General features: G+C 36.7%; 4 protein-coding genes across 5 annotated transcripts; all 4 read right to left on the bottom strand.

Annotated features, from left to right (window-relative positions):
- Window positions 1-8,046: 8,046 nt before the first annotated feature.
- GCG (glucagon) lies at window positions 8,047-11,273 on the bottom strand (the record flags this gene model as incomplete). Its single annotated transcript, XM_080346662.1, has 4 exons — window positions 8,047-8,188; window positions 9,753-9,806; window positions 10,622-10,783; window positions 11,176-11,273. 4 exons carry the CDS (start codon window positions 11,271-11,273, stop codon window positions 8,047-8,049), a joined length of 456 nt encoding a protein of 151 aa, XP_080202788.1.
- Window positions 11,274-24,067: 12,794 nt separating this feature from the next.
- LOC308041962 (prolyl endopeptidase FAP-like) lies at window positions 24,068-60,267 on the bottom strand (the record flags this gene model as incomplete). The annotated part of the gene is made up of 26 exons (XM_080346957.1): window positions 24,068-24,400; window positions 25,733-25,806; window positions 26,065-26,137; window positions 26,983-27,047; window positions 30,038-30,137; window positions 33,139-33,193; window positions 35,703-35,897; window positions 36,452-36,521; window positions 37,263-37,361; window positions 39,013-39,060; window positions 39,931-40,055; window positions 40,391-40,444; window positions 41,044-41,114; window positions 41,203-41,307; window positions 42,284-42,328; window positions 45,777-45,912; window positions 46,233-46,336; window positions 47,401-47,555; window positions 48,113-48,233; window positions 49,673-49,745; window positions 50,848-50,900; window positions 51,094-51,168; window positions 51,316-51,410; window positions 53,262-53,357; window positions 58,183-58,267; window positions 60,172-60,267. 26 exons carry the CDS (start codon window positions 60,265-60,267, stop codon window positions 24,299-24,301), a joined length of 2,370 nt encoding a protein of 789 aa, XP_080203083.1. The 3' UTR covers window positions 24,068-24,298.
- Window positions 60,268-64,799: 4,532 nt separating this feature from the next.
- IFIH1 (interferon induced with helicase C domain 1) lies at window positions 64,800-92,912 on the bottom strand (the record flags this gene model as incomplete). Of its 2 annotated transcripts, none has more annotated exons than XM_080346809.1 (16): window positions 64,800-65,187; window positions 65,292-65,385; window positions 67,848-68,038; window positions 68,369-68,530; window positions 69,217-69,366; window positions 70,826-71,082; window positions 71,447-71,683; window positions 71,772-71,895; window positions 72,387-72,503; window positions 74,013-74,230; window positions 77,210-77,420; window positions 78,229-78,449; window positions 81,882-81,962; window positions 87,803-87,979; window positions 90,248-90,404; window positions 92,463-92,912. In XM_080346809.1, the coding sequence occupies 16 exons, from the start codon at window positions 92,910-92,912 to the stop codon at window positions 65,005-65,007; spliced, it is 3,030 nt and encodes a 1,009-aa protein (XP_080202935.1). In that variant the 3' UTR covers window positions 64,800-65,004. The 2 variants fall into 2 exon arrangements, with proteins under 2 accessions (XP_080202935.1, XP_080202936.1); XM_080346810.1 differs by having other exon boundaries at window positions 87,803-87,973.
- A 7,994-nt stretch (window positions 92,913-100,906) lies between these two features.
- On the bottom strand, window positions 100,907-321,894 carry KCNH7 (potassium voltage-gated channel subfamily H member 7; the record flags this gene model as incomplete). The annotated part of the gene is made up of 16 exons (XM_080346432.1): window positions 100,907-101,522; window positions 102,062-102,254; window positions 105,554-105,722; window positions 110,064-110,312; window positions 122,970-123,069; window positions 125,698-125,903; window positions 129,362-129,614; window positions 140,004-140,203; window positions 140,898-141,297; window positions 147,606-148,031; window positions 165,963-166,177; window positions 170,057-170,077; window positions 174,292-174,720; window positions 190,315-190,470; window positions 319,572-319,802; window positions 321,819-321,894. The coding sequence occupies 16 exons, from the start codon at window positions 321,892-321,894 to the stop codon at window positions 101,256-101,258; spliced, it is 3,591 nt and encodes a 1,196-aa protein (XP_080202558.1). The 3' UTR covers window positions 100,907-101,255.
- Window positions 321,895-416,866: the final 94,972 nt, after the last annotated feature.

The following is a 416,866-nucleotide window of genomic DNA, read 5'->3' as shown; positions in this document are numbered from 1 at the left end:
ACCTACACTGACAAAGCAAATGCCTAACTTCTGCTAGTTTTAGTGGGTACACAATTTTAAGCACCTTTGGAAATCTGGATTCATGTATCTAGATCAAAATGTCTAATCATATACAGTGCTGACTCTGATCATACCAGAGAGGCTTATGGGACCTGATACTGTACTCAGAACCACCTGAGTGATCCAGTAAGAGTCAGTATAGCAGAATACTTTTTCCATTTAATTGCAATAGTTCCTAGCAGTGATTCTCTACACTGTGAAAAAAATTGAAGTTCCTCCTGTCTGATCAAAATACCCGTGGTCTCAAAAATTATTGTAGTGGTTGTGCTTCTGGTGCCCTGTCAGATTGTTTTTTTATTATAGCCTTCTCCAGCTAAATATTGCAATTTACTTTATACCATGCTGTTCTTCTGCAATCAGACATATTAATATGATGGCAAGAGAGCAAAAAAATAATATCCAGTAGAAACTGCTACACAGTAAAATTTGAGAAGCCCTAGCTGTTTGTCGTATTTTATGCTGAGCACAAAAGTATCCATAAAAAGTTGTATGATTAAAAGAAGCTACTTACTAGAAAGAACCAAAATATGGCTTTCAGCCTGGAGCTTGGCTTTCCCAAAACACTTGGTGGATCTGCCAGATGTGATTTCTCCTTCAGACTTCTATTGTCAGTGAAACTCAAGACATTGTTTACAGTCTGTTTATATATTTGAGTCTTTCCTCCGGAAATACTTAGAGAAGTCAAACAGGAAAAATGGAAAACATAAGATATCTGCAGAACAACAAAAAAATATTATTGTTTGTGACTAAAATGTATACAGTCTACTTTACAGGTGCAATAATGTGTTCCTGATATCTCAGTGTGTGGCTATGGGAGACAAAATATGTGCTGGTGAAAGTTTTATACTGATTCAGTGGCTCACTTTAAATGTGCTGTGAGGAGGATAAGGCAAAAATGCTGTTAGCACCAAAAGTGTTCTACTTCACTGTGTCTTTTGATACCCAATATATGTAAAATGTCTCCTCCCTGCAATATTTTCTTTTTGTTGCCTTGCACTTTGAGGCTGAAATTTCGTAAGGGCAGTTTTGTGATTCATCATTACACTGGTTCTGTTTGAGACGATTGTGAAGAGAGTGTTAACTAAATCAGGAAAACAAATGAGATTTTCTGAGGTCATGTAATTGGGACAACTACTTCAATGTGGCTAGTAGCAGTTGTCATTCAGTTCTTTCAAGTTTATGTATTTTTTCTTTATCAGATTAATTTCTTGGCAACTGGAAATTCTTGCCAAATGTCCTCAGAGCATGGTTGAATTGGTTAGAGTATCTCAGGTTTTTGTTCATTTTTGTTATATTAATTCAATTAGTTGTCTTGTTTTGCTTCAATATACTTATTTTTCTAGATACTTAGCAAACAGACTGGAAGTGATAGGATGCTGCACACTCACCATATAAAATGCAGTTAATAAAGGAGATAATATTGGAAACAATTTTTAATACAAGGCCACCTGGGAATTCTAGGCAGCACATCTGCACATACAGAGAGGACTCCAGATACACACATGAGTTCATGGAATATGGAATTGTAGAAGGTGCACATACACAATATAGTCAAAACATTTGGGCCACTATTTTCATACAACTTCAAGAAGGCATAAGGTTCAGTTTTCTGGTAGAGTGAAGAAATTAGCGTGGAGTGAATGAAAAAAAACAAATTATTACGCATCATAAACTGCATCTATGATCCATTTACAGTGTATTTCAAATAAGACAGACATCAAGAACAAAGAGGCATTGCAACAGTGCCATCTTTATAGCATGCAAATTAAGATCCCTCATAGACACAACGGTGTGTGATTTTAATATGCTATACACAGTTTGAGGCCTTGACTAGAAGGAAGAGAGTGAATGAGAGTGCAGCCCTGTAGGTGATGCTGAATCATGCTCCTGAGCATGATTCCCTTAAGCAGTTCCACTTCCTTTATTTGCCAAGAGCAAATTGAAGCCTCTGCATACAAGCAGCAGCACCACAGGCAATGCAATCAATACAATTGGCAGCAGTTGCTACATTGCTTGAAGATTTTGAAAACCATCTATAATTTAAAAGTCACTTCAGGTCATTCTGTTCCTGAATTTCTCTACCAATGTACCTCTCGCAGAGTGTAAGGCCTAGTATTTCTCCCACCCGTACAAGAGTATGAAATTAAGATTAAAACACAAATAGCAATTCTCTCTAGGCTTGAGAGCTGCAGCTCTTCTGCCCTCTCTCAGCCTGCACACATGGGAGGCTATTGTCTAGTATAGACACTTTTTGAAGAAGTGACTGCTAGGTATTTCTCCCTACGTTTGTACCGTTCACTGAATTTCATTTAGCATGTATAAGAAATATCTAGCACATACCTCATTTTTTATCCCATATGGACTTGCTCTGTGATTTCAGGATATAGAAGTCCTAGTCCTGTTGAGCTAAAACGTGTTTGGAACTTCTGGAACACATTCAACTTGATCTCACATCTGAAGAAAGGGTGTCTTTTGATTCATGCTCTAGAATGGTACTTAGAAAATTAGAGGTTAAATATTTTTGCTGTGTTCAGGCAAGCTGCATGACTTCGAGAAAATAATTTATATTCCTCTGTTCCTAAAAGCATGTATTTTGTAAAAATGTGGGAAACCAGTATTTTCATAGCTGACAAAGCCCTCATCAGGAGGTGCTCAAATACACTGGTGACAGACACCACAGAAAAATGGATTTGTAACTCAGGAATCCTATCCTTTAGAGCACTAAATATCCTGGACATAGTGGAATAAAACATTTTAAAGACAATTGCTCTATGTATAGACATAGAATAGTTAACTGTTTGCACCATTTCAGCCTGGACTATATGTATCCAACTATGTATAATGAATATTTTTCAGTTCCTGAAGCACTTGGAGCCAAACCACAGTGTACAAGTGGGATTAAATAAACAAGAAACATGTATAAATATATTCTTCTCCCTTTTTTAATCTCCAGTGGTATTTTGGATGTTATGTTGCAGGGTTTTTGTGGGGGTTTTTTGTGTGTTTTTTGTTTTGATTTGCTCTTTTTTGGGGGGGGGGGGGGGGGGGGCGGCAGCGGGTATGTTTTCTTTGTTTGGGTTTCTTTTAGTGATAGGTTCCACTGAGTTTTAGTTGTTTAAAGTTGGGATGTTAGAAGAGCTTTCTGTTGCTTTCGAGAAGCTGTTCTAGATGTAAAGTTGGGTACGATCAGTCCTGATCTGAAATTACAGAATATTTGTTCCTGTAGCACTTTGGAACAAAAATCTAATCTTATTTTTCTAGAAATTCTAGACTGTCAGTGAAAGTTTCAGGTGCATTTAAGAAACAAATGAGGCACAAAGCAATACTAGTTATTCCTAGCAAAAGTTATAGGTGCCAATTCTGATTCAACAACGCTCGTGCTTCACATCAACTTCTACCAGATACATACTGAGGCCACTGTCTTTCTCTTAAACCACTTATAGATACCTGGCATACTGCTATTACAGCACAGGGAGAAAAGCAGTTTGGGTAGTCATGAGATGTAAGAGGTGCATAACAGCACCTGTAGCTATTTGAGACTTGAAGCTACTGCTGTACCTGTAAAACCATGCCCTCGCCAGCTGAAAGTATAATAGTTTTGATTGCTAGAAACACTGAGATCTGCAAGCAAGATTTTCTGTCACCATAATGGAGAAGGCACAGGTTACTAAAATGACAGTTGTGCTTGTAAGGTACAGTACAATGTTGGTAAATGCAAGAGATGGTGGACAAAGTGGTTCTTGGAGCAAGAAGCAAGAAAAGAATACAACATAGTGACCCCAGGGCCATTTGAGTTGGCTTTACATGGCAGTCTTAGAAAATTTGAAGAAATTGTGTGTCAGTTTCCACGGCTAATGGAGTATATTGCACTTAATATTTTTCAAAGCTGTCTTTTTGCTTTTCCTGAGACACTAGAATTTATGCTAATGAAGAATACTTGTCTGTTCAGTCTTGTCTCCCCCTCTAGCTTCATCCTGCATGATATCTTTTTCAACTAAAGATAATTCAAAATTCACATGGATATTTTCTGAGAAGAATATTGGAGAAAATGCATCAAAATGTTGGTTTTATCATTGTGAACAAACCACTTCCAAGATCTCAGTAACACTAAAATATTAGAATAAAAGGAAATGGAGTGCAAAGAGGCACAAGGGATATACACATGAAACATCAACAGAAAAGAAGCTTGAAAAAATTTATTTAAGGCTATTATTTAATATCCTTACAGCTTAGCCTTTTTATAACAAAGGTTTTAAGAGGGATATTCACTTCTCAGGCATTTGTAACCGCTAGCAATTGGTGATTGAATCCTTTATGTGTAGAAGTCAACTTTTTAGAAAAATAATTTTATCATTAAATATAAATGGAGTTACTTCAGTCCTAATAAATGGAAAATATGAAGATATGGAACTTTCATAGTCTTAAAGCTGTTAAGATAACTATCCCTTAGACGATAGGTTTTCCATATATAAACCTTTGGCGACACTAAACTATAATACAATTATTTCCTGGCATGCAAGGTGATATAGCTTTGTTACACCCAATATGAATGACAGAATACAAATTTCAGAATCTCTTAGTAACTGGCAGTTGATGCAATGAAGATCTTCATTCCAGTCTTATTCTGCGTTTTTACTGATATCCTCCCAAAAGGTCCCTGGGAAAAAAAAAAAAAAGCAGCAGCAATGAGGACATATTATAAATCTCCAAAGATTTATGAATATGTGTGGAACATATTTTTTCAGTTTAAGAACTTCCAGATGTTAGTTCTACAGACCCCTCAATGCCTCTTGCTAATAACAATTGACAACAGTAATTCCTAAAGGAAAAGCTTTTTAATAGTTTCTAATAGGTTATTTTCCTATATTGTTTGTTTCAATGTGAAACTGCAAACAAACACAAAAATATTAAAATCTTAATAAAAACTCTATTTTAACTATAGCTTCTAGGGTTTTTTTGAAATGATATTGATTGTTTCAGATTTCAAAGATCAACTGGTTATTTTCAGTGCTTGAGTAGTCTGAAGACTAAAATTAATTTTTACAGAGTGGACATCAAACATTTTTGAAAATCTGCCCACTCACATGTGCCTTGAGTTGGCATTTCTGTATTTTTGAAATGCTTCGTCAATGTTAACAAACTAATTCTTAAATATTAACCTGTTCAAAGAGCTCAGATGGAAAATGTTGCTTTTCCAATAGAATTTGCCTATATACAGGCAAACAAAAGCAGGGTTCTTTAATAGTTACCTATCAGGAATGCACATTATACTACCCTATTCCCTAATGACAAGCCACAGTCTAAGGCAGTGTTTTATATCATGGTCTTTAAAGAATAATCAATTTGATATTTCTGATTTTATAATGCCTATGCAAAGGAGAGTCTTAGTTTCCTATTTAACTTGAGAGGAGTTTTGCCAATTAATGTTACCAGAAGTAAGGTCATATTAAATTATTGAAAAATATTAAGTAGGTTCACCACTGATGAAAAACACAAATTGTATTTGGGATGAGTTCTGTTTAGTGTCTTGTCCTTGTTCATCACTGTCTCTAACAAAGTTTGTAACACAGTTGCAGATATGTCAATAGTTAAGAGAAAAATTAGCAGTATTTTCCCTATGTGCAATGAATATATTTAACATACCAGTATATTAAGAATAACACAATCAAAATTCAGGCACCTTTGGGTAACTTTTGTGTTAATCAGCCATTTTAGGAACTCTTTGGTAGCCATGTCATCAAGGACTTTGTTGATATCACTCGTGAAAGTGCCATCTGCATGTCTTCGGCCCAATTCTTCAGCCACAAGAGCTTCTTCTGGGAAACTTCAGAGGGAAGAAATTATCAAACAATTTGCAGATCAAAATAAACAAATCATTTAAAAGGTCCTCGTTACACAGCACATTTCCTGTGATTTTAAGGAGTTAAAGGTTGAGCCCAATGTTATAGCTCAGTGTAGCACAGTGTATATCAGAACATCTTTTGAGGCATTATTTGCATGACAGAATAAACCATGGAAGTCTCCCTGTACCAGATGATGACTGTTTCTTCAGGTGAGTCTAAATTTCTCTCCAGCATTTTCAAAAAAGCCATACATGTAAAAACATCTCAGTCTGCAATGTCTATGCCAAGGAGACTAGGCATCAATAAAACTCACAGGAGACTTACTAAGAATCATTATTTAAGAAATATCACTACTAAAACATTATAGTCAAATTTTCATACTTTTTTCTGTTTTAATTGGACTTAAGTCCTAGCTATATACTTATAATTATATTGCATAAGTATCTAGGTATCAAGAGCAGCACCTTATTGGGGATGTAAAATAACTCAGTTACAACAATTTGCTTGTTTGCTGTACAATAGCATTTTATATCATTTTATATTTGGAATCAGATCCTGATTCTTGCTCTGTCCTTTTTTGAGCACTGGAAAACTTACACCAAGAGCCTGATTTAGAAAACTTTCCTCCCTTGTTTCATCCCATCAACTATAGGAAGATTTCAGTGGGTTCCAGTAAGGTGGGCTGGTGCTGAAGCACACCGTCCTCTGGGATCAATGACAGGCAGACCATTTTTTTCATGCAACAATTTCAGGGAAGGCAATATACAAATTTGACCACAAATAATACTAAATATTGGAGACAGAAGAGTACTCTACATTTGATTGTCTATCTAGGTTTCTAAGCTCAGTCAATAACAGCTAGGTTGTATTTCTCTCTTACAGATACTAAAATACCCTATTTCTACTCATGAAAATAAAACATGACAGAAAAACAACGGCAAATCTGAACATCACTGTGAAGTGCCACCAGCCTTTCCTTTCTGTATAGAGCTGACCTTGTTTATTTAACTTGTGGTTTTTTGTTTGTTTGTTTTTTCAGGAAATCATTATTATTTACAAAATTTACTTTACCTATTTAGTCTTCCTTGACTACAACACACAATCTTGTCTTACAGATTATATTTTATTATTATATTATTTATTATTTTTTTATCATGAGAGAAGCTTACATTTTACTTTACAGTTGGTAGAATATATAATCAGAAGATGGACTTAAATCCCTGCCCCGAAGAGCTTACATTCTAAAGGCACAAATACGTACAGAACAGTCAACAGGTGGGGAATGGCACGTGCACTGTGCAGCTCCTAACTATGGAGAGTTGGAAATACAATGAGATAGAAGGTGCCTGCAGGAGATTGAAGGTAAGGCCATTCTAAGTGTAAGACTATAATGAAAAGAGATATAAAGTCATGAGTGAATAGATGAAGTGAGAAAGCTTAAGAAATCTGCAATGAATATGTAGAGAGCAAGGTATTAATGAAAGAAATCAGAGACATAGGTGGTCAAAACTGTGGAGCACTACATCGAGGAAATTGTGAACCATAGCAAAAGCAGTTGTGGTGTCTTTAGAAGGAAAATAAGTCATAGTTGTAGGAAATGATAGCTATTTTGGCAGCAGCAACTTGGAGGGAGTTTGTAGAGCATGAGAAGAGGAAAAAAAAGATCAGTTACTGCTGGGAATGATCACCAGTGCATGGTGATCACCAGCTGATGACACTGGTAAAAATTTAATCTTGGAAATATTAAAGAGGAAAAGATTGACTGTGAAAGAGAAAAAAAGAGAAAGTATTTTAAGATGACAATGGTTTGAATCATCTTGATTATAGTTAAGGAGACCATAAGCAATGATATTTGAAGGGGGAAAAGTAGTAGTTAGAGGAAGGTCTGGTTTAGTTTTAAATATCTTGACCTTAAATATAACTTGACCTTTTAGAGTGTAACAGCATAGTGAACAGCCTTGTTTTAATCTGTATTTGAACTTAATAGTTTAAAGTGGCACTCTAATACCCACAGAATATCTTCTAGTACAAAATAAAAACATGAAGTACAGCAAGAACGATCAAAAATATATCAAGGTTTCATCAGACTTGATTTCTAACCCCAAAAGCAAGGCAAAATTTAATAATAGGAATGGATGGATTCTTACTCTCTTCTTCCTCGTCCATTCACTAACCAAGCAATGAACTCTTTGGCAGCTTGGCCTTCCAAATAAGAGGTGATATCACTGGTGTAGGTGCCTTCGGCATGTCTCTCGAATTCAGTATGACGCTTGGAGATCGCATTGCTGAAAGAAGGGCCATATTATAGGAGCAGACTGCATAAGGACATATTTTTTTTCCTAACCTTTATTAGTTTGTATTTCTCACCCACCAGACTAGGGGAAGTTTTTTTTCCTTCTCAAATTATTCTTGATTTTTTTTTTCTTGATATCTTCCAGTTCTAAAGGCATTGTCTATGCTATGCAATACAGTTTTGTGCAGAGATGCCTGAACTAGTTCTGAAAAAGTCAAATCAGGTGCTGAAATCAAATATAGCTGCACTGGAATGGTCTTCTGCTAGATTAATTAGCTATGAGCAACAAACTGTATTGTATTTTACAGACATACTTTTTGTTACCTTTTGTGTTAATCTAGAATTTTCCATTAAGCCACTCCTCCTGCCTTCATCTTCATTATTTCTTAGCCAAACTGTTCAGACTCAATTACTTTCAAATTTACATCTCGAATTGTTTTGTGAATACTCCTTTAATTGCCATTCTGACCAAGTGATAATCTTGAAAACTATTTCAAGCCTGATCACCTGCAGCTTAATAGAGAAATACAACTGCTTACTCTCTTCCTACACATCACTGTGCTTCGTTCTCTGATATAGCACAAAATTATGACACGCTGGCCCTTAGGAAGGCAAGGTGCACTGAGAAGTAGCCATATTATGGAATATTTTCCATGAAAAAGTTTTCTAGCATTTTTATTTCAGAATTCACTAATTTGCACACATTTTTTAGGGCCTCTAGCTCTTTCTATTGTTTTTTATATTCTTGGGATTTCACCATTCCTCCTAATTTAGTACCATCTGCACATTTCATCAGCATGCTAACTAGAGTTGTTTGGAACATTTTTAATGAAATGTTAATTTTGTTGAGATATGCTGCTTCATTGAAGCTGAAACATTATTACAGATTTGTTACTGATATTGACAATGTTTTGAACAAAAGGATCTTTGTGATCTGGGCTATCCTCTTTGGAATGTCTGACAAAAGGAAGAATTAATATAGGTATTTACTGGATTTTTGTTATTTTTGTTTTAGTTGTTTCATATCTCTAACCCTCCCAAACCTCTCCCAAAAACTGTGTCAAGAAACAAAACTGGCCTCCAGCAGGTCTTGTGTTCTTTCCTGTAATGAGTGGTTTATGTAACATGGGACTGAGTTCTTGGGGCTGAGCTGAGCATTGTATCGTGTTTTATTAGGTCTCTGCAAATCAGTGCCTAACCATTTTCCTTTTGTTAGTCTTCCCACTGATTTTCTTAACAGATTTTTGATTTTTTTTTCAGCCTTTTTCTATACGAAATTTTTCTTCCTGTCTTATTCTGTAACTCTCCCTTATTATTTGAAATGTGCTTTCCTGAAATCTGTGCCATTTCACGTCGCTATAGAACACAGGTGCAGGAATAAATAACATGGAGATATTTCCTATTTCCTTGTGAAAAGCAGGTGTGAGATAATTTCTTTTGATAAGTATTTCTTGGATTATTGTAACATTGTAAAACCTACTAGTTGTTTTCTTTCTTGTTGAACAGAAAATGAGCTCAAACTGTTTTTGAAAAACAAGTTGTAGTAACTAGAATACCTTGAGAGCTGGTCTGGGAATTTGTCCTTTTCTTTGTCCTCCTGTCCTTGTTGGCTGTAGTGGAATTCCACAATCATTAGATCATTATTACCAGTACATTGCAGAGCATGCATGAACTGATAAGATTTTATTGGTTATTATTTAAATATTATGATAAGCAACTATGACTAATAGACAAATATTATAAACAATTTCAGGCTTATGAATTTAAATTAATACAATATCTAGAAATTGTTTCAAGACTCCCACAGGTATTTAAAAGCATTAATATCATAGATTTTTTGATTCTGTAGACACATTGCTAGAACACAGAGCATAGACTTACACTCCTTTATGTTATTCTTGTTCTCAGCTTGTGTTTAATCAAATTATATTTAAAAAACCCCATGCCAACGCGTGCCTTAACAGTATACTTATCATACTGGTAGAATATCCAGTGGTCAACAAAAGTTAAACCTTAGCTCCCTTTTCACAAATGAAACTTCAGGATTAGAGTATTCATAGAGAAAAAAGTTTTCTTATGGCTCAGACATTTACATTATATTTCCATATCTTATTCCCATTGAACATAATTCATTCACTGAAACAATCTGTCCCAAAGAGGTTGAGATTGTCTTTTTAGGTGGCATGTCAGGTAATGTACTGATACTACACTTGATTTATGCAAATATTTTTTATTTATTTTTCTCATATTCCGTATTTCTAATAACATATTAACATTATATATACATTTTCCTTAAGAACTTTACTTATTTGAGGATGATATACATGGTCTGTGATGGCAAGCTGGAATCAAGAATCTGAATTCAGGTAGATTTTTGCTTGTTTCTGTATATGGAGATCTATATCAATGTGACCAAAATGCTTACCCATTTCTTTTAGTGCTCATTAACCATTGCACAAAGTCCTGAGCTCGTCTAGTGTCCAAGTACTTGCTGTAGTCACTAGTGAATGTGCCTTGTGAGTGACGTTTCACTTCATTCAGCTGTCTAGACTCATCTAATGGTTCAGACTGGGAAGCTTTGAATGATCTGTGAAAAGTTTAGAACTCGTTAATTGGCAATGGTTATAGTACATTCTACAGGTGCATTGACTTTTCTTTGAAAACTCACTATTTTATACTCTCAGAAACAAAAAGCAAGTGGCACATTGATCACTAGCTGGTTAGTGAATAAATTAACATAGCAGATTGGATACAGCACAAGATCTTCTTGGATAACTAGGGCAGCTATTTTTTGTATTTCCAAAAACTTTCATGCTATACTTTGCAATACAAGAAATTTTCGCCAATTCCAATGGTAGATTAAGTACCATGTAACAGTATTTTAAAAAATACATTTAAGTCACAGTATGTTTTACTTCAAACTATAAGAAAAAAATGTTCAGGTCAAGTGTTTCTAGAAGTTTGATCTTAAGAATTTACCTTGTTTTCTCTTCTGTATCCTGAATAGGATTTTGCGAGCTGCCATGAGCTATCATTAAAAGGAGCCCAGCAACAAAATAAACACTTTTCATTTTCATTTCCTGTCAAAACAGAAATAAGGCAACAAAGAAAAATGTAATCATCTTATGTCTTACATCCAATAGAGACACCCTTAATAGTGATCTAAACTTGAAGATATTGAGACCTCATGAGGATGTGGTCCGTGTCCAGTGGATGGAAACTGTAGTGCCTTAGGTAGGCATTAAAAAGTCGTAGTCCCTGTTCTTGTCTTTAGGTTCTAGCCTCTGTTCTAGAATGCAAAGTGAGCTGAGAGCACCTGCATCTTCACTTTCTTTTGTAATACGAGGATAAAGGTCTGTATCTACTTTGCTCTGTGTTCTGCTGATGGAAACCATTAGATATGTTTCTATAATACTGTTTTAATGCAAAACTAGGGTACTGGTGTGACTCTTATTTTTTTCCACCTCATTCACTAGAGTAAAAACAAAGCAAATCTTTGTCAAGAATACTGTCACATTAGCAGCTCCCCATTTTTTCTTTCTGGCTCTCCACCCTCCTTTTCAGATTTTTTTTTTTTTTTTTTTAAATAGCAGATATTGCAGCAGTAGGCCTCTGGAGTTAGTAATGACTTAATATATATGACTCCTTAGGAAAAAAAAACACTGAAGCACACATTGGTTTGTGTTCAATTCATGACACAATATGTCAAATTTTGCTTGTGGCACTATAGACATAATACTTAATTTCAGCTTAAGGGCTTCCATTATAGGGCTATATGTGATATATGAGATATGGGGTATATACTTCATATTAATGGTAATAAATGAAACCAGAAGATACTGCCTCCCAGTTGTAAATCTTGCTGTTACAGGTCATTCTATTGGCTTCAACCATGTAACAGAAATTGCTACATTATTATATGTCTTCCTCACACACACTGTCATAACTTGAGCACTCTCACCAACATTACTGTGAGATAATTCCCTGTAAACTAGAGGATTACAGTCTGTACAAATGCTTTGGTGATCCACAGCCAAGCTGTGATTCCCTTACTTGCATTAGTGAACTGGTTTACTTATGCAAGTAGTACAGTTATAACTTCTAGTGAATAGTCACCAATGGGAATAAGGCATTCTCTAATCCCCTAATTCTATGTGCTACAATTTCCATTATTTAATGTAGTATTATTAGTCTGTTGACACGTGATCCCCTAAAGGATAAGCTATGTTGAAGAAAGAAATGCAATTCATTTTAAGCTCACAAAACCCTATGCAAAAGGGACTTTGAGCAGCTAGTGGCTAATATTCTCAAAAGTTATTTGCATAAACAGCAAATGAGAGGAAATCTACTTACAAAATCAACTAGTATTTATTGTTTATTTTAAATTATTAATATTTTGGATAACTTAATTTTATGGAATGGAAGTATAAAAAAAGAGAAAGAATTTAAGATTTGGATAAGTACTTGTGACTGTGACAAAGAAATGGAATAGGCCATTAGTTCAATAGCTAAATTCTCCTACATTGAATGATGGATAGTAAATGCTCATTCATTCTAACTTTAAAATCACTATGGATCACAATATTAATCTGCTGTAAAGCAACAGAAGTTGCAATGAGTTTGCATCAGCAAAATGTCACTGGAAAGAATTTCGTCATGTACTTGGACTGGCTTGTGTATTTGAAAGAGCCCTTCTGCCACCCCATGACATGTTCCTATGGAAGTTTATGTTACAGTCTGAAAAACAAAGGGAAATAGGAAAGATGAGTGCACTGAAGTAAAGTGGTAGGTCGCAAAATAAGACCGAGCCAAAAAACACCCTCCCTGCTAAATGTAACCTGCACTGAACTCCTCCAGCTCCACTGCAGGAGTCATATATTGAAATTCAATGATTTAAAAAATAAGTCTGAGTGAAAATGTACCTATTCTTTATCATAATGCCTTGTCACAATAAGCTGAATTTAAATATACCATGGCCTGGTGGAAGCCATAAGAAAGTTAGGAAGGAATGATGTGTGGAGAAGGTGCAGATTACTCTGTGTTGAGATTTAGAGTTGGCTCTGTACTGAGCAGTGCAAATTGGGGGCCACTATATGAACATTTCTGAAAAAGTAAACTGCATCAAAAACCTTACTGCCACAGGAGTTCTACTCTGCTCTAGTGGTCTGCCCAACCTCAGAACAGATTTTTAATGAAATCTACTTATTCCATCTATTATGAAATAACTTCTAGTTGGAGATACAAAGCCTGACTGTTGGCAAGTTAGGAAGAATGTATTGCTTCTGGTACATTGTAAGGCTTAATTTTTAAGAGAATCTTAATTATTAATATAAATATTTTACTAAAATACCTCAGTGTCAGTATCAAAATATTTAAGTAAATAAAAATCTTAATCAAATCTCAATCAAAACCAGGAAAATAAATTGATAAATATAAGATTTTTTTTTGTGGATTGTACTAATAAGCAATGGAGTTAATTTCCCTTTCCACCAGAAGACACTGCCAGTGTTGCTCACTTTTTCATCAGTGTGTACGGAGACTCTTTTCTGCATTGTGTAATGCCTTGATATATGAGACACATATTCAGCTATAGTACCAGAGAATGCCATAATAGCCATACAGTGAGTGCTATTACAACCATAACTAGAGAACTGAACTCCCTTTTCAATGTTTCATTTGGAGCTGTAATTTGGTGGTGCAACACTGACATCCAATGTTTATCCCAAGGAATGCATAATTTCACATGTCATAGGCTTCCAACAATGGAACAAAAGCTCTGCCTGTTCTTTGGGAGAAAACTGCTGTGGTCACAAAAATGGTGTGGATACAATGTAGTGGCCCTCATGCTAACTGATATAGCTGTAAATGCATTAACTTAGACAGCAAATAAAATTGGTTTTTTGCACTACACATGAGTAAATTTGCCCTGCTTAATGGTATGCTAGCACTTTGGTATACTTTTACTTAATCTGAAAAAAAATAAGAAAAATATTTTACAGCTGCTTGTAGCTTTGTTAAACCATGATTCAGATTGGACATAAACCTAAGTCTTTCAGGTGGAATGAAAGAAATATTCTAGGCATTAATGCAGCCTCCTTATAGTAATATTGGACACTAAAAGCTATTCTTCTATATAAAACTTATTAAAATAACCTCAAACCAACAAACAAACGAATTCAAAGCCCTCTGCAGTCAGCAAACAGATTTTCAGTCATTTCAATGTATCTTGGACCTTTTATGCCTCAGTCCTATAGAGCTTTCAGATGTGAACAGTCCCACTGGCTACTTTATACCTTCAGAACAGGTTTAATGTTAAATACATGTTTAGCATATTTCTAAATTTTTCAGAATTAAAATCTGGGGAGATTACTAAAAAGAAAGATACAAAAATGCATTTTTTTGAAATTAATGCAATTTTAAACTAAGACAATCCTTATGAATAAATAAATATTTTCAAAAGCTTCTAAACCTCTGTCAGATATGTTCTTTGAAAAAGCTTAGAATCAGTTATATTTGTTCATCATTTAGTACTTGCTATTGGTAATGCAAACCAGTAACAGCAGGTTTTGGCAAGTTAAAGAAGCTACAGTTTTTAAAGAAGAGATTATTTTATACTTGGGAACACGAACATGTTTTGTAGGAAAAAAGAGATGATCAGAATTTTTTTTTTTTTTTTCCAGTTTATTCCTGCTAATCAATTAATATCCTGATCAGAAGAACGGTTTTATTTTCTCTATGTTATTTAGGTCACCAATAGATACTGCTAAAACCCATACAATCTTACTGTCTTACACAGAATTTTTTTGTTCCTATGCATATTAGACTAATGGAAATGTTTTAATTTCTTTCTGATTGGAGATGAAAAAATTAATACATCTGAGTTTGAACCACTAGAAAGTGTGCAATGAATTTAACTCTCAAATCTTGATCAGAAACTTATTTGAATATTATTTCCTTGATCAACCTGATTTTGCTAGTTTTCCCAATATATTTTAGTGCAGATGTCTTTAGTGCCCTGTGTGCAATTTTAACTAGCTTAGGTTTTTGTTGTTGTTGTTCTTGTTTTTAAATAAGAGTATTTTGAGAGTCAGTTTTTAATCTATTTCCAGTTTAAAAATACAAATTATGGAGTTACAGTAGTAAAAAAGGGAATATTTTAATATGAAAATAGGAATGGATAAATTAGATTTCTATTGACATGAAACTGTTTGCAAATAGCAATTATTTCTAATTATATATATATATATATATATTTTTTTTTTCTGGTAGATATGCTTTACATCTAATTTACCTGCCATGCTATAATGCCTGTGGAAAGTTCTGTAAAATATAATGGTTCTAGTCTATGGAAATCCATGGTAGGATGGAAGACTAAATTAAAATTTTATACAATAATAAAAATAATTGTTGAAAGGCTTTAATTTTTACTTTTGTGCTATAAAATTTCTTTTTCAGATATTACAGTGATATGAAAATAATAGTTATTTGAGACAAAGTAATGTAAAAGTAGGGCAGTGAGTGGTAATTTGTAGGGCGATGGAGTGACACTGCCTTGGACAGTTTTATATCAGCATCTATATAAACCCACTTAATTTTTTTACATTTTGCTACTTTAATCCCTTTGATGCATATTTAGGCAGTATCTATAAGGAGTGAATATTTTTAAACTCATGTTCATTAAATATATCTAGAGAAAATACTAAAGGAGAAAAAAAAATATAAAAATCAATTATTATATATCTCACATTTAAATTCTTACTACAGTGCCGGTCTTTCATGTTCTCATGGTTGATGTTCCTTCTTTCAATTGCTCTGCAAGCCAAAGAGCTGATTTCCCTTTTTCAGATAATTCTCCGTTGAACTAATTCAATACATGAAAAGATTTAAATGATGATGTCATTAACTCCAAACACCAATGAGTAGAACCACAGAAGAAAACAGAGATTTGCTGAAAGATCTTACACCTCTTTTGCAAACTTTGGGCAATACAGTTCAGATATGCACTCAGCTTTCTCAAACAAATTGTACTGGTAATTCATATAAATCTTACCTTTTTATACTTTGAAGTGATATGTAGCAGTTACAGAAAGAGCTGCCACTCTCTCTTCTGGAACTATGGCAAGCCTTGAGGATGCTGAGATCTGCCTAGCTGCCTCTTTCGCACAGACTTTTATATACACTGTTCAGCTCTAGTAAGCATTACGGGAGTGCATCATTGCTGACAGTTTCCTTATTCAACTTAAAAAAAAAAAGAAGTCATCATATTTGCTATTCATTTCATTTGATAATTTTACAAGCAATTTCACACATTCATTCTGCTTACTTTATGACATCAGTGCTAACATGGATTTGCAGAAGGAGTGAGGTAGCAATGTCCAAAGAAGTAAATATCAAACAGAAGGGCATTAGGATGACAAACAGTGGGCTAAAGGTGCCTGGGATCAAGGCGGCAATTTCTCCAAATTCTGACTTGCCACATTTAACATTTAGTATTGAGCAAAATTGCGGTCCTGTTGACATCAATAGCATCAACTTCACCTATCAATTTAAAATCAAGGTTTATAAATTAATACACTGTTAACAATAACCAACACAACTCCCCCCAAACCCTTCAATGATTCTTCAAGTAATCTTGTGACAATATAATGAACATGAAGAGATGTGAAGTACTGCAGCAATGGCTATCCATTATGCAAAGACTAGCACTGGTCAAATGTGGTCAAACCTTTAGATGTAAAATGCCAACTTTGTAAATTCTGCTGTATGAAAATTCATACTCACTTGAGAACATCAATTATAAATTGCATTTCATACTGTGACCTACAGATTTATGCAAGATAAGCCTATTGTTCACATGTCTGCATTCCCTACAAGGAAAAAAAAAAAAACAAAAAACAAACCAAATCAGATTTGAGCTTTGTAGCTGTGTATGTTCAATGCAGCTATTGTCAAGGTCCGAAACCATTCAGTAATAGGGGCAATTTCATAGCTGTGTTTTGACAGGATTGCCAAAGACTATGTTCAGCCATCTGGTGACCATCTATGAAGCAACAAGTGAGATATGCCCCTTCAAGAAATTCCTGAAGAAGTTTTCCTTTACAGACTTCTTTCATACAGCATGATAATTCCTTGTAAAAGGCAAAAGGGCATCCAAAATAAAATATTATTATTACGTATGTAAGGGGCCTGGCAGTCCAGGAGAGACATTACACATGAAGGACTGCACCTTGACTTTCAGTTCTTCTCAGTAGGGGGAAGGGTCTGGAATCACAGACGACATTTCACTGAACATTGCTGACAGCCTGTGCTCCAGTCTGGAGTGGCCCATGGTCTGTTTTGTGGCACAAAGCACACATATTACAGCAGCCCCTCTTATTTCCCCTAACACTGCTCCATGAAGAGAGTAAAGAATCTTCCTCAGTGAGGTAATTCTCTGTTGGCTGACCACAGCCAGACTGGCAGAGCCCATGTGATACAATTGAGGCAGTGTACAAAGTTAATAACCCTAGTGTCAGAGTGGCAAACCAAATTTAATGGATCCTTCCTACAGCTCTATGCTAAACACCCTGCTGTGGTGCCACAGTATAGGGTTTAGTGAAACATTAAACCTCACTACACAGTCCACATAATCAATTTTAAATAATGTTTTTATTTTGTTAGTATAATTTTCCTCTGCTCTTGGATCCGTTTACGGAGATTCATGGTCCATTTTTATCATTTCTAGCTACAATGCAACTGTCTATTAATGCTGCTGCTGAAAACTTCAGAGCACAGCTTCTGTTCCTCTCATCATTCATTGCCTTCTCTTTGAACTTTCAGTATTTTCTGAGAGCCTTGTTTTTCCTTTTTGTTACTCTGTTTTTTAATTATTACTTCTTTCCCTTTTGTTTACACATGTTTTTTCCTCCATGTCCTCTTTCTTCCTACTTCTAATTGTATTTTTCACACCCATTCAAAGCAATGGATTCCTAGTCATTGATTAGTATGGGATATACAAACTTACATCCATATTTATCAAACTTGGCTTTTCCAACTTTTTTGTTTGAAACGACCAGAATTACCATGTCCATATACCAGCCTTTCCTAGGCAAAGAACTGTATAACATCTAAGACATGGTGCCAAAAGAGCCAAAATAAGCCTGGAAACAACAGTATACACCAAATCTACTTATTTTCATGAGATGCCAATTTCTCTCTCTTTGTCACCTTTGTCTCAGAATTATTTTTAAATCTAATTTCTACTTAAACGTTATAAGCATCACATAGAGGATGCAAAATCACACTTGAAATGTAAGTCCAGCATCCAGAATGAGAAGGTACTGTCTCTCCCTGGAGGTGGTGGCTGCCCAGGCCTGCAGTATCCCGACAGGACAGCAGGTGGTGATCAAAGGGCCGTTCAGACTTTTTTTACACCAGGTTGACACATGCACACTTGTTGAAATGGTTTGCTACAGATAATTATCTCACTGCATGTTGAGTTAAAGATACATAGCTTTCTAAACAGGCAATATGGAATGTAAGACAATATCATCTCCTCCAGGAAACAGGCAGTTCGTTTCTTTCTGTTTACTTTCTTTTGCCATATAAAGTTCCTTGTTTACAGTAGGATGATTTCAGAAAATAATATACGAGACAGAGCAGCTCAGTGCACCTGGTTGTGCAGGTTGTTACACAGACTATATCATCTAACAGGTCATCAAGCATCTAGAATGTGACCGATTGTTTGATTTCCAAGTGATACGCAGACAATAAAAATACAGGAAAGAAGTGAACTGCCATAAACAACTGTGCAACCTTCAATTGCCATAATTGAATCTATAGTGACAGATATTTCAGGAGCACAGGAAACAAGAGTCACCAAAGAGAAGCAGAAAATTGTATGACTGTATGTACGAAATGTGCATATGTACTCAGTTTTTTTCCTCTGACATTGTAAAATACAATAGTTAGATGGCACCTTTTGGCAAAAGTCAATGGCAACCTCACTCTCCTCTATATTATAGATCACATATGAGACTGTATTTCAACTGAGTCTGACTAGGAGGCAGAACCTGAAAGTGATCTGCCTTCAGGAAAGTTTCATCTTAATGTTTTTCATGGTTCACTTGGAGTCATTAAAAAATCGGAGTTCACTGTATTTGGAGTTGATAAAAGTTTCCTGCACCATCATTTCAGCACCGGGTAAAGGTTACTATTAAGGACAGTGTACTGCAATCGCTGGGCAAAAAATCTCTGGGGAAAGTACAGATGATGAGAAGCAGATTTTTTACCAGCTGCACACTGAACCTGATGCTCTAGCAGTGATAATTCCAGCTGGCATGGCTTTTTAGAAAAATAGGAGCCATGTATTTGTTATAACTGGCTAGTGTTCTCTAAATATCATAATTTTCTAGGATGTTTCAATTCTTTAACTGTTGGTAAAAGAAAAAAAACCCAAACAAGTAAAGTTCTGAACACTTCAATGAATTAGGAAGTTGCTGACTTCTGAAAGTAAAAGAAGTAAAAAAAATCCCCAAACCAACAAATGCTTTCAAAAAAAGTGAAACTCCCACATTTTTCTGTGTATTTCTTCATTACATATTTATTGTTATTATATTCTTATATCCATTACGTTTCTAAAGAACGTGGGTGGGGTATGACTACAGGCCCACACCCTTTTGTCTCTTACATCGCACAGAAAGCATTCTTCTCTCCATAACCTTGTCAAGCATGAGTTCAGAGGCTTGGCTATGCAGCCCCTTTTATTTTCCTATCCTTGCTACATGATAATCAGACAAAAAAGCCCTGTACTTCTCTTCTGGGAATCAGTGCAACATACACAGGAAGGACATATGTATAAACACATACATAAATGTATGTGCATACATGCATCATGTTACATACATACATGTGTACATCTACACAAAACACACAAATGTGTGCATATGTATGTATAAAAGTCCATGGCTACACTTTGGAGAGCAAGAATGGCTTTCTGAACTGGTGGATTAGTTTAAGCCTTTTTATGTGATGCAACTCCATGCTCACTGCCGTGGATGCCAATGGGTTTGTACCTCAGGAGAGAAGAGCTATTGTAAGTATGCTGTATCCCACACTGTCTACTCACATAAATTGGAATCGCTTCATTTGAAGTCAATGGACCTGCATCAATTTGCGCAAGCACAAGAGCTGTCCAAGTATGTACTAGTTACTTTACATTCTGAGAAGACAATGTTCATAATTGAAAGTAATACCAAATGCTCTTAGCAAATACTATGAATTATTCAGATTAAATATAGAGCCTTCAAATGACTCTATAAAATGTACTAAACAGCTGTGCCTTCTAATTGGGACTGACTGGCAAACTGGAAAGTATTGAATGTAGTCTGAATTTGACTTGATATCTGAGTAAAATGAGTATAACACTAACGATATTCTGGAGCCTGGTGGGGGCTATACATGATTTTCTAGTAATGATGTTTTCTCTTTAGGCCTTTTCTTCTTTGCAGCTGCAGTAATTCTAAGTGAAGCAAAGTATGTAGCTACACATTTGAGGTATGAGGATTGCATGTTCATTCCTATGTACAGGTCACACATCATGAATGAGGCAGACAATGAAAACAGGTGTTGAAGAATGAATGGTTTGGAATGGAAACAGTGGTTTTCTACTATTTGTCTATACTTCAGTTTCTAGGATAAAGCAGTTTTTTGCTTTGCATCTTTAGCTTTATTTTGTAAAAGCTAAATTGGATTCATAGTAGAAACCAACTTGTAATCAGCTATATCTCTGGCTGTTTGATATACAGCCTGTCTACTTAATTTGGAACAAATATGTTCCATCTTCAGAGGCTTGTACACCATGTTAAAATGACAAGTATTTGAAGACTAAGTTTCGTTGACTGAATTGGTATTTTTGGATATCTGAAGACTGAGATACTAATTCAAACATTTGAAAATGGGAAGCAAAGCTTTGAAGATATTCATTCATCAGCTTAGAAAAATCTCATCATAAAAGCTATAATTTCTTAGCACAGTCTATGTCTTCAGTATATATACTTTTTATTCATATATAACAGCTTCAGACTGATTCCTCAGGACAAGCCCTTTTATCTTGAACTGTGCTGAAGCTCTATTGCAGAAGAGCCTACACTGTAGCCTAGCTTAAAAAGGAATGGGGCAAATAACTCTCCAGTGAATATCTGTGGTGATGCTTATAATATGGATTGTGACTCTAGACAGCAATGCAGAATGGAAAAAAGTTCTCTTTCTAGAGAAGAAAAGGCTTAGGAAGATCTCATCACAGGATATAAATATTGGAAGGGATGGTGCAAAGAAGATGGAGCCAGGCACTTTGCAGTGGTGGCCAGTGACAGATCAAGAGGCAACAGGCACAAACTGAAACACTGAAGTTTCTGTCCAAAAATAAGGAAACACTTTTGTACTATTAGGTTGACCAAGCACTGGCAGAGGCGGCCCAGAGAGGTTGTGGAGTCTCCATCCTTTTGGACATTCAAAACTCATCTGGACATAGTCCTGGGCTACCGGCTGTAGATGGTCCTGCTTGAACAGGGAGGTGGGACATGGCATCCAATGTTCCCTTCCAACCACAGCCGTTCTGTGATTCTATGATACTGTGACAGTGTGATGGTAGGTTTGAAGCGCTCTGCACCATTTCTAATGAATGACTGCAACATTACCTGTTATTAGCACAGGCCAGCTATTTGATGTTTTGTATGTTTTTAAAAGGCTTTTTTTGACATTCACAGCATCCTAGGACATTTTCCGCCAGGTCACCAAAATACATGATTGCTCAGTCCTAAAGTTTTCAGGTTAGACATTATTCCAGGAACTCAATGTAAATGTCACACTCTGCTAAAGACATATTCCTATTCTCTGGCAAGAATACTAAGGCAAATAAATTATCAACATGAAAAACAATGAAGCAAAACTGAGAGCAGCATAATGCACTTATTTTTTCAGGTTTTATCCCCACAGCTGCTTCCTACAAGCCAAGGTATATGGTGGACAGTTTGGAAGATGTGCCCTTTGATTGCCTTAGAAAACAAACATAAAGGCAGATTAATAATGAAACGGCTAATGCATCCCTTGGGAAAGAGGTACCTTCTGTTATTTTACTTGATACATTTTCCTGAAATTTCCCTTATTCCAAATACTTCCAGAAGCTTCTGACTACAGACCTGTGGGCAGGGTGTGAAGAACACATTGCATCACTTTATTACTTATAGTATCCACAAAGGGCCAATTTAGCTGGCCAAATTTCCAGAGCTTCAAGGATTTTCAAAAGTCTAAATAAAAGTAAAGGTGCAGAAATTTAAAGATAACTTAAAATATTGATATTTATATGAGATTGATACCATGCTTTTTAAAAAAAATTGCTCTAGGCTCAGGTATCTAAAGGTACCTATCCTAGCATCTGGTATAAGACCTTGATTTTCTCTCTTTCACCACAATTTTGCAATTTTGCAATGGTTTCTGTGGTGTTGTATCAATATAAGAAATGGAGAGTTAAATCCCAGTAATGTCAACTGAATTGTATTCCTTATTTGTAAAATAACCACATTACTGAGACTACTGTTGTGTGCAGCAAATGCACATAGGACGATATAATAAAAATCTAATTAGCCCCACTTCGTGTTATATTTGCTTAATGTTAACTTTCTTAGAGCTATAATTTTTTCCTTTAACCATTATAGCAGTTGAATTTTAATTACATTAGCAACAAAAAGCTCATTAACGTCACATAATTGGCAGCGTTTCCAAAAAAACCTGAACTAATTGAGTATTTTCTGAAGAGTTCCCATCAAAGTATAATTTAACCATTACAAACAGCTTGGCAACTACATTTACATAAAGATGTGCCTGAGGAATGTTCTCATGTGTGGAAAATCAGATTTGATATTGCCATTAACAAAATGAAGGAAGCTGTTACATAGCAAATCACTTCCACATTTTAATGATTTTGGCTAAACCCCATGTTTTTGTCAAGAGGGTCAAGTGAAACCGTTCACTTTTCCACAAAGAAGCAGCAACTGATCTGAGAGTTTGGAAGCAGTTTGCTTTGCAGTAAGGCCATTCCACAGTCTTTTCCAGGTTATTTTGTATTGTAACCAGCTAATAGCAGGGATGGGATACTGTGTTAGATAGACCACAGTTCTTATGCAGTAGGCTAGCAGAATTTTTTAAACACATGACCAAGGTATAATTTAGTCCACAATGGATCTCTCGCCAATTATCTTGTTCATATTCTTCTATTATGACAGGACTGGTTTAATTTCTACTCGAATACAAGTATTCCAATCATGACTGGCCTCTTGCGTTTTTAAAAGACTCTCTAAAATAGTTTCACTGGAAACAAAACAAAGAAAGCCTGCACAATCCTTTGATCCTTTTCCTCCAGTCTGGGATGAATGACATTGAGATTAGTTTGAATGCTGAGGTAATGATTGGAGATTAAAAACATGCTAATATGGCTCATGTATTCTGAATACAAGGACAAAAACCACTGAGATAAAATAGCTATCATCAATGTCCTGCTTTCAAATTTAAACACTGACAGTTTTGCAGAATCAAGGTTTCAGAAAAGAGTTGAATAAAATTTGAGAACAGCATTCAATATTCTGGATAATTACACAGACTTCAGCTTTAAATATTGTATGTTTCCAACCCTGCTTGGATTCCTTCCAAGAAATTGGAAATAAATTTTGAGAAACCAGTTCTTGTTAGGATGCTAATTAGGTACTTGCACTGCTGTCTTTGTCCTTTCCCATTTTGCAGTTGTAGTTAACAAATGCAAGCATATTCATTTGGCAGTGTGCCTTTGCAATGGACCACCTATCTTTGGATTGCAGAATCTAAGTTTAAGCAAGATGGCAATAAATGCACATGGCATTTTACATTCTGATTTTATTTTTTCTATGAAACAAGTCTTAAACGTGCCAAAATATCTATTAGCATAGCATTTGCTAATATACAATATCAAAAGTGGATGTAAACATCATGTTTAAATCTTCAAAGCTGCTGTTATCAATTCACCTGAAAACTGTATAACCTTACGTTCTCCCAGAGATACATCAGATGCCTTAGCATGCTCTGAATAGCCTACTTATTCTGACAAAGAAAAACATTGTTTGAGGAAGTGGGTCATATGTGTGTAGAGATGTTTGCTGGAAAGGCCTGGAATTCCATGGTTCTGGTCAGTATACCACTGAAAAGGAAAAAAAAAACCAAAATAAACATAAACATATTCAATTCTGCAACAGTTAAATAACACAAAAATTTATTTTATTACCATATAGAAGAAAGTGGATGCCTCAAGAAGACAGAAGGACTCGCTAATATATATATGTATTTTCTTAATCAGTTTCCACTATATTCATATTCTTGCTGAAAAAAGTTTCTAAATGTTCTGTAATCTAGGAGTAAGCATTACTGACTCAGTACTGACAAGTCAGTTGTATCAAGTCAGGCAAAAGAGCTTTGAGATGCCCTAAGGGATGAAATGCCCTGGACCTGCTACATGGCCTTGGCAATAGGGGTCATAGTCTTGTGGGCTCTAAGAAACAAACTTTCAGCTAAATGTTGTGGAATTCTGTTCAAAACATCCTTCATTACAGCAGAGCCATGAACATTATGAATGGTGTACTCCAAATAATATATACATATGAATTATGCTCTTAGAAATAAATAGCTGAACTAGAATTACTATAACTCGATAAAGTATTCTGGAAACTTGAGAAATAACCCGTGTTTGCTAAATATCAGTGAAGGAGGCAGAAAATGCAGAATACACAAAAGGGTCTACAAACCCCAAGTACTGGGGGATTCCTGTGTGGTTGCTTTTTGGGGATTTTATGGCACTCAGAAACTAGACTCAGGCAGAAGGCCACTATGTTTGATAGCAGGCAAACACTTTAGTCATTAGCCCCAAGAAAAAAGTTTCAAAAGCAGAGCTTAGCACGTAATTCCAAATTACTTTTCCCCTGCTCATTCCTCATTTATACCTTCTAACCTCTTGCCTATGTGTTTCTTTTTTTGCCTGCACCTGCTACTCCAAGCAAGTTTTGCGGCTATTTTTTTTTTTTCTTCTTATACCGGATATATACTACTTGGATATCTTATATCCTTTTATCATTTTTGCTTGTTTCACCTCATGCCTGGGGCAGGCATGTCCAGTTCAAGATAGAATCCATCAGAACAAGAGATGGCTTTGGCTCCAGAAGCCAGCGCCTCCATCTTCCTCTCTTTTCCTAGCTACCAGGAACTTTCATAAGGTGGCTCATTTTAAAAGTCTCTAAATTATTCTTGACAAGAGAGAAGTCCTGCTAGAGTCCAAAAGGCAAGAAGGGGAAAAAAAAAAAGCAGGCAAATCCTTTGAGGAAGAAGTTCTTTATGAAAAGTAACAAATGCATTAGCAATTGCAAGATTTTGAACCATGTTCAGTTGAACTAGGTTCTTAAAAAACATTGGCAAAGGTCAGATAAGCTTCTTGATAAAGCCATAAACCACTGTTAAAAATGAAAATTAGTCTGTTATTTACCATTGCCTGGAAATCCACCTGTGCATTAACCAGAGCTTTTGCGATTTGTGCTGAGTTCTGAAAATGCACATTATCTGAAAAAGGAAAACAAAAGATTGGCTGTTGAAACATGGAAATACCACAAAGCATAAAGTTACAGTGCATTAAGATGTGTCCACTAATTATCAAGTGATACAGTTGACATTACTAATGAGTAAGCATCTTAATATGTTATATGGAAATCTACAAAAGATCTAAGTACTGACCCAAATCAAAAGCATAAAAAGATGCTTAATGTTTTTCAAACAAAGTGATACTGGCTCTGTATTTGTACTGCCATTTGCAAACCTCACCATCTGCTGTTCCATGGATGAGAAGATACTCCACGTTTTGGAAATTCTTTGCTCTTGCCATCACAGTTGAATTCTGTTGAGAGGAAAAATGAACAGTTCAGCAGCTTAAATTTAAACCACTCAGTCATAGAGCTGAAAGGCTTTCATTAGCTAGTAGAACAACAATCAAACAGTTGGAAACGCATAATAATGACAGCAGTGACTTCATATCAATCTGAGATTGTAACAGAAGCCATATATATTTAGTGCCTTTTCTAATGGCCAGTGCACGAAAAGTACAGCGCTTGCCATGTGTCATTCCCTGAGCACTATAATTCCTGACTATGGTATTGAGCATTTCTGTTCTTCGAGCCATGATAGAGAGTAGATAATGAGACCATGATCCAAAATCTTTAATAGGAGTCTTTGCGCTAACTTCTTTGGCTGTTAATTCAGGCCTCTCTATATCCAGAGCTTGTCTGTGTGCTGCTAGGGGAAGCTACAGGCTTCCTATCAATGTAAAAAAAGAAGAAAGGCAACCTGTTCCAGGTAGGGGAAGCTGATCTGACCGTTTAGTATGCTTATGAAGTTATTATCAGAGAGCTAAATTTGCACGAAGCAGTTTGCATACCACAGCTAACAGCATCAACATTTTAACCTCTCTCATGTGAGTTCTTTCATAGGCTGCTGGTTTGAACTGACAGAACTGTCTGACTTGTCCAAGTGAGAAAATAAAGATCCTTCAATTTACCATATTTAGGATTGATAAATACAAAACGACAAGTAACTATGGAGATATGAATTTTACAGTAGTAGCTTAGCTGCTACAGGACTTCCACTTTGAGATCTGGTGGGTCATTTTATTTCTTCACAGTTCTACTTGTCCATGGAAGTGTGATTCAGGTTTAAGGCAGATCAATACAGAAAGAGAATTCTCACCTTGTAGTGCTCAAGATTATCAGACTCTACAGGAAGACCCATAAATCGTTCAGTGTAGATAGATGCTGCGATATTAAAGAAGAAAAAAGCTATAAAGAATGTACAGATATTTTTGTGCCTCCAGTTACATGTAGCAAATTAAATTTTGTTTATTTTAACTATATATATCTGTTCTGCTCTGTTTCCTTATAATGCACCAAATGTAAACATATTTTTAAAAAATAAACTGTTAAGGTTAATGAATAAATGTCTTCCAAATGGTCCTTATAGAAATAGTGGTTTGATATTAATCTGTGGAACCAACAGAAGTTTTTGTAGATAAAGGTAATTAACTGATACTGCTTTATGCGATTGGGTTGAACTCCAGAAATGAGCTGAATGAGCCAGTGAGCCAATAAAGGTCCATGGTGGAAAGATGACACAGACTATTTTTGACAGTGTAAAAAGAGAAACTGAGCAGAATTCTAACCTGAGATGTGTATGTGTATATACAGCTAATATGGATATATATGTTGCCCCTTTCCTATTGAATGAATATATGCACCAATTAGGGGGAACAGACTTGCACTTGAAAAAGTGATGCAATTGCTATTCAGGTGTCTGTTGAATTCCTTTTTCTAACTACAGCAAAGAATGTTAACAGATTTGACAAAACAAATATGAATAACTGAACAGTATCTATCACCAAGAAATCAGTAGGAACAGCCATCTTTGAGCTGCCTGAGTATTTGTGGAAAACTGACGCAGCAGCTGTCGCTACTAGACCATTACTTTATGAACTTGCCTTGAAAGAGTAACTGACACATATTGAGCAGTCAAGCTGCAGTATTACAATAATTCTATTTGTTTAACAGAGTCAAAGCTTTCTGACAAAGAAGAGCTGGCATCTTTCCCTTCCATAAGAGAAGTGATGGCCATTGTACTCACTAAGGAACTGGGATTCTCTACCTTGTTGTTCAGTTTGGTACACTGTATTAGAATTATTTTGTTTAAAAATAGAAATGAGAATCCTCCCAGGAAAGGAAAATTACTCAATATACTTATGTTCCTATGGTTTACTATGTATTCTTTACACATATTACAACTGAGCACTAAAGATCTGTACTGTGTCTCAGATCAGTGAGGTAAGGTTCCTGAAGATAATTTGTAATAAACTAAGTATTGAAAATATCTAGTAGCCTGCCTTTTATCAAAATCCTTCACCATTCAACGAAAACAGAAAATGTGCAATATCTGTTGTCAACACAGTGTCAAACAACCATATTGGGCTTAAGTTTTCAATAAAATAGACTCTTTCTGAATGGCTGGCATTTCTACAGCATTCTGAGCCAAATTCTCCACTCTTTTCTACCAGTATAACTACAACACGTCCACAGAGGTCAGGAGAATTGTATTATAATGACTAAGTGGAAGATTTGGCTTGTCAATTACTGAGGAAGAAAAAGGAGATAAATTGCAAATTTTACTAAGACAGTCACAGATCTAATGATTTTAACTATACATTGTCCCTGAATGCAGCTTTCCTTGCCATCTTAGAACTGTTCGGCTGTTATTTACTCTGACACAAAAAGGTGAGTGGGAGGATTTCAGAGTAAAGATTATAGCCCAGACTCTAATCTGTGCATCTAAAAAAGGGTGGGACAAAATTTAGAAGCTCTAGGGGCCAGTACATCCTATGACACACTGGTACTACTTAGAGACTCAAATAGGTAGCATCCTGTAGTTTGGCCTCTAACACAATGCTCTCTAATGTTAACATGATCCGTTTGCCAAACCTGATGACTCATGACTTCCTTCTGTTTCCTTCCTTCCTTCCTTCCTTAGTGGAGGTACATTTGCCTGTTTGGATTTTACAATGTGTTTTTAGCAAGACCCTTTAACTCCCTCCTGAAAATTCATCTAAAGGAAAGATTGCAACAGTGTGGGTCTAATCTACTTTAATTTAAAAACTTCATTCAATTTTTAATGCTTGGGCAATTGTTTATATCTCTTTTTTATTGAAGGACTTCTGGAAAAATACTTCTTTATGCCTGCATTCTGGAAATAATTTTGCAATCATGAGTGAAAATGTCCTAAAAAAATCTTGATGCTAGTGAAAATATGAAGACTATGCTTCCTGTGTCATACAAATGTTTTCCCCTTCGTTTGCAAAACATCATAAATACAAGGAATGTCTGTGCTAGCAGTCAGGGAAGGAATCTTTTCCATTTAACCAAAAATTTTTCTCATAACCAAGACTTCTTAGCAAAGACCATATGCTAAGTAAATGTGTTCAAAGTGCTATGTTTTGCTCATTGAAAACATGCATACTATGATTCTTTTTTACACTAAGGTTTGTCTACACCATGCCAAAAGCTTAACAGGTCTGCAAGTAAGTATGAGTATGTGCCTGCTTTATTCACACAGTAAGGCCCTGGGAATATACTCCTGGAGTTGTTTCCTCTTAACAGTTTGGAGCTTCAGTCAATGAATATAAAAATATGTCTAGTAACACAATAACACAGGAGGTGTGGCTGAGAAACATCTAAAGGGAAGAATATTTAATTTAAGAAAAAATTATGTCAGGCACAGCTAATCCCTCTCTTTTCCACTGCTTTTGGGAAACAACTTTGCAATCATCAGAGATAATGATTTCTGACAGAGATCATCTGCAGTATCTAAAGTTGAAGTGCACTATGTTTCCACTACTGGCAGAAAAATAATTCCAATTGTTTCTGAATTTAGTGGGACTGTTTTAACAGGATTTTTAGGGAGATCACTCCTGGGTATAGCCGATTATCAAGAGGGCTTTACACATTTACTGTTACAGATATGCACATGGCATTATCCAGGTGTATCTTCTTTGGTGTTACAAAGTGTGTTCCAAACTGCCAGTTACAGTCAGTCATTTTCAGTAAGGAAAACTTTAAACTCAAGGTCTTAAGAGTTTTATTGTCTAGGTAACTGCAATGTCTCCAAGTTTCATATTGCCAGTCTCCTGCAATGCTTTAATTTAGAAAGTCATTAAATGCTACATCTTGCTTTCCAAGTCAGTATTTATGGCAAGTTTCCATACCATAATACTCCCAGCTGGAAACAGGCGCCACAGCCATTCCACATTTAAATACTCCACTGCCAGATCCAAGTGCCAAAGAAGTCACGTAACCACCATAGGACTAGGGAGAAATCACAGACAGTTTAAAATTATTGGTGAAGTATTGCTTTTTTTTCTGAATCAAACTCATATACATTAATTCCAAAGTAAGTATTTTACTTTGAATGCATGAAGGACAAATCAGCAAAAGCTTTTTATTTTTTATTTTTAATTTATTTATTTCAAATGGATCTGATGTGATTTCTTGTGAGAAAGATTAGACAATTTTATTGAATCACTTATTTTTTGCTGCTTCTTCAATGCTTATCCCTGGTACTGCTCTTATTACCACTTGGAATCATAGTAAAATTTAAGTTGGTAGGATACTTCAAGGTAATCTAGTGCAACCTCAATCCCAAAGACAGGTAACTTCAGATTTAAATGAGGCTGATCAGAGTCACATCCACATTACACAGCCTGTCTACTCAATCTGTTTCAACTCTGATCAATGGCTCTGTAATTTTGTTTTCTTAAAACCCAAACAAAACTTCCCTTGTGGCAACTTGTGTTCATTGCCTCTCATCCTTTTAGTGTACACCTCCAAGAAGAGTTATAGGCTTTTCTCTTCCTTAACAAACTACTTGGGTTTTGCTAATGATCAGCATATTGAACTAACACCATCATCACTACTCAGTTACTTGAGAACTTGAGGTTGGAGCAATTCCTCCCTACTGCCTGCCACTGCAATTTTGTGGCCTGATTCCTCAAACTGGGGCCCAGCATGGAAGAATAAGTTCATAGCTAGAAGTTAGGTAAAGTAGTAAGCAAGACTGGATATCAGACTAGATCTGTGCAACTGTACAGGGCTAGTTGCCAAGATGGGTAAATACTGTAAATAAAAAGCTTTTGGTTTGGCTGTCTATACGATGTGGAACTCGGGTTGGAAAATACTTGTATAATGTCTTTGGGAAAGAATAATTTGATTGGCTATTTGATCTTTTGGAAAATCAGTCCACAAGGCTAAAAAGTAAAGGATTAGTATCAGGCAGATAAATCTATGCATTGTAACAGTCACAGATATAGGAGTTCAAAACCTGAATTGCTTTAGTGGTTATTCAAGAGCTTTTGCCATCCAGAAGAGTTTGGTGAGTCTGAAAGTATGATGAGCTGCATAGTTCACGCATACCTGCCAAGCTGCTGGTTATAAATAAGAACACACCTTTCAAAGTTTATAGACAAGGAATTGGTATAATAAATATAAAAAAATGAAAATAAAAGACTGATAGGTTTGGCAATAGGGTCATTATTTGAATATTACATCTGTTACTGGGATATAATGCTTTAGATGTGTGAAAACTCTTAATTCATTCTGGAAACACTATGGTGAAATAAAATATGATGTGATTAAAAAAGAAAATATTTTCCTGTGGCCTGAACTTAATATCACTTTAGAATTACTCATTTGTAAGTGTCTCTGTTACTTAATTTCTCTTTATGGTACCCCATTTTATCCTGGCGTTCTAGCAGTGTCTGACCTAATTAATTTAAATATTAGTTGGTAGAAGCTTCATAGAAAGCTTTTAGCAACTCTGCTCATGTGCTATCTAAGATCAGGCAACTTCTAGTGTTACAGTTGAATTGAATCTTACAAGATCCATCCTCTACAATGTAAGAGGCAAGCCTCTTACAATGACACTGGGCCAATGAAAACAAACAAACAAAACCCAGCAAAAAAAATTAAAAAACCCAAACAGTAACAGATCAGAAGAACGCTTCTGGCAAAGACAGACAGTTAAAGAGAATGAAATAAAAGGTCTTTCTGAATAGTGATCAGTGAAAAATGAATATGTACAAAGAGAAAAATATTGAAAAATGCTAATGAGTGGGTAACATATCAGTTTATTCTGTAAGCTTTTTTAGTTTGGGCAGCCTGTTACTGCTGAGTAGCTGATACTGATTTACTCAGACAAGGAATAAGGACAGGTCTGGTCTCCAACCCCCTTTAGCATTCCTTACACTACTATCCCTAATCCCTGAGAACCTCAGGTGTTGCCTATCAGCTTGTTCTCCTGCATAGCATAATTCTGTTATGCTGAAGCTGGGTAGGATGCAGGGCTTCAGTTCTGTCTATGCATTCTGGATCCAGCCACTCATGATGAACATGAGCAACTGAGCCAGATAACCTAAACATCTTTAAGATCTCTATAAAGGTGCTGTGTGGCATTTGTGCTGCCACTGAAGTTGGCTTCAGCTTCTCCATAACATCACTAATATGTCTGCATCTCATTTCTATGAATGATCCTACTTTGAAGCTGACAGTACAGGAAAAAGAACCCCAAGTATTGCAATAATTTATTTTTCTCCTGTTAGAATGCAGTGCTATCCTAAAATTTGTACTTGAGGTATGCTACTCTGTTTCTCAGTGCCTAAGGGTAGTGGAAACTGGCCATTTAATAATGAAGAATTGCAATGCATCTGGCTTTAAGAGGTACTGGGAGTGTTACAAAGCAAAGTACATTAAAAAATCAAAGATGAAAAACAGACTGGCTAATGATTTGGAATGACTTCTATACTGTCCAATTTTTCCACTTCTTGGTGCATCTGTCAATGTGGTACACCCTTCAGACCCACATGCATCCCTACTGACCATTTCAAAGTCAACCAAATATACAGTGATTCAGAATGATGCAAGGGTCATGTTTTCTAATGAGAGGTATTCATAGGACTTATCTCATTATTTTAATCTTGGATTAAAAAAGACAATACTTGAATTTTGACACCATGTCAGTAAGCTCCTAAGTAAAAAGTAAAGCAAATTAAAATGTCTCAATCTTGTTTAACTTCAAGTCCAAACAATGTAAGCTTTTCAAAATTCCCTTTTCAGCTGCCAAAGATCGCTTTCTGGGGGCTTGCATTGTAGCAATTGCATGTATGTAGGCACCAATGGGAACTATCCCCTTTGGCAATACCATCAAACACTGGTAGAAGAAACTTTATACAGATTTAGGACAGAATAAGGAAGAATTTAAAACATTATATTGCAAGATTACTTAAAGATAGATACAAAAATACTGACTACTCACCCAACCCCATATTGCTATTCGTTTCTCATCAATAAAACCCATTTCTATAAATTTCCTGTGGAAAAGAAAATAATGGAAACAAATGCATTATTAAAAAAATTGCCAATACTACAACAAATTAGCAAAAAATAATTTTTCTTTCACTTTTTTCCACACGTATGACCAATTTGAGCAAAACGACAATCAGCATAGCATGTCTTATTTCTACAAAGCATTAATTATTCAATTCATAGACATTTCAAAGGAAAAGGAAGAATTTGTCTTGAAAGAATAAAAATGCTGAAATTAATAATTTCTTCATAATGATCTTTGTTCCAGTGGGACACTGCTGAACTGGCTTCTTGGCAAAAAAGTTGTTGTTTTTTTTTTTCTTTTACCTAGAATCCACCTGGATATTTAGTTCAGGCTAGATTAAACATCATACATTATATTCATGCTGTTCACATGCACATATATACATGTATGTATGCATGCATATGTACAGCATACAGACACATGCAGAGAAAAAAGTTCAAAAAGTCTACTCCTACTAATAAGCAAATTTCATTTCCCATAGGCCTACATTCCCACAGGCTATTATTGTTTCATTATTTTAATGCTAAAGGTGCTGAATTACCATTAACATTCAGACCTTATCCTGCAAGATGGTCAAGATACTCATTTTACAACGAGCTGATAACTCTGATCAGTCAAGAGGCACATTATCAGCCTCTGAGATTAGGGATTCCCTGGAGCAATAAGCTTTCTTTTTCACATGCCTGAAAAGTGAAGAGTGCATACTGCTACTATAATAAAAATAATAAGGAGGAAAATATCTTCCCAATTCTCCAAGTTGGTAATAAGCTTGCAGTGAATGAAAGGTGTACCTTGCTTATGGACTCAGTAGTCAAACAGGTCAAAAAGAATCATAAATATTAGGTGTCCTACAAAAATACTGCATCAGAGTCTGAAGGCTGTATTTTCAGAGCTGTATTAGTAACAGCAAAGAAAAGGGGATGTAAGAGTGTCTGTTAAACAAACCAGGTTTCAGATACACCCTAGGACACGTATCAGCAGCTGCTAGCCTTATTTTACTAGGACAAGCACAAGGGACTGACAACACCCAAAATGGAGTATATTATCTGGGTGGGACAAAGTTAGAAAAGCCAAAAATTATTCAGTTTTGTCATATTTTGCCTTAATCCCTGGAGTTCCTTCTACCCTCCAATAACTTCCCACTAGAGTATAGGATCCTCTCTAAAAATCATGTATCTTAAATCGTGTGTTACATCAGGAAGATGGAATGCAATATATTTAAATGAATAAAAATTTAGTCTAGGTGCTGACAGAAAACTGGGAAGTGTGAAGTCTGAGGTAATTTCTCCACTGCCTGTCTCAGCAGATTTAGCAACTGCACAATCAGTTGAAGTTCCCTCTGTTTCTTATATCTCATGTCTGAGTGAGAAACATTCTCTCTTGTGATATTTTGAAGTATGGCATTGCCGCTAAAATTTCAAGGAAGAAAATAAAATAATAGATTAATAGAAAACCCTGACATGATATACAGCTATTCTGTTTCATTTATCCCTGAAAAGGATAATGGTGCGTTTATATAATTGAGTACAGAATGAATTACCACAAAGCAGGAAGAGGAAGGAACAGGTACCCTCCTCACACACACTTGTACATACCGACATTCTCAAACAAGTAGAGAAAGCTGTGGAAACCTGGACTGCTACATTCAGTTTCTAACTAAGCTTTCCAGAATCATGTCTATCTACCCTTGCACCTGGAAATCTATCCCTGCTCTGATGGGCTGAATTCCAGAACAAAGGCTAGACTAAATTCCTAATTCCTGCCTTGCACTCATCTCTGTGCAGTTCAAACTAACACTTCATTAAATGCCCATTTTAGCAGTGCTACTACATCTGTAAGCTTAACAGGCAGCCCTTCTTTAGAAAACCTCAGCTTTCACTCCCCCCAAAACTTCTACTTAGAACACTTCAAGTGTTTCAGTGCAAAGGAGAAACTCTTGGGGAACAACTACCAGAGGACCTCAAACACTTTCTGTTGTTCATAACTACCCTAAAAAAAGTGTGGAAGGCAAGTTTATGACTAGCTGACCTCCACAAGGCTTACGTCAGTTTTGCTACAAACTTCACATTTGACCTTTAGCTAATCACTGTTGTACATCACTGTGGATCTTTGGCTAATTGCTGTGATCACTGAGGTAGGTTTCCCCTACAGGGAAAATTTCAGAATAATGGATAAAACATTGGCTTACCTCTCACCACAGGCACTTATATCTCCTCAAGCTTAGGACCAAAGCCTCTGATGATACTCTCACAAAATGGAAGTGGTGAGGTCCAAATGTGGACTTAGACTATGAACTTAACATACCTAACATACCACACAAAACCTTACTGACATCAAGCACCTCAGTAATATTTCTACAAGTTGTCTTATTTCCTGGAGATGGCAGCTCTCCAGAAGAAAGGCTGAGAAGTATATTTAATATTTTTTTCACATTACTTCTTGTAGGTATGTACATACCTACAGGTTATACAGGGAGATATTCTACTTACTTCACTGCTGAGATTTGATCCTCAACTTCATAGACTCCTAGTCTTCGATATACTGCATGCAAAATCTTGTCCCCTTGATAAGCTGTCCCTCTGCCATCCACAAGAGCAACAATAATTCCCTCTTTGCTTGCAAGATAGGTTATCCAACTAATACTAAACGTTTCCTTTACATTCTGGCTGCAAGGTCCTCCGTACCTGAGGAGGAAAATTCAAACATTTTCATCTCATATTTATAAATTTATAAGTGATTCCTGGATATAGATACTTCTCACATTTTATCCCCAAATATTTTGCTATATAGCCGTGTTTCAGAGAGCTCAGTAGACAAACAGTTCAACTACAATTTTCATGTATTTGTGAGATTTCCCTATCTAAAATGCATTTTAATCCTTTAGGTTTTATGCCTAAGGCAAATTATTAGTTTTAGCTCAGACTAAGGGGTGCTGCATCAGGTACCTGTCCTAAGGGGAATCCTTGGAAAAACAGCCTACATGCTTTTATTCCTTTTCTTTCTCTGAGGAACTAATCCTTCCCATGCTAAGAATAACATTATAAACCTCATTGATTTCCATTGGGTTCAATTTGTTTTCCAGAAATATATTAAAAAACCCACCACAACAAACAAAACAAAACTAAGTGATTTTGCTTTTGCGTCATAAAATGTTGTAAATGTCCTAGGTTTTGTTAAATTATAAGAAGTATGTTTTCTGACAAAACAACAACATTCAAAGAAAGGAAATGTTACATACACCTGTATAAGCAGAGGGTACTTCTTGGATCTATCAAACTGTGGGGGTAGAAGCATTTTGTACCACAAAGCTAGAAAAGACATATTGAAATTATATTGTTAATGGTTAAAATGATTCCTCTGAGCATAATCCAGAGTTAGGTGTAATAGTACATAAAAATGAAACAGCAGAAACTACACAATGCGTGAACTGTGAACCACAGAACTGATGCAAGTAACTGTTTATATTGACCTGTTGAAGACGAACATTGAAGAAATAAAGTGCCTACTTTTATTTTGATTTAGCTATGCATAAAATTATTATTTCACCTAACTTCAGGTTTTCAGTTTTCCAGGTGCCTAAAAAAATACAACTAGGAACATAACTGTTTGTTAACATCATGAGAAATGAGTTTTGGAAATTTTGCACTGATTCACTACCATGGAATATTTTTGCAGAGTCACTAGTGAAAACAACAGTATATGCAAGTCAATATAATGTGTAATACATGAACAGCAGTTTACATTTCACATTTTATTACCACCATACTATAATGTTTTAACATGATCTTTAAACACTTTACTAATAGTATTAAAGATTATTTTTTAATTGCTTTGTGAAGCAGAGATGTATTTTAACTACTATTTTACTGAGGTACTCTGAGGCACAGACAAACTGGTAATTATCAAACAGGGCAGAACCAGGCCACTTCTTCCCAATGTGACAGGCTAACAAGTTTGTTCTACAGAAAGACGATACTTACTATAACAAAATGAAGGCAAAATATTAAAATGATAGGAATAAAAGTATAATGAAAATTTGTGGTTCTTACTTATACCATCCACTTCAAGTTTATTAATTTCTTCTTTTGGCAGCTTGATCTCTTGCAAAGCAGACTGCAATTCCCTATTGTCTTCCAATACTCTGAGTTCTAAGTAAAAGAAATGCCTGAATTATTAACTATTTTTTTGTAATCCCTCTTCATTAATTGAAATTCCTTTATTTTGCGCTATTAGAACAGAAAGAAAATCTGTGGCATTTTAGAAGCAGATGTTATGAAGAAACTCCTTTTTCCTGCAGAGCCTTCATCCCAGTTTTGTAATATGGTGGGAGCCAGAAATGCAAAATTCATTCCATCATGCAAAACACAGTCCTGTATCTGCTCTCTTGCTTACCATAGTAACACCATTTTAACCTCTGAGACACTTTGGCAGTGTGGTTAAGCATATAAATGTTTGGGAATATCTTGTTTCTGGACTAACATAGGAAATTCATTTTCTTAAGGGGTTGTGGCAAACCCTTGCTTAACCACTGTACAATATATTTCTACACTATGATACCAGATTTATTGTAAGTGTCCTTAGTAATATACTACTGCACACTTAGTGAACATCATTTTTTAAATCTAAAAAGTATTTAAAATTTTTGTTTTACTTGCTTTAGACCCAATTTACAATTATATAATTTTAAAATTGCTATTTAAAATTTAGTTAATTTCCAGCATAGACTGCAGGAATCTACTGGGTGTTACTAGTTTACTCCTGTTTATTTATTTGTTTTCCCATGAGTAGTGATGAAGAATATTGTACATAATGGAAACCTGTGACTTTTAGCTTCACTTTCAAAATGAAAGAAGCTTTTAAGACTGCAGAAGACTTTTTTTTTTCTTTTCTTTTTTTTTTTTTTTTAAATGGCAACTACTTCCTGTTTCTGGAAATGCTCAAAAAATACAAGAAATACTGAGGTTTTTTTACAGGACTGTGCTAATTTGCATGGCATTTCAGGACTGAGGGCTTTAAGTTGGAGAAGAATTTTTAGAGAAAAACAAGGGACAGAGAGAGAAAACTCACTGCAGAGTAATTAATATGTTCATGGTTAGCAAATTCCTGCTTGGCCTGGTTCCAAACAGTCTTCACTAACAGGCTACTTAAAGAATGAGGACTCTAAATGTTTCTTGCTGGAGTTCTCATTTTGTATCAATAATAAAACCTTGTCTGAAACAGTTATTTGAACTGATCATCTGAAAGAGCTTCTGCTCTTCCCTGACATCTCTACTGATGGCTGAAGAGCAAGTCACTGATGCAAATTCTAATTAGTACAGTACAATAACTCAAACTGCAAACTTGAAATAGCACGCTGTTGCCGTTTGTATAGAGTAGGTTTGCTTCATGAAAAACTCGGAAAGTCTTGTGTTCATCCAAATGTAAAAATGAGTAGTCTGGAAATCACAATAAGGTTTTCTACAAAGTTCGACTCAATATTTGATAGACAAACTGTAACCAATGTTCATTGCATCTATAGCATGTAAACAGGAAAAACATCAGAATGCTTTAAAAGTGCTGGACTCAGGAATGAAAAGAAAGGCATGAGTGTATTCATTAATTCATTCTACTAATTAACTAATTACTAATTCATTAATTCATTCTACTAATTAACAAATCTAGAAAGACACTAGGTATTTTCATAACAAAACAGATGAGAGGCTTCTTGATCACAATCCTATATATTCTATTAGATGTTCTGCATAGTGAAGATCAATGAGAAAAAAAATAGCTCAGAAATAGGCAGGATCTTTACAGTACCTCTATCACCACGGTTCTCAAAAAGAGTAGAAATAGGAATCCCAGGACCTGTCATAAGAATGATAAGAAGGTAGTTTATAGTTTGAAGCTGGAATTTTGTGGTGGTGCATATAACATTAACATTGGTAACTGACAAGTGTTACAAGAGCTCAAAGTTGATACACAAATCTGAATCTTCTCTGCTGTATAATCCACTAGTCCCTGCTGCACAAAATACACAATGTATGTACTTAGACTTGTACACATACAGGCATTGCTCAGTATCATAATCGAAGTAACTTTAAATCTCCTAACTCTTTGTCCCTAGAGGTGAAGTGACATCTGGCTAATACCCGAGATGTGATTACATAAGGTGAAAGCAGAATTAACAACATGAAACATTCTTCTGAGAACATGTCACATCATATTTATGAAGGTGAGTGGCTTTCATATGGTGATGACCTTACTGACTATTTTGTGCAAGAATGATTGAAAGGTGTTATTATTTGCTTCTCTGCTCAACGGAACTTCTAAAGAACTCTTTAGCTGATCAGTCAGCGCAGAATCAGAAGAGTAAATATGCAAAAGGAAAATCTTGGATATTTTTTTCTTTTTTAGATTGTGACTTCACTGCTCCTTGATTACGCCAATGGATGAAACCTCAGATCACCAAAATCACCTAAGTTATTTCAACAGAGCTAAGACTTGATTTAATGCTTCTGTGTTACAAGCGGTTTCAGTGCTAATCCATCTTGATGAACTGCAGTTTTCTTAGTTTCGTCATTAAAAACATTCTCAGGTAGTAAGTATCCAACACTGTGGCTAGCACAGGTTTTTATAATTTCAATTGGGACACATTTGGGATAATCAATACAATCTATGCCTCTGATAAATTTGAAAGAACAACTGATTATATGTCTACTCCCATGCTATACATACCATAACAGATCAAGGCATAATATTTAGAACGTTCACTGAACCTTGCTGTATAATACTGGCATCTCTCTTTCCTTAAATTGCAAGTAATGCATTGTTTTCTGATAGGTTTACTTCCAATAGTGATTCTAGGACAGAAATAAAGTAAAGCAGTATTATTTTGCTACAACTAACTTCACATGTGTCTGCCTCACATTCTAGAACACAGGCACTGTACTTCCAGAATGGTTCCATTTAAAAATAAATATTTCCCCTTTTTATCTTCCCCCCTCCCCACCCGACTATATTTAAAAGTTAGATGCTATTTCTCCTCAATTCTCAGGTATAAACTGAGGTCAAGATTTAGTTAAAATACCTTGTGAAACTACACTTTAAACATCTTGAAACTAAATGATTTTATTGACAAATCTAGATCTATCTTTTATCAACCTAGAATCATTAAGATAACGTTGATAACACTTACTTGTAAATATTCCTTCTTCCTGGATAGCCTTCAAATTCATTGCTTGAATAGAAACTGTAAATTCATGTATATGTTAATAAATAATCCATAAAGTGATGACCTATGAACGAGCATAAATATGAAAAGCTGTCTTGGAAGTTAACTTTTTTTGAGATTTCTGCATGTGATGGAAGAGTAAGTTAAGCTTGTATACCTTTGATCTTAATAAATCTTTGCTCAAACTCTGATTAGATGAGGACTAAATAATAAAAATAGGAGTTCTATCTTGATTTTATGAGCTAATCACTTCAGTTACGTAAGCTGCATCTATCTACAAGTAACCTGAATGAAGACCATAAAACCAGAGATGATTGAAGTAATTGCAAATTGTATGAGGGCTGATCACATGCTTAAATTTAAGTATTTCTAGATAAATCTAAGATGGCTGATTGAAAATAAATAGAAAATTGAGGACAATTTGAAAAGGATGTCTCATAAGTAAACCATGTTTGCAAACCTGTGCAGTGCCTTTAAATACAAATTTATTGTGGATGCATTCAGATAAAAAACAAATTATAACTAGTTATAACTTGATGAGTTAACAGTGTTCCAAGGACTAAGTGTTGCTTTTACTAACAACACTCAAAACCTGTTCTCTTGGTCATGATACTTACATTGCATCATTTGTTACTCTGAAAATGTATATTGCCTCCCATTCTCCACTTGTAATTTGAATTGCATTCTCCTGTGAAGCAAGACATATGTTACCAAATATTGTAGAATTATTTTGGGAATTTACAGTACATCAATGTAGAACACTTTGTTTGACTTACCACAGAGCCATTGATGTAATGAATATGCTTATAACCATTTCTGTCACTAAAAATTTTGTAGTATGAACTGCTGTCCGATGTAAAATATGGTGCAGAAACAAAGAACTGAAACAATGAAGAAAAATGGTAGGTGAAACGTGTGTCCAAGCTGTTTAGTAGATTATAGTGGACATACTAGAAGTAACAAGACTATTGAATCTGTTCATGTGGGACAAAGCACTTTGCACAAGTGTTCACCTGTGATACTCAGTCTCCCAGTCAGTGCACATTACAATTTCTAACCTGTCATGTTAGATTTCTTAAGCTGATAATAGAGATACCTCAAGTATCCCACAAATGCAAGCTGCTACTTATAAGTGGAATAATTTGTTTGTATATTATGAGTGACCTTTAGCTATTAAAAAATAGGTAGAGTTGACTTCTAAAAAACAAGATGCTGAATAAAGCTAATGTTCATGAATGGTGCTAGACTCATACAGCAATTTCCTTCAAGGTTTGTTTTTACTGTGAATTCCCAGAGATTGCTGTTATATCTCTTCCATGATAAAGGTTACTGGGTAGAGAAAACTTATTTTGCTCAGGAGTAACTGCAGAGAAGTATCAACTACTCTTGTAACTGGAGTGTCTTACCTTGAAGATTCCTTTCTAGCCGAAGCTGTGCACCACTTGGCACTAAAACTGTGTTCTGAATGGACAGATTTTATTCTTAAAATGCTATGGTATGGCCAAATCTTATCTCTTGCCCTAGTGACATCAAAGGAATTTTACATCTGTTCTTTGCCTCCAGGATGTTTTTAAGAATTACATTGCAGTATGATTCCCCTCCCTGCAGTATAATGCCTAATAAGTCAGTCTAAGATTTGCAAAAGGAGATAGAAAAAGGGTTTTTAAACTAAGAAAGCAGGTAGCCAGACACTATGCCTAACACAGAATTAAAAGTCTCAATCCTACAGTGCAACAGGTTTAAGTAGCAGTGTTGTATGACTCAGAATGGTGCTTCATGTTCCAAAATGCTGCTGTGAAGATGCAGAAAGCTGTAGCTTTTCATTAAATCAAAAGAGAGTACAGTAAGGAAACCTACTCCGCCTGCCCATCCTGTTTGACTCTCTTCTATGTGCTGTTGATTCTGAAAAACAAAATCAAATGTACACTCTTTTAAGAAGTTCAAGAATTAGTTTACAGAGGTTCAAAGTCTTCAAATAAAAAAATGTGTGGCTGTCTGTAAGAGAATTTTACAATACTTCAGGGTTGTCTGAGGAAAATCATGCTGTACTAATACCATTCAGTTAGTAAAAATTTTATTATTTAGCAGCTGTCACCAAAGCTAAATAAAATCTAAAGTAATTGTTTTAACCTTATGCAACATATTCACTGGAAGCAAGATCCAACAACTACTTAGTCTCATGAATTTTTCAGTTAAAAAAAAAAAAAAGTAAAAAAAATTGAGGAATAATAATATTAAAAATCTGTGTTAGATTCTTAGCTGGTTCATTTGACACATTTCCTTTCATTTCAAAGCTGTGATGTTGCTTTATTACAATGGATAATATGACAAGTAGCTATATCTTATAAATGTAAATCTTAAAAATACAAGCCAAATACTTTAACTAAGTAAAGTTCATATTAATAGAAACCAAGGGTCCCTATATTGGGTGCTCAGTGAGATATTAAAGGGTCTGATATTCATTCAACACTTACATATCACACATAACACATTTAGAAAGAATTAAGGATTGGCAGATATAATGTAGGCATTGAAAATCACCCAGATTGTCATAACCTAAGACTATAAATTTAGCAGGTCTTAAGTCCTGGTAACATTCTTAAAGCTGATTTAAAAAATTATTTATACTGAACAATTAATCAATATCTCCTGCAGCTGAAAGCGCTTTAACTTTTTTTTTTAATGTTTTACTTATAAAGTTTCTAGTGTATTTTCACTATGTTTCTAAGACTTTTTCATTGAAGAGCGTAATATCTTGCTTGTTGGATGGAGCAAGGGATTTAATTTTTAACAATTCTGCATTTAGTCAATATATTTCATTTTTTTTAATCTTGCAAGCTTTTCTTTATGCTGTTCATTTAATAGACTATTTCTTTACAGTCTGAAATAAATTCAACAAATGTTCTTTCTTAAGAAGATGGTTTGTATTTGTCATCCTCAATATAATCTCATTAACATTCAGAATCATGCTTTCTCCCTTTCAACTTAGTCCCTTAGAAGTGACTTGCCTGAGCGAAAGTTGCAGGTATTTGCCTATTAGAAGACTGTTTAGCACTGTGTGAGGGCTCTATCATGATATTAAATCAGAAGATGGATTTTATATCTTTTAAGATAAGAAAAATGGGATATATAATTTTATATCTTCATCACAAGTTTATTTTCCTTTCTTTAAATTAAGGCTCAGATCTTGATGATAAAGTACATTTAGGATATATTTAACTTCTCTCTTATGCGGAGTCCCATTGACTTATATGGGATTTTTCTGTGTATTAAAGTACTTATAGAACTTAATTAGAGAGCTAGCATCTTTATAGGAAATCCCAATTTCACAAATACATGCCCAGCTTTCACTCACGTGAATAGTTCCACTGAAGTCATATTGGTTTCTATGGTCTTTTTACATGAGCAAAACTTGAATACATGAACATTTTGGATGAATTAACACTTTAGGAACATCTTGTAGATTATATTTTGTTATTATTTTCAAGTAGATAAATCCTAGCACATTTATTGTACATTAGAGTCTCAGTTTAATCTGAAATCAACAAGAGAATGATTTTTGCCAATGGAAACATACAGAGATATACTTTCTAACTGCAAATAGAGCTAATGCAGCACTCCCATCTGTTCACACTCCTTCAATTGGCCATTTGTGCAAACTTTAATGTGATAAAAGCATTGTATCACTGTATAAATATAGAATTATAGAAACGTCAGTAGTGATTCCATAAATAAGGTTTCATGGAGAAATGCAATTAAGCAAGGATCATGAACAGAGTCCTGCAAGATGCTAATTGTTCTGGTCTGGTTCCAGCAGAGCAATTAAGCACATGCTTAATTTAAAACACATAAATAGACCTACAGAAATAAATAAAATTGCTTACATGCTTAAAGTTAAGCTTGTGTTAAAGTACTTTGGTGGATTGTGGTAGAAACCTAGAACCCTTGATTTTTTGATTTTTTTGATTTTTTTTTTTTTTGCATTAAAATATTTAGTCATTAAAATGCAGGTTACTTCGAGGTGAGATAGAGATTCAGTGTTAATGTACTTATAAAGTGGAACAATTACTTAAGAGACATATCAAATGCTGCAGTAAATATGTATTTTGTCCGAATAAATTCAAATATTTGTCTGTGGAAATGAACTTACATGATAAAGTTTTAAAAGAACAGAACCTTAAATTCCTTTTAATTTTGTGACACTTGTCATATCATAGAGGAGTAAGAATTATTTTCAGCTTGTAAAGGCTGTATTAATAAACTCTGAATTTACAATTTATCAGTTACACAGAACACTTACAAATATTCTTGCCTTTTCTTTCCTATTAGTTCAAGGTTTCAGCCTAATGCTATTTTTTATACATGTTCTGTACCATAGATAAGACATGCAAACAGCATCAATACTAAAAGACAGTAGATGAGACTTCTGTACTGGAGTCACTGAAATTCAGGTATCCTTTTCTTTAAGATCTATATGAATTTATCAGTGTCTACAGCCTTAGAGCTTTACAGGGCCTTTTAAGGAAAACATTTTTTTCAGAAAAGCTTCTGTACAGAAGATCTATAACTATCTACATATAGATATAGATAGCTAGGCCATCAAAGCTATCCTTCTGCTCAGCAGAGCACTGTTTCCCCTCCAAACTGTCTTACTGATAGAACGACATTTTAGAACAAAATATAGAGCTACTGTTGCAATTGGCCTGAAGTTTTCTTTTCAGATGTGAAAAGGGGATTGTGTTTCTGAAAACTTGCCTGCTTTCTCCAACTGTATGAGTCAATAAGACAGAAAATTTTCTCCCTCTTGAAAACCTGCATCTTTATCTAATTTAACATTAATCATAAAGGACATGATTCAGTCAGACTTAGTATGTAATTTAAATGTAGTATAATAAGATTTTAAAAAAAAATTTCATAAGATTTTATTTACAAATCAATAAAGATCCTATATGGTCCCAGGAAGCAGGAAGGAATTAAACAACAGTATTGAAAGCTGCTCAGTAACATTCTTCTTATTTTTGTTGCTTTCATTGCTATTTAGGCCTCCCTAAAAAAATATTTCGGTGATTTTATTTCTTGTTGGTGCGTTTAAATTTTTTCAGCCCTCTCCCAGCAATTAAAATATTGAAAAAGGTATAACTAGTAGATACAAGATGAATGTGATCAAACATTGGAAAATTCAATTATGGCAGGCACAAAATTGTTTTCTAAAGAATTCAGCGCAAGCCTAAATATATTTGTGCAAGTAAGTCAGAGCAAGCTGTGCATTACAAGTTGGTGTTAAAATAGGTATGCAGATTAGCCAATGTTAACTTCGGCAAGGTTAAATTTATATTTCCAACTTTATTACCTCTGGACAGTCCCAAGTATTTGAATTTTCTTTGAAGTCACAAATAGCTAAGACTGAAAAATTCTGGATTCTCCTTAGCCATTGCACACAGATCCGACTATCTGTTACCCAAGTAAGCCAAGTAAAATAGTGATCACTAAAAAATAAAAAAAAAAGAAGAGAGAGGTTATTAAAGAACAGCAATGTGGAAGCATTGCTACAGACTGTGCTCCCCATATTGCTCTGTGGGAGAAAATAGCATGCTTCATTGTCTTAGGGATGGTATTTTTGGTCTTTCGTAACAACATATCATATGGACGGACAGAATCAAAACACATTTCTGGTTAGCTTCTGATTCATCTAGGAGATGAATATGGCACTCTACTGTTAGAAACAGAAAACAACTCAGAGGTTCATGCACTGAAAACAGACAAAAACTTTTTTAAAGAAGAGTAGACATATTTGCAGGCACACTACCTGGATGCTATGACTGCAGGAACTGGCACCTCCTTAGGACCAAATGCTTCAATGTTAATAGTATCAACAATAAATACTTTAACAGTAGGATTTTTAGCGCCAGCCTTTGAAGGAAATGCATCAAGTTATTCAAACAGGCTCTGAAGATTTCAGATCATAGAAAATTACAATGCTTTTTGCAGAAAAGGAGATAAATTACAAAGGATGCATTCAGTTGGGTATAATAGGGCAAATTTGGTCATATAAGTATGCCACTTAGCTCTGCATTATTTAATATATAAATAAGAAAACCTTTTAAACAGTCCAATTTAGTGCATTTCTATACAGAAAACATGCTTGATGGGAACCAGCACTCTATTTGCAGTGTGGATCTTTGCAGCACACACTAGACTTACTTTGGCATAAAATTCTAGGAATATGTTCACATGATGGTAAATGGTCTTTGACATCCCAGCTGTGAAATAAACTGGTTTAGCTTAAACTGATTTCATGCTTGCTTATTCATTGCATACATTATTAGTTTTTTAATTCTCCTCCGTGTGTGGTCTAAACTATTTAGCTTTACTTTAGAATTGTAATCCAGCTGACAAGCAACTTCTTAAGACACATTAACATGATCACTTGCAATCATATGAACATGACAGGAGTCAGGAGAGCTTTCTAATACATGCTAAAGAAATGGCAATCCAAAACCTCCATGCCTTAGATCTGGAACTTGAAAGTAGTTAAAATCCAAAGCCCCTTGAGATCAAAAAGCACTATGAAGTGTGTAAATAAACTGAAGCTATCATAGCCTTTATTTTTCATAATAAAAAGGTCTCATAATTCATTTACTGTAATGAAAAATAACAACTGCATAGTTAACACATCACAATAAGCAAAGCAAACTGAAAAAAGCAAGGCTTGATCATGCAAGCATGCACTTTTCCACATACTTTTTACTTACAGGAGTAATTCCATTTATTTCATTTATATTATGACATATCTACAGTTTTGAATGTACCTATACCCTTTCAGAACTTGGCCTAAGTTTATTTTCTTGCTTTAATTTAGGCTACAATGGATTTAACCACTGTAATACAACTATTTTTTTTCAGCACAGTTACTTTTATCATTGTCATAACTGATTTCTCAACAGAAAGTAAGTGAAAAGAATGAGAATACATACCTTTGGGTATGGGATAATTATTTTTCTAGGATACTGGTCCTCACCAAAATATGAATATTGAATCACTGGTATGTCAGAATCATTAAATTGTACGTATGCTAAATATTTTCCACTTGGAGACCACCACAGTGCATATTTTGTCGCTAGCATCTCCTCTGAGGATAAGAAAATAATTCATAATAGTTTATCATTGTAATCTATGTATCTTCTAATCTATTTTAACACTTTACTATTAGTAACCTAGACATGTAAAGAGAGTTGTACTAAATAAATAAAACCAAATGTAGTGCAAAACATCTCAATTCTGAAAGGCCTTAAGAACTCTTGAAACAGGCACACAGATCTCATTTAACTCACTTGGGTTTTTCATATTTGCGTGTGCACTTTTTTTTTTTTTAATACACAAAAATGCTGAATTTCCACCCAGATAAAAACTTCCATTAAAACTTATTTTCCAACTGCTGCCTGTGCAGCAGCAGGAAGCCCAGTTTGTAAGGTTCTGATACAGTTTCAGTAGCAAAAAACTCAGGATTTTGGTTACACACTATGAATACAAACCACAGTCATTGTATGGCAAATAAAATACGGAAATGAAGTAACCCATAGGGTTACTTCATAATGTATCATCACAGGTATTTTAGAATGGATTGTGAGAACCAGGTAATCTAAACAAAGCATTTAACATGTTAGTTGCACTTCAAGATTTACTTACCTTCATAGACCCAATCAGGAATCCCATTAAATATTTCATTCTGTTTTCCATCACTAGTTATTTTAATTGGTGCCTCTCTTGGACTTTGCTTCAAATAAATATTATTCTGATACACATATACCTAAAGGCAAGAAAGTATTTCTTATGAATATAGGTACCACTAACAGAGGTTAGAGTAAGATCTTCTGCAGTCAATGCTCTTACATTATACCAAATAGAAAATATAATGAATAGAAAATAGAACATAAATGCTACACTAAAAGCCCTTGAAAATTCTGCAACAGTAGGTACCTCAGTAAATAAATTATACATTACAGGCCAAATTCTATGTTCAGTTATGTCAGAATAAATCCTGAACAACTCCTTTGATTTTCATAAACTTCAGAGGATTCTGTGTCTCGCTTTGGTGTGGAAAGTCATTAAGCAAAAAAAAAAAAAAAAAAAAAAAAAAAAGCTTTGAAACTCACTAAAATTGCTGTATTTTTTTTAAGAGACATTCTTTGTCTGAATGTGTTTTGTGAATTTTTCTTCTGGTTCCCCCAAAAGTAGGAGACAAAAACGAGTACAGAAAGACTAAAAAGAAAATTATGTAACTTTTCTAAGCCTGTTTAGGTGATGTGAGATGAGACAGAAAAAAAGTTATACTCTGTCTCGGCTTATTTGTTCCTTTCTAGTAAATTAGTTACCAGAAGAGAGTTCTTGCAAGAAATGCTTGCAGGCCTTCATTATCTCTAAATTTCAATCAAATGAATGGACATGTGGTTAAGAAACAAGCACCAAAACCATCACTTTCTGAGAAAATAATGCCTTTTGAACCTATAACCATTTGCTAGCAACATCAATGTAACATTTTAACTACTTCATGCTTTAAATTAAAAACAAAGCAACTCTCAGAATGAAATAGGAGCACTATTGTATAGAAACATCACACACTATTAGTACTAGGAAGGTTGGAAACCATCTTCATTGTGTTCTGTCTTCAGAATTCTTCGGAATTTGGAACCGAGAATAAAAAAAGTTTACAATATGCAATAGGTCTGTCATAATTACTGAGAAAAGCATACTTGGCTATCAAGTAGCTATTAAATAAAAAAAGAAAATAACATATTTTGTAATAAGACTCTGGCAGAAATCTCCTAGAGTAAAAATTTTAGAAAATATTTTAAATACTGCATCTCTAAATCTCCATAGTTAACTTATGTGTTATACAGTGTCAAAGAAAATCACATTGGTTTTCAGGCCTGGAAACTACATATAAATCTATATGCAATTTTGTTGGTCAGTTCATGATAAGCGACTGGCTAGTAAACTGAAACACACGTATTTATGTTTATGCACATAACACAATCTAGCTGAGAACATGGATTCTTCTATTGAGACACAGACAAGTTAAACTTTAACAAGTTAAAACTGTTTTCCTTGCCACTCTTGCTTACAACCAAGGCTAGTACAAACAGACCTGTCAAAAATCTGGCCAAACAAAATAACAACAAAGGACAAATAAATGTCTTCTAGCCACACAAAGCAAAATTATTCTAGCACTTGGTTATCTTTACTGACCAATTTGTGTCCAACGGGTGACCAGGATATATACTGAATTTTATGTGGAAGCTGATTTTCTGTTACAAAACCACTAAAAAAAGGAAAGAAGTTGAGATGGCTTTTTGAGCACAGTGCAAATGGATCATTAAACTCTAGATTAATCTAAAATTCATGAAGGGCTATTTTCTAACAGCTTTTTGTTTCTTGAGCAATGCAAAATTTAGCCAGGCAGTGAGACATGCAGCAATGTGATGGCGTGCACCAGTGCTGGCAAAGACTTGCCACTCGACCCGTTGAAAACATATTCAGTAGCCTAAGAAGACAGCCTTATCTCTTCCAAAATGCTGCACAAGCACCTACAGTCATCTACTTGATCTGAAATCTGCATTAGAGTCTCAGCAAATTATTGGGAAATGTGAATTCAGGATATAGCATGCTGAGGCAAGCAGGACAAGAGCATTAATACCATTTGTGAAGGATCATGAGCCACATGCAGTACCTCTCTACTCACATTAGCTTGCAGAAATCTTTTCCTGTCACCTTGAGCCAACAGCTTTCCAAGAATGGAGCAGCTCAGTGCACCTTCTGTTGCCCAAAACTAAGAAGCATTGGTCATGCTGCTACTTGGCATAAAAAGGTGACTGGGGAGGCAGATGGCCTCCTTCAGACTTGGGTGGAAAGAGAAGTGGTTTGAGGAAGATCTTGGTAAAGAGAGCAAATGCCATAGGAGAAGCTGCAAACTTTTGAACGACCCAAGATGGACTGTCACAAGATCACTGGAGGGCTAAAGGACATGTGAGAGTTTTAGGAAAGCCAAAGATTAGATCACACATTAAAAGGATGAATTAGACAATAGAAGGGCATGAAAGCTTAAGGTGTGAAACTGAAGTAGACTCAAGCAGCCAAGACAGGGTGGGAGAAAATTATGCAAAGAAGGAAAAAAGATGAGAATCTTGAGCAGTGAAAGTTTCATGAAATATGAACGAGCCCAGATACCTTGATGAGTAGATGAAAGAACTGTATGATTTTCTTAGAGGTAATTTTTTTCAAGCAAATAATTAACCTGACAGATTCAGGCAAAAGCAAAGCAGGGTGGTAGTCACATTACTATACAGTTTTTCAGTGGAAATGCTTGCAAGCACATCACTACAGAGTATTCACCAGAGCTCTCTGTAAGAAATATGAGGCCTTACCCGTATATCAGATCATAAATGTGGTATGATGCTGTATAAGAGTATCTCCACAGCTGCAAAAATTAAGCAAGAAAATAGTGTTATTAACTTGAAAAAACATAATATAATTAAAAATAATTAGCTGCCTTTTCATAGCCTATCCCTTTATCAAAAAAGTACCAAGAAACATTTATCCACAGTGAGCACAATCAACAAAATACTAAATGAAACCAAGCGTTTCATTGAGTAATAGATTAAAACAATTACCTTTGAATAATTGCTTTCCAAAGCTATGAAATATTTGTCTGATGACAACACATAATTTGAAGCATTAACTTGTTTCTGAAAGATTAAGAAGTAGATTAGATTATAGCAAAAAAACTTTATATACGGATTTAATGAGTCAGGTTTTAATCCACTCACTTTTAAACAGGTACTTGAACTGCAAATGCATTTTGTTGCCTTTTTATTAATTGAAAATATACGTACCATTGTGCTGTTAGTCATGATGGTAGTTGGGTAGTTCATTTCAACATTGTAAAGAATAATATCATCTTCTGCAGACTGATGAAGATATTCATTATCTTTATAAACAAGACAAAAAGGCTGTCACCTTGCACAGAAGATACTATAGAACAGAAATATTTATCAAAATATTCACACTCCTGTCCGTGAATAGATTTTGAGCAAATGTATTTTGGCATCCGCATTAAGAATGTTTTTCTTCTAATGATGCCAAGGTACAGACTTACCAACAAACTGTCTTCAGGGTTCTGGAGTATGTTCTCAAAATTACACACTGCACATAGAATCAGCTACTTAACTGTATAATTAAATGCCAGTAATGTCTGATCAAGAATACCAGGGATAGATCTGATCTTTGCTTATAATTTCACCAGAACATTCTCATTTGCACAGATTCGGCAGGTAACAGTAGAACCATGTAATTGACCTTACATAAATGATACCACCCTTTCTCACATAGGTCCCACGAAGTGAAGGTCAGTGGCCTTCAATGAGAGTGGAATTTAACCCTACGCGTGCTCAAGATCTGAGCAATAGTTTGGTAAATAATGAAGATCAGAATTTTAGTTTCACGTCATTATTTTTACTGCTATAAACAGAGAGAAACAATTACATACTTGGTGTAGGTAAAGAGAGAGAGACTTCAACAGTTTAAAAGCAGCCTGAAAAATTGTATAAGGTGTTAATTTTTAGGAAATTAGCTCACTGGTGGATCTTTTGAGCACAATTCTACGATAAGTGTAACAGCATTTGTGGTGATCTCAAGCCTTCTAAGGAAGAGATATTAAATTTTAACGCCTGCTTCAGAAGGAAAGGAGGTATTCAGAATGCTGTAGGCATGGCTATCTATGGAATCTATGGCATGACTTTTGCATGAGTTTTGTGACTGTTAAGAGGAAAGATAACTCTTAAGTGAGTAGGATATAAAGGGGGAAGGACAATGCTGGGTTTAGGTGATATGCTGCCTACATACTTCAGAGAGAATTCTAACAAATGGTGACCTAAGTTTTAAATCATACAAGTGATGCCAACATACTTCAAATTGTTAATTGTAAAACCTGAACTGCTGCTGGCAATATCCTGGAACACTTCAGTTCAGTTCTAAATTTGTGGGTTGAAACTAACTTGGTAAGACTCCATGTGAACGGTACTATGTTTCTTGTCCCTAGTCAGAGAACATTAATTGCCTGAGGCAGCACATAACGGGAGTGGAAATAGTGCGTGTACTCAAACGCAATCCACTCCAGCTCAAGCCTTCTGGTGCTGCTGCGATTCAATGATAACAAGGCTCGTACTTCAGCCAGCCACAGACACATATTATCAGCAGCAATTAACTTCATGTCTTTATCTTCTACTTTAAGGAACTTGCTTAGAAACCCAGCCTTATTTTCCATGCAATGCATTGGAACTCAGGAATTTCAGCAGTGTCAGCATTTCCTTAAACAAGATAAGAACAGTTGGACTCATTGCAGAGCTAGGTACTACTGAAAACAAAGAAAGGAACCTGTAAGACAGGCGATCTCAATTGTTACAAATGGTCCATGAAAAAGTTCTGTGACAAACACAAACTAGCAGATTGCTTAAAAAATTACTGACACATTGACATATTTCTTTCACTTGCTGCAATGAATATGACAGTAAAATAAATAAAACACTGAAGGCCTCTATAAAATTATAGTTTATACTTGACTCAAACATGTCTGTTGAAATATAAAATACCTGGAACTTCTAGAATGACTGACAAAAGTATAAATTTCAACTGTAAATTTTGACTAGCAGATTGTTTAATTTCATAGTTATCATTCATTCACAGTAGAGCTAGAAGAAAAATACGTTTCTGAGTCGTGTAAACTAGTCTGAAAATACGTATTAGAAAGGCCTATGTATGTTTGAGAAAAAGTTTTACTTACCTGACACCCAATATGGAAAAAATGTTTTATATTGGAAGTTTCCATTCAGATAATCCTCCAATGTAAGAGCTCTGGGACCATCATCTGTGCTGACAACTAAGAATAAGACAGAAAGTTTCTGTTAATGCAATGCACTACTCATAGATTTCCTTTTTTTCAAGGACAGCATGATCCTGGAGTTATGCACACAGTAGGTATAGCGGAAAGGAAACCTCTCTGTTACTGATCTGATGGTCTGATAAGGTGCTTCAGCCTCTGAAGGATGCACTTTTAGGAATAAAAAATTAGAAAATAGACTATTTTACCCAGTCATTTATTCACTCAAACATATTTACTTGTAGAATCTATGAGTGCAAGAAAAGCATTTTCCAAATATTTTTAAAGCAAGGGTTTAATGAACTTGTGTGGCATGTAGAGACAACTATTTTAATAAGAACTATTTTAATAAGAATAATAGTAGAGAGTCCAACAACAGGATGTGCATACAAAACTCCTTCAGACAAATCTCATAAATGCCTCATCAAACGGTGTTAGAAGGTGGATATAAGGCTTTCTAAATAATCATCATCCACATATATTTCCTAGTAGCCACATGAAAGGAATAGATGAAGTTATGTTGGTAAAAATAATGCTGAAAAGTAATGAATGAGTGAATGTAAACTTCCACTTTTTACTTAATGCTGCAAAAGAAAATTGGTAATGATTCTGGAGAGACAACAGGTACTTTGATATTTGATTTCTAAGTAGATCAGATACTTGAACAGAAATAATACACAAAATTGTGGCTGGTTTTGTGGCTCTTCTCTTACTATTTCTCCCCAAAGTGAAACATCTTAAGCTAGGGCAGAACTTAAAAGAAAATTTAAGGACAATCAGCTGGATGAGGAGAGGGTAATGCTGAAAAGGCTGCCTTGCTAAGTGCATGGAAATTAAAAATTCCATTATAAAAATGTAATAATAATAAAAAACAAACAAACAAACAAAAAAAAGAAGAATTTCAGATGACAGCCAGACAGTCAAGATGACTCATTGCCCTCAGGTTTCCTATCATGCTCCATCACTTCTTCATTACGGTCCCTCTCTGTTAAGATCACACTGACTTCCTGAGAAATGTTTCTTCATAGTCTCTTGTACGGTACTTTCTAATGATAAAATATGTTTTCTTCTGCTAAGTGAGTATTACTTACTGTAGAATACACATGTCCGGTTGACTGTTGACACTAGCCTTGTTTGCACTAATGCAGAAGAAAGCTGTCATGAGAAATAAAACTGAATGCCAATCCATAGGCAAAAGCCTATCAGTATAAACTCTGAGCTAGCAGTATGTTCAGAAAATATTAGTATCCAAGAAGTTCAATAGGAAGTTAATTCCTCTTGCTAGCACCATGACTGTGAATTAGACATCCTTGATACATTAACGATAAGCATAGAAGATGGCAAACTCTTAAAAAAATGCATAGAAAATAGTTCCAAAGAACACTCCACTTCTGTTTATATTGTGATGATTACTTATCACTAGCTTTCAGTTTAAATTATTTAAGTAAACATGCCTACTATCAAAAGAAGTCCACGGTTCAGATCTATGTCCATGGTTGTGTGTATGGGAAGCCTAAATTTGCAGTCCTGTTTGATACCTTAATCTGGTAAAATTTCCTGGTTCCTTCTCTCAGTTTAAGATGATTTTTCACTAAAAAGACAAGTAATAAATGCCTCACAAATGCCTCATCTCTGGTCTGATTTTCACAGCTCTAATTTAAACCTTTACTCCGTTAGCCATCTCACCCTTGCATACTTAATATACTGTGATCATTTCTTGTGACTGGTAATGATCTTAAATGTGTCCACTCCTATCTGAATTTCTACCAGTGGACTGCAAAAAATCTAAACATAACTATTTCTTACTTGATTACTTATAATTTTGAATGCTTGTTTCTAGGCAACAGAAAATATATTTAAATGTTTTAATTAAAAGCAGCATATTTAATTGTTTTCCATAATTGTTGCTGATTCTTTCTTCTGTAACTAAAGACTGGTTCAATAATAGTATTCGAGATGTCTGCTCACAGAACAGACCCTACCATGAAAATTACATGTCTGCAGCACTATTTAGATGTTGATTTGGATGGCTGTTGGTAGGCTTGGTAAGTTTTTTTGTTGTGTTTTATTTCTCTGTGAAATAAAAAAGATTTAAAAAGATGCCCAGGGACAAAAACGAAGCAAATAGCAGAGCCAGCCACAGAAATGAAAGCTTACCAAGTTCTAGCTTTGCTCTTTTCCCTTTACCATCCCACTGTCTTAGTTTTAATCCTTTGTGGTCCACTTGCATTCATTTACAGGGCGCAGTTATTCATTAAAAATAGCAGAAGATTAATTTGGAGCCTAAGCAATACTTTCAGTTAATTTTAACTCTGCTTGTGGTTCCACTGTTGCTTTCAACTGCAGGCACATGTTTTCTTTCTTGTCATGCTGCAGAAGAGCAGGACTAGGTACACCAGTGTACAAGTGAAAAAAACCTTTCTGAACTTTTTAGAGTTGGGCTATTATAGCTGAGTTATCATAGTAAGGTAATCTCAGAGCATATTCCTAACTCAAAGAAATATGAAAAACCCCAATCATTTCTTAGGCATAGAAGTCACTCACTATATTGAGATTGCCTGCCCTGCTCTTCTCAGCCCACAGAAATTGTGTAATAACTGCAACTAAGTATTTCTCCTTTATCCTCTCCAAACATAAAAATATTTTCCAGTATAACTTTTGAAAATTTTTCACATTTTTATACTCTTCCATGTGTAAAATAAAACCAGTTATCATATTTTGAGAAGTTTGAAGAACATGAAATTACTAGAAACTTAGCAGACGAAACCGGAACTAAGTATTTCTTCCAGTTCATTCAGAATTACAGAAGACCTTTCTATTTGCTGATTCCTTAAGCAGAAATTTAGTCTGTCTATGTCTATACATTTTTCATATGTAATTAATTGTCTTTCTAGATTGCCACAACCTTCTATTTAAGTAGCAGTAAAGGTAGGATACACAAAGAACATTGCATCTCTGTAGCTATTTCCTGCCTGTCTTCAACTTGCAAAATTTAGACCTGCAAAATTTATTTATATTTTTTTCTTTTACAACTGATCAGTAGACCATTAAGAACTCAAAAAGGTTTAGGCATTTAAGACGATAACTGCAGCACTTGCAGTTCCACCTGAGAATAAGACGCCATAATCAGAATTGTTCAACATAATTGTGTGCTCAAAATAATTGTGTGTTCCACAATTATCTAAAATGCTACTTCAAAAGCATTCTGTAAAGTAAGATAAATTCTTTATCATTCTACTGGATGTAAATGTCATGTCTGATATGACTGGTTACCAAGCATTATTCCAAGAAAACATAGAGATGTGAAAAGTGTTCTTTGTAATGTCTCAGTTACTGAAGAGGCTCAGGCTAACACCAGTGAGCTGGTATATGATAACTTCAGAAGGGAAAAATAGATTCACTTCCTTCTACAGTACCTTCCAGGATTTTTACCAACTTTTTTTGGGCTGCCAAACCAGTCCTTGGTCTCCAGGCTCTTGTTTCCTCAATGACTCTTTTGTTTCCTCAGTGCTCTTTTTTATTTAAATCCCATAAAAATATTTTGCCCTGTCTTAACAGGCAGACTTGTTATGTGTAAGTCTGACTCGATATCATACATATATCTAGTAATGACAGCTCAGGTTTGACCATGTTTAAACTAGCCAGAAAATCTGGCACCCCATCATTGACAGTGAAAGTCAAACCTAACTCTCTGAGGTGCTTTCTCTTCCCAGCATTGCCCCTCCCACCTTGATACAATCTATCCTCACATTCACATGCTGCATAACAGAATCAACCCCAGCTGCTTCAGAAACCTCTAACCCCTCTCCCAATGAAACAGCCCATGATAATCATATTTCACAGAAATATTTGGTAGGAAAGAGATTTCACCTTTCACAAAACACCCATATTAACTACAAGACTTAACTTTCACATGACTTAAGCAGATAGCTGATTTTATAACATTTAGTTTTAAATGCAAAACTGATTTCTTCATCTCAGTCACCTTGCCAACACATGAAAAAAGAATAATAGAATCCCTTTAACTAGATACTGTTACTGCTTTTTGTAACTATTTTAATTATTTCAGAGGCATTTGATTAATCTGCTGTAGTGTACTTAAAGTGCCCTACCACACCTCTCATAGGAAAAAAATTACCACCAAATCAGTGCCACTCATGCTCTAAATTTTAAACCACACTCAATTCAAACTTTACCAGAGGACTCAGCAGACCACACTGTGTTTATTTACCTAGAGCTGGCATAATAATACTAGAGCAAACTAGGTATCCCTATTTTATACAATGCTGAGTTTACTTTCACATGCAATCTCAAATATGTTCACAAACAATTCCTTATACCCTACCTGTAAGAAAATGTTTAACTTGTAATTGGGTAGAGAACTTCTGTAATTATTACACAACCTTTTAAAAGAAAATACAAGCTCACCAAGCTAAAGGGCATTACTAAGTGTTTGTGAGACTCTCCCAAACTCTAACCCACTACCCCCCCCCCCCCCCCCCATATGCATAATATGAGGAGATCTGAGAATTATTTTTGCAGTCCTGTCTAAGAACATTATATATCATACATAATAAAGTTAATTCAGGTGCTTTTCACTTCAAGGAGTTCCTTGTTTCAACATCTGCTGGCATTTCAGTTGGATCTTTAGGATATTTTAGCTGTACATTTCTGTAAAGTACATTTCTGTAAAGTAATATAGATAAAGCCATAACAATTCTGACAGGACAATCCTAAAGATTATTTCACAAACTTTTAGGACTTTAGAAGCCATAGTGACTAAAGATATTATGTTTTACACTTCACTAGATTATAAATGCCTTACCTCTTGACGGAAGCAGTATAACACACATAAGTAATAAGGAAAGCAAAAGGCATATAACGACGCCAAATATTATTTTTAGCCGGGTCTGCAAAACAGAAACAAACAAGAACCACATTTCTAATATTATCTGAAAACACACTTCTATGGCTTCTAAATAATTAAATCCTCCCACTCTCTCTAACTGCTGTCCAAGCAACAAATGTTCCTGTGGTACATTTGAAAAGACTTCCCTTTCCTTTTTCTTTAAAACAAATACCTTCAGATCAGTGCCCAGCCTTGTGCAATAGCAGACAGTTTAAAACAACAGATGTAAATTTTACCAAAAGCTGAATTCAGCAGCATACAGACCTTCATTTTCCTGCTGTATTCTAAAAGAATGTAAATTCTCTTCTGGGTGTTGGTCAGTGGAAGAGGAGTTTGAAAAGGCAGTGTCTGTTCTCACAGTTGGAGACCAAACCTCTGGCAGCTTTTTTTTTTTTTTTTTCCCCCTACATACTTTTGAAAACTGTGCCAAATTTCAGTGTTTTTCCATAAAATTAGAAACAGGCTTTTAGGGAAGTTCTTCAACAAGAAGTGGGCAGTGGGTGCCTATAGGGGTGTTGATGAAATACTTCGCATGGATGTGAGCTGTAACCAACATCTGCTTACACTAACTTAAGGGTTTTATGACTCAACAGTTACTTGATATGTACTGTTTTTCACTGAAAAGTATCTACTGTGTATTTTGGCAATCCTCACATTCTCGGGACATAGTCGTGACCTTTTTTCTACTTTCTACAGAAAAAAGAAAATCCAATAGCTTTATAGTTTATATATAATTCATGCATGTTTACATTCTAAAATAACAAACAATGGCATAAGTATGCAAAACAAGAAGCAGAAACAGATACCATTAATGTCTTCCACACATAAGGAGAATTACATTTTTCTCATAAAACTGAAAACTTCTATAGGCTACGTAACAGAGCTTAGATGAGTAAATATTTACTGGCCCAGTGCAAATTCCAACACAGTGCTTAAACCACCAATTGCACGTTATCTTATTTAGCTCACTGAAATGAGGTCAACTGAAAACAGGGAAAATTTCCCTTGAGACCATGGTGTCAAGTTACATAAAAGATACTTCAGCAGAGAAAAGAAACCCTCGGAAAATGAAGTAAAAGAATGGTGTGCTCATTAGACTAACTTTACCCAAATTGTTCTAACTACTAGTCTTCTTCAGAGCCCCTCTGTGTTGTGCTAGCGAAGGAGGGCAGCCGCCGGCAGCCCGTACCACGCTCCTTCCCCTCAGCCGAGTCTCCACAGCGGCCACCGCCGGTACCGCGCGGGGGGAGTAACGGTCGGGCGCGTGGGGGAGGCAGTAACGGTCGCCGGTGAGTAGACACGCTGCCCCCTGGCGGCCGCGCGCCCCGCAGCGCCGCAATCCGGGCCGAACAGAGTCAGGAACATTTAAACGAGGCAGCACATTGTGGGCTGGCAGCGCGGTTTAGCCGGCCGACGCATGGGCCGGTATCCCGCTGGTATCCAGCTCCCCCAGGGGCACCTTGCCCTGTCGCCTCCTTTCTTCACTTCGTTGCTCTTTCCCAGGACCCCCCGTGCTTCAGGCGTCCCAGCATCGCTTGGTGGGGTTGGTTGCTCTTTAGAGCATTTCAACATACTCTGCAATGCACAACTGCTTGTTAGCAATGTCGAGGTCTCAGAAAGATGATCTCAAAAAGGAAATTCTTCCAGTGCTTCTACCACAGAGCCAGTAATCATTCTTTCAGATGATTAACGTAAGCATGAGACTGGGCCAGGCATTTCCGGTGTTATTAAGGGAAGAAAAAAAAAAAGTACTCTTGCACCCTTCGTAGTCTTCTTCCACACAGGGTACTGGGAGCAAACACCAACCAAGGACCTGTGCAATGCTCCAGCCCGCAGACGTGGGGTTCAAGGCTCTGATGGCAGCAGCCAAACTGAGCTACAAAACAAAGCCTGTCATCCACTTACAGCCTGTAGCTTCTCAGCTGTTTCATTCGGTGCCTTCGCCAGAGGAGGTGGCAGTGCCTGGCGCTGCTGGGGGACCTTCCTCTGCTTGTCCTCCATAGCCTGCTTGGGAAGCCAGGCCCAGCCACAGCCCCAGGTGAAGCTCGGCTTCCTTCTTGCTGCCTCCTCAGCCCGTGTGGTAGATGGCAACTGTCAAAGAAGGCCACAAATTGACAGAATATTCACTAGGTTTGACATGAAACTTAGAGGGTGGTGACTGGACTTACATGTTGCTGATTTTGCATGTGGAGTCTGTTGAATCACCTCATCTGTTTCCCTGCACCAGGCTTGTATTTCTCTCCTGTGCTTAACACTAACAAGGGCAAAAGAAGGGGGTAGGGAAAGGAGTCCAAAATGGTGGTGCGTCTATGTGGAAGTTTGGCACAGGGACTGATTTTTCAGAGGAGATTAGCAAGGACTGAATACTCAAATCTTACCAAAATTCAGCAGTAGCTGGCTTATTTGAAAACTGAAAATGTAGTAGATGTGGTACTGTCACACAAAACTGTCCAGCAGACCTGGGGCTAATGTTCTACACAGAACAAACCTGCAGTGTATTACCATCAAAGGTAGTCAAGTGACCACCTTAGTCTAGCAGTATGGGCTGAATTTGAACCCTAACCCTTACACCAGCCTTGGTGAGGCAGCAGCTGATCTGGGCAGTGTTTTGGCAATATTCGTTATGTAAGTCTTGGTGGGGGAAGCGGGTTGAAAAGACATTCAAATTAATTGTCCAGAAAAAAACTGATATGAACCACGCCTTATTTTCCCATAAACTCAGTTCCCCTCTCTCCCTGGTTCTTGCCACAACAGCAAACTACAAGTTATACAAGATACAGTTTCTGAATAATATCTATCCTGTTGACATCAGCCATGCAGGAAAAAAAGGCTGAGAAGGCTAAACTACACTGCTCCTGAAAGGAGGTTGTAGCTAGGTGAGTGTCTGTCTTTTTTTCCCAGGTGACAAGTGACAGGATGAGAGTAAAGGGCCTCAAGTTGTGCTGGGGAGATTTAGATTGGATATTAGGAAAAACTTCTACACCGAAAAGTTTGTCAAGCACTGGAACAGGCTGCCCAAGTAAGTGGTTGAGTCACTAGCCTGGAGGTATTTATAAGACGTGTAGACATGGCACTTAGGGACATGGTTTAGTGGTGGACTTGGCAGGGTTGGGTTAATGGTTGGACTCCATTATCATAAAGGTATTTTCCAACATAAATGATTCTATAATTCCATGACATAAGTCATACTGGAAAAAAAAAGGCTGAAAAGGCTAAAACACATTGCTTCTGATCCACTGTAAATGAAGGGCAGAACTGAGCTCAAAACCAAATAGTGTTTCCTAACAAGATAAAACCACAGCTACTCAAAATTTCCAAAACAGAAAAGGATTGTGACAAAAGAATTTCTTCCTCATGTAACTCGTGCTGCTTATTCATAATTCCCAAACTGTTACTTATTTCCCTAACATTCTGTGGTTAATACCGTATGTATTTTCAGTAACACAGTTCAGATAAATTAATTTTTTTCCTACCAACATCGGTTATTTCTGACAATCAGGACATCGCAAAATTGCAAATGCAGGTTTTTATCAGGCTCATTTTCATTTCCAAATATGCAGCTCCCTCTAATCAATGCATACTCGTGGAATGTCTTAAAGGAAATGATTCAAACTTACATGATCCAGAAGACTTTACAAAGTAACTTTAAACTGCATACATGTATTTGTCTAATTTGGAAGTCTAATTACTTAGGCATGTGCTGTAGTAAGATTCACAAAAGCTGCAGCATTAGAAGCACAATAAAATTTACTTGGCAAAGAATGATCTTTACAAGCTTTGTAGATCTATTGCTCCTAACACATGAACTCCCGTCTCTGGACTGTTTACACTACTGCCGGCAAGTAAACAAACAGAAATTCTTTCAACAGCCAAAACTCTTCCTAATTTCTGCAACATCAGAACCCCATAATGTAAGATACAAATAAAAGCATAAGGAAGCTATAAAGGGGGTGAATCAGTTGGAGAAATGGACAAATTATGGAGCAGAAAACATATTCAGTTTGTACCGCAACTACACAACTGGTTATACAACTACTTTAAGGTTACTGAAGTATTTACATTTCCCTGATAAGGAAATGCAGATTTACAGATGTAGGTTGTGCATGACATCATACGAAAAGTAGAAAGAAACATGAAAATGCAACTAAAGCCAAACCAGTTCTTAAGCAGCCACACGCATAGCTAGATAAATCCCCAGTGACTAACAGTTTTTCTTCTTTCCACATTTGTGAACAAATAAAAGCTGTAAGTAGAAAATACAATCAGGATTTGTCACACTCCCTGGAGGACTTTGGGTCTATAAAGGCAATAAATGCAGAAGTAACTAGCAGATAAAATATGGCAATTTAGCTTTTTTTTTTTTACAGCTTCACACTTCCTGGATGAACGATATGGGCACGTTTTACAACATCATTCAGAGACAATAACTTGAAGTAGAAATTCCTTATCCTACGCGCCAGCAGGATTCATTTGAGGTTCATTACGCATTATGCTGAAGTGAGATTGTGCAAACACTTTTTAAGCTTTGGTGATGAAGTGGCTGAGTCACACTAGGAACTGGAAGTATAACAGCAGCACACAGGTGAGCTATGAGAAACCCAGGCATGTTTATGGTATGGCCCTTTTGAACTCAACTGTAAAAGAACAAAGAAATCCAGCTGCATATGCTCTTGTTGCTTCAATAAAGGAAAGTATCAAAAGCTCGGTTTTCAGAAAATGTACTCAGCATGGAAAATTATTTGATTGAGGACCCAGCATCAAGCTATGTAATGATACAATCTTTTTTAAGCAGAAATCCAGAGATGAACTAGATGATGATTATTTACTGAGAGAAACTAATCTAGTTAATATTTAGTATATTTCATAGCATCTCATCAGATACTGAGTACATGAAAAAATACATCTTAAGTTACAATCGTGCGATCTATTAATCTCCAACATTTTTAAATAGTCAGATTCTCAGATCAATGTGTAAAAAATGTAAAATTTATCCTGCTCTTAATGCTACATTAGAAGATTCTAGAAGTAGCCAAAGCTTCAGTATTAAGCAAAATACTACAATACAAGAAAGATAATAACTTGAGAGTTTCTAAGAACCATAGGTTAGGGGAATGGTTTAATATATCTTAACTAATGAAGTATCTAATGTTAAATAAAGAAATTGGTGAAAATCTCTAACTTGTTTTGCCCTGCACAATACATAAAGGTAAGAATAGCATTATATAAAGATCTACACAAATATAAACCACATACACTACAAACTGTTTACATTATCTCCCAGAGGTCTTTCCTGGTTCAGTTGTATTAATGTCATTCAAAAATACCTGTGGAATTGATGTGTCTGAAATATTATTGCATATATAATCTCTTAACATCCAATACGCCTGAGTTTTTTACAGCCCTAAGGTAGTAGCTTATTGGTATAAATCACTGTTGAGGAATAATTTCAACCTATAAATAAACCCACAATTTTTGATCTACAAAGCTACTATAGTGAAATCTCATCAGTGTGCATATTTATTTCATAATGCTATGATTTGTTCGCAAGTAAGTAGCTAATCCCAAAATGGCCTGTATCAGTCTGGTGTTATCTGAAATGTGCTGCTCTTCTCAGTCAGAAATTAGATTTTTTTTCTCTACCCCTGAAGCAAGGCCAGAAATATGAAAAACAAACAAACAAACGAACAAATAAATCAAAATCCAGTCCTGATGCAAACCTGAAATTTTAAAATGTGCACAATATTTATATCCCTTTTAAAAATGTAGAGCAATTACAAATCTAGCCATAACAATATTCTTTTTTGGTGGAATATACTTTTCAGCTGTACTGTAACTTAGAAATTTTACTTGGGGCTCCTGGAGTGTTTATATGTCCATGCCAGTAAACATACCACTTTATCCTGAATTTGCAAAGCTGACTGTTAAAACAACAAACAGACCTTCTTTCCACTCTCCAATATCTTACTTGCAAATAGGAGGGAAAAAAATCTGTCAATGAGATAAATATGGAGACACATTATGCTATTTTTACAGTCAGAATACCACCATTCTTTAAATTGCTAGACTGAAAGTGTGATATTTTTATTGTCAAAATACTCACAGTGAAAGGGAATAAAAAGTATGATAGTTGACAAAGGTTAATCATTATAGTAATTTATTGAAAAAAATCACATACCTCATTATATAGCCCGTTTAATAATCCTATGAAACTAACACACAGAAAGTCACTTGGCATTGTGCTTCTTGGACATTACAATAATCAATTTCAAGTCAGGTTAAGGGCTTGATTCTTTGAAATGTCTTTTAATGTAAACTTAATTTTAGACTGTCAAGATGTATGAGCTTACAGCTAAAGATTAGAGGGCAAGAACTCAGTCATGAAAACACTAACAAAGCAAGAATTATTCAGAAAATAACACTCAGCTCATCTTTTTCTTTTCATGGCTCCTCTTTCGAGATACTTTATCTTCAAAAGGTTTATAGTGGGAAGAAAACCAGAAAATAATCACCATGGCATATCTCAAGATGTCGGTCCTATGTTCTAGGCTTGATGACAGGTCACCTAACACACTTTTGACACTGTTGTCACCCCATGATGGGCTGTAGTGAGTAGATACAGGAATTTGTTCCATGGATACACGGCGTGTATTGGGTCATCTTCTTTGTTGTGGTGTACCACTGCAAATCTGAGTTCAGACTGTACCCATATGACTTTATCCTTCTCCTTTCTTGGGTTTTCTAATCTTCATCACTTGAAGGGCAATGAGCTGCATAATCAAAATTAGGGAACCTGATGGGCAGTTCTCCCCATTTCTTAAAAATTTGGTTTGTTGTTTTCTTGTCTTCAAACACAACCACAAAATTTCTAATTTTTAGACAAGGCAGGTCAAGACCTCTGTGAACCATCATGTTTCCCCAAGCCTGCAAGTATAAGAAAATTATGTTTCAGATAAAATAGACAAGATCATTAGACAGAAATAAATACAGACAACAACATAAAAGTAAGAAAATAAGTTGTTCCTCACTTGTCCACAGTCTTTACATATAATTTCCCCATTTGTCTGGTAATCAGCATGCTTATCTTGCAGTGTCTTATTTTCTCTTGCATGGTAAAGACTTCTGAAAAACAGACAGCGTGCATCAGAATACACTGTTCACACAGTGCTACATACAGGCTAAACCACCATGACTACAATTGCTGAAGTCAGACATGACACCTAAAAGCTCATAAACTCTCTGACTGTTGTACACATTCATGAGCTAATGCAAGGTCATATTTCATGCTCCTATGTAATGGCGAAATAAAAATTTGCTCCATGCCTCCTTTCATAGCATTTCAGGAGCTGCATCCTCCCTCACACATCTTAAAGTAGGAGCAGCACGTTCTCCGTTATAATAGGGGATAGATCTAGCTTGTTTTTTACAGGTGCCATGGAGCTGTCAAAAAAATGATACCTGAAAGTTTTATTTTTATTCCTTGTAGTATAACCTTATGCCTTAACAGAATCATTTGCTTCTCACTATCCAGACCTGCAGGGTATGTGCACATTGTTACATCATCTAGTTTAGGGAGTACTTGATCTGGAGGGCTGCTAATAGCCTGTGCAGAGGGACTATAAGAATTATAACCCTGTAGTCTGAACTGATGGATAACAATATGCTGAGAAGACAATTTTACAGTAAAAGCAGTTCAATATTAAGGACTTAAGCTCAATTTTATTTTTTTCAACATATGGGTACTAATTTTGCAAATTATACCAGTGATATGCATCAAAGAAACAAGAGCTTTGGAGGGCAGTAACTTGGTTGTATGGTGAGGTAGTGAGGTGGACTGTGAACTGGCTGAAGGAAAGAAGCCAGAGAGTTGTGGTGAATAGGGCAGAACCTAGTTGGAGGCCTGTATCTAGTGGAGTGCCTCAAAGGTTGGTACTGGGACCAGTACCATTCGATATATTCATCAGTGACTTGGATGAGGGAATAGAGTGCCTTGTCAGCAAGTTTGCTGATGACACCAAGCCGGGAGGAGTGGCTGACACGCCAGAAGGCTGTGCTGCCATCCAGCGAGACCCAGACAGGCTGGACGGTTGGGCAGGGAAAAAAGTAATGAAATATAACAAGGGAAAGTGTAGAGTCTTGCATCTGGGCAGGAACAACCCCAGGTTCCAGTATAAGTTGGGGAACGACCTATTAGAGAGCAGTGTAGGGGAAAGGGACCTGGGGGTCCTGGTGGACAGAAGGATGACCATGAGCCAGCACTGTGCCCTTGTGGCCAGAAAGGCCAATGGCATCCTGGGGTGTATTAGAAGAGGGGTGGTTAGTAGGTCGAAAGAGGTTCTCCTGCCCCTCCATTCTGCCCTGGTGAGACCACATCTGGAATATCGTGTCCAGTTCTGGGCCTCTCAGTTCAAGGAGGACAGGGAACTGCTGGAGAGAGTCCAGTGCAGGGCAACAAAGATGATGGAGTGGAGCATCTCCCTTATGAAGAAAGGCTGAGGGAGCTGGGTCTCTTGGAGAAGAGGAGACTGAGGGTTGACCTCATTAATGTTTATAAATATGTAAAGGGTGAGTGTCATGAGGATGGAGCCAGGCTCTTCTTGGTGACAACCAATTACAGGACAAGGGACAATGGGTACAAACTGGAACACAGGAGGTTCCACTTAAATATGAGAAGAAACTTCACAGTGAGGGTGACAGAACACTGGAACAGGCTGCCCAGGGAGGTTGTGGAGTCTCCTACTCTGGAGATATTCAAAACCCGCATGGACACCTCCCTGTGTAACCTCATCTAGGTGTTCCCGCTCCGGCAGGGGGATTGGACTAGATGATCTTTTGAGGTCCTTTCCAGTCCCTAACATTCTGTGATTCTGTGACTGCCGTATAATTAGCAAAGCATGATTGATCTGTCATGTACAATACCCATTACAAATTTACTGTAGTAAGCAAATGCAATTTAAGTTGAATTAAAATATTTTCTTGGACTCTTAATTTCCATTATAAATGGGTAGAGAAAGTCACCTTCTGCTGCCATGAGACTGAAATGTTAAACACAGTTTAACACAATTGTTTACCAAACTAGATGGCATCTCTTGCAATTGAGATAAGAAGGAGCAAGACACTGGAAGAACTAAAAAGGATGTGTCACCTGTATGAACATCTTCTAAATACACAATTGTCAAGGCACAGTTCATGGCCAATACATTGTTTGAGTCACTGGTCATAGCCAAACTCTTATCCTGGGTCTGTCACTGGTGTAAGTATGTAGGTAACTGGTGTTCATCTTTGGTTAGAGTTACACTGTGTAATACATATCACATTATATAATAAGTGACTTAGCTAATATTACCACAGAAGCTGTATCTTTTTCCAAACTTTCAAACTCTGGTCACCTTAAAGTTAGGGGTAAGAACCAACATTTCTTTTAAACTCATTAACTGTCAACTCCGTAGAGCCTAGGACTTGACAATATTGGAATAATCTTTGTTTTTCTTCGAGGGCCTAGTGGGTTACAGGCCCTGTACAGGCCTGCTGAAAATATAATCTGTTTCTGCTTGAAATAGATAAAGTAGTTCATAAACACTTACCGGAAATCTTTTTTTACACTGACATGATGCATGTTTCCAATAACTTGTATGTCTTCTCCAGAACATATCAGCTTGTGGCAATTTTTGCACAGGAATGTTATTAGTGAAGGATTTTTCTTGTATGTCTTGCACTGATCTCTCTTTGTCTTCATTTTTTTTTCCACTATACTTTGCAACTGGAAGTCCTGAATCTAAAAACAGAGCAGTAAGAGCACTGTAACATTCTGGTTGAATGACAGTAATAGTTTTAGTTTTCAATTATTTTACTGAGTTCACGGACAACATGACTTCTATTCAATTTTCCCAACTTGGGTGTTTCCCCACTAACCAACAGAGAAGCAGGCTTTTCTAAAGGCACAGAAAACATAGACTATAAAGCAAATATTAGCCGAAGAATCCAAGGCCATATGTAGCAACTAATATTAAAGTTTTCCTCCCCTAAGTAGATTTCAAATAGAAAGTATTCCTTATAACGTAAATCAGTCTTCTTTGAAGGGAATGCGCAGACTTGCAGTAAATACCTTATTTAAATACTCTTCCCGCGACATCTTCTGGACACGCTGAATGGCCTTATACATCATTTTCTCACGGAAAATATTAACATCTTCACGTTCAACAGCTCCTGAGCCACTTGAAGCCACAAGTGCATAGGTGCTCTCATCAGCACGAGCTCGACCACGAGCCTACAATTTGCAAGGAATACAACGTAAACAGCACCATGTTCCCTGCAACACTGCACAACATTTTTTCCTAGTTTTGTAATGGAAGACATGTACTGTTCCTTACGCAGTGTCCCCACAGAGCATTTTTTTGCACTTAACTCAGACAGATAAACCAGTGAATAACATACTATTTCAGCATTGCCATCAAAGATACCTGTGACAATAGTACTCAGGAGATTTGTGATTAGCACAACATTTTGCAAAGCAGAAACTGTATTTTGTCATGAAAAAATAAGCACGCATTTAAATATTAGATAAATAAATATTTGTCTTCACAAATTAAGTGAAAACATGGACAAACTGGTATTCTGATAAGCAATTCTCTCTTTTTAGCTGTTGGTGGTACAAATGTCTTTTTTATCAACCAGTATGCTGATCATATTCTCATAGCTTTTCCATTAAAAGACCCTACTATTTGTGTAGAGCTTTAAATGGCTATTATACCATTACACATGGAGGCAAATTTTATATCCCATGCAAACTGACAATGGCAACTGGAAATGAACCTTGTTGCAAGAGCATTTTCTCTATTAGCATGCAACTATTTTCAAAATTATCTCTGAACCCCAGGTATGTGATTCACCATTTGCATGTTGCAAACAGAAACGCACTTTTAAAAATAAGTTATACATGCAGTAAACTCATACCTGCACCATGGCAATTTCATTGGTGACGAGGCCATAGCGAATAACGATGTTACATTTTTCGATGTCTAGGCCTTCCTCAGCTACAGTAGTAGCAATAAGTAAATTTACATTACCACCTCGGAATTTATCAATAACTTCCCTTTGCTCATTCTGTAAGTTAAAAAAAAAAATAAATTAAAAAAATTGGTATACCAATTTTCAGTATTCATTTCTGTCTTCAGTTTCTTCTGATTAAGAGGTTTAAGGAATTACAGTCCAGTCATTTCAGAGTGGAGAGCCATACATCAAGTGGCTTCAACAAGTGGCTTTGAGCGCCTCTCAAGATCCCAAACAAGGCGTTCATATTGAATGTAACAGCTGTTTAGTGCCTTTTTTGAGGGAAGAGGGAGCAGAAGCCAATCTTTCTAAGGTAACTTCAGCTGGAACTTCGTAGCCCATTTCAAAGGTGCTAGGAGTTTCCATAGCTGTTCTATCATTTTCAAATTATTTTATGAAGTTATTCAGAGGTTCTGGATATAAACAATTTAGTAATTTCAGCTTAAATTATAGACTTCCACACTTCCAAGTTAAGTTCCTAAGCACTTAAAATTCCCCATAATAAAAAGAGCACAATAAATTTAGTGACCTGGGGAGCACCAAGAAGCAAAATGATAAAAAAACATCCAAACCACAGACTTCTGAATTAGGTGGATATTTCAAACAAGCTTGAACAGAGGAACAGAAACTTCCTATTTGCTATATTCAGTTTCAAAATTTAGAGGCTATTTATTTTGTGCATTGCGGTGCACAGATTAGATACCAGATTTTCATGGAAAACAAGCATCTTTTTGAGAGAACAATTCCAGCTTTTTTTTTTTTAAACTGAGAGCAGCTGAAGGAAATGGACTCTGCCCAGCAGCAAACCATACAATTTCCGCTTAAATGCTGGAGTGGCAATTTTATGGGGAGTAAAAAGCAGCACAGAAGAGAGGTTTTAGGATACTGAAGTGCTTTGTTTTGAAAATGTTTAATTTGCAGGTATAAATCATCAGAGAGATGTGTATGAAGTCAACACAGTGGTACAAGATGGACTGTTAAGTGATCAATTGTGGTATTTTTATTGCTAATTTTGGCAAATTCTCTTTCAATGATTATGCGTCAGTGTGAAGCATGTGTATAAATTGGTATAAGTTGATTAAACAATGATATCAGAAAAAGGCATAATCAACATTGCAATTTATTTTTCAACTCTGCAAGTAAAATATAATCTGAATTACTGTTGTACCAATAAGTTTAAACTCATGTAACTATTGAGATTTTGCTATTGCTGTTTTGTTCACTTTTTCTTCCTACGTCTCTCTACAACCTTTGTCCCTTTTTGACCATATTCTCCCTTAGGAAATGGCTGCCTGTTACTCCTATTGCCATAGAAAAAAAGCTTGTTTCTTTTGCAAATAAAGTTATTCTGACATTGTCATTCACCTGTCCTGAAGCTTATAAAGGTAAATTGCTGGCAGGTATGAAACCAGAACTCTGGACTCCAAACTTCAGTCCATTGTTCTGGTACTAAAACAAGCTGTTTTCTCAAATCATGAACAAGATTTTAGCGCTATAGTGCATAATTCTGTACCTGAGTCATAGGTTTCATTTCACTGTTATGTCCAGCACCAATAAGATAATGGGCCTTAATTCCCACTTCTTCAAATTTTGGGTTATCCTTAACCCACTGGAACAGAGCAAAGGCACTGAGCCGAGTCTTCGTGAAAATAATTCCTCTAGGTTCCTCAGTCTTCGTGAACTCCTCCATTAAAGTGTTTCGCAACTGTATTAGCTTCTCATTTTCATATTCTGGCTTTCTAGCCAACTCTTTCAGCTGCTTCTTTTTTGCTTTAGAAATAGCAAATGTAAATTAAGAAAAAGTAACCCTGTAAAATAACAGCTCTAGGAAAAAACAAAACAAAGCAAAGCAAAGCAAAGCAAAGCAAAGCAAAGCAAAACAAATCAAAGCAAAACAAAACAAAGCAAAGCAAAACAAAGCAAAGCAAAACAAAGCAAAACAAAGCCAAACAAATAGTAGGATATGATCACACTATGGTGTTGTTTAACGTACTCCATACTGTATGAACTGGGACACCCAGATACTGTCAGGATAAACGACACAGCAGTCTCTAGGATGGAATAATTAATGGGTATGTTATTGCATAAGCTATGAATTTCAAATATTAAATATCACAATGTATTTCAAACTTACCATGAAATAAACCTATTAGAAATTCATCTGTTTCATCCTGTTTTGATACTGCTGGTTCATCATCATCATCATCATCATCATTCCTTACTGTCTTCTTACTTTTCTCCTCCTTATAAAAGTTCTTTAGGTGATTGTATGCATCCACCATTCGGATGGTGTCATTTATCTGGAGAGCATCGTTATATTTCTTCAAGTGTTCTGCACAGACACGTTCCTTGCGTTTTTCTTCTTTTGCAGCTAAAAGTGGCAAAAAATACAAGAACATGCCTGGATACAGAATGACCCAAAGAATTCCAAAGCTGGGATATTTCTGCTATACAGTTACCTTTTTTCTCTTCTCTAATCACCCACTGTTCATATGGCTGAGTTCCAAACTCAGATTTTGGATGGAGCTGGCAATAGTTTTGAATATCGGTCATGATCTCAGTAATTCTCTCTCTAAATGGATCCTAGAAATAAATTGATTACCAAAGTAAGTAAGCACCTTCTGGCAACAAAAACATTGGCTAGTACCACACTGAGTAATTTTTGTAAAACATTAAACCTTAAGTTAAAAAAAAACAGGTCAGGTGGCTAACTGCATTTAGAGCTGTGAAAACAAATAGTTCAGAATATTACAAAAATTACACTGTGAACTAACGTATGGTTTTAGTGAATATAATGTCACTCCAAAACAAACATTTCAACTGTCGTTCAGAAGGTCTTTTGACCAGATACCTCAAAAATATAACTAATGTAAGTAAAAATTAGTTCTATTTAACTTTACCGATACTCTTCCATACAAAGGAAAGCAGCAGGTAAATACATGCATGTTCAAATTAGCACTATGGATCACAATAAATCTATAGAAAAAGAGCATTAGCCAAAAGTTCTGGATACCACACAACACACTTTTAAAGGGCCATATAACTTAAACGCTGATTTGTTTGAAAAAACATACCCTTCTTTTGTCATCTGCAATCACAGTCTTCTTATATGGTTCCTTCACTTGATTCTTCAATTGGGAGGCATGCTCTTCAACAGTCATGATTCTACATGCATCGAGATTGGCACAGATCTGGGAGAAGAAAAAATGATATTTCTCTTAACATTTAATGAGTTATTCCACATGAAAAGTGAATTAATGCAACAGAGCTTCTCATTTAGATATTTTATATAATTTTGTTTTCTTTCTATAAAAATTGAATACAGACACCATCAGCATAACAAAGGCCAAATCTTTGAAAATCATTTGACATAAGATCAAGAAATTACCTTTTAGGCCAGATGTGATTCTCGCATGCAGGAAAAAAACTTGTAGATCAAAGTGCAAAACAGGTATTTTGAAAAAGAAAATCTACCTTCAACACTTTGGAAGAGTAGATTTTAGAGCACAAAAGAAACAAACAATAACAATAGTGAAACAAAAAAAAGAAAATTATGTTAGGGAGTAATTATAACAAGGTAATGAGAGTAGAAAATAATTTGAAATTATCTTTCTTGGAACAGGGAGAGAGAAAATTTCTGTGCTAACTTCATGACTGGACTTTTCTACTTTTGATCTCTTCTGAGAAGAAAATATGTACATTTTTGTCACTAAGTCTAAAGTAATAAGGAGAAATCTTAAAATTTGTATGAGCAGACAAAACAGGAAATGAAGTCTGGTAGGTAACTTTTTTAATGTCTTCAGCAGTAGTTAACTACATATTTGGATTACAGTTCTTTAGATACAAACCCCAGCATCTTATCGTTAAGATTTCAGAGCTGATGAAAATGAATTCTCTGCTTTTTCCGTTGCCAGAAAATCTTTTCTGTTAAAATACCTTGCAATTCAACCTACTTCAATACAGCATAAAAGCGTCTTGCAGGCTTCACCTATTCAATACCAGATTCTGGTTTTGTGCAGTTTGCTAGTCAGGAGTTTTCCCTGGACTACTGGGCTAAATTCTACTGTTGTATTGCTAATGTAAACCCATTGAATTTCAAATATAATGATTTCTTTAAGTATAGAATTTAACCAATTAGCTCCAGTCAGGTGTTTACCCAACTACACAATACTTCTATCTCAATAAGTAACTCTGCTCTCAAGAAAAACATTTACATGCTACATGTATCTCACAAGTGGTTTCTCCTTCTTTAAGCATTCAACTTCATTTTTCACTTTCTCGGATCCACAAAAAAGACCCACTTAGTCATTCTAGAAATACAGATATAAATTACCGTGATCTCTCTAGGATTTATGAATACACAGCAAATTCTAATCTATCAATGGAAAAGTAAGATTTTTATTAAATACAAAAACTCCGTATTTTGTGGATATCTTGCCTCTGTTCTTAACCTGATAATTTTTTCAAGTGAGGCAATCTTTTTACTTCCCTTTTCAGTAACCCTGCTTCCCAGTCAAGTAACTTTTATTTTCCATTAATTTGTAGTGGGTCAATTTGCTGAATGGCTTTGAGCTGAACCCCCATGTACACATGAAAATAATAAACCAGATTATATATTTGGAAACTAAAAGTGACTTTAAAAGTTTTCCTTGAACACGTCAATATCCCTTTGATGGTTTGCAAATATGAAGGCTATTTACTTTCAAAATATGTTCTTCAGCTTTTGAGTTGGATGTTGCACCTCCTACACCAGGTGAGGCTGTAAGTCCCAGAATCTGAGGCTGTGGGATCAGTGGTTTGTTTTCTTTTGCTAGCTTCCTGTTCTTCATCTTTTCTTTTAAGTAACGTCGCATTATATTATTGTAGACACCTTCCTTCTGAGTGTGATGACATTCATCAATAATGATGAGTGAAAAATCTGAAAAAAACCCAAACAAATCCTGAAATTATTAATTTTCTTTCAAATGCAGAATTTGTGTGACTAAACCTTCTTACAGGTAAGGATACTGTTGAAGAGAACCAGTCAGTTTGTCTGAGGCCAAACGTATCAGGAAATTTGTAGTGCTGGAGGAAGGTGTGGATGGAAGCTGTATATGGAATATGGACTTTGGAATCTTTGCTGCAGTCCTCATGTGTCAAGTAGTTTTACATTTCTTGTAGTGTAAAAAGCTTTTCTATCTTTGCAATAAAACCAATCTGATGGTATAAAGAATTTCAGCAAGATATTTTTAATAAACTATTATATGTTTTTACCAGTGCTTAAGTCAATCTTGCCTTTTATATCCATAACTGTATCCGACAAACTACATATTGTTTGTTTATGAGAAGATACATGTTAGAAGCCTTTTAGACATCTGAGAAAGCCCTGTCCTGATAAAAATTTGCTTCCATTTTATAGCAACACAGAGATTTCCTCCTTATTCCTATCCAATTAAAAGACATATTACTTTATGGATGTGTCACTGGAAAGAACAAACAGATGGTGGTAGCACTACCAATCATCTCTCTTTTGTAGCAGAGGAAACCACTGAAGATTCAGACAGGTATTATGTGCTTTTTAGTCAGATCACATTTATATGCAACAAGTAAAGTACTGTATGATAAGGAAAATTAATATTATTTTGGGTTTGTTTTACATTTGTTTAAATTTGTCACAAACATGGAAAACATCCCTTTAATTTATCTGCATATGCAACCAGTGATATGTATTTCAAGATTCTGATTTGAAAGACTCATGAACGTTTCTCCATTTCTCTAACAGCAAAACTGGTTTATGGAGCTTCCACTCTTCCTGTAGCTGGCCAATAACTCTATTTTGACATTGTTAATTACAATTTGACAAAAGGTTGTGGATATGACTGTAAAGTGGTCTTGTTTTCACATTAGCGTGCTCAAATTGATTCATCGCTATAATGAATTTGCAACAACTGGCAGCAGAAGTCAGAAACTAACACAGAGCCAGAACACTCAGTTGGCCTTTCTGCTGGAGAATACATCATGCAACTTCATTTTTGAAGAACCAAAGAAAGGTGGAGATTGAACAAGGGAAATTTTATTCAAAGGCTAAACAAAAGACTACTGCTAGTAAAGCAAGCTAGTCACTTGGGAAATCTGATTATCTTCACACAAGTGGTTCAGGAAGCCAGTTTGGACTGGAGTAATGTGATTTCAAACCTAAATTCCCATCTATTTCTAAGATTTCTATATATTGCAAAACTTCAGAAGCAGTGTTGGCACTTTCTCAGTTATTTTGCCACCATGAAATTACTCCCTCTTATTTTGACCATCTTCTCTGTAACACATATTGCTATCATTACTCAGGAAGAACCTACTCCACTAGAAGAGATGTGCTTCTACTAAGGAAGTGACACACAGCTTTTAGAAAGTCCACACAGTGACCTGAGCCCTTGGTAAAGGGAGTATATGTGGTAAAATGCAATTAAGATAGTCCCCTTCATTTTACTGAAGCTGAAATTCCATGTTACATGTAATACAGACCTCTGTAAAAACAGATGAAAAAGCATGAACAGAAAATAGACATTAAAAACTTATAACTAATTAGGATGGTTTAATATAGGCTGTGAGTTAACCAAGTCATAACCATAAAAATGGAGCTGCCTCCATTCAGGCTTGCTTGGCTTTGGTCCAGCTGAACTTACTATTAATTTCATAGGTGTAATAGCAAGGCCCGCTTTGTAGGGCCACCTCAGTTCTAGAAAAAATACAGCTCCTTAGGAAGGAAACTTTGCAAGGTGTGAAACCCATGAAAAAAACCACTTCTTTACATAAGCTGGTTGGCACTCAGCCTGATTCCAATCCGGTCAGCAGTTCCTGTAGAAATGTTCAGGTGCCCCTATATGGCATTCCCAAATGATTCACATTTGTGAAGGTTTATTAACTTAGCTGCAGTGGAAAGGAAGTAAGTATAAGAAAATGTCTGGTACTGCAATTCTGAGGTATTGAAGTAGCTTTGTAGGAGTTAGTTTGCATCAAGCAGTACTCCAGTCAGCAGTAGGCACTGACAGACACACTGACCCCTCAGATTTCTCTGCTGTCCAGATAACACTCAGACAAGTGCTTCTTTTATCTCAGATCCATTAGTTTGAATATCACAGCTCTGCCAGCAGCTACATCCTGCCCCATCCACAAAAGAGTTGACTGCATGCAGATAGAGGGAGAAGTTAACATCTCTCAGAGGAGAGTCACTGCAGCCCAAATCCTGCACCAGAAGTCATAGGCTGTTCCATTATTTGTTTTTAATGGCAGATAATTCCATTTCCTTTCTGATCTCCCATAGATATCTGCCACTTCAGTATTCTGGGCAAACAATTTTACTGCATCTCATCTTGTATCTTCTGTTTTCTCCAGCTTCCTTAATCTGTTGTGAGAGGTCATTATATCTGCCAGCCATAGAGAGATAGTTGTAAGTAACCGTTCCTCTGTATGTTAGCAAAATGGTAAGAGTTTCAAGAATAAAACTTTGTAACAGATTGGCTTTTATCATGTGTTCCATTGTATTTCTCAAACTACCAACTGCATTTGAGTTTTTATATTTTTTTTCTCATTCTGCTCATGGCTTCTATGTGATATAACTCAATGCTCTACCAGGCTTGGAAAGTGGAATCAGTATGGCTGCATTTGCATGAAGTTTTGCTTGAGCTAGATAAAATAGGAAGCATAACAAATATTTAGTACAAATGAACTGTAATAGTCTAATTTGGCTTGAAAAAATTGCATGTTTACTAAGATTTGTTTTTGACTCTCAGCTTGCATTTATAAAACCAGTCAACTGAAAAAAACATTAACTACTGATGATGGCACATTTTTACCCTCCATTTTTCGACGATAGTGACACACTTTTAGCCTTTCTCTAAAAATTTCAGAATGAAAAACTTGCCTGATAAGCGGACACCTTCTTCATCTTCCCTGGCTGCATCTAACAGTGAATTCTCAAGGATCTGTGCTGTACTGATGATGACATCATTTCTTCTGACAACTTCAGGAAATGAGATTTTCAGCTGAGAATCGCCACTTAAACCAATAACCCGATACCAACGCTTCAGGAATGGATTAAACTCCTTTCGTAAATGTTGTTCTACCAATGGTACCTGAATAAAAGTTTCCAAATAATTTACACCAGAGCATACATAAGATTAAAAATGCATGTCTGTTTGCCAGAAATGTTGTTAGGTGAAATGCACTTCATACAAAATATACTTTTTTAAAAAACCCCAAATATCTCCTTATTCACTGCAGGGTAGGATTAAAAAACCACAAACTACCAAGCAGAAAAAACCAAAACCAAACACTAAAAACCCGCAAACCAGCTCCTCCCCTCCAATTGCTCCTATGAAGTCTTTTTGTCCCAAGAACTTTGCCTTAACTGTACCTTAGAAAGAATGAACAAAACATGGACTCTCTGGCTCTTCAACTGATTTTATAACATGCTATCAATTTTATATATGTCAATATTACAATAGAAGATTACACGTGATAAATTTAACTATAAAAATAAAACAATTATCAGAAAATCTGACAATATTCCCTATCTACTGTGAAACTCATTAGGTGGCCTTCATTACCAAATCCAAACACAGAATGTGAAAAATATTTGAAGTTTTTAAAAATATGATATTAGTTCTATTCATTCTAACATGCAGTTGTACTTTTTCCAACAACGTGGTTATTCTGGCACACCTACATTTGTACTTGCGCTGGGGCAATCTAAAATCATTCATGCATGCACCATGATGATGGTGCAATGTAGATGACAGTCTAGAGCTATATGCCTTTAAACATAGATACAGCTGGAGAAGCCAAATAATGTGTTTATATTCATTTTACAAGTTCTACATTAAGAGTACATGAGGTTTGAAAAATGCTGGTTTTTTTTTTTTTTTTAATGGACCAACATACCTTATTAACAAGTACTATAACTTTTCCAGGCTCCGATGCTCTTTTCTTCTTATCCAAGTGATCTTTAGTAATGTAAACAGCCACTCTGGTTTTACCACTGCCTGTAGGGAGACATATTATAATATTCTCCCCATTCAGTGCTGGCTTTGCAACTTCCATCTGGTAATCTCTCAGAATCAGATCTGGCTCAGGTGAAGATCTGCTTTCCATTTCACCTTCATCTAAGGGTACAAAGAAATTAAAATATCAAACAGGAGGCATAGAACATTTATCAGAATATTGAACAAGTGTCAAAGGGAAAAATATTAATTTACTACCAGAAGCACCTCCTGAATAAATAGAAACGAGGCATATTAACATAGGTAATGGTGCTCTGTGGACCTGTACATTTCTGGATCCGAATTGCTTACATCCAGTCACCAAGCAGGGTAGGTAGAATATAACATAATGTGTCTTCACTCATCTACATTGACATGTCTTTTATTATGTATGAACTTAAGTGATTCAGGTCAGTAGAACTGAGACCAACAAAAGTGGTGTTCAGAGCTGCTGTATTTATAATCTAGCCAATCATATGCGACATTCTCTTTCATCACTACTGAAATTTATTTGATTGCAAGTGAGCTACTTTAGTAAATACTTCCCAGAAGATGGAAAAAAAGGATGGAGCCATAGGAAGAAAAAGAGATAGGGACTACTTAAGAAAAGATGAAGGGAGTTATAAAGTAGGAAGGCCAAAGAGATAAGAAAATCCAATTGCCCATACAAGATAGACCTAACTGCAGAATGTATCACATCTACTCATGGTAGATCGTGCTGCTTCCAGACTGACTCATACATAATGCAATCAAGCCATTCACTAAAAAGCCATACACATTTGCCACATGAAGGCCAGATGCTTCCATCCATCATATAAAATACAACGGCAGGGAGTTCAAATCTATGGCTCACAGGTGAAACAAACAACATTCAAAAGTTAACAGCAGAAAAATGCTGTTGCGTTATTTCAGGCAGTAACAAAAGGGTATCAAGTCTTTTGAGTTTTTACATATGTTAGGAAGTAAAAAATTATATATATTAATATCAGAAAGACTTATTTAAATGGAGTTTTGGGCTTTTTTTCCCCCTACAGATATGTCTGAATCACAGTCAAAGCATTAACTGTCCTCAGTGACGAAAAGGCACAAATCCACCTTACTAGACTAAAAATGAGGGCAAAACCCCTTTAGTTTTATTTCCTGGTGATATCATTAAATGAAGAATCACAAGGATTTTATTATCACTGATACATTACATACAAAATAAGTGTATTATTCTAGTATCCCTGATTCCATTAAATAAAATTAAACTAACAAAAAGTAATGAAGCTTGCTAAAATACTGCTGATGGAAACATCCGAATGCCATTCGTAAGTGTTTTTTGCTTGTTTTACCTTTTAGTGTGAGTGCAGTACTATCTGGAACACAGGGAAATTCACACCAGAGAGTACTTGCTGTTACTTATCTTGACTTCTACTACTCTCTTTGAGGAAGAACGTTGTTTGTTTTCTGGTTGGCTAAATTCAATAGTTCAATCACATTGAAACTGGCACTTTATCACCCATCTGTTTGGTTAAATTTCAGTTCCTTAACATCCTCACTTAACTGTCCAGGCCTAAAAAATATTTAACTTTGTCCTCTCCTCGGTTCCTCAGCCCCTGTTTTGACAAAGCCTAACACAGGAATCTCTTCACAGGATATGGTTCCATTACAGAATTTTCACTGTGAAAAATGTAACTTTAGGGAAGTTGTCTGCCTTCATACAAGTTGCTGCTCTGAGGTAAAATAAACACGGTTATTATTGTTGTCATCCTAATTCCACCATTTGTCTTGAATGTAAAATGATCCTTGCACAGTAAACTGCTACTAAATCCACATGATTCTTTTCATTAAAATACAAATAATGTCAGTGCATTAAGACACTATCCAAATATTCCTGTTAATACAACAGCCCTACTACAAAATTTCAAATTATAAAAATCCATAAATATCACAAAGTCCATCTGTACCTCCTTAGCTTGTTTTCTCATAGTTGCTCTCACTGAGTTTACTAGGCATGATGAAAAAGCATGAATGATTTCTGAAACATTTTAACTAGTTGTTTTTAAAGCACACATGTAAAAAGAACATAGAGCAAGTAAACACTGGAAAAAAAAATATTCTGCATTCTTCACATAACTGTAGTGATTTACTTTTTTCTACTTGAGTAGCAGCCAATGCCCAGTTTACTTAATGGCAGATTTTTCATGAATCTTAAAGGATCAGGCCATATATATATATATGTGCTGCCACATACCAGTAGCCTACATCAGCCTGACCAACTAGTGTGACTGTCCACAGAACAGAGAAGTTTCTGTGCCCAGACATTTCATGTGATGCAGTGAGGAAAAAAATACAATGTGACTGATGAGTCACCTCAGTCGATGCAGAAGTGCAAAGTATATTCTTCACAGTTAGGAATACACAGACTAAAATCCTAGCTATGGGGTAGCAACTTACATCTGAGATATGCTGAATTTTCTGTGTGCTCACAAAATACATGGATTTTAATATTTAAAAATATTGAAACGATTCTAAAAGCATTTATATTAAACACTTTGCAGGCATATGATATATAAAATTTAAATTGATTTTACTAATTTAATACTAGCTTTATACTAGGCAGAGCTGGCCTGAAAGGTACCAAGATTGTTTCTAGCCCTTGCACAAGACACAGTCCCTGCACAAACTTTATAAAGGCTAGATTCCAAGGGGTGACTGGTTTCTCCTGAATTCTGTAATTCTGTGTAGGTAAACACAGACTGTTCACCATGGTGGACAGCTGCAAATTTATTCTGCCTGAGGTCTACAATTAAAAAAAAATAATAATAAAAATAAATAAAAAGGTGATGTCTTTTACAACAGCAGTGTTTAATTGGGTTCAGAGGCTATATATAGCACGTTCATATCTGTCTGCAAAGTATTATCTAAACACAGTCCAATATTTAGTTTAAAACTATACTGAGAACTTGCACATGTTTAAATGTGAGATTTGCAAAGGCCTTCAGATAGTAACCTCAATTGATTACATTGCTTTTACAAACAGGGCTAAATTACTTAGGTCCAAAGTGGACCTTCATTACTGTTCTGTAGGTACCCTGGGAATGCTTCTTGTCACCTTTAGATGCCTCTAAAGCATGTCCTGTTCCCTCTCACATACCCTATGCAGGGGCCACGCACAATCTAACTCCTCTCTGAGAGCAAAAGAAGTACATACATAAGGCAGCATTATGAATATCTGTACAGGTGACTGCACTGGATGAGTTCTGGAAGTCCCTTCCGGCCTATGTGATTCTATCATTCTAGATCACTGACCATTTTGTATGATGATGATGATGTATAGAGACCTATTCAGATGATCTCAGTAAATCAACTCTTTTGGGGCTTGGACTTAAGTCCAGATCCATGAAAATGGCATGCGTTTTCCAACAAAATAAGAGGAAGCCTGGCATCTAAATACTGTGAACTAGAGTTCACAGTCAAAAGCTTCCACTGATCTTTGTTCCAGCCCATTCAAAGAGTGCTTACCCTCCACAGCTTATTTTGCAATTACTAAATAATGGAAGGAAAACATACCTGAATCACTGGTTGTGCAGCTGTGTCCCAAGTTTTCTTTCAAGTTACTGACACTTCCATCTCCTATGGAGACATCTGACTCTAAATGAAAAACACAAACAAATGTAGCATAGTGTATTTGCTACATATAGCAAAATCATATTGTTTGCTCTCTTGCTAAGTTGTTAAAATAGGCTAGACAAACGTCTGGCAGGGATGGCTGAGGTACAATTTCCTTTATTAGACTTCTTAGGTAAACAAAATACTGTGAACAATATAATTAATTTTCATATGAAAGAAAATAGGGAGTTGAAGATGGAAATCTAAATGGCAGAGGTAAGGCAATGTGGATCATGATTTATTGTTGTCAGCTATGTTCTGTTTGCTTGAAAGCAAAGGTGCAGACATGATTGTCTGCATGATCCTCTCTAGCCCTGTTTTACTGTATCCTTTCGGAGGGATGAATGGCCAAGAAAGAAGAAAGAAAAACATGTTGGTCTACTGGGTACACAGCACTGCCGGCAAACTGAAGACATTCTCTTTTACTCCCTGTAAGCCATGTGAGTTACATCTGTTGTAGAAAAAAAGTAAAAAGCAGAACTGTGATTTTTTTTTAAAGGGTTTCCTCATATAACATGAAAAGAGTAAACAATATTTCCCAGGGAAATAAAAGCAGAGAGGAATTATTAAATCTTCCAAACTGCAAGTAAAAGCAGTGACCGATAATCCTGTTACATTGCGACCGAAATCTGGGAAGTTTACTGTACATATTCTAATGCTAAGCTCTCCCTCTGCTGGGCAATCAGTGTATTACACTGACTCTTTTTCAGTCACAAATGTAGTTTATATTGCTAGATTTTCCAAAACACAGGCCTTTTAATATCTGAAGAGATACACAGTTCTTCTGGAAAAATCTGCTGCAAGCAGCCTCACCCTGCACTCAGCTTACCTGCAGCACTGTGCAACTGAGCTCATAGTATGCTTGAGAAATCAGTCAGAATAACTGAGCTGTTTTGCTTAGTTATCTTGTGAACTTGTGTCCTATCAAGTTTTTAATCCTTTTTTTCCAATGAATATCCCATTATGGTCCATATCTGTATTGTCCTCAACTTATTGTCCCTCAAAATATTTAATAAAGCAAAACAGATGCTGTGAATGAGAGTTTAGAAATGAAGAGAAGTTACAGTCTTTTTGAATGGTACTCCTGAAATACACACTACAAAATCTTGGTAAGTGAGGTGGAAATTATACCTAGTCTGTGTTCAGTAAGAACATGAAGCTTTGACTTTCCTTTATGCAAGTTTTGCTCTCCTCGAAAGGTGAATGAATAACAGAAACTGCTATTTCTCAGGCAAGTTATAATATAGACAACTGAAATGAAGCTACCTTAGCTACCACCAGCAGTCAGGTATTTATGGCTTTATTTATATTTTTTTCTAACTTAACCATGAAAAGTGATGCAAACATTTGTCTTGCTGTCCTACAGTTTTCATCATTTATTTCATACAGACCTCAGAATGTGATCCAACTAAGAATCACCAGCATCTGTAGGAAGTGTTATGATAGGCAAGGCCATTAAAGACTTTAAGCATCTAGTCTCCTAGAAATCACTGCAATCAACAGAAAACACTTAAAAATATATTCACATCAGAAGGCTGATTTATCTAAAATTTCCCAATTATTATATAATAGCAAGCATTTAATACCATGTTAAAAGATGGCATTGTCCTTGAAAAAAGAAGGAAACCTCACCAGTTCCACGCTCAAAGACCTGCACCAAACTATTAAATAACATTAGTGGGAATTCCGGCTACAAAAATGACACTGCTGTCTCTTGTTTTCACTTTCTAGCAATCCATGCAGATAGTAAAGAGAGGATGAAATTTAAATTCTGTGTATCTATTCCATGTGGTCTCCCATCTAAAATGATCTACTGAAAGATGTATATGCGGCAAAGAATATGCATTCACAAAATGCTTTGTACATAACTATCTGAATTACAATGTGCGGCATACATTACAAAATAATCTGTCAACAGAAAACATCAGTGGTGAAGTGAAATGCAAAATACTCATCTTCCAGATTAAAGGTAAATAGAATAATGTCCTTCTTTTTCAACTGTGGCAACTTCCTTTAATTCTTTTAAAATACGATTAAAAAAAACCCCAACAATCAAACAAACACCACACTGGGTCTTTCCAAAACAATGAAGATAAAAGAGTTGGTATTTTAACCACTGTTTTCACCACTTACACTAGTTTTTCTTTACAGTGCTACTTGCATATTGTAATGCAGCATATTCCACAGAAACATTTTTAGTCACTTTGCACTGATTAATAAGTATAAATACAGTAGAATGTAATGAAAAAAAAAAATCTATGAAATACTAATGAAAAAAGTCTTCCTAAAAAGTCTTCCTTTCCTGTCCTGTGCTACATTATATCATAGAATAAGTTTCAAACACCTGAGAGTGTAAATAAGGGACCAAAATATAAACAGGCTATTAGAACTGGTCCTACTTTCATATTAATGGGCATTTTTTTTCTAATCTGAAGTATTAAGGGACATTTTGTGAGACATTAATGGAATCTCCAGTTACAGTGTAATTATTAGTTCAAATCAACTTCTTTTTTTTTTTTTTTTTTTATGAAACAGGCCTTGAAAAACAGAGCTGCTATTTATTTCAATTGTTGTTTATCTAGGTAACTTTAGCCTTAATACCAGTTTTTAACTTCTGACCTTGCAGACTTACTGCTTTTGTGTTGATTTTTGCATGTGCAATTTCCCTCTAGTTTTCTCTTTGGCTAAATGATCTATCTCTACTTTTGTCTTTATGACCCTACTGCCCTCATACTAAAGGGTCAGAGGAGGCTTTAGATACAATGCAATTGCAGTAATTTCAAGTGACTTTAAAAAGCTTCTTTCTCCTTGAAATTTGTCCTTCTCAAAACATGAAGGAATGGTAGGAGTGTACTGCAAAACTGACAACACTTGACAGAATTAAATTGCAAATTAGGTGGGTTCCCAGCCTACGTGGAAGTAGAATCTGGGCTCCAGTTGTATTTTCGGCTGCCTAGTATAAAAATACAGTTTTATGAGATCATGAGAAAAGATGAAAATGAAAAAAAGACTTGAGTGCAAGCCTGTTTGTACAAGTACATAGAGATCAAAGCTTCATGATGGCTCAATGTGAGCCAGTTCCTATACAACCATCTTCATGCAGCACTGTCTCCTGGCAGCTGTTGCTACGTTGCATCTACACTGCTGGTTTAGTTCAACTCAGAAGTGCACATTTACAGTAAATCTGTCAATTGTCCCCATTTACAATACTTCGGGTCATATCACAGAGCTGGTTTGGATCACAAGAAATGAAACCAAATGAGCTTCCAGCCACTGTCAGTCCACATGAGACTGAAGTCAGTCTGAACCCGACTGCCAGAATTCAGGTAGTATGGACACCCTTAGCACCATTTCACTGACTAGATCTGCTCAACTATGCAAAATGCTGATTTCCACTGTCTATTAATTTCGGTACAGTTCAGTGCTGAGGACACCACAGTTTTCAGGCTGGAATCACTTTGTGGCAGGCTATTGAATAGCTAATAGATCTAAGTTTTCTATAACCCTCAATCTGATAAGAGGAAAAAGATAAATTAACAGCAATGAAAACCTTCTCTCAGTAAGGCTACAATTAAGACCCTCAGCCTTGCCCTGAAAGGATCCTAACTAAGTTTGAGGATAACTCAGTCTGATCCATTCTGAATCATCATTAAATATCTGGCACCTCTTATTTATACAGCCAAATTAAGTTCTAATCCAGGAAAACCAAGTTGATATTTTTGTTGTAATTAATAATTCACTACTTGCTACAAAGCGTTGCAATATGCTGTTAATATCATGCTAAATGAGAAATAGGCTACTACTGTTGCACACTGAAAGGCTACAGTTTTCAGAGCCAACTTTTTTTTTTTTTAATATTTATTCATGTTTGATAAAAAAGAGCAGCTTTAGCTGTTTTACTACTTTGGCTGAGTAAGCCCACTAAAATAATTTCAGGCAGGATTTATCTCAGTTGTAACTATTGTTTGAGCTCCATCTGAACTTGTAACAGATACGAATGGTTCCTTAATCATCCAGCATATGTTTGAATCATTGGTTCGCAGCTATGTCTGGGAACTGTTGCTGCTAATTGCTGTTGCTCATAATCAACTCTCAAGGCATGTTTTTAAAAGTGGATCCATGTAATCAACAGGCCACAACAATTTCTAAAAATTTCTACTAAAAATGTACTTGTGAACATGTGATGTGACAAAGGTTTTTTGATGCTCTGTAGATACTAATCTGTAAAAGAAACAGAAAAATTACTTGTTGGACAGCACTAAAGAACTTACCAAAACAAAAAATGTTTTCCAATATAGAACTACCAGCCTTCTAGAAAGAAGTACTTAATACAGCTGCAGCTGTAACGGTACAGAAACATTCTTGATTTAAACTTTGCCAATACTGGGAGGAGTTGTCAATGTAAACTTAATGTTTTCATTGGATTGTATAAACCTACCATGAATAGATCTGAAATAAAGTATTCATTTAACAATATTAGTATTTTTAATTAACAATATTAAATATGATACTACAAAGTCGTTAGAAGTGCCATTTAAGAGGAATGGGAGATCATTGATGTTGCTCAATTATAAGAAAATCAAGCAGCCTATAGTAGATAAAACATCATCACTATAACCAGGATACAGAAAATGTCTACATGAAGGCTGCACATTGGGTACTACAGATAAGCCATACTGTGCTAGCAAATTGGTTTCTGAACCAGCTCTTACCTTTCAGATTAAGAATAGAATCATAGGATCATAGAACAGTTCGGGTTGGAAGGGACCTTCAAAGGTCATCTAGTCCAACCACCCTGCAATGAGCAGGGACATCTTCAATTAGATCAAGTTGCTCAGAGCCCCATCCAGCCTGGCCTTCAATATTTCCAGCGATGAGGCACCTACCACCTCTCTGGGCAACCTGATCCAGTGTGTCACCACCCTCATTGTAATAAATTTCCTCCCCATGTCTAGCCTGAATTCCTGCTCTTTTAGTTTAAAACCATCACCCCTTGTCTTATTGTAACAGACCCTGCTAAAAAGTCTGTCCCCATCTTTCTTTAAGTACTGAAAGGCCACAATAAGTTCTTTCCAGAGTCTTCTCCAGGCTGAACAACTCCAACTGTCTCAGCCTGTCTTCATAGGAGAGGTATTCCACCCCTCTGGTCATCTTGGTGGCCTCCTCTGGACCCTCTCCAACACATCTTTTCTGTGCTGAAGGCTCCAGAGCTGGACGCAGTACTCCAGGTGGGGTCTCACCAGAGCAGAGGGGCAGAATCACCTCCCTCAATGCGCTGGACATGCTCCTTTTGGTGCAGCCCAAGATATGATTTGCCTTCCGGGCTGCAAGTGCACATTGCCGGCTCATGTCCAGTCTTTCATTCACCAGTACCCCCAGGTCCTTCATGGCAGGGCTGCTCTCAATCCCTTCATTCCCAGCTTGTATTGATACCAGGGGTTGCCCCGACTCAGGTGCAGACCTTGCAATTGGCCTTGTTGAACCTCACGAGGTTCACATGGGCACAGTACTCAAGCTTGCCCAGGTCAAGCAGAACAACATATTCTTGTCCTGGAGCAACTCTTTGAACTGAAGTGAACAAATTTGTAGATCTGACCAATAAAATTGCTATTTTTGTTAATTCATAGGAATAAATGGAATTTACTGCTTCCAAAAAAAATCAAGATTTACTTTTTCCATTCATTCCCATCACCTCAGAAGTACTGTATCTTCCTGAATTTCTGAGCAAGACAAGAACTAATGCATCAAGAATGTTCTCTCGGTTACTTGCAGTTACTGAAGTTTAACTGGTACCAGCACAAAATACCAGTTAGTGGACATACCAGCAACTACAGAATTCCTTCCAGTAGATGTTTCCAGTACACTGTTCTCACTGCTGAAACTATCATTCACATTTTCTTGCTGTTTCAAATCCTCCACAATGGCATCTCCTGGTTGGCTTATAACTTCTCTTACTTCATTTGTATTGTTCTTCATCCCATTTTGTCCATTCTCTGTTCCTAGAAAATAAATAGAAAATCCACAGCAATATAAAACATTTAATTTCTTTAAGTGTGGGGCACAGAAAACAGAACTAACCTGCATTCATCGTTCACATAACAGCATAATGTATTGCTTTGGTCTTGACTTAAACGTTATAGTTTGGAATTTTGACGTTTTTATAAATATTTATTAAGAAGGTTGCCAGTCATAAATCTCAAATATTTGCAGTGACCATAAAGATCTGAAAATTCAATTTGTGGACTATACCATGTTTCCTACCTTTTCAATTCCATTGGTCCTATAAGCTCATAAATGGACATACCTTACAACAGGACTTCAAAACTTGGTCATAAAACAGACAACCTGAGAGAGCTTTCAGAAAATGTTTTCCCTTCTTCCACTTATTCATCTTGTTTCAAATATGGAAATAATTTCTCTTTGACTTCTCTGTTATTGATATTTTATTTTTATTAGAGTCACACAGAACCAGGCATGCTCCAAAGGCAAAAAATGATCTTCAATAAATTATAAACATTGTTTAGAAAAACTATGCATCACTGAATTCCAGAGTTTTCCCGATTTGGAACTCAATTACTCTGCAATTAGAAATTAAATTTAAAAAAATTAATAGAGTCCATTTATTTCAAGAATTATTCTTTATAAAGTTCTCAATTTCTATGTATAAGTGTCTGATAATGACAACGTGTTTTACTGTAACAAATCACTGAGGATGAATCTGGAGTGATAAAATGTAGTACCACTCTTCTTCTTCCAAGGTGTCCAAGGAACCTGTCCTTAGTGTTTCCCGTCTATGACCTTATATGTGGATGCTTCAGCAATCATACACTTTACCTATCTACTCATATGCAGGACTGTGTACATGGAAAATTTCTTATCCTTTGGTAGGAGCCACAAAATTTATGCTTTACATATTAATCTGTACAGTTATCGTAGGACCTACCTTGCCCAAGATTACTGAGAAACTGTGGAATAAATGCATTCATTCAGTATTGCATCAAACAACTGAATTAAACTTAAGTTTTACCTTATATGGTCTACATGACACTGAAATCTCAGAAATGCAGATTTTGAAAAGAACATAAAATAAAAATACGAAAATAATTGTAATAATTTGCATATTTGCTAAATATTAATTACTTTGTTTACCTTACTGATAGTGAAGTAATGAAGATAGGAGTTTAAGCCTGACAAAGCTGCAACACAAAATGGAAATTAGGACCACAATAGCTGCTGAGCTTCTCCCAGCATCTGACTTTCATTCAGAACTATCTTCTGAGGCTCTAACTCAGTTGATTTTGTCCTGCAGACTGAAGCAATCAACCACCTTTGAACTGCACACTCAAATATGGCAGCTGCTTATCTGTGTCTGGCAGAAGACAGTTTGATTCCTCTCCTCAACTGGAAGAGACACTTTCATGCCCCTCTTACACCCATCTTGATGCATTGTCCCATATGCAGCAAATAGAAGTACAGAGACTCCTCAAGCAAGTACAGTGAGCTCCTCAAGCAAGAAGGCTGGAGCTGCTATATGGGAAATCTATTAAAAAACTTCAGTTGCAAAAATCTTATAAAACATATGTGGACCCCAGAAAAAAAATGAGAGATTTGAGGGCTGCTTCCTTTTTCATATTTTAGAATCCAGGGGAGCACTGGGATAATTTTATAATACCATAATCATTGTTCAGGAATAAAAAGTAGCAGCCAAAAGCCTATAGCTTTTTTAGTTTCATTTCTGTAAATAATCTCTTTACTAGTTTATTCTATTATTTATAGTAAATTTTATACAATGTCTTGAGACTTAGGAATGTCTTCTTCCCAAGGAGACATAGTGTAGTGTTCTTTAAAATGCTGTATATATTTATAAACCATTTTATAAAGGAAACACTAATCCTTGTGTTGAAGGAGAAATCCAGAAAAGGTTTGTTTTGTTAGCTGAAATTAATCTTCCGAATATTTTTATGAAACATTACAAAAACATCACATTGAAAACCAATGGGTTATAGAAGTAAGAATTCAGTTTAATTACAACTACATACATATTATTGTATTTCTGACACGGCTTAATAAGGATTTTTAGGGTTTAAGAATCTATTGAATAAGCTGTTAAATAACTTGATTTTGAAATCCCTGGACGAGTGAAAGTACTAGTGTCAGTGTAACAGCAAAATCAATATGGTAAGAACCCTGCATTGTTTCATAAGTAACAGTACAAAAAATAGATATTAAAACCCCACACGTAAGTACTAGTGAAATAAGATGATAACCTCCTGTATTTCCACTTAAGTCATCTGCAAGGTCTCCATGTCGGGTTTCACGTAGAGCAATCAAAAAAGGAGAGAACCAATCTTTCTTCTGCACTATTCTGCTCAGTAGTTCCCTTGCACCACCTCTTTTCCCATGATTGTCAGTAACAGTTTGGATCTGTTGAAAATAAAAGAAAAAATTAAAAAATCCTGAGACAGACTTTGGAAATGGTTCAGGGAAGTTAACAAGACTGGTACAGGTACAAAATAATTTTCCTCTGTCATCATTAAAACATACTTAAAAATGCTGCCCAGGGAAGTGGTGGAGTCACCATCCCTGGAGGTGTTTAAAAGGCATTCAGATGAGGTTCTTAGGGACATGGTTCAGTGCTAGAGTTGGGCTAGGTTACGGTTGGACTTGATGATCCTGAGGGACTCTTCCAACTGAAATGATTCTATGATTCTATAAAGTGGGCCTGCCACTCATCAGAAGAGACTTACTACAGTTTTGTCCAACCTCAGGTTTATCCCATATGGTTTTGGGTAGGATATACAAATCTTGGGAGACAGGAAATTTAATTGGAGACACTGGCAGTACTGAACAATAGTTATAATACATCACTGTATTATTATTATTATTAATGAATAATAATTGGTCTTCACACTGGTTTATGGAATAACCAGCCTTGATTAAGGAGCAGTGATGTTATACAGCTTACTAGAGCTTAATCTGTAGCATGACCGCATACACAAAAGCGAACATTTGCCTTCTTAAACTCTGGTTTTAACATCTAAATTCTCACTTAAAGATTTCAAGACTGTATAAATGTAGGGGTAGTTACATTTATAAATGTAGGGGTAGTTACATTTATACAGTCCTAAAATTATATTTGGCCCTTTGAAGGCAACTGCAAGGCTGACATGGCCCCTGGTGAAAATGAGTTTGACACCCCTGCTCTGGAAAGTGGCTATTGCCCTCAAGCTTTGGGAAAATGTTCCAAGTCTGTCACAAGCAGAACTTGACACACAGTCACATGAGGAACAAAATGACCATCCCAAAAGCAAGAAAGAGGTGCTTAGTCCTCAAAGACAATCTTCTCAAGGCTCAAGAATCACCCATCCTGATATGCAAGAAAATGGGCAGGCATAGCAGTGGGAAGCCCTGACTGAGATGAACACTTAAGGAAGTGCATGGGAAGTGGAAGCAGGGAGAGGCAAACCAAAAGCAATATAGAAATGCATTAAGAAAGCCTTGGCACAGTTGGAGCTGAAACTGGCAGGACTGTGAAGGGTAATGAGGAGCTCAATGGAAATACCAGCAGCAAAAAGATGACCTGCAGGAACATGTGGAGCCATTAGGAATGGAGCCAATAACCTCCTAAAAAGCCCCTACCTCTGCCTGCTGTTATCATGCTCAGCTCCTCATCCATGGGGTGCAGCTGGCCTTTACTGCTACCTGCCAGTCACTAGACAAAATTATTTATATGACTGTCATTTAACTGAGATGCAAAAGCTCAAAAGGCAAATATGATGAAGCTCTACCCTCAGTTTGGCAGTTTTCCCCCTATTGATATGGCAAGTATTATTCTAATTTCTTCTTCTAACACCGTTTCATACTATCCATTTTTTGGCATTCCAAATAAGTTTCACATCGGTCCAGGCACATCATTCTTAGCCAAACGGAGTAAACACTGGCAAATGTTTTCAGCAAAGGCTAACACTTCTCTTTTTTGTCAAACTGGTATTTCTGCTCAGCTTCACTGCCTAGTATGATACTCCTTAGTGAACCTATGGCAAAAAAAAAGGAAGGTCTTGCTATACTTCAACTCAAGTATTCTCTAGGACTTTACAGGCTATCACTAATCCCTGGTATGGTGCAGGGACCAGAAGACACTTAATGATGTTCTGAGCCTAAAGTCTGTGGCAAAATGGTAAGTAACAGTAAAGCCAGCCATATTCCTTCCACTTAAACAGTGGCTTAGTCTAACCGGCCAGTTCATGGCATTTTCTTTCCCTGGTTCTTAGCTGGCATCCCACCTGCTGGCCTACTGCCAACAGTCTTCACTGGCTTACTTGGAGCACTATTTCTCTTTCCCCCAAGTTTGGGTACTGCCCTTTCATTTTTGCTCTTACAAGGCCATTTCTAGTTGTGGCTTCCCATCTGCCCCACAGTCCTTGGGAGTGGCCAGCGTCTGCGGCACCGTCTGGTGCCTGGCCTGATGGGTGGGCCACTTACCCGATCGAGGTCCTCCTCCTGGAAGATGCCCATCTGCAAGCACTTCTCGGCCACCTGCACGGTCTGCATTTTATCCACCAGCGTGCTGTGGAGCAGCTGCACCAAGTGCACGCAGAGGTCATGGTCGGCCTCCTCGGCTGGCGATGGCAGCTGGCTGAGGCTGGGGTTCACGTAGCAGGCAGCCAGGCTGAAGCCACTGTGCTCCAGCGCCTGCAGGAACTCGTGGAACCAGCCGCACCCACGGGGTCCCCGCTCCACGGCCCGCAGCAGCTCCTCCGCCCCCTCCACCTCGCCCCGCTGCCGGGCGGCCGCCCGCACCTTCTCCCTGTCCTCCGCGCTCAGCGAGGGAAGCCGGTCCAGCACCGGCTCCACCCGGATGAACTGCTTCAGCCGCGGCCTGAAGCAGGAGATCATGTAGAGGAAGCGTTCGTCTCGGGACTCTTCTCCCATCGCTGCGCTGGCGGCGTCCGCGACACCCCTGCTGCCGCTGGAGAACGACGGCGGGCACGGGGGGATGTGCCCGCAAAGGCGGCTGAGGGAGCCCAGCCGCTCAGCACCCGCGGTCTCCGCAGGCCGGTGTGCGGATGTCCGGGTGTCGGGCTCGGTGTGAACGAGGAGCGCGCCCCCCGTCCCGCTCCGCGCCGCCTCAGCTGCCGCCGAGCCTGCCCCGCTTCATCCCGGCCCCGGCGCCGCTTTCGGTTTCACTTGCGAGTTCGGTGTGTGACGGCATCGGCCGGAACGGGCTGCGCCTAGCACCTGGATCCAAGGGCGCGGCTCTGTGTTACTCGTGAATAGTTAAAACGAAACCTTTGACAGGAGTCAAGAGCTTAAAAAAAACAACCTGAAGTGTATATTTCACTTTCCAGCTGATGAGTTTCTGGGGCTGGTCAGTAGCCTCTCGGGGTTTTCTGCACCTGTGGCTTTCCAGGTGTGCAGCGACCCACAAACAGGACACTGTGGAGGTGGTAAGCCCAGGTGATCAGAGAGGTCTGCCTTCATTTGCAGGTTGTGCCTTTTTGCAGAAAACAGACCCACAAAAGGCCGTAATAGAAGTAAAGCTGACTTGTATATTGTAATGGTTTACTTTGGGTATAAAAGAGATTTTTTTTTTTTTTCCAGTTTGAAGAATCCCACATTGTATACAGAGCAGGAGGTTGTAATGCATGTGATAATCTTCCTAGAGTAGCTTATTAGATAGTTTCTGATATTGTTGGGACAGTCTCTTCCTGAGATGCGGTTTCACCCATATGGATGTCACTGAGCTTCAGGAGCATGCTTGGTTTCCATCATGGCGTTTTATGGAAACTCAGTGTGATTCTGAGGTAAGGATTCTGTGATCCTTGACTCAATTTCATATTTTGTAGCAAAATGATAGAGTAAATAGAGAGCACCTTGACTACTGTGTTCTGTTTTGGTCCTGGGCAGTTCAAGAGAGAGACTAAAAAATCGGAGGATCCAGTGAAGGGGCAACACGATGCTTATGGGGTTGGAGAGCTTGGCAAATGTTTGAAGGAACTGGGTCTATTCAGCCTTGAGAAAAAAAACCTCAAGGGAGATCCAGCCACAGTTCTCCAGCTCCTAAAAGTTGGATCCCTCTCCACAGGGGTGCACAGGACAAGAGGCAACTGGAACATGTTCCTTCAGGGGAAATTGTCCTGCTATAAGAAAAAATATTCTCCACTGTAAAAACAATTAGACACTGGAATATATTGCCCAGAGAAGTAGTGGGAGTTTGCTCAATAGAAGTATTCAAGACTTGGCTTGACAGGGCGCTTGCTTAATGGCTTGCTTTTAAAAGGAAGCCAGGTATCTCCAGTGATCCTTTCCCAGCCTAAAATTTCATGTAATTCAAATCATGCCCTCAACTGCTTGTCATGCTGAGACATGCTACAGCATTCTGTTCAGTGGAGCTTCCTTCAGTTGGAGGCTTCTTTTGCAGAGGAACTTGTTTTGTTTTACTTTCATTTCATTGTGTTCTGTCTGCTTATCTCAGGTTTCACTCTCATTGTCATTACCCTTTAATTACAGCATTACCCTTTTATTTATGCAGATTTCCTTCAAAAGATTTCTGAAGAAAGTCGACCGCTTCCCCCCTCCGCCTTTTTTCTTCTGTCTTCAGCACCTTATTTGGGTGGTGCATCAGTCTTTCTCCTAAGGCCTCAGGAGCCTGCAGGAGTTCCTAGGGTGCAGCACGTATAGACAGTTTGTTTGTTCATTTTCCAAGTTTGTATATGTAGCAGTGGCAAATCAGGCCCAGTGCACATATACCGCAACAACCCTTCACAGGTTCTAAGAGCCTGCAGATATTAAAAGGACACTCGTGACTTACAGAGGGGAGGGAAAAAAAAGAATCAATGCTACTCTGTGCTATTCTGTTATTCCGGTTGTCTCCAGGTGGATGATGGCTGAGCTCCTACGGTCCATTGGTGATGCAAATATGCTGACTCTATTGCTCGGGAGAGCTTACACTCCTCATAAACTCATACGACCGAACTCGTCACTGAGTTCCCAGGCGGCGGCTCCAGCAGGGGCGGAGCACACGGCCGGTTCCGCTGCGCACCGCCGGCTCTCCGCCCCGCCGCGTACCCAACATCCTCCCTCCCCGCACGGCCAAAGTCCGCGCGTACAGCTGGTCGGTCAGGCGCAAGGGCTGAAGCACACGCAGTTGGGCGCCGCCCGCCGCTCCAGCGGCCCGGGACGCTGCGGCCGCCCGAGCCACCGCAGCCGAACCGCCCGGGCGGCGCCGCGCGCGCGCCCAACCCCAACGGTCGCTCTGGGCCCGCGCGCCCGGCGGGTGGGCGGGGTTTCTGCGGCCAATAGCAGGGCCGGGGCTGGCGTGGCGTTGCTGGGGTGACTGCGGGGCGGCCCCTGCGGCCCGGCCGCTGCTCCCCGGGAGCTCGCCGGCCCGGGGGTGCCTTTGAAATTGCCTCGCAGTGCTAGAGCCGGCAATTACTGTTGTTACAAAGCTGGCACAGATGGCACCAGCGGCAGAGATGGCTGGCAGGGCTTTGCGTCTTTCAGGGCTACAGATCTGAGGTTTTTCCTGCAGTGTGATGAAGATGCTTTTTTACGTGTGGTCTGCAGGAACCATCTGCAGCTGTGCTGAGGAGAGCACTGGCATCTTGGGACAAAAACCGTTCCGCTTTTTCTGTTTTCCCAGACTTGCTGATCTGTCCAGTTCAGTGCAGTGTTTATTTGCACAAGGCTGCGGGTGTGTGCTCTGTCAGGCCCCTGTCGGTTGCTGTCAGTCGGATGTTCCTCTTGGCTGATTGTGTGCTCGACAAGGTCTGCATTGCTGCACCTGCAAAACTTCACCCATATGACTCTATTTTATTTTTCTTAGTAACTTCAATGCTTGGATTAAACATCCGTTGTTTAAGTTTACTTTGCTGTTATAAGTAAGGACAACTTGTCAGCACAGTAAAATCTATAAGCTGCTCATAAAATAGTAGCTCTCAGATATTTGAAGCCACTTCAAATATATTTATTCCCGTGGTGTTGTGAGTACAATAAATGTCATTAGTTTTTTTTCCTCAGTGATTTTGATATAGAGATCTGTTCAACCTTTGTGGATCCCTGTTAATGGTGTTTGCATTATAGTAACTAAATTCAAGTCAGTCACAAACGAAATGTTCACATACTGTTGCTTATGACTGAAACAAGTGCATTACATTTATTTAAGCATATTTAGATTTCTTGCAATTAAGTTTTCATGGTGATATAAAATACTGAATATATCTACATTGTACAAGTGCTTTTATTTGTACAGTAAACAATTTTCCAGGAGATTTTTTTCTGAAAGTAAAAGGATAACTTCTCTTAACTGCATTATACAAAAAACTGTTATACAAGCAGGATTTGCTACAGCTCATAGTAGTGAAGTATTTATCCAGATTAAGTTTTCAAAACTTTCTTTGTATTTCCAACTTTACAATATCATAAAGCTTCAGTATAGAAAATAATGCATAAAAGGGACAAATGCCTCTTGTGGGAGGCTTTAATTTGGTCCATCCAATTTCCATTCTAAAGAGAATAATCATATTCTGCATTCATTAATAATCAAAGAACTTGCCAAGTGGGCATTAAAAAACCCCCAAGAAGCTAGATGGAGAAAAATGTTTCTTCAATAATAATGGAGTTCTATCTACTGCCCATACACAGAGGTACAGTGAAGAAAAGTAAGCTTGCCAGAGTGATGCCTGCATGCAAGTACAAGCTCTGGGACATTCTCCTTTAGTATCAGTCATAAAACTCAGTGTTGTCTTGATTTTTCACATATGATCTATTCTGTGTATCTTGTTTTTTCTCCCCTTAAGCTATTTGCTGTTTAACTTCTAATATACTCCTTTTCAAGTCTAGAGAAAGAAAAAATATGGGTAGAGGAGATGTAGTATGTAAGTGAGACTGGGACTGCTGTATGATACAGGTATGTATCATTCCTAATAAAACTGAAGGAAATTTTAGCTTCAGAGTAATCACGTTAAAGGACTTTCTGCATGCTTCTTTTATTCCAAGGAAGTAACAAGCTACTTAAAAATTAGTTTTGTGTGTGGACAGCTGTTGAAAGTGTGCTAATGGCTGCATACCAAGTCTGTCCCCAATCTGAATCAATTTTACCATTTACCAGTGTTTTAATTAAATTTTGATGCTAGATTTGAAAGGGAGACCAGGTTCCTTGCTATTTGTGCATGGCTGCTAGATACTACAGATCAACATGTCCTGTGTTTTAGGGGCATATGTTGCGGTGGTAATGAGGTAAAAGGAGAGTAATAGGGAGCACTGAGGTTGCGTTTTTGTCTATGTGCAAAAAAGGAGGGAGGAAAAAACCCCACCCAATTCTGGAAACTTTATTAAATGTGTAATTGCAACCATTTAGAGCAACTGCAAGTAATGGTGTGGGTTTGAATAAAATGTCACAAATTACTCATAGTTTAAAAACAAAATAAAAAACAAACAAACAAAACCCAACCAAAACTGAACCGACAACAAAAAAACCCCACCCCACAAAACCAAAAAACCCCAAACCCACAAACCAGTAGCCTCAGCACACGGACCCTGCTTATTAGACCCATTTAAATTCTCTTTTTACTTGCTCCTGTTTGTGAATACAGGTGCCAGGTTAGTGTTCCCTGCTTTTTTGGTCACTGTAATGCCCTTAGTACGTCATTGTTGACTCCCACTGAATCTGGAAGCTCTATTTGTGGAGAAGTGGAGGGCAGCTAACTCTCTGACTTGAACAGAATTAATCTGTAAATCTGTGCATGTAGATAGACATGCTCATGCAAATGGTGCAAGTTGCTGCACAGCTTAAATATTGGAAAGGTTCACAATCTACTGTTTGCTTTAAACATTGAACTAGAACCATAGCTGGTGAAAGATAATGAACTTCATTAAGAGCTCTGCTGATTTGTACTGTCTCACGTCTCACATTTGGAATCATTGTCCCAATTGCTTTGATACTTCAGCTACATTAGCTGTTGTTGAATTTCCAGGGTACTTCTCTGTATTTACAAGTTATAATTTATATGTATTTTTAGCCACAGGTTTTAAATGTAAATAGCCAAGTGTTCGTAAGCTCAAGCAAGACCAAAACTTAGATTTGAAGAGGGTTTGTGGTTTCTAATTAGATTTCTAATTGCTATCTGAGGAGAGAGGCTATTTTAGCAGAAGTGAGGTGGAGGAGGTGTAGCCATAGCCTCAGTGCAAAACAGCTAAACCCCTGGTGGGGGAACTTTCAGCAAGCTTTTGAGGAAATTGTGATTGGTCTAAATACACTGAGATGAAGGTTCCACAGTCCAGAGTCTGCTTCCTAATCCATCCTGCAGTGTGGCTGGGGCGATTGCCTCGATTGGCCTTGCCACTGCTGCTCCTGCCCCTGAGGCTGAGACAGTGAGCACATTCCCATTGGGAAGGGGAATGGGATTGTCTCAGTGTTATCCATGATCTATTCTCAGCCTTTTTTCCCCCCCTAAGCATTCCCTATTTTTTTTTAATACTCTTGTAATGGCATCTGACTCTCTCTACTAATACCTGTCTGAAAGCCCCTATGGATATGTTACAGCTGTGTATTGTGATGTGTGGGTATGCAACTCTTATGTTACTCTCAGCTTGACTTGGGTAACACAGACCCATTCCTATCAAGTTAGAAACAGACTGAGCTTAAAGGGAACCCTGCCCAGAGAAGCAAACAAACAAACAGAAAAACCACCATCACCAAAACGCACCCCCCCCAACAAAAATGACAAAAAATCCACAAAAATAACAGAGACAACATTTGCTGTTTAGAAAATGATCACGTTTCCAAAACCAATGGTTTGTACCTGTCTTGAGAAGAGAATTTTCTAGAAGAAAATTCTGATCCTGTGCAACCTGATCCAAGGTGAACCTGCTTTAGCAGAAATATGTAGTTGTCACTTACTTCTTCCTCAACACTCCTTCCCCAGTCCACCTGTGTTACTCAGTCTGTTTGCATTCATGTGAAATACCAACTGATTAAACTGGACAAAATATTTTTGTAAAGCAATGCTCATGCATTATATTTTTAAAATTAATTTTACTCTTAATTTATAGCAGACTTTTAAATGTAGCATAACCATAAATACTTTTTTTAGAAAATGTGCTAGCTTTTTTCTTTGTAATAGACATTAATATTAGTTAATAGATTGAGATAGAGCAGAAGTTGTTAATGCTTGTTATTAAAAAAAAAAAACCCAAACAAGAAAAAAACCCAATGAAAAAACCCAAACCAAAAACTACCCTCGCTTCATTATTCAGCACTCCTGTTTCAGTGGAGTATATACAGGCAGAGGTTCTGACTGGACCAAAGGTGCTGCCACCTGGGATCTGATCCCGCAGGGCACCAAGAAGTGCAGACCTCCTGTCGTCATGGCAGAAGTAAGAACAGTCAGCACGTTGTAGCATTTGGACCTTCTAACAATCAAGAGTAGCACAAGGCAGGAGGAAAAATGATCTTGGGTGGGAAGGGTTGGTTTCTCTTTTCACTGATGGAGGTATTCAGTTTATTAATCTTTGTGCAAAGGTAAAGCAGAGCCTTGCTCAGTAGCTCAACATGCACGCTAATTTTAAATGAGAGAAGATTCAGCTCCTTTGGGTTTATCTACTGGCTGTGTATGACTAGAAGTGTTATGTAGCATTCTGACCCCAATGTATAATATGTGTGTCTATTAATGTAAGAGTTGACCCCTATAGCATTGGCTCTATAGCATTGGTTTACAACAGAGGGTTTAATTTGGCTTTAGTTAAAATTTCACTGCTCCCTCACTAACTGGGTTACATGCTTTTCTGAAACCAGTTCTCTTCCTAGAGGAATTTCTCATTAAAGCTTTAAGATTAGAAAATCATGTGAACATTTAAAAATATTTAAAAACAGTAATAAAAAAGTCAGTTTCTTCTAAAATAAACACAACATTTGAAGCAGAATAATATTTTAATAAAATTAAATCTAAGTATTCACAAAGCATTATGCAGATACAGTACATACTGTATTTAAAGCCTACAGACCTTAATTTATTTTATTCTAATGTAGTCAGCTTTGGACACAAGCTAAGCTTACTCATTTTGTAATAAGAAAGTTTACAATTGTTCCTGAAAGTGGTTTTACATATATACATATATATATATCTATATCTATACTCCTACATATAAGTGTAGGTATATACACACACTTGTGTGTATATAAGTATATACACACATATGTACACACATATGTACATATATAAAATACACACATGCACACATACAGGAATGTGTGTGTAGTGTGTGTCCACATACATATGTACCCTATCTAGGATTGTGGTAGAGAGGCCAGTCATAAAAAACAGACAACTGCAAACAATCACCCTAATAATTATAAACCAAAAATGTATAAAGTATTTTGTAATTAACCAGATTGTTAATAATTTATATTGAACAAAAGGAACACAGTCTTCTCTATCATTTAGAAATTAGATTTATTGCGTTTTATTATGTTTGAGTGACAGATGAAGAGGACCTGTCTGCTCATGGCAGCTAATTTCTATGATGCATTCTCTTTTATTTTTTTTTTTCTTTTCTTTTTTTTTTTTTTAATGCACTGGAAGCAAATTATTTCATTAATGCAGTTTTGTGGATGCAAGATACTTTCCAGCATGTGGCAGAGTTTTCCTGTCTCTTAAAATACTGCCTTTCTTCAACTGGTTTGGAAGGAGGCTGGTTTCTCTGTCCTAATTGTTTCAAACTCAGAAGACCTGGTTACCTTATTCTTTCTCTAGATTCAGAATCTCTCTGATTTATTGTAAAAAGCTCACTACAAGAAAGATAAATTAATTTTCACAAGTGAGCTAGAAGTAGTTTTTGCTTGAATTTTAGCTTGGTCAGGTAGGAGTTTTTTCTATTGAATTACTGTTATTGGTTGCCTATTTGCTCTGAAGACATACCCATGATAAAATACTATTTCCATGACAGCAGCAAATGGTAATCTCCATGCAACGTAAACTGTAATTTCAGAACATGCATGTTATTTAAAAAAAATAGAAATATAAGGTGCCTTGAGAATGCTGGCAGTTTTACATTGGGAACATACAGTTAATGTGTATATATATATTTACATCAGATCTGCTCAACTTTACCTTACAAGCTTCAGATTTAGGAAAATATACAGTACTTTTGCATATAATGTTATATTCCTTGTAGCCCCTGAGTCAAGTATAGAGGATTTAAATAAAAAAAAAAAAAAAAGGAAAAACAGCCATTAAAAGCACTTACATTTTTATGTGAAGTAATAGTATAAAAGTATTATTTCCCAGGAAGACCAGGATCGGAAACATGCCTATGAAGACTCAAGATTCCTACAGTGCTTAGTGAAGATTCTGGCAAGGAAGGGTGCCTGACTGGCTGGAGATAAGTTTTACAATGCTGTGGGGGATGCTCTACAGACTGGTCGTGTTCTTGATCTAAAAAAGAAGCCAGGTTGTCTTCTGAGGCTGTGTTAAGATGCACTCCACTTGAGAGGGATTCTTTGGATTTAAGTCTCCCTTTACCAAGGTCTGGAAATTCAGGACACTGGAAAGGAAGAGAAGAAACAAGATGGTATTAATTAAATCAGACTCTTCCAGGCTCTTGTTCTGCTCAAAATTAGCATGTTCAATGGTTGCTGGAAAACCTTGTTTAAAAATTAAGCAGTATACTGAAATATTTTTGCATGGTATTGCATTTGATTTAATATAATTGAATGCAATTCTGTTGATTAATTGTAGAAGCCTGGATATCTTGTCCCCTTCTCGTACTTGCTCATGTGACATCAAGATACAGACCTGCAGAAACTGTTTGTGTTTTGCAGCTGTGTCTGGTATTTGTCATTTTTGCTAACTTTTGTGAAGAGCATGATAATAAAGTGAATCAGTCTGACTGTAAGATCATTGCATTGATCTCTACAATCCTCACAGAAAATTTGCCCTCTGAAACTGTGGAGGTGCTAAGTCAAAATAATAATATCTTATTCTCTAAACTAGTGAACAAGCATCTAGATCGATATACACTTCTTCTATCATAAGCTAAAAAGGTTAGCGAACGTATTTTGATCTTATTGGACATGTACACACCTGAGATGAAGGACTGAAAGTTCTGTCTGTTTTAATTGACGCTGCAGGCTGAAGCTTTTGTATCACCCGGACTGCTGGCTGCTGGTACTCTGCACTTGCAGTCACCATGCTGTAGGCGGGTGGGATAAGCGTTGACTGCCTTTGCAGGAGCTGCAGGATGGTTTGGATATCAGCAGTCATTTGGGATTCAAGCCTAGAGAAATAACATCAGTTAACTCATTGTCAGGAATAGGTATATTTTAACCTACTGATAACAGATGCATTAAAGAGAGACCTGCAGCTTATTAATAAAGCCAACTACTGCTTGTTATGACAATAACCATGTCTTAAATAGGAAAGAACAGAAGAGGGAGTACTGCGCCCTTCCAAAGCTTGTTGGCTCTCCCTTTCCTTTGCAGAACGTACCTGTGTGCCTGTCTCTGATCTGTTTGCTGCATTCAGAATGAGTTCAATACTGTCCCTTATGTTTGCAACAAAAAGTAACATGGGGCACCAGGTTTTTGGTTGAAATTAACTGGAAAAAATGTACTGTCTTCATTGTAACTAAATTAATTTGTGCTGGCTGAGGATGGGGCACTCTTTCTGATGCATCTGACGATTAATTCTGACATTCTCAATGCCAATACAATGCACTGAAATAGGCAGAAAATCACATTTGTGTTTTTCCATAGTTAGACAATGAAAGATGTGTTCAAGATCGTTAAAAAAAACTAACAGCCCAAGCCTTCTTACTGTGAAAATTTATGCAGACTTATTCAGGCCTCAGAATTAATGTCAACATTTTTGATGTTCAAATTTAGTAGCTTATTTCTCTTTTTTTTCTCTTTTCATAAGTTTGTATATGACTTCAGAAACACTTGAGCTGCTTATGTTGTTCATACTAAGAATTCCGTAATACTGAAATGATTTTTGAATGGTCTTGCCAAGATCTGTGACAAACTCAGCAGTAGGTAATGCCTGTAGTGCCTCCCAAGCTGCTGGAAGGCTATGGAACGTGCTATGACAGACTGTAATATGGGTAGGCAGCCTTCTGTATTGCAACTCATCTCCTGACAGAGTAAACAAATCTTTTTCAGCAGCCTTTAATGTTGTGAATGTTACCACTTGGGCTCCCTACAGCAGCAGAATTGATCCTATGCTGACAGATTTTTGCTTTCACCAGGTGCTTCACTGTTTGATATTATTTTTTATCATGTTGGAGTTGTCCATTGCTCATGTTATTTGTTTATAAAAGCATCTATGAAATTAATCTGAAAGGTATGCCAAAGGATATTTAAGATGCTTGTTTCTTCCTTTATCAGGAGAAGCTGGTTTTGTCACATCAGTTCTCATAAAGAAAGGCCCAGACTGAGAGGTAACAGTCAATCATGCCCTACTCACCCTCTTGTTCAGCTCCCTTGGGTTCTTTGCCACTTGCAAGTGTGCCGATCTTACACAAGCAAGATGCTGAAGCCACGGGGGAAAAATACCGCAGCAGCAGCAGCATCATGCCACCATCCAGAGAGCTTCCATCTGCTAAACCTGGGCCTTAACATATCAGTGAATATAAGGTATTTAGCACTGGAGGACTTGCATCAATTACTGTCTTTGGCTTTGAATTAACTTTAAAATTGCTCCCTTCTTTTTGTCAGTACTTGATGGGAGTTTCCTGGTACTTCAAATCAAAGAGTAACTCTGGTAGTCTTTATTCATCATCATTGAACGTATATCTTCTCCATTCTCCAAAATTGTCATGTCACCCAAGAATGAACAATTAGGAGAACCTTAGATGCCTGGCCCACAGCATCCATGAAATTCCAGTTATTTAAAGAGGTGAAAGAGAGAAAGCTCTAGGGACGTATTCCTCCTACAATGGTTTTCCAGCGTTCTATATTGATTTATTAATTTGAGTGTTATGCCAAGCCTCTAGCTTGGCATAGAAAAGGTCAGAAAGAACTGACTCTGCTTTTTAGTCCAGCAGGTCAGATCTGACATAAGCAGGGTAGAATATTGTCTTCTACATTCATAGAAGACCCATCAAGGCCCAAAATTCTGAAAGCATGAAAAGCTTTAAAAACATGAGAAGAATTAAAGAATAAAATTATTTAATAAAACCCATACCAATTTAAATCTTACTTTATCAGCAATAGTGATGTTTTCTCACTTAAAAATACTGAGAACTTGCATAAGAATTTGATAAAACTATGGGTAAATTTGAGATATAACTTCAGTTTCAAGAACTTAAGATTTCAGGAGAAGAAATATAACTGAAAGACTACTCACTGTGGATTTGGAACACGCAGCTGCTTAGTTATGTGACATTTACAGTTACTTAGATTACTCAACTTCAGTGCAATTAGAAATTATGGCAATTTAGGCTTCCATGTAAAAAATTTCTTTTGCTGTACTATATAGTATTCAGAAATGAAAAATATTATGTTTTGGTTGGTTTATGGTAGATGAAGGCAGTAATATGGCTTTAAACTGATTGCTAAAATGTACAGCACAGAATGCCAGTGAAGAGCTACTAAAGTATAATTAGGGCTGAGTGCGTGTCATAGCATTTGTCATGGAAAAATATTGAAATTAGTGGAATTGCAGAGTGAAAATCATAAAAAAGCCACAGACCTGAACTTAGGGCAATTTAAAATTAAGTGAAATTACATGGTAAATTATAGTGTAGGATGGATGAAAATTCAGTAACCATATTTTTAAGATGCTATAAACCATGCTGCCTAGCTGCCAGCAGAGTAGTATATCAGAAAGCAAAAGAGAGAAGGAAGACACATGTTATTAAGCAAAGGTAATAATAGATTCCGACAAAGAAGGCATCTGTTTTCTGTTGGAACAGATATAAGTATTTTGCCTTTGCATACTACCATGTATTATTATAATTACAGTTGCAAAATAAGTCAATGCATCAAAAAGGGAATTTGTCTTTTTAAACAAGGCAACTGTTTTACTTTGGGTCTCCAGGAAAGAAAATGTACTTCAGACACTGAAGATACTGAAAACTGTCATTTTGTGGACGTGTAAATATCTAGGAGTTACTGCTAATGGACCAGCATTCTGGGTGAGGTGAGATTTAAATTTAACAAGTTGGGATGAGCCACCACAGTTTCTTTGTTAAAAAGTTGGTGTCCTAAACAGTCAATTGAGGAGAAAGGCTCTTCCGCAAGGCAATTCAGAGTAGCTAATGTAGGTACCTACAGGTAAGTGACATGAATATTCTCACAATGAATTAAAAATGATGTACTCAGCATTCCCAGAGTAGGTTTTTCCAAGAATCTGGAAGACTGAATTTAGGTGATATTTAGGCTCCTCAGAATACATATAGACAAGAAAGCAATATTCCCATCAGGCATATTTGTGTACTTTTGAGCTTCTGACGATCTGAATGCTTTTGTAAACTTCTTGTGCAAATTCATTCCTCCTGTAGTGTCATTAATATCAGTTGCACCATGTACTCTTTCATGCATATATTTTTTTTGATCATATCTCTCTTTTTTTTACCTGTTGAGTTGTTCTTGAAGTAAATCTAATCGATTCTCCACTTCCCCATATATAAAGTCACTTTCAGTTTCACAGATGCCCCATGTAACATGGGGTAATGCTGACTGAGTTGGGGAGTCCTGGTACTCCTGGATGTTCTCCTGCTCCCAGTCTCTTTTATCAGCAATATCTGATGAAAAACAAACCATATAAAAATATAGCTTCATATACATGCTGTTAGAGAGGGCTTGGTACTCCTCAAGCATACGACTTACAAGTGTTTCTCAGAACCTTGAAAGTCAAATGGCTATGCTGGCACATTGCCTGATCAACTCTGTTTGTGACAGTTCATTTTGTTTAGTAACTTGTGAATCCTAAAAGAATGAAATATGCAGCATAGCTGGGTCAGTCAGAGGTCACTTTAATAGTAAATGAAGCTTTGTGGTAATTTTTTTTTCTTTTTTCATTTTTAAATTTTTTCCTCTTTGAACTACAGGTAAAATTCTGGATTAAGTTAGAGAAAATAAATTTATTTCAAGCTAAAAAGGGCCCAGTTGCATAATTAGGATCTTACTTCAGAGTTTCAGTTAGCTTACAGTATTTAGTTCCCCTTCTCATCCATACATATTGTATATACAATTTATAAAGAATATAAAAACATACTTTTTGTATGAGTCACATTTATTTGTTTATCTCTGTCTCTTTGTAAAAAAATGATGATGACTACTCCAGGCCCCATCCAGTACCTGCGGTGGCTGAATTCTATCCCTCTTGTTCCTCCCAGTTCTTGGATCTCTGTGATTAAACACTGCACCATATCACCCAGACTGAACTCAGGGGCAGTTCTTCTTTTTGCTTGGATCTATGGTTTAAGCTATTTTTCCTTCCTCTTTCAATTTGCTTAATTTACACCTCTGTGCATTTGTTAATTATGTTCCTGGCTCTAGGTTGTTTCTTCCGTTCACCAAGCTGGTGGAAGGTTACAAATAATTTATCATGGGATTTATTAGTTGCACATATCAGTATCTGATATAGAATGAAGATCTTTCTGTGAGCTTTTCAGAGGCTCTAGGTGACATATTTAGGGTGAAGTACTTTTTTTACATATACCCCCACCTGCGTCGAGCCTTTATTACTTTGAGTGAATCTGTTGTCACGCAGTTAAAAATGGCTCAGTACCACTCAGATTCTCCTCTGCTGTGATAAAAAGGCTGTTAAAACTTTAACATCTGTTCAGTACGACTCCCATTAGGGTTGTATTTGTAATTATTTAACTACATGAATTTACAGAATGTATAAAAAGTTCTCACTGCGCTCAGGCTGCAGCTTCAAAATACAGCTGGACAGAATGGTTGACTGCTTATAAGGCATCAGCCTCTCAGGTATGAGCAGTTGGATTTGAATCCCCCCTGAATTGTTTGCTCAGAGCTTCTCCTAACATGTCTTTTGGCTCTGCATGTTGATAACTCAGCATAGGTTACATTCATTTCACACCTGTGAAATTTTTCTAAGCAACTATAGCTGCAAGAGCAATGTTTCAAAGAGAAAAAAAACCCAAAACAGTGTGGGTGACATGTGAGTGGTTTGTCCAAGTCTGTTATCTAATCCTTTTCAAACATATCTTTAAGCAGTGTTGCTCTAAGTAAAGAAAAAATAATAATAGAAAAAAAAGAAAACTTCCTGCTCATGTTTAGTATTTCAAGCATATTTACCCAGGAAGGGGAGCTCTCACTATGTGACTCCAAGTGGAGGAGAGTTGTTTCTCTTTTTTATCAAAGAAAGGCGCTTCCTGCATTACCTGATCTTTGGTTAGCAGGTGGGAGAAGGTTTCCTGGAGCTGTAGAGAGGTTTGAATTTCATATGACATGACCTGTAACTGATTTTATGCACTGAACAGAAGGAAAGGGAAGGAGATTTCATCTTGGCTACACAGAAACCTATTCAGCATCTCATCCACTTAAACCAACAGGACAGGAAAACAGTGTCAGAGAAGCATGTAATTTGGCTTTAGCAGGCACACATGGCACAGTTAGAAAGGTCTCAGCAAAGTGAAGGGAACAGACTATGAAAAAATCAGGGGTAGAATTTTAAACTATGGATGTGGGTGCAGTGGATATTGTAAATCCAGTGAACTTGATTTTACACAGTCAATTTCAAGAGTAGAAACTAAAAATATGGGCCATATATTTCACTGCTTTGTAACATCCTTTAAAAAAATAGATGTTGGTTATTTTACACAATTAATCATTTAATAAAATAATGTATTTTTCAATGTTGTGGATTATCCCAGGAAAATCAAAGATGCTTTTGTATTTGTGGACTATATATAGTCTACATATAGTAGACTTTTGTATTTGTAGACTATATGTATTTGTAGACTGTTATAATGAACGTTTAATTTGTGGCAAAGGAAATTAATTGCCATTCAAATTATAAAATAAATTCATACACTATAAGCAAGTTAATAAATACACTATAAGATGAGGTATTGTACTGTTCTAAGAATCTTTATGGGTACTTTCACATACACGAGTAACCCAAGAAAAACCCAACAGCAGTTAAAAGTTTATAAGCAGCTATGGTCTTCCAGGGCTTGAAGAATCCTAGACTGAGAACTAAATGAATAAATGTGTAACTTGGTTCACTTGAACAATTCAAGAGTCAATCCAAATAATGACAAAGTCAAAACAGAGAATACCATTTACCCACAATATATAGATTGCCAGCTAGAGGAAAATTATCAGGTCTTCTCAAAAGAGCCAGATATTTTAACATTGAGATGCATTTTGAGATTATGAGAGAAGTTTATGCAGTTTCAGCCCACATTATCCAATACATTATTAATAGTTTTTCCATTCATCAAGAGTAATGACCAAAGCTTAAAACAACTAAAGATAATTAAATATGTATCAGCCACAGTGGTAATGAATTGCAATAGCTTTTACAAGTGCATTTGTATTCAAGATTTATAAGGTACCATAATATATGTGGATTATAAACACACATAAATACAAGCAGAGTTTATTTCAAAATTTCATTATGTTTGTAACTACTTTTATGGTAAGTTATAATCAATCTCTAATTAATAACAGGAGTAAGAATTTAGTTTAGGACATATATTAAAGCTGGTCTTATTTTATTGACCTTGAAGTTTTCATGAAAGTTGCAAGAAAGGTAATGAGCTTTTATACACATTACCAGAAGTGCTAGATTACAAAGCAGAAAAAATAATGTGGTCTTAATCAAAATATATAACCTTCAGACATGCTAAATTTAGCTCAAAATCTGCTACAGGTTGCCTTGGAAAATGTTGCTATAGCTGCAAGGACACATTTCTGGCTAGTGGTAGGGGAAAGGTAAGCTTTCAAATTGCAGTATGTATGCAACAAGTTTATGTGGTGCAGATGTATACAGCCCTAACCTGGGGAGACCAGGCTTCACATATTCGTACCTTGGAAATGTAAAAATTGCATTGTTTGGCCTGATTAATCTTCAGGTTCATTTAAAATTATGCTGTAAATCCTAAAGTTTACTGAATAGTGGTTAAATGGTTAAATTGCCTCAATGGAAAAAAACTGCTGGGGAAAACAGCATTAAACCGTAAATACGTAATTCTTCCCTTCAGACTGAAAGAATTACAAATGAACATTTAGCAATATTTAAATTGTATATTAATCCAGGGCTTTTCGTCGATTTCCCTTCCTATCACTGAAAAAAAAAAAAACCTACATTAGATGTGACTTTAATTATGTGATCTTTATGTAAAATAAAGTTTATGTAAACTTTATGTAAAAACTTTATGTAAAATTAACTTTATGTAAAATTAAGTAAGATTGCTAAACAGTTCTGATCATTTTTCATACACAAAAGGTCAAATCTTTGTTGTATTTTACTCATGGAAGTCAGGATTTGGTGTGTGTGATGTAGTGGCATTTCTTTTAACCAACATGTGGAGCAAAATGAGATAGCATTTTTTCAAGCTGTTAGGATTTTTTTTTCACTTATATTTAGTTGTACCATGCCAATGAAGAGTAGGAAACTAGTTACCTGAAAATGTTCTTTTTTCTTTGTCCACGTGCAACCATTACTAGGTTTATCTAGCTCTTATTATCTGGGATTTTTTTACTGTCACCCAACCCTGGCATATCAAACACCCTTTGAGGGATTCTTTACTGCTTTTGATGCAGTTTTCATCCATCGACGTTCAATGAAATCCAATACCAGCTGACAGTTTTAAAGAGTTGGTTTAAATGACTTTCCTAAGGCAGTTCAGTTAGAATATGATTTATTAACAAAGCCTGGAATAGTCTTTTGGTGCTTCTGTAATCCAGTCCCATAGCCAGTGTACTAAACTACATTAGTCCTTGTGAGAAATAATAACTTTTGATCTGAAATATTTTTTCTTGCTAACCTTTCAGGAATCACAATATTAAATATTAGGCAAAGAATTAATAGAACCATTCCGATTTTTATTTTTTTATAATTAGACTAAAAAGATGTCTACTCAAACTTTACAAAATAGCTAGATTACCTTTGCAAGGACTGCTTTTCTCTATTAGAACTTCTTCTGTGGCATGAACCATTTCTTCAAAGTCGACCTCTGTGGTTTTCTCTGTTACAAGTGGGTAATCAGCTATCCCAGAGAACAGGGGCTTTTGCTCATCTTCAGTGGAGGACACAAAAGACGATGACCCGCTTTTTTTCTCCTCGAAGTGTTTCTTAATAGATTGGTAGTATGTGGTGGTGTCCCCTGAGGGTTCAGGATCACTCTGATCATTCTCTTTGAAATAATCTGTTAAATACAAATAATTGTGTACAATAATATGCAGTTCATGAAACTGTATTCTAGTTTATTCTGGTTTGAGGATGGAGATGATAATTATATCAGTTAGGAAGTTCACTGCCTATTAGAATAAATTAAAGTCTTTTTCGATACCTCTATCAGAGAAGATTTGTATTTCTTTTGAAGTCCTAGAAGACATTTGCATGTACGTAGTAAGTACTCATAGTCCCTAAACCATAACTCATTATGCAAAAAGTTGCTTATATCAAAACAGCAAAGGTTTTGTCCAACACAGTCCTCCTGTTTACTCTGTGTTTTTTTTTTGTTGTTGTTGTTGTTTTTTTTTTTTTCTGGATGAGATTTGAGAAAGCCTTATATTCCATAGTTAAAAAAACCCCCAATTTATTATTTAATTATCTCTTCCAATTTCTCACATTCTTGTACATTTCTCACAGCCTTGACAGGTTAACAGTCATGGATGTTGGACTCCGTATCAGAACTACCCATTTATGTTTTGCCCACATAAAGAACATCTTTGCTGGTTATTTTTTTTTCCAGAAAAGATAAATGTATTAATCAACCACTCAACCTTAAAATGTCTGGGCACGCATAAACAGAGGGAATATTCTCCATGCTCATTACTGTGAAACCTATGTTTGGGATTGATAGGGTAGATAGGAAGCATATTGATACAAAAAAGAAGGAAGTTCCTTGCCTGTCTTTGTGGGATGCTCTCAAAACAACTTTCCAAAGTAGCCCAAATTCATTAGCCTTTAGAATGAATTCAAATTCTCTGAACATTCAGTCTTTTGAAAAAGTACACAACATGCTGTGATGTATATGGTAGCAGAATACCAATCAAGCTGAGAATGAATCTTTCGTTAAACACATTCGAGGCCTGTAGTGAGGAACAGCAGACTCAGACCTCTTAAGAAGTGGCTAATAAAACTAGATTTAAAGCAGATGCCTTTAAAAACACATTGTAAAAATTAAATAGGATTTAAACCTAAGAATGATCATTCATTAATATAGAGAACTCCTGATCTCTTTTCAGCATAAACTTGAAGCTAATTTCCAATTTAATATTTGGTCTTACCTATTTTTAACTGAAATGTCAAGATAATTCCAATTCTGCTATTTATTTAAAACACATTTTAGCAGGGTAGTCTCAACAACATATAAATACTGTAACTGGTTTGCATTAACTTCCTGGGGAGACAGCATGATTTCCCATCTGCTTTGTGCTAATTACTAATCAACACAGCTCTGGAATGTCTGTAGTCTTTACAGCCCACAGCAGTGGTTAACACAACATTTAGTATATTCCCTAGGTTTCTTCTCTGTTTTCTGGTCACTATAAGGAAATGAAACTGTGGCCTCATCTAATCCTCTTTATCTGCAAATAAAGAGAATGCAATATCTGTACAGAGCACGCGGCAGGAGTCCAGGCATCTGGGAGCAGTGAGGACAGGTAATGGCCAACAAAATAAAACCATCACTAAAGCAGACCTCCTGTAACTGTATCCTCTAGAATCTCCAAGGGCAGTTAATACAGCCCTGGACTGAAGTGACTTTATTTGGCTCCTGTTACCAGGATTACCTGCTGTAAGTGATGTGGGTGATACTCTGATACTGTGAAGGCATCAACACAAACACAAATGGCCTGGCAATGTGAAGCTCTTGGGGAATGCTCAGAGTGGAGAGTCAAGTGCCATGTTCTCTGCAATCTCTTCTCCAAAATAGTACAAAAGCAAAAGAAAGCTTAATAAGAAAATTCTGATGTAGATGTAGATGTCTCGCATGGCTTTTATTGTGGGAATATATGGTGAAATACATACAGTCACACTACAGTAAATTGCCTTAATTACTTACTGCTCGACTGACTTCAACCTGTGAAAAAGATGTTCTAATGAAAGCTTGAAATTGCCATTTTTTAGGGTAATTTTTTATGTTCATGGGATTTTGTGCACTAATGGTAGCTGTAATGAGCACCCTGTGGAATACAAATCAATCAGTGGACTAATTTTAAGAGGAAGTCATTGAGGCTCTAATGAAAAAGTTGTACAGCAGATGAAGTATAGCAAGCTGTCTTATCTGTCATATTCATAGAATACTAAAATATCTAGAAACAATAAGCCAGGTTCTGCTAACAATTACACTGCTGTAAAATCACAGCAATTCAGTCAATATCCCTGCATTTAGTCTCCATCTATGTCAGAGTGACAGAACATATTGTTTTCCTAATACTATCTGGGTAAAATGAACTCACTAGCATTAGAAGAAAGTGGAGATCTGTTGAATGTGAGGTATTGCCTACGGAAATCAGGAAAGGTTTGCTCATCAGCTGATCTTTTTCAAAGTACGCATCTTTGGCTTTACTGCTGTTGCTTTATCTGCTAGCCATCTGGTTACCTTCAGAGAGTCAAAAGTTGTTTTCCTTTTAAAAGACTCTTATTTAATGCTAAACATTCTTCTGCCTGGAGAATAATTCTGTGATACTCTGCATCTAGAGTAGGAATTAAAATGGGAACTGCATTTTTTATTTGGCTCTTTGGGACCTGATCATGGTGCAAGCTCTGTATCCTGTGCCTTTGTAGCTCAGTAAAAATAAATTACAAACAATATCTATGTAGTGCTTCATTCAGAGTGTGAATTTTTCCAATATCTCCTTCCTTTTGTAAGGAAAAGCAGTCATTGGTTTGGAATGAATTTTCCAGAAAAGAAGAGTTTCCATCTGTGAATGTGTATGTATGGATAAGTTCATTTTCTGTTACACAGACTCAAGGTTTCAAGAAGTTACTCTTCTCCTTTCTCTTCTGTTTCCCAAATGCATGTAATAATTAAAAAAAACCCCTCATCATCATGTTTCCTCCTTCCTTTTCCAGTTAGACAAGTCTTACTTTCTGATTCTGGTTGCTAGAAACCATGTTTTGCCGAAGATGAGTATTTCTACTTTACCAAACATGTACAAGCATCATTTAAGTCTTTCTGGGACTTGTTTTAGACTGTTATGTCTTTTGGGTGCCTTCCAAGTTTAGAGGCAATGTCCTCTGACATTTGCTGTCTGCAAATTCCAAAATCTTCTAGTAATTATCAGAAGGTTTGTGTCCTGCTTTTCGCACTTTCACTGGCAAAGGAAGGGAAGAAATGGAGTTGTCATGAGGGCAATAAAGTATAGCTATGACATAGACTCACAGAAATACTGGCATAAAATCCAGCTTGGTGAGATGGTTACAAGACATCAAAGAAGTTTCTTTTGTGTGCCACAGTCAGCCTGTAGTATTGAAGATTTGCTTTATTCAGATAGTGGCAGTCTGCATGATCTGGACATTTTTCTCTTAACATATTAGTTTGCTGTAAACAATATTGGTGAAAGTATAATTAACATATTATATGTGGAGCAGCTTTGTTTAATATCACTGTAGTTTTGTTAATTGGAATTTGTCATACTTAATCAGGCTAGCATAGTGCTCCAGAAGGTGGCAAATATTTACTCCCTTTTTCAGCCACCGAATAAAAGTCCTATAATATGCCTAGACAAATTCAATTTTGTGCAGGAAGTGAGGTGAATGACTTCCTCACCCTCAGAGAAAGCATTTTATATCCCAAACCACAAATGTATCATTAACATGATCTGCATAACTATAAATCTGTTCAGTGGACATGACATCTCCCCTTTCCTTTGAAAAAACCTACCATATTATTTTATGCAACACCAAGTATGTTCCTCGGAAAGGAGAAACGCGCACTGTGCCTTGGAAGGAGGGATGCTTGATTGCTCACAAGGTCTGCAGATCCTCAGATTCCCAGCAAGTACTTTGGTTCAACTGTTATTAGCGCTTTCTTATGTATTATTCACAAATATTCCTGTGGTGGTCAATCTGTCTTTCCTACACATGAACAAAATATTTGCCAGTCATCTTGACTATTTTTTAATCTGTTATTTAATCTAAAAATGTCAGTTACCTTGTCAGAGAGCAGAAAAATGCCTTATCTGCCCCACCCATGCACCATGGGCAGCAAATATTTGAAAGTCAGTGACCAAGGATTTCAGATAGTATGTTAAATACAATACCATAAACAGGATTGAAAAAGTGTAAAATCTCAAAGACATCAAAAAATCAGAAGTTGTTGATGCATAGTTTGAACACTGATGTTTAAACCACGCTGATGTTTTCTAACATAGATGGGAAGTAGCATAAAAGCAGACAGGGAAAATGGTAATACCAATTTCTGAAATCACTGCTCTTCACTTAGTGGTGTAAGAACAATATAATGGATACATAATATTTATGTAATATCAAAAATTACTGGTACTGTGGAGCATGACCTATATATAATGAGGGGTGCTTCCAAAGAAGTCTACTCAATTTGTATGCAGGCTAAACTACTCTCTTGAATGCCATTCAGGATTATTAAACTGCTAATTAAAATGCTCCTATTTGTTTTTCCTTGCTGGTTGCTTCATAGTTGAATGTGACTGGTTTGGAGCACATTGCTAAATATAACTGAGCACCTTCTGACAGAATAGGTAATGGAAGAATATCAAAAAGGAGGAAGCTGATTGCCCATGAACATGAAAATGAAAAACAACTCAGCTCCTGGTCATTCAGTATGTAACTGTTGCTATGGTGAAGATATAGCTTTTTGCCATATTTTTCATATATCTAAGAAAAAAAGAAAAAAGTTAAAGTAATAAAGTAACATATTATAACAATGAAATCCATGGGCAAAGTGTCTGACATTTTTGTACCTGTTGCCACCCTTTCTTTTAATTGGGTCTTTTGGACTGGGTGTCTGAACCCAAACTGCAAGTAATATTTTTACTTGAAAATTATGTTCATACAGGAGCATCCAATGACAGACTTTTAAATTCACAAGTTGTATTACATGCTTAATTTTAGGGAATTTAGATTCTTCAGAGAGAAAACTCTACTGATTTGCAAACAGTCTTATGGGAAACAGTAGGAACTTCAGTGGATTTATTTTCCACTGGGAGAAAGACATGATCCCCACAGTCTTTATAAATGCATGACAAACAATAGAAAAAATTCTGGACTTCATTTTGTATGCAACATTTCAAAGGTGAGCTACTTCACCTTTGCTACCAGAAAATTTCTATGAAAACTGATTTTGGTTTTGTCTATAGAGATATTTAACCCTTCTCAAACATCAGAAAGTACTGTAAATTACCCTGAATTAACTTAAACATACATCTCAAATTTTAGTGCTTGAGCTCCCATTTCTCAGAATCAATTTGGCCTACCCTCAGCCTCAGAGTCCTAATGCTGCATTTCATGAACGTCTGGATGTTTGTGAAAACCAGCCTCAACTCATGTCCTGACAAGGAACATGTACCAGGAAAGCCCATTCCAGAAGATGAACAACTTGAACAAAGCACTCTACCATTTTTCAGCTGAAGAGAAATTTGTCCGTTGTCAGGACAGTCTTCTATTGCCGTCATGATCATCTCAGGTCATGACTGGTGATCGGGGAAACTGAGAAGTGCTGCCTTCATAAACATATTTGAGTGCCTGCTGAAAGCATAGCTTGCTCCAACATCTGCACATTACCAATACATCCCTGAGGACAAAATAGTACAGAAAAAAAGCAAAAAAAATTTAAGGAAAGTTCAATCATGAATTCCTTATAACTAATAACTTGAAGAGATAAGAAAGCATAAATTAGTATCTCTAGACTTTTTCTTGCTCCTTGGTGAAATGTCATTGATGATTATAGCACTGTTCAAGTTAACAGAATGTCTAGAAAAATTACCTACTTTTTGAATGGGTTTTAATGCATTAAAGTTTAGTGTGCATGAAAAAAAAGACAAGTAGCTTGAAAGCTGTGAAACTTGTCTACTGGATAGGCTGAGAAGTTAATTTCTAATATTTTCCAAATTATTTCAACTGAAAAAATTGAAGTTGGTATGGTCAGGAGAAGCAGTTGGTCCTAAATCTCTGAAAACAAACCGTACTGTTGAAATCTGCAGTGCAATTTGTATAGCAAGGGTCTCTGAACAGGAAAACTATTTATATATCACATACAATATAGGAATAATGCTTAGTACAGTGAGACAACATAAAAGCTGCTTTTCACATACAGTTTATTTTCTTTTGTAAATCTAAATAATCACATAGTATTTTGATGGTTAGTTGCACTAGAATTCACTTTTAAAAGTGGAAAGTTACATTTGCAGCTTTTTAGTTACAATTAGAAGTAGTAAAGCACACAGTGCCTACTCAGTGATAAAGACATTTCTTTCACATTTGAGAACCACAGGATTATAAATTTTAGAAATAAAAAAGAGCAAAGTAATGAACCCTGAAGTTATCACATATTCATTAGTAATTCAATTTAGCAACAGTGCCAGATTTTTATGACAAGACAAGGACTGGCTACATTAGTACAATTTTTCCTTCTGTGAACATCATATACAGTTATGTCCTTCTACAGCATCATATCCAGCTAAACTTAGGTGAAATAAAGAAGAAGTGAAAATAAATTATTTTCATCAGAGATTTTTTGGCTTAAGAATAATATTTTGAAACAGATACGGTTCTATCAAAGCTTGGCAATTTTCAGAACATGGCAGAGACAAGAGTTTTTAAAGATGCACACACATTTCTTCAGGCATTTCTTAAGTTGGTAGAAAGAATTTATCTGAAGTTCCACCAGGCACAAGGGTTTGTGTATCTATATGTCCTTGTTCAGCATCTTGGTACAGTAGATATCTGTAGACCTGTCAGACCTCTAAATCTAAAACAATGCCAAAGACTCACAATGGCCCCGGAAATGTGGGGTTAGGAAATCCTTGTATTCTCTAGCACATGTTTGTTTTCCTCCCTCTTCCTCACTTCCACTCATTATATTTCCCTTCAAATTTCCCATCTATCTTTAGGATCCCTTACTTACAGAAAGTACTGTCAGATATGTGTGTGGCATTTGACCAAAACCAAGGAATAATGATGTCTGTCTAGAAACTGAGGCAGGAAGATTCCTGTTCTTAGGCAAAGTAGGTTACTGATTGCAATTTAGGAAAGTTAAAATATTTTCTCCTCTCAGTAGTAAAAAGGTTTAAAGCTGTTATTGTTCTGTGGCTAGTTTTAATGATAAAATATTCCTTTAACTTCAATTTCATTCATATTTTGGGAACTCCTAAGTCTTCACTGGAGAACGTAAAGATACACACTAGTGAAATTCCATCATTATAGCAGGTGCTGGCAATTTTGTTGAAAGGTTCCAATAGGTTGGATAGTGATCATGGAGGAAATGAACTGTACTGAGCTCTTTGATTTACTGTTCTGTCTCAGTGCCGCTTGTGAGAGTTTGGTAAGTTAATGTGTCCTTTGCAGTGTTTAATCTCTGAGATATAAAGGTTTGGATGATTCTGGAAATAGGAACAGCAGAAGATACTGAAACCTCCCATCATGATCCTGCACTAAAGACTGGGTAACTTTTCTATAAAGATCCATGATCTTTTTTTTTTTTTTTAATGGACTAAGAAAGGAACTAGGTTTTAATAACTACATTTGAAACATTTAAAAAGCCAAGGATTCCAACATTGAAGTAAGTATGCAATCCTTCATTTATTCCTTTGAGCCATTTTTAGTACAATGAGAAAAGTTAGGGATGGAGTGACAGCCTTATCTCTGAACTTTTTTTGCTCTGTCTGGCCTTGTATCAACTTTAATGCTTATCAGATAATAATGGAAGGACAATTATTGATTTATCCTTCAGGAAACAATATTATACTTAAAAAATCAGAAACAAAGAATTATTAACATGCACCTCAGTATGGATTCAGGACAAAGGTCAAAGCAGTTCTCCTATCAAGTCTGGAATTCTCTTATCTTCTACAAGGAATTCAGCTTTAACTGCAGTACTATTATTATGATTATGATTATTATTTCCTTTTAAAAGGATGACTATGGGTATGTGTGACTGCATACAACTTTTCAATCAGATTTGGTCTCTGGAAACAGCCTCTCTAGGAGAAACACCTGGAAACAAGACTCTTCTATGGAAGCTCCCCAAGGTGGCTCCTGGGCACAGTCGTAACACAATAACAACAGTAATAGAAGCAAATGGAAAACTGCAGTTCTGGGCTCTCTGATGACCATGCAGGTTTGTTAGGGGTTTCATGCTGAAGATAAGATTTTGGGGACATGAGGTCTTGTTTTAAGCCATATGCTGCCTGCCAAGATATTAGTTGTTCTCTGGTCATTTAACCACTTGACGCTCTGGCTGAGTATTAGAAACTCTAGTCTAATTAAGCCCAAGCAAACTTAATCAGCATAATACTAACAGTTTAACACAGCAAAGTAAAAGCTTCAATTTTTGTGCAGATTCTTAAACTGCTTTCTTGCTGGGGACGCAGCACGGTGCTTGGTTGAGTCATCTATTCATAAAGTAAGTGTTTAAATAAATGAAGGAGACAAGAACAGGAGAGAGTGGGAGCAGGAGCGTGTTTCCCCATTCTCTTGGCACTGCTTCACCTCATACTTTTAGGCAGGAGAATCAGTTCCCGAAAGATTTCCTTGTCTTCTGTGTTGCCAGCCATGGCCTCTGGATACCTTGTGTAATGAAGCTACATTTATAAGTTTTGGCTTCTTAGTCTGCATAGTACCTACAAGCACTGCACACTTGAGGTATCTATAACGAATCAAGACTCAATTAGAAGTCTACTAGAGCTCTAGCTTCTGTGCTTACTTTGAGAATAGATCAGTAGATAGTTTTGGAAAAGTCTCATCAAGAAGCATAGATCTTCAAATTAAAATTAAGTACTATATAAGTTTTCTTAGTCAACAATATGCTAAAAATAAAACACTGCAAAATGCATTTTATATACCACTTGACTATTACAGTCTGTGTCAACATGGGCAAGTGCATACAATAATTGTGTAACAAGATATTGCAAGAACTTTGTTTTGTGGCCTTTCAAAGTCACATCCATGGAAATAAAAATTCCTTGTTATGAGTTCCCTGGTCCAGCTGACAAAAGTTAAGGATTAAGTATTGCTAGCCACCTGAACCTCTGGTTATTAATTTAGCAATACAACTCCATTGGAGTTCTTGTCATCCTTGCAGCTAGAGTCCCTGGGGTGATGCTATTGTTTTTAGATCACAGCTAAAAATCCAGGATAAGGATTTATTTTGGTGAGGTTATCATTACATTTCCAGTTAGTATGTCCACGCTGGTTTATTTAGGCAATATTTTAAGTATCCTGGATATGATCAGAAGATTTTTTAAGCCCTGTCAAAAGAACAAAGGATGTCTATGATTTGGCTATGTAACAAGTGCAGTTTTAGCCCAAAATCACTTTTCTCCTTGGAAAGGATTTTTATACTGATTGCTTTTAGAGCCCCAAGAAAATTATGTGTGAGTGCCCAGAACAGGTCCAGAATTTTGATAGCTTTCAGATAAGGGATACGTGAGCTAAAGTTAAATGCAAAGAATATCTTTAATGAGAATAATGGAACACTGGAACAGTCCCAGAAAGGTTAATGTTTTAGAGCCAGCAATAACAAAAAGTTAAATAAGATGCTAGCAAAAGTAATAATGCTTGAACTCCAGAAAAGTCTTTTCAGAGCCTCAAGTTTTTGAACTCTCAGTGAGCTTACCTACACTCTGCCTGTAACTTTTGCATTTTTCACCTCTATGTTTCTACTTCATATTGATGTAACCATCTCTAGTGATGCCCGGTTCAGCATGGGATGATAGATCTGCACTCAGAACTAGCAGAACAAAACACAATTCTTGACCCTATGTATTTCCCTTGAACTCCTACAGAACTACTAGATGAAAATGAGAAATTGGCAAGAAAGGTTTATATTCTGCTCTGCTGAAAGTGACAACTGAATGCAGATGGATAAACTCATCCTTTGGTTTTCAGCTGGAGACTAACTTCCCAACCCAACCGAGAGATTTGTTTGGAGCTGCCAGGCAGGAATATTGCTCATTTTAAGCAGCCATGGAGAGAACTTCTTGGCTGACTGTCAAGCATCTATGGCAACTGGCTAAGGCTGCACCTGCACCTATGCAAGGAGTATCATTCATTATTTTGAAAGACCTGCAATGAATTTCTTTCAGATGAGAGCAAGAATAAGCCACTATGTAGTGTGTTAATTTTTGCAGGGGACTTCTTGTGGTATTGCAGTCCTTTCTGGAAACCAGAGAACAAGCTGGTCCTGCAAGTAGCCTTTTACTCTTTAAAATCACATTGTGGCAGAGCCCAATGTATGAGCTAAGATCATTTTTTGTTGACACAGGTAAGAAATGGTGGAAATATGTATAGGTGGAGTGAAAAGTTCTTGTGTGGAATTGGAAAAGTAGTGGTACTAACTGCAGATGCATAACCGAGAGCTGCGTTGATTTTGTTTAACCCCTGATAAAACTTGTGCAGGAAGAGTTACCATGGCAACAAGGTCCAAATCAGGCTAGTATGAACTAAAGGCTGAGATAACACAATCCCAATTTTAGTACTCCAAAGGGAGCAAATTGCTGATGATCACACTAAAGATGGAAGCAATACCATCTCAAGCTGCATAATGTGCTGGTAGGTCAACAACTGAAAGTAAAGAACATCATCAAGAAGACCATTTCATGAGCAACCTCCCTTACTTCCCAGTTATTACAAATCAATAAGAATTTAGTGAGATGTAAAATATCAAAATATAAAAGTAAGAATTCTGTGTGTCTCTATCCTGCCCAATGTGTAGTTCTGAAATCAAAATATGATTGTTGAAAGTTGTCATACAGCCAGCTAAATGTCCAGGAACTCTGTCTTTTCTACACTAGTTCTTCTGAGGCTCTCTGTAGGATCATCCCCAAATAGATTATCCTTATAGATTATCCTTATCCTTAACCTTATAGATCATCCTTATAGATCAACTATGCTGGATCAAAACATGAAGCCACTCCCTCCTATGTCTAAAGTGTTGAAATGAATAGAAGATTACTTTACAAGCCAGTGGTACTCTACAGCCTCATACAGGATGTAGGATGTGCCACAGAAAAGTGACATTGAAGGTCTATGACTATGAGGTATCTGCTGCAGCCATGGCAGCATATAAACAATCTGAAAAGGGACCAGAGAGGGGCAGTAAGACAATGGGCCAAAAGTATACTCAGTTCTTGGCAAAGGACTCTTACGATTGGATCTTCTCCTCAGATGGACTTCCAATATACCACACTTCAGTCTAACTTAGACATTACCAGATACTATACAGTCTTTGCCAGAACTAAAAAACTTGTTGCTTGTCTTGTCTCTTCTTCCTCAATGGTGCAAGTTGTTTGTTTGTTTGTTGCTTTTTTTCCAAAGACAAATCTGTGGTATATTTTATTCTTTCAAAAGCAATGCAAATAAATATCTCCAAGAGGATGTTGAGTGTAATCCACTAGGCAAGAATCATAAAAGCCTATGGGTCTTGATGCCACATTGACACCTGAGAAGCCTGTTTGTAATTCTGCAGCAGGCACAAAATGAAAGATCACTTCCATCTTGTCTAGGTGGCAGCATATGTTTTCTCATAAGAAATGTGAAGGTTATTCAGGCAAAGCACCTCTGTCAACAGATTCTTTGTGAAGAGCAGATTGAATATTTCATGGGGACATTTTCCTGACAGATTTGTTGTCAGTCTTGGCTTCCTGCCCTAAAGATGCTTCTCTGATCAAACAGCAATGTCATTGTTCTGAGTAGCCCCACTGTATTAAAGTGTCTTCCTTCATCGAGCATTATACCTGCTCTGTACCCTTAAAGTGTTCTCATTTATTATGAAATACTCTGCAACTCTAAAATTGGTATTATGCTGCATTTAGGATTGGGGTTTAACTGTGGAGTATGAAAGACAGGCATACCAGAAGTAGTAATTTGTCAAACAAAACACTGGACCATTAAAGTGTATTGTTCAAGGAACTGTGCTTTCCCTACATGAAAATGAAAATCCTGCAAATATCAGTTTAGATGTCTTATTGATTGTTGCTGCCTGACCACGGCTACTATCTACAGTTCCTGGTATTTTGCAGTACTAAATAGTGGTGAAATAGTTTACTTTTTCACTGGATTTTCCTTCATTAAGATTACTCCCAAGAGCCTCTAAGGTGATTGTAAGCACAGAAATAGTTACCTGATCTCTTGCCAGGACAATCATTTTCACATTACCATATGATTCAAAACCTATGGTGAACCTATTGTGTCCTGAAAACAAAATATTTTAATCCAGGGAGAAACACTACCTAGCATCGAGTTCAACAAAGCACTTTGCTGAGGAAATAAAATCAACATTGCTAATAAATAATCCAATAGACTAGCTTCTTCCACCAGTTTAAAATACAGTGTCTCAGAAAACAGAAATTTTTTAATAGATAACTTACACATATGTATGTATATCTCAAGGACAATAAGGTAGCTTAGTGCTTAAACAGCTCTGCACTGACAGGTGTGAAGTTTTGGAAAGGTGAAACTGATATCCTCTAGTCGTATATAACCAGATACAACCAGACAATGCACAAACTTTTTACTGCTCAGCTGCATTCTCAAGAGCTGCTTTAGTAACAGCCAACATGGGACCCTAATGTGCCCAGCATTATCAAGTGAAATACCAATGAATAATGAAGCAGTGCTGTCTAATGTAAGAAATGAAGTTAATTACCTTTCTCTATTTCACTTTGAAAGGACAATTTCCGTCTTCTTAGTTTGCAGTTATCTCCATCCGTATCATTAGTAGTTTGTGATCTTATTACGAGGTCAGACTTGATTAATGAAATATGAAACATAATGACAGATTAGTCCCATCTAAAGAGAGGAAGTTTTCAATAGATGATTGACTATTAATCATGTTCAAGCTTTAAGAAAGGCGATATTACACAAGTGAGTCTGCATGAACCTCTTCATCCCCAGCAAATGGTATTGCTCAATGCTAACATTAAAAAGTACATGCAGGTTGAGCAAAACCAACAATGCCACCACATGATGATGAAGCAAAAGTATAATAATAAGATTATATGGAAAAAATATGTATTCTTGTGTTATCAGCTTCCACGGATGTGGTTTAAGTAATCTTAGATAAATCAATGAAAAAAAATAAAATAACCTCTAACAGAGAATGTTTACTATTGGAAGAAGTAATGTGGTAACTGTTTATAATTAGATTATAAAGGTTACATTTTACAACAATAGACATAAGGCTGACAAACACCAGACACTTTACTCCTCATTATTTTATCTTTCTCGACTCTCCCTCTCTATCAGATTAATTTCATTTAGATACTTATTTCCATAGGAGAACATGATATTGTCTTTTTTCTATCCATCTTATATAAGGTGGATGAGCTTTTTTTTTTTTTCTTTTTTTTCCACCCATAATAAATACAAGATGCATTTAACTGTTCTTTCTACTTATTTACAACCAAGAAATTTACAAATAAGCAAATGTAACACCAGTCATGCTCTTTGTGTACACACACACGGCACTGGCTTCAGCCACTTCCCTTCCCTGTGCTAGTGAGATTTCCCATACCACTCAACTAAGCGTATTTGCATGTGGAGGAAGGGCAGAAAGAAATAAGAAAGTATTGAAATCTTTCTTTATTTCCTTCATTGTAAACCTGGTAGGTAAGGTGTTTCAGTGGTGGCCCACTGGTAGAAAAACTACTGGAGGAAAAAGGCACTTTTACATAAATAAGAGGACAGGAGCAGAAGATGAGGCAGAAGCACCTATTATTCAGATAACAACTCTGTATCTGAGTGACGTTTTGAAGATCAGAATGTGCTCATCACATCTTTTGGGGATGATTTCCTGGATTGCAATAGACAGTGGAAGGAAAGGGAAATTGCTAGAGAAAACTGATTTTGCAAGCTCAAAGGCATGAGTGAGCCTGTCCTCCCTTCCCTGTCTCTGTGAAGTCGAGTAAATTTGTTTTAGTGGATGGCACAGCAGTAAGAAATAACAACTGAAAAATTTCTAAAAAACATGAGGAGCAAGGAATTTCTTTGTATATTCTACACCAAAACACAGAAGATGGAATTTTGTTTCAATTGTCTCAGATCTAAGGGAAAAAAAAAAAGATAAAACATGACTGACAATGTAATTGCAGGAAATAATTGTTCAGACTAAAATAATTAATATAAATTTATCCTGGATGATTTTTTCAACTATGTGTACTTCCAGTTTTATCTTATATTTATCACTAGACTATAAATTCATGGTATTGTATTTCACATGTAATTAATAATGATGACCTTTTCAATACACACAAAAGGTTGACTTTGAAAATAAATAATATAATTGATATTTTATTTTTGTAATGATCTTTTATTAAAAAAAAAAAAAGGCTCAGCATAAAAATAGGTGACATTTGTTGTCAGAAGTTAGATTTGTTTTAATTTTAAAGCTAAAGATCCACATGTGATTAGCAAGGATGTCCCTATTATTTACAGCCCAAAACTTGGTATTCTTTGTCTCCTTGTTTCTCAGAAAGCCTTTGAGGCCAAATTATGTTAGTGTCTTCTCACTGAACCTCTGTTTTTCCTTAAAAGTATGGTCAGAAACCACAAAACGGTGGTATCTCAGAAATAATGAAATGTACACTAGTCATTCTATGGGTGGCGTAATCCATGTTTTGTGGCCAGTGCTTGTGTACCTTGCAACTTTCTAGGGAAAGCTTTAGCCCCCGTAGCATGAGCTGGGCAACAGTCTTTCCACTCTCCCCTTTTGACCAAACCTCTCCTTTCTTCCCCAATTCAGACTGACCCCAGCAGTCCAAGGTAAAGAGACACTGGTCATTTTTCTGTTTCCTTGAAGATGCAATCTGTGCAAAAGGGGACACTTAAGAGAGCCACTGTGTGAAAAAGAGGCCAAGAAATCACTGCAAATCTGAAGACTGACAAAAATTTGAAAAGTCTCTTGTATGCTTTTAGTCTCCTAGGAGGTAGAGTGCACTCCAAGATAAGAGAATTAACAATCCATGTTAAAAAGGCAATTAGATATTTTCTTTTGTTAAACACAGAATGAGTCAGGATAATCCAATTTATCTTCATTTTATGGCTGTGACCCAGGCTATAGTCATGTGAAAAAAACATATTTTCCATGGCTTTAACAAAACATCCAAAAGCACCCTGTCTGAAACTTTGATAATCTTTAAATATGGTACCAAATCCTGTTAGATTGACATCAACTGAATAATCTAATTGCGTCCTGCTGAGTTCAACTGACTTTGGTAGGAGCAATCAGCTGAGTATATATTTTTAAAGCAAGAATTGGCCTTAGGCTTTTAGCCTTTAATTTTGCTAACCTTGGTTTTTCAATTTTTATTTTCAACTTTTGTTACTGTGGGACAGATTCGGCTCAATATTAAGGAAAAAAAAAATATTTTATGTACCTTTGTGGTTTCGTCTCTCAGATTAAAAGTCAGTTCTAAGTTGGTGAGGAAGAGATCAGAAAATTCAGGGTACATGTCCAAAACTTCTAGCAGATCTTCTCTCTGGATCTTATGCAAATCACAATAAGTTAAAGCTCTCACATCTGCATTTGACTTTCCTGGTTTTGCATAAAGATGTACCATCTCTCCAAAAATATCGTTTTTCCCTGCAGAAAGAAAATTAGAGATAGATTATTATTTTAAATCTGAATAAACCATTACATTGAATTATATATTTCTTTAAGATAATGGTGCAGAATACTTGATTTTACCTGAAGTGATACAATCAGATTACCATTGCACATATGTTTTTGTAAACCAAAAGTATTATTATTAAATAGTAAAAGTAAAATTATTAAAATCAGTGAAATTACAAAGACATGTAACTGGAGTAGGGGAAAGGAAAATCTAGTTTCATCACAATTTTTCCTCAGTTCCGTCCAAATAGCATGACTGGAAGATGTTCCTTTGTACTTTATCATAAAAACATTATTTGCTGATTTAAATCACGTTCATATGACAAAGATATAAATCCTGTTGTTCAGTAGAGTCCAGGACCTATATGGCCTGGAATCTCATTTAGTTAAGAATTACACAAACAAACAGACCATACTTGCAATGTATTTTATTAGAAAATGGCTTAGTTTTTATATTTTTCAGAGGGAATGGAAAACTTCCAAGATGCAGAAGTTGTTTTGAAGAAGTTTTTTAAACGTAGCTTTTTCCATTTTGATACTCCTACAATTCTTTCCACCAATTCTGACACATTTGCAGTACCCATGCTGAAATTGTCATATCTATTCAATTGCTTGTTTTCCCCAAATCTGCACCTAACCTTCATAAATGCAGAGCAGCTGCCACAATAGCCATGTGCAACATATGCTCTAAACTACGGGTTGTAGGACTTACCTGGGTGAAAACTGGGAAAAAAAGTTGTGGGAAAGAATTATGGTCATAGCAACTGAGAAACAGTAGACTGGCCAAAAAGAATACAGGTATGATTTTACTTTTATATTAGGTTACTACAAGTTGTTCTGGTTTCTCCATTTTATAAAAAGGAAGCTGAAAACTGTGTGACCAAACAGCTAAAATATGTAAAAAGTAATTTAAGGTTGATTTATAGTGAGGATTTTAAGAGCAGCCTGTTTAGTTTATCAACAGGAAGATTAAGAGATAACCTGATTATATTGCAAATATCCTTATAGAGAGGAAAAATTACTTGGTACTAAATGCCTATAGAATATAACAAGGAATGCACAGCAAGAACTAATGGAAGGAAATTGAAGCAAGATGGTTTTATACTGGAAAAAACCCATACATTTTTAACAATAAAAATTATTAACCTTGGAAATAAACTGCCAAGTAAAATGATCCCTTTTTCATAGTGTTATATCTTAAGGTGAAAAGAGGTTGCGTTTCTTTCATCAAACACAGTTCATTAAACACAACAGATAATTAAAGATAAGAAATGTAGCAGAAGTCAGTGATGAAACAGCTGTTGGCCAATATAATCTAATAGTCCTTCTGGCCTTAATGTTTATGAATGCAGAGGTCCCTACACAAGGCATATAATACCTTCTCTGCAGTATGACTATTGACATGATTGCAGTATCTTTATATCCTGTCTGCAAAGCTTAAAGAGGCGGTAGGTTCTACTAGATCTACAGCCATTGAATTTTCTAAGGATTTGACACAGCATTGCTGTTGTCAGGTCTGTATCAGACAGCGCTGACAGGTTAAGGAAAACTTGAGGTAAACCCAACGTTTCTCAGAACTCTTTGATTTCTGTAATGAAGCTACAATACTTATTAAGGATGGAAACGTCATCCCTGCTACCTCTGTTTGACTGAAGTCTTTTCAACTCCAGAGGACAAAGCTTTGAGTGTTTTTTATGTCCATTTGTGTGTGTAGGTTTTTTTCAGAAAGAAGAATTAACTAAAAATGTTTGGCTAGGTACTGATAATCTTTGTTATCCTTCTGTTTGATTTCATTGCAGAATCATGTTAATTTGTATCACATTCTGTTATTTTTTAGCAGATTCTTCAAGACACAGTAGACTCATTGACTGGAGCCAGCTGCCAGGCAGGCTCCTGCCTCATGGATGGTGCAGCAGATGTGAGCCCACAGACCAGTTCCTTTTGGCTGAAGTTGTTTACAACTCTCCCTCTTTCTGTCTGGACCACCATGTTCTGGGAGAGTGGGGCTCCAAACTATGGCCTGAGTGTGAGGAGCTGTAGGCTGGAAGAGGTGCAGTGCCATTGCCCTGCTAATACCCAAGTTTCTGGCTGCAGTGTGAGAGCACAGGGATCCAATGTGCATAACATCTTGACCTGTCTACGTCTTTGCTCCAGAAGAAATTAATGAGTTCACAAACTTGACAGTTTTTCTTGATTGTGAGTGCTATATAAATTTAAATGTTTTTTTATATAAGCAGTGAAATCCTTGATGAACCACAGTGTTAATAATCAGGGGAAGGCACTCACACAGGGAAGTAAAGACTTCAGTGTTATACTTGTGTGTCCCCTACATTGCTTGTGCCTGAAGCTGGCGCAGCTGATGAGGTGTAACAGCATGAGATGACGAATTATCTTGATAACACCATCTAAACCTAGGGGAGGACTGCTGTAGGCACACCTTTGTACTTCTGCTCATTTATCCACCCTGCAAAGTACTAGCAGAATAATTAGTCACAAGTGGATTAATAGCAATATACTGCTACCAGTCCACATTTTGCTTCACCTAATTTTCTGGCTGTAAGTTCCTACAGTGCAAGACAAGCAGAAAGGAGAACATATGAATGATGTTACAGCTGGTGTTGGTTTCTGTACAGCAAAATCCTTACTCATCTACTCAATTATTCTTTGTGTTCTTATTACCTGATAGTAAATTGGAGAAATGAATCAGTGGTCTTGTGTAGGTAGAGTTTTAGTTATTTTACTTTTAAAATTGCTGTAGCTAATTAAGTTTTATTGATTCCAAAGAAGAGCCATCACCAGCTGCAAGTGAGCTCCCAGCTGGTTTGAACATTGCTCTGAGACATCTTCATTGGGAAAGAAAACAATCCATGTGATGCAAACAAGAATGTGCTAATAGGAAATATAGGGGGAACACTGGTGTTACTACACTTAGGTATTAACCTAGATCAGATTAATCTGTTACTCCATTTTCTATATGCTCAGTGGGAAGAAGCAGACATTTCTGCAAAGCTATAGAAGACATTTTGAATGCCTAAAGCAGATAGATGACTTTTTTTTCCAGTTAGCATATAGGTGGTCTATGTGTCTCAGTACGCTGACACACTGTTCAAGAAAAGACTATACTTGACTTTGGTTCTTGCAGCATAATCAGAACTGGAGTAATTTGATATCTGCTTGCCTCAGCTTGCAGCTTACCACTTAGCCAGGGACAAATCTGACTAACTCCTGCTCTTATATTTTAGATATTCAAGGATCTGGGCAAGAATTATTGCAGTAATGTAGACTTTACTCCTTAAACAAATATTTCTCTGCTCGATTATAAATAACGGTAGGTAAAACATTTACAAATTTCCTTCCCCAGGATAAACAAGGCATATTTCTTTTCAATCCCCTGACTTTTTTAACATGACTTGTAGTAATCTACTTACCAAGAATGGCTACAACAATGTCACTCTTAAGGATTTCAATGGAGCCTCTTGACACAAAGTAAAGAGCAGTGAGAACATCTCCACAGTGCACTAAAGTGTCTCCAGGAGGTGCATGTGTTGTCTTAAATTTCATAGCCAAAGCTCGAAGACAGCCTTTACTGGCCCCCCGGAAAGCTTTGCAATTCTGAAGCAAATTTTGGTTGAGGTGCAGACAAATGTCAGCTTGTAAGCATTCTGGAAATCCCTTCAGGACCTAGGAAGACAAGCATAAGGATTTCATGTGAATGCTATGAGATTTGCTTTTTATAATTTTTATGTTTTCTTCCTGGACAGAAAGAAAGAAGTGATAAACAAATAGAAGTGGCCTCAAGAGTTGTCAGAATATTACAATTCAACAAGTGCCTAGTGTAATCTATATTGCAAAGCTTATACAATGTGAATATTAATGCACATACTAATGTATGTAGTGCTTACAAGATTTGTTATTAAGATTCCTTTCATTGCAAGGAATGGTATCAAGGTATATGAATGAATGTACTGCAGTAAAATAACAAATAAGACAGCTAAAGAAGAGTCTTAACTGAATTTCACCTATTTGGACTAATATGTCTACTTCATTTTAATCAGTTATAAAAGTACTACATTTAATATAAGAAAGATTTTTGCTGAAATAAACATGACACCTGTAAAATGAGATCTATTTGAACAAAATCAGATATTTTTCAGAGAGAGGCCATTTTAATGGGATATACATGTTAAATATATTCTGCTTGAAAGTGTAGGACTTAGATTTTTATCAGAAAAATCGACACATGCCACTGAAACAATGATGTTTTGAAGCTTTACATAGGCAGATGATTAGTTCAGCAAAGCACGGGGCTAGTTGCTAAGGTTCTTGCTCATCTCTTCCTCAGAACAATGGGAATTTGCCCAAAGTAGAACCATGGGATTCCTCTTAGGTACCATGGTAACATGTTAATTTTGTTTAGAAGACAGAAAGTGAGCTCCTTACAGCATGGTCATTCCTTGTGAACTTAAAAAAATTGTTTAGGATCATCTTACCTCTGCTTCTTTTAGAGTCAATAAACATGTCTGCTACTGAGTTATATGGGAGTACAGCTCATTTCGTGACTCTGCCTGCTGTGTTGAGGAACGGGCCTGGCACACTGTCATGTACCACCCTGTCTTTCCATTAAATCTTGTTGTCAATGATGTTAATAGGTCATATACTTTCCCTGGGACCAGCTACATCTGCTGCATATTTCTAAGGACAAAACATGAATTGATGCTACTATTGTTATGAATATATGTGCAGGATCTGTCTTTTTTGTTATTAGAGCAGTCTATTAATTCATTCCTGCTTATGCTCTGAACTGTTTTTCTACAAACATATAAATGTTCTTGCAAAGAAAAAAATATACGAAATGCATTCCACTTGTTGCTATATTAATTCTTACTTCAGCACAATAAAGGTCTGTGCACTCTTACTCCATAAAGATATTCACAACTCATACCCCTTACTAGCGGAGAAGGTGAACACTTTTCTGATATGAAGCTTCTGTCCACACAAGCCAAGCTATGATTTACAAATGAAATATTAGTACCTTTAATTGAGTTGAAATGTTTCTATGATTGCTAATGGAAATCAATGCTGTGAAATAACAAACAATGTTTTTACACACATATATACAAAAATTTTATGAGCTATAGGGCATTACGACATGAAATTTATACTTCCTCAGAAAAAGCCAGCATTCAACAACAATGAGCAAAAGAAAACATGATAAATGAAAAGCTTCTTTGGTGCCACTCTCTTTTCAGTATCTATCATACCACTGGAAATAGCTTAGTACGCATTTACTCTTTTTAATTGAATCTAATTATATTGAAATAAAAATATTGTGGGTTTTAGCAACTTATTTACTGAATGATACTGAGAATCTGATTGATAGCCAAATATAGCCAATTAATTATACAGGTGGACAAAACTTGCAGGTGTTTATTTTGAAATTTTTCTCTAGTTATATGAGTGAAAAAGACCTGTGGATGCTTTGCTGTATGACTGTCTGAATAGAATTTAGAAGAGCTCCATTTTTTATTGGACGCAAAATAGGAAAAATATTTTCAATTCAGAGGTACACAAAAGTATTTGAATTGTTAGAAAGTCAAGAGCACAGCCTTAGGATAAATTGTATTCATTTTTCACATCAGCTTCTGTTTATCTCATTTATGAAGGGATTGTACTTTACCATTAAGCAAAACCCATGCAGATGATATGTGTTGGTTTATATTTCTGAAGATACTTTGGGTATTTCTTTAAAGAAACAATTATCTTGGTCATTAATTTATACTTAACATGAAACTGCTGTAAAATCATTGCATATTAGATAATAGTTATTTATATGCAAATAACATCAGAAAAATACTAGCCTCTGTTCAAGTATCTGTGATTTTAAAGTCCCTGCCCCACAGAGCTTACAGTCTAAAATAGTTGTTCTACATCAGAGAGGAAGAAAATTTGCTCTTTATACCACAATTGTCAAATGTCTGGAAGGAAGACAGGTGCCCAAACAACATTGATTTCCAATGGAGTTTTGGAGATTTCTCACACAGCTTTAGAAATGCAAGAAAGAAGCTGATTTGAAGATCCATTTGTGAAAACATTACTATACACTACAGTACCAAAAGGAGCTTACCGTGTTGTGGACATTTTATGTAGTGAGGTATTTAATCCAAGTCCAGTGGCTGACACTATGCAGAATTTGATGTTTCCAAACTAAGTTTTAAGTTGTGCAGTATGGACAACATCTTGCCAACCCAAGCCTCCATGTACATTTGTAGTATTCAGATTTTTCTGACTTTGAGAAAATATCTCTTATTCATAAATTTTTAGCTTGTGGAAATAAGGAGGTACATGATTCTCACAGATATATTTGATTGTGTAAATCAGGAACAATTGTATTGAAATTCATGTTCTTATAATGTGGCAATTAACATCAATACATTATGTGTACACTTACTGACAACTCTACATTTTAGAAAAACATCCATGCAGTCTTAAAAATCATGAAATTAGCTTAAAAATAAAAACCTCTAAATATTGAATTTCGCTTCTTTACATTTGCTGTGAATTTTTGGAGTCAAAACACATTAAAGTCACACTCCAACGTGACAATAAAAATTCAAAATACGCTTTTCTAAATAACTAAAAGCAATCATAATCTTGCAATTATATGAATGCGGGACTAGGTAATAAAAAAAAATCCAAAATAAAATTTTGAAAATGTTGAAGCTAGAATTGCTTTTTAAATAACATTATTCTCAATGACAAATTCAAAATTAATAGATCATTTGAATACACCTTTGAATTTCAGTTGCTCCATTCTTTCCTGAGGTGTATCTACTGTTACACACAATATCTCCTCAATAGCGATTCCATTGAGCCCTGGTGAGAAAAATCTTGGATTCTCATGGTTAGAATAATAGAATCAGAACTCATACATAATTCAGTAGACGGAGATCTTCTAAACAAGAAATGTAACAAGACACAAGATCAGCCTCAACGCTTCCCCCTTTCAAAAAGAAAAAAGGAAAAGCAAAACCAGTTATGATGCCATGACCATAGGCTCCAGTTGTCACTCTTTGACGGTTATCAACTCCAAGTTCAGTCTTCTCTTCCTGTCTGGAATAAAACTTATTCCAGGTCGAATAACATTGGTTTATTTACTTGGCATGCTTAGAGAGGTAGAAAGCATCATTCAGTGAGAAGTAAAACATTTTACGTGGAATAAGCAATTGAAGCTCATGGAGGAATAAGTGAGGATAGCAGGGACAAAATTCAAATTGCCTTGATGAATGTGGTCTTTCAAAAGCGGAGAGGGAGTGTGGCTTCATTGATTTATTTTTTTCAAAATTATGTTAGGGCATCATTCATACATGTATCAGACACCTTTGTGACCATAGAATTGGAGAAATCTGTGTGCTGTAACTTCAAACAACTATAAAATGTTTGGGGCAATGATAACTTTGGTTGGATGAATGATAAGATTCATGACAATTTTTAGATTTTTTTCACCTCAGTTCCAGAAGAGGTATTGACATCAGTCCCATGGAAAATATTTAGAAGCATCCAAGCTGAAGCAAATAATTATATTAGCTATAATAATTCTTATTAAACAGAAATATCATCACATTCTACACCAACAGAATCACAGAATGGTTGAGACTGGAAAGGATCTGTGGAAGTCATCTTGTCCAAACTCCTTGCTTAAACAGGGTTATCTAGAGTTGGTAGTCCAGGATGATGTCCAGATGGCTTTCAAACATCTCCAAGGCTGGAGATGCCACAACCTCTCTGGACAACTTGTGCCAGTGCTCAGTCATCCTCACAGTAAAAAAGTGTTTCCTGATGTTTGGATGGAACCTCCTGTTTCAGTTTGTGCCCATTGCCTCCTGTCCTGTCACAGAGCACCACTGAAAAGAGTCTGGTTCCATCTTCTTTACACCCTCCTTTCAAGTTCTTGTTCATATTGATGAGATCCCCTGTAAGCCTTCTCTTCTCCAGGCTGAACAGTCCCAGCTCTCTCAGCCTTTCCTAGTATGAGAGATCCTCCAGTCCCTGCAGTCTGGCAGTCAAAGATATTCCTTTAATTCTGCATATAATCTTCTGTCATATGTTTTCTCTATTGAAATATAGGTGAGATAAAGCACTCAATGGCAGGCAGCAGTTGAAGAGAGCACAAGCGAGCTCTTGTGTGTTGTGGATCTGTTTGGGGTATGTTGAAACTCATTTTGGCTAAAGTTTTATTGTCCTAGAATCAGATTCAGACTTATTTATGAGTGGCAAGTATCCAGCATATAGAAGGAAAGATAAAGGTAGACCCTCTAGTTAATCTGATAATTTAAACTGGCATAACATGAAAGAGGAATTCTGGTCCTTCCTCACATTACCTGTTTAATCCTGCCCTGTCCTGTTCTCTCCCTGTGGAATGGTTTAAGAAACTGATACACACAAAAACTAATCCAGCAAAAAATCTGAGCAGCTGAAGGTGCAAAGAGACTGGAATAAATAGACTTTATGTCGTAGACAACACATACTTAATCTTTATTTGGATCTTATCTGTGTAATATAGATCTCAGGATATGTTGACATTGGCATCACTAAATGCTGAATAAAACTTCTCAAACAATTTGAACAACAAATTCTGAACTTATTACAGGGAATATAACCCATGCCTTGGAGAGTTCACTTTAGTGGGGATTTATATTTAAAATTAACTGTCTTTGTTCTATAAGAGTGAGTCAAATTAGTTCATAGTAAGTCATATATTTTGTGAAATAACATGTCTTTAATTTTTATCTTTCTGCCACCTAATTTTAGCACTAATCTAATACACTTTAGATGCACAAATCCCACTGCATAGATTTTGAATTAGGGTCTGTCACCCTCTAGCTGTTTCCTATGATGGCAAGAGTAGTGTGGGATTTAGTTCTGTCACAAACATTTGACTCTTAGATTTCAATAGCATCTTAATTCAGGATAAAACTTTCTGTGATTCAGCCTAGTTCAATCCTTAGAAAGAATTTAGAATGTACGATTTATGTGATAGTTAATTACAGAAATTAACTACTGCTATTAGCAGAAGGTCAAAAATGTTTCCAAGAGCTTTCACCATTTAGAAAAGAATGAACAAGGTCACTGGTGGTGATAATTCTGCTCCAGCAGCTCTTGAGCTCCATATAGAATAAAGATTACTCGTGATCATTCATCCTTTTCATACGGGAAAATTTTGCAGTCAGATTTGTTCGATTGATTGTTTTTTTGTTGTTTGGAGGACATGAAGGAAGTCCTTACAATGGTTGAGAGAGAACAGAAGCAGTGAGTGATGATGAGTTAATTCATCTTTCAATGAGATTTGAAGTCTGACAACCTAATCAAGAAATTAGGGTCTTGTGCTTTCAGTCATTGCCATGACACAGATTGTGTGACATTTTAATGTTGAAACTAGTGGAGCTGCAGTGCATAATTCATCATCTATAACCTTATTACAGTTTCCAGGTACATCTAAAAGGTAATCTCTCAGATATGTTACGTTGCTGGGTGAGTAGGACAGAAATTATTTTGGTTTCTTAGATTATTTATTGACTTCCTCATCCACAGTAAAGTTTGTTGCCTGTAGAAGTTTGAAGCTGACCAGTTCTGTGTCTTTCCAAAAGTATAATGATAATTGGAAAGTTGTTAATTACTCTTGTTTTTGAGACATTAGACTACTAAACACAAATCAGTATGAAACTGATAAAGGATCACTTTGCAATTAGATTGACATCTCTTTAAAGTATTTTTTTTTCCTAAGATGTCTTCTTTTCTGTAACTTGATTAAATGTAGACATTAGTGCTTTTAAAGTGGTTTTGTTATGGAAAATAGAAGAACAGCTTTACAGCTGATCATATCTGAGGTACTTTCTGATAGCTTTATATGTCTTCTGATTTCCATTATGACGTACAGACAAACAGCAGTACCACTTCCCACGATGATTACATATTCTCTCTCTTCAACTAATTACTACTAGTTTTTCTCCAAACACTTCTAATTTGGATTACCCTTCTGATGGTATAAGGAACTCCTTGCTATTCTTGAAATTTTAATATACTTTTCTAATTTTCTGGTTCAAAGAGTGTTACTGGAAATAGTTCTATTGATAGAAATATTTCGGTCATAAGAAATCATCACAGTGGAAGGAAGAGCAAGAGTGACAAATGTAGTGGTGTAATCCAGTGACCAGGGGCCAGTTGCTCACAAAGGAAACTTTACCAAAGCAATGATGAACCTGGCCTTTATTTGATATAGCAGCATTGTTCTGCACCTTCAAGTTAGGTGTGCTCTCTGCTCTACTTGCATGATCAGTGTGACCAAGAAAACTTATCACAGGTGTGAAATCAACAATTTGCTTGAATGCTCACAGGAGAAGGTTCCATAAATTTATATATAAAAATTCTGACTTGCTCTCCCCTTTCATAGTACTGGGTAAAACCCAAACTAAAAAGGAAACTGTCCCACATCCAAAATTTTAATTAACATGTACAATTGGCTAAACACTTTCCAAAGCTTGTCCCACTTATTTACTTCTTTAGAGTCTTTATTCAGATGCACAGAAGATCCATGGAAAGAAGGCGGGGAGAGGAAGAGGGAGGACAGGGATAGTAAAAAATACATGCATAACTTAAAAAAGGATCTCAAACACTAAATATGTCATCTTCTTAGGTTAAGCATCACAGGCATGCTGTTATCAGTGCTGGACTGATATCATTGGAATGAAGGGTGGAAAAGAAGGCAAAGAGAGTTTAGGAAAAACAGAACAGGATAGTCTTAAAAATACAAATAGTATCTTTGAATCTTCAGGACCAGTGACATCTTTCATGAAACAATATACACTGTAAATTATTTTTCTGTAATTTAAATTTGCCAGTGTATACCACAGGGATATGATTTAAATTATGCTTATTCTATAGACTCAAGATTTTTATCCAGATTAAAATAAATCCCAAATCCTGTTTATCCAGTCCATGCATAATTATGTGGAACTATTTATATCAAAATACATTATGCAATGAAACATAATCAAAGAGATGTAGAAATGAAGCAGAGGGGAACAAATGAACAAATAAACAATGTTCTCAGCATATTTCACCAGCAGATCTTTAAAGCTAATTTTATGTTTAGCCATTTCAGATGAACATAAAGCATTATATTCTGTTTTTTCATTAAAAGTGTAGGATTTGTTTAGGAAATCAAGTTTATTTAGTCTTAGTGCAGTATTATTCCTGAGGTTAAAATATTTTTTTTTATTATTTCACTTTTCCTGAATTCTTTAGTATATTACTTATGATAACTAAAAGCATCTTTTGAAACATTCCCTAATATTATTTTTATATATATATGTATGAGTATGTGTGTATGTATTGCATGTACATATATATATATGTAAAATGTAAATTGTTCATGCATTTCATATTTCAAAAGAGAAAGAGGACTGAGTTTTCGAATTTTATTCAGTTTTCAGTCATGAAATTAAAAAGAAAGACATGGGATCAAAATCTGCCTTCAGACATTTGCAGAAAACTCCCAGTAAATATTGACAGGAGTCAAACACATTTGTCTGAGGACAGTATTAGCCCTTTGGTGTGTAAATGCAAATATTTCATGCAAAATTAAGTTAATACTGCATGCAAGTCCATCTCATACGCAGATGGCTTATAGCCAAGAAAACGGCATCAGTGCTTGTGCTAACATGCATATACGGTTTGAACTAAGAGCATTCACGCAAAGGAAAATGCAGAATGATCAGCATGGCAACTTTGTCAGAGTGACATTCCTGCAGAGCAACTATCTAATGCAAATCAATATGCACATGACTTTTTTTGGGCAGAGAAGCATGATTTGAGTTGTGGGGTAAAACAGTGATTAATAAATGTGGTTAGTTTAGCATTTCTTAATGTCTAATTTTTAGTAACCGTTTTGCCCCACATCTTGTTCTACTTGGATTATTTCCCTTTGTTATCTATCCCTTCATCATGCAAAAAGTTGCAATTAAAATTAGAAAGCATTGACCAAGCTCTAAACCCAACAGATAACATGGATATTCTCCACACTTTATATTGGAATTAAATTTGATATAAATACCTCCTGCTCTTACCAGTGGGTGGTGTTATTCCATGTATTAAGGTATGAAGCAGACAGGAAAGAGATAAACCTTTCATAAGTACAACATAAATCATACAATTCTTATATTATCCTTGCACTAAGTGTAATAAACTCACTTTTAAAGAAAATTAAGCAACTGCCATGAAACTTGAGGGACAGAATTGTGAACAGAATAAGAAATAAAATATAATAAAATGAGATACTAAACTCGTTGGGTTTTTTTCACGTTTTATTTAAAATAAAGCCTCCATACTGCCTCACAATCATACTGCAGAATATGGGCTGTTTAATCCATTTAGTTAGTATTTCATGTTAATGCAAATCCAAGACTAATTCCAGAGCACCACTTCCTGCATTATGCAGATTTTACCCTGACAATATCCAGTTTTATTTACTATTCTGTGCAAAACAGGTTTCTTAGTACTTCCGTTACTGATAACGAATTAGTCAAGGAATACATGGTTTTGTAATATCTTCAGAAATAATTCAATGAGCTACCTTAGGCTTAGGCTGCACCCACCTGCAGCTTAAGGGCCTGATCCTGCAAAGCACTGAGTACCCCACAGAACCATTGCCATCGGCAGGAGATAGAGCCATTCAGTGCCACGCAGGATGAAGCTGCTGATGCTGCATCCACTACAGTAATCCCCGGTAGAGGTTTACGCAAGTGTCCTTGTCCTGCGCTGAGCGTAATATCCCTTTGGAGGGGACACTCGTGGAAGAGAGAGGTGAAGCCCAATATATTTAATTTGCTGTCTTATTTTTAAGATCTGCTTTACTTAACGGTGACCATAAAGTTAAGCTGTCAGTGATTCAGCATTATACAAGCTTCTAATCAAGACCACTATTTCTGCTTACTGCATTAAAGTGTACCACTCTGCCAGTCATTCACAAATGTATGTATAGATACCACATGAAAGCTGTTTGAATTTATGTCAAAATTTTGACAGTTCATTTCCAGTTAAATTGTTACAAAAATGTATAATTTTCTTCTTCTCACTAACTTTATGGAAAGCTCTGCAAAGTCTCTAATCTATAACTCAGGATAGCTCTGGAAAGCATCCCTTTAGAGACAGATTCACAGATCCTTAAGATGCACAATGCTCTCAGTGTTTTCAAACCTGTGTCAGCTTTTCAGAAAATATGTTGCGATCTCCAGACTATAAGCCAGAGAGATAGATGCTTACTTTTGCTCATTAGCAGATTGTTGTTCCTTTTTAGCTGGCCATGTAATATATTTTTCTGTAAGAAGCATCTACACATTGTTTCTTTGCTTTGGGTTTTTTGTTAGTTTTTTCTTTTTTTTTTCCTTTTTTTTTTTTTTTTAATCAAAATCAGAAAATATGAGTGTTGTACCTTGCCACCTAGAAATGACATTCTGTGGTTTGCTAAACAGTTAGTAGTACTGGGTTGACTTTCAGTGAAGAAATATGTGGTTGTGAATGGAAGTAAACTATTGTTCAGACTATCATATGACTAGAATATTTAATTTTGAAAAGAGCTAATCCACCCTCCTGCTCCTCTCTTTTACCCATCCCCAGTATAGGAATCAGGTGGAGGAGCAAACAAAATTCTGGAACAGCTATGGCTGAAATAAGAAACCTATGTTTTTTTGTTTTGTTTTGTTTGTTTGTTTGTTTTGTTGTTGTTGTTTTTGTTTTTGTTTTGTTTTTGTTTTTTTACCTTTTCTTTAGCTTATCAAAGTCAACTGCAGTTGTCAAGCTTTCCCATGCACAGTGAGAGTTTAGATTTCTGATGTAGCTTCAATAATCTAGGCAGCTGTTTTGACGCCAAGCTTGTAATGGCTTGGTTTTCAATAATTGCTATGTATCCACTTTCTGAAGCTTGTTCTTTTACAGATCATAAATAATGAAGATTTTTAATCTCTCATGCATTTATCTATTCCTCTGTATCTATGCCTGAAAATTAAAACAACATACCATGTTCATGTCAATGCCATTGGTGTATGTCCATGCATGTTGGAAGTATTCCTCAAGTCGCTGCCGCAGAGGGTTGGGGATTTGATGAAAGCGTATAAACTCCTTTACTCGCAGCATCTGCATGTGATAACGTGCAGTTCCCGAGTAGAGTCTTTGGATTATTGCAGATACGTTTCCAAAAATACTAGCGTACATTAATGCTGGATTAAATAGAAACAAAACTTACTGAAGTCATATCATTAGGTTTTAGGGGTGATACAACTGTTCTTATATTGTATCTTGTATGCAAAACAGCTGAGACTAGTAACATATTCAGAAATGTGTTATTGATTTACTTGAAGATTTGTATTGATTGATTTTATCAGTATCAACTGATCATAATCAAGTTGGTAATATTTATCTTTGGAGATTTGTAGTCCTCAATTTAGTGTTGTAAGTTAGGTTCATCTAATTTTATGGGCTTCGGTTGAACTAACAACTAGGAACTCAGATTAAGTACAAGTTAAGAACAAAGCACAGAGTTAAGAAGGTGCACATACATTTATAGCTTCAGGGTTTAAATCAACAAATAAAATATGATTATCCAAAAATGATGGGCTATAGTTTCCTAAATCCACTCAAAACTCAGCTTCTTGCTCTACACAGGATTTGATTACAGACACTGATACACAATGCAAAACTTCTGACAGTTTGGATAACAGATTTTGAGTAGTCAAGCAACTTGACTACATCCTGACACTGCATGAGTCACGGCACATTTTTGGATATAACATTGCTTTCTCTGGGAATTTGCCCTTCCAGCTGCATGCTTATAATCTTGTTAGCTTAGACTGTTAAGTCATTTGTTCAAATACTGAGAAAAAAAGAAAAAAATAATCAGATAAGACTACTTACAGCCAATCAACATGACACAGATGGAAAAGATTTTCTCTGAGTTGGTGTTTGGAGACACGTTTCCAAATCCTACACTTGTCAGACTGCTGAAGGTAAAATAAAGTGCTGTAACATATTTGTCCTTGATGGATGGTCCAGAGCTTGCATCGCTCTTATTGTACTGCTTTCCTAATTGTTCTCCTAAAGAATCCAACCAGCCAATCTTGTGAGCCAAGTAAGGTCTTTCTACATTTCCAATGGCATACCAAATGCAAGCAAGCCAGTGTGCAATTAGTGCAAATATGCACATAAGGAGCATCAGAACTGCAGCACCATATTCTGAATATCTGTCCAATTTCCGTGCTACTCTCACCAAACGCAGCAGTCTAGCTGTCTTCAGAAGACCTATTAATGTTGTTGTCTGTAAAAATAAGATATAAAGAGAAATTTATTTTCTCTGTTAGCAAATGTATTTCTTGAATAGCCAGCATAAATAAACCAGTGCAAATTCCACTATTTTGGGGATCCAACAAAATCAGTAGATTAACCCATTTCAATGTAATCTTAATTTCATTTTTTTAAACTGTCAAATTTATTATGGAAACAGTGAAGAAAACAATAAGAAATGAGCATTTTAAATTAAGATATATTAAAGTTGTCCTCTGCTGAATACTCTTTCATTTTGAATAGTATTCTTGATCTGGACTCTTCAATCCACCCTAATGAGCTTAAACGATCCATTAGATTAATGATGTTTGGGCATTCTTAAGTCTGTAAGTTATTGGAACTACTCATAATTATGTGACTGGTCTTGTAAGTAATAAGTATTTATGATGTTTGAACAAAGCTGTGTGACTATATTCAATCCTTAGAGACTCCTTGCAATGCTGTGGTATGAGTTCTAGAAAACAGAAGGAATAGGGCAGAAATGCCTCACTGAGTAAGTATCTTATTCTGCAAATATTTCTACACTTTTTAATGATCAGAATACTCTGTACAGCCAAAAGATGTATAGAAAATCAAGGGAAAGTTACTGTTACCAGATGTGAGATTAATCTTTTTGCATCTTTCATGATGAAGCTTGCAGGTGTAGTGGTAGAAGCCAGCAAGAAAAGTACTATACCATTAAAAAAAATATGGGTCAGTTATAAACCAGGAACAAATTTCAAGCTTTTTATTGCAGACCTGTTCTATGATTCTATGATTGCAGCCTCTTTGAGGCTCTGATCTCTGATTCTTAAAGGAAGCTGAAGTTTATTAATGTAAATTTACAATTTTCAATCAGTAAATCAGTTTCATACTTGTTAATTCCTTATCAAAGAGACTGACAACATTGTCAATAGTCATGACTCGATTTCAAAAAGAACATAGCTACCTTTTTCCCTCCATTAAGTCTGAACATTTATTAAAGTATTCAGTAAACGTCAAGACTGAATAAGATTTAATATTAATAAGTTTTTCTTCCTTTTTTTTTTTCTTTTTAATATGCATGTATATTATATAACACTTAACTGGAAAGGTTTTCTGAGCCTTACAAACCACGCTAATGGTAGTATGTATCACATTAAAGCTTTCTTTCAGCAAGTACTGGACTAGTTTTTATGTTTTATTATAGCCTTGCATTTACCATGTTTCTGAGTAAAATCCCAAAGTCCTTGGAACAAAAGAAGAAGCTTTCTTGGCTGCATGTGTCAGCAGACAGCTCAATATGTTGTTCATATTTTCTGAGTAAATGAGCAAGAGGATAACGTAGAGTAACACTGGCTAACACTCCTTGGTTCGACTTAACATCACAGTGAACAATTTCAGGGTGAATTTCTCATTTCCACATAAAGAAGGTTATTTCATTGATTGTGACCTCAACAGTCTGAAAGACCGTATCCTCTAAAAAGCTATGCTGAGGCTGAGCTTCAGCATGTGAATATTGCCATTGGCTGCTTGTCTTTTTTTTTTTTTCTTTTTTTTTTCGTTATTTTTTTGGTTGTTGTTGTTTTTCCTGTTTTGTTTTGTTCATTGTTGTTCAGTCTTAAATATTTATTTTCCTTTAAGGAAAAGAGCAAACTTCTGAAAAGTTAACCTTTGTTCTTAGTGGGTGTCAGAACTGTTCTATTACAGAGTTAGTCATATCTCTACACCATGGAAGAGGCAACATATTCTTACAGTGCCCCTTAAACAGATCAGAAGGTAGATCATGAATTGAAAATATGTCAACAGTGTTCCACCCCATTCCTAAATAGGGCCTGCTTATATTATGCATCTTCAGTGTTGATCCCATGCTTAGATTATGTATCAGTGTGAGCTCTGGGGTCTGTTGGAGGTGTATAATACAAGCAGACTCCATCTCTTCAGGGTGAAATCAGCATAAGTAAGACTAGATATGCTTTAAACCATCAAGAAAAACATCCTGAGTTGAAATTTTCTATGACACAATGGAGAGGCTTTGACATTACAATACAGCTGGCAGCAGAGGCGGAAAGCATGATCCCTAGGTTTTGGTGTACTTTTACATTCTGTCCACCTCTCAGTGTAGATATGGCCTTCACAGAGCAACGGTCCACCTCCCATGCGTCACTTGGCCAGGGACAGAAGTAGTTAGTGTCAGAACTGTGCCTCATGCAATGTAATTTCTTTGGTTTGCTGGAATACTTCGCTCAGCACAGCACCCAAGGAGGCAGAGGTCCTACTCTATCAGTTACCCACCTCGCCCTATCCGGTAACCATCTGGTAATATCAGCCATAATAATTTTGTTTTGAGTCTGCTTCAATGGAAAAAAAAAATCAAAATTATATTAGTTCCCTATTTTAGAAATTGGAAAGTTAACTGTCTTACTCTGTTGCTTTTCTGCGGCTGACAAAATATGGCTCAAATGGAAACATTCAGATAGTGCTGTATGTGGTATTTGGATTATTATCTCCTGCCTTTCCTAGACTCAGTTTGATATCAAGGTGTTTTAAAGCTGGATGAGCACACATGGAGCTCTCTTTGGAGCTTATGTTGTTTAATAAAAAGCCTCTTCAATACAATCATTTGTAGGGGTTCTTATCTAAAGAGTTTCTGGACAACAAAGAAGGGATATTTCATAAAAAAGATAACCCTTATGACTTAAAAAAAAATCTATTAAATGAAAAATGCTCCATTCTAACAGTTTTATGATTGCTTCTTCTTACTAAACTATCACAAAGGGATCATTGGAGAAATATGTAGCAAAGTAGGAAGCAAACCTGCAGTAAGTAGCAGCTTAGTAAAAGTGACTGACACATTCAATACTATGAATGAGAGAGAAAGGTCATGATGATGTGGTGAACTGGTCATAATCTATATAGTTTAATTGCTGCCTAGATAAACAAACTAGTTTTTCCAGATAGTGAAACTGTTCAATTACTAAGTTTCAAGATAATAAAGAATTAATTTAATTACATCTGCAATACTGAAAAAGTCATTACATGGTCCAATAACTTCTGTTCCAGGTTCCACGCTTTTGTATATGTGTACTCACCTGCCAGAATGTACTTGTTTGCTAGTGATCTGTAACATTATCTTATGTTAAAGTTATTCCTTTAGCATCACTTTAGCACCTGGCACATTATTCTTAAGGACGTCTGTAACAGGGGAGGTGTGGAAGAATGATGTTCAGGGTCAAATCCAAAGGCCACTCCTTCAATGAACTTTGGAATTGGTCCCTGTTGTAATTCTTGATGTTCCACATTTCGAATCACTGAACATAATTTTTGGCAGTGACGAGTGCTCAGTGATCAGAAAGGGGTGCAGACCACACCTGAAGGGGAATGATGTGGTCCAAGTTAGAAGTAATGCCATTATCAAAATGTTTGTCTTTCATGTGTCTGTGCTATCAAAACCGCAGAAAAAAAATCTGCAGAAAGACTGAGACCTACAACAGATAATGAAAGCAAAAGGTGATCAAAGTTTCTTTTGAATCTCTGAGCTTTTTAGCCACCTACTGAATAGAAAAGTTATCTTTTGGTAAGAGAACTATTAACATGTTCTGTCTGTCCTTTATCTTACTCTCTCTCTTCTTATTGCATTCCTTTAAAAACCATTATTTCTACTGTGTGCTATTACCTAACTGTTTCTCTAGATTCCTCATTTACCTTGAGTTTGTACAGTCATTCAAATTAGTAGGAATATCACTATTGATTAGGAATACTACTATTGATTTCTATGACTGCTGAATTAGACAACATTATTATAATGGTTTTTCAGAAGTAAGGGAGACAGGAAAACATTTTCATTATATGAAGACTAAGAAAATGAGTTTCAGAAAAGCGTGACTGACATTCAGACTACTTCTGAAATTTTCAAGACACTCAAGGTGCGTGTAGGAATGTGCCAATTGTTTTACAATAACCCTTAAAGGCATACTTAAATAAGTTTACATTTAATTTGTGAGGATACCTAGAGTATGCTCAGATTTCAGATCAGGCTTTTGGAGTGGACATAAAAATGTTTGCTGACACAACAAATTACTAATAAAAATAAATAAATTTTAAAATGAAAATGTTTTTGCATTTTCTGCATCATGGCAAGGAGGCATATAGTAGGATCAGTAACTTTTCATACTAAAGGCTGCTGATTAATTTGTAGTTTTCATCTTTCTCTTCTCAATTAATGAGATGCACATATGGTCAACAAAACTGTCTGCTTCCCTTATGTCAATATGTGCAAAATGTTAATTTTAAGAAATGGATTTGTGTCCTTTGGAAAGTGAATGGTTCATATTTTGTTTTATTTGCTGTTTTTTAAGTTTGGGGTTTTTTTTAACTGCTGTATTCTATGCATCATGAAAACCCCCAATTCTCTACTTATCAGTTCACTTTTCACAAAAAAATATGGTATAACTTTAGCCCTTCTTAAATTAAATAAAATTCTCTGTCAGGAGTCAGAACTGGGTCAAACATCCAGAACACAGCGTGTGTTTTATACACCTTTGGGCAATTTTTGGCTGCATATATTGAATCCTGTTTTAATCTATTGAACAGATAGGGTAAGGACATTAGTCAAGTTTGGCAAGGTTAACCTCATATGAACTTTTTTTCTTTCTTTTAATAGTCCATATTCTTGATAAAATAGACAACAGCCGTATCTTTTTGTTAACTGGTGTAGTTTACACTACACTACTCTGTTTTACACTGAGTAAACAGCTGATCTAAAGATTTTGAAAACAAAAAAAATAGATATCAATGCTTTAATACCAACACAACACTTATATGTATCATGAGCAGTTTTTATAAAGTGACTAGCAAATCAAAGGAGCAGTTCTTAAGAAAAAGCATTTGAACAAATCCTTACTACATGATATATTTGTTAATTATTTGTAAAGACAGTATCAAATATGGTATAATTGAAAAATACTAGCTGAATCATAGAATCACAGAATCACAGCATCACAGAATGTCAGGGATTGGAAGGGATCTCAAAAGATCATCTAGTCCAATCCCCCTGCTGAAGCAGGAACACCTAGATGAGGTTACACAGGAAGGCGTCCAGGCGGGTTTCGAATGTCTCCGGAGTAGGAGACTCCACAGCCTCCCTGGGCAGCCTGTTCCAGTGCTTGGTCACCTTCACTAAGAAGTTTCTTCTCAAATTTAAGTGGAACCTCTTGTGTTCCAGTTTGAACCCATTGCCCCTTGTCCTACTGTTGGTTGTCACCGAGAAGACCCTGGCTCCATCCTCATGACACTCACCCTTTATGTATTTGTAAACATTAACAAGGTCACCCCTCAGTCTCCTCCAAACTAAAGAGACCCAGCTCCCTCAGCCTTTCCTCATAAGGGAGATGCTCCACTCCCTTAATCATCTTCATTGCCCTGCGCTGGACTCTCTCCAGCAGTTCCCTGTCCTTCTGGAACTGAGGGGCCCAGAACTGGACTCAATATTCCAGATGGGGTCTCACCAGGGCAGAGTAGAGGGGAAGGAGAACCTCTCTCGACCTACTAACCACCCCAGGATGCCATTTGCCTTCTTGGCCACAAGGGCACAGTGCTGGCTCATGGTCATCCTTCTGTCCACCAGGACCCCCAGGTCCCTTTCCCCTACGTTGCTCTCTAATAGGTCACTCCCCAACTTATACTGAAACCTGGGGTTATTCCTACCCAGATGCAATACTCTACACTTTTCCTTGTTATATTTCATTTAAATTTTCCCTGCCCAACTGTCCAGCCTGTCTGGGTCTCGCTGGATGGCAGCACAGCCTTCTGGCATGTCAGCCACTCCTCTCAGCTTGGTGTCATCAGCAGACTTGCTGATAGTACACTCTATTCCCTCGTCCAAATCGTTGATCAATATATTGAATAATATAGGCCCCAGTACTGACTCTTGAGGTACTCCACCAGATACAGGTCTCCAACTACACTCCACCCCGTTGACCATGATTCTCTGGCTTCTTTTCTTCAGCCAGTTCGCAGTCCAACTCACTACTTGGTCGTCCAGACCGCACTCCCTCAGTTTAGCTGTAGGATGCTGTGGGAGACTGTGTCAAATACCTTACTGAAGTCAAGGTAGAGAATCATTCAACTTGTTCTCCCATCAATGAAAGCTAACATTCTACTTTATTCTACTAAGGAAGATTTAATTTTACTTTAACTTAAAAAGACAGAGTGGAACTACTAAACAGCCTATTAACTGAGAAGCAAAAAATATAGCAGGTTATACACATTATAGTAGTATAGATCAAATTTAAGATTTAAGATTTCTTAGTCATTTAAGCTTACCTCTTCAGAGCCGGAGCCAAAAATCAGCAGGTCAAAAGGTATTGCAGCTACCATGTCAATTAGGAACCAGCCTTTGAAGTAGTGAATTGCTATTTTTGCTGGATCACTTACCACTTCTTCATTCTGGTTTACATAAGTTGTTCTGAAGTTTATTAGAATGTCAATGATAAACATAATATCCACAATTAAGTCTACAACATTCAATGGGCTGCAAGAATATCCACACTCTCTTCTCTTCCGTTCCTCACTATCATTCAGAAGGAAGGCAGCAGAGTAAGGGGTGAATATGGCCGTGTATATTACCAGTAACAAAATGAGCCAGTCCCAGACAGCTTTGAAAGGACTGTAGTGCAATATGGTTAACTTGTTGATGCGAGGTGTTTGGAGTTTATATTCTGGCAAAACATCAGCCCCTAAGGATAGAACCTGGAATAAGAAAAATACCATGTCAATAATCAGGCAATGTATTCCTACTTTCAGTAAACTTAGAAAATACAGGACAAACTTAAACAGTAATGTGTTGTAACTTTGAGGCTTAAGATTCAATTAGTTGGTGTTTAGGCAAACTAAACTTCTGTGAAATTCAGAATCTCTGCCAGGTCAAACAAATTCCTTGACAATTTCACACAGTAGGTTGATTCTTGTTCCCTGTAGCAACCATTAAGTGGCATGTCTGGCCCATAAAATCTGCATAATCAAACACATAATTATATTAATTTATCCACCACATGGCAACCTTGCCAGACTGTTCATGGCCAGTGAATGACTTCTATTGCAGTTATATTGTATTCTTCTCCAAAAGTAGATCTATTATCGTCGTCTTAAATTCACTACAAAAGAATCTATGCTAATCAGAAAATATTTAGGCAGCCAGAAATAAAAGAGTTAGAGAAGGGCCTGTGAGTGTCCTTGACAGCTATCTGCACTTTGAGTTTTGCGATGTGGAAAACTTTCATGCACAGATAAATTTCACTGAGGCTGTGTGAAAAAGAATACTACTGAAATTTTGCCTTTTGCTCCAGTTCTACTTTTGTCAATACCTAAATCTTGTTACCATTCTTTTAAAAGAATGGATTTTTTTTTAATCTGTTAGTGTTATCTAAGTTGGATTTCAATTTTATTTGGAAGAGATTATGTTTGTATGCACTGCTTGATTTGCTGGCTCTAGAAGCTGAGATGTTTGCTTTGTTGCAAAGAAGCAGCATAGTGTGGGAACCAGATAAAACAAATTTCCTCCAGTATGACTGAACTCTGACATGAAGGAACAAAACCCTTAAGGATAAGAAGGTAAATTACATTTTTATTCCTATTCAGTGCTTGGTGTAGTTATAGAGACTGTCAGCAATGATGTTAATTATTGCCTTCCATGCTGCAAGTGCTCTCCAAATCCTGTGGGACTCAGACCACCACTTCATTTTACACAGACCAATGAAGAAACATCAGATGGTGACAACCTTCAGTTACTACCCATTTGGGCAAGTGACATATTCAAAAATTTTGTACCCATTTTCCACCAGTTACTTCTACTTATTCTTTATCCCCCCTGCTAATTAAAAACAAAGCTGTTCAGAAAATCAGATCTCTGAAAAGTAATTAAAATGAATAATTATACTGAAATGAAATTATGACTAGAAGGACAAATACCTTGTAGGCAACATTGTCAGCTTCTGTTTGCTTTTTATTTAGAAGTAAGTAGTTTGGGATATGAGATTTCATCTTTTTCAAGATTGAGGAATTTAATGCTCCTCAAACATAATTTAACAAGATTAGAAAGGTCAGCACGCTCCTTTCTGTTTAGCTTTCTAGCAGCAAGCACAGTATAAAACTTAGATCCTAACTTTAGTAATCTAAGTGGCACTTCCTATTCAGTGTAGTTCTACTCTGAAAATGTTGTGAGAACTCCAGGGTTGATAGCCACTCTTCTTCTTTGGACTGTGAACAAAGAAACTATTAAGCCATCCAAAAGATTATATGGTACCTTCAAGCAGCCATTAAGCACCATGCTGAGGTGATGGTAGAGGCTGTTCATCTCTTTTTTATTTTGTAACTGGGACTTGCACCTAGCTGATGGTGCCAGCTATTTTTTATGCATTGAACACACTAGCTGACAGCAAGCTGAAGCACAGGCATTGCTTAGTCTCTTAAGCATTCTGAATACTTTCAGACCTGTGAGTTGACAAGAATGTTTTCTAGTATTTGAGATCAGTGTGAGTATATGTGGCAAGGGACCTACTATTTATAAAATTTATATCAGTGTTCTCCTGCTGGATTTTCAGACAATGAAGGAAATGGATTAGACAACAAGAATAAAGCTTACTTGACATGTTTCTTGCAGTTGCTTTAAAATCCAGCCAGTGTGTTTCACTTCAGAACAACACATAATGTAAAGTGGACTTGCCTGAAATCTGGCTCCTATTCTCATTTTAGTTATATTTATTCCTGGGTTGGTTTAGACAGTTAGATGAAACTGAAGAGTAGGGGGAAAAAAAAAAGCCCCATTGGGCAAAATGAGGGAACAACACTATAAAAGTGATCATAGCAGAAATGGATCCAACTTTCACAGAGACAAACAGGAGAGGCTGACTGACAGTTTCACATTTCTTCATTGCTTACTCCCATGCAACTGGAAGTGAAAAAAACCCACTCATGTAACTATTTTTGTTTGCTGGATCAAGAAAAAGAAGATGTGATTTTGTTGCACAAATTAAAGAATCACAGTTGCATATACCTAAAAAAGAGAAAACACACTATTTGGTTGCATGTTAGCACTTTCAACAGAGGCTGAATATTTTGCTGTTGTGTGACATCCTTGCAAGGCTTGGGTTCTGGTGTTGGACAGCCTTGGCCATCTTGGCTAGATGGAAGACTTCAGTGTACTTAGCAATCCACTCTAAAGACCTTTGCTATTTCCGCTTTCTTAAAATAGATGTTGAAAAATTCACTGTTACTGAAAAGACATTTCATTAACTTTTCTCTTCTGGACAGTGAAACTTTCCTTATAGTTTGGACTGTAAAAGAGGTGGCTTAGGGAATGAAATGTTTTCAAGAGTAAGGAGCAACACTGGGAAAAGACAAAAGCATTGCAGTGTTAAAAGTCTCTGAACCTTGGAACACAACATGATGAGAAAGCCAAACATCCTGGCATCTTACTGAAAAGAAAACTATAATGCTAAGTAGCAGAAGTCGTACTAGCCGCAATGGGTTTTCTCTTAGAAAATGTTAGGGTTATTCAGCCTTGATGAAATACCATCTCACACTGGTTTTGCTGATCAAAGCAGGAATGTATTTATAACTGGTGTGTTTTACAAGCAGTATTAGGTGGTAAGATTCATTCTATTTATAATGAGGAAATTTCAAAATTAAATAAACTGTATTGTATTTTGCCTTTCAGTAAAGAACCCTGATCCAAAATTCAACTTTTACTGTGTGTTCCTGTTTATCCCACTCACTCTTAAACCAGTGCTGCTGCAAGTTAGAAGACTTTCCATTCAAACACATTTTTTGAGTCTGAGAATCTTACTTCAGGTGTTCACACAGATAGGGGTGGTGAACATCTTTTGCTCTTTTTGGTTCATGTGCTCACTTTCTGAGATCACAAGTTCAAGTTATAATAGAAGGGCTGCAATCAGATACCCCAAAAATATGGAGTGAGATCAAAGTACCTGTCATAAATTCACACAGTTTTAGACAGATTTATCTTTCTAAAGTGTTTGGTAGCTTTTAGTTCCTCAAAGATAACAGCAGTTAACTGAAATTGAAAGAGAAGATATTTAAGAAGAATGAAACTTTATTAATGGCTGCTATTCTGTTAAGCAGGAGAAAAGAAGTGCATATACCAGAGGTGCTATCAAGTGAAAATTAATTAAAAAAAAGATTCAGTAAGCCTTTCTCGCATTAAATTGGGTTACACTGCCTGTGGTGCTACTTTATTTTTGACAGTTCTAACATCATTCTCCTCAAGAAAACCTGGTACTGGGTAACATTTCTGCCCTATGTTGTGTTCAAAAGAACTTGTTTTGCATAGTGTTTCTTGGTGAAGTTTCAGGGAGCCAAACTGGGCTGATATGCTTGCAGCATATTGGCTGTACACTTCACTGGATAACTGGTTTGTGGAGGGGACTCTTGTTATAGGCTCTGCAGCACCGCGTGCAGGAGCAGTGTTCGACACTTCTTAGAGAACATGGATTATGTAGGCAAAACACTAGGCAAGATATTGGAGGATCTAGGAATTATACGCTGATATCTGCCACTGAGTTTCTCAGTGATCTTAGGTGAGCTGACATTTAACCTCTCTAAATTCTGTTAAGTAGAGAGAATAATGTTTACCTACTAAGCTGAAAGCATCTTGCAAAGGATAATGAGTTGAAAGCATTCCTAGAAACTGTTACGTAATAGCAATGAGTTATCATCATTCTTACTCCTCTAAATTTAGTTGATTATTTTTAAGATTCATTTACACAAATATTTGTCCTCTTCTCCTTTTAACTTTGAATTTATAGCTTAATGGGGACATTTTCCAGTTTATTTTTATTTCTTGCATGAAAACACTTTATTTTTGCTATCTATTATGCAAACTGCACAGTTTCAAGACACTCTGAGAGACCAATATTGCTAGGTAGCACATGCATATTCATAAGTTTTGTTCTGAGGCATTTTCAATCTAAATTTATTAACGAATTCAAATGCATTCAGTAAAAGCCAAAGAACTAGAAACAAAGTGAAGACACATTACAGTGTATTAATAAATCGTAGCAGAAGTAATAAATGATAAGACATCTGTTATGAATACCACCATGAACCATTAAAGAAATACTTCTGTCAAACCACTCATGGATTTATAGTCTGTTTTCCTGGCTGTTGTAGCACTGCATGAGACCACATGTGGGGTAGGGTTACATGCTACACCATGATGCCTCAAGCAACTGTAGAGCTGTGTAAAGCACATGAACATGGAGAACAACCAGAAAGCATGCCTGATGCTTGCAAGAAGTGCTGGACTCATTCTGTGAGCTTACTGGGATTGCACGGACCAGATTCTAGGAGTAACTTATTTGGAAAGCATTGGACCCTTTGCACTGTTTTTTGTGCTGTATGTTTCCCAACAAACAGTGGATATGTGATTCATATACACTCACACAAACAATATATAGCATATTCACAATCTAGGTGAGACCTTTTAGCATAGAAAAAAATGCTGCACATCTGGAAAATTTGAACAAAGAACAGTATTTCCTGTTGGAAAAATAAGAGATATACAGGGTGCGGAGAAATGCAACAGTTGTAAGGTAGATGGATAGTAAGCATATCTATGCACAAGGTAGATGTGGAAGTTTGGTGTATGCAAAGCTCAATAAATTAGCTTTCCAGAAAGATACTTTCCTATATCTTATGACGAAGTGCATCACATATGAACGGTATATTTAAATGTTGTAGTAACATTCAGTACTAAATACTGATTTCTCACCACTGCTTTCGCCACAGATGAAATAAAGTTTGCACTAACAAGATTAGCTCTTGCATAGCACCTTTCATGTTAAGAGAATTTCATAAACATTTAATAAAGTTAAAACTGTAAATATAATCTCAAATTACTTGGAGATTTTAAAATACACATTTATCTCACCCATAAAATTTCTTGTGTAAAACTATGGAAGATGCTACCAGCCCTCTCACTGAAATAAAATGTTAAAATGATTTATTTATAGGAAATAGTATCTGACATGTAAAAATATTATTTTTGCCAATATCTTACTGGGCTCAGTTCAACACTAAGTGTGTAGCCCTGACAGATAAATGGATGATCACTCCTGAAACTTTAAGTCAGGGAAGCTGCAGCAAAACGAGCAACATGTCAGGTCCTTGTATGCTGAGAGACTCGAGTGTTATGAGTAGAGACTGAAGAAACTTTAAAACTTCTCATTGTATGAAGCGTATTCAGCAGCCAAGATATGTACATGAAAACATAGACTTGATAATGGAATCAGGACAATTCTATTATAGACATTATTGTAGCTGGTACAAAATAAGGAAGGAATTCAGCAGAATGTTTCAAAGTGGAATCAGAAAACCAAAACATTTCATACTCAGTATCTGAGTGTAAAAGTGGAAGGGGGCTACACTAATAAAATGTAAAGCATTTTCTGTTTTCTCAAAGAACATAGGCAAGTGACATGAGCACATTCATATCCTTCTCATTTTTATACGAGGTTTCCATAGATTATTAGGCTAAATTGATCTCGGTGATCTCTAATTAATTTCACAAAAAATTGAAAAGCTATTTGGAGTAAAGACTTTTCCAGTAGTATTTTTAACTCTCTACAAGTTCATTGTTGGTGACTAGGAAATCAAGGAAGGTAGCATCTCCTAAGTTCAAGTAAAGGTAAATTACTATTCCCATTTGCTCTCTGATGCGGCTCCTGGTGCAGAGTGAACACTGCCAATATTATCCAAGCTCCCTATAATCTCTTCCTTTTAACACATAGTTTTGAACTCATTTTCAGATATTTATTAAGAAGTACAATGACAGCATTGAATAGGAAAAACTGGGAAAACAAAAATGAGAAATGTGAAACAGATACAAAACCTAAAGCCAAATTCCTGTAATAATTAACCCTTTTTATCATGATCATAGACCTTAAAACTGAATGACAGCACAGTTCATAAAATGAAGTAGTATTACTTCAGCTTTAAAAGAGGGTATGATTTTGCATTGGAGATTTTATTAGATTTGTGGAACTCTAATCTCATGATATAACCTCTCCTGGCTCTTTTTTCTCCTGTGTATTACTTCTACTGAAGCTACCAGTGAATAACTAGCAAGGACATCTCTTCCTTTTTGTTCTTTATTCACACCATTACCATGAGACCCCTACAGACTGGACCTCCTAAAGAGATCTCTGAACCTAAACCAACCTAAAAATAAAACAAGTGTTAGTGAGCAAATGGAAGTTATATCAATATTTGCTCCCTGATTGTAGGCATTACCTAATTCACCAGAAGACTACAGCGGTCTTTCCTGTATCAGACATCTTGATGATCACCTTCTTGATGCTGACAGGAACAACTAATAAGTATTGAAAGAAAGCTGAAATGCTTTTGATTTAGTGCGCCATCCAAACACATTATATACTGCTTTCACACATCAGCATTAAAAGGCTTTTTTACATGTAAAATATATTTTTACAAGTTTTTCAAAGAATAGTTATTAAAGACCACCTTCTTAACCAATAAATACTAATGGTGTATATACTTGTCTTCCCACTTCACTCTTGTCTGTATTAAATACTTTAAAATTATATAGTATAATTCGTATATAACGCTGATAATTAACTTTCTCTATCAGACAGTTTTAAGTATACCCATGAGGTCATATAACACAGCGTTCTAATGGCCTCTGTATTTTTAAGTTAAGCTTTCTGTAAACAAAATCTGCTGCTGTGTGAAAATATTACTTGTTCTTACCTGTCCTATATGTTTCCAATTTGGGACTTCGGATACAAGAGGATATAAACCTTACTTATTTACACAATGGGCTCAATATTTCTTTGTTTGCAGGGTCAGGAATAGTACAGTAGAGTAGTTTTTGTTTTTGCTTTTGCTTTTGTTTCTGTTTTTGATTTGTTAACTGTGTCCACAAATTCACCAAGTGTAATTTTAAGGTAGGCATTGAAACAGCATTTTTGTTATTAATGGCTGAACCTGAAAAACTCAAAGGTTATCTGAGTGTATTTGAATCTTTTTTTTTTTTTTTTTTTTTCCAGAAGTCAATCTGCCACTTTTTGGGTGAGTTGAAGACAGAGTTTGTGGCATTCTCAACCTAACTGAAATGCAGAAACACTGGAAATGTTTTTGGATATTCAGTAAATGAATATTCTGGTGGAGTGATTGGGTTGATGCCTTGAAATTACATCCATGAACACTGAAACCTCCAGAAATGTAGTGGTACATTGAAGAACTCAACCAACACTGCAATACAAAGCAAAGAGGCAGGCCTTACTATCAAGTAATTCGACCTTCCATATGAAGAGATTTACAAAACTGTTCTTGGTCTTCAAGATTTACAAAGGTTCCTCAAGAAATGTCATCCAATTAGTCTCCATTTGATAGGGCAGCATCCTTCCTTGGTGGTGATGTAAACTTTCAAATCTGACTTGGATTTGAGAGCACTGGGACTTCCTGGGAGTGCTGAACACCTTACAGGACTGAGGCCATGAAGTGCCATATTTTTATGAGACTATAAAATAATCAGGTAAATCTATTCAGCTAAGGATATTTAAATACACAGTAACCCAAAATCTTCAAATTGTTGAGGAAAATTATGTATGCCATGAGATTAAAGCAGTAAACCAGCTTTCGTCTGATGTTTGTTCAGTAAAATTGTGCAGGTTTCATGGAAATAATATTCTGTGGATGTTACTTTCAAACAAAATTGCCTCACCAAACTTCAGTACATGTAATAATTTAAAACTCACTGTCACTAACCTATCATTATTTTCTTGTGAAGACAGATGTTAAAAGAGAGGAAGTATTTTAATGGTTCATTTCCCAGCCATTATTTTCCATGAAAAAATTAAGAAATGGCTTATAGATCTTAAACCTCAAGAGCCTCTTCCTGCCAGTCAGTATGTAATTAGTTTCATAGTAGTGGGTAATGCATCATCAGAGTAACACTTAGAAGCACACATATTTATTGAGTGTGCTTTATTGAACTTTAAATCTTAAGTTAGTGATATGCAGATTATCAAAGAAGGAGATATTAACGGCTGACTATTTTTAACAAATGATAATGCCAGAATATGTATTAAAAGTTGTGTAACTCTCTTTAAAAAATCACTAACAGGTATTATTCCAGAAGACAGAAAATGCTATCCTTCAAGATGCTAAAGAGTTTATGAGTTATTCATCGCTCTTTTGGCAACACTAAACTGCTAACAAGCATTTATATGTCTGACAACAATACATCAAGGGTTGCATTTGTAATAAGGGCTGCAATCATTGCTGTTGTTTCCAGTCACCTAAAAGACATTTTCTGTCATTTGTTCATGGCATGACAACAAAGTAAATTTTGTGCTTATTGATGTTATCTTGTCTTCCTCACAATATTTATGAAAAAAGTATATTTCATCATTATCCATTTAGACAATTTCGTTAGCTGCCAAGCACCCTGATAAAGCTAAAGAAGGGCATAAAGCTATAAGAGAATATCTGAAGTGCATGGAGTGAAAATGAAGCAACAATGGCCACAGTTTCATTCAATGATTACAGTATGTACTGGTGTATCTGTCAGAAGTGAAGCAGAAAGTGAGAAAAGACACTTATGCATTTTTATATTTAACTGCTACTTTCATTATAAATATTTTTTCCATAATCAGCAAAATAAGCAAACTTTGGTTTCTAGAAAATTTGCATTTTGTAAATAGACCCCTGTTTAAAAAGGTGTGAACTGCAATTTAAACTGCTCTGGTAGCTGAGGAAAAGCTTAATTTAGGAATGTCCTTCTCCCCTGTGGCTCTCCAGTGTTTATGCCTAATGAGCTTATGCCATCCTGATTCACTTAAAGGAAACAATAAGTTTTAGCATTTTGCCCAGGTCCTTCTCTTCACACCACTTGTAGGAAAGTTTAGTGCATTGCCCAACCTTCTACCCAAATTGGTCAGTAACATTCCAACCAAAAAATCATTTGGCAAGGGGAGATGGAACAGATTGCATACACGTGTACACACAATGTGATGATACAAATCACATTTCACTATTCAATTCATACTGGTTAGGCAGAGAAAAAGGGTGGAATTGTGACCGTGGAAAACTGAGAAGAAAAACTTGCCTTTTCTCAGTCAGGAGCTGGATCTTACATTAGACATTTTTCCTTTTTTTTCCAACATAAAAATATATTTTGTTTCTGGGAAATTGTGGCAAGACATGGTAGGACCTTCATGGTGATTCTTCACTATCTACTCTGGTACTCTAACAGAAATGTTGTGATAACACAGCATCACTGAGCCAAAAATAACTTCTTGAGAAGCTCTAGCTCACCTGTGTTCAGGAGAGAATAGGTACAGTTATTTATGATTTTAACTAGGAAGATATGGGAATCTTTTTGATACTATGGCTGATAGCATGTATGATTGCAGGCATCAAAAGCTCAATCCAGTGGAAATAATGCCTAGGATAGAAACCTGACCGTAGAGTTTTAACGTTCTTAATGTTAGTGTTTTCCAGATACATTGACTAATTTATCACACTGTGTAAACTGCAGAATAGGTCATTTACCATTGCAGCTTCCTTAACTTACTTTATATTGTAGGTGTAAAGAAGAGAGAAAATAGAGAGCATAATATATCTGGAAATTATGATCCTATAAAATCTTGCTTTTCAAGCTTTGTTTGAAAACCTGGAAAGAAGCTGCAGTCTGCATGCTATCCTAACAAAATAAATAAAAATAAATTACTTGGCCTCTAACAAGTTCTACAGGATGACCACAAGCTGCAGACACTGATTTCTTGCTCTCTTTCAAACCCAGCAACTAACATCATTAGGGACTAAACTGCAGCAAAAGATGTTACTCTCCTTCAGTTATAGTCTTCTGATGTTAACCCACCTACAAACCTAGTGAAACTCTGAACAGAAGAGATCGGTACAGATGTAAGATCACACCATACGGCAGGTTTTTTGTTTCAAAAGAGAGTAGGTTTCTTCATAATTAATAGAATTAATTTAGAAAGTGGAACATTTTCAAAGAAGATGGATACTTAGATTAGAAAAAAAAAAAAAAAGCAAAGCTGTGAAATGAAGAACTTTTCTTCCCATTTAATAAATGTTTCTCATTTATTAGTAGCAGTATTCTGTACATGCTGTCTGGAGCTGAACATAGTCTCTCATGCCAGCTTCCAAGATACTAAATGAAAAGTAGTTACTGCATTTTTCATATTTAAAAAGTGATGGCTGAATGTAAAATTGACAATTCTTTGAATAAAAAACTTATGCTAGAAAATACAACTAAAGTACCTTAAAGACAATTCTACCATGTACTACAAAGAAAGAGTTGTTCAACTGTGGAAGAAAACCAGACTTATCTAAGATAAATCTAATACAAGGCAACTCTGATATCAAGAAGAAAACCCTCTTTGAGTTCATGTACTATGAATATCAATTAAATATTCATGCAATTTAGGTACTTTTTTTCAGATAGATTCTAATTTTATAATGTGTTTCTACACTCTAGATGGCCTGAACTAGCCACTTCTAGAAAATATTTTCTAGACATTTTTGTTGTGCTATGCTCATTAAAAGTGCTATGTTAAAAGGGAAACTCGTTACTTGCAAGAAATTAATATTAAATTGTTAGCTTCACATACCTGTGTTTTTTGTCTGATCAAACTGATTCTCAATGGGGGTGAATATGTAATTTCAGGTAAATGCTAAATATTAGCTGCCCAGGCATTTTGTGGCTGGATCCAACATCAGTACTGCAGTGCGTATATGTGAGGTATCTGGCACTAGAACAGAGCTCAGAATCCAGAGCGTTTCAGGGTAAGGGCACTCAAATGGGGAGAAAGGGAGTCCTGAGTCTGAGTCCCTGGTGCCCAGGGCTATTTCTGTGGATTTTTTAACAGATGTCATTTATGTAAGATAAGTAATGGGCAAAATACTCTGGGACTGCAACCCAGGACTGCCTCTTTCTAAGTTAGTAGCCTAAACGTTAGCTGCACCTGCAGTGCTTTTCGTAAAATGTCAGCTCTTGCTGGCCCATGAGATCCACAGCTTTCTGTCCTCTTCCCTCCCTCTTTCCACACACCAGCTGCTATTGCTGTCTGTCGCTGGGTGTTTTCTCCAGGAAAATACATGCTTATGCTGACCTAAACATAGAAACTGTTTCTCGAGTTAACATGGTAACCACCTGACCCTGATAATACCTGGAAGTTATGCTGTTTTGAGTAGGATGTTAACTAGAAGGCCTCTAGAGGTCTCTTCCACACTACCTTTTTGTATGGTTCTAAGGTTACATAAAAGACTCTGATTCCTTCAGTGGCTGCTTTAAGGCAGCTCTAACTGCATGTGTGAAAGGTATTACTTCAGGCTGTATATGTCAAGTGGATGGGAGGACTCTGCCAGTTCTCTGGATTTCAGTGGGGCTTGACAGAGGCTAAGCAGGGCCTTGACTTCTTGCAGTTTATGGTGGGACAGTTCTGGTGGGTGTCAAAACTGTTGGTTTTAACTGAGTAACCTACCAAGTTTTGAAACTTCCAAGGTCAATCCACTATGAAGTGGGAGTTTGGGGGGTTAGAGCTCTAGTCTAGAGAAATGAGGTTTGCCTCAGTGCTGCCTACCCCTTGGTTTTGATCAGCTTCAGTTTTACTTGTTTGCTAGGGCATTAGTTCTTACACATTTGACAAATTCATCAAACTAATTATTTTCAGAACAAAATACAATGCAGCCTGAAAGCCTGTGTCTGCCTATTTTCCCGTATATATTAGCATCAAAACATGAATGTTGCTTTGGAAAAAGATCTAGTATAAAAAAAATTTAATATGCTCCATTCCATGTTAGCATCAAAGAACAGATGACTGAGTATTTGGTTCAAGGCTGTAAAAACAAAAAGAGCGTACAAAACATTGATTAGTCAGAACTGCAACTCATAGAAGAAACTGGATAGTTTTTCCAAACTCAGCAAAATCAGGCAATCCCTTTCTCAGAAAAGTAGATCTTGGGGGAAGGACATGGACTAATTAGGGATGCATCCAGGTTATGTGCTTCAAAGCAGATGGGCTTTCCGACTGCTCCATTTCTACCATATGTTTTGAAATGTTCTCAAAACACTGCAACAGTTCAGATGTCTTAGCCCATTCAGCTGTCACAAAGAGAAGAGGCTCTACTGGAGGGAAGGAATATTTTATCTTTCACAGTGGCTGTGAAGCTCTAAGTATATTGGTCAATTCCAAAGAAAATGCTTTGTCTTCTTCTGAAATTGATGAAACAGTGGGCTTTTCTTCCTGCTTCCACACACTTTGTATGACTATTTCCTCTGCAGCAAAAGAGCCCACTCTCCAGTTTTGGTGATATCTTTGCACAGGTATAAATAATGACCCGAAGATTCAGGTATTTTTATTTGTTTTGCTATCACCATGATCTCTACTTCTTTTCACACACAGGTGCATCACACTTTCTAAATTATAATGAAATTACACACATTTATACTATTTCTATAATTACATCAATAGCATTTATGAGGCCTAATTATATAATGAAAATAAAAGATGATATTTTCTTGCATGAAGGTGCTAAGTATGACTGTAAACAAAGATAACAATTCCTGTATAAGTTATGTCAATTGGTCATTGAGAATGGAAATAGCAAATAATAGAAAAAAGAAGAATCTTACTTCATCAGAAACCAATCATTTCAACTTTCCATACCATAACTTGGGAATGTTCGCTCTGCTTACCCCCTAATTTCATTTTCGATTGCCTTGCTGTGTAATTGGAAGACCTAACAAAATTGTTTCCCCTTAATTCAGAATTTTCTGCTTTATGTTAGCATTCATTCCAAAATGAACAGCATTCAAATGTTGTGTGTATGTGAGTTATTGCATGATGTTGTAAACAGTGCAGTGCGTCAGCTGAATCAAACTGCTGAAAATGTATAGCTCAATAATTTAGTTTATTTTTAGGTCTTATTTTGCCCCTCTCTGTCCTGGATGCTGCTAGTCTTCTCTTAGCCTGAAGGTCAGTTTGAAGTCCGGATCGTATAATGGTTCTTTTTATATCAACATCTGAGACTGCCCTTGGGGGATATTGCTACTTATTTCCTAATCTTTTGGGGCTGACAGAATAGAGTCTGGCCAAGTTATGAAAACATGCAGTGAAACTACAAGGTCTCTCACTTCATCTGTGACACTCCCTTCAGTGAGAGCTCCACTGTCAGAAGAGCTGCGGGTGTTCAGTATGTCTGCAAATCGGATTACAGTCTTCCAATCAACTGTGTAGCCTGTCAAGGCACATATTTATCATTTGATCAGCCATGTAACTGGTTTGGGTATATATGTTTCCTACAGGATTATTTACAAAAAGTTTAGAGATCATTGAGTTTTACCTTCCTGTAAATCAGTTATTGAGACAAATAACAAACAAGAGGTATATACTGGGTCTTTCAACCACACGCTATGTCTCAACAGGCTGTTAAATTTCAAGGGGACCAATAATCTCTGAATATTAATGATCAGTGGCCACAAAAAATTTATTCTTAGACAACATGATAAAGAAAGGTTTTGTTGCTAGTGTTGATCTATGGGTATTCAGGAATTTTCACTTTTCTTTGAAAATAAGCAAATAAGGTACTGACTATTCTCATCTTCATGCTGCTCTGAGTCTGTCCACAACAGAGTTCACAGCTTTCGAGCCATACGTGGGAACTGGATATGTAAGAAGGTTTAAATGAAATCTGTATTTAAACAAAAAATAAAATCACTTTTTTGTTGCATCTCTACATGCTGTAATTTTAAGACCAGAAGTCTACTTTACAAATTTGTCAAAAATGTTCAGGGACGGTTGTCAAATTTTTGCCCCATTGCTTTCTTTAATAAAAGTCTACTTCTTATGCCTCTGGGAAGACTTGTCTTTTTCTAACGATCAGTGGCAGGACCCCAACTGAACCTGTCAGTGCAAAAGAGTGCAGAAATTGGACTGTCCCTCTGAACAGACTGTAAAAAAAAAGAGTAAAGAAAAAAACTTGAGACTTTTATAGAAGAGAGTCTAGCTTAGTACATCTGGAAATTATAATGTGGAACATTAAAAAAAGAACCTTTAGGAAAGTGGAATGTAAATGTAAATTCAAATTTAGTGACAAATATCTACATCGGGATATGACAATGTCGCCATTTCAATAAGGGGTACCTGGCAGTTACTACTGGACTATTCCTCTCAGTAAAACTCAATGTTATGTAGAAACAGGCATCCGGAAGAAGTTACGCTGATCCGCATTACACAAGGAGTTTTGTCAGCGAAGACCCAGGTAAAAGGCTGAAAGATTGTGACTTATTCAGGACTATCACGTGTGCAGCACTTCACTACAAGCTGTATCTTAAAGCAATATTCATGATAAGTAGTAGACAATATTTTAAGGGTCTTTGCAGTAGAATTTATAATCTAACTCTTTTTGGAGAGATTAATTTATTTGTATTACTTAAAAGGCAAGATGCTGAGGATTTTATTTATTTGTTTGTTTGTTTTAGTAAGTTTTGTAGCAAAATCTTGTTTTCTCCACGTGCATTTTGAAGTTCATATTTTTCACTCAAAGTATCAACCACTGTCCCACAAGATTTTATGTTCCTTCAGAAATTATTTTCTAAACTGTATTCTCCCGTCAGCTTCTACGTTATTCCGCTAGAATCTTATAGCTAAAGCATCTCCTCTTGAAATGATTGCTGAATGTGTATTACTTCTTCTAAACACAATGGCCATTACTTTTTTGTTCTTCTTCCACCTTGTAAAGGCAGATGTGCCATCCCCTCCTTTTTCGCTGTCTTCACTACCCGAATTACTTATCCAGCTTGTGGATATGCTAGGAGTCATACAACTGTTATTTCTGGAAAGAAGAACTTGTTCTTGTATCCTATGATGCTGATACTCAGTTTGATATTATTAATGCATGAGAGAGGATCCAGAATGCAGTAATTCAACTGTGAGGCTCACTGATACCTTACTGTGGCAGATATCAGAGTCCATGTCTCTATATTCTGAGATGCACAGTGAGAGGAGCCACAGTAGTGAAAACGTCAGGTCATAGCAGCATCAAACTTCTCAGCAAAATTGAGGAAAAGAAAGGGAGACACACAATGAAGACTACAAAGAGAGAAATGGATAGATGTTTGAGTGGTGCAATATGTGACTGGAACTGGCCTTCCATGTCAAGAAGTCCCGCAATCCCAGAAAAGCACATCATGTTATCTATCTCTTTAACGTACTTCTCAGGCTCTGTTAAAGATATTTGGAATTCCTTCCCTAACTTATTAGAACACTATTTCAGAATGTCACTACTCTGATTACGGATGATCTTTTAACTTACCATGGCAATTTATATACTCATTTGCTCATTTACTGATATTGTACCATATATTAAATAGGTCATATTGCCCTCTGTACATTTTTGATGCTGTTTCCACAGATTTACGTATCAGACAACTGTGCCAGCATGAGGGTATCCTAATTATCTTATCTGACATTTCTGCCATACTCTATTCTCAACACTGTGCTCAAACCCCCCAAAACCACTTTTCCACTATTCTGCAGGTACAAAATAGATCTATGGGCCTATGACAAATTTCACAAAGAGATTTAGGTTTTAAAGACACAGGCAGATATGCAGTGGAAACTTAGAAGTGCAGACTCTTATAAAACATATTTAAATCACTGGGTATTAGAAGAATAAACACAACTAAAACTAGCCTCTTACATCTTCTAAATGTCTATTTCTAATCTAATTCAAGAATAACTAGCTAACTAGTTCTTCAATTATCAAATTCAGTAGACTTACATTTATTTACAGCTCCCAGGATTTTTTCTCTGTACCTAATCCTAGAGTTTAGGCTGGAGCAGCAACTAAAAACATCAATAACTGAATACAGTGAGAGAGAAAGGAACAGTTGTGGGGAATTATTTTCAATTATGATGAACGGTATATTATCAGAGTTTGTTACACAAATTGTAGCCTGCACATTGGTTGAGATACTTCTAGAAGAGGACATAAACCAATGTCAAATTAAATTGGAAGTCTTTTGTGAATGGTAAAGTTTTTATACAGCATTTCAAATTTATTTTTGAATTCAGTTAGTACCAATATTCCTGGAAGGTTCAGCCGATCCAAGCCATTTCTATTGGACTTTTTCATAATATCTAAGTTGTTTGGAGAATACACATAGATTTATAAAATTTTTTACCCCCATAACAGTGTCATTAGTATGCAGAAACTTGGCACTCTCAACCTAATTAGCCCATCAGAATTTTGAAAAAAAAATAAAAAAAATAAAAATCAAGTTTGACTGATGCTTACATAACATAATTAGTCTTCTTAATGTAACTTGACTTTTGGTCATATTATCTGTGAAAATATTTCTATGTATAACTACTATGAATAATTTAAAACACATCAAAATGGATCCGAAAGAGGTTAAATCTTTCACAACTGATGAAGGAAGAAAGTACAATGGTTGCAGATTCAAGTTAGCTATCAAAGACAACGTATATGAAAGACAAAAATCCAATTACTTCTTAGGCACTAACTGATCTCAAGATAGAACTCATAGAACTTTTATCTCTATTTCTCTAGGAGGGTGTACAATACATTCCTTTTTGTATCCATCAAAAGGAATAGGCGCACAGAAAATATCCAGCATAGTGTCAAGGTAGAGAAGACACAGCCTGATCTGTGGAAGGCAGGTCAGCAGTAAGTCAAAAACTACTCTTGAGAGGATCTTCCTTATGGAATTTCTATCTGTGTTCTAATACAAAGCACCTCTGACCTCTCTAATTCTCTCAGTGGATGGGCAGTTAAGGGCTGAACCTTTGCTTACTAAGACTATAAAAGTTATTTGGCACACTGCCATGTCTTAATAAATTTTTTTTTTTCAGTATGTTATACATTGATAGCTTGTCCTCACCAATCTCCATATGACATTACAATAAAAATGTAAAATTGATACTGAATTTAGCTGAAAACTTCTGTTGCCTTTGGAGGACACTGTATTTGTCTTAGAGTGAAAAAATATGCTAGCTTGAATTGTTTTCAGTTGTTTCAATCATATGTCTCATTCCCAAGTATGAAAGAATATATCATACATCCAGTCCAAAGTTATCTGCTTTTCATTTTGACAGTGTTTTTGGTGTACACATGTGGAAAAGCTAACCACAGTAAAGAAAATTACGAAAAACTGGAAGCACTGGAACAAAAATTACAAGATGTAACTACGAGACCTATATCAGTGGCACAATCACCTACCATTTGTTATGTTGTGCCTTGAACTAATCAGTAATTCATAAAGCTGAGAGAAAAAAGAATGGAACTAACATTTCTGACTGACAGGAGTCACTGAAATTGGATGAGTTATTTGGGGCACTTGGTGCATACTTCAGGTTTTTTTTTTCCCATGAAAAAATGGAGACCTGAAAAGTTTTTTGTTATCAGCATCATCTAATGTTGTAAACTACCTCATGTTCAAGTGAATTAGAGGTAAAATAAGTAACGGCTCAAGCCTTTGAAATTGTTTTGGATCCAAATCATTCATGAGAAGAGTAACAATCTATTGAATACACTAATAATTAGTTCCACAAAACTGAAAATGAACTAAAATAACGGGTATTTCCTTACCTGGGTAACCTTCTCTGTTACATTGTGCGTTCGGTCTTTCACCTTAGGTGCAATAATTGCTTTGTCTGAAGAAGGAGGAGATGAAGATTTTTTTTCACTTTTGATATCCGAAAAGTTCAGTGTAAGTTGAGGAATTTTGTTGATTGTACTGTATTTGTTGAGATTTGAGTCCGATGTAGATCCCAGAAGACTTGACTTGATATGATTAAAAGGCCCTGAAAAATCAAAACACATATTTAGTACTTGACAAATGCAGAGAAATAAGTTATCATTAATGTTTAAGTGGGATATATTTAAAGTGTAGTTAAAAACTGTTTTTCACTATACCACTTGTTAGTATTAAAATTATCTACCTTTAAAATATAACTTTATTGCTAATGAGAATTAAATATAGTATTTGATCTAAATATGAAGTTTCCTTTACCTAGAGCCCCCAGTATTTTCTATAGAGTCAATGGATTGCAAAGTACATAATGCATCAATCCTTACTTGTTTTCATGATATTGGGTATGCTGGTATGCTCCATCGTAACTCTGGCTGAATATAAAGACTATATTCTCATTTGTTTATAAAAGAAGAAATAGGGCACACAGTTATACGTGTCTGGACTGAGCAAATGCTTTCTTACCACATTCCTACTGTTGCTCATGCTTACATGGCAGTTAGATCAAAAATTCCTTTTGGTAAACTGGGAAATTGAGTAGACCCCTGCTCTGCCCCATCAAGTAACACCATACTTGACCAACAGAAATATTAACCTAAAATTGTCCTAAAAAACCTTCTGAAGTATCACAAACTCACAAAATTTATTTCTTCAATTGCCATTACTAAAAAAATATTGAAAACCATATGCACAACATTAATGGAGGATTTAATATACACTTAAACATGTTATACTGCTTTAGTACATCATGATTTATAAAAAATATGGAGTTTGAATACTTCATGAGGTACATGTCCATTATAATTATTCTTTTCAATATTGGACAGTTTTCTTTATACAATAACAAAGCAATATAACTGATCAGTATACTTATTTTGCACTGTCATCATAAAGTTGGTCCAGACACCAAAAATATTAATAGTAAGGAAAATTTGCTTGTGAGAATATTACTGGAAAAAAATAACTATAAAGATGTTTAGACAGCAAGCGCTAGATCCAGTTGTTCATTTAAGAAAAAAACCACATCTTGCAGTCAGTAACAATGTATCTGAAGTGTGGAATTGAAGGTTATTTTTCCGATCCACGTGAGAACCTTACTGAATCCTAATTCTATTACAGGCAACAATGTGATGTTTTTTTTTTTTCCTCTTCCTAAGGGGGAAACAAAAAGGGATATGATGATTCAGGAACAGCCACTGGGACAGAATTAGGCCTATGGGGTAAATTGCAGAGTCAACAGCAGAACAGCTGCATTGTATTTGCAATATGTGAAGGAGTGAAAGTCAAAAGGAACCAGTAGCCTGAAAATGTTTGTGGGGAAATGCTTCAGGCAGTCCTCAATTTTTTCTTAATTTTTAAATAATTCTTTAAGGAAAGGCTGATCTTCCCTCACACCTGAATTAGAATGCTTGGTGAAGATCCAGACTTTTAATTTGCTTTCTTAGCTTAAAAGGATTTATATACATGCTTTCTACCTCCTAAATTCTTGCTAATTATACATTAATCTGGGCCAGAGACAGAAATCCTCTACTATTCCATTTTAAATTGTGCCACTGTACAGAAAGGAATTCAAGATGACAAGGGAGGTCATGGTGCTCCAGACTAACAGTTCAGGTGCTCCCCTGAGAGAGATTAGTCCGGTGGTTCTGCTTGCAAGGCTTTCTGCATTTTGTTCAATGACCATTTGATATAAGAGAAACAAAAACTTGTGGGTGAGTACTCTAACCACTAAACTACAAATTCATTTTATTTTATTTTATTTTATTTTATTTTATTTTATTTTATTTTATTTTATTTTATTTTATTTTATTTTATTTTTGTCCTTGAAACAACGTACCTAGTATAGTCTTTGTGGAACAGCTTTACTGGAAGAAGGAAGAAGCCACTGCTTTTCTCCCACAAGAAATGTTAAAAAGCCAGGTACTAAGGACACTACCAAGGAATTGAAATATTGTGCTTGAAACACCATTTGGCCCAGGTAGGACTTGAATCTATCTTTCACATGATCTACATGAGTCTATTAAAAAGTGGTCTTCAAAATACATCAGGGCTCGCAATCTCCTCAGAAATCAGCAAAGTGTCTAATCTGGCTGGTGTGTGCTACCTATGTAGGGTCAGAATGCCATTTTTCAGCTCTTCTTCTCAACATAGTTGTAACAATTAACAGTTTTTGAATATTGAGGAGGCTTAGACATGAGTGGGGTATCAAGTTAGGGCCATTTGTCAGATGAACAAGACCCTTGATACCAAAGGAACTCAAAGGTAAAAGGAAACCTAAGGAAAATCCATTATTAGAAAGTAGATAAGGGTGTGGAGTTTTTAAATTTTATTTTATTTTATTTTTTTTAAATGGTAATCTTATAGGTGCTTAAATTACCTTGAAGTTTTGCTTTCTGGGATTTAAATCTTTTATTACTTTTATCCCAAAAGGAATTACACTCTCCTTTGCTATCTAAGACTCAGACCCTTGTGTGTAACGTTAGACTTAAGTTAATTGCACGTGAGGATAAAGCCTTGCTTTTTAAATCCACCTTCTCTTGCTTTAGAAAGCGGTGAAAGGTAGGTATGTACCTCACTGATAATGGTAATTAATTGAAAAACATTATTAGCTTAAGTATAGCCCAGGCTAGCAGCAACTGAGCTGATACTTGACAGGTAGTGGACCTTTGCTGTACTCTCATAGCAGAAAGAAGAAAAAGAGGGCCACAGCAAATCACAATCACAATTGACACTAATTGGCACCCTGATTGACAGTTTCAGCAGAGTGGCCAAGAATTGAATAAGCAAGGAGAATGAGGTGCTTCTGCCTACCCTACAAATGAGATTCTTTAAGGTTAAGTTTGAGGTCCCCATTTTTATGGTAGGATTCCATTGTCCCTGCTTATACAATGCACTGAGAAGTTACTACACTCTCCTGAGCTGTCAATCCATCATCTTTCACCAGCAGTAAATACATTTATAAAAGTTGTTTTACAGTACAGAGACTATGTTGTTTTTTTTTTTTCTCCAAGATTTTGCCAACATACACATAAAACAAATGCAATGAATTTCGTAGTCCACTAATTGCTTTACAGAATGTAGCTCATGCACTGCATGCAGTTTAGAGAGCAGACTTTACCAGGTACACACACTTTTTGCATCATGCATGAAGTCACAAACCAGTTTTAAGACATAGCTACAAATATTGCAATTAAACTGAACACTTTAGTAATTGTTTTGTAGAAATGTAGGAAGTCACTTAAGAATTATGTTCAAAATGCTTCTAAAAGATGTAACTCAGTGCTGGTGAATAGAAACAGTTTTGTAACTGTACTAGATATTTTTTAAACATGAAATTGGCAATGAAGTTCATGCATGCACATTTTAATACTACAGGAAGTTTAAAACCATACCCCCTGCCATCCAGGAACGTGAAACTAGTTTTAAAGAGACAAAAGAGGAATAAGTGAAGGTACTTCCATAAGGCTCCTGATTACCAAATATTTTATTTTTGAGATAGTTAACTGAAAACTAAGCACCTTATAACAATAGATTGTTTGTTACTGACCCCGCCTGATTATACATCCCTTCACAGGCAAAACTTCTGTTAGCTTCAATGGAAGTTTTACCTGCTTAAGGACAACAGTACTGAGTTCAATAACTATGATATGTTCTATCTCCCTCCTTTTCTTCTTTGAAGTAAAAGATAGTTAAGTCAAATGACTGTTTAAATGTGCTTTCACTTTTTCCAGGGATGGGTAGTTAGTGCTTTGAGACAATAGTTAAGGGAGTAACTACGTGTTTAACAAATATAATTTAAGTAATGTACCTGGACCAGAGAGGTCAGCATGAGAATGTTGCATTTGAACATTTCATACAGCAGGCAAAGTGACATGACAAAAAGTGTGGCTGTTTGAAACACTAGAAGGTACAGTCTAGATGCATACTTTACCTGTGACATTGCGACCATTGTCTGGTTTTCAGCATAATAAAAGTGAAGAAAAAGAGAGAAAAAAAGACAACTAAAATCTACATCAGGAAAAGCAGAAAATATTGCTTCAAAATATGGATGTGGTGTAAAGTGAAATTTTTTTGCACTTCCTTGACTATATTATGTAGCCTTTTAATCAAGATGAAGTCACTTTGATAATTGAGAGAGAATCTGTAGAACAGTTTGGAGTAGATCAGCAGGTAGTAGAACTTGTCTTAACAGTAACATGACAAAATTATTTCTTCACAAGTCCAGCCGGGGTTGGACGTCAAAACTACTAACCCACAAAGTGGTAATTAGTCACATGTGATTAAGTGAGGCTGAGACACCCACAGCTGCTGGGGCTGGCCAGCTGGCTGTATGGGGTGTGGGGCTGCGCGAGTGCCCTGCACAGACGCCATGTGCCCGCCCAGGGCTCGTATGAGAAGTTTTTACCATGGCAGCAAGCGGAGCAACACCTTTCTGAGTAAACACTGGAGAAACACTGAGGAGAAAGATATACCTTAAACCTTTCTTCAGCTCTTAGGTGCCTTTCCACAAGGTAACAGTGGCAAAACTGTCTGTTCTCACAGGCCCACCTAGCCCTTGATCCTCTCATGAGATCAAACGTCTTTAGTCAAACCTCTTTAGGGAGAATATTATTATTGTTGTTATTATCTATTATTCTTTCAAAGAAGCCCACAGGTGGATTACTACACACCAACCCTATTCATGCACGTGTCACAGGCCCCTTTGTGTCATGCCCCCCTGCCTGGCTGCAGCAGCTCAGGGTGGGTGGGTGCAGGTCTGAGGGCAGGCAGGGAGCGAGGGGCCAAGCGCAGCCCCTGTGCGCTGCTGCCATCAGCTTACCCGCCGATATGCACCTGCACTTGTCCCCTGCTGACAGGCCACCTGTGAGGGCTGAGGTGGCTGTGCCCCCACCTGCCCCATGGCAGCCCTGTCCCTATAGTGTGCCTGCTCAGCCCCATGTTGGAAAAAGGCCACAGCTTTCTCCTGTGAGGGGAATTGGAGGTGATGTTGAGCCTTGCCTGTGGCATCGTGGCGCACCTGCTGCCTCTCTGGCTTTCCCTCAGCTTCCCGAGGACTGGAGAGCATGGGACACTGAGCTTGGCCCTCTGTACCACAGATGTGAGAGTGTTTAGTCCCGCTCACCCTGATGCCTCTTTGTGCCAGCAGCAGCCATACAGACTTTGTAGGCTGGGTTAGGCTCAAAAGCCTGCTGTTTCTTCAAAAGACTGCAGGGATGTTACTGTTAAAATCAGTTTTTGAAGACAATAAGATTCCTGAAAAGTCCCTGTGGACCTGTATCCACCTGCAGAATCTGGATTGTTGACATTTCAGGTGACAAGGGCTTGGCTGGAGTTTGGGTGGTGGAAGACACAGTTCCTGCCCTGCTGCTTTTGCAGCCAGGCAAATTTAGAATTGAATTCAATTGAAGACACTCAATTTAAAATCCTAAATTGTCATTTTTATTGTAATACCTTTCAGCATATAATGGCCACAGCTACGATAATTTTAAAGTGATAGGCAACTAGGCTACATAAATTAATTTCACACATGGAATAATTTAAATTCTCAATTCCATTATCTTCCAAAAATAAATTTGACTGCATGTGAATAACTGTAGTTACTATTGAGCTAAATGCTGTTATATTCTGTCAGAATTCTGTTACACTGATTCAATATGATTTGAACGGGAAGATGTAGAAAATAAAAATCAGAATCCTGAACTGTGTTTTCAGACAGAGTAGTAGTCTTCAGGGGATTCAGGAAAATTCAGAATTACTAGGATCAATAAACAAAATAAAAATTGAATGGGAAATATATTAAACATTATGCTCCCTTGGGTTATACATTTTGCAACATTGAAGGCCCTGTAATTTAACCCGTTGGGACTATACAGGGTATTTCAAAAAGATGGATCCAATTTGAAATCACTATATCTTTGAAATTTGGTACAGCTTTTTGAAACGCCCTGTATTTTACTTTTATGTATTGCACTCTACATTTACTTAGAGCTTTACATTCTCCAGTACAGTATCTACAGCTTCTGGTCATAATCTGTGAGTCCAGAGAAGATGATTTAGGCTGAATTCTGGTTGCCTAACTTGCATGGATAGTTTTATAGCAACAATACGGTTTTATGGCTCACTGTTCAGTGAGGCAAGCTGGACTTGCTGGCTAAATTTAAACATTGTTTCAACATAAGGTGACAAATTCTAATAGGCTTGGAAACAGATGGCATCAAGGATGGTTACTAATTCTAATGCAATTCTGAGACCCATCCTCTATTCTGTTGTACTTTTTTAGAATGTGTATGTAGGACCTAAACGTAGGGCCAGATTCTTTTCTATTTTGTAGCTTATGCAGAGTGAAATCATTGTGGCAGTGTTTTATCTGTTTATGCTGTAAATTATCACATCACATGAGAGTCCATAGGAATTCAAATGGATTACTGACTCCACACAGTAATTTTTTTCCTTAGTATTTAACATTAGAAAAATATTATTCTGTGCAATGGAGCTTGAAATTTTTGCTCCTCCATGCAGCAAGTATTAAATCATGGTAATTTCTACATGAGATTTGTATCATATTAACCAAAGAAATTAAATATTCAAACTTATTTTTACACATTGTCATCATATAACTATATGAAGAACGATCATTTGGGAAGTGCTTTAATGAGAATAAGTTCTGTACATAGAAATTGACAATGTAGATGTCTTTAAATGTGTCTTATTTTAAAGTTTAGATAAAATATCACGGGAAACTGAAACCAAGATAAAGCTTATGCAGTGGTCCAAAAGACATGCCAAGGTTTGGCCTTGGAGATTTTTGCCTCCACATCCTGATCTTGAAATCTTGGCTTGAATGTGAACAGGAAATATAGTAAAATAGCATCATTTAGGATGGGTTTAATTTAATTTTCAGGTTCATTTGAACTGAAAAAGAATCAGAGTGCAATAGAAACAGAAGTGAGAAACAGGTATTTATCCATCCTATTAAGAGTAACTGGAAGGAATAGTTAGTTCTGCGATTTGAGGAGCTAATCTATGTGGCAAAGGAACATTCAGACTTATGTTTCAGGAGACGTACAGAAGCAAAGAGCCCTTGATGTGGACCTTCCAAAAGCCAGGAGATCTTAAAGGAATTTTACACTTGCGGTCAATGAATGGGAGAATACCAGACACTCACTGAATATGAGAATTCGTTTTCTTGCTAATTTATGAATCTATACAGCATCTTCCATGATACATATTTTTGAATTCTTAAAATACTCCACATACATTCCGTGTCATCTGGCTTAAATAAGAAGTATGGAATTCAAGTCATCAGACCACAGTTGCTGCAAAAGCTTTGTTTATGTGGCACTTCCCCGCACAGGTCAGTTTCAAAGGTGCATCTCCATTCACAGGGCTTTCAAACCCCTGTTTGCTAATCTGTTTCCCAAATTTCTCAAACTGCCTATCTCCAACAAGAAATCATGGACCACACTCCATGACTTTGCATAATGAAGAAAGGCAGTAGAAAAAGAAGGCAGAAAAAAAAGATCTTTGTAAATTTTGCTGGTTGCATGAATATACTAACACAAAAAGAAAATCACACTTAGAGGAATTTTACACTACGCCTGTCAACATTCCACTGAGTACTTCACTAAGGATTACACAAAGCATTTCAATGGAGTTGCTGAGGATATTTTCTCCAGTGTGAGAGAAAAATCATGTCTCACTGTTGGATCAGTGAATACACAATGTACACATTACAAATTAAAAAAAATACTCATCAATCTCTGAAGTAGGGTTTCCTACAGTCAAAGACTATCTAATATATATGAGTATGGGCAGAACAATGCATGCAATTTTAACTTGATCACCTGATTTTTTTTTTCCCCTCCCAAACACCAATATTAGTTTTAGGAATGTTGGACATGATTGATTTTGCTATATCCCTATAAAGAAGGCAGATGTTACCCTAAGAGCAACCTGATGATTTCATTGGTCTGCTTAGACAGGAAAAGATGTATTTAGTGTAAATAATCCTGGCATATTTGGGCCCTTAATATTGTTAGTGTGCTTTTGTGTGTATACAGCTGATTATATTTAGTTTGGTTTACACAATGATGATAATTACTATGAAAAATTGTAATAATTCCTTTCTTAGTAAATCACAGAATACTCATTGACTTTCTAGCGTACCTTCACTTGCATGACGGTCCCTAAAAATGTTCTTGGGATGGACGTTAAAGCCTTCTATGTCATGTACTGAAGATGCTCTCCGTATACTACAAATGCTCTCCCTTGATCTGGAATGGGTTAGTGGATTGCTTGTCTGTATCATGTCAGGGTAAAGTCTGTCCCATTGCTGTTTAGGTGACGAATGGTCAAGAGGTCCTGATATATTAACCAAAGGCGAGCATTTACTGGGTTGAATCAGTGCTTTTGTGTCATCCACTTCTGATGGACTACAACTTTCTTTTGTAGGTGATTTAAAGTGCTTCATAGCCACTGAGTCATCGCTGTGCTTAGATGCGTCGACTATCACTGCATCAGGATCTTCCTGTGGTAAGGACTGCTTTCTGTATGTTAGAAGTCTCAATCCAGGTAACCGGAACCCAAAAACTCTACCTGCATATAAATACATATAAAGAAGAAAATCTTACATATTAGTTTATTGTAATAAATTTTTTTTTTCACACACACTGCATAATAATAGCTTTAAATAATTTACCTGTTCCTAATAAATTACAATACTTAGCAATGTAATGTGTAAACACGGAACGATTGTATAGATGCAGGTTTTTTACAGTCATGGTGTTAAAAGACTTCGTGCTTCAGTCAGACCTAAGTTATCAAACTCAGAATAAGGACAACAGCATTGATTTTACCATCTATTTTAAAAGAGATAAGATTATACATTCTGATGGTCCTTTCTGAATTAAAAAATCTATGCATCCATAAAAGACTGCTAGAACACATTGAACTACTTTGCTTTGTAGCTGTTATCCTGAAATAGGTATTTGTGGATTCTATTACAATTTGAACTCCATGTGCTTAGTAGTGTACTGCTGATTTATTGATTTATTTTCTACAAATTAAACAGGAAGATTCCAGTGCTAATCTTTCAGGAAAGAAAAATAAGTCGTGTATAAGTTTTGCCACAATCCTTTCCGATACTTACATATTAAAATTAAATGAAACACTTATGTTGAATGAGTTTAAAATGAAAAGTTAAGGAACACCCAAGTAGAAAAAGCTGTGACACAGCTCACAAGCCTCAGTTGTACCCACCCAATGCAATTATCTTTTGTACATTTGTATGGGTATGGGCTTAGCTGGGCTTGATATATTGAATGGCAGGGTGGGGTATTCTGAGTGTGTGAAAACTAACAACTTTGTGTGATGGTAAGAAATCTTAGTAGCTGAAAGGAAGTATAAAATATAGTGCAAATAAAGAAAATATAAAGAAAGGACTGTAAAATCTACAAACTGTCCCTCTAAAACCACAAACCTAAATAGCAAAGATTTTGAAGTATTGTGTAATGCAACTCACAGGTGAAGGCATAGGGACTTCTGATGTACAGAAACCATAGCTAACAGTTTAGAAAAAGAAATGCTAAAAGAAAAAATTAACAAAATTAAATAACTGAAATAATTGAAATGATTAGATGCTATTGAATAAATGGTCTGACTTATCTAGTAGTTTCTTGTCAGTCATCACTTTGCTACATAAATATTTTCCACTGTGAATCAATAGCAAAATTACTTCTGAGGACATCTCAAAATGTCTTGTTATTCCCTCTTACTAGGATAAGAAAATCTATTTTGTGATAAGATTTTTTTAAAGTCGGTTTTAATTGCCAGCATTTGTAGCTAGCTAATATTCATTAATATTTAGCACTGAAATTTATCATCCCATTTTGAAATGTTTTGAAATAGTCTTTCATTGATGTCTATGGCCAACAGTAAGTGCAGAGCAATTGATGCCACAGCTTAATCATGTAATGTTTTGAAGTGAATGTCCTATATATTTAGTATTTATTTTATTTTGAATTCTAAATGAATGAAAGTGCCCTGCTCTTCTTAAAGTAAAAGCTGTGTAAGAGCTGAAGTTACACTAGGAGATGATACCACAGGTCCATCTAGCACACTGTTGGACCTCTGATATTTTCCAGTAGTGGATATATGAAGAAGGAGCCTAAGAACGACTACAGTGAGATATTTGTCCCAGTAAATTTACTCAGTTTCTGCCTATTTGCAGTTCAGAAACTTTCTGAGCCAGAGACTATGTTCAAACCACAAACTGAACTTTGGGTGTAACTTTCTTCCATGATTTTGACCAGGGGCTTTTGAAATACAGTTGTACTTTGATCTGCAAAGTATCCTTTATGGAACAGTACCATAATTTTACCATGCTTTTGTGAAGAAGTACTTCCCCTTGCTTGCTACAAACCAATTGCCTCGGAAAGCGTGATAGTTCTTATGATATGAAAAATAGCTAATAATTGTTCCCTTTTTATAGTCTCAATAATGTTTACAGCTTTCATACATTTGTCACATTCTTCTTTGTATACCTCTTTTCCAAGCTGAAGAATACTTGTGTAACTGTATTGTGTACCTCTGATCATCCTTCTCACTCTTCTCAATTTCTTTTCATTTCTAATATATTCATTTTTGGCAGTGGCCTGAGCTACTCCCAGACTCAGGGATGAGTGCAATGACATAACAGGTTCTTATATTGATCTTAGCCCCTTTCCTTATAATTTCTAATATTTAGAGTTATCTACCCAGCCTGTGTTAATTTAAGATTTTTTCCATAACAGCTGAGAGATTTCGTTCTTTGATTGGTAACAGATAAAAAAATCTATTTGCTGTTTTATCACTTGGCCACTCAATATTATAGGTTATGTCTGTAAATCTCATATCATATTCTGAATAATTTTGTTACATCCACAAATAACGTCACCTCACTGTTCACACCTTTATTATCTAAGTAATTGAAAATGTATTAAAAAACCTGTGAGACTCTACTGATAACATCTCAGTATTTAGAAATCTGGCCTTTTATTTCCACCCTTTTCCCATATGTTTAAACTATAAATTCACACAAATTTTATGTTTAAACTATAAATTCACACTTTTTTTTCCCTTTTTTTTGGACAGTTCCTGAAAAAGCTTGTTGAATTCCAGATATTTAGCATTGAATCTGTTACTCTAATGCATATAGAGACATGATAGTACAGTAGACAGAAATCTCTATCACATAAAACCAGAGACGCATATTTTAAACAGCAGGTAGAGGCGCCAATTTTCAGACTGCATAGTGATATTCAGCAGAGTGCAGCTTGGGAACATGTGTAGTTCTTCTAACTTACTAAATATACTTGAATAAATTGCTTACATTTGAAATCAGTGAAGTACATAAATAATTTTATTATTTTTAAATGCATGTAGAATGAAGTTGTAAAGCAGTTTATAAATCAATTTTTAAGCCTATTGCATTAAAAATGAAACAAATACTATTATTTATTTCCATCAATTATATTGAACTTCTTAAAAATACGGACCGTAGTGTATTCTGGAATTAGACACTGTTAAAGGCTTTTTGCTGGCACTCTATTTTAGTCACATTCATGGTGGTGCAGATGGTCTTTTCTGCTTCACCAAGTTAATATGACCATATTATACTGCATTACTGATTTAGCTGTCTAATGGCAGTTCAGCTGGAAAGAATACTCAGTGAGAATTTTGCTTCTTGCTAAGACTCTTGGGCATGAAATAGAAAACTCAATTGAGCAGCTTTTTGCTATTCTTCTATAAACTGTAATAAAAAGTCTCGAAGTTAAAGTCCGTATTTCCTGCTTTTTAATTTGAATATTCTTTAGAGGAGGAGCATTGGTATTCTTCTTCAACTAATAGATAACGAGCTCTGTGATGTGTTGGACATTCAGCTCTCTCCTGCAGCACTGCAGCTGAAGCTATCAGGAGGCCCATTCAGAATTTGTCTAGTTTACATTACACTTCCTTGCTCAGCTCAGTAGTAATACAGTTTGTCATGAAGCAAAATTCACGGCCCCAGGCCTGCTGCTGTGGTATAGACTAGAAGGGTCAGTGGAAGCTTTCCTGGCATGCTATTTATGGGGTAAAATCTTTTGTTTGAAAGTGGACAACCCCTTCCTTGTGTAGGTATGATTTCAGAGCAAATTTTTCTTGGCTTACAATGCAAAAACATTTTTGAGATGCAACTAGCTATTTACTAGAAACATAGAGACAATGTTACGTTAAAATCCTTATGTTTTATTGGAGATGAAGACTAGATTGCCAAGTTCTTACTAATGCTGAGTCGGAGATTTTGTTTAAGTGGGGCTTGCTAAGAGCAATTGAGGAGAGCAGTCAAGTCTGAGTCACAATTCCAGGCTTACATTCCACCTCCTCCTTTCCAACCTTGCTTCACTGAATAAGTAATGTGCAAATGATTTAATCTGTTAGTTGCATTTGTTCTCTGTGCTATCTCAGCTAACCCCTAGAGTTTCTAAATAGCAGAAGTCGGTTAAAAAATACACTACGGATAAGAAAGGACACTTCTAAACTATTTGCAGGTGTTATCTCCAAAGTCCCAAATTCGAATTGACTTTTCTTGCCTTCTGAAAGCTTTTTAAAAATTCTGTTTCATATTTTTGGAGATCAAAGGAGAAGATATTTAGAATTCACGGAAATAAAATATTTTTTTGATAGTTTTGTGAAAAAAGTGTAGGAAAAATCCTTACCTTGATAAGAAAAAATAATAGCCTTGCTTTCCCTAAATATTGAAATGGGAAACGTTAACATTAATGGAAAACTGCAATTCTTAAACACTAAATACTGTCATATAGAATTTTGTGGAATTTTATGGCAGGGAAAAAAATATTAAAGGTCAAAAAAGACCTTATCAACAGTCGTAATCACGGTTGCAGATTACCTGCTCATCAATACAAATTTAATTTTGAAAATAGGGTATTCCAGCAAGAACATAACTGAATAAGGATTTCTTTAGTAGCCCAATATGCTGACATGGCAGGTAATTTCCCTTTCTGTTTTGTGCAAGCATTCTGTAACAAGGAATGGAAGTGATACTAAATATTGCCTTGTTACAGGGAATGTACTCCTCAAACGTCTAGTGATGAAAATGTACACTTACATACTAGATACAGTGGCAAAGTCAGAGAAACACTTCCACTACAATTCCTTTTGTGGTTTTAAGCTTACTGGTAGTTGCTATGTGCTATCCCAGAGTCTATTTAGCCCAAGTCAATGCACATGTCATTCCTGGTTTCCTGTCCTGAGCACTGCAGAAGGGTGTCCCTAGGAGACAGCAACTGTAAGTCATGATGTCTCCTCAAAGAATTGCTCGGCCAGTTGTTGTAGCATCTCTAGCAGCATTGCTGCTTTCATGCTGATGCAGAGAGGTAGTTATCTGAAACGAGTACATGAAGGGTCTTTCAGATAAGTCAACCAAAGCGAAAAACAGTCGTAGCTGCTCTCAGGCTCCCTATCTGGCAACTAGATTTAGTCTTCTCTAGATTTAGACTTTCCAAACTCAAATCAAAGGAGCTCAAATGCACGAAAACTTTGCACAAGATAAATTAAGTGCGGTGTAGAAACTGTCAGAACTGCTTCATGGTATGATGTATTACCTGTTCTAGACTGAGAGCTAAACCAAACTCTGAGCTGCCTGTGTTCTGGTACAACCTGTTAGTTGTGGTAGAGTGATGAAGAAAACAAAGTCTTGGATAGTATTATTGAAGTGGATAATTATCTGGCTATAATATGAAACTCAAGTTATTTTTTCAGGGTATAAAATTAAAGAATACAAAATACATATCCAGAAAGATTAACGTATTCTAAACAGAGAGAATTTTCCTTGACAAGGGCAAATAAAGTAGATAGATTATGACAGACTATCCTCCAGAGCATGGGTTAATTCAACAATACTTTTGTTCTGAAACTTCCCCAAATAATGAGCAATGTTACTTTCACAAAAAGGAGCACAAGTCAGCTCTTTGATGAAAGATATTCTAATTGAATGCCTACTTTCAAGGAATTTTCAGGATCCATGTTATCAGAAATACAGATATGGGCAGTTGCTGAATTGCTGCTCAAAGACTAGGAAATACCATCTATCAATTTGTGCAACAGACTGAAGGAAACAATTACTTTTGAGAAATGGAATCCCTGAACTTTGACAGCCTAAAATAGCAGCAGATACTCAAATGTACTCTATGTAAACACCGAGGCACACGACGTTGCCTTCTTTTCCGTCTGGACTCAGCAGGCCTCAGACAGAGAATTAAAGCAAGAGCCAATTATGGGTTTTTTTGTAGTTCTTTTCCCACACATCTAGAGGAACATACATATGTGGATCATTTTCTTGCTCTACTCATTAAATAATCTTCATTTCTTTTCAGGCAGGAAAAGGAATCTGATTATTAACTTTAGAATCTTAAACTTAGAATTCCCAGATACTGCACAGACACTTTTTTTTTTTTCTTTTAATCCTCTGGTCCACTTTAATTTTGGCACTTTGATTCTTCTTTTAATTTTCTCTAAAATTTAAGGTTGCGCGCTAGTTCTGCAAATATTAGTACCAGCGATCTCCTCTATGTTCCTTTGTAAGTGAGAAAGTTGTTTCATCTCTGTGCTGGTGATGGCACATTTTTATCTTCAGGCTATACTTCTCCTAAAACCTAGTATTGAGAATGTCTAAGAGAATAATAGGGTTCCAGATTTCCCTGTCTACAAATAGGTCTCTGGAGTAGCCTGGAAAAACATGAAAGGAAGGGAATGAAGTCTCTAGCGACATGTAGGGCTGTGCTGTGTGTGGTTGACCAGTGAATTTAGTCTGAAAAACGTTCTCATTGTCTCCCTTAAAAGATGGAATGGTTATATCCTTGAATGTTAATGTGAACCTGTAAATTTACCTGACTAGTTTTCTTCCCATTTGTTGATAGAGATGTCAGTTTACTAGATCTTATACACTATGCTAAGATTATAGGAGTTACAGTGTCTTTGTGAAACAAACATAAGGAAGAATAATTTTTGGTCCTCTAAGAAAGAAATTTCACTTTTTGCATTTTTATTTCTTAGGAATAATTAAAAGTGGAAAGAAGAAAAAAGTAAATATCTGCAATGAAACAAAATAGCAAGCATCACAAAAAATATATGCAAAGAAGTCGTCAACTAGCATAGTATTTTGCTGTCATGCAGAGAATATGGTGGGGTTTTTGGTAGATAGAAAAAAGAATTCATTCCATCTATTAAATCTAATCCTCAAGAAACTCAAATCAAAGGAGCTCAACCCTTCATCATCTTGGTTGCCAGACTTCATAGAAAAAAGAATATTGCTTTTGTCTGAGACAGGAAGCCTGAGGAAGTTCTCAATATGTTTTAACACTGAATTGTTATACTGCTACCAATTTCTGAAGTGTGTTTTGTCTCATGTATTGATTGCAACTTTTTTATGCTCTGCATACAAGAGCTTTCAGTGATAATAAGCTGAAAAGTATCACTACATTTGGATTTTATATGTCATATAATTATACTAAATTTAATAGTTTAGCTGTTATATGTATAGTATTGCAGAAATAAGTATTCAGAGAGTGGGAGCAAGAGCCCTATTTTGACTTGCACTCTTCTAGAATTATATAAAATGTAATGAGATTTTGAAATAATAGAATCAGAACAAAGCAATAAAAGGACTTTAGTAGATAGAGTTTTAGAAGATAGATTTACCTGAAGAAGAGCCACTCGAAATGTTGTTACCATCTGAAATACAATTAAACTAGATTTACAAAAAGCTTTAGCTTCAAAAGAAATAGATTCAAAAAATAAACAGACTATTAAGAAAAGAAGGTAGAATATCAAATTTCCACCCATTTTAGAAGCAAATTCAGGTAGCTTGAATTCATATACAATACATTTAATCTGCAGAAGAATTATTCTAAAAGTACATTTCTGTATTTCTCTGGAAAATTTAAGAACTATTCCATTAAGAATACTAAGATAATTACCAAGTTTGTCACATAGATCAATATATGTTTCCAATTACCAAGTTTTAAAGTTGGCTAATGTTTCAGATAGAAAACTCAAGGAGATGTACCCAGACTAATGTGCTATTTCTTATGAGACTGAACCTCTTCTGATCTCAGTGATAATTTATTTGCTCGGAAATGCCAATTTTGATTGTAAGAAACTTATTGAAAAGTTGAAGAATTCATAATCTCCTTAGGAAGAGTAGGCTTTATCCACTGACACTTGTACAGAGTATGAACTTAGAGAAGTTTCATGTTCCTGACAGGGCTTACTCATTTCATGTCTTCATGGGAAGAACTCCTCAGACTATATATTTTTTTGCCAATTGCTTTCAGGTCTTTGAAATGCCCAGCTTGCCTGGGCACTCTGCTCCTTAATACAGTTAAGTAATAAAGACAGGATTCTCTGCCTGAGAAAAAAGACACAGTGGTGGTAAATTCCCTTACTTTTATCTATAGATCTATTTTGTTTGCTTACCTTAAAATAATGTCTACTCCACGTTGAATGATATAAATAACAAAACATATTCCTTATAATCAGTGTCCATCTGAAAGCTGCTCAAATGCATTTAAATATTTTCTCTGCAAAACTAGTAGAGTTCTCTTTGTCTAAGTGTGAGATACCCTGATAGTTTTGAATTCTTCCTCTTCAAGGTTAAAGTCTCCAATTTAACAAGTGCACAGATGTGTTAAGTTCTCTCTGCTGGTTCTTATTATGGATAATAGAGACATACGTATCTCTCATCCACCAGAGAATGAAGCAAAACTCATTATCTTTATACTTTCCTGAGGGTATGTATTATAATGTAGGATGACTTTGCAAAATCAGTATCCTAGCCTTCAAGTTACCTCACAGAACCCACTTGTCTTAAATGTCTTGAAATGAACAAATAGGAGACCTGTCAAAAATGAATAAAACCACATGACTAGAAGAAACTCCTGGATCTAGTTCAATCCAAGAATCCCTTTCATATTCATGTCTCATACTTACTATGTATTTATTTAAATAGCAAAAGGGAAATTTGCAGGGTCTCGATATAGCCAGAGTATTGTCAGATTGTGTTCCTTTTCCTGTCCAGTGTGCACAAGTCACCTCCACTGAAAGCCACTGAAAGCTGTGTCATTCCCTCTTTTTGGTTTCTAATCTCTTAAGTAGAGATTGCGTTTTAATTTTTTTTATTTTTTATTGAATATTTGTACAAGATATAGCACAATAGCCCTGTGATCCTAACTGGGAGAGAATGTAATGCAAACAGCTAATTAACGTGGCTAGAATCCACAGAAGCTTCCTCTCTAATCTGAAAGCCAACAGTAACCATGATAAGGAAACAGAAATATAGCCACCCCTGTTGTATTTCTCTGTTGGTAAAATAAGACTAAGAAAATGTATTTATTTTAACGGCTGTTAATTAGGCAGTTAGGTATTTGTGGTGCACTGAACTTGACAGTACCAGAGGTCCTTCTGTCTTTTACTGGTGATTGCTGTTTGGCTCTATTCCTTTTCTAAGAGTTCAACACTGTCTCAGTTCACCTAACATTCCCTGTAATTTACCTTTGAGACAAATACACATATTGACACTGGGGTTGTCAGAACTGTGCTGCTGGTTGGCTAGATAGAAACCTTTGTCCTCCTGGACACGATTTTTCTTGACTAGCCCTCACTTATGATGAATTTGCTCCCAGTGGTGCAGCTAAAAATAAGACACTGGGCAAATTTCTCATTACATTTTGGGCAAAGTCAAAGGGTTACTATTGCTTATATGTGCCATGTTCTATGTGGCAAACTCAGATGCATCAAACGGTGTATAATATTTCATGATGATGTTGTTCAGATATGTTTAGAAAATATATATGCTTGCTTCTTACTAAACTGCTATGCTTATTTATATAGCAAGGTGCTCTGCACAGAGAAAAATTACTGTTTTTTGAGTTAATTCTTTGACTTAGGGAAAGGCTTGATCTGAATTTCAGTTGTGCTTGTTTTCTTTGTAACTTCAGTGGATGTGGTGATCTCCTGAGATGTAATGCCATTGCTAGGATCAGGACAGAGCCCAACTTGACGAAGTATAAGCACCTTGAAGAGTCTCCTTGCTTGAAAGGTTTTCTGATTGTGGTTTTAACTGTTTAAGAATATTATTAGCCTGTTCATTTTGCTTGAACCTTATCCAAAAAGTATGCATTTATTAGATGTATAACAGATCCTCTCATTTCCTTTAGAGGAAGAAGCCCAAGAAATGATTCTAAGGTGTCTTTAATAGGCTTATAGATTTTTAAGTAATAAAATGATAAGACAATCCTCAAATATCCTTCTTCAGCAGAATGCAATTGTATACCTAATCAGATAACTTTCTGGGCTTTCTCCCATGAGGTAATGAACACTGTGTTTGGGAACCAGTCTCAGTTTATAGGTTGGTACTTCAAGCTAGTGAAAATATTCTAAAGTTAAATCAATCTGACTTCAGCTATTTTAGCCTACATATTAGTAGGAGTTTTGCTTTAGATAGGACTGGATTACATATTAGAAAAAGCACTTATAGGTCAGTAAAAAAGCAGCATGCTCTATGTGGGGCAGAAAAAGAAAACTACTCAGAATTACTGTTCTGAAAGGTTTTTCTCATTTGTGCATGCATGTACATTACAATCCCAAAAATGGCCTCCTTTGAGTAGAAGAACTATAGCTACATGTATAGATACATTCATATCAGGGTCCACATCCTCAGATCTACCACTTTCTGTCAGTGGGAAATGGCTGCTGTTTTTCACTGTGTTCCATCTGTGTCATGCTTGCTTTTATTATTTTGCAGTTACTAGCTTTACAGATGCAAAGTATTTGATAGCTCTGAAGAACAGAATCAGGTGCCAGAAGCACATATTAATTTATACCACTAGTTCCATAAATTCCTTTAGAAATTCCTCATCCAATTGGTAGAATGGATGAACATGCCAGATTGGAATGTTTGACAGATTTGGGAATGAAGTTGGATACTTACATTCCATTCCATCAAGAGATTATTTAAAAGCCACACTTATATACAGAAGTTAAAGTAGCTTCACACTTTGTAATAAAGAGTTTAATTAAGTCTATACAACACACTTGGCAAGAATTCTTGTGTCATCTTATTTTGGTTAACAACTGCTAGTAGTAGACAAATTTAAATGATAACTTAGTAGTGTTTACAAGTTTTTTTTTACCAAACTGGTATGGAATTACATCTATTCTTAATTTAGTTCATTGTAGAAAATCTAGAGAAAGCACTTTTTGGTTTTTTTTCCTTTCAGTGAGTATAACGAAAGGAGTTCTCTTTTCTAAAAGTGTCTTGCTAAATATCCATTATTTAAGCAATATTTCACAGATTTTGAAAATGATTAGATTAATGAAAATTTATGAACAACAGTTTTGTAGAATAATTTTTTGTTATCATACTGACAATCAAGCAAATGTTAGTGTCTTATCAGATGTGACAGAAAACAGTCCATAAGAAAGGTTATAGTGTGGGTAAAATCCATTTTTAGGACTTATGTAGCTCAAAACTTTCAGTCTTAACACTTCAATATGCTAAACAAATATCCATTCACTTAAAAAGCAGGTATTTATGTCTTCAAGCATTTAATAGATAAAGTGAGGTGGGACTAAATTATTAAGTGTTTTTATGCCTGTGTATAGAAGCTGCTTTCAGGAGTTATAAAACATTTACATGATCTAAGAAAAGGCAACACTAAAAGCAAACAAACTTATTAGCAAAGACATAAAGAATGGTGTTCTCACATCTGGAAGTGAGACAAAACTTAGAAAAGTGATTGGATGATGAATGGATGTGTATAGCAGGAATCAGTTTCTGTAAGTCTCACTTCAACTGCACAAGGTACCAATAGATCCTCACTGGAGAAGATGATGTTAACCAGTCATGGAAGAAGTGCTTAGAGAAGGAATTTCCTCACCTCTCTGAATATAAATATGGGACAGATGTAGTATTAAATAAATTTGGTTAAAAGTTTAAACAAAAAGATATGACAAAAATTTGGGGGTTCTTTTCCCCCCAAACAGAAAGTTATATATGAACAAAGACTTTCTTCATTTTACCAATGAAATGCCAAATATTGAAAAATAGAATTGTGGCAAAAAAAGAAAGCAATGAAACAGAAAAGAGTGTAAAATCAGTTTTCCCTGATTTAGTGTCTCTTTACAGATTTTGTGGATGCTAGGATTTTCCAAAATGTAGCTATTTGATTACGTAAACACTGGTTAGACTGCCATAGAGAACTTAGGATAAATTCTTGCAAGGAAGAATAAAAGGAACAAAAGGATCAGCTGAAAGGATTTTTACACTGCTATTGTGAAAACCAGTATCTTCCCTTTTCACATTACTGCCTGTTTAGCTTTTTGCTACATATGAGATAGGAGCTTTTGAGCACCAGACTAGAAATAATTCTATTTATATTCAATTTTGGTCATCAAATGCCTGGCAACATACCAGGGTTGGGTTTTTTTTAATAATCTATTGTTATAATAATCTGCCAAACCCAATGCTGAATCAGAACCTAGCTGCATTAGCCATCACAATGGCACATCAGCAAAGACAGGATCCCTGCCCCAAAGAGCTTACAAATGCTGTTTAAAGTATCTGTCAGTATTCAACTGGTAAATTTTTAATTTTCTGCCTCTCTGGAAATAAATGTAGGCTCTGAGCTCAACCTGGCAAATGTAAGTTACCTTCTTTAATTTGTTCAGATGTCTCTCAGCCCTTTAACTGATTAGAATCCCTCTTATCTGTTAAAGCCTTTGAAAACAATGCGCTGTGTGTACAGCATGAAATGCTTTTCTCTTACGTTGTGTTAGATTTCGGTCAGGAGGAGCACTGTGGTAAGTGATCTTGTTCAAAACTGTTGGCTGCAGCTAGCAGGATAGATGTTTTTAGAAAAGAGGAAAGGTTTTTCAATGTTACATTAGATAAATTTGATGTCAACTCTTAATAAATCAGTTAGAGGAAGAATGGTAGTGTGGAAGAGTTATCTTGTTTTCTAAGGTCAGGAAAATAACAGTAATCTTTTTGTTCCCTATTTGCTTTTAGTTCTTCTCTCCTGCAACCTGACTTAGTCATTTTTATTTGCTTTCAAGTTGAAAAGACATTCTAATATGAGAAAACTCAATCTAAGGAGCTCTGGAAAGAAATCTCTCATGATCTGTGTACTTCTGGGTAGTAGATGTTAATACAATCTGAAATCTTTTGTCATTAGCTGTTGCTTGTCTTGGTTGTTTGTCAGAGATTTATTACACTTGTTATATGGCTGGTTCCCTCTCTATTTTCATTCTCCAAATTGGTTGCTGGATTTGAAAGAATTTTGTTCCCCCCCTTTTTTTTTTTTTGACCCAGTACCATTACTGTCCATTTTGTGTGTGATCCAATGAAAAGAGATCATCTGCTTTACCTGTTGATGTATATTCTAAATAGAGTCAGATGATGAAAAACAAACTTCCTCCTAGAGAATCTACTGTTTGCCTTTCCTATGGTGGGAACATGACTTAAAAAAGATGGTTTTACTGCTAATACTGCTAAACAATCCACCTTTTTGTGACTTTTTGTTGCTTACTGATCTCTCTCTGCCTTTTCTAAATTTTAAGGCTTTTGTTTATTTGTTTTAGTTCAAATCCACTATTGGACTGTACACAACATCTTGCAGTTATTAGTATTTCTGGATGTTTTGCATGGGTTGGCCTCCTTCTTAAGAATTCTCTCTGCCAAAATGAATTGTTGGCTATGTAGCATATTTTGTATCAGTATTCTTCCCCTCCTGCCCACACAAAGTCTGCTCTGAAACCACAAGCAACTAGGTAGGAGTAAGAGCAGCTGTGTGCGTGCTCTAGTTTCTGCCAGTTTCTGGCATCTGGCTGAACTCACTAGCAGGAAAATGCCTCATATCAATTTTCTTTGCCTCGTTTTGCACCTTGATCTTTGTCTATTTTACTGAGTGTGGAGCCCCACCTATTCACTTTTCAAGAACTCTCAGCAGGGAAATCCCTTGTGTAAGTCAGGTGTAAACACTGTAAAACAAGAGAAGGATGATTTGACTAAGTGCACTTTTTTTTCCTAATGTGCTCTTTAGCGGCTTTTCGCTTTAAAGTATGGCAAGTGACAACACTTGAAAATGTACAGTGATACATCGCAATAGCAGAACAAAAAGCTCTTTCAGCACATTAAGCTCTTTAAAAAAAAAAAAAATCCCCATAATGGGTATTTTACCTTGTATTTTTTCAGTAGAACCACATTAAACATGGACCAGCTGAACAATTTTATTTATGTTATGATTTTTTTTTAAACTAAGAAATAAAGTGTTCAAAGTTCACAAGATCATGGAATCCTGAAAATCCTGAATTAGAAACAGAATTTGAGTAGTGTTTACTTGGCGTAAATTCTTTTTTTTTTTCTGATGCAATTCTATTATTTTTTTTGATACCTCTTAATAAGATTTTTACCATAACATTACTAGAAGAAGAAAAGTGTTTTCCTGATATGTCAAGAAAAATGAAAAAAGCTGTTGTATTGATTATTAAAAAAACAAAACAAAGCAAGACCAAAATGAAACAACACTACAAAACAGAATATAAAATGAAGTATAAAAGCAAAATATTTTAAATATTTATTGTACAGAATATTTACAAAGGATCTTTTAAAAACATGTGATATTTGGTGAACAATAATTGTTTGCAGGCTACTAGTTTCCACTGATGAGAACTTTCCTTTCCACAGCCTTATATTTACTGCCATTGTAGGGTTATGCAAACATATGTGGAAAGACTCTGGCCCACCTGGAGTGAATCAGAGCTCTTTCTCCATGCTTAATGAAAATACTATTTTTTAGTATCCCAATTAGTTATAGAAATAAACTTTAGTATTTTAAAAATGTGAATGATTTGGCAATATTATGGGGGGACTTTTTGTTTATGTATGTTTCAATAGTCACAAAGCTTTGAGTGAGGTCTGATGTATTTTGTCCGGAAGATACAGTGCAGAAAGTCTTGATTATGAAGAATGGTAAAGACTTTCATCAGAAGGAACCTAGTAATGCTGTTATATGCCCAGCTACAGGCCTGTTCCTTACAGTCTTTTCAACATAACTAGCAGAAAACACAATACAACATGTCATCACTTGAAGTAGTGGATAGTGCTCACATTGGGAAAATTCTCCCCTTGCTTCTTGCAGTGAAGATCGTACCGGCCTTTGTCTATCTAGAGAAAGCTGAAGTGTTGATGTAACAATCACAAAACTTAGGTTCCAGGGCCCTTTATCGTACTAACATTAAAGATTATGACACTGCGAAAAGGTATTTTCCAGCTGTTGCTGAGCCAGCCAGGGGAGAGTGTCAGCGCTCACTGTCAGTGTGCTGTACTTCCCTAAGAGCTTGAACAAATGGGAATGTGTGTGGGGAAAGCTTGGAGCAAGAGCAGATTACGTGAGTGCAGATGCAAAGCAGAAGGATCATGTGCTGTTGCTGCAGAGTGAAGGTCAGCAAAAGAACATATGATCTGCAGATAGCACGACAGAAAACTGCACAGTCTAGCTGGATAAGAAGTGGACTTTTGTCTTGTGTAGAGTTTTCTGATTTTGACAACACTTCTGTTTCAGAGTGGAATGAAAACAAAAGCATTCTCTCTATATCTAAAAAACCCCACACCATTCAAGCCAATCTAAATAGTTAAATTTTATAAAATTGAGATGTTTAATTGTTTTAGCTTTTTACCCCCACATTTAATATTTTCTAGTCTAACTTAATCAAAACTTCCAGCAACTATTTTTTATTTGGAAAGGAAAATAGAAATATTCAGTTTTGAATAGGCTAAAATGAAACACTTGGGTTATATAAAAATGCATTTTTAAAAAAATTTTTTCCAAGGGTAACACACTTCTGTGAATTGTTTTACTTTTAAAGAAACACCACTCACAAGACCTGTGCTGTTAGTACTACCAAAAAACTGATAGATTTTCTTGTCAACTACATAAAAGCTTGACTACATTTAACTTCTTATTTTTTTGAATTCTGTCTTAAATGACTCAGGCAATGGGGATTACCAATTTCTTTGGTATCATTATTATCCAGGTTAATTACTCTCCCAGCTAAGAGCAGTGGTCAGCAGAGAACTTCCAATGATTAACTTACGATTTACAATTTTGGACGACAATATTGGCTTGCACTTCTCGGGAGATGCCACATTCTCTTCATCTGTTACATACTCAAAGTTAATAATAAACATCATTGCTACTCCCTCTTGATTTTTCACTGGAATTATGTGGGTGTTGCAAATGAAGGTAGATCCTGCAGATGGAAGAAATAAAAAAGAAAGAAATACATAAATGAAAGGAAACGTCACTATTTTTTCACTCCAGTAATTCCAGTTACAGCAACAGATAATGAAGAATATTTATTTGAATTTAATGATTTAACATCAAGAATATAGCTTTTGATAATTTATTAGATTATTACCTCTTCCAAAAGATCTCTCCTTTAAAATGTCTTTTTTTTTTTTTTTTCTCCCACTGAAATACCTATATAGACAGACTTGTGATATGGAGACATTTAGCACCAAAAGTAGCAACGTGAACACTGTTCCAACCAAAACACTAGCAAAGAAAGCAGAACCCCATTCTTCTAAATGTCAAACATTCTTAAAGCTTTTGCTTCTATTACAACAGCATGAATCACGCATTAAATATTTATAAGTGTAAATATATCACTATTCTTATTTTTGCTCTCAATCTTTTGGAGCTATATAATGTTTAGGTTTGTGTTAAGAAATATATTTTTTATCTGATCCTATGGGGTTTTGCATTCTATCATGAAAAATTCCTAAACTGTGGCAGTGATTTTCAGTGACCTTTCGAAGTATCTGACTTAACTGTCGTACACAATTTGAAGTATTAATTTAAAAGTACCCCAGTTTTTGTGTGTATGGAGCATATGCAGCTTATACTGCAGTGAGCAGAAGGTGTAATTCCTCAACACCTCTGGTACTCAAGGTGTCCTAGTTCAAATGCCTAATTACAGATTTAAAGAACTATTTGTGTTATCTCATTCAGTATAACTCTTAAGAAGTTTCACTTGACAAGGCCATTACTTTAATTCCTTCTATTAACTTAACAGAATATAGCTGTTCCAAAAATAATGTGATTACTGTAAGCAATTCATTAATGTGCTAAAAGCTTCATGCAAACACAACTGTGAGATGGTGTCTTTCTATAATAATTAGGGACTGATTTAATGTACATCATCTGCAATTTCTGTATTCAAATGCAGTAATCACTGAAACTTGATGTGCTGTGCAGTTTGGTAAAAACAGATCCTGATCTGGCTTACATGAGATTTATTTTTTTTTTTTTATTTCCCATTGAGTAGAGAGATAGGAAAGATCTATATCATTAAAACAAAGATCAGATCCTCATTCCTCACATTTAACGTAGTACTTGCTATAATGTGGCATATATGACAATTTGAGCTATGTATAAAATTGACAGGCTGGCCTTTCAAGTTTTACAGTTGTATCTTCAATCCATTTAATAAAACAGTTAAGCTGTGGCACTTGCCATGGTTGCCATGGTTACAAGCTCAATGACTTTAGTAAACAGAAAATAAGCAATTTAAGACTGTTCCATTAGAGCTAAAAATAGAAGTGCTGCAGGCCGAGCATTGCAGCAGAGACTGGTTAAACAGAGGGTCTGAAGAGAATTTAGAAATAATCTTTGTGTTTTTAGCTAACTAATAAAAATACATATTGAGTTCAAACAATCAAAATTATCTATATTGATTCACTTGGAGATACTATTTTGTGACATAGACTATGCTCTGACAGGCAGATTTACAGGTTGAGTAAATATCCCCCAGTCAGACACCTTTGACACGAAGGACTGAAGGTGGGGTGAGACTGAGATGTGCACAGTTTTGGAAAACAATCAACTCCAGTGGATCAAATGTTTATCCGTTTTTGCAAACAAGGATATCAAGGAGCCTCAGACGTCTTTAAAAACTTCCCTGCTTTTGGAGGCAAGGGTGTTTCAACTTTTGAAATGCTTCCCAGAGTGCAAAGTAATGACACTATCTCCTGTTTATGTAGAACATTCCGCCCTCAAGCACTTAACAAACCTCATTTGTACTGGAGCTGGGGATTCGCATCTCTGGGGAAATGCAGAAGCTGTTTAACAGTCCACAGCTTAAGAACATCGTGAAAAGAGCACAGGATTGAAAAAATAAGATGTATGTAGAAATATTTTGGGGATAAAATATGGGAAACATTCATATCTAGTATAATTGAACACAGTTCCTTTGAATTGCAACAGCAGGCTGAGTCCAGTATAGTTCATTGGTCTCAAGTTTCTCCAAGACACATGGGCTTTTCAGGAGGCATAGAATATTTACATCATGCAAATGACTGGAACTGGAATTCCATGATTTGACCAAAACACAATGCTTGTTGCAGTCACTGTTAGTGTTTGTCTTTAGTACAGAAACTATTGTCTTCCACACACTTACCGGTATCTCTCCTTATTGAAATGGCAATAGGGAAATACAAAATAACAAGGATGACTCTAGTGTGACTGAAAAATAAGAGCTGGATGCAAAGAAAGAATACCAGCAAATTCAAAAATAAACTTTAAGTTGTCGGAATTGCTGGCAATAAAGAAATATTAAGAAGTAGCTTGTTTATAAACAGTCATTCAGTATTTGCGCTCTGGCATTCTACTGCTCTTCATTGCTCTCAGAAAGTTTTCCCTGGTTTTTCTGTTTACTGAATATTTCAAGAGTAAGAAATCTTTCTGATGAGCAATAAAAATTGTAATGAAGTTTCTTGAATTTGCATTTCTCATCTATCAGCACGAGGCAATTGGATGATATAATCAGAATAATTATTAAAATTATATACTTATAATTAATAGATTCAATATCCAGCAATATATCTGGATTGTGGATTACTATTGTGGAATAGTGATGAAATCTAACTGCTGTGCTCTCTTGTTATCATAGTTGGAAGTAATAAGAAAAGCTGAATATTTTCTTGTCAGTTTGATTTCCAGGGTTAATATGGGCTTGCTTTCTTTTGTCTATGGCATTTGGAAGCCCACTCTTTCATCTAGTTAAATTAGTGTCAAAATATCCATATGCGAAAGAAAGATTCTGCTCCCCTCTATTCTTGGTGGATATGATGTATGATTCTGCAGTTATGCATTCAACAGTATGATTTTACAGGACCAGACAGGCTGATGTGAAAAAAGTAACTGCCAAAATCTATACGAAAGTGACAATAAATATTTAAGAAATCAAGATTTAGGATATGTTAGGATTATATAAAGATATATTGCACTATTTGAGCACTTCTGGTAAAGAAAGGCCTGTTTAAATATCTGGCAGCACAGTGTTTAAAGTTGACTTGTTTAATTAGAGCAGTACAAATGCAGCACATAAACCCAACTAATCTGGTCCATAAAATCTATTTGTCTTTCCACTGATTTCCTATAGAAGGTTTTAGGACACATTTTCTCAGGCTGCATCTTCTAGATACAACTGCAGCAATTTATCTGAATTGTAGTGGTTCCATTTATGAGCAACTGAGAGAGGACAGTACAATTAATACAATGGATGAAGCATTCCAAATTACAAGAGCCTCCATTCTCATATGCAAAACTCTGACAAACAATCTTTGAAAAATGACATATCCCAAAGAACTATTTTGATTCAGCCTTCCTGGGAACAACATTTTCACAGCTCATTACAAATGCCAAGTGCAAAGGATATCTGAAAAACGAGACATTCTGGCATTTAGGTAACTGTCCTAATTCTGCAGAAGCCCCACATTTCACACAGCAGGGACCCCTGAAAATCCATCGTGGTTCTACAGGGTGTCTCTGCAGCCTGTTGCCCTGAATGACTCTGACAGTTGGTATCTACATTTCACCATTAAAAAATTCAGACTCTTCTATCAGTACAAATTTGAGGAGTGCCTTCACTGAGGCTGAGACTGTTCCAACATATTTTGGAACCAATCCTGACTCCCTGTGCCAAAGCATTTATGACTTCTCAGATATTTCTTGTTACTAGAGCTGCTGAGGACAACTGACTAAGGCTATAGAAAGAAAGATGTTGAGTATGTCCTCTGTGTGCATATATAAAGTTCTGGATAGGCTGACCTCACACAAGAGCTTTCTAGAACTATGACCATTTTTTACTCCTGCAGCCTACAAGTAGTCCAGTAGAGGTATCTGTACAGCATAGCCAGTTCTGCTCATTTGAAATTGAAGGTGAGAAAGAATAAATCAAAACAGAACAAAGGAAGAGCTAACAACAGTTTGCCTACTAGAATAAGAACAAAAAGAGTTAAAAATTAAGGGCAGGGATACTGTCCTGTTCTCTCTTTGAAGACAGATCTGAATGACAAGAGAAAGGAGCTGGGTAATCTTTGCACTTTTTTTAAAGAAACAGAATGTTTATTTCGAAAATAACTACTCTCCATTTCCTCTGCTATGATTCACATTTTGTCATCAAAATAAAAGTTCAAATTACCTTCTTTCAGAGGCACAAACTTAGAACATATTAGTTGTAAACATACAGTTTATACTTTACATTTTAATTCAAAATCTTTAACTATCAATGACAGTAGAAATGCAACTAAATATATTTAATATTAAATTGTGTACTAAACTTAACCTGTGAATGGTGCAGAAGAATGACACCTGAAAATGAGTGGTTGTAATTTACTAATGACACCAGTAAAGCAAGGCACCTTGAAGGGTTAGAAACAAAGAAAAAGGAAATCAGAAAAAAATCAGTACCTAGTGAATATTTGCTTTGCCTTGTGTGATTTCTGTGACTTATCACTCAAGAAAGTCCTTTTATTTTATGCTTAAAATTCAGAATCATATTTACCTCCAATTTGAGGTCCACTCTAAGTGAACAGGGCACTTAGTTGAGCTTTTCTTGGCATTTAGAGACGATTGCATTGGGGATGTGTATTGAATATTCAAGTGAAAGCCAGACTGTCAAATGTTGAGGGATGATGTATATTGTGATGTGAGGACTCGCAATGACCAACCAAGGGCTGGCAATCTGCTCCTTTGTGTTTCTATTTAAGCACAAGCCAGGCATAGTGTGGCATGTCACAGGCAATGTTGTTTTCAGTGGACTTAGTGGAAAAGTTTGTTTTCTCTCTCAAATAATACAAAGAACTCTGTTCCTGTAGAGTGAAGTTGAAATTAACCATGTGGAGGTTCTGCAGAATTTCACATGATGTTATGTTAGAGGGCTCCAGGTGCCTTTGCAAGACCATTTCTGTGTCAATTAAAACTAACTATTTGCTAACAGACTTTCACAACTTAGTTTACTTGTTTATGTAGTAAAAAAGAGTGGAAGAGTGACTGAATCTGCATGGAGAAAATTGCCCAGCTCTTAGTAATGTAGAATCACATCCCTGGAGACAGATACCGTGTAGCTACTTGCTCAATTCAGTAACAACGCCATGAAAGAAACATTAGGCAAAGATTTCTGTCTGCTTTTACCTGCAGGTCTTTCCATCTTTGCACTTGATGTAATTTCTTCAGATCTGTGGAGATATCTGAACTGTAAGGACCCTATTTATTTTTTTTTCAAAACTTTGGCTCTAAAGGAAAGTATCACCCTTGGATATTCCTTCTCTTCCTGCCCCCCATGTGTTATGTAGCTACACACATGAGAAATAGGAAGACTAAAGATTTTATTATTTGCACCATTAAGGATCATTTATTCCAGGAATCGCAGGCCACATTCCCTGTTGCTGCCCTTCAAAGTGTACAGGTATTATTTTGCTTTCTTCTAAAGGTGGTAGGACTGAAGCATAAAAAGTGTTTTATCCAAAACTACATCAGATATGAATAAAGAAACTAAGGGGAAACACAAAGAAACTCTTGATCCCATTTTCACAACTGATCTAGTAGGTAACAGCCTCCCACTATTAAGATGTGTCTAGTATATTTGCACATGAACCTTGGGTAATGGGTTATACCATTTTTTTTTTTTTTAATCTTTTAGCTATATCTTATGAGCTGTGTCTTTATGTCACCATTTTCCAATTCCATCTGGCTGAAAATGAGCTACCTTATGTGGCAAGATTGGGGAATTCACAAGCTTCCCATTAAACATGCTGCAGATGTACCTATATGACTGCCTCTTGTAAAAGACTCATTGCAGAGAACAACCGAAAATAGAAAGCAGGTTGAAATGTATTATATCCCGATTCAATTGAATAGCTATTTTTAAGGAGGATGGGTGCAGATAAGAAGAGTATATTTGGCTGATATTTATTAGTAACCTCATAGTAATTAAATGGGACCTCTTTGCTTTAACATTTCACTCCACCCTCCATATCATCGGATATTCATTCTGTCACTGAAATAATTGCTGATACTAATATTCAACTCCTAGGACTGATGTAGGTTTTTTAAGGTATTACAGTTTTTTATTGGGGAGGGAAGAATTTTTAAACTAACAAACTAAGAAAAACATAACCCTCTGGAGGCCTTGGACAAGTCCATTATTAGACTGGCCCATATAAATACTTCATTTTCTCTCCCTTTAATCCCACTTATAATATAATTCAATATCTAGATAAATAATGTTCAACTGCTTGCTCCAGCATTTCTTACTCTACTGCATTGACAAAATTATTGCTGACATAATTATAATATCTACACCTACATTAATAAAGCTATGGTGATTAATTGTAATGCTGAACACATTTTATATGGGAGGGCAGTTTTCTAGTGCTTTGTTGTTTAAGCACATATACACATGTACAGAAGCTATACAGCAATTAAATATTTGGCAAGGAAAGAAATATGAAATGAAAAATAAACAAGCAGTGATGCTGTACATCTATAAAGTAGAGACCAAGAAGAGTATGGAATGAAACATATTCAAAACTGTTTGTATGTGGAAGAGTGAAGACTTATTTGGGTTCCAGGCAGCACACAGAACAATTTTTAGGAAAGCATAGCTGGTGCAGAAATTGCAAGATAGGCTTTTTTCTTTCTGTCTCGTCTCATCTTAAAACTCTATTAGAGTTTTGTCAGAGGTGGTTTCTCTAGAGCACAGGCTGAAGTCAGGAGGACCAGTTTCTACGTCAGGCTTGAACACTCTCTCCAATCTTAGTCTCTGAGATAAGCTCTGATATATCATGGGGTGAAAGCTGGGGATGAAATTGAAAGCTGGTATGTTCAAACATGAGCATTACTTGGAATCATTTAGGACCTAAACTTAGTCTAAAATATCTATTACACACGGTCTTTTTCTTCCAGAAGAATATAGCAAGTGATGCTGCTTCTGAAAAGCAATCTCTCTGACTTGTTAATGAGAACATTTCCATCACTGCATGTGCAGCTAAATATCTTGTGCCTGGTTCCTTGCATTTCTGTAAAGCCTCTGAGTGCACCAGACACAGTGTTTAACCAGAGGCTGAGCAGTCAGACACAGAATGTCAGGGCAGATGGAACAAAGGCCTACACCTATGAAAACAAATTAATTGTTAAGTTTGTAAACTCTTTGCAAGTTGACTGTTGAACAACTGGGAACAACTGGGAAGGATTTCACATCCTTTTGTGTTGTAGATGTTACAGACTATGCAAATGAGGCAAGCCAGATTTTTTTTTGTAATATATGTATATATTTTTTTTAGTATAAATGTTTGTTTTTATGGAAATCTGTAATACAGTAGTGAATACAAGATAGGCTACACTTGATGAATTTCATAACCAAACTTTTTTACAGGGCAACATTGCAAGCAACAGTGCTATTTTAGAAAAAGAAAAATGGAAACGTTTCACTCAGACACTTTCAAAATTAAATATATTATTTTTGAAGGACAATATTGAAAAGTGAGTTTTTCTACATGACACATGACATTCTTGTGAGACAAAGCTGATATTTTGAAATGTTCATTTCACTGAAGATATATTAAAAATGGTTTTAGGGACTAACAAATATAAAATCTGTTGTTTGCTCAGCTGCACGATAATTTCAGCGGAGGATGTATTAAAATAAAAGATTTTTGTTAAGTACTAAAATGGGGATATACATCAGCAGAGTTTTACATCTATTAGAAAAGGGGCACCCAGAATATAATACCATGAAACACAGAGCATCCCAATGCATGACAGTAGACAATAAAATATGTACAATGTCCAATGTCATTAGACACAGATCAGTACCACTTGAGAAGGGTCAATGATGAAATCTCAGATTATTTTCTGAAGTTGAAGAAGTGGGTGAAAAAAATGTAATATCTTAGCCCAAGTAATAATAATAATAAACCAGCCCAAGTAATAATAATAATAATAAAGCACTATGAAAATTAGTTTGTTATACTATGTTTTCACTTGTATCAACAGGCATTTACATGTTAGCGTAAGTAATTTTCTTTCATTTTCAGTCTGTGTCAAAACAGAGAACTTTTAATTAGGAAAGGTCATAAGAGTAGGGATTATATTAATGCAGTAGAATTACATGTCATTAGAAAAGTTCTGAAAATAACTGGATTTCATTGTGAAAATGCTTTGACTTTTTCCATTCACATTTTCAGTAGTCTTATTTAAAGCATAACACTCAACAAATACCAGATGTATAGCTGATGAAAAACAATAATAGGACTAATTTTCTCTTACATTCTTTAAACAGGAAAATAAAGAACTACAGAACTTTAGTGTCTATTTACAAACATTAGGTGATGATTTTAAGGTTAAATATACCTTAAGCATAAATAATCTTTACAGAAAACAACTGTCAACTGGCTGACAAGTAATGATACTAGGTTTTTGGGTTTTTTTTTAGCTAGTTAGTTAATAGGTTGCATGTCTTTAATTGTATGTGCTAAAATTGAAGATGCCTTTTTTCTTTTCTTTTTTTTCCCCTCTCTCTTTCTTTCTCTGGTCCTCTTTCTCTTTTTTCCCCCCAGCTATTCTTTTCTAAACCCTCATTAGAAGCTATGCACTGCTGGGTATTCAACTGAGAAATGTCTTATTATGTTCATGAGAAAAGGGATCTCAGGTTTGTTGAATATTGTCCATCTTGCAGAAAAAGTGCAAATTCAGACATTTTTGTGAAAGTAACCTCATTTACTTCCCCAAATTAAACTACAGAAACTATTTTAAGAACTAATTGAATAACCTTACAAAGCAGAATGGAAGGGAAAGAAAAAAATAAGGAAAAAAAAATCCAGACCTCCATTTCAGTGATTTGTTTAATTTGTCCAAGTTATTGCTCCAGCATATACTATGAAGTAAAGGAGTGATCCAGATTCTATTCTCACACTGTGTCATTTCAGAGAGATAAGGGTTTTTTAATGATACAGTTCTTAATAGTCATCAAAAAGAAGGTATTAAATGGCCATACAGTATGAAGGGTGGTATAAAAAAAAATAGAACAACAGCAGGTCTCCTGAGCACAAGAGAAATGCTATCATTTCTGCAAACTTTCACAAGCGCAATGTGCATCCAGTTGCATTGACAAAGTGGAAGGAGTAACATTTTCTAAATATAGACACCTTTCTCATGGAAATCATACCCTTGGAAAATCATACTCATGGAAACATCCCCTTGCTGATGCAAGAGTTGATCATCAGTAGTTAGAAGTATATAAAGCCCAAACTTTTAGGAAAAAAAAAAGTCATCTTATACAGTGTCAGATGTAAAGTTATAGTGTACGCATTATAGCACTTAACTGTAATCCAGCAAAATGTGTCTGAAGGGAGAGAACAGACAGACGCAAGAGATTATTGTTGTATGAAATAGCCATCATGCGGTCTTGGTAACAAAGATAATGATCATCATCAGTGAGAAAACGAATCCTGAAAGCTAATGGCAGGGGGTAAGCTGCTGGGATCATAAACCTAGTGGATGTACCCTCCCAGGACAAACAAAGGGGGGTACAAAAGACTGGTATTCTGGAGTCCTTGATAACACAAAACCATGGGATTTTGAATGCATATTAATAAATATGGTGGGAGGTCTATGTATTGGGGGTTTGTCAAACACACTAGTGAAATATTTAAGTTTTGTGAAAAGGAAAAAAAATCTAATGGAAATTCTCCATGCCCAACATGACACATCTTAATTTAGGGTCTCATTAGAATTGATAAATATGAATAACTTAAAGGACTAGAAGTTCATGACTGCCCTAGGGTGGTTTTCATGACCTGATTGCAATCAGTGCAGAGAAACGAAGCACAATTCTAAGCAGTAAAATGGTGATTCTTCTGAATGGGTAATTTTCTATGGTTGAGAAAAATGTAAGTGGAAATAATTGAGAGCAGAAATCAGACAAATATATGAATGGAAAACTGGATTTCTTAATGAAAATGTTAGATAACAAAATAGTAATGATTCAAAGATGCTGAAAATCTTAGCTGCAAGTCCATCTGCATTGAATGCAAAAGTAGCAAATAGGAATTAACAGGCATGTAGTGAATGGAAAAAGGAGAAAGTAAATACACATCTGTGGAAACTGAGATGTATGAAATACAGAAAGTTGATAGAGGAATGTGACAACATCAGAACAAGTCTAAGGAGAGTAAGTAGGCATGCAACTGCATCAAGCAAAAAAGGATCCCAATAATAGTGAAAGTCCACAAAAATCCCAACAGCAACAATTATAAAAATGTTAATAAACATGTGACAATGATTATGCAACAACCAGATAGATCCTTTAAGAAATATTTCTGAAGTGTGATAATTCTTTGTTAGATCCAAAACATCAGCAAACTTCATAAAAATTGTAATCAAAGGTCTGGGTCTACACCTCAGCAGTCTACAACTCTGATGCAACCTCTTAATGAATCTTGCTGGGCAAAGTTCCACAAGGTTGGAACAGTGCTAATATTGTGCCAGCATTCGTAAAAGGGATATAGTAGTTGAAATGAGTGTATGGCAGTAAGCCTGACATCAGCTCTAAGCAAGATAATGAAACTTGTGATATTAGATTAATTTAGTACAGTATACCTGACAGGAATATAATTAATGTCACTCAGTATGGTAATGCAGAAATTAGTAATGGCAAGAAATCTGATTTGATTATTATATTCCTTATATAAAAACCCAAGCAAATAGCCATTACAGACATACTTTTGTAATGTATTCTACTGATTGGTATACAATATTATAGTAAAGTAATAGCACTATCCTTATAAAGAGCTCATTGCACGGTTTACAAACACTATTGACAGAGGGCTTACAAAAAGTCATTAATAGAAGATCACAATTTAGTGTCAGAGTTTCTAGTGAAAGTCCACTGAAATGACCACAGTGGCATTAATCTGCTTTGAAAAGATCTGGAGAAAATAAAAAATCATTTCTATGAAATGTATGGATGCTTGAAAAACTAGTTGTGAGGAGGCTAATGACACGGTAATGAGCCAAAATAGAAGAATTTGGATTTTTCTGTAAGTGGTACATTAAATACAAAACAATGCATTCTGAAATGGTAAATTTAATTATAAATTTATAGAACCAGGGCATGTAGGCTGTAACTAAAAAATGGTGTCTATACCCTGGAATGTAGTCTTACAAAATAAATAATAGGATAATATGTAAGAATGGCCAGCATAGCCTGAATAAAGAAGTAGAGTAAGAAGTCAGCATTTTCCTATGTATATAGCACTGGGGATACTAAAACTGGATTACTGCATACATTTTCTGGCATCTGAATTCATAAAGGACATTGAAAAATTGGAGAGGGCATGAAAAGAAGCAGAGGAATAGCATTGTTCAGAAAATTCCTTTGGTGTGAATCTTAAAGATGTCAGTCTTTGCTGTTTGGAGAAAAGCAGTTTGAGAAGTGTCTTGCATTGCAATCAGTAATTTTGTGGAAAGAGAGCTGAATACTAAGAAGCTGTTGAGTCTAGCAGTAAGAATCTAAATGTCTGGAAGCTGAAAACAGATAATTTGAGCCGTATCCTCTGGAATGAACCATCAGAGGAAGCAGTGGTTCTCCCTTTCTTTATGTTTATAGATCAAGACTGGAAGAAACAGAGAAGTCATTTTAATCAACAAAACCTATGTACTCTTCATCTTTGTAAAGTTCTAATGTTTATTCCGAATATCCAGTTTCAATTGAAAGAGAAATTCAGCGCTTTCTGGTCCAATTTCACTCTGCATACATAATGTTCCATAAACCAAGATGCTGCCTTTCTCCTGTACTTGGGAATAAAAACTCATGTGCTCTGCTTAGTCAAATGGTAACATTTCAAAAGCCCTTTATGATCTAGTCAGATATCTACATTTGGACCCTAGTAAGTGGTGGGATCACATTTCGGTGACAGGCTTTGGCTCATCCTTGGGTTATGTCAGTATAGCAATGAATTAAATTCCCAAGGCATAACTCTTAACCTCTTCCTCCTGTGGATGGACATTGCAGCTGACGGCTGTGGGATGCACAATGCCTGCTTTTTGCTCAGGTGCACCAGCAGTGCTAGCTCAGCTCTCTCCAGGGCAATGTGTGTGAAGGTGTTGTGCCTCTGTTCTTCTCATTCTCTCCTCATCAGGAAAGGCAGCAGTTCCCCACTCTGGCCTTCCCAGTAGTGGCTGCTGGAGGATGTGCTGGGCTGCATTTGCTGTTCAAATAGCTGTTTCCTGTCTCCTTCAGGGAAAAGGCACAGGCCAGATGGTGATACAGGGTCAAAGCACTGTCAGTGCAAAATCGTTATCATTAACTACGTCTCCCACAAATAATATGTTTATCTATCAGAATGAAATCTCCCTTGTGAAATGATAAAACTTTACCTCATAATAATTTTGTTAGAAAAAAGCTCTTTTAAGTCACCAGCAACTCCACCTGATTAAATAAGAGTATAACTGTTACTGGACATGGCAGTCGAATTTATTCTTTATTTTTGAAAGTAAATCCAGCTTAAAATCTCCTTAACCTTCACAGAAAGCTCATGTTCTTAGGTTGGAATCATGCCCTTAGTATCCATACTTGCTGGCTTCACATGATGTCCTGACTACCCATATGTATGTCCATCTGTTAGGCTGGCATGGTGCCCTCCCACAAGTTGCTGGACTTTTGCCCTAGGACAAGGCTGAGGACTGAATGCTTACTTAATGCTTACTTAATCCTTCATGTGACTTCCTGTCTGTGGGGATGTGTGCATGTGTGTGCTGTAACCCTGCTGTTTGGAATGGACAGGATAGAAGGTATTTGCCCAACACACTTCAGGCAAAATAGTCTAAGCACAATTTAGAACTTCTTTAGGTAGGGGGAATTTGCTTGAAAAATGTTACACAGTTCCATGGAGTGAGCTGGATTTTCTAAACTGAATATCTAAATCTAAACAGTTTAATAACAAAACATAGCTTTTTTTTTTTTTAGGAAGAAGTGCAAATACCACTACTACTACTACTACAAAAAAAGGTCAATGCAGAATAATATTAATGAGACAGACTATTGACAGACCCCAGATTAAAGTTTTCATGTACTAAACACTAAATGAAGAAGGCTTGGAGAGGTACCCTACCTAGACGACTGTATTGTAGAAAGTCTTCACATAGTATTCCAGCTTGCTTGGTGTGATTTTATTTTGCCAGCTTTGAACACAATTGTTGATTAAATAGCTAAACAAAATTGTATTATCTTATCAAGTGGTTCTGGGTGGCAACTAGTTCAGAGCACACATCCAGGCTCAATCTGCTTTGTCAAAATGAGTGATTCCCAAGTCCTGTCACTGCAGACCCTACAGCTAGTGACTCAGGCTGTTCCCTGTGAGATACTCTGCCTGCTGCGTCTCCTTTCTATCACTTATGCATGCTTCATCAGAGCTCCTGTTAGGCTGTAGATCCCTTAGCACCTCTTGGCGAACATCACTCTACAGTACACACTCACACTCTTGGCTTGTGATTTAGTCCTTGGGGACAACACAGGGAAGGAAGAAATTTACACATAGTAGATGAATTTCTAAGGCAAAATCACTTAAAAACTGAATTAATACTTTTGCAAATTGATAAAATTGTTCACAAAATATGTTTCCTATTGTTTCCTGGAAGATTAAAATTTGGTTGCTGCCCAAAGACTGTGCTCTGGCTCATGTGCTCTTCTGAGAAGCATGTTGGCCCCAATATGAACCTTTTTGTAGAAAAACTAGTGAATGAGGCTCTGAGTTTAAGGCATTTTATTTGCCATCTTGGCTTTCAATTTCCTATAGCAGTTCATCAGCCTTCCTTGGGCATGTGTTTCAAATGTATTACAGTAACTTATTTGAGACATAACCTGCTCCGGGCATAATGCAAAATGGAATTCCTAACATAAAATGATGCAGTATTCACAGCCCACTCTGTCAAACTGCATGTTCCATGTGTTGTTTCTTAAGACAACCTTCATAATTTATTTAGGTGTCTATGTGGGAAATGAACTCTGCTTATAATCTTGCTCAGTTTGTATGGGCTGAATTGGAATGAAATCCTGGCTTATAGTCAAAAATAAAAAGGGTTGATGCTAAGTCATCAGGTATCCAGTCTTGAAAATATCCTTTAGCAGAACCCTGACAAATATAAGTCAAAGTATATTTCTCTCATAATAATCTATTTGCTAGTTGATTTTGAAGTTTAGTAACTCTAGGCTTTGATTATCTTTCATACAGCTAAATTGATGACCTTCAGCAACTGAGTAACATCCATCTTATTAGTATTTTCCAAGCATCTGATTTTAGATTTGTTGCTTCTATGGAACATCATAAAAAGTATGGATGTGTGACTTACATGTAGCTAGTTGATTCATGTAGGGTTGGTGGCTGGCAATTTTAAGTGCTTTGATATTTTAGCTGTATAGTCCCCTTGAACATACACATACTGAAAATACATGTAGCACACACACACGTATAGATAGCCATAAGTGTTCTATACATAAAACATTGTAATAAATGGTCAAAGTTGTCTGACACCTTTTATTGTTAAACTGTATTTTTTACAGTTAAATTGTTCAGCTTGAATTTTTATATTGGATATTTTCTTTCAAAGCTGTAACTTAATGGGAGTTCTGCAAATAATCCATAATTTATTAATTAAAATAATACAAGTAAACATTTCTGGCAAGAGACTGGAGATGAGAATTCATTTCAGGTATTGTGAGTTACCTTCTTTTACAGGTTATAGATGCATCTTAGGAAAACTGGTCCTAATGGGCAATAGTTAAGTACCCTATATGGTTTCTCGAAAAATTCGTTCATGATATGCAGGACTGAGCAGTTGAAAAAAATGAATAATAAAAAAATAATAATGGGAAACAAGTGCAGAAAATAACACTCAAAATTTCACACTGTAGGTTCATCATAACAAAGTTTGGTAGATGGGAAAATGAATGAGCAGGCCTAAAACTCCACTTTCATCTTCTCAAATGCCCGAGATGATATTATTTTTGTGAAATACTTAATGAGTCTTACAGGTTTTATATGCTGATTGAGTCACCTTTACTTCAAGAAATCAAAATGTGTAAATTGCATTCTATTAATGTCATTTGTGACATTAATGCCACAAATTTTTAAATGGTCTATTTATTTAAAGATAATAAGTTTTTAATATGAACAATATGGATTTTTCTGTGGAGTGTAATCACTTCAGTCCACTGTAAGCTCATCCTTTTCTAATTGCAGTATATAAATCTGTGGTAATCTCCTCTGCAAGTATGGCATAGAACATGTTATAAATATCACAAGAAGGGTAAAATTTACTGTGCAATAAAGGTCAAAATGGTTAAGCCCATAAAGAGTATAATGAAGCCCATTGGCTGGGATTCAATGAGACACTTCAGTAGATGAGAATTTTTTAGCTTTTAAGAAGTCCCATTGACTTAAGTGTCCTGCTGAATACTGTCAGTGATGTGTACTTTACATATTACATTATTTCTCCTTATATTAAGACATTGCAGTTAAAACATTATGCTTTGTGCAGATATCTGAAATGACAGTGGATGAACTGAAATATTTATTAAACCGCTTGCGTTGAAGAGAAATTAACTAAGACTTGCAGAAATATTTAGGAAAAAAATCCATCCAGATAAACATGTAATTGAAACTCCAATCTGAACTCCTGCCCTGGCTTTTTCCTACTTTTGAAAATATTGCTCTTAGGAGCTCTCTCTTCATATTTCACTTCTATTTACATCAGGCACTGACTTAGAGAGAGGCAGAGGAAGGAGCTGAAGCCGCTCACCTCTGTGCAGCAGCACCACAGCCCAGTGGGACATGCTCTCTGAGCCAACCCCATGGCTGTACCCACTCTGAATGCCACTGTGTCATGTTGATTAACAAAGTACCTGAATTTTGGCATACTGCTCTATGTACTCACTCTGATCACTTTGCTTATCTTTACAGGATATTCTGCATATCCCTCTAAATCTGAGCATAAGGAAAGTGCAGTGCTCCCTTAACTCAGAAGCAAATCAAGCTTTGTGCCCCTGGGCATATGCACTGATGGAAATGCTGTTGCAAATTATTGTTACTTTAATGAAGCATTTTGTAGAGAAGTATTTGAGGGGTCGTACAATAGACCATAGTGATGCCGTCATGTTTATTCCTCCCTAAAGAATCTGAAAAGCGTATTACTTGCCCATGATGCTTTCTTTAAGATGTTAGAAAGCATGTAGTAAAATACTTACTTAGGCACTTGCTGGTGTCCACTTGTTGTTAAATTGTATTTCTAAATAATAATTTTCCTGTTTAATTGCAGTTTTGTAATCATCAACACATTATACTATGTTATATAGTTGTTCTGTTCTGATGGTTTATAATATAGGTCTTTAAGTGCCTCTTGCCTGATTTTCCTTTTCACTTTCTTTACTCAGGACCCAAACATCACCATTAGATAGAGGGAAATTCTTCTCTCACCCATAACAGTAGAAATCATAAGTGAAATTAATCTCTGTACAGATACCTCGTATGAGATATCCATGTTTTGAACAGCTGGACAAGGATGAATTTCATATGCACAAAAGGCAAAGTGAAGGCAAATTTTTAGCATTAAAACTATCATGGTTGTGTAGATGGACCTTAGACCCTATTACAGGAGTGTAGTGGAGTCCCAGCTGGATGGCTCTGCTTTTGCCACCTCAGAGTTTTCACACCAGATAATGATACACTTCAAAAGAATATGAAGGTCATTTTAGCAGCTGAGTTATTTTTCTTAGTAAAGGCCACATTTAACAAACTGTCCTGAATAAGCTGCTTAGATTTTTGAGGTGAAATGTAAGTCTTACTCAAATAATTGAAACCAAGCTCATTTAATTTTCTGTGAAGCATTTATATAAGTCTTGTAAGACTCAAGAATTATGTAAAAAAATGTAATCCTTTGCAGGGAAATGTGTCTGTGACTTAATCTTGTTATAATGTTTAGGAAAGCATCCTTACCAGAGCACACATTCCTGTTTTAGGAAGTGCAGCATGGTAGGTATCGAACAATTAGCAGTTTACAAAGAAGGCTCATCATGAAGGAGGATGAAAACCGCTACTTAACCCCTGGCAGGGAGAGGGGATGCTTTCCTTGTCCTTAATGCTAACTATCTGTCTCTTTTTCTTCTACCCACTAACCTTTGTGGTAGTGATCTGAAGCATAAAGATTTTGTTTTGTTTAGAGGACTTCAGGCTGTAGTTCACTGGCTGGGTCTTCAGTGATTCAACTTTTATTCAAAAAAAATTAAATATCCATATGTTGCCCTCAGAAAGTAGATTTTATTTTTAACAAATTCTGTCATTTGGTGGCATTAATGATATTATACAAATCTCAGTTCATGTTACTCTCTAAGTTTTGTTACAATATAAAATATCTGTCTTATTTTAATTTGTTACCACCACAAGTGATGTCTGAAGTGCTAGTCTATGCCAAGCTTTGAGAAAGACTAAAATCTTGCTCGTGTCAGTGATATTACAGACGGGGAACTACAGCTGAATTCTGCATGTAGTGCCTTCTAAAACAGGAGACCTTGAGCAGCACAACTATGCAAGCCCTTGAGTAGCATAGGCTCACAAATAGATACTGGCATGCAAGAAAGCTTCATTCTTTTCACCTGTCTACCTGACTTGATGGGAGTATGTATTTATGTCTTGTAAAGACAGTAATATATAACATTTGAAGTAAAAGTATGTCAGAAGACCAAGACCACTGTATGCTGCCTGGAGTTGATACTGGAAAAAAAAAAAAAAGACTATTTAGTGTTTTTTTCTGTTTGTTTGTTTGTTTTTCTATCTGAACTACACTGTTGGAATACACTTGCAGCTGAAAGGATACCACAAAATATTGAAGTTGGTAAAAATGGGTGACATAAGGCAAATACTGGTATTAGAAAACTACACATTAGAAAATCAGGAGCTGTGTCGCTAGCACAGTCTAAATTAACATGTAGTCTGAAGTAACAGGCATATATTGTCAGAGCAAATTTGGAAAAATCTGTCAAAAATTTAAATAAAGGGCATATTTATAAATAAAATAAAAAATATAATAGAAATTACTTTTTATAATAATTTATAAGTTCCTATCAATGAGATTTATGTACATGATTGATCATTTTAGTACACTACAGATTATTTTATGATTAAGTGTTCAAAAACTGGAATATATAAGCTTTTTAATGGAGGTAATGTATAGAGCATTCTGTAGCATCTTCGGCAATAATTTATTATTGAAACTGTGTATTCAAGTAATATTGTATTATTTGTAAAACATTTATGTAGATTCAGACCTGACCCAGGAGCACAATAACTCTCATATACAGTGCTGTTGCTGTTCAGAAATGCTATAACACTTGAGGATAAATTTTTTGCTGAACTCTGATCTTCAAACTTGTTCCTCCAGAATATCACATGGGTTATGTCTTGATGTAATACTCTAGAAGGTGGAGAAATGAAGGTATGAACACAGAACTTCACTAAAGGGCTTTTACACTCTATCCATCTCACTAATCCTATCCTATTTCCTGGAGCAAAATTCATAAGTGTTTTGGTTTTGGTTTTGTTTATTTTTCTTCTGTTTTGTTATTGCCTATACTTGCCACCCACATGAAAAGTCAGTATCACTGGTTTTTGGTTATAAAGAAAGTGTCAGTGTCAGAGCTCAAGTCCAGTGTCCGTGTTCTGTTCCAGTTTGCAGCTAGAATGCTCTGGACTCGGATCATCTGCTGTACACTTCTTTTCACATTGCTGGGGGTGCGAAACTAAAATGTACCCTTGAAATGACACAGGCAGGTACTTAATTTTGTGAGATCTGTCTCAGTGCATAATGCAGAGAAAGACAATTTTACATTTTCATAGTAAATATTCAATTATACATAATTCTTTCTAGTCCTGAGCCCCTCATACGTTTGTGCCCACATTAAAGCAGAATACTTCATATCTGTGATTGTCATGCAGTAAAATATAAAATGTAGATAACTGTGTACATTCCTTTTCTGAATCACACAGGGCTGTTTTATGCTGTCCAGCACTATTTAGTATATCATTATTTATTATTTTTCCTTTGCAACTCTCATCTGCCAGAAATATTCAGCTTTATTTGTACCCTCAGGAAACACAAGGAGACTCTTCTACACAGTCAAGATACATTGAAATTTTGCCTCTTATATGGACAGAATATTCCCCAAGGGACAGCATAACATCTGTGCTTTCTGCCAAAGTGAGAAAACTGGTTATGCTGCTGAAAAGCAACAATGGTGGCACAGGCAATCTACCTCATCCTCCTATCTTCTTCTTGCTGCTGAACAAAGAAACAAAAATTATCTTGCAAATCAGTTGCACTAATACATTTTCTCATCTGTTAGATGAGATGGAGTTAGGAACATTTTCCTTGACAGTTCTCCAGCTGTCAGACTAAGTCCTAAACCTTTACTGGAGGGAGAATTTCAGAACAAAAGTGTATACTGGGCTTTCTCACAGAAAACTGGGAGACATATTAGGAAATAAAATATTCATAGAACTAATAACAGTACTTAGCCTCTCAGAATACTGTATATGCCAGTACAAATAATAGCAAAAGCTTTAAAATTACATCCCTACTACTTCTGTAGATAATTTTGAAAGTTAAAAAATATCACCTCAGTGAAAAGGACTCTTGATATGGTGTCTGAAACTTAGAAATTAGTTAGAACCGGTATTTTCGTGAATGGTGTAGACAGCTATGGAGAGTTTGCCTGAACACCTCATTTCAATGGAGTAATGACGGTTCAGTGACTGATAGTTAACTGGTAAAATCATCTGACTGCTCTTGTGTCATTCTGTAGTCTTAAATTCTTAAATATGCTGTGGATTTTTTTCCTTATTTTTTATACAGCTTGACCCTCTTCTGATGAGTTGGTCTTGAACAGTCAATATCCTGCCTCCAAGAATTTCTGCTGTAATGCAATACCATATTTAGCAGTTTCCACATACAAACAGCAGATGATTTGAGCTGAATATACATAAGCATACATGGCTGTATGTCACCATCCTTTAGTTCTGTTTAACCCTTCAGCAGCTCTTTGCCTTTGCCACCTAACAGTCTTGTTTGGAATGGGAAGGAATTCAGACTGTGAAAACATGAATATTATTTCCTGCTTACAAAATTGTCTGTTTTTTCTTTTATACTATTGTGACAGCTAAGAATAATCTGCTTGACTGGTCAGTGGGTACAAAAGACTGTTTTGTCTCCAGCTGCTTACAGCTCCTCTGTGTTTAACAGCAAACAGACATGGGAAACTATGGTTTGGTAAAAGTCACAACGCATCATTAGTGAGACAGTGCTTCCAGCCACTGCTACCAACCACGATTTTATTCATTTTCAGTATTCTGTCCCACTTTATTACTATTTTCTCATTCTGTTTTATACAATAACAAGAAAGTCTGCTGTTCTGGTTGTTGATAAACCAGATAATTTCTTTTTTTGTGTGTTGAGTCATTTTACTTAGAAATATAGAAGTGTTCTACATTCTTCTTATCAAAATACCTATGTTGAATGGTTTTGACAGTACTTCATGTCTCAGATAATTATTTTAATTGTCAGAAAAAAAAGTCTTGACTTACGTGAGCTACACTGAGTGCTTAGCAACAAGAATATGAGTATATATGCACCTGCTTGCAGGAAGCTTGCAGCTGACCAAATTTGCTCCAAAAGATCGTGATGTGGAAGAGGAGCTGCCTGCCAGCCCTGTAGTTCTTCAGTGGTTGCTGAGGTGCTCCAGAGCAGCACTTCTCATGCCATGTGGGACATGGTGCAGGTTCACCGTAACTTAGGGTAGATCTGGTTTCTTCTCCCCTTGAAATCTAGACATTTAAGCCATATTGGAATTTGGTATGACAATATTTCTAAAATATATTTATTACCACTGCCTTCCTAGGCAGATACTTATCCTGATTGCAACCTGCTCCTGTCTTTTGGGATGAGACCCAGACATGCAGTAGCCTGTCCTACCTCTTTATCAATGCTTTGGCTTCCATAGATCAAGAAAGAAACTACTTATCTTTCAACCCATCACATCACTCAGTCTAGGTGAAAATTGAGTGCCCTGACTGAATGCCCTGATTAGAGCCTGAATTTAAATAGCTCCTAATGTATTAGGAATAAAGGCAAAATATAGTTTTATGTGGAAAAAGATCCCCTGTTTGAATTGTGTACAAATACAACTGCTCTGACTTGCAATAATTCACTGGAAGACTTGCATTACACAATTATTTCATATGGTATACATAATGATGTTTTCTGTCCAGTTTTGTACATAAAGTAATTACTTTCCAATGTACACTTTTCTGTAACTATATGTTCGTATTAACTGATTTTATTTACAATATTTGAGGAAGTAATAACTACTCACAAAATATTAGTTTTGCAATATGGTTAAAATATGCGAATAGCTTTTATGAAAGCAATCACCTTTAGCTCCTAAAGTACTGATCATAAATGAAGTGTAGTCAGACAGCAATTTTTTTTTTTTTTTCCAAAATGAACGATTTTTAATACTAGCATGATTAGCTGCTTCCATCTGGAAGCAGCTGCTTTTAAAAAATGCTTTATGAAGCATTTTATGAAATACACCTGACTCAGTTGAGATATTAACTGTAAAAGCCTCTACAGAAAGAGAACAGCACTAGAAGAATTTAAAACAAACAAAAAATAAACAAACAAAGCAAAATAAACATTCTAGTAGTGTTAGTAAATTAAATGGAATTCATAATCGTTTTAGGCTCTCCATATAATGACTCAGAAGGCATTGGCACTGAATGACCGAAGGAAATCCCATTTAACTTCTGCCTGTCTCTGTCCACCTTCATACCTACCCTACTATCTAAATATGACTCCAAAGGCATATTGGAGGATGAATTACATGACAGAAATGGCAATTAAGTATCTGATTCTCAATTATTTTGCTACAGAAGTTGAAGAAAATTAGATATCACACTACTATGTATTTATAGCTCTTCTTGCCTATTAGTATACTGCTTCAGTGAAAACACACGATCAGGCTAACAAATTAAATGCTACATTTTCACTGGACTTCCTTTAATATATACTGGTGTTACAAAGGCTATTGTATAATAATACGGTTTTATTAACCATAAAATTACTTAATTCAATATACAGACTACTGGTTCAAACATCTTCAAATGGGACTAAAAATATTTTCAACAGCAAGCAATTACAGATATGCTTGGGGGAAGGAAGCTTGCAAAATGCAGCACAATACTGAAGAAATGAATACAGTAGTTTGCCACAAGAAAAATCAAGGTATGTGGACTTTATTTTATTCAAGTGTACAAAACTGGGGTAAGAACATTTATTTTCTTGTCAAATGAAGGATAATGAAAAATAACTAACCAACTAAAATATATTAAGTCTTATTTTAAAAGAAACACAATGGACATTGCGCAAGAAAGAATAAAGTCACTGAAAGTCATTGAAACGGAAAAGATTGTTTTAACATAAAGTACAGTTATTTCATGTGTGGAATGAAAATGAATGAGTTTTCTGCCAAAGCCTCAAACCAACCCAAGCCACGTAGTTGAGAGAAAGATGTTTCTTTAACTTTATTTCTAACTGTTTAGGCTTTGCTTGAATGCTGGAGCAGCTCCATCAGTGAGACGCTACTGAAGAGCAGCAGCTGGCATCTTATCACTGTGATTTATCTCAATGCTCAGAAATACTCTGTACAGCAAAATGAGAAAACCCATGGCTACAATCGCTACACCAGCTAAAGCTGACAAGGTGCTGGGTTGATGGGAATTTTCAGAGGAAAACTGATGATTGAGGGAACCACTGCTGAAACTGGTGCTGCAGGGCTGAGGGAGAGAGATGTCTGTAAAACAGACAAAACATGCAGACATGCACAAACTGAGATTGTAAGGATTTCTTTTTTTAAATCTAGACCTTTATCACATAGCTAATAGGTTTATCTCATAATATTGCCACCACACATTAACCTAGATTTGCATTTTTTCTACCCAGTGTCATTTTTGCTTTGTTTAAAATATGTTTCAACTTGAATTTTGTACTGTGAAAGTTCAGGGCCACTCTCAGATATCCTGTTTCTCTGCTACAGTTAAGAGTGAAGGGAAGATTCCAAATACAGATGGATGAAAACAGTACGCAGGGTCAGCCAGTACAAACTGCAGCCATTCCGGAGTAGGCAGGCTGGTGACAGTAAAAGAAGGAGGAATCTTCAGGTTGCCTGTACTAACAAATCATTCATATATACTGACAAAGCATAGGAATACAGTCTTATTAAATTCTCTCACAAATGCATGAGCCTGCTTGTGACACAGAGGCATCCTGGGTTGAAATAATTTATAACTTAATGTAAAAGCTGTACAGATTTGTTTAGTTTCAGTGTAAGTTTGAGATATTTTCAAGTGAGTAGCAAATATTTGAAAGTTTGATCAATCCCATATTTTTTTTTCCAAGTGTGTTTCCACTTTGAAAAGGTGTTAAAAATTGAAAGAGGGCTGAATTGTGTAGGATAAAGAGCCAAGAAAGAGATTTCAAAGAAAGAAGCTGTAACAGTTGTAACTTATTCTCAAATAAAGCTCAGGTTCATAGAACTATGTAAGTAATTAGGCACCTAAGACTCACTATAATTATTTAGAGTGACATCTCTAGAACAACCTGGCCCAGTTCATTTCAGTGAGGGGAAAATTCTCTTCTGGATCCCTTCTAGATCAGATCATAAAACTGTTTTACTGTGATAGCAAGTAGTTACTGTGATAATTATTTCTGCTCTGAGGGAAGAGGAGTGTACCAAAAATACAATAGAATGCACCACAAAACCAAAGCAAAGCCACTAAAATATAAGGAAAGAATTTTGAATAAACTGCTGAAAATTTTGAGGGAGACTTTTATTCCCAGAAAAAATAAGTTTTCCACTCTATCTGTCTGTCTGTCTGTCTGTCTATCTATCTATCTATCTATCTATTTATTTTCCCAGAATAAACCTGCATTCCAAACTTTCACAGTTTTAACTGGAGTGGAATTTCTGTCCCCAGCAGTTCTAGTAATGAGAAAAAGGTTATATACATTTTCCAGGTAAATACAGCATAAGAGTATTTAACTGACTGTGTTTCCTTTGGGCTAGGAAATTAAGTACCGAGTTCTTCAGGCTGCTGCTTCTCAGAATGTAAATTATTCTTCCAGTGAAGAAATGTGTATCCCATGCTCTTTCTGGTAGTTGCTAAAAGAGAATTCTTTATACCATATTTATACAGTATTTGACAAGAAAGTAATTGTGTTTTGTGAAATGCATAAGCTCTGCAAATTTGTGAGGTTTTTCTAAGTGATATAGAAAAAAACTTCTAAAGTGTTACATACTATAATTATATGTGAGTACTTGCTTAGAGGTTGCTGGTAGTTATTACAGTTTCCCACCTTTGGAAGTATCTTCATTGCTAAGACATTTTCCATAAATAATTTTTTGTCTACTTTACAATTTCAAAGATCAGTCACTATCCATATGAACAGCAGTTTGAGGCAGTGCTAACTACAGGCTACATTTTGCAGAAGGTTTACACTAGTGTAAGCCAATGTTTCTGCAAACAGAAGCAGCCCTCGCCTGTCTTGGACTGCTCATTTCCACTCTATGGAACCCCTTCCATTGTGCAACTACAGATGACTGTGTGGCTATGTGCAGCCATAGTGAACCAAAATAAAACTGGATTTTGGCTGGCTGATATTGACTCAATTCTCCTCCCTATTAGACATGACTAGAGAGACACACATCCCATTGTGTAAGGGGGTAATACAGCGTCAAGAATAAGCACTCGAAGCAGACTGGAGACAAGACTTGTTCTTTCAGCATCAATGACAAGCTGTTCATAGTTACAGATTCATTTTCAGAAACAGCTAGTCCTAATTACCGTATTAAACAGGATATACAGGGCCAATTTTGCCAGCACTGGGCATTTCTTTGGCAGTACCAAGCAATAGAAAGTTCCAGCTTAAATTTTGCCTCAGCTGTGCATATCTGTTGTGCCTACAATAAGATCACCTTTGCTTTGGCCAAAGCAGTGCTGATTATTCCTTAAATGATAATATTAACAGGTGTCAGAACGTTTCCGCTAAAGACCCAAACTGCTTTCCAGGCAAGTGCAAGTCTTTCAGTTTATAACAAAATTGTTGACATCAGTCATGTTTCATTATAGTATAAAAGTGTATATTTTGAATTACTCTTTGATTGCTTTCATTGATGCCTAGCCTTTAAGTACTGAAACCTGCCAGGGACAAACAAGTTATTTGGTGAAATCCTGTAGGGTTTATGCAGATCTGGTTGTAAAACAGTGGTACCTACTGTAATATGACACGTTTTTGAAAGAAAGCCATTTAACTATAGACTTAGAAGCAGCTCATACTGTGACACCATTCCAAGATGACTGACTATGATAGTTACAGATTGCTTGATATGCATTATAAGATATGCATTATATATCAAGACATTATAAATTATGAGAAACTACTGTCGGGCAAGCAATTATGATAGCTCATCTTGCAATGCTAATTACAAAATGTCTGGAAAATACCTTATCTACATTTATGAAGCTTCTTGCATTGATCAATGAAGTAGATATGACAGTGTAAAGAGGCATGCTACAATTACTAAGACCTCAGTTAAATAGATATCTGCATGGCACTGGAGAACTACTCACAAATGCATATTGTTGCAACCTATGGAATGAGTGGTGTTTGGAAGTAGATTTTGCACCCTTAAAACAACTTTTAGATCCATAAAGAATTTTGCTCAGGTCCTCTGGAATCAATATCTTCCAACATAAACTGTTTATGGTGATACACAAATCTTGCAGCTAACTAGAAAACAAGCTGTGCAAAGGACAAATGAGATTTAAAGTGTATTTCACAAGGTATGTATGAATGCCACTTTACAAGACACTGTTGATACTTCATCTGAAACACTATGTGCCATTCTTAGTACTTGAATCGAAGAAAATTACACTGAAATCAGCCTAGGTGCAGAGAAGGGTAGCAAAGAGAACGAGATACTTACATTGCTAAGAAAAAACTGATATGTAGCCTTGAAAAAGTGAAGGTTAGAGGATTAGAAAAGCCCTGTATGGAAGCGTATGTGGATGAGACAGAAATATTTGAGCCTAAGTCAACAACAGCAGTAGAAGAAATGGTTATTAATGGCTCAAGTACACATCTCAGCTGGACGTTAGATAAAGGTACACAATCATTAAAACAATCAGGTTCTGAAACAGCCTTTCAAACAATTGATCCAAAAACTCTAGTTATGTTTAAGTCAGAACTTAGTAAGTTTAGTAAACAGATTATTTGGCGTGATTCTCTACAAGTGAAGCTGGTGGGACTCAATGGCATCAAAGTTCTTTCAACTTTGACATTCCTGTTGCAACTGAATTACCTTCTAAAATCTGCCTTTCAGTCAGATTTCCCATCCCTTCCAATACTTTTTATAAACTCGAAGGATTATTTTTATCCTTTGCTATGGTATTAATAGCAAGTCAATGGTTATTTCCATTGACCTCTTCATCAGTGTGTCAATGACGATTAAATGTATCTGCATTGTGTTATGCAATCTCACTGCTGGTCACACTGGGGTATTCTTTTTTTTGCTGCAACCATTTGATTAAAAAATGAAAATAAATGAAAAATTGAGAAGAAAGTTATTTTCATGTCTACCAGCTTTGAGAGTGCCATGGAAAATCTGCTGTTTGTTAGAAGCTACAGGTTAGATATGATTAGAAGTGCAGTATCTCCAAGTCCACAGCTTTCATTTCTACATATAGGAACATAAGTGTAGCTAAAGCCATGGCATCATTTAGAACAGAATAAATAGAAGTGAACTACTCCTAGCGCAGAGTAGTTATTGATTAATTCCGCTGACACAGAGCAAGGAATGGTCCATTTCCTTCTTGAAGCTTAGAGTGAACTGACGATCTGCAGAACTGCAAGATACCATAGCGGGCAGTTCCTGATTTGTGGGATCTGTAGGGTAGATATGCTTAGAAATTTTGGAATACGGAGTGTAATTGTAGATTTTTTAGATTTCTGTTCCCTCAAAATAATATATTTTAAATTACTATTCACACCTTATGAATTTTTAAATTGCTCTTTTTAGTTCATAAATGATTTCTCAGTCAGATTATCATACCTATGGAATATGCAGATAATTAAAAAAATAACCTGTGAACAAGTGGGTAATACACTACTTGATAACTGCCGCAGTCTAAATTATTAACGAATCTGTCACAAACAGTACTGTTAAATTTTTTTTTAAATATTATGTTTCCTTTGCATTTTACATTATACACTGAGGATATTTGCTAGCAGCAGTTGCTACCAGGCAAAGGATAGACAGTCATTAACTGTTAGCTGTCTCATATATTGGAAACTTGTCAAGAACTGTAACAGTACCTATGTGTCATTAGAGTCATAGTGTCATATCCTAAATTACCTGTAATGCTAAGCGAAGCTATTAAGGTCGTTCAGCACAGAAATAGGCTCATGGTCCTGTATATGTATTATCTTTATGTTAGTTTGAATGTATCTGATTGCCACTTTCAGTTAAGCATTTAAATGCAACTGTTTTCCAGTAAACACACATGTTGTTCTTTACAGTTAGACTACTAAATATAGATTTATTGATTCAAAGAAAATATCACAAGCTTAGAAGAGATAAATGAGTATCATGATTTAAAATCTTCTCTGTCACTTGCGATGGGTTGTATTTTTAGCCTTAGGAGAAAAGCCAGAAGGTAGTTCAAAGCCTGACCTTTACTCCTCAATAATCAGACTATATATAGTGTTTTACTGCATGGACATTCTTAAAAGAGCTCCAGGTTCTTGGTCTCCCTATTCTGCTCACCAAAGTAGAAGGTTTCAGGTATCGAAAATGATACTTTGAGTGCAAGTAGATGTGGTAAATGTTATTGTAAAAGGAATTGATTCCTCATCTCATACTCCATACATTTTCTGCATTTAGGAAGAAGGCATCTTTTGCTTGTTCTCTCAAAATGGTGTGTGACCTGCTTGGCTGTATACTTTTTTGCATATTCTTTGAACATTACATGAAAACTATGCAGCTTGTATCTGGCCGTATTTCTGCATCTGCTCCTTTGCTGCTCCTCTTTTGAAAAGGAAATGCCTTATTTTTACTGGAAGGACCTGAGAAAACAAAAATATAAACTCTCCTTCAGCTATGTAGCATAGTTCTAATTGAGAAAGGCAAGGATCATTAATCATCAAAAAGGCTCCAAACATGTTCACTTTCTTAGATTTAGTACATCATAAACAGTAACACGTACTTCCCTCTAGGGCTGACTTGACCTATGTACTAAGCTTGCTTGCTGTAGACGTGTCATATCTCCATAACCATTTGAAACTTTAGAAGAAACAAAAAGCTCTGTGTTTGAGTGGAATACAAATTTTCAAGCATATTCCTTGCCTAACAGCAGTTTCATCACATGGTTGCCATTTTGTGACAGTCTTTAAAACTTTTAACAGTAAGCCTAAACAGAATATACTTGGTTTGAAAGTATTGCAAAATATTCTGGGTACTATCACCTATCTCATATCACTGCTCTCTCATCTATGGTTTTGTAAAATGTAGCATTTTGACTGGAATTGGTGATAAAGAAGCACAATAGTTCTGAGTCAGATTCTGGATCCAGAGTGTATAAATTTAGACAAAATAAGTTATAAAATAGAGTTATTTAATTAGTTTATATTAGAAATAAATACTTGTCACTTTCAAAGGTTTGAAAACCAATTCCAAATATGTATTATGTTGTGACTGTGTATTTTATAAGAATAAAAACATACTTACATTACACAGACTATTGCTCACATACATTTACATGTGGAAAAGTTATGGAAACAGAAAATACAGATTTGCCTACCAAAAAGGATTTGCTCTATCTTCTGAAAATGCTATCTGTTGTCGAAGCAAAATCTCTTTATTACAAAAGATGTTACTTGTAAATAAGATGGGCCAACACTGCACTATCCTGACCCCGTACACAAAAGAATTTTGCATTTCCATTAAAAATATATAGCTTATGGGACTCGGCTGACAAACATGGCCATCCTTGAAGCCTCAGGATTTGCCTCTATGGCCAACCTGGTTTGTATGTTCTTTGGCAGCTCCTTCTTTCATTAATAATTTACAGTGGTTCTCAGATGGTTTCAACAGCTTCAGTACTAAGTTCCAATAGTACCTTAAGGAGAATCATATAACAGTTACAGTCAGATTGTAGTGCAGTTTGAAATGAAAACACTTACATATGACTAAAAATTTTCATGATCTAACCAAATGCAGATTGGTTTTCAAAGAAATTCCTGTCTGATCACCTTGAAAATTTCACAGGAGATCAATATATATGAGAGCACCATGTAAACAACTGGACTAACACAGAAACACATTTTGGGGCAGGATCTTTTGCTGCAGCTCCTCCAAGAGACAGTGACATCTTAAACAGAAATATTTGTTTCTTGAAGATCCACGCCAACAATAGAGATAAGTCTGACTATTCTGTTTGAGAATATGAATATTCAGTATCACTCTGCCCCTAAATAATTGTATTTTTAAAATGAAATTTTCATTAAAGTTTTCCCAATATTTCTAGAGGTTATATCAAGGACTTAATAGGATAGTTCCTTGTTTTAATTACAGGTTCTCCAGCAATGCTGTAGATAAGACTGAACAGGTAACTCTGCCCAAGTTACCCATAATTCTGATTCACTTCATTCGAAATAAACCCAAAATACTGAGGAAATATTTACCCCAGAAAGAGAGAGCAAGTCTTACTCATTAAGTAATATGATGGTTAACTTTTCTGGAAAATCTGTTTCTAATATCTGTCACATTCTCATTCATACCTTGATAAGACAGTAATAGAGAACCAGATATGGTTGCTATGTATTTGGAAAATAAGTTTCAAAAATAGAGTATGCAAAATAGACAAGATTAATTTCTGGCTTCATTCAGGTAAGTAGATGTGTTAATACTTTTTTTCAGTGGGACCAGATTTCTTTTTGTGGTTCTGTCCAGATTTGGTTTTGTTTTTGTTTTTTCTTGAATTTAATTTTGCCTGAAGTGGCAGAGTTAAAAAAGATGAGTACCAAATGCCTTCTACATTGGAAATCTTTGAAAAACTGATGACTGTGTATGAACCAAATATTCAGGGACATTGTGACATTTTATTGTCACCTACAAGGTAAAATTAAATGAATTGTGAGTAAAACTAAATGACAAATGGCATGAAATTAAATTTTGAAATAGGGATTTCTTCAATGATAAATTTTCATGGTAACAGTTATTAGGAGGAAGTATTGTGGTTCAGAAGAAAGTCTTATGTCTGTTTTCTAAGAAACACTTCACTGTCACTGCTTCATGGAAGTGACTCAAAATGAACTACAAATCATGGTTGATACCAGAAATTCAGTATATGCATCAGTCACAGCCCAGAAAGAATGATACAGTTGGAACTAAATTTTTACTTTAGATTTCAAAACATAGTTTCTCCTCTGTGTTGAGTTGATGGTATGTGTAATAAGTAATTCAGACCTAATTAGTATATGGAGTCCCCATGCACAAAGCAGTATGGAAAACCAGTTGTGTGTTGAAAGTCAAATGTACACTTCCTTTGGCAAGTGCAATCAGTTCCATTTGCTCTTGCAATGGTCTGTACATGTGTTTTATTTTGAATTCATGTAGGATGGGTACTTGCTTGGCTTTTATGCTACCAAAGAATTTCTGTTACAAGAGGAAGCTACAGCTTCCCTGCTAGCATGATTTATTTCTTGCCGGCTACAAGAGCATAAGAAAAATGTTACGTGGCTGAGGATCTGTCCCCAAGAATTCATGATGTAATGTTATGCCAGGATGCACACAAGAGAGAGGCAGAAATAGGGAACATATGGAAGATGGTATGAAATGGCTATAAAATATCACACCACAGTTCAATCTAGACCAGTATATGCATAGCAAGAGTCATTATCTTTGGCAGAATAATAGTTTATATCATATTTTCATAATGTTGGAACACAGGAAGCCGAACAATCTCCTTGGATCCTGGGGACTGACAGTGAGATATCGGAGGTACCATTGCTCCTAGAGGGTCAGCATGTTCCTGTAGGTATTCAGCACTTGGTTCAAATTTATGTTGATTTATAAATCTATTCCTACTCTGATCATTAGTCTTCACGTGCAAGTCAGTCTTGACTAAAATTTTCTTTTCCTACTGCTTCCATTGAAAAATTAGAACTAAATCCTCAAGGATTCTGATCCTCTTTAGACTTCTGAATTTCTTGCAAGTGTTATATAAAATGCAAACTCTTCTCTGATATGTCATATATTAATAATCTCCGTTCAATGTTTGTCTGTAGTAAACTCTCTAAATTCTGCTTCATATAAAGAGATAATTTGCAATCAGATGTATTGTTTTAGTCCCAGAAGAAAATACAAAGCTATAGTACTTCCAACTGCTTTCTATCTTGATGGTAGAAAAAAAGACACTATTACACAGTCGTGACCTTTCTGACCAGAAAGGAGGATGAAAAAGATTAGTCAAACACACCAAATGCTCTCTTTTAAAATAGACACACTATACTATTTGTATCTCCAGACTATATGTAAATGACAAGACATTCAGATACTGTTACCATATATCGTCACCTTAAAAAGACAACATTATGAGTAGGTACATGTTAAATAAATGACAAAGATGGTACCACCAGTTTACAAATTAACTCTCTAAATGACAATTTTTATTCACTTTAAACTTTTTAAATGGGGAACCTTAGTGACTGAAGAAAAAGAAAAGCTATCTTTAAATCCCAACATACTGATTTTATTAATGAATCCTGACTTTTAGATATTTTAAAAGATTTTTTGTTACTGTTATGTTCATTATATTTTGTTGCGACAGTCATGCAGAGCATCAGCTTAATAGAAAGATCCATTTAGATATATATACAGCATTTTAGCACATCAAACAGAGCCTATGTTTTCTAACGTTATTTTCATAGTTCAATACCTCTTTGACATGCCTTAAAGACATCATCACACATTTCAAGATGTTTTGACAAATCTTGTCTCTGTATGTACTTTGTGATAACTTGAATGCAAACCCATTTTGGCACTATTGCCCAATGGAATATCATGCAAATTCTTCAAATTTTTATTCTGGAATGTGAAAAACCTGCTCCATCAAAGACAATTAGAGTAACAAATAGCAGGTTTTATTAGTCCATTTCTGTTCAGCACAATTTCCCCAAATCTGGCAACCTGCTTTGTCCTTCAGGAAAACAAACTCATTATGTCCATTTCCTACCGGTGTGATATATGAGCCAATATTTAAAAGCTACTCAAAATTAATGCTCACAATGGACTTGTCCATATTCTTGTATTGACAGTCAGAATTGGACATATATTTTATCATAGCTTATCTGAGTTAGCTTAATGTGATTGAATAAGATTGATCAATATTCACGCTGATAAATCTGATGCTCTCTGTGTTTTAATCTAGGATGATATCTAGCTTTTGTGTAGTTCTATGTTGTAGTTCTCTTCAATATTTTATCTTTCTTGCAATATGTACTTGGATGAGCAATGACATTTAAATTATCCTGACTGGTCTCTGTGTCAGCACCTGTTGAAGTAAATGGGAGTACTTCACTCTCTTGGTTATTGCTCTGTTCTTTCTGTGGATTCAGGAAGACATAGCTGCATAATTTACAGTCAGGATATATTAAAAAATTTCCCGTAATCTGAAGATCTAAAGACTAGGGAAAAGAAAAAAAACGAAACATGAAAAGAGTGTAAAAGGAGTGTTGTGATTCTGATAAGCAAAGGATGGACCATTCTTTTCAATACTGGCCAGCTGTATAGTCCTCTGGTCTTCAAACTTTGGAATTGACATTGCACAAGAAAAAGTTTTCAAAATTTTCTTGTAGATAAATGAACTTCAAAGGGCTCACATAGAAATAAATGATGTTTCTAATTATCACATCCCATGAGTGCCTAAAGGATCCATTCAACTGCAGCTATATCAAGTACATTGTCGGAATTCAGCTAAATGTGGGTTTAAAGTAGGTGTGGGCAACTGATCCAGATTTGCATGTACATGCACTGGCACTGGATGCTAATGGGGACCTACCTTTGGTTCTCTTTTGCCTAAGTGCTAAGGATAATCCATAGTATCTGACCTGTTTGGAGCTGGAGATGATTAAATAAAAATGTCAGAATAGATTTAGTTCATAGGCATAATATTACACAGAAATTCAACATGATTATATTCTGCAATAAGCTAGTATAACTTAAAAGGGCTATTAACTCTGTACCACTGGCAATAGCTTTTTAAACAGACAGACTGAGTACGCCACATTCAAATATGACAAAATAAGTTTCCGTTTTCTTTAAGCAAAGTGAAAATTAAAGCAAGAGGATAATATATTTGATGTTTTATATGGACTAAGAAGTATATGCGGTAATGTAGAAAACTGCTCGTTTTTTCATATCTTTAATGAAACTGAGGTAGTTTTATGTAATTAAGATGTTTAGGTTAGGATAAACACATTTAAAACAAATTTGGAAGGGCATCTTGCATCATTGTGGCAGTCTTTCTCTGCAGGCAGTCATGGCCTATGATTCTTTTAATTGCTTATGATCACCTTTGTAAATGGAGTTCCAAACCTTTTTCAGAAAAGATTTATTTCTACAATGAAAAGTATAGAGCAAGAATATTTTGCTTTATGATTGCTCCCTCCTAAATTAGAAATAAAATATAAAGGCACAAATGAACTAATACAAGTAATTGTATTCTCAGCCAAAGTTTTCTCTCTACAGTTCTGCTATTCTCTCTCCAAGTCTGCTATTTGAAAGATTTAATGCAATGCTGATTGCAAGAATGTGCCATGCATTCAGGTATTCCATCACAACGGAAGGCTGGATGATCATGACAAACCCAGGACAATCATTTAATTCAATACCATTTCAGAGCTTTCAGTACTTCAGAGCCAAGTCCCAAGATGCTAAACATTTTATTGGCAGCAATCTCACTGTGAATTACAAGTGCTGACCACCAATTAGAAAATAGCCTGACAGTAATAGGGGGGGGAAAAGTATTTATATTCCCTTGATACACATTTAAAGGTTGGATATAATGTTTTCATAAGAACTCTGTGTTTTAGGGAAAATTCGACTTCAGATCCCCTTTCATTCACAGATTAAATAATCAAATTCTCTAGAAGAAGATAAGCTTATGTAACTAGTTGATCAGTGGTGAGTGCCTGAATCACTGAGGATATTGGTCTGTTACAAGTCTTGGCTAAATCCTAAGATTTTTTATTTCAAGCTTAAGAGTTTGTATTTTAATTAATGCCCCATTTGGCCTTTCAGTCCAGGTGACATCCGCTATACTACTAATGAGAAACGTACAAATTTAAGAAGTATTTTCTTAAGGCATAAGAACTGTAGAGTCATAGGCTTATAGATCAGTGAATCACAGGACCAGGACACCTACTGCATACTGAGGACTGACTCAATTTCATCTTCTAAAAGATTTTGTTCACCAAAAGCATGCCTCTTTTTCCAGCTATAGTAGTTAGTGTAATACATTATATTTCATTTCCATGCACACCATGATTGGCTTGTATCTTTAGATGAAGTTCTCTGTGACAACAATTGATAACAGTCATCCTCAAAATGTGTTTTTTAACCAACCTCTTCTCAAGAATAACTAGCAGTGGACTTTCTGCTGTGGTTATCCTGGAAGATAACTGAAGAAATATTAATTTCTTGCATGTAGAAAACAGCTATGGAGTAATCTGTCAACTAGACTAAATGGGAGATTTTTTTCAGTAATTAATAGTGCAGAAGACCCCCCAGCCTTAGGGACACTCCCCTGGTTGAAGGAGCTCCATAAGGCCATCCCAAGGTCAGCCTGAATTCCTCAAGCTGCTGCCATATCCCCCAAAACATCCTTTTCATTCAGCCATGTGTTCAGGATTGGTAACTGAAAGGTTGTTGTCACAGGAACCGCTAAGACTTTTAATTGTCCAGAGTTATCCTAAATAACGGGAAATAACATGGTTAAACTCTGAAATGCAGTTCTCATTAAAATTCAGGAAGACCCTTGTTCCAGTGGGGAAATACACGTGAAAGAGATGTGCAGTGTGAAAATCTCCATAGTCACGTTGAAATGATGAAGAAAAGCTATTTTTTACTAAAGATCTAAAGCTAATAGAAGAAATACATTTAAGTTCCAACAATGGGAGGTTGTTTTTTCTAGAGCAGAAGCTTAAGAGCTGATTGACAGGTGTCAGGGCCCATGTTCCACCGAGGCAGCGCAATGGCTGATTTGCCTGCCCCTCTGCTATGCTCATTTGTTTCTTGACGCTACAACACTTTTACTGGTGGAAACTGCTTTTTGCTCTCAGCAGAGAACTGAACAGATGGAGCATCACGAAAGCAAACCAAAGCAGTTGTGTAATTTATCTCTACTTATGGAACTATTATGTACAATCAGTCTTGTCTCCACGCAGGGCATCTCTTTGCTGTTAATTCATAAGGAAAATGCCTGTGGAAGCCATTCAGCACTGGCTGCGTGGCACATGAGTATCAGGGAAAATAGGATAAAAGTATTTAGTAGGAGTGGACTAGCAGAAGTTGTGAGTAGACATCTTATTATTTGTGATTCTTCCCAGTGTATTGGCTTACATTCTGGTTTGCTGAAAAGGACTTGGTATAGACAAATGTATGCATGAAATATAGGAGGCTCACTGGGCAGATAGAGCAGGATTTAAAAATATAACTCTATTTTAAATACTTTCAGATGAACATTTCCAGTGCTAGATTTTGTCTGGTGTCTGGAATAGTAGACATCAAATTAAATAATCTTTTTTGTGTTTGCCTTAAAATACAAAACCAAAAACAAAACACCAAAACAAGCAAACAAACAAACCCCACAAAATCCACAGAAAACAAAACCCATTTGGAATGGAGTTTTAACATACTGACATTCTGTTCTGATTAATTTATTGAAAACAAAATAAAAAAGTTACAGAATATCCTACTGCCCCCAAAATGATATTTCTGCCACATAAAAGATTTTTCAGTGCTTCCTTTTTATACTTCTACGAACTTGTTTAAGGCAATAATAAAAACATTTCCTATAGTGTTGTTTCCACTGAGGAACTTAAAGATTTCCACTTTAAACTTTTAATTTTGGCTCCATACCTTCCTGTTACAATTAATCATTCACATTACAATTTCAATTTACAACCATAACTAAATAAAATTCACACAAAATATTAAACTGACAAAATCAGTATTTTTTCCCCATTAGACTGTGTGCAGAAATAGTATATAAAACCAATGTTGCCTGTTCTTATTGGAAGCTTTTAAATCCTTATTCTTTCAGAAATTATCTACACAGTAAAGTACCTGTCTACTTCAAATGCAAATATTAGCACAAAACAACTTTACTTTTTTTTAGTGATATTTCTTTTCCTACATATTTGGATGCAAATATTTCTTCTGCTTCTGATGAAAAACTGTACCATGGAAACATATTGAATGAAATAAGTCAAATTCTAAGAATGACAGGGGTGAGTCTATATTTTATTATTAAGTATGGGTAAATAATACCATTCACTGTATTTTGACTTACTCATAAAACAGAATTACTAACCCTTACAGGAAACATAAAATGGATAGCTGTTGTCCAATTGTTGGAAAATGTGTGATTTCAGCTTTCTCAGTTTTAATATGAGAGCTAAATTGCCAATGCACTTGATGTGATTCAGTATTAAAAATCCACAGTAGCACATGGCCTTCAAATGTGACATTTTAAAAATGGAGGGTATTTTCTGCATGCACATTTCAAATTACTGTGAAAAGGTATTTTAATATCAGCTGTTTGGTAATAAGCTTTTGAGTTATGTCCCAAAGTTTATAAAATGCAAGTGTCATTCTTACTGTCTAATATAATACAGTACTACAATCAGGATATTTACCTAGCAGTGGGAAAACTCTTATTATAAGTGGATTGTTTAAACATCTGCCTCATTGTGTGTGGCTTGGGGAGACTGACGAGATGCAAGTGCTGGTTAAGGCTGTGTTATTTCTCCTGAGTTTACAGAGAACAATACTGAAAGATTATTGAACGTTATATAGGAGAAATTTGCACCTTATGCATAACAGATGCCCATATGTTTTATAAGACAAAACCAACAGTCCAGGACTATAGAAACTGATACATGGTATGCTAGTGTTTCCCCATGGAACTCCTGCTATTAAGACAATCTTAAAGAATATGCAAAAAACATTAGAATCAGCTTTGAAAGTTAAAAAGAAACGTTACATTCATTGCTGACATACAAACTACACTACTGTATTCTACTGAAAAATGGATATTTGTAAGTGCAAAATGGTCAGTTATGATTGTGTATTCAAAAGATGTCATGTGAGCATTAGGGCATAAACTAACAAATTGCTTTGAGTGTAAACCTGTGCTCATGGGCATATTGCTAACAGACTAGATGTTAAAAAAACAGTGTTTACAAAGGACTAGACATGCTTGTTCTAATACAGCTCTCTGTAAGAAGTGCTAGGAAATGCTTGTTTTTGGTGATCAAAGTAACGTATGTTCAACATAATCACAGACCAGGAAATTATCCTTGTTCAGGTTATAAACAGAGGATTAGGTTTATGAATGTCTGATTGATCTGAACATGATTTTTAAAAAAATAAGTGCATGTAATTTATACTATTAGTATGTTTTTATCTATTTAAGTATTTTCTAAAATTTGGCTAGACATAAAGAATACAGTTTTAATAATTCAATTTTGATTATTTTATAGCAAAATTAAATCTGTAAATTATCCACTATTGCATCATTTATGAATATAACATAAAGCAGTAGATTGTTCATTATTTCTTTTAAGTTTTGTATATGCGTGAACTGTTTAATCATCATTCTGTTTCTAAAAGCATTCTTGACTAAAAATAAAACATGAAAAGTCTCAGGTCAGAAATTGTGTTAGGATGATAAATGAAGTTAGAACCTTTAAGATGGAAGCAGCTCCACGGTACTGTGTGCTAACCAATGGTTCTTAGTCCTCTTTCTGATGAAATTCACCCTAGAAGGTTCTGATTTGCTTCCGGTTACATTCAGAACTGAATGGGTTCTGCTTTGTTTAATGTTTAACATCTCAGGACCAGAAAGTGATCTCCAGTTGTTCACGGCTTTACATAATAGATTGACAAGTTAACATCTTTTGCTTGTTTCCATAGTAACATAACAGATGAACCTGAATTGGGCTGAATGTATCTTGTTTCAAGAGTATGAAGGTATCTTTATGCAATTGTTTTTGGTGTGTTCAGTTGTGAATTGTGTTTTCTATCATGAAAATCCGATTTTGCTAACTGATTGTTTTGAATGCACATACTAAACTACACTTTTTTCCACTTGAAGAAGTCATCATCCACTCAGAACAGGCTGTTAGATCAAAGGTTTTTCTAATCTAATTTATTTCCAAAAATTCATTTGCTTTATGTTGCAACCTCTTCAGGTTTCTAATATTCTTCCTTTGAAATGTGGTTCATTGCATTTCAGTCTGTTTCTCCCCAGTTCTGCTCTTCTGCAAAGAGACATACTTCATGGGCCTTTCGTATGCCAGCTTTTAGTAACAGTTATAATAGTTAGAATATCATAATCATTTTGCAAGTGAATTTGTCCCTCTCAAAGGCTAACATTTTCAACTTTTTAATAGCATGTATTTTTTTCATTTTACAGCTTATACTGTGGTGTATGTACACCTGTTCCAGTAACTATTTTCCCTTAGAGGCATTTTCACACATAGTTATGATCCAAATGTAAACCCTTGTTCACTATTCGATTGCACATTATTTTACAAAGCACACAGAAAAAGCTCCAGCAGAGTCATTGTGGGTGGAATATTCTCAAAGTCATTAATTGTTATTTACTTTCATCGCCGACAGTTGTTGTTGCCATGAATAATTAAATTACTGAAATTTTACAGCGTTGTCCCTTATGATACCTGAAAACATTAATGGCAATGTTCCTCTTTTAGATTTTACTTCTCAAATCTTCATGCCAATTTATCATCTTCTAAACTATAGTTCTGTTTCTTTAAAAAGACAAAATTGCAATATTTTTTACTAAGTAATGACTAGCAATAAAAATTAGAATATCTATAGCCCTAGCACCTTCAGTTTGGTGTCAGATCATCAGACTATACTGTAGAAATAATGCCATAATCTCCTGCTATTTAAAGGTGAACATAAATTTAAAAACATAGCAAAAATGAGTCTTGCAGTTGCTGTTTTTCTTATCTCTATAATAATAATGCCAAGGACTGATAGTCTCCTGTTCTTCATGGTTCAGAACAACACCACAAACAAAGGAACACCTCAGATGAGTGGGAATATTAGCTGCAAAACAATTTCTGCTTAATCATCATTATTCCCAGCTTTCAATCAGTAATTTTTTTAGGCTTCCTCCTCCATGTTTAAAGGAGTTAGACAGTAAAATTATATTGCAATTAGGTGAAAATTGATCACCTAGGTTCCTACAATTTCTTTCATATTTTTAGTCTGAGCAGTTTCTAAAGTCACACAACACATTGGTTTTAGTGGTAGTGGTAGTGTTGCACACAGAAAAATAGTCTCTGTCCTGGATAACTCCAGATCTCTGTAGATTCTACTGTCACTTTTACCCTTTCATTTAGTCCTGAACACTCAGTTTGCAAACAGTTAACTGCAATTTCTACCACCAGCCCATTCAAGTAGCTGAATGTGACTCACACTTTTTTGGATAATACTGAAATATATTTGTATTGATCTGATGCTTTATTTATAGCATCACCTTTCTTCATCTGATGAAATGCAACTGAATAGCCCCTGAATGGGTTCGCTGCTCTGCAGTTTTCTTTGTCATGATACCATCAGTGAGAGCTGCGAATTATCACTAGGTCTCATCATCTAACTGTTTCTCTTGTAAGAGTATAAAATTCGTTTTTATTTGAGGAAAGTATCCGCTTCTTTTCCTTTTTTGTGGGGTCTTCCCTGCTCATCCTCTCAGGTCTTTTAACTGCTACATATAATAACAAATACACATCCTACTTAGCTATACCTTTAGCCAAATGGGGTGAATATGTCTGTTTTTATCAGTTGCTGAAGATTTGGTCCATTCCAGTCGTATTGTATGTTCTACCTTGAACCAAAGACTGAAGAGCCTATCCTGTGCTGAAGTGACTTTACCAACAGAAGTGTCTGCAGTGGTGCCCCCTGCCCAGTAAGATTCGGAGCCTGGCTGTCATGCTATGAGACATGATCCAGCTACACAGAGGTGGGCAATGCCAAGTGGTAAGCCCTGGCTGGCAAAACCCAGGGCACCTTCCCAGTAGGAAGCATCCACAGTGGGTGTGTTTCACAGACTATTCAGAACCTTAATCTTATTTCCATAGGAGCATGTCACAGTGTTCACCACGTACTGTATGTATTCTTGACAGCTGACTTGTCAGCTGATTGGATTATGATTTGAAGAGAGAAAGAAATGTAGTTCTGGAGTGGATATGCACCAATCAAAAGTATGTAACCACAGCCACTGTGTTCTGCACTGTGTTTAATTCCTTACTTCTGTTACACTGTACAGAGAATCTCAGAACTTCTGCAGTCATACAGATAGTTTCATCTGTGGGATCTGGAAGTGCTGGAACTACTCAGTCATGCTTATTCCTAGGAAAAGAGATTCTTTGTCTAGTATTTTCAAATATTTAATGCATCAATCTGTTGATGAGTAGATCATTATGATGCCATTAATGTAAATGGAGCTAGTCTGGTTTATACCAGTGGATTTCCTGATCAGATACAATTTTCCATTTAACAGTGACAGTAAGGGACAGGACTTCGTTTCTGGCCAGAGTCTCCTTACCTCTTATTAATAGTTACACAGCAAAGATTCAGTGACTCCAAAATGTATTTGTCTACTGTCAAAATAAAATGTTTCATGGTGCATTCTGAAGTTTCTTTTCTACTCGCTACAGAATAATTCTGAAATACTCATGGGAAATAAATTGGCAAACCCTTTTATTAGTGCTTTGTTTTCTGTATTTTATTTCTCTCCTGAATTTCTTCCACTGCCTCCCTGAGAGCAACGGTTGAATCCATTGTTCCACTGTAGCGCCGAAAACTTAATCTGGATAACACTGTCTGATCATAGGATATTTGTTGCATCTGCTGCTGAGTGCCTGTCACTTGCAAAGCCACTTGTATGTTGAAGGCTGTTGTCTTCCCTGTTGCTCTGACACTCTACTTGCTCACCCTCCAGTTACTTTTCATAATCTTCATGATATCATACTTTGCTGAGTCTCACATTCTGCCTTCATGGTGTCCAGCTCATAGCTCTTCCATGCACGCTTTGTGCACATCCTGACCTTTCTGTGTGGTATCTAAATGCTACATCTTTTGCTGACTATTTCACAACTGTTTCATATGTGATGAATGATGGTAACAATCTAGATATCCAGGACACTACCACATTGAAAACAAGCAGAAAAAAGTTTCTACAGGGCAAGGTTACTTAAATTTCCCAAGGAAAAAAACAAACAAAACAAAACAAAACAAAACAAAAAGGGGTATTTTCTTTGCCTATGCATCAAAATTTTGATATTTGGTTATTCTGCAGTTTTTTAATCTCATCATTTGCCCACTAGTCTATAAAAACATATCTTTAAATATTCATTTTTTAAACTAAGGAAGTAAGTCAAAATTACCTACCTCAACTACTGCTTCTTCAACTAATGCTCACATCAGAGGAACCTTGGCCAAAGGAAATTGAACAAGACCATGTAAATCCAGTCCTTCTTAGGCATAATGAAACATCATTTTCAAGCATACATGAAAGTGAGATCCTTCTTACTTTCATTTATTAACGATATGGAATGGGAAAATGGAAAGGAATTGCTACTAGGGTATTTCTGGTTTTAATCTGTAATTTTTTTAAATAATTAAAGCTTTCTTTAAAGGTTTGAAATGAGAAAATGCAGTTTAGTTTCTTCCAACAGTGCTGAAAACATTGTAACCATACTGTATGAATACAGTGAGGGCCTTTCAACACAACATTATCATGCTATTTATAAAGTCACCAATTGACTAGATATTTCACCTACTATTAATAGTGGATCATATGCCCTTATATTTGATTTGTCATTTCTATTAACAATCTAGACCACCTATTTCTTTTCCTGTAAATGATGCTGGATAAGGATAGCAGTGCTGCTGCTTCTGTAGCAGTTAGTAGCTATTGTGTTACATTTAGTGCATCATTCAAGGAAGGAAAAATTACTTTTACTCATGTTAACATTGTATATGAAATGATATTTTAAATTTACACTAGTGGCCCTGTAATTAAGGAACTGAACTTAGTAGACTTCTATTTACCCTAAGAAAAAAAAAAAAAAAAGAAAACCAAATTGATGTAGAGTTGTATATGAATATGTGGTAGCCCTTGAGTTCCTTTGTTTTTTCTCTGGTTCTGTTTCAAGTGTTTTGTGTTGCTAATGGTCACATTTCAATTTGCTTGTTTTGTTTGTGGCCTTTAAGAAGCTTGCTACAAACTTGATACCAATGTGCTGCGTTATGGTACTGCAGTAGATACAAGCACTGCATGATATATTTTCGACATGGAACATACCTCCAGGGTTCCTAATTCTAGCTTAAGAAAGGTTTGCATTCCACAGTGTCTTCTGATATTAGAAGCTCTTACAAGTGCTTCAAAAGCAGTAAGAGACATTGAAAAAAACTCCTTATTTTCACATATCATTATTTAAATGGATGGCATGATCTGAGATTATTAAAAGTATTATTTTATTATATTTGCATATGCACAAGTACATGTTGTTGACATACAGGTAACATAAAAGCTACAATAACTGGCTGAGGTGTTCGACTTGGTGTAAATATTAAAGCAGACTATTGATTACTGAGGGTAACAGGTGAAGAATTGTTTCGATAGCAACCTTGTGTAGTCAGCCACGGAAGAGTTTAGCTGTCATGGAAAATTAAACTGAGCCCTGAGATCTCTCTGACTAAGGAGGTGTATAAACTTTGGATTGAACACCTGCTGGTAGAGAATAAAACATTCACTGTAAAATGGGTATCCATAGTCACAGCTGCACTGTTGTAAACCACATGAAACTACTTTTTATATGACAAAGTTGATATAAACATCATCATTAGACTAAGTCTTCTGAAAGTATTTGATGTGACTGCTTTAAGAGATCCTGGCTCTAGAGATACTTGCATACTATTAATCCTACCAAAGTCAAAGAGAAAATCTCTACATGTAGTAAGATGATGACACATTTGAGGCCTGAAATTAGGCAGCAAATACTTGATTAGGAAACAACAGATTTGTTTTTCTCCTTTGTGCTTCTCAGTTAGCTTATTTCTAGACAGATGGGACACTAATGGAATGTTGAGATAAGAAATATCCAATTCAGAGGAAAAACTATTACAGTGGTAATAAAAAGATATTTTCATTTTCATAAAGTTTTGTCTTTTGTATAGTTCTGTATCACCCATAGAAGCAGTAGAAGAGATTCAAGAGCAGTGATTTTTGTAAAACATATTTCATTAAGCAGCCCTGTATCAGTTATCATCACTATCTCGAAACATTTGGTTGTTTACAGTCAGAAGCATATTTTTTTCATCTTTCTCATGGCATGTACACAATATGTGCACTTTTATTCAAGGTAATTTATATAAGCATACAAGCTATATGAAAATATAGTCATTAATACTTACACAGTGCCTGTCAGTGCCTTAAGAAGACACAACAGCTACAGGAGACTTCTTACTTGATATAGAAAGAGTAAAGGATGAGAACTATGGAGAAATTGGTTTGCCGTCATACGTTAGGAGTTTCTGTCTCAATATATTCACTTGCCAGCCCACAAAACTTCCAAGTGTGAATGGTAGGGAGTGAAAGGGCTGTGGGAAGCCTCGACAGAAGGAAGACCTAGGTTCTGTGCTTCTCTGGAAGGTTTCTAAGTCCTGTGCTAGCTCCAACCTGTAAAGTATTTACAAAGAAAAAGATAGATATACTTTGAAACATTCCGATTTTTCTTCCCTAGCAGGGTTCACCTCTAACAGGACTTCCCTACCAGCTTCTTCTTTGTGCTGCTGTGGAGGTATGCAGCTTTGATGCATACAGCCCGTGCACTTCTCTGGTTCCCCTGGGATTTGCAGAGTTTTATCACAGGAGGAGTGGATTGGCTGTTTGTATCCAAGCAGGGAATTCAAGGAAGCTGCCAAGTCAGCTATTAGCAGACAAATGAATGACAGTATATACAGAGTTCATGTTTCTGGATGATGGAAATTTCATTAGAGTCTATTTCCACTATCAATTATTAAATAAATTCACTGGAGTCTTTTCCTTTCTTGCCTTACTGAAGAAAAATATACTCGGAGGAAGTATGTGCTAACCCTTGTTATGCATGAGCAGATTTGGAAATAACAGGGATTATATCCCTTTCGTGCTCTGGGGATTTCCTGGAGTGCCTCACTAAAATTATGTGTCAGATGTTTGTGCTTTTCAGGAATGAGCTGATGTCAAAAAAGTACACAAATCTATTAAACATCTAAAGAAGAGTTGTAAAATGGGTAGCAGGGAGTAGCAAATTCTTAAACCCTTGGGCAGACGTCTGAGAGAAGTGCAACTGAGTAGAGAGTATGGAATCTGGGATTTAAAAATATAGCAGTCTCTGATATTGGGTGTTCCAGCAATTTTACTGCCCAATTGAAAGGAGAATATTAATGCTAAAATGAAACTTTCAGGTGCTTTCTGTGAAATCCTCTGTCCTTTTCTTTCAGTCTCCTTTTAGCTAGGTCTATACACAAAGACTTCAGAACTGAGCCTGTTATGTTAAGTACTGGATAAAAATTTACCCTCAACTGAAATATAATTACTTAGAAAGTTTTAGTTGTCATCTTGTGTTGTTCCATGTTATTTTCCCATCAAGGCTAGTCATTCTGGTTTTTTTACTGGGTTATTTTGTTGTTGTTGTTGTTGTTTTAGTGCAGTTGTTTTAATATTCCACTCAGCTATAACCCTTAATGCAGTCAGCTAACACAGCTGTATAGGTAATATAACTTTAAAAAAAAAAAAGTTGTGAAAGAAAGAAAGAAAGGGTACTCCAGGACTCAACCCAGTGCCTGCTGAGATAGTAGGAATCTAGGGGAGTTACCTCAAGGCTGTGGTTTGGTCAGAACTCATGCTATTCTTTACAACCCTGCAAAAGTAAAGAGTTAGGAAGTTTTCTCACAGTCTGCAAAACAGCTTTGGTTTCCTTTAACATAATAATAAGACAACTTCCATATAGTACTTAGGGAACAGTATTCTCCTGAGAAGCATCAGTGTAGGTCTTCTGAAGGCTATAGAACCATTCAGTTTTAGACCAGCTTAATTTGCAATTACTGAATAATAGAGATCAGCGGGATTAAAATCATGCAGACTAAGGGACCAGGCTGGATGGCTGCAGACTTTCCTCCACAGGATGCAATTCTAAGCAATCCTTTTGAAGCCTTTAGCAAGCTGGTACACGGCATAGAGTTTTAAGTAGGAATACAGGAGAATTTCACTCTGAGACTACAAGGATTCCAAACATATACTGCTGTCAAAATTATTGTATTCCACAGGGAAAACGAATACGCACTAATCTGTACAAAAAAAAAAAACAAACAAAACAACACCCAACAAATGAATAGGATGTACATGGTCCATATATAAAAGAGATCCCTAGGAATTCCCTTAAATGTTTCAACAATTACTAGAAAAGAAGCTAAACTAAGAGAGTGCTCATACTTCCTGTGGTCTTATGTGTTAACAATGTTAATGCCTTCCACAAACACCTAAGAATTTACTCACTTGTTTTTTTGCTAACTGAAACAATTGCCCTTGAAGCCCAGACTCACTCCTGAAGACAAGCAGGCCTAGCACTGTCTGTGGCTAGCAAAATAGTCTTGAGACAAATCAACTAATCCTACCATCTGCCAAACACAGCTGTCAGTCAGCTAGAACTGCCCGAATAGGGAGAGTAGCATGCATGCTTTTCTCACTGCAGCCTGCACCAGCTCCTGTTCTAGTTTGTTCTAAAAAAATCTCTCAAAGTCCCCTGCTGCTGGTGATACTGCCCACTTTGTGGCTCTGGGTCAATAAGATCCAAATTGCTACATGGAAGCCAGAGAAAATCGATATATCCCCAAAAAATAGAAATGCTGTTGCCAAAGGTCTCTAATACTACTGAGACTGTTGCTATTTGGGAATGGAATTTTAAGAGGCAATCTAGAGAAATAGCCATAGATGGGAAATGTCCCATTTGCTATTCCTTTTCTGACTTACTGTAGATAAGCTTATGACAATACATACCTTTCATCAAGGATCTTTTTTCCTCTCTCTCTCCTCTTAAAACAGTAGTTGGCTGACACAGTGGCACTGGCTACATTGAATAGAGTTTGATTTGGGATAAGCAACTGAACCCAGTTCTACTCATACATTCACCCTTGTCCTGCAGGACTCTACTTACTTTGTTCTGACTTGCTGGACTAAATGGGTAAAAGATCCTGTAACAGGTATTAGGAAACCCTGTGACTGGGGAATCTTTTGAGGTGTTTGTGCTGCTGCTGCAAAAAAAAAATGATTGTGGTGATAGATGGAGAGTTACATTTACAGAAGTTCACCAGCCACATTAGGGGTCTTTTCAGCTGGAAGCAACATGGATGGCACTTCCATTTTAGGATTGCTTTTTATTTCAACATTAATCAAATATTTCTGTCTCAATTGTCTAGACTGATATGTACGCACTATAGGACCTATGTCTTTTGGAAGAATTCCAATCTAATCCACACAATAGTTTTCAATTTCAATGTGAAACAAGCTGGGAACATGCTGAAGTTTTCTAATGTATGGAGACTATAATGAATTGCTGCGTCTGATCCTCAAGTTGCAATTGCTTCATGTGGCAGAGATCTATGTTTTTATACCTTCAGCTGCAAAACTCAATCTCTGTTTTCCAGTTGGGTAAAGCCTTATATTTATTAGTAGCATCCCCCCCAGCATTCATCAATTTATAGTCTCATTATGTGTCCACTGTTCACTTTCCTCCATCTCACCACCTATTGAAACAACATTATTTTGTGGTGCTAGATTATAGAGGAATGGACTCAAAACTGTCTGAAGTTTGTCTTTATCTCACCTCTCTTCTACTGGATGGAATACAACAAGCATCAGATATTTCATGACCATAGTCACCTCAGAAGTCAATGGCAGCCTTTTAGCTGATTTGAGCGGATGTGAATTATCCTGCTCCTTCTCCCATTTCATCATTGTTACCTGTTGTTAGTTTGTTAGTGTCACTTAGCAGAGCACGATTGCCATATGTCAAATCTGTTCTCCTTTTTTGGATTTATTGTCCCTCCAGGTTTCTTTGAGCAAAGAGTCTGTCTTGGAAGAAGCCTACACTGGCTTTTTGCTGTGGTTTTACTGTAGGATAGTGAGGAAAACTATTCTCTAGCCACTGCTGGAGAGAAATAATAGCACTGTCAAATAAACAGAGCACTCACATAATAGAGAGTAAGAACAACTGCTTGAGGAAAATTACTTGTAATTGAGCAAGTCTGTACTTTTTAACATTCTTCATGAAATTTAGTTCACCAGGTTTTGTTAAAAGATAATATTTGTTACCTTCGTCCCCCTGGTTAACCTTAACTGCTTATGAAGAAGAGCTGATTTCTGAACTTGTCCCAACAAGCTGTTGGAGAAAATAAGGTAATACAGGTCAAAAAGGGGCACTTTTTATTGTACTTTTAATGCAATTGGCTTCAGTTTATAAAGATGACTGCATAAATAGCCTGCTCCCTTATATCGAATTCCTTACATACCAAGAGAGAACAGAGAAGTGGCCCTTTAACCACTGGGCAAAGCTTAGTGATTGCTGTAATCAAGCAAGATACTTAGTTCCTACTTCCATTTTCACTTCCCCAAGCATTACAGATGAGAAAAATGTAAGTGACTTATTTTCTGTCCTTAAAATGCATTTTCAAAAGAATCAGATATGATTTTTGTCTCATTTTAAACAGTGTGTCAGATGAAAAGCCTGGCAAAGTTATGTTTTGACAGTGAAGATTGCTGATTATTTGGGAAAGATGTATTGTTTCTAAATGATTCATTAAGTTGGAATTAACTCTAATTTTATTCCTCTACAATTCTTTATCCTCATCTTTCTGAGTGCAGATCACAGCTCCCATTTCTAATAAATGAAAGGCAGTTTTGACTAGCAAGAGTGATTCCTGTGTTCTTTAGGAAAACGAGGAAAGATCAGATGCTGCACTTCCACAGTTAAGTGGCATATTATTTGCAAAACTTGAAAAATCTTGAAGACTATTAAAACACCAATTGCCAGAATAAAAATTTGAAGCAAATGAAAAGAAAGTTATGATGCATATCTGTCAGAGAACCCACTGAACAAAGCAAATCAAATCATCCAGGTCCTTTCCGACCCAAACTATCCAATGAATCTAAACCTATGAAACAATTGGAAAATTCCCTATAAGTATACAAGCACATATAGGAAGAAAAGATTAGAGAAACCAAAAGACCTGTAAGAAAACACTGAGAATTCTCCTACTTCTGAGATCAAGTGGATGTAAAAAAAAAAATAAATTAAAAAAATTGTCCAATCATCCCCATAATTTTCCTATGTCATTTGAGATTTAGAATTCTGAGTCTTTTCATTCTCGATGTATTTTAATCATTACTGGATAGTGATTTGTGTATACCTGCTTAGCAAGGACTATGATTTGACAAGAAAAAATGAGCATTCATATTCAAGACATCTGGTCTTTATTGAGGAATGTCCTGTATTTTATCACTTTAAATTTATAGAGGAACTAATTCTCATAAGCACGTGAAATTTTGAGTATCTCAGTGAAGGATTTTCATGAGATAAGTACTTACTATTTGTGGGATTTAATGACCCTTTACATTTCTAGAAATTGAACATTGAAAAAATGGAAGGCTCCCAAACTGCTATTTCCTTTAGAAAAAATGTTCTTAACTGGCAAGTTCTTGGCCTTGAGTTTGTAAATATGTGAAGTTGAGGGTTCTCCCTTCAACACTTCCTACATATGCCCATAGAGGTTTCCTATTTTATGTAATTCTCCTGGTAAACCACTGCCTGAATGGTGAATTCTACAAAAAAACACTGATCACCTATGAAAGCCGCTTCTTACCCAAAGAGAAGGTGGCTTTTTTTTTACACTTCCACCATGTGTGAAATTCTGCTGAACTAAATAAGATCAGTATATTTATACTGAAGTTTAGCTAACATTGCTCTAATTGTACTGTCTTTTCAGTTTATCTTTTATGTTTGTATACATCTAAAAATATAATGTCTATTGCACATAATGTGACTAAGCATCATACAAAGAAAAGTTTCAAACTTGATAATGGAATCAGAAGGTTACTGTAAAGCATGGAGGTACATGTGATGGTTCCAGAAAGAAAATAACAGCAGGTCCAGAAGGTTTTTTGTACGCAGCATAACAGTACTTTCTTCTCAGTCACGTATATCTCTTGAAGTTTCCCAGTGAAATGTAATATATGGATATCTTGCTGTTTACATCTAGGTTTTCTATTTTTAGTTCAATGTTATTCTGTAAAAAACTTCCAAAGGTCAGTTATCCAAAATTAATCTCATTATTTAATGAAAACAATGAATTTTATAAGTCCACGCTGATAAGATTGAATTCTATAGCTACTTTGTTTTATGGATTTGTTGTATTTTTTTTCTTAATTTATTTTTAAAGAACACTTTGATGTTAGTCTACTCATGCCAGGAAATCAGCTATAGCTTCTGATTTAGTTTAAATTACATTTTATTTTGAATGGAATTGTCGATTTATTGTTTTGTGTGATGTATACATTTTGCTATAACCTATTAAAATATTCATATAGGAATCATTAATCACTGTGTCATATATGAGACAGATCCTTTATGTGTACTTCAATTAAAACACTGATTAAGTATATTATTCAGTACATGTTTTCCATGCACAATGAGAAAAATGAAGCTCTTCTCTTTGTGGGTAGAAAATCCGTATTCATTTGAAAATCAGCATCACTGATCAGAGACGGTCACTTTCCACTGACAAGGCATACCTTGATTTTTTGGTGTGTGTATATTAATTTTGTGGTGTTCTCATGAATGAAGGGTTAGAAAATCAACAGAAATGGATCTAAGTTTTTCTCTTGTAGCTGAATCTAAAATATTTTTGCTGCCAAAACACTTCTGTGAAAAATAATCAAACTTCACGACATATTTTTTTTCAGGTTGAAAAGGATCATATCAGGGTATTTATTTCCTGATCTACTAAACTGCAGTCTCAATATCTCAGAGTACACGGACTTAATAGGAAATGGAGGACAGACTGTAGACATGTCTGTTTTTTTTTCTTATGTTCTGTTTCTAATTTTGGCAGAAAAAAGAAAAATACTGCTTTTAGGCTTATGTGTTACAAGCTGTTTTCTGCCTTGGGTGAAATAAGACAAAGGTTTCTATAACGACATTAAAATAGGCTTTATAGAAGAAATGTAAGTTCAATGATAAGGGTAGAGTTACAAATCAAACACAATAATCATCAAATTGTCATCACTTCAGGACACATCATACCCTTCATCTGCATCCTTTGTAATTGAATAGAGCTGCCCATATACTCTGAGGGCAGAATATGGCTGTGAAATGCTGAAATACTTGCATATTTATTCTCTGGAGATTTATGAGCAGTTCAAGAATTTATTTTGCCGTAGTCAAAGTAATGGTTATATTATTAGATTTAAAAAAAAAAAAAGAAAAATCTTCTAATCATTTGGCTAGGTTCTTCTTTAGATCTAACACAAAACAAGACACTATTACTGAACTTTATTACTCAGGAAAGTACCCACTTGTTCCCTGTTATTCACCAACTACACCAGTGCACAGGGAGTACACTAAGCAGGCTATTTGCAGTATGTTAAGGATGATGTTCTCCTGTCCCTTCACTGCTAGAGAGAAAAAAGGCTGCCTGAGAAAACTGAGTGGATGGAGTTGCTTGGAAAAGAGCAGCATGAATATAATCCACTGTGAGAAATAATGAAGATGTAGCCAGCTGTTACACATAACGACACAGTATGATTTCCAGAGGCTGGGCAAAAATTCTTCAAATAACAACCATGGACATTAAAACTAAGTAGGTGAACATGAGCTGTCACTCTGCATATTAATTTCACCTGAAGGAATGCAATCAAGATGGTTAGTGACAGTACGTGGGAATGATTCTTACTGCTAGGCAGGTTCAAAGAAAGACTTCTGGTTCACCTACCCTTCTTTCCCTGCAGATAAATCAGTTGAAGCTACACAATTCAGCTGCATTTTGGATGGCCTAAAACATTAGCTTTGTTCAGCATCCAGGCTCTACCTTGAAACTTCATGGACAATGAAGCCAAAAAGTCTTATTTTTTAAAACCTCAGGATTACTCTCAGTCTGAGGTCCTATCAGCAGGGTGCAGTACAAATATTAGGCCATGAGTACTACTGATAATTCCTTGAAATTTTAGATTCTAGTTTAATTTACAAGCAACTAATGTCTAAAAAAATATACATTTTATGGTATCTGGTGAAGTCAGCAGCCTGAATATTGGGAGTGAAGGAGAGTCACAGAGCGGTGAAATGGCACTTCACTTACTGCTCTTCTTGAACTTCATCTTACCTAAAGGGGAAGAAATCTTGCTACCACCAACATCTGAATGATTTTTAGCTCATCATTTCTTTCTGCTGATATAATTTTCAAATGAATAACAATGTTTTAATGATGTAAGCAGTTGTTTATCTAAATTAACTTTAATTTTGGATCAGATTCTTTTCAAGGTTGAATGGAAATAAATCACTTAAAGGAAAAGTATTCACAGCACTAATTAGTGCTGTGTTTTCTCTGTGGCAGGTTGACCTCTCTTCTAAGATTTCTTGTGGTATTGATTAAGATTTTGTTTGCAAAGAGGCAAGTTCAGTACAGGAAGTAGCTTTACCCTGAAGTGAACTGATATTAAGCAGGATTACACTTGCAATAAGATTTTGTTCTGAATTACATCCTTATGGTTAATTGATGTATGCTCATGAAATAACAGGGACACTGTAGTTTAAAGAAACAAGAAAGTGCAGTCTTCACTGACATTAAAAGCCATAAAGATTTAGCTAAGGTTTTAATTTATCAAATTTTTGCAGTTCATGCTTTTGCTGCAAAACTAGCAATGTAAGCGTTCCAGACAAGGTTACATAGGTTACGTTCATCTGAGTTATTGATATATTCTTATCTAATCAGATTGATTTTAACTAGGTTGTAAACAAATGCAGATTTGCTGGAGTTGGGGAAAAAAAAAAAAAGCTTCTGTTTTGAGCATTCTGCTCTGCCACTTTACACATTCATGTTCAAATTCTACTTTGCAGAAGCTCAGTTTCCCTGCTGGAAAGCCTTGGTTTGTAAGATGCAGGCAGAACAGGGGTTCAGAAAGTTATTTGACTTATAAAATAGACAAATCCATCAGAAGAAAAAATATTGCTTGCCTTTAAAAGGCATCCTACTAGACAAAAGGTAAGGTTCCTGTGAAAAGAAATCTGAGAAGGGATGGAGATTTTGTAGTTTAGTGCTTTGATATGGTCCTCTCAGAAAGAGGCTCTTTCCTGCCTTTTTTAAACCAGTGCTGTTTTCCTCCTAGAGGAAGGAGTCTTAAATTAAAAATTGGAGATTTGGCACTTTTTTTTTTCCTTGAGATAGGTTAACTAACGCAAGAATATCCTGAAATCTTGGTTAACCATTTTCATATGCTTTAGGTGAGATATAATATCTGTGTGGTCACTATTGTTGCTGCTTACATTATAGAGAAGGTTTTCTTCTTAGTTTCCTGCAGATATTTTTTCCTTTCACTTTGCAGAAAATGATATCCTAAGTTGCCCGTATAATCTCTTCATTCTAGTAAATTTATTTTAACGGAATAGATGAACTAACCTGGAAAAAAAATATATCAGTTGAGTGTTAAGTGTATTGTTGAACTTGTCTTCTCTTGTCCTTTTCAAAGTGAAGCTGTAGAAATAGATTCTAATAATTGAACTTCTTATTAGTAACATTGTGCAGTGTGCGTACATGGTGTGTCATCTGTATTCACTACGGGTATCTAACTGCTTGCTATATAAAAGAACATTGGACATTTATCTCATATAAACTTTGGTAGCAATAATTGCATGCTTTAGTTTAGGATTATTGCTACATATCAAATCATGAAGACAACTTTACTCTTCAATTATAGCAAGATTAAGCTGTGTTTGCATTTTGTCTTCTCAGTCCCAAGTGACGCATTACTGATGGCGTGGAAGACTCCAAAAAAACCTACCCTTTCTCTTAGCGGTATAATTGAGATAAAAGTCAGTCATGTTATTTATACTGGAAAGTAAACAGGTTGCCCTTTTTTCCCACTTTCTACTACAAATAGACTCAATGCTCTAAAATGAATATAGTTCTTTCTGATTATTTGTCATGGTTTGAGCGATTTGGCATTTCATTTTGCTGGAAAAAAGGCAGTCTTGAAAAAGAAAGAACCTGACACAGTCATGATAGTGTATCAATGAAAGAGGAAACTGCTGTGATTGCTCTTTTTCTTGCTAATCTATATTTTCTAAACTGAGAAAAAGTTACAAAGTGTGTAATGACTGTGCTTTTCCCTATGCACTGCTGTTGTGCATATAGGGATTGCAACATTGTGGGAGTATGAGCACAGTTCTGATGCATGATTTCATGATTTAAAGAGCTTAAAAGTATTTTCCTTAGGTTTGTTGAAATAGCATTATACAACATTAAAAAAAAAAAAAAAAGTAGTATTGCAATAGTGTGATGCATTTGAAAGAGGCTTGATGCACTGGTGAAGTGTAAAATATGATCATATAATTATTTCAACAGAAATCAAATACTTAGATACTTTTATCCTATCACTTGCATCTGAATTGGATGCCCAAGTTGACTGTGAAAACAAATGTAGAGCTGGAGGGAAATGTAAACTACGTATGTGATTTGAGGACAACAGATGATCCAGAATGGGGAAGTCAGTACAAAGATTTTTTTTAGATCTTAAATTATTGATATGTTAGCACATATTACACAGGATAACACCAGGAAGCTAGACAGAAATCATTGAAATAGACGTCTGCAATCATGGAGTTACATGGAGTCCTGGATTGCTCACAGAATTAGCTCCATTAAATTAATTCCCCATGGCCAAGGTTATCAATTAAAAAATAAAACAAATCAAATGACTATATTTGATGCCCTCCCTCCAGCAACACTGTAATATAAGGAAATGTTATGTAACCTACAAAATGTCGAGTGTTAAAATTATATTATATGCATATAATTTATACATAGCATTTAAATAATGCCCATGTAAATAGAAAGCAACATTTTGAAATAATAGAAAAGTTTCCTAGTGTGTTATATCACATTGTAAACTTAGAATGAACTTAACTATGGTCACTAGAAAAAAAAAAAAGAAATAAAAAAAGTTCATTAGATGATCTGAACTCAGCAGTGCCTGTGTCCCTGTTTGCGTCACCCCTGGCCAGAAGCGTAGGTGCTACTTCGGAGATTCCCCAGTAGCGAGGTAACTAAAACAAATTTGCTTTTCGCAGTTACATCCGTGGCCTCTGGCTCTTCTTGCCACCTGTCTGCGTTTGTGTACACACAAATATAAAGCCTAGTTTTGCTGTTTCATTAATATGCTCAAATCTGACTTTTCCAGGAGGATTTTCTAGATCTGTAAAGTCACATAAAAATACAGAAGCACTTTTAAAACTGCTGTAAATGTCCGAAACCTTTATCAAACACAAGCAAGGATTACCCTATGAAAACAGAGTCAAGCATTCTTTAGAAAGTATCAGAGAATATAAAACAAACAAAGACAACAAACAAACAAACCAAAACCCATTATCTAATTACCCATCACAAGGTTTTTTTTGGTTTTGTTTTTGTTCTTGATTTGTTTTGTTTTGGATTTTCTTTTCTTATTTAATGCTAGGCACAGTGCAAACTTCTTTCATTAGCTGGTGGGGCTGCAGTAAGGATTCTGAAAATTCTGCCTGTTTCTATCAGACACACATTTTAGTTTTAAAAAAGTTTGCACAGGGTGAAATTACATTCTCTGATTTTGAGAGAGGGTTAAAATTGTCATCTTCTTTTTTGTTATTCCAAATAACTACTAGGTCAACATGTTAATTTCAGAATGTCTATATAATTGACCACCTTATGCTTTATTGTAATATATTCTAGTGGAAAGACACATTACTTTGGACACTTCAGACCTTTAGATTACCTGTACTTAGGTGTAATTTTCTGCATTTTTTGATCCAATCTCTAATAAAGATGTAATAACTTATCAATAAAACTCACCTCTGCTCTTTGCACCAGATCAAGTGATCAGAATTCAGAAGTATCCAGCTCCCAGACCGAGCGAGTCTTTTTGAAAACCTGAACATTATTTATGTGTCCAACTGACTCTAAAGTTCTAGAAGTGAATTGTTCCTTTGCCTCTGTATTTTGTCATGGACTATACTGAAATACAGAATTAGCACACAAATCAAGGGGTCATTGAATCCTAAATAGTCAAGGTATGTTGAATCATCTCTGTGGTAAACACATGTAAATTCTGAATATAGACTGTCCTATTCCTGAAATTTCAGCAGTCTCAAATAGTATTATATCCTCTTTGCTTATTCTCACAATACATTTAGTGTAATTCAGGATTATTGCAGTAGCCATCTAGGACAACTTAAGAACCATATGTGTACTGAGCAGAGGTTATCATGCTAAATATGTACTTCTGGTTTTCATGACTATCCCCATGCTAATTTTTATAAGCTACATTTACTGGGGTCTACGTAGGTCCTGCTTTGATCCTTGCCCAGGGAATGACAGGTAAAAAACCCCTTTTTGTCCTTTCAGTCCTAAACCTCCTGGTTCAAGTCAGCATTTGGAGAACTGATTAAGATTTATCAAAAAATAGAATTTCTGTACCTATATTCCAGTATTTTGTGGGAAGCCTTAGTGTTTCTGAGCTCTAATTATCAGTTTCACTGCAGTTAGCCTTTATTTTATTAAGGATCTAATATTTCCAAGATGTAAGTATGCTCAGCAAAAGTATTTTTCTTACCCAGAAACTGTCCATCTTTTACATCTATTTTGGGTGTTGGGAAGCTCACAAATGGAATTGAATGTGATCTATTATGAAACATGCTGTTAAAAATAAAACATTAGAAATAGCATGTTTCTATCTAGCAGGGAATGATTGATTATTGCAGTGTATAAAAATCACGATGTTAGCAGAATAACAGTAAAGAATCACATTAGAGTTACTGCATATAAAACCAGAATCTTCCATTACTTAAATGGATGTAGACATTCCAAAACACTGAGGTGGCTGCCTAGAAAATATTTTAAGATGTAAGTGTAAAAATGGAGATTTTTCTTATGGCATTTAAGGTTCATTTGTCTTTTTTTAGACATATTTACAGCAGTCAGTTTTTCAAATACTTATGCTGAAGAATATCTACTCTGTTATTTATCATCTGCTGTTGTGAAGCCTTTTGTCATCTTAGAAACGTCTGATGGCAAAATGTTCAGAAAACAATTTTTAAAAGCCAGCTTTCTTACCCTGGCATTATACTAAACTTTTCCATCTTCCTTTCCTCAACTTGAAAGAAAAGAAATAGTACTAAAAATCACACGGCACCTTTGACTGGATTAGTTAATGCCTACCTTGCATTTGTGGGGGTAATTACACTCTTGATTCCAACTTGTTTGTTCTAATTCTATTCCTGACATCATAACCATATCCCTGGGGCAAAAATCAATCCCTGATCATGGACCTATTAGATCCTAGTACCACCGAAAACTGAGTTAGGATATCCTGCTTTGCTTCTTTTCTAGTGGTGTTACTAAGAAGTAGAAAAATGTAACCAAGGTCCATCACCAAGTGAAACAAACACACCATCAGGCTTGAGAACTTGTTATAATTTCTGCCATAAAACCACCCTGTATCAGCAATGGAACTTCGTTGCCTAGTTAAATATACTGTTGTTAGATATATGTCTCATAAATATCTGTGGAGTATTTAAAAGAAGAACAACATAAAAACTGGAGAAGCTACAAACCCCAACTTTTACAAGATCTGTGTATTTTCTATAATAAGAAAGTACATGAACTGGGAGTTTAGTTTTACCACTAGCACAGATGATCATAATCTATTGATCTCAGTCAAGTTTTTCCTCCCATGTCACAAGCAAATTTGACTTTGTATTCAGTATGTGACATTGTGCAGCCAAATGAATAGTCATGAAATGCATATGGACAGCCACACTGAGATTTTGTTAGAGAACTTTCAAGTTTCCTCGCATAGGAAGGGATGGTAATGGGGAATGCTCCTGTGCATACCCGCTAGCACTATGGATTTAACAGGACATCTGATACTCTGAACTGAAATTCTCCTTCACATTCATAGACACATTTCAAAGGTGACATTTCTTTCAACAGTCTCTCATAGGCTTTGTGATGTATTGTATTTCTTTTTGAAATTGAAAAGTAGAAGCATGAACCTATATGGGTTCAACCTTTTCATTCAGGGGTTTATGGAACAATTTGAGTCCAAAATGCTGAAGATTCTGCTATTGCTATTTCTAAAATTGAATCTATAATACGCCATATTGGAAGCATATCATCTTGTGACTGATTTCTGTGAGCAAGCATGTGAATGTTAAAGGGAAATGAGAAGTTTGTGCTTTTAAGAAATGTAGAAGCTTTTCACTAATTTATTTATTTGTCCTTAGGAATAATAATTATTAATTAGTATAATTAGAAGGACAATGGTTTCACCAAAGCCTTTGTCTCACAATGTTTCCTATCATATCTGCATCTTCCGAATAGTTTTTCCCCTTTTGATCACTTCAGTGTGCCCTATTTTTTGTCATTCCATCCTCAATAGAATATAACAATAGTAACCAGAGCTGGATGGAATTTACAGATGCAAACTCTCATATTTAAATATGCTTTTATTTGGAATGGAAATTTTCTTCAATCAGGATGAGGTAAATTTTGCTAAATTATCCACTAGAAAGTTTCTCATTTCAATATTTTCTAAATTGAGAGATAGATCTGTTATTGTAGAATGCCATTTCATCTCAAACTTTTAATGAATTATAGTGAAGAATATGTAAATCACAAGCTTGAGGTTAAACAGATCAAAACTAGCTAAAATGTTTCCACTGTTTCACACCCATTTGTGATTTGCAGCATTGTGGAGATTTGGCCTTTTTGTCTGAATTTATACTGGAAAGAGTTTTTTTGTTTGTTTGTTTGGTTGGTTGGTTTTTGTGTGTGTGTGTGTGTTGTTTTTTTGTTGTTGTTTGCTTGTTTGTTGTTTGTTTGTTTGTTGTTTAAAAAAAAAATCAAAACTTTCCCATATTGGAATAACTATTTCCAACCTGGTTCTAATAATAGCATGTTTGAGTGGGTTGTACTTTCAAACCTGCCGTGTCTGAGTGCTTTGCCAACAGTTAAATCAGGGTAACCTACCTTAAGTTCTTAAAATGCCTGGTTCTTGTGTAAGTGCACCAGAAAACTATATGAAGAATAAACTCAGAGCCTGTGAATTGTTCCCCATTGGCCAGAGGGGACTGAAGTCTGCTTTGACCTTTGGATTGAGTTGTGCATTTTCTGAAATGACAGTTAAAGAAAGTAGACACCTAGCCCAGCCCCTCTCAGAAGTTTTTGGAGTGGCCTGCACACGATGGGGAGCACAGAATATTTTCCAAAGAAAGACACAGATATAGAGTCATTTCACTGGCAAACTGAAGAGGTAAGTGGTTGCTGAGCACCTTTAGTCAAGGTTATATGGTTGAGACACAGTGGGGTTCTTATATTACAGTAGCTATTCCTGGGTTTGTGGCTGCATTTGTGGGTATTGAACAGTCAAAAAAAGAGAATGCATGAAACATAGAAGCTTCTTGTTCCTCCAGCTCTGGAAGGTGTCAGTCCAGTCCACAGCCAGTGTCATGTCCTAATTCAGAAGGTCAGAGAGGATTTAGTTGTAGCAGAATTAAGAAAGAAAATAATTTGGTTAGGAATGTAAAAAAATAAATACAAACTCTGGCTCTTTTGATTGTTGGTATTTGTGTATCTGTATGAAAGAGAAAACAAACCTTTCCAGCTTCTCTTTTAAGTTAACGGAATCTGTTTCCTGGTGGTTGTATCTGAAGCTGGCAAAATCTGTTTCCTGGTGGTTGTAGCTGAAGTATTTAAACATAAAAAAGAAAACTGTTGCTCTCATTTTTTTTTTTTTTCCTAACATTTGAAAGTCTGTTTCTTTTTTGACTCTGTCAAGGACTTGGGGGAAAAAAAATAAACTCTTGCTCATCCAAGCAGGTTTCATGTTTTTATGGGTTGTGTATATTCAAACAAATCTGTTCCTCTCTTTCAGCATGGTGAGTTTTCTTGTCAAAATGCTCAAAGATCTGTTGCTCTCTTTAAGCTCAATGAGAAAACTGCTTAAGAGAATTAAAACTCTGTGTGGTTGTCTATCAGTACATACATTTTTTCTAATCCTGAATCCTATAATTTGGGTTCTAAGGCATTCCAACTTCCTTCATCAGACAAAATCACTTCAAGAAAATTCTTAGAAAAACCTCATCAAAATATATGCATCTCTGATCATCACACATGTACATTCAGAGTTTGAACAAGATTAATTTTTAAAGTACAAATCACTCAGTGCATTTGTGTGATAATAATCCAGAGCAGTAACATTAATATAAAACTTGCTTTTAAGTGCCATTAAGTGATTTTTAACAGGATTGTGGGCTTCTGTTTAATCAGCAGAAACCTCTTAATAATGTATACTTCATAAATACATTAAAGCATCTATAAAAAGATTAACTTTACTGGCTAGCGCACATGGTAATTTTTTCAGGTTCAAAATTGTTCTCTTTGTAACGAATAAAGTGCACGAAGTTACCAGTTCAACTTATAAAAAAAAAAATTATACTGAGAGAAGAACCTTGAAGATAATTAGGAAATAAACCAAAACCAAATACCTCTATATGAAACCCCTGTGAAAGGATGGTTGCCAATCACATACACGTCATGTGACAGCTCTTTCTTTTTCCTGTATTTGTTCCTAATTTCTATTCTAAATTGTGCTTAATTTGGTACCTGACTTCCTCGTGTGTGTGTGTGATGAACCAGGGAAAGCTAGACTAGATGACTAAAAATGTTCCTTCAGAATATGTTTGATGAGGAATATTGATATCAAAAGAACAGTGAACTAGAGAAGAAATACTTAAGAAGTAACATTTAAATGCCAGTCATGATGAAGTCTGTGAGAAAGCTGACAGTGCTGTACTCTGGAAGTTTTATAATAGGAGACCTAGAAAGGACGAGGACTTCATTGTCCTGGACACCTCTTGAAGACCAGATTTCATTCTTAGTCTTACACAAGCCAGTTGTCAAGCTTTTTTTCAAACACTCTAATCAAGGGGTTTGATTATTCCTTTAGTCTTATAAGTTTTATTTGTTAATGAGGAAGTAATTATGGGAAAATCCCAGGAGAGGAACTTCAGATATATGTAGACTCAGACAAGAACTTAGAGATGCCCAGTGACACTAAATTCTATAGTACTGGACTACTATGAAAAATATACCTTATTCTTCAAAAAAATATAACTAAACTTTCATATTCCTTTATTTTTTTTTCTTGTCCCAGCTGTGTCTGCCCACTATTGAGTAGGAATTAAGCTTATTTTTGGGTTCAGTGTCATTTTTTATTGAATTAACCTATTTGTGGAAGGTGATAATTGTTTGATCTGCTCATCCACTGATGTCACAATGACTTACTGCAAACCATGAAAAGCCCAAAGATTTCTCCTGAAATTATTTAAGATAGATTGCTGACAATCATATCCTATGAAATTGAAATTACTTGTGTTATTTACCATTATAAGCTGTGCTAAGTTCCTCCTAGGCTTAAGCTTCATGTTGGTAAGTATGAGTGCTGGAAATTCAAATATTCTTACTCTATTGGAATGGAGTTAGTCTCTAGTAATCATATTTTTCAAGGTCTCATACCAATAAATTAGCTCTGGAGTTGTAGAAAGTTCATTGCTCAGTGTGCCATATTCTACCAAAATCCAGCTGTTAATATGTTTCTACTAGGAGAAAAATATCTAAAAAAAACTTACCCTATTCACAGGTATGCCTATATACTAGACAGGCAGATGTTAGGGAAATGTTTTTATTTGTCCCTGTTTTCCATATGTTATTCATAAAAGCACAGTCTGAGAGTATTTAAGAGCTTGTCTAGTCTAGCTCCCTGCTGAAGGCAGGATCAGCTGTGTCAAATTATTCCTGATAATTATTTATACAACCTGTTTGTGAAATTCTCCAGTGCTGAGGGATTTACAGTCTCTGAAGCAGTTTCTTTCCCAGGATAATGTATCACAAACTGTATTTTTTGGCTTTTTTTTTTTTTTTTAAATGTCTAACCTAGTTCTTTCTTACTACTTCTATGATTACATCTTCCACTATTTCCAGTCTACATAGATCATAGTTTATTACATTTATCTTTGTAACAACCTTTTATGTATTTGAAGACTGTAACAATTGATCTTGAATCAGTGAGAAGAATCAGCCCTACTTCTCTTTCTCAAAGAGGGCATCAATTTGTTATAATTTAATGGTTTAATTTCAATGTTTGTTTTTCTTGCTGCTTTCATTTTTCCCTTTAGTTGAAGCTTCACCACTGACATTTGCCCAAGGTCTTGTAGCCTAGTGTGAACCCAGCAAACGCTGACAAAGCTTAAGGAAACACCAGGCTTACTCAAGCTTCAGGCACATTCTCTGGGCCTATCCTGCTCCACAGAAAGGTTTTCTGCTTGGCACATAGTTCCACTGTGACAAGCGTGCTTCGCTGCATGCAGATACCACACACCAGAAGCACAGCTGATAACATCAGAGATGCTGAAATGTGAAGTCTGACTTTTAAATCAATCCCATTTGTGTTGAGTGTGTTTTCTTAGCATTCTAATTTTATCGCATCATGAATACTCCAGCTGGAAGCAATGTCTGACAGTTGATTTGAGGAAATTTTATTTCTTTAAAACTCAGAACAGAATAATTGTAGTCCTGCTCAGCCAAGCTTCTCATAAGAAATTACGGATAGAATTTAGGGAGGGTTTTAAGGCTTAAATAGTTCTGAATCTTGAGATTATACTGTGGTATTTCCTAGAAATGCTGTTTCCTATGACTGTTAGAAACATTTGCTGCAGTGTACACCTACATTGCATGATCTACCCTGCAATTTAAAAACAAATAAGCAAGTTGTATTACAATGCTTTCAGGCTATGAATGCTATGAATTTCATTTTTTTTCAGCAGTCATGCAAATATTCAGCTGTGGAAATACAGTCTGGTACATCAATGTGTGGGTCTATGGTTCTGAGCACAGACAATGGTCATTGGTAAGAAATCTTCACACCAAAAGAAGATTCTGAAGTTTGTCTTAGAATCTCTCCAAGGACCAAACACTGGTCTTGGACTGAGTTTACTGGAATAATGAATTATTTGCATACTGTTTGTCGAGGACTACTTTAAAAAGAACATTTACTCTGTTCTCAGACTATGCCTCACCAACAGAGAAGCTGAACTTACTGCCATTTAGGACAGCTGGGATAAGGAAAAATGAATCCTCAAATTAAATGGCTTAACTATTAATAATAATCTTTGAGGGAATATGCAAATTAGAGCCTTAGCACAACATTGATATTATCTGAATCTAATGGTTTTTAATGGATAAACTGGGACACTGTCAGCAGTGCAAACAATGAAATTGCAGGGCTTATACCTCCAGAATAACTTGACACAAAACAATTTATGTAGCATGCTTGTAAGGGTCAGTGTATATGGAGCAATTAGACTGCAATGAACCACTGTTTCTACTTTTTTACTTTAAGGCAATCCTGTCTTTTGAAGTTGATCTTAAATGGCAGTCTCTGCTTCATTTCATAATTCTCTTCCAACACAACAAATTATCTACTTCTCTTGTGTATTTATCACCTATTTGACTAGAGCTGATGATAATGTGTCTATTTATTGTGGCTCATCAGAAAAAGATATTTTCATCTATGGTATCTTATTCTTCAGTTCACTTTGCTGATTTCTTGACTTGTAATAGTTAAAATAAAAAAAATGTAACAACATAATTGCAGTCAGTAAAATTATACTGGTGTAAACACTAGAAATGAATGAAGAATCTATTCTGGTTCAACATTTTCTTGTAGCTACTACAATTTCTGCATTACAAGCCTGGGATGGTTTCTGAGCTTGGCAACATTCTAGTCTGTACTTGTTTTGCAGCTTGGAGCACTACCATCTTGGCTGGAAAGTTTTGTCATTCCTGAAAAAGTAACCTGTCAGCAGACCTCAGGTTGGCTGTAGCCTCTGCCACTTCTGAGAGAAAAAAACATGATCCCATCATGAAGACCCCCACTTTATCTTTCCACTTACCTTTTCATGCAACATTGTTGTGGGGGCACGTTTATGGAGGGACTAGAGGAGCCCTTAAAAAGCCACAAACTCACAGAGCTAGATGGAAACAAACTGTTTGTTGTTGTATAAATGGTAAGAAAAAAACACGAGTCAAGAAAGTCTATTGTTCTGTTCCAGCATGGTATCAGACTCTGTGACTTTTATGAAAACTATATTTAACATTAACAGTAAAATAAAATCTTAATATTTGTAATTTCTTTCTCCTTATTCTGTGGAGATAAATTTCATACTACTCAAGAAGAAGTTTTATTCATAGCTTACTGAAGGAGGACTGGAAGACAGAAAGTACTTTACAAAGCAATTTAATTGCAAGCAGTTCCACCTCTGGCCTGTCTTGAAAGCTTCACAAAGATCAGCACAGTTGTCTTTCCAGCTGTCACATGAAAACTCTGTTGAAAGCTACCAATAATTCTACATTTTAGTGTCTAGTCTGTTTTATCTTATTTCATAGACAGTTGAAAAAAACAAAACAAAACAAAACACCTTTCAGTTAAATAAACACTGCAATTTCTGAAGTTTTTAATCAAACCTAAACGAACACTTTACTCCTTGTAGTAAAACCGTCATAAGCTCCTTCCACATAGGGGTAGATCCTTCATCTACACTTTCTGCTGTGCTAGTCAGTCTCATTTTCTTCTAGCTGTATGCAAGCTGTACTGCCACTACCTTCCTCTGCAGCTGTCATGCTGGGGCATAGATAAAACTTGCTTTCTTTCATATTTGCAATCTCTAAGCGCATGTCAAGGAATGGTCACTGTATAGAGGTTTCTCATACTGGTCATCACACCAAGAATGCCTCTAAGCTCTCATCTAGAACCCCTTGAAACATCTCATCTACACACTCCAAACAATGGATGTAAAATATCCAACGCCAGGCAAATGTAGAAGAGGGAGAGTCATTCATTTCACAGAGGGAAGAGAATCACATTCTGAAGTCATGAAGATAGGTTTGGGGCCAAATGATAAGAAAGATAGAAAACAGACACGAATTTCAACATGAACATTTGCAATTTTACATAAAGATTCAGGTTACTGTTCACAGAACCTACCCAAATCTTAATTTGTAAGGATTTGCTGCTGTATGTAAATGAATGTAATTTCCTTAAAACAGACAAATTATGTGGTAATGGACTTTGGTTAGAAAACTATGAACTTTGTACTCATAGGTATTAAAGGTAGGCCAGAAATTAAACACTTGGAGGTAATATGAGAGACGAATTATTCTCCATGAATAAAGGTCATAAAACTATAAACTATTACACACAAAACAAAGATATGAGACATACATGTAGAACAATTACAGAGAAATAACTTGCCAAGGAAGGTTCCTTAGGCAACAATCCTGACATTCTCAAAAACAGGTTAAAAAAACCACCTAAAAGAAAACAATTCTAAAGGCTTTTAAATTTCTATTCTGAAATTGGGTTCTTTGCCACTCTTCTTGTCTGTCCTCTTAATTTAGCCTCTAATCTACAAGCTCTGTTCTAAATATGGCCTTTAATTGCATCATTATCTATTTCAGAATGCATATTATATGCTTGGATATAAGCATTGTTCCTCTAAATCTCTATTGCAAAATGGAATTGGAATGACTACTGGAAAAAGTTTAACAGGGGTATTGGGAGGAAAAGAAAACAATTTCCCTGTTCTAGTAAAGTTCACCATTCAGTGTTTGAAGAAAGTCTTCATCCATCACCTCTGGATGATATTTAGCCTTCTTAACATCCAGGTCATGTGTCTGGAATTAGGCAAAAAGAAATACGGAAACAAAGCTGCTTCACAAGAGCTCCCCAGAGCTGTCACTGCCTTCTGAATCCTGATATTGGTGGAAGCATACAGTGGCAGGCACTTTTGAAGAGAGCCTCATGTGCTTTACAGACTCACCGAACTGTTGAAGTTGAAAGGGACTTCATGAGGTCTTTTAGCCCAAGCTCTCTCCTCGAGCAGGGCCACCTAGAGCAGGTTGCCAAGGACAGTGTCCAGGAACATTTTGAGTATCTCCACGGACGGAAACTCTGGGCAATCTGTCCAACTACCCTCACAGGAAAACAACAACAACAACAAGAAAACCACAAAAAACCTCAGCCCACAAACAAACAAACAAACCAACCAACCAAAAAAACCACCAAAATCTAACCAAACAAAACACCAAAACCCACTCCAAATAACAACAAGAAAGCCCCCAAACAAACAAACAAAAAAAACCAAACAAAAGCCAAAACAAAACAAAACGAAGCACTTTTTCTTCTGTTCAGATGGCAAATAAATGTGTTTAAATTTGTGCCCAATTGCCTTCTCTCCTGTCACTGGGCACCACTATGAAGAGTCTGAGTAACACTTCTCCAATGAGGTATTTATACACTCCTGTAAGATACGCCCAAGCCTTCTCTCTTCAAGGCTAAGAAGTCAACTTTCTCGGCCTCTCCTTGTATGCCAGATGCTCTGGTCCCTTAATTATCTTTGTGACCTTTTGCTGGACTCACTCCAGTAAGGCCATATCTTCCTTGTGTTGGGGACCCCAGAACTGAACATGGAACTCCAGATGTGTCTCACCAGAGCAGAGTGGAGGGGAAGAATCACCTGCCTTGACCTCTTAGTAATGTTATTCCTGATGAAGCCGGACTTTTTTGCTGCAAGGATGCATTGCTGGCTCATGTTCAGTTTGTTCTCCACCAAGACCCCAACATCCTTCTCTGCAGAGCTGCTGTTAAGTTGGTCAGTCCACAGCATGCCCTACTGGCTGGGATTATTCCTCCCTAGGTGCTTCAGGGCATACTTACTGTTATGAGTACAAGGGCAGGAACAGATAAGATATTCCTCACAGAACTGGAAGAGGTTTTGACCAAAACCTCTTTGACAAAGATAAAATACCTTTCAATACAACCTTCCTACAGATCAAATGGAACATTCTCGAAACACTATGGAAATTTTGTTGACTTTGACAGTTGTTCAAACTTTTGAAGGAAAGAGGATTATTCTTTTGCCACTGTGCTCTCCCTTTGCAAATTTTCCTGACGTTTGCCACACCCTGAGTCCAAGTGCACGCTGAATAGAGACCAATGTTGATTTACTATATAGCTGCTTTTAGAAGTGGAAAACAAGAGTTTTTGAGGTGACAATGATACCTTCCCCTTGTCAGACAGTCCCTGCTGAAAAAAAACCCACAGATCCTACTTGCTGGTCTGTGAACTATTAGGGAGGCCGTGAGTATCTTGAATTGTGCCAACCTAGCTTTTTTGCCTGGGACTGCTGAGGACTTTGACAGCTGTCAAATGAGTACAGCTCTGTCAGAAAAAGAGGGAAAGGCCTAGGCCAGGGTTGTAACCAGACATTTTTACCACTTAAATCCTCAGAAACTGGTTGCAGGGTTGTTCTCTTTGGCATTGAATGAAACAAAGTGAACATACAGTGATTAAAGATTTAGTGGTGGGACTGACATCAATGCAGCCACATGGATTCAGTCTGCTGTGGAAGCAAAAAATACACATAGAGGCAGAAGCAGAGTAATTATTGACTTAGCTTTTATATTTGGGAACAGAAAGAACATACTGGAGTAGGCTGATTCTTGGATGCCCTGTTTGTTAGCTGGTGATAGGTAGACAGGTTGGGTGTGTGATTCGCTTCACACCCTGGGAAAAACAGTGTTCAAATCTAAAATGAGTTCTTAATGCTACGGCCTTTCTCACTGTTCTTCAACCTTGAAGAAATATATGTGCTCAACTCAGTTCCTCAGATCGTATACTGAGCTTGGGATTTGTTCATTATTTGTATTTTTCTAATTAACATTGCAAATCCACAATATACCTAATATCACACAGACTCTTTAGGATATGATTCCCTGTGGGAGACTTAGCAGCGTGCTTTTGAGCATTCATATTATTTAAAAGCAGCAGTTTGTTGCCTAAGTCCATTTTTGCTAACTGAGTCAGCAGCTTTGCTTTATCCTGCAGATGAGAACTTCCCCTTCTGTTTTACAAGTACACTGACCCAGGAAACACAGACAACATGCCCCGAGAACCCAGTCACAGTCCGAATGAGTTTCATTCAAATAATGGAGTGCAGAATCATAGAATTCTTTTGGTGGGAAGAGACTCTCAAGATCATCAAGTCCAACTGTTAACCTAACTTTGGTGCTCAACAATATCCCTAAGAACCTCATCTATATTTTCTAGTGATCTTAGCAACACTGAAGTAGATAGCGTAGGAATATAGTCAGGCAAGTGTCTTCTACATGTCATGGTGATAGTAATTCCACGTATAGGGTACTGGATCTGAACTTGCAGATGGTTTAACATCCAGGCAGACCAAGAAGAACATCGCAGAGATCACAGAAAGGTAAAGCAAATAGAGTTGCTTCAGTTTTTCCTACAATTCAGTGCAACCTGAAAACTGAAGAGCACATAGTACCAGGAATAAAACCAGGCTGAAGAAAATAACCTGAGAGAAATAATGGAAGAGCTAAAAACTCCAAGAAGCTATAAATATGGGAGATTAAATTTAAACTCTAGATATGTGAGGCCAATTGAAAGAGATTCAGACAGTCTGTTCATTCTCTGTTTGCAGACAGAGCATACCAGAAAAACTGAACGTAGTCTTAGTCTGTAACAGAGTTTAATGAGTTTCATGTTTTTCAGTTAGCCTAGGCAGGGAAGATAACTGTGAACTTATAGCATTATAAAAACACAGTCTACATAAAATGAGAATAGAAGAGAGACATATACCTCATTATCCTAATTTCCTGAGCATATGAAATGAAAATGAGTTTGTACAAACACTTTGAATAAAAAGCTAACCAAGTCTCTGATAAGACTTTGATTTGGGTCTGGGACTGGAGTGAGAAACTGGCAGATTATTGGGAGATTCTGAGTTGAATCTTTATAATAAAACAGCAATTTTGAATTTTCAGTTTGAAACAAGATGGTAAAAATGTTATTAACAAAAACAAAGAAGAACTAAAGGTAGTGATATCTAGTGATATCTTTAGAATTTGAAAGATATTGGTGGAGTAGATTTATGCATAAATAGGAAACTAGCAGAGGTAGTAACTAGTAAACAAAGTTGCAGTAGAGTCATTGTAAGAGAACTTACTAGAGTAAACATATATCCAACTATGATTTTATCAGGAGCATGCACCCATTCAGTCTTTCAGTGAGGTAAATAAGTGTGGGCGGAGAACCACACTAAAACAGTGACCCTACTCCTCATTACAGAAGTGGCGATAGTGGATGCATCTGTAACAAATATACTTGTGGAATGAAAAGATGAATAGGGAATATGGTTACTGGAGAAAAAGATGACAGATCCTCTAGGTATGGATGCAAAATAATTAAATAATTATGTTATTAAAAGTACTATTTCCTGCTGTTTCAAAACATAAATTTTGAAGGCTGAAGGGCGGTGTATATTTGAAATACTGCACTTGCCCTTAAAATCTATTCTAACAGCAATACTGACGGATGTACAGTTTATTCAAAAAGCAAAGCAAACATTTTGATTGAGGGCTTGACTGCACAAAACAGTGACGTTGCAAGTATAAAAAGAATGCTGTGTTTCTCTGATACGTTATTTTTTCAAAGCAACAAACAGAGCAAATTTCGACCTCCAACTCTCAACTCTGCAACCTTGCACTGATATTACCTTAAAAAAAATAAAGGTCTTTAATGATGGCAGGCTTAGACTGTAAATCTGTATTCAGTACAGCTTCATTAAGTTTTTTCTGTTTTATACTCCTCCTGTAATTTTAATCATTCTTGCTATAAAATATATCATTTCATCAATGTACTAACTCAGATAGAAGCAAAATCTGGTTGAATTGAAACATTAACTTGAAAATGGGGGTTCTGTATTGTAAGATTATGTAGGATCAAGCTCTCTCTTCACCTGAACAGTGTATATTAGCCATGCTAACAATAATATTAAGAAATGTGCATGATGATCAATAAACAGAAGTTTTCTACTGTACTTCGTTGTGCTTTTCAAAAGTAATATTTTATAGCATCACAAATTTATGTGTGTTACTGTTGTGTTTTGCTCCTAGCAAGTTCTTTAGGTAAAGCTGAGAAGAGTCAGTATTTTATTGTATGACCCATACAGATAAAAGGAAAATAATTTGGTCTCTCCCTGGTAAGTTATTATAGAAAAATAGGCAGATGACCTTGTGGTTACATTTCCATGATCAGTGATGGGAGTTTCCTGTCATTGCCGTAGCTTTCTTGTGTGAGATTGGATCAATTGCTTGAAATCAAGCCTTGCGCTGTGTTCTGAACAGTGTCCTGAGCTCAGCCAGGCTTCCTACAGAACTCTTCTCTCATTTTATCACCTGACAAGAGCTAGATTTTCAGAGCAGTTCAAAAGCCTGAGAGTTAGATTTTTATGAAGCAACATAACAAATACTGGTGATGAAAGACAGTGCCAGTCCTTTATAAAAAATTAGTTCTTTAAAATAACTATGTCCATATTGACCCCTTTATCTCATTTCTCTACTTCTAAAATGGGGACAATATTGAAAGTATCTGCATGTAGTATGAAAGGTGTGACTATGAAGTAATTTGACTTTGATGAAACCCTTAATTGTTCTGGTGGTAAAAGACTATTTAAAAACTATGTGTAGAATAAATAAAAAATAATAAAGAAAACAGAACTTATTCTTCCTATTTTTTTCTAAGTATCTCTTTATTCTTAATTTAGAGGAATTTTTTAGAGTGAACTGCCTTTACCACTTGTCATTTTTGGGAGACTGCAGCACAAAGAGGCTGACTGACTTTCGCCTCCATATTCTCACGTATTTGTACAATACCAATACCACACATGAATCTTACATTGTTTACTCTTTATTGCATTATATACTGTTATATTGCTATTTTAGTCTTCCAAAGCAACAAATTTTCAGGAATACAAATTAGACATGTATCTTTCTTGCCCTAATTGCAAGCTCCTGGGATCTCTCTGTGAATGAGATATTGTAACCTAAGGCTGTTTTCAGAAAGCAAAATGTTAACTGAGGTATGAAACTTGTCATGGGTAGTGTGGAACTTTTTCCTGTTTCCCTGTAAAATCTTCAAATGAGGTGAATATGATTATGCTTACTTTCTCATTTATGCCAAAGAATAAATTCTCTCTAATTTAAAGAACATAAAGGTGCAGTGAAGATTTTCAGAATAAATTTTTCATGACAATTATAGCTAAGCATACTTTTGAAAGATAGAAGCAGAATTGTCCAGAGGACATCCATTAACCAAACATTTGCGGGGTTTATTTCTAAATAGGAATCTGTGAGTGACTCAATAACAAAACATTAAGGCAGTCTACACCTTTTAATTATTTTCTTATTGACATCTGAGCTTGCAGATACATCCTACCTAAATTTGCTTTCTGTGTTACTCTCTCTATACCAGTTGGTGATAAATAATATTGGCTTATGTAGTCTATTGCAAGGCCATTTATATCATTCTCTGAATTGGTGGATATTTTTAGTCAAGTTTAAAATACTAAGAGCTGTTGGCTACGGCCAAGATAAGTAAGCAGAGAATACCGTCACTGTAGGGTTTGTTTTGTCTGTTGCTGCTTAGAAAACAGTCAAAAATCATGCACTGATTGACAGGGTCTCACTGCTACTTTTGACAGCTATCAGGAGGGTTGTCATGTAGTTTATATTACTTGCATAGAAAAGACAAAATAGTGGAAATCTGTTATTCAAAGCACTTTTGCAGCAATCATAACCTTTTGGCTTTTTAGAAAAAGTGCATAAGTAAGGCTGTGAAATCTTTTCTGCACTTATCCAAACATAACAAACTACAGAGCAGTGAAGAGGTAACTACTCTAGAAACAGTACTACTGACATTAGAAAAGGGGATCAATAATGGCAGTAGTAGTAAGATCATAGGCACTGGTCCAAAGTCTAGAAGAGATTATCATGTCCAGTTTTGTGCTTAACCCAACTTTCAATTTAAAATCATATCTAGCCTAGAGCAACTGAAGCTATTGCTTACTCAGGAGTTATGCCTATATAGAATATTTCCCTTTGTCTTGTAGGGGAAATACGCTTCAGTGTTCAAAAATAAAACCTAACACTCAGCAGCTTTCTTGGCCACGAGACCTATCCACCCCACAACTGGCAGCACAAGCTTGCCAGAGGCATATGCTGTTCATTTTTGGAGTGACAGAACAGCATATCCCCTTCTGTCTTCAGTGTTTCCCCATGCAGCCTAGTTCTGCAGAAGTTGTTTCCAAGTCTCCCTGGAAGAACATAATCTAAAAGGAGTGGTGTGCAGGTGATTGTTCACTGATTTGAAGGCTCTTGGTGCAGTTATTGTAAGAGGAGGCAGATTATACACCAGCAAATACAATATAATCAAATGGACTCAGAGTTTAAATTTCAACCTCCTAGATTGGAAGAAAATTGTAATAGTTCTTTTTCTTAGTGAAATCAGGAATATCAGGGTTTTCTCAGGATACCACATCTCATGATACTCAACTCATATGTTGAGTGCTTAATAGGCTTTGATGGTTGTAGTGAGTTCTAGGTTACTAAGTTAGTGAGGTCATTTACTAAGTAAGTTTAGGATCTAAAATGAGCATCTTTACATTAGAGAACTACTAATACACACTCTCCTTATAGGCTTTATGTCTTCCTGTTAGGCAACTTTTTAACCCTCACCTCCCATCACCATGACTCCAGAGGTGAAGGGAACCAACAGGCTACGAGATCAGTAAGTTAACGCATGAATAAACTATATGGGTGTCATAAGAAATGACAGAGACTTTTAGGTCGACAGAAGCTATCACACTTACCTTTTTCAATGGTACTATTTTATTCCAGGTTTTTCCTGCCTCATGTACCTAATTCTCCAATATACTTACTTGAAGGGATTTTTATTACTTCCATAATTATATCTTCTATATGTCACAGAGTGACCCTTGAAATAGTAGTGAACTGATTACAAAGGCTGCCTTGCAGAGAGTTTGCCAAATTTCTCAGTTCTTATTCTTTTTTTAATATGTACTTAACAGTTTCTGTGGCCATCCATGGTAGCCATTTGCATGCTAGTTATTTTAAAAGATCCTTCTCATTTCTGCCAAGCTTGCTGGAGTCAAAAAAAAAAAAAGTCAGTGATTTCAGTGGACTTTGGATCAGTGATTTTTTTGTCAGTAAGAACAGGGAAATAAAGAGTTTGGTTCAAGCCAGTTTACCAAAATGCCTTTCAATCCTTAGGACAACAGGTGCTTATATTCTTGAAGCCATATTTGAGTTGCATATGAGATATTTATATTTATTAAATTTTATCCTATGGATATGAATGTTGTTTATTTTGTTGGATGCAGAGCCTTAACTTAGATTACACAAATGTGCATAGATATGACAAGAAAGGAGAAGACAATGGAATAAATGCATTAATATTAATTTCCAGTCACCCACTATTCTTCTCGTTGTTAGAAGGACAGCAGCACACAAGCTAATCTTACACATCACAGTCTCTGGTGCTACAGTGGACTTATAGCATGACTCGAAATGCCACTAAAAGTAGTCATTGTGGAGAATTAGGTCATGCCTATGTGTATAGTCACTGTGTGAAAAACCTATATGTTTAGAGGAAGAACTTTGACAGTCCGTATCTAATTAAATAGCTGTTGATGATGCTGGGAAAATCTCTACAGAGCCTCTCAGTGTTTGGTGGTACATGATCACAGAATGACAAAATCACAGAATGGTTAACGTTGGAAGTGAGCACACAAGATCATCTAGTCCAACTCCTCCGCTTCAGCAGGCCCAGCAAGAGCAGGATGCTCAGGATATTGCCCACATGGGGTTTGAATACCTCCAAAGATGAAAGAAAGTCCACAACGTTTATGGGCTACCTGCTCCTGTGTTTGATTACCCTCCTGGTAAAAAAGTTTACTGTTCTGTTCAGAGGGGATGTAATGTGTTTCAGTTTGTGCCTGTTGCCTCTTTTATCACTAGGCACCACTGGGAACAGCTTGGCTAACTCTCCTTTACTCCACTGGTCAGCTATTTGATAAGAAAAAACAAATATATTTTAATGTTATTCCATGCATTGTGTGTAAACTGACAAGTTGAAATAACATAGGAGATCACTAATTTTAACTACTGTATTTGCTACTTGATTCCTTTTCTAATTCTTTCCTGTCTCTCATTCTTAGAGAGACAATAGTGACTTCTAAGTAATAACTACAGTAGCAATATGAATGCATCACTTAAAAGAGAGAGCACAAGGGACCAAAAGTCTTAGTAAGTCCCAGCAAGTGCACCTGGAATGTGCCAATAAATTTGGTTATCAGGACCACCTGGAAAAGAGTTGTGCTTTTGTTTAAAAGGCCACAGGATTGTAGCATTTGATAGTGGGGGGAGGGAGTGGGAGTTTTGTTTGCAGAAGGAGAGTAGGGTTTGTGGGACCTTGCTGGAAGGATGAGTGTGTAAGGGAGTGAGTTTTGGTATTTTTGAGGAGCATCAGCAAGTCTGGAAAATATTCAGGCTGAAGACAAAAAGACAGATCTGCAGAACGTTAAACATCCGTGAGTTAATAGCATTTTCTTTGGGTTCTTAACATTGGGAAATCCATTGCAAGTTGTTTCAGGGTGGAGTTTCAAAAGATCATGAGAGATTTCAATGGAAAATGGAATCTAGAATAGAAAAAAAGTTTATATTTAAAGTCAGGGTTCAACAATGTGGTTTGGTTATGGTGTTTGTTTATTTATTTTTTAAACCCTGAGTGCTTTTGCTTGAGACAACATCCACAAACCTCTTGGAGAAGGATGAATTATAAAAAAAGGCAGGTCAATTGAAAATGTGATAAATCTTTGGACCAGTGCTATCCTTGCAGTAGTTATACAGTGCCTAGTTATAAGGCAGCATTATGTCTGCTGTGTTACATTTCTATAGCCAGCTATTGCTAAACATATTTTACTGCAAAAGCCCATTTTATTGCCTGGAGTTCAACTGAAAAGTGAATTTCATTTAAGTGTTATGTCTGCAGCCCACTAATGAAATCTTAGGGTGGCAGATTTTCATGTGCTTTTGTAAATCTCTTGGAAATGTCTTTCTTACTGGTCAAGATTGAAAGATTAAATGTAGAAAAAGAGGGGGAAGCTCAAACCATAAATACTTGTAAGGACCTTAGTTTGCTCCCTGACTCATAAATTGACTTTCATATGGAAAGTTTCAGGTGTGAGGTGAGATGCTATTACATATGTTGTGCCTGAAGAATTAAGCAACTTATGGAAAAACATCTACCAAGGTCACCTCTCAGTTCTCAGCTGTAGAGAAGAAAAGATCACACTTATGTCACTAAACTCTCATTCTTCTTTTGTCTTGTCCACAGTGACTACAAACATTAGGTAATAAGAATGTATAGTATGTTCCATGTGTGAAATATGCCTGTGCCACAGTGTTTCAAGAGATTTTTGATTATTGTGTTGGTTGGCAATTCAAGGAAAATGAGCTCCAGTTAGGGTCAGACAAATATAAATAAGAATAATGGTATTTGCTTTAGCACTGTGATAATAACACTTTATGAATTCTTCATAATCAAACAATGCCTGATTACCTGCCCCTGTGAACACCTGGCTGCATAACAGTTTCCTACATAAAAAATGTGTAATCAAACATCTGTACGCCATGAATTATATAGACCTGCAGCTGGTCAGCCATCTGCAGAGTGGTTGTTCTCACGGAACTGTCTGCCTGTTCAGTTAAATATTTGCTTCTCTTAAGCTTTAACATTTGTGATGGATCTGCCTCTTAGTGTGTGCTCTGTTTAATCTTTTTTTGATCCAACTATAACTGAAATCTTCAGATGAGAATGGGGCAATAGGAGGAACTTAGGGCCAAATCTTCAAGGTGGATAGTGTGATCTGCAAACACTAAATGCAGCTGATATTTTGTGCAAATATTACAGATGCATTTATAGACATGTCTCTAGTTGGAAGGTTAATGAAACACTGCTGAATATTTGGACTCTGTTATGTGGCAATTATCTTCAATATTACATTTGTTGTTATTTGTGTATAAATCTGATTTCTTTGTATCCTACCACATTTCTGACAGTAATAGAATATTGTAGGGCATGTTGCAATGTTTTCAGTTGTTGAAGAGATGCAAACAACCATTTTAAATATCTGTAGCCTGCATCACTGGCAAAACAATCAAATTGGATAAGACCCCCGACTAGCTATGCTCTATGAGTCCTCAAAAGCAATATGAACAGCCGTAAACTGGGAGTTAACACCGACATGCATTTTACAGTTTGGTTCCATTCTAGCATATCATATCAAAACAGTAATTGTTTGGGGTTTTTGTTGCCCTTGTTTGCAGGCAATATACTTTGGAGTTTAAACAAATTGTCAGTATTTCCTTAAAACAGGTTAGAAGAAAGATCCAACAGAGAGCAGCTGCAGCATTACAGTTACAAAAAAACATCTCTGCTTTCTCTAATATTTCCAAGTTTCTTTTTTTTTTTTTCCTTGTCCTAATTTTCCCATACGTTGTCATTAAGCTCTCCCTAGGTCAGCAGCGCTCCCTTATGAGGCAGTTGTTCTGAATTTCACAACGTGTTAATTATCTTGTCTCTTTTGACAACTCTTCCTTCTACACCTAACATGCATTTGGGTTTTAAGAGTTTTCACTGTTTCAGCTCCCGATAATGATTTTAATATTTACATGCTATCTTGTAAGCACTGCAAACATGTCTTTAGAATTTCTTCTGAACCAGCTCTGACTTTTTTGGGTGTGTGCTATATAACTTCAGCGCATCTAAGATTTATTCTTGGTCTCAATTACTTTTGTTGGCTTTTTGCATAAATTCTTCTGCATTTTGATTTTCTACATTTCTTAATTCTGCAATTCCCTTATGGAAATGTGTGCATTTTATGTTCTTTCAAGTTTTTTAATATACCAAAACTCTGCACTGACTTGTGTTTTATCTTATTTTTTTTGACAGATATACGTATTACACTTGGGGGTCAGGGGAAAAATCTGGTTTAGTTCAGCTTGCCATTCAGAAATCCTACATTGAGGACACATGGATGTTAATCTAAATAACTTGAAATAAATCTGAGGCTTGTGGATACTACTCTTGTATTGTCAGTGTAGACTTTTCAAGCTGTCACTCCTACTAGCAGACAGAAGCTGATAAAGCAGCCTAGCTAATCCAGCAGTAAAGCCAGGTCCTCGGCTAAGTGAAAATTGACTAGGTGAAAATTTTCAATCTCATGTTTCTGAGCCTATATGGAAGGGCCAAGGGCCAAATCTGCACTGTCTTGCTTGTCATAAAATTTCCTTAGTAATGGAATCCATAAAGACTCAGCTAGAAATAAGTGTCAGCTGCCCATTTCTCTTCTGTATGCCAAGAATTGGCAAAACCAGTGGTGGAGGCAGTGAATGGCAGCTTAGGTCTCCTGCTTGCTTCTCTCATTTGAACCAGAGCCAAGTGGTCCAATCTTGTGCTGATTAGTCTCCTTCTCATGCATGTTTGGGAGAATATACTGTAATGTATCCTGGTAATGATTGTGTGATATGTATATAGAAGAGTTTAGGGTATAACATTTTTTCCTAAAGTGGCCTCTGTGTGCCAATTCTGGCTAAGGTTGTGGGACTATTGGAATGTGATCTTCCTTTTTATAGAAACTTTAAAACATTGTGCCTTCTGTTCTTGAGAGTAGGAACTTGATACTTTTCTTAGGTCAAACCTGTGTTCAAGTTTTGTCAGGAGGTTATATAACTCTGTACTGGCAAAAGGCCTAGAATAACTGTGCCTACAGGACCTGAAAAGAGCTTTGCTGTGATAACTTTTGATTACCTATGGCACTGGTTAAGACTACTTTGAGGGGAAGACTCCTTGCCAGGAGAAAGGGTATCTGCACTTCAGGATCTAAAGCTATACTTATAGACATCTTTCACTGTGGAGCAGGATTCTCCTAGAGAGTAAGAGTAAGCAGAATAGAGATGTTCTCTACAAGCAGGTGCATCAAAAGTTGGAACAGCTGTAAGTGGTGTGAGTGCATCAAAGATGAATTCACTTCAGTAAATCCATAGTGACTCAGTGACTGTTTAGAAGCTGTAGACTGAGATAAACCACTTATCATTAGCTCTATTGGTGATATATCAGCAAATAAAAGATGGTAAGAACCCAAAGGACTTGTCGACTCTATCTCACTCAGATAGGCAAAACTTGATTTTTACCAGTGCTGCCACTAACTGTTATAACTTCCTAAATTTTGTTTTCCCTGTTTTGATTAACACTACAATTCAATTGTATGTTTTCAAATTTTGAGACTTTTGGAGTGACATGGAAATCTGAAAGCAAACTTGTTATAAACTTCCATTTATTCCAAATGCTGATTATAAAATATTTGTCTTTTATATATTGTATGATTTAATATTGAAAACCTATGGCCCAGACTGACCTTCTGCAACTTTTAATAAATACAGCAAAAGGCGTTGGAAGCAAGGAAGCTGTTAAGAAGCAAAGTGATTTATTATGAAAACAGTTGGGCCCAGTAAGCTGGAAAGGTCAAGCTGACAAAAATCAAAACTCAGAAAAGCTGCTACAATGTATGAAAGCATTATTAGGAGGGGGAAAAAAAATCCAATTAAAGTATTCTTGGCAAAACACATAGTTCAGTTAGTGAAGAAAACAAAGTAGTTGTCCTGCAATGCTGTTATTTCAGAAAGCTCCCTGTGGAGGGTCTCTGCTATACAGTGGGAGCTGAAAAGGTGTTGATGCTTCTGAAAGAAAATACAGAGGAAGGATTCAAGCAAGATGTGAAATGAAGAAAGAAAAACTGATAACAGTTGTTAGATATTCACTAGCATAGAATACCATATTCAAGATGTTATTCTAGGCTAGGTGTGGCAGAAATTAGACCTTTGTTTTCCCATCTATAAGGTGAGCAGTTTGGCTAATAGGGGAAAAGGGAACTGGGAGGGAGGGAAACTTGAAAATAATTCCTGTTGGATTCCTCAAGGATCTAATGGTCAATAATGGTGCTTGTCAGATGATTTTCAAATGCTTCAGTGAAGATCTTGATTATTCTGATTTTTGTTTGTTTTACTCATGTGAATTAGGAATTAATTCTGGAGGAATCAGTGGGATTAATACAAATCAAGGTGAAAAGGAGCTTCAAAATATGTTCTGGTAGGTTTATGTAGATTGGGGGGAGAGCAAGAAGTTAGATTTTAAAAATGGTTACTGACTTTGTTTCCACTGTAGTAACTTTACAAGTAGAAGACTTGAGAGCATTTCCATAGAAAACTCTTCTTGTTTGTGAATTGGTTTTGCAGTTTTAAATTTAATATACATTGACTAAAGTTAAGCTTTTCCTTTTGCATTTCACTCAAAGTTCACCACAAATAACTTTCTGTTCAGTAAAACAAACCCACATATTTCCTGACCTTTACAGGACTTACAAAGTGAACTCCATTTTATACTTCTGAAGCTGTCACTCTTAAGTGTTTTCTAAAATACATCATGGATTTTTGTTTGACTAAGGTGTGGAGCATCATGGAAAATATCTTAAGAGGGATGTACCCTGGCTAGGGGAACAGTGTGGCAGTGTGTCATGATAGTGTAAATTTCAAAAATGACACTATACATCAAACTTCATGCAAGGATGGTCAAAATATTACTTTTTGTTATGGAAAATTAGTTGTCAAAAATAGAATAAGAAACCATTTTCATGTCACTAGTATTTGTACTTGTAGACCTCAGTGGAAAACTTCAGCCTTCTGTAATAGTATAACTGTCAATAGACTTGCCTTTCACATTACTTGTCTACTTTTTGTTCAGGTTTTCTGCTCGATTTAAAAATTTTGCCATTTCACATTTCTGTATAGATTGTAGGTTGAAAACTGTAGGTCAAATAGAGTTAAAAATCTCTCCATTCTTTAAGTACACAAGGATGCAAGAACATGTGCTTTCACTGGAATAATATAATTGCCATTATCATGTAAGGAAATAAATTAAGTGCGCAAATGCTTTGAGCATATGTTTAGATTTGAGATTTGAACAAGTTACCCTGTTTAAGAAAATGCACCAGAGATAAGAAATAACAACATAAACCAGAAAAATACATGAGAAACTAGGCTGTGCATCTTCCTTTATTTAAACACAAAGGCTTGTCCTTGCATTCACAGTAGTGCTAATGATCCCACGAGATATTTGAGTCAAACACATCAAATCTTGCTGAAACAAACTACGATTTGTCTATTATACTTTATCTGACCTTTCCTAGCCTGGCTGTGCACTCATTTATGTGAGCATCTGAACAGCATTTCGTTGCTTCAAGCTGCCTTACAGATAGTGACTTTCCTGCCTAGAAAACATGTCCATGCTCCTATTCGATTTTATTTCCAAAAAATCTTCACAGTGGATAAGTAGTATCATATGTTTTAAATACAAAAGACTGTGCTTTTATTGGATGAAAATGTTAATGCAGCCCGTTATGGTGCTGAAGTTAGGTTTTCAAGTATGAGTTTAACTAGCAGTAGTTGTTTTCAGTACCTTCTATGTCTCACTAACACAATATTTTGCTCCTTCCAAGATCAATAGGAACTGTTCTAAGGACATAAAAAATGACTGTGGCTTATTCTGCAACATTCATTTTTATGATACATCCCAATTCTAGACAAACTAGAGCTCTTGTGTGTGCCAGAACTCAAGCTGTTCTGAAGCACAGATCATGAAGATGACTGATGTGAACTGACTCTGCCTCAGCCTACAAGTGAAACTAAATTACATTAATTTAATGTTATCAGCATATGTTCTCATTTTTTTTTCTGACAAACTGTTTAAAGTGAAAATATTCAAATTCAAAACATGGACAGAATTTCCCTTTTAAATATAATCTGAGTTTGTGTTAATGGTTGGAGAAAAGGGAAAGGAACAAACAAAAGAAAGAAGAAAAGTATCCCTTAATTATGAAAAAAGGCCAGTATTATTTCATAACACTTTAGATTTTACTCTCCTTTCTCTGAGGAAAGCAGTGGCCCTGTCCCCACCGGTCCATAGAGATGTGGAATTAGACCTGTCCAGTATTTTCAGGGACAGACACAGCCATTCTGTGTTAAAAAAGATTGTGGTGTATGAGTGTTATGTACCAAAGATATCAGATCAACTTTCTTTTATTCTGTCACATAATTTTAAGGGCCAAGGAGGTTCATAATCCTAATTGATCTTTTGTCCTTGTCTTATGCAAGCTACAAATTCTTAATATAGGCAACAGTATAGTTTATTTTTTCTTGGGGATTGCTGTCCATTGAATAATTAAGTCACATTAACAAGCTGAATGATCTGTACTATTAGACAAGCCCAGCCTTTTCATCACCAGCTTCCTGAAAGCCATTTGAACTAATGACTAATCTTTGAGCCAACCTTTCCTCTGTCCCATGACATTCACATAATCCCACTTGAAACTCATTTCTGGTCCATTCCCAAAAGTAGCTAAAATTACACTGCCACAGCTGTCTTTGGCTTTTCCCACCCTCTCCTCCCCCTTTCAGAATGTCATGTACCTTGATCTAATACCTCAGCTTCCTTTTTACAAATCCAGTTCTCCAACAAAGCCCTGTTAAAATGGATTAAGGATGCCTTTATATCTCTGTAATAACTAATACACTGTGCAATGAAAGCAGTATTTAGGTATATATTACTACAATAATGAAATATATTATCCATGAAAATGCATTACTTAAGGTAAATACATGCATTCTTTTTGCTTTTCAATGAACGTATTTACATCTCTCTATGCTACATCTTACAGAAATGATATTTTTAGATCTGTTTTCAATGGAGCAAATGTACTATAAAAATAACACGCAGGCATAGAGTTGCACTCTTGCTGTATTGGATGAGAAAATGTAGTCATGAAGCCTGATTTGTATTTAAAACATGATTTCACACATTACTGAAGCTTAAATCTTAAGATAAATGTACCAGTTTGCATTGAATATCAATGTAGAGACAGGGTGTTTTTTTAATCTAACAAAACTGTTAAACACTCTACTTGTCTGTTAATCAACCTCATGACAGGAAAACCCAAAGTACTATTTGCTGGAAAATAATAATTAATTCCTACTTTGCTTTGGGTCATGTCTTCTTCATTTGTAAAGGGCTGTAGCTATGTAACAGAAAGAACAATGATAATGATATTTCATTAATCTTAATTCTTCCTGGTACATGTTTCTGCTTCCAATATCCAGTATATTTTATCACTTTTCTTCACTCTAGTCTGCTTTTCTCAGCTCTCATGCTCTAGGATTATCTTTTTCCATCACTTTATTCCAGTAGTGCCCCTAGATCAAAGTGTTCTTTCACATCTACTAGACCTCAGAATAACAGCTTTAGGCAAGCTGGAATTCCCATTACTTTAGAAATCTAAAAAGACAAAATAAACAACCAATGTGTATGGAACAGTACCTGTATCAACAAGCTCTGGACTTGAGAACTTTGAAAATCCTTCTGAACTGCTACTTTTTTTTTTTTTATTTTTTGAAAGACTGACTTAGCCACTGGAGCAGGGTTGTAGCAAAGAGGAAGATTTCACTTTTCTGTTATCTCTTTTGTGCTTTTTGCGTATTAAACTAGAAGATAAGCCTAGCTGTTTTTCAAAATAGCTTTGAGGTTTTGCTCAGTACACCTCTGTCCTTACATGTCACTTGTTGTCTCTCTGTCAGCAAAGACTGAAATACAGAAGGGTTTGTTCACCTTTATTGTACAGGGCATGAAATAAAGTAGCTTAACATGGGACAAAAATTACAATTTAACCCTCAGCCAAAAATCACTTGTTCTGGTATTTATTTAATATATGCCTGAGTGTGTTCTTATTTTTTTGTTGTTGTTTTGTGTGGCTTTTTTTTTCCTTCTAGATGGTCTGACATTTGCTAAAAAGTGGGCCTATTCCTGTACCTGTAAAAGTTAACAAGAGTTTTATCACTCTCACTGAAGTGAGTAGTTGCAAACTAAGGTGTAGGAGAAAAAAAAAAGTGAAATCCTTTATTATACTTGTCTGGAATGCTAGAATCTTCATTTTAACATTATCGCTCTCATGAGTAATGGGAAAAGTACACCTAGAATTCAGACCTTCCTACTGAGAGATTTTATCTTTGGTTTGTGGTTTGTTGTTGTGTTTTTTGTGTTTGTTTGTTTTTAATGTGTTTGGTGTTTTGTGTGTGTTTTTTTTTTGTTTTGTTTTATTGTTATTTTGTGTGTTTGGTTTTTTGTTTTGTGTTGGTTGGTTTTTTCTCTCTCCATTCTGGCCACTTGTTCCAAACTGGGTATGATCTGCATAGTGAAGTAGTAAATGCCCATGTTAACCTTTGAATAGTACAAACTTAACCAGATTTGGGTTGTGATAGCTAAAGTAGTATTTTAACTTCCATCTGAGTCTCAAGGCTGGAAGTAATGTGCTTCAGAATAATGACACTTTTTTGGATGAAACTTTTTAAATTACTATTTTATTTTTTTTTTAAATTAACTACTTGTTCATTTACTAAAGCAGCTACAATACTTTCTAGTATATTAAGGTTTCTTACTCTGAATAGCACAGGTACTATGTTTTAGAGCTAGGGGAAGCTGACTGAAAGCTACTGTTTGCAAGTCTGAATTCAAAAGCCAAATAGCTGGATGTCTCACTCATGATATTACACCTCTGGGTTTTAATATTTTCAATTATTCACCAAAAGACATTTCTTTGTAGCAATAGCTAGCCCTTAGGGATTCCCATATTAGTCTCAAATGCGGAATACTTATACAATGATTCAGCAGGTCTTCATTCATCAGCATTCACTAGTGGTTATTCATTTCTTGCCTATTGTCACAGCTGCAGCCACCAAGACAAGCAGCTAAGGGCTCTGCCATGTGACTAAGATCAATCACCTACATCAAGACTAAATAACGAATAAACAAGGAAAACTCACTAAAATACATAAATAACCAAGAAACATTTACAGACAATGCACATAGGAAAATGCTTAAAATTTATCCAATTGTTTAGCTGTCACTGAAAGTTTGATTATTCTAGAAAATGTATTTTCTTATGGAGGGAAGTATCTATGTATATAATTTGGGAACTCAAAAGTGCATACTTAAGTGTATAAGTACACAGGGAAAATGACCAAATCTCAAACTTTGCCTAACGTCCAATTATGTGGAAATTCAGCTAACAAGTCATTTGATCCTAAACTTGTATGGGCATCCAAGGGCTGAAGAAGGTGGGGAAAAGGCCTCATTATGGTAGATTCTGTCCACATGCAGCTTTTTAAACTGCAACAGAATATTAGAATTCACAAAACCTCAAGGTCATTGAAAATGACACTAATTTTCAAATTAATTACAGGGGCAAAGTTTGGTTATGTGGATAATGTTCTCTTATCTACTCAGACCAGAAGTTTAAATGCCTTATGGTTAATAATATATGAATAATCTATCCAACTTTACTCATTAATGGTTTGAAAAGTCCACTTCTATTTGCAGATGGTACCAGGCTAGTAGGAGCTGCAGGACAGCAGGATTAGAATTTAAAATTATCCTGGCAAAATCAGATGAAATGGTCTGACAAAATAGGTTGTGGTTCAGTGGGGACCAGTACAGAGGCCTATCCCTAGGTAAGGATGTGCAGCTGTGTGAAGAGTGACTACAGAGCAGGGCATCGTATGCAGGAGCATCCCTGTAAAACACAGGGAGATTTGCCTGCTCTATTTTTAGGGTCTTTCTTGCAATGCTTTGTCTGCTGTGGGAAGCAGTGCTCAGATTCAGGTACTTCAAGAAAGATGTGAATCGGCTGAAGACAGTCTAGATGAGTCAGGGTAAATATAACTAGGGGTAGAGAAGCATGACTTCTGAAGAAACAGCAAACCAAGTTTGTTAATCTAGAACTAACAGGAAACCCAGTTTACATATGTGAACTATGATGGAACGAGGGGAAGGAATAAACCAGTCTCTGTGTCCAAAACAACAAGAATTAATAGAAAGGTTCTGCAGCTTGGAAGGCTTAGCTGTTTTGGGAAAAAGCTTTAAAAGATTAAGATAATTATATAGGGAGGAGAGACTGCAGAGAGAATCCATGAAATCACTGGTTTTTTTTCCTCTGAATCATATTGTTGTATTTATTCACAGTTGAAAGCAAGTGGAGATGATAATGAAAATGAAACAGAAATACAGAAAACTAACATGTATTTGGAATCAAAATATTAGCCTATTGCAATGATTCGAAGAAATGTAAATAAGATGATTTGGAGAAATGTCAGTCAGCCAGACACATACCTTGGAAATGCAACCTGAGATCACTTTAAAATGGGGTTTGCAGTTTGCTGTGTAACTTGTCAGGATGCCCATACTCTGTAGGTACAGAACTGAGTCCTAGAATAGAGACTATTGACTGTAACGAACTGGTGGGGAGTTCAGATGGCGTCAGCTGTAATTGGTAAGATTTTAACTTGAACTCTTGGATATGTCTGAGTTGAGAATTAGAAGAAATAGAAGTGTCAGTAACACAGGAAAGTAATCTTTGGAGGAAAACTTTGATGCTTTGACTACACATGGGTCCAGGTAGTCACAGGCAGAATCACATTCCTACACACGTTTGAGTGTCAGTATAAAGAGAAGGGTATATTTTCTGAAAGTTCCTCAGGTGTGTTTTGACTTCTATTTTGTAAGAATTTTTGTATTATATAAAGGGTTCTATATTAATTATTTCCTTTTACCCTGTGTACGCTGAGAGCTTTTTGAGTTGGGTACGTTTTAAAGGTCTCGATAGGCAGAGACACAATACATTCAGGGGTTAAGGTTCCCTTGAGATAGCATTTAAAAAGCTGATATTATTTTTCAATACAATGGAAAAAAAATCAGTCTGTAGAAGAAAATATTTGAGATTAAAAAAAAAGTACAGATCATCATAACTCATGATGAGGCAAACACCCATTTTTCCTTTACATCAAAGTTTTTCCCGAAGTAATGGTAACTGCAATGTGACCTGAGTACTCTGGTAATGAAAACAAATCGAAGGGAAGGGGGGAAAAAGACACAATAAAAAATACATTTATTACCTAGCTGTGGTATTAATAATTTGTTTTCTTCTTTTGCTTTTTTAATTAGAGAGAAAAAACCCTCAATGTTCTGAATATTACTCCTGTTACAGAGGATGGATAGACTTAGCTCTCTTCTCTGTACCTTCCAGGAATACTGAGGTTGAAGCTTCCTGTGAGGATGCCAACTTGGTCTCAGAAATGCCCAAGAGAGTCCTCTTTCTTTTCAGATATCTTAAAAGAAAAAAATCCCAAACTAGGGAGTCCACTGGGTATAAGAAAAATCAGAACAAAATTCTTAGCTTGTAGGATGATGGGTCTTATAGAATGATTGCTGAGCAGCACAGTCTCAGAAAAAAGAGTAAAGTCAGTCTCTGCAGTATTCACTGATATATGGGGTTTTTTGTTTGTTTATTGTTGTTTGGTGGGGTGTGTGTGTTTGGGTTTTTTTTCCTGCTGGGATAACACAAGAACTCTAAAGAATATTTTGGCTAAAAAGCTGGAGCTTTTAGTGCTATAACAGCTTAGCTGCTGCTCCCTCAGTAAATAGGGTAAGAGCCTATTGGCTTGGACTGAAAGCAGCATCTGATATGAAGTATATAGCATGTTTATCTGTTCAAAATTGGGTTTGTGTGGTGTGAACATATGATCAACAAAAACCCCCTTTCTATAGGTAGTATTAATAAGTTTTTCAGGAACTTTCACTGGCAATCTAGCAAATACCTTCATTTTGTTGTTTATTAAGAGAAGTTAGTATTTGAGCAGGTGACAAATAATTAGTTTAATGAAGAGGCAACTTCATTTATTTATCATAGAACCTATAAATTAATAATTTGAGGTATTTGATAGAGTTTTGGGGGAGACCAAATATGCAAACACATATACCTGTAAGAAGATAATCCAAGGAGCATCCACTACCTCAAGCAAAGGTGAGCTCATAACACTCTTTGTAGCGGTCGCTTCACAGATAGCTACAGTTTGGCTTTAAGACCCAGATTAGTTTCCTGTAGGGTATGAGTATGTCTTCTTCCTGTGCTTCTGCTCATTTTGTTTCAAGTCTGGCATGGTGTCATGTCCTCTCAGGAACAAGTCAAGCAATAGTGGCCACTTGGCTGAAGTCTGTGCTTTTCTGCTCCTGTGCAGGCTAACAGAACTGAAGGCTCATGTGAGAAATGCACTTACATTGCTGAAATTGAAAAGAACAATTTACCTCTTTCTAATACAGACAAATATTTTTACTATGAAGTAATGGTGCTTCACACTTCTTCTAAATATAAACTGTATGTTAAAATCACTGCCCAGCTTTAAATTCAGGAATACAGCTCCCTCATCTGTCCAACTCAGTGCATTAAAATATGTCAAAGGCCAAGTAAGTTCATGATCAGTGGTGTATCTTCCCTTTTTTCCCGAAGGCTTTGTCTGCTTGAAGACCTATTTCTAATGTACATTGGTAGAATAATTGAATATCTGTGATGCTCACTGGGTATTCTGAAATTTACTGCAAGATATTCATAATGACAGAGTTAAAGGTGATCATCACTGAAAAGATGTCAGACTGAGGTGAAAGATCCTTTGTTTCATAGTGTAAAAAGCCAAGAAACTTGAAAAACATAGTGCTTTACTTACCCTGCTTCATACACTTCCTCCTAATTTACATCTTTGTGTTTTCTTATGTGCTTATGAGTCCTACCTGCTGAACTGGTAGAGCTTGGCAGCCTTGCCTCTCTATAGGAGTTCCAATCTTAATAGGAGCAGTACAGACTTGTATGTTGATGTCATGTAACTTGATCCTTGTCCCTCACTATTCATCCATAGGGCTCATTTAATTGTTTGGTGTATGATTAAAAATGGTCAACAATCATGGTAAAAGGTGCCTACTGTGATGTTCTGATGTGTGTATTGAAGGCTTAAATACGCACCATCAAAGTCATCCCACAGGCCACCAAAAGCAATTTTGCTGTCATCTATGTTACTACTCTAATATTTATGACTTTCTATTAGAAACTGCAACGACTTCATTATGAGCCTTTTATTGGAATATAAATACTGAGAATGTCTATCTCCAGTCATTAATCTATTTAATATATTGTAAAATACAGCATAGTGGTGAATATATTATAAAAGTTCTTTGCTTTCACTGAGATGGTCCTGACTGTCAAACCTACCACTATCATTTCAGTTTTTGTTGGTGTTGCATACCCTGTTTCTGAACAAATACTTCTGTGAAAAATTTTAGTTATATGCCACCCAACAAAACTGAACCATCAGTTAACACCATGCATACCAATTGCAATCTTAATTTTCTTACTCAGCATTGATGTTTAGAGGGAAGGAAAAAAAATCTTATCTTATGTGTTGTATCATGGCAATATCATGAGTGACTTCCATTCTGAAAAGTCAGTATGACATTTTGATAGAGGAGTTTAAACTTTCTTAAATAATTAATACTGTGCCTATGATCTGAACTGTTTGCATTGTTTATGCATTCTACATTTGTCTTCATGTCTAGTTGAAGTAGTATATGAGAGATAGAGATATATTGATATGCCAAATAATGACATTTGGATGACCTAGTGTTCCCAAAACTGTTTACTCAGTTATCAGTGCTGTGATTTTGAGTGCTGGCAGTCACTGCTGTCGTTGCCACTGTAAACACCCTTGCAATACAACTATGACTTAAATGTTGAGTGTCACTTTGGCCCTTTGTATTTCACTTGTGAGCAAATCCAAAGCAGAAACACCAGATTTTTTTTCCTTGCCCTCCATTACTGAAGAAATAAAGCATCAACTGCCTACACAGCTAGAGTGTGATGAATGATCACAGAATAATAAACCCCATCCTCTTTCCCTCTGTCTCACTGATGAAGAAAAGGCTCTTTCAAAAGGCCTGGAATAGGGATATGGAGTTAGGAGTAGGTGCATTTGTGACATAAATATTAATATGAAGATACACAGCTGTATGTAGTTTATAGTGATCAATATACTATGCTGGTTGGTGTTAATGTTTAACAGTTTTCTTCCACTGGGTAAACATGAAACTCAACCTGAGCTCGTGGTGGCTATGTGGGCCTTGTTGTCTCACATCTTTTAGATTAAGACAACTGTTTTATTTTCACTTTTCCTTTCACTGAAGTGAAAGCTGGGAGGCTGCAACTCTGCAAGATCTTGCTGATGTTGTCCATGAGGTCAGTTTTGTGGCAAATGCTTTTCACCTTGTTGTGTATTTGCACTTCCCCACACCCCAAACTAGTCTCAACAAGATAACAGAAGATCTCAGAACTTGAGTCTAAACATGCTGTGACAGACCATTTGGATGCTCCAAACCACAAACGTAAGAAAGTTCTTTGTTTTGTAGCCACTACAAATAGGTGTGCCCAGTATGTCTGGCAAATGACAGATTACATTCAGAAAGATACCTTGGGTGTCCTGTTAACCTATAACAAGGAATTTAATTTCTTTTCCAGGCCTTTGAGGTTTAATGGGTCGTTACTATTTCCAAGAGTGAAGGTCCCAAAAGTCTTTCACAGAACATTAGATATGACATTAGGTTATCTGGAGAACAGATTAGTGATATGCTAGCATTTTGCATTTTATGCATGTGTACATTAAGTTCCAACAGTAGAGTCACAATAGTCTTGTAGGCCACACTAGCTGAATGTCTGCGATTGATTATTTTAGTTATGTTGGATAAAGTACAGTTTCATGGCATTTAATGTAGGTGACATGTTGATGTGTGCCATTGAATAATAAGTTTAAACATAGGTTGCTGAACTAGATTTTTGAGAAGCTTTTAAAAGCTATCATTGACCAGCAAGAACAAACTATATTGGGAAATAGTCAACTGATACATTCTCAATACTTTCATAATGTAGTACTGGGGCATAAAGAGCTGTTCAAATCTTATCCTTTTATTCTTTCATCCTGCTCCTTTAAATCCTAGTTACAGGATAAATGTTCACGCTCTATTTTGCATAAAACAAAGCTCAGTTTCAATCTTTTAGCCAATTACAACATCTGCCCTACAAGGTTTTTCCCTTTTATATACAGGCTTCCCTGAAGATATAAATATGGTCTTCCTAATAAATGTATTTAAAATATCTTCAGACAGAGAAGCTTCCACTGAGGGATTAGCATGTGGCATTATGTGACTCACTAAAAATGTTTGATTTACCTTAACAGGAGAAATGCAGCTCACCATTACTTTAATATGAACCTAGCTCCAAAAGGAATTGCAGAGTAAGAGCAGAATGTGGCTCCTCATCTATTCATATTAATATGCTTTTAAAACTAGAAATGTGAGATTCTCCCTAATGTAATGAGAGGCACACTTGTAAATAATGTTCTCCTGAGCCCATAGGAGTGAGTACAAAGTCAAGCCCTTCTGTCTAACTATCAGTATTTCAAGGGACATTCTGTCTTTTCAGCTGAGGTGTTCCTTTATGATACTTATCATGGAAGTAAAATATGTGAAAGTAAACTGTAAAGAGTACTAGGTCTTCTGGTTTTGAAAACATTTGTTTCTTTGGTACTGTGATCTGCTGTAGTACAACAGGACATATGTTAAGCAGCTCTCCTGAAGCACAGCTGATCTATCTGATTATAAGACTTTATTACTTTCCAGGTTGGAATAATATTAATCTCTTACTTGTTTGTGTGTACACTCAATACTGTTTTATACTTGATTTTATGTGAATCCTTGGCTGTGGTCAAACTTCCTGGTCCACCCAAAGCACTATCAAAGCATCTGTGACCTGTTTGGTTGGGCAGTTAAAGCACATGAGGGAAAAACTCTGGTCACCTACCAAATGCAAGCTTAACTGTAAGAAGCTGATGTGTCTTTTGTGTGGACAAGAAGGTATTGGGATAATGAATAAAAATAAATGACATAATGGTCTATTTGGGGAAAAGTACAGTTTAGGAGCCATAAGGCCCCTAAATTTGGTACAGTTTACAGCACCCAGAGTAATGTTGCAAAGTTCAAGGTTTTTCCTTTATGCTTATGCTGTTTCCCTAGATGCGCTCTAAATTCTGTATTCATTCTGTGTATGTTTGAAATATGTCATATTTTTAGAGAACTTGCTGATATAGAGTCTAAATTTAGAAACGCATCTCACTGAAAAGCAAGCTTTAATATGTAGCTAGAGATGCCATCACTGATGTCATGCTCAGAAGGGGTGACTGGTGGCTGCATATTCACAGATCACAAAGCTAAAGCTGCGCATATGAATCTCAAAACTATTTTTGAGGTGTGGGGCTCAGGAGGCTGCATAACGCTAGTGCTCTCTAAAATGACATTTCTGTGACCCATATCTGTTCTAAAGTCAAGATGGTGACAGAAAAGATAATACTGTCTAATTAATAAGGTTATTAAAATCATTGTTTCTCTATATTCTTTTTTTTTCCTATATAGGTAAATATGTTATGAACATATGAGAGATACCTAAGTACAAAGTCAATCTATCACTTTATTTCGAGGTGAAGCTACTCTGTGGTAGTCTTTGGCTGAACCACAGAGATGATAAAATTATCTAAAAAATTTTAAGAGTGGCAGCTGAAAGCTAAATGCAAACACTAGCTCTGATTTCACTTTGTCATTGAATCCTACTCTAAGTGAAAGTTTAGAAGAGTTTTTCAGCATAGAAAGGTTTCTCAAGGAAGAGACTATTGGAAAGCATGAGAATGAAATTAATTTATTCAGATCCCTAACAGTTTTATATACTAACAGGGTGGTCATGTAGCTCAGGTGAATGGTAATGGAAAATTGGAGTATTCACTTCTAGTTCATTAGTTTACATCAGGTCAGGATGGTAGTAACACATTTTTCTTACAATCTGGTGATTACTTGATGGTCTATGTGAAATAAGTTAAAGGTTTCTCTGTTCCTGCAGATCTATTTCATCCAAGTCTTCAAATGCATTGAAAGGATTGGAACTCAGTGTCATTTTCCACAAGCACTGTAACTTATTTCTGAAGGAAATAGGTCAATGACCCCTTAGATTAAATGTACTGATGGATAATAAAATGAAGCATTTATGGTGCCTCATTTTATTTAGGTAGCCAGGCTGTGTATTCTGTATCTTGATTTTTAAGAACAAACTCTTCAACATAAGGTGTTGTTAGAGCTGAATGCTTGTGATAAAGGGAGACAGGCTGGAATATTGTTCGTTACACAATTGAGAACATTTTGGTTACAGTAGCTCAAATTGCTGAAACTGATCTTGATGGTAAAGATACTTGATTACCTAAATTTTATCTTAGTGTGTTGAGAAGAAATGTGAAAGGGTTGATGGAAATTTGGATGGGTAAGCCACGTTAAAAATGTAACTGTGGAAGCACTAGGTGTTGAACTTAGTATCATTTATTTAACTTGGACCTAACTACATTTGAGGATGTATTTTCTAAGTACCATCAAATGCTGGTACTTAAGCAAGGCGTCCATCTATAATTGCCTTTCATTAGAGGTTAAGCATCTAATCTAGCTAAAGATATCAGAAACAATGAATGTCTAGAAAAATATCATGACTCACTCCACTGGAACAATGTTTGTATAGAGAAGGACTCAATACTCAGTTGAGGATATCCATTTTTGTTTGGGAGCTTCCTGATACACAGAGCCAGTCGTCAGAAGTCAGTCCTAAGAAGCATGAAGAAAATACATACGTTGCCCAGAGTATCAGTTTTTCTGTATGCCACGTTTTGACATAGTATTAGCACTCTTGCTACCAATAGGTCTCTCCTGGGCTGGACAAACTTTAAATATCAGCAGAAGTGTTGCCACCTTTTTCTTAGCTAGTGCAATGTTTCTGTCTCGATATGCTGCAAAAAAAAAGCTGAAAAGCTGTAATTCCTCCCATGTGCTAGTATAATGAAGTAACATACGGTAAACTCAGATTCTGAATATTTATACATGAGTTTGCCACTAATAGGAACCATCAATTGAGAAAAAAGAATGAATTAAAATTATTCCTTGTCAGAGGCAGAAAAAGATTGTACTAATTCATTGTGAACAGACAATGTGGGATTTCCACTTTGTTGTGAGAATCCAGGTGAGCACAAGAAACTTGCCTCTCTTCCAAATCAGCAAAATGAAGTATGTTCTTCTGGTTTTTAACATGGTTCATGCAAACACACATTTTAATGTATGAAATACCTAGTGCTAACTATAATAATCTGAATAATGTGATTATAATCACTGCAATGGAAAAAGCCCCACCTTTCCTGGATCCAAGAGGATCTTTTTTTTGTTGGTCCTATATGCTTACCACTGGTAATAAACAAAATACTTCTCTTTCTGGCTTCTTGCCAGTAAAAGCTGACACAAGTGTTGCTATTGTGGATCCTGGATGACTGTACTGATAATCACCACTCACTGAGGAAAGAAACAAGCTTGTGGACAAACCCTCATTTGCAGACACTGGATTTAAAAAATGGATTAAAATTTGCAGGGTGCTGTTGCCTACAATCCATCTCCCTTTTTAAAGGGTATTTAGTTTCCTCGAATTTTTTTAAATTCTGTATCAGTCAAACAGATGCCTATTTCTCTTCCTAGCGCACATGTAATCTATACACGCCACCGCTGGGTACTTCAGAGCGGCCTCCAAGGCACCAGGAGAAGGTGCCGCGCAGTGTGCGCTGTCCCATCTCGAGGCGGGAGCCCCCGGCCCGGCACGCGCCTCCTAGCCCGCTCCCCAACGCTCCGGAGCGCGCGCACCGGGCCCGGGGCCGCCGCGTTGCTGCGGCAACGGGGCCGTTGTTTGTACACAGCGGGAGCAGCTGCCGCCTGTGCCCGGGCTGCGCGGCCCCGGCGGCGGGGCAGAAACGCCCAGCTCCCCCAGAGCCCCTGCGCCCGGCGCCTTCGCTCGGCGTCCTTTTCGTTGCGGGCTTTTTCCTTTGGCACGTGATTTCTGGAGCGGGAGGTTAGGCCATAAGGATATTTCTGATACTTGGGAGATACCAAGTCCTGCTGAAAGAGACAGAGTGCGGACTGAAACAGGAGCTCTCTGGGTTCGTGCGTTTGTGTACCAGAAGGTTCGGGTTAGTAGCTTCCCCAACTTCAACGCAAAAGTGTGTAACCAAAACTTATGCTGGAGGAGTGTTCACTCCTCGGGTGTTACTACAGGTCCAGCTCACCTGTTGGTCTTAACAGCAGAATATAACTCATTTCACATCTGGAATATCATGTCCAGTTCTGAGCCCCTCAGTTCCAGAAGGACAAGGAACTGCTGGAGAGGGTCCAGCGTAGGGCAACAAAGATGATTAAAGGAGTGGAGCACCTCCCTTATGAAGAAAGGCTGAGGGAGCTGGGGCTCTTTAGTTTGGAGAAGAGGAGACTGAGGGGTGACCTTATTAATGTTTATAAATATATAAAGGGTGAGTGCCATGAGGATGGAGCCAGGTTCTTCTCGGTGGCAAACAATGGTAGGACAAGGGGTAATGGGATCAAGCTGGAACACAAGAGGTTCCACTTAAATTTGAGAAAAAACTTCTCAGTGAGAGTGACAGAGCACTGGAACAGGCTGCCCAGGGAGGTTGTGGAGTCTCCTTCTCTGGAGACATTCAAAACCCACCTGGACATGTTCCTGTGCGACCTCACCCAGGCGTTCCTGCTCCAGCAGGGGGATTGGACTAGGTGATCTTTTGAGGTCCCTTCCAATCCCAAACATACTGTGAAACTGTGAAATTTCCTCATGCTGTAAATACCTCTGTAGATACAGTATCTCTAATACAGCCCTTTTTACTGTATTGGTCACATTGTTTAAGAACAGCTGAACAATAACCAAAAAGCCATGAGCGTTTGTTCATAAAAGACAGATATTAATTTAATTTACATTGCTGTTGGCCTCTCAGAGCTGTTGTTGAAGCCAGAGTACAGGCTGGGCATCACAGGGCTGAGTGCCCTAAGTGTACCTATAGCAGTTGCCAGAACGCTCTTTTAAGAAAATTCAAATAGATAAACATACAATTAGAAGGAACAAACCAATACATAGCAAATTAGTTCTTAGCTGAGACTTTTTCCTGTAACAATCTTTCTAAATAAATCGAATGTTAGGGTTAGTTCAGCAGGCCTTACAGGGCTGACAGTGATACCCATTTTGCTGAACAACCAGGCTGAAAATTTGTGGGCTATTTGCATGTTCAATATTTACATGTCCAATATTTGCACAACTTTAACCACAGTTTCCCTAGAGACATGACATCCATGTGACCTTCACATATTTTCACCTCTTCTTCACTGTATGAAGCACCAGAAAAAAAGAATGATGGCTGATTTTCCTCAGCTTTAAGAGCTGGAGACAGCAGTGGGAAAGTCTGAATGCTTGACACCAAAAGAAATACAGATTATGAATGTTTCTTTAAATAAAAGCCTTTCAAAGCCATGGTATCTTAGCAGTAAGTGGAAAGCCCAACTAATAGCTTTGGGATTCTTCTCATTTTCAAAAACAAAACTAAGAGCCAAGCTAAAATTACATTAAATGTTCCCTAGTATGATTTCATTATGATCACTTCTGATAGAGAAGGATAGTGTACCACCCTACTGTTCTAGCTATAAAAATGCTTGAGATTTCAAACTGTGAAAGGTAACAGTGCAGTGAAAATGATAATTTCACACAGTTTCACTGCAAAATCCTAACTTTTGTGAGTAACACATTGACTCAGCCTACTCACAAACGGAATCATTTGAGCCTGGCTGAGGCAGATGCTCAAAATGTATTGAGGAGCTCAATGAACTCTGACTCAAGTGGAAGAATTGCAGCTGTGAAAGTCAAAATTAGTAAGCTGCCAGAGGAAAAGTTACCACTCAGATGTACCTGGCTCTGTCTTGCTCTCAGTTCTTTGATGTTGTTTGCTGTCACTTTGAGATTATTGGTTTCCCTGAACCTGTCTGACTGACTAGTCTTTTGTTTTCATAGAGGATGTTGGATTTCACTAGTGTAAGATTTATATCTGTTTACCTTCACAAAATGAAATTAAAATATGACATATTTTAAAAATGAATGTTAAATTAGTCTGGTTATGCTCTAGTTGTTTTATCAACCTGCTCTTACTGTAGTTGTGACATGTCCTACAGTGCCTTTCTAAGGATATAAGATGAAAGAGAGCTGATGTCAACATATCTAAAGATGACATTGTCACAAATTTGTTTGTTTCTGTTAAAGTACCTTAAAGCATAAGGACTATATAGCAGTGGTTTTGTGACACCAGTGGTGCTTCATCTGTGAGACCAGAAACCCTTTTTAATTAATCTGGGCAGAAAGTGGATGGAAATAACAGGTATGCCATTTTATTTAAACAGGGATTTGCTCCTAAGAGACTATCTTTTCCTATAAACATTTAGAATGAAATATTAATGATAATTTTAGTAATATCACAGTCTTTTCCGTAGCTGCAGAAAGAAACAGGGAACAGTCAATTGGGAGAAGAAAGATTTGAGGAGAAAAAGCTGTATTTTACTACTGATATTCTATAGCTTTTAAATAATTTTCCTTAATTACTCCTTTTACTTTTAATTATTACTATACTTTTCTTTGGTTTTTAGAAATCCTCCTTTAACACTTTTTGACTGTATCAAAAGCCAGTTAGGAAAGAAAAAGAGCATTACATTTAAAACCGGAGCGAATGCATTCTACATTAGAATTTCACCAGTTCTTTAGCAGCTCACTTCATTCTTTTGGTGAGGAGAACAAAGAATTCTCAGGGAGAATCTACTAACCACATCCTACCAAAGAGAAATTAGCTCAGGTCAAAATTAGCTCAGGTCATACATTACAATAAGGTTTCATGTTAATAATACCTCATTAGTTTTTACCAAAGCTATCACAGAACGGCTACCTCTATGATCTGCAATATTCTAAATTATTAAAACCCAACAACAAGTACTACAGTAAATGAACTAAGTTCACATCACCATCCATTATTCTTTGTTTTTAATCACACAGGTGAAACTCATTACCCTGTGAAGGGAAACACAAAACTTGCTTCAGTTGCATACAACTGAAATGGAACTTAATCTGTGCATTAGTGGTGGTTTCTTTGGGCCATCACCCTCCATCAAAGTGAACTTGAAATAATTTGCTAATTCATGGTATTCAGTAATTCGGGGGGGGGGGAGGGGGCAGATTATCCCAGCCAGTTCTAGTGCAAAAAGCTAAATTCTTGCCCTAAAAGCTGTAGAGGGTGTGCTTTAGACTTCAGAGAAACCCCTTCAGTGAAATATAGATTCTGGTTTTCTGTTTTGTTTTTAAACCCTGTTACTTGTATTAATTATTAATTAGCCCTTAAAAGTAGAGAGAGCAGCACTAAGTGGATACAGTTATATTTAAATCACAGCTGCCAGTAATCAAACTTGAAGTGGGTGTCTGGTTTTGCATATTTGTAGGATAAAATGCTGTACTCAAAAAGATTAAAAAAAAAAAAAAGTGGAAAAAATAAAAGTAGTTCCCATACTGAAATATTAAAGCAGAAAACTGGTGCAGTGAGCACAGAAAATAGCAGGCAAAGGAATCCCTCTTCACCTCTGGGAGTGAGATGATGGGAAGAAAGGGGAATCCTCAACCCTCTTATGGGAAAAGGGGAAACAAGGAAAAAAAAAATATCCCGTCGCTCGAGGGGAGAGAAAAGAAGCCTCATCATGAGTAAGAATAGCAAAGGGATTCCCTTCCTGCACAGAGAGAAGACAGAAGGGGAAGGGAATTCCCTCTCTCCATTGGGAAAGAACAGAAGGGAAGGGAATTCCCTTTGTTGCATTTATACTTTGAGCTCTAATTTATCTTGAAGGTTTTGCATTTCTGTTAACATCAAAGCGATTCTGTACATCAGGCAAAACCTGCTTTCCTTGAGCTGTGGGATGTCAGTCCTGAAATTCTGATGGAATTTAGGACTTTTTTATCACCATTGTCATGTGGCCAGATGCAGTCTATAACTTTCAATGCAATCTACAAGGGGTCTTTGTTGCTTTAGCCGTAGGCTTGAAGAAATTTCTATTACAGCTTAAGATTTGTTTTATCTATGATTTAATTGTCACTTCAGTTAAAGGGCAAGCAGCAGAAGTGCCAGTAGAGCAGCAAAAAGCGCCAGGAGCAACATATGGGACTGAAATTCCTTATAAAGGATCACATGAACCCAGTTGGCCGCTGGGCTAAGGTTGCATAAACAAATATTTAACAAGGAAGAACAGTGAGATCTTTGCAGAAATCATGCAAAAATTCAGAAATAGATAATGAAGATGTAAAACAAACACTTTCCTGGGCGTGCTGCAGCCGTTGTGCACATGCTTGAAATAGTGTGTAGCATTGTGCCTCAGTTGTGAAGATGGTTTGAGTTTTGCAGTTCTAGTGTAGGATGAAGAAGGGGCGGTGCTGGGTACTGTGACCTTTTAGAAATCCACTTGGCTTCTCCACTCCTTAACAAGGTTAGGTCTGACCAATTTTCTGATTGGTTTGATGACTGGAAAAAGTGGCAACGGATCAGATGCAGTTGTGGTCGTGTCGCAAGGGGAAGGTTACAATGCTCAAAGACAGTTTTATATATATTTCATTGGTTAAAAGGTTGAATTTCTTATCCTGAAGGAACATCAGGACTCTGTTATTTCTCTTGCCTTTATCTCCTTACTTTATGTGCTAAGGTAATGCTAATTAATGCCTGGATGGAAAAATCAGCTAGTGTATCACCATAGATAGCAAAGAAAACTTGCATTGGCAATTTTTCAATTTCCTGCCCAAATTTGACTTCAAGGATGTGGATGCCACAATCACTAATTGATTTGGGATTTGATACACTTAGCTGGGGACCCAACCAGTTTCACGTGTACATAATTTGCTTTAAAATTCCCAAAAGATTGAGGCGTTATTTCCACCTGCAGTGAATAATATCTTAAATAACACTTAGCATAGCCAGAACACAGTTTGTTTTACTCAGCTGGTTGTAGCTAGGTTGTAGTCCTAGCAATCCTTAAAAAAGGACAGTAGGGGATGGAGACCCAATGTTTACTTGAAAAAACAAATTTCTAGTATATGTACATGTGAGTAGTGTATGTATTTTGACCTATTTTCATTTCTATTGCCTGTGTTTGAAGCAGTATGGGGAAACCACCTGCTTACAATGCCTTTCTTCAAAGTGCAGACTTCAGATAAGAATGCCAAATATATCACCCTTTGATAATTTGTCAAAACACTTCTTTTATTTTTTTCCTTCTGCCTGCAGAGCAACCTCTGTCTGAGAAGCTGTTCCCAGGGTAAATAAGGAAATGCATGAAAAAAATTTGGGAAAGGTACCAAGATTGATCTTATCTTTTGTGTCACTATGTTTTAAGGCACTGAAGCTGTGGAGAAGAGAATACTTCAAAATAAAATTGTTACGTTCTTTTTCTCCCTCTGACATATCCCAGAAACAGATTTTTTTTTTTTTCAACTTGAAAATTTGCTGTGTTTTTATACCTGATCCTAGTTCCAGAATGTGACAGACATTTGAGAACAAACACGATCATTAAAAGAACTTCCTTGTTTTGTACTTTATCAAACATGAACTGTAATACACAAAAGAAGAAAGAGCATTCTAGAGTTTCATTAAACATTTATAAGTGCTCTGAATTAAATTTGTTTTATGCATGGAATTACACTTCACTGCAGTAGTTGTAAATGAAACGAGTGGCTCATTGAAAAGATCATGTCTTACATATTTTAAATAAAACTCCTCCTACTCTCCCATTTTCCGTTGGCTCAAAAATAAAATGTATTGAAAATTGAGCAAAAATAGGGAAACTGCTGACACTGTTACTGCAGGTTCAGGGAAGAATACATGAGAGAGGGAAAGAGAAAACAAATAACCTCTGTGACCAAAAATAACATCCACTAATGCTGAGCTTGGGGATGAGTATTCAAAACATTTCTAAATGTCTCCCAAATTGACCCTTGCTAGGTAGTTTAACCATGAACATGATAGGTCAAGAATTCAAGGTTTTCAATTTAGGGAAGATAATATAGAGACCATGGGAGGAATAGCTATGATCCTGTGAAGGCAAAATGGGTGACAGACAAAAAGGAACAATAATGTGGGAACAGCAAACATATAGGAGAAGTTGTAGGAACAGCAGCACAAAGTGCAATGTATGCATCATAGACAGGAAAGCAATGACAGTCAGTGAACCATAGGAATAGATCTTCTGCCACTTCTTTTGTGAAAAGTCACTTGCTGTGAAGCTGTTGGGATCTGAAAGGTGAAGTTTGCTACACGTAGATACCGAAAAGCTGTTTGCAAGGAAACAGTATGGCACGACAGCCTGGAACCAATCTTCTCACGCCCACCCTCAAGTGCTATTTACAAGCAATTCACCCTCTGCAATATGGTTATTTGAATGTAACAGAGGACAGGGAAAATGTGTATTTTGCTAGAGAAAAGTGGCATTGCCAGGTTGTACTAAAAATCTGTTAATAGTACATCTAAATAGAAATTAAAGGTCAGCTCTGCAGCTTGGGTAGATCAGAATGGCCTTCTGAATTTAGTGAAAACAGTCTAATTAAACTCCAAGAGAGATTCAGTCTGCTGGCTCTACCTTGTTCTAAAAGCCAGTAGTAACCACTGGTGCTGGCAAAGCTCAAATCTTTCATTAACACTGTGGTATCTCATTTTACTATGTCGTACGCCAAGTTTTTAGGAAGTTGGACTGTGCTGTAAGGGTGCTGTTGCTTGGAATGAAAAAGGTAGACAGGCTGATTTCATCAGTGTTAAGCTGTACATTGTTGCAAAGCTAAACTATCTCACGTAACAACACATGGATGAGACGGAAAGCAGTGCCAATGTAGGCTGTGGTTATCAAAATTCATCAGTTCTTACTGAAAAAATGCATTTGGCTAACTTACTCTCCACTAAGTAAAAGCTTTTGGAAATAAAAATAGATTTTGCAATTCTGAATTTTGTTGTACTGAGATTATGGCTTCTCGAAGTCTCTGGCTTGGGCTTATTACCCTTGACACTGGTGCTGAGAGAATTGTCATGCCTGTTTATTAAAAGTGCTCTCAGTAGCTCTAGCAAAGACCACAGGCTGCTGTGCCAGTTGTATAATGTCAACCTCTTTACCCGTTTTTAATCATCTAATAAAGATCTGTAATCAAGAGAAGAGATAAAGAGGAAAAAAAAGGAGAATCAATCAATGAAAGCACACAAATTTAAGAAAAGATCTTGACTTCACACTTCCTAGAAAGACAGGTTTTATATGTATGCAACGCTACTGCTAGATAACTGGGGAATATCATTAACACTTGAGCAAGGGAAAAGACTTTGGCAGAGTAAGAATAATTCTGTCAGTTTTTTCCAGCTTTTTAAAAGAAGTCAGGTAAGTCAGAGTCATATACAAAAATCAGCAGAGTTTCTTGTATAGCAGGAAGTATCAAGCAAAGTTCAGTAGAGGATGTGCTACAGTTACTCCTTATGCTTCTGGACACTTTCACAAAGAGTTTGTCCTGAGGCCCTTTCCATATGAGTTCAAACGTGTTGAACATGGTCAGACTTCTCCCTCTAATTTTTTATTTGTAGCCTCACCATAGCATAGAGGGCCAATGAGCCAAATAATGTACAAGTCTACCACAGTCCTACAATTCTTGCTTTTTTTCTTTGATTTTATGAGCCAGCCTCCCAAAATATCAAGAAAATACAAATGTGCTTTAATTCTAATTTCTTCTCAACTGATACTTGTGCTTGGCTATGCTGAACCACACAGTGAAGCAAAAGTTTAGAAAAAACTTTCATGTAGTATGGATGTGTTCCTTGTCATAGACATAGAAATTATTAGCTTGTAAAAATCATTCAGATGCCTCTTAAATACCCAGCAACAAAAATGCTGGCAACATTGCCTTATTATGAAACATACAATTAGGTAGTAATCTGCTTGCTTTTTATGTAATTTCCTGTGTGACACAGAAACGGTCATCCTCTGACTGTCATTGAATATTTGGTGTCTCTTGTGCTGATGTTTCGTAATGTGAAAGGGAAAATATAAAAGATCAGGGATATAATCAAGGTTAAGGTATGTGAGAATAATGTTTCAATGTCTAGACCTCAAAAAGAGAATGAAAATGAGATGGTTAGCAAATGAGGAAAAGCAAAGTCTTGCATCTAAGTTGGGTAAATAAGTACATTTTCTGGTTTAATGCAGGAAATACTGCTTGAGAGTTTTAGGAATAAAATGTTTCTTTTTAAAATTTTATATGTAAAGAATATTCTCCTTTTTCCCCAACTGAAATATTTTCAGTCACTTCTAAATGGACTAGTAAAGACTGCCAGAGAGAAACAGAAGTAGCCATTAAAGTCTATCAGGAAATATTCACTCCCTTTATTCAGTCCTCTTTGAGTGGGTTCATGGTGAACAAGAAAAATAATAATAAAATCCTAGAAGGACAGGCTATGATTTAAAGCTTGATACCGTAGTGCATGGCAAGTTTTTAGCCAATGGTACATTTCACAGTTACAGAAACATCTTTGAAATACACCTGGGAATGCTTTTAAAAAATTAGGAGCAGTAAATAATAATAATAAAAATTAAAAAAAAAATGTATCCAAAAGCAAATTTAAGTTTAGAAAGTATAAATGCCCTGAATCACGAATCTGACAATGCCCAGATGAAAAATCCATAGTTTTTAACAGGTTTTTTAGCCAAAGACTTAAGGAAAAACATTAGTTATATTCCCTTTTTATTAATGCTTTTGCTAACGATGGTAGTACAGATGAGAAGTTATGTGGTAATGTCTTTGAAATGAGAGAAAAACATATGACCTTGAAAAAGACTGAATGTCACAAGTAATATCTGGGTGGGGATGATCTGGCACTTAAGTCAATACCAAGAAACAAAAAGTGACTAGGCAAATAACTGCATGTTTTATCTTGTGCTTACCCCACGGTTCAGGAATGAGTGCCTCTGCCCCATTCCACCATGGCACTACAACTCACTCACAGCTATCTTTAACTTCCCCATCCCATGTGTCAATAACAGCAACTGATATCAGGTCTGTCTGGGACTTCAGCTGTGTTCAATTGCTTAGCTATATTTTTGTTTTTATGATGGATTTATTTCCTGCTAAATTTGTCAGTGGCTCTAAATGTGAAAGGTCCACTAATACTGTGTATCCAAAAGGCTTTCATAGTGATTTGTGTTTGCTGGCCAGTAACCCATGTGTTCCCTGTAACAGACCCTCACAAGGGCATTCCTCTCTGTTTGGTTTTTTTGTTGTTTGGTTTTTTTTGGTCTTGTCTTGTTTTGTTTTGTTTTTTCCAGGTAGGCACTATAGCTGAGCTTCCTCAACATATTTATTTTAGTTTTGATACTTCAAGTGATGTAAAATTGAACAAAACACAAATTAAGAAAAAAAATTAAAATCTCAAGTCAGAACAGCAGAAAACTCTGCTCTGTATGCACATTCTCATTTAAGTCAAGGAGACTGCACAAGAAGTTCAGAGCAGGCTTTGAACTGTAACTACTGGTATTGTGTAAAGGAATTTAAAACTCTTTTAGCTGCTTGGTGTAAAGGCACATGACACTTGCTTCAGTGAGAGATATCTGGTTCATTAAACTGAACAATTAGCCTCAAGAAAATCTATACATTGGATTAGTTAAGTCATCTTCTGTAGATACAGAAGTGCTCATTAATTAGTAGCAAGAATAATTTGTGCTTTACTGCAATATCAATCAGGATTAAATGTGTTATATAATTCATTCATTAAGCAATATAATTATGCTGCAGTTAAATAAAAAAAAAGTATTTTTTCTGTAACCGAGCAACATAAATAGGGAACACATATAACTGTCCTTAGTATAACAGCACAAGAAACTACTACTGATGATACAACTAGGATCATATATCATTAAAAGAAAAGTTATTATATGAATTTCTTGCCACAATTTCCTTGAATTGAAGTTGTCTTGAACATTTGAATAGCTCCATCAACATGTTTCCTTTCTTTCATATTTTTAGATGCTTAAAGACTACCATAGCAAATTCTTTCCATTACCCCCCCCCCAATCCTTCACTGCAAAGTAAACCAGAATTCTTTTAAAAATCAGAATATGGAAAAAGTAGTTCAGCAGTGCACTATACCATAAACTTACACAAAGATACAAGTAATAACTAATATAGTTTAAAATCAACTGGCTACATCAGCAAAGGAAAAAAGCTTAGATATTGTAAGAGTTAGTTCCGTTTTGATTGGTGACACTTCACCTCAGTAATAAACAAAAGCAAAAATGGCAATTCCAAACCAAAGCATCTCCTTTATTTTTCTAATTCCCAAGTTAAAAACAAACAAGAAATGTGTCAGTCTCAGTTGTGGTAAGCCTTTTCCTGACCCATCTTTCTGACCTTTAAATATCAATCTGCGTTAACTTAAAATGCAGTTGTTTGCTTGTTTTAGCCCAGGTTCCATTTCCAATTAAACTGATACACATCTTGAACAATTTGAGTGAAGCGAGTTACTGTAAAGGTACATTCAAATCAGAGAAAAGCTGACTGAAATGGGCCTACACTTGGACATGTTTAGTTTTGGGGTTAGATTGCAGAAGATGATTTAAAATACATTCTATTGTTTGCAGTAAAATAATCGGAAATTTGCAGGTTTGACTGGAACTGATAAAAAGTGCTTTTGAGCTCTTGCTTAAAAGCTTGAAAGGCATTTAATTTTTTATTCTGAGTTTATCCTGTCATAGTGAAAGGCCTCTTGCCTAAGTGACTTAAATCTGTGTCGGATGAGACTAATCTTTTCATAAGCCTAGCAATTAGACTCCAGTCATGTGTGTTTCTTCACCTAACAAGTCTGTTACGAAACAGTTTTTTTCCCAGGAAATTTGAAAGAAGAAATGTGAAGAAATTTGTTCAAGACAAGTAATTTCAAGCACAGTTGTAGTTAAGTAGGAAACCAAACTTCTACATGGAAGTATTAATAGTTTTGTTATTACTTTGATCTTCCTGACTGCCTGCTGGCATGACATCCCTAACACTTTGCATTTACAATCCTCATATCTAAAGACCTAGTTAAAAAGTCAGTATTAGCAACAAAACAAAGTGAAGTCAGGAGTTTAACTATGTGAATTTGTGCATGTGTACAAACATATTATCCTTACAGGTTTCTCCAGAACTGCTTTAATCTTATATCAGGCTTATGCTAAGGCCTGCTCTGATTCTCAGAGCTGCCACAAGCCTGGTATCCAGCTGTACAGACTCTTTCTGCCTCCCCTTTTTGGCTAGAACTTTCTATGTGCATAATACAAGGTGCTTATACAGAATCTGGCTACCTGTCTTGTTATAAGGGTTCCTGCCAATTATAATAGCATTACAAATGGCTTTGTAGTTTCAATTTTTGTCAAATACTTTGGAGGAAAGGGGTACTGTGTTCATTTTTGTTGTACCTAGACCTTCAAAAGCAGAAAGAGTATCAAGCTGTTTGTTTTAGTATTATTGTATATGTATATATAATTACAAACATTGATTATATGTATCACTTAAGCCAAAGATATTTCTAAGGATCAGTGTAAGAAGCTTTTAAATTAACTTTGAGAAATTTGTTATTAAAAAAATAGTAAATTTGCAATAAATGCAGAAGCAAACCAGAAACTTTCTATGACTTTGGATTGATGTTGAGAAACTTTCATTCAGAGAGAGTGGATGTGAATAACCATGACTCTCTTAGTTATGACTGGGGTTGAATCGCCTGTGACACCTCCCCGTGGTCACGGATACCCCTGCTGGGGGAACTAAGGGCACAGCTGTTCCAGATATTGATGGTGGTGACTTGTATTTGCCTCTGCCCTGTCAAAGAAGCCTTGCAATATTTGGCAGAAAGTGGAGTTTTGGGTGAAAGTGTCCCAGCTATTGGCTCTATGGAGAGAATTAGTGGGCCTGGTGGTGGTCCTGATGATCATCACCTTTCCTTTTGCTGGCTCTGACCAGAGAGGGGACTGGTCAACCAGCACCTTACTGGACGTGACATGACATGTCTGCCAGCTGAGCTGGGCTGGCTTTGCTGGAGCCCTGCCAGTTGTTTGAACACTCAACCAGAGGACACCTGTCCAGTGGTCAGTCCCCGAGCCAATGTCTGCTACTGTGGGCACTGTAGCCAGGTGTGGAACCTTTGAGGTCCTCTGGCCTCGTGTGAGTCAGCCAGGCCAGCACCAGCTCATTAGGGCTCAGTAGCTCAGGCATGGCACTAGCCTCACTCAAGGTAGAGTAAATTCTCCACATGGACGATCTGAGTTAGCCCAGTCTTCTGGAACTGCTGATGCTTAACTTCATCTATACCTTATCCTGACTGTGAGCTGGAGGGATGGTAGTGGTGATTGCAAATCTGTGGGGCATAAGATCCGGCAGCAGTACCATCGGCTGTACACAGCCCCTGGTTCCAAAAATTCCACCTAAACAAGAAGTTGCTCTTGTTCTGATTCAGTGTTATCGGATTTGACCTGGTGGACGAGCCACCACTAACTCAGAAAACGGAGGTGCATGCTTGCATGTATGTTCAAAATTTAGTACATTTTCTTTAGACAGCTTCATGGTGTGGCATTGTGAATTGTACCACTGATGAGGTATTTTGTGGACAAAAAGATTTCTCCTGACAAGTTCACCTTTTGGATTTTTTTTTGTCTCATTCACTTTATTGAACCTCTCCCTCAGCCAATACTCCTGTATACACTATTCTTCACACTCATTCATAATAAAAGGCAAGAGAAAAGCAAGTGCTTGACTCCCTGCATACTCACCAAATGCTTTCCATTGCATGCATGAGTCACAAAAGCAGGCAGGAATGCAAATGAAAGCAAGTTACATCATCTCCTTCTACCTGAGAAAGCTTAGGAAGAGCAGAGAAGGTTTCAAGATAAAAACTCCCCAAGCTCTCTTTCTAGCTGTTCAGCAAATGATTATCAGCCCATTTCTTTTGCTGCTACAATGCTTTTAGCTTGTGACCTTTATTCCATTTGTTTTGAGTGACTGGCCAGTAGACATAGGGTGTTTCTCTGATGTTTCCATAGCATACTAATCACTTATTAATGCTGTTTGTATCAAGGAGCTTTTGGTTGTGGCTTCAACATTCACAAAGCAGAGATGATGAGAGCTGCCAGTGCTAGCTGTTGTGAGAAACTGCACAGTAAGCTGGTGCTAGCTTCTGCTGCTGCTCCATCAGCTGTTCTGGGCCCTACAAATTCTGAGACCATGGTCAAAAAAGCCAGTCTGATATCTGTAGCCTTTGTAAAAATTTGCATTCATCAGATTTATCTGTTATTTTCATTTAGATGGTGGGATGCAGAGCAAAATTATACCTCCAGATTTAAATAGCTGTTAGCAGTCATAACAGCAGCTCTAGAATTCAAAATAGTCACCTTTACTACAAATAGAACATTATTAGCCACACACTACAGTTTAAATCCTAGGCTAACACATTAGTTATGCTATTCACATGAATATTTAGCTCTTGAAGCTACTACAATTTAAAAGAAGCATTAAAGTAAATATTAGTAATACAGTCTCAATAACATGATTAGTGACTCTTAAGCCTAATGGGTCTAGTCCTATTTCTGCAATAGGCTGGAAGAAATTGTTATACTGATGTAAAAACAGGATGAATAAGAATCCAGTCCACTGTAATTCAGTATCTATTTATATTGTTGCAGCAATATGAGAAACATTTTTAAGAGAAATAAAATACTTAATGCTGTATATCTTAGTCTTTAAATTGGCTCTCTGTACTATTTAGGTCCTTGATTATTTGTATAACATTCCTATTATTTGTGCTATACCACTATTCTGCTGCATAATTCAAAGCACAGTGAATGCCTTTATGGCTGAGTTCACAGTAAGTTTCTAAGCTGGCCAGGAAGCCACAAGTTCAAGTCCCACACCAAGACTTGGACAGAAATCCAGAAGTGATACCGCAATGCAGTCTTAGAGATAATAACGCACTTAATGTTCATTCTTTAGGATAAAATGTTGAGCGTGTGTTTGCTTCATTAACCTTGAGTAGTGGTTTTGTGGAAGTAGTTCAAAATGATGCTTTCTACAAATAATATATAATAACCCTGTTCCCTGGTCAGCTGTCATTTCTCCTCCTACTCAATATTTAAAAATTCTCTTACAAGTTGTTAGTGAGTACACGGTAGTTGTTCTTTTACACATCTGATAGGTAGGTCACATGAGCATTAATGTATTGGGTCACATTCTAATTTTGCACTTCTAACAGTCTCTTTGGACTGTGGAATTTTTAAAAGAAAAAGTGAACTGAAGTGACTGTTAGAAGAGTTCTGGTGATCTGGGGCACTGCAGTAAAAGCCCTGCCATCTTTTAAATGGCTATGACATGTAACATTGTGTCGATAAATATGCAAGCTTCTGTTACCGTCCACCAACTCTTTGCATAAAGGTACGAAGGATAAAGATTCTTGAATTTTCCATCTACTCATTTTACACGAGTGGAAGAGTGGAAAAGCAATTAACATGTATATAGGCACCTAGTTAGATTTCGCTCTGATCCCTGATGTATCTGAATTCTTCATACAGACCTTGTTTCTTAATCTGCTCTCTGCTCAACTTCCACCACCTGCTTGTTTGCATAAGTATGAGATGAAATATTTTTATTCAGTTAAATAATTTAAGGCATAATTGGCAACTTAGTTCCTAAGGAAATCTACGTTTGGAACTACAATTTACCTCTTTTTAGTTGTTAGTGAAAAGTTGTGCCTAAAATTTTATAATAAGAAGGAATTGTGCAAACATTGATTATTTTATTTTTTCCCCAGAAATGACTTTTTCTGATGAAAAGCTTCTCTATAGGAATCTGTACTCAGTCTCTGGTTTCTGTGTATAACCTTGAAACAAGTATCACAACTGATCATGACTTAACTGTTAGGTTTGACATATTTGCTTTCTGCAGCTCATAGGTAAAAGTTCTGCAAGGATCAACTGAAGTCTTCAGTATCAATTAAAAAGCCAAAAGATTTGTCCTGAGCTTCTGCTTACCTAACGTACTAATTTACACTGTGCCTGGGAGCATATAGTCAAGGAGCAGTGGCAGAAATAGTGCTTTAAGCAGTAAAAAATGGGAATTGTAATCCACATTTCCATGAAACTGCCAAAAATCTGACATTTGCCCTGTGCGAGCCTGTAGGGCCATACAGTTAGGAAAACCCTGGTGTTTCTGGCCAGGATTAAAATGAAACACAACTAAACAAATGACAAGAATAAAAGACTGACTGGAGGGGAGAGCATTAAACAGAGTAGAGGCAACTAGAAGCAGTAGCTGGAAACTGATCTCCCATTTGCAGCCCTAACAATGCCTTTATAAATAGTATCAGTACCTGCACTTAGATATAAACAGAAATTTTAAAATACAGCCTAGACATTGAGGAATTATGAAAATAGAATGATATATCTGGGGAAGCAAGGCAGACATTTAAGTTTTCTAAAATTTTATAGAAGTAATTATACATTTTTTAGAATTAAACCATAAAATAATGTTGGATATATCTTGCATTTTCATTTGGCCATCCACTTTTATAAATATGTGTATTAAACGTAAACACTGTAGAGTTTTTTTTCCTCAATTTTTATGTAATACAAAGGGTACTACAGCATCCTACACTAAGTACATCATAGACTTATTTTTATCTTATAAGTATTTTTAATAATCCTTATAAGATACATTAAAAATCATATGAAGATGTTATTTACTGCATAATAAAATACAGGAAAAAAAATGCAATTTTTGTCCTTCCTTTGATTCTATATCAGCTGTCATAATTACTGAACTTTAGAGACAATCTCAGAGGATAAGCATTAGAATGCCGAAATCTTTTTTTCCCTGCTTGTCACTCTCAAAAATGCTCCAATGCTTCAGATTGAGCTTTGTAAGAATACAATGCAGATCTAATGGCAAACTCACTTTTAACAATTTTTCAGATTCTGAAACTGTTATAAGTTTGAAACTTGAGAATTTTTAAGTAGACTTTGTTAAGTAAACTCTCTGTCCCTAGTTTTCTTGATTATGGGATGTTTGGGATCAGTATTTGAGTTCAGATATTGTTTATTCTCCTCTTTGCACTTTTCACAAAGCTTTTTTAATCACTGATATTATGGAGAATTACTGAATGGGACTAGTCACATTTTTACATTAAGTATTAATGAAACTAAAGTCATATTTTAATTCACATATACATCTTTCTCCATTGTTTGTTTGATTGTGTTTTTTTTCTCCCCTAGAAGATCAAACATTTTTCACTTTCAACTTGAGTTTTTAATATTTCAGTTATATTCAATTCTTGTTTTGGCAGTTTGAAGCCAAATGTTTTGGCTTGGTAGATACAGCAGCTTTCTCTGTGTGCTGAAATAATGTTTGCTTTCTTTCCCAGCTTGCATTTTGGCTCCTATGTTTTCTTCTGGCCTTCTTGCTGTCTTTAAAGATTTTCACAGAGGGCCATACTCTGCTTGCAGTGCTTTTGTAGCAGCTCAGCGGGAGGGGGTTTTCGTTTTGTTTCCAGGCAGTTGAACTCTTATTGATTTTATTTCATTTCCATAGCAGGGCATGTGCCTCCTTATAGCTCTCTTTGCAGAACCTGCCTTAGGTAGCCTGTGGAATTCTGCACCTCAATTAGGTAATACCTGTCTTTGAAGGAAGTTTGCAAGTAATGTACGACCAATGAAGCTGTATCATTAACAAACAGGTAGCGATGAGTCCTCTAAAAGGCACCAGTCAAAACACTATTTTAACAAGTATCTGGAAATAATTTGATTATGTTGGTGATTTTAAGAATAACTGTTTTGCACTTGGGAGCAATCCAAAGGAAGAGATGCTCTTCAATGTGCATCAAATAGAAATCTCTATTACTTTGATGCATGAGGGATGATAGAAAAATATAGTTCATTTTCAATATGAAGAAATAAAATGGTCTTTCATTGAAAGACCTTTCCCAACAAAATACCCCTGAGATGGGTATGGTGGAAGAGTTAAAGGTCTTTTGGAGTTTTTCCATGGACTTATTCTCAGGTTGTGCTGATAGTGAGGCAAGACAGCTTCTGCTAATAGAAGCAGTGTGGGGTTCTGACCACCTTCTAGTTTTGGGCCCTGAGGTTTAACACTGGGTTTGAGACGCTTGAAATCTCTCAGTTTTCTTGGCCCAGGTTGCTGCAAGTTTCTCTTTTCATTGCCACACACTGGAACTCTAATTTTCTAAATAGTGAGTGCTTAGGAATTAGGTGTACTCCTAGCAGCGTTAACTAAGATATAGTCCTTCACATTCACATCTATGGGTGTGAATCTGTGCTGGGGATCTGGGTCATATTAGCACCTGTGTGCTGTGGATGCAGCTGCACAGCTAGGGGCACCACTCAGAGTAGTTTAGGCTGGTTCACAAAAACCAGCTGTGAAATTTGCAGCTGATTCCCAAACCAGCTGTTGGCACATTCTACACACCTCATTGTAGCCTGTCCTGAAAGTCCCTCCCTTTACCCAAGATGATGAGTGGTGTCCTGCTCATGGTGAAGAAGAAGAAATAGGAGAGAGAAGATAAAGAAATGTCCTCTGAACTGAATTTTCTGGCATTACTCACTACCGTGCTGTTCATTCTTGGCCCTAGAAATCCTTGGACCTTGTTTGGTGATTACTTCTTATGACTGGGAGAGGATGCTTGTCCACAGAGACCCTCCTGCACAGCTCCCTGGCTTCCTGCAGAAGCGTTTGTTATTGTTATGTGATCTTTTCATGTAGCAAGAGATGCCTGAGCATTCAACAAAAACTGTACAGACTTGGCAATTTACTGCAGTATAGTTTCCAAACTGAGTAAATAAGAGCCCAAATTACGGTATCTCTGCTCTGTATGTGTCGTAAGTCAGACCTTCAGAAATATCTAATTAGGTAGCATCAAAAAGTCCTGAGTAATTTTTCTCCAGTTATTGTAAACACTTTTTCCAATTGATCCCTTTAGAAAACAGATTAACTACAGTGAAACAAAACCACATCAAGAAAACCTAGCATTCAAATAATCTGTATTGAAATAATCTACATCCAACTTCTCAGCATATTGCTTTAAATCTTGTAACTTTACTCTGCTACAGAAAAAATCATTAGTCTGACATTTTGCTATCCCATAAATAACCATGCTTTTAGCAAGGTTCAAGAGAAAGAAAAACAGTTTAAAACACTTCCAAGAGGTAGTCTTCACTTTCAGTCCTCCACTCTGCCTAGTGTGCGCTTGCTTTCATTGAGGTAATGAGGGAAAGGGGTGTTAGCTCACCTTCCTACTCTTCTTGCAAGCCTAGATAAAAGACAAAAACAGCTCCAACCTGAATTGTGGCATTTGCAACAATTGCCGTGGAATCGATGTGTTAATTCTACCGTAAGGTCTGTGTTCCCTGTTCATGTGCTCTTCCCACCTGGTGGTACAAGCAATATGAGATCTGCTTGTGAGGCCCTTTGCATGTTTTCTGCCTGCTTGCTGCTGTTTTGTAAGTTGGTTATAAGCCCTGTATGTTTGGAATAATCATTGTAATGAAGATGTTGTTTACTAGCACAAGCCCAAACCAACCCTGAAAGTTTAATTGTGAAGATGTCGCATATTTGAATTGCCAACAGACCTCAGATCTAATTTTCTCCTAGTAGTGTAAAAATGTCCAAGCTGGTCTTCCTGCTTTTGAATTCAGCTATTTTAAATCTGGGTATAGAGAAATTCAGCATTTGCAGAAATGACTCAGTTGAAAGATGACATGAATAGTAGGGTGGAGCCTGAAAGGAAATATTTCTGTTGTTGCTATCCCACAGTTCTGCCAAGGATTAAAATATTTCATGCAGTTTCATACAGTCATTTATGCACGTGCTTTCTTGTTGTGCTTATATATTTCTTAAAGTGCTTATATCTGCTTTTTTTTTTTTTTCTTTTGGAATGGTGTGTAATACAGAGCTTCTCAAGAGGATCCTCACTCATGAAGTCCAAACAGGGCTCCAATTCAAGTGCAACATCAAGTTTTCTGTTTCACTTTTGCACTTTAATTTAATACAGAGCCAAGCCAATTTTATATGGTAATATTGACTATATCTTTGTTTGATAAATAGAGTTAGGCATCCTAATTAATGATAATTATATAATTATGAGTAATTATAACTACCATATTAAATACATCTGACACTATTTACTATATTTCCCATAAACTTATTTTGTTGGGGAGGCTGTTTTTTTTGTTTTAGATAAAGACCCTAAAAACTGGGAAGTAAACACCATTTCTGAAGTTATGTTAGTCATAAAGGGAAGTTTTTTTGTAAAACCTGTTTGTAAAGATAACTGGGTTCCTCTGCAAAGCACAGTATCAGAAACAAGGCTTAGAGAAGCCATCCTTTTGGCTCTTGGTCACACCCTGACTTCACACGAACCTTGTAGGGACAAGTATCTTTAACTGTTCTCCTTGACAAAAACAAGTCTACATTTGCCGTGGGCTATTAACGAGCAATCTGAAAATGAGAGTTCAGTCCAGTTTGAGAATGAGAAATGATTTGTATTTTCTCATTCCTTTAAATTAAAATTAAGTCACCTGTCACAGTGCTATGCACACTAAATTAACCCATTGCAGAAATGAAACTAATAGAAATTACTACCCTGAATACTGGACTATATCTGTTATATGCAGAAATGATTGCAATTATGCTGTCAGTGTGTGAATCTCGCATTGACTACTGTATCAGTAGCAATGGTTTTGCATCTGAGTTGAAATAAACATACTTAAATTGAAAAAAAGACCAAATCAGAAATCCTTACATAATACTGTATTGTGATGCATCTGCTAGATATGTTCTCTTCTGCATCATCAAACAAATTGATTGTAGGGACAACTAGCATTGGTAATATAATGCCAGGAACTGCTGTTGTACATCCCCAAGACGCTTTTATCTTTTACACAGGAAGAGAGTAAAAGACAGTTTATTTTAGACAGTCAGTAAAGCAGGTCTTATTGATGAACTTTTAAACATCACATTAGGATGATGATAAACAAAATCCAGCATGAAACAAACAGATTTGTAAGTGTCAAACATGCAATCAATAGGGAGAAAAATCATTTTAATAAGAAAATTAAAAATATCATCAATGCTGTTTTAGTCAGTGGAAATATTTTTAATGAAGCTTATCAATGCCTTCAAATAGCCATTGAATTTACCATCAATAATATTAAATAAATGTGCTTTAATTGTCACATTGTGTTTTTTAACACTCCTTGTCTTCATATAAAGAACTGAAAGAAAACACAGAACCAGTTACAGATCTGCATAGGCTGTCAGGCCACCCAGCTGGGGGGACTTAAACCAGTGAGATCATGTCTCAGTTCTCTTTTCCAATGTCTGCAGCTGGAATCACAACCCTAAACTATGGGTATTTGAAAGGGCACTACTTTAAACCATTGACCTGATAGCACTGGGGTGCCACAAAAGCTGCAGTATTCCTGAATGCTCTGCTGCTGACACATCGCACTCCATGTGTCAGAGGCCAGTGTGGTGCTGACTGCCATCACCATGGGCAGCCAGATGTGCTGAGCTCCTGTCTGGAGGTAGTGAGCACACTGCAATGCTGATATACTGACTGCGGTGTTTGGCAGGGTAGGGGAAGGGTGCTTGGCATCCTCCTGAAGGAAAAGGGCAGTATTAACCCCTGGAGAAAACAGCAGATTTCTGTCTCCCCTAGTCACTAACCTGGAAGGAAGAGCATAGGGACAAAATCACAGTATCTATCATTTCCTGAAGAAAATATGAAATAAAAAGTGGCAGAAGAGAAATGGAGGAATGTTGTCTTTTGTCATGACCTGTGTAAGAAAATGTTTCTTTTGAGACCATATTTCAATGAGGTTGCCTCACTACTGAAAGCCACTACAAGAATTCCACACGATATGCAAAATATTTATCTCTTAGAAGATCTGCTTTCTGCACATTTTTAATGATGGGAATGAAGTGCTGAATAGCGTGCACCAGGGATATCTTAGTTGTTTGCCAGTGGCAGTTGCATTTATCTCCCAGAATAAGACAATTGATTAGCTGCTTCTAAAACTCATAAGAAGAACACCATTGTGATTATCTTTAGCATTAAGCTGTTCAGATGACTGTAATCCATGGCAAAATAAGCATTAGAATGTCTGTTTTCTCCTTATCTTCAACGCATGGTTGTATAAAAAAGTCTTCCAAAGAAAACTGAGCAAATGCCTAACAGGTCAGGCAGATTTGACTCCAATAGAGGAAAACACAGAACATATAGTTCCTCATAATAAAATGGGTAGCAACATGGAATTTATACCACATAGTACATAGTAGCAAAATATGGAAAAGATCGAGGTTGCAATTTCAACCATCTTTAATGTATAATGTTAACAGGATTGTCTAATGCATGTATAAGTGTACCTAAGCTATGTAAAATGTCATGTATAAAACTTGATTGAACATTCAGGTAAGAGGCATCTTACAGAATGTCAATGAATAAAATAAAAGATGTGTAAAGTACCTGCATATGGGCTGCTCTATTAAGAAAAAAAAAAAAGACAGTAAATAACTCTTTGGTTTTTCAAAATTTCCTGAGGGTATAGCTCAAACACCCTCTCTCAAGCACAGTATCAGTCTGTCCTAATACTCAGAAAAATGAGTAGATGTATCAGAATACCAGCTGGCTCAGCAGGGACCTCATGACTGATCTCCAGTGCAAGAAAAAAAATAAAACAGAAAAGAAAAAAATAGACATATGAAGGAGGTAGGAGGACGGGCAGACTGCAACGGAGGAATACGGAAACACTGTCCAGACATGCTGGGATGGTCTTAGGAAAGGAAAAGCTGAGCTACACTTGAAACTCTATGGATATTAAGGGCAACAAGTAGAGCTTCTGTTGCTAGCTATGTTAGCAGTAAAAGAATAAAAAAGCATAACGTGAACCTGCTGCTGAGTGGGAAGGGTGATCAGTGAGAGTGGATGCAGATAAAGCTGAGGTATTCTATACACACACTGCCTCAGTCTGGGAGACATTTGAATCTTGAGACAGGGTTCGAGGTAGTGGCAGATGATTGCATCAGGGATCTCTTGAGAAATTTGAGTCCAGCTGTGTCCAGGATAAAGCACACTGCTTTGTATCATCAGGAGCATAGTCAATAGGAAAGTGATACTTCTTTCCTCAGCAGTCATTAGGTCACACCTGGAATAGTGCATCCAGCTTTGGACCCCTAGTATAAGAGAGGCGTTGATAAACTTCAGTGAGGCCAGCAGAGGCCACCAAGATGGATATGGACTTACAGCACATGTTCTGTGAGGAAAAGCTGAGGAAACTGGCCTTGTCCAGGAGCACAGAGACAACTTTGAGGGATGTAATAACAGCCTTTCAGTATCTATGAGGAAATTACTAGGGGATAAAGACTGTTTCCTTACTGAAGTGCATGGCAGAAGAATGATAAAGAGTGCTTTAAATTAAAATGGGAGAGGTTCTGACATAGTATTAAGGAGAAACCAGTTTTGATATGAGGGTAACTGAGCACTGGAACAGGTTGCTCAGAGAGGCTGTGTGGTTTCCCTTCTAGCACCAAACCACACTAAGCCCTAAGCAACCTGGTCTGAATTCTGTGTTGCTCCTGCTTTCAGCATGAGGCTGGACTGGAGGTCCTCCTGATTCTCCTCCTGACCTAAATTCTTCTTGAATCTATGAAAATATGATTGCATAAAAAGACCAATCTAAAAAAAAAAATTACTTCTTCGCTATACTGGAGTGGTAAAATGTTATAAATTAGTTAGAATATGTGCCATGCTAACAGAATGCTTTCCAAATGCAAACATGGCTGACTGATTGCTATTTAAAGATTCCCATGTGAAACAAAGCTCTACTTGTTATACAGATTGTGCCAGTTTCTAAAAAACAAGATACAAACGAAGGGTGAAATCCAAGAGAGGAAAAATTTACAATCTAAACTGCTTTATGAGAATATCCCTGGTTAATATATCAAGTTAAGAGATGAGCCAGTTGGATCTCAACAGATGTAATATATCCTTCAGAAATGGCCATTTTCCCATTGTCGACTTTATATAACTCTCACAAGTATTCAGGATCATGCAGGACAGACTCCATTATACACACCTATAAAGCTGAATCAAGCTGGAGTGTGATGAAATTTCAGTTATTTGAATGTTTGGAGAGTGGGAGCTTTCTTTGTTTTGTTATGAAGTAAAGCCTTTTTCATTATATGATACATGCAGCATCAGTTAAAGACAGATAATGCTCAGATAAGATAAAGTTTTGCTTTCTTTTAAAATATCGGTGTGGTTTAAGAATTCATAGGCTCTGTATGACCGATTCATGGTTCTCCTGAACAAGTGTTACAACTACACAACAAAGTCCAGTGTGAGCCTTGCAAATGATAAGTTTTTTCTGTTTGGAAAAATTGCAAGCTTAGCAGCCACTGAACTTTTTTAACGACACCTCCTGTATTTTTTCTTTGTAATTTATTTGACAATGCTATTTCCTGTATAGAATTTGGAAGCACTTGAATTTGATATGGGGCTTATATGGGAAAAAGATGAATAGGACTTCATTCCATCTTTGCTTTCTTTAACCACATGGCAACAGAAGGAAACACTTTGGCCCCTTCTGCCATTCAGAATAACCTCAGCTGTCTCTCACCCTGTTGTAGCACTCAGGGAACATTACAGTGCGTATTCTCTCTAACACAAGATGATGTTTTTCTAGAAATTATCCTTTATTACAGACAGGCCAGAGACACACAGCTGCATCATCCTAGGGTGTCTCTTTTCTTGGACCTGTCTGTTGACTGAGATACTAATTTAGGAATAATTCCTATTCAGTGCAATTCCTATTAAAGACTGTTTTACAGAACTATTCCCTGTTGAATTTAATTTCATATTATCACTCTATTATCCATTTCTTAGACTTTATCATGGTGGGGCTGTGGAGTTTCGTGGCATTTATTTATATATGCACAATGCTCTTGTTTACACTTGAAAATGTTACAATGCAACCTTAGCGTACTGTCGTAGAAAAGAGAGGAGTACAAAATATGGTAGAGAATGATGGTTTGGAACTGTGAGCTTTTAAAGTATGATCTGTCTTTCAAGGTAAGAGACTCACTGCATTAGTCAAACAGCGCATTTGAAGTCACTTTAATTTGCTGTTCAGTTCAGACTATCTGTGATTGAATGTACATATTACAATAAGAATAATGCTTTATTAGTAAAACTGTTGTGGACTATAAAACATCAGTTTATATTGTATGATGGCATAGGAGATTATTCTGGCAGTTCCTCAAACTGGTTGTTAAAATTCTTGAGAGGGTGAAATGCCATTTTATAATATATGTATATGACACAACAGATATAATTGAAAATCTAGTACTACATTTGCTTTTAGATGTAAAAGTTCAGGTCAGGCATATCCCTTAGAGTAACTGAAAATCAGCGTAATTTTTGTAAATATAATACTTTAGTTATGTCTAACATTCTAGTGCCTGTGGTCTACAAGGGGCAAAAAAATGTTTGGATAATCTGCTTTCAGGGTAACAATCGAGGTTAAACATGTCAATTTTTTTCTCTGTAGTTTCAAAAACCAGTTGATATATTTTCTGAAATTCCTGAGAAACTAGAAATAAAGTGCTTTATTCACTTTTTTTTTTTTTTTAAATCCTTTTTATTATTTACAGGAAAATGATCCCAAGGTAAAAGGAAAAGGGGTTAAGACCAATTTATTACTTAAAAAGGAAACAATTCATTCATTTCTCATAAAGCAGGAACAAATGGTCTTGCACATTAAAATGTGAGAGAAATCATGTTAGAAAAAAATTATGTTTTACTTATGTTGAGTTCTGTAGAGACAGTGTTTGGTTTTTGTGGTGTTTGTTTTTGTTGTTATTTTTTTAAATATATTTGAGGTAAAAATACAAACAGAAACTAATGTAAATAGACCTGCATGGTCTTTCGAAAAGTTCCCTCAGCTGTAATATCCTTGGTTTGTGTAGTTGATTTTATAAAATAGAATTGCATACCTGTCAGCTAGGAAGAAGAGTTGACTGTGGACCATGTATTCTTTCCTCTTTTCCCCTCTTTAAATAAACAATAACCAGAGAAGGGGGACGTGACCCTGTACCTTGCACCTGATCTAAAAACATCACACATATCAGACACTAACTCTGCTTGTAGCTGCAGTAACAGTTAAAAGGTTTTAATTAACAATTATTTGGGAGCAGCTTCTCAGACTACAGTTCCACCCCACGTGCAAGGGAAGTGATTTGCAACTTTTAGGATAAAGAGAAACAATGTGTCAATTCAGTTTTGTGGACACCATCAAACAGTACTCAAACTCTGCTTTAGCCCTCTGGAGAACTTTTATTTGAGACTCCATGGGTAACAAAACTAACACCACCTCATATTATTTTTGCCAGAAGCAATCGGTATAAATTACAGAAGCACTAAAGATGCTCTGAACTGTGGACCAGCACAGATTGGTTCAGGACTGACGTTACCCACAGGCTGTCTTTTACACCAGTTCGTGGGCTGCTCCATTAATCCACAGAGAAGGCTCATATATTGATTTATAGATACCTGGTTTTGTACTTCAAGGCTATTATTCTCTCACATAATATGGTATGTTGTCCATGACTCCAGAAATAGTTCTTTTGGGAAGTGGTGTCATATCTGTTGGATGGACTTTGGTGTTAAATTGATTCCTGGTATTGGAACTTGTGATGGAAAAAAAGGAACACGGTTTCCTTTTTTGTATTATCATTATTTAAAATATCATGGACTTAAGCTTTTCTTTCCTTCTTTTCTTTCCTTCTTTTCTTTCCTTCTTTTCTTTCCTTCTTTTCTTTCCTTCTTTTCTTTCCTTCTTTCCTTTCCTTCTTTTCTTTCCTTCTTTTCTTTCCTTCTTTCCTTCCTAATTTCTTCTTTCTTTCATTCTTCTTTCCTTCTTCTTTTCTTCTTTCCCACTTGTGAATTGAAAGGCACTTTTCAAGCAAGTAGACGGAAATGTAATAGTATTTTACCTTAAATACCATGACAATAGGATTTATGGATGATGGAGTTTCATGTTCTTTTGAAACTATATAAAGAAATGCTTTCTTGTACAACAGCCATAAACATGCAAAATACTAATGAGATTATCTGGCCTTTTTTTTTTTTTTTTTCAGATAGGAAGGAGTAAGGCAGCTTGGCACAATGAGTTTTGAAAGGAGGAAATGTGCAAGCTATTTTCAGAGATACGCTTGCATTGATTTGAATGAAAATCAGCAGAGAATGCTCTAAGAAATAAATAATCTCAAAAGGGCACAATCTGCAAAGCCTGAGAACAGCTGGGAAAAGAACTTTAGAACATGTGTGTTAGTGATGGAATGTATTTACATGATGATTAACTGCTTTTCAAACAGCTTAGGTATAAGACAAAGGCAAAAGCCCTGCTATATATCTATCCTTGTTCTCAAGTCCTCTCTGCCCCCCTGCCCTGTGGATTAAAATGGAGGAAGGTTTTCTCTGTGTTTCGTGTGTTTCTTTCATAACTTGTTGTCTTTTTACACAGCAGCTTAGAAACAGCTAGTACTAGTTAGCAATGGCAAATTATGTCTCTACCAGCAGTGCTCTAATACCTAAAGATCAGGTTGTTTAGTGCTGCAAAAATTGAACTTCGCAATTTAATTCTGTAAAAGCTGTGGGTGCACAAGCCAAGTCCTGCATCTGTCAGTGTTGATATCTTGCTCTCAGGCCCTTAGGAGTGCTTCTGGGAGCAGAAACAATGTTACTACATAGTCCCATGCATTTACTCTAAAGAAGCAAACACTTCATAAGCTGATACTCTCTAGGCTTACTTTATTTGGTTAATAGAATAAGTACTAATTTCCAGTTATTTGAAGTAAACTCTTGTTGTGTTTCTCTGAACTGAACTGACTATTTAGGCAAGACTTTCTGGTTTCCACTGCAGTCTTATGTGCCAAATCAGGGATTTAAATCAGGTCACGGCAAAATGTAAAAGAAAGGATTTTTGACTATGGTACTATGGAGACACAAGGACAGGAAAGCAAGAAATTTCAGCAGGCAAGAAAGTACTGAAGGTACATGTGATTTCTGGCCTAAGCTTTCTTTGGTAATTTCCAATCAACCACCAGCAATGAAATAGTTAACGATGCTGACATTTAAACAGCCTCTTTAGATTTTGATGGTATGGTAACTCTTTCTTAACAATGAAGCTGGAATATATTATTTTTGTGGATAACACTTCACTGCTCTAATAGAGGGCATTATCAAAACAAGGTATAATGAGATCTATAACTAGAATCTGGTTAATGAAACAGAAGAAGTGAACAGGGTGTGTACTGCATTCAGTTCTGGAGTCTTCAGTACAGGAAAGACATGGACCTGTTGGAAGGGTCCAGAGGAGGCCACAAAAATGATCAGAGGGATGGAACACGTCCTGTATGAGGAAAGATTAAGAGAGTTGAGATTCAGCCTAGAGAAGGCTATGGGGAGACCTTATCATGGCCTTTCGGTGCTTAAATAGGGCCTAGAAGAAAGATGGGGATAGATTTTTTAGCAGGGCCTGTTACGACAAGACAAGGGGTGATGGTTTTAAACTAAAAGAGTGGGGATTCAGGCTACACAAGAGGAGGAAATTTTTTGCAGTGTGGGTGGTAAAGCACTAGAATACATTGCCCAGAGAGATGGTACATGCCCCATCCCTTGAAACATTCAAGGCTGGACTGGACGGGGGTCTGAGCAACCTGGTCTAGTTCAAGATGTCCCTGCTCATGGCAGGGAGAGTGGACTAGCTGACCTTTGAAAGTCCCCTCCAATCCAAACTATTCTATGATTCTATGACCTTCCCTTTATACTGTTCACTTTGACTTTTTTTCAGATTGAATTTTGGTATCCTTGGTGGTGATCTCTACTGATAAGATGTCACTGTGACTACAGAATTAAAGATTCAAGAAAAATAGAAATGAAAAGGGTATGTTGTACAATAAAGTTGGTGAGGGGAGCTTAAAATTGGGCATCTATGGAAATGCTGGAGGTACAAAAGTATTTTGTGACTAGTTACAGATAAAATTCTGTTTTCCAAAGGAAATTTTGTTTTAATTTATAAGAAATCATTCAAATATGTATGTTATTTCCTTTAAAACAAAACCAGTATACTGGAATAAAAATTTCAAGCTATAAGAAATTATAACACCAATCGTTCTCACCTCAGAGATGTGAACTTTCAGAGATGTAGACTGTGCCAAACCAGCTGTAACTATAGAGCTGCATCACCCCACTGTCATTGTCATGCATCTGGTCTGCCTAGATCTGGTTCACAGCTACAGTTTTGATTGCTTTAGAGATATGCAGTTTCCACAGCGAGATAGTAATTTCCATTCAGCTTGGTCTTGCTCCTCTGAATCCTATACTACTTGATTAAGCTTTTTCCAAACTTATCTGGGAAGCTGGGAAGAATATGGACTGTCTAGCACATAGACTGAGTCATACACTAAGTCAAATATGTAGGGAACACTTCAAAACCAGACTTGAAACCACTAAAATAAGCCGTAATCCACACCACTATACTCCTTCCATTGCATGAAACCAGAGAGAACAGCAACAATGTCAACATTGGTACTATTTGAAGTGTGATGTTCTGAAGTTTGTATAATACTAAATATGCATAAGGCTGCTATTAGAAAAACAGCTGCTCTTCCACCATGTCACATGCAAGGTATGGTCTCTGATTTGGTCTCTGCATTTCTTTTTGATACGTGGGCCAATTTGATGGAGAAAGAACCAAGCAGGAGTGCAAATTAGGAGTATGTGATAACTTTCTTATCAGAACATAACATTAGAAAAGATGCACACTGAATATGAAAAGAGGACACAATAAGATCATGTGAAACCATACCAAAAAAGTAGACTAACAGCTTTCATTCTTTCTGTCTCATAACCCAAAACCTAAATAGCTTTCACTAAAACTGGAAGAAACATATTCAAAGCAGACAAAAAACTTTGGGAGGCTATGCCTAATTAAAAAGATGAAACTCTTCTCCATGGGATATTATAATTCTAAACACATTAGAAAAACTTTAATTTTGAGTATGTGTATCATATTGTAACCTTCCAGTGCCATTTGACTTCAGAATGTGACACCTTTCTTACCACTGTGGGGCTCTCTTTTCAAAAGTTGGCATTTACTGATTCTTTGTAGCTCAAACAAGGGAAATTTGGGTCTCTTGATTAGTGTAAGTTGAACCTGTGACTGCTGTAAAACTGTACTAGGGAAGTCCAGTGGCAGAAGAGTTCCCTCAGGACACTGTACTGAAATTAAAGATTCCTCCTGATCCACTAGCCTGAAGGTTTTTTATTTGTGCCATGGAGGAACTTAAAACTGTCAGAAGGGATTTTTCCAAGCTGAGGAAGACTTTTTTTTTTTTTTTTCTGTCAAAGATGCAGTAGCTCTAACAATAGCAGTTATATTCTTATTTTTTAAAGTTAGGTATATCTAATCATACATTTCTGACCCTAACCACTGACAAAGAGAATAATTTTAAAGGCAATTTCATTTTTGTTCCTTTTCATTTCAGATACTGGTTCTCATTACCAGAAATACATAAATAGGAAAAAATGACCTGCTATAAAAGCCCTTTTCTTATTGAAAATAGATTTATCTTAACCTTAGAAGAAGAGAAAGCCAAGGAATTGAAAAATATGATTGAAATTGGCCCATAAATAAACTTGCTTAGTATATCTGAGAGCTGCTTTATCATAATCATGTGAAATGTGAATAAGAAGTGACCCACAGTTCTGGGCAGGCATGGGAGTCATAACTGAATGGGGGTGGGTAAATCAGATATTCTGATCATTGAGGTATTGGCTTGCTGCTGATGTTGCTCCCTGTTGCGAAAACAGCGATACTGAACGGGACATCTCTTAGGACAAGTATCAAAACCTAAGGCAGAACCATTGCACAAGAGACATAAGACAAGGTCCTCCCATTTCCTGAAGGTTCAACACCTTCAGTAACATTCTAGATTTGATCTAAGTTTGTTTGTTTGTTTGTTTGTTTGTTTTTTAATGATGTTTGTAGGCAACTTGCATTAAGACAGGTTTTTCAGACTTTTATTGTTGAGGGGTAACACTTTCTTTTATCAAAATGCAGTCAGATATTAATAACATTTCTTAAACCAAAAACAACAACTGCACTTGCTGACCCTCATGTTAGAACTATTCTAAAGGGACTTTACATACATGCAAGGGTCTTTTCAGTTCCATTTTGAATTGATTTGTATGTTCACAACATTTATAGAACACCAACAGGTGATAAAACACCTCTACTTGCTGAAGTCTAGATGACGAACTTCTAAATGATGTCCATATCTTTCTACTTGAGAACACTTAATAACATTTTCACTGTATTTTGTCAGTGTGTTTACACACTTTTAAAAATTTTCTTACCATCAAAAGAGAGCTTAGAAGGCCTTAAAAATATTAGTTTGGAAAGTTATTGTGTTTGGAAAATACAATTATGTTTAGTTTGCAGTCAAATACAGCAAATTAGATTTCTCAAGGGGGTAAGTGGCAAGTAATTTATGACGTTTGTAAACACCCTGGAAATAGTTGCTTAATCATATCTTTACTTAAACCTATACTCTTCTGTAGTGCTTCTACACTACACTACATTTTATTCCCTAGAATATCTGATGTGTATAGGGTAAGCTTAAGTTATCTCTTTACCTTCCTTTAAGAGGTATACTCTGTAAACTCACATACAGCCCACTGTTGTCCACAAAGCATAGAGTAAGAAGTGAAAAAGTATCCAGTGTGATACAATCCTTTCTGATTATCATATATCCATTCTCAGCCCCAAAATAATTATATTTTTTATGTCAAAATCTTTACAGCTTTACCACCTCAAGCAATATTTTACAGCTGTCAAGAATGATTTATGCAATAATGACTTAAACTGCAAAATGGAGTCCTCAAAGGAAGAGCTGTCAAATATTTTCACCACAAATAACTTTATTAAAATAAGAACTGATATTCAGTATAAACAATATTTTACTTTCAACTATAATACAGATCATATACCTATATCAGTCATGAAAATGAAGTTGTGAATGGTGAGGAATATACCATACTGCTACTTTGATATCAGAGTATAATTTTTGATTTAAGCAGATGTTAATGCCTAGTGGGCAAGACTTAAAAAAAATCTGTTTCGAAATAATAGTTCTTGTGATTTGTTTGTATTTATCTATTGTTCTTTTTTAAAAGGGATATTTACATTTAAAAAAAAAAGAAATTTACTGAGTCTAATCCCATGAGTACAACCACTGACATTTGTGGAACTTCTTGTGTGATAAGAACCTATAAATTTGAACCCTTAATTTTGGCATGCATCAGCTCCCATTAATGATTTTCCTCAGTTGTAATTAATTCTTTTGATAACTATGTAATCACCTACTGTGGCACTACTTTATCAGGAGAGAGGACTAGAACTTTGCCTGGATTGTGTAAATACCCTTAGAAAAGGAAAAAGGATGAAGGCTATACTAACAATCTGATTCTGATACAAATACTGCAAGATGAGCTAATAAGGCTTTTAGCTGCAAATGTTAAAAACTATGAAGACACGGTGCCGGTGTGGTTGGGATGGGGCCTGCTGGGTGCGTAGGTAATGCTGGCATCCCACCTTCGTGCCACCTAAACCATTACACAAAGCTATTGCAAGTATTCCCCCTGCTCTCCTCTGCATCCTCCCCACACTGCACACTGGAAAGGGAAATGTCCCCAGTCTAGGTAACACATTTATAAAACTCTGATACCTCCAATTTGCATTCTTTGGCCACTGTATCTTCTGTCTGCCTTGTTTAAGGCAGTATAGACACAAGCAACTGCCATTTTCCGAAAATCAACCTGCTACAATTTTTTTTCCTTCCATCCCATTTTCTTCAAGCATGTGATCTGACCTAAAGGTTAAAGCAGTGAACTAGCAGCAGCAGTGTTGCATCATCAAGATGCTTAAAACTCAATAACTTGCACTTTCTTTCATTTAGAAGAGTGAACTATAGACCAGTAGAGAACATCAGAATCCTATTTCCCAGTACACATGCAATACCATTTTTCTAGTGCAAGAATTTCCTTTCAAGTTGAACTTTAAAGCTGTGACATTTTAAAACTATGTGAGGTGGTATTTAGAACTAAAAAGAAAAAGCATTAGTTACAGAGTGATTCCATTCCTGATATCTGCATTGCTGGACTTCTCATGACAGATTAGCTTTATAAATGACAGGATATATGATCCCACTGACATTTACTTTACTTCGACATATTAAAAGAATTTTTAATATAATCAGTGGCTTATTCAGAAGAAATGATAATATGATATGGAATAAAGTTTTATTTGGAATTCACTGAACATTTATTCAGGACTGTGTAATATTGTCTTCACAAACTCCTGTCGGTAGAACCTCAAGCAATTCACACCTTCATGAGCTGTTTTCCTCCTCTGCATGCTTAGTATTACGCTAAATATTATACAATGGGTGACTATGAAATATAATGTCAAATCAGGCAGTGGGTAGTTCATTGGAATACCTTGAGTTACTCACACGGAGAAAGTTACATTTCTCGTTGTGCTGGTATTAACCTCTTAAAATATTCTCTTGTTTGCTCTGAGCACACAGTACAAAATAAGCCACTAACCAGGCACTAAAATTTCAGATTTTTTAGAAAATTCATTTCACTTCAGAATCTGGAGGAAGTCCTTGTTAGGTATCACCATTTTGTCTATTGTTATAATACGCAGAGTATGTTATATAGTGTGTGTATATATACATGTATATGTATATATATACACATATGTATACACACTTCATATATTGCAAAAACAAATTTGCAAATTTGAAAAAGTGAAGAAGTGAATATAAAAAAGGAAGTATATCTTTCCATTAATTCAGAATAGCTATAGAATAGTTACTGACATTTATTATATCCGTCATTTAGGTCATTTGAATTTTATGATACCACATAAACTTCAAATCTTTTTATCATATTTTGTAAAGAAATTGAACATCGTGTGGAATGAAACAAAATAATCTGTATATACAAATGATCAAGCTGCCAGACATCTGTGCATTTGAGTGTCAGACCTATCTTATATTTTGTCAAATTTTGCCTGTAATCAGTGACTTGATATTTTAAATCATATTTACAATTAAAAATAATTTACCTGTATTTGTTTAAATTTAGGAGTGCATATGGTAACTCCTATTCACATTTTGACCAGTAAAATTTTGAGGAATTAAATCCAAATTTGTCAGAACTGTTGTCTACAGCTTTTGAAATTCCTTAACCTTCCAATACATGGTGTAGTAATTTAATAAAATTATTCACAGAAGTGAAGTCGTTGAGAACTCTTATGCATAAGACTGTTTACACTGAATTAACCATAACTCTTTATAACATGCTTCAAAATTCAGAACTACTTACAAAAGATATGGTGATTTTTACAGGCAGTTTTACTTTGGTTTACCTCAAACAGATTATGGTGTGTTGCACGATACCAGAATTCATCATTTTAGAAAAATACATATTTACGGTAATTGACAGATAAGCAGTACTTCAGTTAAGCACACTTTCCTCCCTCCTAATAACTTGGGTGACTGAAGCACTTTTAAATGACCAGATCTCAAAAGAGTGCTGCAGGCGGGTGGCTGTGAAAGTTAGCAATGACATTCTCCTTCTGCAATAAGATTTTCAACACATGCCAAGTTAACACAAACACAGGCTAGATGTGTAAAAGACACTCAGTGTCAGGTCTCTAGGAAATCCATGTTCAAGGCACAGCTACAACAACAAATCTTGACCAAAATCTGCTCCAGACGACCAAACCAGATCTAAGAATGAAGGACTCTACTGAAAATGTGCTAAGAAGAATATGCTTATACACTGGTAGCGTGGGTAGAACGATTGGCCCAAGTCCTATCTGAATTATACCAGCCTAAGCTAAAAATAATATTGCTTAAGTCTTTCTGAGATAACAGAATTATTGAGAACAGGCTTTAACTCTGTGACTTTAAAATGCAAGAGCATCCATTGCATGTGATTCTAAAACTGATGCAAACAACACACTGGCACTTCTCCAGAGCTAATTTAAGCTCAGCATTTGAATATGAATTTCCTTTTCCTTCTCCCAAGAGTGTATACAGCAAGAGACAGAATAAGGTACACCACACTTATCCATTGCTTGGATTTGTTTGAAAGGTGGATATTTCTGTAAATAACCCTGGGCAATTAAAAAAGCAAACAAACAAACAAAAAAAAACCCCCAAAAATACAAACACCAAAACCCTACATACAACTGTTATGTATCGTAATTAGTTTTCGTACATATGCATTTTTTAATTCTGCAAACACAGTCATTTATTCATTTTATGCTCTTAACAGGATAAAAGCATCAGAATAGCAGATCTAGTCACTCTTCATATATTGAGTCTTCACTGAATAACAGGGAAACTCTTAATAGTTTAGCCATCCCAGAATTTTTACTTTGACAATATAATTCTAGGACAACTTCTGTGGTTCAGGCACTCTAACTTTACAATATCTCCTATCTGAAAAATACTTATCTCTTTCTTTATAAACTAATGCTTTCTTAATGATAGGCCAATTTTTGCTATTTTTAACCTTGTACTTTTTCCAGTAAAATATTGAATTTAAACCAAGATAAGGTTCCAATTGTGTGAGGCAAGCCCAGTTAGGCCCCCTGAAATCAATATACCATTCTTCTGTCCTGTGAGATGAAACAGTTCATAAAAATTCACATTCACAGGACATCCCCTCTGTGCTTTTGTCACTGGTTCATTGTTGTAGGGCTATTTATTTTAAGATATTTAGATCTGCTTTAAACCAACCAAGAGGACAACTTTTGTTCAACAGTTGCAAACACAGTGCAAGCTTCATTCAGCTGTTAGTGTACAATGACATACTCTAGACACCCACTGTTTTCAGAGCAGAACCCTTACTGTTATATATGCAAGTGTACTTCACTGGACTTCAGAGAAATTACAATTTGCTCCAGCGAAGGGCCTGGCCAGCAGATCATACACATTTCTTCTACCAATCAACTGATAACCAAACACATCAAAAGTTTTGAAAATAAAAACAGACTTTACCATCTTTGTGATAATAGGTGACTTCTACTTTCCTCTCCTCTGACCCCAGCAGTGCTTGAGCAATTTGGGCAATATGATGTCTCTTGGTTTCTGGCCCATGAAGAAAGTCACAGGTGCAAGGCTTCTGCATGACATCTGGCCTGGAGAAGCCGGTCATCTCACAGAAGCCATCATTGCAGTAGATGATAGCACAATTCTGCACTCTGGCATTAGCTATGATGAATTTTTTATCTGCAATAAAAGAAAGTGATGCATTTTTAGTACTCCTTCAACATTTCATAAAGTGTCGATTGCATATGTGGATGCTAAACAACCCTTTTCTCTGGGATGCCTGAAATGCAGAGATACTCAGTCATTTAATGTAGCCAATTTGACCCACAGCTTTTAAAGAAACTCCAATAAATTTGGGGTACATTAAAGATGAAGATAGGCGTCTTTTAAGGCAATAAAACCAGATTATGCAAGCCTTTTGCAAAACTCCTTTGACTTCAAAATGTTGACTTTTTAGGCTTCACTGAAACCCAGGCAATGAGCATCACCCTGTCAATTGTAACTTCAGGAAAGTCCTTGAAGAGTTAGTAGCTTCTTTTGGGAGAATGTGGGGCCTCAGGATGGGGGCTCTACTCAAGTGAAGGGCTTCCTGGGATAAGGTCCAACCACCTGAGTCTACTCCGTAGGGATTTTCATTGAGGTGAATGACAGCAAGTTTATAGTCAGTATTTTAACAAAATATCTAGAAAAGAGTATGATGATTTTTTTTTTTTTTCTGTGTGATTGTATTGGAAGTTACATTCATAAAAGAAAATATTCCTTAGTAAAATGGAATGTGAAAGTACGTGAAAACCAAAGATTGTGATGTTGAAAACATTTTACACTCTCTGTTGAAGTTCTGTGCCTCAGTACATCATCCTTTCCCAAATCCTCAGCTGACAGAAATGTTCAAAAGTTTTCAATTGTTATTTCATTTTACCACTATAACACACTACTCCCATTGTAATTATAAATGTGTAGCTTTGATACATTTACTGCTAATAATATGAATTTCTGCTTACTTAATCACACTATTAGGTCCCTTGCTTTATAGGAGACCTTTTACGCAGCATCAAGTTAGCAGTACAAGTCTTGAAAATTTAAAAGATATTCTACCTCTTAACAGAGTAAAATATTTGGAGAGAAAAGCGTAGATTTTGTTCTTTCTTTTTTTACTATCTTTTAAGTATGCTGAATTTTCACTATCACTTGCCTAGTTGTTAGTAGTAGGAAGTGCTTTATTCTCTTCAAAATATATACACTTTACTGCATAAAAACTTTACTTGAGTAGCAACACTGACTTAGCATTTAGATAAATTAGGACTACGAACACTGTCTTAATTTTTTTTTCTCGAATAATTTATTAAATTGGTAATGTGTGTTTAAGTATAATGAAGTATATAAACTGGAGTTAGCTGTAAGGTTTGCACCAGAACGACACTAAAAATATGCTAAATATTTAAATAAATGTACATATATAAAAACTAGTGTTTCTAAATGAAATTCATTTTAAGCATCAAGTGTTCTTCCTTACTGTTAAGAGTAACCAGAGTTCCAGCCAGGAAAAACAGCTTCAGCCTCCTCGACAGGTAGTAAACTGCTGCATTGGAAAAGACCTCACAGACTCTCCCTGAGGATGCATTTGCACTGGTTTGATAGATATTTTAAGCTTACATAAACAAAGCAGGAATACTTGACAGCTGTATTAAAATGCAGTCATGACAACAAGGTGAGTATTTTCCCTTTAATAACTCTTTTGCATATTATCTGTTTCCTCTAAATCAAAGTCTGACTGTTCTGCTTTATTTTGAAAATGCAATGATAATTAATGATAATTAATAACCATAAAAATAATAACAATAAATCTAGCTGATTTTTTCAGACATTGCACAGGCAGCAAGATTCTACACTCTGCTTTTAGAGCCATCTCACCAGTTCAGAAGAAGGTAAGAGATACAACTTCTATAGCTATACAATATGGATACAGTCAAAGATAAAAACTATTCCTTGAAATCAGAGGAAAAAAAAAGCCGCATAATTCAAGTCAATAATATCTGTTCCAGATCAAAAACAATGTTACTCCTGCCACGGATCCCCTCCTTACCTGTGGGGTTTTCTTTACGAGCTACAAACTTAAAACGGTCTGGAACTGCTGTCCATTTAGACACACGCAGAATCAAACTACTGTAGCAAAATAGATAGAAAGAGAGAACTTACTTTGCCCTTCAAATTTTCGTATGATTGTACCCAAAAATGTATTTTGTGGTGCCACATGACCTCTGCGAACAGGCATGTTTGTACAGGTCTTCGGTTTTCTGTGCACAATGACTTCTCCAAGGATCTCCTACACGGCTCCAGCCCACAGCACCGAGCCAGCTACCCTTTGTGACAAACCATCGTCCTCCGGAGCTCGGAAATCTCTTCCCATTAGCACCACTTCTAGATACACGCTGTTCCTATTGGAGTCAGATCCATCCCCCAGTTTCTTTCTTTTTCTTTCTTTCTTTTTTTCCTTGCTTTCTTTGCTATTTTTTTCCCGGAGGAGCTCGGACGCTATTGTCTGGGGCGGGTAGGGGTGGGGTAAGCAGGAGGAGGTGGGGGGAAAGATTACAAGGGTAATCGATCTCTAGCACTAAACATCGCCAATTTTCCAACGCAAATGGCTGTGACCCGGCAGTTTCCGACGCTGTAGTGATGGTTAGAGGGCTGGAAGACTAATGTTGCTCCGCTGCCAGAGGGAGTGACGTTCCCCCCCTCCGGGGCTTCACCACGCCGCGCAGCAGCTCGGATTACTCAAGCGTGGTTTAGCAAGCGCCAGCCAATAAATCTCTTCAAAACTCAGCGACAAATAGAGGCATCAGGAATGAGCTACACCCCGGCAGCACCGCGACGTGCCACATCCCCCACCCCTGCGCCTGCGGGGGGCAGCGGAGACCAAGGGCGCTGGCGGCAGGGGGAACCCGCCACCTCCGGCCGCCCCGGTTTATCCACCCTCCTGCCACTGCCGGCCCTTTCGCGGCCCCTGAGCGTGGCCCGGCGGGGAGCCCCAGGCGCTGCCAGGGCCGGGGGAGGGAGGGAGCTTTGTACACGCCCCGTCTGGGGGGGCGAGGAGGGAGGCGCGAGTGGGGTCGATTTTGAGCCATGGGGGGGGCGGGGAGGGAAGGTACCACCGGAGCCCTAGGCATCCTTCCACGCCCCGAGGGAAGGGATCGCCTCCTCCTCTCGCAGCGTGACCCAGACGGGGACTTCCCTTCGCCCCACGCACCCCTCCTGCCGAGGAAGGGGGATTCCCCTGGCGCTGGGCGCTGCTCCCCGGGTGCGAGGCTCTGCTCGGGGGCCGAGAGGGCAGTGCAGAGGGCGCGCCGAGTCCCTGCGGGCGCGGGGGCCTGATCTCGGGCAGCCAGCCTTCGTCCGGCCCGGGGCGTGGACCGAGCGGGCACCGAGGCCGCCCCGCGGCGGGAGCTGCGCCCAGGGCCGGGCTCCGCCCCGCCTCCCGGGCCGGGGTCGGGGCCGTGGGGCCGGGCCGGAGCGCACCGCCCGCTCGGAGCTGGCCGTGGTGCTGAAGCCGCCCCACCGGCGCTCACGGAGGCGTCACCGCCCGCGGCCGGGAGGGGGAAGCGACTGTTTGTTCCCCCCTCCCAACCCCGCGTCGCCCCTCTCAGTTTCTCCCACCCCACAGGAATAACTCGTGAAGCTCCCCGGGGAAGCGAGTATTATTTTCAGGCTATAATTAAGGCTTCCTGCACTACTCAGCAGGCAGACCGGTGTGCATTCAGCACGAGCACGGCAAGCACCGGGGGATCGAGGCGAGGTGATACGGGGAGGGAGCTGGGGGCAGCCATGCGATGCTAGAAAGGCATCTCCAGGGTAGTGCAAAGCAGCGGCGGCTTCTTAATAAACTCACAGGGAAAAAAAAGAGAGGCACCTGCTCACCGTTCTTTGTAATCTCAAGCACAGGATATTGAGCCGGCAAACCACCGCCTCCCACCTGTTCTTCCGCAACACAAACAGGTGTTTCCTTATTCCCGTGGGCTTTTCTCAGGTGTGGCCTTTGTTTCACTGTTACCATGTGTCATCCTCTATATTTATCAGAGGAAGGACACAATCTGTTGAGTATGTGGATACATTTCTGGACTAATTTCATTTAATCTCAGTGCAATCGTTCTTGATTTACACAACTGCAAATGGTGTCTGAAAATATAATTTTTGTATACATCAATTGTATTTAGAAGGCTGCATAGTAATCTACTGTATACTAATTACAAAGCCTCAGCTACATTCAGTGATAAGTAATCAGGTGCATAATCGATCTTAGGAAGTGAGTGTTACTTATTTACAGAAGCAAATGTATGAATCAAAGGAATAACAGCCATATATTCTTTGTAATCACAATATCTGGAGAAGTACAACACCTTTGTGACTCTGATCAGCACTAGAGAATAAAACTCTTACAATGTTTTTACTCACGTTTCATGTAGTTTGGACAGTGGATGAGTCTGCAGTTTGAATTTTTCTCTTTTGTCTCTTTCTCTTGACTGAGAATACCTATACATTGCCCTGAAAATGTATTTAAGTTCCCAAAGACAGCAGTAGAACTTGTGTACATAAAATAAGAGGAGCATATTTCTTTTAACACTTGATATAATACCTAACATCTAATCAAGGCATGATGGCCAGCAGTGACTTCACTCTTCATTTTTACATTAAAAAATTGCACTTTGGTGTTTCTATAGCAGTAACTATTACTGTATGCAAAACAGTAACTATTTTTAACATAATCACAACAAAATTGTGACCTGCGCTGAACAACCAGTGTTTGTTTTTAGTATTGAACAGTTAGTAGCAAACAAAATCAACTACAGGCCAGTAAAGTCAATAGTCAAGTGCTTTGGATGCCTGGCAGGATAAAAAAATAGAAGTAGAGAATTCAGATCTCACTGAAGCCTCTTCTTTTCATGTTATGTTTGGGACACACCATGCTTGCCTGTAAACTGAAATATCAAGGGCCAGAACTTCATGACTCTGGAAGTCCTTTTTTTGTTCTGTCTTCCGATGCTAGCTAGAAGTTTGATGTTGATTATGCAAACATACATTAAGCTGAACCCCAGTTTTTTTTTGTTTCCACCTTGGTTAGTTTAGAACCTGATCAAGATAACCCCAGTCAAAACAAGATAGCTGCTGCTGAAAGACAGGATCTGAGATGTCTTTTTTATCAGGTTAACTCACAAGTGCAATGGATGGCATCAGAAAATCTTTCATCTTGGTGATTTACACCCCTGCAGTCTTGTAGATGATCTGTTGCTCCTGGATTGCTTAATACTCATTGTGCATAATACTTTACAATTTTCTGTAGCAAGCCAATAGTGAGAGAACTGCTGGAGGAAAATATATTAAAACTGGACAATTTGCCACTAGCACAGAGAAAGCAGTGTGAAAGAATTTGCATTTGATTGGGAAAATATACATACAATTGAGAAAGTTTGAATTAATCACAAATGTGCCTCTCTACTGTGATGAAAGAAAGGGAGAATGCCATGGAGATATATGCTTTATCTGTGAAGTAGTACAGATGCCAGCTCTGCGAGAGACCAAAATACCGAGGGAGGGTGTCTCGGGAGGTAAAATCAATCCCGCACGGCTGATCCCTTGTCCCCTGCCCCCTTGTGGCATTGCCCCTCATGGCACCACCCTCGCCAGAGTCCACCAATAGCTCCCCAGTGGACCCTGCCGCTCCACAGCAAAATTATATATGGCATTTCCTGGCCTCAAGGACAGCAGCTGACTTTGGAATAGTGATTTCAGGTTCTTTGCTGGTATTTTAACTACTTCCTTCTCAAAATCTTAAAGAGAATTTGGAGGAATATGTGCCTGGAGATGCGTTACTGATCTGTTTCAATATCTTGGCAATTATCAATTAAACCTGCTATCATTAGAAAAAGATGAATCTGAGGAAATGGCTCTAATCATATCTCCCATCATATTTTTGGTGAAAAAAATTATAAAGGAGGCAGTCTATCCAGTGTTCTTATCAAACTTGATTATACCTTTTACTCTTTGGTGCTCCATGAGAGTCTTCCTAAGAGAAGTACCTTTCCTCTTCCAATTTAAATAATCTTTAACAATATGTTGTTAGTCCTATGTTTTCAATTTCATTATTGTCATGATTCTGTGGTTAGCCCTCCTGTAGACTAAAGTTTTCTACAGCATTTGCATAAGGATAAGAACTGTTTGTACAGGAGCAATATACTCTATACACTGTTAAGTCTTAATAGTTTTTGGTGGTTGCTTGGTTTTGTTGTTGTTGTTGTTTTGTTTTGTTTTGTTTTGTTTTTTTTAATCCCCCATTTTTTCCAGCTAGCATGGGGTATCTGTGTTGCTTTTACCATGTATACCCTGTGTGCTCTCATTTATTCATCCATCTATGCTACATATGCTTCCAATTTTACATAAGGCTGGGAGTGTCTTCAGAGCTGTAAAGTGAAATACTGAAACTTTATTTTGTGCTAAGGTGGCCTTTGTGATTCCTTGACAGATTTATGTTACTTAATCACCACCTTTGGGTTTTTATCATTCTATTTTTCTGTTGATTCTCTCTCCAAAATTTCAAGTTACAGTTCCAGATTTTGTTTTAATCCTTCACAATAATAATGATCATCAATTAGATAATGACTGGCTGGCATAGGCAAAGTATGCAGTTGCCTAGGACAACAAACGGCCAAATTACCTCTGTTGGAGAAGATAGAAATCAGCTGTTTGAACAACATGAGTAGCCAAACAGTGAATCTGCTGATGCTACTGAGAGAGGCGTAGGGTGTGTGTGGTGACAGTTGCTGTTGCTAGAGCTGGCTCCTTCCAGCGGAAACTGGTCTTTTTTTCACTGCATTGATGCCTCAGGACTAGTAAGTCTTTCCTAATCTTGCAGCCACACAGTTACCTACATAGCAAAATGGGAATACTTCATTATTGTTGTTACAAAATTTGCTTTGAATTAGGTCTGATTATGCTTATTTTGTGTTTCATTTTTGCTCTCTAAAAAAGAAAAAAAAAGGCTTCTCTTTCTGGCAAGGCCACTGATGTCAATGAGATTGCATAGATGGAATTATTGTATTTGACATTAAGGTTTACCTCTTTATTGTGTCTGCATATAGATCTTATTAGTATTCAGAACTTCAAATATCTCAATGGCAGAAAGGATATAAAGATTTTACTACCACCAAAGGACAAAAGAAGTGCCCACACCAAACTATGGTCTGAAAAAGTGATCACAAATTTCTAGTTAATTTTACAGGTAGCTTAATCTGTGAGTAGTACAAAAAAAAAGGTTATGTTATACTTATTTTGTGTTTTGTTCAATGTGTATTTTGCATACAATTCTCTCTGAGGGACTGTAATTTGATGACAAAAATATGAATTATAAATGCAAAATCTATAATAAACAGAAATTCTATAAGCTAAATTTCCTAGGCAGATAGAGGTAGCATCACATGTCAAGATGGCAAGACAGCAGGCAACTTAATTTTTGTGGAAGGATTCATAAAAAGTTTAGCTTGGTATTTTGCAGTATCCATTGCTGCTGTTATGTATTATGTTAGAATGCCTAGGGATTCAAAACCTCATGACTTACAATCATTTTGGAAGCAGTATGTACAGGTCATGAAATCAGAATTACAAAAAGCATCAATGTATCCATCTACTCAGTGCCCTGCCAGTGGATCGTTCCCTTCAGTGTATTTGTGTTTGTATTATTCATTTAGGATTTAAATTATTCAAGCAATGAGGTTTCCACTCCTTCCTCTGAGAGACTCTTTCAATATCTCTCTGTCTCACCACAGGGTTTTGTTCCCTCATGTTAAGCCACAGTTTTGGTGTGGGCTCTTGCTTTGGGGTTTACATTATTTAGATGCTCATCTTGTTTCCCTGGGTTCTTGGCCAGTAATGGGTGCCTCCTTGCTGACCCCCTCTGGCCAATTAAGAGTGACAGAAAAGACTTCAGCATGTGCTGTGCCTCTTGAAGATTTTCTAACTAGAATAGAGTGCTAGGTCTATAATTCCAGAAAGATCATTGAATATAATTAGGGAAGATATGAAACATATGAAACATAATTCTATCAATTTATTATTTTCCACATGCTATGTATAGAGGAATTTTGATGGTATACAAAAGCTGTACCCTTCTCCATGTATTTGTGAGTAATTCTGTACCATGGGAAATGTAACTGAGGATAAATAAGTACATTCTCTCTAATTTGTCTTCCACCATAACAGATATTCAGGGATGATATTTTAGAATAAGAGTTCATGTAAGAACTATAATTACTAGATCACATACCTTAAGTTGGGTCACTTTGGAAGTATGTGCTTAACAAGTATAGAGTAAACTAGAAAAAGGAACAAATTCTCATCTGTGTGCATTCATTTATAGATAATGAAAAATATTAAAATATTGTCTGTAATTTATTAATTTCAATACATCCACGTATTTCTAAAACTGATTCTCTTTGTACCAAAGTTCCCATTGCCTTCTCCACAGTGTATTCAAACATTCAGTGATAGGACTGCCATCTGTCAGGTGAGGTTCATTCCTTTGCTTCTCTTTTGAGTAAACGGTATAGTTAGGATTTCTTATACATTTGCACATTCTGCATGTATTTTTAACAATAATGATGAAAAAGTTCACCTTTTATTTGGAGCATGTTTACCGTAATTCCTGGCTCCTATCTTAATGCCAATGAAAGGTACAGCAGTGGTTTAGAGCTTCCTGAGGTTGCAAGGTTTCTGCTTTGCTGAAGTTCCTCCTAGTTCAGCTGCAGCAGGGGTTTAGGGTGTGTGTCCTCAGAGAAAACCATGAGATGGAGATGAGCTAGTCTGAACTAGGATCTTCAGGGTGTGTGGCTCCAGCACATTCTGTTCAGGCACAATTTCTTTTCACAGAGCATTTTGACTGTTTCATTTCTAAGCAATAATAAATAAAAATGTGCCCTATCAAAATCTTGCACAAAATTGAATCACTGCCCCCAGCCAGCTCTGTGGACACAATACCTCTCTACTGATGGGGTTATGCTCAGAGAGGTCACAAGATGAAGAAGGTTATTTCTGTTCCTCAGCCTTTTTCCTCAGGTTGGGCCGTAGCAGCTGCATTCCTGCTCTGATAGAGTTTCCGTATGCTGCCACCTTAGCAAGCAAGCAAGCAAGCCAGAGCTTCTCTTTTCCTTTCTTCTGCCCTGCAGCATCTGACAGAGAGGCACCACTCAGCAGCTGTAGGTGCAAAAAGGACAGCAGCTGCTCTGAATGAGCTTGGTTCACATTAGACATTTTTCCTAGGAGGGACCAAAAGGTAGCAAGACCTTTTGTCTCCTATGGACAATATCAGGTTGTAAGTGTTCTCAATGAGTAATCATACATAATTTTTCCCACACAGGTTCATTTCATGATCAATAAAATGTGGTTTTGAAGTGCATAAAGTGGTTCCTTTTGGTCACCAGCATCCCTGTAGTATAAAAAAATCTTAGTAGATGTTTATTTTAGTAGATAAATGTGGGTTTTGTTTTGCTTCCTTTCCTTGGGGTGAGCTGTTATAATTTTGGATAAATTCCATTCCCTTCTACCTGGAACTCTTTGTACAAATGTTTCCCAACAATTTCAGCTCTCTGTCTTCCTTGCCTGACCCTTATCTACTGGTTACTTATTTGTATTTTTCAGTCTCAAAGACAGAGGGTGAGAGAAAACAGGTAGAAGGAAGTATAAATGGACCAGAAATTAACTGTCTGAGATGAAGAAGAGAAGCAGAGAGACAGTTTCATAACCCAGGGTCAAAGACTACGAAAGACAACACTGAAACTGGGCAGAAATTATAACTTACAGTAAACATTAGTAGCCAACATTAAATATAAATTCAAACAGTTTAGAAGAAAAAACAAAACAACAAACTTCCACCAACTCTAACTGCAGTTTCAAATGTTTAGTCCAGCTTAAGTGTTTATTGAGAATGTTTCCACTATTCCCAAGAATGTTTATTTTACATCCCCAAAGGCCTTGTAGACCTCAGTGAGAGAGCAGTAACCTTGATAAATTTGTATATGGTGTCCTAGAACACAGCATAGCAAATAAACTCCTATTTCACTCAAAATAAAAAAAAAAAAACAAACCACCAAAATAATATGAGCCATTAGTACCAGCAGCTCGATATTGGCGTGATGAAGGTGATTTCTGTCCCCCGCTCCCCGCCCCGTCAAAGTATCTTACTAGTAGTACATTGTGTTTCTATGTTAATCAGAAAACCCCAGCAAGCAGAGCATGTTTTTTCCCTTCTAGTGTTCTATACCTTCTTCGCTCTTTCTGCATTCTGTTAACATACTTTACACAGTCACTTCATCTAAATAAGGTAACTCCAGTGTCTACACTGTGCTCACTTAGTCATTAACAATTTTATTATTAGCATATTCTAACACTCAGTTCTGTAGGCGAAGCTTTCTCCACCTGGCATATGTATTTTCTCCCTACGACTGTATTTTTCCATATTGAATTTTTCAGAATTATTCTCACAGTAATATTTCTCCGTAACTCTGTAGAGTCCAGAATTATATAGAATAATTATTCCTGACACTGTACTTATCGGTGCTGTTGTTCACATTGCTGTCAACAACAATCTGCAAATATCCAGGTCACAGGTTTCTCTCTCAATAGTCCCACTTTTCTTTCATAATATCGTAGCATGAGACCATGGCCAATAATATTACAAAAACTGGTGTTTGTCTAATTCATTCAAAGAGATATCCGTCCCCTGAACCAGCTTTTTTCACCACAAAGGTAGTGTGTGACCTGAACTGCTGTCACTGCAGATAAAATACTTGTAATATAGGGCATATTTTCAAACCCAAGTGCCTGTCTGAAGCTAGCATCTCCAGAATTCTATTGATGCAGCTGCAAATGAATGGCTAGATTTTTCATCAGTGCTAAGGACTGTATTCAATAACCCTGCTGAAGCCAATATGAACTGCAGGTACTTGACAAGTGAGAGTTTTGCTCATGATCTGTGATGCCAGAAAGAGACACTCAAATGACACGGTATTTTGTGAAAGGGTCTTTTGCTGCCCAAGATTGAATTTATTTAAATGGTCTCTTCTGGATTTCCTGTCTCTGACATTATGTCCTCCTCATTTTTTCCAGCACTTGTCTACCCTCCAGTGAGAGTTGTTTGGTAAGATGAATAATAATTTCAAATGAAAGTCAACTTTTCCACCTGTAAAGAATAATAAAAGCACTGCTATACCCCAAAATATATTCAGAAATAGCAAGATTTTCTCATCATTGCACATTCATTTATTTTTCATCTCTTCTATTTATCATTTTTATTAAGTTTTTTAAGACAAATGCCTATTAGATCACATTAGAGATATTAATTATGTTAATGATTATGATAATTTTTACTATTTATATACTACTTATTTTCACAGTATAATAGCCAAAGTATTCTGGTACACTTTTTGAAAGAGGTCTTCTGTACACTGTGTAGTATCTAATGCAGTCACTCAGAAACTCTGCTTTAGTTTGGTAAGCAGGCTATTCACAGATATTTTGAACGCCTAGTTTCACAACTCCTAAAAAAAACATCAATGCAAACCTACACTAACTATTTTTTATGCCATTTGAGCTAGATTAATATTCACTTACCCATTTTCCTCATGTGCCATGTCAATAGCTGGGATTTAAAAAACCACCACGTTCTTGTGTCAAGTTAGGATGGTAATGTGCAACTCTGACTGCCTATCCAAACTGGCCTGTAGACTTCCAGAACTTCCACATCTTGGTAGATATATGGCCAAGTGCAAAACTCTGCTGCTGAAAACATAGGCCTTGTGTTTATCTTCAGTCCCCATTTATCACGAAAAAAACAAAACCATGAAGTTACATTGAATATTCATAGGAAATATTTCCCAATGGCAGTTTGAATTTTTCTTAGTAAAACTGTGGGGACTTTGTTTTGCTTTGTTTTGTTGTGTTTGGTTTGGTTGATTTGTTTATTTTTTTTCCACTGAGGAAAACTGACATTTTGGGAAGTAGACATTTTAAATCAAAGGGCTTGTCTGAGGGATAAATTACAATAATCTCGAACAGTGATTGCATTGCTTTTGCTACTCAAGACCGCTGTGAATCACTTGAAAGTGAACATCAATTTTCAGACCATGTCAAAAGTCTCAGTTGGGGCATATACATAATTTAAGGCTAGGGGTGCCAAATATGTCCTATTTAGTGCTGCAATAGTCCTTTCTCTGTTAATCCCACATAGACATGATGGCCCAGAGAAGCTGTGCCATCCTCTTCCTTGGAAGTTCTCAAGACCGAACTGGATCAAGCCCTAAATGAGCTGATTTCACACCTCATCACTGACACTGCTTTGGTCGGGAAATTGCACTAGATACTTCCTGGGGTCCCTCACAACTGTATTATGTTATGAATCTATGATGGTATGTTTGATATTTTCAGATATATACTGAGACTTGATTTCTGATTATCTAGAATCTGAAGATGAGGTATAAATTCTGCTACTTGTTCTTTCTGTCTGTAATATCTATGTTCTGGCCTCGTATGGCTCCTTGAAGCATGTGGACCCATTTCTACCATTAACAGAAGTTCTCAATGGTATGAATATAATTCCTGGGGCTTGAGATGTTCCATAAGTGATGCATTATTGATTGACATTTTAAAAGACTGTCATGCACATGTACACTAGCAGGATACTTGTCTGTGATATCTAAAACCTTTTCAGACTAAACATTACATAGAAAAATATAGGTTCTGCTTGTACCCTTTGTACTTCTTTCTTAACTATTACATCTAGACAGAAGTCCCATTTCTCTTGGTTCTCAGAGCTCCTTTGTATCAGCACTGTGTTTCATTAACAACAGTTAGATATTTTACAGTGCTATGCGTTAATCTGTCATAAAGTATTTCCAGTTCTATATCAGGGATAAGACTTTTATTTCTTCCATAGATCCCTTGTGCTAGCATAACACAGTAACTTTGCTGATGCTTCTCGTAAGTAGAAGTTTGTGGCACCATTGCTTGGTTACCAAACTTCCCTCTTCCTTATTATTGGGTCTCTCTCCTCAGTACTGACATGTTTTCCTTTCCAGTAGTTGTGTGAGCAGGTTAATTTGAATAACCGCTCTAGAGATAAAGACACAAGGAGTTTGATTTAATTTTGTCTCAATTTTATTGTATTAAATGTAATTTACTAGGGAGTATTAGAATCACCATGCAGACAGCAAGTGTTAGGCAGATCTTATTACTTGGAACAATTGTGCAGTGTCTGCCTTCTACGGTTTTAATTGATCTTCTCCTGTCTTAGAGTAAAAAAAAATGCAATTCTTCCCTTGATTAATTCTGACAAAGGACAACAAACTGACTTATTTCTAGTTCAGGTTCTGTGGCAGCCAGTGAAGCTGGGTGCATCAGCCAATGCTCAAAGGAGACGGGTGTGTGGACAAGTGATAGCATGCACCTCATAATAATTCGATATGGAATAGTCATGTTTAAAAGGCTAAATAGTCATAAGGGAACTATTTATTCATATCAGTTCTCGTGAACTAACTGAAGATTTACCTTCTGTCATCCAGCACCTGCTGGGATTAATGTCTCATTTGTGTCACTTGCTTTAGACCTGATTAACCTCAGGACTGTGTTTTGTAAGTTTATAGTCTCTACTGTTGGTCTTCTACTGAATATTTTACTGCCAGAAAGTACCTATGGAAGTGAAAAATTAGAAGAAAAAGGAAAACAGGAATTAGCAATAGTCTGGTTTACATTAATATTGATCTGCTTACAGCTGCTGCTGCTTGAATATACACACTTTCTTGGGTGAATTTCAGACGAGCCAATTAATACGAGTTAGTAGAACATACCTACTTAAGCAAAAACATTACGTGTATTTTTTACCCCACAAGAAATTTGACAGCTGTGAGTCTTGGGAAACTGTATCAATTTATGAATCTAAGCATGGATACAGCCTTGAAATTCTTCCAAAAGAGTTCACACTTAAGACAGATCATGGGATACGATAATCCAATGGTGGAGCCCTGGCTATAATACTATCTGCTTTTTCTATATGAAAATGCCTCAGGAAGGATGGTAGCATGGCAATCACTGTCAAACAACATGTCTGGTTCAAGCAATAAACTTTATTTGAGAACATGAAAATAAAAGAAGAAGTTAGATTAGGGGACAAAATAATTATTTTTGCCTGAAAGTACATTGAATTTAAAATATATAGCATTAATTATTATCAGTTGTGTCAATAATGATATTTTAGTTATTATTTAGTTTTAAATCTTTTAAATTTCTGGATAATTAACAAATTGGCAATCACTTTTGTGTTCAGCAAATAAAAGACATTTTTAACATCTGCCATCTTTAACACTTAGTAGCCAAACAATGTATTTTACCTTCCTTTTTATTCTCTATGCTATTTAATGCGTTTCTATAGTTTCTGTCATTCCTATGTAAATGACATTTGTTGGCATAGCTGGGATTCAGATACGTAGTTTGAGAATATTCTTCAATTGTAGGAAAATTTTGAAAGATATAAAAAGATTCGGTCTTTAATTATTTTTTTTCCTTTGTTTCTGTTAGCTAAATTATTGTGAGACTCATGCACCAAACCAGAAGAAAACTGTAGGACTGGAGGAAAGACAGGTACTTTTTTTCAGGGGATCCTAACCTAATATTATATAAATCTACCCAGAACTCAACTTCCCATGAGTAAACATCCCTCTTCTCCCTCTTTTCTCATGGGTTTGATCTAACAGTCAGAATCTAACAAGCACCATCCCATTTTTTTCTCTAGCTTGTGTTCATGTAGCCTTTTGCAGACTGTGTTTATTTCTAGATGGGATGTATTTACATTATTTTCTTGATATCATTTTTTTTCTTGTTGTTTTTCTTAAACACTATCCTTCTTTCTTTATATATATTAGTATAACTTATACTTCCCTAATGACAAAATCCTCAGCAAACATGTGCTTTAGGCAGAATAATGCATCACATGCAGATAAGCATCACACTACAATAAACTTCCCTGCAACATACTACTAGGAAAACATTTTAGTATAATAAATCAGCAACTTTAAAGCTCACATTAGTTTCCCAATTCTAGTAACTTTTAAGGAACCTGACTGTATTGTTTCTCTCTAGAGAGCTCTGTGAATTAAAAGTAATTCCACTGAAGTCAGTACTGCTGTATAGTATGGAATTAGGACCATAAAGGGGAAGAGTCCTCTGGTGAAATGAAAAGTTGCCATAGCATTAGAGATTAACTGGTTACACACACCCAAGTTAGTAAAGAGATAACAAAAATATTTTCTTTTAGCCTAAATTAGTAATTAGGCATCTGGGTTTAGACAAAGTGAGGTTTCTGACATCTAACCCAGTTTCCAAAATATTTGCCTTCTAGTAATAAAGGAGCAGCCATTTTTTTCAAGGATCTTGGTAGCAGTGTTTAGGTACCTATTTGTTAGGTGCTGAACAAATCTAATAAAATAATTCCCTGTTCCAAGGGAATTCTGTTTCTGTCTTTAAAATGAGATGGAGAAAAATGTGAATCTCACTCTTATCTTTGCATTTACTTCTGAACTAATCATATTATAAAAGAAAAAATCCTACAAGTTACACAGTAATTAATCCTTGAATGACAGAGTACCTATAATTATGATCACAGGTACAAGTAATCTACAAGAATGTAATTACTGTGGGCTGTGTTCATCAGAAGTCATCCATGAAAGCCCGTGGCAGCTACTGAAGGTCACGGATCACGGCTCAGCCAGGCTATTCATTTGAGCTTGGCCAGCTTTGGATGTTTTCCCTTCACCTTTTGCACACAGTCACATGCTAAGCATGTACTCCTGACCACAGTGAAGGTTTCTATCCCCCTTCTAAACCTTTGCCTAAGTCAACAGGCCCTCGGGTGCACTACTGACAAAATAATTAATCTGTCTCAAGGACCTGAGTTTACATTATATATACATGTGTATGCATATATACACATATATCTACTGTGTATACTACACACTGTAATTATGTATGTACCTAAATACATAATACTTGCATATACTGTATGATAGTGTAACTGATTGGCCAAGGTTAGTTACAGCCTTCTCCTCAACATATACATATTCTTTCTAAAGTGATAGTTCTAGCTTGAGAAGGGGAAGAAACTGATGATTTGTCTTTATTTGCAGAACAGAAAGAGAAAGATTGGAAGCAATATAAATGTTCTCCTGATTTATAAGAGCTTCCATTGACCGTGAAGGCCTATCGACTACATCAATTCATCCCTTTGCTGATTTTTTCATTTTTTTCTTTCTTTTTTTTTCCTTTTTTTTTTTTTTTTAATTAAAACAAAGTGTTCATTTTTATTTAAGTCCTACTCACAGATACTTCATGTAGATTACACTGCAAGTTCCCACCAAACCTACAATCTCCTATATCCAAATTTAACTTTGAATAACCTGGGCTTGAATCATAACTTGAAGTGCAATATATGCCTAAATCTTTGCCAATCTGGAACATAAATGCAATTTCTTACAGTAGTAAAATATAATCTCTAATATCTTAAAATAATATGAAATCTGCATAGTTTAAATCAATCAAAATGTTAGGAAACAGCATATGAAGTTTTATCAGAGAAATTAAATTGCTCTCTACTGCATTTTACTGTAGTAATTGCACTTTGTATGTATTTTATGGTAAGTCTCCATTTAACAATTTAGTAACTGTAGCAGATTTCTGGATTCTGATGCTGAGAAGTGGCAGCAAGCTGGGATTTTTTAAAAAATCATCATAGCAGTCATAATAAAAGTCAATTGTGATGGCTGCATTTTGAGATTCACATAGTCCTTCTTCCCAGAAGGAAAGGAAGTTTCTTTCACTTTCTGTTTTTAGTAATAACTCATACTTGACTAGTTTACTGCCATACTGTTTATCAGTGCAAGTACAGACATGTATCCGTACCTGTTAACCAGCTTAACTGAGCTTTGTTTTTCTAACAGAGAACTCAAGGACAAAGTGGGACAATAAAAAAGTGGGTAGTAAAGAGATGTGAAAGAAGTGTGATCCCAAGAACACCAGCTTTGCCTTCTGGTGATACCTCAGGCAAGCTGAATGGAGGCAGCAGCTTTATGTGAATCCTTCTTTTTTAGTCTACTTCAGTTAAATTTTTGTCTTGGAATGATGACTCAACAATGTCATGGGAGATCCTTGTCTTCTAAAGATACAGTGAGGGTGGCACTCTCCATCAGCACCAGTTAGACCCACAGTCCTGGCACCAACTGCATTTCTGTAGGCAAGTAACATGGTCAGACAGTAGAGCTGGCTTTAAATGTAGCTTTGGAGCCGCACCTGCAGAGCAGCAGAGACTTAATTGAAAAGACTTAGTGACAGGATTTCCTTGAATTTTAAACATGGCCTTACTAAACTATGGAGGTGATGAGTTATGTCCAGGTACACTGACTCCCCTGAGAGAGCATGCACCTTCAATACTGATTTTGAGTCCTCATCTTTAAATAGAACTACTATTGATGACGGGGGAAAGCTGCTATCAGATTGCTATGCTGTTGCCATAATCTATTTACTGTAAAATGGAAAATGACCCAGGGAAATGAATGTGCTGTGCAAGTCTGGGTAAGAAAACTGCAATAGAAAACGTTTATTTAAAGAGAAATGTAGTTTTCCTGCATATATATCACTGATTTAAAAATATCTAAACAATCGGAGCTGCCAGTTGTCTGTGCTGTCCTTGCTAATGTGAAGGGAATCCCAAAGAGCATATTGACTAAACTTCTTGCATGTTTACATCTTGTTTGCTGGATGTTTACATTCTTAAATGGCATGTACCCAGGAACATAAAAAGAAACCAAGCAGTGATAATTTAACATTTTGGAATGAAGTGCACAGGAACTGCACTTTAAAGCAAAGCTATTGCCAATTCAGTCAGTCACCAACCTAATGCATTAAAAATAAACAGGAAAGAATAAATACCGAATGCAAAGAATTCAATTTTTGTCTTCATCTTCCTTGTGAACAGACTCACAAAACAAATAGCAGCATCAAGAGAGGTACTGCTGTGTAGGGTGTGCATATTTTAGATTTTGTGTTATTATTCTTATTATTTAAATTATCAAGGAACAAAAATACAAGTTGATAGGGCTAGCCAGGTTATTTCTATCACTTACTAGGATGAGCATAAATTAAATCTTCCAGGTACTTGTCACCATGTATTATGTATGACCCAGATTTCTTTGCTTTTTTATATCAGTGCTGCCTTGGTCCTTTGTTCATATCAGCATAGAGCAAATGGGAAAATAATTTCTTCTCTTTCTTTTTTTTTTTTTTTATTTTTATTTTTCATTTCTGAATAGAAAAATCATTTGGTATTTAAATAGGTAAGAACTTGAAAATTATTTGTAAGATATTGTTATGCATTACTATGTAAAGAATACAAATATTTGGGCCTATGAATATGCTATTCTGATGCACTGATCCCATTTTATTCTACACACATTCTTAAAGAAACAGATCAAGTACTCAGTTTTCAATTAGAACACTAAAATGTCACAAGGAGCTTTCAGCTAAGTCATACTAACTACTATGAAAATACTACAATAAATAGTGAAGTAAAATATGAATAAGACACTCCTTATAAATGCACATCATCTGAATTTTATCATAGTGACACAAAATTAAACAGGAAAGTTTATCTGACCTGTAGAGTTAAATATTAGGTAGCATGAGATTAAAAATATAGGCAAAATAAATAGACTTCAACTTTAATAATGAAATTAATGTATGGCAATTGAACAAGTGAAAGCCAGACTGTGCAGTTAAAATATCTCACACAATGGAAACGTAGAAACACTAGATAAGAAGAGATAATGTGGGAATTCCCTGAGTATGTGAAAAGAATACGGGAAACACACACACACACAAAAATGCCAGAAGGAACATCATACACATGGGCAGGTAAACAAACCAAATGACTTTTTGTATCAACCTGGCATAACTTCTAAGCAATTCAGATTTATTCAGTGGTGTCAGATGCAGCTGAAATGTCCAAGACCATAATGATCAGTTGAAAACTGTGACTGATTAGGGATTTAAAGGGATTATAGCATTATTCATGCTTCTCTCCCTTCTGTGGTCACCCAATTTGAGAGAAAAAACATTTTTTACTACTTTAAATCCCTAAACTTCACAAGATATCTAAGTAATAATTTTATAAAGTGCATCCTTGTCTGGTATAAAAGATCATGGATGTGCTGATTTCAACAGGGCTGTATTGTTCAGATATGTGGCCCAATTCTTTAATCATTATTGAAAAATAAAACTTTGGAAATGTGGCCACATGAAAACTGGAAAAGTATTGACTCTCACAAAGAGACTGAAGTTGGTGGCCTAAAATACATAAGCATAGACCTCGCAAATGAAGTGTCAGAAGACAGAAATAATGACTCTACATTGCCACAGAAACAGAAGTGATTCCAGTTAGATCATTATGACAGTGTCTTTATAATATCCCGTTTTGGATTAAGGAAAAGCAATTTTATATTTTTTGCATGATGATCAGTTTTGGAAACTATCTAAGAGTACTTAAGTGTCTTATCCTTCATTAAATCAGCATAAATATTTTCTTTCTCCTGATATCAAACCAAGACTAAATTATTGAGTTTGAGTACAGTTTACGTAGAAGCTCTAAGAGGGATGATTCCAGGGCAGCACTGCCTTGGGCTGCTAACTTTAACATCAAGGCTTCAGAAGCTGGCACTAATTATATTTGCTTCCAAAAAATTCGGCCTTTCCCATCTCTGTCTCCTTGTTTTGCTTCTGTGCCACCTACTCCCATATGCCAGCACAAGTGTTCATGTACTCACAGTCCAGGTTGAAATCAACCTAGAAAAAGAAACGGTGGAGGAAAAAACCTTTTCTTTTATCAGGAATGCCAGGTTATGTCCACTTTAACCAACCATGCTGCTTAAGAAATGTGAGCAAGACACTGGGGAGTTCTGCTATTTCTAGCCCAAAAGAGGGTGCTTTCTGCTGTGTTTCGAGAGCAGGAAAAGCCTCATCACTCATCCTCCTGTTTCCCTGACAGCTGACCTGAGCTGTTGTAGCTGCTTGGGTTAAGTGTTACAACTAGAAACTCTTGTTTCTTCACCAAATTCCTCAAAAAATAAAGGTTTGTATTCTTTTAGAAGGATTAAATATGCCCATACATTTGTGGGAAAGGATGAAGTCTTTCTGCCTTTATCACAACAATACAGCAAAGACATGTTGCTTAGATTAGGCACTGGAAATACAGCATAGAATATCTTGAGCCAAGTCAACATGGCCCTGACTGTCTTAGGCTTGAAAACAGATTTTACAACGCTTCTTTAAAGATCTACATATATGATAACAATAATGCTGGCTGGAAAACACCCATTAAACAACTTCGAGCAGAGAAAGCAAATAACCTGTCAGACAGAAAGTAGATAAACAAATCAGGTTTAAGGTAGGGTTTTTCTCGTGGTTTTTTTTTTGCCTTTCAAGTTATGCTTACAAGCGGTATTTTTATGGCAGTGATGCTAGAAGAGAACTAATGAAAGAACAAAAATAATAAATTTTTGTTCATGGTTGGAGAAATTTTATTTGGATAAGAATAAAGAAATATGACTGCAGGTCACCTGCTCTGAACCACTACCTGACCTCAGATAAGAAAGTGAGATTAAACTCATGTAACTGTGGCAGACAGGAAAAATTGTGTAACTAGATATTAATTTGCTTAGGAAAGGAGACAAGAATACTTAACATCTGCTCGGAGACATGACGGGTACTAGAGTTTCTTAATTAAACAAATATTTGTGGATAACTTATCTGAGATTCTTATAAAAAGAATTTGGTTCTTTTTTGTTTGATGACTACTATGTACAGCAGATTTATGGAACAGGGAAAAATTCTGAATAGTTTATTTAGTGATTGATGTGGGCTATAATTACTGATTGTATCAATGGACATTTTTATTTGACTAACTCTGAGAGATAATGAATAATTTTTCAATGGTCTTGATTTTCACCAACATAGAATAAACTATTTGTAGCCATGAAGAGAAAAATAAAACTGTGTATAGATATAAACCTTGAGATACTTAGTTGCTAACCCAAAGAAGTCTGTGACTTTTTCCTGACTCCTTCTTAACAGGGCACTAGTTCAGGTAGTAGATATTTTAGGCAAGATATTCTATCTGTCACGAGATTTGTCGCCCTAAGAATTGTCAGAATTCATGCAAATTTATTGTAATATAGGGAAAACTCACAGAATCACAGAATGTTAGGGATTGGAAGGGACCTGGAAAGATCATCTAGTCCAATCCCCCTGCTGGAGCAGGAACACCTAGATGAGGTTACACAGGAAGGTGTCCAGACAGGTTTTGAATGTCTCCAGAGTAGGAGACTCCACACCCACCCTGGACAGCCTGTTCCAGTGTTCACTCACCCTCACTGAGAACAAGTTTCTTCTCATGTTTAAGTGGAACCTTTTGTGTTCCAGTTTGAATCCATTACCCCTTGTCCTATCACTGGTTGTCACCGAGAAAAGCCTGGCTCCGTGCTCGTGACACTCACCCTTTATATATCTGTAAACATTAATGAGGTCACCCCTCAGTCTCCTCTTGTCCAAGCTAAAGAGACCCAGCTCCCTCAGCCTTTCCTCATAAGGGAGATGCTCCACTCCCTTAATCATCTTTGTTGCCCTCACTCATCGGGAAATACATTTATTCAGCAACAAAGAAGGATGGACATGTCATGTGCTTATGATTACCACAATCTTCTTGATGAGACAGATTGTTCTCCAGGCAGAAGTTTCTGTTCCCATTGCCTTCTGATTTCTTTAACTCCAGCTGCACTGGCCCCTGGAGCACAGGAGCATCTGAATAGACCTTTTGCAGCCATGGGTGCTCTGGTGCCTCATATCCAGCTGCTTCTTTTTTATTGTGTGTTAAGAAGGAAGGAGGGATAATGGAAAAACAGCCACACCAGGCATTTACTCATCTAATAACTTGTTGGAAAATCTTTATTCCTTAATGGCATGGCAGAGCAGAAAACAGCACTGTTTGTAGACACAGACCTCAGTCCTCCTCCCATTAATACTAAAAAAGAAATGTGATGAGGTCAAGAAACAGGCTGTGTTCATTCCTTTATATGTAAGTCATCTCCAGTGAGTATTCACTGTGTAGTCTGCCAGTCATGTCTGTGTCATATGCTCATCTGCCTCTAAGGAGAAGACGACTGCTTTTATTGCCTTTAGAAGAAGAAAGATGGGTGAAGAAAATGTAGCCATCACACTTGAACTCTTATAGAACACACGCAATGTGTAAGGTGTGGGACGTGGCTGTGCTGCTGTGCACCCCCCATTTGTATTGCTGATGTGCCCAGGCCTCTTTGGATGTTGGCTGTGGATTTGACAGACCTACACCTGTCTGTCCACAGCCAGCAAAGTCAAAATCCAGTTAAGTTTATGTAAGTCTCTATTTTCTATTAGTAAAATGAATGCATTTAGAAATTAAGGAGGCATTCAGACATCCCAGTTAAGAGGGCTAAGCAGATTCTAGAGATTTTTTTTTTTCTTAAAAGTCTGGCAATTAATGGAAAATTAATACAGTATCTTTCAAGTGAAATATTCTCTCTCTGAAAGTCCATGTGTATTGCCCTCAGGAAGTTATTCTCATATCTTTTAGTGTGCTCTACAAAGGAAATACTATCCTTTTTACTGCTTAGTAAACTATTAGTATAATAGATGGACAAGGACAGAAAATCAACATTTTTGACTATTATCCAATGTTTTTTAAAGCCTTTACTGGGATGAGAATAAATAAAAAATTTCAAATGCTCCTGTGTAGATTTGTATTCACAAGATTCCTAAGATCTCTTGGAAAGGGAAGGAGTTTTAAATAACTTATTATCAGAGTTGCAGTGAACTCTACATCTAAAATGCAAACTGATTACAGCTTGCAGGTCTCCAAGCATTCAAAAAAAATTAAGTCAGGACCCAAAAAAAAGGTAAGTTTAGCTTAAAAATATATAAATTAGGAAAAAAATAGGTTTATGTTTCTTTTATTTGCTTGTCTATAAATTTTATTTCCTGTCTATGAAATGAGCTTTTCACTACTGATATAGTTAACTACATTTACCTGTCAAAGTGCATCTGGTGTTCTGACATTTTAAAGTATTTTCCATTTCATGGAGTTCAAGATTGACCCATTTCCCATTTTTCTTTCCATTTTCTATTTTATTAATATAAACTCCATGTTTTCATTTTTCATTTAATGAAAACCTGTGCATTTCAATAAAAAGATAAGGCTTTTAATAAATGAAGATTTTAAAAATATGTAAAATATTTTGAAGAAAATGTCAAAAAGGTGAAAAGTGGAAAAGTCTTAATAACACTAGTAACTTCTGGAACTTCTTTTCCCCCTAAAAATCCTATTCATTAGGATAGATATTTTGAGTGAAATAGGTCAACCAACTTCGTATATAATGTTTGCCGATTATGTGTTTCCTTACATTCTTGTCAGTCTTTGTATTTAGATATATGAATGCTTTCTTCTACAATTTAACTGCTTTACTGAACAAACTGATTCTAAAAGAACTCCCTCAATTGAAGAAGTTACCCTGAAGAAAAGAATATGTATCTCCAGAGAGGCTTTCCCTGTTCACATGGTAATTTTTCTGTCCTGTCTTTGTCACATCCCTTTCCTGGATTCAGAACCTCCAATCCAGAAGCACATCTGCTACTTCATCTCACAGAGAAAGAAGGAAAATGAAATTCCATACTGAATCAGAGCTCAGTTCTATGGGATGAAACACTGTCCCTGCAGAGAGGACAGAGCTTCCTGAGCTGGGTCATATGAACTGCTGAGCAAAGAGCAGTGTCATGCTTGGCAGCCAACCTGCAGTACTGTAAAACCTTCCCAAGGTATGGACAAATATTTCCTAAGGACACTGGAGCTCCACTTTTCCTCCCCCTTGGACCTCACAGACCGGGTAACGGATGTTTCCTTTTAAAGCATTTATGCCATTGATTGTCTAGCAGGCTATGTCACTGTTTTACAAAAAGCTGTTTCTGCATGTGGTTCTGTGTTCATTATTCTATTTCCTTCTGAGAAAAATATGAACTTCAGAAAGTCCCAGGCAGGGATTTAGCATCCTGGATCAAATGAGAAAAACTGATAATTCAGCATTATTTTGTAAGCAAAAGCAGACCCATGCCAGGTCATGTTCCTATAGGCTTCTCTGGTAATCACTAACTGCTCCAAAATCATATATTCAAACAGAAAAGAAAGCTGATTTCATAGAGTGACATCAATTAGATGAAGAGATGACACACTGCATCAGCCTGCCCATCAATACCATGTTTCTTCTACTTACCAGTGTCATGTTTATTCTAATTTTAAATGATGGAAATGCTGAAGCTTCTGCCATTTTACTAAGGAGAGTGTTCCTCACTTGAAACAGTTCACCCTCAAACAGTTCCTACAGACATGAATTTTCTTCTGATTTTTAAACTCTTTTGTACTAGACTAAATAATATTCCTCCTTGTAATCACCCTTTGATATCTTTAAGCATTTATAATGTGTCCAATTAGTTGTATAATGGCAAGCTATATAAATGCTGGGGGAGGATCTTCTAAATGAAAGTATGGGAGTTAGGCATTGATTTTCTGTAAAAGCAGAGCACTTAACTGCACAACACTCTCGTCTCTCTTGGGCCAGATCCAGAAAAGGATTTAGGCACCTCAGACAACAGTTGGATAATTACAAGTTATCTAAATTCATTCAGCCACTATTTAACCTTTGGGGAACCTAGATTTCATAAGGAACTGCTGGTTCCACTTTAAAATCCCTAAGCCTTGTGCTTCTGTGGATGTGCAGACCAGATACATTTGTGTAGTCATTTTATTACTTATTTGCCTTCTAAATATGACTAGAACCTCAGAAGTAGACATCCATTTACTTGAATCTACTTTGAGACTTAGCATAAGAAGTTTCTGTGCCAGGAGCACAGCTCCTTACCCATACTCATTCAATTTTTCCTCTGGAAATATCTCAGATTTTAACAGGGTGACTGTAAGGTTGTGGGAAATTCATATGAGAAACATTTTATTTCTTTTAAAGTTCTACTCTGGATTTATATATATATACATACACACACACACACACACATATATAGATTTTTTTTTTTTCTGAACATTTCAGCTGTTATTACACATCAGTTATTTCTTTTTGAGCCTTTGATCATGTTTAGATATCTTTTTTTTTTCTGAGGCATTTCTTCCCTTTGTACATCTATTTGGTATTGAGTGTTAACAGAAATTGAGCAGTATGTACCTGTTTATTTTATCCCTTTATTACACTAAATACTTCTGTTTGAATCATTACTCAGTCTTGTCACAAATGTCTGTCTCCACAGATTTCTCCTTTTTCTGACATATATATTTTTGAAACTCTTTTACTTCAGACTATCACTTGTAATTTTTAAATGTAATCATAATTGTTTTATTAATAAGTGTTTTCTCTTCCTGTAAAAGCTCTTACGCTATTCTGGTGGATTTACACATACTAGTAACCTTCACTTGCATCTTTAGTCTGTCAGAATGCTTTCATGCAAGCCACTTCAGGTCATTTTGCATGTAACACGTAATGAGGTGTTTTTTAAAGAAATCTCAGTTCAAGTATTTATTGTTACTCATGATACATGCTTATTTTCATAAAGCGGGAGGCTTTTTTTTTTCCCTTATGTAGATAACTTCAGAAGTTAAGCTTAATGCCAGCAAATACCAACTTTGTATTACAACGTCTGTTTCCTTTAGACTGCCTTTATGTCTGACGTTCTGGTAAGCAGTTTGTGTTTCATGAACACTTGCAAAGGAGCTGAGTATCAGCTGTGCACTTTCAGACTGCAGATAGTGTGGTTTTGCTTAAGAACTGTTATTATGGTGAGTATGAGTTGATGGAGGTTTTGTTCTTTATAACAAAAACCCCTGTGGTGACTTCTAGTTAAATTATTATTTTTCAGTAGATAACAGCAAATTGAAATCTCCATTTCAACATGTGCAGAAATTCTGCCTGTAATGGAGGAAGAATAAGTTATTTATCATCTCTGTTTTTCATACTGAATCCCCTCACTACTTGTTCTATTATATTTTTTTGTTCTTTTTCAGTAATTTTTGTTGCCATCTTAAGAGGCCTGATCCTCCCCCAGCAGGGGTCAAGGAAATCTTGCTATTAACCATGAAGGAAATGAAAAACCATCCCCTCAGCAATCATTACAGGCCATTCTTTTTTTCTCCCGCTGCTTCAGTCTATAGTTTTGGTCTTTCATAAATCTTCTGTTTATTGTTTCGGTTTGCTGCTGTTCTCTCATGTTTTGGCTCATTGATTTTGCTTCCTTGGTGCTCACAGTAGCTTTACTACTCACTCTGTTTTCCTTTCTACAAAGGAAATAGGTATTTTGCTGTACAAATAGGTTGCTTGTTGGATTTGATGCAACAGCAATCATCACCCCTTCATTCAGTAAGGTTAATATCCTGTGAACTCCAGCTTTATTATACCACCATTCTCTCTCATGTTCATGGCTTATGAGGGGATCTCATTTTATTTGCTGGACTTATCGGTGTTTTCTTCTTCTGGTAATTGCCTGACCTGCTATGACGGTTGTTTGCAGTATTTACTGACTCACAGATCTTTCTGTCTACTTTATCTTTGCTCCTTCTTATCAGCAAAGGCTCACTGACATTTTGTTTGGTCAGTGCCCACACACAGACTTCGCAGTAACAGTTCCCATATTCTAATGATGGGCACTTTGATCTCTGTAAGGTTTTCTGGTTTGTATAGTGTTCAGGGGGAAAAATACCTCTAAAATGAATGGTATGTGTTATGTGATAATGTACTGTTTTTTACTACATATTTAAACCAGAAAACATTATTTTCTTTTATACCCATGACAGTCATATGTTTTTGATACAAAACCAAAATTTAGCTAATTTTACAACATAAAAAAATAACAAAATTTGCTTGGAATAATCTCCCCCACCCTTTAGTTTTGTTTTCAATATGTTTTTATTTATTCTTGTGCTGCAAAATGTGAAGCAAATGCCATTAGTGCCTTTACACACTGTGCTCTGTACAATTTATGCTGAACAGCAACAGACTCAGCAATAAGTGGCCACATAGTGAGATGAACAGTTACATAACCACAGCCAGTAATTGGATACTATTAATGAGAATTTGGGATAACTCCATTTTTCAGCCCCAACCGTAGTTAGCTTTTTATAATCCAAATTAATTCCATATAAAGTCTTTTTACAATATATAATTATTTTCCTAATCTAAAGTTGTGCTGTGCAGAGTCACTGAAACAAGGACCTCTCCGTGTTGCCCTGATTTGTTCAAGTGCCTCAGATTACGTAACACAAGTATGGGTTTTTTAGATGGTGCCTCTGCGTACAGATAGGTGATAAGTTGTCACCTTGTAGGCGGCTCTGAGAAGAAACTGTGCTTTTCAGAGCCCAAATTCTTTTACCTTTTTCCTTTCATTCCCCCTGTTCCTGTGAATAAGTGTCCATGCCCCTAGAAAGGGGTGGCTGCTTATATTACATCTGCTCAGATTGTCTGGCCAGAAGCCAGAGCTGGGCAGAAACAAGCATCTGTTCCTATTTTGTTTTTCTGTGCTAACAGCTTACAGAGGGAAATAAATGGGGAGCTGGGGTTAGGCCCTGCACCAGACCCCTATTTTTAAAGTCCTTTCCAGCATGATGATCCTCATTCTTCTCCTAACTAGGTGAGCTCAGGAACTGATCTGGGATTTTGGCAGTTTAAAAGGACACAGCTCCAGGAACTGCTATGGACAAACAGACACTTCTTGGCAGAAGGTGTAGCAAAGTGAAAAACAGCCTAGTCTTAAAAATGTAGAGTTTTCCACTGAAAACGGTGGCCCTGCCACGTGAGCACGAGCGTGATCTGACCTGATTTCCCAGGTAACTGTGGTTACTGCAAATGAAGCCTGTGGGAGCTGCAGGTGCTCAGCACTTTGGAAAATCAGGTATCAAGTAACAAAGCTGACTTGCAAAGAACGGTTTTTAAAAGAGTACCAGTTGATCAATGTTCAGTTAAACACTACAAATTAGTGCTGTATGTGATCATATTTAGAGGATTTCATACCTATAGCATTCTAATACAGCACTACAATTGAAAGAATTACAATAAATTGAAGGTGGTTTTTTTTTACTGTGTTTTATTTCTTATTTTCTACTTAGGATCACTGAGTTCTGTCTGATTGGCTGATCTTTTATCTTTAACCAAAGTCTGTGTCTATAGAAACTGATTTTTACAGAAAGATTTTTGCTAGGTGAAAAGCCTGGAATTTTGGATAAAGCACTTTGTATTAGCAGCTAGTGTAAAGTGTTGAAGCTACCTTCTTGTTGATCTTTTGAAGACTCTGAAAGTGTCTTTTTTAACCTAGCTTACTGTTACTTGTGCTTTCTAGCCTAGAACACCTTCTCTATGGAAGCATCCTTACTTTCCCTATTCTTCAGCACATTTCATATCAAAAAGGTTGTCACCTCCATGAGCTCTTTAAATGAAGGACGAATTTGAACGAAACTTTTTAAAATATGGCTACAAACCTGCTTCTTCACAGATTATTCTCCATCCCTGGAGGTTGTCAAGACTGGACTGGATAAAGCCCTGAGCAACCTGGCCTGATCACACAGTTGACCCTTCAGGAGATTCGAATAAAGACCTCCTGAGGTCCATCTTGACCTGAATTCTGTGACTCAAGATTCTTGCTTTTAAAAATGCTTGCACATCTGGAATGACATTAAGATTTGATTGGAAGTGCTTGTCTTGTTTCATTCTTCCCAGTGTGCCAGGGAGGGCTGGTTTTGGAAGCTCATGCTTTTCAAGAGGAAAGATTGAACTTATTAAAGGCTGGAAGCTAGGCAAGATGCAAGACCTGAACTATAAGAAGTTACATAAGACTTTCAGTTTTATTAATATGCTAAAACTAAAGTTTCCTTATATTTCCTTTCTCTGTAAGATATATCAACGATCAATGTTGACGCTATATTTATTTCTCAAGAGAACAGTCTCATCTTGTTACTTCTGAACATAGATATTATTTCTATTTGTTATTTTGTATCAGAACTATCTGGAAAGTTTGTAATTCAGTTTATGGGGGAAGACAATACAGAAGAACTACATTACATTTTTTTAAAAGACTAAACACTTTTTGAACTAAGAGTCTCAGAAAAAAAAAAATCTGAATGCTTCTCTAAATGAAAAGTTACCATAAACAAAAAAGTTCAAAGTGTGAATTTAAAGCTCAAACTATTTCATGCTAACTCCTTTTTCAGATTCTCTTAGCTAGTAATAAGCATGAAGTAATTTACTCCACTTCTCAAAATCATCTGTAAGTTCACAGCTGAGCGTTTGACACGGAGGAGGTTATCTCACATTCACTGTGCACTGAGTGCCCACATGAGTAACTAGTGTGTTGCAAATTCACAAACTCTGATCAAAGTTGCTCTGTAAAAAAACCCATTTTGTAGTATTCAGGCATGTTTTGGGAAGAAAACCTATGTGAATCAGGTAAAGGAATGACCACTCACCTTAAATGTACTCCAGTGGTTGCTCCTGAGGCTTCCATTGCTTCTGCTCCAGGTCAGCAGTGAACCTGGAACACCATGTATGGAGAAACAACAGGAAAGTGTCAAATATTGAACTGAATTGAGCATCCAGCTCTAGTCTTCTAGTGCTTCTAGTACATGCTTTTATTCCATCCTATGTCTCTGTTAAAGAAAGTGTTCTGGTGTTACAGATTGCTTCCTTGTGCCATGCTATACAAGGTGTGGCAAATCCAGCCCCCCAGATCTGATGCTTTGTTGGACACAGTGAAACCTGGCCACAGTGACAGTCTCTGCCTCCCCAGGAGCCACACAAAGACCCTGGAGCTCCTGCTCTGCATGGGAAACATCTCTAACTTCTGTCACTTTTGTGTGTAACTTTAGGAGTTGCTTGACAAGCTAAATATATCAATAGCAATGATGGCAATGACAGGATTCAGTCATCAATAAGCATATTTTCTGCATGTCCGTAATCACTCAACAGCAGAGGTCACCGAGAGCAGCTTTAGGCTTCAGGCTATCCCATTCTAAATATACATGAAGCCCTTCCAAAATATTAAAATTGATTGCAAATGAGACAGTATTCCATCAGTTTACTATATCAGCAAAATTCAGCAGGTTTGTAGTATCAGTTCAGTTTGAAAAACTTCCCCAAACCCCCAGTGCTTGAGCAGCCTTTTTGATCTGAAATCTGAGTGAGAATTCTCACTGTAGCCTTTTTTCTTACAAAATTTTCAGCACTTTCTATTTCTCACTTAGCCAAAAATACTGAGGAAACAGTCATCTTTGTGGCATTTTGGCACTTGCAATCCAGAGTGGAACCATGATGTGCAAAAAACTTAAAAACTCCAGAGGAAAGATGGCTATACTTTATGAATCTGTAAAGAAAAGTTCTTCTTCAGGTGAGATGATGATTGTCTTCATAAAACCGTTTGTCTGTTCAAATTTCAAAATTGTACGATGCCTTGGCTAGAAGAAAACAGATAAGCTATAACATTTCAAAATGGATTATCAAAAAACTTTCTTGAGGATTTAATGTTTGAAAGACACTTTTGCAATTTATGCCTATGCTTAGAATGTATGAATAAAAAATGTTCTTTGCAATAAGTTTACAAGCTAAGAAAGCAGTGTGCTTTAAGTCAATAAAGTGCTTTAGTAGAGCTAACTCCAGCTGTAAAATGTCAAGAACAAGGAATCCATTAGAATGGCTAAAAAAATCAGGAAAAAATTAAGAGCAAAGACAGAGTTCTCTGTATATGAATTCATATTTTTGAACATTCTTCTTTAAAGGTTAAAGAGTTTCTCTTTAAATGAAAACTGGAACACACACATAATCCCACAACTTCAGGACTGAGAACTTTAAAAATATGGCTGTTACCCACAGTAAAATTCGAAGAGATAAAACATCACATACCCTTAATAGTCAGGTAAATGCACACCTAAGCCTTTCCAGGCTGGCGATCTACAGCAGACTAACTCTGGCTGTGTCTGTACTGCACCAGTGAAGCAGTGGAGATATCAAATTAGTTGTGAGTGGTGGTAGAACTAGAACTGGAAACTGTCCCTCCAAGCTCATAGGAAGCTGAGACACAGTGTCTATTAGCTGAGATGTAGCAAATTTTGGGACTCCAGCTGCAATAGCACTGTATTATCTGAGTTTTCTAATCTGTTATCATGACAATTCTGTGTACCACGTCCATTACGTTATGTTCTGTATGACTCAAATATAGATGGTCAAATATCAAGTGAAATGCTTAATATGTTTTAGGAGTTTTTTATTTCTCGGATATTTTATCTTTTAATATAATTTTGCTGTTTCCTTTAGCAGAAAGAGACTCCTGCAAAACAAAATCAGAGGAGGAACTGGAGGGTTCTGGGTCTGAGAAGATCCATAAAGGAAGGCATGAAAATGAGAATGGAAGGAGGCTGCTTCAGGAAACATCCAGAGGGACAAGTGAGGAAGGCGCTGTAAATATTCAAGTGGAGATAAAAGTTCTGAGACCTGAATGCAGATGTATGTTTTAAAGTCCAGAGCCCAGATGAGGGGAAATTTGAAAAAAAAAAAAAAAGAAAAAAAAATCTATTTAATTATGTCAACAACTATGGGAAAAAATCAATTGATCTACATAATGAAAGTTATGACACAAATCAGAAATGCTGAACTAAGTATGATAGCAAATATATATGGACATCAAAAGGTTTACAGTAGAATATTTTTATTAATGTTGCTGTTATTAATTGTACTTACTTGTATTACACCTATACCAAATAATATAATATTTATACATGAAGGTGAGAGGCATATACTCAACAGCTGGGGAGGGTACAAGCAAACAGTAAGAGCACTGCTGGTCAGTATGATAGGCAGCAGTCTTAAGACACGAGCTACTTAACCTTTGACAATATTTTGCAGATGTCACTGTGGCAAACTGTGAAGGTGACTACTGAGAGAGTTTTGCAGGTATGTATGAGTGGGTTACACTGCAAGTGAGAACAGAATGTTTGACTGTGCTAGGTGGAAGGGTTCAGTGAGAAGGATGATTGCATGTACAGTAGGAAAGGGAGATGTGTGCACTGTGCAACTTGAGAGTGGCAGACAGGTTTTCTCTGTCAGTTCCAGCGACTTACAACCCTTGGCCAATGCATCTCAAATGTACGAAAGCACTAGGCATCCTTCTCAGGTTAGCCCATGTGATTGGTACTCAGGCTGAACACCCATGTTAACCCCATTTACAGCATCTTACTGATAAGCAGCACTCAAATTATGGTATCACTACTAATTTCATAGCCACCTCAGGTTATCTCTGAGAATATCTCTTTATTTTTTTAGTATGTCACACTGTTTTTCCCCCCTCGCCTCTGTGACCCGCACTTTCAAGAGAGCTGCTTGGTTCCTGTGGGAATGTAGGATGGATCACTATAGCAGATGGGTTAATTTCTGCCCTGATTCAGGTGGGTTGCAAGTTCTACTAATAGCGGGGTCAATATATGATTAACACTTTTTTGTGTGGAGTATAAAAAGGCTTGGGCTAAAACGAAGAGAAGGCACTGACTTAACTGAGAAGTACCCTTACAGGCAAAAGGGATTTTCTCTTTCCTTATGCTCTCCTGCTGGTTTGTAGCCCTTTTACTTATTTCTTTCTTTTTTTCAAGCTAAATCTTTTCCTTCTTCATGGCTGTTCCCTGATTTCTCCTTCCCAGGAACCCACCAGGCCTTTCCATTTCCCTCAACAAGGTATCAGCCTCCAGCTCCCTACTATCACCTCTGCTGACAGTGTCCCCTCCCTGTCACCCTATACCACCTGCTCTGGAAGGTGCCCAGTGTTTAACCTCTCACCATAACCTATGTTCCCATAGGCTTTCATCCTGGAGGGAAGCTTGGGAGCCTGTGAACACCAGCTAGTGATGTTTGAACAGTCCGGGAAGATGTCAAGTGTGAAAAATGTTAAGTACAGTAAAAGACTCTGCACACACAGTATGGCCACAGAGGCCTCCATAAAAGAGGGTTCCCAACAGATTTTTGTTAATTTACCTTTAACATTAAAAAAATAATAATAGAAAGAGTCAAATAATTTACAATGAAGGGAACTTAATTGTCTTTATTGTTTGATTCTAAAACTATTGAATCTGTATTGAAAACAGAAAATACTTCAAACTGAAAGCTCCTTTTATCTGTGATGTTAATATGGACACATTGTACACTTCAAGTTTTTTCCATTCATTCGCTCCTAGATAAGCAGCACGCTATTACTCTCTAGTGGTGCTGTCTTCAGGGACTATTTCTGTCCGGCACTTTGGAGAATGCATTTAGAGATGTCAGCATGTGTGAGCAGAGATAGTATGGCTTGTCATGTACAGATAGGCCATATTCTGCTATAAAATGATGGCTTTGTCTTTTATCACTGCCCAGCCTTACTTAACAAGCTGTGACTCTGTGGTTTGTCACAAAGAAAACTGTCATCCCTAGATATGTGCCTTGAATGCCCTTTCATCTTCTGTGCAGGTAGGATCTGCCATGTGACATCAAGCAGAACAGTAACTCCAGACGAGCTCTGCTAGTGCAGCAGTATATTAACAAAGGAGTTTACTGGCACAAATCCAGGCTTTGCACCTTAGATTAGATTACAAGGATGAGGAAAACATATGTAAGCTTTTAAATGAAGCAAGACCTAGTAATATGTCATAAATATAATTAGAAAAGGAAATGTTAGCAATCTATTGTGTTTAAGTGATAATTTATTTATCTCGGTGTTATACTGAGGAACAGATAAATCAATTAGAGTTGCATTTGAAAGCAAATAAATAGTGTTGGTTCAACAGAGTGATGACAGACAACGTGTTTTGAGGAACTCAAAAGTTCTGTAGTTGGATTTCTCCACATAATTTCATTTAGGCTGAAAACTGGAGACTTGCTGGCCTTCACTAAAGACCGTGATGCTGCTAGCAATTTTTCTGGATCTTAGCACTTCTGTTTATAAGGTCACTGAACAAAGAAACAGTGTCCATTTCTAGGATCAGACCTAAGAAGAAAAACTTTCAGCATTTCCAGAGGGCACATATATTAAATAGTTATATGCGGTGTTTAGTGAGTGCTTTGCACCAGAGCCTGCAGGTCAGAATTTTTCTGGCAGAAGAATATAGTATTCTACTCACGTCAGCATTTTGTACGGCCATGGGACGTATTATACCGCCAGAGTTGTGATTCTGCAGATCAGATTAAACTACTTTGTGGACATTAAAGTATGAATATTTCATGTGAGCATTTACAGGGTTGAATTTAAACTAAGGTTCTGAAGTACATCTCCACATTCTTCTTTCCCAGGATTTTGTATTTTTAAACTAGTCTTTCCTTGCATAAAGTTGTTCTTCCATGGGACTACTTTTCAACTGTGTAAGTAGGAATAACAGAAATATTAACCCTCATGAGGTGCAGGCTTCCAATCCCAGTGCAGTAAAAGGAAGGAGAAGAAGAAAGAGACATCTGTCAGTCAACAAAAGTGTCTTCTGAGGATGCAATATTACATGGAGTAGAAACAGAATAGTTTGTCCATTGATGGAAAAGTGCAGCATTCACATATAATACTACTGCCAGGATTTGAGGGATACCAAGGAAACCTGTGTGGACATGTTGCCAGTAAAAGTGGCTGCCTGGCTGGTGCTTAAAAATAGAAAAGAGGGTGTTGAGTACATAGAAACTGATGTTGAAGAATTTCTGGTCTCTATTTTTAAAAAGTGTCATCTCCCCCTGTTTCATTATGAGTGTTCTCACCCCCACCAGTGCTCAAAGATTTGAAGCAAAATATAACTCCCTGGAAGTGAGGCTACAGATAGTCTCTACTTGGATAATGTTTCTCCATTGAGTCTGAATGCAAGCCTCTCACTGGTGACTGCTTTTAGCTTTACTGAAGATTGACATCACTACACATAAATATGGACCACACAGATCACTTGGGTTCCTTATCTGGGAGAGAAGGAAACAAACCCACTGGTTTTGTTTCACTTTAAAATCTATGCTCAAGTGAGTGTGAATGGGCATTGAATTCATCTTTTCTGTCCCCGGTATGTTGCCAGAGGGGATACCCAGCTCCAAGGTTCCCATTCAATTTGCTTTATGCTTAAGTTAAGCCCCACTATAACTTATAGATGACTTGTTTGCCTCTCCCTGTCCAAAAACCCCCGTGTTATGTATGTGCACTAGGAGTTAGAGTCTGAGACTAAGCCCCCATTCACCTCTAGGCAAGACACTTCTATGTACTAAGATTAGGCAGCAGTAAAAAAAAAAAAAAAAAAAAAAAGAAGTTATTTTTTCACTTGCCACATGGTAAGATCAATTTCTCATGGCAGCTCCATCCCCTTGGGTCTTACTAAAGGTCCTAGCTCTTGGACTTACCTCTTACTAAAAAAAGATTTGGTTTTCATTCTGTAAGTAATCCTTCTCCCATGGAAATTAAAATAATGAAAGTATATGGTGGTGAAAGTCCCACTGAAGTGACCAAAGGCTGAAAACTCCTGTGCCTTCCTGATGAAAGGCTCAAGTAATACCAGCTGAGGATTATGTTTTCATCTGTTACAGTTGGATCACTGTGGGAGCTGCACAGTTTTTGGTATGTGTAAGTCGTGTAGCCAACTGATGTGAAAGTCTGCTACTACGTAAGGTTGGGCCACTAGTGAATTTTGCAACAGTGAGGTTAGATACTGAAGCTTCCTTTACACAGCAAAGAACAAACAGGGATCCACAGAAGCTGGCATAGTGAGGAATCCCCTTGAGGTAGTTCATGAGAAGGAGAGGTAAGACTTAACTCTTTCCCAGAGCTTAATGGATATCCTGATGCTGTTAGCCCCAAGTTTCTCCCAGAAGGAGACATTCAGCTCTTTTCCCAAACACCAGCTAGTGGTACTGCAGCCCGTTTTTGTAACAAGCTGGTGAAAGCTTAATGACTGGGGTGCTTGTCAGGTGTACTAAGTGTCATGCTTCCCTTTTCCACCACAGAGTAGATTGCATTTCTCTGTGTGTACAGGTATGCAATGAGCAAAATATTAGTGCTGTTGCAATAAATCCTCTGTGTGTGTGCAGGCGCACATATTTGTTCTATCTGCTTCAACACCGCACACATTTTGTAGCACTTGCTGGATATCTTTGGAATCAAAAATGGTATGCAACAGTTATCATTTTTCTGCCCTCCTTTTCATGTGTTGCAATAAGTCAGTGTACATAATGGCTTTAGGCTATGATAATTCAGGCAGAAAAATGTTGATTTAGAAAAATCATTAATTATGACACTGATGGGATGAAGACCTGTCTTCACAGTATAAGAATGCTACCTGAAAATGATGGTGCTATAACGTCATTTACCATGCTGTCCTTTGTTTTTCATTTTGAATTAAAGATGTTTTATTATGTCTCTATGAAATCAAATGATGCACTGCTTTTTCTTCAGAAAAGAAAATGATATACCTCTATGTGCCAATTTTTCACTTCAACACATTATGTAATAGTTCAAATGAGAGCACAAAACAACACAAAAACAGCTGCTGGGAAACTTTACTCAACATTAGGCACTTTCAAGCCTGAACAGTGTAATGTGCATGGCTTAATGCATCATATGTCTTTACTAATTTAAGCCTGATTGTGCAAAAAGGGCTGTGTAGGGACATTGGTGGACAGCTTCTGTTATGGAGTTATGCTGAAGTTAAAGGTCTGCCTACATTTGCTGCATAATAGAGCCAGAGTTATTTTTACTTCCCATTTTGTGTTGTTTAAAAAATAATGCTAAAAACATAGAGGTGGAAAAATGGTTCATATTCACAAAATGTCTGTGCAAACAGAAGCATTGGAGAAGAGTATTATTCTCTTGGGTAGTATTCTGAATTTAGATACGAACATCAACTTTTTCAGTTTTTGTACTGTCAGAGTTTGAAGGGACAAGTATCAAGAGATTTGGGGTTGTAATTAGAATTTTTTTTCTTTATTGTGCCCTTTTTCAGCCCATTTGTGTCTCTGATAATGCTGTCCTTATGATACATTTACATTGTCAAGGTTACTGAATAAGGAGTTACTAAAAAATTTGGCAAAGATACTTCAAAATATTGTTTAAATGTTCAAGAAAAAGCCTTGATATTGATTCTTATTTTCATTTTGTGTAGCATTTAATAGAATGCCAGCAGAACTAGATTTAAACATAAATACAATAATGTATAAACTATAGCCTTAAAAGGAGAAGCAGTGTTTTATTCAGAAGGTGAAGCCTTGAATGTAATTACATGTAACAAATACAATTAAAAATACTGATGAGGTGTAGCTTTTATGAAATTATACTTATTTACTTGGAATAAGAAAGCTCATTTCAGTAAAATAAAGTCAAGTCATTTACTTTCTTCAAATGCCTGCAAGATATTTATTGAAGTATTTCAAATTACATCAGTAACCGTGACTTCTGTGAGAAACCCAATCTCCATTCAACCTTTTTAGCATCATCCATACTTTCATCTGGCCATAGAATCACCTGAGTCCCTGCCTTCATCTGCAGCAGACCCTGTACATCGGACACGGGACAGATCTGCAGAGGTGTTGTGGTTGTAATAATTGGTTCCCTCAGTTCCTATGAGTTACCATGGGCAGTTGTCTTGGAGAAATGCACCCCATGGCATAGTGGATGCTTTTTGAAACTTCATGCAGCTTTTTGCTTAAATTCTTAGCTACTCTTCATATCGTGGAAAGGCAATAGAGTGCTCTGGGCATCTCTGTTCTGCACTGCATGTATTTTCTCAGACTGTAACCTCCCTGAGAGACTATCTTTTTCTGTGTCTTTATTAATTCTTTAGGACAGTAAAAATCCCACAACTCAGCTGACCTTTGTAGGTGCGAGTAGACAAGTAAGTAAAAACCTGTCATATACAAATGCTGAACACCAAATATTGAAGTTCTTGGGGTACAGTTCCATTTAGTTGAATTAATGATTAAATCTCATTTATAATTTATGTTTTTTAATTTTGTTTTTATTTATGTTTTATATAAATATCTATTAAAAATATATTTCTTTTAAACAGAAGACAATTTGGGGTCAGTACAAACATAATGAAACTGTGTTATATGGTCCTTATAACCAACAGGAAAAAGGTAAGCAGTAAAATTCTCACTTCCAAAAATAACTTTTTTTTGTTACAGCACAACAGTGAAAAAACATTTCAAAGTCCTGATGGACCACTCTTCTTCTTCTAGTTGTTCTAGTGTTTAGCAGGCTGTCCATTATCTGAATAATAGATAAGACTGCTGCTTCCAGCCCTAGAACAGCTGCGGCAGAGTGATCTCTGAGCCATGTTCCCCACTCACCCAGGCACAGGGACACTGCCCCAGCAGTGGGGTGAAGCACAGAGTCAGCTTGAGAGAGTCGAGGTTGTTTGCCAGCTCTGAGCTCTGCCGCTGGCCCTTGCTGCCCCACACTGATGGCAAGCTCTGCATCTACCAGGGACTTTACCTGCATCCAGGCCATTCTCCTTTCCCCATCCCCAATGATGGAGAACTGAGCAACTTATTTGCTACTGATTGGATTGATTTATTTGGTTCCCAGAAAGTTGTTCCATAGCATTTGAGCAGACTTGGCAAAATGTATGGCTTTTGTACATTATGTGAAAGAAATTAACCTGCTTTGCACATGAGAATAAAGTAATTTGTGAGGCATGATTTTGGTGTGTTTTGTTATCAATTTCTATTAAACCACTGACAGGCATTGGTTTATTTAATGGAACTCTACTTCCTGTAATCATGAGGAATTTCTTCTACTAAAGAAAACTACTTTCTTCAGCCTCCAAACCTGTATCCTTTTAGCAAGGCAATGTAAACAATTTTTAGTGTTTTCTTTTCCTGAACATGACACTCCTTGTGGTAAACCCACATGTTCTATGCCTTTCTTCCTGTTCTTCACGTGATTTTCAAACCAGCTTAGCAGCCCTGGGAAGTAGGTCAAGGCCATGCTCAATGCTGTGCCACCGCTCAGGTGTTAGCATTTGCGGGGAGAAGAAAATCTGGTATAAAACACTGGTTTAACCAGGAGGTGAAGGACATGGGCCTTATTAGCTGTAACCTCAGTGTCAAAGTATTTTTGTGTGTGTCTCAAGCAGAGAAGCCTTAGGGACAAGGCAATCTCCAGAGAAAGCATGGGCTAAGCTTTCTATTTTGTCATTAGAGTAAGCAATAAATGGGTCAGTTCTTCTGCATAGCAAAACCTCCTGGAATACTCAAGATCTCCTCCTCTGAACTTTTAAGGTTAATATTCAGTCTGTGGCAATTAAGCATAGTGGAGTTTGTATGGAATATTTTGAGAAGTTAAACTTTTGGTTTCCAACTTTTCCTTCCCGTTTCTTATTTAGGCTACTAAACGTAGCAGATTTGTATACAATTTTATTCCTTGCTTGGTCTGAAATGCTTTGTTCCTTGCTTGGTCTTGTATTTCTACAAGTGGCAAAACTGTATTATTTTTTCTTTTGTGGTATTCTAACTTACTCAGATTTTTTTTTTTAGAAGAAAGTGAACAGATCTATGGAAATAAAATGAAAATAATTTAAGCTGTCATTGTAATCACATTTATTGGTAATGAGGAAAGTACAAATTTTTAAAAAAATCTTTCAAATGTTTCAGTTTCCAAACAATGAAATTGTTGCTTTTCTTTCAGATTGACAGAATTTTTGTTTTGACTTCTGCAGTTGCAATGTGGTTATTCTCCTTTAAGGGGAGGTTGGGTTGGTGCTGGAGAGCAGGTCCTATAGGGCCCCTGCTATAGGGCCAGGAGCAGTCAGGGGCTGGGAACTGCCTTGCAGGTGGTGCAGGGTGGAGCCAGAGTCTCAGGTGTAATGGGGAGGAATCCAACTCTCTTCCCTAAAAAGGCCTTCTGGAGCCATAGCAAGGCTCGCTTAGATCCCAGAGGGCACTAGAGCTGCAACACAATTGAGAAGTGAGGACAGTCTGAGAGGGAGTGTGAGACAGGTGCTTGTCATTTTGTGATTGCTTGATAGTTCCTCTTCCTCATGATGAAGTAATTGTCAGAGCTCCCATTTTGAGGAACCTTATTTTTGTTTGTTCGATTGATTTTAAGACTCTTTATCTTACTTGAGGAGCCCCTTATTAATGAGGTCAAGACAGATCCTTTGCAACACTGCTGATTAATTTGTGGTCCTCTTTCACTGCCATAAAAATTGTATAGAAGTATAGGATTTTTTAGCAGCTGTCAATGTAAATTACATATTTTGTTTCAAAAGCTGCTAAAATTTAAATATCTGATTTTGTCCGGAATATTTTACAGGGGAAAAACTGCTGATGAATGCTACTTTTCTCCACTGAGTACTGCCTTACAAGGAAGCATGAGGTAAGAGGCAACATTTAAATCTCTGCTTGAGACAAGCTGTTGCATTTTCTGTTTTACATCATGATGTTTTTGTGTCTTAAGCGAAAGAAGAACTATGTGTATGGCTTGCTACTTTAATCATCTTAATAACAAACACTATATGTGAACAGGACAAAGTTCTTCCAGGTTTTCTGCAGTTTCTGTACGTGTAAAGAGTGCATCAAGAACACTTCAAAATCTTAGTTTTAATGTGATGTTTCTATTTTAATGTCAGAATGTTGTTTTAGCAGAGTTCTGTGGGTTCATATATTAAGGAGAAAATTGACTCAGGCAAGTCAAAGAAAATAGGAAAGTAAGAAAAGAAAAGCAAAAAAACCCCAGATGGATGATACTATAAATGGATGAAACTGTAAATGATGATGAACACAATTGCCAGCTATTTACAGACTTAGATCAGTTAAAATCAATAGAAGAAAATGATGCTTCAATACCAACAAATATAGAACAAGGAGTACTTTTACAGACACAAGCATTTGGCAGTGCTTGTTTGGGAAATGGTGGAAAAAAGAGAAAGGATAAATATTCTGGGACAGATACAAAGCCTGTGTAGGAGGGCAAGGTGCAGCTTTTCCTGGTTATTTAGCTTACTTACCAAGTAAACACACTTAAAAAAACCCAAAACCAAACATGTTCAGGTGCAGTTACTTGCTGTAAGCCAGCAAGTATCTATTAAAGAAATGAAATATTAAGAAATAATACTGGTTGGAATAAAAAAAAAAAAAATACAGTTCAAATTAATTGAATTACAACTTTCATTTCTTCTTGGCTCTTCTGATGAAGAAGGTCTGCCCTGCAGTGTGAAGTGGTTTTTTTGGTCTAAATCTGGCCAGATCTCAGCCTTCAAATTTTGGATTCCTTGCTGCAGGGGAAGGGGCGTTGGGGTGGGGAAGCTGAAAATCTGGTTTACTGAGCCTGATGTGGATTTTGGTGAGGGGAAATACCATGATAGTGCAGTCTATCAGAGTTGCATGGCAAAGGCAAGTACAGAGCGTCACCTGTAACATCTCTCACATTCAACAGTCCTGAAGCCCTGGCCTTACTTAGAAAGTCATGGTGTGCTAGGGTTAACAAGAATTTTAGTGTGTTTTCAGTTTCGCATCTTTTTGCCTTTCTGCTTAAAAAGCCTGATAAAAACCTTTATCTGCCCATCCCTTTATTCCGGCGCCTAGCAATAAAGGCTTATAGATGCTGCCATTCTCTTGGAATAACATTTTATACTCACTCTCCACAAGTGAGAAAGATCACAGAAGATTATGGGTACTGAAGGAAAAGTCAATATCCAAAAGGGTGATGAAAGGGAGAAATGAAAGAGCAACAAGTAATGCATTTAGGAGAAAGAAACAATACCTTATGAGAGCACACTCTGTTTAGAGCAACTTTCTGCTGCTGCAGCAGCTGAGCTCAGCAGGAAGGGAGCTGCTTTCCGTCTCAAACCCCAAACCCATGGAGCAGCAGGGAGACTCTTTCCCCCTCATCCACATCAACTCTCCACAAAGGGACACAAACAGCCCCTGTTTTGCTGGGCCACATCTTTAGGAGGTGACTGAATCTTATGTCCTCATTTTAAAGATATTTTTCACCCTGTGTTTGCATTTATGGATGGGAATATCAGTGATCTCTTGTCTCTGTGTCATCTGCCATAATGATTTGGTGGAGTATTGGCAAAGAAAGGTGCTTTGTTGTTGTCCTGTTGTTTCTGCTTTGTGATCAACTGCACTTATTTCATGACTGGATGAGCTGTGCCATGCTCTGCTCTGTTGGACTCTAGTTCTTGAAGGAAAGAGGTAGCTCAGCCATTCACTGGAGACTTTTTAACATTGTGACTCTCAGAAGCCTTCAAACATTAAAGATATGTTACTGTCAATATACTAAAAAAAAAAAAAAATTAAATATTTCAACTTTGCAGTAGAGTTAGACTGTTCATTACCATTGATTGAATAGCACTGTTGAGTCCAGTTCCTCAAACACTGCTCAGTATCTTCCAAACTGACACTGAAATTGCTTCCTGCAAAAATATGAAATGATTTCTGTCATTGCCTTGTGGATTTGAAAGACAATTCTATGTAAGAAATATTAACTGTAAATTAACATAAGTATGTGTCAGACTTCATTCTAACAGGATATCAGTGAATCTGGCCAAATGGGTAGGTTGTAGATAATACCAAGCTCAAAGGACTGAGCATTGTAAGGTATCCCCATGGTATGTGCTTGAGTATATGTGGATACCAACATGTATCATGGGTGTGTGGCAAGTGAGTACCTCTGAAGAGAAACCCATGTTTTCACAGGTAAAAGCATATAGAGGGAGAGCACCTGAATGGGATTAAGAAGAAACAATTAGATCACAGAAACTCATTTAAGAAACTAAAGAACTAGAGAATGAATTTAAATTCAGTGATCTGTCCTTGTGGTTCCCCTGGTGATTTTCCCCCAAAGCACTGGCTTCATGTGGCCTCTGTGCCAGAAATAATGTATCAGAATGTAGAAGAACTCATCTCCCGACAGTCCTTGGGGCAAGCTCTCTGATTAAAGAGGGGGACAAACCCTCTTGCAAGTGGCAGCCCAAGCAAACAGTAGTGGATGACTTAGAAGAAGCAAGAAAAAGTGATACCAGACCCAGACACTGCCTAGTCCAGTAGCTAAGTCTGGTATCTAAAAATGCATCCCAGAATTGGTTAAGTGAGAATAATCTGCTATCAACAAATAGTAGAAATAAAATTTGTTTCAGCTGACTGCAATTTCTGTCAATCTTCTTCATCCATTAGCAACATAAATAGTGCACAGACTGATAGGAGCCATCATAAATATATATTCTCTCCCACTGGGAGGTTTAATAAATATTGGTATCTCCTGAAAATGGCTATAATGTTTATTGATTTAAGCCTCTGAAATTCTATTAAGGAATGACCTGTGGGTTTCATAGTGTAAATCATATGGATGTCTATATAGCTTTTTAAAACACAAAGTCACTACTGTAAGTCTAGATGCATTATTTGTATGTGTTTCTATTTGAGGTAGAGGTTGATGCCTGTAGTTAGGATTGTGTGTTTTTTGTGTAGGTCTTTTGTGGGATGAAACTTCTATTCACTTTCATGTTTAGTTTCTTCCAAGTTTGTTTATAACCTGCTACCTCTATTGATAAAAATTAAGGAGCCCTAGGTTTGAAATTTGAGGTTGTCTTTATAACATGATCTTTACTCAGAGTGTTAGTGTTTGTGGCTAGTGGTGTGTGTGTTGGGGGGTGTGATTGTTTTGGTTTCTTTGTTTATGTTTTGAGAATAAACCTAGAGATGTGATTTTTCTCAGATTGAAACTCTTCTCTGGGGATTAAGGTTCCTCTGTAAAGCCAGGATAAACTGCCTAATTCTGTAGCCAAACCAGTATTTGGATAGTATATCCTCAGTAACACGTAAAGGCAGTGATGGAACTAAAAAAAATGGTAGAAACAGATGAGCTGATTGAAGCACTCCCTACTGTAAAAACAGCTATCACTCAGTTAAAGACTGTGTCATAAAGAATAGTGCAAAATGACTGAATTAAGGTTACATTGGCAACCATGGATTTACTAGTCTGTCGTTCAGGGGACAGAGTCTCAGTACATTTTGGTCTCAATGTTCTTTACACATGGTGTTTGAATAAATTATTTTAATATCTGCGTAGTTATAAATTCACCTGTAGTTTATATGTAGATCTATGACAAGGTTAAAATGTAGGAGAAATACAAATATTATGATAGAATTGTTGGGGTTTTTTTAGTATTTAAAAACTACCACTTGAAAAATCAAGTAGTTACAGTTTCTATAGCTGCCAGAAAAAATTCAGTTCCAGCCTGAACAAATGACCTATACTACTGTGCCACCCAATGTGGTGACATGCTGTGCAGCTGATGAGAGGAGTGGTGGAGAGCTCAGCCCTCTTAGCTTTTCACTCTCATGCTTCAGCAAATCCATACAAGGTAATCTTAGGCCTTTCCTCTTAATCTGACTTACTTTTATCTTCAGCTACATCCAGGCAGATCTTGCAAAAATCCATTATAGCTTGACAGGTCCATCTGGGAGCAGACTGTATGGGTGAAGACCCCTAAGGAGTCACCAAAGGTTGCTTTCTGCTTGTTACTCTACAAAAATGAAATTGATGGGAGGCATGTGTAACCTCAAAATAGGAATAACATCCTTTTTTAGAATGAAGTAAAAAGGGGACAAAACAGAAGATACAACAGGTTGCACAAAACCCCTAAATTACCAGAGTGGGAGAAATCACTCCAAGAACTGCATCTGTGTGCGTGACAGCTATTACCCAGAGGGTGGTGGGGTTTGTCCCCACCAGAACTTTATAAAGCTCTCTCACATACTTCTGTGCTTTTCTCTTAGCAGTGCCATGCAGTGCCAAATAGCAATGCCACACCACATGTACCTCTGCTGAACTACAAACCTCCTACAAACTTATGACAATGTAGTAGCTTTCAATAGTGTTTGTTGTTGTTGTTGTTGTTTGCTTGTTTGTTTTCTTTATTATTTTTATTTTAGTGGAGTTTCTGGAATTCGTGCCAGAGACTCTGGTTTGGGATACCTAGGGTGAAGTAACTTCCTTAACTGTTTCCTCATGAATGTTTAAATGACTTTGAGTCCTTGTGCATCTGTGCCCCTGTGCTGTAGCCCTGAGCAGGGATTTGGTTGTCTCTCCCAGCCTCACAGAAAAGGGCAAATGGCAGCTCAGGCTGATTCTGAAGTGGGGGCACTTGTAGGAGAACATTAAAGGTGACAAGGAGAAGGCTATTTTTCCTCTTCTCATAAATATAACAACTATGGGTGAGAGTCATTTTAGAAGGGATTAAATGCCTATTTGAAGTGGAAATAGTTTGAATTCTACTACTTCTAGAGCCCATTTGGATCTGTTTAATTCTTCTCAATTGCATGACTTACTCAAATGATTGGCAAATGTTGTTGTGACTCCCTTCTTGGGAAACCCATCCTTCAAGAGAATTCTTGCCCTATTCTTAGTTACAAACAATCAAGTGCCTGTCATTATACTGGGACTAGTTAGTTCTTAGGCAAACTAAATTAGTTTGGCTTCCTGACTTCATAAAACCCTTTAGGCACTGTATTTTAAAATGTTTAACCAGCACAACAAACTTATTGCATCTTAACACTGCAATGATTGCAGAGATTGCGTAGAATGTCTTGACAAATTAAACTGTAAATAGCAGAAACACTGTTGAATCTTAATCACTAGTAACTAATTGAAGTGTGTGTCTGACTATAGAACAACTGAATAATCACACCTCTTAGCCTTACCATGAAGTTGCCATCTGGGATAGGAATAGTGGATGTGCTGGCAAGACCAGATGGTTTTCACATGCAGAAGGAGCCTGCTTTTCATCAGTATCATGACTACATTGCTCATTAGAGAAGAATGAACAAGGCATAAGTCAATTTCCAAATCTAGATTAGGTTTAAGAGAGATCTATTAAGATTACTCAAGGGTTAGGGTTTGAAATCATATTTATTAATGCTGAAAACATGTGAGTACTTCATAACTTAATAGTCTGAAAGGGACATAGGCCTTTAAAACAAGATAAAAATGGACTTCAGGTGCCTAATTAAAAATTTTAATGAGAAAGCTCTTGACTCTTATTGTCTTCCTGATGCTGGAAGCTCCTCAAGTTCATGATGTTCACATTCCTATTACATGCCACCCTGGCCCCCACATTTCTGAGTAAGCTCCAAGGTTGAAAAATCTTGAAATGGTGCCTTAAAAGGTAGTGAGTGCCTCTCTGCAAGACAAGTGCTATTACTCCTGATGAACAATAAAGTGGATGTCTGCAGATACTGGAGTATTGATCACAAAATACAACCTTGTCTCAACTTGATTTCCTTCTGCCTCAAAGTGGAGAAGGGGAAAAACATTATCAACAACAACAAAATGCAGCAAAATTCCCAAACCCAACCAATCAAGCAAAAAGCCACCATAGAGGGAGAAAGAAAAGATGGATTTACTTAGGAAATGGGTATTAATGCTTACTTCTACAAGTTTCCTACTGAGTGAAGATATTTTGGTGCATTGTCTTCCTGATGGAATGTCAATCTCACTGGGTCCTTTTACCACCAGAATTATTCTTCAGACATAAAATACAAGACTTGGTCCATTTATTTGGTACCTCCAGAAATTTGTAGCACCAAAAAAAAAAAAAAAAAAAAAAAAAGAATCTACTGCTACAGGTGGCTTTTGTGGGTGATTTGTGGTCTGCATGGTCTAGATTTACTGTCATTGTGTAGATATGGTGTACTGTGTAGAGTTGTTCTACTGCTGCAGGTCATTGTCTTGGATCTTGAACAGAAACACATATATCCCTTGACTAACTCCAGATCTTTGGGTTCTAGTCTAGAAGGCAAGAAGCTGAAAGCAAAGATTTCAATACCTGATGAGCACCTCTCTCACTCTTCAGTGTTTGTGGGTTTTTTTTAATCTTTATTATGATATTCAAACCCTTTGAGTTTTCAGACAAAATCATGAGGAAACAGATGTTTTCCCAGATTCCTTCTGTAATGCGCTCAAACATATTGTCCTGAAAATCCTGAAGATTCAAACTAGAGTATGAATCATGTAAGTTCTGAAAGAGATTAGATTTTTCAAAATGGAGGCTTGTGATCCAGCTAAACTAATGTTCTTCAGATATATGTATCTTCTCTTTTTTTATAGGTCTTTAGAAAAAATTAAATAGCAATTTTTAACTCTCCCAACCTGGCAGTTATCTAATAACTCCCTTCTGTGAATGTTTAACTTGTTTTGTAGCATAGTTTGGTGCCAGTCACTCTCACAGACTTAAGGGGAAATAACTTTTTTTTTTCCTTAAAAAAAAAATTCATACCTTAAAAAAAATAAAGGTTAATATCCCTTATGAATCTTCCGTTTTTCTAAGACTTATTAATAATTCTTTACTTATGCCAGCACCTATCCCTTCTTTAATTCTAAAACTCCATAAGGTATGTGATTACTTTGGAAATTAATTCCATGTGTTGGGTTTTATTTATTTACAAACAGTGTGGGTAATGTTCTAAGCTTGATATGTTCCAATTTTGTACAATGTTAACTAACAGCACTGTGAGTATTTAACATAAGACATCTAAGCCTCAGTGCCTGATTCTGTTATTCTTTAATGCAAATGCTGTTGCTATTTAATGCAAGTGTACTTTTCCTAAACAGAATTGCATTGTTCAAACCTTATAAGCTCCAGGGTGCATTTACTGAGTCTCACCCTTACCCTTCTGGCCCTAGAATAGAAAGTAGACAAAGGAACAGCTAAGGATAAAATACCAGAAGTGAAAAATGATCTTGACTAAGTAATAAGAAGCAAAATGCTGGCAAAAACTAAGGGTTTTCTTTTTACTAACTCTTTCTTATAGAGAAGCTAATAGAATGCAGATCCTTATGCAGATCTACTGGCAAATGGATTGACTTGCAGAATTGATGCAGTACAGATGATTTGTACAGACCCTATAAAAGGAATCTTTGATTGGTTTGAAATTGTCGGTCTTATTCATAACTTTGACACTGAGGTCTGAGAGTGTAATGTATTATGGGCAAGGGATAATACTGACTAATACTCCTAGAAAAAAACTGTATGTCTTTTAGTTTGTCAAAGAGAAGACTGAGATGGGAAAATTATAACAAAATAAAAATTTAAAATATATTTCTTTCCAATTGCTGAATTTCACTCAATAACGGAACAGCTTTGAAACTGGAGATGCTTTCAACCCATTGTCAAAGCTAATAGTAACATTATTTATCAGCAGTGTTTACTGAGCTTCTGTGAAGCTGGGGTCTATATAGCCTGTTAACACTGGGACATGAATTGATCTCTTTCTGTCTCCATTGTGTTGTTGAGCATACATCAGAAGAGGCTGCACAGGAAAGTAATCTCTGATGTTTTCCATCTTTGTGTTCTGAAAAGTGAGTGGCACTAATTTTATGGATTAGGAAGGGTTCATGATTTAAAGGCATGGATGGAGAGCTTTGTCAGAGAGTATAATTTTTTATATTTTTGGTTTCTGTTGTTCCAAATATGGCTTCAAGGATGTTGAGGATAAAAACTGCCTTTCAGTCTGAAAGCATAAAAATGGTGGATTCTGTTCTACTCTCTCTGAAGTAGAGAGAGAGTGTTCCTATGTGAGTATGTATTTAACAGCATATGAGCATGCACATGCACATAAATTATATTCAAAGAACATTCATGAGAATGCAAAGCTGACCCCTGGAAATTTCCTGCACTGTTTTGATCTGGCCTTGAATTCCAAGGGTTTCTCACATCAGCCAGGCCCCAGGCAGCACTGTGCCTGTGAAGGCAGCTGCTGGATAGGAATTTGTTTTCTCTCGCACTGTCCACTGTGTGTGCCCACTCCTTAATGAATTCAAGCCCTGCTCTGATGATTTATTCGGTAGTTTTTAAATACTAGCTCCAAATCCCAGTCCCATTCTTCTGACTAACATTTCATCCATGTGTTGTCTTCCTCCACTCTCATGCCTTGCCTAGATGTACTTTTCAATCTTTTTTTCTGTCTTTGCTGGCTCCTCAGTTAAATTCCCCTGGGACTGTCCTGCAGCCCAAGGGACTCTGGTCCTTTATCTCCTGCCATCTTTTGCCCCCAGTAACTCACAGTTCTTCCTTTGCATGCTAATGCCTTATCAGACATATCTCTTCTCATACTTCATGCCTTTTGCATTCTTCAGTGTTTTTTCCCTATCTCTTTTGTTGTTGTTGTTGTTTTTTGTTTGGTTGTTTTTTTCCCCTTTTCCCAGGTCTGGCCCCAGTCTGCGTGCTGCACATCAACCCCTCTTTTTCTTTCAATGGATTCTAATCCATTTTCCCTGTACTCTCATATTCTTTCCCCTTTTTCATGTCTTTTCTGTGTTTCAATATGGCAATGGCTCACTGAGATCCATGCAGGCACAGGGCACATGCTCTTAAATTCCTACATCTGGCCTTAGTGTCACAGGAGACATCCTCCTTGAGCAACTTCTACTGATACCTAAGAAATCTTCACTGAATAGAAGCAGAATTTATCAAGCCCTTTCCTTATGAAATGTCACATATTTGTTCAACATCTTGGAGACACTAACATATTTCTGAGACAAGTACATCAAGTCGGGGAGTGATGAGTTCATTTTTTTGAAACATGGACAGAAGAGTCTACCTCACTTTCTGTGTCAGTCAAATTGTTATGATATTCTAAAGAATACTTAGAGTGGAAAATATGAGCAACTAAACAAATAAAACAAAGGTCTCAAAATAGGAACTGTTAAGCAATCTTACTATTATAATAGCTGGTATCACCAGCCCCGCTTATATAAAATATAAGCATTGCTGTTCTAATAGCCTAAATGCACTAAATACCACTAATGTAATCTTGGTAATTGCTACCAGAAAGATGTGACTGCTGTTTTCTTGGCTTTATTGATCTACCAAAATTATAAAGTGGCAATAATTTCCAAGTTTTATTTAAAAGCATAACTGGAGAGTGATGACATAACAGTTTTATACTATAATGTGGTAAATATAGATAGAACTCTGTTCAATATGCCAAGGAAGGAACAAGCCACTAAAAATGCTATTTATTCACTACAATTAAAGAAAAAGCTGAGGGTTTTGATGGGATTTTGTTTCTAACTTTTAAATTAGGTCCCTAAATGAAGTAATCTATATATAAGTCCCAGAAGCATGAGCAAAGTACTTTACTGACCGATCCACAGTAAGTTTTGAAGGCACTCAGATTAGCCCATGGTACAGCAAAAGTGGGCCAAGAACTACGATTGTTGTTTGTTTTTCAAAGAGCGACAAACATTCACTTGAACATCATTTAACTTTTAATAATTTGTTATATCTTAGTAATTTCCTTTGTCTAAGCTTTGGTTAGCACCAAGACTACAGTCTTAAAGCACTCAGACATAAGACGACAAGAGAAACATACGTGCTAGTGCAATTGCCAGTTCAGTTCACAGTATCACAGTATGTTTGGGATTGGAAGGGACCTCAAAAGATCATCTAGTCCAATCCCCCTGCTAGAGCAGGAACGCCTAGGTGAGGTCACACAGGAACATGTCCAGGTGGGTTGATTCTATTGTCTTGGCAAATTTCTTTGCAATAAAGTTAATAACCTTGTCAAGGTATGTTTTCATACTGCACCTCAGAGTTCATATTTGTATCTCCTTTCCCTGTCTCTCATTTAGCACAGAAGCCTCCTAGCTGCTATCTTAAGAAAAATGAGAGCAAAAAAAAATAGGTCACAGTTCTGCTGAAGTTCAACACTTAGTGGCATTTATTTGTTGCTTTTGGTTTGTAGAGGATGTTGTTCATAGCAGAGCTGCTGTTTTAGAGTAGTTGTATTTCTGCTTTCTTTTGCTTTGTAAATGGTGTGTATTCTCTACGCTTTTGAAAATGACTACTGAGTAGAGAAAGCTGTAAGACTTGAACCTGTGAGACATCACAGATAGTCTTAGACACAATGTCCTGTTCCTTCTTATCTAGAACATACAAAAAGAGAGAATTTCACTGATAAGGAATGTTGATATAGGGCAAAACATTCCGGAGATATTGGAGAACCCACTGAAATGTGAATATGTTAAGCAACACCTTACATCATCAGTACTTAGGGGCATGTTTATGCCCATTTTCATTCTTCTGTATAGTGATAAATGGCTCAGAGTGGCTCAGAGACTTGCAAGTTATTGGAGGCCCAAAGAAAGAAAACTATATTGATTAGTGCAGTGGACGCTAAATTGAATTGGGTATGCAGGCCAGTTAAGTTCCGTTTTCATTTGCACCCTATGCTGGTGGGCTAAGGGGTGCAAGGCTGAACTGTGTGCATTTTCATTTGCAAGAGAAACATGCCAAGATGTTTTCTGGATAATGTCGAGGAGCGTTGGACCCCTAGCCCACATATAATGAGTCTATAAAGAGGTTGTGAATGACAATGAATCCAAGCACCATTGCCTTTTTTCCCATTCCAGTTATCTGCACAGCTTCTAATGACCCCAGTAAGCCTGCCTTAGCTCTCATGCTAGCACAACACTAATGAAGAATTTGCATTTCAGAACAAAATTGGCATAATTCCTTGTGATTTAATTAAGGAATTTTTGTGTGAAATCAGCTCCTGTTAATGTCCTAATCAGTTGCTTTGTAGGTCATCTGGTCAAAATGACATGCACAGATTTGGCAAAACAGGCTGTTCAGGCAATTAAACTGTCATGGGATAAGAAGGAAGATCCTTTTGTGGATTAATTCTCAGTTAAAAGCTAGAAGATTGAGAGTGAGAATAAATGGTTGGTTTTTGCCTAAAAGAGAGGTTACATGTGTGATCCTATTGCTATTTGTGTTGCGTGTTCAATGTTTTCATACTTTCCTTTTATAATATGAAAAGAAAAGCAGAAGTCTAATAGGAGAGTCTAATTGTTACTGTAAAGAATTGCAAAAAGTTCCCATAATTGGATTATAAGCTGGTGGGTAGAGATAAATTTTGATAAATGTAAAAAAATACACTTGGAAAATAACATAATGCATATAAATGATAGGCTATCACCTAATGTTACAGAAAATATTTTGGTGTCAATGCAGATAGTCTCAGTAAACATCAGACCGTTGCTTACAGCAGGGAGAAAAAAAAGACAAATTGGATGCTAAGAATTATTAGGAACAGGATTGTTAACAGAATAGAAAAGCACCATTATGCAACAGAATAAATCTATGATGCTCCCACATCTTGATAACTACAAAGGATTTTGATCATCTCAGCTGAAAAAGAATGCAATAGAGCTGGATTAAAAAAAAAAAAAAAAAGACAAGGTTGGTAAAAAATGTGGAATGAAACCTCTCCTGAAGGAGAGGCTAAATAAACCTTTCAGCTTTGGAAAGAGATGATTGAAGGAAGACAGTGGTTTACAAAACTGTGAGGGTTGCAGGGAAGATGCAGAGGGCAGTAAATGACAGAAACAGAATAAAAATATCCAGCAGCAACTTTACAAAAAAAAATTAAAATTAAGTATTTGTTATGTGACACGGAATTGGAATACCCTTTGACAGGAGGTTTTGATGGTGAAAAGTGTAAATAGGTTGAGAAAGAGTTTGGAGAAATTCATGAAGGATAAATCCATTAGTGGCTCTTAAAACTAGTGTTTAGGTGCGGTCCTTGTGTTCAATGTACTGAAACACTAATTGACTACTTTTCCATTATTTTTACACTCCTCCTTGGACATCTGCTTCTGGCCAACAGAAGCAATTGCAGTCTGAGCTAGATGGATCTTAAGTCTGACACAGCCTGATTGCTGCCCTGAAGCTTATGCTCTTGCTCTGGGGACGGCAAATCTTGGGGGACACACTTCTTTGATGAAGACAGTTTGTAAAGATTTTGTGCATCGCTTTACTTTTACTGTCCTCTGATAGCTAAAGAGATAACTAATGATTTGCATATTGTTTTAATAAATAATTACTTCACATAACATAGAACAGAGTGAGAATAAAACCAATTTTGAGATGTTTCCACCACAGCTGACTGCAGATCTATTTAATCAGTTTTTCATTCTAACAAGTGCAGATATAGACCATGCTCCACTTTCAATATATGTTCTTAAAGAGTAAAATACCATGTCTGCATGGGAATTGATCACTCCTTTAGGCACAACTGCTGTCTTATTTATTTGCCTGGCATGACAGCCAAGAGTCTTTAAGATGTTCCATCGTAGTACTCTACCAGCACTATATTCTCATCTCTGTCTGCAGTGAGGGGAAATAGATATTTACCCTTCTTCTGTTCCTGTACTATAATGATAAATCTGGTATTATACCCAAAGACCATCCACTGTGTGACAGGTATTTGAAAGTGAACATAACCATGGAGCAGGTGCTAGAAAGACTTCAGAAGCTGTAAATTTTGAGGGAGGGGAGAGGAAACATTTGCACTAAGGAATCCCCTGTGCTCTTCAAGAAGAGAAATATTTTCAGGCTTTATATTGCTATAATCTGTGGTGTCTGGAACATCTTTCAGCAGGTGCAGAGATAGTGCTGTTGTAAATGTTAATGGTATGTCAGGCTTTTTGGCTTTCCTAGCTCTATATATCAGCTGGAGTTAAGATGTTTCTATATAAGATCTTCTTCCTCTGTTTACATATACTTTTTACACAGTTGGAGAAAGTAATCCATGACTAATTAGACACTGAATTTTAACCTAGTATTTTATTTAAATAGTTTTTATTTCACTGGTGTGAGCATTTCCATGATGAAGTGTTGGTCAGGAAACTTTTCTATAAAAGCTCTTTAATCTTGTAAGAAGAGATGTTATGAAGGATGCAAACTCATAAGTCGCATACTGTGGGAGGCTTCATAAAGTATGTGGGGTGAATCAGGGTATGGCAGTGCAGTCTGGCCTAGACAGAGCTCCCCTGCTATGCTTGGTTTAGGAGTGAGCAGTACCCTGTGTCTGAGCTATTGCCATATTGTTGCTGACAGACTATATTATCTCAAGCATAGCCCACAACAGCTGCCTTGCATCCAGCTTGGCAGTTTGCAAGGACAGGGGATTTTTAGATAACCTTCTGCCTGCATGAAGGAGGAGCCCATACCTAGAAGTGAAACTTGAAAATTCTTACCATGAGAGGCAGGAGGCAGGCAGTGCTGGCCAGTATAAAGCTTTGGGTGTGTGTAAATATCTTGAATCCTATCCTGCTATCCAGCTGAGCTATGCCTTGCTCTGGGCCAGAGTGAAGGATGCTATGAGTATGATCATCTTTATCTACATTTCTGAAAAGAGCCCCTTACAGCTTTCCACCCAGGATGCACGGTGTGAGCTGGGGACAGCAGCAGCTTCTCTGTTGTTGAAGACCTCAAACGAGCATGGGCACTCCTAGTGCATGCAGTAGTGAGTGGCTGAGCTCAGCACATCATTAACACTCATGAGCCACACTCGTGATGCTGAAGACTAGGTCAAGCTTGTTAGGATGCTTAACTGAGTCTAAACAGCTTAATTGAAAAGCACAAATGCAGAAAATCTGATGCATCTAAATGCAATCTGAATGTTATATACAGCAGCCATGGGGATCCCACCTCTGGGGTTTGCAGATGAATATGCTCTATGTAGCTGTTCACAAGGGATGGACTAAAATTTTCACAGATTCCGGAAATCTGTGTCTGAATCTTTCTTAGACACTTTTCAGATGAAGAAGTGCCAATAACCTCAGGTATAAAATGAGAAGATTTTAATTCCTAGGCATTTGGAAAATGAGTGCTTTACCAACAAAGCTTAAAATGTGTTTAACTTGGTAGAAGATAAGCCTTAGGGATATCCACATTAACCCTCTTAATGAACATCTCTGTCTAAACCACTAAATGTAGCAGGCCTTCTATCTGGGAAGCACTAGCCTCTGTTGGTTCATATTGAAAGGAGTACTCCTTGTGTTTACACAGCCCATTTAATTGCAGGATCTTGATGTGCTTTTACAAACTGGACTTATGCTCTAGGAGGCAAATACTTTGCTACAGATAAATGCAGACAATTATATAACAGCTACTTTGTGTAGTCCCTATAGACATGAATGGACATCACTTCAGAGTACCTCAGATCAGGATCCTATGGCTATTTGTCTACAGCTTGACCATTGGGAACATGGTGCACCTAAGCTGCTGCTGTTGCATCAAGTGAAGTTCTAATTTCAGAGCTCGGGTATTCAAAGAGCTTACGGTCTGTGTAACTTGGGGAATGAGCAAGGTTTAGGCTCCTTAGTTACAGGGAGCACTGTCACTGAGCCCCAAAGTCAGTATTGCCTTACACTTTGACACTTTAAGCACCTGTGCAAGCATATAAAGTTATAAATACGAGTCAGAGTAGCTAGGCCCTTTTGTGAATAGGGATGAAACAGACATTTTTAAGTGTCAGAAGCATCAAGAAAAATCCCTGTGTATGCCTGTGCCCACTGGTGCCTTTAAACAGTAAGTACAGGAGAATGGAGAATAATTTGCTTCTACTTTCTTTATCATAGCACAGTGGTCAGAGCATGTGCTCAGAAAGCAGGAAGCCTTCTTTGAATTGCCCTGACCTCTGACTTTTTGGCAATAAGAATAGGGGAATTTGCACATGGAAAAACAGTCGAAGTGCACCAGAGAGGAAAGAGAGAGAGAGGGAGATAATGTGTGCACCCATGGCTTTATAGCCTATTATTTGAAATGGTCTTAATTCATATGCAGGGAAGTCTTTCTTCCAAAGTCATCTCCTGGTTTTTTATGTGTTGAATGTTTACTGCAAAATATATGTAAAATTAAATGTTTCCAAAGCCTATAGATGTTCATTGAATCAGAAATAAGCACTTATCAATGTAGGATGCAGCCCATCTGAATGGCAGAAGAGGGAAAATAGGAATCTGCTGACTTGGAACCAAAGCACAATCAAATTTGTAGGATTCATTGCAGTGGGAACTGAACCTTAAGAAAATGAGTGTCATTTATGTATTCCTGACTACAAGTTGGTTAATGGAAGACGGAGAGGAAAAGTGAATTGTGCTCTGTAAATCAAAAAAGAGATCTGTAGACTTCAATGAGAGTTGGTAGCAGACTTTCTGACTGGCTCTAATCAATGCTAGATGCACACATTATAGCTTTAAAGGATTTGGGACAAACTCTGAAAAAATGAGCATGTATTAACTAGGTTTATGATCCACACTGTACGTGACTTTGGTTGTGTTTAGAACGGATTTGTAGCAGACAGAGAAGTACAGCTCAACACATAGTGCCAACTCCACCCAGGCTGGAAAGGTATCTCATTCCTGTGTGTTGTAGCAAATGATTTGCACCAAGTAGTCTGCTAGAATCACTGCAATGCAGTGAGATGGTTTCCAAGCTGTGGCAGGCCTGTTTTGACTGGCTGCATTGCTGCGGGATGTCAGTTTTTGTGACACCTCTCATGAAGATGCATATTGTTTGTTCTGTCCTTGAAAGATACGTGCCTGTAATTTTGAACATGAAAACCATGTATTTGTCTCCCTGCTTACATGGAAATGCTCTCAGCCCTAAGGCCTCCCTTGGTCAGATTGCCATGGCTTTTCATTTGACTGAAAGTTTACACAATTTCTTTCATGTATTCTTCTAATTATTGGAAAGCTACTTCTGGGACCAGAGACTTCTGGATGGGTTGCAGTCAGACTGTGACTACTGAGTGCTGAAGAACACTTTTCTAACGATCCTTGGGCTCCTCTACACCAACATGCAAACTGCCGTTATCATGGTGATCTGAATAATATTATAGAATGGCTTAAAGGGTCTAGGCCAACAATTCTGACCTGCAGCTGGTAAAAGGAGAGAAACATGATTAGTTATGAAAGTTGGTATGCAAAATAATGTAGTTTGCATCCCAAACAATTCTTTAGAATATTTAACTGTCAATTCTATGATGCTCCAGTGTTTATTCATTGGTTTGTTGGTTGATTTGAGGACCGCCCTTCCCACTCTTAGTCTATTATTTATTTGCTGATAAATCAAAAGAAACTGAATTGCACTCACCAAGTGGGAGACATTTACATTTGTTTTTAGGTGGTTGAATCTGTATTCTATAAAATGTAAAATTCCAGTGAAATCAAAGGTATCATCAGTAAGGTCTATCCATAGGACAGCTTCAGTGGTAAAGATTTTCTTATTTTCTCCAAGTGAAAAGAGTTAACCAAAGGCACCACTTTAACTACAAGTGTATTCATGCAAACACAGTAAAATCTGTGATCTGAGGTAACTGGTGGACTATATAAATGTCTAACTCTAGGATTAACTTTGAAGAAATGGTGGATAGGGTTACCATTCTACCTGCTACATTATTCTTGCACCTGGGCAGCTTGATGACACAAGGCAGTGTACTTGTTTCCCCTGTGATGCTCTTTCCCTGTATGCAGCTTTTGGTTATACCAGCTTGCTGGTTTCTCAAGCATTGCCTCCAACATAGTTCTACTTCTGAGGAGCAGAAGTGAGAACAAATGCTAGAGCTGTTGTCTGGGGATTGACATTATATCTAGTAGTGTTTATCCAGGGCTTCCCCCAGCTAGTGAGCAGCCAGCATACTGTACATATCCCAGAGAAGAACCCCACCTGATCAGCCTAAGGTTGTCCCAAATTCTGCACAAAACTGTACTAGTGAGGGCTGGATCCTCAGCACCCAGCAGGAGACACTCCCAGGACCATCTCTTCCATGACGAAATGAGAAACGAATTAATCAGCTTCAAACCTTTCTGTTCACCTTGCTCACCCTAAAGGACTGAGATAACATATGCCAATATTTTCAGCAAAGATATTTCTTAGAATACATGGCAGTGATTGGGCTCTGTTTGATTTGGGAATTAAAGGCATTCATGGTTATTTTAGACATAGTCAAGAGTGAAATCAGGGTGCCTTTCTGCAGAGGCAATAGAAAGGACAGTGAGTGAAGAGGCAAAAGCCAAGGGCTGAAGGAAAGAGGTCCCTCACGGAAAATACACAGAAAGGACAAGTGACAAGACATGAGAACAGGTATTGGGGGAGAAGTGCTCAGCTACACAATGGAGTTCAGTTTCAACTCTACACTGGACATCAGTTACTAAGCATGTAAAAGTACAAATAACCACCTAGTAATTTGCTTCAGGAAATCTGCAAAAACAAAGTGGAAAAAAGTCTAACTTTTAAGATCTGAGTAGGGAAGTCTTGAATTAGTTTTTCCCTCCTTGGGGCAATGTACAGACGATGAACTGTTGCCTGGGCTAAGTTAAAAGTTCCTTTAAATCCCAGACCTGCCTGCTCCCTTCTGTGATGAAATTCTGCCTTCAGTTTCTCCCTACCCCTATCAAAGTCCTTTTCTGTGAAAACTGAACTGACTCTGGCCTGAAATGTAAAATTTCCAGCTCCTGCTTTACACACAGTATATAACATCAATTATGTGTAACATTTACTGATGATTATTATAAATTACTTGGGCTAAGAGCTGCAGATTCCATTACAAATGAAGTTTTGGACTGTCATGCGATGTGTATTAAATTTATAGCATGGCTGCTCAGTTCAATGAGGTACAGATTATGAATTAAAAATCAATAATGAGATTATAAGCATTCAGTTACAGGGTTCTTTTTCTAATTATCTGCAATCTGTCATCCAGAAAGTCTGTGATAACTCATATGAGCATAACAGCAATGTATCTGCTGTTCACCACAGAAAGAAGGCTTACCCTCCCCTTTCATTTTAATGTTCTATGACTTACGTGCTCCTGTCTCTTTTTCACTGACTGAAGGAAAAGGAAAATAATCTCTTGAGATATATAGACCTGGTTTTACCTTTGGTATGAAAATAGCTATCTTGGAGATACTGTACCTGAAAACAGGCTGAAATAGACTGTCCCTATTGTTTAGTTCAGCTCCTCAGCCAAGGGGGAAGGAAATGAGATCTGCATTATGTTCCCAGTTCTTCTACTGACTCTATTTCTGTCTGAATCTTATTCTGTATTGTGGCAGTTGTACATTGCCAGTGAGATCTGGAGCCTTCAATGGGGCAGTTAATGGCTCTTTTAGTACCTTAATGGGACCCTGAGTCAGTTGACAGGGTTGTTAGCAGAGGAGGTGCCCAGAGTAGCTGAGAAGCTTCTGGACCATGTTGTAATGCCCACAGCCAGATCTGACCAGACTATAAAACGGGGTTCCTGCTAAAGGCCCCCTTTGTAGTGGTCTTCTTGGAGTAGCGGGTCTGTGAACTGGAGCCCTCCCCCTAGGCTGGGGCGCCATCTAAGGAGATTTCCTGGGATTGAGAGTGCCTCACCTCCTTGTCTGAGTGAGTGGCAGTTTACTGGATATATCCTTGAATAAGTCCTTGCCTAACTCAGGCAAGTGATAATTTCTTGTGGGTACCCTGGAGTCAGAGGGCTCTGATTTATTTCTTGTGAATGTGTGCATGCACGCTGTGGATCCTCATTATTCTTATTTTGCTGTACCCCAATAATCTCCTCAATGGATATCCAAACCTGTATTTTATGCTGTCAGAATGCTAACTACTTGTATAAACCCTGTTTTGGTTGGTTTATTGGCTGCACTTTTCTGGACAGAATAAAGTCTGGTTTGGAACTTGTTGTCCACTTAAAACTGACTTTGGGGTGCCTCCATGACATGTATGTATGCATCTATAAAATGGGCACACTACTAGCTGAAAGAAACTTTGAGAAACACTATGATATTCAGTACTTTTGCTTAGTTCATTGTGTGGAGTGACCACCTCTGGGGACCAAAGAAAAAGGCAAGGACTGGAGATGAGGAAAAAGGATGGTGGTCATCTTACCTCTGGGGCGTATTTTGGAGGTCTCAAGGAGCACTGAGTGGTCAAGGCAAACAACTGATAAAAATCATCTGTCAAAATAAACTTGCAGCTAAAGCAGAAATGTCAGAGAGAGGTTGAGAAGGGAAAGCTGAGTGTCAGGAACAATTTTTGTCACTGCATGTTGTGGCCTTAGATGTTAGACATGGGCCAGTTGCTAACCTCTTGGTCGGTATTGGAAGAATCCAACTATTTTCCCAAGCTTTTTGTTAGGAAGCAGACTGAGTGATGGTGACTGGGTTCAAAAGGTGGGATTCTTTTCTGGGAAGGGTTAGGGTCAGGGTTCTGGGAAGGATTTTTATCATGACCATTGGGTTAGTTGGACTTTTGTGTGTAATTTTAAATTATCTGTATATTTTCCCTAGATCTTCAGAGAGATGCATTTTAGAATCTAAAGAAATAAATATAATGAATAATAGAATATATGTTGAGTTCTTTGACTGGAGGTTTTTTTGAAAATTCACCTAACCTATTTTGGTCTTGAAACAGTAACTAAAGGTTAAAATATCTTGTAATTTTACTACTGGGTTTGGTTGGATATTTTTTAAGATCATCGTTCACATGTCATCTGTGGTGTATCTGTCTTGTGCCTCTGTGGCTTGTGGTTGAAATTTTGGGGCGACAGTTAATTTCTTATTGGCATTCCTATTTATTGTGCCACTATTGACTATTTACCAACAGCTATTTGTCCACTTCAAAACATGTCATTTTGATCCCATTGATCCATTCCTTTGTGTTTCAGTTTGTCCCCTGTGTCACCTCTGTGATACAGACGCATCCATCAGTTTTGTGTCATGTGGAACTCATGACGTTGCTTCCTCATAGATAAGATTTTCCATGTTAGACTCCTGAATATGATATCTAGGTACTCAGATGCTAAGACTGTGTTTATAGCATCAGGACTCAAATGGAACAAAGTAAACCTGTTTTTAATGACAGTTACAAATGCTCATTAATTTTGCTTTTGCTTATTTTTTCATTATGCTCCTCAAAGACTTTCAGGTGCTGCCAGTGATAGATTTTTTTTTTTTTACCAGTTAAACACATATTTTGGCTGATGTGACTTCTGCCTATTTCACTTATGACAATGTCTTTACCATGCTTCCGAACTGCTGCTGCAAACACAAGCCAGCATTGTGCCAAGCTTTCCAAAACAAGGTCTTGCCTGCAACAATGAGAGAGAGCATCTTGAGTCATGTGCCTAAGGTACCATGAAGAAGGCACTGTGAATTTGTGTCTGGGAGATTCTCATTTGTGTGAACAGCTTTAAGATTTGCCAGTGAAGACTTTGGGACAGATTTGAATTGTTGACATGACTGCAGCAGGGATCAGTTAGATGCTGTTCATTGCTGTCTGTGTTGCACGCATCTACGTTTAAGCCTGGTACTGGTAAAGAACAGTTGCAAAGCCCAAATAAGCTTTTTCTGAATAAGCTGGCTCAGAAAGCTTTTGTAGGTTTGTGGGGGTTTTGTGTGTTTGGTGCTTGTGATTGTTAGTTTTGTTTTGTTTTTCTCTCTCCAAAGACTAATGCACATTTTCCCTTGTCTAAGTCTGTCACATTACAAAATTTCAAAGGCAAACAACCCTATGTGCTTCCCTTCTATTTCTCTGTTTACTTTTGACAAACCACAGTAATGTTTGTCATCTCAGTACTATATTTTTCTCTACTCTAAAGATTACCATGTCTTCTAGAGACTCTGAAGACTAGCATGGCAACATTTGAGAGAGATGGAAGATAGGAAGTAAAGTAACATTACCCATCAAGTAAAATCCACAACAAAATCACAAATAGGCCCTTGATTAAAGTCTGCTTTAAAAAAAAAAAGTCAGATTTTTAAAAACATGGCCTTCTATTTTGCACCTGTAACTTACTGGCACAGCTGATGTCATTTAGGCTCCAATTCAGCAAAGCACTTAACCATGCTACTTAGTCCCGTTGACTTTAATGGGAAGTAATTACATGTTCCAACAAAGCACATACAGAAGTGCTTGGCTGAATCAAGGTTTTAGACGACATAATGAGAACCTGATTGGGAGGGAGGGGGAAGCTGAATTAATGTCGTGCTCAAAATCAAGCCTATACTCTCTGAAAATACAATGTAGGACCTCATTTGTGGCAGTGCTCTCCCTATGTTGTGGCACATATGGATCTCATTGCTATACATAAATCATTAAAATAAAATTCTAATGACTGTATCCATGTTATCACACACAGAGTCTACATGCAGATTGTCACACACAGTAACCATTGCATACTGATTTAACTCCAAATCATATTGGTTCATTCTTCCTTTAGCATTATTTCTCCATTTCACCATTCCATTTCTCTTGCTTTATTTTTAATTTTCAAGTGAGGATGGTATTACTATCTTGTACTTGAATGGACTGCCATTTTGATTATGTTTGCCAGTGCTGCTGTTTATGTGAGCTGTATTAAAATAGCAATTTGAAGTAACACTGGCACCAGACAGTCACCACTCATTAACATCATCTCCAGTAAAATCTTACAACAGAGCTGTAACACTACCTGCTTTATAATTCTTGAATCACAGTATGGTACAGACTGTCCACATAGTCCCACTGCAGCTTCCAGTCACTCCTGTTACGTTACACTGGGTCTGATTTCATCTCCTTGAGAAGGTTTTATTACTGAGCATGGGGTGAATTCTACTCACTTTATATCCCTGCTGACATTAATGGTTCTACTCACATAACAGATTTGGCTCAGGGGATGTATGGGTAGCAGTATTGCTTTTCTTAAAATTCTTATGGAAAGGATGCTGCTCAAAATCTTGTGGCTGAATTTCCATAGCATTTTTTTTTAAATGCAATGGTATCTGTCTGTGATAAACAAGGAAAAAAGACTTCTTCCTTTGGTGTGTGTCTGTGTATGCAGACAATGCAGCTTACTATGAGCTAATATTCAAGCTGACTGATTCTTCTGTAGTGGCTTTAAACAGGCTATTTGGGTTCATGGGATTACTAGGGTCTTGATTTCTGAGAATCATCACTAAAATTCAATAGAAGAGTTCAGTACAGTTCCTGTCCATCTACTGAGTGGTGAGGAGCTGAGTGGCCAGATAAGTAGGGATTCTGCCTGCACTTATGTTGTTTTAGAATTACAAAATATGATTGGAGTCTCTCTTAAACAGTGATCTTTTCTGTTAGACCATCCTGCTGAGATAGCCCTGGTCTTCCTGCAAGCCCTGCAAAAGAATGTAGACTGCCTGAAGAAAAAAATGGGTCACAGCCTGGTCCCTGCCTTCCTAGCACTTCAGCACAGAAACAATTTCTATCACCCTGTTGGCCAGAAACCTGCGAGAATAGCCCTGGCCATAACTGGTGGCTGCTGGTCCTGTCCCTGCTGTGTTCTAGGGGGAGCGGCATGGGCGCTGCTCCTGCTGGCACTGCTGCCAGTGCAGGTGATGGGAACAGCTTGGGAGCAGGAGGTGTTTGTAGCTGTGATGCCCTCCTGCAAAGTGTGTTAGTTCAGGTGGAGCTTGGCCCAGTGAAGGGACTTAGTGGTGCAGTGAGACACTACCCAGCCTTGCTGGCTGCTGCCTGGGTGAGTGGCACAGTCTGGCCCTTTCTTTGCCTCTCCTGTCAATACATTTACCTTCTAATGTTCCACATGTTCTTTTGTATTCCTCTACAACATTTTTTGAAGCCTTACAGTAATATTTTGTGGGAGAGCTATGGACTCACTTGCTGGTTTTCACTTAGAATAAAGCTTAATGCAAGTCCCACTAGATCTGGTAGCTCACAATAGTTTTTCCAGACGTTTGGGTCTGGGGACTCACCAGGAATCCCTTTTCTGCCAGTGCAGCAAGGACATCTTCTTCATCTTGCTGTAGCCAGGATAGTTACAGTACTGCACTCATTTTTTTCAGAGAAAAAGTCCTTCTGGTTCAGCCTCAGCAGGGCTCAGTGTTCTTGTCTACTGACTATACTGACTACTTGACAAGTGCTTTCCTTGAGGAAAAAGTATAGAAGAGGGACTCATTGATTTAAATGGTGGAATGGAAAACAAAACAAAACACTCTCCACTCTTTTTTTTTTTTTTTTCATAAGGATAAAACACTTTGGGAGAAAGTGCTAATTTCAAAATGATGGTGTTAACAGTTCTCCACTGGTTTCCAGGAAATCTGGGGTTTGGCTGCCTTCCTTCCGCAGCTTCCAGGGCTGAGCTGTGTCCTGCTCTGCTCAGTCAGGCTGAAGTTTGCAAGGAGCTGTGGGCAACTCCCTGAAGACAGAGGGAATTTCCAGAAAGATAATGACAAAGAGATGTAAGAGAGAAAACAAATCCCAGTGACATTGAAAGAATGACTCTATCAGCATATTCAGACAATCACATAAGGCCATCTGTGCTGGGCTATAGGTCCTTAGGCAATGTGTGCATGATGGGGAAACATAGGGAATGGGCACAGGGTGTCTGTGCCCTTGTGCAGTTATGGTCTGTTTGTTTTTATTCTTTCTTCAACCTAAAGTTACTGAGTTCTTTTACCACTGCCAATGAGACAGCTATGCAAGTTTTTTTCTTCATTCCATCAGAAAATATTTTATTTAATGAAGGGTTCTGTGTGCAGCTTCTGCACGATGCTCAAGATAATGCAGAAATTGCTGATTTGCTAAATGGGCAATGGTTCACGTTTCTGTTTCTTCCCTACCAGCTATGGCTGTGCGCATACTAATAACACTAAAGGCTTACTACAGATATAACCTTCTAGAAAAATGTTAGCCAAGGATGATGACTCTTAATCATATTTTTAAAACTCTTAAACTCAGTATATTCAGTTAAATTCAATATATCTTAGATCTTGTGACGCATGAAGATAAATGAAGTGATGTGTTAGCAAACATATGTAAAACATCATTCTTTTCCTGATTTAATTGAAGTCATGCTTATGACATTACTGTTGCTGTTTTTACAATTGGTGCAAAGCTTGAATCCTAATCTTGGTGGGTGTTTGCTGTGGTGTATGTGAGCTTTGGGCTTTCCCTTTCTATCAGAGATTATTGCCTCTCTGCTGTAATAGATCAAAATGAGAGGACAGGCAGCTGGTGCCCTTCCCTGACTGCTCTGGCTGACATTCCTGAAAGTTGAATTAGGGACAGTGTTATTTACTCTATCTTTTTGCTGCATGGAGAGAATAAATCCCAGCGTCCCTACCGTGTGTGTTGTCTTCACACATTGGCAAAAGAGGCTGCATTCCCTCTGAGGCAGATTCTTTACCATTGATGGGAAATTAATGATAGCAAGTAAAATATTGCTTGTTAGCATTCAGGCTTTGACAGTTTTAGTCAATTCTCTTTGCTCCCATACTTTTTGTCTGCTGTGAGTCCCTGGATGGTCTTAAGCATGTAAGTTCTTTTTACTTCTAGGGATCATTTTACAAGGGGAAAATGGTATCACACTGCACTGCAAAGTACTGTCTGTGACCTATTGATAAAAAGTACCATTTCAGGATCTCTTTTTAATTTTTTTTTTTTTTGAGACAATTAAAATCTGTGACTTGAGGAAAAATGAAAAGCAAGCTCTATCCTTGTACACCATTATTTTCCCAGTAATTTAGAACTAAAATCCTTCAGTGTCAAATGGCAAAATCTCAGCTTTACTGTATGGTAGCCCTTACTGACATGTAAAATTCCAACTTAATTAAATCCTTTTTTTATGTAAGCACTGGGCATGACAAGATCTGATGTTTTTTAAAATGTTCATATAAGAACTGAGCCTGCTCCACTGCCCATCAGCAGGAGGAGGAACACATCTACTAACAAGGCAAAAATAAACCACGGTTTAATGAGTTGCAAAAAGGCCTGGTCTCTATGCTCACTTAAGTAGTCTATTTTAGAACAGCTGTTGGCATCGTCAGGAGGGTACAGTGCAGGAGACTTATATGGTTAAATTTTATAGTAGTCTAATAATGAAAAAAACATGTGTAAGGCCTCTTGGCAAACAGCCCAGAGTCGTGGCAGTATTCCTACAAGTAAAGCTGCAAAAGTAGGGGGAGAGAGAGATAATTAATGGGCACCTGCTTTATTTGCCAGGAGAGATTATTCTTATGCTAGGAGCAAAGGGTATGTGCCTGAGAAAAACGTAGAGAAAATAGAGTTGTTTTGTGGTGCCCTAAAATACAGTTTAATGAAAATGACAAAATAATGGGAGGAAAGTCACTTCTGTAGTCTCTGGCCAGCTGCCCAAATATGAGCAGGGATGCACCAGCCCTGGGCTGTGCTTCCAACACAACTTGCAGAAAGCTAATTGTTCTTACTCACACTTGCTCTATTTTCAGACATATGCTATTTGAACCACGTTTTTTCTTTTACTCTTGCTCCCTCCTTGCTGCCAGCTGGTGGAGAATTTCCACCTCAATGTTATTTCTTCAGATGTTTTCTCCTTGTAGAGCAGTTCCTGTTGTTTCCATCCTCACAGGGGTGATGGTAGGAGTCTGATAAAGCTTGAAGATACCTGGAGTTATCTCTGATTTCCTAATCTTCAGGCAAACCAGTTTGGCAGGGCTTGTCTGGGCTGCAGGGATCCAGCTCTCAGCTGTGTCTCAAGCAACCAAATCATGTCAAGCCTCATTTCATTTCTCTGTAGCTAGGAAATGTTTGATTCCTACATCTGGTGTATTAAACTCAAGAACCCCTGGTTGCCCACGTTACTACTCCTCCTGTTTTCTCGCTCTTTCATTTCTGCCCCCTCAATATTTGTACAAAAGTGAAGGAGAGCACTCTGAGATAAGGTAAATCAGTGATATCAGTATTAATTTATTCCATTTGCAGAACAAGCCCATACATCTGAGGTTTTTGTCCAGGTGCAATTTTTTTTTTGGGAGTACCATAATTAAAATGATATTATGCAAGTGAATGATGGAATGAGTTAGTATATTTTGGGATATAAAATAATAAAGAGAACTGGATTCAGAAAAAGAACAACGATTTCTGATCAAAACATTGAATTATGTTCCTTCAGATTTATACTAGAGTCTGTGAGAGGAGAACAGGATGCCTTAAATTTCACATGTACTTGTGTCTTCCATTTGGCTTCATATTTCTGTCAGCTGAAATTTTCCTCTACCTTATCCTATTTTCTGTGGATAGAGATTTAATGTCAATGTTACTTTGAACGATGGGTCAATACTAAACCTAGAGGGAATTGGTGAAGCAATTCCCACTAACATGTGTGCAGCACAGAAATCAAAGGATTGGGGATAGAGAACAAAGCCAGCACTGCCCCGGACTGGGAATGTGTGTGCACCTGGTGGGCTATGATACACTTTGTGAGTCACTTTTTGGAATCTGGAAGGGGTAGTATTAATAGATACTCACATTACATCTCTGCCCTCCACCCAACCCTCCCCACCATGCATAGTCATTATCCAAGAATTTGCTCAGTGCAAGTGGTCTTCCTTATATTTCTATGAACACCAGTTTCTGGAAAGCTATTTCAGATAACTTCTGGGTTTTCCTCTTTCAGAATTGGATCTACCTCTGTCTTTTCCAAAGAATGTGGCTGTTGTCTGCAATCAAATTTGTTATTAATTAACATGTTTCAGGGCATTAAAGTAGGAAATAGTGCAAAGCTCTTAGGTTTTCTTTGTTACATGATTAGCTGCACTTTAACATAAGGTTTTCAAGACGTTTATTACTGAGACTTTGAATTCACTTGCTTTATAGCTTCTTTGCCTGTATTGTTCAAGCCAAAAATTATTAATCCTTTTGATTTAGCAACAGAGAAATCCCTTCTAATATTATTACCTGAACAATACTGCCTTAATTGGTTCCAGGAGAAATAGCTGTGAAAATATTATGAAATATCATTGATAAATGTAATAAGTTAATTTTTGCTTAATGTTTTTCTTGCTGGGGATTCTACTGAAATCCCTCTTCATTTTTGCAATGTTCATAAAGAAACGATAGATAACTTCAGTGCAAATGCAAAAAAGGAAGTAAAGCTGATGAAAAATATAGGACAGAATTGTGTCAAAAACATTCAGTTAGGTATTCTTGATTTGTGTGTGGTGAACGTGCTATGTGTTTGAAGAAGTGAGCTCTTCAAATGGCAGAGTCACAGCAGGCACATCTGTATAGCTCATACTTTTCCTTGCTGCTTCCCTACATGGTACTTCCATGATGGCCAAAATATTAAATATTATATAAAGTAGTTATAAATGTACATAGCTAACTATTTTATACTGTAAAAGCAGAGATGCGGAAGATCTGTTCCGTCATCTAACCAATCCAACTACTATCACAGAATTGTTTTCTTGATTCTCCAGGAGGTTGTCTGGCACCATTTCTTCTGGAATTTGGTCTCACTGCAAACTGTTGAGGCAGCAAGCCACTTTGTGCAGATAAACAGTAGTAAATATCTGGTTTTGAAGAGTATATGCACACACATGTAGGGATTTTCTAAATGTCATTTATCCTGACTGAAGATATATAAGTTCACGTGTCTGTGAATCACTTCTCAGATGAAGTTTTCCTGTTTTTTCCATGCACATTTATTTGTAAGAGATTTGTGTCAGTTCTCTGAAGGACCCAATAGCCAGTACTCTGGTCTGAGTTCAGTCTCATCCCAAAAAAGGTGTTCTAGGAAACAAGATCAGAAGGCTAATGGATGACATCCAAGAATAATGTAACTGTGGGCTGAGAAAGCCTCATTTAAAGCAATTTTTATATATATAGAATACAGCCTGACCGAAAAGGGGCTTTATCAAGGTATCTGGGACTTTGACTTTAAAAACAGTTACAGCAGACTTCAGCTTAACTGTGGAGCCATTCTCACTTTATTCTATTTCTGTACATGTTAACAGAGATGTGGAAAGGTTGTTTGGTATTGCCACTGTTTTGTTTAGTTTTTTTTATGGTTTTCTGCTTTGTGCCATATCGACCTGCTGTTCAAAATTGTCAACTTAAGTTTTGATCTGATGTAGTTACGCCAAAGTGCAATCTGCACAAGACCATATTTTCTTTTTATATCCTCTAGCTGGGTCATTACGCGTGCTTGTTCTAGTTGTTCCTCTAAGGGCTTACAGTTTACCATACCTTATCTTTGTGTATCAAAAATTATTGAAAAAGAATATATGGTCTAGATAGATCTGGGTTAGATTCTGGTGCAAAGCCTTTTGATCTCTGAATGTCACTCTTAACTATAAAACTGAATTACAACAGTTTCTTAAACCAAAATTCACAAGTACTTGCAATCTGTACCAGCACTAAAGTAATGAAGGACATAAACACTTCAATGGGTAGATGCAAATTGAACAAGAATATTTACTTCTGAGTTGTTTTATATTTCTTTAATTAAAGTGCCTTCAAAGTCTAGGAGGCAGTAAGTGGCCCTCTTGCTGATTCTATTGTCAAAATTGCTGGGATCCTTTCAGCCTGCCTGCTAAATAAATAGATACAGAGATTAAAATACTCTATCCTGAGAGCTATGTTTCTTTTCTTGAAGGTTTGGCCTCTTTACTGCACTCTTAACAGCTCTCTAGTTTGTCATAGCCATGACATACCACTGAACGGAGCACTGCACTTCATGTTATCCTCAGTAAAGATTGTCTAAGAAGTAACAGTTGGATTATTTGCAATAATTACGATCAATTGCTTTCTGTTCATGCACACATCAGTGAAAAAAATCGGGGCCTATTTTCTATGCTTTGATATTTGATATTCACTGTACTGGACATTTTGGAGAGCTTATTTAATAATACATGTTAAGCAGTCACATCATAGCATATGAGTCATTTGAATTCCTACTGTATATCAGCTTGCTATCTTGGGTAAATGGAGGCCATATGTTTGGCAAATGTCATTAATATTTGGAAATATTTGAATGACAAAGCAAATAATGAATTGTCTCTTTGTGAGTTAGCTGTTTACTGTTCTCTGGTATGTTCTCCCAGTTTGGCTCATGTGTTTTATGAGACATTTTTGTTCTTGATCATATGCTAATATTGTCATAGATACTACTATTATTATTCGAACTGGATGCCACAGCTGAGATCATCATTGTGCTTGGTGCTGTACTCATGACAATAAATATCAGTGAGTCTTTAGTTCATTGAAGGCAGAAAATATACTGGAAAAGATGAGAGGAAATAGTGTATGTTTTACTGACAGTTGAAATTGAATCAAAAACCGTAAAATTATGCAGAAAGTCTGTATATTCCGAGTCCCCTCATCTAATAAAAAAATGGTCAGCCAGGAGGGGCCTTCATATTTAAGCATATTTAATTAACTGGGTGTTTTGAATAGAAGACACAGATCCTCAATCCTTGCATTGTAGTGGATTTCCAAAAGAGACTTTTCACAAAACAAGAAAAAAAAATGCCTAATAGTTCCCTTATTGAGACACAAATTTTTTTTCGTGGCTCAGTGTTCATTTTGTTTTGGTCAAAATTTTGGAATGGAGAGCAAGTTCAAAAGTGAAAAGAAAAAAAACCACATCAAACCTCATCTTGGTTTTGAATTTGGCTGTTTGCAGAAAGATATTAAAATCCAGTTGTATTCTATTTCTACATTCAGTGCTGCACAGATACAGGATGCTGATCTGAAATGAGGTCTGATTAAACCGTAACTGCTTTAATGATACCTACTTTTTAGGTGTAATTCTATGACTTGTGATACATTTTTCCTCTGACACTTTTCTGTGGCTTTTTGTATGTGTATGAGTTTATGCTAAGCGTATCTTTCAAGCAAACAGTGGAAATAAGTCATTTGTATTTGCAAAAGGATAAAGAATGCCACAAGAGCTCAGAGGGCCAGAGGCAGCCAACAATAAATCTATCCTTCTGAAGAAAAGAATATATTTCAAAAGAGAACCTACAAAGAAAAGGCGGTTAAAAAAATAAATAATAACAAACCAACCAACTAAAAAAACAACCTGGAAATGAGATTGCAAAACTGAAAGGGCAAAGGTACTTGCATGTGATGAAACAAACTGCAAAAGCAAATAAACTAATGAGGCCAGGCAGGAAGTATACATTCTGGAAGTAGAGCAGAATACTAACGGCAAGTGAGCTGAATAAAAATTACGGTTGAATTGGTAGATGTCAGAAGAGGGAAGACACATTTTCTGAAGTACCAGGTACTTGAAAAAATCATAAGATTTTTAAGGGTGAAAGTGAGTGTTTCTAGGCCATGTACTCATCATCCACATTGGCTGAAATGAGGCAATTAAAAAAAAAAAGTGTTTGTATGTCTATATATAATAATGTTATCTTGACAACACTTTTCTGGACAATAAGGCAGAGGATGCAGCTTGTCAGTTGGCTCTGATAAAATATCCTAAAGCTGAAAATGGAAGAAAATAATTATTAATTCCTTATTCTTATCACTTCCCTAGTGATTGGAAGTTGATAGGTGTTATCTTTTACATGCTGCCATAGCTGGGGAGTAATTCTAGATAAGAGTTAAACGTCTGTAGCTAGATATAATTAGTTCCATTGACTTAAAAAAAAAAGTGTACATATTTTGAAGGGAAAACTTAGTCTTAAGGGAGTGACAGTATCAGTTTGATGTCCTACTATGAAAAACACAAGAGAACATTAAACCAGGAGGTTACCACAGTTTTTCCAAGTTGCACGGCTAAGTTCTAGAAAAACTAAAGGGGGAATGATTTATGAAAAAAACAGTAATGGTTTCTTCTAATAGTGGAATGATAACAAAAGGTAGCACAAGTGCAGTTGTAACTTAGGCATACTTTGGTATTAGGAGACTTTATAGGGAAAATATTTGCCTATTAAGTTCCCAACCTAGAAAAATATGTTTTCTTTCAAGACAATAATAAACAAGAAGTCATATGGAAAAATATGAAGATCAGAGTTGCAAAAAAAGCTAGCTACAAATACAGCAAAGAACAAAAAAGAATATATGTAGCTGAAAGAGAGAGCCATGAAGTGGAGCACTGTGATTAAGGCAAACGATTTCAGATAGGGGTAGAAGTTGCAGTTGTACAAAATGTTGCCCTCATTGGAAACACTAGGTATAGGTCTGGCTGTGCATGCTCAAGAGATATGAAGTAACGCTGAGAGAGATGTAGAAAAGAATTGCAGGATAACTGGGGGAAAAAAGGAATCTACTGCCAGGGAAAATGCTTAGACCTTAACTCTAAGCCTCATAGTATATAGGTAGAAATAGCACGTTTTATCTATTGCGGTATTTAGGTTTATATATAATGGCAAAAGTATCCAGATTATCATGTCCATGTGGTATTTCCATGGTATTTTCTGATGAAAATGTTTGATTAGGATAATCAAGGAGCAGTGTCTTTGTCAAGTTTTTCTCTTAAGCATTATCCAAGCTGAAATGTTTCCATCCACTTAATGTTTAGACATAACTTCTAACATCATATCAGGTTCCAAACTTTCAGTACTCTGAAAGATACCCTGCAGATGATAATCTAGTATGCCAATGTTAAATTCAATAAACCTCCACTAAACTGACTTCTAGGGCAGGATCATGAAATCTCAGTATAAGGTGCTTAGTTAGAACATGAGCCTTCATGACTTTTTTCTGACCTGTGAGTCCAGATTTCCTTCCTGAGTGGCTCAAAGAGCAAAGCAAACAGGTATTTGGGCAGCCTTGTTAGACCAACACAGAGCCAGAATGCCACCAGGCTGAGGGCATTGATCAGAGAGCAGTGTTTCCAACCTCCCATCTCTGAGACAAGCATTGCTCCCCATTTGCAGTATCTCACTGTTTTGAACTATCAGCTCATTGTGACCCTGACTGAAGTCCTGTCTGAGGTGACTGTCAAATGTCATTGGACAATGTGGTCTCCCCTGGCGATTCTGTCACAATCCTAATTCTGATGGGAATAGAAAGGAATAAGAGAAGTGGTCCTTATCACTGTATGAATCTCTCCAAGTTTTGCTCTTGTAGAGACTGGTGTTTGTCATGGCCTCACTTAATGCAGGACAAAAACTCTTTTGACTTAGGCACTTAAAAGGAGGTTTTCAAATCTGCTCTTGATTAAGCTTACATGTACAGTCTACAGTAGAATCAAACTTTGTAAAATAGTTAATCTATTTCTTTACTAACTAAATGGGAAGGGGACACAAATTATTTTTATTGGCAAATGAGTTTTGGGGAGCACTTAAGTGTTGACATGGTAAGGATCAGATCTATCCAGATTAAATAGAGAAGGAATGAGAACTTTTATCAAATAAATAGGAGGAGGAACCTGTGTTCAGATGGAATGAGCTCTGCATGATATATGGTCAAAGTCCCCAGGTTAGAGACTGCAGAATGGATTAACCCTACCAAGGTACAGAGCTTCCTTCACAGGGGCTATACAGCCTGACTCAGGTCAGCTTTGATCAGTTGTTTGCAGGAAAAGCTTCTGTCCAGAATAATATAGGCATGTTCACATAGGATCTTCTCTTAAACTCTGAGACCTCCTGCAGCCTAAATGGTGCTGAAGGTCTCAAGCTGGCTCTGAACATCTCTTGCATTTAGGAAAGATAGCATTTGTTCAAACTTTTAATTTTCTTTAATAGTTAGCTCCATCAGTTATGATGGTTAAGGTTATGAGTTTCTTTAGAGACTATTAGGACAGACACTTCCAGTTTACCAAATTCATAGACTCCCAGGGTGTAGTACCTTGTCCCAAACAAGCTAAATCTGAAACTGCAAGCCTTAAGGCTGCAATAGCTGGGATAACTAAGCCAAAGGCAATGTGCTGCAACATGGCTCTTTGGCTTTGGAGACTCAAACTGATAGCATGGTGGTGTTGCTCTGCTACACCACCTTCATGTACTGATGTATCCAAAGGGCGTTTTTGTGATCCTTGACACGTAGTCCATTTCTCAGTATAGAGATACCCCTCTGCCTAATGACAGAAAAGTCTAATTACATGAGAATGCTAAGTATGGGGGTTTTTTAAATGAAATATATGTGTTTGAGATTTCTTTGTTTACTCATTGTTTGCTTATTTTCACTGTTATAAATTCTTGCACCTCTAGTGACTTAACCGATTTTTTTTTTCCCTTCCTCTGGATTTACCCTAGGAAAATTGGTGTGCTTTTAGTGCATTTATTTTGTTAATCAGGGTGATCAAATACATAAATGTTGGTGGAGAGAGCAGGTACTTTAAAGACAGTTTATTTTAAGGAACTTCTTGATGTTTTTCTTACAGCAGAGTTGTATTCTGAAATTGTTCCAGAAGTAAATATGGGTGTAAATGTAGAGTAATTTGTTCAATCCAGTGGTATTTATTTGGAGTAGTGGGGATCTGTTCCTTTTTTAAAGACTTCAGAATTCTCAGAAGTTGTATGAATTTAAAAACAACTACTGTGCTGAGCACAGTACGTAAAACATGAGGGGAATTAGGGGATAACTGAAAAACAAACAAGCAAACAAACATAAACCCCAACTAAAAACAGCAACAAAAACCCAAACAACAAACTTTTCCAGTTAAGAGGTAACACGTAAAACCTACATGGCAAAGTATTATAATAAAATTAAATAGCTTAAAACCTACATTTAAAACCGTTACTGTGGTCAAATGAGCAACGACCTTGCATTGCACAAGAAATGTAAACAGCATTTATACAAAATAAAAGTATATTTGGTGCCATCTAGTGGCAGTTTCTGAAAGCCGACTGCAACTTTGAAAAAAGTACCAGAACCTTTTTTTTGCAACTGCAAGGGTATGTATGTACTCTGCCCTTAATCCTCCTGCCCTTCACTGAGATGAATGTGGAAATCTAAATGAAGCAGTATAATTTAGGAAATTGTACAGTTTAGTTTCCTAAAGACTCTGACTGTATACATATATTATTTTTTCAGTACTTTTACCTTCTTGGCCACTTTGTCACAGACCTGTCACATACAGTAATGCTTCCAACCAACCATCTAAACTAGGCAACCTGACATATTTCTGGATTTAAGATTTACATAAAATATCTGACATAAGAGGGCAAAAGTGCCAAGCAATTTGAAGGTAGGGAATTACTTCTTTAGCCACATTTGCTGAAAGATTAAATCTATTACATTTAAGCAAATTAAATTCATTAAGTATTAAACATATATAATTACCCTTTTCAGGATATATATTGCATTAATAATATAATAGGTGGTATTTCCAATAATATCTATGTGATTTAAAGATATGAGCCTATTGACAATCTATGCTCATAAATCATGTAGGTTCCTTAGAACAAAGATAACATCCAATTTTATAATTTCTGTGCAAATTAAGCAGTAGGTTGTTCCGCAGCCAGTTTTGAAGGGATCATATGCAAAGACTGAACACTACTGACAAACCACATGTGTGTGTAGCGGGGAAAAGTGCTAGAGTGAGAATCAGAATAAGAAGTATTACACTTTATTATGTGCCAATTTAGGGTCTTTTGTACTGAATTGTCTTTCTAATGTGCCACAGCCCAGCTTCAAAATAACATTACTCTATTATTCCCTATGAAGCTGCCCATCTGGATACTGCACTGTAGAAGCGACTGGTGCTAATTCAAGCAATGACTTTCAGTAGTGGCTGCAGTGTTCCCCTTTGCTGAAATGTGCCAAATTCCCATTAGTTCTAGTCTGACCAGCTAGAAGTCAAATTTTGCAAAAAACTACATGAGGTTTTTCACTGCAGATTTCAGCTGACATTTTAAAAAAACAGAGTCTGAGTGTCTCCTAGAGTGAGAGGCAAATTAGGCAGTCTTTCCTTTCTGGGGCCGATGGTCTTGGGTATAACTTTCTGCTTTCCAGTTCTCTGTGTGAAAGTTTTAGCATAGAAAATGCCAGCAAATGAGTATTGAAGGAGCATTTTGCTGAATTAGCTTTTTACAGACAGTGTAATGTGAACTTTCTCTGCAGTAGGAAAGGTATGAAGCAGCTGATAATGAAGCCTCCAGCTGAGCAACTACAAATCATTGGATGCTTTCCCTAGGAAGGACCAGGTATTATGTGCAAGTCCAGAAAGAAAGGAAAAATAAATACCCTGGCAAGCTGTAAACCAAACAAATTTATGTGCCTGCAGTACAAGTGAAACTGTCAAAGATACATGATTGGTCTAGCTTACTGAGTACTTCTGGTGCTTATTATCATTGCTTGGACAAACATGCAAAGTATTTGTCCAAGTTCAGGCTTAGCTGTCTTTGGCTGTGCATTGGGGCCACAGACATAATTAAGCAACTCCTGGTCACTCTTCCTGTGGGTACCTCTTCTATGAGGTGGTTGATCACAGGATAGGTAAACTCTTTGGTGAGGGTGCCCATTGCCACCTCCTTTGCTGAACCCTTGTTCTGCACTTCTTCCTCCACCATGGGACCAGATGTGGCTGTGATATCTCCAAAGTGCTGGAGAACCTCTCGCTGACAAAAACTTCCCTATGCTTTAGGTCACGTGGGTAATGTGCAAGGGCGGAGGGAAACCTGACAGGGTGGGATATCTGAACCTGTGTCCTATGACAATAGCAGACTACTTATTTATTAAGTGACAAGACACTTCTGGTTTGCTCAGCCTGTAAGTGCCTGTGTGTTTGAACCATCAGAAATATCCTTGCCCTGATAAATTCACAGGTTGTAGAACCAAAGTAGATACTAAATTCTGTTCTTACTTCCAGATAGAGAATGGAGTTAAAAATAAATGAGTGATTAGTTCAATACAGCATAGGAAACTACTAACAAAACTGAGAACTGGGCCTGGAACTTGAGAGTAAAGGTTGAGAGCATCTACTGCATGACTGTATTTCATCCAGTCATTTAGATATTTATGATGTATTCATGAACACTTCATCTAACAACTGTGTGCAGCAATTCACGGAGGACAGCCTTCTTCCCCCGGATACATATGAAGGGAAATGAAACCTTTTACTTACATACTGCAGCTTGCAGGTCAGATTTGTAGTAACAAGAAGTAACAATAATGGAAAAAAGTTTGAAAACACACACACACAAAAACACACGCACAGGTGATACATGATTGTAAAGGTAAATACTGCTGTTTATCAAGAAAAGGTTACCTGAGGGTAACTTGTATTGACTTCAAGAGGGTGGCTAACCTGCTATGCTTTCCCTGGATCTGAACCTAAGTCAGCAGAAAGAAACTTACTGATTTGTTAGTTGTTCAGTGTGATTTGAGATTAATAAGATCACCCAAATATGGTTGAACTACTAGGATCAGGTCAGCCATGGTTCCTCTACATGGGCGCGAGAACATAATGTATTTTCTTATTTTTCTGGTATAGATTTTTCCTGCAGATTTCTTAGAAAAATGGATCCCTTTGCCTTTTATCTATCAGGTAGGATACCTCTCTTTATCTGCTATTGTTATTGCTGCAGCTGAGTACTAACTCATTGAAATCAACCTTTTTCTGACAACTTCCAGATGCATCCTAACCTTCAGACATATTTTCTTCTATTCAGGCCTATTTCATTGCAGAAAAATCAGAGTGGGCTTAACTGAACCTATATCTGTTAGATCTAGCTGAGTTGTGAGTATTGGTAAACCATGGTACTTAACCACTCAGAGTTTCTTGTGGTGTTGCCTGTGGCTGTGAGAAAGACTGACAAGATCTCAGTACCCACAGTGCAAAATACTTCTTTCTGAAACAGGAAACTGGGAAACTTCCCAACTTCCACATCTGCCTCTTATTTACACCTCTGAGTGCTCGGATGAGCAAGGAAAATATGAGAAGGATTAATGGACTACTCTGTGCAACTGCTGTGGGAGATTACGCTTCAGTTGCAGAAATTTAGCAGTGACTGGTTAGTTACAAATCAAGCAACTGAAGAGTACCTGCTTTTGAGCTAGAGATTCCTTATGTCCAACCTGATCCACCTACAGGAGATGCTACTTGTCCAGAAAAGGACCAGGAAGCAGGTGCTTAGTACCTGCTTCTGCACACAATAAGAAACAGAAGATCCTGAGCTTAATTTAAAAATCTCAAAAGGAAACTTGAATAGAGTAAGAGCTTACTTATCCCAAGCTTAATTTTCTTTTCAGTCCAGGTCCCAATAAATTGAGCACACGTGTAACTCTATGCAGGTTAGCATGACACTGAGACCAGTATGAATGTTGGATGAAGTTACAATATCAGGCTTAGCAACAAAATAGAGGACACAATTAAGCTCAGCTCTAAGAGGAAACCAGCCTGACAGGAGTACTGTAACTAGTGTGACTTACAGGTGCCTTTTCAGTGCAGTGCATGGTTACAAGCTGTAGTACGAGAGGTTATAACATGAGCTGGCACAAGATGGGAACTAGTCCCTGCAGTACTAGTCACTGGCATAACCATTGATACCCAGACTTCCATTCAACTGCATTACTCTGTGCCTGGTTTTGATAATACCTTGAGCCATATTTGAGTCGCACAGACTTACTCTGGAAATGGTGGAGGATGGCAAAGAAATCAAGCTGGCTGGGTTCCTGTTTGTCAGGACATGGAATTTTAAGTCTCTCTCCTTTGTGCTGCAGAAAGCCATTTACTGCAAAACATAGGTACTGCAGACTGAATAGGGGTGTGAAACCAGGTCTGCACAGAGTTGTGCATATATAGGGATGTAATTTTTGTTCATACTCTGAAGGAAGGAACTTATGAGCTAAAATAATGAGTAATGTCAACTAACATACTGAGACTCCTTGCCAAAAATGGGATGAGAAATATGCGTTCTTAGTGTTGGGCTTAGAGGTAGAAATGTAGCAGACACAACAATCCAACAGCTTCATGCATGGGCAAAAATTGTTTCTTCCTGCATCCCCAAATGGGGCAGAAACTCTTTGTTGTAAGCATATGCACTTCCAAACATTACAAGTCCAAACCAAAGCAGAATGCTTTAAAAAAATAAAATGAAATGTCTTTGACATACAGATAAAGTACAGGACTGAGTGCACTCTTTTCATGTGATGTTTAGTAAGCTATTTTAAATCCCATATATAGGACACACAGCTTATTCATCCATTTAAAAATAGTTAAACTGTGTTTAGGAAGCAGGATGCTGAGACTAACTTGAGCAGTACATGCTTGAAGCTAGAGTGTATGTTGCCTCTCATTTTGGGTAGCTTGAAATATTTTGCAGCTAAAGAGATTTTTCTTCATTATGTTTCGGTGGAATAACAATGACATCCAGTGGCTGGCTACTTTAATAATACATATGTATCTGCTGCAGGTATAATAGGCAATGATAAGATTTCTCTGGGATTTTTTTTTTGTGGTAGCTGAGAGTTCTTTCTACCAAATTTATCAGTGGGGATTTTGGGGTGTGGGGACCTGAGAGACAGAGGCTGAGTGTTAAAAGTCCCCGTGCTTTAATGAGGCCCTACAGTAGGAAATTCAATTCCATGTAACTGGTATCTAAATGCCAGTTTAGCTTCAGGGAAGAACAAGATATTGTAGTATGGTCATTCTCCACTCTTCTAAATAGACTTAAAGTCAGATTTCTTTCGTAACAACTGAAACCCATAGGGGCCTAGGCAGCAACTGATATACTATTCCCCTTTCTCTTACCTGAAAGTGTTAATCTAAAATAGATATGTTTTGGTTCTTAATATCATCATACTTCACCTGCTCTCAGTTTTTAAATACATTTTGCTGTCCCATCGATGTTCGTTAGGCTGCCCTAAGGCATTCTTAACTTACATACCAGCAAAGTGTATTTTTTTTTTTAGTTTTTTTTATTCTACTTAATAAGAATAAGTTACCATAGCAACTGCTACTCACATGGTACTTATTGCTGTAGAATTTAGTTACATTTCCTTTTAATAACAAGAACCTTAAAACAGTAGCACATCACACAATTTTTAGCATTTTACTTCATAGTGGAAAACTATGTATCTTTATATTTTTCTTCTAGGGGCCGCTTGGTGTGTACATTAAAATTTATTTTCCCTTCTTCCTTTTAAATAAAATCTTCCAAGAAATCTCAACAGGGTAAAGACATGGGATGCAAAGTAATTTATCTGAGAAAAAGGCTTATGTGTGTAATGGACAAAAGAAAATTAGATGTCTGAGGAGCAGGAACACATTTGAATAATGAGCGGGGGTACTTGGACATTGATATAAGGCACATTCTCTTTGCTCCCACTGCTTTCCTTTGACTTCCCTAGGATAATGACATGACTCCACTACATCAGAACCTAAAAGACCATCTTTTTGTGATAGGCTGGATAGTCTTGTTTTTAGGAACAGTTTCAGAATATGGATATAGGTTTAAGCTGAAAGATGGCAAATTAATCTGTAAGACATCTTTAATATGTCATTTTGCTTACTAATCAGACAATATAAAAAGAACAGCAGTTTATGTAGCACAATAAAGCATTTTGAGACAAGTACGTAAGATGATGTCTACTTCAGAGCAAAAATGTTTTTGCCTATTTTTAGTTCATTCCTTGTCTCATGGATTTAGTATTGCTTGAGTATGGACCCTAAGGAAAAAACTAGACAAACAAAACCCCAACCAACCAAACAACAAACACCACAAAACTGGTATAAACTAATGGCCAGAACCTTCAGCTTTTGCTCATTTGACAAACATCAGTCTTACTGCAGTCAGGAGAAGTAACGATAGAGCTTTTTGCTTGAACAGCTCTAGCTGCTAAGTGAGATGCTGTTATGCTTACATAGATATTGCTGCTTTGTTCTTCTTTGTTTTCCAATATGAGTGCAATTCATTGCATGTAATATGGCATGCAATAACCAGTAAAATGTAGTGGGCTGAAAATAATCACAAAGAAAGTTGTTTTAAAGTAAACAGTAGATGTGAGCCAATGTATGCTCTGCTTGAAATGAGTTAGAGTACTTGTGGATCATTGCTCACAGATAATTTTCTAACATACTTATACACCTCCTGTAACTAGGATGCTAAAAACAGTTTGCTCATTTCTGTGTAAGCATAATTTAATGTTTGCACAATAACTAATAGATCTGCAAATTAAGCCCATTAAGACATCATCCTCATCTTAAGAGTACTTTGTTTACCTGAAGATGGCTGTTACATGCCCTTACATCACACCTTGAGTAAACAAAGCTGATTCTTTCACCTGTTTTTCTAAACAACATATTTGTATTGATTTCTTGTGGATTCTCTCTACTGTCTCTGTGTCTTCCTTCAAGTGCAGTGTCCAAAACTGGGCAGAGGATTCCAGCTGTGACCTCCCAGTGCTGAACAGATTTGAATAATCACCACCTCTGTCTTGCTCTGGCAGTCTGGCTAATCTTTCCACAAATTATATTTTCTTTCTTGGCGTCTATCCAGTTTGTGGTTTGCTGTAGTCATGCCATTTATTTTTCTTCAGTGCAGCATTTTGCATCATTCTTTACAGGATAATCTTATGGATTTCAAATTATTTATTCAATTTATCAAGATGACTTTTAATTCTAGTCACATCCTCCAAAGTACTCACAACCCCTCCTGTTGGTGTTTCCTTCAGTGATTATTTTCTGAGTGTTATTTGTAAGGATAGATTGCAGTGATGATAAAGTTTTGATTGAAGCTGTTTCAACCAGCTGAGAACCCGCATTACACTAATTTCAGCAAGACAGAGTTTCCTTGGCTTGTCAGAGTGTATTGCAGAACATTTTCAATTAGATCACACTGACTTGATCAAATCATAAATTTCTGTCAGCTTAGTTTCAAACCTTTGCTGGAAAGTAAGCAGGAACCATCCAGGCTTTGCAATCCTGTAGCCATCTGGGAGTTCACTGTTTCTCATAGTGGCTTTTTTCTTTTGAGCTGGCAACCCAGGAAACTTAAAAGCCTAAAGAGCTGGGTTTGATTTTTTTTCTTTTTTTTTTTTTTTCTTTTTTGAAAAGTACCAGTTGTGTTGGTGCTTTGGAGACAGAGTGCTGAATGAAACTTTCAGACCAAATAATTTTTTGGCCAAGCATTTTGTGGGCTTTTTTTGTGTTGCATTGTGATGGTGGTGTTGTTGTTGTTGTTTTTGTTTGTTTGTTTTTTGTTTTTTTTACCAGTGCCTAACCATGTTATAGTTATATAGGTTTTGTTTCACTACAGTTTAGGGGGAAAAAAAAATTCTGAAAATATAAGAAATGTATGTCTTATATTTTCAAAACTTTTGGCAATGGTTTTCTTTTTAAATCAATTTTCATGGTCAAAACAAAGCATTTGTATAGAACTTCTTTTGGATTCATTTAGAACCATTCAGAACCATTTCACTTAAATTCAAAAAAATTAAAGTAGTTAACTAAACATATAGATATAATCAGAAACAAAAAGTAACTAGGGATAGTTTGCATATTCCATTATGAAAGTGGAAATATAGAGTAAATTAATTGACCGTTGAACAATGTATTCTTGAGGCAATCACCAAGTGCAGGATTTCTGTTAGCTTAAGAAAACCCTCCAGGCCATTCAGCAGGTGCTTGCAGGAGCAGTTTTACAGTTACGTGAGCCAGGGTCTCCCAGGTATATATCCTGATCCATGGGGTTTGAGGGTTACACCACCTTTTGTATTTCCAGCAAGGCTCTTTCTGGGAAGGGGGACATTTGGGACACTCACTCCTTTGGCTTTTGCTGTGCCAGCAATGACTTTGTTTGCTACAGGGGACATCATACACCATTGTGCACAGCAGTCAGAAAGAGGAAGGAGCAACGTGGTATCTGTACATGAGACTATGATAATTTGCTGTGTTTTGTTTTCTGCTTGTGGCTTTCCTGATCACTGGATTAAACAATGTTTAATACAGAAGTTTCAGTGATGATGACAACATTCATTTACTATTAGAAATTTGGTACCGTGTTCTTGCTCTCTTCCTACTTTTCATGATGTTTTTAATTTCATTACATGGTTACCATGGCAATTGTTCCTTCTCCCTTCAGCTTTCTCAGCTGCATTTTAGAACATGTATTTTACAGAATGAATTCTAGTTCTCTTTAACTCTCCAGGGATACCTAAACTAGGTTAAAATGTTGATGATTAATTTACCTTCTGATATTTCTTACTAATTATATCATCATAATGTCTGAGGTATATACATGATAGGATGAAAAACCTACTTCAATGTAGAGACATAGAGCCTCCTATAGATGTCACCGTACTCCATGCTTTTAATTGAGAGCAAATATGACTTACTGTAGAGTGTGAATTTTTTTTAATTGACAAACTATTATACAAAAGAAACCAGTAAGAGCTTGTTTCTCTTACTCATCATAATTGCTAGTACATCTTCCAGAGCAAACTATCTTGCTGAAACCAGGATTTCACCCTCCAGCAAGCTGGTCCTCATCATGAATGAGGGGACCAGAACTAGGCATCTGGTAGGAGGCACATTGTTAGTATCAAAACAGCCCCAAGATGATAAACATATATGATAATCAATCTTCAGGCTTGCTTTGGTAGTCTTTGGTTTTGCTTTTATAAAGCAAAACTCCTGAGAATTTCAGTGGGCCTTTTTTGCTTGACTTGAGGAACACAGAATGGAATCCTTCATTAATAATTTGCATTGTTCCTTTGACCTCCAGTCTAAAATCCTGCAAAAATAGACTGTTTATTAGAGGAGAAAGCAGTGTCTTTGGTAAATAGCATCTTTTCATCTTTGAAAAATGCAGTTTAGGGGAATAAAAATTTATTCACATATTTTATGAAGTTTCCACAAATATATTTCAGCATAAAGAGGAAGACTTCATGCTGACATTTTCAGAATGCTTCATTGAATCTTTTCTCTTTGAAATTGTTTGTTTGTTTCAAAATACATCTATATTAAAAAGTTTAGGGAGGGCTAAAAAGCAACCCTTAAAACCCAAACTTTTCACATCAGATCCACATTAACACTGTAAGTCAATCTGAGGTGTGTTTTGGAGGTTTTTATTTTACTATTAGCAATAACAATTCTCCATCTCTGTTCAACCCAAAGAATTTTTTTTAGTTGATCAGGCTGGCCATCATCTTTTAAATACTATTGGTTCCACAATTCTGCATCAAGAGCATGCCTCTGAATAAAATGCTTTGTCTGAAACATTATTTATTATTATTTTTCATTATTATTGTTATTATCATTAATATTATTATTATTTTTATTATTGTTTATTGTTATTGTTATTATATTGATATTATTTTCTACATCCAAAGACTGAAATCCTAATCATCTGGAATCAGATAACCAGTAACATAAAAAGTTATTGTATAGAAACTTTCTGAAAGATGGTCTTGTCTCCTTCAGGCTCTTCACAAAAGCTACCACAGATCTAGCCAAGAATAACTTCTCCATTTGGTTAAGGATCACCTGGATCCATTTTTTAGAAGGAAATAAGCTATACTGTACCATATTTATTGGAAAACTTCATTTTTTCCAATGTTGACGTGCCCATTTTCATTTGCAAACTTGCAGTCAAGATGAGCTATGCATGCAAATCAGGTAATTTCTGAGGAAAAAGGGCACCAAGGCTTAAGGGCAAGAGTTTTCTGTGACTTGCACGAAACGAAATCTCTGGCCAGTTCTGGTCCACTGCAAACAAAGTTATCTGCTTTGCATATGCAAGTCTACAACTATCTATATTAATTAGACTCTTTGTCTTGCCAACATGCTTCTTTGCTTAAGCATTTAAATTTGAGCCTAAATAGTTTATGGACCTAAAGAAGGAAAAAGGAGGACAATGACATCAGCATGCAAGGGAGTATTATTATTAATTATGTAGATATTTATATCAGTATTTCCTTCATATGTAGCAAGATGATGAGAATTAAAGATTTAAGTCTTTTTTTCTTTGCTTAAATAGCACCTGAAAATGGCCATGATCTGCTATTGTGTCTTGGACACAGCTGCTGTACTGATTTTTCCTCTCTGTTGTGAAAAGAGAGCTGTTTTCCTCACAAGCTGATAATGCGCTGCCGTTGCATATGCGTATAACCTTTCCCTGAACCCAAGACCTCTGCAGCAGGTTGCAGAGGCCCAGAGCGGCCAGGTGACATACAGTGCCATCTGCACTGCTATACTGGTCATCTGGCCAGAGCTCTGACCTTTCTGAACATGATACAGCGAAATCTAACTCCTGAAAGCTGCTCGGAGGCAAAATCTGTTCTTCAACGTCAGTTGCACTACTCAGTCACTTAATTGTCCACTGCAACTGATAAAGTAACCATTAGACTCAGGTCATGAACTACAGTTTATCATTCACGTGCAATAATACACCCTTGAACCACATTGGTTTCTAAATTATAGCAACACAGACTTATTCAATAAAAGAAATTTAAAATACCTGGAACTTAGTCCTGTGCTATAAAACAATGGCTGAAAATAGATTGTTTTGTGCAGGAGAAGCTGCTGTGATCGATGCACTCCGTGGTTTGTGCTATGTGCTAGATAAAAACTGATACCACTAAAAACACTAAAAATGTTTTAGCCTGACAATAAGGCCTGATTTTGCTCACAGTCCCACTGCTGTCATCCAGAGTTGCTCTGCGGCAGACGCTGAGTGCGCGGGCAGAAGGGTGATGGTGGGAGCAGACTGGGAATGGGCCTTCAGAGAACAGACAGGCATCCGCCAAAATGTATTTTCCTGTCTAGTTGTAAATGGGAAAAGAAGCTGTTCCAGGATCAACTTCTGACCTCTAACTTTAGAGCTGGTGTTATAGAAACGCAAGCTTATCATACTCTGAGTTATACAAATCTGTTGTCATTTTGAAAAGTCTTTCATTTGTAGATCATAGTTGATTCATAAACGTTAATTAATTAATTAAGACTTGCATGAGGTCAAGGTTACTGTCCCCGTGATATAGACAGTCAGTCTGAACTGTAAAGAAGTACAAACCACCCTGAGTCGCTCCTAAGCACACTCCTTGTCCCCCTGCTCTCCCTCCCCCTTTCCTCCAGCCTCATCCTGCCCTGTCCTTCCAGTACAGGAGCCACCTGTGATGTTCATCCTTCACAGACATGTGACTGGGAATGCCAAAGAGGCTGCTCTTTGGCTAATGGGCTGGCTGGGCCCTTTTAAAGGGTTCAGTAGTATAATAGCTCCCTGGCTGCAGTGGGGATAATGCTGTCCCCGTTGAATTAGATCCGAGCTTTCTACTAATTTCTGTGAAAGTAAGGTCTCACCTACTGCTTTGAGGAGGTTTGTGTGAGCAGTGTTTCCTCATTGCCCTAATGCAGGCTAGGGCTTGAAGGATGGAGTATATACTTTATTGTTATGATGACTGTCATAGTCTATGTAGAACCGCAACCATGTTTATTTGTCCCTAAATTCAGTCTCATACTTTGTAGCACTGGAGTTTCTTCTTCTTTGTAGACATTTAGAGAAAACAAATTATATTCATAGAAACTATTGGCACTTCCTTTATAAATTCTTCCCTTTGTAAGAAGTTCACCATGACAAATGGAATTTCAGTTAAAATAAATATCAATATAAAAATATAGGTAAAGAAGGATTACTTAGAGCAACAGAAAAGTCTTAAGAATAACTTCATGAAAAGAGGTTGAATAAATAATTTCCTGTTGAAGTGACAGAAAAAAAATCACAATAACAGGAAAAAAAATCTATTTCTAGTGGATAAAAAAAATTGTCATGGAGTAACTAAACTTCAAAAACTTCCAAGCCACCAGAAAAATCAGACCAAACAGTTCTGAAGGTGGCTCATTCCTCATTTTCTGGCATCCAAGGGTGAGTTCCCATCTCTGTTATCCAGTGTGATGAGCAATAGAAACCTTTAGAAATAAATATCTTAAATGTAAGTTCTTTTTAAGGTGCTCATGAAGTCTTCCTCTTTATGATATCTTGGCCAATTCTTTTGTGTGTGTATGTGTATAAAAATATATATGTGGTTGCTCAGAGAATATAAAGCAGACTTAGCCTTCAAAGAAATGAATTTTATATGAGTGAAAACTCATATATAATTTGTGATCTTCATGAATTGATCAGTTATTATAAACCACTCAGATTTCTCTTATTTTAATTTGGAACTTCTGTCAATAATCTGGTATATCCTTTGAAAAATATATCTCTACGAGTTATTGTTGTCCTGTCACTAAAATCTAAGAAAAGTTGAAGTGAGCTTTGACACTATTGGTGTGAGTTAGCTGATCAGGAGTTGTCCTGTTGTGATCCCTTTCTGTAAGGTCTGCACTTTGTAAAGACAATGGATCATACAAACCCACAAGCCTGCATTTAACTTCACAAGCTGTTGCTTTGTAACATTGGAGGCTGATTGGAAATCTATTGTGCAATCAGTGACACGTGAGTTTTTTGAGGGCATCTTCAGGAGTCTTTTGCATCCCCTTCAGATGAAACTTTTTGTAACTATTTTTCAGATGCATATATGACTACATCAAATTTTTACATGCAAACCAGGTCTAGATTATTTTTTTTTTTACTTAAGCAATTCTGGTGTTTCCTGATTGTTCTGCCTATCTAATCTGTTAATCATACTTCTCTATACGATCATGAGGAATTCAAATTTCTTTCTGAGGTCTTGCTGAATAAAATGGTTTGAGCTCCCACAACAATCCTTTTTAAAAACAAGCAAAACCAAAACAGACTTAAAAACTAATTTCAAACATAAATAACTTACAGAAAAGTCAACATGTCTTCCAAAATGATGTTAAATCACTGATAACTTCTTTTATAAATGACATTGACCAAAAAGGGACAGTTTTCATTGTGAAGTGTCAAGAGACCATGGTAATAAGTTACACTCTGGTAACCCAGGGTTATCACCAAATATCTTACATCTTTGCTTTGTCCTACACAGAATTCAACTAAATTCAGCAAGAAATATACATGGGAATAAAGTCTAGGTACTCTCATGTTATTAAGAAAGCAGATGAGAAGATGGAGGTGATGGAAAGGTCACAGAGAAGCAAAAGTGGGTTCAGCAGAGAAATCCTACAAAAGGCAAACCAGCCAGAAATTCAAATTTGTATTTGCATTCACATCAAAGTAGTAATAAAGTTTAAAATGTTTTGTTTTGCTACAAAATCAGGTGATGGTTTGATTTCTCTCCATGTCTTTTTTTTTTTTTTTGGCAGTGCTTGAGGAACAGCGTGTGATTGACTGTATTTCATCTATGTGCTCTAAACGGCCTTGCCTTATGTCTATGTATTCATCAATATAGCACAAATAAAGCAGGAGCCTCATCTCCTCCATGTGAGATGTAGTTAGAAAACAAGACAACATGCTAGGACAAATAGCTAAATCTACATTCCCAGATTCATGCAATAGTGATTTATTTGTAGTCTTTCGGCAAATAATTCTTTAAAATACTTAACTACTTAAACTTCTGACCTTAGGCATTTTATTCACTGCATAGAAGTCTGTATCAGCCCAGAAGATTATTTTTTTGTTCAACAGCCTCTCTGGAAGTTGCTCAATTTGGTTTCTGTGTCAGGCATCTCTGGGTAAAATCATTACCCTTCATTGTGCAAATTAAGCTGTGACTCACACAGACAGAATTTCCAACGTGATGGGGCTGCACCCAGGCTGGGTTATTCATAGAGAGGGTTAAAAAACCAGAATCAAATGCTGGCTGTGAGTTAAAGAGAATAGGGGATAAGAGCTTAGGCTTAACCTATAGGGGGACCTAAGGAATAAAGCAAACCAAAGTCCAGTGTGGGGAAGAAAGGAGAAAAAGCAAAAAGGCTAAAAGAGATCAGGCCTAATGAGCCTTTCGAGGAAAATGGGAGACTGGAGCCTCAGAACGAAAGAGTGGCCCAGAAAGCAAGGATAAAATGGATCAGCCACAATGTCACCAAATTGATCCAGAGTTCAAAAACCATCAAATCACCGTATACAATAAAATAAATTAAAAAAAAAAAAAAGTTCAAACAGTGTCAGACTCCTTAAAGCTCACTTGCTGACATCAAACATAATAAGAAAAAGACCTGTTTGTAACATAATGTGACTCTTTTCTAAACAGAGCCTTTGAAATGTATGTGCTAGTCTGTCATCTTCTGTTGTACAGTTCTCACATCATATACCTATAGGTCTGGCAGAATTTTTATACTATATGAAAAAGATAAATAATCACAGAAGAATTAGAGAGATATATTTAGACTAAAGGGTTTTTACTCCTCTGTGTTAAGGAGCTGTGCTACCATCTAGACTGATGGCTTGAGAAATGAGCCAGAGAGGGGAACAGAGGGGAATTCTGGAGTGCAAATTAAACCAAACAAATTCAGTGTACAAGACCACAGTAAATAGCTTTAATAAATGCATGCTAAAGGAGCAGAAGGTATTAATTCCTATCAAGAGCATTTCTAATGTACCTATTACTCTAACGTGTAAGTGATAAGACAAAGAAAATATCATGTGTGTCAAAGCCCATATATCTCTTCATGACGTAAAGAGGTGGTGCTACCCATATTTAGAAGGTTTTATTTAGCCACCTACGCACCTCTGACTTGGTAGACTTATTTTTGATAAGTGGTGCTTAAAAGTGTTGGTATGAAGCATAAGTAGCTAATGCAAATATGTTACCGACCCCTACCAGAGCTAGCAATTATGTAAATTTTCAAAGCCTTCATCTTTTATAATTAGATGTGGCTGGCTTAGAGTGAAGGACTTCCATTGCTGGCCAGCTCAGTCCTTATTCTAGTATTTCACCAGAATTTTATATTTGAAATCAGAGGAATGTTATATTCTTGAAAGTGATTTAAGGTATAGCTTGGAATATTTGAAAGACCTTTAGTAATTAATTTCTTGTTTGCCATGCTTGAAAGATGAATAAAGGCATGGAAACACTTGGTGAATAGCATCTTGTGACTGATTATAATTAAGCGTACTTTCAGTTCCTCCTGAGTGTACAAAATGCTAATTATTTTTTATAAAATCCAAAATGAGAGTTTTCTTAGATTGGATAAAGGAGAAAAACACAGGCTAGAGGTCTGCCTATATGTAAGTCCTAACCATCTTCTCGATTAAAAAGATGATTCCCCTATACGCTAATTAATGCTGGACACCTTCAGGGGCTGATCCAAAACCCACTGAGGCAAACAGAGGGATTCCAATGATTTCAGTCTGTTTTAGATCAGACCCTAAAGGGCTCCTCAGGCACAGGAATGAAAATGCTGTATGTATCACCCTACTGCACATTTCATTGTCATACAAGGGATAGCTGTTTCTCAGAACTTTGTGGCTAAGGATAGTGTTAGGGTACGTGTGTGTCCCTGTGTAGATGTTTTTTCCATATTTGTGGTTGAAATGTGAGAAATGTAGGCTGCTGTGGATCTGATGTTTTTTCCTGCTGGTGTTAAAGTAGCTTGAAATTGGTATTGATGCCAGCCTCATGATAAGGGATTGTACGTACCTGCATCTCACCTGTCACTTGCCAAACTATTGGCAGTGCTACAGTCCTGGAGTACTCAAGCCCCTCCAAATATACCCCAACTTGGGGCCGGAGGAGCAGTACCTGCCTGTCAGGGCAGTAGTGCCTGGACTGGGAGCTGTGCCTCAAGGGCTGCCCTCTCTCCCTCTGCTCAACTGCCCACCTTGTGGGGTTAGGATGTATTTTGGGAGGCTGGAGCAATTCCTCTGATTTGTGCACACAAATGATATGAACAGAAGGGAGGGGAAAACAACCCTATCTGGTATTTCCACTGTTTTGCGCTTTTATCTAGTAATTTTTGTCTTTGCAGAGTATGAAATCCTGCCATTCAGGATCAGTAGTGATTTACACCCATTTTGTAGTGGTTTAAATAACTCCCAAAGGTGTAAGATAGTGAAGAATTGGGTCACTGGGATGCACTAGCCACAAGGGTGCACTTACTGCCACATATGGCAATGAGATTGTGAAGAATGACTCTTCACGTTCAGTCCTAGCTGCACTTAAGCATGTATGTGTATGAAAGAGCTTAAGAAGTGTATAGTAAAGAGCCTGGAAAACTAAGGAGTAATTCAGGAAACTTCTCTAGGTTAAGATGCTGAAACTTGCTAGATATAGCCTCACAAAAAGAAAACATGAGAAAATCTAAGTGAAAAGCAGGGTGGATGTGGTATGAAATTGTTCACCTCGGACACTACAGTTAAGGTGAACAGATAAGTGCTTGTAATAGAACAAAGCTGCAGGTGCTGGCTCTGCACAGGGACCCAGCTGCATTCTCTCCCTGAGAACTGATGATGGAAATAAACTGGGGGGGGGGGGGGAGGGGGAGGGTGTGGTTAGGAGGGGGCAAGAAATAAAATAGCGCTGAACACCCATATTTTCTCCCAGCATTAAGGGAGAATGGAATATATTAAATCCTGGGGGTGGTGCATGGGTGTTTATGAACTGAATTATATTTGTTCTATTCCAAAGCATTATTCCAAGGTATTATTTGACTCTGATTTTTCTATACCAAAAACACCCAGGTCTGAACAGGTATCTTCTCTGGTTGGCACTAACGTAACTACAGGTGAGGTAGTATAAGGACTTATTTATTCAATTGATGCATGCATTGCACTTGTCCTTTCAATAAAGGGAGGACTTTAGTTTCCTGCACTATCAATCTAACACCTTACATGAACAGTAAATGTGATTAAAAATAAAGCAATGTAACAAAATTACAGGTGAGCCACAGCTAGATGCTCAAAAAAGGAGAAAAACAGGATTAATAACTAATGCCATGAGAAGAGGTGAAGCACGCTCACAGGGAGTAGAAGTAGCAGATGTTATAGATGGTACTATATACTAAGAATGAACATCAAAAACCTTGTAGGCTGGGTTCAGAAGCTTATCAGAAGTTACCTTGGCCTATTTGATTCAGAATTCATGCTGGTAATTTCCAAAGATTGGATTTCCTTGTGAGATCTTTAGTAGTTTGTTGTCTGGGTCAGATTAAAGGACAAGAAGAACAGCTCTGCTGGCACTACAGTATCTCTGCTTGCTAGCCTAGTTAAAACTAGGAAGTATACAGACATTAGAAATATGTGGAAGTAAAATACTCAATGCCAGGTTTATTTATTTTTTTTTTACAGTATAATCCCTTCAAGTACAAAAAGAAAATCCAAACATGCTCTTTCATCTTTTCCCTGGTTCCTAAATGGGTCAGCCAGAGGCTCCTTTTCATGGAAAGCTCTATGCCTTAAAAAGCATGTGGCTAAAATTAGGTAGTAAAATTCATGATACCTAAATAAGTTCCCTGGGATTTTATTTTTTTTTTTAAGCATCAAGGCACTCAGAATGCACACAGTAAACACTCAGCACCTTTAAAACCAAACAAATTAGATTATTCACTTTTAAATACATAAAATTTCAAGTGATTGGTAGGTATATGCCATTGATTCTTTTTATTTCTGCTGTGCATTTTTGTTATAGAAAAGATGCATATTTCTTGGTTGTCACCTGTATTAATTAGTGATGAGCTCTCAAATCTTGCCATTTAAACAGCTTCAAAGGAGAATGGTAAGAATTCAGCAGCCTAGTGACACATGGAAAGGAATTCTATGAATTTGGGCTTGTGATGTCACTCGTAACTTAGGCAAAATGTTGTCTCATTTGAAGTAAAAAACAGCTGTACCTTTTGGAAACCCTTGAACTTAGCGGTGATACTGGCAGGGCAGTGGCAGCAGAGATGCGCCCTGCAGCAACTAGTTGGTATTGACGGCTCCAGGGCTGCAGGTTGGGTGTTTTTCCCGAGGTGGGAAGCCGGGCTGCCGCGGGGCCCGCGCTCCGCCACCGCCTCTCACCGGCGGGGAGGAATCCGATCTCGACACAAGGTGGCACCAGGGACCAGCCTCTCAGGGAAGCCCTCCAAACCTTTAGCCTTGTGGCCTGCAGCAAGCGCAGGTGCTACAAATCCGTTGTTTTCTTTGAGTTGCCGAAAATAGTTAGTGAGACATATTTTCAGACAAACAAAATTTCTCTTTCGGCAGCATTGCTGGTGCTGGTCGTACTTTGAAGTACACGCCACTGAAAAGGGTCCCTTGTGTGGCAGCATGGCACAGTGCTCTCTCCCTTCATCAAGGAAGGCTCTTGGAGGAAATCCTACATGTTACTGCCTCTTTGAGCATCTTTCCTTTAGCGCTAAAGTGCAAATCATTAAGGTATTATTCCCTTTCATTAAATCGCATGGACTTCTTAGCAAAGGAAACATCATTTGTTTTTTGTGCCTAAAACTGAAGTTAGGATGTGTAATTCCAAATGCAGAGTTTGCATCTGGGATAGCTGGAAGTATATTTTACTTAAATACGTACTGTAATGAAGTTATTATGATGCTGACAAATGTGAAAATACACAACAGTGTATAATAAGCCATTCCTGTAAAAATAATTTATGTTTCTGTTACTGGCCATTTAGAAATTAAATGAACTAAAATTGGAAGTTTGAACATTCTAGCATGAAAGGTATACATATTTTTTAGAAGCTCTTTTCATATTCATTCCGATCTGTGCCAAAAAAAAAAAAAAAGAAAAAAAAGTGTACACTGGGGAAAAAAATGAGCATGGTTCAGCTTCTTAACTGTTAAATTCATTTCATAAATGGTATTTAAAATCCATAGTTTCCCTAATTCATTTCTTCCATGTGAGTTGCCACACTGAGTGAATGTGAATGTGAATGAGAAGGAAAACAGTTTAAAAATGTTTGTTTTGTTAGCACTTGGCTTGCAGACTGGGGGTGCCTGGGGATCCCCATTCCGCTCTCTGGCAGCGTAACCTCTCCGAGCCTGGCTGTACAGCCGGTGCTGAGTGTGCTGCAGGGCTGTGCGTTCTGCAGCAATCACACAATTAAGTAGCAATGACTGGCAACACTATTGCTCAATTAGTCTCATACAGTATGTCAAACTAGAAGATATTTCACAAATAGATCTTCCAGAGAGACTTGCCTCAGTGAATTCACTGCAGGATGAGGCAGCATAAAGACTTCTTTTTAACCAAAATGCATTACCCTATAGCATCTTTTTTTTTTTGTGTGTGTGTGTGTGACTAAAAGCAATGGGTCAAATTCTGTGAGTTAAACTGATAAAGACTGTAGAAGTCAGTACATTTGGATAGCTAAGACTGTGAGAAGCATTGAGCCCTGTCTCACAGTCAGTGTTTATAATAATCTGCAGACGTGGACCATGCAAGGAGGACTATCACCCTACTAGCAGCTTGTCATGAATTGTCATTTGAAATGATAACATAATTTTGCGTATGTACCATCATGAGGTGGCCTGAAGCCAGAGCCTGAAGCAGCCAGATGAGCTGTTAAAGGGAGGTGATGTCTTCCAAGTCTGAGCAGGTGGAAACAAGATACACAACTCTCTCTCCCTCACCCATAAACATGCTACTGCTTTTCTAGATGCCCTTTAGGGGTCAACACTTGGGACGAAAAGAGGCCTGGCTGGTCTGTCCTGAGTGTCAGACTGTTGGGAGATTAGAGGTTGCCACAATATGAGCATCCACAAGGCAAACAAATAAGCACAAGGCACTCATGCAGCTCTGCTATTATTCCAAAGACGTCCTGTGACAGGGACACAGAACTGGGTCAGTGCAGTGACTCTTCATTGGGACCCAGCTCCTCTGTGCTGCACTATGCAGGCATAGACACCACTGCTTGTTCTCACTGCAGCTCTTTATTTCAATATCTTTGGTATCTTTATCATTTATGCTCTAAATATGGAGAGGCTGCGAGAGTGGATTGGGAAATCAGCACAAATTTTAGCCAAAAAAGGTGTGAGAGCTGGTCCTCCCAATTTTCTGAGAAGGTATGGGAAGTACTTCTAGGACATTGTTTTCCAGGAAAAGTTCAGGAACTCCGCCCTATTACTCACCTTCCTACCAGGGTGTTACAATTTTGTCATAATACATTACTGCTCTGGGCATGATCCACTACAATAGACTCCAATGTGTGTCCTCCTGCCACGTACTGACTATTGCGTTTGTCAGCAGACTATCGCCCTCTGTCCTTGCTTCCATTACCACCGTATTTGCCCCATTTCCTAAGACTAAGAGGGGATTTCTCTCTATGAATGTCTTACCTAATCTGTGTGGCTGTGGGAAATGACACAAGTGCTCTGTGCTGTGATCTGTGGCCTGAGGACTAGTTGAGTAAATTCTGAGCTATGCCTGTCCTTGGCTGTGTACTTGGCTTTACTGGCAATGTCAGTGATATGCAGTGAAACTAGTCCTACATGTAGCATTTTTTCTGGATTTTGGACTTCTCTGTTCAAAGAAGAGCTGGCCAGGACTGGTTACTCCTTTTTTAAAAAAATGTGACTTTGGAGAATTGTGATGAACACACAGAGATAGCTAGTAGGAAAGCTGCAGCTGAGAGAAGGCTGTGCCAGAATATCCTGGAAGCAAAGTGATGGAAGACTTATCACAGAAAAAGAGGGAAGAAAGGTAGAAATCAGCAGCTAAGAATACACATCCAAAAGAAAGAATACAGTGTTTATTGCAGACAATAAGAGGGAAAATTTAATCACGATGTATTACGTGATAAGAGAACTTAGATGCATATGGCATTTGGGAAAACTAATTAGATATTCAGAGATTGTATGATAGAAAATCAGGGCAAATATTCCCATTATCAGGATTTATTTTGAATAATTTCCTAATAGAGATCTTATATCTTCCTTTAGCATATACATCTTCTAGCATATAATTTCTATAATACACAAATGGCATCTGTTTCTGTAACATCAGTAAATCATGCCTTCATACATTTGAAGAGCCTTTGGTAATGTAACAGGACTGTGTTTAATCTTCAATAGGAGTCTGAACTCCAATTTGTAAACTTTGGTGAGACCAGCATTTCAGCTGTAATATGTTATTAACCCACTTTCATGCATATAATGTAAAAAAACCCATTCTATACTCAGGAAAAGAGAAGTGGTCAAACTTGTTAATTGAACCCAGCTAAATCCTCATTCATTCCTCACGCATTTTGCAAGATCTATGCTCTGTATAGTAACCAGACAGATATAAAATCTGCACATACATTAAAGAGAAGTATACCCAAGTAGAACCATTTAAAGTATGGAGCCAGCTCTATTTAGAATGCATTAACATTGATCTTGTGTATTCACTAAATGACAGCAAAGTATGGTCCAGAGCACCTAATTTACCCATTTCCTTACTTTTATCCGTCTGACCTAAAGGTCTGTTTCAAAACAAAGCAATTGAATTTGGTCTTTGGTAAACAAGCTCCTCCGGACTCATGGCATGGTAGTTCATGTACCAGTTATGGTTTGCCCATTAGGCTTGACAGAGCTAAAAATGACCTGTGCCATGTAAATAAAGCTAATCACTCTAATATTGCACCTCAGATCCACAATAAATTAAACATGTATGGGAGCCAGTGAAGTGATGGAAATATGCTGAAGTTCACTTGGGGTTTATATCTATTTACAAGCCTAGAACATACTGCATAACTCAGCCAAGCAGAGGGATCTACAGGTGGACTGAGTCAGTAGCCAAATAAGGGATGGTGGGTTTGTGTCGTATCTTTTTATACAATCAATTGAGCTCTGAGGACTTGATTAATCACTTTGACTTATAAATTGGGCCCAAGAGAAAGTGACATGAGTTAGAGATAAATGCTACTACTCCCCCAAGACAGCATGCAGTAGCCCTGTCTAGCGGAGGAACTGTCCCAAAGGAGGTCAAAGTCCCTTGATAAGCCCTTAAGAATAACTAAAAATACAACGCCAAAGAACACCCTTTTTGCGCTAAAAAAAATAGAAAATTACTTCTAGGTGCAAGTACTGTTGTACTTAGTAGAAACCTGTGGTCCTATTGCTGTAATAGGTGTGTTTCCATGATTATGTCTGTGAGGAGATACATGTGACTATGATAGAATTTATTCATAGCTCATCCATTTAAGTGGGGTTTTTTTCACCTTCAACTTTGCTGCCCACATTTCCTGACCACTGCATTTGATCAGATATTTATAGATAAATTAACACCACTGACAGCCATTCCACTGCGTGCCTTGCTGTCATTAAGTGGCAGCTACATGTCAAGACTTTAGGATCAGGGAGAACAGCATGGTGGGACAAAGGGAAAAAAAAAAAAAATCCAATTCAGTGTTACCTCACTAAAGCTAAATATTCGAGGCTCGAATGTGGCAATAAAATGTGAGGAGTGTAAAACAGCGCATGATGTTGGTCTTTGTTAGAGAGATCTTTACATCAATCATTTGAAGGGTTTACCCAAAGAGGTTCTTGTAATTCATTGGAACTTCCTCTTTGCCTTGTCTCTCATTGATTGTGTGAAGAAGCAGAGGTGGAACAGACCCATTCAAGAATCATGCAATGCTGAACCCTACCAGCTAATGGATGTTCCTCACAACATCTTCTCAATACTTTGTCCAGATTCAGAAATCAATTATCTCAAAATTATCTTTAGCCACCCAAAGTAGGTTGTCTCCTTCTTTTTGTGTTTATCTAGTTTATCTGATTGCAGTTAACCAGCCAGCCCACATTAACCAACCTCTTTCATACACACTGAGTATGACC

Source organism: Nesoenas mayeri (genome assembly GCF_963082525.1).
Source record: "Nesoenas mayeri genome assembly, chromosome: 6".
Classification (NCBI taxonomy): domain Eukaryota; kingdom Metazoa; phylum Chordata; class Aves; order Columbiformes; family Columbidae; genus Nesoenas; species Nesoenas mayeri.
Note: the sequence above shows the minus strand (reverse complement) of the source record. Positions and strands in the feature narration are given on the sequence as shown.